Source organism: Aquarana catesbeiana, linkage group LG01, assembly GCF_042186555.1.
Source record: "Aquarana catesbeiana isolate 2022-GZ linkage group LG01, ASM4218655v1, whole genome shotgun sequence".
Lineage (NCBI taxonomy): Eukaryota > Metazoa > Chordata > Amphibia > Anura > Ranidae > Aquarana > Aquarana catesbeiana.
In genome coordinates this window covers 279,774,092-280,350,807 of record NC_133324.1, presented here as the reverse complement: position 1 = coordinate 280,350,807, position 576,716 = coordinate 279,774,092, and the positions used below count along the sequence as shown (strand labels likewise).

The 576,716-nt window shown below is 43.6% G+C and overlaps 3 protein-coding genes and 1 pseudogene across 3 annotated transcripts in view; all 4 read right to left on the bottom strand.

The window, feature by feature from the left end:
* The window catches only part of LOC141141530 (somatomedin-B and thrombospondin type-1 domain-containing protein-like), a 109,947-nt gene extending 67,905 nt beyond the window's left edge, over positions 1–42,042 (bottom strand). The window contains exon 1 of the mRNA XM_073629136.1: positions 41,610–42,042. Coding sequence (XP_073485237.1) covers positions 41,610–41,838 — 229 coding nt within the window. The 5' untranslated portion in view covers positions 41,839–42,042. The remainder of the gene's footprint in view (positions 1–41,609) is intronic.
* Positions 42,043–61,732: 19,690 nt separating this feature from the next.
* Positions 61,733–103,271, bottom strand: SLC25A1 (solute carrier family 25 member 1). The gene is made up of 9 exons (XM_073629128.1): positions 103,000–103,271; positions 83,278–83,385; positions 82,482–82,581; positions 79,138–79,276; positions 73,643–73,727; positions 71,505–71,609; positions 70,751–70,866; positions 67,480–67,553; positions 61,733–67,306 (listed from the first exon to the last, which is right to left on the bottom strand). The coding sequence occupies exons 1-9, from the start codon at positions 103,148–103,150 to the stop codon at positions 67,192–67,194; spliced, it is 993 nt and encodes a 330-aa protein (XP_073485229.1). The 5' UTR covers positions 103,151–103,271; the 3' UTR covers positions 61,733–67,191.
* Positions 103,272–188,783: 85,512 nt separating this feature from the next.
* On the bottom strand, positions 188,784–188,902 carry LOC141125156 (5S ribosomal RNA; annotated as a pseudogene).
* Positions 188,903–201,838: 12,936 nt separating this feature from the next.
* On the bottom strand, positions 201,839–492,057 carry CLTCL1 (clathrin heavy chain like 1). Its single transcript, XM_073629124.1, has 32 exons — positions 491,875–492,057; positions 416,318–416,525; positions 326,456–326,724; positions 324,171–324,332; positions 320,971–321,084; positions 315,944–316,117; positions 283,895–284,092; positions 283,608–283,808; positions 283,361–283,513; positions 283,150–283,272; positions 275,684–275,821; positions 274,946–275,110; positions 273,672–273,852; positions 263,738–263,901; positions 255,474–255,599; positions 253,610–253,752; positions 247,391–247,625; positions 244,229–244,351; positions 243,913–244,058; positions 243,594–243,777; positions 243,294–243,486; positions 235,265–235,422; positions 235,010–235,174; positions 234,817–234,924; positions 234,422–234,589; positions 233,984–234,133; positions 233,771–233,902; positions 233,383–233,493; positions 226,174–226,344; positions 225,187–225,408; positions 213,987–214,062; positions 201,839–205,582 (listed from the first exon to the last, which is right to left on the bottom strand). The coding sequence occupies exons 1-32, from the start codon at positions 491,914–491,916 to the stop codon at positions 205,446–205,448; spliced, it is 5,040 nt and encodes a 1,679-aa protein (XP_073485225.1). The 5' UTR covers positions 491,917–492,057; the 3' UTR covers positions 201,839–205,445.
* Between the last annotated feature and the right edge of the window lie 84,659 nt (positions 492,058–576,716).

Sequence of the window (576,716 nt, the reverse complement as noted above, 5' to 3'; positions counted from 1 at the left end):
GGGGGATCAGTGAATGTCCATTAACTGATCTCCCCTTTCTGTTGCTGGTCCTGAAGCAACGCGTAAAACTTTACTTCTGGGTACCAGTGTCACTGTCCCCAGCCAGGTGTAACGGAGTGTGATCTGCACTCCACTGGATTCATTGGTGAACAGGTAAGGCATCTTTTAGCCCAGAGAATATATAGCACATTACACAGCCCCCCACACCTCTGGACATCTGCACATTACACAGCCCACACCTCTGGACATCTGCACATTACACAGCTCCCCACCTCTGGACATCTGCACATTACACAGCCCACACCTCTGGACCCCTGCACATTACACAGCCCACACCTCTGGACCACTGCACATTACACAGCCCCCCCACACCTCTGAACATCTGCACATAACACAGCCCACACCTCTGGACCCCTGCACATTACACAGCCCTCCCACCTCTGGACACGTGCCCATTACACAGCCCCCCCAACACCTCTGAACACTTGCACATTACACAGCCCCCCCCTCCTCTGGACCCCTGCACATTACACAGCCCTCCCCCTCCTCTGCACCCCTGCACATTACACAGCCCCTATCCCCACAGCTCTGCCCCTTCTTACCTTATTCGGGCATACAGAGCAGGAGACACAGGAAAGCGGAGCAGGGAGCAGGAGGCAGAATCCTAGAGAGACACAGCAGCGCTGAATAGACAGTAGGAGCTACCAGAGTTAATTCTCCAAGTTAACCAGCAGGTGATTAGTTGCTAGGACCACCGAGTAACCAATCACCTGCTGGTTAACTTGGAAAGTTAACTCTGGCAGCTCCCGCTGTTAATTCAGAGCTGCTGTCTCTCTCCTGTTCTGCCTTCTATTCCACTTTGCTGTTAGTGAGTGGCTGGGGCAATCCGGCGGCCGGCCCAGGGTGTCACCCCTTTGATGGGTGTCACCAGCGCACAGTCTGCATCCCCCCAGTGAAGCCACTGCGTCAACTGTGTTTCATATGTTACATATCGCCACACATCAGAGTGAGATCAATAATTCTAGGCCCATTATTCATAGGTAACTCTAAACAAAAAACCTGTAGAGGCTTTTAAAGCATCGCCTATGGAAAATAAAAGGTAATGCAATTTTAAGATTCAACATGTTGGGTATCTATTTACTCGGTGCAAACTTATCTTTTATGTTCTACCAAAAAAATGTAGGTAATTAGTTGTGTTTGCGTACCCTAAAATGCCCTAAAATAAACAAGTGCATTTTTTTAAACTGATTTTTTTTGCGTTTCCCAAACCATTGCGCTATTATTGTGTGACATAAAAAAGTTGAATTGCCACAGTTCTATTCTCTGGGGCAGGGGTAGGCAACCTTTTGGAGGTTGAGATCTACATGGACAACATAGAGGAAAGCAAAGATCCCTGGGGGAGTACCACCGTTAAAAAAAAAAAAAGATCCCTGGGGGGGTGGGTACTAGGACTAGCACCCTTAAAAAAGAAAACTTAAAAAACCCACCAAGCTCCCAATAGAAAGACATAGACGCAGTGTCCTCTCACCCCCCCCACTGTAGTATCCTCTGCCCCACTTCCCAAAGAAGTGTCCTCTCCCCATTCCTCATAACAATGCCTCCCCCCTCACTGTAGTGTTCTCTGTCCCCCCTCCATCAGTGTCTCCTTTCTCCCTCTTACATCTTCCCCCCTGCTCCACATGCACACAAGCTGGTGATTGGTTGCTAGGACCTCCTAGCGATCAATCACTGAACAGCTCCTGCCCCACCCTCCATCCAGCACTATGCTGCCTCCCGCTCTCCGCTCTGCGGTGAACAAGATGTGAAGGGGGACTCTGATAGGGACACATGATATTAAGGGGCACGGGTTCTGTTTAATCATTCTGAATCCTTTAATCATGCTTTGAGCAGGGCTACATCTATAGTTAGTCCAAGTCTGTTGCACTGCACACTGGACCAGCAATGAGGCTTCCTATGTCACATCCTCAAGCCTGCTCACTGGACAATGGATCAGCATCAGCGGCGGTGTGTCCTTTAAGGGCGCACGGGCACCACCCTCTCTCTCCAGCCACCCCCCTCTGTGTATAATGAATAGATTCATGCATTGTATGAATCTATCCATGGCCGCCGCCGACACCCCCTATTCAGGTGTCCGACCCCTTTTTGGACGCCGGGCGCCTGAATTCCAGCGGCGGGGGTGTATTTTTGAAGCACCTGATTAGAGCCATAGGCTCTAATAGGCTTCAAAAAAAGTTGAACTGCGAGCGCAAAGCATTGCGCTCACAGTCTACCCAGGTGTGTTAGAAAAGCGAATAAATATTTGTTTTCCCAACACTGAACCGCCTCTCCGACAATCAGGTGTGCGGCTCTGTTACCCGTCACTGGATTGGCTAAAAAGGACAGGTGCTACAATTGGACGCCTATCAGGAGGAGGGGAGGAGCCGCTGTCTGACCTGCTGGTCCCACCGCTCGCCGCCGTCACCCGCATGCCTGACCTGCCACTGAGACAGGGTAAGTGCCAGTCAGGCGGTGGACAGGGGGGGTCACAGTGGCAACTTTTGATGGGCACAGTGGCACTGTTTGATGGGCACAATGACAGCATATGATGGGGCACAGTGGCATTATTTGATGGGCACAGTGGCAGCATTTGGTGGGGCACAGTGGCGCTATTTGATGTGGCACAGTGGCAGCATTTGATGGGGCACAGTGGCAGCATTTGATGGGGCACAGTGGCAGTATTTGATGGGGCACAGTGACAACGTTTGATGGGCACAGTGGCTGCGTTTGATGGGCACAGTGGCTGCGTTTGATGGGCACAGTGGCTGCGTTTGATGGGCACAGTTGCTGCGTTTGATGGGTACAGTGGCTGCGTTTGATGGGCACAGTGGCTGCGTTTGATGGGCACAGTGGCTGCGTTTGATGGGCACAGTGGCTGTGTTTGATGGGCACAGTTGCTGCGTTTGATGGGTACAGTGGCTGCTTTTGATGTCACAGTGGCTGCAATTGATGTTTTTTTTCAGGATTTTTCTGTTTGTTTGCGCTCCCCCAAAAATTTGGAGCACCAGCCGCCACTGATCAGCATTATCACTGTCCAATAAGTAGGTATCTGACTTAAGAAGCAAGTAAAGCTAGACCGAGAAGTAGCAGGATGATCATCTTGGCTGTGCACTATGGCAGAGCTGCATAAATCACAAGAGCCACTGAATGAAATACAAATCCTTTGGCAAGTAAAATGGGAAACATATAGTATATGTATTTCCAATAGGTATTTAGCCATTTTCCTGAAGTTCCACTTGAAACAACTGAACTGAGCAAGAAAACTCACGAAGATCATCTATCATCCCTTATAGTATATCAAATCAGATTGAAATTTTCTGTTTTAGTCCTGAGGATTATGCCCCAGTAGTGAATTTGGCTACACCAAACATACTCCACCTCAGTATAGAGTTTGTTCATTCCCCATGTCCTCAACCTCTCCAGAGACATAACTCACTGTGCAATACACAAAATCCCATTATAGTCAGGACCCACCATGTTTTCCTGAAAATAAGACTGGGTCTTATTTTAATTTCTGCTTCAAAAAACACGCTGGGGCTTATTTTCGGGGGATGTCTTATCTATGTCCCCTGTCATCATTATAACATCCTTAATCCCAAAAATATGTAATCTGTTTTGAAAAAATATTATATAATGTCCAGTGAATCTCCTTTTGTAACTTTATTGGCGAAAAAAACTTATTTACAGCGCTGCTGGACGCTCACGTGATCCGTCAGAGCTCTTCTTCCCCGCTTCGAGAACTACTGAGGGAATGGCCGAGATGCCTGCTGATGTCAGCCCTGCTCTGGGCACTGCCAAGGGAGGGGCCGTTGACGTCAGCCGGGAGGAGAGAACATTTCCAGAGGGTTACGTGAACGCCCAGCAGTGCTATAAATAAGGTATTTTCGATAATAAAGTTACAAAAGGAGTCACAGTAGACATTATATAACATTTTTACAAAACGGATTATATATTTATACATGGACTTTACTAGGGCATATTTTCAGGGTAGGGCTTACATTGCAGCCCTCCCCGAAAATCAGTCTAGGTCTTATTTTTGGGGTAGGGCTAATTTTTCATGGTAGTAACAGGGTGCAGGGGTTCCTCACAGACATTGCTCAGAAAGCAATGTCCATACCTAGAAACTTCAGCCGTCTGGGTCAAGTCACTGCAGCATTAGTGGAATAGCTGCTGAAAAGGTGATTCTACTCTCTAATCCCTCCAAAAGCAGCTTAGTATAGGCGAAAGAGTGCAGGGAGAGGGAAAAACAAACTTCTTTCTCCGTACAGGCACACACTGGGGGGTAAGGGCAAACTTTCCTTTTTCTTGTCTCTCCATGTCAAATGACAGGAACAAAAAAACGCTTTCATTCCTGGGTGGATGCTAGTATTGAGAAGGAAATGTAAGTGCATGGAGAGTGGGAGGGGTAACTCCGCTCCCCTCTTCTCCTTATAATCCCCCTCCCCCTTTCCCCCGGGAGCCTCTCAGTCCCCCTTCCTCAGAGTCCCCAAGACCCTTCAGTTCCGTGCATCTCAATGACATGGACACCATGGCAGTCTCTCTGTTACTGATACCCAATGGGTCCCCAGCTAACCAGCCAACCAACCACATAACACCCCCCCCGCCAGCCCCGCACTTACCCCACCCAGTTAGCGTCTTCGGCAGCTTCCCTCTCTGCGTCCCCTTCCGAGTCCCGGCGGTCACTTCTCCTCCCGGCCAATCAGGAGTTAGGACTCGCGGCCAATCAGATCTTAGGACTCCTGGTCAATAAGGTCTCAGGACCTGCTTCCTGATTGGCTGGGAGGAGAAACAGGAAGACAATAGCGAATATTAATTCGATAATGTCACACAACTGGGTGGGCTCCGGCGCAGTGCTCTGTGCCTTGAGTCCACCCTTTTTTTGAAGCCAATTAATAATCACGTGCTTCAAAAAAAAAAAAAACAACCCATTGGAATCCATGCGTCTGGCGCCCTACATGTAGATTAAAGGCTGGCGCATGGATTAAGGGGACAGCGCCCCTGCACCCTGCATGAGCGGCCGCTAATGCTGACACCACTGATGCAGGGCCTTTTCCTTTCAGTGACACCACCGATGCATGGCCATTATTCCTTCCAGTGACATCACCGAGTTCAGGACATTTTTTCCTTCCAACTATACCACAAATGAAGGGTTATTTTTTTTCCTTCTACTGACACGGGTCTTCCTTCTTTGCCCTATATTTTTATGAGGGACAATATGTTCACTCCTAACAAACTCTTCAAAGTGTAGCAATGCATCCATTTTAGTGTGGCGCAATGCAAGTGCCATTATTAGCCCACCCCTTGCCACATCCCCAATTTCAGGCCCACTTATTTCCAACCATTTCCGGAAGTGGCATGTCCTGACTTCTCTGTCAAGAGCAATGACACAACCATCCACCCATCCCCGCATGCTCGATGTTATCATGGACTCTGAACTCTCCTTTCGGCCCCACATCCAATCACTTTCCAAAGCTTGCCGCCTCAACCTCCACAACATCTCCAAAATACGTCCCTTCCTAATCAATGAAACGACAAAGCTCCTGATTCACTCCCTGGTTATCTCTCGCCTTGACTACTGCAACTCCCTCCTCATTGGCTTACCTTTAAATAGACTATCCCCTCTTCAGTCCATCATGAATGCTGCTGCCAGACTCATCCACCTTACCAACCGTTCAGTGTCTGCTACCCCTCTCTGCCCATCCCTCTATTGGCTGCCTCTCACCCAACAAATTAACTCTGCCATCTCCCTCCCACACCTCTGTATAGGAGAGCACAATCATCTTTGTATTTTTTTAAGCCAGGTTCACATATGTGAGGGTGCGGTTTCCAGCCTGGGGTCCGGCGCGTTTCTGTTCACCGGTTCAGGTGTGATTCAGGCCTGAATTTTTTCTTGAATTTGCACCTGAACTGGACCCAGAAATGCACAGGACCTTTTTGGAAACCACACCGCGGCCGCTTCAGGCATGTCTGAACCGGCCTAGAGCCAGTCACCCTCACATATAATGCGATTTGGATGTGGTGAAAACACACATATGTGAACCCAGCCTTAGTAATTGTCCTGGGAGATAATGGGAGAGTGATTACTGTGTGTTTGTCTGTAGTGCATAATTGTGTGCTTTTCTAAGCGTCTCCATACTCAGCACACCCCTGTCTCTTAGGACTCCCCCTACTGGCAGCAGTATGACTGGAAGTTAGTTAAATTGTATGTAAAGCAATTTTTTTTGTTTTGGATGCAGTATGGAAGTGTTAAAATCCCTTTCAGCTTTCTATTCTGTCAGTGTCCTGGCTAGGTAGATTCACATTCCCTATTTGTCCTGGTGACCATGAGAACCAAAACAGAAAGGGGAGATTTACTAAAATTGGTGCACATAGAATCTGGTGCAGCTGTGGATATTAACCAATCAGCTTCTAGGTTTTATTGTGAAAGTTTAATTGAACAAGCTAAAGCTAGAAGCTGTTTGGTTACTATGCACAGTTGCACTAGAATCTGTGTGCACCAGTTATAGTAAATCTACCCCAAAGTGTCCAGGATTTTTGAGTTGTCATTAGAACAAGATATGAGGGTAACTTTTACAATGGGAACACTTATTCCAGTCACAGCTGTCTAAGAAGGAAATTCCCCTCACTTTGTAAAGATTTCCTCTGACTTCCTGTTGCATCTCAGGGGCAGGATGTGAAGAGAAGTCTCCCCAACTGGACACAATAAAACTGAGCTGAAAGTGGGTTGAACCCTTTTCCACTCCATCCAAAACTAGAATAAAAAAAATTTGACTATACATGCACATAGAAAGTAAATAGGAGTGTCATTTATAGGTCACAATATTGTCTCAACTCCCCCCTGCAAGACCCCTTTCACACCAAGGTGCTTCAAAAAGGTCCTAAAACGCCTTAGCGTTATTACCATATTTTTTGGGCGCTAGCGGTAAAATTAACGCAACGCTGCAGGTTTTTTAACAGCGTTTTTCAAGCGTTATTGAAGCATGTGTTATTGATGCTATCTTTCTGCTTGCATGTTTATCCTTTGTGAGATCATGTAAAACAAGCAGTGTCTTGTAAAATAACAAGCAGTGTCTTGGTTTACTTCAAATCTTCATTTTTCTGGGATTTATTCTTTTTTTTGGCACTTTAATTTTGTTTTTTTGGCACTTTGATGGCCTGTTTAATCATTCTGACCTTCCCACAATTTCAGTCCTGTTGTTGTAGATGCTCTCTTTTCTGCTTGCACGTTCATGTGACTTTTCTACAGCTCAGGGCGGATTATAGGCGCTATTCAGTCGTTTTTACAGCATTTTCAATTCATTTCAATGGAGAGGGGAGTTTTTGAAGCGCTTTTTTCAACGCCCAAAAGCTGCTCCAAAGATGCTGCTTGCAGGACATTTCTCAATGCCCCGCCAGCGCAACGCCTCAGTGTGAAAGGGTCCATTAAGATGCATGGGGAGCGTTTTATGAGCGTTTTAATAGCGTTATTTTTAGCGCTAAAACACTGCAAAAACGCCTTGGTGTGAAAGGGGTCTAAGGAAAATTGATAAATTAGTTAATTGGTTGCATTCAAGCTTTTATTACAGAAATGGCTTGAACCTGTGCAAATATCAGAGAAAAGACAAACAACTGTGATGGAAGAACCTTTCACTGAGCTGCAAATGATTGACCTTTTAACGCCTTGATTCATAATAAGGGTGTGAAATGTTCAGACAGAGTTATAACATAGTCAACGTTCACTTACTAAAACTCTTTGGTTTGGTATATTATGGGATACATTTTTAACAGAGAGCAGATACCGCTATCGGATTTCTGTAACTCTGCTGCCTGCATTGTGTGGCCCATTTATAAAATGCAATGTAAGTACTTCACAGAGTTCCAATATTTAACATCCTTGGATTACACCATCAGTTAAATGGGTCAGTTTAATTCTGCTTTAATTCAGTAGAGAAAACTCCATGATTGGAGGAGATCCAGTCACATGACTTTGACAGATCATGTAACTGGGCTCCCTCTTTTCCTTTTTTATTTTTTTTCTTTAAACAGTCTTACTGCAGTCATACCACTGCTTTCTAAATCAAATCCAGTTAGCTGGTAACATTTTGCTAAATGGTACCTACCCCTGCCATTTGTACTATCAACCAACAGATGGCATTGTCTGATTCTATATTCATTATCCTAGTATACATGGAAGGATTTTACCTTTTACATATTTAAGATTTTGCTATCTGATGTGTAGCGTATATGATGTTATCTAACTATATGGAGACCAAGATAGGAAAATGATTCTTTAATTGAAATGTCTGAATGCCCGCTGGCGTTGCTATGACAGCAGAGCTGTGTATAAAAGCCTTACATCATTCACCTGACTCCATACCCTTGATGAAGGCACGTGATCAGTGACGTAACGTGTTGGGAGGAGCCAGGTGACGTCACTTCCGATCGCGGCCGAGACTGGAAGTACTACTATATGTGAAGCCGTTTGTCGTGATTTTAACCGCTTGCCGACTGCCCGCCGTTTGATGGCAGCAGAATGGCTCCCCAGCGCGAATCGCCGTAGCTGTACAGCAGACACTTTAAGAGGTATAGGGGGTGTGCACACACCACGGTACTGAGGAGCCGATGCGCGTGCCCGACGGCCGCCAGGCAGACGCGATCGTTGCTGACAGAGCCAGAACGAGGATCTGTGTGTGTAAACACAAATCCACATTCTGACAGGGGAGAGGAGACAGATTGTGTGTTCCTAATATATAGGAACACCGATCAGTCTCTTCCCCCAGAAAGTCCCATCTCCCCACAGTTAGAACAACCCCTTGATCGCCCCCTAGTGTTAACCCCTTCCCTGCCAGTGACATTTTTACAGTAATCAGTGGCTATTTATAGCTCTGATCACTGTATAAATGTCACTGGTCCCAAAAAAGTGTCAAAAGTGTCCGATCTGTCCACCACAATGTCGCGGTCCCAGTAAAAATCGCAGTCACACGACCAGGCAATTGTCAGTTAAAGCGACGCAGTGCTGCATCACAAAAAGTGGCCTGATCAGGAAGGGGGTAAATCCTTCTGGGACTGAAGTGGTTATAAACCCTTTAACGGATGTCGGCCGCCAGAGTGGTGAACGAGGACCACTGCGGGGGCTTCGATCTCAGGTAAGTAATTCATAATGAGCTAGTATGCTATGCATACTAGCTCATTATGCCTTTGTCTTGCAGGGTTTTTTTTAGGATTTTTTTTAGGGTTTACAACCACTTTAAACTGTAAGTTTACTGCTTTTTTAATAAACAAATATATTGTATTACTACACCATGGAGATTCCTTTATGTTGCATGTGAACAGTATATGGAGGGAAGTGAGGACCTGTCTTAAGATATTACTGGTATCCGCGGAAATCTTTTACCTGTCTGATTGGAGGTCTCAGGAGTAGGAATTAATTGCTTGGATCGTGGAGTCACATATTACATACAAGCCCAACTAGACCTTTAGGGGTCTTTATCTGAGGTGAGAGGCTGGGGCGCACTACGGATGGTGGAAGTTGCATATGATCTGGATTTATTGGATTCTACCTTCCTTCACACAAGCACTTTCATTCATGAACTTTTTTCTGATTGCTCACTTTATGTATGTATTGCATTGTCACTTTAAATACTGTGGCACCTTTATGGTGTGTGCTGGAAATAGCAGGTCTCCCTCACCTGTTCAGAGCATGTCAGGTACCAGTGCACACTGATAAACAGGCTCAGTCTAGGGGTGTTTTTTTAAAGTTTTATTGCAGTACTTAAACAGGAAAGAGGGGTGAGGGTGCAGGATACTCTAAAAATGAAAGTGGGTACAGGAGGAAAGATTCTCAAGCAAAAATCCTATAGCAGCAGCCATTAGACGTTACTGGGGGTAGAGGGGACAGCCAGTCAATCTGAGACTCTGTAAAAGCAGTTACAGTCCTTGTAGCAAACACTGGCATCTAAACCTCAAAGTACAGGTACACCTGAAGCTCTAGGCAAAGGTCCAACTCACAATGTCCAGACAACTCTCCAACCAGCTTCCCTTCAACACTCTTAAGTTAAAAGGGGTCCTTCTCTGGCCCAACTTCTTAGGGTAATGTCCTTCAGAAGATGTCTTTCAGGCCTCAGCCAAACATGTGCTGAGGCCTGACAGCAACAGATCTTCATTAGCACAGGCTGCTTCCCAGGGGCAAGGAGAAGAGAGACTCTGAACAAGCTTTCCCAAACATTTTTCTTCTCCCCAGGCATCTTCTGGGCACCCCTTCCCAGGAATTGGCTGAGGTCAGGTAAATATTCATAACTCAGTGACCGGACCGCCTACTCTATCTCTGGAAGCTTATTCCAGAAGTAGACAGGAGTAATCAACCACCAAGTTTAAGGATAGACCGGACCAGACCTGGAAAATAAATTGCTGCTCAGCTGAATACAGCATAGCCAAAAACGATATTTATACATCCTAGGACAGGGCGCTACACTAATATAATTCATTATAATATACAGTACTGTGTGAAAGTTTTCAGCAGGTGTGAAAAACATGTAAATTAATGCAGTGCCCTCCTAGGAAGGTGCTAGGATGAATGTATTCAAGTTTTTGGTTTCCCTGGAATATAATGTGGGTTATTCCTGCGCTACCGTGATAGAGAGATAAAAGTGTGAACAGCTGCACGCACCAAATGGGGTCAAACAAAGCCCATAGGTGAATGAAAGGAAGATGGGGGTGGGTGCCGCGCTATCCAGAAAAAATTGCTGCTAACGGTAACAGTATGAAGTAAATGCTGAAGTATAGGTAGGAAGCTGCTAACAGCCTAAATGATGTATAGTAAGATAGTGGTAAGGGCCACTATAAATCGAGCGGCGAGCTCGTTAGCCTCGATCAGTATGGAGTGCCAGTATAGAGTGGGCACTCCATACTGATCGAGGCTAACGAGCTTGCCGCTCGTAGGAGATAGATACTGTTTCTTTATGTTAAATGTGAGTACATCTTGATGATTTTAATAAAGCTTCATCCTGCTTAAACATACTACACTATCTGGTACCCCCTTGTCCTTTATTATCGGTTTCACCCGTACTGAGGCACAGAGACAGAGACAGGACCCGCACTGGTCCAGGGACCCCAAATAAAGACAACATCCACCTGCATTCACTTCATTTGGTTTGAGCACATTGGACTTCTGTATTGCCTTCTAAGAAGACATTACCACACTGTAATTTGTGTTCTTTCACTTATGCACACAGTTGCATGTTATTTGGACCTTCTTTGTTACCAGACCGTATTGGATGTATCTACTGTTGTGACACTTTTTGATTGCAATTTCATTGGATTATTTATGTCACATATCACTATGTACTTTTTATGCGTTTTTGCACGTCTACACAGGAAGCTTTTTATATGACTGTGTTTGCACATTGATCTGTTTTTTGTTGCACAATTTATCATATTGCTAGTTTTATGTTTACGCAGTGTTGGATTTGTCACACGTATCTATTCATTTAGATTTGCACATGAGTATATTTATTATATTTTTTACTGAACGTTTATAGACAGGATTTATTTATTGCAGTATTTTGCACATAGATTTTGCTTACACTTCCTATTTGGGTAACAGCACTTGCGTATTTAGTTGAGATTGAATTATAGTGGCCCTTACCACTATCTTACTATACATCATTTAGGCTGTTAGCAGCTTCCTACCTATACTTCAGCATTTACTTCATACTGTTACTGTTAGCAGCAATTTTTTCTGGATAGAGCAGCACCCACCCCCATCTTCCTTTTGGTTTCCCTGCTTAAAGAGATGGCTAAGTAAATTTATGTGCTGTCTGCTTAACAGAGAGTGTGATTGACTAGTGTAGCCTGCTCAATGTGCTCTGATGCTTTCTTATGCTGTCTTGGAGTTTCCCTGTGTCCTAGCAACTATGGAAAATGCCAGACAGTGGGCAGAAACCATACAGATGGGTAGCATGAATATTAATACAGCCCTGGCCAATTACAAGGGGAGGTGCTCCTAGGCATGCTGGGTGCCTGTATTTTTATTTGATGAGCACATGGGCTCTGGGTCTTCCTCCAGAGAGAGAGAGAGAGAGAGGTCCAGGTGGGGAGGGGGCCTGCTGCCCCCCCTCAGCACAGGCTGATATGTGGCTTCAGGTGGGCGACCTGAGGGCCTGAACGGTGAAGCTGTAACCCAGGGTTCTCCTGAGAGCATAAACAAAAAATTTAGTGCTACTACCCATACATCACCTAGAAAACAGAGCTCCCGGGTGCTCGATCCACAGTCGCTGGCTGAGTAGAGAAATGAGGAAAAGATAATTCGCACTCCGCTGTTGCTCTTAAAATATGTTGTATTTAGTGTCAAGCCACAATGACCAAACGTAAATGAGAACAGTTGACGCGTTTCAGCCTATAAGGCCTTAGTCGTAACTCTCCTGAGAGCTAACTGAGGCAGGATATCCATGGATCCTGTCTGGTATCATGGAGGATCTGTGTCCAGGGCCTTGTGAGTACAGACCCCCCCCACACACACACACACAAAGGAATCCCAGAGACTGGTGTTGCTAAATCGACCTCTGAGTACTAGAAGTCAGCTGCTGGGTGTAGGCTAAAGGGGACACCGGCTGGTGTCTTGTAGAAGCAGGGTCCACTAAATTCCTTTTACTACATAGGGACTTTATTCTGTACAGTCTGCTACACAGTTCTACTGAGAAAGCTGTTCTTGCGTGTGAATAGTTTAATTTGGAGTATCCTACTATATCGCTTTTCTTATCCAAGTTCTCCAAATAAAACAACAAAACAAATCCACTAGAATGGTCATTGGAGACAGCGAATAGAAGAGTGTGTGCACCTGGCTGTGTGGGAAATACCCTGGGACTGGCTGAGGATAACACAAGTGGGGAAAAATACAAGCGGCTCCTGCGGGGGTAGCACTATATTATTTATACACTCAGAAAAAGGTATTAATTATATCAATTAACAAAATGGAACATAAATGAGCAGAAGAGACATCCAAATCAAATCAATATTTGATGTGACCACCATTTGCCTTCAAAACAGCATCAATTCTTCTAGGTACACTTGCAAACCGTTTTTGAAGGCCTTTAGCAAGTAGGTTGTTCCAAAAATCTTGGAGAACTAACCACAGATCTTCTGTGAATGTAGGCTGCCTCAAATCTTTCTGTCTCTTCATGTAATTCCAGACAGACTTGATGTTGAGATCAGGGCTCGGTGGGGGCTAAACCATCTTTTCCAGGACTTCTTGTTCTTCACACCAAATACTGGTTTGATTTAAATTTTTCTTCTGTTCCCTCACTTTGCAAATTGGTAAAAATAAACAATGAAAATATAGATTTTTGAGAGCATTCTTATTTTACAGCATTTCTTCACACCTATATAACATACATATATTTAAAATATATATATATTGGGGGGAAAAAAAGTATTTGATCCCCTGCAGATTTTCCACTTACAAAGAAATGGAGGGTCTGTCATTTTTATCATAGGTGCATTATTTTAAATTATAAAGACAGAATATCAACCAAAAAAAATTCAGAAAAAAACACGTTATAAATTGAGTTGCAGTTCAGTGAAAATTTAAAAGTATTTGATCCCCAAGCAAAACATGACTTAGTACTTGGTGAAGAAACCCTTGTTGGCAAGCACAGAGGTAAGATGTTTCTTGTAGGTGGTTACCAGGTTTGCACACATCTCAGGAGAGATTTTGGTCCACTCTTCTTTACAGATCTTCTCTAAATCTTTAAGGTTTCTTGGCTGTCGCTTGGCAACTCGAAGTTTCAGCTACCGCCATAAATTTTCTATAGGATTAAGGTCTGGGGACTGGCTAGGCCACTCCATGACCTTTAATGTGCTTCAGCCACTCTGTTGCCTAGGCGGTATGTTTTGTGTCATTGTCATACTGGAAGACCAATCCAGGACCCATTTTCAGTGTTCTAGAGGGCCCCGTTCATTGGCCCCTCAATTTAGCAGAGTCAGCCTGTACCTTTAGCAGAGAAACAGCCCCAAAGCATAATGTTTCCACCTCCGTGCTTGACTGTAGGGATGGTGTTCTTAGGGTCATAGTCAGCATTTTTCTTCCTCCAAACACGGCGAGTTGAGTTAATGCCAAAGAGCTCAATTTTGGTTTCATCTGACCACAGCACTTTCTCTCAGTTCTTCTCAGAACAATTTAGATGTTCATTGGCAAACTTCAGACGGGCCTGTACATGTGCCTTTTTGAGGAGGGGAACCTTGCGGGTGCTGCAGGATTTCAATCCAAGGTGGCGTATTGTGTTACCAATGGTTTGTTTGGTGACTGTGGTCTCAACTGCCTTGAGATCATTTACAAGCTCCTCCCATGTAGTTCTGGGCTGATCCCTCAATTTTCTCATTATCATCCTTACCCCATGAGCCAAAATCTTGCATGGAGCTCCAGACCGAGGGCGATTGATGGTTATTTTGTATTTCTTCCATTTGCAAATAATCGCTCCAACAGTTGTCTCCCTCTCACCAAGCTTCTTGCTGATGGTCTTGTAGCCCATTACAGCCTTGTGCAGGTCTACAATCTTGTCCCTGATGTCCTTTGACAGCTGTTTGGTCTTGTCCATGATGGTGAGGTTTGAATGGAAGAAATAGATTCTGTGGACAGGTGTCTTTTATACACATAAAGAGTTGATGTTAGGAGCACCTTCTTAAACTATTCTGTGTACCACATGAGCACATCCTGTAGCCAGACTGTGGGAGTCAGAATTATTGTTGGTTGGATACTTATTTTACTCACAGAACTGCAACTCAATTCATAACATTTGTATCATGTGTTTTTTCAGGATTTTTGGTTGATATTCTGTCTCTATCATTTAAAATATACCTCTGATAACAATTATAAGAACCTTCATTTCTTTGTAAGTGGGCAAACTTAAACAATCTGCAGGGGATCAAATAATTTTTTTTTTGCACTGTACCAAACCACACAATATATTAGCATTATGGTGGTATATATATCTAAACTTCATAATTGAAAGAATGTCAACCTGTGGCAAAGTAAGTAAAAAAAATTGCAGAATATTCAGAAATGTTTTAGCTAGCATGTGAGGTTGAAGAAAGGAGTTATATATATATTTTAGACAGCATGATCTTTCTGTAATTTATCTAAGCTCGGGAGGTATGTGAAAGAAGGCATCCCCACTATGTCTAAATCTGGGAACGTTTTTTCTTTTTTTGCAATCAGTCAATAACATCAGCAGACCTGCACTTATTTTTTTTCTCATTTATGTACTTGTACTTTATGTACTCATGTATGTCATGCTTAAGGATGGTTGCCAGTTAACAACAGGTAAACCAAATTTAACACTATTAGGTTGTTGCTAAGAGGCAACTGTTATTTTTTTTGCACCTACTGAATTGATATTCATTAAACAAAAAAAAATCTAATGACTGTGCAGGATATTAGAGGCTGAGAAATGCCTACGTGAGTAGTGTGGTGTGTAATATGGTGAACATCTCAGTGGAGAACAGTGCCTAGGGCACGCAAGAGGCAATATTTGGCAGGATGGTATCACAGAAGTAACACAAACTGCAATCAGTATGGGTAAATGTGTAAGCTCTGGCAACCAATAAGAGTTCAACTTCTTTTTCATGTGAATAGACTAGGACCAATCCCAACATTTACTGCATTTTGCAAAAAGTTATTGCACTTCTGCTTTAGCAAATAAGCTCAGCACAAGGAGAAAAAAAAAGAGCAGCAAATGACATCTGGATCCCATGCACATATACTGTATATGTTTAACTAAATTATTAGCTACCACATGCAGAAGACCAAAGGCTGCTCAATTTTACCCCTTCCTTTAAGGTTTCGAACATTGTGCAGGCATACCTCCACATGCTACCAAGTTTGGTGTCCTGTCAATGTCCTGTTAATATAGCCCATATAAGGCAGCAAAATAACCTGAAAAGTCAGACAAATCCCAGATACATTTTCACTTTGAAATATGCAGCAATCTAGTGTACAGTAGCTATAAATATACCCCACAGTGGTCTGCAAAGCTTATGATTGAAAAAAAAAGAGAAACTTTGGGCAAAACCCCAAATTTGATCATAAATGTGCAATGTTATTGTAAATTAAAATCTCAATGGTTAAAAAAACAAGTTTCAATGTATAGCTTTCAAATACTGTGTGTGTATATATACAGTTGTGCTCATAAGTTTACATACCCTGGCAGAATTTATGATTTCTTGGCCATTTTTCAGAGACTATGAATGATAACACAAAAATACTTCTTTCACTCATGGTTAGTGTTTGGCTGAAGCCATTTATTATCAATCAACTGTTTTTACTCTTTATAAATCATAATGACAACAGAAATTACCCAAATGACCCTGATCAAAAGTTTACATACCCTGGAATGTTTGACTTTGGCACAGACACAGAAGGTGGCACACACAGGTTTAAATGGTAATTAAAGGTTAATTTCCCACATTTCTGGGTTTTTAAATCACAATTCGTGTCTGTGTATAAATAGTTAATGAGTTTGTTAGCTCTCACTTGGATGCACTCATCAGGCTAGACACTGAGCCATGAGGAGGTAGAAAAGAACAGTCAAAAGACCCGCGTAACAAGGTAATGAAACTTTACAAAGATGGAAAAGGATATAAAAAGATATCCAAAGCCTTGAATATGCCAGTCAGTACTGTTTAATCACGTAAAAAGAAGTGGAACATTAGGGGCTCTTTTGATACCAAGCCAAGGTCAGGTAGACCAAAAGAGCTGCATGGTTGAGCTGCCAGAAGGAAGCCTTTACTGCGACAATGTCACAAAAAAAACAATGAGGCATGTCAAGGTGTTGTTGGGCATAGTGTAACCAGCCTTTTTTGTGGAACTTGTGCAGAAAAGGCTTCTTTCTGGCAACTTGACCATGCAGCTGTTTTTTGTTCAAGTATCATCGTATTGTGCTCCTTAAAGCGGAGTCCCACCCAAAAATGGAACTTCTGCTTTTCGGAATCCCCCCCCCCTACAGTGTCACATTTGGCACCCAGAAGAAAGCAGGGACCAGTGGGATCGTGCAGCGTGACTCGCGCATGCGCAGTAGAAAACAGGCTGTGAAGCCGCAAGGCTTCACTTCCTGATCAGCTTACCGAAGGTGGCGGCGCCTCCACCCGATAGCCGAAGGACAGATCGGCTTCAGGTGAGGACATCGCAGGCACCCTGGACAGGTAAGTGTCCATATTTTCAAAGTCAGCAGCTGCAGTATTTGTAGCTGCTGACTTTTAAAAAAAAAATTTGGCGGAACTCCACTTTAAAAACAACCACACCACACCTCTCCTGAAGTTACCTGTGGCTTTTTCTTTGTATCCCAAACAGTTCCTGTGGCAGTTGTGGCTGAAATCTTTCTTGATTTACCTGACCTTGGCTTGGTATCAAGAGATCCCCACATTTTCCACTTCTTATAAAGTGATTGAACAGTACTGACTGGCATATTCAAGGCTTTGGATATCTTTTTATATCCTTTTCCATCTTTGTAAAGTTTCATTACCTTGTTACGCAGGTCTTTTGACTGTTATTTTCTACCTCCTCATGGATCAGTGTCTAGCCTGCTGAGTGTATCCAAGTGAGAGCTAACAAACTCATTGACTATTTATACACAGACAATAATTGTGATTTAAAGAGCCACAAATGTGGGAAATTAACCTTTAATTGCCATTTAACCTGTGTGTGCCGCTTTCTGTGTCTGTACCAAGGCCAAACATTCCAGGGTATGTAAACTTTTGATCAGGGTCATTTGGGTAGTTTCTGTTGTCATTATGATTTAAAAGAGTAAACACGGTTAACTGATAATAAATGGATTCAGCTAAACACTAACCACGAGTAAAAGAAATGTTTTTGTGTTATCATTCATATTCTCTGAAAAATGGGCAAGAAATCATAAATTCTGCCAGGGTACGTAAACTTATGAGCACAACTGTATGTGTGTGTATTTTTTATATATATATATATATATATATATATATATATATATATATATATATATATTACACACACAGGGGCTCCTCAAAAAATTTGAATATCATCAAAAAGTTAATTTATTTCAGTAACTCAATTCAAAAAGTGAAACTCATGGGGGCGTGGCTTGGGCATGACTGCGTGAGGAAGCACGGCTTCTCAGCTCCTCACAGTCCGCCGCTGATTCAGCATATACCGGGGGGGAATACCGCTGCTACCGGACATTGCCCGCAATGTCACAGTGCCGCAGGGCATACTCCCAGCCGCTGGGCACAGCAAAGTCTGCCAAGAGCTCCTGAAATAACTTCTTCGGCAACAGGGGGCAACCGCATGGAGGGATATCCAAGATGGCGCCCGGTCAGAGTGGGGGTGGAGACACAGCATCCACGGCCCTGCCAGCACATAAGCCTGCAGCCTCCCCTATCTCATCACCACAGCTGGTAAGCAACACAGCTCCCCCAGTGTCCCCGGGCTCCTCCGTTTCCCAAGATCAGGGCTCCGACATCTTTGAGCTGCAGGGAGATCAGGACCTGAGAAAGCACATATGGTCCCTCCCCACTAAAGAGGATCTGGAGAGATTTGCTAGCAGAGTGGAGAAGGCCCTGAAACAATACATTGAGCAGCTGCAGGCAGATACTGCCCATCTTAGCAATAGACTTGAAACCCTAGAGCAGAGATTTGAGGAATCACTGCCCACTATATCCCAGCTCAGAGACACGTGCTCTGCATTCCCTATCCGGAATGGTACGAGACAGGGGTGTCCACTTTTGCCCCTGTTATTTGCTTTGGTCTTAGAACCAATGCTTCGGAAAATAGGAGCTAACCCAGATATCAGAGGGATTCCGGTTGGCCACTCGGAACACAAGCTGACGGCGTATGCTGACGATGTTCTATTTCACATTGTGGATCCCGCGGTCTCGTTGCCAAACCTAATGGAGGGATTATCAGCATATAGCCAGGTGTGTAATTTTTGTATTAATTACACGAAGTCAGAGATTCTACCAATCACAGTTCCACCGATGCTAGCTTCAGCCCTGAAGGGGGCTTTTCCCTTTACTTGGGCATTCCCAACTATGCGATACTTGGGCATACACCTCACTGATAGCCTCGACACTCTCTACGCTTCCAATTACATCCCCTTGCTTAAGAAGATTTGCCAAGATTTACATTTTTGGGACCAAGAGACCTTTACATGGATAGGTCACACGAATATCATTAAAATGGTAATATTGCCCCGTGTGTTGTTCCTCCTGCAGATGGTACCTATCCCCCTACCTATCTGCTTTTTTAGGGAGCTTCGTAGTCTCTTTGCCGGGTTTGTGTGGAGAGACAAGAAGCCAAGAATAGCCATGGCGATACTGCAGAGGTCCAAGTGAAATGGGGGTCTGGGTTTACCCAACATTACTCAATTCAACAGGGCTCTAGCGCTACAAATGTAACCTCAATTGGAGGTTTCATACGTCTTCAAAGTTGTGGGTACAAATGGAAAAAGGTTATGGCAGGTCGGAATCTGTCATATGCCCGGTGGGTTCCAAAGGAGGATAGAAGCCTTTCCGCTTGGGTTTCTCCCCTGACTGCCCATGTATTGAGGGCTTGGGACAGAATTAATGGATCTCTAGCTTTAGCACCTCCAACTTCCCTGCTGGCCCCAGTCTGTGGCTTTCCCTGGTTCTCCCCTGGGGAACAGCTGTCCTCCTTTAGATCCTGGATGATCGATGGCACTAACAGCTTGGCACGTTTTGTACAAGGTCATTCTGTGATACCACTTACTGATTTTAGAGAATACTATGGTAGCTTCCCCTTTGATTTCTGGAGACGTCGACAGCTTGCTCATAAGTCGCAGATCAGATCTACTCTTATGGAGTTTGAATGCTTATGGGCTGATCAGGATCCTCTGTCTCACATGATCTCTGCCCTCTATAAATTGCTTGAGGTTGCTAAGCCTAATTCTAACCCATACTTCATCAAAGAATAGGAACGGGATCTCCAGTGTGAGTTCTCCAATGAACAACTAAATCATTATATTATTTGACACACTCTAGCTCAGTGGAATCTAAGACATAAGAGAACAATTACAAACTGCTACATGATGGTACCGGGTACTAGCGACTTTGGCTAGAATCTATCCCACGGTTTTGGAGCTTTGTTGGAGGGGGTGTGGACAAAAGGGCACAATCCTACACATTTGGTGGGACTGCCCACGGCTACAACCTTTTTGGTCATCGGTTAGTAAACAGGTTTCTGATGGTCTCTGTGCGGTCCTCCCTGATTCCCCGATACATTTCCTTTTTCATGTCCCCCTCATGCCTGTATCTCGTTATAAGAAAAGTGCTCTACCACACCTTCTCAATGCAGCTGGAATGAGATGGAATGGGTTGCGAAGGTGGGGGAGATCATGGCAGCAGAGGAGTGGCTGGCCATGTGTAAGGTCAATCAAAAAAGGTTTGACTCCACTTGGGCATCCTGGAGAGACCACATCTCGGGTACAACCTCAGCCTCTTGTAGCTTGGATATTGCCTTACTGACCTTGGCTGATCCTCAATTTGAACAATTGGTCTGAGCAAACCGTGCTTCCACCGATAGCAACCCCTTGGTTGTCGTCAATAATTCAGAGTTGAGTCTGGTGCGGACAGCAAGTTCTTATTGCGTGAGCTACAGTTAATATATATATTTCTGATAATCTTTATTATTTTACCAATATTTTTGGTCATCCTCATTATGCCCGCCTTTGAGAACTCATATCAGTCAAGATAGTGCTTGAATAAGCGGAGCTTTCCTACTCTCTCCTTGTAGGAAGAGTGCTTCTGTCCACAGGGACTGATTGTCCAGGACTTAGGGATTCCCTCATGGATCCTACAACACTGATAGGGCTCACGGACCTCGTTAATGTTTAACTGTTTGTAAATGATGACTCCCCTTTTTCTTTTGGGGTTCTATTATTATTATTTTTATTTCTGTTTTTTTTTTCTCTTTCTCTCTCTCTTGCATTTATATATGTTTAAAGATTATCTGAAATTATTTCTGAAAGAAAACCGACGGAGCCACCACATCTAATGATTGGAGTATATTTTATTTCACATATGGAACGATCCCTGCATACGATTCTGGTATTTTGAACTGCCGGTGTGACCCTTGTGATACGGTCATTAAGCTTTTAAGCCCTAACACGAAAGTGTGGGCATTAGGAGTCGGTGAGTGGATTTTCATAGGGAGTGGGATCACTGAACACTCGGGTGTGGTGGAAGTTGAGGAAGAAAACTAGAATTAAAAGACTGTTTTTTTACTTCAGCGATCTACCTTGATACAACTTATGTTTCAATTTTATTTTCACACTTGTCACTTGGTGGACACTGTTCAACATATATTTGGTCACTTGTATTATTTCTTGTAAGGAATCTTCTCTTATAATGAATAAGTTTGTTATTATTGTTTTTTAGTTTATTCACATTTTTCAGCGCCACTGTGTTTTTTGTTTACTCAGTCACATTTATTTATAAAAAAAAACCACCTTATATAGCATTTTGATTTTTAAAGTGGCAGCTTTTGAGTAGGGCATTTTTCAGTCTGTGGCGCAGTGGTGGTGGGTGAGTCAAAAGGGAGCTATCAGCACTCACATTTACCAACAATAAAACAGACTATGTATCTTTTAAAATGTGTTTCACAGTGCTAAACCTTTCATCCAAAATCTAAATTTTTTTATAATTCTCCTTTAGGGGGTCTGTGCTGTGCCTACATACTTTTGCTATTAGGTGTCCCTCATTTCCATCTCAAAAAGTTGGGGGGTATGCAGGTAGAGGGCAGCAGCAGATAATTTTAAATAATTTATATGGCCTAGGTTGAAGGCTCCAATTTGACAGGTGCCTATGACCTGCAGTTTAGCTCCTACAAGCAGGTTTTGTGTTCCCATACACTTGTATAAGAATGAAAAACCTGCCTAAAGTGACTGTAGACATTATAAGAGTAAGACCTTCAGGCATGATCCCATCAAGCTGAGGCCATGCAATAAACAGAACTCCATTGTTAATTTGTAACTGTCAACCAAGCTTCCAAGTAATCTGTACTGAGAACGGAGGGGCTAAATACCGGGAGTTGGTGGTGGATTCTAAGAGAAAACTATAATGGTTAAGACTAGTTTTCCAATCTGCCCAGTTGATGGTTCCCTCTACCAGCATATGGTGGACCAACCTGGGGGACACCTAAAGATTATCTTTCCACTGATCCCATCATGTACAATGTTTTATTGTTTTATATACTGGAAAAAATGTATCAAAATCATGCTTTTTTTTTAAGAGCAGGGGGCTGATGTAAGAAACCATGAAGTTCTAGTTACACATCTGTTGCATGTGATTGAGTATTCTTTGTAAAGTGAAGCTTTACCTCATTTACTAAGCTCCAAAGCAGCAGTACTTGCAAAGTGCACCGTCTATTTACCTTTAAAAAATCAACCCCCTAAGTCTAAAATAACTGTCTGTGTGCCTGTATTGGCCATGTTATTGTTAGTAAGAAAAGAAAGTGTTTCCAGCAGCTAATATCCTGTACATTTCTGAAATGAAAAATGCAATCTTCATTATATAGTACAGCATTAGCCTCAGATCAATTTCTGGTGTTAACTGTCATGGGTTAGCTGCTTTTTCACCATGCAATACACTCTCTGCTCTGTTGCACACACATCTGCTGCTTTGCACACTATCATCCAAATAAAACATATGTAAAGTATTAGATGAGGGAGTACCAAAAAAAGTCACGTTGCAAAACACTCTGACAATATCTTCTGTTATTCTAAAATACTCTAAGAATACCAATATTTTACAAATTAAGTACTATTATGTGGTTGGGCAGAAGTCAAAGCACTCGGGGAAACAGGGAAACCAGAACATACAAACTTCATACAGAGAGTGTCTCTGAGAGGAACTGAACACAACACAATACTGCTGCAAGTTTAAATTGCCAGCTAATAAGGAACCATATACAAGCATTAGGCACTGTTCACACTTGTGAATGGGGCTGTTCATGATTAGCTGTGAGAGACCTGGCGGGGGTTCCCTGTGATTAACTGCAGGTGGGAAGCCCCATTGAAAACAATAGGTATCACTCCCCCCATAACATGTGAATGAGAAAGGGTACACAAATGTGAACAGTAAAAAATGATACATCCTTCATCAATCACGTCTTCTAGTGATGCAAATCCATGTTAATAACGATGAACAACGCATGCCAACCTGCTAACAGAAAAATATTCTGTCTACAGCCACTCACATCGGTCACTCCCACTGAGTTACATTTCCCATGTTCTGCTGCTACATGTACAGAAAGGGGCAAGGTCTCCTGAGTTATGTAATTGACAAAATATGTCCATGACCATACAGTGGGGCAAAAAAGTATTTAGTCAGCCACCAATTGTTCAAGTTCTCCCACTTAAAAAGATGAGAGGCCTGTAATTGTCATCGTAGGTATACCTCAACTATGAGAGACAAAATGTGGAAACAAATCCAGACAATCACATTGTCTGATTTTTAAAAGAATTTATTTGCAAATTATGGTGGAAAATAAGTATTTGGTCAATATCAAAAGTTCATCTCAATACTTTGTTATATATCCTTTGTTGGCAATGACAGAGGTCAAACATTTTCTGTAAGTCTTCACAAGGTTGTCACAGACTGTTGCTGGTATGTTGGCCCATTCCTCCTCTAGAGCAGTGATGTTTTGGGGCTGTTGCTGGGCAACACAGACTTTCAACTCCCTCCAAAGGTTTTCTATGGGCTTGAGATCTGGAGACTGGCTAGGCCACTCCAGGACCTTGAAATACTTCTTACGAAGCCACTCCTTCGTTGCCTGGGCGGTGTGCTTGGGATCATTGTCATGCTGAAAGACCCAGCCACGTTTCATCTTCAATGCCCTTGCTGATGGGAGGAGGTTTGCACTCAAATTCTCACAATACACGGCCCCATTCATTCTTTCATGTACACGGATCAGTTGTCCTGTTCCCTTTGCAGAGAAACAGCCCCAAAGCATGATGTTGCCGCCCCCATGCTTCACAGTAGGTATGGTGTTCTTTGGTTGCAACTCAGCATTCTTTCTCTTCCAAACAGGACAAGTTGTGTTTCTACCAAACAGTTCTACTTTAATTTCATCTGACCATATGACATTCTCCCAATCCTCTTTTGGATCATCCAAATGCTCTAGCAAACCTCAGACGGGCACGGACACGTACTGGCTTAAGCAGGGAGACACGTCTGGCACTGCAGGATCTGAGTCCCTGGCGGCATAGTGTATTACTGATGGTAGCCTTTGTTATGTTGGTCCTAGCTCTCTGCAGGTCATTCACTAGGTCCCCCCGTGTGGTTCTGGGATTTTTGCTCACCGTTCTTGTGATCATTTTGACCCCACATGGTGAGATCTTGCGTGGAGCCCCAGATCGAGGGAGATTATCAGTGGTCTTGTATGTCTTCCACTTTCTAATTATTACTCCCACAGTTGATTTCTTCACACCAAGCTGCTTGCCTATTGCAGATTCAGTCTTCCCAGCCTGGTGCAGGTCTATAAATTTGTTTCTGGTGTCCTTCGACAGCTCTTTGGTCTTCACCATAGTGGAGTTTGGAGTGTGACTGTTTGAGGTTGTGGACAGGTGTCTTTTATACTGATAACAAGTTCAAACAGGTGCCATTAATACAGGTAATGAGTGGAGGACAGAGGAGCCTCTTAAAGCAGAAGATACAGGTCTCTGAGAGCCAGAAATCTTGCTTGTTTGTAGGTGACCAAATACTTATTTTCCACCATAATTTGCAAATAAATTCTTTCAAAAATCAGACAACGTGATTGTCTGGATTTGTTTCCACATTTTGTCTCTCATAGTTGAGGTATACCTATGATGACAATTACAGGCCTCTCTCATCTTTTTTTTTTTTTTTATAACTGACAATTTTTATTAATTTTTCAAGAAAAGAAAGCAATCTTCAGCACAGGGTACAGGAAATACAATTTGTGGTATTACGGGCATTCCTGGCATGTAATCAACTAACATTTGGTCGTAAACATTTACATTTCAATGTAAACATATATAGTGAACAACCAAAGGGAGTATGTAGGATCATCATACAACTCTGATATTACATCCATTACTACCCGTTACATAGATGCACAAACATATAAAAAAGGAGAAAATTATAATGAAGAGGTTGAGAATGTAAGAGAATAGATAGGAGGAGAGAAGAAGAGAGGACAACCACCCTTCCCCAGAGCCCAGGACCGCCCGAGGGGAAGCCAACCACAGGTAACCAAGAGATGTAAGGCATTAGGTCACAGGAGTCTCCAACAGGACCCAGGGTTCCCATATTCGGTTATGTTTATCAAGAGTATCATTTAAAGAGGCCGTCAAATATTCCATTCTTTTAACATCTCTGATCCTGGAGTGTAGCTCGGACAATGAGGGGGGATCCCTCTGTTTCCACCTTAGGGCCACCAGACACCGTGCTGCAGTGAGCACATGTGCGAAGTTTTTTTTTTACATTTTAGAGAAGGTGGCGGGTGGGAGGCCCAAAAAAAAGATCTTCGGATCGAGAAGCACTCCAGTACCAAAGATGGATTGGAGCAAGAATTGCACCATACATTAATAGGGGATGATTAGAGGGCAGGTCCAATAGACACGATATAGCGTCCCCCTACCTTTACAACATCGCCAACATCGGGGATCCGCCGAAAGGTATATGGAGTGGAGCAGGTCAGGGGTCTGATACCAATGAAATAGAATCTTATACTGATTCTCTTTATAGAGCGTACATATGGAGCTCTTAGAGGCCTGAGTCCATATGGAATGCCAAGTCGTCAAGGGTTAAATCTGTACACAGGGCCCGCTCCCACTTATCCATATAGGCATGTCGTGGTTCATCTGACGATAAATCCATGATCAGAAGCTGGTAGGTATGGGAAATCATGCCCTTAGGGGAGGATCCCTCTAAACATAACTTTTCGAAGTCGGTTAAGGGAGAGAATCGAAAATTCGGTATTAGAGATTGTGCGTAATGTCGTATTTGTAAGTAACGGAAAAATGTCAAAGGCGTCTTATAGTTCTAGGGAAGATCTTAGTGATCTGGTTTTAGGATCAATCAACTGACCATAGCGGAATAAGGCTTTATCCATCCAGAAATGAGACATCTGCGAGGTTAAGCTGTGGGGAATGTTGGGTGTAAATAAGAATGAGGTGACTGGAAAAGAGGTGGTGGTAAGCGGATATTCGATTTGGCACGTCGCCATAGTGTGCGCAGAAGGGCCATTGGTCCTAGCAGTTGTATGCTGCCAGGTGTTATATCCGAACTCCAAAGCATGGAATTCGGATGAACGGGGGCTAACCATAATTTTTCAATTTGTGTCCACGGATTATAGGCATGGAGAGTACACCAAGAGGCTACAGGTCGTAACCGGGCAGCTTGATAGTACTTAGCTATGTTAGGAAATGCCAGGCCGCCTTGATTACGAGGAGCATATTGAACCGATCTAGCGATCCAGTGTCTTTTATAGTTCCAGAAAAAGTTTATCAGGTCGCCCTGGAGTCTCTTTAGTTGTGAGGATAGAATGGGGATAGGGAGCGTCTCAAAAAGATATAAAAGTTTAGGTAATACCGTCATCTTTAGGGTCGCAAGGCGGCCGAAAAGGGATAGTTTCAAAGACTTCCATTTGGTCAGGGAGGCTCTAATAGAAGTAAACAGTTGGGGAAAGTTAGCTTTATATAAAGTGCCGTATGTGGGTGTGATATGGACCCCAAGGTATTTTAGAGAAGAGGACTGCCATGAGTAGTTAAACGTTTGCGATAGTGCTGATAGCGTTTGATGGGACAAATTGAGGGGAAGGACTTCCGTTTTTGAACTATTAATTTTATAACCTGAAAGGGCGCTATACCGATCTAGCTCTACTTGTAAATTTGGGAGAGAGATATGTAGTTGCGTGAGAGTGAGAAAGACATCGTCCGCGAATAAGGAAATCTTAAAGTCTCTAATACTGACTGGGATACCATGTATGTTTGGGTTCTTTCTGATATGGGCTGCTAAAGGTTCAATACATAGGGCATATAGAAGAGGGGAAAGTGGGCAGCCCTGACGAGTCCCGTTAGAGATCTGAAAAGTAGAGGAGGAGACGAATTGAGTACGAACCTGGGCCGAGGGGGATGAATATAGGTGGGAGATAGCTCGGAGGAATGGGCCCTCGATACCAGCCCGATGGAGAGTCGCAAACAGGAAAGGCCAACTTAACCTATCAAAGGCTTTTTCGGCATCTAGACTGAGCAGTATTGCCTCTAATTTGTTCCTGTTTGCAACCTCCACCAGATCGATGACCCTCCGGGTGTTATCCCCGGCCTGCCGAAGAGGAATAAATCCCACTTGATCTTTATGGACCAGAGACGGCATGAAGTTGTTTAGTCTATTTGCCAACAATTTCGTAAAAATTTTTAAATCTGTATTGAGAAGTGCTATCGATCTGTAATTGGATGAGAGGGTGTGATCTTTTCCTGGTTTTGGGATTAGTGTGAGGAAAGAATTTAGCATATCTCTAGGAATAGGTGTATCAGAGAGAAATAAATTAAAAAGGGTCATCATGTGGGGGAGTAGATGTGGTAGGAAAGTCTTGTAATAAAGGTATGGTAGTCCATCAGGTCCAGGGGCTTTGTTATTCGGTAACGATTTAATCGTATCCGTCACCTCTTCTTCTGTAATATAGGAATTAAGAGTCTCCAGGGCAGAAGAGTAGAGCCTAGGTGTATCGCAGTCTGCTAGATAAGTGTGGATGGCTTGGGATAGATCAGGGGAGGGGGGGTTGTGCGGAACACTCGGGTCATTGTACAGAGTCGAGTAGTAGTCATGGAAAAGTTGGGCTATTTTAGTAGGGTGATATTGGAGGACACCATTTGCATCTTTAAGGTGGATAGTGGCGGTGGTCGCCGCCCGTTCGCAAAGTTGTTTCGCCAAGAGCGTATGCGGCTTATTTGCTTTATCGTAATAAGTCTGTCTTAACCTAATCAGTGCCTTCTCTATCTTACCCAAGTCAATGTCTCTCAGCCCAGTTCTGACACTAACGAGTTCCCTAAGGGTAGCTAGGGATGGGGAGGAGAGCAATCGTGCTTTTAAATGTTTAAGTTTGTCTAAGAGGACGCGGTGAGTTGCATTGGCGTTCCGCTTTAGGGCAGTGGAGAGCGATATACATTGACCTCTGAAGACCGCCTTATGACCCTCCCACAAGGATGAAGTGGAGACCTCAGGGGAGTTGTTTTCTGCAAAATACAGCTTCAGGGTTTGTTCCAATTCTGCTCTAGAAGGGTCATGTTTGAGTAGAAAGTCATTCAGACGCCAATGACATTTATGAAAGGAACCCGGGGAAAGTGCCAGGGAGAGTGTAATCAGGGCATGATCCGACCATGAGATAGCCTGAATATCTGAGTTCACGCAGGCTCTCAGAGTTGGAGCATTGACAAAGAAGTAGTCCAATCGTGAGTGGGACTTGTGAGGATGAGAGTAGAAAGTAAATTGTTTAGCGGATGGATAAGCGGTGCGCCAGGTGTCGAACAAGGCATATTTTCTAATTAATTGGTGAAATAGGGTGGCTTTTCTATCGGTAGCTACTTGGATTTTCCCAGGACCCAGAGAATGTTTATCAAGACTTGGGGAGTAAGTCAGGTTAAAGTCCCCTCCAATAACCAGATACTGGTGAGGAGCCGCAAAAAGGCGATTAAAGACTTTGGACAGAAAGGAGATTTGATTTGTGTTCGCGGCACAGACGTTGCATAGAGTGATATTGGTGCCTTTCCATAAGCCTCGGAGGATGAGATAATGTCCTAGTGGATCTGAGTATAGAGATTGTAACTGGAAAGGGGAACTTTGCTTAAAAAGGATTGCTACCCCTGCTCGTTTATGTAGACCGGAGGTCTGGTATATTTGAGGGAAGTGTTTACGTGCAAATGCCATGGTGCACGTTTTAGCGAGATGTGTCTCCTGGATGAAAATAATGTCAGCCCTAGACCGCTTAAACTCCCGCAATGCTAGGCTTCTCTTAATATTGGAGTTAAGACCCTTCACGTTTAGTGAGAGTATGTCAATCATGGTGGGTGAGTAAGGGGGGGGGTAGTAGCTTACCTAGCGAATTTGGTGGAGCCCAGGTACATAGAAGGTCCATGGATCGAGTCCCCAGAGCGAGTTTGGTTCGGAGATCCGCGACCCCATGAGTGAGGACCAGGCCCCGGAGGCGGGGGGCGCCCAAGAGGTTGAGGAAGAGAGGAGAGAGAGAGGAAAAAAATCCAGTAGAAGAGAGGTAGAGAAGGAGGTACAAAAAAAAACATAAAGGTTAGTGCAAAATTAAAACTGATTAACCATTCACAGTATAACCCACCTACATGAGGTGGCAAGTAGGGGGGATCTCCGAAGGGCTCCTCCTGACATAGGAGGCAAAAAGGCCACCATCAGAAAAAATGAGATAGGGAGCCATTCGGAGATCCCCGGGGGGAGGAGAAGATAGACCCAAGATGGTAACAACCCTCTCCCAGGCCTGCCTGCAACTATATTCAAAGAAAACAAATTGAAATAACAAAAAGAACACTTAACCTGCATTTATCAACTGGTAACCATCACATCTGTAACCATAGTTATGACCTGATGAAGACTGGTGGATCTATTGGTTCGGGGAGGTTTAGCAATAAGGATATGGAGTCTAGAGGCTCCAGAACATTGAGGTAGAGATATTCCCTATCACAATGCTCCTCAGAAATATACCCTTAGGGAAGGGAGATCCTTCCAAACTTAATATGTCCCCTCCTTGGGATAGGAAGAGGGGAGGAGAAGGAGGGAGGAAGAGGGAGGGAGAGGTAAAGGGGGAAGGGGGTGAGAAGGGGGGGGGGGGGATAAGGGTAGAGAGGATGGGTGAGGGGAGGGGGGGTATCCCAGCAATCCGCAGGGGTTCTATCTGATATCCATAACCATAACTAAATGTAGAATGAGATCGCAGAAGTACTATCTCGTTAAGTAAGTCCAGACAATTGGTGAATAGGATTAACAGGGCTTATCTATGAGCTCTATTGAGAAAAAAAAGAAAAAAAAATGAGCGGAAAGAGCTAGTTAACAGACAGCAATGTGGAAGAGGAATTCAAAGAAGCATAAGTTCATCTCTGATGGGGCGGTGGGGGAGGGCCAGCAGAATTCAGCCTCGTGCGTTTTCGGCCCGTCACTTGAATCCAGGGGTCCGGGCGAGGCGGGGGGACCGGCAGGGGGTCCCAGCCAGGGGTGGGTGGGACCGGGATATCCAATTCTCTGCAGAAAGATTGGAGATCTTCTGGGTATCGGAGGGTTGTGGACCCCCCCGTCTTTCTTTGCTGTGAGGCTGAAGGGAAAGCCCCAATGGTAGCGAAAGTCATGCTCTCTTAACGAGGTGAGGAGTGGTTGCAAGGAACGTCTTTGTTGGAGGGTGATCCACGATAGGTCCGGGAAGAGTTGAATGGAGGCGCCATCAAAATCAATAGTGTGCATGTTATGTGCCTTTCTCATAATGTCCTCCTTAAGGATGTAATTGTGCACCCTACAGATCACATCTCGTGGTCGGGAACCCGGCCCACGGGGGCGCAGAGCACGGTGCGCTCGATCTAACTTAACTCGCTGATGTTCTGGGCGGCCTAGTATAAAAGGGTAAAAGCCCTGCACCGCGGCCAAGTAAGAAGTTGGCCGGGGGTAGCCTCTCTGGGGTGACTGTGAAGGAGGGGCAGTGTTAGGCTTTGTAATTACGGGTGATCCATGTGGGCGCCCCGCATGAGAATAAGCCCCTTGAGATCCTGATGACTGTGAGGCCTGGGGAGGTGCTGGAGCCTGGGATGCGTCTCTCTGGAGAGGGGAAAGAGAAGGGATTCTGTCCCTATGAGCCTGGGAGTGTTGTGGGAGGGAGTGAAGGTCCCATTCAGGAGGGTAGAAGTCCCAGGAGGAATATGGCTGGCCGGTGTACACAGAGGACGTGGGTTCTATGAGGCATGGAGGAAATGGCTGTGAAAGGCTGCCCAATACATGTCCTCCGGAGGGAGCGGGGGGGGGTGATCGAGAGGCTAGTAGGGGGGATCGGGGAGTGTGCAGCCGGGAGATCACCATCAGAGCCGTACCTGTTGCTCCTGTGTTCCGTGGAGGCTCGTGGTGAAGGAGAAGGGAGGGCTGTTGTACATGGCGCCGGCCCCATCTTGGCCTCGTGCTGTCCGGCCGGAGCTCCCTGTCCGAAATACTCGGTGATGAGCGGCGGGGGAACGGAGGAAGAGCATGTGGTATGTCCCCTGGGGTCCACTTCTTTATTTTTGCGTGGTTTGCCCATGATTGGTAGCGGTTTAGTGCAGAGTTCGGCTGTGTGCAGGCAGGCCGGGTCGGGAGCTTCAGGAAAGCACGTCTACTCGGGAAGCCATCCAAGCCATGCCCCTCTCTCTCATCTTTTTAAGTGGGAGAACTTGCACAATTGGTGGCTGACTAAATACTTTTTTGCCCCACTGTATTTGGGCAATGTGGCCATATCTGGTCAGTGAGGTCTGTGCTGTTCCCAACCCTTTGTTTACATGGCCACGGATTCTCAGACAGTAATTGAATGGGGCCAGGTGACGTCACTTGTTGCTAAGGACCCAGCAGGTATCAGCACTCGCTGCTTCCTTAACAACCATTGACATAAAAGAAACTGTCATATATAGTAACAGTAGAGATACCGTTACTATATATGATGTTCAGCTCTGCCAAACAAGCAAAAAGTTGGCATTCAGACGAACACTCGAACAGCCAATTTGGATCAAATTTTGAGCTCATCCTTAATAAGCATTAAAGTGTATATAAACCCAAAAAAGAAATGTATATACTGCAGCTCAACAGTACTTAGATGTGGTAGCTGTATTTATTTTCTTTTTTCAGGCTTTTTTTCCCTTTGTTTTTGCCTGGTGGTCCTACCAATAACATGCTTACTATACTTGGGTGACAATGCTCACTCACTGTATTGTATCTTTGGAGGAGCAGCATTGTCACCGTAGGCTGCTCTTCCTTATTTGGACTGCAGAACACCTGCACCCTTATATCCATAACTAACATAAGGTGAGGTGTTCTGTAGTTTACAATAGTTAACTAGGTAGGGCTGATGACATTGCTTGGTATTATGGTGCAGAAGAGATACTCTGTTGTCAGGAAGTTTTAAGTTCTCTGGATTTCTGGCAGGATCAACTGTTGTGTACTTACTGAACAGATATAAAAAACATTTTAGATGTCAATTTAATATACCAAAAGGGAGTGAATGAGAGAAATTCATTATAAAGGTTTCAATATAAGCCTCCACAATTATCTAAATCAAGAGATTATTTATAGTCATACAGGAAATCAAGTAGTGGAATGGACACTGTTCACATGCTTATATGTCAGTTGGAAATCAATCCTTAGTTCCCTGCAGACAACTCGCACCATTTCATTTGGAATGAGTGTATGATATTAATGAAGTGCGATGGAAATGTACAAAATACTTTGGGGGTATACGTGTAAGGTTTCACAATGTTATTCCACTTCTAACTTGCTGCAAAAACCATGTGTTGTTTGTGTAAAGGGTGGAATGCTAGGGACATGGATATGTAATTGGGGGGAAGGGAGGTTTGTCCCTCACTGTATTGCAACTAGGGTTGCCATCTTTTCTTCAAGCCAAACCCGAACATTTTGTGGCACAGGGCTTTTTTTTTTTTTTTTTTTTTGCAGTAAACACTAAAGGTTTATGAAAGACCTGGGACACATTTGGGTGCCCCAAGGAGAGTAGTAATGTGGCATGCAGAGCGCGCCATGGCAAACAGTAGGTGAGGCCAAATTGCTCTTGCTGACATCATCACCCCACCCTTCAGTGATGCCAAACCTGCCCACAGACAGCCGCTCGCAGCTCCTGGATGGCAACAGATTTGTGTATGATTATCTCGGTTACTTGGGGAGCCACAGCCGGTCTGAATAATGTGTCCGGGTTACCGGTGGACTGAAATCCGGACACATGATTCAAAACCCAGACTGTTCGGGTGAATCCTGGACAGGTGGCAACCCTAACTGCAACACACATACCCAGAAGACTAGGAACCACAACAGATATCTAACATGATCTACTCCATTAAGTATAAAATACTCCTGATTTCACTCAGTCAGCTGTTGCAGAGTTTCAAGTGCATGTAAACTTAAAATGTTTTAAAGTGTTTGTTAACCCCCCCACCCAAAAAAAATGCAGATCCTGGTCCCTTAAAGCAGATTAAACAGCACAGTGCTTCTGCTGTGCAATCTACCCTCTAAACTGTAAAAAAAAAACCTCTCTGATCCCTCCACTTCCTGTGTCCCCCTCTCTGCGCTGACAAAGAAAATCAGGGCTGCTGAGCCCTGACCACCAAGGGTCAGTGTACGCCCCTCCGTCATCCGCAGCCCTGCTCTGCTCTCCTCTCCTGCCTGTCAGGTCTGTGTCTCGGTCCCCCCCCCCCCCCCTTTTGCGCCACTATTAGTAAATTTAAAACTTTGAAATGGTCACTGCCAGCCCCTCTATTGGAGCCTAGAATAGCACACTGTATTATTCTTTTATAAAAACAAGGCTTGTAAATAGCTGTTTAGAGTGATCTTCAGGCCGGTCACATGACTCTTGTCCGGTTTCCAGGGCTACTGCAGGAAGGGCTGAGCGGCCATGTGACCGCCCCAGCTGACGTCAGAGGGAGATCTCGGCTCCTCCTGCAGAAGCCATCCATCGGAGCTGTACAGCAGCTGCGAGTGTTGTGACCGGCCTGGAGATAGCTCTTAACAGCTATTTACAAGCCTTGTTTTTATCGAAGACTTACACAGTGTGCTATGCCAGGCTCTAATAGAGGGGCTGGCATAGACTTACTTATATGGGTTAACAACCACTTTAAGTGTGTTTGGCATCAGGTCTCAATGTATACAGTTCCTTCTAAGCAAATGGCTTTTTTTTGTTAATCTGTTGCAAAAATACCAGGGGATCCTTGTCAGGGTAACACCACTAAGCCCTCATCCTTCAGTTTTCCATGGACTATAATTGAGAGCCTTGCAAATGAATGACTATTTGGAGTGTTAGGAGACACACATGTAAGTGGAGTAGTGGCGGTGCACAGTATGGTGAACATTGCATTAGGGCAGGGCTGTCTTAATGAGTGGGCACACATGGGCACTGCCCGGGGCCCCTGCACTTTAGCTGCTGGTCCTTAAGCCCACACTGCCCCAAAATTGGGGGCCCCATGATGGCACTGAGAGTGATGGATACACAGGGGAGGCAGGCTGGAAGCGGTGCGCCGTGCTGTGCAGAATGATACCTATTATTTCGTGCAGAACGATACCTATTGTTTCTCAGCCAGCAGGGAAGGGCAGGACCTGAGTGCCAGTGATGCTCTGACCCCTCCCCATGCAGCTTGAATGCTCGGGACTCGAAGGCTGCGGGGTAGGAGCTCGAGTGGGAACTGCTGAGTCAGCAGCACTGAGAGCCCACCTGCGGAAGTAGCATTGTGGATGGTGTCATGGTGAGCCCAGCTGTCTAGCACTGTTTGCACCGAATGGCTTGGAATGCCTGGAGGGATGCTCCCTCCTCTGCCCCTCCTTCTGACTGCTTGATTGCGATAGGCGAGTCCAGTGCTGAAGGTGGGCACATAGCCAAAAGTTTACATGCATTGTATCTCCACTGGAAAAGGGGTACTACATGGATGGAATAATGGTGCTGGGGGATATCAAGGGTGTATTGGGGAAAACAATGCTGAGGGGGGTCTGGGGTATATAGGGGGTAGAAATGCTTGGGGTAGCTTAGGTGGCTATAGTGCTAGAGGTATCAGGGATGTAGAGAGGCCACGGTGTAGGGAGTATCAGGGATGTATTGGGTTTACAATACAAGGGGTATCTTATGGTATATGGCAACAGTGCTGGGGGGATATCTGGGGTGTAGAAGGGTCAGAGTGCTGGGGGGATATCTGGGATGTAGAGGGGTCACAGTGCTGGAAGGATATCTAGGGTGTAGAGGGGTCAGAGTGCTGTGGGTTGATCTGGGGTGTAGAGGGGTCAGAGTGCGGTGTAGAGGGGCCATAGTGCTGGGGAGGCATCAATTTAGCAGACATATTATATGCACAGGACAGCTTTGTTACTTTATGTATGTAGTATTTTCCCACTGTTTCTTTGCTGTACAGAATGAATGTTCATGTAGTTAATGTGAAGCTCCACCCAAAAGGGGAAGCTCTGCTTGTCTGCCTCCTACCTACTTGATGTCTGTTTACCTGCGCTGTCTCCATTGTAGGGGCCCCAGAGCATTACTTTGCCCTGGGGCCCATGATGCTATTAAGACAGCGCTGCATTAGGGAGCAGTGCCATGGTACACAAGAGGCAATTTCTGGCATGATGGTAGCACTGTGCAGTGATTATGCATAAATGTGTAACCTCTGGCAATCAATAATATTTGAACTTTTTTCCGTGTGATTAGAGGAAAATGAAATCCAATCCCATATCCAATTTCTGCTTCAGTACAAAGGTCAGGAATACCAATATTCCACAATATGCCATAAATACCAATATTCTAAAATATTCTAGGAATGCTTTAGGAAATATCGATATTCTAAAATATTCCAGGAATACTAATGTTCTAAAACACTTTAGGAATACCAATACTGTACAATACTTTAAAAATAGCAATACTCTACAATACTCCATGAATACCAATATTCCAAAATACTCTAGGAATACCGATGTTCTACATGCTTTAGGAATACCAATTTACTAAAATACTCCAGAAATACCAATATTCTACAATACTCCAAGAATACCAATGTTCTAACACTAACCAATACTGTACAATACTTTAAAATAACAATATTGTATATTACTCCAGGAATAGCTAACCTTCTAAAATACTCCAGGGATACCAATATCCTACAATACTCACAGTTTACTGCACTTTGCACAAAGTTATTGCACTTCTGCTCTAGCAAATAATTAGAGAATAACCCAATAATACCCAAGATTTTCCCATACACCAATATTCTAAAATACTCCAGGAATACCAATATTCTAAAATACTCCAGGAATACCAATATTCTAAAATACTCCAGGGATACTAATATTCTACAATGCTCATAGTTTAGCACACTTTGCAAAAAAGGTATTGCACTTCTGCTCTATCAAATAAATATAGAAGACCCAATATTCTACAACACTCCACAAACACCAATATTCTAAAATACTCCAGGAATACCAATATTTTAAAACACCAATGTTTTACAGTGCTTTAGAAATACCAATATAGTATACTACTTTAGAAATACCAATATTCTACAATACTCATGGAATACCAGTGTTCTACAATGCTAGGAATAACGATTTTCTAAAATACTCCAGGAATACCAGTTTTCTATAATATTCCATGATACAGAATGGCCGAATTCTAACAACAGGAAGGTTTATATAAAGCACACAAATATGGTATTAGCTACTCTGTCTTTACTCCAAATATACTTTTTTTCTGACAGGAAATGGAAACCAACCCAGTCTGACCCTGTGTAGTTTTTATATAGGGGTAATCCCTCTTTTGTCTGTTGTCCCAAATACAAAAGGTCTCTGTAGTACTCACTGCTTACACCTAATATACTCCACGTACCTATCATTGTGCACACCCCTGCCCATTTCATTCTGTTTTAAGCTGAGTCTTCATGTACGATTTTTGACCTTTTCCTGTAACAATTTTGGGTCCTTGGAATTTTTGAACAATACTGTCATTATAGAGAAGTTATAGTGTTGCTTTTAATGAAACCTGCTCCATACCCAACTAATGTTAACACATGATCTGAAGAGATTATAAAACTGGCTCATAGTTATTGACGGTTGGCTACACTGTTCCCCTTTTACCCAGGAGCTTACACAGATAGCTCTAGATTTGACACGTGTTTCACGTGTCACAAATGACATCCTCTCTACTGCTGATCATTGCTGTTCATGCTGTCAGGGTAATGCTCAGCCTATCCACTGATCAAAGACCAGAGTCCCTTTTACTACAAGCCACGCGTATGTTATACTATACACAAAATGGAAACCCATAATCCCCTTTAGTGCACATGGATATAAATAAATACTTTTGTAAATTCTCTAAAACAAAAAGAGTACAACATGCATATAATTCATTCATCCCACCAGGGTTTACACATAAATGTCACAATTCTGATTAGATTGTGAAATATAAGTTTCACTTAGTAGTAGTACATATTTTCAATTACAATCATAAAGAGACCTTTAAAGGAATTTTGGAGGTAAATTTCCTATATGATATGTTTGCTGTTTCATAAACCCTTCACTGTATTACACACACTGATCATTGCACAGTTTACAGTGATCAGCTAACTTTTGTAGCCAGACTTTTTGGGGTATAATAATAGTGGGCCCATCAAACAATTGTCCAGTCAAATGGCAAATAACCAAAGACAGGTCAGGGCTGGCGGCTGTAACATTTGCTATGTTATAAATATGGTGCAGGTTACCAAGGCCTGGATTTCCCTTTGAGGGATTGTTCTTCCAAGATAACACAAGCCGCATGCTTTTCTAGTAAATGCTTGTAGCATGCACATTCAAACCCAAATTGAGTATGCAAGTGATCTTAGAAATACTACTGCTTACTCCATGTATTAGGAATTGTTCAGGATTAAAGTGGAAATTACAGCAAACTTTAATCCTCTACTTCAGTGGTCTCCAAACTGCAGCCCGGGGGCCAGATGTGGCCCTATGTTTGCTTTTATCCAGCCCTTGGGGTGTTATTTTATTCTTTGGCACCAATAAAGGGCACAATTACTCCTAATGACACCAATGATAGAACCCAATGATACCAATGATGGGGCAGAATTCCTTCCAATGATGGCTCACAATTCCTCCCAATGACACCAGTGACGGTGGATTTTGTACTCCTGATGGCCACGGTCCAGCCCCCTAAGACCCCATTCACACAGGGGCAACACGACTTGCAGGTCGCCTCAGCGAGGCGACCTGCAAACGAATGCCCGGGCGACTTGCAAAACGACTTCTGCATAGAAGTCTATGCAAGTCTATGCAAGTCGCCCCCGAAGTCGTACAGGAACCTTTTTCTAAGTCGGAGCGACTTGCGTCGCTCCCCTTAGAACGGCTCCATAGTACAGAACGGGAGGCGACTTGTCAGGCGACTAGGTCGCCTGACAAGTCGTCCCTGTGTGAATGGGGTCTTAAAGTCTGAAGGACAGTAAACTGGCCCTTTGTTTAGAAAGTTTGGAGACCCCTGATCTACTTGCTCATCAGTGGTTCAGCTCTGGGAAATCACAGCTGTGCAAGGGTCACCTCAAAGTTCTAATATCTCTTAAGGCCCTACTGTATCACCAAGTAGGACTCTTGTAATAGCATTTGCAAGATCCATTATAAAACTGTTACAGAACATACATTCTTATTAAAAAAAAAAAAAAGTGTAGTAACCTGGAGCAATCAAATACAATTCCCCTTACTGAACATATACCATTGTAAGAAGGATGATAATTGGATTGGATATCTTGTTAATTTACTAAATGAAAATGGACAAGGGATGTTGCACTTTGCAATGTATTTTTCCCAAGATCTTAGTAAATGAAGTGAAACTCTGCTGATTTCCATCATTCAGTCATGTGCAAGCAAACCATGCAATTCTATCTATTTTCTTGGCACCTGATTGGGTATTCTTCGCAAGGTGAAATTTCACAACATTCACTAAGCTCTGAGGCAAATTCAATTGCAACTTCCCTAGCAAAGCGAACAGCCTATTTACTTTTAGTAAATCAATCCCTATGAGTCTTGCTTAAAGCGGAGGTCCAGCTGAAAAAAAAATGTAAAAGTCAGCAGCTACAAACACTGTAGTTGCTGACTTTTAATAAGCGCACTTACCTGTCCAGGGTGCCCGCGATGTCGGCTGCCCAAGGCCGATCTGTCCATCGGATCGGGTCCTGGCGCCGCGATTTGAACTAAGTGAAACAGGCAGTGGAGCCTTGAGGCTTCACTGCCCGTTTCCTACTGCACATGCGCAAGTCGCACGGCGCTTTGTGAATGGCCGGCTGTGTTCTGGGAACTGTGTGTGCGCCCCATTCCCCAGAAGACAACGTGAGGAGGAGAAGAATGAAGATCACTGCGGAGTAGGAAGTGGCAGATTAGGACGATCTGCCTAGCAACAGCCATTTCTGCTAAGTAAAAAAAAATTTTTTTTTTCAATTTTTTTTTTTTTTTTAGGGTGGACCTCTGCTTTAATGCGCTTACCACTTTGCTTATTAATTCAGTCCAATATTGTTTACGCAAGTGAAGGAATATCATTTTATCTTTAGATGGCTCAATTATTTAAGTTTACATGTTTAAGGTTTAAAGAATGAGGAACTATTAATACAGTAAAAACCGAGAACTTCAGGATTCACCCCTAGCATTGAAATATAATAAAATACAATATAAATAACAAGCAAGGGAGTTTAAGCTCTCATATATTTCCACCGTGCAAAAAATATAATAATAATGGTTTTCACATAAAGGACTTTTGATTTCAGTAAACTATGTGCATGTCCTTTAATGCTCAGAAAGCTGAGAAACTCGTGCATGCACACCTTTTTTTAAAGAGTGGTACATGTAATAACCCACACTTCAAGTGTACCATGTGATAAAGTAAGGTTCTAATGCTTGTTTTGTATGCAGTGCACCATTGTGTTAGGGCAGTTATATGTGAAAGAAGTCTAAGCATTTCAGGTAAATGGTAGTGTACATAGAAATTTCATGTCATTGAAATCAAAAAGGCAAATGTTCTGATTATAGATCCACATTTCAGTCTAGGCCTCCCTAGGCCATAGTAAGTGTATTCTACTCATTATTACACAGTTCTATACAACCAATGTATTGTAATTAAGGGAATTCTACAATCATTTAGATATTAACTTACATATGAATATTTCAAAGAAATAGACAGTTTTCTACCTCCATGCCCCACAAATTCAGCTTTTTTTATGAGGTAGCCTAGCCACAAATCCATACATGCCCGTTTCACATTTTTTACTTTATCTCATTCGTTGTATGAAAAACATACTTTTCATTTTAACTGTTTGAAATTTACATTTTTAAAATTGTATTTTGTTTGAAAATTGTAAATTTAAGAAAAAATCTGTAGTAAAATGTAATGTAAAAAAAAAAGCTAAACTCTCAATTTGTCAACATATGCTGCCATCTTGCTACAATTCTTAGGATTAGGAAACATATATTCAAGTTAGGATTATTGGTATTTAACTCATACAGTCTGACCCCTGGGATATACTAATATATGCACAGGCAAACTGTGGCTGTACACTAACGTCACTGATGAACTTTTGCACTGCGTGAAATCTCCTATAATTTAGAAGTGTAAGGTCAGCAGTAGACATGGAGCTGGGAGACCTATTAAGAATTTAAAAAGCACCAGACCATGATGTTTATATTTCTACAGACTTAACCAGGCACAGAGAGATATACTGAGAGTTACAATGAAGGCATGAAACCTAGTGCTACTCCTAAATTTCCAGTAGCTGAGCAGTTAGAAGCCAACAGCGGCTAAATGCTAAATACATAAATAAATAAATATATCATATAAACTCAATTTAAATGTAGCTAGAGGTTCCTTTTTATTGCACATACAGGTAAAAAAGACCTTATACAAATATATGTGTCTGAACTGAAAGGGTGAATCCAGATGTGCAGATCACTGAGCTCATATCGGAATATTTTTGTCAACGGGTCCCACACATCTGGATCATTCCTAATCTGCACTAATATAATGATTCTGGCTATTTGGACAGACATATACAAATAAATTAAAACAGTAAGTCTTTTGGGAAATACTTTGGACATTCTCTTCCAAGGAGAGTCCATAGCTGCCAGCATGGCCTTCACAAATAACATGTGTAGAAGAAGTGCTAAAGTTAATGTGTTTATAAAGGGTTAATGTAACAAAAGAAAGGAATGCTTCAGTTACAGAGCCTAACATTCCCAGAACACTTAGAATTCCCTTCCACTTTACATATATACCTTTGTATTGCCTTATTTGTTCTGATCCATCCACAGCCTTAAAAAGTTAATCATCAACATTGAAAAATCTGTCTAAATAACTCTAAAAGGGGTAGGATTTGAAAAAGGGTATGTGCACTTACTGTAGTAGTGTTGTAAATATGATCACTAAATTTACAAATGAATAATCCTCACTGAAAAAGATGTCATTTTCAAATACAATACATTTTTTAAAATTAACAATAAAAACTCTCTTCTTTAATTGCACCCAATAGCATTAAGTGATGCTACCCATGCATGTAAAGATAAATATTCTATCAAGACCATAGCCTTTAAATGACCACTCTCTTTAGTTCAATGAAAGAAATGACTGATTTGGTCAAATTCGATTGTTTTCCACCAAAACCAACCACATTCTGATTATTCTTTTACCATATGGAAATTATTTAGAATGTGCACAGCCATCATAACTTTGATGAGGATGGTCTTAATACAAAGTATTGTACATGTTGGTCCATCATATATAAAAAGACACCTGCCACCGAACCAGGGGTCTCTGTTCTAGAAATGACCCCCCCCAGGGCGGTACTCACCGCTGCCCCCGCACTGCACGCCGTAGTCCTCGCAGCAGTCAGCGCTTCGATGACAGTAGGTGTCGCAGTAACACGTGGTCCCGTGGGGACTGACTCCGGTGCAGGTGTTATTCCTCCCTGGGCAACATCTGGGATGCCCACGCCTGGCGCATAAACAGCGACCTCCAGGGACCTGCAAAGCCCACACTGAGCAGAGGATCAGCCACAGCCCGGAACTCCGGAGCTGCATCCTGAGACATCCAGAGTCAGGATCCAGGGAAGAGAAGAGGCACAGATCCTTACACGCTAGGCAGATGTGTTGGGATGCCCTGCTGACTCCAGCCTAGGCTAGTGATGCTGCACAGACAGGGAGTTGGGGGTCTAGCAGGGTCATAAATCAGGTCATGTAAGGTCACAGTTGTGTGACAGGCAACCCCTACAGCTGTTCTAGGTACCAGCCAAACTACATGTCTCTGCTGGGAGCTTTTTGTATATAGCAGAGAGGAGGCTCTATGCAGCCCCTGTCTACAGCCCTGCTCAGTGATTGGTGCCCTCACAGACTCATCCCGCCCACTGAGTGAAAAGTCTGACTTATTAAAGATGCTTTATGTAGTGTAACTCTAAGTCTGTGTGCCTTGTATTTGTTGGATACACATAGGAAAGACCTGTTAATGATCTAGATACAACAACAAAAAAAATCCAACAATACATAATACAACATACATGGATTTTATTCCCATGAATCAAACGTATTCATAAACTGATGACTGACAATCACTGTTAGATGACAGAGTTGTTGCTGCTGTAAGGGAGCCAGCTTTACATACTCCATGCTCCAAGGATCATGTCTGTCAGACCTTGCCTGTTCCTGATATATTCAGAAAAAGTCCAGTAATATGAAACCGCATCATTCTCTTGTTTGAGACTTATTGTGAAGATGTACAAGCATGCACAGCTAAAAAAAGACATCAAAGCAGAAACCTTGACCTACTTGCACAAAGTGCTTAATTGTAACGATAATATACATCTAGCTGTCAACTGAGTAAATAGTCCAAGAGGAAACAATGGTCGGATAAAAGTTCGCCTTCCCTTTAATCAAGTTGCAGCTGATGCTATCAGCATAGCAGATCCCTCATTTAGAAGTATCAAAAGTTCAAATGAAATAAAATACAGATCAAATACAAAATACCATATTCAATTATAAACACCTAAAAGGTAACAAACTAATAACAAAACGCAAAACTTAAACTAAAGAGAAAGTTTATGGGACAAATAGTACAAAAAGAGATACCTTATGGAGACCCCCAGTGGCTGAATACCACTATTACACAGAATGCAGAATGCTCACAGTTATTAACCCTTGTGGCACCAAAATTAGTCACCTATAGAATGCAAGCACAGGGCTACAAGGTACCAGGGCAGGGGCAGATACAGAGTCTAATCTCGGGAGGGGCACTGCCAAAATTTTTGCGGGCAATTTGTCGGGGCAATGGCTGGTGTTGGCGCTTCAATCATCACGACACCATGGTTAATGTGTCAGGATGATTAAACGCATTATTTCTATTATTACATTATATTATATTACATTGTAATATAAAACTAAATAGTTCAACTCACCATAATGCAGAATCAGTGGGAACGTGTCACTTGCCACCGTCGCCTGCCACCAGATGCGTATTGTCACTTGCCAGTGGCCAGTGACAGTGTCCCTGTTGTCCCAGAGTGAGGGAGGAGAGTGAGAGATGATGTCATCTCTCTGCTGCCCATGCCTGCACAGTAATGGCAGTCTTTTTTAGATGCAGAAATGCGGCGATGCAGTGGCGTCTCCAGCTTTCATATTTAGGGGGGGGCACAAGGGAGGACAGGGACAAAAGTGGGGGGGCAACTATAAAATGCAATTGTATACACACACACATATAAATACACAGTGTCTTGAAAAAGTATTGGTGGTTGCAGCCAGGTGGAGGGGAGGACAGGGTGGGAGCAGCCAGGTGGAGGGGAGGACAGAGTGGGAGCAGCCAGGTGGAGGGGAGGACAGGGTGGATGCAGCCAGGTGGAGGGGAGGACAGAGTGAGAGCAGCCAGGTGGAAGGGAGGAGAGAGTGGGAGCAGACAGGTGGAGGGGAGGACAGGGTGGGAGCAGCCAGGTGGAGGGGAGGACAGAGTGGGAGCAGCCAGGTGGAGGGGAGGACAGAGTGAGAGCAGCCAGGTGGAGGGGAGGACAGGGTGGATGCAGCCAGGGGAAGGGGAGGACAGGGTGGATGCAGCCAGGTGGAGGGGAGGACAGGGTGGATGCAGCCAGGTGGAGGGGAGGACATAGTGGGAGCAGATAGGTGGAAGGGAGGACAGAGTGAGAGCAGCCAGGTGGAAGGGAGGACAGAGTGGTAGCGGACAGGGGGAGGGGAGGACAGGGTGGGAGCAGCAATTGGAGGGGAGGACAGGGTGGATGCAGCCAGGTGGAGGGGAGGACAGAGTGGGAGCAGACAGATGGAAGGGAGGGCAGAGTGAGAGCGGCCAGGTGGAGGGGAGGACAGGGTGGAAGCGGCCAGGTGGAGGGGAGGACAGGGTGGGCGTAGCCAGGTGGAGGGGAGGACAGGGTGGGAGCAGCCAGGTGGAGGGGAGGACAGGGTGGATGCAGCCAGGTGGAGGGGAGGACAGAGTGGGAGCAGCCAGGTGGAGGGGAGGACAGAGTGGGAGCAGCCAGGTGGAGGGGAGGACAGGGTGGGAGCAGCCAGGTGGAGGGGGGGACAGAGTGGGAGCAGCCAGGCGGAGGGGAGGACAGAGTGAGAGCAGCCAGGTGGATTGGAGGACATGGTGGATGCAGCCAGGTGGAGGGGAGGACAGGGTTGATACAGCCAGGTGGAGGGGAGGACAGGGTGGATGCAGCCAGGTGGAGGGGAGGACAGAGTGGGAGCAGATAGGTGGAAGGGAGGACAGAATGAGAGCAGCCAGGTGGAAGGGAGGACAGAGTGGGAGCAGACAGGCGGAGGGGAGGACAGGGTGGGAGCAGCAATTGGAGGGGAGGACAGAGTGGATGCAGCCAGGTGGAGGGGAGGACAGAGTGGGAGCAGATAGGTGGAAGGGAGGACAGAATGAGAGCAGCCAGGTGGAAGGGAGGACAGAGTGGGAGCAGACAGGCGGAGGGGAGGACAGGGTGGGAGCAGCAATTGGAGGGGAGGACAAGGTGGATGCAGCCAGGTGGAGGGGAGGACAGAGTGGGAGCAGACAGGTGGAAGGGAGGGCAGAGTGAGAGTGGCCAGGTGGAAGGGAGGACAGGGTGGGAGCAGCCAGGTGGAGGGGAGGACAGGGTGGGAGCAGCCAGGTGGAGGGGAGGACAGGGTGGGAGCCGCCAGGTGGAGGGGAAGACAGGGTGGATGCAGCCAGGTGGAGGGGAGGACAGAGTGGGAGCAGCCAGGTGGAGGGGAGGACAGAGTGGGAGCAGCCAGGTGGAGGGGAGGACAGAGTGGGAGCAGCCAGGTGGTAGGGAGGACAGAGTGAGAGCAGCCAGGTAGAATGGAGGACAGGGTGGGAGCTGCCAGGTGGAGGGGAGGACAGGGTAGGAGCAGCCAGGTGGAGGGGAGGACAGGGTGGATTCAGCCAGGTGGAGGGGAGGACAGAGTGACAGCAGCCAGATGGAAGGGAGGAGAGAGTGGGAGCAGACAGGTGGAGGGGAGGACAGGGTGGGAGCAACCAGGTGGAGGGGAGGACAGAGTGGGAGCAGCCAGGTGGAGGGGAGGACAGGGTGGATGCAGCCAGGTGGAGGGGAGGACAGGGTGGATGCAGCCAGGTGGAGGGGAGGACAGAGTGGGAGCAGATAGCTGGAAGGGAGGACAGAGTGAGAGTAGCCAGGTGGAAGGGAGGACAGAGTGAGAGTAGCCAGGTGGAAGGAAGGACAGGGTGGGAGCAGCCAGGTGGAGGGGAGGACAGGGTGGGCGCAGCCAGTAATAAAGTCCCGTACCAGCCAGGTGGAGGGGAGGACAGGGTGGATGCAGCCAGGGGAAGGGGAGGACAGGGTGGATGCAGCCAGGTGGAGGGGAGGACAGGGTGGATGCAGCCAGGTGGAGGGGAGGACATAGTGGGAGCAGATAGGTGGAAGGGAGGACAGAGTGAGAGCAGCCAGGTGGAAGGGAGGACAGAGTGGTAGCTGACAGGGGGAGGGGAGGACAGGGTGGGAGCAGCAATTGGAGGGGAGGACAGGGTGGATGCAGCCAGGTGGAGGGGAGGACAGAGTGGGAGCAGACAGATGGAAGGGAGGGACGAGTGAGAGCGGCCAGGTGGAGGGGAGGACAGGGTGGAAGCGGCCAGGTGGAGGGGAGGACAGGGTGGGCGTGGCCAGGTGGAGGGGAGGACAGGGTGGGAGCAGCCAGGTGGAGGGGAGGACAGGGTGGATGCAGCCAGGTGGAGGGGAGGACAGAGTGGGAGCAGCCAGGTGGAGGGGAGGACAGAGTGGGAGCAGCCAGGTGGAGGGGAGGACAGGGTGGGAGCAGCCAGGTGGAGGGGGGGACAGAGTGGGAGCAGCCAGGCGGAGGGGAGGACAGAGTGAGAGCAGCCAGGTGGATTGGAGGACATGGTGGATGCAGCCAGGTGGAGGGGAGGACAGGGTTGATACAGCCAGGTGGAGGGGAGGACAGAGTGGGAGCAGATAGGTGGAAGGGAGGACAGAATGAGAGCAGCCAGGTGGAAGGGAGGACAGAGTGGGAGCAGACAGGCGGAGGGGAGGACAGGGTGGGAGCAGCAATTGGAGGGGAGGACAAGGTGGATGCAGCCAGGTGGAGGGGAGGACAGAGTGGGAGCAGACAGGTGGAAGGGAGGGCAGAGTGAGAGTGGCCAGGTGGAAGGGAGGACAGGGTGGGAGCAGCCAGGTGGAGGGGAGGACAGGGTGGGAGCAGCCAGGTGGAGGGGAGGACAGGGTGGGAGCCGCCAGGTGGAGGGGAGGACAGGGTGGATGCAGCCAGGTGGAGGGGAGGACAGAGTGGGAGCAGCCAGGTGGAGGGGAGGACAGAGTGGGAGCAGCCAGGTGGAGGGGAGGACAGAGTGGGAGCAGCCAGGTGGTGGGGAGGACAGAGTGAGAGCAGCCAGGTAGAATGGAGGACAGGGTGGGAGCTGCCAGGTGGAGGGGAGGACAGGGTAGGAGCAGCCAGGTGGAGGGGAGGACAGGGTGGATTCAGCCAGGTGGAGGGGAGGACAGAGTGACAGCAGCCAGATGGAAGGGAGGAGAGAGTGGGAGCAGACAGGTGGAGGGGAGGACAGGGTGGGAGCAACCAGGTGGAGGGGAGGACAGAGTGGGAGCAGCCAGGTGGAGGGGAGGACAGGGTGGATGCAGCCAGGTGGAGGGGAGGACAGGGTGGATGCAGCCAGGTGGAGGGGAGGACAGAGTGGGAGCAGATAGCTGGAAGGGAGGACAGAGTGAGAGTAGCCAGGTGGAAGGGAGGACAGAGTGAGAGTAGCCAGGTGGAAGGGAGGACAGGGTGGGAGCAGCCAGGTGGAGGGGAGGACAGGGTGGGCGCAGCCAGTAATAAAGTCCCGTACCAGCCAGGTGGAGGGGAGGACAGGGTGGATGCAGCCAGGTGGAGGGGAGGACAGAGTGGGAGCAGATAGGTGGAAGGGAGGACAGAGTGAGAGTGGCCAGGTGGAAGGGAATAGTCCTGGGTCTGCTGGTATCTGGGACTACAACCCCTGGCAAAAATTATGGAATCACCAGTCCCTGAGGATGTTCCTTCAGTTGTTTATTGTTGTAGAAAAAAAGCAGATCACAGACATGGCTAAAGGCATTTCAAATAGCAACTTTCTGGCTTTAAGAAACACTAAAAGAAATCAAGAAAATAATTGTGGTGGCCAGTAAAAAATTATGGAGTCATGAAAACCAAACAAATAAAATAAAACTCCAACACATCACTAGTACTTTGTTGCACCACCTCTGGCTTTTATAACTGTTTGCAGTCTCTGAGGCATTTACTTAATGAGTGATAAACAGTACTCTTCATCAATCTGGCTCCAGCCTTCTCCGATTGCTGTTGCCAGGCCCGGATTTACTCCCTTTGCCGCCTCAAGGCCGGGTCTTTCAATGCCGCCCCCCCCCCACCACACACACACACACATACACACACACCACGTCCTTTATCGATGACTTCTACAATAGATCAATTAAAAACATATCTCCACACATGAGAACACTGAAAATAACTCGCTTTAATTGTACAGACTAAAAATACTTCAGGGTAAGCGCGCGAAGGGTAAGGTTTTTTCGCAGGCAATTTTTCAAGGCAATGGCTGGTGTTAGTGCTTCAATCATCCCCGGCACCATGGTTGTTATGGTGTCAGGATGATTGAAACACATTACTTCTATCATTACATTGTAATATAAACTGAAATAGTTCAACTCACCATAATGCAGAATCATTGGGAGCCCTGAGCGTGTCACTTGCCACCATCTCTTGTCACTTGCCACTATGCCTGCCACCAGACGGGGATGTCATTTGCCACTATGCCTGCCACCAGATGGGGATGTCACTTGCCACCATGCCTGCCACCAGATGGGGATGTCACTTGCCACGCTGCCTGCCACCAGATGGGGATGTCACTTGCCACGCTGCCTGCCACCAGATGGAGATGTCACTTGCCACGCTGCCTGCCACCAGATGGGGATGTCACTTGCCACGCTGCCTGCCACCAGATGGGGATGTCACTTGCCACCATGCCTGCCACCAGATGGGGATGTCACTTGCCACCAGATGGGGATGTCACTTGCCACCAGATGGGGATGTCCCTTGCCACCATGCCTGCCACCAGATGGGGATGTCACTTGACACCATGCCTGCCACCAGATGGGGATGTCACTTGCCACCAGATGGGGATGTCCCTTGCCACCAGATGGGGATGTCCCTTGCCACCAGATGGGGATGTCACTTGCCACCATGCCTGCCACCAGATGGGGATGTCACTTGCCACCAGATGGGGATGTCCCTTGCCACCAAATGGGGATGTCCCTTGCCAATGTTGCCATGCTGCCTGCCATCAGAAGGAGGAGGGCGGAACAGCGGTGCGGGCAATGAGAGATGTCATCTCTCTCCCCGCCGCCGCACCGCTGACACTACTAGCTACTCTCAATTTTTTTTTAAATGGCGCCGGGCGGAGCAATCACGCTACTGTGCATGCGCCGCCCGGCCGTGCGCTTACGAGCTTTCCCAAGCCCGGCCAGTTGCGTGGTCGGCTTGCGGCCATCTTTTCTATGGGCACTGGTGCCCATAATAGACTTTAATGGGCAGCACGAAAGGGGGGGCGGCCGCGAAGTCGCTGCAGGAGCTGCGCCGCCCCTACACCACTGCCGCCCCGAGGCCTGGCCTCGGTGGCCTTGTGGCTAATCCGGCCCTGGCTGTTGCCAAATTATCTTTGCACTTTGGAGCCTTGTCATGGACCATTTTCTTTAACTTACACCAATTTTTCAATTGGATTGAGATCCGGACTGTTTGCAGGCCATGACATTGACCTTATGTGTCTTTCTTCAAGGAATTTTTTCACAGTTTTTGCTCTATGGCAAGATGCATTATCATCTTGATAAATGATTTCATCATCCCCAAACATCCTTTCAATAGATGGGATAAGAAAAGTGTCCAAAATTTCAATGTAAACCTGTGCATTTATTGAAGATTTAATGACAGCCATCTCCCCAGTGCCTTTACCTGACATGCAGCCCCATATCATAATTGACTGTGGAAATTTGCATGTTTTCTTCAGACAGTTGTCTGCATAAATCTCATTGGAACGGCACCAAACAAAAGTTCCAGCATCATCACCTTGCCCAATGCAGATTGGAGATTCATCACTGAATATGACTTTCATCCAATCATCCACAGTCCACGATTGCCTTTCCTTAGCCCATTGTAACCTTGTTCTTTTGTGTTTAGGTGTTATAGATGGCTTTCGTTTAGCTTTTCTGTATGTAAATCCCATTTCCTTTAGGCGGTTTCTTAACAGTTCGGTCACAGATGTTGACTCCAGTTTCCTCCCATTTGTGCGTGATCACTCCTTTTTACATACTAACAAGCAGATTTAATCTGATGCAGGTGTTAGTGTTTGTAATGAAAATTTACAGGGCGATTCCATAATTTTTTCCTCAGAATTGAGTGATTCCATAATATATTCCCTGTGCTTGTTCTATAAATCTAACTGTTACTGGCCACCACAATTATTTTTCTTGATTTCTATTAGTGTTTCTTAAAGCCAGAAAGTTGCCATTTGAAATGCCTTTAGTTTTTGGCCATGTCTGTGATCTGCTTTTCTTCCTACAACAATAAACAACTGAAGTAACATCCTCAGGGACTGGTGATTCCATAATTTTTGTCAGGGGTTGTACATGTCCCATAATCCTCTATTGTTAGTTTCCCAGCTGCTCGGCTCAAGGAGGAGAAAGAGGGGTGAAAATCCCCCACAGCTGCGACTCTGCCAGTGGTGGCTGGTGAAGTTTTAGGATGGGGGGGCGCCACTGGACTCTGCCTGTGTCCCTTCGCAGAGCCTGTCAGCAAAGGCTGATGGGGGGTCAGCATCAGCACAGATGCTCACTATTCTCCCGGGGGGGGGGGGGCAATTGACCCGTTTGCCCCCCCCCCCCCCCCCCCGTACCAAGGCTGCTGTTAATAATCACAGGGCCCTGTACAGCCTACCTGACAGCCTTCCCTCATCCCTGAATATATCAAAACAGTATTTTTACTAAAAATACACTAAAATCATTATAAGCAGACACAACTTATACAATTCCTGCTAAATGTAAAAGATACAGTGGGGCAAAAAAGTATTTAGTCAGCCACCAATTGTGCAAGTTCTCCCACTTAAAAAGATGAGAGAGGCTTGTAATTGTCATCATAGGTATACCTCAACTATGAGAGACAAAATGTGGAAACAAATCCAGACAATCACATTGTCTGATTTTTGAAAGAATTTATTTGCAAATTATGGTGGAAAATAAGTATTTGGTCAGTATCAAAAGTTCATCTCAATACTTTGTTATATATCCTTTGTTGACAAAGACAGAGGATCTTTTTTTTTTTTTTTTTTTTTTTTTTAAATTCCTTTATTTTAATTTCAAGAATGCATGTTACAGTTTGAAGTACATATTGTCAAGTTCTATAACATTTAATGGATAATATAAAATAGAGGTAGGGAGAGGATTTTAACAGAAACTGTCGTCGACTAGAGATGTAACACATAAACAATCCTCTTGTTTACACAATCTGTATGGTGAAGGCGGAGCCTGTGTGCATGGGACGGTCTAATGTAATAATTATCTTGGTGTCCATTTGCAAGCATTTCCCTGAGACATGCCTTGTGTAAACTGGTGACTCGTGTAATTATCCTTTATCGACAGGTGAAAGGGTGAACCAAAATAACAAAGATAGAAACTCTCCACTGACCGGGGGTGGAGATATTCCTTGCCGATCAGTAGAGTCCGGCAAAGGGCAACTAACAGGAAGTAATGTAGACCATGATATTCAATATATCTGATCAGATCTTCCCTTAGCCGGAAGAGTATAGGGGATTGTGTGAGAACCGGGGAGGGTGGGGGGGGGGGGGAGGGAAGAGGTAAAAAAAAAAAAAAAAAAAAGAGACAGTAGGGAGGGAGGGGCAAGGAAAATAGAGAGGAGGGGTGGAGTAGGAGGGGAAGAAGGTGAGGAAGGGGGGTAGAAAGAGGTAAAGAGAAGAGGGTGGCGGTGCCACCCTCCAGCCAGGCGGGGCCCTCATAGCGGGGGGTGTCTACGCTAAGTCACCTCCCGGAGGTAAGCCTCGGAGTAGATGAAGTGTTGCCAGGGGCGCCAGGTCTCCCGAAAGGTTTCCTCCCTGTCATGCAGGGTGGCCGTAAGATCTTCCATGTCGCGCAGTTCGTTAACCCTGGCATACCACTGGATCTTCGTTGGTGGGATTTCCGATCTCCAAAATAGAGGGATGCAGGCCTTAGCCGCATTGAGTAGTTGTATAGTGAGTGAGGCTTTATATTTCTTAATTGGACTTCTAGATAGGTGCAGCAAACAGGCCCCGGGATCTCCCCCCAGTGCGACGCCCGTTAAACGCTCGATCGTGTCTGTCACCTCTTTCCAAAAAGGTTTAATCTTGGGACAGTCCCAGAAAATGTGCAACATTGTTCCTTCTCCTGCTCCACAACGCCAACATAGACTTGGTACCTGCGGGAGGAACCTGTGAAGAGTGGATGGTACTCTGTACCATCTGGTCACAATCTTGTAGCATGTTTCCTGGACCCTTGTGGCTAGAGATGATTTTTGGGCAAAATGTAAGATCTTTTCCCTTTGTGCTTCATTAAAATGCGCTCCTAATTCTGTCTCCCATTTAGTGAGGAAGGGGGGCACAGAGCCTTCAGCCGGGGCAATCAGAGAGAGGTAGATCGAGGACAGAGAGTGGCGTACGGGCTCTCTGCGGTGGCAGACACGTTCCAATTCCGTGAGTGGGCGTGGGGGACCTAAAGTCTGAGCGCTTCTGCGTTTTTTACGCAGTTGGAGACCGCTCAGGAAATCCAATGGCGTGTCCAGGTCCTCTATTCCCGCGGCCGTCCTGAGCCGGCCACCGGAATCTAGGAAGTCGTAGAGGTGTGGCCATCTGTCTCCCTCAGATAGGGCTCTATAGATTGGTCCCTGGCAGCCCGGTAAGAAATCAGGGTTGCCCAGTATCGGCACCATAGGGGAAGGAATAGGTGATATCAGGGTTTTACGAAAGGTTTCTCTGGCCACTCTTAATGTGTTCCCCAGAGTTGGGTGTTCGGCGATGATCTTCGGGATCGGAGTGGAAAGCCACGGCCAACTCCTAGCCGTACCATCGGAGTCCTCTATCTCCATAGTGACCCATTGTTTGGCCTCTGAGTGGCAGTACCAGTCTATTAGTCTGGTAAGATGTGTCGCCCTGTAGTAGGTTTTTACAAAGACAGAGGATCTGAGTCCCTGGCGGCGTAGTGTGTTACTGATGGTAGCCTTTGTTACGTTGGTCCCAGCTCTCTGCAGGTCATTCACTAGGTCCCCCCGTGTGGTTCTGGGATTTTTGCTCACCGTTCTTGTGATCATTTTGACCCCACGGTGTGAGATCTTGCGTGGAGCCCCAGATCGAGAGAGATTATCAATGGTCTTGTATATCTTCCATTTTCTAATTATTGCTCCCACAGTTGATTTCTTCACACCAAGCTGCTTGCCTATTGCAGATTCAGTCTTCCCAGCCTGGTGCAGGTCTACAATTTTGTTTCTGGTGTCCTTCGACAGCTCTTTGGTCTTCACCATAGTGGAGTTTGGAGTGTGACTGTTTGAGGTTGTGGACAGGTGTCTTTTTTACTGATAACAAGTTCAAACAGGTGCCATTAATACTGGTAATGAGTGGAGGACAGAGGAGCCTCTTGAAGAAGATACAGGTCTGTGAGAGCCAGAAATCTTGCTTGTTTGTAAATGACCAAATACTTATTTTCCACCATAATTTGCAAATAAATTCTTTCAAAAATCAGACAATGTGATTGTCTGGATTTGTTTTGACATTTTGTCTCTCATAGTTGAGGTATACCTATGATGACAATTACAGGCCTCACTCATCTTTTTAAGTGGGAGAACTTGCACAATTGGTGGCTGACTAAATACTTTTTTACCCCACTGTAAAACTGTATTGAGTTATTAAAAAGTTCTATGTGTAAATTAGGTCTTGGGAATCATTCACATAGGTGCTGTGGCCTTTTTTTTTTTAATGTGGCTATTGCTGTGTGCAGGCAGCCTATGTTGCACTAAGGGAATGCAGCAGGTGTATGAAGACAGCCTCAGGTCCTCATTTGACAGGTATGTGGATGCAGATGAATGGCCACTGAACATTGACAGTGTGCATTCGGGGCCACTCACCCACACCTACACACCTATTAAAATTAGGACCTGCGGCTGTGTTCATACAGCCACTGCATCCTCAGACTAATAGATGGCTTCTCCTGTGCACACACAGCTCATTCACACTGCATGGGCTAGAGAACTAGCGTGAATTAGCCCTTCATTTTTTTTGTATTATTTTGTACAATTTTTTAAAATTATTTATTACAATTTTTAAAATTAATTTTATAATGTTTTTGTTTTCATTTTAAAAACAATTTTTTACAATTTATAATTTAAATTTTTATTTTTTTTTTACAACGCTTTTGTGGGAGGGGTCGTGGGTGAAATATCAGGTGTCTAAACAGACCCTGACATCTCACCTTTAAAACAGAGAAAAGAATGGAGGACACAGATTCTTTAATTCTTTCTCTGTAGCCTCAGCTACACAGAAGATGAATGAACAATAGCAGACAGAGGCTCCTGTTCATTCATAAACTAAAGCATAGTAAACAACAGTTAACTTTGCTCAGTTATTAATGGACACATGAGTGATGAGTACTGATCACTCACTTTGTTCATTCAAATGAGGAAGGGGCCGGTAAATTACATATTTGCCGGCCTCTTCCTCCGTTCTCCATTCTGACACATGCCCTTTAACTGCGGCAGCTGGTTGGACAGGGAAGCCGGCACAGTGACAGGGGGAACACAGGGGTAATCAGAAGCAGGCAGAATAGGGAGGGGAACCAGTGTGGGGAAAGCAATTGCAGGAACGATGCGATGTGTCCGTCTCTCTCTGCAGCAGCTGAAAGCCAACAAGAGGAAGAGGAAATTACTTTTAGCCGCATAGGGCATCCTTCTGTAATTGCCCCTCCATCCCACCACACTGATTCCCCCTGCTGTTTGGGCCCCCCTGTGTGCCTGGGCCCCCTACAGGAGGATCGGACGTGGCCCCTATTGGCAGCCCTGCTAGGTACCATAACTATGTTAACTTTTGAAACCCCTCATAGAGAGAAATTATTCCTACTGATATCAAATGTCTCATTCTGAGTTTAAAACTGAACTCCAGATATGGATTTTATTGCAGTGTTACATTAGTCCTGCTTGGACCAATGTAAGTATGCTTGTCCAATACCCGTGGGAATGCCGTGAGTAACGGGTACTACGATTGCTGCTGTCTTCCAGTTCCTGTGCTGAGCAACTGCCCTGCTACATAGACCACAAGGGTTCACTCGCTTAACATGGGTGCCATTCACAGAACGCTTTGCATTCATTTATATGATCTTGGCCTGCATAACAAACAGGTCAAGGAAAAGCTCAAATGAAGTCAAAGTGGTTTAAAGCATCTTAAGACTAAAACTAATACAGAAGAGGCCTTAAAGGGGTTTTAAACACTCAGGGATTTTCACCCTAATGCATTCTATGCATTAAGGTGAAAAACCCCCTGTGATGCAGCTGCCCACCAGAGCCCCCCTTTTTCTTCACCTGAACCCGGTCTTTCCAGCGACGGGGACAAGCACACCAGCTCCAGACAGTGTCTTGGGTCCAGATTGGATAGATTGATGGCAGCGCAGCCATTGGTTCCTGCTGCTGTCAATCAAATCCAATGACCCGGGGCAGAGTTCTGCCGTCTGTGTCAATAGATGCAGCACCAGGACACGGAAGCACTCCTGCACGAGTGCTCCGAGGGAGAGCAGCCCTCCAACGGGGTACTTGGGAAGAGGAGGAGCCAGGAGCGCCGCTGAGGGACCCCAGAAGAGGAGGATCAGGGCCACTCTGTGCAAAACCAAACCTTTAGGTATCCTTTAACATCTACCTGCTAAAAGTTAATAAACATGTGAGCAGAAGACCAGCCGATGGTTCAGTCTGAACATTGGTTCTTTGGTGCTATGGCCTTATTTGGTCATTGATGTCACTACTATCCCTACCTCTTACTATCTATAGCTGATAACAGCTCAGGGAGCTATCTTTGGTGACCAGTGCCGTTGGAGTCAGCTGTGTGTGCCAAGTTTTTAATTTTAGCGAGCTGGCAGGTACTGTGATTGACAATTAATTTACGTCAAGGGTTTTTTTTTGGGGAATTTAAATTTTTTCAATAAAGGAGTTGTAAAATGTTTGGGTGTCTTTATTTCTAGGTAAATTTTTTGTGAAGGAGTGGGGATACTATGTACCCCTTGCTCATTCACACAGGGGTGGAGGCAGTATCTAGGGCACTGAACCCCACTTGAACTGAATCAGAGCAGTTCAATTTATCTCTAATCATCATAGGTACAAAAAAATGTTTTTTTGCAAAGCCAACAGAAACAGGTTGAGATTCCACTGAGTCACCGGAGAAATGCTTTTATCATTGAATGAGAGACAAGCGATCTTTGGAAAAGAATGTCTAGATCCAAAACGTGACCTTTGAGGGTACTCATCTGGTCCAGACCAGACTAGAGAAATGACAGAAATCAGATAAAATTGCTGACTTTGCTCCAGGAGAAATAAGCCTGAAAAGTGATACAGTATACTTTATAAATAAATACATTTCCTGGCACTTAAGTTTATACTTGCGGTTGAACCACGTTCTTACCGCCTCCTAAATTGCCCCGCTCAAGCTGCAAAGGCAGTCGACTGGCATGTACACATTCTGCAAAGCATTGTGGTGCAGCAAAAATGATCCTCCAATTCAAGTGAAAAGCTGCTTGGCTGTCAAAAACCAGGTGTGCGGGAGGGTAGAAGTATCACCTCTTGAATGCCTGCCAGCTGTACCTGCACAGTTCTGTGAAATGCAATCCACCACCGGTCACTTTCCACACACCAATGCAGGTGTATACAACATAAGAATGTAGTAGAGATGGTCCCGATGTTCAAGTCGAAAGTAAAATTGGGTGTTCGTTTTCGCTGAACCTACAAACAATAGGGGCGTTCATCGAGCTGTTCGCCCGCCACTGACCGCCCCATAATGCACTGCGCTCTCACAGTGCATTGGTTGCCGATTGGCCAAAGCATGCACCTAACCTGTACGCTTTGGCCAGTCACAGAAAAATGTACTGAGAGCCATGATTGGCCAAAGACAGGGTGCCTTTGGCCAAACATGGCACAGAGGGCTAAGTCCAGCCTTATGTAGCGTGTTAGTGGAGATTAGGCAGGGTAGTTAGTGGATGGTGTGTTCAGTCAGTTTATTGCAGCCAGTGTAGTGTAGTGTTGTGAATAACACAGCCTTCATGATGCTGTTTGTGCAATAAGGCTATCTAATAAACCTCTGAGGGCTTCACAGAACAGCTGTTCTTATACTAAGATTAAATCACACACAGGTGGACTCGATTTACTAATTAGGTGACTTCTGAAGGCAATTGGTTCAACTAGATTTTAGTTTGGGATACCAGAGTAAAGGGGGCTGAATACAAATGCACAACACACTTTTCAGATAAAATTTATTTGTAAAAAAAAAAAAAATTGAAAACCATTCATTATTTTCCTTCCACTTTACAATTAAGTGCCACTTTGTGTTGGTCTATCACAAAAAAATCCCAATAAAATAAATTTAAGTTTTTGCTTGTTACAAGTTTTTTGTTTTTTTAAAACAAACATGTTATACTTACCTCTTCTGTGCAGTTGGTTTTGAACAGAGTGGCCCCGATCCTCCTTTTCTGGGGTCCCTAAGCAGCACTCCTGGCTCCTCCTTTTCTCGAGTGCCCCGTTGGAGAGCAGCTTTCTTTTGGGGCACTCGTGCGGGGGAGCTACCGTGTTCTGCTGCTGCGTCTATTGACACAGACAGCAGGACTCTACCCCGCCCCGGCTCCCATGTCATTGGATTTAATTGACAGCAGCGGGAGCCAATGGGTGCGCTGCTATCAATCTATCCAATTAGGACCTGAGACACCGGTTGGAGCTGGTGAGCTCTTCCCCATCGCTGGAAAGACCGGGTTCAGGTAAGTAAAAGGGGGCTTGGGGGGGGGGGGGCAGCTGCATCACAGGAGGTTTTTCAACCCCTTTAAAAGTCAACAGCTCATTTTAGGGGTTAGGTTAAAGTGTTACTAAACCCACAACATTAAAATCAGTCTGTATATGCAGTAAAGCATGCTGGTTATACTCACTGTGGAACCTAAGGGGTTAATCCTTTGCATTGTGTAAAAAGGCTGTTTGATCCGGTCTTCTCTAACCCTCCCCTTTTTCCACAGTCGCCAAACCATCTCCTGATAGAACAGAGCCTTGGAGGCAAGCTGCACATGCTTAGTTTGTTGTGCATTTCTAGAGTCTTTTTTCTTCTCTTAAAAGAGTGCATGTGATCAGCACAGGGCCAATCAGCACTTTCCAGACAGAGGGTCAGGGGTCCTGCGCTGGCAGCATCTTTGGAGCAGTGAAGGAGTGGTGTGTATACCGCTCCTCCACCGCTCCTGCCCATTGAAATCAATGGGCAGTGCGGCTATACCGCCGGCAAAGCGCTGCTGCATTAGCGCTTTGCGGGTGGTTTTAACCCTTTCTCGGCTGGTTTTAACCCTTTCTCGGCCGCTAACGGGGGTAAAAGCGCCCCGCTAGTGGCTGAATAGCGCCGCAAAATTGACGGTAAAGCGCCGCTAAAAATAGCGGCGCTTGACCGCTGACGTACCCACCGCCCCAGTGTGAAAGGGGCCTTAATAGTTTTCACATCTCCGTTGTCTAGGACATACCAGCTGTTAGCGCAAGTGTTCCCACTAGCAGTACAGGAATTAGTGTTTGGAGCAGGCTTTACAATTTGCCTACAGGTATAGGAAGAACATAAATGCACATTTTAAAAATCAGTATATGGAGCGGTGTTCATGAACTACATAGGGTTTTATTCTTTAAAGTGGAACAAAACTGTGTTTTTGCACCACAAACTGAAATCAGGATTTCAGATTTTTAATATTAGATGCAAAATTGTGAGTAAGGGCAGATTATTCATGTAACTTTTACTTGCTGCTATCCATCCATGGAGGCAGGCGTGTGTACTTAGGTGGGAAGGCCACCCCTCCCCTCCTCCAGATAAATGAAAACAAAATGCCCATTAGGACTCAGAGATGTATGACGTCATTTTGGCCTAGGCCAGAAACCAGAAAGCAAGTAAAGAAATGGAAAAAAAAAAAAAGAAAAAAAAAGAAAAAAAAATTAAAACAAAAAATATAATATACCTTACCAATGCTAGCAGCATAAGGGTTAAAATAGTTAAAGATGACTGATAGAGTTTAGTTCCACTTAAAGTATTAGGCTATCCTTAAAGGTTAGGGGCACTTAGGACAGCTTTAGCATGCTGAAAAATACTACACGAGGTGCCAAGAGCTTATGTGCCCAGATCCACAACACAACTGCCTGATGGGCAAAGCCAGTTTCTCGACCTCCACTGTACTAATGGCATAGCTTAAAACCCAATAGTAGTCTGCTTGAAACCAAAGCATTTAAATTACCTAAAAACATGTCTTTCTAAATGTTTTTTTATTAATTTTTATTTTATTGAATTGCGCTCCATTGCCATGCCAAGATCCCTAATCCCACCTGCAGTTTGTACAGAGCTGCTGCACTCTAGGTAACAGTAGATGTCACTCCACAGCAGTCCAAGACGTCCCTTGCAGAGTCTCCGCTACACCCATGTTCTCTGCTCATCGGTCTGTCTCAGCAGTCTGTTTAGTGGGCTGTGCACACAATTTCTCTTCATTTAAATTAGTAATACCCAAAATGCATATATATTCTGGCCTAGGCATAAAACTAAAAATGCAGAGGATTAGTAATGGCACATCACTCAGGAAGTTGTTTTCCAGATATAAATCCAGTTTTTATTAGAACTCATTTTGGCAGATAACTATAACATGAAGGCCACCTCTTATTCAGACAAGGAGAGGTGTACAGGCACATAATATAAAGACAAGCCGAGCATCAGCTACAGTAGTTATAATGTAAACATAAAACATTTCAAGTATTGTCATTAACAGGTATATGTGGAATCCATGTTTATTAAGGTATTGGTTGCTGGAATCGACATCTTACACATGAGAAATATACAACACATTTTTGTAGTGTTTGTAGAAATACAGTAAATCTTGTAGTAAGATATTAGTATAGGTTTCTGAGCTGAGAATGATCAGAGTTACAATTCCTAATTAAAGGTGATCTTCACCCTTCTCACCTACTTTCCATCATTTTAAAAGGTAAGAGGGGGTTTCAAAAACCTAAAAAAACAAAAATACCTAAAGTGAGAACTTTCGCCAGCTTGTTGGGACTCTTTAGGTGGCCATAGATAGATCGAAATTCAGACGGTTCACCAGGGACTAGACGAATTTCGATCCATGTGTGGCCTCTGCAGTTGATCTTCGATCGACTTCTGTTTAACCAACCTGTCAGATAATAGCTGCTCAAACAACAGCTGTAGCGATGATCTGTGCATTCTGACCGTGGGGGAGTGTCCCTACTGTCAGAATACAATAGTGGAGCGTGGAAGATTCCCACATCCACCTCAAATGTGTGGACAGGGCACTTGCATCGTTTTTTTTCCATTCGGTCCGATGCCTGAAAAAAAAAAAAAAACAGAAACATGCATGGCCAGCCTAAGGGTCAAGGGACCATATTTTTATAATGGAGGATCACAAGGATTTCTGTTGACTTTTTCACTGATTGGCAATTATTGGGCAGAAAAGTCACAGCCTGAATAATCTTGTTCACTGTATGGACTTTTTCACTTATTAGAAGAGTGACGGCAGAAAAAAGACTGAGCAGTCCATTGAGTCTGCCCATATTTTCTTTTTTTTTTGCGTTAACTTTTCTGTCTGAGTATAGATCTATGTTTGAAGCCATTTACTGTTGACTGTCTCACTACCACTGCTGGTAGTTTATTTCAAACATCAACTACCCTTTCTGTAAAATAATACTTTCTAAAATTAGTTTTGAACATTCCTCCAGTTAGTTTGAGGTCATGTCCCCATGTTCTTGATTTTGGTATTGAAAATACTGCCCTTCTGAACCTCATTCACCTCCTTGATAAGGATAAGTTCACCTTTGATGTTCCATCCGCTTTTAGGATGGAACATGTAACATGTTCCCAATGCTGCAGCCACTGCCCGATCCCCGCATTCCCTGTGACAGCAGTACAGGGAGAAGTTCCCCATACTAGCTGTCACTTTTTGAAAACAGCGCGGCCGTGCCGTGCTCCGCCCACATGGCCACATCATTTAATCACACAGCTGCGTGTGTGTGTGAATGAACTACAAGCTCTGACATCCTTTGTGGCTGTCAGCTTGTAGTTCTCAATGAACTACCACGGCACTGTGGAGCACCATAGTAGTTCATTGATTCTTCATGTCAGATTGTATCTGCTTGCTGATATGGGATGTACGGGCACACAGATACACTGGCAGATCTGCTGGAGACCTGCATGGCACCAGTGATCTGCTGATTGCTGGTGCAATGCTTTACATGGTCAACAAAAAAAAATTATAATAATAATAAATGCACAAATTTTACCTGCAAAAAAATGTGCATTTATTATTTTTTTTCTAAAAAGTGAACTTAACCTTTAAAGGTTTCAATCATGTCTCTGTACTGTAATTGTGTTATCCCCCTTATACATTGTAAAGCGCTGCGTAAACTGTTGGCGCTATATAAATCTCATATAATAATAATAATGTCTCCCCTTTCCCTTCTTTTCTCCAGACTGTACATATTAAGTTCCTGAAGTCGCTCTTGATATGTTTTAACCCCCACACCTTTCACCATTTTTGTAGTAACTTTGTGTAAGTGAGGTCTCCAGAACTGGACACAATATTCTAAATGAGGTCTCACTAAAGATCTATATAGGGGAATCAGGACCTTCTTCCTTAATGCTTTGCACCATTGTAATTAGTATGGTAATTAATATGGTTTGAAAAATATTTTGGTTTATGTTTTAGGAAATTTTATTGCAGCAGAGTTACTATGGAGCTTCTGTTGACGGACGTGTCCTCTGCACCCGACTCCATAGTGAAGCTGTGGCTGACAGCTCTGCATGGGATCAGAGCTTCCGCTGCTGGAGATTAGTTCGGAACCCCTGCAGAAAAGGTACATTTACAGATTTAGATAGCCTAGTGTTAGAATGTTGGTGGCTATAGATGCAGGGATTTTAGTTTTTGCATGGACTTCCACTTTAAGTCATCTTCTAAACAGATCTTAAAGGAGTTTTCCAAATTGCTTCTGCTAAAACCATGTATCTCCTGCATTCAAGATAATGTGCCTTCCATTCATTTGTACTCATACGTGATCAAATTTATGCAAGTGACACTTACATTTGTGGCATTGTACGGGGTATAGCCACTATTATACTGGTTATGAAAAAAAACAACCAAAATGGTGGTTTTAGGCACACTGGCCATTGTTTAATGCATAAAACACATGAGCAGACTTGGTTGTGCAGCACGTTAATCAGTCAGTGCACATCTTGCAGTGCAGTGATACAGAGCACACAGAGAAACAGCCTCTATTTATGGATAACAAAAAATGTACAAAACCGTATGGATTTACATAACATACAACAATCTTTATACAAATTGTACAAATAGACCACATAAATACATATTATAACTGAAATACAATACATATCAATGTACCATATATGCTTACTCAGCTGTACTCTGTTGTGTACTCCATATACACTGTACATACACCTGAATTAGAGGTAAAGTCAATATGCACCATAAATTGTGAGACATCAAATGGCAAGGTTAGGAATGGTCAAGAAAACTGTAGAAAAATATTTTATTTTCTCTCTCATTTTTGGCAACTACAGTCCTGCACCAAACACAGTAAACTATTTTGCATTATATATATTCAAGAGTCAGACACCATATAACAGGTAACAAATAATCTTACATAGTACATAACTGGCCCTCATCAACACTTAAGAAAAGTGTACATGTTTTGCCCAAAGCAGATTCTGACATATCACTGTCTAGCGCAGAATTGAAAATCAGACCCGGATTATTACCAGAAATAATGGGCAGCACGGATGCTTTTCTTTCCATCATCTGTTTAAAAAGTAAATTTTTATTTAAACTATTCTTTTTGCTGCACTTCAGCTACATATCATCTTTGAAGTGATACCTTTGGAATGTTATTGTGAAGGGGTTAACAAAAACACAATGAAAAGGCACAGTCTGTCTCCTACTAGTGGCTGGTCATAGTAATTCAGTTACACAGATATTTTGGCTTTTAGACTTATATTTTGGCACAGAGGTACTATTCATGTTATAGAAAACACAGATAGCAGTTTGGCACAAAGTAAATAACACCAAAGTATGTGACTATACATAATGAGAAAAAAAGGGGGGTTGAATACACACAAGATGTATGAAAAACAGGCATTCACAATGAGATTCCTGAAGTACACGTGTATAATTGCACAGAAAAAAAAGAGAGGTTGTCTCTAGCATATAAACACGTTAACCTCACCACCTTAGTGCACACACACTTTGTTTTGCATAAAACATTCTAAAATAGTATTTTAAGGTGAAAAATCTATTCTACCAACTACTAAGACAAGAGATTGATAGTTGGTCATAAACCCCACATAACCTTTTTTGCTCTATATTTCATTTTAAAATAGACATTTTGCAGCAGGTATAAAGAAGCAACTGTAAAAGCCTGCAGATACAACCAAATTGCCAGGCAGGTATGAGAGGCATCCAGCCATTTCTCCCTGTACTAACTTTGCTCACCCCTTCCTGCTCCCTGCACACTTCTATTGGTCAGTAAGGCAGCCCATGATGGTGATGGGCCAGTAACAATGTGAAGGGTTTGGGACTAACCACAAGTGTTGAAATATTCCCTGTTATGCCACGTACACACGGCCGGACTTCCCGACAGAAAAAGTCCAATGGGAGCTTTTGGCCGGGCATTCTGACCATGTGTATGCCCCATCGGACTTTTTCTGTCGGCATTTCCGACGGACTCAGATATAGAACATGTTCTAAATCTTTCCGTCAGAAATGCCGACAGAGTTTAGCCCATTGGCAAGTCCAGCCGTGTGTACGCAGCATTAGGATAGTGCAAAATTTAGCTTTATCTGAAGGATTTTGAAGCTGCTGCAAGTTTCAGCAGATACTTCTAGGTAACTCCACTTTACAGTTGCAGCAGTTTCCCCTGTCTGACAAAGTCTCCTTAAAAGAAACCCATCATGACAGAAACAAGGAGTCTGCTATTACTAAGCGCTTCTTCAGAAAATACTAGTTGCCTGGTTGTCATATCGAATTTCCTCCTTCCGTATTCTCAATTACTTACCTTGGTACAAGCTTAAAGCTAAAGACCCTATCCTTTCTCTGAATTTCTTGATCCACATATTTGTTCTTGGTCAGTGACTAAGAATTAGCCCTGGTTCACATTGCAGCAAGTTGACATGTCAAATCGCATGCCAAATCGGCGGCTATTGCCGGCAATGGCACCGTCTGAATCGGCGAGACGCCGCACCGATTCCCAAAAGTAGTTTTTGTACTACTTTTGGCGACTTCGGGGTGATTTCAATAGACATCTGTGCAGAAACCCGTACAGATGTCGCACCCGAAATCGGGACTGAAACGCGGGGAATGAAATTGTGCGAGTTCAGTTTAACTCGCGCGATTTCATTCCCGCTGTCAGTGTGAACCTAGGCTTAGGCTTCATGCATGCAGCTGCAAATGTGCATTCAGTCATAGGTGCACCATACATCCTACTGCCAGCAGCTTGTTAAAATCAATGACAGGCTGAAATATGCACATTTACGCACATCCAAGCAGTACTTGCGTAGAGAGATGTTTGCGCTGTTCTGAGCACAGACTGGGTTTGGGGAAGCGCATACATTCCTGTGTACTGCTGGAATGTCTGTATATCGGCATACAGCCGCTGAGTGTTTTTCAGCCTGTCATTGATTTTAACAAACTGCTGGCACCAGGCTGTATGCTGCACCTGGGCCACCCAGGCAGAGAAGTATACCCAAATGTATGCCCTCCTGCAGCTGTGTGCATTAAGCTTTTGTACCTTAAAGTGATATTAAGGGTTATTTTTTTTTTTTTTTAAATAAAAAAAAAAAAAAAAGAGGTTATAGTTACCTACTTTGTGCAACAATATTGCTCAGGGATGTCCCTTACCTCCTCTTCTGGGAAGCCCGCCACCCCCCCCCCCAGCCGGCACCTTTTTTTGGTGTTAAATGTTAATGGATTATCTCCTGATTTCTTTTTATCACAGGAAAACTGGCCCAAATTACAAAAAAAAATGTTGTTTGTACCCATAGTAGGGCCCAGAAACAATAATAAGCAAATTGACTTTTTTTTTTTTTTACAGATGTTCCGAATTCTTGCTGCTCCAAATTTGATAAATTCAGTACAGGGGTGGGTGGACAGTTACTAATCAGTATCATAGCCAAACACAGGCTATCACAGCAATCATGTGATCAAGAGCTGATCCTCCTAGTACCAAGATTGTTAGTACAAGGTCGGGAGCTGTTGGTAACAGCTTGGTCTCACAGTGCACTATGCAGCATGCTCCCAGCATAAACATATGCAGCCCCACAGAAGAAGCCCCACCTGATTATGCTGATTAGCAGGAGGTTAAAGTATTAAAGCATCCCCATCCCAGTCAGTAAAAGGAGATGTATAGCCAAAGTTCGTTTGGCTGTACTTCTCCTATGGATCACAGGAGTGTAGTTCGTTCTGCACTCCTGTGGCATGTTTTCAGCCAACAGTGGGCTAAAGTCCGCTGTCAGCTGATGTCATTGATCTGGTCCAGGCTCTAAAAAGATCCCAACCATATATGGTCGGGATCAACCCAGCAGCCTGGTCTGGCACCTGGCTCAGCCTCTCAGCGATCCGCCAAGAGACTGAGCCAGACCCTCCTGCCCCCTCCACAGCCCAGCACTCTGACTTTCTGCTCAGAGTGGAGCGATCAATGGTGTTTAATCACTCAGTTCTCAGTGTAGTGCCGGCAGTGGACAGATGCTGTATTCCACCTAGGTGAGTATAATTTTTTTTTTTTTAATATATAAGAGTCCATACTTCTCTTTTAACTAACTTTTTCAGGTCAGCAATGGCAGCCCCTTTTTTCTCTCACAACAGTTTTCCTTTAAAATCAATAGGATAAAATATATGATTCTTACTCTGCCATACAATATTATTAATTGCAAAAAAATATATACTCTTCAGGCGAATCTTCTCATCACAGAATAGCATCAATTCACAATTGTTTTCTTATCTGAGAAAAATGTTCAGTTCATAAAAATGAACGTCACACTGGAGTGGAATCATTATTTTTCAATACAAAATGAACCATTGAAATAGTATTTTCTCTCCACCTTGAATGACCCCTTTTTTTTTCCTTTCTCCTTAATAGACATCTCATAGTAATTCATTACTATTGCCGACTGTACTTTTAGAAGCAAAATCCTGTGTAGCTATCTTTGTGAATAGGCTTTTAAAAAAGACAAAAGTAAAACCCATAATGTACACACTTTAGAAGATCAATGTGATAAAACCTTTCTGAATAAAAAAAAAAAAAGATGGAGAAATAATGGACTTGTTAAAATTTGCAAAAAAACATATAGTCATGAAAATAGTGCATATGTTCTTTTTTTTTTTTTTTTGAATTAAAGTCAATGTAGCTCACAAGTGTCATAGCTCTACATAAGTAAACTGTCCAACTAATTCACTATGACTGTGGCTTACTAAAGAGTATCTTCCCACAGAAAGATTTCTCTCTGTTTCTACTGTCTTTCTTTTTCACTCATGCTATTTGCAGAATTCCTCTATTTACATTCAGACTAATTTCCTCAATGGCTATTGCTGCAGTGCAGGCTCTTGAGAAAGTCCACAACAAAAAGCCAAATAGCGGAGTTCTGACAAACACATCCTGGAAACATATATATGCCCAATGTTTCAAGTGTCACCATACCTGAAAGCAAGAAAAATCTGCAACTGAGTGGAGAGACTATTTCATTTTCTTTTAATGTTTGATGATACCCAGAACACAGGTGAGCAGTAGAATGTGAGGTGAAAGGATTGTGGAGGCACATTTTACAGGGATGATTTAAAATATTAAAACCACTATTAAACAATGATAAAGAAGTAAAAAATCCTAAGCAGCAATATAAAAGTTTGTTAACCCCTTCAACCTTGTTTCAGCAGCATACAATCACATATGAACTCCTGTTTTTTTTTTTTTTTTTTTTAAGCTGTAAGTGAGATTTAAAAGAAGAAGTTCACCTTTTGGAACATGTAACAATGTGGACTCCCCCCCCCCCCAGGGACAGTAAGCGAGCAACTTCTCCGGCGTCTGCTGTCACTGTTTGAAAATAACGCAGCCAAGTGGGGCTCCGCCCGGCCACGTCATTCATTCACGGAGTTGTGTGAATGGGAAAGTCCAAGTACCGACAGCTGCTTGTAGTTCTAAATAAAGTACCATGGTGCCGTATCCTGCCCTGTCAAGTGAGTATTTGCCTACCAATACGAGGCACTAGCATACAGATACACTGACAATTCTGCAGGAGTCCTGCATGGCACCCTGTAATGCTTTCCAGGCTCCAAATAAAAAAAATAATAAATGCATATTTATTTACCTGCAAAAAAATGTGCATGTATTTTTTTTTTTTTTTTTAAAAAGGTGAACTTATCCTTTAACCAGAAAATAATGCTGTAGTTATGGAAATTGGATAGAGGATCTTTTTTTTAAGGAATGTGAGGCACTGTAGTATTTTAGTACTAGGGAATGGGGTAATTTTCAGGTTTTTGGCACCCATGGACTCTGTAATTGCAGGTCACTTGGTTCTTCCATCAGAACCTTAGACAACCCTCAGTCAGTCTTCCAAACCTTGTTCAGAACCTTCACCACTTCATCATAGATTATAAAGACAATAGCAACATCTAGACAGACACGTCCAAGACGAGGAACAGTCCCCTTGTAGAACCTAAAAGGACAGAGAGATGACAACTTTAGATGCTGGCAGGACACTTTGGAAATATTGCAATGCTAAAATGAGTCTATGCCATATGTAAAGCTAGAAGAAGATTCAGAGAATGGGTATGAAAGGATATGTCAACAGAATGCATTGAGAACATTTTAATGAAATTAGTAACTTACGCTTTGGGTCCCTCGTACTTGAGTATCTGATAGGCACAGTTCAATGTACTTTTGTATCTATGAGCTTCCAGTCCCTGCAAAACAAAATAATTATGTATTATCTTCAAGCAGATCTACCACCTCTGCCACATTTTTTTTTTTACAAACACCCTATATATGATGATCGGCATCTCACAAAGTTTTAAAGGTTGTTAATGTTAAAACAGATCTTCTGTCCAATCCTACACACAGAGCTGAACAGAAATGCCATGTTCAGCTCATTTGAATTTAACATACTAAAGAGGATCTATCGTGAAAATCAACATTTATAATCACATTTACAATGCCGGCGCCGCTGAGAGGAGGGGGAGACGAGCGGGGCTTCGCTCCCCCACATCGCTGGACCCTGGGACAGGTAAGTGTCCGATTATTAAGAGTCAGCAGCTGCAGTATTTGTAGCTGCTGACTTTTAATTTTTTTTTTTTTATAGCAGAACTCCGCTTTAAATATGTTCCCTGATGCCCTGTACACACGGTCGGATTTTCATACAGAAAAAGCACTATCGGATTGTGTTGTCGGAAAATTCCGATCGTGTGTGGGCTCCATCGGACTTTTTCCGTCGGAATTTCTGACACACAAAGTTTGAGAGCAGGATATAAAATTTGCCGACAACAAAATCCGATCGTTTAAATTCCGATCATGTGTACACAAATCTGATGCACAAAGTGCCACGCATGCTCAGAATAAATTAAGAGACGAAAGCTATTGGCTACTGCCCCGTTTATAGTCCCGACGTACGTGTTTGACGTCACCGCGTTCAGAACGATCATATTTTCCGACAACTTTGTGCAACCGTGTGTATGCAAGACAAGTTTGGCACAAAAGTTTGTGGTCGGAATGTCCGATCAATGTCCGATCGTGTGTACAGGGCATGAGAGTGCTTGCTAACCGTGGGGGCCGGGGGGTACTTTGATTGTGGGAAAGTAAAGATGAGCACATTCCCCTCTCACAGAACGGCGGTCTGCCTTGTTTAAATGGGCAGACCACCGCTGTGCTTTTCTCACGAACGATCGGTGGGTCCCGGTGTTCTGTCAAAAGAGCCAAATCGTCAAAATCTTCAACAAGTCACTTCTGATGACTGTCCAGCAGCTGTAATTGGAGATTTGGATGACTTACCTGTTTTCACAGAACACCATCAGTGTATACACTACGGTACACGATGAGTTGACTGTTTGACAGAACACCGGGTAAGGAGGCAGCCATGTTGTTGGTTATTAGCGGCTGGACTAACAATGTTTACTCATTATAGTGTGTACAGTAGTGTAGACGCTGCCAGTGTTTTGTGAAAACAGGGTTCTGTGCTGGGACCAATCCTATTTAATTTATTCATAAATGACCTGGAGGATGGGGTATATAGTTCAATCTCTGTATTTGCGGACGACACTAAGCTAAGCAGAGCAATAACTTCTCCGCAGGATGTGGAAACCTTGCAAAAAGATCTGAACAAATTAATGGGGTGGGCAACTACATGGCAAATGAGGTTCAATGTAAAAAAATGTAAAATAATGCATTTGGATGGCAAAAATATGAATGTAATCTATACACTGGGGGGAGAATCTCTGGGGGAATCTAGGATGGAAAAGGACCTGGGAGTCCTGGTCGATGATAGGCTCAGCAATGGCATGCAATGCCAAGCTACTGCTAACAAAGCAAACAGAATATTGGCATGCATTAAAAAGGGGATCAACTCCAGAGATAAAACGATAATTCTCCCGCTCTACAAGACTCTGGTCCGGCCGCACCTAGAGTATGCTGTCCAGTTCTGGGCACCAGTCCTCAGGAAGGATGTACTGGAAATTGAGCGAGTACAAAGAAGGGCAACAAAGCTATTGAAGGGTCTGGAGGACATTAGTTATGAAGAAAGGTTGTGAGCACTGAACTTATTCTCTCTGGAGAAGAGACGCTTGAGAGGGGATATGATTTCAATTTACAAATACTATGCTGGTGACCCACAATAAGGATAAAACTTTTTCGCGGAAGGGAGTTTAACAAGACACATGGCCACTCACTAAAATTAGAAGAAAAGAGGTTTCTTTACTGTAAGAGCGGCAAGGATGTGGAATTCCCTTCCACAGGCGGTGGTCTCAGCGGGGAGAATCGATAGTTTCAAAAAACTATTAGATAAGCACCTGAACGACCACAACATACAGGGATATACAATGTAATACTGACATAAAATCACACACATAGGTTGGTCTTGATTGACTAGTTTCTTTTTTCAACCTCACCTACTATGTAACTAGTCCAAATCTCTAATTACTGCTGCTGGAGAGTCACAGGAAGTGACGTGGTTGGAGATTTTGACAGAACACCGGCAGACATCATGTCCACTGGACCCGCTGATTGGCTCCTGCTGTGTCCAATCACAGCGGGAGTGGATTGGCGGCGGCGTGCTACCCAGACCTGGAAATGTCAGATCACATACCAGGTATGTGATCAGGCACAGAGCGGCCGCCCTGTTGCAGTAAATCCATGGTGGGCGGTCACTAAGCAGTTAAAGTAACAATAAAGCTTCTTTTCGTTTCCTTTAAAATAACAAACATGTCATGTTTACCTGCTCTGTGCAATAGTTTTGCACAGAGCAGCCCCGATCCTCTTCTTCTGGGGTCCCCTGCCGGCCCTCCTTCTCTTCAGTGAGTGCCTCCATAGGAAGCTGCTGTGTCCATTCACAAAGACAGGGCAGCCCGGCCCCCTCTCCCTCATCACAGAGTTTGATTGACAGCAGCAGGAGCCAATGGCTCAAGCTGTTATAAATCTGTCCAGTGAGGAGGGACAGAGCCAGGGAAAGCCGCAGCTCTCGTGCATATCGCTGGATCGAGATGAGGCTCAGGTTAAGTATAAGGGGGGCTGGGGGATACATGCAGCACATAAGATTTTTTTTTACCTTAATGATTAAGGTAAAAAAACCCTAAGGCTTTAGAACCACCTTAAATATTAACATTTAGAAGAACTGTATGATTAGTCTAATTTAGGAGACACAAATAACTGAACCTTTACAAACAATTGGCGTAACCTATAGAGACATCTGAAGTAGGAACTACTTCATACAGTCTGTTTAGACCTCAGGCAACCAATCACCATCTTCTATGCATTCTTACACTGTAAAGGGAGAACCAGATGAATTACTGTGGGTCAACACAAACTGCCTGAGACTATTTCTCCCACAGAATAAAATGAGGCTCAGTGTCTCCTGCAATACTAATATGTATGTCAACATTGCAGTTCATATTACCTGCATCCTGGTTTTCACTACATCTAAGGGAGTGTTACCAAAGACACTGGCAGCTCCTGCAATGGCTCCAAATGCTCCTGTTATTAGTGGATTCATTGGTTTGTTAGGATTGTCACCTGAAATGTTAAAGAACAAATGTTACTGCAGGTCTATGCAGTTTCACAAACATCCATAATAAAGTCAATTCTTTTCATGTGCAAAATGAATATGTCTAAGTCAAGTTTTCACGTGGCTCATTAAATGAAAAAGTGGTTGTTTTCAGAGATAATACTACCGATTAAGCACAGGCTGATCTTGTGGCCATTAGAACACGAGCAAGGAGGTTCTCAAACTGATTTTATGGAACACATAAAGCTTTAAGTATTAAGCATTTTCAGAATTGGCAAATAAGGGATCTTTTGGATAATATATATATATATATATATATATATATATATATATATATATATATATATATATATATATATATATCCAAGTCACAGGATTTTCAGTGATACCATACTGAGCAAATTCACTTTGCTGAATTTAAAATTTTATAAAGTTTTGACTGTGTGACTAGAAAGGTACATAATATACCTGTACTACAGACTATAAGATAAATTGCTTGTGGAAACAAAAAGCTGTTTTGAACATGAGGAAATAATGTAAATTAAACAGTCATCAAAAAAAGTAATGGAATAGGACATTATTACGTACACTAGGTCATTTCATTAATAATAAAAAACAATCAAACAAGCATAGCCAAATGATATACCTCTGTACCAGTTCCGCAGAGAGGTCATGACAAAGAAGCGAATGGCTTGGTTGGATCCCTGCTTAAGTACTGTAGCTGTGAGACCTTGATAAGTCCCTTTAATGCCTAGGAGAAAAAAACATGACAAGTGACAACACCCAGACTATTATGATGAAAGATGTAAAGAAAGCATATTCATTTCAATATACAAAGTAAATCATTAGAACACCACAAATCAAGGTGCATGATTGTTGAACATAGAGTATGGGATCCACTGATCATGGTTGCAATGCTTTTCAGTCTCTAATGCAAATAAATAAAATTAAATTAAAAAAAAATAAATAATAAAAAAAAATAAAAAAAAGAATGCACATTTTGCATTGTACAATATATAAGTGAATTTAATTTGGAATTTTAATTTTCCTTTAACCAGTTTCTACCCACGCTATAGCCGTAAGACGGCTACAGCGCGGACTTACTTTTCCAGGAGGGCGTACATGGACGTCCTCCCCTGATTGCACTGCCCACGCGCCCCCTGTGGCGCACTCTGTGATAGCTGATTACATATTGGGGTAAAGGGCCAATCACAGCACCTCTTTACCACGTGATCAGCTGTGTCCAGTGACAGCTGATCACGGATGCATCCCCAAACTGGTTAACGGCTTTTCTTTCCGCATGCTGACAGTTTTCGGTCATTTTTCGTTTTTTTAGCAAAAAGATTTGAAACCCAGCGGTAATTAAATACCACCAAATGAAAGCTCTATTTGTGTAAAAAAATTATAAAAATGTCATATGGGTGCAGTGTTGCATGACTGCGTAATTGTCATTCAAAGTGTGATCGCTAAAAGCTGAAAATTGGCCTGTGCAGGAAGGGGGTAAAAGTGCCCAGTAGGCAAGTGGTTAAAGACCATGTCAGTAATAAAAAGAATTTAAAAAATTAAAAAATAAAAGACACTGCAAGTACAGAAAAAAATTGTGTTGCACTCCTAGAAATCCACTCAGCTCTTATTTTTTAGATTACTTTAATAATTCCAAAGAGGAATTATTGCAACACATACCACACTTAACAACTATACTTAATTTAAAGCGGAGGTCCATCCACCGTTAAAAAAAATTAAAAACCAGCAGCTACACATACTGCAGCTGTTGGCTTTTAATAATAGGACACTTACCTGTCCTGGAGTCCAGCGATGTCGGCATCACAGCTGATGTTTCCATCAGCTGTCAGGTGCTGCTGCCACCATTGCGGTAGTGTACGGGCATGCGCTCCGCTCCTCTCTCCTACTGGCCCGGCGACAGGGGGTAAAGGAGAGAGCCGAGCTGTGACGTCAATATCCGCGGCTGTGGCTCCCGAAAGTGGGAACAGGATTCCTGTCAAAGACAGGTATCCTGTCCCCCCCTGAAAGTTCCAGTTGGAACTCCGCTTTAAAGCCCAACTCTGGAAAACTGTAAAATCATCCCTTGCAGTGGAGCTGCACCCGATACTCTGCTCCTCCAGCAGATGGCACTCCTCCACACTCAAGCATTGAATGCATAGTCATCCCTCTAAGGCCTTACATCCAGTGCAGGGCTATGGATCTTGCACTGGTCTAGATGACATCAGGACGTTAGACCGGTGGAACATAGGGGTGAAGACACTGTGGATACCGGTCTAGCAGCAGGGAGGTGCAGAGGACAGGGTAAGTAAATCTGTTTTTTTGTGTCCCCTAGACTTAAATGAGCAAATGACCCTTGCAGTGTGGGCACAGCCCCGCTGTAAGGGATACGTTTATAGTTTCCTGGAGTTGAGCTTTAAGCCCATTTTTGGGCTGACGGCATACATCATTCTTGTGGACTGAGTGGTGTCAGCTCTCCCAGCTGTCTTTTGCTAAACTACTCAACCACTCCAACTCTCATATCTTTGCAACATAAAGGCTTATCACTCTGTAGTCCATGATAACTAGTAGGGCTTTCTGAGATAACATAGGAAGTATGGAGAAAACACAACAGTAAATTTCTGACAATATCAACATTTTTTGCACTTATCAAACTGATATAACAAAATGCCTCCAATGGCATATTAATAGACTAAAAGTGAGCAAATAGGAGAAGTTCATTGTTGGGGTTGACATATAATTTAAATATAATACTGTTGGAAATACACAGAGGGAAATTTATACCTTGATCTCGAATAATTTCCCTGACTCCATGGAAAAACCCTTTGTACTTTGGATTTGGAGAGCACTGGTCATGAATAAACTTCACCTACAGGAAGAAAAAGTTTCGTTTTTTTTAATTGTAGATCTCTCATGCTTAGGTTAGTTAAACTGTTGTCCATCAAGTATTATTGTTGTGTTTTACCAAAGAGTCGGTGTTCTATCGAATAGTGCCTTCCGTCGAAAAGTTCCCGCGCATGCGGAGTACGGAAGGACACTCCAGCTGATTTCCCAATCAGCTGGCATGATGTCGCCATAGCGCATGCGCACACCTTAAGAGGCATTTTTTTTGACGGGAGATACCATTTGACAGGCAGAATTTAAAGTTATGCAAATAGCGGAGGGAGACCGTAGATATCAGATTGTGCCTCGCTGTTGCAAGGCAGGTTTACAGTGTGCTCAAGGTTTGAGTTTTGTCAATGTTACAGGGTGAGTTTGCTGTGTTGAACGGCAGGTTTAGCCTGTGTCTAACAGTGGGTTGCAACACAGAAAAACGCCGCCCTGAAACCCAGCCACAACCTGCCCTGCAACAGCGAGGCACAAACTGACATCTACAGTCTCCCTCCACTCTTTGCATAGATTTTAATTCTGCCCGTCAAATGGTATCTCCTGTCGAAAAATGCCTCCTACGATGTGCGCATGCCGTATGGTAACGTCACGCCAGCTGATCGGGAAATCAGCTGGAGTTGCCTTCCGTACTGCGCATGCGTGGGCACTTTTCGACGGAGGGCACTAATTGATAGAACACCGGCTAGCAGGGGATAGGAGTGAGGATTCTACCAGTGTCTTAATGGGGCAGGTAACAGGGACTAGTGATGTGGCTACGGGGCTAGAGGCATTGGCGTACGTCAAATCTAACAAAAGATTTCCCATGTTTAACCTTATGCAAAATATATGGAATAAGACCAGACAATTGCAAAATGTCACTGGCTTCACTAATTACAGCCCCATATGCTATAACAAATACTACCCTGAACTGCTACTATTGGATAGCGGGCCTAGGTGGAAAAAATATGGGATCACTTGGCCGAAACATATTTTACATATTAAACATATAACATTTTAAACATATATATCCTCTTTTACAGATATTCAACAAAAACTCAACATACCGCACTCTATGCGATTCTATTACTTGCAATTGCAGCATGCTGTTAAGGCACAAACAGATGGGGAGCTGTGGATACACTCCTCGACTCCTATCTTTAATTATATGGCCGAGGTCTCTCAACTCAAAGGTTTTATTTCATATTGCTACTTGATGCTGTCCTCCATATTCCTACTAGGCTTCCCTAGTGGGGTTATTAGCAAGTGGGAAAGAGATGTGGGTACATTCGTGGAAGAACAGTGGGAAGAGGTCCTGCAAGCTGTACAAACATACTCTCTCAATGTAACGCACCGCCTATCCCAGGTCTACATAGTCCTTTGGGTGCATTTTACACCTGCTCGGCTGTCTAGGATGGGATTGGGGGACGATTTTACATGCACCAGATGTTCTAGAGATCATGGTGATTTAATCCATCTACTGTGGAGATGTCCAAAACTCCATCTGTACTGGTCCGGGGTACTGAAACCATTAATGCGGTATTTCAGGTCACTGTTCCCACTGACCCAAAGCCTTGTATATTAGGTATTCTGGATGAGCTCTCAATCGAGGAACATGCTAAGCAGGCCATAAACAGGGCCCTTATTCAGGCCCATAAACTTTTACTCAGGTACTGGAAAGCAGTTAACCCTCCCACACTTAAAGAATGGATTTCGCAGCTTGGGGACACATTACGGTTGGAAAAGTACATCTACCAACATAGAGGGTGCACGCCTAAATTTAATAAATTATAGGACCTATGGTTAAACACTCCAGGACTCTGCCCAGTGGAACTGATTCTAGATAGATTGTTGTGCTAATAGCAACTGGGGTATGGTTTCTATAAGTCATGTTTTATCTGCATACACGATAAATGCCCTAAATGTGTGCAGCACTATCTATACAAGCCCCTATTTGGGGCAAGTGAATGTTTATTGAAATATGGGCTAGGGGCTGACTTGTCACACGCTGCAGACTGTCTGGAATTTTGTAATGCTGTTTATTGATATTTAACATTCAATAAAACTTATTCTTGATTTAAAAAAAAAAAAAAAAAAAAGTATTATTATAGTTACAGTAATTACAGGCACACCCCACTTTTAAGTACACAATGGAGTTTATTTACTAAAGCTATAAAGTGCCAAATCAGGCTCACTTCTGCATAGAAACCAATTAGCTTCCATGTTGGCGCCAACAGTTTGTGCAGCGCTTTACAAAATGAAGGCAGACATTACAGTTACAATACAATTCAATACAAGAGGGCCCTGTTCGTTAGAGCTTACAATATAAGAGATGTTGTTAAATGGGAGATTTGAGGTGTCTGAAAATATCCTCATCCATAAAACCATAATCCCTGGAATTCATAAAGACTGGCGCAGACAGATTTTGCGAAAGTGTCTCACTGTTCCATGTACCTGTCTAAAACTAGTACTTTGGCACCTGCTGTGCCACTTTTAGGAAGCATGCGAGACACTTTTGCAAAATCTGTCTCTGCATGCCAAAAGAAAGTTGGCCTAATGAGCTCCACTTTCGTAAGATATGAACTATCGGTATTTTAGTTCAAATTTTCTAGCAGGTGTTGAGCCACAATGTAGAAGTGGGGAAAATTGGAATTACCTGAATTTGGCGCATCAGTCACTGTCAGAACCAAACTGTTGCAGATGTTCTTTGAACTTGGTGAAACACATTAACACCAAAAATGTGTCGCAACAGCTTTAATGAATTCCCCACAATATGTCTTGTATTTATATTAAACATTCCCAGAATCCCTTTTTTTATGTATAAAACATTTTTAACAAACCAGATAACATTTCAAAAAGTTTAATTCTCAAAACCTTCATATAAACAATGTATTGAAATCATAGATACCTTGTTTAGCACAGACTGATCAATTATAACACATTTTCCATAACAGGTAATAAAAGCACTAAAGCCAACGAGAGCAATGTGCTGCTTATGATTGTTTACACAACTTGCTTTTAGACCAAATTCCAAACAAAAGGTTCAGTTCTGCAAAATGAACACTGGATGGCGCCAGAATACAACATGTGAGAAAGGTACACTCTACTCAAAATGTAAAAATTAAAGTGATTGTAACCTCTAACCTCCACTGTACAGCTAGTTTTGCACAAAGTGGCCCCGATCGTCCTCTTCTGGGCTCCTCCCCACATCAGATAACCCCCTAGGAGAAGCGCTCTCCCAAGGGGGTTACCTTGCGGACGTGCTCCCAAGTTCAGCATTTGGCGTCCATAGCCGCCGAATGTATGACTCGGCCTCGCCCCCCGCGTCATTGGATTTGATTGACAAGTTCCATGGCTCAGGTAAGTAAAACGGGGGGGGGGGGGGGGGGGGGCTGGGGGGCCGGTCACTGCCAGGTGTTTTTTTGCCTTAATGCATAGGATGCATAGGATGCATTAAGGTGAAAAAACACGAAACCTTTACAACCCCTTTTGTAAAATATAAATGCTAATTTTTTTTTTATTGGTAAAAAAAAAAAAAGTAGATTTTTTATTTTATTTTGCTTATGAGCCTGCAGAGCATTGGAGATTGGGGGTGCAATGTCAGGCTCTTGCAGATTCTCAGTACATCTGCCTATACCTCCAGTATGAGCAGTTACTGAAGAACAGGAAGAATTAATGAACTATGAGAGTGCTCATCAGCGCCCTCATAGTTCATTGAGAACTACAAGACATCAGCTGCTCTCTGTGAATGAATGGAACCGCCACATTGTTTTTAAATTGTGATAGAGGGGGCATAAGGAGGACCCCCTGCCCGCTGTCACAATGGGAAAAAAGGAAGGGTGGACATAGTCGGGCACTCTTGATGAGTGCCTGTCAGAAAGCCCCATAATTCTATTAACTCCCCGCTACACTGGAATATTGTGTCAGCAGTGCAGAAATGTATAAAATCGGACAAAGGGATCTTAGTTATCCCATAAATGTTATCCATCATGGCTACTTTTGATAATTTGTTGTAGTGAGAACATGCGTTATTAACCTGTGTGAAAATGCAACCCATCTTCATATGTGTCTCACAGTTAGAAAGTAAGTTGCACCAGGCAGAGTTATGTGACTAGAAGCTAAGCTCTGAATATGTGAACGGACCATCTAAGGTGGAATGGATTATATAGGGCTAAGTCAAGGGTATGATGGAAGCAGCCTTTCCCATGTCTTCCTGTGCACATAGGGTGCCCCACTAGAGGGAACATAGTCGGGACTATGGTCTGTGACCAGGACCACTGAAAATGCAGTGCAGCCTGCCCTCCTGTACTGGGCCCTGGACCCATCAGTTCAAAAGGGGGCCCTGAGCACCTGCGGAGTAGGAGGGATGGCTGTACTGCCTATTGCTGACACAGATCCACTTGTGGCTCCCTGCAGCGCTTCTGGTTTCTCCTCCTCTCCCTCCCTCCAGCTGTGCTGCAGAGGGGTCAGTTTAACTATCTGTACCGCCCACTGCTCAGACCACCCCCACCCCCTGCTGTCCTGGGCTCTACTGTGTGACCCCCCTTTCATATGTTGTCCAGGCTGACCTGTGTGTCTTTTTCCCTCGCAGCACTTCTGCCTTCTCTCCTCTCCCTCCTTCCTGAGGACACACAGGAAGGGGTGTCATTTCAAGATGGAGAGTGTGGGGGCCAGTAAATATGTCATATGCCCCTTCCTTTCCTAAACAAACACAGTGAGCAATTGGTATCAATCATTCTTGTGTTTATTCATCACTGAAGCATAACACACTATGTTCACTATGATTCAGTTTGTGAATGAACAGGAAACCTCTGCGCAGCTGAGGCTGCAGAGAAAGGTACTGAGGAATCTATGTTCTCATTCCCTTTCTCTGTCTAAGTGAGACAAGAGGTGTCCGTTTTGACTCATGTTTTGCATGCAGTTGCAGGGCGCTTGCAGAGCAGCGCAATTCACTTAAATAGGTCTTGTTCAACAGTGGTATAATTTCTGCCATGACTGCGAAACACAACATCAGAGTTGTGGCAAGTGTACACCCCTATCCACTGCCTCTGTTGCTAAAGGGGGAAGCAGTTGATAAGCAGTAAAATCACAGCTCAACAGAGCTTTATTTATGAACTCAATAGAGCTTTATCTTTTAGATGCAGCAGGAATTTTGTTGTGTTTGTGTCCACTAATAATGATTTTAGTGTATTTTTAGGGAAAAGATCACTCAATATTTTTTTTGAGGGGAGGGGCCTTATCAGGCTGTATGGGGCCCCCATGATTTCTAACAGCAGCACTGGCTGTGACAAGGGAGCAGAGAATGAAACTGCCAGAAATCTGACAATGTATAATTAGATTGTATTATGTGTCGCCTGCTAACAGCCATTTTGTTTAACCCATTAGTTCCTGTAACTATAGGAATGGAATCTCACCTTGATGGTTTCCATGGGACAAACCACTGCAACAGCTTCAGCCACACCAGCACCTAGGCCACATATCAAGCTGCGCGTACTGTTCAATTTCCCATCAGCATCCCGCATCTGATTACTGAGGAACTCAAACATCCCAAATCTGTGGAAGGAAGCAAGGCTTTAAGTAACAGACTTATGAATGCTACAACTAGAAAAGCTATAATAAAAATTTCTAGAGGAATAAAATTGGATTTTTGTACTTCCCATAACATCCATTTTTGTGGATAATTGAAGGACACAGGAATTGAGCGGCTATTGAGTTATGCTGGGGCCTACAGGAGGATTTGAGGACTGGCAAACAAAAATAAGTGCCAGCCGGGTATGCTGGCTGGGTCTGGAGTGGAACTGGGCGAATGGTACGGCCTTGGGAGAGGCTACCATCAGGCCCAGAACTTATAACATGGGGCAACTGCTTGACTGAAGAGTCTAGGAGCGAAGAGTGTGATGTTTCTCCTGAGGAAGGAAAACTCTGGCTTGAGCTGTGTCTAGGATAAGACAGGTATTGCAAGTCAGGAGTCAGTTCCAGTGCTGACTCCTGAAGTTACAGGGCCCAGTCAAACCTCTGTAAGGACTGAACAGTCCAGGCTACATTGTTGGTCAGAACCCGCTCCAACCGCGAAGTGAGGTAATCACTGATAAGATGGAGAGATCGGGACATGCAAGTGCACATTCTTGATGTTCATAGAGGCCAGAAAGTCTGACTTGGTGGATTCCATGAGGAGTTTCTGTGCCTAAATTAAGACATTTTAAAGATTGCAAACCAAGATGGGACAAAATGTCCTCTTTTGGTTTAGGAACTGTGAACAGGTTGGGGTATAACCCCTAAAAACTATCCTGGAACTATGACCTTCTGCTATAGAATACTCGTGAGGTTTGCATGGAGGTCTGCTATTCTGTGCGGTGACACAGGTAAGATGGCAAGTTTAAACTGGGGGGGGGGGGACACTTAGAGAAAAATTCTAGCTTGTACCCCCAGAGGAGGGAGGAGCTTCCCAGGTTGAGCCATAGGATTCTTCTGCTAAAGCAGATATACTCTATGTTTCTTGCCCCAGTGATGTCTTTAATAAGAGTGTCCATGGGACACCCTGGACATATCTCAAGGCTGCAGGCATTAGCCCCAAACACTCTAGAAGTAAGGAATCAACTTGCTTAGTAACAGCAGTCCTTCTGAAGGCTCTGTCTGTTAGACTATGAGCACAGCCAGGGCAAGTTACAGCAGGGCTTGCAATGAAAACAGACTTTTAGAAAGGAGCTCCAAATGCTTATACAGTGCCTTGAAAGAGTATTCATACCACTTGAAATATTTCTACATTTCTTTTCAGATATTTGTAAAAAAAATTAAAACCATTTATAATTTTTCTTCCACTTCACAATTATGTGCCACTTTGTGTTGGTCTATCACATAAAATCCCAATAAAATACATTTCCGTTTTTGGTTGTATCATGACAAAATGTGGAAAATTTCAAGAGGTATGAATACTTTTTCAAGGCACTGTATGCTTGTCGATGGGGTTCTTAAATACAGGAGTATCCTGCACTGGGATGGTCAAGGCTTTGTTAAGTCAGGAAACTGCTGGATCCATGGTGGGGGCAGCCCAATGTTTAACAAAGTCCTCCTCAAGCAGGTACAGTGCAGCTATCTGTTTAAGGGGAGTGAACAGCGTGAACAGTGGGTTAACCAGAAAGGTCTTAGTGGTCTTGGAGATCCTAAAGAAAACAAGAATAGGGACAGCACTAATAGAAGCTGCAGTCTGGTCCTCAAGATTAAAGTAGTGAGAACTGCATTAACAAGACCTGTGACGATCTCTTTAATTCCAGGAGTAATGTCAGAGTCCTGCTGCTCCACAGGTGTAGGGTTGTCAGTTATTGATCAGAGACTCAACATAGAGGTTGGGAGCTCAAAAACCGATAAGGCTGCAGGACGATAAAGATTCTGCAGGGGAAGGCATGGAAGCCTGTTTATGACTTCTGTGACTTCTGTGGTCTGATTTAGCAAATAAGGTTGTTATATAGTCAATGAATTCCTTCATGATTTTGGTGAAATCGTCCTGGAACTATGCCTGATGAAGCTCAGGAAGCCTCAGAGTGCACTGACTGAAAACTCACAAATAAGTTGCTGGATGCAGGTGAAATTCAGGCAGTTGGAGGTGACTGTAGTTGGGCAGCAATGACCAACTGGGGTTGGATTAAGCTGCAGTCAGGAGAAGCATCCACAACGCTGAATGGTGGGAGAGACAGTGCATGTGTGCGACACTTCACACTGCAGATGATAAAAACTCTCAGTCCCTCAGCATTAAACCACATTAAATGGGTATTTCAAATGGTGCCTATAGGTCCTAGTATTAAGGTAGCTCACAGAGCTCACCACACACGATCTGCTCACAAATTGAGTCTTCCGAGACAGGGTGAAATCTGGGGCTGTTCCACATCTCTAAACCCAGAAAGAGTTCCATGGATAACAAAGTATACCAAGGTCTGAAAAGCACTACAATGAGAAGCCCAATGCTTGTAGGTCACACTCCAAGCTAGCCCTGCAACTGTCCAGTCTATCCAGGCACAGCACCTACGGCTATTACTGAGGAACATCCATTCTGACAGCTGTGTGTAGAGACCAGTTCAGCAGCATGTTGTGGAGACTAGACTGAAGAAAAATAATCTTGACATAAAATAATTAGCCAGCTAAAAGATCAGAGACTTTTCTCAGCAGAGAGAAAATTCCTTGCTCTTTGACCCTACTAAAAAACCGAGGCATGCTGGGAGTAGGAGGGGTTGTACATGACATGTCTTTTTTTTGTCAGTGTCCAAATCCTTCTGTAGGCACCAGTATAACCCAACAGTCACAAAGAAATTCAGCCGTTGTGCCAGAATGAATGCTAAAAAAATTATGATGAAGACAGGGAAACAGAAAAATATAGTAGATTTAGGGCTGCCATATACAACTTGAATTTTCAGCTCATGTATTGGCTGAAATTCAACTGACTTTTTTCAAAGCACCCAGGTAGAAAATTGTCAGCTGAACAGCGCCTGCATAGCACTGTCCTGGTATTCAGACAGCCAGCACCCACGGCTGTCAGAATACTGGAACAGTTCTTGCATCCAACATCCGGCAGGGACGTTTCATTCATCTGCACTGTTTTGCGTGGATGGAGGAATCTGTTCAATTTCTTTTGTTGAGCTCTCAAGCTGAAGAAAAGATACATTTGTGTGTATGGCAAGTTTTAGACAGGAAACCCAAAATTGTATTAGTTCTTTAAAATAATCTCTGTTATTTGAAGATCGTAGACCAAATCCATTCTTTATTTTACCTGACTGCTGCCTTTGGAATGGAGCCATACAGCAGTGAGCTGAGTCCACGGTATAGCCCCTTTACACCATGACCCTGAACCGTCTGCTTCACACAATCCCCTGGAGAAGGAAAAAAAAAAAAACAATGTGAAAATACAAAACCAAATCACTTTCTCAAATATTCCAACAATAGTGGCCTACTTAGGGGGTGCTGTCTGTGCTGGGTACTGGTCGTCCAGCTTTTTTTGTTGTTTTGTTACAGTGCTGTCAAACAGGCAGAAGCCGTGCTTTAGTACTAGGATTATAAGCACTGCAGTGCCATTTCTGCCTGTTCAACAGAGGCTGTTCAGAACCAAAGCAAGGCTCTTCCTTTGCTCTGGTCACAAAAAGGGGGTCTGTACTGAGGGGTTAGCATGGGAAGGAGGTTTGTACTGAAGGGTTAGGCTGGGGGGGGGGGGGGCGGGGCTGTAGAGGGGGTTTAGGCTAGGTGGGAGGATTTAGGGCTGTGGGGGACAATCTGTACTTTTGGGAGATTGGGACTATTGGTTGATATATGTACTGTAGGGGATAAGGGCTTGGAGGAATTTGTACTGGGAGGAGGAAGTAATTTTGGTTGTGTGTATGGGGAAGGAGGAGGGGGTTGCAAAATGATAGGCCCCGAGTCCCAGATATGCTAGATATACATGTATATGATTACTATATATTTGCCTGATTACGGCTCAGATGATACTAATGTTTATACTGATATATTCATGATCTTTGTTTGGTAGATTCTGCACATAGAGAACCTCTCCTGATATGAGATATGTTACTCACCTATTCCTCGGTATCTTGGCGGGTTTGCCTTCTCATCTAACTGTAGCTGGGTCTTTACATACTCTGTGGGAAATGTGATGCAGATCTCTATACCACCCGCAATTCCTCCTAAAACATAAAAAAAACATGTTCAGGCTGCAACATGGCCCCAACAGATAACGAATGCATTAAGTATTTAAACAGTAAATAAATTAACCCTGGAGGTGCAATCATTGAGATGCAAATATTCAGACAGCTGCAGGTATTGGCTATCGGAATACAATAGCCATTAGGGAAGATAATTTTTAACTTCTCTCGTTCACCCCCCATATTGAACTAGGAAAATTTATGCCTGTATAGTTCGTCTTACTCACAATATCTTTAGTGATATACTAATAGAAGACCACAAAAACCACATGAGATTTCAAATTGACGGCAGTGCACCCATTCCCTAAATTGAAGATAATGGCAGGTTTAGGGACAGAAAAAGAAAGATATTGGGGTTTATTTACTAAAGGCAAATCCCCTTTGCACTGCAAGTGCACTTGGAAGTGCAGTCACTGTAGATCTGAGGGGAACATGCAAAGGAAAATAAAAAACTCAATTTTTTCTTGTACATAATTGGATGATAAAATCAGCAGAGCTTCCCCTCATTTTAGTTCTTCTCCTCAGATCTACAGAGACTGCACTTCCAAGTGCACTTTTAGTGCAAAGTGGATTTGCCTTTCGTAAATCAACCCCATAGTGTTTTTATTTCATAGTAATGTTTACAGAAGGCCATTAATGTTTTCAAACTTTTAAATCTGAAAATATTTTAACCTCTTGAATGCTTTGGACATGTCTAGTAATTAAAAACAAGTTGTTTCAGTTTTGCGCAGCAGGCTCGTTGTTTTACTGTAAAGTGGTAGCCACCTGATCACTTTTACATGTCTTGCAGGTGCCCCACCCCCCACACCCATTGCTTAATGGGCCCTCCTGCTCCTTCAGGGAGTCCAAAGAACACAAAAACAACGTCAGGACAACAAGTTAGCTGGAGGAGATCTACTCAGCTAAGTGAGCACTTCTAAGTTCAGGGTTGTCAATATCCCGGGTAAACAGCTGATCAAGCACAGTTCTGTGCTTGATCCACTGGAGCAGAGGGTAGCGGAGACTAAAGGGGTCTAAGAGACTAAAAAGCACGTCAGTGGTCCAATGCTATTATGTAGAGCATTTGTAAAACAGGCCATAGACTGTTTGGATCTCGGTCGGTTCAGTAGGAACTGGCTGCGATCCGAACAATGTATGGGCAGGCTGAATGTACCCCAAATTGATTGATCGATCAACTTGGGTACAACCAGCCTGTTGAATTTTACATGCGATTATTGGTAGCGGCTGTTATAGTCACTAGCAGTAATCACTGTTTCTCCCTCTGGGAATGCACAATGGCTCCGCGGGAGGGATTCGTCCATTAACACTGACTATGTTGATGGAGGAATCAAGCGATTTTCATCCCTGCAACCACTCCATCTATGGCCAGCTTTACTCAAGCGTTAACCCTCTGAAGAGCAGTCTTTGGTGCATCACTCATCAGTATTACATCACCTCCTCACTGTCTGTTTTAACCTCTAAAAACCTGCACTGCAATTGAAAGCTCTGCATGCAGCTGCAGGGAGGCCCCATTCAAGTGAATGGGTTATATTTAGTAGGAGCTACTGCCTGCCAAGCGTGTCGGGGGGGGGGGGGGGATTGTTTTGAGCCCTATCTCTGTCCAGCCAGCTCCATGAGTGTGTCGGCCATCTGAGACTCTCCCTCCTGGTTGGCTGTTACACAGCAGCGGCACCATTGGCTCCCGCTGCTGTCAATCAAAGTCAGTCAGCCAATCAGGAGAGAGAAGGGGCGAGCCAGGCCGCAGCTCCGTGTCTACATGGACTCAGCTCGGAAGCCCCCATAGCAAGTAGCTTGGTGTGGGGGCACTTGACAGGCCAGGAGCAGAGAAAAGAAGGATCTGGGCTGCTCTGCGCATAACCACCATAACATGTTTGCTATCTTTACTGGAAAAAAAAAAAAAAAAACGACACTTTACAATCAATTTAAGAGGGAGCTGTTGGGGGGGGGCAATAAAAACATGGCTCCACCCTTTTTTTTTTTACCTCACCCCAACCACAAGTGTGAATGAGGCCTAAGCATTACGATCAAAATCAGGAGCAACTTTAGTAAATTGCAACTGTTTTTCATTTAGCAAAGATTTGCATTGTTTTTTGTATGCATTTGCAATTCTGCATAGCTAACTGCAGTGTGTTTGTTCAGATGTGTGACAGATATCGTATTTCCAGCAATTTTGCATTTCACACATGCACAAAAAAAAGGGTGTGTGAGCATGTTTTGTACTAGCACAATGTTACCTTTAAAGCAGTGAAAGTGGGATTTATGAATGGATCTGCAAAGTTGTATCGCTGTTGTTATTTGTATTAATAAAATAGTACAGTAAATGGACTGAGTTGGTACTGTATTTAGACTGTTGGTATACAGTCTGTGTATAAATCTATGGGGCTGGCCTCCTCCCAAAGAATAAGCATGACTCAGCACAGGCCACAGTTCTGCTTTCTGATTGGTGAAAAATACACAACACCCGTCTTCTTATTCAGCAATCAGACAGCAGGCATCCAGCACAATCATTTGGTCTGCAGCAACAAGAGTACTTATCTGGAATCACAATACAAATTTACTCCAAACTGCTATCTGCCTATTCTGTCCTATTTACAAACACTAGAACACAAAGAAAAAAAAAATCGTTTTTTTTATTTAGCTATAGCTATAAATACTCTCCTTTCATTAAATGAGTAATTGTTTTAAACATTTTTTTAGACTTTTTTTTTTTTTTTTAATAAATAATAATATAAAGGGTAACAAAATTGCACATGTACTGGACCAGTCAAAAAGTTCGGTTAGCACATAGAAGAGTGGATGGATATTTTCGAAGTCCAGTGTAAAGTCCACTCCACGACATATTTAAAAAGATATACTATAGCAACTAGTGTAATGTGTTGCTTAATGGAGGTAGAATGGTAATTTGCTTTGGTGCCGATGCGACTAGATGTGATTGGTTTGTATGTTATCTTTGATGGATGCGTACAGTTTTACTTATCAGGCAAAAATATCCCCTTTTTTCCAAGCTAAGGCACAGAAAGAGGAGAAAATGGCTAAATGGAAAATGGAGACAAAAAATTGTGTTTTTGTTTTTGACTGACAGGACGATCAGCGTTCAGACCGGTGCGATTTGACAGTTCCGGCAATGGAACCCTTCATATCACCATGACTCATGTCGCAGCAATTATGAAAAAGGTCCCTGCACTATTTTTGCCAATTTTATGTGCAACATACATGGACATCTGTGCATAAAATCGCACTGACATCAGCAAGCCGCACATGAAATCGCACTGACTGGCAGCTTTGAAATCACGCACAATTTCAAAGCTGCATTCAGTGTGAACGGGTGCCAAGATACTATAGGATCGAGTTACAACACATGTTGGGGGAGATTTGGATGTACCACACCATATAAACTATTACTTCTGTTCAGCATTCTCAGAAGTAAATAACAAACAAAAGCAAGTTGGGGATCATATTGTTTCCAGCGGTTTCTAGAGACAGAGGTAGCGGATGAACTGGCTTACTTAACCTCTTCCCCTCTGGAGCAATTTTTTCATTTCCACAGACTCTAAAACCTGCATTTGGCTTTTAAAGCAATAATAAACCCAAACATGTAATATATCGCAGCTTACCAATCATTAGATGCGGTGGCTGCATTCGGTTTTTATTCCCCATTTGTTTTTACCTGGCGATCTCTAGCTCACACTTTATAAGCAGCTACAGCTTTGTTCTTTTTTGGAAAAATGATTTACATAAACAAATAAAAGCTGACCATTGTAAATACCCTGTCAGTGATAAATGGTTTGTCTCATCCCTTGCTACATCTGCAAGAGAGTTTGTACTTGTTGAAAAACACACTTACTGGCAGGATCACCAACTGAAAATAAGGGAAAGAAAGCCTAAAAAAAGAAAACTCATGCAGCCACCACATCTAAGAATGTGTAAGCTGAAAAAAAACAAATGTTTGCTTTTGGGTTTAATATCATTTTAATCCCCATTTTTTTCTGTACAAAAAGAGTGCACCTGCGAAATGATGAAAAATTACAGTTACCCAAAATTATTAACAGTTGATGTTTTACAGCTTGTCAGTTTAGAGTTAAGCATAGAGCGACCTTAAATTTTTTTCTCACTGAATGTGTTGGGAATTGTAACGAAACGTCCCCACACTCCGCTTGAGTGCTTTCGTCATATACCGCTTCCTCCCAGTCTGAATATAGATAGATATCAGATATTCCAACCGCTCACAAGCACAAAACAAGACGATACATGTTTAGTTGCTGAACATGGACTCTTTTATTAGAACCAAAATACAAGTCTTATATACATACAGTAAAAGAGGAGGTTCCTCCCTCCTGCTCATATTACTCTAACAATACAGCTGTAACCAGAATTAACATGAGCTAATTAACTAATCCCTTAAAGTGGATGTAAACCCAATGTCATCCTTTCTAAACTACTGCCATGGGATTTATCTATAAGGATATACATGCCTCCTGCATGTATCTTTACCTGTCAAATGTCTCCCCTCTGTCTGTTATTAGACCCGAAAAACTGCATATTCTGTGGGTGGGTCTATTGTCTGGAGCTCGGTGGGTGGAGTCGTGATGTCAGTAGACTCCCCGCCCACCTCTACACTCCCCTTGTCAATATGCATTTTCTGCTGTGTATTTCTAACACTGAACTTCTGCTATGATCTCTAACATCCAGTGAAAAGACAGGAAAGTAACCACATGACTTCAGCATGCCAAATCATGCTGAGGTGTGGAACAGCCAATCCTTGCAGAGCTGCTGAAGAAAGGAGTGGGGGAGGGAATTAAAAAAATACTGCCTGTGTCTTAGGCTGTCACTCACAGCAAAGGAGAGTATTTGACAAAGTTTTTCTCAGTTTGTCAAGATTTCTCTCACTGAACAATAAAAGAGGATTGCTCAGAGATGGATTAACTCTGTGTGGCAAGACTGGGCTCAAATGATAGGAAATCTTATACTCTACAGTATGATAAAAAAAAATTTCGGATTTACATCCACTTTAAAGCAGCTGATGTGACTCTGTGCCCTCCTGAGCATTGTTATGATTAATCAGGATTTCACTACAGGTCAGACATGTTGTCACAAGCTTCACACATTAGTATAAACACAGGACACCTTCTCACAATAGCAGGAGCTACTTACAATTAACAATACAAATAGTGATCTCCCCCCCTCCTCAGCCTAGTAGGCAACAAACTATAGTAGGAGTAGACTGTCCGGCTCCTACCCAGTTCTAGAGGCCAAATGTGATCAGCTCTCTCAACGAACATGTTGAGTTCAGAATCAAACAAACCAAAGAATAGTCTTTACATATATCCTGGGAGATATTGTGGATAAATATTACTGTCCCATTTTAAGCAATCCAAGATATATTTTCTCAGTCACCCTGTGCCAGGATGGCACAGGGTGACTTAGACATAAGAGGTGCACGGGGAGCTGAAACATGGGTTTCCCAACCTTTCCAAGGGATTCTTGGTTCCACGGGCCCTCCTGTCATAGGAATCAAGCGATTTTCTTTCCTTTCAACCATGATGGAATGAAAAGAAAATCAGTCATCTATGAGCTGCTTTAGGCTTGGTTCACACTACTTGGCTGCGTTGTTGTTCTATTCTATAGGGCCAGGTTGCACTGTAAATCACATCAAAATAGCACAGGAGCTGAGCTGCACTGATGAGAACGGGCACCATTAAATATACTGCGATTTCTCCTGCCATGTGATTCTGTGCGACTCAAGTCGCACTAGTGTAAGCCGGCATTAAAGCTATGCATACTCGGTTCAGTAAGGGTATAATCTTATAGGGAGATTTTTGCTAAACCTAAAAAGGTCCCTTTAGTATAATATGGCTTTAAAGTAGTTGTAAATGAAGAAGGTTTTTTTTACCTTTATGCATTCTTTGCATTAAGGTATAAAAAACTTTCTGTGTGCAGCTCCCCCCAGCCCCCCCAATACTTATCTAATCCCAATCCAGCACTGTGCTCCAGAGCAGTGGCTCTCTCCTTTCTCTCTTCTCATTGGACATGGACACAATGGCTCCTGCTGCTTTTAATCACAGCCAGAGAGTAGATAGCAGGGATGAGCCATGTTGTGTATGTCAATGGACACACACAGCATTGCTCAGGATTAAGCCTTCATGAGTGCCTTCATAGCAAGTGGCTTGCTTTAGGGGCACTTGGCAAAGGGGAGGAGCCAGGAGTACTAGCATTGGACCCGAGAAGAGGAGGATCGGGGCAAATCTATGCGAAAACCATTGCACAGAGCAGGTAAGTATGACATGTTTGTTATTAAAAGAAAAAAAAAAAACACACTTTTAAAAATGCTTTAAAAGTACTATTTTAAATCCAAGTAACATCTACATCTGAAAATGCCTGGCCTTCATATTGACCCTTTTGTTTCAATATTTGGAACCATTCACTTGAATCAAGTATTCAGATAAGGACTTCTGACTTTGACATATTGTTCCAGATCAGTGACTAAAATATAGCATAACAGCAAAGCAACTAGCATTTTCAGAAAGAAGTCAGCCATGGATGACCCCTTAGGTTTCATTTGAGACCCCCAGGACAGTCTTCAAAATGGACAGATTTGTTGGGATCAGACCCATACACCCCAGAAAGATTCACAAACTGATATGACCACGTATGTCTTAGAATATATTGGTGAAAAAACACGAAGACTAGGTTCACACATATGCAAATTGGATGTGGGTTTTCTTTGCATCCAATTCGCATGACAGGAGAGTGTGACCGGCTCTCTATGGAGCCGGCACACACAGCTCCGGGGTGGCTGTGGGCTGCATTTAAAAAGGTTCCTGTGCGTCTTTGGTTTCCGATTCAAGAGCGAATTCAGACAAAAATTCGGACCTGGATCGGTGCACAGGGATGCATCGGGTTCCATGCTGTGAACCGTGGCCGCAGCAAGTGTGAACCCAGCCTTAGGCCTCTCTCACATGAGGCTGTCCGTTTTTTGATGGCTTGCTCAGCGGGAATCGATCCGTTGATCCCCGCTGAGCTGGCGGATAACAGGGATGGACCTGTCAGAGCTCTGCTCTCCTCTATGGGGGATCGGATGAAAACGGACCGCTTGTCTGTTTTCATCTGATCAACGGATGGAAAATAGGGCTTCCATCCGTCTGCATTTAGCGGATCGGTTGTCAGCGGACATGTCACCGCTGACGCTTGTCACTCCATAGAGGTGAATGGAGCGTCCGTTCAGGCCCCCCTGAAAAACTGACAGGCGGACCTGAACGGTCTGTATGTGTGAAAGGGGCCTTAGGCAAATCTGATCACATCTTTCTCTGTAGTCATCTTTAGATGGTATTTTTTCCAAAGATAGTCTTTTTGTAAATCAGCAGGAAAATAATTAAAAGAGCCAAATATCCCTGAGGATAAAATCAAGGCAGCAAAATATTTCACCGAGGGCAAAATGATTCTTTGTGATGAATAGACCTCACAGTCCCTATTACTATAGTAAACCACTTTCACATATTAGAGCACATTTCTTCTTCTTAAGTGCTTTTAGTCCTGAGGAGCAGTTGTAGATTCCAAATATCATATTTAATACAGACAATTTTGGTAAATGCAAGAATGGAGATATAAAACAGGAAAGGACCTCAGGCTTCTTTTCAAGAAAGGCAAGATGAAGGTGGGGGTAGAGAGGAAGTACTGTACAGAGATCATGCTGAAAACATGTGCAGACAAAAGGTGCTGGTTATAGGCAGTAAATGCCTTGGAAGACTCTATAAAGCACATGTACTCAATTACAGACCAAGAATTTGTGCTCATTTGTCATTGGAGGAATTCTGCTAAACAAGATATGCAACCAAACTTCAATTAAAAAACACATTCATTAAAGGTGAATGGATGCCAGGAGCCAGGATTCCAAAATGGACAAAATTAAGCAAATAGGATGATCCACAATCAGGGTGGATAAAAATTGATGATTTTTTTTTTATTTCTATCAAATTTATTTAAATAAAAGGCTTTTGGAGTAAAAATCTATCTAAAGATAGTTTTCTATTTAGAGCGGAGTTCCACCCAAAAACGGAACTTTCGCTTTAAGTGTCGGTGATCCCCTGACAAGCCACATTTGGCATGTCATTTTGTTTTGGGGGGAGCAGTGGGTACCCTGTTTTTACAGGCACCCAGCTCCCCACTTCCTGCCCTGGCTTCGCAGTGCTGGAAGGAAGATCACCTCTCCTCCCTCCCTCCCTGCAATCTTCTGGGACACGTCACAGGTCCCAGAAGATTGCCTGGCCATTCACAGCATGCAGCGCGGCTTGCGCCCGGCTGTGAAGCCACAGCCGGCCGCCCACAGTTAGAATGCCAGCGCCTCGGAGAGTTGGGGGAGAGGAGCGGGGCTTCGTTCACCCACATCGCTGGACTGTGGGACAGGTGAGTGTCCGATTATTAAAAGTCTGCAGCTAAACTTTTTGTAGCTGCTGACTTTTAAATGGGTGGAACTCTGCTTTAAGATACATTAATAATTTAGTTTATTCAGCATGACATGTAGCTTAGTTATGTAGCATGAGGCTGTATATTCTGCAATATTTACATTTTTGGTAAACTCATGAATCCAAGCTCTGCAAGCTGAGATAACATGCACTGCATTGATGCATTCACACAATTTCACAGTAACCATGAGATAAAACAAAGTTCAGAAATATTCCTTTATCCCATTGTTTTACAAATCTATGTACACTACAAACTGTATGATTGTTTGAAGAGAAATGCATCTGTACCAGGCTCTAAGTGTGAGGAGGAAGGGCAAGCAGTAATAATGAAAGTAAAACCTTCTAAGCCGCTTATAAACCTTGTGATCTTTCTGCACGCAGCTTGAAGTACTTTACTCCCTCCTTGAGGAGCAAAATGACAGAAGGCCGCCAAAGTGACAAAGTTTGGAAATATTTACTAAGGCCCCTTTCACACTTGTGCTACTCCAAAGTCACGCGATTTTGCTGCGATTTCGTGGGCGCGATTTGACAAGACAGTCATACCACTGTGGATCCGACTTTGCCCCACGACTTGAAGTACGACTTCAATGAGCAGGGACACGACTTTGATTACCAAATAATTCGGGGGAACTCAACGCCAATTTAGGCTTTTTGCTAGTATTTTTAATCATGATTGAAATCGACTTGATTTAAATCATATCCACCCTGTCCACAATCAACCGATGGGACCCAAGGTGGAAATATAACTGCGCCTAAACCCAATATCTCTATGGGATGGATGGATACCAAAAGCATAAGGTTCCAAGATGGATAGACCATGCAGTCAAAATGGTCCAGAAGTGCACTCAATAAGGGAAAACAGAGGAGGAACTCATAGTGTAGTATTAAAAGTTCAAGTTTTTAATAAAAGTTAAAACTACTTATAACAAGCAGGAGTAAACTTGCATAAAACACAGTCAAACACATGAAGCACCCTGGCCGGCGCAATTGCGTCAGATTGACGTGTGCATAGCAGCATGCTGTGAAATGCATTGGAACAGGTTGTGCTGCTTTAAATGTAGCATGTTTCATTTTCACCCAGTGACCACCAACAAAATGTGTTGGTGTGTACTGACCCTGATAAAAAAACAATGGATTTTGACTTTTTTTTACATTGGGCTTTTGTAGAGCAATGCAGCCCAATGAATGTGGTGTGAATGGGACCTAATAATGCCTGGATACTGAGCAGGTAGATTGCTTCCTGGGTGCATCCTAAATTCCATACCATACATTTAAGGATCCCAATTAGTGGTGACATTTCTATGCTATGCTGCAAGAAATCTCCCTGTGCAGTTATGACAAAAATAGGTACCACAGCGAAATCATTTGTTACAGCACATGAACTGCAGAGCATGTAATTATGGGGGGAGGGCAGGCCTGTGTTCTTGGATATGGTTTAACCATTGGTAAGCTTAAAGTGATACTGAACACACATTGTTTAATTTACAATGTCCCTTCTATTTCTGTATATGGATGATGGCACTGTATTTATTTTAATAAAAAAAAAAATCGAAGTATCTTTTTTCCAAATCGATATACAGCTGTCACATGACCCAGATCTTTCCCAGCCTGTCTGCAAGAAAACATAAGCAAGAGGAGCTTCTTGTACTCTGCTACTGGTCATATGTTCAAAATTAAATTGTCATACAAATAAATATTTGAAATCAAATCTTTATTATTTTTTTGGCAATAACATGATGTGGGCGGATTTCTGCCAGTCACAGGCTGTGTCACACCCCTTCAGTCTGTGTCTTAGAAACTGAGTTAGGTGAAGCCTCCATTAATCCATGTACTATCCCACCCCCATTGTGTTTAGCTGGTTAGTGGGCATAGAGGAGGCGTGAGGGAGTGGCCTGTCATTTACCACATGTATACGCTCACATGTGTGACTATATAGTCACATGGGCTGCTCAGATGTGATAGGGGGGAAATGCTCAGCATAGAAACTCACTGAAAACTGAGCATGTGCAGAGCTGCCAACAATGCTCTGCAAAATCCCTAGCTTAATTGGGGACTTGGACAGAAGTGGGAGATAGAGAGCAGCAGGATCAACCAGTTTTTTTGCAGAATACAGAAAACAAATCTCATAGTAACTGAGTGAGTATGAACATATTATACAGCAGGGGTAGGCAACCTTCAAGAGGTGGAGATCTACCTGAACAACATGGGAGAAGTCGAAGATCATTGGGCACAGTGTCGCCTACTCACACCTAATTTAAACATCTAATTGCCACGCTACCGTGTTGCAATCGCATGCATTGCACGGCAATCACGGGTTTAAATCAGGTGTTGAGGAGGCAACATCTCCCCTCCTTACCACCTGTCAAACACACTCTGATCGCTTTTCAGAGTAGCAGAAATTGTCAATGAGCCCTTAGTTGCATTTGGCAGTGGCACCCTTAGTAAAATTGGGGGGGGTGAAAACCCTGCCCCCCCCCCAATCCCTAACCCACTTTAGCTGCTGAGGCAGCAGCCAAAGGCGTACACATGCCGCAGCAGGAATTAAGCCCGCTGTTGCTTTTGGTGGGTGCTACCGCCTGCCAATCATGATCCATTTAAGTAAATGGGGCCACTCTGCAAGTGCCCCACAACTGCTGCATGCTTCTGCGAGGTCCAAGGGGTTAAAGCAGGTGGTGAGAAAGCAACACAATGCTGCCTACTTTAACCCGTTATTTGCAATACTGCACAAGGTTGCAGGGCACTTGCAGGGTGGCCTCATTCACTTGAATGGGTCATGCTTGGCAGATGCTACACCCATCAACTATGACAGGTGTATCCTGCTGCGGCTGTGACATGTGTACACCTCTGGCCACTGCACTGATTGGGGCGGTGGTAATAAAAACACATCTTAACTATGGGGTTTTACAATCACCAAAACTGCAAATGTAAGTGAACCGTGGGTGCAGTGCAGTGCATCTGCAACTTTTATTGGTTACCTGCACTTTGCCATAGATTATATTATATCCTGCAGGTGTGATGCACTTTCTGAAAGCACACCAAAACTGCAGCATTCAGAAAGTGCACCAAACCCACAGAATATAATAGAAGTCTATGACTAAGTGCAGCAAACCCGTAGGGAAAGCTGCAGGTACACTGCATTGCACCCATGGTGTGGATAAACCGCAGCACATCAGTGGGAAAGCAGCCCTATACTATTATGTCCAGTGTATTGCTTCACATTGACCTGAAGATCTCTTCTTTCCTGCTGTTGGGACCACTCTGGAGACCACTAGTAGGGATAAGAGATGGAGTGCAGTTGGTGTCACTCCACATGGGACAGGAGCCTGCACTACAGAGGAGGCATCGGCTTATGTGGCTCTTGTTCCCTACAACAGCTCCAACTTTACAAGTAGGAGCACTCTGTATTGCACTCTGTTTGATGCTCTGGGATGGTGGGTCAGCAAGCCTAGACCGCGGTCTATCAGTCACCTGGCCACGATCTACTGGTTGCTGACCCCCGTAACAGCATTTATTGTTTTTTATGATGTAAGTTTAGTGACACTTCAAGGGCAAACAAAACAGTGTTTAGTAGGCAAGTGAATCACATAGTACTGAGAAGCCTGAAACCAAAGTCACAGGATGATGTTTTGGTCTCCAGGGATAACACTGTCTGTATCCAGAAAGTGTCTAGCACAGAATGTGATAAACAGTCATGAGAATTTACAGGCAATGTACCCGTCACTGAATACCCCCAGAATGCAGAGGTGGGAACAAAACAGGAATTCCAGCACTGCATAAAGCTTGCAACACAGCTTTGGACAGGATTCTTTACAACAAATAAGCATTGTTTTATGCTAAATGCAAAAAAAAAAAAAAGCACAAAGTATCGATTTTATTCCCATTCTCTGTATATTACAGTTCACAGTATTAAACTATAATGCAATTGGCAAAACAGCAGGAATGTTCAACAATTATTTGTAAATGGTTTTTTTATTTTGTGTCTTGTTATATTTTTAAAAGGAGTATGCAATTTGTATCTGCCCATAGCGCAGTGTTAAGTCTCAGCATCTTTATCAGAATCAAAGTTTGTATAGCAAACTATAATATAGCTAAAAGGCTAATTTATTGTGAAACTATAGGTGGCTATAAACACAAATATGACCATCTAGATCAGATACCACCACACTTCTATGGATGGCTTCAGAAAGCTCTGGCTAACACACCTCTGGGAAGAAAGTGATTGGACAGGTTAGAAATCCAAAAAAGACAGCAGATCGGTCTGTGATGGGAGAGTCACTCCTTCCTCCTGTATAAACAGTATATTTAGTAATGCTTGTGTGTCCCAAGTATGCTGCTTACACTGGTGAAAACAATATTTTTTTTATGGATTATCCCTACATGTCCCTGAATTATAACCATGACCACTAAAACTAACCCTACTGCCATTCCCTTCAAGATTTATTGTTTTCTGTCATTTTGCCCATTCTGGGTTACTTTACACATCAGCAAATCTAAGAAGGGAGGCTGCAGTCAGTAAAAAGTACATATAGACATAGTCTGTGCACAATTCAGGTGAAGTTGATGGGATTGGGAGTCCCTCCCTTACTTACTGGCACCAGGCAATCTTTGCAGACACAAACCAACTCTAAGCCCCCTTTCACATCCCCACGATTTGACAGGTCAAATCAGAGCCTATTGCTGGCAATAGGAGCGTCCCAATCGGTGCAACGCCTACTTTGCGTGATTTCCAAAAGCTGTTCCTGCACTACTTTTGGTGACTTCGGGGGTGATTTCAATGGACATCTGTGCATGAACCTGCACAGATGTCATTCAAGTCAACCCCCGAAGTTGGACTGAAATGCGGATTTGAAATCGCACGAGTTCAGATGAACGATTTCAAAGCCGTGTTCGTTCTGAACGAGGGCTTATAATTATTAAGGCAGTTCCTTCTGAGAGAGAACAGGTACTTCTGTTCATCAAAAGACATGTCAAACTAGGGAGAAGGCTGGGAAGGTGGTTAAAGTGGAACTACATTCAGTTTGTTAAAAATATAAAATCAGCAGTTACAAATGCTATAGTTGCTGACCTTAAAAAAAAAAAAAAAAGAAAAAAGAAAAAGATACCTACCAGTCCATAAAGTCCAGTGTGGTCTTCCTTGTAGCAGATTTTTTGCCTGGGTTTCATCTCTGCGGCACCGCTAACTTGGATTTAGAAGCTGGTTGAAACTTCCTAATGTCTCACAGCCTTCTCCCCAGTGTGTGTGTGTGTGCAAAGTCACCAAAAAGGCAGTACAACCAGTCATCCTGTATGGGGCTCAGGTCCCATCAGTTCAACAGGGGGCACTGTACAGGGGAAACACTTGTGCTATCTTATCGGAGGCCCTGGGTATATTTCTGTACCGGGAACTTCCTACCTGAAAATATTCAATTCTGGAAATTGAACTCCTTGTGGCTCCCCCTACGGTGCAGCTGGCTTTTCCTCTACCTAACACAGACGTTCAGTTGCTGCAGCCAGAGGGGGATCTTTTTGTGCTCCCCCCTCCCACTAATCCTGTCACCCCCCACTTTCTTTGAACCCTGTGTGAATCCCCCCTTCCAAAACACAGCTCTGCTGGCTTCTCCTCCTCTCTCTTGCACTGGCTGCAGCTGCTTTGGGACACAGGAGTATCGCTGTCAGAATAGAAAGCAGGTAGGCTTTGTATCGTCTTCTTATCGCCTGCTTTAACCCCTTCATCCGCACACTTGAATAAGTTGTTTTTAACAGAGGAAATTATTACTACCATGGCTGCATAGAAAAGCAATGTGGCCACGGCATGTATTCACCCTCAGTCGCTGCTAAAGTGGGTAGCAGTTTGGGTACAGCACAGCTCAACTGCAGGGTTTAACTGCCTTATGGGCTCATTCACACAGGTACTCTGGCTGTGTGTGTGAGAGGTTTGTACATGCAGTTGGAATCACCTGTTACTCAATGGGGACACAGCGACTGTACGAACACAGCTGCAGGTCCTAATGCAAGACATGCCCATACATTCATTATTTTTTTCCTTCAGGCTGGGTTCACACCTCCGACGGATGTGGCTTGCAGCAGGGGTCCGGTGCGTCCCTGTTCTCCATTTCAGGGCCAAATTTTTGCCTGAATTCAGCCCTGAAACGGAGCCAAAGACGCACAGCGTTCCTGTGCAAGCCGCAACAGAGATATGTGAGCCGGCTCCATAGAGAGCCGGTCACAATCTCCTGTCTTGCAAATTGGATGTGGGGAAACCCGCATTCCAATTCGAATAGGTGTGAACCTGGCCTCAATGAGCACTGTGCTATTTTGTTCTGATAGTGGGGAGCCTACCTGGCTATCAGAAAACAATGATCAGTGCTGCCAGCTATAGCCAGTGGCATTGATTGATCAGGAAAAACCCAACAGGTTGGTTGGTTAGTTATCATATCCCCATTCAAAGATAAAGAATGGGTAAGTCTGGTGTTCTGCGTGGTAACCACAAAAAAGCTGAAATAAATATGTGAAATTACCTCTGCCCTAAATTACCATGTAGCCTCACTTGTACTAAACTACTTGTACTTGTTTTTCAACCTTCCCTAGCACAGGAACAAAGGTGAAAGTACAACTCTCATTCAAAGTGGACTGAGAGTGGCTGATCAGCATATCAGCAACAGAATATTGTGAAATGTTCCATGTAAAGTAAAGGTTTAGGCCTTCGAAACACACATACACTCTTATTTCAAGGCATACAAATGTGTTATTTACACAGTGTAAATCAATCTTTAGAGCACAAGGGCTGCTTGCACATTTCAGGGTCAGGCAACACTAGTCTACTATTTATTTTTTATTCAGCCAACTATGAATTAAAAACTTAAAGCCCTGCAATTGGTTTCACCCTGTTCATCTGCATGATACATGTTATTGTAGTAACTTCAAAATAAACATTATTTAAATAAGAAGATGTACCCTAAAGGTCTGTACACACGGGCCGAATATCAGGCGGCATTGCCCGGATCAATAGAAACTGGCCGACATTCTGCCCGTATGTATGGCTGCCGGCTTCTGTCGAAGGGACATGACTGAAAAAGGTCTGTCTATCGGCATCCGATCAATGTCGCAGCACTAAGCGTGGACCGGTGTGTTCTGGTGGGGGTGGGGGGGTCAGAACACAACAGCACAGTGGGGAGATCGCTGTACTAATATTGGATAGTTAATACAGTGGCTCTCCTCGAGCTCTTCAGTTTTTTTCATTCAGCCCACTGGGTTGAACAAAAAAAGAAACTAAGTGCGTACTAGACTTTGGGCCTGATTCACACTAGTGCTATTTCACAGTTTTGCATGACAAGGGAAATCACATTGTGTTCTGCTTATTATTGTTTAATGAAAATTAAAAACATTGTTGCAAAGTGCCAAAATACAAATAGGTCCATATTAGGTTGCTACACCTCCTGTGTTATGTATGACACACATAAACATTTAAAAAAATGTTTTGTTTTTTTTTTTATGTACAGCTGATTATAGGGCAAATACTCCACAAACAGAAGGGCCAAGGGCTCCTAACAGATTCCAACATAGTTAAATGTAACAAGTGGCATACTACCATACTACTGAATAAAAACAGATGTGGATGAGGGTGCTTTCAGCAGCGGAATCGTTTTCTAATTCCATTTCTATAGGTAACATCCTTAGGGGCACATTCCATGTGTTCACTTACATGTGCCTCAGTAACAGGGGGGGAATGGTAACTACCCATGCCTAATTGGTGTGTACATTGAAGGAAGACACATATGCCCACATCCTGTTTTCATCCTTTAGTCAACTGTCACATAGGTAGTAATCTTTACTTCCCTCTAAAAAAGCAATCTTAGGTGGTTCACTTTTCAGCGGGTGGTAGAGCAGTGACTTTCAGGGGTTCAGGAGGATATCCTGAAAAACTCAGGCCTGGTTCACACCTATGTGTTTTTGGAACGGGTCAGGGACATTTTTAAATGCAAAAACTGTGCTTTTTGGTTCAATAGACTTTAATGGAGAAGTTGCAGAAAAGCATGTAGTGCGTTTTTGCCACAATTTGCTTTTTTTTTAATCTGCCCAACAACTATTTGGAGAATGCAAAACGCATCAAAAAATTTGTGAAAAACGTGTGCAAAAATGGATCAAAATTAAACTGCATAGGTGTGAACCAGGCCTGAATGCATGTTTTATCCTAATAAACGCATGTTTTTTGTTATTGCCATGTTTCATCCCTAGGGGAATTTTGTATTGAAATCCAGTGCCACAACCATGCCAAGCATTTGGCTCATAGTTGTGGCAGGATCCAATTGTCCTCAATGGCTCAGTTAAATTTCTGTTCCATAGTTGGCCCATGTGAAAGGGACCCAAGTGTCCACTGAAGTCACTATGGGTATAGGGAGATGTACAATACATAGGATATTATTATTTAAGGTACTTTCATAGCGCCGTCAATTTACGCAGTGCTTTACATATACATTGTACATTCACATCAGTCCCTACCCTCAAGGAGCTTACAACCTAATGTCCCTAACTCATATTCATATAATAGGGGCAATTTAGACAGAAGTCAATTAACCTACCAGCATGTCTTTGGAGTGTGGGAGGAAACCGGAGTACATGGAGGAAACCCACACAAGCAAAGGGAGAACATGCAAACTCCAGGCAGGTAGTGTCATGGATGGGATTCGAACCAGCGACCATTTTTACTGCTAGGCAAGAGTGCTACCCCCTACACCACTGTGCCACCCTCATATATTTTCCTGTTGTACTTGTGTGCAGGACAAATATCTAAGTACACACAAAAAGCTTGTTTGCATGTTCTCTCTGTGCTTGCATGTATTTCCTCAGGTTACTCCAAAGACATGCTGGTAGGTTAATTGGCTCCTGTCTAAACTGGCCCTAGTATGTGTATGCATCAGTGCAAGATAAGGACCTTAGATTGTAAGCTCCTTGAGGGAAGGGACTGATAGGAATGGGCAGTATGTAAAAGCAATGCAGAAATTGTTGCTGCTATATAAACGCCTGTAATAAATAAATACTTCTGTACTACCCCCTCTCACTGCCATGGTAGGCTTTAGGTTAGTGGTTGACCCATGTGAAAGGGTGTCCACTAAAGCCTCTCTATGGGTATAGGGAAATGTATTTTCCTGTGGGGTTTGTTGAATGCAAGACACTCCATTCAGGGCAGGGACTGATGTGAATGTACAGTATGTAAAGCACTGCATAAACTGTCGGTGCTCTATAAATACATTTAAGAAACAAATACTTGCATTAATTGTGGATATTTTTAATATGCTGGTAATCATCTTAAACAGATGCAGTAATTCATTAAATGAATCTTTTGCATTGCTTGGGATGTGCTGTTATCCATATTACACACCGAGAAGCGAGAAATCATATTTTCTTCAGAAAATACCGAAAGCCAAAATGTAAGCTGTGGTTATCTCTGCATCAGAATTGTATATGCCCCATTTTAATGTTTGTTATGGTGTGCTGATTCGGTCAGCAGTGTGCAGCATTCATTCACCAAAATCCTCCATGTCCTTGACCGAGGAACACAGTTATTTCCATCAGGACAGCTAGCTAACACATGCCATGAGAATGGGCAGTTACTTGGTTTCTAATAAAAGGTACATGCCAACACAAACTGCTCTTGGTCTGGATGAAGGCTGGATTTGCCTATCCACACAAGCAATGTGGATGCAGGAATCACTGTAACAGTGGTCACATGATTGCTGATCCTTCCTGCCCCGCCCCGCGTGTTCAGGACTGTTGAAAGGGCAGCCATGGCTGGCAGGATGGGGTTAAAACTGTAAATTATATACTATTATATACTTTTTTGAATTACTATTATTACATATGGATACGTATTTACATGAAGTTGGTGAATTGTACATGCTTATCTGAATCATTCTTATAGACCCCACTCACACTTGTGCAACTTGTCACTTGATGTCCAAAGTTGCATGACAAGTCACACCCCATGTTTTCCAATGATGACCATTCATATACGGGCAACTTAAAGTCATAGCGACTTCAAACTATGGTCATGCACTACTTTGGTCTGACTTTCATGCAACTAGGGGGACCATAGACTTCAATGTTAACCTTCAAAGGTTGCATGAACGTTGTACCTGAATGTTCTACATGCAACAGTGGGTCCGACTTTGCAGATTGACAACAATTCACATCCAAGTTGCACTCATCCAAAACTGGCTCTAAGTTGCACTCCAAAGTCATGTAACTTTGGAGTCCTACAAGTGTGAATGGAGCTTAATGCCTGGTACATACGGTGAGATTATCGGACAAATGATTGTCCGTTTTCTTTTTACATGCTAATCTCATATCGAAAATGAAGAGTTTATTAAAGTTATGAAAATTCTTGTACGACAGAATAAAAATGTGGAAGTGATGTCATGTGTTGTAGTGTATTTGTATTGAATTTGCAAATGACAACTGTACTGATTAAATGAAAATCGTAAGATCTGGAATCATATGAGCAAAATTTCTGTGCTGGTCCCATTGGATAATATTGGATGAATTGTGACGAGCTCTCGAAAGCTGCGTACTAACGATCAGATTATTGTACAATTGATTTGAATGCGGTATTTTATAATGCGATTTTCTGATTGTGTGTATTAAAACATTAAACACTGGCCATTCCCTGCAAACAATAGCACAATGCAGGAAACTCAAATAAAACTCACTGTTACAATTGATTAAAAGTATTACTGTTTGACCAGGACAAACAATTCATTAGTGCAATGGGTAAAGAAATCCATGTGTGACCAGGGCAAACACAAGTGAGCCCCAAGATGATCTGTGCCAGTGTCATGTGTGTTACATGTGTGTTAGATGACACATGATGAGTGTAGTGAGAGGTGTGATGATGACAGCAGGCACTCCTATGAGATCCTGGCAGGGGAGGACAGATCGGAGCTCATTCATTGCCTTCAATGGCAGTCCTCATACATTCCTGTATGGAGCTCCAGGCAGGGCTCAGCCGATCACACAGGTTTATATGAACGATGTACAGATCGGGGACATCTCTGTCCCCTCCACTCATCACAAGTGCCACCTCCGCACTCCACTTGTCTGACACCAGCCAGGGACTGCAGTCACACACGGAGGACCCGGCACCACCACACACAGCGCTTACCTGCTAGAATGGCTTTGCCTGGGTGGGTGAGCTTGGCACCTCCGGCGGGTGCAGCGGCTGCCAGGCTGCGGTGTCCTGAGAGAACGGAGAAGGGGGCACCGGGAAGAGCGCAGAAGAGGGGGGACAGTGGGGTACGGCCATTGGAGGACATGGCTGGGTGAGGAGAGTGCCGGGCTCCGGGATGAAGGCTCAGGAACGGGGCTCCTCTGGTTCCGGCAGCCACCGTGTCCGGGATCCGGGGAAGGGGTGGGGCTGCAGAGGCTGCCTCCCGTCCTCTACCACGCCCAGTCCTGCGTAACCGGACTGACTGCACCGCCCTGAGGGGAGGACAGGGGACAACTACATCCCCACCTACTGTACAGAGCACTACAGTGTACTAAGTGCCACCCCGAGGGGAGGACAGGGGACAACTACATCCCCACCTACTGTACAGAGCACTACAGTGTACCAAGTGCCACCCTGAGGAGAGGACAGGGGACAACTACATCCCCCACCAACTGTACAGAACACTACAGTGTACCAAGTGCCACCCTGAGGAGAGGACAGGGGACAACTACATCCCCACCTACTATACAGAACACTACAGTGTACCAAGTGCCACCCTGAGGGGAGGACAGGGGACAACTACATCCCCACCTACTGTACAGAACACTACAGTGTACCAAGTGCCACCCTGAGGAGAGGACAGGGGACAACTACATCCCAACCTACTGTACAGAACACTACAGTGTACCAAGTGCCACCCTGAGGAGAGGACAGGGGACAACTACATCCCCACCTACTGTACAGAACACTACAGTGTACCAAGTGCCACCCTGAGGAGAGGACAGGGGACAACTACATCCCCACCTACTGTACAGAACACTATAGTGTACCAAGTGCCACCCTGAGGAGAGGACAGGGGACAACTACATCCCCACCTACTGTACAGAACACTATAGTGTACCAAGTGCCACCCTGAGGAGAGGACAGGGGACAACTACATCCCCCACCAACTGTACAGAACACTACAGTGTACCAAGTGCCACCCTGAGGAGAGGACAGGGGACAACTACATCCCCACCTACTGTACAGAACACTACAGTGTACCAAGTGCCACCCTGAGGAGAGGACAGGGGACAACTACATCCCCACCTACTGTACAGAACACTACAGTGTACCAAGTGCCACCCTGAGGAGAGGACGGGACAACTACATCCCCCACCAACTGTACAGAACACTACAGTGTACCAAGTGCCACCCTGAGGGGAGGACAGGGGACAACTACATCCCCACCTACTGTACAGAACACTATAGTGTACCAAGTGCCACCCTGAGGAGAGGACAGGGGACAACTACATCCCCACCTACTGTACAGAACACTACAGTGTACCAAGTGCCACCCCGAGGGGAGGACAGGGGACAACTACATCCCCACCTACTGTACAGAGCACTACAGTGTACCAAGTGCCACCCTGAGGAGAGGACAGGGGACAACTACATCCCAACCTACTGTACAGAACACTACAGTGTACCAAGTGCCACCCTGAGGAGAGGACAGGGGACAACTACATCCCCACCTACTGTACAGAACACTACAGTGTACCAAGTGCCACCCTGAGGAGAGGACAGGGGACAACTACATCCCAACCTACTGTACAGAACACTACAGTGTACCAAGTGCCACCCTGAGGAGAGGACAGGGGACAACTACATCCCAACCTACTGTACAGAACACTACAGTGTACCAAGTGCCACCCTGAGGAGAGGACAGGGGACAACTACATCCCCACCTACTGTACAGAACACTACAGTGTACCAAGTGCCACCCTGAGGAGAGGACAGGGGACAACTACATCCCCACCTACTGTACAGAACACTATAGTGTACCAAGTGCCACCCTGAGGAGAGGACAGGGGACAACTACATCCCCACCTACTGTACAGAACACTATAGTGTACCAAGTGCCACCCTGAGGAGAGGACAGGGGACAACTACATCCCCCACCAACTGTACAGAACACTACAGTGTACCAAGTGCCACCCTGAGGAGAGGACAGGGGACAACTACATCCCCACCTACTGTACAGAACACTACAGTGTACCAAGTGCCACCCTGAGGAGAGGACAGGGGACAACTACATCCCCACCTACTGTACAGAACACTACAGTGTACCAAGTGCCACCCTGAGGAGAGGACGGGACAACTACATCCCCCACCAACTGTACAGAACACTACAGTGTACCAAGTGCCACCCTGAGGGGAGGACAGGGGACAACTACATCCCCACCTACTGTACAGAACACTATAGTGTACCAAGTGCCACCCTGAGGAGAGGACAGGGGACAACTACATCCCCACCTACTATACAGAACACTACAGTGTACCAAGTGCCACCCTGAGGGGAGGACAGGGGACAACTACATCCCCACCTACTGTACAGAACACTACAGTGTACCAAGTGCCACCCTGAGGAGAGGACAGGGGACAACTACATCCCAACCTACTGTACAGAACACTACAGTGTACCAAGTGCCACCCTGAGGAGAGGACAGGGGACAACTACATCCCCACCTACTGTACAGAACACTACAGTGTACCAAGTGCCACCCTGAGGAGAGGACAGGGGACAACTACATCCCCACCTACTGTACAGAACACTATAGTGTACCAAGTGCCACCCTGAGGAGAGGACAGGGGACAACTACATCCCCACCTACTGTACAGAACACTATAGTGTACCAAGTGCCACCCTGAGGAGAGGACAGGGGACAACTACATCCCCCACCAACTGTACAGAACACTACAGTGTACCAAGTGCCACCCTGAGGAGAGGACAGGGGACAACTACATCCCCACCTACTGTACAGAACACTACAGTGTACCAAGTGCCACCCTGAGGAGAGGACAGGGGACAACTACATCCCCACCTACTGTACAGAACACTACAGTGTACCAAGTGCCACCCTGAGGAGAGGACGGGACAACTACATCCCCCACCAACTGTACAGAACACTACAGTGTACCAAGTGCCACCCTGAGGGGAGGACAGGGGACAACTACATCCCCACCTACTGTACAGAACACTATAGTGTACCAAGTGCCACCCTGAGGAGAGGACAGGGGACAACTACATCCCCACCTACTGTACAGAACACTACAGTGTACCAAGTGCCACCCCGAGGGGAGGACAGGGGACAACTACATCCCCACCTACTGTACAGAGCACTACAGTGTACCAAGTGCCACCCTGAGGAGAGGACAGGGGACAACTACATCCCAACCTACTGTACAGAACACTACAGTGTACCAAGTGCCACCCTGAGGAGAGGACAGGGGACAACTACATCCCCACCTACTGTACAGAACACTACAGTGTACCAAGTGCCACCCTGAGGAGAGGACAGGGGACAACTACATCCCAACCTACTGTACAGAACACTACAGTGTACCAAGTGCCACCCTGAGGAGAGGACAGGGGACAACTACATCCCAACCTACTGTACAGAACACTACAGTGTACCAAGTGCCACCCTGAGGAGAGGACAGGGGACAACTACATCCCCACCTACTGTACAGAACACTACAGTGTACCAAGTGCCACCCTGAGGAGAGGACAGGGGACAACTACATCCCCACCTACTGTACAGAACACTATAGTGTACCAAGTGCCACCCTGAGGAGAGGACAGGGGACAACTACATCCCCACCTACTGTACAGAACACTATAGTGTACCAAGTGCCACCCTGAGGAGAGGACAGGGGACAACTACATCCCCCACCAACTGTACAGAACACTACAGTGTACCAAGTGCCACCCTGAGGAGAGGACAGGGGACAACTACATCCCCACCTACTGTACAGAACACTACAGTGTACCAAGTGCCACCCTGAGGAGAGGACAGGGGACAACTACATCCCCACCTACTGTACAGAACACTACAGTGTACCAAGTGCCACCCTGAGGAGAGGACGGGACAACTACATCCCCCACCAACTGTACAGAACACTACAGTGTACCAAGTGCCACCCTGAGGGGAGGACAGGGGACAACTACATCCCCACCTACTGTACAGAACACTATAGTGTACCAAGTGCCACCCTGAGGAGAGGACAGGGGACAACTACATCCCCACCTACTGTACAGAACACTACAGTGTACCAAGTGCCACCCCGAGGGGAGGACAGGGGACAACTACATCCCCACCTACTGTACAGAGCACTACAGTGTACCAAGTGCCACCCTGAGGAGAGGACAGGGGACAACTACATCCCAACCTACTGTACAGAACACTACAGTGTACCAAGTGCCACCCTGAGGAGAGGACAGGGGACAACTACATCCCCACCTACTGTACAGAACACTACAGTGTACCAAGTGCCACCCTGAGGAGAGGACAGGGGACAACTACATCCCAACCTACTGTACAGAACACTACAGTGTACCAAGTGCCACCCTGAGGAGAGGACAGGGGACAACTACATCCCAACCTACTGTACAGAACACTACAGTGTACCAAGTGCCACCCTAAGGAGAGGACAGGGGACAACTACATCCCCACCTACTGTACAGAACACTACAGTGTACCAAGTGCCACCCTGAGGAGAGGACAGGGGACAACTACATCCCCACCTACTGTACAGAACACTATAGTGTACCAAGTGCCACCCTGAGGAGAGGACAGGGGACAACTACATCCCCACCTACTGTACAGAACACTATAGTGTACCAAGTGCCACCCTGAGGAGAGGACAGGGGACAACTACATCCCCCACCAACTGTACAGAACACTACAGTGTACCAAGTGCCACCCTGAGGAGAGGACAGGGGACAACTACATCCCCACCTACTGTACAGAACACTACAGTGTACCAAGTGCCACCCTGAGGAGAGGACAGGGGACAACTACATCCCCACCTACTGTACAGAACACTACAGTGTACCAAGTGCCACCCTGAGGAGAGGACAGGGGACAACTACATCCCCACCTACTGTACAGAACACTATAGTGTACCAAGTGCCACCCTGAGGAGAGGACAGGGGACAACTACATCCCCACCTACTGTACAGAACACTACAGTGTACCAAGTGCCACCCTGAGGAGAGGACAGGGGACAACTACATCCCCACCTACTGTACAGAACACTATAGTGTACCAAGTGCCACCCTGAGGAGAGGACAGGGGACAACTACATCCCCCACCAACTGTACAGAACACTACAGTGTACCAAGTGCCACCCTGAGGAGAGGACAGGGGACAACTACATCCCCACCTACTGTACAGAACACTATAGTGTACCAAGTGCCACCCTGAGGAGAGGACAGGGGACAACTACATCCCCCACCAACTGTACAGAACACTACAGTGTACCAAGTGCCACCCTGAGGAGAGGACAGGGGACAACTACATCCCCACCTACTGTACAGAACACTATAGTGTACCAAGTGCCACCCTGAGGAGAGGACAGGGGACAACTACATCCCCACCTACTGTACAGAACACTACAGTGTACCAAGTGCCACCCTGAGGAGAGGACAGGGGACAACTACATCCCCACCTACTGTACAGAACACTATAGTGTACCAAGTGCCACCCTGAGGAGAGGACGGGACAACTACATCCCCCACCAACTGTACAGAACACTACAGTGTACCAAGTGCCACCCTGAGGAGAGGACAGGGGACAACTACATCCCCACCTACTGTACAGAACACTATAGAGTACCAAGTGCCACCCTGAGGAGAGGACAGGGGACAACTACATCCCCACCTACTGTACAGAACACTACAGTGTACCAAGTGCCACCCTGAGGGGAGGACAGGGGACAACTACATCCCCACCTACTGTACAGAACACTACAGTGTACCAAGTGCCACCCTGAGGAGGACAGGGCACAACTACATCCCCCACCTATTCTACAAAACACTACACAGTTTATCAAGTGCCACCCTGAGGGGAGGACAGGGGACAACTACATCCCCCACCTATTCTACAAAACACTACACAGTTTATCAAGTGCCACCCTGAGGGGAGGACAGGGGACAACTACATCCCCACCTACTGTACAGAGCACTACAGTGTACCAAGTGCCACCCTGAGGGGAGGACAGGAGACAACTACATCCCCACCTACTGTACAGAGCACTAGAGTATACCAAGTGCCAGCCTGAGGAGAGGACAGGAGACAACTACATCCCCACCTACTGTACAGAGCACTACAGTGTACCAAGTGCCACCCCGAGGGGAGGACAGGGGACAACTACATCCCCACCTACTGTACAGAGCACTACAGTGTACCAAGTGCACCCTGAGGAGGGGACAACTACACCCCCACCTACTGTACAGAGCACTACAGTGTACCAAGTGCCACCCCGAGGGGAGGACAGGGGACAACTACATCCCCACCTACTGTACAGAGCACTACAGTGTACCAAGTGCCACCCCGAGGGGAGGACAGGGGACAACTACATCCCCACCTACTGTACAGAGCACTACAGTGTACCAAGTGCACCCTGAGGAGGGGACAACTACACCCCCACCTACTGTACAGAGCACTACAGTGTACCAAGTGCCACCCTGAGGGGAGGACAGGAGACAACTACATCCCCACTTACTGTACAGAACACTACAGTGTACCAAGTGCCACCCCGAGGGGAGGACAGAAAACAACTACATCCCCACCTACTGTACAGAACACTACAGTGTACCAAGTGCCACCCTGAGGAGAGGACAGGGGACAACTACATCCCCACCTACTGTACAGAACACTACAGTGTACCAAGTGCCAGCCTGAGGGGAGGACAGGGGACAACTATATCCCCCACCTACTGTACAGAACACTACAGTGTACCAAGTGCCACCCTGAGGGGAGGACAGGGGACAACTACATCCCCACCTACTGCACAGAGCACTACAGTGTATCAAGTGCCACCCTGAGGGAAGGACAGGGGACAACTACATCCCCACCTACTGTACAGAGCACTACAGTATACCAAGTGCCATCCCGAGGGGAGGACAGGGGACAACTACATCCCCACCTACTGTACAGAGCACTACAGTGTACCAAGTGCCAGCCTGAGGGGAGGACAGGGGACAACTACATCCCCCACCTACTATACAGAACACTACAGTGTACCAAGTGCTACCCTGAGGGGAGGACAGGGGACATCTACATCCCCACCTACTCTACAAAACACTACACAGTTTATCAAGTGCCACCCTGAGGGGAGGACAGGGGACAACTACATCCCCACCTACTGTACAGAGCACTACAGTGTACCAAGTGCCACCCGAGGGGAGGACAGGGGACAACTACATCCCAACCTACTGTACAGAACATTGTAACAAGTGCCACCCTAAGGGGAGGACAGGGGACAACTACACCCCCACCTACTGTACAGAGCACTACTGTGTAACAAGTGCACCCTTAGACCCCTTTCACACTGAGGCGCTTTGCAGGGGCTAAAGCGTTAAAAATAGGGCCTGCAAAGCTCCCTGAAACAGTGCCGAGGGCTTTCACACTGGAGCCGTGCGCTGGCAGGGCGCCAGAAAACGTCCTGCCAGCAGCTTCTTTGGAGCGCATTAGGAGCGTTGAACTCACCGCTCCTAAAGCGCTCCTTCCCATGGAAATCAATGGGCAGTGCCGGCAAAGCGCCGCTGTAGCAGCGCTTTGCGGGCAGTTTTAACCCTTTTTCTGCCGCTAGCGGGGGTTAAAAGTGCCCTGCTAGCGGGCGAATAGCGCCACAAAAGTGACGGGTAAGTGCTGCTAAAAATAGCAGCGTTTTACCGCCGACACCATTGTTTAACTGCCAGAGTCCGTGGTTGGTATCTTCAGGAAGCACTGCAAGTCTCAGCAATCCCCCCTTATGTGGAAGGCTCTAGGACACAAGTTTGTAGCAGCTTTGGTGGAATCAGGAGTAGAAGCTCTCTCTCACATCTTGCTGGCTGGCTCAAACTTGCCTTCCTCTGAAGCAGGCTGTGTTGTGGGTCTACAGGGCTCAGCAGCCCCTCAGCAGTTCCCCATACAGGTTCCATACTGCAGGTAATCTCTAGTGGTGACAGCTAAACGAGAAGGTAGTTGGAGCAGAGCCGAGCAGGGCAGGCGATTGCAGGTAGGAACGAGATACGTTTTCAGCTGTTGGCCTTTCTTCTTCCCATGTGGCTAGACACTCTGAGCAGAGCCTTGCTCCTGAATTTATATGCCCAGGGAGGGGTGGCAGAGCCCAGTAGAAGAGCACCAAAGCAGAGACCCAGGAAATAAGTTAAGTCTTTCACTCTGAGCTTGGGCAGCATTACATCTCCACACAGTTTACAGTAATGTTCAAGCTTTCCAAGTGCATTTCTGAAGTTTTTCATTTGCTCTTTATGTATAGGACCACAGCATCATGTATATTCATTTATATTGTACAGAGTGAGATTCTCAATTGACGTTACTTTAAATCTTCTCTCTTTTACAAAGAAAATTTAGGAACCAGATTCCACTCACAAAGAAAATTTTGAATAAATTGTACAAAATAGGATTTTTATAACAGCTTACCTGTAAAATCCTTTTCTTGAAGTACATCACGGGACACAGAACCACAGTAATTACTGTATGGGTTATATGGCACCTTCAGGTGATGGACACTGGCACAGCCTAGACAGGAAGTTCAGTTCCCCATATAACTCCTCCCCTTACTGTGAGTACTCAGTTTTGTAGCAAAGCAATATACGTGTAACCAGAAAGAGGGGAGGGACCTCTGTGTCCCGTGATGTACTCCAAGAAAAGGATTTTACAGGTAAGCTGTTATAAAAATCCTATTTTCTTTATCGTACATCACAGGACACAGAGCCAAAGTAATTACATCCACCTGATAGAATCTGATGAATATATGGACTGAAGACCAAGTTGCAGATTTGAGCCATGGAGGCTTGGTGATGCACTACCCACGAAGCACTAACAACCCTGGTGGAGTGTGCTTTGATTTGAAAAGGTGGAACCTTCCTCTTCAAGCCATAAGCTTGAATAATTACTTGCCAAATCCATTTGGCAATAGTGGATTTCAACGCTGCCTGTTCTTTCCTAGGACCTTCAGGCAACACAAACAAAACATCTGTTTTCCGAATCTGAGCAGTCGCCTTCAAATAGATTTTGACTGCTCACACTACATCCAAAGAATGTAGTGACTTTAGTGACTTTTCTTCCTTAGAACAGGGTTCTGGAAAAAATGAAGGTAAAACAATATCCTGGTTTAGGTGAAAACCTGAAACCACCTTTGGCAGAAAGCTAGGATGAGGATGCAATACTACTCTATCCTTGTGAATGATTAAATATGACTCTTTACAAGAAAGAGCCGCCAACTCCGATACCCTTCCTGCAGAAGAAATGGCTACCACAAAAACTAGCTTCCTTGTCAAAAGGACCAAAGGAATATGTCGTATCAGCTCAAAAGGCTGTTTCTGTAATGCTAACAGAACTAAATTCAAGTCCCAAGGGTTTAGGGGTGCTCTAACCGGTGAATTAAGCCGCGTTACCCCCTGTATAAAGCTTCGGACCAAAGAATGAGAAGCAAGCGGATGTCGAAACAATAATGATAAGGCTGAGACCTGGCCCTTGATAGTACTCAAGGCCAGTTTCCTCTCCAGCCCCATTTGCAGAAAGGCAAGAATTCTACCCATGACATACTTTCTAGGATGCCAACCCTTGGATTCACACCAGGAAACATATGGCTTCCAGACTCTATAAAAATGACTCTGGAAGCTGGGTTCCTTGCATTAATCAAAGTAGATATTCACTGAGCCTGAAAGCCCACAATTCTTCAGAATGTGGGTTTCAATAGCCAAACCATTAAATTTAGCTTTTGTAAAGTAGGATGCAACACTGGTCCCTGCAGTAGCAGGTCTGGACGTGGTGGCAGGGGCCATGGGGCCCCTACCACCATCTTTACTATTTCTGCATACCAAGATCTTTTTGGCCACGCTGAGGCCACAAGAACTACCGACTTCCTTTCCCGCTTGATCCTGCAAAGAAGTCAAGCTAGCAGCAGAATAGAAGGGAATGCATAAATTAGTGAGATCTGATCCCACGGGGTCACCAATGTTTGAACCTGAACCTGAAAGGTTCTGTCGTTACCACCTTCCAGGTAACCGGTAAGAAGGATTTCCCCTTCTGCAGATTCTCGAATATCCTCCACCAACTGAGGCTCTGGTGCACTTTTGGTGACAAACGTATCGGGAAATCTAGTGCTTGGACCTTCTTGTTCCGGGCTAATAGAATACTGTTTTGCAGCACCCTCGAATGAAACTGAGCATAGGGAACTGCTTCAAATGAAGCCACCATCTTCCTCAACAACCTACAAAGGCGAATAGAAGGACCCTTCTTTTGCCCTGACCACCTGAACCAGCTCCTTTATGGCGCTGATCTTTGCCTGGGGTAAAAACACCCTCTTCTGGGCTGTAACTATACCCAGACCCAAGTACTCTAATCTTCCTACTGGTTTTAAAGAAGATTTCTCTAGGTTGAGAACCCAACCTAGGTATTCCAGGTAGTTGACTTTGGTGACCATGCTTCGGTCCAAGCGGGCTACCGACCGGTCTATTGAGAGCAGGTCGTCTAGGTATGCTATTATTGTTATACCTTGAGTCCTTAATCTGGCCAGAGGAAGGGCCAGAAGTTTTGTAAACACTCGAGGTGCAGTAGCTAGACCGAAAGGCAAGGCTACAAACTGAAAATGAAGTTTTTCTTCTTCGAAACGCAGATACTTCTGGTGAACGGGAAAAATAGGTACATGCAGGTATGCATCCTTGATGTCGATTGATGCCAGAAGTTCTCCTTGTAGAATGGAGACTACTGATCGGATTGATTCCATGCGAAAAGAGCAAATTTTCAGGAACCGGTTTAGACCTTTGAGATCTAGAATGGGTCTGACATCCCCATTTGGTTTTGGCACCGTGCAAAAGGTTTGAATAAAACCCCAACCCCTGCTCTTCCATGGGGACCACCATGATCACTTTTTGCAACAAAAGTCGGTCTAACGCTAGAAAGAGAGACTTCTTTTTCTCTGGATCTTTGGGGACATTTGACCTGAGGAAACGAGGGGACAGGAATTCTCAGAACTCTAGTTTTTAACCTAGAGCTATTATGGAGACCACCCATCTATCTTGAAATTCTTCCTGCCAGACCCTTGAGAACTGCAGAAGTCTTCCCCCCACTCGAGCGAGTGTGGGCGCCCCTTTATAAAGAGGCTTTAGCGTTCTGTCTTGTGGGTTCTTCCCCCAGGATTTCTTTTGTCCCTGGGGTTGACCCTGAGGTTTACCTCTTGAACCTGACGATGGAGGCCGTCGCGATTGCCTGGAGGCTGATGCCCCTGGAGAAAGAGCCTGTTTAAATGAGGGACGTTTACTCTTTTTTCTTAACTGGCAAAAGGGTACTTTTCCCACTTGATATTTTTTGGATATATTTGTCCAAATCCTCCCCAAACAGCTTTTCACCGCAGAAAGGAAAACCAGTCAGGAGCTTTTTGCATGGCGCTTCGGCTGACCAACTTTTCAACCATAAGATTCTACGCATATGTACCAACCCAAGCGTAAGACGAGAGGTTTGAAGAATAGAATCTCTAATTGCGTCAATTGCAAAACACAAAGCCGCTGGCAGCTCGGCTAACTCCTGGGCCTGCTGTTCAGGCAAAACCTTGAGCACCTGTTTCAAATGGTCTTTCAAGGATTGACATACCCCAATTGCCGCCACTGAACCTGCCAAAGAGAAAATGTTTAACAGGAATTCCAATTTTTTATCAGTTGGATCCCAAGGCATTTGCGCATTGTCACCCAGACAAGTCAAACTTTTTTTTTTTTTTTTTTTTGCAAATATAAATTTTATTCGTTTTTCCTTTTTGAGAAAGAAGGGCATAGCCCAAAAGTTACCACAATGGTACAAAACATTTATGAAGGGGGTCGCAGCCTCCCGATAGTACATTACAACATTATGTAAAACAGTTTGGAAGACTCATTAAGTTCTACGAGCTGGCTATTGTAACAAAAACATGCCTATTATTATATTTCACTGTCATAGAACTTCATTCTCGTAGACGCAAGTATAAATTATCAGATAGGATTTCTTTCTGAATACCAATGCTGGTACGTGAAAACCAATTTGCTTCAATCAGGAGGCGACAACCAAAAAATAGAACAAGGAAAAAAGAGAAGCTAGAAATATAGAAAATAGAAGAAGACAAATGGGGGGGAGGGAAGTTGGGGGGGGAGGGGGAGAGGTGGGGAAGGAAAAAATTTGGGGGGGGGGGGGGGGTCAGCGGAGGTTTTTAGATACACTAGTCACTGTACGTCAGATGGACTGTAAGCTGTCAGTGATTTGGATTCTCAAAAAGAGCTTTTCCTTCCTCTGAATATTTAAACATATTCCAGAGTGTCCAAGTTTTCTGATAAACTGCTTGTCTGTTTTGGGCCGTCAGTATGAGGTCTTCCATTTTGTTTATATCTTCCACTTTCCGCAGCCACATCGAAGTGGTAGGAGAGGATTGTTGCTTCCAGAGCATGGGGATGCAGGATTTAGCTGCGTTTGTTAGATGGCGCAGAATTGACCTTTTATAAGTTTTGGGCGATATAGAGGATATGTGGAGTAGAAAAAATGCCGGGTCATTAGGTATCTGAAAGACTGTAAATCTCTGGGAGATGGAACGGACCATAGACCAGAAATTCTTTAACTTAGTACAGGACCAGAACATGTACAGAAGCGTTCCCTCCTCTTCCTGACAGCGCCAGCAGTATTTTGACGTACTGGGAAACATATTATTCAATCGGCTAGGTGTTAAGTACCACCTAGTCAAAATCTTATAGTTCGTCTCTTGCATTTTAGTACATACTGAGGATTTGAGGGAGAGCATGATCATGTTTTGTTTCTGTATTGGCGTAAATGAACGTTGAAGGTCAGTCTCCCATTTTGCAACGCCTGGTAAATCAGGTGGTTGTGAGGGAGTGTTTAATAAAGTGTACATCCTAGATAGGACTTGTGGAAAAGGTTCTATGTCTGAGCATACTTCTTCGAATGTAGTCAAGGGTCTAGTGTACGATGTAGGATTCGGGATTGTCTGAAGAAAATGGTGTATTTGTACTGCATTCCAGAATTCAAGTTTAAATGGGCCCATTAGGTCAATTAATTCTGGGATGGTTGGCCATTTGTCTTGTTGTACAAATTGCGAAGCTCTAACGCAATTGGAGTCCCTTAGTGTTTGAAACTGACCCGGTGCTATCCCAGGGGGAAATTTAGGGTTTCCCAGTATCAGAGTTAAGGGGGATTCTTTGGTCGTCAGTGAGGCCTGTAGGGTTGCTTGTGAGCATTGTTTAATAGTGTTACCTATTAAGGGATGAGTTTTCAATTCTAGCGTTAGGGAGTCCCAGCACCACACCGCCGTCTGCAGGGGTATATTCGATTGTTGTTGTTCTATTTGTGCCCATAATTTATTCTCCTTATGTCGGTGCCAATCAACTACTCTGCCTAGATGGACTGCTTGGTAGTATTTTTGGATGTCTGGGAGCGCCACTCCTCCATAAAGTTTTGGTCTACTTAGTTGCGAACACGGGATACTCGTTTTTTTATGTGCCCAAACAAAGCTCATAAAAAGAGTTTGCACTTGTTTAAAATACGTGGTGGGAATTTTAATTGGTAGGGCTTGGAAAAGGTACAGAAATTTTGGTAGTATACTCATCTTGAGTAGATTGCACCGTCCAAACCAAGAGTGCAATCCAGTATTCCAGTCATCTATCAATGATTTAGTCTTAGTAAGTAAGGGAGGCAAGTTGCTAACATATAACAGGGCCGGATCGGGTGGTATTTTCGTCCACAGATAAATCAAAGCAGAACTAGTCCATCTGAATCTGAAGCTTGTAAATTTGTAAGACGGCTAGGTGGCACAGAGACTCCCATTGCTTCTGATTTTGAGAAATTCATTTTTAAATTAGACATCCTCCCATATCTTTCAAATTCTCTAAGGAGGTTGGGTAATGACACTACCGGGTTAGTTAGGGAAAAAAGTAAATCGTCTGCATAGGCTGATATCTTATGGTGTACTGGACCAAGTGATACCCCATGTATGTCAGGATTTAATCTTATTTGGGATAGAAATGGCTCTAGAGAAAGGGCAAAGAGTAGAGGGGACAGGGGGCAGCCTTGTCTCGTTCCATTTGTGATCGGGAAGGGTTCCGATAGAACCCCATTTGCCTTCACCCGTGCAGTGGGATTTGAATATATACCGGCTATTCGGCTGAGCATCACCCCCCCTAGGCCTATATGTCTGAGTACCGCAAACATAAAGTGCCAACTTATGCGGTCAAACGCCTTTTCGGCATCTGTATTAAGTAGGACACAGGGGATTTTCCTGGATCTGGTAATGTGTATTAAATTTCAAGTCAAACTTTTATTCACAGAGGATATGGCAGCGTCAATTGCTGGTATACTCCACATCTTAGTAAATTTTTCCTCCATAGGATAAAGTGTTGAAAACTTTTTAGGAGGGAAAAAATGCTTATCTGGGTGATCCCACTCAGAATACATAAGCTTTTCTAGTAATTAATGGACAGGCACGCAAAGCTTGAGAAGGCTTTAGTGAACCCAAACAGGAAGTGGGCTCTTCAACCAACTCAGTTAAGGGTAGCTTAAATGTGGAATGGACCATTTCAGTAAGAGAATGCACCAGCAACTTCTCAGCATGTGAAGCTGAAGAAGGTCCTTTCCCACTTGATCCCTCTGAAGGGGAATCATCAGCCTCTTCACGGTCCCCTGAGGGGAATTCATCTTCCCCCTCCCACTGTTCCTCTGTTTGAGGATCCCTGGTGGTAGAAGGGGAATGCATTTTCTTCCACTTTGTGAAGATGCGATTAAAGCCGCTAATCTTTCCTCTAATCCACTCATAGCTGAGGAGAAAACCTACTCAGTTATATAGGCAGGGGCTGAAGTGTCGGAAGCAATTGCAGCCCCTGATGACCCCGATAGCTCACTCTGACCAGTCTCCCTAGATCTTTCAGGGGGAGATGGTGTTGCAGAGGGAGGGTCCTTAGGACCTGAGGGCGACCCCTTTGTGCCCTTGGTTTTTGTGGTATTTGTACCACCCCCTCTGGTCATAGTGCTGAGCACAAACGCAGAGGTACTACCAGAAAAATGCACCCACTGCTGAGCAATAGTCCAGCAACTGCTGCTGCTATTAAGCTCAGCCTGATGCTTAAGCAAATGTGCCCTGGGAATGCCTGTCACCAGCACTCACATGCCACCCATCCACTCTGTGTCCCTCCTTCAGTTGTATGCACCTGAAAAAAGGTGCACTTTATAGCCACACAGCCTATGTTTTGGACGCTGAAGCACGCCAATGCCGCTAAGCCCCACTCCGACCACCCACCACTCTTCCCCCCCTCATCTTTTTTAAAATAGACCATTGCATGGAGGAGGGCTGGAGGAGAGGAGGAAAGCTACCTATGGTAACCTTTGGACAGGCGGCGGGAGCGTCGCGGCACACCGCCGACTGAGGCATGCTCTCTCTGCCTCCTGGAGTGAAGCTAAAAAGCCAAAAGGATAAGTTCACCTATTGTAACATGTTACACCCATATATTCAGGATGTAACATGTTACAAATCCACTGGCCCCCTCACCTCCCCGATGTCACAGGCGGAAGGGATCTTCTCACCCTGGCTCTCTGGCAAAATCTGCAGAGATCATGGCTGGGTGGGTGGAGCCCTGTACGGTCGCATCACTCATTCACAGAGTTCTGTGAATTGAAAACTATAAGGTTAGGCAGCCTATGCGGCCTCCAGGCTTGCAGTTCTCAACCACCACATCGCTGTTGAGCGCTGTGGCAGTTCATTGATGCCTCCTGTTAATGTGTAACTGTTTGGCCATACGATGTACAGCCAAACAGCTTCACACACAGAGCCTGTAAGAGCCCTGTATAGGAGATTGTGGGTGCAATGCTTTCCAGGCTCGCAAAATAAATAAATAAATGCACATTTTTTTTTACCTGCAAAAAGATGAAAAGTTGTGCATATATTTTTTTTTTACAAAGCGAACTTATCCCTTAAAAAAGGACCCTACCCTTCCATCTCACCTCATCAAAAGCATAATAGGAAATGCTAAGAAGTAACTGGTTAATATTCCAAATATACCCCCCCTAAATGAAGAGACTAAAACAAGCCATGGTTATGGTTCAGGTTGTCATAAGAGCTCACGTAAATGACTCTAAAGTAGTATTCATCCCAAAAGTAAAATTATATTGCAGTGTACCAGTCTCATTCAGTTTTTCAGCCTGTTCCCTGCATCTACTTACTTTCAACTTGTAGAATCCCCTTCCAATTGTTCACACTTGTGCATTCAGTGGCCCTAGGCTTTTTTTTGGTGTGTATTTAGGCTTTTTTGCCCTCATAAGCGGGCATGCAAACACGTGACACATGCGTTCCCGCACATTTGAGCCTGAAATTGCCTCTCCTCCTCTACACAACCCAGGAAACAACCCCCTGAAGCTTGATACATATGCAAAAACAAGCACATTTTTTTTGGACGGGGTGTTGACAAACCTTGCCACTGTCTGCTAAAAAAGACTCAACCACTCCCACTCTCAGATCTCTACAACAGAAAGGCTAAACATTATGTAGTCCAAGATAAAGACTAGGATTGGTGAATAGACTCAGATATCACACAAATTGTGCAGAGGATACATGATAACTCTGAATTCCTGACAATATCAACAGTTTTTTTGCACTTATCAAATAAATATTGTAAGCGCTTCCAATGGTATTGCTACCAGAACAAAAGGGAGCAAATATGATACATTTATTGTTGCGTTTTACATACACTTGAAATACTGGTTCAAAAATATCTTATACAGCAACTTGCCACATGACAAATATTATTTTCAAGTTTATTCACTACCTTCAATCTAGTAGTTTAGAAAATAACTGCTAGACTGGAAGTACTGGGTTAGTGTCCTAGTAACTTTACAGTCTGTGGATACTGGCCACATTGGGGGGGGGGGGATTAAAAATGAAGGAAAGAAAATTGAGAAAGATTTGCCAGCAGCAACTAGGTTACAGATTTTTTTTTTTTCCCAGAGAAGTAGTGATGTACTGTAGCATGCCCGTTACATTGACCAGAAAGGGGATGTGGGCAAGCTTGGACTTGTACTGAAAAGTACTTTTTAATTGTAGTTTGTCAAGTCACCAACACACACCACATTCTGCAGCCATTTTCAGAGCATTTTAAAAGCTTTATTCTGCTTTCTTAAAACCCTAAATAAACCGATCACGGAGGTAAATATAGGGTCTGCTAATATAGCATATATTGTGTGTGCTCACCCACACTCTGTCTTCTGTTTTAACGTTGGAGTAGTGTAGTGTAGGGTGCAAGGATGGAGAAACAGAACAGTAGATTATGTGGAATGGGGCTTATTTACTAAAAGAAATGACGACTGTTCACTTCGGAAATTGTATTTACAATTTAGCTTAGTAAATGGGGTAAAGCTGGGTTCAAAACTACAAATACAATATAGGGGATAGATTTATAGCATTTTTATTATTAATTTTTTTTTTTTATTAGTAATGGCGGTGATCTGCGATTTTTATCATGACTGCGACATTATGGCGGACACATCGGACACTTGACACCATTTTGGGACCACTGTTATTTATACAGCGATCAGTGCTATAAAAATGCACTGATTACTGTGTAAATGACAATGGCAGGGAAGGGGTTAAACACTAGGGGGCGATCAAGGGGTTAAGTGTGTCCTAGGGAGGTGTTCTAACTGTGGGGGGATGGGCTTCCAGTGACATAACAGCGATCACTGCTGCCGATGACAGGGAGCAGTAAATCCCTGTCATGTCACTAGGCAGAATGGGGAAATGCCTTGTTTACATCTCCCCGTTCTTCCGCTCTATGACACGATCGCGGGCCCCCCGGTGGACATCGAGTCGAATCCATTTAGAAAAAGTAGATTTTAATGCTGCCTGTCCTCTTTTAGGCCCGTCTGGCAACACAAATAAAACCTTTGTTTTACGAATCTGACCGGTCACTTTCAAATAGACCTTGACCGCTCTCGCCACATCAAGAGAATGTGGTGACTTTTCTTCCACAGAACGAGGTTCTGGAAAAAATGAAGGCAGAACAACATCCTGGTTTAAATGAAGACCTGACACTACCTTCGGTGGGAAATTAGGATGAGGCCGCAATACAACCTTATCCTTATGAATAATCAAACATGGCTCTTTACAAGAAACAGAAGCCAACTCTGATACTCTTCTTGCAGAAGATATGGCAACCAAGAAAATTATTTTCCTCGTCAAGAGGACCAAGGGAATATCTCAAATTGGCTCAAAAGGCTGTTTTTGTAAAGCCGACAGGACTAAAATTTAAGTCCCAAGGGGTCAGGGGTGACCTAACTGGGGGATTAATCTGCGTTACCCCCTGAATAAAGTTACAAACCAGAGAGTGTGAAGCAAGTGGTCATTGAAAAAATACCGATAAGGCTGACACCTGGCCCTAGTACTCAAGGCCAGCTTCATATCCCATCTGTAGGAATTCAAGGATCATACCTATGACATATTTCCTGGGGTGCCAACCCCTGGGTTCACACCAGGAGACATATGCCTTCCAGACTCTATAGTATATGACTCTGGAGGCCGGCTTCCTAGCATTAACCAAAGTAGACACTACTGAAGCTGACAGCCCACAGTCCTTTAGAATGTGGGTCTCAATAGCCAAACCGTTAAATTTAGCATTTGTAAGGTAGGATGGAATACCGGACCTTGCGAAAGAAGGTCTGGCCACAGTGGTAGGGTCCACTACCGCCATCTTTATGATCTCGGCAAACCAAGACCTCCTGGCCACCAGAATCACCTCCTTCTCTTCTTGCTTGATCCTGCGAAGAAGACACAGAAGCAGCAGAACAGGAGGGAACGCATAGATCAGTGAAAACTGATCCCACGGAAAGACCAAGGCATCTGTTCCATATGCCATCAGATCCCTGTCCAGAACTCCCCATTTGACATATTGACAGAAAGATGTCGGGATTAAAGGACCATTCTCCCGGGAACAATTGTTGGCGACTTAAGTAGTCCGCCTGCCAATTCTCTATCCCTGGAATGAAAATTGCTGATAGGCAAGGAATGTTGTTTTCTGCTCAAGAAAGAATATGATTCACCTCTTTCTGGGCCGCACAACTTCTCGTACCCCTTGATGATTGATATAGGCCACCACTGTGGCATTGTCGGATTGGATTCTGACAGAACAATTCCGTAGTCTGAACGTCCAGGCCTCCAGGGCCAGGCGTACTGCCCGAATCTCTAGAATATTGATGGGCAAGGTCATCTCTGATTTGGACCATTTCCCTTGGACAGAAGCTTCTTCCAGGACTGCTTCCCAGCCCAGAAGGCTGGCACCTGTTACCACCTTCCAGGTAACTGGTAGAAAGGATTTCCCTTTTTGAAGATTCTTGGATATCAACCGCCAATTGAGGCTCTGACGCACATTGGGGGATAAACGCATTGGGAAGTCCAGAGCTTGCTTCTTGTTCCAAGTTGACAGGATACTGTTTTGCAGCAGTCCTGAATGAAACATAAGGAACGGCCTTGAAAGAAGCCACCATCTTCCCTAACAATTTCATGCAAAGTCATGCCTTTCCTGGAGCAAAAACACCCTCTTCTGAGATGTATCTATGATCAGCCCCAAGTACTGCAATCTCCTTGATAGTTTTAAGGAGGATTTCTCTAGGTTGAGAATCCAACCTAGGTATTCCAGGTAGCTGACTGCGGTGACCAAAGTTTGGTTTAAGCGGGCTACCGATTGATCTTTCAAGATTAGATTGTCTAAGTACGCAGTATTGTTATACCTTATTTGAAACAAAGGAAATTCCCCTAGTGGACTTTAAAGGCACATTCAAGAAAACGTTTAGAAAAATATATGAAGTAAATAACAATTTATTTATTACAAAAAATCATCGAGTGAATATCACACAATCACGTAATTAAAAACAAGGAATGCAGTTCCATAGATACAAAACTAGTGAAACCAATACATTAGTACCCGACGCGTTTCGGAGTTACTTATGCCTCCTTCTTCAGGGGTGATTGTAGGATTTGCAACAGAATTATCTATATGGGAAATGGTATATATAACATAAACATAGTAAGTACACAATAGAAATCATGAACAGAAAACCTATGATTGCATAGATCTGTATATATATATTTTTCTGTTTATACTTACAATGGTATCTATAGGTATTGGTTTATGCATTCCAGAAAGGGTTTAAAAGAACATAAATGTACTGACACATACTGCCCGTCAGACGCATTCCCTGGTCATAGTGTGTAGAGCTTTAGTAGAGTATAGCAAAAATATTCATATAGCCACTGTCGAGGTGGAAATAGATAGGTATGAACATATGAGGTAATTTATTCTTCCTTCCAATGGAGAGAGAAGCCCATTAGTCGAGGGCGTATAACAGTTTAGGTCTGAGATCAAACCCCTCCCCCCCCCCCCCCGCTGTTTTCCCCCCCTTCCCGCTGTTTTCCCCCCCTTCCCTTGCCCCTCCTTTCCTCTTGTCTCTGTCTCCTTTCTTTTCCTTCCCCCCCTCCCTTCCCTTCTTCCCTTCTTTCTTTATCAATCAGGGTAGTGATATACTTTCTATTTCTATGTTGACTCTCCAGTGATCTGGGCCTTACCTGATCCACACCCACTATCAGCTACTGTCCTCCATACTATAGGCGGACCAGGTAGGATACACTTTTTTGGACCTTCTATGTACTACTCTGGCTGTTCATATGCATGCACATTCATATATATATTTTCATGACTTACAGGATACACATTCGGCCCCAGTGTGATCTCAGATCTAAACTGTTATACGCCCTCGACTAATGGGCTTCTCTTTCCATTGGAAGGAAGAATAAATTACCTCATATGTTCATACCTATCTATTTCCACCTCGACAGTGGCTATATGAATATTTTTGCTATACTCTACTAAAGCTCTACACACTATGACCAGGGAATGCGTCTGACGGGCAGTATGTGTCAGTACATTTATGTTCTTTTAAACCCTTTCTGGAATGCATAAACCAATACCTATAGATACCATTGTAAGTATAAACAGAAAAATATATATATACAGATCTATGCAATCATAGGTTTTCTGTTCATGATTTCTATTGTGTACTTACTATGTTTATGTTATATATACCATTTCCCATATAGATAATTCTGTTGCAAATCCTACAATCACCCCTGAAGAAGGAGGCATAAGTAACTCCGAAACGCGTCGGGTACTAATGTATTGGTTTCACTAGTTTTGTATCTATGGAACTGCATTCCTTGTTTTTAATTACGTGATTGTGTGATATTCACTCGATGATTTTTTGTAATAAATAAATTGTTATTTACTTCATATATTTTTCTAAACGTTTTCTTGAATGTGCCTTTAAAGTCCACTAGGGGAATTTCCTTTGTTTCAAATTTGAATTTAGGATGTGGCACAATTAGCAGATAACTGGTCGATCAAAACTTTTTGCTATTGTTATACCTTAAGCCCTTAGCTTGACTAAAGGAGGCGCCAGGACCTCTGGAAACACTCAAGGTGCAGTAGCTAGACCGAAAGGCAGAGCTACAAACTGGAAATGAAGATTTCCCACCTTGAAGCGTAGAAATTTATGGTGAGCGGGAAAAATCGGCACATGGAGATAAGCATCCTTGATGTCGATTGACGCCAGAAGTTCTCCCCCTTGTAGGATGGAGACTACTGATCGGATATTCAAAAACCGGTTTAGATCTTTGAGATCTAAAATGGGTCTGACATCCCCGTTTGGTTTTGGAACCGTGAACCGGTTTGAGTAAAACCCCAAACCTTGCTCTTCCAGTGGGACCACCGATATTACTCTGAGATAAGAGATGATCCAAAGCTAGAAAGAGAGACTTTTTTCACTGGATCTCTGGGAACGTTTGATCTGAGAAAACGAGACAGGAACTCTCGTAACTCTGGTTTGTAACCTAGAGAAATTGAGGAAGCCACCCATCTGCCTTGACATTGTTTCTGCCAGGACCTTTGAAAACTGTAGAAGCCTTCCCCCCACTCGAGCGAGCGGGGGGCGCCCCTTCATAAGGAGACTTTAGTATTCTATTTTGTGGGTTTCTTCCCCCAGGTCCTTTTTTTTTTTTGGCCCTGGGACTGACCCTGAGGTTACCTCTTGAACCTGACGGTGGAGGCCATCATGACTGCCTGGAGGCTGATGCCCCTGGCACTGGGGAAGAATCACATTTAACCATTTGAGCCCCGGACCATTATGCTGCCTAAGGACCAGAGGTCTTTTTCCAATTTGGTACTGCGTCGCTTTAACTGCTAATTGCGCGGTTATGCAATGCTGTACCCAAACGAAATTTGCGTCCTTTTCTTCCCACAAATAGAGCTTTCTTTTGATGGTATTTGATCACCTCTGCAGTTTTTATTTTTTGCGCTATAAACGGAAAAAGACCGAAAATTTTGAAAAAAAATGATATTTTCTACTTTTTGTTATAAAAAAAATCCAATAAACTCAATTTTAGTCATACATTTAGGCCAAAATGTATTTGGCCACATTTCTTTGGTAAAAAAAATGTCAATAAGCGTATATTTATTGGTTTGCGCAAAAGTTATAGCGTCTACAAACTAGGGTACATTTTCTGGAATTTACACAGCTTTTAGTTTATGACTGCCTATGTAATTTCTTGAGGTGCTAAAATGGCAGGGCAGTACAAAACCCCCCCAAATGACCCCATTTTGGAAAGTAGACATCCCAAGGAAATTGCTGATAGGCATGTTGAACCCATTGAATATTTTTTTGTTTTGTCCCAAGTGATTGAATAATGACAAAAAAAAAAAAAAAATATTTACAAAAAGTTGTCACTAAATGATATATTGCTCACACAGGCCATGGGCCTATGTGGAATTGCACCCCAAAATATATTCAGCTACTTCTCCTGAGTACGGGGATACCACTTGTGTGGGACTTTTTGGGAGCCTAGCCGCGTATGGGACCCCGAAAACCAATCACCGCCTTCAGGATTTCTAAGGGTGTAACTTTTTGATTTCACTCTTCACTGCCTATCACAGTTTCGGAGGCCATGGAATGCCCAGGTGGCACAACCCCCCCCCCAAATGACCCCATTTTGGAAAGTAGACACCCCAAGCTATTTGCTGAGAGGCATATTGAGTCCATGGAATATTTTATATTTTGACACAAGTTGCGGGAAAGTGACACTTTTTTTTTTTTTTTTTGCACAAAGTTGTCACTAAATGATATATTGCTCACACAGGCCATGGGCCTATGTGGAATTGCACCCCAAAATACATTTAGCTGCTTCTCCTGAGTATGGGGATACCACATGTGTGGGACTTTTTGGGAGCCTAGCCGCGTACGGGGCCCCGAAAACCAATCACCGCCTTCAGCGTTTTTAAGGGTGTGAATTTTTGATTTGACTCTTCACTGCCTATCACCGTTTCGGAGGCCATGGAATGCCTAGGTGGCACAAAACCCCCCCAAATGACCCCATTTTGGAAAGTAGACACCCCAAGCTATTTGCTGAGAGGCATGGTGAGTATTTTGCAGCTCTCATTTGTTTTTGAAAATGAAGAAAGACAAGAAAAAACTTTTTTTTTTTTTCTTTTTTCAAATTTCAAAACTTTGTGACAAAAAGTGAGGTCTGCAAAATACTCACTATACCTCTCAGCAAATAGCTTGGGGTGTCTACTTTCCAAAATGGGGTCATTTGGGGGGGGTTTTGTGCCACCTGGGCATTCCATGGCCTCCGAAACTGTGATAGGCAGTGAAGAGTGAAATCAAAAATTCACGCCCTTAGAAAGCCTGAAGGCGGTGCTTGGTTTTCGGGGTCCCGTACGCGGCTAGGCTCCCAAAAAGTCTCACACATGTGGTATCCCCGTACTCAGGAGAAGCAGCAGAATGTATTTTGGGGTGTAATTTCACATATTCCCATGGCATGTTTGAGCAATATATCATTTAGTGACAACTTTGTGCAAAAAAAAAAAAAAAAAAAAAAAAAAAATATTTGTCTCTTTCCCGCAACTTGTGTCGCAATATAAAAAATTCCATGGACTCGACATGCCTCTCAGCAAATAGCTTGGGGTGTCTACTTTCCAAAATGGGGTCATTTGGGGGGGTTTTGAACTGTCCTGGCATTTTATGCACAACATTTAGAAGCTTATGTCACACATTACCCACTCTTCTAACCACTTGAAGACAAAGCCCTTTCTGACACTTATTTTTTACATGAAAAAGTTTTTTTTTTTTGCAAGAAAATTACTTTGAACCCCCAAACATTATATATTTTTTTAAAGCAAATGCCCTACAGATTAAAATGGTGGGTGTTTCATTTTTTTTTTTTCACACAGTATTTGCGCAGCGATTTTTCAAACGCATTTTTTGGGGAAAAAACACACTTTTTTAAATTTTAATGCACTAAAACACACTATATTGCCCAAATGTTTGATGAAATAAAAAAGATGATCTTAGGCCGAGTACATGGATACCAAACATGACATGCTTTACAATTGCGCACAAACGTGCAGTGGCAACAAAATAAATACATTTTTAAAAGCCTTTAAAAGCCTTTACAGGTTACCACTTTAGATTTGCAGAGGAGGTCTACTGCAAAAATTACTGCCCTCGATCTGACCTTCACGGCGATACCTCACATGCATGGTGCAATTGCTGTTTACGTTTGACGACAGACCGCCGCTTGCGTTCGCCTTAGCGCAAGAGCAGAGGGTGACAGGGGTGCTTTTTTTTTTTTTTTTTTTTCTTTATTATTTTTTTGCTTTTTTATCTTATTTTTAAACTGTTCCTTTCATTTTTTTTTTTTTAAATCATTTTTATTGTTATCTTGGGGAATGTAAATATCCCCTATGATAGCAATAGGTAGTGACAGGTATACTCTTTTTTGAAAAAATTGGGGTCTATTAGACCCTAGATCTCTCCTCTGCCCTCAAAGCATCTGACCACACCAAGATCGGTGTGATAAAATTCTTCCCCAATTTCCCAATGGCGCTATTTACATCCGGCGAAATCTAAGTCATAAAATGCTCGTAGCTTCCGGTTTCTTAGGCCATAGAGATGTTTGGAGCCACTCTTGTCTCTGATCAGCTCTATGGTCAGCTGGCTGAATCACCGGCTGCATTCTCAGGTTCCCTGTTGAGACAGGAGAGCCAGAGAAAAACACGGAAGACGGTGGGGGGGGGGGGCATTCCCTCCCACGGCTTGTAAAGGCAGTCTAGAGGCTAATTAGCCGCTAGGATTGCTTTTACATGAAAGCCGACCGCTGGCTGAAAAGAATGATACCAAGATGATACCTAAACCTGCAGGCATCATTCTGGTATAACCACTCAAAGTTGTGAATGGCGTACCTGAAGACAAAAAAATGGTTAACAATAAAGCACAGTAAACAGTAAAGTATAAATAATTACATACCTGAAAAACAAACATGATAAAACATAATAACAATAACAATAAAACACTGCAGAATAGAATACAGTAAAAAAAGAGCAGAACAATAGAGAGAGAGAATAGAGAGAGAGAACAATAAAACGACAACTATTTTTTTTAATTTTATATATATTTTTTTTTTTTTACACTTTTTTTTGTAACTAACTTTTATAACGGTAACCGGTTCCAGGCTCGGGTCTCTCAAAATGCGATGGCATCTTGGGAGACCCTGTGAAAGTGTGCCTAGTCTGTGGAATGCTGTACCCTACGCTAATACTCAACTAGTGCATGGTAGCGTTCAAAACATTCACCAATGCAAAGACCAGGATTGTCAGGACAGGAGGGACAATAATAGCGGGTGTCACGCCTATATCCGCGCTTGCTGCAGACACGACATCTTTTTGGGGGGTTCGTTGGGTAGGGGTACTCGGGAGCACATAAAAATGCCTCTCATGCAGCCGACTGCATTTGGTTGGGGATGTGAATGGGGGAAGTACGGGCGCTGCAGAAGCGGTGTGTTCCCAATTAGGATTGGCGAATGCAGCAGGAAGGGCACTATGGGCATGACGGGCCTGTGTTTGTCTTTTTGGTGGCAGCGGGACACTACTTGTGCTTGCCACCTCACCAGCTTGAACTGCACTTATGGGACTCGCCACGTCACCAAGTGTTACTGCAGCGCTGGTTTGACTACGACCGGGGTATACTAGGCCGCTGGTGCTTGCCAGTTCAATAAAAAGCTTCCAAAAAAACTGTTAGCGATCGCAGGGATCAGGCATGACTCTGCAAACGCTGCAGTTATCCGTTTAGTGTTTTGTAAGTGACAGTGATCGATCGATACTTCACTTGGGTGGGCTGGGCTGGGCCGGGCAGAGGGGCAAAACGCAGGTGCTAGCAGGTATTTGGGCTAATCCCGCTAACACTGCGTTTTTGGGAACCCTAAACTGCTGGGGACGCTAGTATAGATCTGATCGGATCAGATGTTGATCCGTACAGATACTATACCACTAAGGGAGGCGTATGCTGCGTGCGTGGGTGTTAGTGGTACTGGCGCTAACCTGACGCTGCCTGGGGACGGTGCTTGCTAGTTCACCAAAATGCTACCAAAAAAACTGTTAGCGATAGCAGGGATCAGGCCTGACTCTGCAAACGCTGCAGTTATGCGTTTAGTGCCTTGTAAGTGACAGTGATCGATCGATACTGCACTTGGGTGGGCTGGGCTGGGCCGAGCGGAGGGGCACAACGCAGGTGCTAGCAGGTATCTGGGCTGATCCCGCTAACACTGCGTTTTTGGGAACCCTAAACTGCTGGGGACGCTAGTATAGATCTGATCGGACCAGATATTGATCCGATCAGATACTATACCACTAAGGGAGGTGTATGGTACGTGCGTGGGTGTCAGTGGTACTGGCGCTAACCTGACGCTGCCTGGGGCTGGTGCTTGCCAGCTCACCAAAATGTTACCAAAAAAAATGTTAGCGATCGCAGGGATCAGGCCTGACTCTGCGAACGCTGCAGTTATGCGTTTAGTGTTTTGTAAGTGACAGTGATCAATCGATACTGCACTTGGGTGGGCCGGGCGGAGGGACAAAACGCAGGTGCTAGCAGGTATCTGGGCTGATCCCGCTAACACTGCGTTTTTGGGAACCCTAAACTGCTGGGGACGCTAGTATAGATCTGATCGGATCAGATATTGATCCGTACAGATACTATACCACTAAGGGAGGCGTATGCTGCGTGCGTGGGTGTTAGCGGTACTGGCGCTAATCTGACGCTGCCTGGGGCGACGCATATCACCGCTGGGCGACCGGGGGGCTAAACCTTTATTCGGTAATAAACGGCGGGTGCCCTGACACTATAAAAAATAAACAAACTAACCAGCGTCACCCGTAACAGTTATACGGTGATCAGTGGTGAAAGGGTTAACTAGGGGGCAATCAAGGGGTTAAAACATTTATTAGATAGTATATGGGGGTCCCTGTCGCTATAAAACGCTGACGGCGAACCTAAATATTTACCTCACTAACTAGCGTCACCAGCGACACTAATACAGCGATCAGAAAAATGATCGCTTAGTGACACTGGTGACAGGGGGTGATCAAGGGGTTAAAACTTTATTAGGGGAGGTTAGGGGGGTACCCTAGACCTAAAGGGGGGTAATACTAACTGTCCCAACACTGTAACTGTCACAAACTGACACCAATGCAGTAATCAGAAAAAAAAACAAAAAAAACAAAAAACTGCTGGTGTCAGTTTGTGACAGGGAGGGGGGGGGTGATTGGGGGGGGATCGGGGGGCGATCGGGGGGGGGATCGGGGTGTTTAGTGTGCCTGGCATGTTCTACTGTCTTGTGTAGTGTTGGTGCACTCACATACCTGTCTTCTCTCCTCGGCGCTGCAACGGAATACCGAGCCGAGGAGAGATGACATCATTTCCTTTGCTGCTGTTTAGCATACAGCAGCAAAGGAAGTAATCTGATTGGCCGGCGGCGATCGCGAGGGGGGGGCCACGAACGGATGGCCTCCCCCTCACCTCCGATCGCCGGGGGACAAAACGGGACCGCCTCGGGCACCGGGGGGGGGGGTCCGATCGGACCCCCCACCCGCGGGAGGCAAATCACGTACATGTACGTGATTTTGCCTGCCCGTGCCGCCTTGCCGACGTAAATCGGCGTGAGGCGGTCCTTAAGTGGTTAAAAGAAAAACGCTTAAACTTCTTAACCGGTAAAAGGGAACTTTTCCCATTAGAAATTCTTTGGATATACTTATCCAGATCGTCTCCAAATAACCATTCAACATGAAATGGGAAACTGGCCAAGAGCTTCTTGCATGGTGCTTCGGCGGACCAATTTTTCAACCATAGGATTCTACGCACATGTACCAGCCCTAGCGTGAGCCGTGAGGCCTGGAGAATAGAATCTTTCATAGTGTCTACAGTAAAACACAACGCTTCTGATATTCCGGCCAAATCCTGGCCTGCTTATCAGGAATAACTTTAAGTACCTCTATAAACTGGTCCTTTAAGGACTGAGATACATTGATCGCTGCCAGCACAGGTTGGACAACTGAACCTGCGAGTGAAATATAGTTTTTAAAAAGGAACTTCAACTTCTTATCGGTTGGATCCTTTAGCATATGAGCATTGTCTACTAGACAGCGGCACTCTGAAATCAGGTAGTAATGGGCATATTTTTTTTACAAAGAACAGACACTGCAGCATAGGATGCTTTTTAACAGAGGGGATTGTGTATGTTTTCTACAGTCATTTCAGCAGCAGCAGAAGGGGGGGGGGGGGGGGCCGCACTGGTAAGAGCTGACAGGCCAGGAGGGGAGGGGGAGAAAGGACAGAGGAGAGTTGCATATGACAGAGGCACGTAAACTGACAACAGTGTTAGGGCTCAGCAGCCATGATAAACCATGTTCACTTTACAGGGGGGAGGGCATAGCCAGGCAGGATCAGCCAAGTATTTCAGGTGATAAAATGGGCCAAATTACACAGCACAAGCTCTGTGCTCTATAACATGCTTTAAAGTAACAGGATCCTTTTTTTTTTTTTTTTAGGGTTACAAACACAAGAACTCAAATAAAAAACACATATATAACAGCTTGGAGCACCTTGCAGCTGAAGCTTGCATCATGCGATGCCTTAAGATCCACCAGGTAGAACTTCAAAAATGTGAGAACAGAGGACCAGGTAGCAGTCTTGTAAAGCAGATTCTTGATGCTGAAAAGCTCAAGAGGCATCAACAGCCCAGGGCTGATAGGAAAAGGAGGAACTCTGTCCATGGGGGCGTATGCTCTAGAAATTAGTTGCCTGATCAACCTAGGAATCTTGGAATTGGAAGTAAGACAATGATGTAATCAGCCTTGTGAATAGAGGCATTGGCTTTCTGGTCAACCCCAACAGCCTTGATGTTTTGAGGTAGGACAAAGGGAAGGAAGACCAATGTCTTAATTGAGGTGGAAAGAAGAAATCACCTTAGGTTGGAAGGTTTCAGTATCAAAACTACCTTGTCCTTATGCAAAACAGGAAAGGGCTCTTTACATGAAAGTGCCACCAATTCAGAAGGACACCTTACAGATGTAATGGCTACCAGATAAGCAACTTTACAAGTCTACCAACAGAATACCTCTATTTGGTTCACAGGGAGGTCTCTGGCGAGCACCACGTTAAGATCCAAAGGTGATACAGGAAGTGCAATTGGGGGACTTACGTGAGCTACTCCCTGAAGGAAAGTCTTGATGAGAGATTACAAGGCAGGAAATTTCTGGAATAAAATGGACAAAGCAGAAACTTGTCCATTGAGGGTATTCAGGGGCAGATGCTAATCAACACAGACTGAAGAAAGGTCAAAATATAAGTGATAGTTTTCCCTGGGATTCAACTTCCTGCCTTCACTCCATGCAAAAAATAAGACTTTCATGTGCAATGGTATGTTTTCGTTTCAACAGCGAGAAGCAAGGTGGAATAAGGGGCCTTAGGTCAGTAGGTCTGGTGTGTTTATAGGAGACCAAGGCTTGTCCACCAGAAGTCTGAGTATATCTATGAAAACTAGTATATAGTGCAGCTCAACTGGTGACAAATTAACACATACTAAAGTGAATGTGTATAAATATAAATCAATATAATTAAATCTTCAAAAGCAAAAAATAGCTACACACAGGATGAAATAACAGTGAAATCCAGTCTAAACGAAACAAGTGATATCTCAGAAATGTATGTGCTAATAATTAGATAAATCAAAGAAACAAAAAAAAGGAAAAGAAAAAATACTGCGATTCTCAAACAAGTGATAGTTCAGGGGTTAATAATCAAAGAATGCTGTGATCCTCCACCTCCGTTATCAATAATATGCTTCAGCAGGGATAGCGATGACCGCAGAATGGTAACTGGGGGTTTGGCTCCTATTCCCAGATGCGTGTCGTCCTGGGTGTGGACTTCATCACTGAAAGGTGGTGTAGGAGCGGAGCGAAAGCATTTACCAGTTACCATCCTGCGGTCATCGCTATCCCTGCTGAAGCATATTGGGAAAATGTTATCTGTCTGACACGCCAGCACAGTTCAGTGCCTTATGTGAGTGTGCTACCTTTTTTATTTGATATTAAAATGGTTACAGAGAGCACTAGATCTCCTTTGTTTATTTCCATATACTCCTGGATGAGACTATGCAGCACCGAAAGGAGGCGTAGGAGCAGAGCAAAAGCATTTACCTGAATTCATCCCCACTTGGGAACTGCTTACTTGGACCCACTGGTAAAACAGGGGTCTAAGTATAAGGTGAGCAGTCATCCATTTATTAGTGGAGGATATTTATAAACACAGTTGCATTATTGATCACGGAGGTGGAGGATCACAGCATTCTTTGATTATTAACCCATTGAACTATCACTTTTTTGAGGATCACAGCATTTTTTCTTTTCTTTTTTTGTTTCTAGCAGAAGTAAACATATTCTGAAGATTTATTCCAAAAATGTCATACGCACATAATAAACCATAGATAACTGTCAAGCCAATAAAATGGGTTATATTAGATACTTGTGGCACTGCATTTGTGCAAATTGTCTAGGTAGGCAATCCGGAGGTTGGTAAATCCACGACTTAACTGTCTGCTTTTACCCCCCTATAACCCCATACATTTTGGTTTTCTGTAAACAGTTGTGTGACGTTTGTTACTAATAGACTAAAAAAATACTTGCAATGCAGGAGCCATTAACAATTATGCAGTGCCATGGAATAGGTAGTACTTCTTTTGTCATTCAATAGTACAATAAAAAAAAGTGCCCTTGAGACAGAGCTCCTGTGCAGAAATAAGATAACATTTTTAAAAAGAGTCTGAACTACTTGCTGTAGTTAACATTTGCTGAAAGAGTAGTTCTGGAGGTTTTGTATGAAATGTTTCTATACAAAAAGCTGATCATTGACCTAAATGGCACAAGCAGTCACAGATAGAAAATGCTGATAACTAACTGGCTTTTACTAAGTTCTCCTTGGAGAGAAAAAGGACATAGCACCTTTTACTATGAGACTTTGTAGGTTATAAGTTATAATGACTGACTTGTATCCTATAGTAGTAGTGGCTTGTTGCGCACTGTTCTCATATAGTTAGGCCCCTTTCACACTGAGGCGGTTTGCAGGCGGTATTGCGCTAAAAATACCGCCTGCAAACCGCCCCTAAACAGCCTCCGCTGTTTGTTCAGTGTGAAAGCCTGAGGGCTTTCACACTGAAGCGGTGCGCTGGCAGGACGGTGAAAAAAGTCCTGCAAACCACTTCTTTGGAGTGGTGAAGGAGCGGTGTATTCACCGCTCTTAAACCACTCCTGCCCATTGAAATCAATGGGACAGCGCGGCTATACCGCAGCAATAGCCGCGCTGTACGAGGGATTTTAACCCTTTTTCGGGCGCCAGCAGGGGTTAAAACCGCACCGCTAGCGGCCGAATACCGCTGCAAGAACGACGGTACAGCAGCGCTAAAAATAGCGCTGTTGTACCGCCGACGCCCCCACCGCCCCAGTGTGAAAGGGGCCTTATGGATTTTTTTTCTTGTTACATCAACTCATAGGAACTGTATACAAATAAATAAGGAAATACATTCTGCAGCAGCTTACTATACTTTTAGATTGTTGTCCATGAAACAGGTGTGTCAAAGGCATGTATTGTCCTAATCAGGCCGGGTTCACACTGGTGCGACACGACACTCGTTCTACTTTGGATCCGACTTTGCCCTGTGACTTGAAGTCAGAGATGCGTCAGACTTCAATGAACGGGGATCCGACTTTACCAAGCATTGTCTGGTATGAATCTTGAGGGGGAACTCTACGCCAAATTTTAAATAAAAAACCAACATGGGTTCCCCCTCTAAGAGCATACCAGGCCCTTGGTTCTGGTATGGATTTTAAGGGGGAACCCCCTATGCCTAAAAAACGGCAAGGGGGACCCCCCAAAGTCCATACCAGACCGGGGGTCTCTTGACTTGGGGGGTCTCTTCTGACTTCTCCGCTCTCTCCGGCCTCTTCTGCCGGGCTCCTCCGCTATCTTCTGGTCTTTTGCCTGCTCTTTTGCTAGCGGTAGCCCAGTCTTCCCGGTCGTCTTCTTCCCTCTTCTCTTCTTCCGATGTTGACACGACACTCTCTCCTGCTGTAAATGCCGTGTGCGCTGTGTGCAACGACTTATATAGGCATGGGGCGTGGTCATCGGTTGAGGTCACCTGGTGACCCCGCCCCTTATGACGTCACCGCCTGGGGCATGATGGGGCGGTGACATCATAAGGGGCGGGGTCACCGGGTGACATCACCCGGTGACGACGCCCCATGCTTATATTGCACACCACGCACGCGGCATTACAGCAAGAGAGCGTCGTGTCAACATCGGAAGAAGAGAGAAGACTACAACGGAGAAGACTGGGCCACCACTAGCAAAAGAGCGGGCAAAAGAGCAGAAGATAGTGGAGGAGCCCGGTAGAAGATACCGGAGAGCGGAAGACGAGGCTGGAGAGAGCGGAGAAGTGGGGAGAGACCCCCGGAGCTGCCTAATAAATTGCTTCAAAAACCTGTCTAGTGTGGTTTTTTTATTGACTTTTTTCCCCCAGGTGAATGGGTAGGGGTACGATGTACCCCATACTCATTCACATAGGGTGGGGGGCCGGGATGTGTGCGATGTGTTCTGAAACACAGGAGGTATGCATTCCTGAATCTTGCCACAAAATGGACAGGTCCCTAAATGCCAGCACACCGTTCAGCCCCATCCAGCTGCAACCTAACATTTTGAAAGGCCGCTTGCAACATGGCTGGACCTAGCACCTGTCCCTCATGGGTACACTAAAGCACTGGAGGGATGCACTGCAGCTTAAAGGCTCCATTGCAAATGCCCTAAATCTTTTTAAAGGTGCAGTCAAATTGGTGCAGTTTCACATCAGGTTGACTTGCCCCAACGGTTTTATTTTGGTTCAAAACGTTTGGCTTACTTTACATAATATTCCATGTAACTATTTCTGAAAAGCCCTAAAATAGTTGTTCACAACATTAAAAAAAAATTTCCCCAAAAGTAGAGTATGCCCTTACTATTCCTCAGCCCCTCAAATCTGATTTTTACATAACTAATCCTAGTTACATAGCTGGGATTAGTTATAACCCCCCCCTCCCGGATCCCTGTAGTCATTCAATTTGGCACTCCCCTACCACCAAAGGACAAAGAACAGCAAGAGATCCAACGATATTGCCTCAATGGACTAAGAAAAAATAGAAAAGGGTATGTATGCAAGGAAAAAAAAAAAAAAAAAGAGAGACTAAAATAGTGGTAGTTCAAATTTTTTGTCACACAATATTAGTGCAATGCAAAATTTTGGGAAAATATACACTAAAGTTAATTTAAGGGCACACAAACGCAATAAGTTACCCAATTTGTTAGTAAAGCCTACAAACATGAGGTTGCGCCGAGCAAATAGATACCCAACACGTTAAAACCTTAACATCGTGCCCGTGAAATGGCAACAATCTTCATTACCCTATATTTTCCATGGGAAATCAAAAAGGTGTTTGGAGCTGAGTGTATAGAACTGCCAACATCCAAAAAACAATGTATGTATGATACACAGAAGTGCAACAGGATATAACCCCCTTGGACTTATTAGGCATGAATTGAGTGAAAACGTCGATAAGTTAAAAGGCAACAACGCCACTTTTATGAATACAAGTTTAAAATGAGAGAAGAGCAAGGGCACATGTGTAATGCCGCGTACACACGGCCGGACTTGTGAATGGGCTAAACTTCGTCGGCATTTCCGACGGAAAGATTTAGAACATGTTCTACTGTACGTCTGAGTACGTCGGAAATGCCGACAGAAAAAGTCTGATTGGGCATACACACGGTCGGAATGTCTGACCAAAAGCTCCCATCGGGCTTTTTCTGTCGGAAAGTCTGGCCCTGTGTACGATCCATTCATTACAACTTATTGAGGAAATCCATGTGAGTGAACACACCTATCTTGTTGCTATAGATGTCGGGACCTTTTATTAGCACTATCCCCCATGACAGGGGCCTCGCATGCCATGTTCTCTCACAAACTGGATAGCAGGAATACCAGTATAATGAATGTATTCTAATTGCCCTCAACTTTATCCTCAGACATAATGAATTTTCATTTAACAATTCCCACTTCCTCCAGGAACAGGGCATAGCCATGGGGACATGCCATGGCTTACGCCAACTTTTACCTGGGGGAGTGGGAATGTACATGAAGCTTTTTCTAAATATGCGGACCATGTACTAGCATGGTACCGATATAGAGATGAAAGTTTTGTATTACGGAATGGATTGGATCTTTTTCTTAATGAATTCATCACCAGATCAACACATGTCACAAAGTACCACTGAAATTACGTTTTTGGATGTTCTCATCCAAAAACAGGCTGATGGTCGCCTCTCCAGTGAACTGTTCCAAAAACCTACAGCGGGCAATTTGCTACTTCACCCCTCTAGCTTTCACCCCAAACTCCTACTGGCCTCCATTCCCTATAGCCAGTATTTAAGGGCTTGGTGGAATTGCCCTGATGATGCCCATTTCCAAAAAGAAGCCAACATTTTAAGGATACGACTCCTTGAGAGAGGCTACTCCAAAGCCTCTCTCAAGAGAGTCATCAAATGAGCATTTAGTCAATCACGCCAGGACCTTGAAGAATGATGACACACTTAGGATTATCACCACATACTCAAAGCACCACAAGAAGGTGAAACACATTCTTGCCAAATATTGGCATTAACTTACCATGGACCAAACCCTTGGTCCCTTTGTTTTGGAGACACCTTCTGTTACATACAGGAGAGTTCTGTATGTGAGTGACAGAGTGGTGTCTAGTGAGTTCAAGATTTCTAAAGGAGATCCCTGTAAAACATTTGGGACCTTCCCATGTGGCTTGTGTACCTACTTTAGATATAAGGACAGACGAACACTTATAAAACTCCCTAATGGACTTACATTTCATCCAAGACATTACATAAATTGCAAAACTCCCGGCGTGGTATATCTACTCTCATGTGAGTGTGTATGCTACTACGTCGAGAAGACAAAATTTAAATTTTGGAAACGTGTTTATCGCCACCTCACAAGCATACGTAAACGTGAGTTGGGGTGGATTTTTGACCTTAAGGCCACCTCACCACCAGGCGTCAGAGGCATTCAACTTTAAGCCCTTCCTCCCGTGATTTGCATCAGGAGGTTATGAACACTACCTATAACGTTATGTGTTCCTAGTTGGACTTATCAATACATCTTGGTGATCCACATTCCTATCTGCATTTTTATTTATCCAATTTATTGCATTATATATATTGCATACTTATGTACCATCTTCCTACATCCTTTTTTTTTCCTCACCTCACCTTTTTATCTTTGTTCCCCTCTTTCCTTCATCCCCTTTAGGTTTCCCTTCACCCAATTGTTTTTTCCTTCCCCTTCTTTATCCATGTGCTGAATATTTTGGATTTGCATTTATTTTTCTTCTTTCCTTTCTTTGTATATGTATAATTCATGTTCAATATTGTACAAATTGGGCTGTCGTGTGCCGCAACATACTGGCTAGCCTTGGTTGGAGGCCTCCCAAGGATTTGGATGCGTTCTCTATGCAATCTGTGTATAATAAATATTAGCATGTCCCCCCCATGGAGCTTTACTAACATTTTTGGGCAATCATGAGTATGTCTGCTATGCTATATACCGGTTACAATTATAAGACCCTCAGCCACTGATGACTATCTCTGGCTGCCTGTTTTTATGTCAGTGGATTTAATATTATCATCGCCTACCCTGCATAGCTAAGACTTCTCATGCTTATACAGGGCATTTTTGCCCTGTATAATTTTTTGCTATTGTATCCCTATATTCCTATTACTATATTACATTAATTTCAGATACTTTTATCCACATATCTTGCTCGCGCTGTCCACAAACAGGTGGTCCTTGTGGTCTACCCTGTTGCCTGTTTGCCTTTCCCTGGGGGTAGTGTACTTGTCAGCTCGATCTACTGTGGATCCTTCCACCAACCCATGTCATTTTGTGTTTGTTCATGTATTATGCTTTTGATTATTGTAAGTATCTACAACAGTCTTGCATGCTGGTTAATACTCAACATACTGATGTACATTTGTGTAAAATATGTCTTCATACAGCTATTTGTACTATACCTATTGATATAAACTATATTTGCATTCTAGAAAGGATCTATTACTCAAAAGAAGAAGAAGGAACATAATTCCAAAACATGTTGGGATACACCTTAGCAACTCATGCGAACTGACCACAGCTCCTCTCTGGCAGTACCCAGGGTGCATTCTATTATTTCTGAATGCTTGTTTTTTTATATGGATTAAGTTCTATGCATTTTTGTCATGATTTATATGTACAGTAGCAATGTTTATTGCTATTACCCACATCTAGCTCTTGCTCTTATCTCATTTTAAACTTGTATTAATAAAAGTGACGTTGTTGCCTTTTAACTTATCTATGTTTTCACTCAATTCCTGCCTTAAAAAGTCCAAGGGGGTTATATCCTGTATGTACCATGTAATGCAATCAACATTTTCATGTAAAAGGGGGGGATTTTATGTGCAAAGCCCCATATGTGATGCATTTTTTAGTAACAAGAAAAGTGGGACCAGGACCCCAAACTAACAATTTACAAATCACTTCCTGGTCAGAAATGAGATCAGCGAACGAACGTACTCTTCCTTTACCTAGTGGCTCCCGCCATGCTGGTCCAAGGTCCGTCAATGGGAAACATGGCAGGGGTGTGCAGTGGTGGGGGGAACCCGCAGTTACTAGAGTATGTTGAAGTGATTCGGATTGCTTCCATCTGACAGTTGGTTTGTCAGATTTACACACACTCCAGGCAGCTGCAATCTGCCAGAGGTTTGTCTAAAACATTGGTGACAGTAAAAGGGTTAAAGTAAAGTATAGTTAAAGCTTTGGCCAGAGTGGAGAGGAATTAGAACATCTGTAAAGTTTTTATTGCTGTCTGTGCCGTTAGGTTCACCCTCTCTATTTGAACTGTTTGGGTTTTCAAAATTTTGGGTTAACCCCAGAACAGTAATAGAGGTGAAATCATCCACATTGGAGGGATTTCCACTTACTTCCTATTTTGGCTATGGGAAAGTTAAAAAGAGGTTGTAAAACTCCCCCCACAAAAAAAACCTGCAAGACAAAGGCATAATGAGCTAGTATGCATCGCATACTAGCTCATTATGAAATACTTACTATAGAACGATGCCCTGAATTGACGCCGGCACACCACTGACAGGGCCAACATCTTTCCCGGAGTTACTTCTGGGTTCCGCCACTGTGATTGGCATGATGCAGTCACGTCCCCCGGTTACGGCACGGGCCCTGAAGAAACGGCATGAGCAGGCCGTTCCTTCAGTGCACATGTGCCGATGACATCAGCGGCAGCGTATAGAGTAAATATCTCCTAAACGGTGCAAGTTTAGAAGATATTTACAGTACCTACAGGTAAGCCTTATTATAGGCTTACCTGTAGGTACAATTAAAGAGGAAGACTTTACTTCCTCCCTTAAAGTAAATGGGACACAGAAGGCACAAAAAAAAAAAAAAAAAAAAAAAAAAAAAGACAGGAGTTATAACCCTCCCTTACGCTATCTCCCCCCCCCCAAAAAAAAAAAAAAAAAAAAAAAAAAAAAACTTTTGCTGTTAGTCCTACAGTACTTTAATCACTTCCCGACCAGCCGCCGCAGTTTTAGTTTTTCAGTCTCCAGGCCCAGGCCAATGACTGAAATCCTCCCCTGCCTGCGTAAGGCAGGGGAAGTGATGTCATCTCCCCTCTTGGAACACTTTTCTGTTCCAGAGAGAGGAGAGAGGACATCCAAACGTGAGTTGCACCAACACTACACTGACACAGTACACATAGGCATACATTTCACCCCCCAATTGCCCCCCCAGTTAACCCCTTCACTCCCTGTCACTGTGTCACCCAGTGCAGTTTTTATATTTTTCTTTGATCACTGTACTGGTGTCATTTGTGATACTAATCAGCATTAGGGTACTTAGTAGTAGCCCCAAATAGGTCTAGGGACCCCCCTTAAACCCCCCTAAAGGTTTAACTCCTTGATCACCCCCATCACCAATGATCACCGTATTAGTGTTATGGGTGACGCTGGTTAGCTAGTTATTTTTTTATAGTGTCAGGGCACCCGCCATATATTACCCAATAAAGGTTTAACCCCCTGATCACCCGGCGGGTGACATCAGTTAGGTTTTAGCGTCAGTCAGGGTCTGTGTCGGCCCAGGCAGCATCAGATTAGTGCCAGTAGCACTAACACTCACGCACGCACCATACACTTCCCTTAGTAGTATAGTGTCTGAACGGATTGATATCTTTGATCTGATCAGAACTATATATTAGCGTCCCCAATAGTTTATGGTTCCCAAAAATGCAGAGTTAGCGGGATTAGCCCAGATACCTGCTAGCACCTGTGTTTAGCCCCTCTGCCCAGCCCACCCAAGTGCAGTATCAATCGATCACTGTCACTTAAAAAACACATAACTGCAGCATTAACAGAGTCAGGCCTGATCCCTGCAGATCCTTTGAGTCTCACTAGTGTACCATTAAATTTAGAGGCCAAAATGTCCAATCGAAGGTACACTCGCGAAAGGGCCTACACATTTCTGAGCATGACAGATGAGAGTGAAGAGGAACTCACCCATCTATCAGATTCAGGCTCAGAATACTAATCTGTAGACAGCAGCGGCACCCTGACAGATGGCTCTGACGACAGAGTAGTGGTCCCTGCCAAGGTCAGGCGTACCCGACCCCGTTCTGCTGCTGTTGAGGTGCAAGAACCGCAGGGCTCTCGCATGGAGCAGAGAGCCAGTACTAGTGCCGCTCATCCTTCTGGTGAACTGGCAAGCACCAGGGGCCTAGTACATCCTGGTCGTACATCCATTACTGCAGTAACACCTAGTGACGTGGTAAGTCCCATAAGTGCAGTTAAAGCTGGTGATGTGGCTAGCACAACTAGTGTCCCACAGCCACCAAGAAGACAAAGACAGGCCCGTTGAGCCCATACTGCCCTTCCTGCTGCATTTGCCAATCTGAATTGGGAGCCCACCACTTCTGCAGCACCCGTACTTCCCCCATTCACTGGCCAAGCCGGAATTCAGGTGGAAACAGTTAATTTTACATCACCTGATTTTTATTCGCTGTTTTTCACAGAGGATCTCTATAGATCTATTGTGGACCAAAGCAATTTGTATACTGGTCAATTCATCGCAGCTAAATCCCAGTTGACCCTTGCTAGTGATTGGAGACCTATTACGCTATCGAAATTTAAGACCTTACTGGGCCTATCCCTCCACATTGGCATAACTGAAAAAAGTGAGTCGCGGTCATATCGGTCGTCTGACCCAATTCACCATATGCCCGTGTTCTCTGCCTCCATGACCAGGACACAATACGAGGAGATCTTGTGGTTCATGCATTTCAATGACAATGAACTCTGTCGTCTTCGGGGTGACCCTGAATACGATCAGCTCTACAAAATTCAGCCCCTCGTAAACCACTTCAACCAGTAGTTTGCAGCCTTTACTCCCGATCAAGTTGTCTACATTGATGAGTCCCTGATTAAGTTTTCTGGCCCCTTGTCATTCAAACAGTATCTTTCCAGCAAGCGTGACAGATATGGGGTCAAGACGTATAAGCTCTGTGACAGGGCAACAGGCTATACATATAAAACAAAAACAAAAACAGGCTATACATATAGGTTTCATGGTTTACGTAGAGCCGGAGAATGGCCCAGACTACATAGGGAGAGCTGGTAAGATTCGGAAAGGGGTACCACTTGTATGTGGACAATTATTACACGAGCGTGCCACTTTTTAGTCACTTGTTTGATCATGGAATTGGCGCATGTGGGACTGTGCGATCTAATCGCCGGGGCTTACCCCAGCAGCTTGTAGATTCCAGTCTTAGGCTGGGGGAGAGAGCCTGCTTGAAGTGTAATAATTTGCTTGCTGTGAAGTGGAGGGATAATAAGAGTGTTTTCCAGTGGCAGCTGGTGCTCAAAATTTTTTGGGGGGGCGCAAACAAACTGAAAGATCCTGAACCCCCCCATCAATTGCAGCCTCACTGTGCTCACCGACCTCACCCACTCGCGGCTCTGGCAGCACCCCAACCCCCCCATGCCCTGCCTCCTGATTGGCAGGGAGGAAGGTTAGTGTTAAAATAGCGAAAATTAATTCGCTATTGTCACACAATTGGGTGGGATCAGGGCGCACTCTCTGCACCCCAAGCCCACCCCATTTTAAAGCCTATTAGAGCCTCTGGCTCTAATCAGGTTCTTCAAAAAGTACCACCCCCTCCTGCCCCGCCATAGTAATCCATGCGTCCGTCGTCCTGAAAGGGGCCGGGTGCATGGATGGGAGGGTGGCGCACGTGTGCCCACAGTACATAGGCCGCCACTGGCGTTTTCGTTCTGTCCTCCCTTCACGCAGACACAACGGTCCAAATTCAAACGGTGACTGGTGTTGTGGGGAAAGCCCTCTGTGTCCACAATTATAACCTTAATATGGGAGAGGTGGACCTCAATGATCAGTTGTTGGTGCTGTACCCAATTGCCCGTAAGGCCAGACGCTGGTATAAAAAAAGTGTCTGTATATTTATTCCAATTGGCTCTGCTGAATACTTGTGCTATACAAAGCTTCAGGACGAACTGGATCCTACCAGGAAGAGATCACAGCCCTTCTGTTTTCAGATAGTGCTGTGGCCCAATTTCAAAATCCAAATGCAGTGAGCCCGCTGCATGAGAGGCATTTTCCGTATGTCCTTCCTGGTACCCCTACCCAACGAAATCCCCAAAGACGTTGTGTCTGTAGGAAAGCACGGATTTAGCCATGACACCCGCTTTTATTGTTCCTCCTGTCCTGACCAACCTGGTCTTTGCATTAGTGAATGTTTTGAACGCTACCACACATTAGTGGAGTATTCATGTAGGGTACAGCAATGCACAGTCCTAGGGCACACTTACACAGGGCCCTTGAAAGATGAGATGGCCATCACATTTTGAGAGACCCAAATCTGGAATGTTTACAGTTTATATAAAAGTGCAAAAAACAAAACAAAACAAAAAAAAAAAACAAAACACAAAAACAATAAAAAAGCCAAAAATAGTTGTGATTTTATTTTTCTTCTCTCTCTATTGTTCTCTCTCTTATGTTCGCTCTCTATTGTCCGCTCTATTGTTCACTCTCTATTGTTGCTGTATTTTACAACTGTAATGTTTTATTTTTACTATGTTTTATTGTATTTGCTTTGCAGGTATGGTATGTTATACTGTAATGTTACTTTGTTTTATTGTTAACCGTCATTTGCTTAGCAGATACGCCATTCAGCTGCAGCACGGGTTTATTTATTCTGACAGCAATAGCGTTTGCTCCCACGATACGTAAAGCCGTGACTCTGACGCTGTAGGAGGTGAATTCACCACCAGTGTAAAAAAAAAAAAAAAAAGCATATATGCCGAAGCATGGGGGCAGGGGTGGAGGAGCGATTTGCTCCTAACATTAGGGGCGGATTGCCCCCATGCTTCGGCATATATTTTTTAGGCACAGATTGCGTTAAAAAATGTTTTATTTTTACTATGTTTTATTGTATTTGCTTTGCAGGTATGGTATGTCTTACTGAAATGTTACTTTGTTTTATTGTTAACCATCATTTGTTTAGTAAGTACGCCATTCAGCTGCACCACTTATTTATTTACTTTGGCAGCAACATCATTTGCTCTCACGATAAGTAAATCAGTGACTCCAGCGCTGTAGGTGATTTCACCACCACAGTTAAAACTGGTGCATGTATGCCCATCATTAGAAGTGGGTGGATGAAGGGCGGTATTCTAATGGTGGGCATACCCACTGATCAATCTCTTTTTTTTGTTCAGCCCACAGGCTGCATGAAAAAAAGAACATTACAATATATGCCCAACAAGGACCAGCAACGTACTGGTATGTTGTTGGACTTTGAGTGGTTATACCAGAATGATGCCTGCAGGTTTAGGTATCATCTTGGTATCATTCTTTTCAGCCAGCAGTCGGCTTTCATGTAAAAGCAATCCGAGCGGTTAATTAGCCTCTAGATTGCTTTTACAAGCAGTAGGAACATCCCCCCCTCCCACCATCTTCCATGGTTTTCTCGGGCTCTTGTGTCCCAACAGGGAACCTTAGAATGCAGCTGGTGGTTCCGCCAGCTGACCATAGAGCTGATCGGAGACCAGAAAGGCTCCAGTCATCTCTATGGCCTAAGAAACTGGAATCGCCGGATATAAACAGCGCCATTGGGAAATTTTTATCACACCGATCTTGGTGTGGTCAGATGCTTTGAGGGCGATATAGGAGAGATCTAGGGTCTAATAGACCCTAGATCTAGATTATCATGGGGATATTTACATTCCCTGAGATAATTAAAAAAAAAAATATGAAAGGAAAATAAAAAAAGCAAAATTAAAAAAAGCACCCCTGTCCCCACGTGCAAAGGCGAATGCAAGTGTCGGTCTGGTGTCATATGTAAACAGAAATTGCACCATGCATGTGAGGTATCACCGCGAAGGTCAGATCGAGGGCAGTCATTTTAGCAGTAGACCTCCTCTGTAAAATCTAAAGTGGTAACCTGTAAAGGCGTTTAAAAATGTATGTAGTTTGTCGCCACTGCACGTTTGTGCGCAATTTTAAAGCACGTCGTGTTTGATATCCATGTACTCGGCATAAGATCATCTTTTTTATTTCATCAAGCATTTGGGCAATATAGTGTGTTTTAGTGCATTCAAATTTTATAAAGTGTTTTTTTTTCCAAAAAAATTGCATTTGAAAAATCGCTGCGCAAATAATGTGTGAAAAACAAATTGCGGGGCGTGGCCTGGACATGACTGGATAGAGACGTGTGATTGCTGAGCTCCCGGCCATCTCTCTCTTACCCTGGCTATTCCAGCTTGATCCGCACACTATGCAATCTACCAGAAGGAAATCGGTAAAGAAGAGCAACAAGCCGACCAGATCAACCCCTCAACCGCCCACATCGAGCGATCTCAGGCGGAGATTTCAGCTCTCCCTTCTCGGCTCCCCGGAGCTCAAGATGGCGGCGACGCCTCGTGGTGAGCACTCAGTGAGACAGGCAGCGAGCGGCTCCCCATCGCCGCACAGAGACATGCTTCTGCCAGATACCTATGCGGGCTTTCCCTCAGACCTCCACTCTGGCTTGGAAGGGAGACTGCAGCCCCCCCCCTCACAGACGACCGGAGTCGATGCAGAGCTCCGTGCCATACTGCAGGCGCTGCCCACCAAGGCGGACATTGCGGCCCTTATAGCGACGGTGGAAGCCACACACCGTAAGGAAATGAAGGCAGTAAAGGCAGACATCAACGCGCTAACCAACAGAATGGAAGCGGGTGAAAGCTCCCTTATGGCACTGGAACGTCGAATGTCAGAAATGGAAGAGCAGCAGGACTCCCATACAGAGGCTTTACAAGACCAATGTCTGTGATTAGAGGAAATGGAGGACCGGAGTCGCAGGAATAACCTGCGACTCAGAGGACTTCCAGAAGCCACGGGTCCTGAAGATCTAGCAGACACGGCTGTTGCAATCTTCCGCAGTCTACCAGAACGCATTGAATTAGACAGGATACATCGGGCACTGGGCCCTAAATCAACCGACCCTCAGAGACCAAGGGACGTTGTGTGCAGAGTACACCATTTTGTACACAAGGAAATGATCCTGCGGAAAGCCTGGGAATAAGAGGACCCGGAATTAGATGGCGCCACTGTGAAAATTCTCCCAGATCTTTCACGTGCAACCCTGCAGAGACGTGTGATCCTGAAGCCGCTCTTAGATCTGGCAAAAAGGAGGGGAGCCACATACCGTTGGGGATACCCCCTTTCCGCAACATTCAGGAAAAACCAGCGAAGCTTCACCCTCTGAAAGCCAGATGCCCTGCCGGCACTATTTACTTTCCTTGACGCAGAACCCATTGAGATCCCCAATTGGCTTGGTCCTCTTACACGCACAACGGGTCACCCGTCTTCATCGAGAGTCAACAATAGTCTACCGCCGAGACAGCAGCGTAACCGCCACAGACCCAGAGCATCATCTCAAGAGGACATACCTGAGTCGTGAAACAACTATAACTACAGACAGAAGTTTTGATTTTCATATTTACACTCCAATGTCTGGGTGAGATTTAAACCGTTATTCTTTTTACTGTTCATGTCTGATCTATGGCCAACTACTGTTTTGAGCAGGATGTCTTTTTGTGGCGCCGGTTTCTAGGTTTACCGGGAATCGGGCCTACACATGACTTACCCTTCATAACTCGGACCCCTTTTCAACCCTACTGGATGTTGTGTACATGAGCGCCTCATACACAAACTTACCAGAACTGAGCTGTTTATCTATGTCACTAGCCGCTGTGCATTAACCACATATTTAGTTGAGCCAGGTATTTCTACAGGAACTGCTACTGGAAATGCTGTTTCTAGATATGAACTATCTGCGATGATAGACTCAGCTATGGATATCTTTTTTTCTCTTAAATAATCTTTATTAACAATTCTTAATTTACATACATCATATTATATTAAAACACCTACATGTTCGCGTGGACATACTCCACTAGTAAAGGGACCTACTTCATATGGTACACTAAGGCGATCGGAAGCTTTTTTTTTTTTTTTTCCCCCCCAACCCTCCCACCCTTCCCTTACCCACCCCCTGCCTTGGGCCACATCCTTTCTTTTATTCCTGGCACCCTAGGCTTTTTAACCACGGGTTCCACATCTTTTCAAACTTCTTAAGGTTCCCTCTTCTAATATATAGGGCTCTCTCCTTCCATATTACCTCATTTATTGTTTTAGCCCATTCGTCCACTGCAGGGGGATATCTAATTTGACGAAACCGGTCCTACATTACCTTGGGAGATTTGGTAGCTGAACTGAAATACCCACTCAGATGACCAGACTATAGAAGTGATGGCCATATTGAATAATTCCCCCTATGCAACCAGAGATGTTGGAGGCCTTAATAAGAGGGTTTGAAATTTAGTCAGAAACTGCAAAGCCTGTCTTTGGTGGCTTCAGGGATGACTGTACCAGCTCTAACTTAGTAGAGACATGAGGCGGTTACCCAGCAGTACTGACATTGCGCATGTAAGGTAAACTACCTTCTTATGGCAGGTTTGATGCGAAGGTTGGGGTACAAGTTTGGTTTGTTTGACATCTAATATTAAGCTCCCCTCAGATCAGATGGCACGAAGTCATGAACCATTGAGGTTAGGGGGAGGTGGCTTGCTTGGCGGGAGATTACTCTCCTGGCGGGGGGTCCCCTCTTCTGATTTCAACACTGATAGATGAGGAATGTAATATTGACAGTTTGGTTATAAAGGTTTTTCTTCTTTTTTTTTTTTTTGGGTTGACCTGCTTGCAGGTTTGATAAAGTTGCATAGTAATTTTCTGATGGATGTATACTTTAGATAAGCTGGGGTGGGGAGGCGGGTGGGAGACTCTCTCTCTCTGTGCCGTATCCTACCCCTCTCCCGAATAGGCCAGTATATACCCCTGGGAGATCGATAGGTGTTCCCCGGGGATCATATGCTCTCAAACATTCCCCGAAATTGTAGGGGAATTATTACAGGCAGGACATTAGGTTGTGCCTGTACATTACTCTTAATCTTAAACTATCCTTTCTATCTCTACTCTAAGCTTTCTGTTTAACCTCTTTACCTTTCTCTATCCCCTTTTGTCATTTACCCTTATTCCCCCCCCCCCTCCCCCGCCCCCCCATAGTCCTACTTTACTATGGCGGCTAACAATATCAAGGTGATGTCCCTAAATGCGAAAGGACTCAATATACCTGAGAAAAGACGCATGCTATTAGACGACTTAAAGCGACATAACACAGACATAGCCTTCATCCAAGAGACACACTTCAAAACTAATAAGTTACCATACTTACAAAACAGGCACTTCCCAATAACCTACCATTCTATGAATCCGGAATCTAAATCTAAAGGGGTGTCCATTCTAATCTCTGGGAAAATTCCCTGGCAACATCAAAGCTCTGAAATAGACTCTAATGGGAGATATATTTTCCTCAAAGGCCTGATTGGCACAATCAAAGTGACATTAGCAACCATATATGCCCCTAATGAACTATGTTCCTGAGAGAGACCCTAGAGAAACTACATGACTTTACAGAGGGAGAATTGATCCTGGGAGGAGACTTCAATGCCCCACTAATTCCCTCGGTAGATACTTCAACGGGAAAATCATCAGTCCCCCCATCCCAACTTAAACGAATAGCTAAAAACCTACATAAATCTCAGCTAATAGACGTTTGGCGCTTACAACACTCGGGAGAAAAAGATTTTACATTCTATTCTCATATACATCAGGTCTACACCAGAATTGATTACTTCCTAATCCCCCATACACAACTGCACGCGGTAGAACAGATATCAATTGGTAACAGGACATGGTCTGACCATGCACCGATATTCCTGTGCTAGCGCCTGTCAGACAATCTCTCCCCCAGACAGAGATTCTGGCGGCTCAATGAAAGTCTGCTACAGAATCCTGAAGTCTTGACAGATGTGACAAAAGCCCTGAAACTATACTTTCAAGAAAATGACCAACCAGAATGTGACCCGGGAATACTGTGGGAGGCACATAAAACAGTTATTAGGGGGATTCTTATTTCTCACGGTGCCCGTATAAAGAAAGAGAGAAATAAGCAGCTATCACAACTCTTACAGGAATTGGCCACCTCTGAAGCCAGATACAAACATGCCCCTTCACAGTTATCTGAGATAGGACTATCCACTCTCAGAAGACAGATTACGGACATTTTACAATACAGAGCAAAAGCAGCCTTACAGCTCTGTCGCAAACAGACATATGAATATGGAGATAAGTGTGGAAGATTACTGGCCAGATTGGTTAGGAATCATAAATCAAGGACCTATATTCCACATATCTCTACACCACAAGGTAAAAAAGTGACACTACCTAAGCAAATAACTGAGGTATTTAAGCAATTTTATTCTAACTTATACAATTTGCCACAAACAAATCCCCCTAGTGCTGACCTAGAGAACTACATACGTTCATCCCAAATGCCCTCCCTCCCCCAAGAAATTAGAGAAGAACTAGAATCACCTATAACATTAATAGAAGTCCAGAAAGCCATAGGGTCAATGAAACCAGGTAAAGCCCCAGGCCCGGACGGGTATACATTACAGTATTATAAAAATCTCCTCCCAATTTTGGGACCTCACATGGTCACACTGTTTAACAAGTTGGGGACGGGGAAAACTTTTGCTAGAGAAACCCTAAGTGCTCACATCTCAGTAATTCTTAAAGAAGGGAAGGACCCAACGGCATGCGGTAGCTACCGACCCATTTCACTGTTAAATCTCGATCTCAAACTGTTTACCAAAATTCTGGCTATTCGGCTGGCGCAGCACCTCACGCAACTCATCCACCTAGACCAGGTTGGTTTCATACCATCTAGGGAGGCCAGAGATAGCACCACTAAAGTGCTAAATCTTTTAAATTTTACTAGATCCGGGAAAATTCCTTGTGTTTTCCTCAATACAGACGCCGAAAAGGCGTTTGACCAAGTCAGTTGGCCATTTATGGTCACCGTACTCAGACACATAGGCCTAGGGGGGGTGATGCTCAGTCGAATAGCCAGTATATACTCCAATCCCACAGCACGGGTGAAGGCGAACGGGGTACTGTCTGATCCCTTCCCTATAACAAATGGAACAAGACAGGGATGTCCCCTCTATTGTTCGCCCTCTCTCTTGAACCCTTTCTATCCACGATTCGACTAAATCCTGACATCCAAGGCAAACCTATTGGACCCATGCAACACAAAATATCGGCTTATGCAGATGACCTGCTTTTCTCTATAACAAACCCAACGATTTCTCTACCCAACCTTCTTAAAGAATTTGAGAGATATGGGAAATTGTCTAATTTAAAAATAAATTTCTCCAAGTCAGAAGCGATGGGACTCTCGTTATCTCCTAATAACCTCCGTAACCTGCAAGCCAGTTTCCGCTTCAGGTGGACTGATTCTACCTTAACATATTTAGGCACGAAAATACCACCAGACCCAGCCCTACTATTTGACAGTAACTTCCCACCCCTTTTGAGTAAGACTAGAACCCTACTAAGCGAGTGGGATACGGGACTAGATTCCTGGTTTGGGCGGTGTAATCTAATCAAAATGAGCATATTGCCCAAATTTTTATATTTATTTCAAGCCTTACCAATCAACATCCCTACCTCATACTTTAAACAAGTACAATCTCTCTTCACCCGGTTTGTATGGGCAAACAAAAAACCCCGTATCCCCAGATCACAGTTATGTACACCAAAACACTATGGAGGGGTTGCACTTCCGGACATCAGGAAGTATTACCAGGCAGTCCATGTAGGTAGAGTAGTAGACTGGCACCGACACAAAGCAGCTAAATTATGGGCACAAATAGAGCAACATCAAACAAAAATACCTCTGCAGACTGCACTGTGGTGTTGTGCCTCCCTCCCTATAGAATTGAAATCACACCCTTTTATAGGAAACACTATAAAACAATGCCTACACGCCACACTACAGACATCACTAACGACCAGAGAATCCCCCTTGACTCAGATCTTAGGACACCCCAAGTTTCTACCTGGAATTTCATCTGAACAATTTCAGGCACTAAAGAACTCCGGCTGTGTCAAAGCCTCACAATTTATCCAAAACAATAGATGGCCTTCTATTTCAGAATTATTGGACCCGACTGGCCCATTCAAACTCACATTTTGGAGTGCAGCACAAATTCATCATTTCCTCCAGACAATCCAAAACCCTCAATTATACAATAGACCCTTGACTACATTTGAGGAGATATGCTCAGATACTGAACCACTTCCACAGGTCTTATCCAAAATGTACACTCTACTAAATACACCTCCACAACAACCCGACCTGTCATGTATTATGAAATGGGAAACAGACCTTCAGCGCTCTTTCACTCCAGCCCAGAAGCAAAAGCATGATAGCTCTCTCTCTTAAATCATCAATATGCACTAAATTACAAGAGATGAACTATAAGATTCTGACGAGGTGGTACTTAACACCCAGTCGTCTACATACTATGTTTCCTGATACATCCAAATATTGCTGGCGATGCCAGGTGGAGGAGGGAATGATGCTACACGTGTTTTGGTCCTGTCCTGGATTGACAAATTTCTGGACTGCTGTTCGTTCCGTTTCTCAAAAATTTACAGATTTTCAAATTCCAAACGACCCGGCGTTTTTCTTGCTTCAGGTGTCGTCCATGCCGCTCAAAAAATATAAAAAATCCATACTGCGTCACCTAATGAATGCAGCCAAGTCCTGCATCCCCATGCTATGGAAACAAACCTCTCCACCTACCGTATCGATGTGGCTACGGAGAGTGGAAGACGTAAACAAATTAGAAGACATAATACTGACAGCTCAAGATAGACAAGCAGTCTATAAGAAAACTTGGACGCTCTGGAATATGTTTAAATATTCAGACGAAGGTAAAACCCTTATGGGGAACCCCACTTAATGATAACTTTTAACTTTTTTGTTAAAAGAAAACCGGCCTACTCAAAGCTTCCGCCGACCCCTAACCATTCCCTCTCCCTCCCTTCCCTTTACCTCTCACCCCCCCTACCCATCCCCTTCCTCTCTTCTTTCTTATACTTGCTCTTTCTTCTCTTTGACTCACTTTCTGGTAGCTTCCTCCTGACTGAAGCAGTCGCAACAGTTTATAAATATTAAACGTTTAAATGAGATACCAACTAATATCTATGGTGAATGTACTAGGAATTTGCTGTACTGAGATCTTGTAACACTAAGAAAATGTACTCGTCAGGGCTAATAACATATACCAGAACTAGGTTGACAAGAGCTTTACTTTTATAAACATACTATGTTTTATTATGATGCTCTGTAGGGAGGTTGTGACCTCGCTTTCCTAAATTTATACCATTGTGGTATTTTGTTCGGGGATCTGCCCCCTTTCTCTGAAAATTAATAAAATTTATATTTGAAAAATATAAACAAATTGCAACACCCACCATTTTAATCTGTAGGGCCTTTGCTTAAAATATATATATATAATGTTTTGGGGTTCAAAGTAATTTCTACCAAAAAACAAAAAAAAATTTTTTTTCATGTAAACAAGAAAGGGCTTTGTCTTCAAGTGGTTAGAAGAGTAGGTGATGTGTAACATAAGCTTCTAATGTTGTGCATAAAATGCCAGGACAGTTCAACACCCCCCCCCCCATTACCCTTTTTTGGAAAATAGACACCCCAAGCGATTTGTTGATAGGCATGTTGAGTCCATGGAATATTTTAGATTTTGCCACAAGTTTTGGGAAAATGACAAACTTTATTTATTTATTTATTTATTTGCACAAAGTTGTCACTAAATGATATATTGCTCAAACATGCCATGGGCATTTGTGGAATTACACCTCAAAATACATTCTGCTTGCATCACCTGAGTACGAGGATACCACGTGTGAGACTTTTTGGGAGCCTAGGCACGCACAGGACCCCGAAAACCAAGCACCGCCTTCAGGAGTAAAATTGTGATTTTACTCCTCACTACCTATCACAGTTACGGAGGCCCTGTAATATGCTTACCCTCCCCCCACCAAATTACCCCATTTTGGAAAGTAGACACCCCAAGGTATTTGGCAAGAGGCACGGTGAGTATTTTGCAGCTCTCATTTGTTTTTTGAAAATTAAGAAAGAAAAGATAAATGTATTTTTTTTTCTTTTTCCAATTTTCAAAACTTTGTGACAAAAAGCGAGATCTGCAAAAGACTCAACATATAACAAATACCAAATAAAGTTTACCAGTACCTGACATCAATTGTGCATTCAGTTTTTGGATCTCGAGATCTTTAAGATGGGTTCTGGTTTGGGGACCTGGACCCAGTTTAAAGAAATGGATCGGAATGGTTATATTTCCACCCGTAGTTGCCATCACCCCAATTGGGTGAGAGCAATTCCAAAGGGCCAATTCCTGAGAATCAGAAAGAATTGTGCGGGCGAGGAAGATTTTATGGCCCAAACCAGTATGCTCTTTGATAGAGTCATAGAAAAAGGGTACAACAAAAGATAATTGGAGATTTTGAGAGAACAAGTTAGGCAAATTGTTCGCCTTCCACTTTCGAGACCAAAGGCCAGGGACTCAGCAGGGGACCAATTCAACCTGGCTTTTATTTCAGGTTTTAATCTCCAATATAAAGAGGTGGAAAGGATAATTAAAACCTACTGGCCAATATTACAAAAAGACCAAAACCTTAGAAAGATTCTTCCCAACAAACCTAAGTTTATTTATAGAAGAGCCCCAGGGTTACGCAATATGTTGGCCAAAAATGTCATCCGACCCCCCCAAGAAACCCCCCACACTTTTGGATCGCACTGGGTTCTATAAATGTAAGCATGCAGAATTAATAGGGGCAAAACTAGGAAAGACACTAGCTTTCTATCAGTGGTCACAGGTGGGGAATATGACATTAGGCAGTTCATCACCTGCAACACTAAATATGTCACATACCTGCTCATGTGTCCATGCAATTTCCTATATGTTGACAGGACCACTAGAACCATGGCCAAAAGAGTGGGAGAACATATAGATAACATAAAAAATGGGTTCAAACACCACAGTATCTAACCACTTCAGGTTGATGCACAATAAGGACCCCTCCTTACTCAGGTTTTGGGGTATTGATAGGAGAGCAGCATTGGAGAGGAACTGACATAACCAAAAAAGTGTCGCAGATGGAAACGCAGTGGACATATAGACTTCAATCTCTCCAGCCTTTGGGATTAAATATTGATATCGGTTTAAAATGTTTAACTGATTATTGATTGCTATAACATACCTGTTTTTAGAGAGATTGGGTTTATAGATTAGAGCCTTTGTTCCTCAGGGTTTCTACCTTAATACCTATTTTTTTAGTATAATGTACTTTCAGAAGTTCTTTATTATTTTTTATTGTGTATTATATTATTTTAAAAATATCGATCTATGAGTAAGGCATGATTATATTGGCAATTTCGGACATATGAATATTCACCACTAGATGGTACTGTCCTAATTATTTCCGTCATATAGGAAATAATAGGCAAAAGCGCATACGCGGCAGCTCCCAAGATGGCCGCGAGCATCTAGAGCTCCACTCCACCACGGCCTCATAGCAGCCACCGGAGCTCCCAGAGCGCCCGCCCGTACTACACACCGGGACATCCGAGCGGGGGAAACCCCTGAGAATCCACCGATGTCAGCAGCGCAGGCCAGAAGAAGACTTAATCGCCAGATGACGGCCGCGCCCAGCCCGCTCAGCTACGCCAAAATGGCATGCGCTCCACGAGGGGGGCACACAGAGGAGGAAGTGGAAGACTCCATTGCAGACCAGGACTCCTTCCCTCTGCCATCCCCAGGTACCAGTCAGCCTCCCCCACACCCAGCTATCTTCCTGCTGGGAAGACTGAACTCAGAGCTCCCCTCCACCCCCATGATAGACCCACACACAGGCCTGCTCCTAGCTGCCTGTGAAACGATGAAGCTGCTCCTTCCCCCACTGACTTCCCCTCCATGATGGAGGCTTTTTCACACATGCTTTCAAAGAGCCTAGGCTCTAAATGCAGCCCAAATCACCTCATCCATTCACGCTGATTTGCAGCACATAGGAATGAGGATTGATGCGATCGAGAAAAAAAGCCTATCAATCGGTAGCAAGAATTAACCAAAACTCTGCCAGATTCCAGGTTGTGCAAGATCAATTAGAAACTGCGTTTGCAAAGATCGATGACCTCGAGAACAGATCGAGACGCTATAACTTTAGGATCAGGGGGCTAACGGAATCTGAAAAGGAGGTTCAATCAGCAGTCAAATCACTCATTAAAAATCTTATCCCAGATATTGCAGAACACCGCCTGGAATTGGCAAGGGCGCACAGGGCCCTGAAACCCCCCCGCACTGACAGCCTCCCCCGTGACATCATTGTAAAGCCCCATTTTTACTCAGTAAAGGAGGAAGTGATGAGGAGGTCCAGAAGCTCAGACTCCCTCACCTTACACGGACACAAAATCCAGATATTCACAGATCTATCCCCTTACACAGTGAAGAAAAAACGATCGCTTAAACCCCTACTCCAGATCCTTATCAATAAGGAAATCGCATACAGATGGTCATTCTCACTCCGCCTGAACTTCTCCTTTAGGAACAAAGGATACAGTTTCTCCTCTTTTGCAGAGGGAGAGCGCTTACTGCTACACCTTGGTCTGATTGTTCAAGAAATCCCCCCCATCCACATCAACAAGGGGCCCCCCCTCTTCCACTAAGAGGCCCCCCCAGCAAGCCCGCTGCAACCCATTTGGCTGAAACAACACTCTATGAGATCAAAAGAAAACTTACCGACATGAGGAGCAAGCAAACCCCATATAGACCAGGGCTCTGGTCTGTGACTTTATCCCCTCACATGATTGGGGTACGACCTCGGGACTACATTTAGGAGGTTCTCCTCCGAGACGGTCTACTCCTACCCATTGACCCAGTAGGAAGCCCTTCCTTTTTCCCCTACAGATCTTGATCAAACAGGGCAACAGGGAACTCCAGCTCTGGGCATTTTTTTTGAGGGATAAGGAGTTTACCCCTTGAGCACTGGAATGGGAACCTTTTAATTTCTGACTGCCTCTTCTAGAAGGCATTCCACACTAACATAGTGTTTTGAGACATATGGAGTCTCTCCCCCCCCCCCTTTTTTTTTTCTCCTCCGTCCCTATGGAGGGAGTAGACTTTACCCACCGTAAGGTGGAAACAGTTTTGTTACGGTTAATATTTTCTGTATAACATGTCTTTATCTCCTCCTCCTCCAACTTAGCTTTCAAGATTGCTACTGCAGTGGTACAAGAGCTCTTACCAACTATACTTGAGGGGGTTATCCCGAGATAGGCTAAAGGGTTTAATCATTCCCCCGAACCGGGTCTGGGTGCCCTTCTGGCTCCCCTGCCCCTCGGGCTGGGGGGCCTGGATGGCAACCGGGCCGGAGATGGGGTTCCCGGTGTTCTTGTTTGTTTATTTTTAAGCTCCTAATAAAGGGCGCTCTGTTCAGTTTACATTGAGAATGTTTAGTAATAGACATGGTTGTATTGGTAATTTCGGCCATATGGATATTCACCACTAGATGGTGCTGTCCTAATTATTCCTTCTAAGCCGCAATACACCCAATCTGATCTTACTCAGCTCTAAATTACATCCATGCACCAAAATAGTTCATTTATCACTGTTTAGGTGATTGTTGACTACAAATATTTTTATGTATTAGTCCATTTATTGATTCCTTTGCAAGGTTGGCAATTTTATTGTGCAGTGTGGGCAGCATGTGTGGGTTGGCACTCCCTGTATTATGTTTTTGTCTTCTCCTACATTTTGGAGGAGCCTCACAAATAGTAGCCTTTCCATTCACATAAAAGCAAGCAGGAAGTGGCGTGACATCACTTCCTGAAGAGCCATTCACAGCAAAACATATGTAGGAGTGGAGGATCCTTCATTTCCGGGTCCATATTTGATACCCCACACCAGGCTTTGCACCTTCAGACCGAGACTTGAAACACACGCTACCCCCAGGGATCAGCTGGCTCACACACGCTGTTTACACCTAGTGCCAGGCCAGGCACTATTACACGTGAGTGTAACCGCTATCATTGCGGCTGTTTTTACTATATTAAAAATGACTACACTATGAGACTTTCCTCCGTGTCTCCTGGGGAGTCATTTTTACATTCTAGCTCCTTCCTGAGTGGCCATTGGAGTCGATTTATGCCATTTTTGGAACCAATCTGGTGTTCCCAAAGCATTTGACCATCCTGTAAAAAGTGGTCAAACAGCTCTGGTGAGTGGCCATCCTCATATCTCAGAGTTTTCCATTTTGGTGTTGGGATTTATTCATTTATGGACTTTATGCTTGCTTATTTTTTCATTAAATGTGCACATTTAACCACTTACCGACCGGCCACTGTATATATATATCATTACTTTAAAGATGGATATCTCGGTAACGGCAGCAGCTGCTGCTGCAACCGAGGTATCCATCTTTAGGGCCGGCGGTTCTGTACACGATAATGGTGGTCTCTGCGGCGGGTTTGCCGCGAGATCACCGTTATCGGCGGCGGGAGAGGTGCCACCCCCCCTCCCTCTCCCGCGCCCTCCGCCGCTTACCGGAGCCGTCGGTAGCGGCGGAGACGATCGGGTCCTTTCCCTTCCTCAGTATGGAGACGAGTGAGGCTAAGATGGCGCCCACCCGTCTCCATACCATAGGACGGCCGGAGAGACGTCATTACGTCACCTCCGCCCACTTCTCTTAAAGGCACATTTTTTTTTTAAACAACTTTTTTTTTTGCATTAAAGTCTACATATGAGATCTGAGGACTTTTTGACCCCAGATCTCATATTTAAGAGGACCTGTCATGCTTTTTTCTATTACAAGGGATGTTTACATTCCTTGTAATAGGAATAAAAGTGATCCAAATTTTTTTTTTTTAAACAGTGAAAAAATAATAAAATAAAGTAAAATAAATAATTAAAATTTTTTTTTTTTTTAACGCCCTGTCCCGACAAGCTCGCGCGCAGAAGCGAACGCATACGTGAGTAGCGCCCGCATATGAATACGGTGGTCAAACCACACATGTGAGGTGTCGCCGCGACCGGTAGAGCGAGAGCAATAATTCTAGCCCTAGACCTCCTCTGTAACGCAAAACATGCAACCTATAGAATTTTTTTAAACGTCGCCTATGGAGATTTTTAAGGGTAAAAGTTTGACGCCATTCCACGAGCGGGCGCAATTTTGAAGCGTGACATGTTGGGTATCAATTTACTTGGCGTAACATTATATTTCACAATATAAAAAAAATTGGGCTAACTTTACTGTTGTCTTATTTTTTTATTCAAAAAAGTGATTTTTTTCCAAAAAAAGCGCGCTTATAAAACCGCTGCGCAAATACAGTGCAAAAAAAAGTATTGCAATGACCGCCATTTTATTCTCTAGGGTGTTAGAAAAAAAAAAAACAATATATAATGTTTGGAGGTTCTAAGTAATTTTCTAGCAAAAAAACAACATGTAAACACCTAAAATCCAAAACGTGGCTGGTCCTTAAGTGGTTAAGTATGATGCAGTGTTTTCTTTGTGCTGATTTGTTATGAACATGTATAGCGCCTCAATCTTTATTTTACAATTTCATACAGTTTAGTGATCTGTTCACTCTAAAGGGGGCAGCTGTTTGTTTATATGTTCTCATCCCTACAAGGCGCCATTTTTTGGTACACAGTTTTGCATACAATACTCAACATGCCTGTAACGAAACGTCCCTACACTCCGCTTGGGTGCATTCGTCATATACCGCTTCCTCACAGTCTGAATATAGATATCAGATATTCCAACCGCTCACAAGCACAAAACAAGATGATACTTGTTTAGTTGCTGAACATGGACTGTTTTATTAGAACCAAAATACAAGTCTTATATACAGTAAAAGAGGGGGTTCCTCCCTCCTGCTCATATTACTCTAACCATACAACTGTAACCAGAAACAGAATTAACATGAGCTAATTAACGAATCCCTTAAAGCAACCAATGTGACTCCATGCCCTCCTGAACATTGTTATGATTAATCAGGATTTCACTACAGGTCAGACTTGTTGTCACCGAGCTTCACACAGTAGATTATACATCACAAACAAACACAGAACTCCTTCATATAATAGCAGGGTTAATTAGCACAAACAACAATGAGTGAAAGACTCTTAGGAGCTGTGGCAAGCCAGACTAGACTCATTTACATTTTAGAAGACAACAGACAGGTGGCTGGAGTTGATGACATTAGCATTTAACAGTATGTGTCCCAACAGTATGAATCAGTCACTATTTCTAATATGACATATACAGGGTTCCCAGAGTCTGTGTGTCTTGGGGGACATGGACCTGAATCTAAAGTAACAGCACCTCAAGGGTCCCCAGGCATACAGCTCACAAACAGCACCATTCCCCCCAAATGCCAGGGCCCATAATCAGTAGGCAAGAGGCTAGCATTCAGTTCCCTCCCAAAGCCTCTGTCCCAGGTGAGTGTCACATTTCTCCCCCCGTCAAAAGTTGATTAACAAGGTCCCAGACCCCCACCTGGTCTTGACATGCGTTAGACGGGCAGAATGAACTCATATAATCTGTCCGCATGATCTCCTTTCTTGGCTGCAAGGAATAGTTGACATCAGTAATTGTGGGGTAGAGCTAATTTACTCTCTGTCCAGCTGCCAGCGCTTCAGCTAGGTGGTTTTTAACATTCCAGGGCTCGGTCTGCTGCTGGGCAGAGGGACCGATCACCCCAGCTTCGTGAAGCTGTAGAGACACTGTAGGTGCTAGGCTAAGGCCAGCGGTGCTCTGCCCTGTTGCCAGTGATTCAGCTGGGAGTAGCAGCTTCACTACATCAGCTTGTCGCCGGAAAGAGGGGCCGACTGCCCCGGCTCCCTGGATCTCCACAGTTGTTGCCAGTGCTGGGCAGAGGTTGGTAGCACTCTGCCCTGTTGCTAGCACTTCTGCTGGGGACTCCACATCATCCGCTTCGGCTAACTGTTGGGGCAGGAGGCTGGATTCCTCCACTCCCAAGCTGTGTAGCTGCCATTGGGGAGGTGAGCTGGGTGCTTCCTTTTTTGTTCCCTCATCTGGCTGCTGGGACGACATGTCTATAGTACTGTCTCCCAGGTGCACGGATCTTTGCTGGGGAGGGACCACTTCCTCCACCCTGGTCAACTGTTGGGGAGGGACGATGAACACCTCCTCTCCCTTCTCCCCCTGTATCTGCTGCTGGGAAGTGACTGCCACCTTCTCACCCTGAGCCTCCGGAACTGCCACAGGTGTGGGGCAGAGGTCTTGGACCCTCTGCCCGGTGACCAGCGCTTCAGCTGGGGAAGTTCCTTGCAACTCCACAGATACTGCTGTTGGTGCTGGGCAGAGCACAGTGACGTTTGGCCCTAAAACCAGCTCTTCTGCTGGAGGCTCATCAGGTTGTTCTTCCTCAGCAGAAAAGTCTATCAAATCCCCTGTCTCTGCAACTGGTGTATGGGGATAGAGGTTCACCATCTCCTGTCCGTGGAACCCAGAAGATGCTATCAGTGCTGGCCAGAGGTTAGCAGAGTTCTGCCCTGTTGTCGGCACTTAAGCTTTGGGGATGGCAATCTCCAGATCTTCCACTGCCGATTCCTTGGCATGCTGCTGGACAGGCACATTCTTTCATCCAAGATCATCCCATGCAGAAACAGGATCATGAAGGTCAGTCAGCACTTGCTGCATCCGCCATAAGACCTCTGCATATATAGCTGTGGGGGCAGGTTGGCAAAGCACACTGTTACTTTGCCACATTGCCGACTCTTCAGCCAGGATTTCAGAGTTGTCAACTAGGGCTGGACTGGGACAAAAATTTGGCCCTGGACTTCATCGTGACCGGCCTGCTTCAATTTTGAGCGTCCCCAACAGCGTCCCTCTTACATCAGTGTGTCCCCAACAGCATCTCCCTTACATCACTGTGTCCCCATCAGCAGCCCCCTTCACATCAGAGTGTCCCCATCAGAAGCCCCCTTCACATCAGAGTGTCCCCATCAGAAGCCCCCTTCACATCAGTGTGTCCCCATCAGCAGCCCCCTTCACATCAGTGTATCCACATCAGAGAGTCCCCATCAGCAGCCCCTTCACATCAGAGTGCCCACGAGCAGCCCTCTTCACAGAGTGTCCCCATCAGAAGCCCCCTCCACATCAGATAGTCCCCATCAGCAGCCCCTTCACATCAGAGTGTCCCCATCAGAAGCTCCATTCACATAAGAGGGTCCTCCCTCTCCTCCCCCTCCCACATGTACTCACAGTTTTGAAGGCAGCTTCTCGTTCCTCTCTCCAGTCAAGTGATTACAAGTGATAAGGGGAGAGAGGAAGGAAAGTCTGCCGGCTGTCTATCTCCCCCTGCAGGCTGGAGGGAGCAGAAAGCCTATTGCTCTCTCCAGCAAGCGATGGCAGCTGCTTCTCCTGACAGGAGTGAAATCGCGATCACTCACTGTCAGAGAGGAGCGGCTCCAGGACTGCACCTGACTGGCCCACTGAGCCATCGGCCCACCGGGAAACTCCCAGTAGTCCCGATGGCCAATACATGCCTGTTGTCAACTGGTATTTCCTGATAGTCCTAGGCAAAGGGAGCCCAGCCCTAGCGCTGAGCAGAGCCTAGCAGCCATCTGTAGGCGATCTCCAGCTCCCATTCCTGAACAGCCAGAAACTATCTTCCAGTGCCCAGTGCACTTCCGAGTAGCCCTTCTCTGAAATCCATGATTTCGTCCAACCACCTCTCCAAATCACTCCCAAAGTTAGGGTCCCCCGTCAGCTTCACATACAACAGTCCCAGGCCACCGTAGCCAAAGCCTTCCGTTAGGCTGTCATCCGCTATCCAAGGGCATGCTTGGGATACATGCCACCGGAGGGCTCTGTAGCTCTCATCCCGCCGCATCTCTGCCCAGACCAGCCTGCTTAATTCAGCTGTCTGCTCCTTGTGTGGTTTTTCTCCCAAAAACAGCACCCGCAATCCATACCTTTCCTGGATGGAGGGGAGAACTTTTCCCTGGTGTCGCTGCTCACGGGCTAGCATTTCCTTCCAGAGTTCGCAGCAGATAGAATAAAACCATCCCAGCATGACCTACTCTGACAGTGGTCCTCTGTGCTGTATCTGCATCTCTCGCAACCTCCTTCTGAATTCCTCTTCCATGGCGGCTGGTATCTGTACCTCTCCTCTCCTGCTATCCGGACCTTGGATCCAGGTGGAAGTTTGGATGTCCCAGACTGCAGGAAGCGTCCCACTGCTTGCCACCAATGTAACAAAACGTCCCTACACTCCGCTTGGGTGCATTCGTCATATACCGCTTCCTCACAGTCTGAATATAGATATCAGATATTCCAACCGCTCACAAGCGCAAAACAATACTTGTTTAGTTGCTGAACATGGACTCCTATTAGAACCAAAATACAAGTCTTATATACAGTAAAAAAGGAATTTCCTCCCTCCTGCTTATATTACTCTAACAATACAACTGTAACCAGAAACAGAATTAACATGAGCTAATTAACTAATCCCTTAAAGCAGCCGATGTGACTCCATGCCCTCCTGAACATTGTTATGATTAATCAGGATTTCACTACAGGTCAGACTTGTTGTCACCGAGCTTCACACAGTAGATTATACATTATCATAAACATCAACACAGAACTCCTTCATACAATAGCAGGGTTAATTAGCACAAATAACGTGTGAAAGACTCTTAGAAGCTGTGGCAAGCCAGACTAGACTCATTTACATTATAGAAGACAACAGACAGGTGGCTGGAGCTGATGACATTAGCATCTAACAGTATGTGTCCCAACAGTATGAATCAGTCACTATTTCTAATATAGCATATACAGGGTTCCCAGAGTCTGTGTGTCTTGGGGGACATGGACCTGAATCTAAAGTAACACCACCTCAAGGGTCCCCAGGCATACAGCTCACAAAGCACCGTTCCCCCCAAATGCCAGGCCCATAATCAGTAGGCAAGAGGCTAGCATTCAGTTCCCTCCAAAAGCCTCTGTCCCGGGTGAGTCTTTCACATTTCTCCCCCCGTCAAAAGTTGATTAACAAGGTCCCAGACCCCCACCTGGTCTGGACATGTGTTAGACAGGCAGAATGAACTCATATAGTCTGTCCGCATGATCTCCTTTCTTGGCTGCAAGGAATAGTTGACATCAGTAGTTGTGGGGGCAGAGGTCATTTACTCTCTGTCCGGCTGCCAGCGCTTCAGCTAGGTGATTTTTAACATTTCGGCGCTCGGTCTGCTGCTGGGCAGAGGGGCCGATCACCCCAGCTTCCTGGGGTGATTGTATAAGTGCGAAACACGTCAGCTGTTGAGCTGTATCACTCCAGTGGTGTCTCATGTACCTTATGATCCTATTTTACTAATAAAGAAGAATTTAATCTGCTTATCCCGGTGGGCGGCTGTCCAGATCTTTATTCTACTACATTTGAAGTTACACGCAGAAACCTACGTCATCTCAACCCTTCTCTTCTCTACTCTGCTATCAACAACCTCTACGACAAAATCTCACCCCTATCCTGCACCAACCTAGCCACTTCTGTGTACAACGCTTCACTTCTAGCCTCACTGAACTCACTTGCCCCCCTCACTACACACAGAATCAAGCCCAGACCCCTTCAACCTTGGCAAACAGATGATACTAGAAGTCTGAAAAAACATAGTGGTGCTCTGGAGCGCCTGTGGCATAAGACTAAGTCCCAGAGAGATTTCAACCAATATAAATCTGCCCTCCAAAAATACAATTCCAGCCTCCTCTCTGCCAAGCAGACCTATTTTACCACTCTCATTAGCAACTTATCATCCTGTCCCCGTCAACTCTTCTCCACCTTCAACTCTCTACTTCGTCCTCCACCGCCTCCACCCGCCAACTCACTCACTGCACATGAGATCGCCAATCACTTCAAACAGAAGATTGATACTATTCACGCTGAGATCTCTACTGTGCCGACACCCTCCACGCTTTACACTTCATACCCACAGGCACAATCATTATTTCCCTCTTTCAACCCCACCACTACAGACGAAGTTGCTAAACTACTTGCTAATGTCCACCTTACCACCTGCCCTCTGGATCCTGTTCCCTCACAAATGCTACGTTCACCCTCTGGCCCTATACTACACTCTCTAACCCACATCTTCAATCTCTCCCTCTCTTCTGGCATCTTCCCTAACTCTCTAAAACATGCACTTGTCAGACCCATACTTAAAAAGCCCTCACTGGACCCATCCAATCTTAACAATCTACACCCCATCTCCTTATCCAAACTCCTCGAACGTCTGGTCTACAACCGACTGAGCGTCCACCTCACTGATAATGGCCTTCTTGATCCCCTTCAGTCTGGATTTCGTCCTCAACACTCCACAGAAACTGCTCTCCTAAAACTAACAAACAATCTACTAATGGCCAAAACCAATCGACACTATTCTGTACTCCTACTCCTGGACCTCTCTGCTGCCTTTGATACGGTTGACCACCCCCTCCTCCTCAAAAAACTACACGCCTTTGGTCTCCGTGACTGTACACTTCGCTGGTTCTATTCCTACTTATTCAACCGCACCTTTAGCGTTTCTTATAACTCTACTTCCTCCTCTCCTCTTCCTTTCTCTGTTGGGGTCCCTCAGGGTTCTGTTCTTGGACCTCTACTATTTTCAATCTACACTGCCTCCCTGGGTCAACTGATAGCCTCCCATGGCTTCCAATACCACCTCTACGCCGACGACACCCAAATCTATTTCTCTACCCCTCAGCTCACTCCCTCTGTCTCCTCACGTATCAGTAATTTACTCTCAGATATATCAGTCTGGATGTCACACCACTTCCTTAAACTCAATCTAGCCAAAACAGAACTTATAATTTTTCCTCCCCCATATGCCTCTTCCCCTGATCTCTCTGTCAAAATCGATGGCACAACTATAAGCCCATCCCCACATGCCAAGGTTCTAGGTGTAGTCCTAGACTCTGAACTCTCCTTCAAGCAACACATCCAATCACTGTCCAAATCCTGCCACCTCAACCTCCGCAACATCTCCAAAATACTCCCCTTTCTAACCAATGACACAACAAAGCTCTTAATTCACTCGCTGGTCATCTGTCGCCTCGACTACTGCAACTCCCTTCTCATTGGCTTACCACTACATAGTCTCTCACCTCTTCAATCCATTATGAATGCCGTTGCCAGACTCATCCACCTTACCAATCGCTCTGTGTCTGCCACTCCTCTCTGTCAATCCCTCCACTGGCTTCCGCTCGGCCAAAGAATTAAATTCAAAATTCTAACAACTACGTACAAAGCCATCCACAATTTTGCCCCCAGCTACATCACTAGCTTAGTCTCTAAATACCAACCTACTCGCTCTCTGCGTTCCTCTCAAGACCTCCTGCTCTCTAGTTCCCTTGTCACCTCCTCCCATGCTCGCCTCCAGGCCTTTTCCAAAGCCTCTCCAATCCTATGGAATGCCCTACCCCAATCTGTCCGCTTATCTCCTACTTTATTAGCTTTCAGAAGATCCCTGAAAACCCTTCTCTTCAGAGAAGCCTATCCTACCCACACCTAATAACTGTATTTTCATTTTTTTCCATCAGCTCATCCCCCACAGTTATTACGTTTTGTTTCCACTTGACCCTCCCTTCTAGATTGTAAGCTCTAACGAGCAGGGCCCTCTGATCCCTCCTGTATTGATAGTGTACTGTCTGCCCCATGTTGTAAAGCGCTGCGCAAACTGTTGGCGCTATATAAATCCTGTATAGTAATAATAATTTGTACCAGCAATTGCCAGCACCTGGGGCTCTCTTCCTTCTTCCTGGAGGATGAGGAATTTCAGCTTGGTCTGTGTACAGCTCACAAAGAGCAGCGTTCCCCCAAATGCCAGGGCCCATAATCAGTAGGCAAGAGGCTAGCAAATGCCAGGGCCCATAATCGGTAGGCAAGAGGCTAGCATTCAGTCCCCTCCAAAAGCCTCTGTCCCGGGTGAGTCTGTCACAATGCCTCTTAGCAAATATCTTGGGGTGTCTACTTTCCAAAATGGGGTCATGGGGGGGGGGGGGTTGTGCTATCTGGGCATTCCATGGCCTCCAAAACTGTGATAGCCAGTGAGGAGTGCAATAAAAAAATTACGCCCTTAGAAAGCCTGAAGGTGGTTGTTAGACTGCCAAAAAGTCCCACACATGTGGTATCCCCATACTCAGAAGAAGCACTGGAATGTATTTTGAGGTGTAATTCCACATATAACTATGCCACGTTTGAACAATCATTTAGTGACAACATTGTGTAAAAAATAAATATTTTAATTTTCCCAAAACTTGTGGCAAAATATAAAATATTCCATGGACTCAACACGCCTCTCAGCAAATAGCTTGAAGTGTCTTCTTTCCAACATGGGGTCATTTGGGGGGGTTTTGTGCTATCTTGACATTTCATGGCCTCCGAAACGGTGATAGGTAGTGAAGAAGTAAAATCACCATTTTACGCCCTTAGAAAGCTTGAAGGCGGTGCTTGGTTTTCGGGGTCCTGTACACGGCTTGGCTCCCAAAAAGTCTCACACGTGTGGTATCCCTATATTCAGGAGAAGCAGCAGACTGTATTTTGGGGTGTAATTCCACATATAACCATGGCATGTGTGAGCAATATATAATTTAGTGACAACTTTGAAAAATGGCAAAAAAAAAAAAAATTACACAATCACTTGTGACAAAAAATAAAATATTCAATGGGCTCAACATGCCTCTCAGCAATTTCCTTGGGGTGTCTACTTTCCAAAATGGGGTCATTTGGGGGGGGGGTTGTACTGCCCTGCCATTTTAGCACCTCAATAAATGATAGGCAGTCAAACTAAAAGCTGCCCTAGTTTGTAGGGGCAAGCAGCTTTCCAAACAGAAAAAGCCTGTGCACATTTCATTGCTTGGTGCCAACTGTCCCATCATACATTTTTACTCCTGACTCTGATTGCAATTTGCAGCAATTAATAGCTTGTATAAATACAATCAACAACTTCCTCTGAGTCATTAATTGCAGACAATTAAGGTAATTAATGCAAACAGAAAATGATTTGTGAAAAACAGTGCATAGACAGTTGACATTAAAGTCAAGTACTTCTCTCTCCTATTTTTGGGAGTATGTTCGGACATTTTGGGAAGGGAGAAGGGCGGAGAGAGTGCGATTTTTCCTTTTTAGCCCTCTCGATTAGACAGCCCCCAGGTTTGTGTTTTGTGTTATGTTTTTATGTGTATGTATTTGTTTATGTTTTGTTATGTCATACACGTTTATGTTCGTTTACGTTAGTCTTGTTTGTAGGTTTAAGTGCACCTCTCGGAGTATACTACTCTCTCGCCTCTGTTTCCCCCCGCTGTTCGCGCCTATCCCATGAGGGTTTGGGTGATGGGGATGGCGGACTGGGGGGGGGGGGTTAGTAAGTGACATGGATTGGAAAGAAAACCTTTGCATTTGTTATATTTAGCTTGTTTATTTCCGCTAGTTTGAGATTAACCTGACATGGATCCTTTATATGAAGTCTTAATTTAATGGAATGTAAGGGGTCTTGGTAGCCCCTCTAAGCGGCAATCAGTGTTTACTTCCTTAGGGAGATTTACACCTTCAATAATATGTCTTCAGGAAACCCATTTAAATCCTGAGACATTAGACAACTTAAAACAAAATCAGTTTAATACTCAGTATCATTCTACATATACATCATATTTTAGAGGAGTGTCTATACTTATATCCAATGGAATGAATTTTATATGTAGACAAATTATGAAGGATAGCAAAGGTTGATTTATATTTTTGTATTGTTTATTGTCTGGCCATTCATATGTGATTGGAAATATATATATCCCACCCCCATATTCAACAGAGCAGAGGTACTTAAAGAATATATTCAGTTCATATCTGATAAAATGGATAGTGCATGCCTATTGGTTGATGATTTTAATAATTATATGTACTCCGCATTAAATAAATATAATACATTGGATACGCAAAGTTCACCGGGGCCTACAGCCTTTCCGAGATATATAATGGAATTAGGATTGATAGATCTCTGGAGACAGCGTAATCCAACAAATAGGCGATTTCTTCCTTTTCAAGTAGCTATAAAAACCCTTTCTAGAATAGATTTAGCTATGCTACCATATCTTCGTGATATTAAATATGAGGCTAGGGGTATCTCAGATCATTCCCCTATATTAGATTTCTCTTTTAGGACTAATCTAGGATGTATTCTATGGAAGGTGAACCCATATTGGTTGTCACTTATGACTGAATTAATTACTTACCAGAATATAAATAGGTCTCCTTATTGCGCAAATTTGCGCAAATTTCAAAGATGAAGAAACAGTCTAGGCAATGGGAAAAAAACTAATAGCTGATAATATGATGAAGGCCGAATGTCTATTTATAACTAATCCAAATGAAAATACAAAAAAAGAATGGCTTCATAGCCAACTACATTATGTAGCAGTGCCTAAGAAGACAAAAAATAAGATTTTTTTCTACAACAACCATATATTGAGGAGGGCGAGGGGACAGGACATCTATTGGCAACTATAGTAAAAGCTCAGCGGCCGGCATAATATAACACTAATATACAATCATCTTTAAAGAGGGTTGATACTACCCCAGAGATATTGGGAGCATTTAGGGAATATTTAGGGAATATTATCAGGCATTATATAATAGCAGCAGTTAATATACCTAATAATAAAGCACCAGGACCAGATAGTCTTCCAGGGGAAATATCTAAAAAATACGGGATGTGTTATTACCTGAATTGCTTGATATTTTTAATTATGCCATGGAGGTGGGTATATTACCCCCCTATGAATGAAGCAGTAATCATACCGCCCAATATCTCAATATCTATATTATACTAAATTCAGATATTAAGCTGCTGGCGAAGGTATTGGTGACTAGATTATCAAGATACATCTCCAAATGAATCCATTGTGATCAATCAGGCTTTATTCCTAATAGTAATAATATAATAATTTATTCCTTTATTCCTACAGCAAATAATATCAGACGATTATTCTTAAATTTACAAATCCCAACAGATAACATGAGAAATAGAGCTATAATGTCATTTGATGCGGCTAAAGCATTTGACAGTATAGAGTGGGTGTATTTGTGGGATTGTTTAAAACGATATGGGTTTGGTCCCAGATTTATTAGATGGATACAACTTTTATATGACTCCCCAAGTGCAAAGGTACAGGTGAATGGATGTGTATCGGCTCCTTTTTCGATGACCAGGGGGACGAGGCAGGGATGTCCTTTATCCCCGCTTCTTTTTGCTCTGGCCATCGTACCATCAGCTGAAGCTATTCGCTCGTCTACAAATATTGTGGGATTTCGTAGATTTACAGGTGAAGATAAGATAGCACTCTATGCGGATGGTGCTTTAGTGTTTTTAGGGGATATGTATGTCAGCAGTTATGTCCTTGATAGACTTGTATGGATCCTTCTCGGGATTTAATATTAACTGGGATAAATCTGTAGTACTGCTTGTGGACTCTGTGCATAGGGGGCACCCAGGCCAGATTCATCAGATAGCCCTGGTTACACTGTTTAAATATTTGGGAGTGGTAATTACACTGAATGTTTTAGAATATACAGATAGGAATATACTCCCTCTTATTGTTAAATTTAGACAATTGGGTAAAACATGGGATAAACTTCCATTATCTATGGTAGGGAGGGCAAATCTGGTGAAGATGATGTGGATGCCCCAGCTGTTATATGTAATACATAATTGCCCCATATGGCTGACATTACGACTATTTAGAACCATCGATTCAGTTTTTAGGAATTTTGTGTGGCGGGGAGGAAAACCTAGAATTAGATCTGAAATACTACAACAACCTATTGATGAGGGGGGAATTGCGATACCTCACATAAGATTATATTTTATTGCATCACAATTACAACACTGGTATAGTTGGGAGGCAGCGAACATGGAGGACCCTACACAAAATATAATAGCATCTCAATTCAAAAAATACCCTTTAGTCCAACTAATAGTAGCTCACCATTTCCATAATAAAAAAAGGTTCCCTTACCTTCCACTTGATTCATAGAATATGGGAAGCAGTATGAAATATTACTCAACACAAGGGATATACGAACCAGATGCCCATATGGGATAATTATTGCCTTTATGAATTAAACTTTTCGGAATTTTCAAACTGGAAAAGCGGGTATAATATTTCTGTACCAATTATATGAAGGGGATGTTTTACTCCCTTATTAAAAGATCGATATCAGTTAACGAATAACATTTTTTACCAATACCTTCAAATACGTCATGCATTACAAATCCAAAGCTCAAAAATTCAATTACAGTATGAACTAGGGTTGTCCCGATACCACTTTTTTAGGACCGAGTACAAGTACCGATACTTTCTTTCAAGTACTCGCCGATACCGATTACAGATACTTTTTTTTTAAATGTCACGTGACAGTGTTTTTTGGGTTTTTTTTTTTTTTTTAACAGTGCTTGCTTTTTTTTTTGGGGGGGGGGGGGGGGGGGGGGAGTGAACGGGGTATGTGTGTGTGTTTTTTTTTTTTTTTTTATTTACAACTTTTATTTTTTACAATAATATTTTTTTTATTCTTTGATTTTTTTTTGTGTTTTTTTTTAATCAGCCCTTTTGGGGGGCTTTGGTGAGATATCAGGGGTCTTAACAGACTTCTGATATATCCCCCTTGAGACAGAGAAAGAGACCGAGGATAGAGATTCCCCAGTCCCTTTCTCTGCAGCCTCAGCTGCACTGAGAATGAATGGAGAGAAGACAGCGGCTCCTCTCCATTTATAAACTGACACATCGTAATCACAGGAGATTACAATGTTTCAGTTATTGTGAATGGACAGAGTCAGCTGACTCTATCCATACACAAAGGAAGGAGGAGGGGGACTGAGGAACGGAGGGGGAGAACGGAGGGAGACAGATAAGGAGAGAGGAACGGAGGGGACAGATAAGGAGAGCAGAACGGAGGGGGACAGATAAAGAGAGCAGAACGGAGGGGGACAGATAAGGAGAGCAGAACGGAGGGGGACAGATAAGGAGAGCAGAACGGAGGGGGACAGATAAGGAGAGCAGAACGGAGGGGGACAGATAAGGAGAGCAGAACGGAGGGGGACAGATAAGGAGAGCAGAACGGAGGGGGACAGATAAGGAGAGCAGAACGGAGGGGGACAGATAAGGAGAGCAGAACGGAGGGGACAGATAAGGAGAGCAGAACGGAGGGGGACAGCGGAGAGGCACAGAGGAAAGGAGGGGGCACGGAGGAGGATGCAGTGACAGTCAGCGGTGAGCGATCACCGCTGTGTCACTAAAGCTGGTGAAAGCCGCTGGGGGAGAATCTTGTAACTCCCCCACGCGCCGATCACAGCTGTCTTCCGGGTATCGGGGGAAGCATCGGGAGCATTTGCCTGAGTACAAGTACTCGGGCAAATGCTCGGTATCGGTGCCGATACCGATACTAGTATCGGTATCGGGACAACCCTAGTATGAACATTCAAAAATATTAACAATGGCAACATTGGTTGCCCATAAGAAATGAGGATTAATAGGAGATTTTTATTCTAATTTACAAATAATGGAGACCACTGAAAAACATAAAAATAGTTTTGCCCGGTGGCAAGGAGACATTGAGGATTTAGATGAGGAGGATTGGTCACATGCTTTGGAAATACTTCCTAGGACATCTCCCTCATCCTCCCAAAGGTTATCCCAGCTATTTATTATACATATGGCTCATTTACACGCCACAAAAACGTTATACTTGGGGAAAATATGTAACACCGCTATGCCCGATATGCTCTTTATTTAATGGTTCTCTTATCCACATGATTTGACGATGTCCAAAGCTTCATCGTTAATGGAACAAAGTATTTACAACCCTGAATTTATTGTGCTCCACTGAGATAATAGGGACGCCTAAACTTGCACTACTGGGTATAATACCTGATGGAGCACTCACTATCAGCAGATATGCATACTATGTGGATAAGATCCCTATATTTAGCACGTAAAGTTATTCTACAAAAATGGATACCCGCCGATCCCCCAACCCATAAACAATGAGTTGAGAACCTTAATGACACACTTAAGAGAAAAATTAACAGATAAGCAGAGGTATACCCCAAAGGTTTGGTAAAATATGGTCATGTTGGATAGAATCTAGTAACGTATTAAAATGATCATGTGCCTAGTGGAGGGGAGTGAAGGTAAAGGAGATAGATGCGAGTAAAGAGCTGGGGTAGAAGGGTGAGGAGTAGAAGAATGATGGGATGATGGGAAAAGACAAATTGAACCCACTTGGAGGAAGTCGCCATAGACTGATGATTGATATTGGAGGAGTCTAAGATGTTGTGCAGAATGTATCTATGTTTTTATTATGTTTCCCTTATTATATGTAATGTTATTATAGTCAGAGGTGCAAGGTTTGTTTGTTTTGTGTGCTTTCTAACTTTATGATACCTTATGGATTAATTTGATATATTATTTGTTTACATGTATCACAATAAGAATTCATTATGGAATAATTCGATATATTATTTGTTTATACAGTCAGGTCCATAAATATCGGGACATCCACACAATTCTAATCTTTTTGGCTCTTTACACCACCTCAATGGATTTCAAATGAAACAAACAAGATGTGCTTTAACTGCAGACTTTCAGCTTTAATTTGAGGGTATTTACATCCAAATCAGGTAAACGGTGTAGGAATTACAACAGTTTGTATATGTGCCTCCCACTTTTTAAGGGACCAAAAGTAATGGGACAATTGGCTGCTCAGCTGTTCCATGGCCAGGTGTGTGTTATTCCCTCATTATCCCATTTACAAGGAGCAGATAAAAGGTCCAGAGTTCATTTCAAGTGTGCTATTTGCATTTGGAATCTGTTGCTGTCAACTCCCAATATGAGATCCAAAGAGCTGTCACTATCATTAGGCTGAAAAAACAAAATAAACGCATCTGAGAGATAGCAAAAACATTAGGTGTGGCCAAATCAACTGTTTGGAACATCCTTAAAAAGAAAGAACGCACCGGTGAGCTCAGCAACATCAAAAGACCTGGAAGACCATGGAAAACAACTGTGGTGGATGACCGAAGAATTCTTTCCCTGGTGAAGAAAACACCCTTCACAACAGTTGGCCAGATCAAGAACACTCTCCAGGAGGTAGATGTATGTGTGTCAAAGTCAACAATCAAGAGAAGACTTCACCAGAGTGAATACAGAGGGTTCACCACAAGATGTAAACGTGAGCCTCAAAAACAGGAAGGCCAGATTAAAGTTTGACAAACAACATCTAAAAAAGCCTTCACAGTTTTGGAACAACATCCTATGGACAGATGAGACCAAGAGCAACTTGTACCAGAGTGATGGGAAGAGAAGAGTATGGAGAAGGAAAGGAACTGCTTATGATCCAAAGCATACCACCTCATCAGTGAAGCATGGTGGTGGTAGTGTCAAGGCGTGGGCATGTATGGCTGCCAATGGAACTGGTTCTCTTGTATTTATTGATGATGTGACTGCTGACAAAAGCAGCAGGATGAATTCTGAAGTGTTTCGGGCAATATCTGCTCATATTCAGCAAAATGCTTCAGAACTCATTGGATGGCGCTTCACAGTGCAGATGGACAATGACCCGAAGCATACTGGTTGAACTGGATGGACTGGTGTCTTTATTCAACCTTACTAACTATGTAACTATACTGCGAAAGCAACCAAAGAGTTTTTTAAGGGAAAGAAGTGGAATATTATGCAATGGCCAAATCAGTCACCTGACCTGAATCCGATTGAGCATGCATTTCACTTGCTGAAGACAAAACTAAAGGGAAAATGCCCCAAGAACAAGCAGGAACTGAAGACAGTTGCATTAGAGGCCTAGCAGAGCATCACCAGGGATGAAACCCAGCGTCTGGTGATGTCTATGTGTTCCAGACTTCAGGCTGTAATTGACTGCAAAGGATTTGCAACCAAGTATTAAAAAGTGAAAGTTTGATGGATGATTGTTAATCTGTCCCATTACTTTTGGTCCCTTAAAAAGTGGGAGGCACATATACAAACTGTTGTAATTCCTACACTGTTCACCTGATTTGGATGTAAATACCCTCAAATTAAAGCTGAAAGTCTGCAGTTAAAGCACATCTTGTTCGTTTCATTTTAAATCCATTGTGGTGGTCTATAGAGCCGAAAAGATTTGAATTGTGTCGATGTCCCAATATTTATGGACCTGACTGTATGTATTACAACAAAAATATCTTATGGATTTATTTGATTATATGTATTACAACAAAAATAAATAAATAAAACAATTATTTGATTAAAAAAAAAAAAAAGTCAAGTACTATGTATCCTAAAAAAAGCCTCAAGCAGAACTAAAGGCATCCATTTTCAATAGAGTAAGGAAGGGTTCTAACCATAGACAAAACAGGAAGTGGGAGAAAATTCCTGGTTGTCACTATTTGAAAGATTTCCTGTCTATTCCAGTTTTGTTAACAACCCAAAATCTAGGATTTTCTTTCACTTTTGGTGATAATGGTAAATCTTCCTAGCCGGGGCAGACAGCAATGAAAACTGACAGGTTTTCCAATCCCTCTCTACTCTAATCAAAACTAAAAAAAAAAATACCTTTATTTATATTTTAAGTATTATTAACTTTCTTGATCACTTGGAGTTTACTTTAAAGGGGCTGTAAGCCTCAGACATGAAAAATAGAAAGCATTTCCTTCTATAGTGTTATTGTGCACTTGCCTCAGTCCAAAGCACTGTAATTTTTTCGGCTTTCTAGTTCCCCTGTCATCTTCATGACTCCAGGTTTTTCAGACTCCAAGAGATGGAGAAGTATGGTGGTGAGCACCGAGTCAGCCCCAGCTGTGCAGGTTTTCCCTGTGTGATTTAGGAAGCTGTAGAGAACAGATGGCTGCAGATACAACCTATGTAGGGAAATTCTTAATAAGCAGCTAATGACCCTTAAAACAAACCTTCGCTGATCTCTGTAGCTGCAGGGTTGGTGGAGCAGTTCATACTTAACCTAAGTTCACACCTATGCATTTTTTGTGTGCGTTTTGCAATTTGCAGACATGCACTACAGTTTATTTAACATGGTTTCCTATTGTACACGTTCACATCTATGCGTTTTGCGGCCGGTGCTTTTTGGAAAGGGTCGGGGACTTTTTTCTGCGTTTTCCATGTAATAGGCTTCAATGGAATCGCACCAGAAATGCAAGTGTTGTGTTTGTGATGCGATTTGATGCGTTTATTTTTCTGTTTAAAATACAGTATATAGCTGGTTGCTAAGGAGGGGGAGGGGAAGCCGGCTGCTGCGTCCTTAACAACCAATGAGTCATCAGCTGAACGTAAAAAACAAAAAAAAACAAAACAAAAAAACTGCATGGGGCCCCCAAAATCCATACCAGACCCTTATCCGAGCATGTAGCCCGGCAGGTCAGGAAACGGAGGGACGCACAAGTGCCCCCCCTCCTGAACTATACCAGGCAACATGCCCTCAACATGGGGTATGGGTGATTTGTGGGGGCCTCTTCCCGGCAAACCTGGTCAGTGGTTGTTGGGGTCTGCGGGTGGGGGGCTTATTGGCATCTGCAAAGCCCCCAGATCCCAGGCACCCCCCCTCCAATATGAATGGATATCGGCTTTGATAAGTCCTTCATTTAAAAAAATAGCTCCGAGCTGTCTTCTTCTCCCACTGCCGTCTTCTTCTCCCACTGCCGTCTTCTTCCTCGCCGCCAGTTACCCGCTAAAAAAAAGCAGGAGAAAACAGCTCGGGGAGAAGACAGCCCGTTTTTTTTTTTTTTTTTTTTTTAATAAAAGAGTTCGACAAAAAAACAGCTTTTGTTTTTTTTTACATTTCACTGCTTTTTGGGGTGAATGGATAGGGGTACAGTCTACCGGATACCCATTTACATAAGGGTAGGGGGGCGGGATCTGGAGTCCCAGAGGGGGCTTCCAGAGTCTGATAAGCCCCCCCGTAGACCCAACCACTGGCCAGGGTTGTTGGGAAGAGGCCCTTGTCCCCATCAACATGTGGGGATGCGGTCCCCATGTTGAGGGAATGCGGCCTGGTATGGTGCAGGAGCAAGCACCCCCCCTTTCCTGATCTGCTGCGCTGCATGCTCAGATAAGGGTCTGGTATGGATTTTGCGGGGGAACCCATGCCATTAAAAAAAAAAAAAAAAAAAAAAAAAAAAAAAAAACCTTGGTGTAGGGGGGTCCCCTCTGAATCCATACTTGACCCCACGCCGTTTTTTTTTCCACAATTTTTTTTTGCCGCCTATTTTTTACATTCAGCTGTCAGCAGGGAACCCGATGACTCATTGGTTGTTAAGGATGCGGAGGCAGTTTCCCGAGCCCCCTCCCAGCTATATACAGTGTGCTTAAAGAGCATCAAGCGCAGCCACATAGATGTAAACCTAGATTAAAGGAGGAATCCAGCCTGAGCTTTTTAGGCTGGGGTTCTCCTAAGGGTCACAAGAGTGCAATTAGTTTTGCACTCCTGTGACCAGTTTTCAGTGGAGAGTGGTCTGAAGTTCACTCTCCACTAACGTCACTGCAATCAGTCAAGGCAGTGCATCATCCCGACTTCCCAAGTCTGGATCCACCAGCTGTCTGGACTGATGGCAGTCTCAGCGAGCCACTGAGACGGCCACTCCCCACCCCTCTACAGCTCAGCGCTCAAATGAGAGTGGAGGTGCAGAGAGGAGAGACACTGACAGTCAGCATCTCTCTGCTCAGGAAGCCGTGAGAACTGAACCATCGGCGTTTCGATTCACCGTGCAGAGGCGGCGGGGGACAGATGCAGCAATGGTCTGATGCTGCATCCACCTGAGGCTCGATTCACACAGGGGCAACACGACTTTAACGCGACTTTGCACGGCGACTTCAACGCGACTTCGGCGCGACTTTAGCAAATTACAACGCGACTTCAAGTCGCCTCCAGGACAGGCGACTTCGGCTGTGGCCAATCACAGGACAATCAGCTCTCTGGGAGGGAGGGGTTTTCCCTGCAAAGTCGCTTGACCTGAGAGAGATCCGACTTGGAGGCGACTTCCATTGATTTCTATGGTACAGGTCGCCTACCAAGTCGGATCCAAGTAGTACAGGGAGTACGCTCTGAAGTCGGAGCGACTTCAGTAGTGTCTATTCAGACGCTCCCATTCACTTAAATGTGAATCTCTTTCTGGGGCGACTTGGGGGCGTACAAGTCGGATCCCAAGTCGTCCCAGTGTGAACCGACCCTAAGTAAGTATTAATCTGCAAAAAAACAACAACCCATGCTTCTCTTTTAAAGTTCACAGCAGTGAAGTCTTTCAACCTATTTCTCAGCAGCTCAGCTCACTCTGCCCCCTCTCAGAGCAATTGAGATAAAATGCTGTAAGACAGCTGAGTTACTGCTGGGAACTCACTACCTCACGACTGACCAATGTAATTAAAAATAGCTGGTTAGGGGACTTCCTGCTCTAATAGGATGCTTTAATTTGCTGTGCATGTGTACACTATCTGTGATCACACTCTCAAGTGACAGCACAGTTCACACTGAACCTTCACAATTACAGCAATTGCAAGTGTAAACACTTGTTGCAATCAGTAGCCAGTTCTCCCCTTCCTCTCATGCACACACACAGAGCCATGTTTCAATGTTGCTAATCACAACACCACTCTCTACAACTGATCACAGCTAGTGGCAGATTCCAGTCAGCACCGGTTTACAGTGTTTGCAGACCACAGTCAGCTCCAGGGTTTGATGACCACAGCCAATGCCTAGTGTTGCCAGCCAGCATCTGTGTTGCTAAATACAGCTAGCGTCAGTGTTTCCAGAGATGCTGATCCCAGCTAGCCCAGTGTTTCCAGCTGTTGCCAATCACAGCCAGTAAGGTACTTTTGTGGGCATCTCTGATGTCCTGGCACTTCAAGATCACTTGAAAATCTGAAAGGGCTCCTTGGATCTTTGCTTGCTTTCTTCATTTTCTAAAAAAAAACTGAAGCAACAAATAAGATCTTCTAAAGACTCATAATGCTCCTTACCAAAACATTTTTGGGTATCTATTTTCCAAGAGGTAGTTTTGAAGGTGATTGCACTGTCTTGGCATTTTAGTGCTTCAAGCAATGTGACAAGTCAGAGCATGTTCATAAATGTCAAAAACGTATACTATAGTTAATAGTAACTCTATAACTTATATACACTTTTTTTTGTTTTTTTTTACCAAAGAAATGAAGCAGAATACATTCTGGTCCAAATGTATTGGATTTCTCTCTCTTTCCTTTTACAATACAAAATAAAAAAAACCCAGTGGTGATTAAATACCACCAAAATAAAGCTGTATTCACCTAAAAAATGATATAAAATTAATTTAGTTACACCACTGAATGACTAATTGTCCAACTATCACAGCATTGAAAGCTGGCCTGGAATGGAGGGGCGTATAAAACATGGTATTGAAGTGGTTAAAGGATTGGTAGAGGCATTTACCTCCCTTTTCTGCTATAGAGCATGCCCCAACATTTTATCATTAAATTCTACCTTGTTCCTGTAGTGCAAAAAACAGCTTTTCATTACCGTTTGACAGAATTAACAGGCTTGAAAACAATTATAGCAGAGACAGCTGCAGGAAGGTAATTATCTATGGATGTAGGCAGTCATCCCTAAGGAGCCTATTACCTGTACACAATATTTGGACTCTTGAGAATAAAGGCAGAAGCATTGTTTTGTTGGAAAAGAAAATGTATGCACATGGAAAAGGACAGATAGGGGTGGGGATAGGTGTTGTTCTGTAGTCCAGCAGAGGAGAACTCGGGCTGGGCTGAGAGAACTGCTTGGGATTTAAAGCATAACTCCACTTTTGTTGAGGAAAAAAAACATTCCCCTCTGGGTGATCTATGTACATTGCAAGGATTATAACAATCTTTGTTGCAGATTCCTACCTTTTGTTATTCTGAAGTAATCCATGTGTGTTTGTCTGTGCCTCTGTACTGAGTGGGTCTAATGGGAGTGGTTTCATAATTAACTATCAGGTGTGCAGCTGCAGGGCACTAATGAGGAAATCTGCTGGGCCTGCATCCCATTAGATGTGCTCCTATTGAAAGTATCTCTCCAAAAATGAAATGTGTTGCAGGGGATGCCTAAAATGACTTGTATCTTAGGCAGACTTCTGGGAAAATTGGTGAGCCAATCACACAAGCAGGAAATTATGTTTCTGGGGAGTAGTCTGTACACATTCTGTGTACAGAACAACTCCATGTAGTCATATTGCAATGCATTCTCAGAAAATTACAGTGGCTGCAGATTGAAAGGAAAGGTAATTTTTATTAACCTAATAATATTACAATAAGATTAGTGTTGCAATTATACGTGCAATTTTTTTTCTTTATTTGCTATAACAATTTTTAATACAGAAATGTTGGCTTACTGAAAAGTATGTCCTTGTACAGTATAGTATGCACTTAATACTTGGTCGGGGCTCCTTTTGTATGAATTACTGCATCGATGCGGCGTGGCATGGAGGCGATCAGCCTGTGGCACTGCTGAGGTGTTACGGAAGCCCAGGTTGCTTTGATAGCGGCCTTCAGCTCGTCTGCATTGTTGGGTCTGGTGTCTCATCTATCTCTTGACAATATCCCACAGATTCTCCATGGGGTTTAGATCAGGCGAGTTTGCTGGCCAATCAAGCACAGTGATAACATGATCATTAAACCAGGTATTGTTACTTTTGGTAGCGTGGGCAAGTGCAGTCCTGCTGGAAAATGAAATTTGCATCTCCATAAAACTGGTAAGCAGAGTAAATCATGAAGTGCTGTAGAATTTCCTGGTAGAGGGCTGCGCTGACTTTGGACTTGATAAAACACAGTGGACCAACACCAGCAGATGACATGGCTCCCCAAATCATCACTGACTGCGGAAACTTCACACTGTTCCTCATGCAGCTTGGATTCTGTGCCTCTCTGCTTTTCCTCCAGACTCTGGGACCTTGATTTCCAAATGAAATGCAAAATTTTCCTCTCCCCCCCCTCAAGGCTCTTATAAGGTGACTGATTTGGAGATTTAATAGTATACTTTCGCCAATATGTATTATTTTCACTGTACTTATTGACTTGACATGGTATAGATGATCATTGTACATTATCTGTCTTGAACTAATGTAACTTGTTTTTTATTTCTGTTTGTTCAGAACAAATAAATAAACTTTATGTTAAAAAAAAAAAAAGAAATGCAAAATTTTCCACAGTCTGTGATGATTTGGAGAGCCATGTCATCTGCTGGTGTTTGCCGGGCACCTGCGATTGCTCGTGACAGAGCAGGAACATGGATCTGTGTGTGTAAACACACAGATCCAAGGGCGTAACTACCACCATAGCGACCCATGCGGGCGCTATGGGGCCCGCAGCCGAGTGGGGCCCAGTGAGGATAAGAGTACTGCCGGCACAGTCTCCCAGCCAGGGGAAGAGAGAGGGAGGAAAGGAAGAGGCGAGCTGTCCGTATCAGCAGAGAGCTGAATTGCCCGATGTAAGAGCTTTCATTAGAACTTCCAGTGTTCCCGGGGCTCACGTCACATAGCTCCACCTTTTGGCCCAGTGCCTTTGCTAGACAGAACGCCATGCAATGCGGGACATGTGACGTCATCAAAGGCGTCGGGCCAAGAGGTGGGGCTATGTGACGATGAGCCCCGGGAAGACAGGAAATTCAAATGAAAGCTATTACAGCGGGCAATCCCGCTCTCTGCTGATCCGGGTGGCTTGCCTCCCTCTGCATAGGTGGGGCTGTATGGGGCACAGGCAGACCAGGCTGTATTGGGCACAGGTCACGCTGCATTGGGCACAGGTCACGCTGTATGTGGCACAGGTCACGCTGCACTGACACTAGGGCAGCTGTGGGGGGGGGCTGTTTGCAGGGGGGCCCCATACAACATTTTGCTATGGGGCCCTGCTATTTCTAGTGATGCCCCTGCACAGATCTATGTCCTGTCAGGGGAGAGGAGACCGATCATGTGTTCCTAGTATATAGGAACTCTGATCGGTCTCCTCCCCTAGTCAGTTCCATCCCCCCACAGTTAGAATCACTCTCTAGGTAGCACATTTAACCCCTTGATCACCCCTAGTGTTAACTCCTTCCCTGCCAGTGACATTTATACAGTAATTAGTGCATTTTTATAGCACTGATCGCTGTATAAATGTCAATGGTCCCAAAATAGTGTCAAAAGCGTCCGATCTGTCCGCTGCAATGTCACAGTCACAATAAAAATCGCAGATAGTCGCCATTACTAGTAAAAAAAAAAAATAAACAAAAAATGCCATAAAGCAATAACCTATTTTGTAGGCGCTATAACTTTTGCGCAAACCAATCAATATACGTTTATTGCGATTTTCTTTTTACCAAAAATATGTAGAAGAATACATATCGGCCTAAACTGAGGAAAAAATGTTTTTTTTTTTTTTTAAACTTGGGATATTTATTATAGCAAAAAGTAAAAAATAGTGTTTTTTTTCAAAATCATTGCTTTTTTTGTTTATAGCGCAAAAAATAAAAACGGCAGAGGTGATCAAATACCACCAAAATAAAGCTCTATTTGTGGGGGAAAAAAAATAATAAAAATGTCATTTGGCTTGCGAGATGGTGGCGAAGTACCTCTAGACGAAAATGGGGCTTACATTAGTGTTATACCTAAACCAAATAAAGACTCCACTGATATTCTTAATTACCGCCCTATATCATTGATTGTGATCACAAAATTCTTACGAAGCTTTTAGCATTGCGACTGGGTGCTTTTCTACCACAGTACATTCATAAAGACCAATCTGGATTTATAAACCAACGCTAAACGTTAGACCAGATTCGCAGATCTAGAACATTGATTTCCACAGTTCATTCTAAATGGGATGCTCCTTGGTCTAGGGAATTGTTACTACTTTCATTGGACCTTCATAAGGCCTTTGCTAGCTTGAACTGGGACTACTTATTTATCACTCTAGAGGCCTTTGGCTCTACCTTTATTTGTGACAAACACTAAATAGCAATCCGTCGGCCCAGGTCTCCATTCGGGGTTATAGATCTCCTTTATTTACTATTCGACGTGGAACAAGACAGGGCTGCCCACTTTCCCCATTACTTTTTGCATTAGCAATTAAACCTTTAGCTGTCGCAATTCGATCCCACCCTAAAATACATGGAGTATGTTGTGGACAACAAGAACATAAATGTTCTCTGTTTGCTGACGATGTCCTCATGTATGTTACTAATCCTGAATTCACTCTACCTACTCTGCTGTCTCTGTTTCACCAATTTTCCCAGCTCTCAGGGCTCGCTTTAAATACTCAGAAAACAATGGTTCTTAATATTTCCTTGCCCCCCTCGACAGAACGGAAATTACGAACTACCTAAAATTTCCAATGGGCATCAAGCTCCATTCCATATCTAGGCATCCAACTAACATCTTCGATTGACACTGTATCGGGCTAACTATCCCCCACTCTTTTGCCAACTCCGGGAAGATCTTCAAAGATAGGCAGACTATCCCTTATCTTGGCTCGGTAGAATCAATTCTATTAAGATGACATTTCTACCCAGGATACTTTATTATTTTAGAACTTTACCTATTGCAGTCCCGAGGGGAAATCTACAACTACTACAATCGGATGTTCTCCGCTTTATTTGGGGTAATAAAAAAACCTTGCATGAACAAATTGACGTTACATGCCTCAAAATCGTGTGGCGGGTTTGGCCTCCCTAATTTACAAGCTTACTATCAAGCAGCTCAAAAAACACAATGGCTAAGGGGTCTCTATTGAAGCTCTTTCATGCCACCCTTTTGCTATCGGCTCCCTAATGTGGTTGCCGAACCGCCTTCGCCCCATTTTGTGCCCCACCCTGTCTCACTCCCTAGCGGTTTGGGACAGGGTGCGACATCATAGATCACTATCATCCCCACATACCCCGCTAGCCCCTTTGTTCTGTAATCCAGAATTCTCCCCCCGGCCTGACTCCACTGTTATTTCAATGGTGGCTCAATAAGGGACAGGTGACTACCTTGATAGAAATCAACCTTACTCTTTGCAACACTTCAAAAGACACAATGCAGATGCCCTCTAGTGAATTGTTGAGGTATAATCAGCTCATTTCCTTTACACGTTCTAAACTTAATTTATTAGATGGCCCTCTTACACTTACAAATTTTGAATTATCTTGTCAAACGAAGGACCTCCTACGGGGACGAATATCTACAGTATATGCCACTCTTACTGACCCGAATACTAAACTCCCCTACATGACTCAATGGGAGCGGGATTTGAAGATCACTTTTGAATTATCTGACTGGCAAGATATAGCTTTATCTAAAGTATCCATTAACACAACACTAATTGAAGCGATCTATAAAACCCTCCTTCGCTGGTATTTAGTACCAACCAGGGTAGCTAAGATGCATCCATCTGCATCTCCCATGTGCTTTAGACGGTGTGTCCAGGTAGGTATGATGTACCACATTTGGTGGCAGTGTCCAATTATCACTAGATTTTGGATTCATATATTCAAGATGGTGTACTCAGTGACAGGGGTTAATATCCGTAGATCCCCACAAACTGCACTTTCAAAAACTTCCTGAAGGAGTCCCTAAAAAACCGTTGAAGCTAATCACATACATAATCTTGGCTGCCACAATAACCATTGCTATATACTGGAAGCAGTCGATGGTTCCTATTGACTCTGTGAAGAATAAGCTTAACTGGATCATGGTTAATGATAGCCTCACCTGTATTCTCCGCAACGATACCAAGAAATTCGATGTGATATGGGATTCCTGGATAAGATATATATCTCCCTCGTGATTCACTTCCGGCTGACCCTCCCCCCTCTTTTTTTTTCCTTTCTTCATTTTCCTCTTTCTTCTTCTCCTTTTCCTTATTCCTCTCTTTAATATCTACTGTTTATCAGATATTCTTAGAGATACAAGATGACTGGATATTACATATAATTCTATGTTGTTGATACTTACGGAAAAGGGCACAAGGGAACCCCCCTTTCCTTTTTCTCCCCCCCCTACCTTTATCGTCCCTATCCCCCTTATTTGGTTCCTACACTATACTTTTTCCCTGTGCTATCACCATTCCTAGTAATACAGGTCTAAATGGCTCATTGGGACTCTATGTAACTAGTCCCTAAAGAACTTGATACATATTTCATGACCTTCTATGTTAATACATATTGTTAACCTCACCAATATTTCCACCAAATATATTTTATTTTTCAGCTTAAAGTTTTGAGGTGTTATATCTTGACATATCCTGATGGAAGGACATCCAGATGCTTATGCTTAATTTCACATCTCTAGGGTTTACTGTTTATTGAATATACTTTCTATGACATTGTCTTGTTATTTGAATAATAAAATAAAAACATATTGAAAGTTTGAAATTTCATTTTACAGAGCCATAGTAGTTACTATGTGGGATGTCCCATAGCAATTCCAACTGAAGGGAGGGACACACAACAAAAAGTAGGGCAATAAGAGACTAGAGGACTAATACTGCAGCCTGCAGTACCCTGCGCCCAAACGTGATATCCTCATGACCTTTTACATCCATTTGATAGAATCTGGTAAATGTATAGACTGAAGACCAAGTTGCGGCCTTACAGATTTGAGCCATGGAGGCTTGGTGATGCACTGCCCAGGAAGCACTAACAGCCCTAGAGGAGTGCATTTTGATTTGAGAGGGTGGAATCCACCTCTTTAACCATGAGCTTAAATGATTACTTGTTGAATCTATTTAGAATAGTAGATTTCAATGCTGTGAATCAATGAATGTCTTATAGAACAGTCCACATAAAACAATGAAAAACCCCAATCTCCTAATTGTGATGATATCTTCTGACAGATAATGAATATTCCTTCACCAGACAGGCAAACGACACCCAATGTGACTGGATAAGTGATCTGCTTACCAGATCTATTTGACCTCTTTTCTGGGAAAGATAGTCAAATAGTGCTTTTGCAGGATTGTGCCTGCTCACATCAGTTGAAATGGAGATGGTAGGAACCCTCATTTAAAAGTGCCTATCCCGGCACTGGGGCTGCTGGCTTCTCAGAGATTGGTGTGTGGAGATCACTCTGCGTCCACCTCCGTGGATGGCGTGTGTTCCAGCGGTCTGCACCAGACGTGGCGTAGGCAAGACGAAAAGACGTGACCAGGTACCGCCTCGACGTATATGTTTGGTAATTGACTGTTCTACAAGAAATTCATTGATTCACAGTTTATTTTATATGGACTTCACTGATCTATGTCCAGGTGGACAATTTGTGAATACAATTTTATATATTTTTGTCACTAAGATTGAATTTCTAGGATGTTTCACTGTTTGGTTTAGATGACATACTAGTTGATGATCACAGCACCCCCTACCCTCACATATTTCACACATTAATAGGAGTATTTACTTCTCTCAGGGGAGCAGCAGTTTTTTTTGATAATTTTCCATTTCTATCTTATTTAAGGTTGGTACAGAGTTTTTCATATACATTTACAACACTAGATTTTGATGCTGCCTGTCCTCCTTTAGGACTTTCAGGCAACACGAATAAAAACATCCATTTTCTGAATCTGAGCAATCGTCTAAGCAGACATTGACTGCTCTCACCACATCAAAAAAATGTAGTAATTTTTCTTCCAAAGAACAGGGTTCTGGAAAAAGGACGGTAGAACAATAGCCTGGTTTAGATAAAAACCTGATACTACCTTTGGTAAAAAGTTAGGATGAGGACGCAATACTACCTCATCCTTTTGAACAACAAAAATATGGCTCTTTACAAGAAAGAGCAGCCAATACTGACACCCTTCTTGCAGCAGATATGGTTACCATTACCAGAAAAAAAAATAGTTTCCTTGTCAAAAAAGGACCAAGGGAATATGTCGTATCTGCCCAAAAAAAGGCTATTTTTGTAATGCCGACAAAACTAAAAATTCAAGTCCCAAGGGTTCAGGGGTTACTTAACCGGAGATTAAGCCAAGTTACCCCCTGAATAAAGTTATGGACCAAAGAATGTGAAGCAAGTGGTCGTTGAAATAATACCAATAAGGTTGAGACCTGTCCTTAGAAGCACTGAAGGCCAGCTTTATTTCTCTCCCCATCTGCAGAAAAAAATCAAGGACTCTACCTAGACTTATTTCCTGGGGTGCAGCTCCTGGTTTCACACCAGGAGACATGTTTCCCAGACTCCATAATATATAACCATGGAGGCTGGCTCTGCATAAACCAATGTAGAAAACTACCGAACCTGACAGGCCACGCTTTTTCAGAGTGTGGGCCTCAATAGCCAAACCGTTAAATTTATCGTTTGTAAAGTAGGATGGAACTTTGGACCTTGTGAGAGAAGATCTGGCCGTGAAGGTAGGGTCCATAGGTTCCCTACTGCCATCTCTACATACCAAGACTTCCTGGAGCCCGCTGAGGGTCACAAGAATCAATGACTTCCCTTCCTGTTTGATCCTGTGAAGAAGTTGTGGATGTAGGCAGAATAGGAGGGAATGCACAAATCAGTGAGAACCGATTCCATGGGAATAGCAAGGCATCCATTCCGCATGCTAGCGGATCCTTTGTTCTTGACACAAAGTTGTCAATCTTTTATGTTGATCGTGGATGCAAACAGATCTATGTCTGGGATCCTCAATCCTTGACAGGAAGATATCAGGGTGAAGAAACCATTCTCCCAGGAAAAACTGCTGGCGACTCAAGTAGTCCGCCTGCCAATTTTCTATTCCTAGAATGAAAACTGCCGATAGGATAAGATTCACCTTTCTCTAGGCCAAACAACTTCTTGTGCCCCCTTGGTGATTAAAGCAGAGTTCCATACAAAAATGGAACTTCTGCTTTTTGGAACCCTCCCCCCCTCCGGTGTCACATTTGGCACCTTTCAGGGGGGAGGGGGGTGCAGATACCTGTCTAAGACAGGTATTTGCACCCACTTGCGGCATAGACTCCCATGGGAGTCTACGCCTCTTCCCGTCCCCACCGCGCTGTCTCCTGGGAAACACACAGCTCCCACTTGGGACGCACAGCGCGACTCGCAATGCTTCACTTCCTGATTCCCTCACCTAGGATGGCGGTGGCAGCTGCCAAGAACCGAGCGGGTTCTCGGCGTCGCCTGCCGACATCGCTGGACCCTGGGACAGGTAAGTGGCCATGTATTAAAAGTCAGCAGCTGCAGTATTTGTAGCTGCTGGCTTTTAATATTTTTTTTTTTGGCGGTGTGGGTGGACCCCCGCTTTAATATAGGCCATTGCTGTGGCATAAACAGATTGACTCCTAGCAGGACAATACCTTAAACTGAATGTTCAGGCCCTCAGAACCAAGTGTTCTGCCTGAATTTTTAAAATGTTAAATTGGCAAAGACATTTCTGATCTAGGCCACTTCTCCTGGACAGCTGCTCCTTTCAGGACTATCCCCCAACCTAAACAAAAAAAAGTTGCCATATGTTGATACTATTTCCCAGGTAACTGAAAGAAGGATTTTTCCCCCTTTGCAGATTTTTGGATGTTAACCATAAACTGAGGCTCCAGCACACTCAGCCTACAGCACCTGGTATTTCCAGGAGGTCTTTCATCCGGGTACTAACCAGGCCCGACCCTGCTTAGCCTCCAAGATCGGACGAAATCGAGCGCTATCAGGGTGATGTGGCCGTAGGCTTTGGAGTCAGACACATTGGGAATATAGAGCTTGAATTCTGTTTCAACCCGATAGGATACTGCTTTGCAGCAATCTAGAATGAGACTGCGCATAAAGAACGGCCCCGAATGAAGCCACCATCTTTCCCAACAACCTCACACAAAGTTGGAGAAAAACATCTTGCTTCGACTACCTAGATCAGTCCTTTATGGCACTGATCTTAGCCTGGGGTACGAATACCCTTTTCTGGGTGTACCTATGATCAGACCCAAGTATTTTCTTCATGTTTTAAAGAAGATTCCTCCTAGGTTGAGAATCCGACCTAGATATTCCAGGTCGAACGTGGTGACCATACTTTTGGTCTAAGCGGGCTACCAACTGGTCTAACAAGAACAGATCGACTAGGTAAACCGTAATCGTTATACCTTGGGCCCTCAATCTGGCTAGAAAAGGAGCCAGAACCTTGTACTCTGGGTGTAGCAGCTAGATCGGAAAGCAGAGCTGCACACTGAAAAAGAAGATTTTCCACTTTGAAAGAAAATATTACTAGTGAGCGAGGAAATAGGCATATGGAGATATGCATCTTCATGCAAAAAAGGGAGATTATATTCAGCAATTGAATTTTAGATTTTTGAGATCTAGAATGTCCATTTGGATTTAACTAAATCCCCATCTCTGCTCTTACATGGGGCCACCATGAACACTTTTTGTCAAAAGATGATCCAACGCTAGAGAGAAAGATTTTTTTTCTCTGGATCCTTAGGAACGTTTGATCTGAGAAATGAGGAGACGGAAACTCTTGGAACTCCAGTTTGTACATTGGAGCTATTGAGGAAGTCCCCATTTCGTCTTGACATTCCTTCTGCCAGATCCGAGAACTGTAGAAGAATTCTCCCTATTGAGCAAGTGGGGGCACCTCCTCATAAGGAGGCTACAGTATCTTGTAGGCTTCCTCCCTCAAGACCTCTTTTGTCCCTGGGGTTAACTCTGAGGATTACCCTTTGAAGCTGACGGCTGAAGCCATCGTGACTGCCTGGAGGCTGATGTCCCTGGCACAGAAGAAGGAACTTTGAAATAAAAAACAGAATTAGTCCTTCACTTTTAAGGCAAAAGGGGGTATCTTTTGCTAGAAATTCTTTGGATATATCCAAAATATCCCCAGATAGCTGTCTAACCGCAAAAGGGAAGACAAGCCAGGAGCTTCTTGCACGACACTTGGCGAAGGTGCAATCTGTCATAGCAACTATTGCAAACATAAGGCTGCCTCTTGGACCTGCTGAGCAGGATAACACCTGTTAAAACTGGTTTATCAACGATTAACCAATTACTGTCAGCGCAGGCTGAGACACTCAACCTGCCAGAGAAAAAAGTTAATTTTTTTTTTTTTTAAAAGGAATTCCAACCTTTTTGAATCCCTAAGTATTTGAGTAATGTCTGTCGGACAAGTCAAACTTACTCACAAAGGATATAGTAGCGTTAATTGCTGGTATACCACGCTTAGTGAGTTTTCTCTACCATAGGATAAAGTGTGAAAACTTTTTAGAAAGGAAAATAATGCTTATCTGGGTGATCCTCCAGATACAAAAAAATTTCCCTACAAAGAATGGACAGGAAAAAGCATGCACAGCTTGAGGAGGCTTTAGTGAACCCAAACACTCAGTTAAGGGTACATAAATGTGGAGCGGATTATTCAGCAAGAAATTGTACCATCGATCTTACAGATTGTAAAAGCTGAATCTCCCGCAATTGACACCTCAGAAGAGGAGTCATCAGCCTCACCACGGTCCCCTGAGGGAATCGTCTTCTCCTGCCCCTAGTCCCTCAGTCTGAGGGTCTTAGGAAAATGGAAGAAAACCTGTCGCATCTTAACCACACTGGAATGCGATTAAAGTTGCTAAACTTCTTTTAAAACCCTACCATGGCTGAGGAAAAAGAGTAAAATGAACAGGGGCTGCAGTGTTGGAAACAGTTGCAAACATTTCATGGCCCCGATGCTCACTCTGACCAGCCACCCCCTCTCAGGGGAAGATGCCATTTGAAGAGTAGGATTTCCAGAGCCTGAGGGAGACCCTTTTAGCTCCTTTTTTGGGGGTTCTTCAACCCCCCCTTCTGAATATAGCCCGATGCACAAAGCAGAGGTACTACCAGAAGAAATCGCATCCATTGCTTGCGCAATAGTCAGCCACTGCCGCTGCTATTAACGTTCAGCCTGATGCAATAGATGCTACTGGTCACACGTTCAAAAAAAGTCTTTGGAATACAGGAGTAAAAATAAGTAAATATAAATAAAATTGTTGTAAATTGGCATACATATATTTGAAATTAAATTTTAATTATTTTGAAATAACATGGTGTGGGTGGATTTCTGCCAGTTTAAGGCTGTGTCGTGCCCCTCCAGTCTATGTCTTCGAATAACAGGGAGGTGAAGCCTTCAAACTACATGCAATATCCTGCCGCCATTGTGTTTAGCTGGTTAGTGGGCATGGAGGAGGAGGGAGGTAGTGGGCTTTCATTTACTACTGTGTATATACCACGTGTGACTCTATAGTCACATGGGTTGCTCAAATGTTATAGGGAGCAAATGCTGAGCATAAAAACGCACTGAAAACTAAGCATGTGCAGAATTGCCACCAGAGCTGCAAAATCCATAGCTGAATTGGGGACATGAACTTCTAGGTTGCGATAGGGAGCACCAGGATCAACCATTTATTTTTGTAGAATACAGAAAACTAATCTCATAGTGAATGGGTGAGTCTGAACAACATGTAATACACCATTTATTCATAGTTTATGATGTGGGTTTAGTGACACTTTAATTATGGTGCTTGAACTCCGGAGAGCAGAACTAAAGAGTATGCAAATACTTTAATGTCTACAGTCTGGGAATGGGAGGACTTTAACAATTAGAAAGTGGAAGAGAAGGCTGTTCAGAAAAGTTCAGAGTAGATTGTATTGGGCTTTTTAACCTGAATACAGGTCTCTACTGCTCTTCAGTACTCAAATCTCTGCAAAATTCACAGATTTAGGTATTCCATGAATCTTTATGGGTGTCTGGTTCTAGGAATGTGCCCTTAATGTTGACTACTTTAGGCCAGGTTTAAACTGCAAAAACAGTTTACTTACCACCAACAGATGTACTTGCTTCACATTCTTGGTAGGTTGCATTACCCTGGTTAATTTTGCCAGATAAAGTGTGCTGAAAGTGGTTGAAATTGTCCACATATTGGCTTGTGTATAAGCAGCATTACACTTCCCCTCTCAAAGACCTAGAATGCAATTGTTCTTACCTCCCCTTCTTTTTCACTCTCCTTTCCTGTTCTCTTTTCAGCTTTTTTCAAAGTCCTAAAGTATTCCCTTCTCTCTTAGGAATCTCTAAAACAGTGTTTACAACACCTATCAAGTCACAGGAACAATCCATGTTCTCAGGTAACATTACATATTCATATGTGAAATAAACAGTGTTTCAACAATGTAATATAGCTAACTTTGTGAATGCCTAAAAAAACACAAAATGTAGGCGAGGGCTCGAGGACTGGTTTTGGAAAGTGTATGCTGCAATATCGGCCTCTTACAATCATTATGTTACTTTTTTCATTTCATTTTCTTTATAATTTGTCATGTCTGCTGTAACAAGTTGTGTTTGAGTAGGTTTCTTCTGCCTTATGTTAAATGTATTACCTGGGATTTAAATAAAACTCCACAGTTTTGCAAAGTCAACCATTTGCTTTGCAGATGCTTACCTGATTGTTCTGTCGAAAATGATACGGATCTATCCAGTACTCCCAAAAAAAAAAAAAAAAAAAAAAAAAAATATGGGAGCTAAGCAACTGGCTTTGCCGTTATTATAATCATCCCATCAGGCTCAGTGCTGTAGTAAAAAATGATTGAACCCTGGCATCACTTTACAAAATGCAATGAAAATGAAAACTACTAAAATAGGATTTTTTCGTCATACTTACCTGTAAAATCCTTTTCTTTGAGGACATCATGGGACATCATGCTTTTTCTAGCATTCACTAGGGTAGACACCACCACAGATGCCACAGTCCTTCAACACCCTGACTTCAATAGCCATGCCGTCAATTTTAGAGACTGTAAAAATTGGGGTGGAATATAGGACATTGAGACAGTAGATCGTACACAGTAGATCGGAGCGACGTGGAAGCGTCCATGGCCCGTCTATTGTCATCTCACAATCTCCGGGAACCAGGGCCTTCTAGGACAGGCTGGTGTCACCAGAATGACTGGAACCCCCTCTCCCCGAATCCTGCGCAACAAATGTGGAAGGAGAGGGAGTGGAGGGAAAGCATAAACCAGGGCGTACTGGCTCCACAGAACTACCAGAGCATCTGCTCCGATTGCTAGAGGATCCCTTGTTCGGGAAACAAACTGCTGTAGCTTGTTGAACCTGGATGCCAATGGGTCAACCTCTGGCCATTCCCAACGCTGGCAAATTTCCTGGAACACCCCTGGGTGTAGGGACCATTCCCCCGGGCACATCTGCTGGCGGCTGAGATAATCTGCCTTCCAGTTCTCTACTCCCGGGATATGGATTGCTGGTAGAAAGTGGCCTCTGCCCAGACTAGTATGTGGTTCACCTCCTTCAGAGCTGAACGACTCCTGGTACCAACTTGGTTTATATAGGCCACTGCAGTGGCACTGTCAGACTGAACCCTGATATCGCAGTCCAGAAGCTGAGGGGCAGGCTATTTCCCCTGAGCTGTGAGCCCCATTAGGGTCGCTCCCCAGCATGAGAGACAGGCATTTGTAGTCAGTACTCTCCAAGTTACCGGAAGGATTTTCCCTTTCGCAGGTTATGATCCTGCAACCACCAGTTTAGGCTTAGGCGTGCCTGAGGAGACAGGAACATTGGATAATCCAGGGCTTGTCCTCCTTGTATAGGCCTGGAATGGAACTGGGCATAGAGCACTGTCTCGGAGGAGGACACCAACCTTCCTAGAAGGCTTATACAGAGCCGAATGGAGGGTTGTCTGGTGCCCCCTATCTGACGCACTTGATCCTTCAGGGCACAGATCCCTACGGGTGGCAAAAATATCCTTGCTTGGACTGTATCTAGGATCAGACCTGAATACTTTAGACTTTGAGCTGGTCTCAAGGCTGATTTTCTGTATTTATGAGCCAGCCTAAGTTTTCCAAATACCGCACTGTGCAGGTTATGCTTTCTTCTAGAGCCTGTAGTGAGTGATCTCTGAGCAGGAGGTCGTCCAGATACCCGAGCACCAAGACCCAGCACTGGTGCTAGGGCCTTTGTGAACACGCGGGAGCTGTGGCAAGCCCAAAGGGTAGAGCCACAAACAGAAATTACATTGTTCTACAGCAAATCGCAGGAACCTCTGATGAGGCTGAAAGATAGGTACGTGTAAATATGCGTCCTTTATATGGATAGAGGCTAGAAAGTCTCCCATCTGGAGCGAGGCTACAACTGAGCGGACAGACTCCATCCGAAAGGACTGGATTAGTAGATACTGGTTCAGGGATCTTAGATGCAAAATGGGCCTTGTGTCTGGTTTTTGAACCGTAAACAGGTTTGAATAAAACCCTGCGCCCCTTTCGGATAGAGGAACCTTTAAAATCACTCCTTGATGCACTAAATGATGTAGTGCCTGAAACAGTAAGTTTCTTTTTGCAGGATCTGAGGGAACGCTGGATCTTAGAACCTCTGATGGGGAACCCCCCGTAACTCCAGCTTGTAACTGCGGGATATAGTCGAGGTGACCCACTTGTCCTGAACCACTGTTCTCCAAATGTCCGCAAAGTGCAGCGGCCTTCCCCCCATCCAACAGAGTGGGGGCGTCCCCTCAAAAGGAGGGCTTGGTATCATGTTTAGAAGAGCTTTGGACCCGGGGATTTTTCTGGCGCTGGACTTGCGGCTTGCCCCTGGCTCTAGTGTCTTGTTGGCGTTGGAACCGCCTTGGCGCTGAGACACCTGAGGAAGCAGTCCTTGAGGTTTTAAGTGGGGGGTGCCTGGTGCTTCTCTTTACAGGAGGTAGAGAGCTCTTCCCTCTGGAAATCTTTTGGATATATTTGTCCAAATCATCACCAAATGTTCCCCATGAAAGGGGACTTCTTCCTTGTAAGAAGTTATTGGGGACGCCAATAACTTCTTACAAGGAAGCTTGGCTGACCAGTTCTTAAGCCACAAAAGTCTTCGCATATGTACAGACAAGAGAGACTAGAAACTGCTGTACTGAATCCTTTAAAGGCATCAACAGCAAAAAACACAGCGCTCGAGGAATATCTGTCTTATTTTCAGCAAGATCATCTTCCTGGTTAGGCCTGTCAGGCTGTCTGACCTGATCCTTTACAGACTGGCAGATACCAATTGCTGCAACAGCTGGCTAAATAGCTGAACTAGCCAAAGAGAAGGAAGCCTTTAATAATGACTCCAGTTTCTTGTCAACAGGGTCTTTCAAACCCTGTGCATTATCCAGCGGACAAGTTAAGTTCTTGTTCAAGGAAGAGACTGCTGCATCTAGGGCTGGCATGCTCCACTTCTTAACTTATCATCCATGGGATATAAAAGGGAAAACCTCTTAGGAGGAATAAAAATCCTGTCAGGATGTTCCCAATCAACATACACTGCCTGTTCCAACCGTGGGTGTAAGGGGAAAGCCTGTGTGGCCTGAAGAGGCCTCAGGGACCCCAAAGCGAACCAGGGGGGCTCGGTAACCTCTGCAAGAGGCAACATAAACGCAGAACGAAACATCTCGGTACAAGTCTGGATCAAAAGCCTCTGCGACTGAGAGGCAGACACCAACTGGATATATATTCTTGTCCAGATAGTCCAGAAGCAGACTCATCCGCCAGGCTCTCCCCAGAATCCTGAGCTTTTAGCTCTTTCCCATCCTCAACCCATTCCTGCTCCAAACTAGGAGGCTCAGGGGAGGGGGATCTGTCACGCTTCTTGCCACCCTGTGGGATGGAGGCAATTATGCCAGCAATCCTGTGCTCTATCCCAGCTAGGGATAGGGACAGTTCATCCTTGATGATAAAGGGTGAAGCAGCAGCGTTGCTGTAGGCACCATACTAGATAGGTGCAGCGGCTCAGATTGCCCGGGACCCTCTGGTCTTTCAGCGGCTACAACACTAGGGATACGACTATATTCATCAGGAGCTACTGATGGCATAGGTGTGCCCTTCCCTGTAGTGTTAGCTCCTCCTTTTTGAAGACATTTACAAGCCACAAAAAGAGTACCTGAGTGTAGTATTAACACACCTCAGAAGGGAGACCCTTTAATAGGGCTCACCAAGCCCCTATGCAACAATCCTGCTAAGCACCTTAGCCTGCCAAGGAACACCTGGTGACTCACGTGACCCGGGTAAGGAGAAATGAACTGCTGCAAATGCCTGGTTCAGAGCCTGCTCTGTGTCCCACACCTGCCTTCTGGAAGCACCGCATGCTCGGCATACACAGCTTAAAGCTGGCTGTGCGCCGTAATGTCCTGTGCATGCGTACGCGGTCCCGGCGAACGGGCGCGGCTGTATTTGCAAAAGATGCTAATCTTTGCGCGTCCAGATTAGGCTAAGATGCATGCGCAGCTTCGAGTGTGCATAATACCTATGTCGAAGCTGCGTGCGCCATGGCCACCAAACTGCTGAGCACAGCAGCGCTTTTGCAAATGCACGTGCGCCATGCCGAACCAAGAGGCGAAATGGCGCACCGTCGTGCCCCATCATGCAGAAAAAACAGCCGGACAAGAAAAAAAAAAGGTACACTTTGCAAACACCCACAGCTAGCCCAAAACTCCCCTTATAAGGTCACCGCACACAGGTGTCCAGCCTCTAACTAGCTTCACTGATTGTTACAATCACACCCCACAATAAGTAAATAAAGGTTTCACTTACTCGTCCAGGCCCAGGGCAGCTTAGCAACTAAGAGCCCAATCTTCGCCCATCACGGCGGGTTCCTATCACTTGAGGACCTTTAAGGACTGGGTACCCTTTTCATGTTTAGGGTCCACTTCCTTGGACCTGTACAGCACCCTGCAGGAATGACTTAGCGCTGTGGTGTCCAGGATTCCACTTTGCAGGGTCCAGCACCCGGAGGTCGCATTTTATTATTATTATTATTATACAGGATTTATATAGCGCCAACAGTTTACGTAGCGCTTTACAACTTGAGGGTAGACAGTACAAATACAATACACTTTAATACAGTAGGAATCAGAGGGCCCTGCTCCTTAGAGCTAACAATCTAAGAGGGAAGGTCAAGGGATACAAGAGGTAATAACTGTGGGTGATGTGCTGACTGAGAAGATAAATGTACAGTTGTTAGGTGGGGGCCAGATAGGCTTCTCTGAAGAGATGAGTTTTCAGGGATCGTCTGAAAGTGGATAAAGTCAGAGAAAATCGGACGGATTGGGGTAGAGCATTCCAGAGGCTCTGGAGAAGTCCTGAAGGCGAGCATGGGATGAGGTGACAAGGGAGTTTGAGAGCAGGAGGTCTTGGGAGGAGCGAAGAGAACGATTAGGTTGGTATTTTGTGACTAGGTTAGAGATGTAGCTGGGGGCCAGGTTGTGGATGGCTTTGTAAGTTATAGTTAGTGGTGGCAGCCAATGGAGGTATTGGCAGAGGGGTGTAGCAGACGCTGAGTGGTTTGTGTGGTGGATGAGCCTGGCAGCAGCGTTCATGATGGACTGAAGTGGGGATAGCCTATTTAGAGGTAAACCAATGAGGAGGGAGTTGCAGTAGTCGAGGCGGGAGATGACCAGGGAGTGGATTAGAAGCTTTGTGGTGACATTGGTTAGGAAGGGGCGTATCTTGGAGATGTTGCGGAGATTGAGATGGCAAGTTTTGGATAGTGATAGAATGTGGGGTTGAAAGGTTAGTTCAGAGTCCAGGATTACACCTAGGACCTTGGCATGGGGAGATGGGTTGATAGTTGAGCCGTTGATATTGACAGAGAAATCAGGGGAAGTGGCAACTGAGGGAGGAAATATCATAAGCTCGGTTTTGGATAGGTTGAGTTTGAGGAAGTGATGTGACATCCAGGCTGATATGTCTGCTAGTAAGTTGGTAATGCGTGAGGAGACAGATGGAGAGAGCTGGGGGGTGGAGAGATAGATTTGGGTGTCATCAGCGTAGAGATGATATTTAAAGCCATGGGAGGCAATCAACTGACCCAAGGAGGTGGTGTAGATTGAGAAAAGGAGAGGTCCAAGAACAGAACCTTGGGGGATCCCAACGGAGAAAGGAAGAGGAGAGGAGGAAGTAGAGTTGTAAGTGACACTGAAGGAGCGGTGGGATAGGTAGGATGAGAACCAGCGAAGAGTACAGACACGGAGGCCAAAGGAGTGGAGTTTTTTGAGGAGGAGGGGGTGGTCCACTGTGTCAAAGGCAGCAGAGAGATCCAGGAGAAGTAGTACAGAATAGTGTCCACTGGTTTTAGCCATTAGTAGGTCATTTGAGAGTTTAAGGAGAGCAGTGTGTTGAGGGCGAAAACCGGACTGAAGGGGATCAAGAAGTTTATTATATGGTCAGATGGTCGCTTAATCGGTTGTAGACCAGTCTTTCAAGAAGTTTGGAGGAGAAGGAGAGTAAGGAGATGGGACGTAAGTTGTTAAGATTGGTGGGGTCCAGTGAGGGCTTTTTAAGTATGGGGGTGACTAGCGCATGTTTTAGAGAGTTTAGGAAGATGGCACAAGAGAGGGAGAGGTTGAAAATGTGAGTTAGAGAGTGTAGCATTGAGTCAGAGGGTGAGCGTAGCATTTGCTAGGGAGCAGGATCTAGGGGGCAGGTGGTTAGATGAGTGTTAGATAAAAGTATAGCAACCTCAGTAATAGTAGCAGGGTTGAATGAGGGAAGTAATGATTGTATCTGTGGACATGGGGTGTTGCACGGGGGAGGTTTTTGCGCAATGGCAATCTCCTCATGAATTGTATCAATCTTATTTTTGAAGTGATTGGCAATCTCCTGGGCAGTGAGTGAGTTGGTGGGTGGAGGCAGTGGAGGACAGAGTAGAGTGTTGAAGGTAGAGAAGAGTTGACGTGGACTGGATGAGAAGGTGTTAATGAGTGTGATAAAGTAGGTCTGTTTGGCAGTGTGAAGGCAGGAATAGTATTTTAGGAGGGCAGATTTATATTGTATGAAGTCTTCCTGGATCAGCACCCGGAGGTCGCATTACAGGCAAAACCTTGCAGGATCTTGAGCCTTCCTTTGCGAGGCTCGGGTACCATTTATCTAAGCATATAGAGCCTGTGTCAAATGGATCCGATCGGTCAATCCCTTGATTCATTTAAGAACCGTTTGTAGGACCAGAGAACTGGAGCTCAGAGATCTCAAACAAACGTGCCCATCCACCTTGCAGACACTGGTAAAAAACATGTACTTCCTGTATGGGAGGGGGGTTATATAAGGGATCACGTCCTAAGACTGTCTACCAGTGTCCATTCACCTAGAGATGGCGTAGGTGTGTCCCATGATGTATGAAAAAGAAAGTTAGGTTGCTTGTAATTTAATTCAAGCTCCATTGAGACTTCTGGGAAAAACACTGTGCCAAACACACAAGCAATGGGTCTAAAAGCCCTTACATATACCCAGTGAAGGGATTATCCTCAGGTGATACGCAGGAATGAAGCAAATTCTTCTACATACAGTCAGGTCCATAAATATTGGGACATCAACACAATTCTAATCTTTTTGGCTCTATACACCACCACAATGGATTTGCAATGAATCGAACAAGATGTGCTTTAACTGCAGACTTACAGCTTTAATTTGAGGGTATTTACATCCAAATCAGGTGAACGGTGTAGGAATTACAACAGTTTGTATATGTGCCTCCCACTTTTTAAGGGACCAAAAGTAATGGGACAGATTAACAATCATCCATCAAACTTTCACTTTTTAATACATGGTTGTAAATCCTTTGCAGTCAATTACAGCCTGAAGTATGGAACGCATAGACATCACCAGACGCTGGGTTTCATCCCAGTTGATGCTCTGCCAGGCCTCTACTGCAACTGTCTTCAGTTCCTGCTTGTTCTTGGGGCATTTACCCTTCAGTTTTGTCTTCAGCCAGTGGAATGCATGCTCAATCGGATTCAGGTCAGGTGATTGACTTGGCCATTGCATAACATTCCACTTCTTTCCCTTAAAAAAATTCTTTGGTTGCTTTCGCAGTATGCTTCGGGTCATTGTCCATCTGCTCTGTGAAGTGCCGTCCAATGAGTTCTGAAGCATTTGGCTGAATATGAGCAGATAATATTGCCCAAAACACTTCAGAATTCATCCTGCTGCTTTTGTCAGCAGTCACATCATCAATAAATACAAGAGAACCAGTTCCATTGGCAGCCATACATGCCCACGCCATGACACTACCACCACCATGCTTCACTGATGAGGTGGTATGCTTTGGATCATGAGCAGTTCCTTTCCTTCTCCATACTCTTCTTTTCCCATCACTCTGGTACAAGTTGATCTTGGTCTCATCTGTCCATAGGATGTTGTTCCAGAACTGTGAAGGCTTTTTTAGATGTTGTTTGGCAAACTCTAATCTGGCTTTCCTGTTTTTAAGGCTCACCAATGGTTTACGTCTTGTGGTGAACCCTCTGTATTCACTCTGGTGAAGTCTTCTCTTGATTGTTGACTTTGACACATATACACCTACCTTCTGGAGAGTGTTCTCGATCTGGCGAACTGTTGTGAAGGGTGTTTTCTTCACCAGGGAAAGAATTCTTCAGTCACCCACCACAGTTGTTTTCCATGGTCTTCCGGGTCTTTTAGTGTTGCTGAGCTCACCGGTGTGTTCTTTCTTTTTAAGGATGTTCCAAACAGTTGATTTGGCCACACCTAATGTTTTTGCTATCTCTGATGGGTTTGCTTTGTTTTTTCAGCCTAATGATGGCTTGCTTCACTGATATTGACAGCTCTTTGGATCTCATATTGAGAGTTGACAGCAACAGATTCCAAATGCAACTAGCACACTTGAAATGAACTCTGGACCTTTTATCTGCTCCTTGTAAATGGGATAATGAGGGAATAACACACACCTGGCCATGGAACAGCTGAGCAGCCAATTGTCCCATTACTTTTGGTCCCTTAAAAAGTGGGAGGCACATATACAAAGTGCTGCAATTCCTACACCGTTCTCCCGATTTGGATGTAAATACCCTCAAATTAAAGCTGAAAGTCTACAGTTTAAGAAAATTTTGTTCGTTTCATTTCAAATCCATTGTGGTGGTGTACAGAGCCAAAAAGATTAGAATTGTGTCGATGTCCCAATATTTATGGACCTGACTGTAAGTTGTATCTGTCTATTTGCAGTCTACTCTACATCTGTTCAAATTGCTGAATTTATAGGCTTGTTGGAGAGATCTTAAAAAAGGGGGCGGAGAGCCGAAGTTACACTCTGCAGAGCTCAGTGAGGAGAGCTCTGAGAGTTGATTGGAGGGAAGAGACACGCACACCCCTTCACACAGGAACAGAGCTTAGGCTGTCAATCAGCTGGAGCTCCCTCCCATCACCATTTTTCTCTTGGTGTCAGGAAAACTTGTCAGAAGTGATTCATGCGGATAGAGGAATGAAGCAACAGACAGAAATGAAACTTGGTGCTTTTGAGACAAGTACACACTAAAGATGGATATGCTTTGTTCATATTTCATGTCTGAGGTTTACAACCACTTTAAGTACAGTTGCATAGGTTCAAGTTGCCTCTATACGGTAGCAATGATTTTAGGGTCACAAACAACGAATGAAGGCCTGGTCTGTGATGTGGATGAAAGAAAAGAAAATTAAACACCAAGACTAATTTATTATTATCAAGTCTGGATAAACCCTTACTATAGTACAAATATGGAATAAGATCTGCAGTTTAGGACGAGTGAGCAGAGCTCTGTGACAAACAGCACTCTATCAGCAGGCAACTAATTAGGCCTTGTTTCTTTCCTTAAGCATTAATCATCAATCTTACTTTTTGAAGGAAGCACATGCAGAGATAGTGATTATGATTTATTCATCAGGAAGTCAGAGAATACTAAACACTTGCCACTGTTATTTTAAATAGCCTATTTGCCAGCAGTTTCTGTAGATGCTCCAGTTTTGATTATTACATTGGCAGGCACAGTACATAAATCTTCAGCTATGGTATTTGGTTCAGAGAATACACAGGGGTGGGGCTTTTCAGACAACACACTTGGAAATTAATGTCAGGTTTAGTATATTCAGGATGTGTGCAATATTTATAGCTATAAATCATACAGAGCAGTCCACTGTCATGGCATAGAAAGTTATCAGGGTATGGTCTAATAAACATGGTGTGCGCACACACACAAAAAAAAAAGAAGGAGGAACAAAACACACGTGGAAACTGCAATATCAAAACATCGCTAACAGAGACATGAACAATGCAGAGAACAGTGTGTCACAGTGACTATATGCCCCTCTATTAATACCAGGAAAAACACATAAGAACAGTGTCTCATCCTTGGGGATGTTCAAATACTATAACCTGGACAGGACAAAACCTGCCGGGGTAAAGAGCTAGCCCACTCAAAACTGATATTTCACCTTTTAATAGATGCTGTAGATTTTCACCACCTGACTGATCTCTCGGAACTGGAGTTGCCAGGTCTGCCCATTATCAGATGAGCCTACTATCCCTGTTGGATTTATTATTTTATATTTTGGAAAAAGATGTGCTGTAACATACAAAGACAGACGGGAACTTCCAAAACTCCTGGCTGCACATTTTGGAATATCCTGAACAAAACTCACTTAATTGTAGATATATATATATATATATATATATATATATATTTTTTTTTTTTTTTTCCCAAAGTTTAAGTTCACCTTTAACAAAAATAACAAATGCCCATTTTTTTGCAGGTATAAAAATGTGCGTTTACTATTTTTTTTTTGTAGGAGCCTGGAAAGCTTAGTACCAGTGATCAGCAGATTGCTGATGCCATGCATGACTCCTGCAGACTGAGTGTGAGTTGCCTTCCCATAAATCGTACGGGCAGAAAGTTTCACAGTGACAAGAAGAATCAATGAACTACCAGAGCGCTCAACATCGCCATGGTAGTTCAGTGAGAACTACAGGCCGACATCCAGAAAGGATGTTGGTACTGGTAGTTCATGCATTCACTGAACATGTAATGTTCCCACAGGTGAACTTATCCTATAAACTGCTTTTCGGTGGGCTGTCCCTTTACCACAGAAACATCAGCATAAAATTGTTCTGGTCCAGCACACTGCATGAATATAACCAAGAGGATAAAACATTTTTCCTTTCGAAACATCACCTTAAAAAAACATTGCTTCAAAAACAGCTTCATGTTTATCTCAATGAGGCTCTTGGTTCAGGCAGAGAGTTTATCAAACTTTCGGCAAAACTGAGACCTAGCAAGGCCAATACCAAAGGCTATTTGGACCTTACCTAATTTCTCAATAGAACACAGAAATAAGTACTTTCAAAACAGTCCAGTTGAGCTACTCATATAGCCCAAAGGTCTCATCGCACAACAATGTCGGTCACACGGTTATCAGAGATACAGCTTAGCTCCTAGTGCCCAGCACTGCAGTGCACATCAGTAGACATAAAAAGACACTACTTTGTCTGCTAAAGCTGGTTGAGTGTGCATGACAACTTCTGTTCAGCATTGTGACTGTTTAAGCCGTGCCTCTGAAATTATTTCCTACCTGCAAGGGGCTCTTACAAGTAATGTTTTACATATCTCCAGTTAAAAGTACATGTACATTAGCAGCACTTTAAAAGACTGACACAATTTTATCTGTGACTCTGTGAAGAAAGCTGGACGTCATTTTTTGCTACACAGCACCATCCAAAAAAAAAAAAAAGGCAGCATGCATACATAAAAAAACTCTGCATAAAACATACTGTGCTATATTGCCAAGTGCAAGGTGGTTAATGTACACAACATGGCAAGTCTTGGAGGTACATTCAGTTGCAGTAGATAAAACAGATATATTAAAAACTGCAAGATAAAACACAAAGATAAACATGCTGTATTTTCATGGCGATTTTTTTTTTTTTTTTAAACTAAAAATTATCAAATATCACCCACATACATCTTGCACTGTTTTTCAAAAGTATATACCAGTCCAGAAGCAGAACAGAGCAGACAAAAACACACACTATGGCTCAACCATCAAGTCATAACAATCTGAAACTTGCAGTACATCTTGATGACTCCATCATCTGATCTGTGCTGACAGTATTTGATCAAACTAGTATTTTACAAGAAGTCAGCATTAAAAATGAATTCCAGGAAATGTTATTTCCACATGCAGTGGAGCTGTTCCCACACTGCATGGGTTAACTGCTGGTTTTTGCCTAGGGGTAAGGAGAACGGAGATATAATTACCTAATCCGATGATCCTCCAAGCGCATGACAGGTACCTGCCGCTCCTGTCCCCCTGCGGTCTTGCTTGTGTGGTGGACTGTTCCTGACGTCATCATGCCCATAGACCGGCTCCAGACAGCAGGGAGCGCTCTTTTCTGGAGGATCGAAAGATCGGGCAAGTATAGTCTTTCTGTGTGCCCCTGGACAAAATTAGCAGTTAACCCATGCAGTGCGGGCTAAAAACATCCCCTCCCCCAGAGTTCTGCTTTACTTGGCTGGCTGAAGCAGATTGCTTATTCTCCATATGCGCTGTACATAAATTCTATAGCCACTATAGAGGACTTTAAATACACACTCAATAAAAGAATAAACGGAAGCTACACATTTTGCAAGAAATGTGGTGCAAAGAGTATACCGCCCCCTGGTGCTTCAACTTAAAAAATACTGAAAAAGCAAAAAACACAAGATGATGAATCCACACACTTATAATATTGCTGCAGAGTAGGTAGTACAGAAAGAATGTTAATCACCTCTAAGAAAACAGTCTAGTCAAAGAAACACATGCTGGTTAAGACTTCAATATGTTTGTATGTTTACTGTATTTAATATTACGAGTATTGTAACAGGCAACACAAGCAATGCCAGTCTAAGAAAATGGCTAACTGTACAAGCTTTAAACATATTGGAGTAAGTTCACTAAACAGTGTTTCATTCTATGTTAAAAACCAATCCGGCTGCGTACCAGTGCCGAGTTCAACCCCCCAATAACACGGCACAGAGGTGGCAAATAGGGTGCTGTATGCCATCTTGTGTGTTAGTGAAGAAAATATATCTCAGATGTGACACCTGCTGCTATTTCAGCAGACAGAAGAAAATATATGGCATGCCTGTCAATGGCAACCACTTAAGGTGGACTAATGAGGCAGGAAGTGTTTGCACATGGATATTCAGCTGCCATGTTTTGTGTACAGCAGTATACAGTACAGAATGATTGCTTGGTTAGCATGTATAATAGTCATGAAAGGAATATGGATCTAGGCCATTCTCATCCAAAGAAAAAACTTTTTTTTTTTACTAAATCGTGGTAGTGAATGGCTGAAAAGCTGTATTTCCAAGTCAGTAAGAGCAAATGTAATAAATAAAAGGTGTCCAAGATGAACTACAGTCAGCTCCTGGAAGAACAGGCTACAGCAGCCCTCCAGGTGTATGGAGTGAAAGGGTCAGGAGACTGCAGAGGTTACATGTTGAAACCATAGCCAGGAGAGACCGAAGGGGGTGGCTGAGTGAACGTTGGTGGAGCTGTATATCCATAAGGGAAGGCTGGTTGAGGTGGCACTACACCAGCAGGACCCGCTGTGAGCATCAGTTGCTGGCCTAAAAAGACAAAGTAGGAGAAATGTTAGTATGATAAGAGAACAAACAATTGATCTATGACCTGTATCAAGTATTGTACTTTATTTTATTTTTTTTAGCACATTGGCTCTCTAAAAAAAAATAATAGATAATAATGTGCATTTAAGAAGTGCTAATGTTAGCACCCTTGACATGTGCCTTTAGAGATAGAGTACCATGTTTACCTAGGGCAGTGATAGCGAACCTTGGCACCCCAGATGTTTTGGAACTACATTTCCAATGATGCTCAACTACACTGCAGAATGCATGAGCATCATCAGAAATGTGGGGTGCCAAGGTTCGCCATCACTTATCTAGACTAACGATTGCCATTATCCTGAAGAGTCCAAATGCACATTCAGGGGACAGGTTACGGTTATAAAAATACTTGGTTGTATATCCCATACTGATGTAATTTTTGTGATGAATGTCTACAATATGATTTTTTGGGTTGTACTGATTACTAGTGCTGATCTACTGCTTTGTGTGTTGTTTCTGTGGTTACAGTTGTAACTGTTGGGTATACTATTGTATACTATATACTTTGTTAAAAGCAAATAGAATAATAATAATAATAATAAAAAAAGAAGTGCTAAAGACTGTATAAAAAGGTGTGTGCATCTTCACCAGAACAATTCCAGATCACACCAAGGGCTATCACGTTGTACAAAAGCTTATAATATGAGGAAAAGAGTTCATTGTAAATTCCTCATCCTGTAGAAGAGTACTGGACTTGTATTTATAGGACTATACGTAATTTGCAGCTACATTCAGGTGACTGGACACTTGTAAAGAACTTGCTAGGGCCATACCTATGCCTATCCACTCCATGGGACACTGAGGGGAGGGGCCTGTGTCCTGTACTGCAGGGGTCGTCAACCACTGGGCCATGGCCTTTCTGCAGCCGGCATGAGACACCTGGGCGGGTGGGCAGCACGAAAGAGCTGGGCAGGCGGCATGAGACAGCCGAGCGGTCGGCATATGAGAGCTGGGTGGATGGAAGAAGCGAACGGGCGGGCAAGCAGAAATGACATCTCTCTCAGTCCCTGCATCACAGCTCTTCCGCCCTCACAGCTGGTGTTCTGTCAGCCTCAATGTTGGAGGTGCGGTGGGGAGCAGAGAGATGACATCTCTCACCGCCCGCCCCACCACTCTCCTGCCTTCATTCGAAACACACCACTGCACAGAGGCCTGCCTCTGTGCTAAATGGACCAGTGCTGCCACCAATGCATTGGTGGCAGGCAACGTGGCAAGTGACATTCTGCATCTGGTGACAGGCAACGTGGCAAGTGACAATCCACATCTTGTGGCAGGCAGCATGGCAGGTGACGTGGCAAGTGACATTCTGCATCTGGTGACAGGCAACGTGGCAGGTGACGTTCCACATCTGGTGGCAGGCAGCATGGCAAGGGACAATCCACATATGGTGGCAGGCAGCGTGGCAAGTGACATTCGGCATCTGGTGCAGGTGACAGTGGCAAGTGACACGCTCAGGGCTCCCACTGATTCTGCATTATGGTGAGTAGAATTAGTAGTATAGAAATAATGCACTTCAATCATCCTGACACCAAATCAAGCAGGGTACCATGATGATTGAATAGCTAAAACCAACCATTGCCCGTGAATACCCCCGCGTGACCCCCCCCCGGTCCTTGGCACAATTTCCTTCCAGGCAGCCTGTCCCCGGTGCCAAAAAGGTTTGGGACCGCTGCTGTAATGTACTTCAAGAATTCACAGCCAGGTCAAAATGTACATTATGGTAATCGTACAGTACTTCATAGGATTCAATGTCTCCAAACAACAAAATTGAGTGGCGGGCAACATAGTAAACAGAACTACCAACAGGGCCAAAAAACACAAAGGTTAAAGAACCCAAAAACACTCAGATAACTACTTAAAGCACCTTGCAGCTGAAGCTGGCATCAGCCAAGGCCTAAACATCCACCTGATTTGGATTTTGGAAATGTGAATACAGAGGATCAGGTGGTGGCCTTGCCTATCTGGGATACAGATGCTGAAAGTCCAAGACGCCAACAACCCTGGTGGAAAGAAGGAACTCTTTCCTTGAGGGCATAGGCCCTTGAAATAGGTTGTCTGATCTATCTGGCATTGGTGGAGCAAAAAGCCCTCTAAAAGTAGAGCAAAGAAGGACTGTTTTGTGAACAGAGGCTGTGGCTGCTAGGAAGATCATAACAGCCATGACCACATCCAGACAGTGTGCAGAAATTTCTTTGTCATGTTTTAGAGAAAGGGAATGAGAGAATGTCCTCACTGGAGGTGGTAGGAGGAGACCACCTTATGTGAAAAAAGAGGGCTTACATCTTAAGACTACCTTGTGTATGTGCAAAACAAGAAATGGCTCTTCGCAAGAAAGAGCTGTTAACTCAGCTAACAGACATAAAGTGCCTTGCAAAAGTATTCACCCTCCTTGGCTTTTTACCCATTTTGTTACATTACAGCCTTTAGTTCAATTTTTTTCATCTGAATTATATGTGATGGATCAGAACACAATAGTCTAAGTTGGTGAAGTAAAAAATATATATATAAAACTATTTTTCAGAAATAAAAAACTGATAATTGCCATGTGTGTATGTATTCACCCCCTTTGTTATGAAGCCCATAAAAAGCTCTGGTGCAACCAATTACCTTCAGAAGTCACATAATAAGTGAAATGATGTCCACCTGTGTGCAATCTAAGTGTCACATGAGCTGTCATTAAATATACACACCTTTTTGAAAGGCCCCAGAGGCTGCAACATCTAAGCAAGAGGCACCACTAACCAAACACTGCCATGAAGAACAAGGAAATCTCCAAACAAGTAAGGGACAATGTTGTTGAGAAGTACAAGTCAGGGTTAGGTTATAAAAAAAAAAAATCCAAATCTTTGATCCCTAGGAGCACCATCAAATCTATCATAACCAAATGGAAAGAACATCGCACAACAGCAAACCTGCCAAGAGACGACCGCACATCAAAACTCACGGACCGGGCAAGGAGAGCATCAGAGAGGCAGCACAGAGACCTAAGGTAACCCTGGAGGAGTTCTACAGCAGAGACTGGAGTATCTGTACATAGGACTACAATAAGCCGTATGCTCCATAGTGTTGGGCTTTATGGCAGAGTGGCCAGAAGAAAGCCATTACTTTCAGCAAAAACCAAATGGCACTTTTTGAGTTTGCGAAAAGGCATGTGGGAAACTCCCAAAATGTATGGAGGAAAGTGATCTGGTCTGATGAGACTAAAATTGAACTTTTTGGCCATCAAAGAAAATGCTATGTCTGGCGCAAACCCAACACATCACATCACCCAAAGAACACCATCCCCACAGTAAAACATAGTGGTGGCAGCATCATGCTGTGGGGATGTTTTTCAGCAGTTGGGACTGGGAAACTGGTCAGACTTGAGGGAAAGATGGTTGGTGCTAAATACAGGGATAATTATGAGCAAAACCTGTACCGTTCTGTGTGTGATTTGAGGCTAGGACAGAGGTTCACCTTCCAGCAGGACAATGACCCCAAACACATTGCTAAAGCAACACTTGAGTGATTTAAGGGGAAACATGTAAAATGTGTTGGAATGGCTTAGTCAAAGCACAGACCTCAATCCAATAGAAAATCTGTGGTTAGACTTAAAGATTGTTGTTCACAAGCGCAAACCATCTAACTTGAAGGAGCTGGAGCAGTTTTGCAAGGAGGAATGGGCAAAAATCCCAGTGGTAAGATGCGACCTGGAGCTGTGATAGCCGCAAAAGGTGGCTCTACAAAGTATTGACTTTAGCGGGGTGAATAGTTATGCACATTGACTTTTTCTGTTATTTTGTCCTATTTGTTGTTTGCTTCACAATAAAAAAAACAAAAAACCAAAAAAACACATCTTCAAAAGTTGTGGGCATGTTCTGTAAATTAAATGATGCAAATACTCAAGCAATTCATGTTAATTCCAGGTTGTGAGGCAACAAAACAAAAAATGCCAAGGGGGGTGAATACTTTTGCAAGGCACTGTAAATCAGAAAGGTAACCTTACAAGTGAGATCTTCCAATGGAATGTCTCTAATGTATAGACAGCACAAAGTTGAGATGCAAAGATAACACAGGGTGTTGAAAATAGGGGATATACACTACTGTGCAAAAGTTTTAGGCAAGTGTGAAAAAAATGCTGTAAATGAAAAGTAACATGGACAGAAGAGAAATCAAAATTAAATATTTGGTGTGACCACCCTTGTCTTGTGCCATCAAGACAGCATTAATTCTTCTGGGTACACTTGCACACAGTTATTGAAGGGACTTGCAGGCTGGTTGGTGAGTTGAGCTGGGAATTTTCTTTGGTTTTTGTTTGACATGCGTCACCCTTCCATGTGCTCCTTGCTGCAAATGTCAGGTGGGGGCAGTGGCCATTTGTTTGTACTTTTGGAATACTGGTGAGGGGATGCATTGGACACCTTTGCTGCCATTGTGCTATATGCTGGGTGTCCAGTGTGCCCCTGTGCTTTTAAGGAGAGGTGGGCTCCCTCCAGGCTTACCTGTCCTCTATCCATTATTATGCATGTGCTTCCACTGTGGAGGCTCTCAAAAACGTACAGTGTTAGGACTGCAGATAATACTAAGGTGACACGAAGTGGCTCTGCAGCTTACACATGCATTTGCAAATTTAGGCAAACTAAAGCCATTTTTAACACAAACTGTTAGGATAATTTGGTTGTTTGCAGGCTGGTTGGTGAGTTGAGCTGGGAATTTTCTTTGGTTTTGATTGAAGGGACTTGGCAGGTAAGCTGTTCCAAACAACTTGGAGATCTAACCATCTAACATCTGTGGATGTAGGCTGCCTCAAATTCTTCTGTCTTTTCATGTAATCCCATACAGACTCAATGTTGAGATCTGGGCTCTGTGGCAGCCACACCATCATTTCCAGGACTCCTTGTTCTTCTTTATGCTGAAGACAATGCCTGTATGCATGGGGTCATCCTGCTGTAGGATAAATTTGGGGCCAATCACACACCTCCCTGATGGTATGGCACAATGGATAAGTATCTGTATTTCTCAACATTGAGGACACCATTGATCCTGATTAAATCTCCAACTCCATTTGCAGAAATGCAGCTTCAAACTTGCAAGGAACCTCCACCATGCTTCATTGCTGCCCACGGACAATAATTATTGTACCGCTCTCCAGCCCTTTGGTGAACTGCCTTCTGCTACAGCTAAATATTTCAAATCCAAATCCAGTGCACCTACTTTCATCTTTCTGCACCCCAGTTCCTATACTTTCTTGCAGAGTCACATTGCCTTGTTTCCACATCAGAGGTATGGCTTTTTGGCCATAATTCTTCCATGAAGACCACTTCTGGCCAGACTTCTCTGGGCAGTAGATGGGTGTACCTGGGTCCTACTGGTTTCTGCCAGTTCTGTGCTGATGGCACTGCTTGGACCTCTTTCTATGTGTCTTTTATCTGTAGCATTAAGTTTCCTTGGCCGACCACTGCGTCTATGGTTCTCAATGTTGCCTGTTTCTTTGTGCTTCTTCAAAAGAGCTTGAACAGCACATCTTGAAACCCCAGTCTGCTTTGAAATCTTTGCCTGGGATTAATGTTGCTGATGCAGTATAACTACCTTGTGTCTTGTTGCTGGACTCAGTCCTGCCATGGTGTATGACCTGCGACATGAAACTGACCTCACCTTAGTAGCAGAGTTTGGCTGTTCCTCACCTAGTTTTAAACCTCCAACACAGCTGTTTCTGTTTCAGTTAAGGACTGTGTTTCAACCTACGTACGTAAATTGATGATTAATAATACCTGCTTGGTATAACTGATTAATCATATCCCTGACTCTAATCCTACAAAATCCCTGATTTTGTGCAAGTGTATGAATTGAAGCCAGAGGGTAGTCACACCAAATATTGATTTGATTTACATTTTCCTTCTGTTCACTCACTTTGCATTTTGTAAACGCATAAAAACAAAACAATTAAGATATATTTGTACAAGGATTCTTACTATACAGAATTTCTTCACACCTGCCTAAAATGTTTGCACAGTACTGTACATGAGTAATCTTGTTTAGATATTTTCAGGCAAGAGGCTTCTGGAAGAGAACAGATACACAGAAACATAAGGGTACTCAGTACCAGATAGACCAGATTGAAGAAAGGCCAAAATACAAGTGTCTGTATTCCCTGGATTCAACCTCCTCTCCCCACACCATATGAGATGGTAAATATTGTGGGAATTGGATTGTCTTGCTCCGAGTAAGGTAGGAATAAGTGTCATATATACCCCCCCCCAATCTTTTAGGACTCAAGTTTCAACATCCATTCTTTAAAGCCGGAGACAGAGAAGCAGGATGGAACAGAGGGCCTTGAGTGGTTTGCAAGAGACCAAGGCTCGTTCTTCAGAAGTCTAAATATATGTGTATCACATCCTTCTGAGCTAATTTGGTACAATGAGAATCATGCACCAGTCAAGAAAGGATCTTCATCAGAAGGAAGCCATACATCAAAGGAAAGAACATTCCTAGTCCATGGAAATCTGTTCAATTTGTTGTTTAACCTGCAGGTCAGGATGTCCACATCTGGTATCACCCACCTTTGAGAAAGATTTTGGAAGATCTTCAAGTGCAGAGACCACTCCCCCAGGTCTATGTGTGGGCGGCTTAGAAATTATTCTTGCCAGTTGTCCACTCCGGGTATGTAGATGTCCAATAAAGCTGAATGTGAATTTTTGCCCAGGACAGTATCCGACTTGTCACTCTTGAAGCAGCTCAACTTCTCCTGCCTCCCTCCCTGATGGTATATAGGCCATTGTTGTGGCATTGTGCAACTGTACCCTGACTGGTTGACCTTGCAGAAGGGGGAAGATCTAGTGTTGTAGAGACAATCTAATACCTCCCACATCCAAAAATGTGAAAAAGGAGCCTTTATTTAGTTGGGGACCAACTTATCTGGATAGTTTTGAAGTTGAGAACTTCCCTCCCCCAGCCTGTGAGACTAGCATCAATTTTCACCGCCTTCCGGGGTTTGTAAATGAAAATTTCCAATTCCAGGGCAGAATTGGAGATCCACCATGCCTGGAGGAGCTTTGGCTGGATAGGAGCATTGGACGATTGAGGGACTGTATTTGCTTGCTCCACATTAGAGCTGCACGAATCTGGCCAAAATGAGAATCACGATAATTAATAATACTTCACGTGAAGTAGCGTGATTTAAAGTAGCATCAATGTGAACCAGAGCTAATGGAGATAAAACATTTTTTGAAACAAAGTAAAAGATAATAAATATAGAAAATAAATCAGGATAGCTAATCCTAGATAATAAAGTAGGGAAAAAAGGCTTCAATGTTTTCTGAAAACATGTGCTTTAAAAGAAACCTCCCATGACAAAACGGGGAAGCTACAATTGTCAACCTCACCTTTTAAAAATGCTGCCTTGCCGTTATACTGATCCTCTTATTTCCTCATTAGCATATATGCTCCAGGGTAGTAACTCATATTACTGAAAAGCGGCAGCCAGGCAACTAGTATTTTCAACAATAGCCCCTAAGTTTTCCAACAGGTTTAAAGTTTGAGCATGTACAAATGATAGAGAACTACAATGGTTTGTAAACATGTGCAAATCTATTTAGACCAATAGGCTCAATAATGATGGTATTACTAGACTACAAAAAAAAAAAAAAAAAAAAAAAAAAAAAAAGAGAGCACTAGCCATAAGGTTCAGCACATTAAATCCCAGTCAATATGGTCAAGCATTCCAAAATATCATGTATAAAAAAGTATCCAGTGAGGTTTCAAGCAAATAAACGATAACACTCAAACTCTGAGGCTCCGTTCACATCTTGGTGTTCTGAATCGCAGGTGGTATGGCCACGATTCCGCCTGTGATTTGAAATAGCGGCAAATCGTAGGACACCCATGCTTTCCTGGTCTCTTCCAACGGCAACCCAATTGCGGCGCGATTTTGCCGCGATTCGTCGGGTGGCAATCGCGGTAAAATAAAGCAAACAGAATCACAGGACGCTCGTGCATTCCCTGTCGCTTCCAAAGAAGTACAAGAGCTTCTTTTGGGCGTCGGCGATTGTTTTTGCGTGATTTTACCGCAATTGTAGCCCAAGGGAATCATAGCAAAATCGTGCCGCGATTGGGGAGACATTGGAAGTGACAGGGCATGCACGGGCGTCACACGATTTGCCAGTATTTAGAATCATGGGCGGAATCGCCGCGATTCCACCCCTTGATTCGAAATAGTGGCAAATTGCGATTCAGAATGCCAAGGTATGAACAGAGCCATTTGCCGCTATTTCGAATCACGGGTGGAATCGCGGCGATTCAGAACGCCAAGATGTGAACGGAGCATTAAAACTTTAGAGAATTCGAAACCTGGTGAAAACTGGGTACTCACCAAATACTATAGGGGTTGGTTCTGTCACCTGTTCCTCCTCCTTTCTTAAACTCTCCGCAGCATGCAACTTGTCAACCTGGGAGAGGAGGACAAATCAAATGTTTTACATATTTCAAGGCAGTGAATTCTGGGAAGTATTTAAGTCTAAAAACATATTTCTTTCTTGTTCATTGATGGATACAGGAAGTTTTTCACCGTACTCTGCATTTATTGGAACCGTTAGGTTCCATTACCATGCGCCACTTTATTCCATTAGTTTCCACAGAAAGATAAATTGCTGTGTAATTAAGAGAGTGTGAATAAGTGGAGTGTCACATGTGCATACTTCTACAATTTGCTCCCGTCTTTTCAGTTTGAGGTAGACTCTTCTCGCAATCGCTATTTGCAAGAAACATGGCTACCACTTCAGTTTGTCCTTGCTGCCTCCTACAGTGATCTGGTTACCACTAGATATTTGAACCTTTCCTGCTTTTGGCAGCCAAATTTGTGAGTATGCAACTTTTTTTTTTTGGTACTATAATCTTAAAAGGTCGCTGTTAAAGTAGTGAAACATGTCAGATACTATAGCCAAAGAGAGCTGTCCCACTGCATGATTCTGTCCAGCTCAGGAACCACTAACAGTTCCAGAGCTGCCTGCACAAATCTAATAGACAGCCTGGACCACTGTCCCTTATTTGAGTTCCCACACTTTTCAGAGTCACTTAGCTCTGTCAGCTGTGGATCCCTCATCAGCCTTATCCTGGGAAAAATTCCCTGAGTTATGCAAGAATTTATGGGCCAACTTGAAATGTTATTACAAACTCTGAACACAAAGAATGTAAGCATATGTCAATGCCCTCTGCTCCCAAATCACTTTCTGATATACCAAAAGCCATAGCAGTCTATGGTGATGTTGTGTGCATTGCCTTAAAAAAGGAGAAGCAGCTTGCAGCTTCCTCCAACACTGTTAATAGTCTGGGTTCCCAAAGAGGCCCTAAAACCACCAAAACCTTTTGGGAACATGCTCCAGCCCAAGGTGTTCTGTTCATTTCCAGGAAAAATCCAGAGAAATTTTCACACTTGCAAAACATTGAGCAATATTTGCTTGAGGACGCCTTTACTAATATACAAGGCCATACTCACTGTAGATCCGGTGGTGTCCTGGCTTAACAAAACGCTGATCATTCCTGTTGAGCATGCTACGGTGTTTAAGGATCCCATTGACAAATATTTGGAAGCACTTTCCTTGGTTTCACTAGCAGGCCCTGCACTGCAACCTGCCATAGCTGAGGTTAGTGTGTCAGTCTATTCTAAACTCTAGAATATAACTTCTATTCACAATGATTCTCTCTTTGGAGCAGTTAGGGCTTATGCGAACAGGCTTGGACAGCCTAAAAAAAGATGCTACGGGAAGTAAGAAACCTCATTTACCCCAGCAAAAGCCTAGACCACCCCTCCCTTGTCCGTCTGAAGACACCTGGCCAGAAAGAATTGTAGATGCTTGCATAAGAGGAGTGGTTCCATGAAGGCTACAAGCTAGAATTCTTCTCTGTGCCCCTCTATGCTTCATGTAGTCCAACCTGCCTGTGTTGCAGCACAAACTAGCAGACCACCATGCAGCTCTGACAGATGGCTTGCAGCAATGAGTTGTTACTCTTGTCCCTACAGAGAGGTTCTAGGGGTTGTACTCCAACATTTTCACAGTTCTCAAACTAATAGGGGGCATCTGCCCCATTTTGGGTCTGAAGGACTTAAATGCCTTTATTGGGATCCTAACATTTTGCGCAGAATCAACCCAAACCAGTCTGTCAAAGATTCGATTCAGAGAGACTTTTTTGGCCTCTGCGGACGTCAAAAATGCTTCCTAAATGCCCCCCCGCTTGCCAGCCCATCAACATTACCAACCTTTTGCTGTGGGCCCACCGAGGGAACAGTTGGCCCAGGTTCTGGCCAAAAATGTGATGCAGACAGTCCAAATGTCAAAAAAGATCTAGTGTCCTGAATGTCAGCATTGCAATACGCCTTCTTCAGCTGAAACATCTGGAAGCCAGTGTTTAATAAACGACTTCCTGGTTGACAAAGGCCAGGACCTTGTTGCACAGGAAGTGATATCACACATCTGACATCACTTTCTGTACCTCCACCTGCGCCAGCCCAAAAATGCAGTGTACTGATGGTACACTATAAGCAATCCACTACTTTTATTATATCTGTATTTTGAAATAAGGAGAACTCCTTTACTGGATATTGAGCACCCAATTCCCTCCTTTTCCCCCTATATTACTCATATTGATGTGCAAACATTGTCTCCATTTACTGGGTGAGCTCACATCACCTGCCAAGTGTGTTACCAATAACAGTCTGACACAGCTGAAGCCAGGATTTTTCTTTCTAAAAAGGAAAACTTCAAACTCTACTCGCAGACTCTACAGTCCAAGAGCTGTCCAAAACTAAATCCGCGCTAGCATTCAGAGCTAAAATGGCAAATCCATTGCTTGGATTGAGACAAGTCAGTTCAATCTCTAGACAAATGAACTTGCCTGATACTGAAAAACGTGTTATTCCTGGTCTGATAGCTCAGGAATCCAACTCTGGCGTTGGAGAAATCCTTATTTGCAATATCTTTAAAGATCACAACAGGTGCAAGCCTGCACCACTGGGGAGGAGGTTGTCCCCATCGATGGTTGTCCCTGCAAAGCTAAACACACCAGTTGAAGGTTTATTCTACCTGGATTTATTTGGAAAACAACACAGCAGTGGCATACATTAATCATCAGAGAATAACCAGAAATCTTGACACAGCAGGAGCAGTAAAAAGGATTCTAGTTTGAGCAGAACTTCATATGTCAGCAATTCATATTTCAAGCATGAACAACTGGCAATCAGGACTTCCTCAACCAGCAATGGCTGGACTCGTGGAAAGGGTCCCTACACCAGGAAGTATTTCGAGACCTGTGTCACAAGTGGGTGATGCTGGATGTGAATTTCTTAACCCCCAGGCTCAACAAACTGGACACTTTTGGTATTCCAGTCCCATAGCTCGGAACTGTACCAAGCAGAAGTCCTGAGGGGACTCTTGCCAGACAGACACTGTGTGGGCTTTTCCTTCCAGATCAAAAAGATCTAACTCAAGGACCAGTTTAATCCCTTGCTTCAAGATCCCAGGTTTTAGCAGCATGCTTGTTGAAGGCCAGGTCTTGAGAGACAGGGGTCTATCTGAAGCAGTAATTCCCAGTATATTAAAAGCTCAGGAATCTACCTTCTACGATATCTATCACTCATCGTTGGCATACTCCATTGGCCATGTTACAATCAAGCTTGGCTCAGCACATGGCCTTGACTACTATCAAGCGGGAGGAGGAACGTCTGGGTTTGGGCTCTCACACAGGTGGTGGATCCTTGGTAGCATACAGTTGCAAAGCCTTCCTTCCATGGCTTGTATATGATACGCTCTCAGTTCTATTACCTTGCTATATACGGAAGGACACTTCAGGATAATCTTGTACCCTTGAAGAAGAAATTAGCTTATGCTTATTTCGAAATGCGTTGGGTTTTCATATCGGTCTCCACCATTGGATGGATGACAGAAATTTATGATTATCTGTTTCAATCAATTGTCCATACTGTTTGCTGCAACCGCATCCTTGTTGGTTTTAACTTTTGTATACCTATCTTTTATATGTACAAAATTGTATAACAAAGCTTTTTTTATTTTCATACTTGGTTATGCCCTTTAAAGTCCCAATTAGAGGTTCTTTTGTGGTGTAATGAGTACCATCAAGGGTCATACCTCAACATCTACAATCTTGTTCCAAAGATCGCATGGCTCATTCAAGTCCTTTGTGTAGGCTGTCTATTACATAGTTCCCTTTGTTCAAACACCTGTGAATCGGGGAGATTTGAACTTGGTTTTTTAGGCACTTCAAAAATCATTTTTTTCAACCTATTGGGGATATTCCCCTTTTCATTCATCCACAAGGTCGTGTTTCTTCACCTCTGCGCTGACAGCCTTCTCCTATAAAAAATCTTTTCTGGTCTTGCACAAGGGCAAGGGTAAGCCTCCTTCCTTCTAAAAGAAATTTTAGCCTCTAGCAGGACATTGTTCTTCCACCCCTTTGCACTCCTGATGGTCCCCAAAAAGGGGAACCAGCTTCTCATCCACCATTTTCAGTTAAAGCCAACTCTGATCTGTGAGTGCCGCCTCCTGTTTTTATTTTATTTTTTTGCATCCAGCAACCATTTCCCAGATTTGCAAGGCTGCCACTTGGCTTTCTGTTAACACTCTTTCCAAGTCTGACCGGATAGATGTTTAGGTCTCTTCTGGTGCCAGCTTTGGACATAAGGCCCTTTAGACAGCCGTTTGAGCTGCAGACAACCTCCAGTTTCCTTGTTTTTGTTATGTGGGCCTGCTCGTGCCGTTTCTGTTGACTGCCTGTCCGCTGGACTGCTTTAGAACGGTCTTAGAATTTTTTGTTCCTTAACGAATGATAAAGAAAATAGGAATTTTGACATTACTGTAAATTCATTATCAAGACACAGAACTTGTATTCATAGACCATGGGTTATATAGTTACATTTAAGTGACTGGACACGGACAAAAAACCTTTGCAAACCCTACTGCATGCTCATATAAATCCACCCACTGAAAGAGACTCCAGTTTTTATGCAAGCAATAAGAAGTGACCACAGAAGACAGGGATGATCTGTGACCTGTACTGTACTCCTGGAATAAGGCATTTGTAGGTAAGTAAAAATTCCTATTATCATGACTGTTCAGAACAGGCCACATAACTTGTAATGCTAGGCCATGGAGCCTCCCCAAGCATTAAACTGAGAGGTGGACAACAACATAGCAAACAGAACTGCCAACAAGTCCACAAAAACAAGGGTTAAGGAATCTGAACACATTTGTCTGACAGCTTGAAGCACCTTGCGGCTGAAGCTCACATCAGTCAAGGCCTTTACATCCCCTTGGTAGAACCTGGAGAACGTGTGAACAGAGGACCAGGTGGCGTCCTTGCACATCTGGGATATAAATGCTTGATGGTGGAAAGCACAAGACACCCCAACATACCTGGTAGAATGGGTTTCCATAGGGAAATGAGGCATCCATTCCTTAAAGGGTAACTCCACTTTTGTGGGGAAAAAATACAGCAAATATAAAAAATATATAGTATTTACAACACAAGCAATATTGTAATTTAATGTTATTAAAAAATAACTTTCCTTTACAAACCGCAGCACTGCCCTTTTCTGTAAAATTCAATGCAATATGGCAACTTGAAAGCGTTCTATACACAGCTGGTATAAAACAATCCCAGCAATGCTGCTTGGGTGAAGAACTCTGCACTAAATCCTAGTACACACAGGTCGAATGTTGGCCAGCATTGGCCAGGTCAATGGAAACAGCCGACATTCGGTCCGTGTGTATGGTGGCCGGTCCGCCAGAAGCTGGCCTTGACAGATAAAGGTCTGCTGACCGGAGTGTTCTGGCAGGGGGGCCTTCCCCCTGTCGGAGCACAATAGCACAGCAGGGGAGATTGATGTACTAACATCAGATTGTTAGTACAGCAGCTCTGACCTGAGCTGTGTATGAGGCTTAAGATTCAAGTCAGGCCTTGGGCATCCTCTGCAACAGAAATTTTGTATTTGGATGAGATGCTACCAAAGAGCTAATCACTTCTAAAGAGATGCAGACACTACAGCTTTTCTCATCAGAACCCTGAAAATCAGCTGATTAAAATGAATTAGTAACGCCTATTCAGAATCACTAATCAAAGACACAAAATGGAACAAACCATTTTCTTCAGAGCAGAAACAGGTAGGAATCTGCAATTAAGTTTGTTAAAATCCTTGCAATGTACACTGATCACCAACAAGGGATTGTTTTTTTTAACAAAAGTAGATTTACTCTTTAACTACCTCCCGCCCAAGGTACGTCATATGACGTCCTTGACTTTGTGGGGTTATATCTGAATGATGCCTGCAGCTACAGGCATCATTCAAATATCGTCTTTTTCAGCCGGAGATATCCTACACCATAGGAACAATCATAGTGGCTGTTCCGTCGCTTGATCGTTCTTACAGGTGGCGAGAGGGGACACCCCCCTCCTGCCTCCCTACGGTGCTTCTACTGACTCGGAGTCAGAGACAGGATCCGCCGGCCCCGAATGGTGATCATAGAGATTTCCGGCGCCGCCTCGGCTGGGAAGCAGAGATCGTTTTATTTATTTATTTTTTTATTTCAGGCTTCCAAGCCTAGAGGTGAGATGTGGGGTCCTATTGACCCCATATCTCACTGCAAAGAGGACCATGCCATATTCCTATTACAAGTGATGTTTACATTCCTTGCAATGGGAATAAAAGTGATCAAAACTTTTTTTTTAAAGTGTCAACTAAAAAAAGAAAAGTAAAATTAACAATAAAAAAATGTAAAGAGCCCCTGTCCCTGTGTGCTCGCACGCAGAAGCGAACGCATACGTAAGTCCCGCCCACATATGAAAAGAGTGTTCAAACCACACGTGAAGTATCGTTAGAATACGCGAGAGCAATAATTCTAGCCCTAGACATCTAACGCAAAACATGTAACCAAAAACCGTGTAACCATAAAAAATATTAAAGCATTGCCTATGATGATTTTTAAGTACCGAAGTTTGGCGCCATTCCATGAGCGTCTGCAATTTTGAAGTGTGACATTTTAGATATCTATTTACTCGGCGTAACTTCATCTTTCACATTATGCCAAAAATTGGGCTAACTTTAATTTTTTTTTTTTTTAGCATGAAACCGTTTTTGTTCGAAAAAAATTGCTGCGCAAATACCGTGCGAGATAAAAAGTTGCGACCACCAACATTGTATTCTTTAGGGTCTTTGCTAAAAACAAACATATATATATATATATATATATATATATATATATATATATATAATGTTTGGGGGTTCTATGTAATTTTCTAGCAAAAAAATGATGCATTTTACATGTAGGAGAGAAATGTCAGAATTGGCCTGGATGGGAAGTAGTTAAGGACATAGGCCCTCAAAATAAGTTGTCTGCTCCGCCTGGTAATGGTGGAGCGGAAGGCTGGATGTAGTCTACAAGGGCCTGCAGGCGAGACAAAACGGTACTCAGTTTTGCAAACAGAAGCTGAGGCTGCCAGGTAGCCCATGACAGCTCTGAAAACATCCAAGTAGTGTAGGGAACATTTCGTGGTGGTTCTTCTCAAGACCACCTTCTCCCTGTGCAAAACAAAAAAGTTTTTTTACTAGAAAGAGCTTCAACCTAAGAAGGTGCCTAACAGACATAAAGGTCACCAGGAAGGCAACCTTGCACGTGAGGTCTTCCAGGGGGATATCCGCATGTGGAGTCTTCCAGGGAGTTTTCTGAAGTACAGAGATCACAAGAAGAAAAGTCTTGATTATGAATTTTTAAGCGAGAGGTTTCTGGAAGAAAATGGATGAAGCAGAAACATTTCTCTTAAGGGTACACAGGGCTAGACGCTGGTCCAGGCCAGACTGCAGAAAACTCAAAATAACGAACAACAGAGTATTCCCTGTGACTCCGCTTCCTGTCCTCACTGAGTCAGAAATACCCCTATTCCCCAGGACCTGGGTTTTAACAGCTATTCCATCAAAGAGACCGAGAAGTAGGGAGAATTAGGGTGTCCTGCACCAGCAAGTCTGGTCTGTTTGGAAGGGGCCAAGTCTCATCTGCTAGGAGTCTGTATGTATCACAGCCTTCTGCATCAATTCAGTGCAATGAGGAACACTAGAACCATTTCTTTCTCCATCATGTGTAGCAGGCTAGAGAGAATTAAAAAAAAAAAAAAAAATAAAATAAATTGGTGGAAAGGCATATATCCGCTGAATGAAGTCCAAGGTTTCACAAGGGCATTTACTGTGAAAGCCAGAGGATCCCTGGCTATAGGTACAAATATGTTCAGTTTGTTGTTGAACCTGGAGGCCAAGATGTCCACCGGTGTCCTCCATCTTTGACAGAGATTCTGGAAGATCTTGGGGTGCAGAGACCACTCCCCCTAGAGTAGACATGGGTGGATTAGAAAGTTCTCTTGCCAGTTGTGCACGCCAGGGATGTGGATAGCAGAGAAGGCTGGAATGTGATTTTCCGGCAGAGTATCAAGTTTTTTTCACTTAGGGTCACTCGACTTCTGAAGATTTATGTAGGCCACTGCTGTGGCATTATCAAACTGTACACTGATTGGGTGACCTTGCAGAAAGGAGGTCCAGTGTTGGTACAGTTAATTTGATGGCTCTAAGTTTTAGACTGTTGGAGACTTTTGACTACTCTGAGGACCAGGTCACCTAAACCAGTAAGGAGTGGCAATCTCCTCACCAAGTCTGTAGTCTGGTTGGAGATCTATCAGGCTAAGCAGAGATTTGTCTGGCTGAATAGATGCAAAAGACGATGTAGAGAAGGAGTCTCCAAACTACGACCTGGGGGCCAGATGTGGCCGATTGCCTGCCTTTATCCGGCCCTTGAGGCATTATTCATCCCACTGATATGAGACACTATTTTGCCCTCTGACACCAAAAATGGGGTACTATTTCTCCCACCGACACCAATAATAGGGCATTATTCCTCCCCCAATACCAAAGATGGGGCACGGTTTACTCCCACTGATGCCAGCAAACTTTTCCATTCCCGATGGCCACAGTGCGGCCCCCCTAAAGTCTGAAGAACAGTAAACCGGCCCTATGTTTAGAAAGTTTGGAGACACTGGATATAGAGCATGGAGATATGTTTGATCCATGATGTGGGGCTGTAGGAGTTGGAGTGACCTGGAGTGAAACTGAGCAAAAGGAATTCAAACCTACCAATAGGTCCAGAGCCCTAATGCAAAATCAAAGGGATGCCTCTTGGCTCTCAGGGTCTGCTAGTGGGACCTTTAGGAGGCAATTTTTCCGGAGGAAGGAAATTTTCTTGGCTTGGGCTGTGTCGAAGATCAGGCCCAGGTACTCCAAACTTTATAAAGCTGATTAGACAGTCAAATGTTTGAAGGAACTGAGTCGTCCTTTGGATATTGGTTGACAAGGTTGTGGCTGAGGAGTCATTTTGTAGAAGTTCGCCCAGGTAGAAGGTGATCCACAAAAGAGTAACAAGTGGGGCAATCACATTTGTGAAAACTCAGGGTGCAAAGAAGAGCTGGAACAGTAGTGCTACAAATTGGAATTGTTGGTCTCCCACATCAAAATGCGGAGAGTTCTGATGTGAAGGGAAGATGGTAATGTATAGATAGGCATCTTGTGTGTCTACTGATGCACAATTTCACCTTAATTGAAATAAAGCAATGACAGATCTTGCAGCTTTGGAACGAGGGCTGGGAGCACCCCTCCATTGCGAGGAGGGCTTCTGGGAAAGCCTGTGGATTTGGTTCTTAGCTTGGAGGTTGAAATCTGTGTAGCGTGAAGAGATCTCTTTTGCTGAGTAGAGGTAGCAGCAGTAGGAGACTAAGGCAGGCCATACACGATAATAATGTCGGCCGGTTCAACTGAACCGGCCGAGATTCGAACAGTGTATGGGCAGGCTGAATGTACCAAGTTGATCGATCGATCAATTTGGTTACAATCGGCATGCCGGGTTTTACCGATTAATGCTAGCGGTTGCTATGGCCATTAGCAATAATCATGATCTTCCCACACCAGGAGAAGACCATGGCTTGGCAGAAGGGATTCCCGCATCAACACTGTCTCTGTTGATGGGGGAATTAAGCAAATTTCTTTCCTGCAATCCGTGGTGTATGGCCAGCCCAAAGCAGCTCAGATTATGCAATTTTCTTTCCTTACAGTACAGGTGGGAGGGAAAAAGCTTGATTCCACCATCAACACATTTAGTGTTGATTGGGGGGGGGGATCCCTCCCGCAGAGCTATTGTGTTCTCCGTGCAGAGAGCCTTCCCTGCCGGCAGAATACAGTGATTAGGGTTGCCAGCTTATAGCCCGTGGCACTAATCATTCAGGAAATACCTGACAGGCTGGTTGTACAAAAGTCAATCGATGGATCGACTTGTGTACATCCAGGGTGCCCATACATGGATTGAAATTCATCCAGTACCTGCTGAACTTTGATCCATGTATGGCTGACTTTAGGTTTTTTTCTTGTGGGGTTAAAGCACATTTCCAGCAGTGACTTCATTTCTGCATTTATCAAGGGATTCCCCAAACAGGTGTCTCTTATAAGCAGGTCCTGCAGATCAGGCTTTTAACCACAAAATCCTGCGCATATGCACAGAGATAAGAGACAATTTGGCAAAGTGCATTTTCTAAAAAACATCAACACAAAACCATAAGCCTCGGGGCATCAGATGCAACTGTTCTAAGAAAACTGGGTCATCAAAGATAGGTTTGTGTTCTCTGTACATATAGTGGCAAGAAAAATCATGTGAACCTCTTGGAATTTACTACTTTTCTGTGATATTCTTCCATAAAATGTAATCTGATCCTCATCTAAGTCACACAAACACCCGGTTGGAACTCATCCATTCCAGGGAGAGACTGGACTTGCAGGTCAGATGCACAGGGTGGTCCAAGGGCCAAATCGGCTGCCAGACTGTTGCATTGCAACTGTAAGGAGTGAAAATGGGATAACAGACAAACAATTCTAATTTATCATGTCTTTATTGAACACACCCATTAAAGCAGAACTTTACCTATAACAGTTTTAGAACAATTAATGTTCTTTAACAAAAGAACATACATTGCACATTAATAGTTATGCTACCGACATTATCTTGTGCTGTAAACTGCCACCAGCATTGCTCCCGTTTCTTCTTTCTGGAGGCCGCCATTTTGTTGAAACCTAGAGCAGTCAGTTCCTTATTGGAATCTCTCCCTTTCTCCTTGGTGCTTTTAAACCTTTAAAACATGTGCTTACCCTTCCGTCATTCCTAACCTGTCTGACACCCTGACAGAGAGACAGAAAGTGATGGGAAATCTTCCAAATGGTGACATACCAATAAGCTTGTAACCCTTTTCCACACACACACAGGAAAGAAGCTTCAATATTTTCCCAGAAAAGTTTGACTTTTGTTTAAAAACAAAATAATGCAAGTGTTGAGGATATATCTACAACCAAGCTCAAGGCAATCAGTGCACCATACCTCACTCTATAAATAAGATCAGAAGATGTCCCACTAAATTTCATGTACAGTTTCTAAAGCTATTATTTTATTGGTTAGACTGCATATCATTGTATAGATTATACACACCTTGGACAAGTACTCTCGCATGACCTGAATAAAGTAAGGCATGGCAAAGTCCATAATGTTGTGCCTCCAGGCCAGCTCTAATACAATGTCTGGATGCAGAAGATCATAGCAAGTGAAGAGAGTGGCTGCAAAGCATTCACATTTTCCCTCCTCCAGAAACCATTGTAGCAGCTTCTCTGCTAGCTCAATGTCTTTTGACTCTGCAGCATACAACATGGCATCCTGTGAAGAGACATACATGTAGAAGTTGACAAGTGAAAACCCAGCTCAGGTAGGGCCCTTTTCTAGGCCCATAGAGATGATACTCAGGCATACAGAGGATGTGCAAGTAAATTCTACATATTGTGGGCCCAATGGCTAGATACCCCAGGGCTCTCTCCAGTGGAATTGGTCCTGAACCGCTTACTGCTTTGAGGTATTAGTACTTAGTTATTAACGTTAGTGTTAAGCCCAACACTGTATACCTGAGATGATATTAGCCATTGCTGTAATGACCATGACTTGTTTAGATTGGGAGCTGTGGCGTGTTGGGGTACATGGAACTTTAAGACTATTCCACTGTATTTGTGTTATAATTACTCTGGAACGTGTACTGTTTTTGTGTTATTTTGTTATGCATTGTTTCAATAAAACTTGATTCGATTAAAAAAATAAATACAAAAAAACCCAGTTCAGGAAGTCAAAACCCTGAACCAATAAAAGCATACTCATTACTTTAAATCTATGCAGGCAGTTGTATACCAAAGAAAACACGGTGGGGGGGGAGGGTTCTGTAAATAAAAATCAATTTTCACCGATTTATTGCTATAATCTAGAACTACAATATATACAGTAGTAACAATCTACATGTATAGTATAATACCGGCAAGCAACAAAGATACCACTTTATAGCTATGTTAAGGACTATGGCTAAAAATCTATTTCAGTACTTACATGGACGAGTGTTTTTAATCTGTTCAATATGATCTAAAATCCTTATTATCTTACCTTGTACAAGCGGTCCTTTTTGCATAGCTCCACACTCTGCTTCCAGCGGTTATTACCCTTGTATAGATAGGCTGCGATTCGACGAAACTCAATTAGCTCGTGTTTTTCCAGACGCTGTGCCAAGCTGATGTTATCAAAGTTATCATAAGCATCAATAGATGCTCTTAATCCCTATGGACAGACAAGTGTTTAGCTTTAGCTTTCAAAAGGAGCATATCTTCAGTCTTTAGTATTTAGTGCATTCTGATTTTTTACACAACTGATTTCTGAAACCAAAGAATGGCTCAAGGGTGGTATCAGAAAATATCCAATTCCAATGCAGAACGCTGTAACTTTGTATTAATGTACCAATGTGCTGACACAAATGTCAAAGCCACAAAGAAAAGGATTATAATAATTAGGATGTTAGTTTTTCCAAGAGGATTATTTTTTGCTTTACAATTTGACAGAGGAAATGTCCAGCATGCTGTACAGATTGCATCCCTCAACAATATACATATGATGGCAGTGTGGCTGCACTTTTAAGCACTTCAATTTTTTCACATCTTATCTCTTTAAAGCTGAACTCTAGTCAATCAGCTAAAATATAATATATGGGGAGATCTGTTTTACCTGCCCAAGTATTTGAATTCCTTTTCATCTATTCCTGAGATTTACACAACCCTGCCACACTGTACAGACAAGTGGATGAAACCACTTTCAATGTTAGCGATATAAACTATTGAAAGAATACAGTGGTGTCCTCTCTGTAACCCTAGCTTGCTGACTGGATATTGAAGGAGCAGCAATGAATTCATAAAGTCTTCTGCTCATTTTGCTTTCTGCTACCATCAGCATGTTCCTTGTCAGCACATTTGTTACACACCTGACTTGCTCCCGGTGCTGCCCCTCTCTCCCCTATCTGTAGGCTGTTTTATAGGAGGTTGCAAGAGGTTGACACCAATAAAAAAAAAAAAAAAAGTGTTTATTGTTCACCTGGCTCCAATAAAAAAGCTACAATTAAATGATTAATAAATCCCTTACTGCATTCATTTTTGTCATTCACATCTGCTTGAAGTTCTGTTTAAACAATAGAATTTCACATGTACGAAGTCCTAAAATCCTTAAGGCATTTAAGATCTTCATCACAAGTAGTAATCAGACTTGGTCTACCAGCTTGTTTTGCTGGGTACATTAACATAAAGATCTTGTTTTCCATAGTTATGATAATGGGATACAATGTCAAAATTAACTCTTGCCTTATGTTAGTGTTCCTTGGCACACATATGTTAGTATACTTGATCCCCTTTAAAGGACAAGCAGCTGAAACTTTGCAGGTCTGCTTGCCCTCAATACTGGGTATCAATGACAACTGGGGGCCCTACCCGCTGACTGGGGAACCAGAGTGTTCCCAGATTATGCGATCATTATGCCAGCTCTGACATAGCCAACAATATGCAATCTGAAAGCTCCATTGAACACCTGCAGAAGAACACTGTCACATTTAGTCAAATACAGTTCCACTATAAAAAAAACAAACAAAAAAAAAAAAAACACACACATTAAAAAAAAAAAATAGAATTTTTTTTTTCCATTTTTGCCCATATGTCAGTCTATAATGAAAACAGAGCACTGTTATTTTTAACCACTTGCCGACCGCCTCACGATGATATACATCGGCAGAATGGCACGGGCAGGCAGAATCACGTACCCGTACCCGGGTGCCCGAGGTGGTCGGCTTTTGTCCAGCGGCGATCGGAGGTGAGGGGGAGGCCATCCATTCGTGGCACCCCCCTCGCGATCGCCGCCGGCCAATGAAATCATTTCTATGCTGCTGTATGGTAAACAGCAGCAAAGGAAATGATGTCTTCTCTTCTCGGCTCAGCATTTTCCGTTCCGGCGCCGAGGAGAGAAGACTGTAATGTGAGTGCACAACACACACACACACACACAGTAGAACATGCCAGGCACACAAAACACCCCCAATCTCCCCCCTCCCCCCCGTCACACTGACACCAAGCAGTTTTTTTTTTCTGATTACTGCATGTGTCAGTTTGTGACAGTTAGTATGGTAAGGCAGTGTTAGCCCCCTTTAGGTCTAGGATACCCCCCTAATAAAGTTTTAACCCCTTGATCACCCCCTGTCGCCAGGCGATCATTTTTCTGATCGCTGTATTAGTGTCGCTGGTGACGCTAGTTAGGGAGGTAAATATTTAGGTTCACCGTCAGCGTTTTATAGCGACAGGGACCCCATATACTATCTAATAAATGTTTTAACCCCCTGATTGCCCCCTAGTTAACCCTTTCACCAGTGATCACCGTATAACTGTTACGGGTGACGCTGGTTAGTTCGTTTATTTTTTATAGTGTCAGGGCACCCGCTGTTTATTATCGAATAAAGGTTTAGCCCCCTGATGGCCCGGCGGTGATATGCGTCGCCCCAGGCAGCGTCAGGTTAGCGCCAGTACCGCTAACACCCACGCACGCAGCATACGCCTCCCTTAGTGGTATAGTATCTGAACGGATCAATATCTGATCCGATCAGATCTATACTAGCGTCCCCAGCAGTTTAGGGTTCCCAAAAACGCAGTGTTAGCGGGATCAGCGCAGATACCTGCTAGCACCTGCATTTTGCCCCTCCGCCCGACCCAGCCCAGCCCACCCAAGTGCGGTATCGATCGATCACTGACACTTACAAAACACTAAACCCATAACTGCAGCGTTCGCAGAGTCAGGCCTGATCCCTGCGATCGCTAACAGTTTTTTTGGTAGCGTTTTGGTGAACTAGCAAGCACCAGCGGCCTAGTACACCCCGGTCGTAGTCAAACCAGCACTGCAGTAACACTTGGTGACGTGGCGAGTCCCATAAGTGCAGTTCAAGCTGGTGAGGTGGCAAGCACAAGTAGTGTCCCGCTGCCACCAAGAAGAAGACAAACCCTTCCTGCTGCATTCGCCAATCCTAATTGGGAACCACCACTTCTGCAGCGCCCGTAATTCCCCCATTCACATCCCCAACCAAATGCAGTCGGCTGCATGAGAGGCATTTTCTTTATGTCCTCCCGAGTACCCCTACCCAACGAACCCCCCCAAAAAAGATGTGTCTGCAGCAAGCGCGGATATAGGCGTGACACCCGCTATTATTGTCCCACCTGTCCTGACAATCCTGGTCTTTGCATTGGTGAATGTTTTGAACGCTACCATTCACTGGTTGAGTATTAGCGTAGGGTACAGCATTGCACAGACTAGGCGCACTTTCACAGGGTCTCCCAAGATGCCATCGCATTTTGAGAGACCCGAACCTGGAACCGGTTACAGTTATAAAAGTTAGTTACAAAAAAAAGTAAAAAAAAAAAAATATATATATAAAGTTTAAAAAAATAGTTGTCGTTTTATTGTTCTCTTTCTCTCTATTCTCTCTCTATTGTTCTGCTCTTTTTTTACTGTATTCTATTCTGCAATGTTTTATTGTTATTATGTTTTATCATGTTTGCTTTTAAGGTATTTTTTTATACTTTACCGTTTACTGTGTTTTATTGTTAACCATTTTTTTGTCTTCAGGTACGCCATTCACGACTTTGAGTGGTTATACCAGAATGATGCCTGCAGGTTTAGGTATCATCTTGGTATCATTCTTTTTACCCAGCGGTCGGCTTTCATGTAAAAGCAATCCTAGCGGCTAATTAGCCTCTAGACTGCTTTTACAAGCAGTGGGAGGAAATGCCCCCCCCCCCACCGTCTTCCGTGTTTTTCTCTGGCTCTCCTGTCTCAACAGGGAACCTGAGAATGCAGCCGGTGATTCAGCCTGCTGACCATAGAGCTGATCAGAGACCAGAGTGGCTCCAAACATCTCTATGGCCTAAGAAACTGGAAGCTACAAGCATTTCATGACTTAGATTTCGCTGGATGTAAACAGCGCCATTGGGAAATTGGGAAAGCATTTTATCACACCGATCTTGGTGTTGTCAGATGCTTTTGAGGGCAGAGGAGAGATCTAGGGTCTAATAGACCCCAATTTTTTCAAAAAAGAGTACCTGTCACTACCTATTGCTATCATAGGGGATATTTACATTCCCTGAGACAACAATAAAAATGATTAAAAAAAAAAAAAATGAAAGGAACAGTTTAAAAATAAGATAAAAAAGCAAAAAAATAATAAAGAAAAAAAAAAAGCACCCCTGTCGCCCCCTGCTCTCGCGCTAAGGCGAACGCAAGCGTCGGTCTGGCGTCAAATGTAAACAGCAATTGCACCATGCATGTGAGGTATCACCGTGAAGGTCAGATCGAGGGCAGTAACTTTAGCAGTAGACCTCCTCTGTAAATCTCAAGTGGTAACCTGTAAAGGCTTTTAAAAATGTATTTATTTTGTTGCCACTGCACGTTTGTGCGCAATTGTAAAGTATGTCATGTTTGGTATCCATGTACTCGGCCTAAGATCATCTTTTTTATTTCATCAAACATTTGGGCAATATAGTGTGTTTTAGTGCATTAAAATTTAAAAAAATGCGTTTGAAAATTTGCTGTGCAAATACTGTGTGAAAAAAAAAACAAAAAACTAAACACCCACCATTTTAATCTGTAGGGCATTTGCTTTAAAAAAATATATAATGTTTGGGGGTTCAAAGTAATTTTCTTGCAAAAAAATTTTTTTTCATGTAAACAAAAAGTGTCAGAAAGGGCTTTGTCTTCAAGTGGTTAGAAGAGTGGGTGATGTGTGACATAAGCTTCTAAATGTTGTGCATAAAATGCCAGGACAGTTCAACCCCCCCCAAATGACCCCATTTTGGAAAGTAGACACCCCAAGCTATTTGCTGAGAGGCATGTCGAGTCCATGGAATATTTTATATTGTGACACAAGTTGCGGGAAAGAGACAATTTTTTTTTTTTTTATTTGCACAAAGTTGTCACTAAATGATATATTGCTCAAACATGCCATGGGAATATGTGAAATTACACCCCAAAATACATTCTGTTGCTTCTCCTGAGTACGCGGATACCACATGTGAGACTTTTTGGGAGCCTAGCCGCGTATGGGACCCCGAAAACAAAGCACTGTCTTCAGGCTTTCTAAGGGCGTAAATTTTTGATTTCACTGTTCACTGCCTATCACAGTTTCAGAGGCCATGGAATGCCCAGGTGACACAAACCCCCCCAAATGACCCCATTTTGGAAAGTAGACACCCCAAGCTATTTGCTGAGAGGTATAGTGAGTTTTGCAGACCTCACTTTTTGTCACAAAGTTTTGAAAATTGAAAGAAAAAAAAAAAATGTTTTTTCTTGTCTTTCTTCATTTTCAAAAACAAATGAGAGCTGCAAAATACTCACCATGCCTCTCAGCAACTAGCTTGGGGTGTCTACTTTCCAAAATGGGGTCATTTGGGGGGGGGGGGGTTTGTGCCACCTGGGCATTCCATGGCCTCCGAAACTGTGATAGGCAGTGAAGAGTGAAATCAAAAATTTACACCCTTAGAAATCCTGAAGGCGGCGATTGGTTTTCGGGGCCCCGTACGCGGCTAGGCTCCCAAAAAGTCCCATACATGTGGTATCCCCATACTCAGGAGAAGCAGCTAAACGTATTTTGGGGTGCAATTCCACATATGCCCTTGGCCTGTGTGAGCAATATATCATTTAGTGACAACTTTGTGCAAAAAAAAAAAAATTTGTCACTTTTCCTTGTGTCAAAATATAAAATATTCCATGGACTCAACATGTCTCTCAGCAAATAGCTTGGGGTGTCTACTTTCCAAAATAGGGTCATTTGGGGGGGTTTTGTGCCATCTAGGCATTTTATGGCCTTCAAAACTGTGATAGGTAGTGAGGAGTGAAATCAAAAATTTACGCCCTTAGAAATCCTGAAGGCGGTGATTGGTTTGCGGGGCCCCGTACTTTTTTACCAGGCTCCCAAAAAGTCCCACACATGTGGTATCCCCGTACTCAAGAGAAGCAGCTGAATGTATTTTGGGGTGCAATTCCACATATGCCCATGGCCTGTGTGAGCAATATATCATTTAGTGACAACTTTTTGTAATTTTTTTTTTTGTCATTATTCAATCACTTGGGACAAAAAAAAAATAATATTCAATGGGCTCAACGTGCCTCTCAGCAATTTCCTTGGGGTGTCTACTTTCCAAAATGGGGTCATTTGGGGGGGGGGGGGGGTTGTACTACCCTGCCATTTTAGCACCTCAAGAAATGACATAGGCAGTCATAAACTAAAAGCCGTGTAAATTCCAGAAAATGTACCCTAGTTTGTAGATGCTATAACTTTTGCGCAAACCAATAAATATACGCTTATTGACATTTTTTTTTACCAAAGACATGTGGCCGAATACATTTTGGCCTAAATGTATGACCAAAATTGAGTTTATTGGATTTTTTTATAACAAAAAGTAGAAAATATCATTTTTTTTCAAAATTTTCTGTCTTTTTCCGTTTATAGCGCAAAAAATAAAAATCGCAGTGGTGATCAAATACCATCAAAAGAAAGCTCTATTTGTGGGAAGAAAAGGACACAAATTTTGTTTGGGTACAGCATTGCATGACCGCGCAATTAGCAGTTAAAATGACGCAGTGCCAAATTGTAAAAAGTGCTCTGGTCAGGCAGGGGGTAAATCCTTCCGGGGCTGAAGTGGTTAAGTTACCCGAGCAATGTTTTTTTTTTTAAGTTTCCTAACACAAGTTGATTCTGCTAAATTTTGTCTAGGTATTTGGGCATCAATGACCATTGGTCACAAAAAGGTTAAAGTAGAAATTCACCTTAAAAAAAATAAAATAAAATAATGCCCATCTTTTTGCAGGTAAAAAAAAAAAAAAAAGTGCATTTATTTATTTGGAGGAGCCTGTAAAGCATTGCATCCGTGATCTGCAAATGCAATGCAGGGCTCTTAAAGACTGTCTGTGTAAGCTGTCTCCTTGTACATCGTACGAGTGGTACTTGTAGTTCTCCCATATACAGAACTCGAAGAATGAATGATGTGGCCCGGGCGGGAGGAGCCCCGCACGGCTGCATTCATTTTTTAACAGCAAGATCGGGGAGAAGATCCCAGGCTCGGGGAGACGCTGCAGCAGTGGTAACATGTAACATGTTCCCAAAGGGGAATTTATCCTTTAATTTTGCAAATATGCCTTTGTAGAAAGTATGCCAAGAAAGTGATTTGCAATAATGGGCAGATAACATGGTATGGTATAGCAGCATCAAGTTCTGTATTTAATCACTCCGGTTTACTTTGTTACCTGATAATCCTCCTCTTCTGTCAGCAGATTGTTGAGGGCTTCATTCACAGATTTATTGTTGTGATTCTGAACGGAGCGCAAATACGGCTTAACAAGAGGTAACTGGTTCATCTAAGGGCAAGGTCAGAGGTCAGTAAAACATTGCAATATGGAAACAAAAATTTACTGTGTCCTAAAAGGTTTTTAAGAACATAGGAGAATGTACAATGTTTGCTGTATGTGTATAGGCAGAAGATTGGATAAAGCTCTACAGGACTGCAAAGCTACAGTTCTAAGGATTCTCTTTTCATACAGATACCTTGAGGAAACAAGCATAAGATCTGCAGAGTTGTACATAATAAATGCAAGGTGTGAATTAAAAAAAAAAAAAAAACACACCATATATTACCTTAGAAAAATAGTTGACTGTTCGTGTGTGGTCCAAACGTGGGGATAAGACCAACAGAAGGTCATTAATGAGCAAAGGCTTGTACTCCAGATAGAACTGCACGGCTTTGTAATACAGCTCTACATTGGCAACCTGTAACCATAAAGAACATCATTATATGTTGTTTTTTTCACTCATGCACAAACTAGGAAAACATATTAGATAAACAAATACCTTGGTTACAATATCCTTAAACTGTACTTCTTTCCAGGCAGTGATGGGATGACTCATCATTGTGAGAATTGCATTATCATATTCTTCATATTTATCATACAAGAAAACTAGTTCGCCCCATAAGTGGGCCTGTTCTGCAGCACGCAAAACCTGAAAGAGTGCAAGTATAAAAAACACGTATTAAAAAAATATATAGCTGTCCAGAAAGGCTGCACATAAGAATATTTTTGTACAGCAGATGACCATTATTTGTGGATCTTGATAAAGTTGGTTTTATTAAGCAGTATAAAAACCAATGTGTCAATATACTTATTTTGACACATTGGTTTTTATACTGCTTAATAAAACCAACTTTATCAAGATCCATAAATAATGGTCATCTGCTGGACAAATCTGATAAATATATGCATCAATAATTCTCAAAAACTCATCTCTTACCTTGGGGATGTTGACTCGAGACCAGAACAACTCCAAATGCTCCCGCATTTTCTGAGGCTTGAACTTGGAGTACAGAATGGCCAGCTCTGTGAACATACCCATGTGTGCACGCTCCAAACCCAGGGCTGCCTCTAGAAGTGCAATTAGCTCCTCAAAATAACCACGGTCCTTTAGAGACAACAGGAAAGCAATCACCAGAAAAAAAATCAAATAAAATTACCAATAACTTATTACAGGGCTAGGACTAGATTTATTTCATTACATAACCATCTAGAATGAAAACAGGGCTTAGGAAAGATCTTTTTGAACTAGACGGGGAACCTCCTTGCATTATCAATAATAGGCAAATTGCATCATAAAATGATGTTTCAAACAATTACTGGTTCCGCACTCACTTGATAATAACTGATCAGCTCCTCTAGTTCATCAGCATGGATCACAATGTGCAGTCCACACATCTGTGCTAAACGGAATTCTGTACCATCCACACATGCAAAACAGACCTTAAAAAAGGAGTAAAAATAACAGTGATAATACAATTCATGAATGCTTCCACATTATGTGCTCCTGACATTGGGATTCTCTTACCTCCTTCCAGGTGCGGGTACTGTTAGCCTTCCGTGCACTGTCCACAGCAGCTTGGTACTCACCAAGGTGTACCAGCGTGGATGCCAAACGGGCAAAATTTGACACATTGTTGTAAAGTAGTTTAGCAGCATCATACATGCCTTCTTCATAACAACGATCTCCCACCTAAAATTCATAAAAGGCAGGAAAGTAAAAACACACAAAAAAAATCTTACAAAACAAAAATGCTGTATAGATAAATATTGAGAACAGGACCTGTTGAATATGGGCGTTATTGGGACTGCTGACAAATTCCTCCAGCTCTGAGAGGCGATTTGTTTTTGCCAAAGCAAATATCAGCTCAGTCTCTACATACGATTCCCTGGCTTTCTTTCTTGCCATCTGTAAGAATTTTACCAAGTCCTCCCAGTTACCTGTGAAATGTACAAATTTAGATTCCTGCTTTCATAAATTTCACATGTTGCCACAACCCATTTTATTAAAGGCAAAGAAAACAAGAAAATCAATAGGAAAGACTGATCTTGCAGGTAACAAGCCACTGTATGACATTGGCATACATAATGATCTGAATAATATCCTGTATGGAAAACAAAAACGTGAAAACTATAATGGGCATACTAGGTCTCAGAACAACCCGTAAGGAACACATTAACTGTTCAAAATTTGTTAAAAAAAATTGTTTGAAAAAGTTTATACTACACTATTCACCCATACATTTGCTATTTTACCCAAATTATGGGTGCATTGTACCTATTCAGAGAGAATTTCCTGCCGTATGGTCTCACTTTCCATTGGCTACTGCAATTACTTGGTTACTATGTGTAGCAAAATCAGATTTTTGTACTTACAATAAAATTATTTTTATGGAGTCCATTGAGGGACACAGCTTGAATAAAGATGAACTTCAGTCCCCCTCTAGCTTTGTCTAACCCCTCCACCCCCTCGGTATGCAGATGTGCTCAAGGTCTCTGGCCAGCCTTACAGGTCCTGGCAGAGCCCTGCAGCACATGTGCGTATGCGCACAGTGTGATTCCGCACATGTACCAACATGGAAAGGCTTTGCTTTTCCATACTGCTTCAACTTCACAAATGTACTGGGCAACCTGCAACATGTGCACGGGCCGGGTCTCTGCGAGGATCCAAAGTCCTGATTCCGGGAGCGGGTTTGTTGGTGAGAACATGAGGCACAAAACCCTATGGAACCTAAAGTAGAAGTAAAAAGGCAAAGTTTTTTTTTTACATTCTGGATAAAGCAAGGGTTTAAAGGTTTTGTAAAATTTGTTTTGCTATCTTGGGGACATTTCCATTCACTTCCTGTCCCATATCCAAAACAGGAAGTGAGAGAAAATCCCTCTAAAGTGAGGCAGTCTCAAGTGTTACCTGGGTGCACCAGAACATTGGAAGATATCTCCACTATCCCTGTTCTGGGGAAAACCCAAATTTTATTTTATTTTTCCCACTTTCAGTGATACCAGTACACAGGACTAATAGAAAGAATAAATCCACCTAATGGTGGTACAGACAGAAAAAAACGACAGGTGTTTTAATCCCTCTCCACTCTATCCAAAGCTAAAACAAAAAAAAACTTTTGCCTTTGGGGTACACTTTAAGAAAAAAAAAAATATTATTGAAATGTGAGAGATTGGGGGGAGCAAAATATATTTCTTTATCGTATATCACATGACAGAGCCACGGTATTTACTGTATGGGTTATATAAGCACCTTTAGGTGATGGGACACTGGCACACCCTAGACAGGAAGTTTAGATCCCTATATTACCCCTCCCCTTACTGGGAGTACCTCAGTTTTTTTGACAATGTCTTAGATGTTGGTCACGAGTAAAGATGTGCTGTGCTGAACTCAGCTGGAGAAATCTTTGCTGGGGCAAGCCATGCAACTGGATCCATTCAAAGTGTCTTTTCCAGGCCAAATTGAATGGTACCCGGGCCTTGTTTCGGAAGAAACGAGGTTCTGCTTGTAACGCTTCTCTTTTTAAAGAGCTGGTACTCGGGATCCAGTGTTTGGTTTTTTCAGCCATATTTCCTGGCGGGGTGCTTTCCAGGCCCAGGAGTGTGGATCTCCCGATAAAAAGGGCCCCAGTTCCTGAAGGTTTTTTAACAGAGCCCACCGTGAGTGTTGAAGTTTGTGTCTGTGTGGTTTACCACAGAACCCTGCAGCCGGGTAAGGTAAGGGAAGTTCTCCTCCTTGTAGGATGGAGATTACTAATCTGATTGATTCCATGCAAAAAGATCAAATTGTCAGGAACCGGTTTAGATCTTTGAGATCTAGAATGGGTCTGACATCTCCATTTGGTTTTGGCACCCTGAAAAGGTTTGAATAAAACCCCAATCCCTGCTGTTCCATGGGAACCACCATGATCACTTTTTGCAACAAAAGTCGGTCTAACGCTTGAAGGAGAGACTTCTTTTTCTCTGGGTCTTTGGGAACATTTGATCTGAGGAAGCAAGGAGACGGGAATTCTCAGAACTCTAGTTTGTAACCTAGAGTTATTATGGAGACCACCCATCTGTCATAAAAATCCTCCTGCCAAACCCTTAAGAACTAAAGCAGTCTCCCCCCCTCCCCACCTCGAACGAGCAGGGGCGCCCCTTCATAAAGAGGCTTTAGCGCTCTGTCTTGTAGGTTTCCTCCCCCAGGACTCTTTGTCCCTGGGGTTGACTGAGTTTTACCTCTTGAACCTGATGGTGGAGGCCATCGCGACTGCACTGGCACTGGAGAAAGAGCCCGTTTAAATGAGGGATGTTTACTCCTTTTGCATGTACCCATTTTCCCCGCTCATCAGAAAGATCTGCGTTTCGAAGTGGAAAAGCTTCATTTTCAGTTTGTAGCTCTACCTTTCGGTGTAGCTTTCGGTGTAGCTACTGCACCTCGGGTGTTTACAAAAGGTCCTGGCCCCTCCTCTGGCCAGATTAACGGCCCAGGGTATAACGATTATAGCTTACCTAGACGACCTGCTCTTGAAAGACTGATCGGTAGCCCGCTTAGACCAAAGCTTGGTCACCACAGTCAACTACTTGGAATACCTAGGTTGGGTCCTCAACCTAGAGAAGTCTTCTTTAAAGCCAGAAAGAAGACTAGAGAACTTGGGTCTGGTTATAGATACAACCCAGAAGAGGGTGTTTTTACCCCAGGTAAAGATCAGCGCTATAAAGGAGCTGGTTCAGGTGGTCAGGGCGAAGGGTCCTTCTATTCACCTTTGTATGAGGTTGTTGGGAAAGATGGTAGCTTCATTCGAAGCGGTTCCCTATGATCAGCTTAATTTGAGACTGCTGCAAACCAGTATCCTGTCTGCCTGGAACAAGAAAGTCCAGGCGCTAGATTTTCCGATACGTTTGTCGCCAATAGTGCGTCAGAGCCTCAGTTGGTGGTTGATACCCGAGAATCTGCGGAAAGGGAAATCCTTCTTACCAGTTACCTGGAAGGTGGCAACAACAGATGCCAGCCTTTCAGGTTGGGGAGCAGTCCTGGAAGAGATGAATGTTCAAGGGAAATAGTCCAGAACTGAAAGGACCTTACCTGTCAACATTCTAGAGATTCGGGCAGCGTACCTAGCCCTAAAGGCCTGGACATGCAGGATGCGGGGTTGTCCTGTCAGGATCCAATCCAACAATGCCACACCAGTGGCTTACATCACCAAGGGGGCACCAGAAGTCATGCAGCCCAGGGAGTGGTGAACCAGATCCTAACCTGGGCAGAAAAGCATGTGCTGTGCATATTGGCAATCTTCATTCCAGGGGTAGAGAACTGGCAGGCGGACTACTTAAGTCGCCAGCAGTTGTTCCCGGGGGAATGGTCCCTTCACCCCATCTTCCTGGCTATATGCCAAAGATGGGGGATCCCGGACATAGATCTGCTTGCGTCCAGGTTCAACAACAAGGTCGATAACTTTGTGTCAAGAACAAGGGATCCACTCGCATGCGGAACAGATGCGTTGGTGACCCCGTGGGATCAGTTCTCACTGATTTATGCATTCCCTATTATTCTGCTGCTTCCATGACTTCTTCGCAGGATCAAGCAGGAAAAGAAGTCGGTGGTTCTTGTGGCCCCAGCGTGGCCCAGAAGATCTTGGTATGCAGAAATAGTAAAGATGGCAGTAGGGGGCCCCATGGACCCTACCACCATGTCCAGACCTGCTATTGCAGGGACCAGTGTTCCATCCTACCTTACAAATGCTAAATTTAACAGTTTGGCTATTGAATATTATTATAGAGTCTGGAAGGCATATGTTTCCTGGTGTGAATCCAGGGGTTGGCCTCCCAGAAAGTGTGTCATAGGTAGAATCCTTGCCTTTCTGCAAATGGGGTTAGAGTTGAAGCTGGCCTTGAGTACTATCAAGGGCCAGGTCTCGGCCTTATTGGTATTGTTTCAACGTCCGCTTGCTTCACATTCTTTGGTCTGAAGCTTTATACAGGGGGTAAAGCGGCTTAATCCACCGGTTAGAGCACCCCTGAACCCTTGGGACTTGAATTTAGTTCTGTCGGCATTACAGAAACAGCCTTTTGAGCTGATACGGCATATTCTCTTGGTCCTTTTGACAAGGTAGCTAGTTTTTCTGGTAGCCATTACTTCTGCAAGAAGGGTATTAGAATTGGTGGTTCTTTCTTGTAAAAAGCCATATTTAATCATTCACAAGGATAGAGTAGTATTGCGTCCTCATTCTAGCTTTCTACCGAAGGTGGTTTCAGGTTTTCATCTAAAGCAGGATATTGTTCTGCCTTCATTTTTTCCGGAACCCTGTTCTACGGAAGAAAAGTCACTACATTCTCTGGATGTAGTGAGAGCGGTCAAAATCTATTTGGAGGCGACTGCTCAGATTCGGAAAACAGATGTTTTGTTTGTGTTGCCTGAAGCTCCTAGAAAAGGACAGGCAGCGTCGAAATCTACTATTGCTAAGTGAATCTGGCAAGTAATTATTCAAGCTTAAGGTTTGAAGAGGAAAGTTCCAACTTTTCAAATCAAAGCGCACTCCAGCAGGGCTGTTAGTGCTTCATGGGCAGTGCATCACCAGGCCTACATGGCTCAAATCTGCAAGGCCGCAACTTGGTCTTCAGTCCATACACTCACCAGATTCTATCAGGTGGATGTAAGAAGGCATATGGATATCGCCTTTGGGCGCAGTGTGCTGCAGGCAGCAGTAAAGGTCCTCAAGTCTAATTGCACCCTACTTATGTTTGTGTCTCCCTCCCCTCAGTTAACATTGCTTTGGGACATCACATACAGTAAATACTGTGGCTCTGTGTCCCGTGATGTACGATAAAGAGAATAGGATTGTTATAACAGCTTACCTGTAAAATCCTTTTCTTGGAGTACATCACGGGACACAGAGGTCCCTCCCCTCTTCTAATACACGTATATTGTTTTGCTACAAAACTGAGGTACTCCCAGTAAGGGGGGGTTATATAGGGAGCTAAACTTCCTTTCTAGGGTGTGCCAGTGTTCATCACCTAAAGGTGCCTATATAACCCATACAGTAAATACTGTGGCTCTGTGTCCCGTGGTGTACTCCAAGAAAGGGATTTTACAGGTAAACTGTTATAAAAATCCTATTATTTAAGGTGAAGGTCTGCTTTAAGCAACATAGCGTTGTTATGCTGCCTACAGAAAAAATTAACTATAGGCACGTAAAACAACTGAAGGCCCGCCCCTTTAAGGGTATATCTTCACCCCGCCTCACACCTTCCCAGTTGTAGCAAGCAGTCTAGAGATGAAAAATAGAAAATGAACCTCGACAGATCCTAGGGACTGTGAGGTAATAGGTCTTGCCAATGACAGTGGATAACAACTTTTTGCCTACATTAACTTCACCCAACCCCTTCTTTTTCTTCTCTTTGTTATGCTCTTTTTTGCAAACCCCATTCACAACTCACACCCCTCTTTCCTTTTTCCTCTTCCCTACTTTCCAATACATGAGTTCCCCTCTCAACCCCCCTCCAGATACACAGACAGGCTTAACAATGACCAAATAATAATATAGTGTTGCTTCCCCCCAATCCCCACTGTCCTATGACCCAAATGTCTGAGAGTGCACTTAGGAGAAGCAGTAGAGCCACCATAATACCTTTACTAGAGCATGTGAACCATTCTTCTTATGTGCCACTCCTGTACCCGTAATGGAATTACAAAATTGTAATTGTGTAACTGAAAATGTTCAAAATATATGCAGAAGCATACAGTTTACACAGCGCTTTCAGCTGCTGCAACTGTTAGTGAAGAAAATAGTTATTTTGGACCAGCTTGGTTCAAACAAACTAAAGTTAAATGAAACCTGGAGATCTGCTTTAATATTAGGTTTAAAACTCACAATGGGAGTGAGGGACAAACAGGAGAAGTAATGTGTAACTTACTAAATGAAAGTGGAAAAAAAATTAAACGGGACCCCTACGAGGACCTTCTTTATAAGCTGATATTTGATCTAAACTGCTCTGCCCAGAGCGCCAGTTGGCCTTGCATTTTTTTACTGCAACTAAATTAACTATTGAGAGGGCTTAGGAAAACTCCTGTACTTAGTTTTGAAGCGGTTAAGAATCGTATGAATTATATCATGGTCAATGAAAAGGTGACCTCATTAGCCACAGATACGCATGATAAATTTCTCAAGGTCTGGCAACTCTGGATCACATATACCCAACCTCTCAGATTCAATAATCGGCTACTCTCGATTTAATGACTCTCTGGTGCTCACCCCATAGGACTCCTCCTTTTTTTCATTTTTATTTCTTCCTCTTCTCCCCCCCCCAGTTTCCTTTTTATCTATTCAATTTTTTGGTTTCCATTTCCCTTACCATCTATTCACATCCTTAAAGCCCACCAGGCTGTAGGGCTGTGTTTGGGTGTGGATGGTTACAGTGATCGTATCCCCTAATAATGGAGGGAGCACTTCTCTATATGGATGTTCAACCTCAATAGGTTTCTAGGTTTTTGGATTTTAATTATGTGCCCCGAATCGTTTTGATTTAACTCATTGCACTATACAACCAGGAAGCTTGAGCTCTCTCAGTCAGAGATTTTGAACATTCATTATGATGCTAAATGGAACTCAGAGGCTCTGCGATTCTCTTGTTTTACCCTTTTGTTGAGATTTTTCTCTGCTTTTGTTATATATAATGTAACCATTCCATTATTTACCTAACTTACCTGTTCGAATTACTCTGCAAATAAAATATTTTGTAAAAGAAAGTATAAATGAGTTTTCAGCTAGAAGACACTGATAAAGAACAGACAAGGTAAATGCCTGAGTCTTGATGATGGCAATGGCTAAACACAGTTCTACCCCCCCCCCCCCCCCCCCACTGATCAAAGGAAAAAAATGCAGTCCACAAAAGTGCACCTGGAGAATAACCCAAAGTCTTAAAATTAAATTTGTAAAATATGCATTCTTTAGGTCGATGAATGCTAAGTAGTCTCCATGATTAGGGTGTCGTTTACACTTGTGCTGTTCTCTGAAGAGCAATCTGCATTCAAAAGAGCATTTGACAGGTGGTGAGGCGGCCATAAGGCCACCTGTTTAACCTCCCAAATGGCAGACTACTGCACTGCAGCCATGTGCATAGCAGACAGTTGCAACGTGGTCCCATTCAGGTAAATGAGTTGTGTTTGGCGAGAGGTAGTGCGTAACTCTACAGCACATATAACGCAACAAATAGAATCCAGGTGTTGAGATACAAGATAGGAGGAAGGCCTCCTCTGAATTTTGGAACTGAAAACAGGTTTACCCCTGAAACCTTTAGTGAAAGAAAGGAAAACAATAACTTCCTGGTCCAACAATCCTGGAACAGCTGAAAAAAGATCAGCAAGACATTCTTGAAATACACGAAGAAGCAAAATAATTAATATAGTGCTTGAGGAGCAGGATCCTCCCTGCGAATTTATCGGCAGCTTTTGAGTTCTAGGATTGCCATGGATATGTGAAAGCACCAGAAGCTGAGGAGAGAAAAAGACAGTCAGGGAACTGTAATCTGGCTTTTAATAGTGAAACGATAACTTTGATATAGGACATGAAGGCCAATTCTCCTGGCTCTGAATCGTTAGTACAAGACCCAGAGCTGTCAGTGACAGCTCAGTCTCCATGACCACTTCCGTGAGGCCACTGTTAGCAGTGGGTTAACGTACAAGTACAAATTTATATTGCTTTTTTGCTAGGTATTTTGTTTTATACAATTCCTAACGGGATAGCAATGCTGATTTTATTGGTCTGTGAACATCTTTTATGAATAATTATCCTCCAACTGCAAAATTCTTTCTTGTCTGTATTAAAAATACTCACCATTCTTACTTGCTGCCTGCACCACCTCCATATAAGCAGAGGGGTCATCAGCTTTAATGTAGGAGTCAATAGCTTCCTTGACCAAGTCTTTCTGCAGTTGCGCTCTACCCAGCTGACTCCATACTGCTGGCTCATTGCATCTTTCTGCAAATTCATATGCACGGTCCAGATTTCCGATGTGCTCAATCAATACCTGCAAGATGTGTTGTAGGGGAGAAACAACCAATAAACAAAAACATTTTGATGTCAAGGTATTGCTTTTACAATATTTATAACACTTGACCCATGAATTTCCTTCACCTGTATGGCAGATGTGTTAACATCAAACTTCCTAAAGATAGCAAAGGCCTCCTCAAATAGCTGGTTGCTGATGGCAATGTTAGCAATGTCTGGTGCATCATAGTTGTCTAAGCGGTTGATATACTCCATTACACGTGTTCGGTCAGCCTTGATGGCGGTTAGTATCAATAGATTCTGCAGGTTCCTGAAAGCAAACAGTCACTCAACAGACATGATTTATGCATGGTACATTATTACAAACAGCCAAATTTTAGCCCTTCCATGCCACCCACCATTGTTTCTATCCTTTTCCTAGAATTCTATTACCTCCCCATCTGACCTGTGCTCACTGAACACGGAGTTGTCCAAAACTATCTTCTCAAGAAGCTCAATGAGTTCATTAGGGAGATCAGCAGTCATAAATGCTTTCACAGTCACCGACACTTCTTCAGGATCCTGTGTCTCTGACAGAGCAGTCTGCACCACCTTTGTGGGGGAAAAAATACAGCCAAAGTACTGAAGATGTGCAAAACAATATACCAAACACAGATACACATGCAATTATCTTAACGTAACCTGATTTTCCATGCATAGGACAAACTGTTAACAGTAGTGGTTAACAGTAAATTTGTTAAAATTATTGTTAGTTAATATACCTGGTCAATCAGCTGTCGCCTGAATGGATTATTTTCTTCAAGAACACTGGCCCACAGGTCAGCATCTTTCCTTCGCACAAGGTAACGAGCTTCACTCTTAAACAAAGAGTTTTCATTGCACACCTAAAAATGAGAGAATCTTTTACTTCTCAGTTCACAGGGAAAAAAAAAAAAAAAAAGAAAAGCAACTTTCCCAAAACTGATGATAAAATTCTTTGAAGATACCATTAGGGTGGATAAGTTTTTTCTCCCAGGGAATTGGGTTAAGAAACATTTGCTTTCTTTAAATATCTGTAGCACTCTCCACTGGTCTGATGTTACAGAGTATTTAGCAGACCTTTGCCTGACTGTGGCACAGCCAGAAGGGTAAAAGGTAAATGTAACTAGAGGTCGACCGATATGGGTTTTTCTCTGGCCGATGCCGATATTTAGAAATCGCGGCGGCCAATGGCCGATATATGATGCTGATTTTTTTGGCCCGATATGTTAAGCTGATTTTTTTTTTTTCCTTCATCTCATAAAATCTAACAGTTAGACCCCTTTCACAATGGGGCGTTTTTCAGGCACTTTTGGGCTAAAAAATAGTGCCTGTAAAGTGCCTGCAAAACGGTTCCCCGGAGGCGATGCGCTGGCAGGATGTTAAAAAAGTCCTGCAAGCAGCATCTTTGGAGCGGTGTATACTGCTCCTCCACCACTCCTGCCCATTGAAATGAATGCACACCGCTGCCGTTTTAGCGTCAACGCCTGCCTGCTCCAGTGTAAAAGCAGCCTTAAGTAATAAGTGATACAGAAAATTTCTTACATTTAAACAGGTAATCACAACTTTTGGACGAAAAAAAAAAAAAATGGGCTAACTTTGCTGCTTAGTTTTTTTTTTAAATTCATTAGTGTATTTAAAAAAAAAAAAAAAAAACTGCGTTTGAAAGACCGCTGTGCAAATACCGCGTGACATAAAATATTGCAGCAACCGCTATTTTATTCCCTAGGGTCTCTGCTAAAAAAATATATATAATTTTTGGGGGTTTTAAGTGAATTTCTAGCAGAAAATACAGGATTTTTGCTTGTAAGCAACAAATGTCAGAAAAGATTTAGTCTTTAAATGGTTAAACTGAGAACTCCTCCATGGGAGTTCAGTTCATTGAAGTAGAAACATTGTATCTTTTTAGTTTCTTTTATCAGACTTGGCAGGCTGCCCAGAGAGGAGAGAAGTTGCTCCACAGAAGACTTCAGGCAACTTGCATTGACTTCTATTACAGAAGTCATTTGCAAGTCGCGCTGAAGTTATAATTGGCCTTTTTTATCAGCACAATCGATTAATTAAAAAACGCCAAATAACAGCCGATATATCGGTGGACCTCTAAATGTAACCACTGAATATTACAGATATGTTTGTCTCAATTCACTTACTCTTGACAAACTCTACCTCTGCTGGAAATCTGTTTCAAGCATCCACTACACTTTCTGAAAAATACTACTTTCCGAAAGTTGGTTTTGAGCTTTCTTTCTCCTGCTAGCTTGGGATTAATTTCCCTGTGTTCTTGTTTTTCACTTCGTATTGAAAATAATGTCTTTGTGAATCTTATTTACACCCTTAAAGTTTTTAAAGGTTCCAGTCAAATTCCTCCTTTCCTCAAGACTGTACTTATTAGGTTTCTAGAGTCTCTCTTGATACATTTTATATCTAAGACCTTAAAGTAAGGTCTCCAGAACTGGATACAGTATTTTAAAGTCTGTCTTAATCTGGCCATACATTAGTACATTTTCAAACAAACATTCGTATGAATATTCACACAAAAGTTCCCACTACATTCTATGACTTGACAAAATGTCATTTAAAAGTACAAATAGAGAAAAATCTCAGCCACCGCACATCACGCAAGCCCTGCGTGTACTAAGGGAAAGCAGAAAGGTAACCTTACCTCCATGAATAAGCCCCGTGGGTGGGGCGAAACATGTCGAGGGACATGGCCTGGATGGCGTTAGGCTGAGGCTGCCATCACTCACCACACGCTTGGCTTGAATGGTAGGCTGTGGCTGAGATTTTTCTCTATTTGTTCTGTGGATTACATGGAGTCAGGGCGGACTTCTGCACCCTCAGTGGTACCGAATGAAGGACATAGATGCAGGCGAAGACCCTAAAGTTGGTTTAGGTTGTTCAAAAGTACTTCAAAAGTTTGTTTGCTTTTAATATTTGATTTGGGAACAAATGGATTTTCCTGGACGAAAACACATACACTGTTCAAAATTTGTTTGAGAAAAACTTTACATCCTGCCCTAACCCTTGCAATTTTGTTGTCGTTATGGTCAAAAACAAATGTCAATTTGAATCCACTAACAATTAGAAAATCAAACAAATGTTCTTCAAATTTCTACTAGAGTATAGCCAGCTTAACTAAAGATCAACATATGGGAATCAGGACCCCTCTCCTCCTTGCTCGTGACTCGTCTAGTAGTCCACCTAAGAATTCTATTAATTTTACCCGCTGTTGGCTTATTTTGCAGGAACGCCCCTTCATGCAGCGCTTACAAAAAAAAAAAAACAGTTCCCACCACACTTTCAGTGAAAGTAATGTCCCAACAAAATGTGTCAAATGAATTTAAAAATCCTCCACTCCACTGTGCCTTGCTTGAGCGCCCCAAGTGAGATTACTCACTGACACATTCTCCACCACCAAGATCACCAAGGACTCTCACCAGATTGTTGGACCTCAGAATCTAGGTCATGCCACACTTGTGTATGAAATTATCCTCATACAGAATTAGTAAAGCCACTAGCCACAATGCTGCTCATATTACAGTACTGCAAGACACATCAGTGCTTTTTGGCTTTTACTTTGTGTATTTAAGAAACCTCCTGGATTACCCTGCACCATTCGGTGTCTTCCTCTTTTTAACATGTACACTGTAGAGGAAGTTCACTAGTGTATTGTAGGCAGCATTGTGGCTGATGGTTTCACTAGTCCATAATGGATATAATTTCATACACATGCGTGGCTTCACCTCCTAGATTCTGAGGTCCAGCTATATGGTAAGAGTCTTTGGTGTGCTTGGTGGTGGAGACTGTCACTAAGGAGTCTCACTTCTGATGCAGAAGCAAAGCAAAATGGAGTAGAGAGTTTTGCAATTCATTTGACATATATTTAAATGACTAGCAGAACTAACCTTAATAAGCTCCAAGTCACACTGACCCCTCTCATAAGCTACACAAGCCAGGTGTGGGTCCCTTTTTTCACAGTATTTGCCCACTACACAGCTGTCATAGAAAGGGTTCTCCCGCAGGAAGCGTTCAGGATTGTTGTTGCTGTCAATGTAGATCTTGGCCAGAGCATTGTGTGTCGCTGGCTCCTCACAGCCCTCATGGATTCTGGATTCCAGCCATGGTAATAGTAGTTTTAGCCTGATTTGGAGAAGACAACAAGAGTTTAAAGAATAGCATCCAATGTAGCAGGTAACAAATTTGAATACAAGAGTAGCAATTATACACACCGCTAACCCCCCCCCCCCCCCCACACACACATCTAAAGTTTTATGTATAATTTACATACAAAAAAGGAGCACGTTAGATAGAAATGAAAATATGATTTTTGACTTACCAGTAATTAGGCCAATGTGACAAACGAGAAAAACTTGCGGCCTGAACATTCACCTGGTAGCACTTAAAAAAAAAAAAGATACCCAGGTGGTAGCCTTGCAAATCTGAGAAAGTGATACTGAAAAGCCCATGCAATACTAACAGATCTGGCAGAGTAGGCTTTAACAGGTAAGGGAGGAACCCTAACTCTCGGGTTGTAGGCTCCATTCATAACTTGTCTGATCCACCTCGCATTGGTGGAACAACAAACAGGCAGGCCCCAAGAAGGAATACAGTTGCCTAAACGAGACAGTGGAGAGAAAGAGCATTGCAATGTTGAGGAGCAGAACAAAGAGCGAATAATGATGTCTTGGTCCAGTTGGAAGGAACAGACCACTTTAGGGAGGAAGGAGGACTTCGGGTTCAAGACAACTTTGTCCTTGTGAAACACTAGGAAGAGCTTCATACAAAATAAGACCACTAACTCAGAGACCCTCCACACTATGGTGATAGGAACGAGAAAGTCTACCATGGGAGTGTGGTCAGACAATTGACTATCCCTAACAGGTTCAAAAGAAGGTCCTGAAGGTTCGAGAAAATCAGATTAAGGTCCCATGGAGATGAAGGGGAACATACAGAGGGAGAAATGTGTGCGACACCTTGTACAAAGGCCTCAAACGAGGGAGTGAGAAACCAAGGGTCTCTGAATCAAAATGGCTGAGATCTTCCATTTTATGGCACTCCAAATCAGATGTGGATCCAGACAGGACAAGAGGAAGGACAAAACACATCCCACATAGTTTTTATTTTTCTTGACTCGCACAAAGCAATTTAGGCCTGCCAGGTGTAATGGTAGAGTTTGCGAGAAGTCAGTATCCTAGCCTTCAGGAGGGAAGGGATGACAAAGTCCAGGTTCAAAGGTTGCTGAAGCCATTGTCTCTTGGGACAATGGCTTCAACAACCAAGCAATTAGAACCAGCAACCAATGAAAATCACCAGAATGCCCTCCATCTCAATCCTGTAAAACAGAAGAGGGAGAATCTGGAGGGGCGGAAAGGCATAGATCAGGTTGAACTGATCCCATGGCATCCCCAGAGCATACACTGCAAATGCCTGTGGGTCCCTGGACCTGGCGACAAACCTGCACAACTTGTTTGCCAGAAAATCAATGCCTGGGATCCCCCACCAGCGGCAAAGAGCTCTCTGATGGAGAGCACATTCCCCTGGGTCCAGATGCTTTCAACTAAGAAAGTCCACCCGCCAGTTTTTTATGCCTGGCATGTGGACGGTGGACACAAACAGAATGTGAAGTTTTGCCAAAGAGAGGATTAAATCTGCATCCCTTTGAACGGCACTACTTCTGTGCCCCCTTGAGGGTTTTAGGTCACGTTGTGTCATTCTTCAACTAGATTATCCTGCAGTGCCCTTGCAATTGAGGGGACCAACCAAACTGCTCTAACCTTTAGAATGATGGGAAGGCTAACTTTCTGTGATTACCAAGTTTCCTGCACCAAAAGGGCATCCTGTACTGTGCCCTAGCCCAACGGGCTGGCATCCATTGTGAGAATTTTCCACATCTTTGTAGGTAAGGGCTTCTCTGACTTGCAAGTCAGACGCATGGGACAGTCCAAGCACCAAGTCTGTTGTCCTATTCTACCAGAATTTTGAGTTGCAACAGTATGGAATGAATCTGGACATATGGCACAACCTTGAAGGAAGCAACCATTAGGTCCAAGACCCTCATGCAGGCGCAAAGTGAGGATTTCCCTTTGACCCTGAAGGCAAGGGCATGAGAGCAGGGGTATAGACCTTTGTACCAAGGCAAGGAAAACCTATACAGGGACCTGTCTAGTGCCAACCCAAGGTACTTCAATCGGTGGTCCAGTGACGATCCAATGAAAGTCCTGCAGAGTCTTCAGTGTGTGTTGGCTGTCGGCTGACAGAGATAGAACACTAATCCTGTATTAGAAGATCGTCCAGTTATGATGTCCACAACATAAATTCCCTGAGCATGAAGCAGAGATAAGATCAGGTCAAGTACCTCGTTGAAAATCTGAGGGACCATGGAGAGGCCAAAAGGACAAGGTGACAAATTGGTAATGCTGATCATCCACCTCCAGATGCAAACACAGCATCGAAGAGGAAAGATGGGAAAGTGCAAGTAAGCACCTCTAAAAAAAAAAACATAAGTTGCGCTTAACATGAAAAATCACACAATAAGTGACATGTAATGCAATGAGATTTGATAAACAGTGAACATTCACAAAAGTACATATGCACAAAATGAGTAAAGGAAATACTTAATTGTGACAAAAGAAGCAAAAAAAAAAAAAAAAAAAAAAAAAAAAATTAAATAAAAAATATATATCCATTGAGGTAGTAAATTCCAATATTGTCCACCTTCACCAAAAAAAGAAGAGGGGGGGGGAGAGAAATTCTCAGTATGAGGAGAAGATCCCACTCTGTGTGTGAGAACCCTTACCCGAACCGGTGGACCCCCTAAATAGCGAGGTCGTAAACGCAGGCAGATTATGCCCCCTGCGGGGACTAGTAGATCTCCAGCATCTCCGAATTTCTCCTGTTATGACCGACAGCCACTCAGTGGGTCCACCGGTTTGGTTAAGGGTTCCCACACACAGAGTGGGATTTTCTCCTCATACTGAGAATTTCTCTCCTTCTCCCCCCTCTTCTTTTTTTGGTGAAGGTGTACAATATTGGAATTTACTACCTCAATGGACATATTTTTTATTTAATTTTTTTTGCTTCTTTTGTCACAATTCATTTTTTTTCCTTTACTCATTTTTTGCATATGTACTTTTGTGAATGTTCACCGTTTATCAAATCTCATTGCATCACTTATTGTGTGATTTTTCATGTTAAGCGCAACTTATGTTTTTATTATTTTGTTTGCACCGTAGAGATATTTGATGGTTTTTGTTGCAGCTACTTTTTCTTATTTGTGTACACTCTAGCGCGGTATTAACCCGTTCTTTCAAGCACCTCTAATGTATATTGTAGCCAGAAAATCTCTTGGATAGAGGGAGGCAACGACTGACCTGGCAGTTTCCATGTGAAATTACTGAGCCTGCATGAACAACTTGGGAGTCTTTAAAGCCAGCACGGGCTAAATTCCTCCATCTGGCATGGGAACAATATAAATGTTAAAGCAAAAGCCTTGAAAGCATTCTTCTGGAGATAAATACATCCCGAAACTAGAGCTCCAAAACAGCAGCAGGAGATATGGTGGGTTTATCTAATAGAGAAAAGGGCGAGTCTGAAAGGATGAGATGAGGAGGAGGGAGAGTATGAAACTCCAGTTTTATCCCCTGGAAATGTCACTGTGGCATCCAGGCAGCTAACATTTTCTGAGACCAGAAGGTCAAGATGGCAGGCAGATGTTCCCCCACTCTTCCTGCCTTAAGATTTGAAACTAAAGACTGATAGGAGCGAAAGTTTCTGAACTCATGAACAGAAATCCTACTGGTGGAGGCACAAGGTTAGTACGCTTACCCACTGTAATCTCCTTGATGTACGTATCCAAGGAAGTACCAAACAGGCTTTTGCCTTCAAAGGGTAACCACTCAACATGATTCTTGCATGGGAGCTCAGCTGACCAGCATTTAGACCAAAAGGGTCTTGCATATATGGATGGAGAGAAGACGCTCCTAAATATTTGAAAGTATGTCCACCAAGCTGTAAGGCTATAGGCAAAAAGTCTAACCAACTGGACTGAGGCAGGTTAGGATTGAACGTTTGGGCCATGTGTTTAGTCCAGACAGCAATGATCTGGCAACTGCAGCAGGTTGCATGAAGGAGCCCACCAAGTAAAAAAAAAATGCTTTGAAGGGGGTATCCAAGAAATAGTAGGATCTACCACAGAACTGCCACTTTGAAACATTTTCTCAATAGGATTTGGCTGAGTAAAGAGTAAAAATCCTTAAAAATCCTGAAGCAACGCAATTCTTAAGCTTGGCATCCTTAAGCAATTTTATCGTCAAAGGTGTTACTAAACCCAGAACAATAAATTCAGTCTGTATATGCAGTAAAGCATGCTTGTTATACTCACTGTGGAACCTAAGGAGTTAATCCTGTACATTGTGTAAAAAGGCTGTTAGATCCTATCTTTTCTGATCCTCCCCCTTCTTCCACAGTCGCCAATTCATCTCCTGATAGTACAGAGCTTTGGGGGCACTCGGCACATGCTCAGTTTGGTGTGTATTGCTAGAGAGGATTTTTTTGGGAGGGTGCATGTGATCAGCACAGGGCCACTCAGCACTGTCCAGACAGAGGGTCAGGAGTCTTGCAGCCTCATAGGACAGCCAGAGGAGAATGAAAACTCATCTTACAAGCTGTAACCAGTGCTCGGCCAGGCATTGATAGAAGTCACAAGACTGCTATATACTGATGATGAGAAATGGTATTTAGCATTTTAGATTTACTAAAATAATTGAATTTCCATGTTCTGTTTACTGTGGGAGACCAGATATAGTGAATGCAGGGTCCTGGGTTTACTAACACTTTAAGCTTTGATGAAAACTCTACCGCTGGAGTGTCCTCCTTATCCCATTCCTTTGAAAGAGGAATCATCCTCAACTACCACCTCCTCCTCAGTTAACGTGTCTGGTTTAAAATACAGCCAAAGACCATTCACTAGGGGGGCCTGAAGGGGCACAGTTGTAACCCCTGTTCTCAATGGCCTCTAAAAGGCCTGAGATTCTGCTCATGAAATCTGACATTGAGGCAAACAATAACCATCTAGATAGGAAAAGATGAGGAAATTTGTGTGGCAGACGGGTCAGAGGGAGGCAGGGAGTCATATTGGAGACAACTATCAGAATAAAGGGTAGTAGGGCCCCATGTTAATAAACTATGATTCCTGTTTGAGCTAAGAGCTGAGCCTGAGCTAGCGAGGCCAATGATCCTTTTCCTTTAGGCTTGTTAATCTGTAGCCCCAATAAGTGTAGTCACAATCACCACTGTCATGGAGTGGGAGGGGGAAATCTTGATCTAGACTTGATGTGCACTGTAGACTGCTGTGAACACAGGGGTCAAAATGAGACCGCTGTGCCAATGGAGGAGAGCTGAGAGCTCCTCGGGTCAGAAGAGCTGGAGATACAGTAACCCACATGAAAATGACACAGCATGGTCGCAGTGAGCGCCAGGGCTGCGCAGAAGCAGTGTATGCCAGGGCAACATAGCGGAATGTTCATGCAGATGCATTAGCACTGGGAAAGTGCATGCCACAGTAGAAAATGCCACCAGATTCAACAAAAAAAAATATTGCAGCTGCCAGCTCCAAGCCACAACCTCTGGATGATAAATAGGTTCTTGCCACTCTGGGCAGGAATATTTAAAGGGCTCTAACCTTGTACCCATGCTGCAGCTTGTATGCTGGTAGGATTAGTAGGGCCACACCCCCATCTTGGCTTCACCTCTATGACGGACATGCTACCCCCAAGGGGTTTTTGGGATAGAGTTGAATTCTACCAACTATACAGGCCAACCCCTTTTCTTCAGTCAGGCGGGATGCAGGTACTGTTCAAGGGCACAGCCAAGGAGTCAACTGATCTGGAAGCTGCAGGAGTCACAGTGGCTTCTAGTGCAGCCAGGGAACTTCACAAAGAAAACCTCCATAGGAAAACTCCATAGGAAAAAGGTAAGCATGTCACAGTAGAGAGTAAAGAGGTCCATCAACCAAATACACTAGCAAAAATCTGAGGCTCGCTTGAAATGAGAGGGGTTATATATGGGCTGTACTATATGACTAAAAAAACAGAATTTTCAAACTCAAACACTTTTTTCCTACTGACCGGTTTCTTTTTTCCACTTCTGCCACAAGCTCATCTGTTGAAAACTGGCCATGAACAACCATGATGAGGTTCTTAATTACATCTTCTGAACAGTCCACATCAAGCAATCCTCCCACTACTGCTGGAATACGGCTGGGGTTCACCTAGGTGTGAAGACAATGTGAAGGTATTAAAAGGGTGCTGCAGTCTAGCAGTACTACATTTATGTAGGATAAATAAGAACTCAAACATCAACAAGTACATTTCTTGTCACTTTCTTGTCAGGTTAATACTTGTTTGCGAAAACAGAAGTAAACCCACTGATTTTAAGTTAGAGTTAACTAAAAATCTAAACTGACAGGTAGAATTTTTATGACAGAAGAGACCCTTACTTCCTGCTGGTCAGAGTTTGCATACACTGAGCTGTGCATTCGCAGCTCAGCATACATTTACAGCATGATTGTTTGCCATGATGATGTGACTCCCGTATGCATGTGCAGGAGTAATGTCAATGCAGTCTGCTCAATCCAGAGGTCAAAGAGTCAAAGAGTAAGAACCCAGAAGGAAGACTGGGAGAGGATGAAAGTATCCATGACCTACAAGAGTGCTGACTGCACAGCGCTGGAGGGGATCACTTGCCAGGTAAGTCTGCCATAATGTGCTATGCACTGTGTACTAGTACATTATGGAAAGCTCCTGGGGCACATTTTTTGAATTTTTCCAACTTTTTTTTGGGGGGGGGAGTTTAACCACTTCAAAACCGGCCACTGTATATAAACGTCCTCACTTTGGGGGGGGATATCTGAATGATGCCTGTAGCTACAGACATCATTCAGATATCATTCTTTTCAGCCGGCGATTCTGTGCACGATAAGAATGATCATAGCGGCAGTTCCGCCGCTTGATCGTTCTTATAGGCGACGGGAGGGCACGTCCCCCTCCCGCCGATATCTGGTGCTTCTCCAGGCCCCCGATGGGAATAATCGCTGGTGCCGGATGAGGACGATAGAGATTTCTGGCGACCAGATGGTCACCAGTCATCTCTATGACCATCGGAGGCCCGGGCGCGACGTTATGATGTCACGCCCGGGTACTCACGAAATAAACGAAGCCGCGATCACGGCTGTCAGCATGAGATCGGTAATTTTTTTTTCACGATCTCATGCTTTCCAGCCTGGAGGAGAGATGTGGGGTCTTATTGACCCCACATCTCTCCATAAAGGAGGACCTGTCACATAGATTCCTATTGAAAGGGATGTTTACATTCCTTGTAATAGGAATAAAAGTGATCAGAAAAAAAGTGAAAAAATAAAAAAAATTAGGTAAAATAAAAAGTTTATAAAAACGCCCCTGTCCCCGGTAGCTCGCGCTCAGAAGCGAACGCACACGTAAGTAGTGATGGGCTTTAGAGTTTATGTTGATCTTTATAGAATTCGGTTTCACATCAGTTTGAGGTGCCTTCAAGATAATTTAGAATTCACTAATGTGCATAGGGCCTGTTGACCTCCTTTTCACCTGCATTTGATATGTTTGAAGCAAGTTTTGTATTCCCATAGATGGAGATGCAAACCCTGTGTGATACGAATGAAAATCTAGCAATAGAGGCACTCAGAGCTGAAAGACACCTGCATGTTGTACATAGCACCAAGACCTGTCACAATATCTCATGTGAATAGTCTAAGAAGAGGGACAGATTGACCCAGTTGCTATCTCCATTGAATTAAAAAAAGTCTCTATGTGTGACAAGGAATGCTGTTACAGTCATAAGCTAATCGTATCACTTGATATTGAGACCACAAATGTCCCAATCCTCCAAGTATCAAATCATGTATTAAAACTAGGCCATTTATGACTATCCTAAGTGGCTATACCTTAAGTGATTTACCTTTTGCACATAGATTTCAATGTACTTCTGGAGGTTATTGCGATACAGGTACAACACTAAATCATGGACAAAGTCAAATCGGTCACAAACAATAATTAATGGAAGTTGGTCTGTAAGTTTGGCCTCCTAAAAACATAAAAGGAAAAAACAAAAGCATTACCAAGATGTACTTAACACAGCGACAGTTATTTTTTACATAAAAAAAAAAAAACCTAAAGCCCTCATGCACACAGGCTGTTAAAAAAACGTTATGAAAACGCCAGTATCTTTGCAGTGATTTTTTTTAACTTTTTTCACCGTTTTTCAGCGTTTTTGCAATAGCGTTTTTTAGCGTTTTTGAGCGTTTTTTTTTTCAAATTTTTTTTTTCAATTGATCAAAAATTTTTTTTTTCAATGGATCAAAAACGCTAAAAACCCAGGACCAGTGGGTTCTGAGAGACGTTTTTCAGCTGTAAAAACGCTCTAACGCTGAAAAACGCTCAAAAACGTCATTCACCAACGTTTTTTAGCGTTTTTGAGCGTTTTTTTTTTCAAATTTTTTTTTCAATGGATCAAAAACGCTAAAAAACTTTGATGAATGACGTTTTTGAGCGTTTTTCAGCGTTAGAGCGTTTTTCAGCTGAAAAAGTCTCTCATAACCCACTGGTCCTGGGTTTTTTTTACAGCTTAAAAACGCCTATGCCACTTGCAGCTCAAAAACGCCTAGGTGGGCATGAAGCCATAGACTAACATAGACAGGCCTTTTTAAGCTGCAAAAAAAGCTCAAAAAAGCAGCTGTAAAAACGTCCGTGTGCATGAGGACTTATTGAAATACAAGCATAGCAAGGTATACAAAAAAAGAATGAAGCATAACAATCTGACTTGTAGTTTAGAAAGACTCATCATTGGCTCATCAGCATATACAGAGGTCCAAGCAGTAGTGAATATCACAATTAAGAGTTAGTGCACATAACATGTGGCTATAATATGACAGTATTACATCTCATGAGGCAAAAAAGGAGCGCAAAAAAAAAAAAAAAAAAACACAGTACTTGAATAACCAGGTATCAATAATATAGAGAATCAGCCTTTGTTAAAAGTGTTGGTTAGGTAAGAAAAACTCTGTGCTATGTCATAAATGCCAGCTGAGTGAGGTTACTTTTCTTCACGTGGTGTGGGAGTGCCTCAAAGTACGACCCCTATGATCTCAGGTGACGAGGTTCATTGTTCACAAGTTTGGTCTTCCCAACGTATTATTATGTCTACTGGGAGTTATTGACGATAAGGACATGGATACGGCTACAAAGCGGTTTCTCAGACTTCTTTTGTTTTATGTCTGCAAGCTTTTTGCACAGAGGGGGATACATTCCGAAAACCTAACTTTGGCAATGTGGTTGAAATGAGTAAATACGGATATTCCGGTATACCGTATGACATATGAGGTACGGGGAGCTCCTAAAATGTTTTAGGAAGGTGTGGTTCCATTGGGTTGACTCTACTGACACATTAGAGGGGGGAGTGGATATTTAAAAAGGCTATGGGAAGGGATGTGGAGGGATACTATTCTCTTGGGTTCTGGATCATGGGAGCAGTTTCACACACTTCGGGACTGTGGTGGCTGCTGCTTTTGTTTGTTTAATTTTATTCTTGTGTAAATCTGCCGTTTGGTTTGAACAGTCTATCTTGGGGGGGTGAGAATAACCCAAGAGAAAAAAAAAAGGAGGCAATTACCAGACTCTGAGGTCTATTACAAAAGTGTGTGGCCTCGGACATGTGTAATATGATAACTTTTTTCTGGTTTGGCGAATGCTACTGCTCTTGTACCTGTATGGATACCTTTATGAACGGGTTTTGGCACTGTCTGTAAACTCAGTTTGCTGGTAATAAAAACTTTAAAAAAATAATAATAGTGTTGGTTAGGGAGGTAGGTATGATAAAAGTCACCCACATGTAACCAGATGTTGCAACCAGAGATCCCAATTTTTATTGTATTTAGATGGTCAACCCCTGTGTTATAAATAAGCTTTTCATACAGAAGGGTAGAGCTTGCATCCATCCTTGTGCTTTTAGTTTTAGTGCAGAAAAAAAAAAAAAGTCTCAACAAGAAATGCTGTGATACATTTTTTCTGCATCAGGGTTTGGCTATAACCCCATTACCCCCCACAGGCATTACTTAGGGTGTAGAGTTAATGGGAAGCCCATTGTATAATGAAGGAACTCCACCACGTGTACCCAGAATCCTTGAATAATAGGGCAGGTATACAGTAAATTAAATAATGTGGCTGGAGCGAGTGAGCACATTGGGCATAACAGGTTGTGGTTGGGGGATAAGTGGGGACAAGCGGATAGGGGTCAGACATGCCCTATTTAGTATATATATTGTGTGAGACGATTTGACAGTTTGGGAGATACCAGTTTACAATTATCAAGGACCCCACCCCAATCATCATCCAAGTTACCTATATAGGAGTTTTGACCGGATATGCAGGTTTTGCTGCAGAAGGGGTGAACAACATGTTCTATATAGCATGGAGATAAATTTATGAGGCCCAGTGCCATGTATTGCCTTTAATAATGGAATAGACACCAGTGGTGGGTGGGAAGTGGAAACTATGTATGTATGTATGTATAGCATGACCTAATTGTAGGCAGCAAAAAAGCATATACTGTAATTAGGAAGTACAAATTCATCACTTCAATAAATTAAAAGGTTTAAGACCCCCAACAGTGAGCAATTGGTGCAAGTAGTAAACGCCCCTAAAGGCCCAAAGTTATACATTCGGAATCTTAAGAAGTTCAGGTAGATGTTTATTATGCCATAAGGGGGAGAAACCATGGATCATAGGGAGATGCAGTTTGATAAAGGCCAAATCTCAGATACATCTGTGATGGTATAGAAGACCTGTGTATGCATCAGCCACAGTGGAGCATTACAGACCACACAATACTGTGCATAAAGGATGTGGCGTGATATGCACAAGCGAGGTGCATATTAAAGTGGGTGTAAACCCTTACCTATACCCAATGAAGTGACTGACCTAAGGTGATAAAGAGACAAAACAAATCCTCCTACATAAGTTGTACCCATCTTCTCTACATCCATTCAAAGTGCAGAATTTACATAGGATCACTCAGCTCTGAGAATCAGGGGGTGGGGAGCTAAACTTACACTCCGCAGAGCTCAGTGAGGGGAGCGCTGAGCCCTGATTGAAGGGAAGGGACACGCCCACCCCCATTCACACAGTACACAGGAACAGAGCTGAAGCTGTCAATCACAGACTGTGTGTTGGAGGTTCCTCCATGTCACCTTATTTCTCTTGGTGTCAGCAAAACATGTCAAAATTGATTCATGCTGATAAAAGAAGAACAGGGCAGCACAGAGAAATGACACTTTGTGCTCTGGATTGAGACAAGTACACACTATAGAGGGACATGCTTTGCTCATATTTCATGTCTGAGCTTTACAACCACTGTAAGGTTTGGCAATGTTGTTGGTCAGATTTGCCTATGTGACAGAGGTGGGATAGCAGCAAGATATCACAAATTAAAGTCAGGGAGGGCCGCACCCCCCAGGCTGACTGGATTCTTTAAGGTGCGCCAACGGACCTCGTGTCTACCATTTCCACAGACAAATTAATTAATGATCGAATCCATGAGCTTAAAGTGCTTTATTGGTAGGTACTCAGGGGAATGCCACAGGAGATATGGGATCTTGGGCAAAAGAGCAAATTTTCTTAGGTTAATTCTACCCATGACAGCCAGCGGAGGTTTGTCCAATACCTTGGTTTTAGCATTGACCCTGGCATATAGCGGTTCGATATTTAGGGAGACATGAAGGTAATCTGGTAATGCATATGCCCAAATGTGTTAACAAGCTAAAGTATTTGTAAACTTAAAAAAAAAAAGAAAAAAAATTTGGTTACTTGCTCTTTAACCACTTGCCGACCGGGCCATAGCCGAAAGACGGCTGCAGCGCGGTCGGCTAGTTCTGGGTGGACGTCCATGGACGTCCTCCCAGAATACTGCTCTCGCGCGCCCCCGTGGGGGCATTATACCCCGCAATACTCTGCATTATACCCGGCACTACTCTGCAATATACCCGGCACTACTCTGCAATATACCCGGCACTACTCTGCAATATACCCGGCACTACTCTGCAATATACCCGGCACTACTCTGCAATATACCCGGCACTACTCTGCAATATACCCGGCACTACTCTGCAATATACCCGGCACTACTCTGCAATATACCCGGCACTACTCTGCAATATACCCGGCACTACTCTGCAATATACCCGGCACTACTCTGCAATATACCCGGCACTACTCTGCAATATACCCGGCACTACTCTGCAATATACCCGGCACTACTCTGCAATATGCCCAGCAATATACCCTGCACTACTCCGCAATAATCTGCAATACTCCGCAATTTTTAACCAGTTCCCGCCCACAGTCATATGACGTCCTTGACTTTGAGCGGGGATATCTGAATGATGCCTGCAGCTACAGGCATCATTCAGATATCAGCTTTCTCAGCCGGCGATTTCCTACACCATAAGAATGATCATAGCGGCTGTTCCACTGCTTGATCGTTCTTATGGGAGGTGAGAGGGGACGCCCCCCCCCCCCCCCCCTTCCCGCCACCCTCCGGTGCTTCTACCGACTCACCGCTACGATCGAAGCCAAGATCGTTTTTTTTTTTTTTTTTTTTATTTCAGGCTTCCCAGCCTAGAGGTGAGATGTGGGGTCTTATTGACCCCATATCTCACTGTAAAGAGGACCTGTCATGCCATATTCCTATTACAAGGATGTTTACATTCCTTGTAATAGAAATAAAGTGATCAAACATTTTTTTGGGGGGGGGGGGGGGAAGTGTCAAACTAAAATAAAGTAAAATAAACAATAAAAAAAAAAAAAAAAAAAATTTCAAGCGCCCATGTCCGTGTGCTCGCATGCAGAAGCGAACACATACGTAAGTCCCGCCCACATATGAAAACGGTGTTCAAACCACACATGTGAGGTATCACTGCGAACGTTGGAGCGAGAGCAATAATTTTGGCCCTAGACCTCCTCTGTAACTTAAAACATGTAACCAGTAAAGAATTTTAAAGCGTCACCTATGGAGATTTTTAAGTAGCGACGTTTGGCACCATTCCACGAGAGTGTGCAATTTTGAAGGGTGACATGTTAGGTATCTATTTACTCGGCGTAACTTCATCTTTCACATTATGCAAAAACATTGGGCTAACTTTACTGTTTTGTTTTAAAGCACAAAACTGTTTTTTTTCCCAAAAAAACGCGTTCGAAAAATTGCTGCGCAAATACCGTGCGACATAAAAAGTTGCAACAACCGCCATTGTATTCTCTAGGGTCTTTGCTAAAAATAATGTTTTGGGGTTCTATGTAATTTTCTAGCAAATAAATTATTATTTTTACATGTAGGAGAGAAATATAAGAATTGGCCTGGGTGCTCCAGAACGCCTGGAGGTGCTCCGTGCATGTTGGGCCTCTGTATGTGGCCACGCTGTGTAAAAGTCTCACACGTGGTATCGCCATACTCGGGAGTAATAGCAGAATGTGTTTTGGGGTGTAATTTGTTGTATGCATATGCTGTGTGTGAGAAATAACCTTCTAATATGACAATTTTGTGAAAAAAAAAAATCTTGATTTTGCAAAGAATTGTGGGAAAAGATGACAATTTCAAAAAAACTCACCATGCATCTTCCTAAATACCTTGGAATGTCTTCTTTCCAAATAGGGGTCATTTGGGGGGTATTTGTACTTTTCTGGCATGTTAGGGTCTCAAGAAATTAGATAGGCCGTCAGTACTTTAGGTGTGATCAATTTTCAGATATTGGCACCATAGCATTTGGACTCTCTAACATTTACAAAGACCAAATAAAATACACCAAGTTGTACTTATTTTTACCAAAGATATGTAGCATTATAAATTTTGGCCAAAATGTACAAAGAAAAATTACTAATTTGCTAAATTTTATAACAGAAACAAAGAAAAATTCATTTTTTTACCAAATTTTCAGTTTTTTTTCTTTTATAGCGCAAAAAATAAAAAACCCAACGGTGATTAAATACCACCAAAAGAAAGCTCTATTTGTGTGAAAAAAGTACAAAAATTTCATATGGGTAAAGTGTTGTATGACTGAGTAATTGTCATTCAAAGTGTGAGAGCACCGAAAGCTGAAAATTGGTCTGGTTAGGAAGGGGGTTTAAGTGCCCAGTGGTCAAGTGGTTAAACACTTGCCTACAGGGCACTTACACCCCCTTCCTTCTCAGGCTATTTTTCAGCTTTCAGCGCTGTCACAATTTGAATAATTGCACGGTCATGCTACACCGTACGCAGATTAAATTTTCATCATTTTCTTCACACAAATAGAGCTTTCTTTTGGTGGTATTTAATCACTGCTGGTTTATTTTTTACTAAAAAAGAAAAAAAAAAGTGAAAAAATGTTTTTACTTAGTTTCTGTCAGTAAATTTTGTAATTAAGTAATTCTTCTCCTTCACTGATGTGCGCTGATGAGCACTGATAGGATGAACTATGAAATAGTGGGCATTGGTGAGGTGGCACTTATGGGTACTGATGAGGCAGCACTGATGGAGAGGCACTAATATGCCACACTTATGGGCACTGATATGTGGCACTGATGAGCACTAATAGGGGGCACAGATAGGCGAAACTGAGGGGCATTGATAGGTGGCACTTATGGGCATTGATGGACAGCAGTGATAGGCAGCAGTGATAGGCAGGAATAATATCCAGCACGGTCTGGCATCACTAATGGGCACTGATTGGTGGCACTTGTGGGCACTGATGATCAGTGCCTTGATTACATGTGTTGATGTAATCTACACTCCCACTCCTCCTTAGAGTAAACTGACCATGCTAAACATGGCATCTGATTCCTTCTCGCATGGTCAGTTTACGTTTTGTGCAATGGCACAGCCTGCTTGTGTTTTCCATGGTCAGTACAGAGCTGCACCACCTGTCCCCCTGCCCATCCATCCAGGCTTGAGTTGCAGTGCATTCCCCTTCAGGCTCCTCTATTCTTCAGTGTCTGCCAGGACAGTTTATGGAGGGAGTTACCCCACACAAAAGGTATGGAGAACAGCTTCCAGGGATTTAAACATTCCTGACCTGACAGCTACAGCAGGAGGGGCTGAGAATTCCCGCTAACGTCAGTTGGGAGGAGAGTGACGGGCGGTCACGTGAGCGCCGAGTGGTGTTCTGAAATAAGGTACAAAACTGCATTTTTTAAATAAAGCACACACACTGGGGCACATAGCGTTATCGAACATTGGGGATTGCCTGAAAATTACAAAGGTACTGATACGAGCTGACAGGCAGGGAGGAGGGGAGAGAGGACAGAGGAGAGACAGTGGATGACAGAGGCACGTAAACGACCAAGGTTTCAGAGCTCAGCAGCCATGATAACCATGGACAGTTTACAGAGGGGAGGGCAGCACCAGGCAGGATCAACCAGGTATTTTAGTTGATACAAAGGGCCAAATTACACAGTACAAGCATTGTGCTGTTATTCATGCTTTAAAGAAACAGAATCATATTTTTTCTTTAAGGCTAACAAGCGCTTTAGGTTTAAAACTGCTTAACGCTGGCCAAGGGAAGAGATACTTGTTCTACTGTGCCAATGGGAAGCACTTGGGACTTGTCCCAAACAATTTTTAGACTGGAGTATTCCCCAAATTAAAAGGGGCATATCATCAGCATACATTCCAATGGTCTTGAAAATCAGGCCCACTTGTAGATCCCAAATGAAGGAATTAGATCTAACGGATATTGCCAGTGTTTCAGCAGCCAGAGCATATAGAAATGGGAATAATGGACATCCCTGGCATATCCTCATGAAAAGGAGAAATGGTTCAGAGATCCAGCCATTTGCAGATACCCTGGCTATTAGGACCAGATGACAGTTCCCATTTTATGCATCATGTGGCGCATATACAAGCATAGACTCTATAAAAGAATCCTGACAGGATCCTGTTGTAAAGCTGTTCTGAGACAAGTAATGGGGATGCTAGGTTATCAATCCACCTCTACACACTGCTGACAGTGACACAAACTTATACTTTTATGTATCAGTCGGGCCTGGTAACTGCAGCAATACATTGTATGGCATGTTTGGTAACAGAGATATAGCTAACTGCAAATGCATCTCTACCCAACTCTTTTCGGGCAAGTAAAGTTTACAGGATGTAAGAATGATACTTTTTGCAGAAGGAAATGAACTCAGAGGAGTATGTACCTTCAAAAAGTTTTTGACACGTTCAGGGTTGTAACAATTGCTTTCTCTACATATCCGCTCAACCTCCTTGATTTGTCCAGTCTTACAGGCTGCCTGGATGTACTTGAAGTGCACATCAGGATCTTGGCTGAAATTGACAATAGATCCCAGAAAGTAGAAAAGCCCTAAAAGAAAAGGGACATTTGTAAGTATCTCCACAATCACCACTTATGGACAGTAAAATACCCACATATTCTTTGCACTATACAAACTAATGGCAATTGTCACTCAGGAATCAAATTGCATTTTATTCTATAAAGAAATTAACAATGTGTTTAAGGACACCTTTTTAATATGAATTAAACTAACTCTGCTCTAAAGCAAAAGGATGAACACACATCAATCGAAGGTTTACCCCCACAAGGAGGTAAACAAAATAGGTCTTCAAATATAGAGCAACGCAAATTCAAAACAATAGTTTCACTTCTGATTATTTCCTAATGCTGTAGGAAAATTATGGTGAAAAACCCCCCAAAGAGAATTACTTTTTCAGGCTTTTAGGCTGAAGAATAATGTTTGATATAAGAAACAACCAAAGAGGTTTCCAACAGTCCTTAGACATTTTTTTCCATTTTCCTATTATTTTGAAACTAACACACATCTTCTTTCTTCATATAATTACATAGTTAGGTTAAAAAAGACACAAGTCCATCTAGTTCAACCAATAAAAAACAAAACAAAAACATACAATTCCATATAAACAATCCTATACCCACAGTTGATCCAGAGGAAGGCCGAAATACCCCAGCACAACATGATCCAATTTGCTCCAGCAGGGGAAGAAAATCCTTCTTGATCCCCCACCAGAGGCAATCGGATATTCCCTGGATCAACTTTACTTATGAATGTTCGTATCCAATTATATTTTGTACATTTAGGAAAGAATCCAGGCCTTTTTAAAAGCAATCTACTGAGCTTGCCAGAACCACCTCTGGAAGGAGTCTACATCCACATTTTAACAGTTCTGTGAGGAAACCTTTTCCTAGTTGGAGATGAAAGCTTTTACTATAGACATAAAAAGTGCCCCCGTGTCTTCTGTGATAAAGTGAATAACTCAATAACAAGTTTACTAAATGGACCACTTAAGTATTTGTACATGTTGATCATATCCCTCCTTAATCGTCTCTTCTCAAGAGAAAAAATTCAGTTCCTCTAAGCTTTCCTCAAAGCTGAGCTCCTCCATGCCTCTTATCAGTTTGGTTGCCCTTCTCTGCACTTTCTCCAGTTCCCCTATATCCTTTTTGAGAACCGGTGCCCAAAACTGAACTGTATATTCCAGATGAGGTCTTACTAATGATTTGTACAGGGGCAAAATGATATCTCGCTCTCTGGAGTCCATACCTCTCATTAGAAGAAAGGACTTTGCTTGCTTTGGAAACCACAGCTTGGCATTGCATGCTATTATTAAGCTTATGATCTACCCACAGATCCTTCTCCACTATGGATTCCCCTAGGTGTACTCGCCCTAGCATGTATGATGCATGCATATTCTTAGCCCCCCCAAGTACATAACTTTACATTTATCAACATTAAACCCCATTTGGCACACAGCTGCCCAATTAAACAGTGCATTAAGGTCAGCTTGTAAGTTGGAGACATCCTGTAAGGACATTATTCCACTGCATAGCTTGGTGTCATCTGCAAAGACAGAAATGGTACCTTAATCCCAGACCCCATCTCATTTATAAAAAGGTATTAAAAAGTAAGGGTCCCAACACTGAACCTTGGGGTACACCACTGATAACCTTAGACCATTCAGAGTAGGAATCATTAACCACTACTCTCTGAATTCTGTCTTTTAGCCAGTTTGCTATCCATTTACAAACGGTTCTTTCCAAGCCTGCAGACTTTACCCTACACATTAGTCGTGTATGGGGAACTGTGTCAAACGCTTTTGTAAAATCCAAGTATACTAAGTCCACAGCCACCCCTCTCTGTCCAAGGTTTTACGTACCTCTTCAAAAGAAGAAATCAGGTTTGACGTCTGTCTTTCGTGAATCCATGCTGTCTGTTGCTTAAAATATTTTTTTCAAGCAAGAACTCATCTATGTGGTCTTTTATTAAGTTCTCCAGTATCTTCCATACTATAGAAGTTAAACTAACAGGTCTATAGTTACTTGGTAAAGACTTTGATCCCTTTTTAAATATAGGCACCACATTGGCCCTACGCCAATCCAGTGGTACTATTTCCAGTCATTAACTAGTCATGTGTCCGCTTTCTTTCTCCACTGTATCTATATAGGCAGCAGAGCTGTGTCTTCAGTATCTGCTCCCGATGATGTCAATTATAACAAAATGCCTTGGACCGAGCCAACGCAGATGTGGTCACCACACTTGCATGCAATCCCTGGAATATATGGATTTTTTTACTACTGTGTTTTGTATACACAGCACTGTTTCGATGATATTCATGTGAGTAGAATGCCTTTTACTTTTAATAAATGTGTTTTATGGATTCACACTCTGTGGGCATTGTTGTCTTGAGTGTATGAGGAATCTTATACCAACACCATGGCCATATACAGTATCTCACAAAAGTGAGTACACCCCTCACATTTTTGTAAATATTTTATTATATCTTTTCATGTGACAACACTGAAGAAATTACACTTTGCTACAATGTAAAGTTTGCTGTCCCCTCAAAATAACCCAACACACAGCCATTAATGTCTAAACTGCAGGGAACAAAAGTGAGTACACCCCTAAGTGAAAATGTCCAAATTGGGGCCAAAGTGTCAATATTTGCGTGGCCATTATTTTTGAGCACTGCCTTAACCCTTCTTGGGCATGGAGTTTACCAGAGCTTCACAAGTTGCCACTGGAGTCCTCTTCTACTCCTCCATGACGACATCACTGAGCTGGTGGATGTTAGAGACCTTGCGCTCCTCCACCTTCCGTTTGAGGATGCCCCACAGATGCTCAAGAGGGTTAAGGTCTGGAGACATACCTGGCCAGTCCATCACCTTTACCCTCAGCTTCTTTAGCAAGGCAGTGGTTGTCTTGGAGGCGTGTTTGGGGTCAGTATGTTGGTATAATGCGCTGCGGCCCAGTCTCTGAAGGGAGGGGTTCATGCTCTGCTTCAGTATGTCACAGTACATGTTGGCATTCATGGTTCCCACAATGAACTATAGCTCCCCAGTACCGGCAGAACTCATGCAGCCCCAGACCATGACACTCCCACCACCATGTTTGACTGTAGGCAAGACACACTTGTCTTTGTACTCCTCACCTGGTTGCCGCCACACACGCTTGATACCATCTGAACCAAATACGTTTATCTTGGTCTCATCAGACCAAAGCACATGGGTCCAGCAATCCATGTCCTTATGTCGCGTACACACGAGTGGACTTTTCGACGGACTTGGTCCGACAATCTTTCTGATGGACTTTGTAGCGTACGTCCGCCGGACTTTCAAACGAACAGACTTGGACACACATGATCACACCAAAGTCCGATGGACCGAACTAAAATAAGGAAGTTGATAGCCAGTACCCAATAGCTGCCCTAGCGTCGGTTTTAGTCCGGCGGACTAGCATACAGACGAGCTGATTTTTCGACCGGACTCGAGTCCGCCGGTAAGATTTGAAACACGTTTTATTTCTAGGTCCGTCGGACTTTTGGGGAAAAGAAAAGTCTGCTGGAGCCCACGCACGATTGAATTGTCCGATGGAGTCCGGTCTGCCGGACCAAGTCTGCCGGAAAGTCCGCTCGTGTGTGCGTGGCATTAGTCTGCATGTCTTCAGCAAACTGTTTGCGGGCTTTCTTGTACATCATATTTAGAAGAGGCTTAATTCTGGGACGACAGCCATGCAGACCAATTTGATGCAGTGTGCGGCGTATGGTCTGAACACTGACAGACGGACCCCCCCACCCCTTCAACCTCTGCAGCAATGCTGGCAGCATTCATACGTCTATTTTCCAAAGACAACCTCTGGATATGACGCTGAGCACGTGCACTCAACTTCTTTGGTCGAATATGGCGAGGCCTGTTCTGAGTGGAACCTGTCCTGTTATACCGCTGTATGGTCTTGGCCACCGTGTTGCAGCTCAGTTTCAGGGTCTTGGCAATCTTCTTATAGCCTAGGCCATCTTTATGTAGAAGAATAATTCTTTTTTTCAGATCCTCAGAGAATTCTTTGCCATGAGGTGTCATGTTGAACTTCCAGTGATCGGTAAGAGAGTGAGCAATAATACCAAAATTTAACACACCTGCTCCCAATTCACACCTGAGACTTTGTAACACTAACGAGTCACATGAAACGGGGGAGGGAAAATGGATAATTGGGCCCAATTTGGACATTCTAACTTAGGGGTGTGCTCACTTTTGTTGCCAGCGGTTTAGACATTAAATGTCTGTGTGTTGAATTATTCTGAGGGGACAGCAAATTTACACTGTTATACAAGCCATCATTTCTTCAGTGTTGTCACATGAAAAGATATAATAAAATATTTACAAAAACATGAGGGGTGTACTCACTTTTGTAAGATACTGTATATCCATTATAATCCTGAGGAATCGGAGGTATCATTTGGATCAGATGCAACCATCTCGGTCTCAGCACCGAACACTAGGATATTTTTTGCAGGCCTATCTAACTCCGTAATAGAGTCCATAGATTCTGGTAAGAGTCCATATAACTACTGGTGATGATCCACGTGGTGAATATAGAAGCTTTCTGACACCCATCTTTACACAGTGGTGGATGTCACTTTTGATTGAGACTGTTTTCATCTATGCATATTTTAAAATTGACTTATAATTCATATATTTTTTTCACACAAGTTTTTCACTCTCTTAATTTAGTCTGCATAATGATTAGTACAGCAGAATTTTCTTTATTTTGTTGAGTGCACAGTGTGACTGACTGTCTCTGCCAACAGATTTCTTTGTATATGCCAGCACGTTCTCCATTTTTTAGGACTAGTGTCTATAATATGGCTATTAAATAGTTTTACACAAGTTATGTCCTTGACAGCCTCTCAATCAGAAAGGAATTTAAAAACATGCAAGCAATGCAAAGCAACAAGGGTAATTATAGTCAGAGTGAACATAATACCCCTGTGAGATGATGGTAAGAGTTAAAGGCGGTAGTCCACAGTAAGGACAAAACAAAAAGAACAATGAAATTCGACACGAAAACCTGAATCAACCAGACTGAAAGGAAACATACACTGAGAGAAATAACAAAGGATACAACCGCTCACCTCAACTTCTAAAAATGTGGGTTGCATTGCGGTCATGCAGTGTTACTACACTACAGGCTTTACACCGTGGCCCAAAACTGTCCGCAAAGTCCCATGGAATTCTCCCTGTTTAAAACAGCAGAGAAAGCACTATCCCTCCCAATCCCAAGTCTTATCATCTAGATTCCAGCAGAATGGGTATAAAAAGGCTACTCTTGATATAGAGAGTGGGAAATATGGACAGAAATACACTTGTTTCCAATGTTAATAAAGATAATCAAACACCTAATAATTTTAGGTTGGTCCTGGACTATAATGTACAATATAGAAAGTTGTAGAAAATAGTCCCAAAAACTTGGTCCATACTTAAACAGGATAGGGTCTTGGGCCCAGTGTTACCATCACGACCTCAATTCATGTATAACAAAGCTCCCTGCCTGCAGGGCCATTTGGCCCCAGGGGTGACTGATCCTCCCATGCATTCAGAAAACAGGTGGTCCCCTTTTTGAATGGCTCTTATGCCAGCGGGCGTAGCACGGCTTGCAGGCACTCGAAGGTCAACAACAAAAAAAGTAAAGTTTTTTTTTTGCCTTGGCGACTAATAAACAATACACAATTTTATCATGTGTTTGACGCAAGGTGTTGTTTACATGTTAGAATGCGACTGCGGTCTACAATATATTGGGAGGACCTCCAGACCCTCCATGTAAGAGTAGGGGAACATGCAAACATTAAAAAAGGACTCATAACCCACAATGTTTCTCATAATCGTGACCCTAGAGACTTTAAGTTTTGAGGTACTGAAAGAGTTAAAAAACACTGGAGGAGGGGAACTTTATTAGACAGTTGAGCTGCAGGGAATTATTCTGGATTTGAGACCAAGGTCTCAGTCCCTGCAGGCTTAAATGTTGCTTTTGATCTAAATTGTTTCCTTGATGACCGTTCATATATTACGTTGACTTCTTTATTATATATTTTATTGCTGTTAAGGATACGTTGTTGGGACACATTTTTTTTAGCATATTTTTAAAATCTATATGGTTTTTTTTTTTTATATACGAGTCATAATATAATTTAGGCAGTGTTCTAGACTTATATCTCTGAGGCAGAGATACGGGATACGGAGATCACCTTATTCATATCCTGAACCGATCCTTTGCCAGAGATTTTACAATACACAATCTTTGCATAAGACTGTATCATGTGATTGTGTGGCGCTGAACGCTGTAGATACTTCCTGGTTGTGCTGGGATTGTAGATGGTTGCCATGGAGATATATCACATGAGGAGGCGTTCTGCTCCCATGGTGATTGAGCATAAGAGGCAGGTGTTGAACGTGACTCCATACCCATTGACGAAGTCCCGTCCCTGGGATGTAACGCGTATGGTAAGGAGTTATGTGACGTCACCCGTGGCCATCTTTGGTTTTATCTGTACAGACCCAGATCTGTACCTGGCACTTGGTTTAAGTGCCGTGTCTGTAAGTGCTTTTCTTTTTATTCTAATAAAGTTAGCTATAGCAGACAGCACCATATACTCTATATTAATTTACATGTACAGTGTGGTTCGGAGATCTTTTTTCAGCGGCAATACCCAGGAGGGTATGGGTTTATGTATGCATCCATCCCTGCCTTATGACTGATTCCACTATATCGGACCTTTCACCAACAGGAGAACACACCAGGTGATATTGCACCGATTAATACCCTGTATGGGACTGCGCTACTGACCTACCTGTTAATTCAGGGGTCCACACGTTGAGGTGAGCTGCTAGCAATATCTGTGGCGGAGGTTTTTCCCGGATTCACCCACGAGAGACTATCTAGGTGCACATCTTGACACTTTTTGGGAGCCTGTGTGTCCTGCTTTCCACGAACACACACACATACATATATATATATATACATATATATAAAATTTATTTATAAATAAATTTATTAAAAAAAAATTTTTTTAGGTTTCCAGCGCTTCACTATTATATATATTAAGAGAAAGTGCTATGACTGGAGGTGAGAGACTCTCAGGTTTTTTTTTTACCCACCTCTACCATTTTTATAGCACTCTGCCTTCTTCAGATTCCAGAAGCCAACAGAGTGTAATACACGTTTATAAAGTACACTGTGCCTTATAAATGTGTTTTTTTTTCTTTCAATATGCACTTTCACCCCCTTCCTTCTCAGGCCACACTTTGAATGACAATTGCGCAGTCATGAAAACCTGTACCCAAATGAAACTTTTCCCACAAATAGAGCTTTCTTTAGTGGTATAAAATCACCTTTTTTTTTTTTTTTTTTTTAAGAAAAAAAAAAAAAAAAAAAAAAAAAAAAATTTTTATTTCTTTCGGTTATAAAATTTTGTAAAAAAGTAATTTTTCTCCTTCACTGATGGGTACACGGTGATTAGCTGTGATTAGACACAGCTGATCACATGCCAAAGAGCCTACGTCTAGGTCTACGTCTAGGCTCTTTTCCGAGATCGGAGATGCGGTGTGTCAGAGCGACACACTGCACTACTGATTGCCATGCTGCACGCCATCGGGGGCGTGCGGGAGCAGCTTATCCTGCTGGACATCATATGATGCCCAGTCAGGATAATGAAACCACCGTGCAATCGTCATTTTGCTATAGGCCAGGCGGCATGTAATTAAAGCGCTGTTTAACCCCTTCCCGACCAGCCGCCACAGTTATACTGTGACAGGTCGGCTTCCCTGGGCGAGCCGTCGTAACTGTATGTCGGCTCTTTAAGATGCCGCCGGGCACCCGCGATCGCTTGTGACAGAGAGAGAACCGGGGATGTGTGTGTGTAAACACACAATTCCCGGTTCTCTAAGGGGAGAGCAGACAGAGCATGTGCTCTGAACAATGATCTGTCTCCTCCTCTAGTCATTCCCCTCACAGTTAGAACACATATAGGGAACACAGTTAACCCCCTGATCTTCTTCTTGCGTTAACCCCTTCCCTGCCAGTGACATTTATACAGTAATCAGTGGCTATTTTTAGCTCTAATCGCTGTATAAATGTCATTGGTCCCAAAAAAAAAGTGTCAAAAAAGTGTCCGATCTGTCCGCCATACTAGTAAAAAAAATAAAATAAATAAATATAATAAAAATGCCATTAATCTTTCCCCTATTTTGTAGACGCTATAACTTTTGCGCAAACCAATCAATATATGCTTATTGCTATTTTTTTGTTACCAAAAATATGTAGAATACATATCGGCCTAAAAACGAAGAAATTAGTTTTTTCTTTTAAAATTGGGGATATTTATTATAGCAAAAAGTAAAATTTTTTTTTTTTTTTCAAAATTGTCTCTCTTTTTTTTGTTTATAGCGCAAAAAATAAAAAAAATAAAAATCACAGAGATGATCAAATACCACCAAAAGAAAGCACTATTTGTGGGAAAAAAAAACAGTCAATTTTGTTTTTGTTTAACGTCGCACGACCGCGCAATCGTCAGTTAAAACGACGCGGTGCCATATCGCAAAGAATGGCTTGGTCATTAAGGGGCCAAATCTTCCGGGGCTGAAGTGGTTAACTACTTACTGCTCGGGGCAATTTTTTTAAATTTTTCATATGTTAAAAAGCATTTTTATTCCTAGAAAATGACTTAAAACCCCAAAACATATTTTTTTCTGAAAGTGGAGGCCATGGAAAATCAAATAGTGGCTGTTGCAAATTTTCATCTACAAAGCCACTTATCAAATGCAAATTTGCGGGAAAAAAAAAAAAACAAAATAAAATTTTAGTGCACACAAACACAATTTTTGGTAAAATATAAAAAGATGATGTTGAATTGAGTAAATAGATGCCAAATATGTCAAGACTAAAAATTGTGTTTTCCCCCTGAAAGGGCGACAAACTATGGATATTATATATATCTATATATAGATATATCTATATATAAATATATATCTATATAAATATATAGATATATATCTATATATATCTATATATTTTTTTTTAAGCCTTCAATGGTTACCAGTGTGGATTTGATTGTGAATGATGGCCCTAGAACTATTGCTCTCACTCAAACATCTGCAGTGACATCTCACATGTGCTGCAATTGCAGTTTACATGTGCGCGTGGTACCTACATGTATGTTTGCATTTGCGTGTCTTTTTAAAAAATTTTTTCTCTTTTTTATTAAAAATTTAGAATTTTTTCTGTTAAGTTTATAGCCATCACAAGGGGGCTAACAAATCTATGTGATAGCTTAGGGCAGGTGACAGGTATTCTTTATGGAGACATCAGGGGTCTATTAGCCGCCTCAAATGTCTCCTTTGACCTCCAAAGCAGCTACTGAAGCATAGATCGTACTTGATTAGCTTCTTTGCTGGCTGTAGCAGCCAGGGAATGACAGCTCTGAAACCGGAAGTGAGGTAACTTAACTAGCATTTTACCTTGACCGGTTTGGGTTTATCTATTTGTCTTTATTTTTAGTCAGTATAATCTTCTTTAGATCTACCAACAACTATATGGTGCAAGGGCCTACCACCTAACTGGATACTGATTGGATAGTTTAGGTAGGTCCTCACAATAAATTGTTTTGGTAAAACTAAAGTTTATTGTACAGAGATTTTATGGTCAGATTGTAATGTGTATGGTGAGTTTTAGGTTTGTACGCTATTTTAGACATTGTACAGAGTCATAACCTGGTGGGGGCTTTATGGTTCTAATATAACAATAACTGTAGAAGATCATATGCACATACCTTCATAACTCTTGAATGATTCAAAGAGTTCAACCAAAGTCTGGGTGCCCAGCTGTTCATGGTACTTTGATGCCACCTGGACACAGAGCTGAAGGTTCTGCCGGATGTTGGCTGACAGCATAGCCCGCAAACACTCTACGGAGTCCTCCACTGACAACGAGCCAAAGAAGTTCACTAACCACTAATTTTCAAAAAGGAAAAATACATTTCCGGTAAAGACATAAGTAATATACTAATGTAAAATCTACACTTTTATTGTCCTGCCTAGCATCCTTCTCAGGGACAACACAAATTATTAGTTCCCTGAGAATCATTAGTTGAGCTATCTGCTATTTCTCAGAGACATAAAATTATTCAGCAGGATTTCAAAACACTCCTCAGTTTTAAACTATGCCAATACATCAGTACTAGAAGAAGCATTTCACAGTTTTATTTGTTTTCAGTCTAATTATATTGAAGATTTTAAACAAGAGATATTATCCAAATACCACAAACCATCAGTACAATAATATTATAGGAAATGTACATAACAAAGACATGTTACACAGACATATACAGACACCCTACAAAAAAAACCTTACCCAATAAATGGCCTGAACTAATTAGAATACCATTGGGGAGCGTCTACCAACATATATTATAAGGAAAAAATAAAATAATACATTGGGTTACTTATATTGTTGGACCCCTAGCAAGACTAACCCGATCATATTGTGGTCTATGGTTTACTATAGTTCTCCATCTTCAACTCTCATAAGGGTGAAGGGCACATTACACATACCAAGACCAAACAAAAACTGGGGAAAAAAAAAAAAACCTAATGCAGCCGGGATTAGGCTCATGAACAGACATTGCCTCGCTCATCCCACCTCTAGACTGGGTTCAAGTCTTACGGCCGACCTGTATATATCCCATTTCAGAGGATTCCCTGAGCAACTTTCAGGGGCGCCAGATCTGGTAACATTGTTCATATGTGTCCAAATCACCTGACAGGAGTGTCTCCATCATCTCAATATGGTCAATTTCTATAACCCACTCGATCAAAGATGGAGCCTGCATTTCACAGTTTTAGTGAAAAACATGCAACCTCTCGTGTTAATGTTATCTCAGGGAACAAGGACGATTAGCAAAACCCAATTCAGATGATCAACCCCCTGCTCTCTTCACATCCATTCCAAGATCGGTTTGTCAGGGTGATTCTGCTGTGACAACATGTCTTTAGACATAAGATCATATCCCTGTTGAATCCTCATACCCATCTTAGAATAGCTCACCTCTGGGTTAAGAAGATGTGTGTGTACCACAGCACGTTTGACATCATATGGGTCAGTGTAATGCTCCAAAGCTCTCTGCAGCAGTCCAGCCTTCTCACACAGCTGGGCAATATGTGCCCTATCATAATGAGTGAACATTTGATTCCCAAGGATAGCATCTGCAACCTGAGAGTGATTATGAGACATACATTTAAAAAAGTCAACCAGCATGGTCATCTATTATCTTACAGAATTACCCTGTAAAAAAAACTTTGGAAAGACATTTTAAATTAACTGAAAACTGAAACCATATGAGTATTAGGCTTAAAGTAGAACTATAGGCAGAACATTTTTCTTCATTTTGGATAGAGTAAAGGAAGGGTTAAATCCCCTGTTGATTTATTTTTTGTCATCTGTGTTCCATTAGGGAGATTTCCCTTCACTTCTTATCCCATAACCAAAACAGGAAGTGAGAAGAAATTCCTGCAAATTAGGGGAATGCCTTGGGGACCCCCAGACCACCAGAACCATGTTACCATTGGAAGATTTCCCCTCTATTACTTTTCTAAGGACATCCCAAAATTTGGGATTTTCTATTACTTTCACTGCTAATAGTAAACAGGACAAAGAAAGCGGTTGAATTTACCTAATGGGGACACAGATGGTAATAAAAAATGACAAGTGTTCTAATCCCTCTCCACTCTAGTTTTGCTTTTAGCTATACCTTAATGCATGACAAACAAATAAAAACATAAGAACCTGTGGAGCATGGATCAAGTTCATCTCCAAAAGGCGAGTCTGTAGGTGACCTTCAGCTGGCCTATTGTTCTTCAGTGCATCTAGCAGAAATGAAGTACACTGCTGAATGAGACTGTTCTCCATAAACACATCAACAATCTGGGAACAAGGAAAAAAAAACAAATCACACATGAATCTGCCCTTGGGGGCTTTTTGCCAAAAGGCAACACACCAAGCCATATCTATGCAAAATATTTAGCACATGTAATAACTCCCAGATATCACCTTTCATTTGCAAAATGAAAGATGGTGGTTGTTTGGTTGCTAAGGGTTCCTGGATATCTCTTGTTAACAACTTCGCCTCTCTGGACATCCTATGCACGTCCAGAGTGAAGGGTTTTAAAAAAAAAAGCTCATGGCTGAGGCAACAGCCATGAGATTGTATTTGCTCTCCTTAGCAAGACACCAGCTGTAATGTAAAAATGTGTCCGAGCCCCCCACGGTCCCCGGGCTCTTCTGCGAATGTCAATTCCTTCATTAATAACAGTATTTTAGGATTTATTTTTTTTCCATTGTTTTTATTTATAGCATATGAATAAACTATTATGGATATGAATTCCAACTGTATACGTGTCCGTATGTGTCCAAATGCAGTCCGTATATGGAGGCACTAGATGGTGATTTACGGTACACACCCTCATATTAAGTTTGGGTGGCTGGATTATTTAATTTGTTTTTATTTTTTTGGTTTACTATTAAATTTTTATTGGAGGGCCGTGGCTTTTTTGTAAGCGCTGTGTGGAGTTATTGGACTCCTTTGCCTTATTGGCAGCCTCCCTCAGCTCACATGTTGGGACTGCATTTGTTTTCGGTTGTCACTTCCGCTAGGACTAAAGAGCCAGATTAAAAAAAAAAGGAAAAAGGAGCTAGTGACATCCAAGATCAGTCTCCTATACTAGAGGCTGCCTATTACAGGGAAACGCGTCAGCCGGAGCTTGATTTTTGATGACATCACGCACGGGCATGCCAATGAGACCTGCAGCCACGCAGACTGCACTGTTTTAACAGCCTTTTGAACCAGCATTTTGAACACTGGAGCACTAGTTTGTTTACATTTGAGCACTGAGCACTTTGAAGCACTGGATGATATGTGGATTTGGACTTTTTCACATGCTTATGAATAAATGATTAAATGAGTTTTGATGATATTTTAGTCATTCATTGTTTGATAAAATGTAACTTTATCATATGTTTTGCTGATAATTAAAATTTAAAGAGACCGCACACTTTTTTTGACATATAAAGCTGAAGCAAACATCTTTTTATTCTACAAGGCCTCTGCTTTCAGAAAATGCATAATGTTTTGGGGTTTTGAATAATTTTATAGCCAAAATTGCAGATATTAATATGAGTGCAAAAAATTAAAAAATTGCTCTAGAGGGTAGACAAGAAACATTGTATACATAACATAGGGGTGCGACGGATATGCCTGGGCACACCGTAATCACCATGTGTGCATTAGTGTAGCCGAACCAGATGCCACGGATATGTGTGCTGTAAAGAGTGGCTGTTCTTGGTAGTGACAGAGTGGGTTGTGTCCCCTCCTGCAGCTGTGTTGTTGGAGAGCAGACTGAGCTCCGGTGCCTACTCTCTCTCTTCCACTGCACAGAGTACACAGAGGGCGGCATGTGTGTCTGCACCCTCCTCTAATCTTTCTCCCGGCGGCAGCAGTGTTACACAGGGGAGAGAACAGAGTGCAGCACTCCTCCTCCCTTCTGGATGATGCATCGCAAAGGATTAGGGGAAAGGGTGCAGGAGTGTAATGAAAATGAATGGAGCTGCAGTCTGTAATGGCCACAAGTCCGTGCTTAGGAGGGAGGGGAGACAGAACTTTTTCTGGGAATTCTACCAGATACTGGGGCAGTTTAAGGTCCTGTTCACATTATCATGTAATGTTCCCGCTATTAGATTTTGACAATGTGATTCTCACATGATTCACTTGAATGGGCTGCCTCATCCATGTTTGTCGCCCCAAAAGAAGCTCCTGCTCCTTTTCGTGTGACAAGCTTCTAGTAAATTTTTTCAGGTGCGGTCACTACAACACCCTGTTCCCCTTATTCTGGCTTCTACCTCTCCTGTACACTCTCCTTCTTGCTACCACTGCCCTGCTTAGAAAGGTACCACTCCTTACTGCTGCTGAAGCTGTGCTGAATCCTGGACTGCTCAGCACTGTGAGGTCAGTTCACTGAGTGAGCAGTAGCTCCATGATCAGGAACAGCCATCTCTGTGCAGGTTAGGGAGAGGCTGAACAAAAGCCTGGTGGGGAAAGAGGGCTGCAAACGATAAGAAAAATGAAAGGCCCAGAGAACAGAGGGGATCAGTACAAGTCTGCAGGAGAGGAAATGACTGACAATAGATCCCTCACGGTGATCTCATGCCATGCAATGGTTGAAAATCTTTAACATTAGGCCATAAAAGACATCTCTCGAAAGCCTACCAGAAAAACTCCCACTGAGACTGATCAGCCTATCCTGCCCAAGTTCAAGGTGACTCTGACCTTTAGGTGCCCACTCCCAGAATCGAGCAGGTTTGTCTTCTAAACCCACGCATGCACAGTGCGCTCTATCCCAGCCTCTGTCAACAGGCTTTATGCCACATAATAAGAGTATCCCTATGTAACACTAGGTGACAGATAAGAACAAGGCAACTTTCTGAGTGAGTTCTGAAGAACCATTTAAAAAAAATTTGAGGTGCCACAGAGTTACTGAGGAGTGTACTGAAAGAGCAACACCTGCACATAAGCTTTAATCCATGAGTGAGATGCAAGTGGTCTCTGTAAAATAATGGTTAGGGCACAAATGTGACCTTAGATGGTACCTTAAGGCTAAATGCTGATCCAGACCTGACTGTGGGAAAGACCAAATTCATCCCAAAGTATTTCCTGGGGTGGAATTTCCTAGCCTCACACCAGGCAAAGTAGACCTAACGGTAGACTTTGCAAGATGGTTATTTCCAAACGTGGGGATAATTGAGCTTGAGAGACTACTGTCCCTTTAACAGCAGCCAAGCTGTTAAATCCATCAACTAAGAAGCAGAATGGTGGACTGACCTGACTAATCTGGTAGGGCCCATAAAGAGAACATCAGAAGTTTACTAAGTTCCAAGTACCACGTCCTCCTGGGCGAGTTCCTGTGTGATGTGGATCACCAGAACACTATTCCTATATCCTGCAAAGTAGGGTTACACCGACACCACTTTAAGATGGAGTACAAATACTGACACTTTTTTTCCAAGTACTCGCCAATACTTTTTTTAAAAGATATTTTCTTTAGAATTATGAAGAACTGTAACTGAAGAGATTATAAAAGAATAGGTGGCACTGATTGATGGGCACTGAAATGCAGCACTGATTGCATTGGCAATTGTTGGCATGAAAAATGAATGATGAGAGACAAAAACAGTTCAAACTTGGAGGATTTTGCACTCAAGTATACAAGTGCTGCAACGCCCATCTCGGTACACCCTGCACTCAACCGCAGAAAGCCTACAGTCAGAAGACAGAAGCGGACACCTTGTTATACCCAGCCCATATAGTTAGTCAACTATATGGGCTGGGTTTAACAAGATGTCTGCTGCCGCCTTGTGACTGCAGGCTTACTGCGGCTGAGTGCAGGGTGTACCAAGATGGACGTTGCGGTGTTCAATCTCTGACGGAGACACGAGCCTTCACTTCCGTTAATGAATGTGATGGCTCGGTTGCTGATTCTGATGGCACATGCGGCTGTGACCCACACCCCTGCCAGCTTACCTTCAGCTGTTGTCAGGACTCGCTCTCCGCTGCTGCCAGGACTCGCTCTCAGCTCTCTCTGCACACTGACTTCCAGGAGCGAGCGCAGCCGTCTCTTCAGGCAAACGTATCGGATTAGGCATCGGGAGCATTTGAGTACAAGTACTTGGGCAATTACTCTGTATCAGCACCGATACTAGTATTGGTGCAACCCTACTGCAAAGCAATCAAGGAAGGAGAATTCGCAGGGGAAAAGCTTAACTGATCCCACAGAGCCACCAGGGCATCGACTGCAAATGACCATGGATCCCTGGTCCTGACAAATCTGTCCAGCTGGTGGCTGAACCTGGATTGTCAGAAGATCCACATCTGGTGTCCCCTATCTGTGACAAAGGTCTTGAAACACCTCTGTGTGAAAAGACCAATCCCCTTGAACCAGAAGCTGATGACTGGGAAAATCTGCCTGCCAATTTTCCACACCTGAAATATGCACTGCAGCCAAGGCCAGAATGTAAATTTCCATCTAAGTTAGAAGGAGAGGTGTGACTTCATGTGCCCTCCTTGATAATTGATATAAGCCACAGCACGGCATTGTCAGACTAAACCCTGGTAGGGTGTCCTTACAGACAAGAGGTACAGCGCTGGAGGGACAACTGAATCACTCTGGGTTCCAGGATGTTGGGCTTCTGACAACAACCAGGTAACATGTACCGAGATAGTTTCCAGGACGCCACCCCAGACTGAAAAGCTGGTAATCATATGAGGACCTTCCAGGTTATTGGGAGAAAGGACCCAGATTCCTGATCCTGTATGGAAATCCACTATGATAGAGCAAGCCCGATTCTGGGGTTGTCAGTTTAATGGTTTGATACAGAGACTACATTTGTTTGTCCCATGCAGCCAAAATGTACTGTTGCAACGGTATGGAGTGGAGGTTACCATCATGCCCAAGACCCTCATGCAAAATCAAATGGTTGGGTGACCCCTAGACCATAAGGGAGCTGAGGGCCCTAATTTTGCTGGAGGGAGGAAAACCTTGGACTGGACCATGTTCAGAATCAGGCACAAGCAGTGGGTCAGTTCCAGCACTGACCACTGGAGATTTATTATTCATTTGCACCTCTGCAGAGTCTGTTTGATAGATAATGGCTGACAAGGCCTAGATCGACTGTTCCTTCAGGAGGGGAATATCCTGAGTGTGTAGCAGAGCTAAAATGGGAGGCAATACCCTAGGCAATACATCAGGTGCTGTGGACAGGCCAAACGGAATTGCAACAAACTGGAAATGATGTGTGCTCACAGCACAATCGAGTATTGCTGATGTAAAAGAAAAATAGTGAGCAAGTAGGCATTCTTAATATTGAGAGAAGGGTGTGCCCCCCCCCCCCCCCCCCCAGTTTTTGGACCTAAAATCCACAATGTGGCAAATGCCTCCATTTGCTTTGTGGACAGTGAAAAGGCTAGAGTAGTATCCCTGAAATATTTTACTGCTGAGCAAAGTTTTTGAGGGGCACAAGGAAGGCATTTTTAAGGAATCAAGACTGGTAACCTTTGGCCAGTGTAATGCAAGCTGCTCCAGGGCAAGACAGAGGCATACTGCAGCAGTAAGGATAGAGAGAGCATGGGAGAGATCTCAGCAATCAGGCGAGTAGCCCTCTTCCTCTTCAGAAAGCATAGGAGACACAAGAAAATAATCAGGAGCAGGAGCATATAAAGTGGCTGAGAATAATTCTTCTTCCGCTCCTCCACCCCCCCCCACCTCTCCTTCCCGAGCGGTTAGCACTGTGTGAGCCCCCCCAAGGTCCACCGATACTCTCCCCCTGCACCTATGATCCACTGAAAGAAAGACCACCCCAAAGGGTTACTCACTACCTTTGCTGTAGAACAGAAAGAGGAAATGCTTTCTGTGATCATTAACTATAAGCATAGGGAGCTCAGAAACAATCAGGGTTTGCGATGCCCTGTAACCAGGAAGGGGCAGGAAGTGGAGAAATTTTCTGTGTCAGGGCTGGGAGACAAGACACTAAAATGGCACGTGTCTGCACAGCAAATTTCAATGCATTCAAGGCTGTGTGAGTGCAGAAAGGGATCTCAGACCCATGCAGGAGCGACCGCACAGAACAAATGGTGCCAATATTAAAAGGAAAGCAGCCAAATCCCACAAAAGGCTGTCCACAAACGATCCAGCCCGGCGCCATATTGTTAACATCAGGAGACAAAGCCATAACTTTTGACAGTGTCTTGTGGTCCCTGTAGTTAGCAGGATATGGGGACAAGTTCCTTCTACCTATTCAACCTCCCTGTGGGCATAGAAACAAGGTGGTCTTCAGTTACAGGGTCACCCCATGTGGCAGTGTCATGGCCTGGACTTGTACAGCTCCCTGCAGCTTCTTCCTGGAGGAGTCTGGGTACGGTCCCCGAAGGTGCAGTTGAGAAGTCAACAGATCTGCAAAGCTATGAGATGGAAGCCACAGTGGCTATGAGCAGCTGCAGGCTTAATAGAACAATCATCATGTAAAAGGATAAATATAATAAAAAAAGTTTGCTTTTCTAAGAGCAGAGAGATAGGATGCATGTACACCTAAAGAAAAGGAGGGTTGCGGAAAATGGGAGAAACTATGCTGGGACTGTCCTCACAGTTTTTGTTTCCCAGTGTCCAATCACCTGCAGGTAGCTGCATAACCCATCTGTCTAACACTAAAATTATGTATCCTAGAATGCATGATTAAGAAACAGATAAAGACAATGTGCTGCTTTTCTAGCTAGCAGATTTTAACTTTGGATCAAATGACTGGTTTATCCTTCCCAAAAGCGTTTTTTTTTTTAATACTCTGATAAACTAATGATATCAAATACAGAATAATAATCTCTGCAGTAAAAAACAGTTGCAAGTCCTTTACTGATGTGATTATACACAGAACACTGACTCATAATAACATTGTGTAGGCTCATGACCTGTAATTGGATTATACAAGACTCTACAGAAAAGACATAATTACAGTTTAATTATTGATAGGTGGGTGTATAATTGAACAATTAAATGTAAAAATAGGGAAAAAAATTCACAAGAGCGACAGCTGCATATGATCATTCCAGGCTTTCTTCAAGATCCAAGCTATCGACAAAGTATGTCCTTCAAAGTAATGTTACATTGTTCTGGGTACAAATCAAAGGATAAGTTCACCTTAAAAAAATAAATTAATAAAAGGCACAGTCTTTTGCAAGTAAGCCTGTAAAGCATTGCACACACAATCAGCAGATCACGGGTGTAATGTCAGGATCCTGCAGACTGTTAGTGTAGCTGTCTGACTGTGCCTCTGATATGGGCAGGCAGTTACTTCAATCAACTACATGGATGCTCACCAGTAGTCTTGTAGTTCATTGAAAACTACAAGCCGCCAGCAGCAAAGGCAGTCAGTACTTGTAGTGTATTCATTCACAGAACTTTGTGAATAAATGATTCGGCCGTGTGGGTGGAGCCCCACATGGCCACGCTCCTTTCAAATTGCGACAGCGGGTGTGGGGTGTAGATCCCCATCTCGATGTCACAGGGAAGGGGGAATCGGGTTGAGAGCTGCAGGAGCAGGAATACGTTACATGTTCCACCCTAAAAAGGGGAACATGTTCCCGAAGGTAAACTTATCCTTTAAACGTTGCCATAGGTCTGCATTTGTCACAGAAGTCTCTGGACAACTTTTACCTGGTTAATGTTAGCAAGAGGTTCCTCATCTTGTACAAGCATCTGGGCAAATTGTAGACCCTGATCAGGGCTGATCCTCATGACACTACGAAGCAAGAAGATCCAATCTGGAGTGTATCCCACCTGGAGAAACAGAAATAGGAACAAGGCTTTCAGTTGTGATGAAAAAAAAAATCCAGCTGTATTTTAAAAGCTATTGGGGAAGACTTACTTTTTTGGCATAAAGAACTATTTTCTGGAATTGGCCAGTCTCTGCAAAGCATTGAATCACTTTGTTTGGCACACTAGCACGCAGGTAAACACTAAGTGCAAGAGTTGGATCCACCGCCTTTACCAAGTCTCCAAGCTCCTCAGAACACTCAAGCTGAATAAAATGGAAAGGGAATTGATTTATACAAGTCAGTATGGTTCACAATATTATTGATTGAACTGCTGATAATATAGGGTATGGCTCTTACCTTATCTTCTTTTAACCATTTCTCCAAAAGTTGCTTGCGTCCTTGTTGCAGTACCGGCCTGCAAAGCTCTAGTGATTCTAGCTTGTTTAACTGACCCTGATCTAGCAAAATCCCAAAGTACTGAAGCAGAGGTGATGCTTGTCCAGGCTGAGCTGGTACAGTCTGAAACTTCCTGATGGTGTCCGCTGTGCGAAGAATTCCCTGGAGAGACCGAACAATTCCACATATTATGAAGGATACAGTTTGTCATTTTATAGTGTCTGGTGATTAATTTTTAGCTGGGATACCTTTGGAGCAGATGCAGCTACTTTGGCAGCTTCAGAGTAATTCCCCTGAGCAAACAAGGTGTTAAACTTTCGAGCAAATAGCTCTTCAGCTCCAGTTAAGTTGCTTCGAATAGCCATTCGTAGCCCCAAATCGGCATTCTGCAAAACGTTTGTAGCATAATTCACTATGTTGTCTTCTTCTACACAAACTGAAAGCACCTGCAAAAGAAAAAAAAAAATTATCAGACTGTGTAAAATGCAAATTTTCTATATTTAAGGCCTCATGTACACTGCTGCTGATAAACAGACGTTTAGGAGCAGTTGGACTTTTTTTTAGAAGCCCCTGAAGTCTCCTCTGTGTTCTCTTATCTGTTCATGTACATGGAGTATATGAAGAATAAATAAAAGGACGGCACTAATTCAACGTCTCATAAATCAATAACGAAAAAGAAGAAAAGTCCACAAAACCTTGTAGAAAGTGTTCAATATTGTGAAATAAGTGAAAATGAAAAGTCTGTGCTTCACCAACACTCGTGTGAGAGAAAAAACTCAAACAGCAATTTGCTAAATCAACAATTGCATAGATATCATATATGTGGACAGGTAAACAACATCAGAGAGGGATGGTCAGTGGCTTGTCTAATATCAGCTGCTATATATCTTGCAATTCTTATGCAGACAGACACTCAAAAGGAAGCAGAATAGAATGACATAGAGCAATATAGCCTGTACAAATATGCTAATAATATAGCCTGAAGTTTGCACTTACATTCGTTGGTGCTATAGGCTAGCACTGGCATGTACAGCTCACTAGTATGCCCAGGTACACACGGTCAGACATTGATCGGACATTCCGACAACAAAATCCATGGATTTTTTCCAACGGATGTTGGCTCAAACTCGTCTTGCATACACACGGTCACACAAAGTTGTCGGAAAATCCGATCGTTCTGAACGCGGTGACGTAAAACACGTACGTCGGGACTATAAACGGGGCAGTAGCCAGTAGCTTTCATCTCTTAATTTATTCTGAGCATGCGTGGCACTTTGTGCGTTGGATTTGTGTACACACGATCAGAATTTCCGACAACGGATTTTGTTGTCGGAAAATTTTATAGCAAGCTCTCAAACTTTGTGTGTCTGAAATTCCTATGGAAAATATGTGATGGAGCCTACACACGGTCAGAATTTCAGACAACAAGATCCTATCACACATTTTCCATCGGAAAGTCCTATTGTGTGTACAGGGCAGTAGGGTAAAACACGCTGTTTCCCCCCCCGACTCTCAGCGTGCGTTCCACCCACTCGAGAGATAGGAACCAGGTAAACTGGAAGTGACGTCAGTGCCAAAGAGCACACAGCCTCAATGCATTTCGTGGGTTCACGTCTTCAGGAAGCTCTCTCTCTCACACGAGGGTTGGTGAAGCACAGACTTATCATTTTCACTTATTTCACAATATTGAATACTTTCTACAAGGTTTTGTGGACCTTTTTTTGTTATTGTTTTATGAGATGTTGAATTAGCGCCGTCCTTACATTTATATATTTTCCATATGCTAATGGGTGGCTTGTTCACTTAAAAAAGGGGCAGCTTTTTCATTATAGCACTAACTGAGGTTGGTGCCATCATTTATTAACCACTTTCCGACCGCCACACGCCGATATACATAGGCAGAATGGCACGGGTGCGCAAATGGGCGGCTAGCGCACGCCCCTTGTGCTTGTGCCGGTCGGATTTGTTACAGATCAGAAATCATTGGTCTGGACCTGCTGATCGGTTCTGGCGAATGAAAATGCTTCCCCAGCCTGTAAGTGTTAACACAGGCAGGGAAAGTGATGTAGTCTCCCCTCGTGGAATGCTTGTCTGTTCCAGAGAGAGGACGTCTAAACGTGACTTGCACAACACTATACTAACACCGGTACACTTGTCACCCCCCCCCCCATTGCCCCCCCCCCCCCCCAGTTAACCCCTTCAACTCCCTGTCACTGTGTCACCAATTGCAGTTGTCAGATTTTTTTCACTGATCACTGCATTGTGTAATTTGTGACTGTAATAAGTGTTAGGGCAGTTAGAAGTAGGCCCAGGTAGGTCTAGGCTACCCCACTAATAAAGGTTTAACGTCTTGATCACCCCATGTCACCAGTGTCACTAATAGATCTTTTTTCTGATCGCCGTATTAGTGTCACGGGTTGGCCAGTTAGTTGATTAGATTCACCGTCATGTTTTTATAGCTTCAGGTACCCCCATATACTACCTAATAAAGGTTTTAAACCCTTGATTGCACCCTAGTTACCCTTTCATCCCATCACCAGTGATCACCGTATTAGTGTTACGGGTGACGCTGGTTAGTTTGTTTTTATAGCGTCGGGTAGAGCTGCACGATTAATCATTATCGCAATTTTTTCCCCCTTGCGGTCTTAAGTATTTTCCCGATTCTTTCAATGGAGAGAATTCTCTCTGCTCTGTTGACGCTGTCAGCCTTCAACAGAAAAAAAACGGGCAGTCTGCCAAGTACCACAACATTCTTTAGCAGTGAAACTAAGTATAAACATTGTAACGATTTGTCCTTTAGATCAAACGAATACACTTCGGTGTCTAAATGAGGGAAGTTTAACCACTTAAACACTAAACCTTTTTCTTACATTTGTTGGTTTCAAGTTAAAATAATTTTTTTTTTTGCTAGAACCCCCAAACATATATATATATTTATTAGCAGAGACCCTAGAGGAAAAAAATGGTGGCTGTTGCAATATTTTATGTCACACTGTATTTGCGCAGCAGTCTTTCAAATACAGGTTTTTTTTGGAAAAAAATACACTTTAATGAATTAAAAAAAAAAAAAAATAACCAGTAAAGTTAACACCAATCTTTTTTTGTATAATGTGAAAGATTTTACACCGAGGGAATTGTGATCTTTATTCCAAGCAAAAAAAAAAAAAAAATGTGATTCTCATTTTGGCCAGAATCGTGCAGCTCTAGCGTCAGGGCACCTGCCGTATATTACCCAATAAAGGTTTAACCCCCTAATCTCCCTGCAGGTGACATCAGTTAGGTATTAGCGTCAGTTAGGGTCTGCGTCGCCCCAGGCAGCGTCAGATTAGTGCCAGTAGCGCTAACACCCACGCATGCACCATACACCTCCCTTAGTAGTATAGTGTCTGAATGGCTCAATATATGATCAGATCTATATTATCATCCCTAGTAGTTTAGGATTCCCAAAAACGCAGCGTTAGTGGGATCAGCCCAGATACCTGCTAGCACCTGCGTTTAACCCCTCCACCCAGCCCAGCCCACCCAAGTGCAGTAACAATCGATCACTGTCACTTACAAAAACACAAGACAAAAATAGCGGCAGCGCTTGCAGAGTCAGGCCTGATCCCTGCGAAGGCTAAAAGTTTTTTTGGTAGCGTTTGAAGCAATCGCTGACAGTCAGGTGCTCTTTTTTCCAGTGAGTCTCACTAGTTGTACCAGTACATTTAGAGGCCAAAATGTCCAATCGAAGGTACACTAGTGAAGAGGCCTACACGTTTCTGAGCTTGACAGATGAGAGTGAAGAGGAAATCAGCTGTCAGATTCAGGTTCAATATTCGAACCTGTAGACCGCAGCGGCACCCCGACGGAGAGCTCTGATGACGGAGTAGTGGTCCCTGCCAGGGTCAGGCGTAACCGACCCTGTTCTTCTGCTGTTGTTGAGATGCAAGAACCGCAGGGCTCTCGTATGGAGCAAAGAGCCAGTACTGGTGCCGCTCATCCTTCTGGTGAACTGGCAAGCACCAACGGCCTAGTACACCCTGGTCGTAGTCAAACCAGCACTGCAGTATCACGTGGTGACGTGGCGAGTTGCATAAGTGTGGTTCAAGCTGGTGAGGTGGCTAGCACAAGTAGTGTGTTTGCTACAGAGAGCTAGATCCACCGGCATCCTTTCCCGGGAAGTGGGATTGCCTGAGGAGATCCATCTCCTATACAGAGCACCATCCATCTGTGCATTTCTTGCTTGATTCGGCCCACTGGGGGCCGCTACTGCAGGTGAGAGGCTGGGGGAAACAATTTGTCCCGCATCAGAACAAGAGTGGAAGAACCTGTCAAAAGTCACAAGTCACCTTTAATTGCACCTTATAATAAACTTTCCTTTGTGGCGATTACAAGTCACAGTGCATGAAACAGCGTTTTTGGGGACTTTATTGCACAATTATCACTTTAGATGTATAATATTGTCTATATGGGGATGCTGGGTTTTTAGTCGCATCTTCAGTCGCACAAATGCATTTATGCTATTTTGCACATTTTGTTACTTTGATTGTTGTTCACTAATTGCAACAGGAGTTACGTTTTGCAAGGAGCACTGTAATATATGTTAATGAGCACGAGGAATCTTACTGCAATAATTTGATGCACTAATTTTTGATAGTATAACTTTGTGGATTTATGGTTAATTTATGAATTATTGTATCCATAAGTGTATCTTTAGTTGCATGCATGCACTTTATGGTAATTCTGCACATTGTGTCACCGTTTATATGTTGGTTTTAACAATTGCAACAGGAGTTGTATTTTGCACGGAGCACTTTAATATATTTTGCATGTGTTTGAGTATAAGGAACTACAATATCTGGATGCACTGGTCATCATAGGATATTGCCATTATATATGCACATTGCACTTGGAAAAGGATGTCATATTTATTTATTTATTGTTGAAGCACTGTGTGGTTTTTACATATTTGGAATTGGTACATAAGGATAGATTAGCGCCACATATTATACCATATTTTAATACTTGCTTGGCAGAGGTGTGTGAGTACACTGATCTATGTTGGCTGCTTCTCATCTGGTACTATATTTTATTTTATGAGGGTGTGGTTTTGCGCACTAGTTCCTATATTTCATTCATTTACGCCGAGTAAATAGATACCTAACATGTCACGCTTCAAAATTGCACACGCTCGTGGAATGGCGCCAATGTTCGGTACTTAAAAATCCCCATAGGCGACGCTTGAAATTTTTTTACTGGTTACATGCTTTGAGTTACAGAGGAGGTCTAGGGACAAAATGATTGCTCTCGCTCCAACGTTCGCGGTGATACCTCACATGTATGGTTTGAACACCGTTTTCATATGTGGGCGGGACTTACATATGCGTTCGCTTCTGCGTGCGAGCACATGGGGACAGCGGCGCTTTAAAAATTTTTTATTTTTTTTTATTGTTAATTATAATTTTCTTTTTTTTTATTTTGGGGGTGTGTGGACATCCCCTCTTGCCTCCCGTAAGAACGATCAAGCGGCGGAACGGCCGCTATGATCGTTCCTATGCTGTAGAGATTCGCCGGCTGAAACCGGCAATATCTAAATGATGTCTGTAACTACAGGCATCATTCAGAAATACCCACTCAAAGCCCAGGACGTCATATGACGGTGGGCGGGCGGGAAGTGGTTAATTTTTCTGGCCGCTTGTCTTTCAAACAGTATCTTCCCACCAAGCATGCCAGATATGGGGTCAAGATGTACAAGCTCCGTGACGGGGCCATATAGTTTTATGGTTTACGAGGGAAAAGATAGTCAGGAGGGGGTCGGAGAACTGCCCAGACTACATAGGGTAAGATTGTGTGGGACTTGGTGTCACCCTTATTCGGAAAGGGGTACCACTTGTACGTGGACAATTATTACACGAGTGTGCCACTTTTAGTCACTTGTTTGATCATGGAATTGGCGCATGTGGCACTGTGCGATCTAATCACCGGGGGCTTACCCCAGCGGCTTGTAGATTCCAGTCTTAGGCTGGGGGAGAGAACCTGCTTGAGAAGTAATAATTTGCTCGCAGTGAAGGGAAGGGATAATAATAATTTTTTTTGTTCTGTCCTCCCTTCACGCAGACACGACGGTCCAAATTCAAATGGCGACTGGTGTTGTGGAGAAACCTCTCTGTGTCCACAAATATATAACCTTAATATAGGAGGGGTGGACCTCAACGACCAGTTGTTGGCACTGTATATAATTGACCGTAAGGCCAGACGCTGGTATAAAAAAAGTGTTTGTACACTTATTCCAATTGGCTCTGCTGAACGCTTATGTGCTATACAAAGCGTCAGGACGAACTGGATCCTTCCTTAAATTCCAGGAAGAGATCGTCACAGCCCTTCTGTTTCCAGACGGTGCTGTGCTTCAACTTCCCAAAACAAATGCAGTAAACCGGCTGTATGAGAGGCATTCTCCGTATGTCCTTCCTGGTACCCCTATCCAACAATCACCCCAAAGAAAATGTGTCTGTAGGAAATGCGGATATAGGCGTGACACCCACTATATTCACAGGGTCTCCAAAGATGCCATTGCATTTTGAGAGACCCGAACCTGGAACTGAACCGTTACAGTTACAAATAAAAGTTTAAAAAATAAAAAATATAAAATGAATGCCAAAAATAGTTGTTTTATTGTTCTCTCTATTGTCCTGCTCTTATTTTACTGTATTCTATGCTTAACTGCAAAGTTTTATTGTTACTATGTTTTATCATGTTTGCTTTTCAGTAATGTAATTCTTTTATACTTTACTGTTTACTGTGTTTTAGTGTTAACCATTTTTTTGCTTTTCAGGTACGCCATTAAGCTGCAGCGCCAATTTATTTATCTTGACAGCAACAGCTAGATATTGCCCTTCAAATTTGAAGTGGCTAGAGTGGAGTTTCAATGAATGTCAATGGACGGCGTGAGTTGCAAACAAATGGCCATATTGTGAAAACTATCAGGACTATGGCTTAGCCGTGGACATGTGTAGTGGAAGCAGGGATAGCTGAACGTTGTGATATAAGATTTGTGTAGGTGGGCTTGAAAATGAGGGAGTGGTGGCAGTTTAGAAATCATGTCCTGATTTTTCAGATTTTGTCACCTCCCACTCTAGTTTTGAACATTTCGCCATTCATTCCTATGGGACCAATTTCGCCACAAAAACGACGATATTTCGTGAACCATTCGGCGAAACGTTCCACAAAGTAATAGCACACCAATTGGGAACAATCCGCACGTTTCGGTATATTACTGTCTATGTAGTGTAAAATCTGTGGGAGGAGTTAGGGTGGTAAATTTGGCTATAATAAGAATATATACGTGAGATAACAGTAAGAGGTCTTGCTTTTTTTTTTAACACTAAAAAAAAGAAAAAAGAAAAAAAAAAGAGAATATATGCCGAAGCATGGGGGCAGGGGTGGAGGGGCGATTGCCTCCATGTGTCGGCATATATTTTTTTACTCTTTTTTTTTTGGCACAGATTGTTGTTTTATTGAGTTAATGTTTTATTGTTACCATTTTGCTTTTCAGGTACACCATTCAGCTGCAGCACTGATTTATTTATCTTGTCAGCAACAGCGTTAGCTCTCACGATATGTAAATCAGCGACTCCAGCCCTGTAGGAAGTGATTTCATCACCACAGTTAAAAAAAAACAAAACAAAAAAAAAAACGGCATATGTATGCCCATCATTAGAAGTGGGTGGATGCAGGGCAGTATTCTAATGTTGGGCATACTCACCGATCAATATCTTTTTTCGTTCAGCCCACAAGCTGCATGAAAAAAAAAAAAAAAAAAAGAACATTACAATATATGCCCGACAAGGACCAGCAACGTACTGGTATGTTGCTAGAGTTTGAGTGGTTATACCAGAATGATGCCTGCAGGTTTAGGCATCATCTTGGTATCGTTTTTTTCAGCCAGCGGTCGGCTTTCATGTAAAAGTAATCCTAGTGGCTAATTAGTCGCTAGACTGCTTTTACATGCAGTGGGGGGGGGGGGGACCGTACCCCCCTCCACACCCCCTCCCATCGTCTTCCTTGGTTTTCTCGGGGTTCTCCTGTCCCACCGGGGAACCTGATAATGCAGCCGGCGGTTCCGCCAGCTGACCATAGAATTGATCAAAGATCAGAACGGCTCCAACCATCTCTATGGCCTAAGAAACCAGAAGCTACAAGCATTTAATGACTTCGGTTTCGCCAATGGGAAATTGGGAAAGCATCCTATCACACCGATCTTGGTGTGGTCAGATGCTTTGAGAGCAGAGAAGAGATCTAGAGTCTAATATTCCAATTTTTTTTTTTTTTTATAAAAAATAGCATCTGTCACTACCTATTGCTATCATAGGGGATAGTTACATTCTCTGTGATAACAAAAATGATATTAAAAAAAAAAAAAAAAAACGAAAGTGTGAAAAAAATTGGGGCAAGAGTTTCTCGGATCATTTAGTAACAACCCTCCTAAGTTGCAGAAAAAGGGAAACGCAAGCTATCTACCTGACAGTGTGGAAACGTTTCAATAGCTGGTGCACAGAAAGTTCCTTTGATGTACGCAGCTCCGTAGCGGTATTAGAATTTCTGCAATCAGGGGCGGACAAAGGGTTAGCCCTTAGCACCCTGAAAGGTCAAGTATCCGCTTTGAGCGTTTTTCTGGAAAAACAGCTAGCAACAGAGCCGTGGATAGCCAGTTTTTTTTAAAGCCTTAAGCTGACAGAGATCAGTCAGAGTCTCCCCCTTCCCAGTGTAGGACCTTTCTTTAGTTTTACAGGCCTTCATGGTGGAACCATTTGAGCCATTAGAGGCCTGTACGTTAAAATTGATCACCCTCAAAACGGTGTATTTGGTGGCAATCACTATGGCAAGGAGAGTGAGTGAACTTGAAGCCCTCTCTATTAGGGCACCTTTTTTCAGGTGTTTCCGGACCGTATGATTTTTAGAACCGATCTGGCTTTTTTTGTCAAAGGTGGCCTCTAATTTTCATAGAGGCCAAGAAATTATTTTGCCTACCTACTGTTCAAATCATGTGAGGGAACAGGAACATATTTTTCATAAATTGGACGTTAAAAAGTGCGTCCTTCAGTACTTGGCAGTACTAAACAGTTTAGGGCTCTTTCACACGGACGTGTCCATGTAGGGAGCCCGCTCTGCTCAGCGGGGGATCGCTCCGTCGATACCCGCTGAGCAGGCAGATGACAGGTCCGTCGCTGCACACTGTGACGGACCTGTCAGAGCTCTCCCCTATGGGAGATCGGATGCAGACGGACCGTAGAGTTCGTCGTCACCTGATCCGATCACAGATGGAAACGTAGGTTTTTCCTCCGTTACACTTTTTCGGATCAGAGCGGGTCGGATGCCAGCGGACATGTCACCGCTGACATCCGACGATCCAAAGAGGTCTATGGAGCGTCCGTTCAGGTCCGCCTAAAAAACTGGATCGTTCTTGTGAAAGAGGCCTTAGGAAGTCTGAATCTTTTTTTGTGTTATTTTCAGGGGCTAAGAAAGGATTCAAAGCCTCTAGGCGTACAATAGTCAGATGGTTAAGGTTAGCCATTATTCAGGCTTACGTAGTCAGGGGGTTTTAGCACCCAGAAGGCATTAAGGCACATTCCACCAGGGCAATGGTGACTTCTCAAGCAGAGTGGGCTGGTGCTTCTCCATAGCAGATCTGTAGGGCTGCAACGTTTGACACGTTCGTGAAGCACTACAGATTGGACCTGCTGTCAGCAAAAGACCAGGCTTTTGGGCGTAAAGTACTACAGGCAGTAGTCCCACCCTAAGGTAAGGCGCTCGCTTATCCACTCTATGGTGCTGTCCTGAAAGACGGAATGGGGAAAAATGGAGTTACTTACCGGAAACATCCTTTTCCAGGAGTCTTTCAGGACAGCACTGGTACACACCCAAATTATTGGATACTCCTGAAGAACTGATTGCATGAGACCGTCAGGTAAGATAAAAGCTAGTATGACGTGTTCTTGTGTCTCCCCAGCTGGCCGGGGGTACTCTTGAAGAACTGAGGGGCCGGAGGGACGGTGGGGCTTAAATCTTGAAATCTAAGACGGTGTTTCCTGAGATGGGAGGAGCCAAGGTCTCTCTATGGTGCTGTCCTGAAAGACTCCTGGAAAAGGATGTTACTGGTAAGTAACTCCGTTTTTTTTTTGGGTACAGCACTGCATGACCGTGCATTTACCAGTTAAAGCAGCACAGTGCCAAATTGTAAAAAGTGCTCTGGTGAGGAAGGGGGTAAATCCTTCCAGGACTGAAGTGGTTAAAACACACATCACAGTAGTTTATAGTTGTTTAGAGGCAGTTAAGTTTAGTGGCATTTTTTTTTAAGCAAAAAAATTGCATTAAGGACGGAAGTTTATTGGCATTTGTATAAGTAACTCTTGTTTAGCCGCATTTCGTTTTTAGGCGTTTTCAATGGAGATACATTTCTAGCCATTTACATTGTAAAAAAATGCTTCCAAATGCAAGTGCGGCTAAACGCGCATAAACGTGGCACAACAGATGTTTTTAACCGTCGGTTACTAGCCGTCAAGTTCCAGCATTCAGGAGAGGTTTTTAGACGCCCCGTGTACATGAAGCCTAATGGTTTTATTACCTAACACATTGTATCACCACAAACAGATTTGTTAAATTTGTCATGTTTTTATTGATCCTTCAAGCTTCAGAAAATTAGAAATAAAAAAGTGTTTTTTCTTTAAAGTGGAATTCTTCCAGGCTATTGCCAACTATGCTTAAATTTGCTTCCACTTGCCTTCTAAATCCTATTCTAACTACCCTATAAGAGGAACATGCCTATACTTACCTATTCTGGAGGCGCTTAAAGGGGTTGTAAAGGTATACATTTTTTCACCTTAATGCATTCTATGCATTAAGGTGAAAAAACTTTTGACAATACCGCCGCCCCCAGCACCCCCCCCCCCCCCGTTTTACTTACCTGACACCTCGAAACTCAGCCGCTCGCTCCCGATCTCCATTTAGCCACTCAGCCTGGGCGCTGATTGGCTATAGTGGATGGATTGAAAGCAGCGCAGCCATTGGCTCGCGCTGCTGTCAATCACATCCAATGACGCGGCGCACCGGGGGGCGGGGCCGAGTGATACAGCGAGCGGCTATAGCCGCCGGCTGTATCACGGGAGCGCGCACGCAATAACTAACCACCATGCGAGGGAGCTCGCATTAAGGTGGTTAGTGCTTGCGGGGAGGAGCTGAAACAGCCGCCGAGGGACCCCAGAAGAGCAGGTTCGGGGTCACTCTGTGCAGAACGAGCTGCACAGTGAAGGTAAGTATAACATGTTTGTTATTTAAAAAAAAATAAAAAATTACCTTTACAACCCCTTTAAGTTTGGTCACATGATCTCCCCAGCAGCCAGCTTCAAGGGAAAGGAGAGATCGCCAACGGCTGCAATGCCTGTGTAATGTTGTCACCAATAAGCTTACTATAAGGCATCTATTGTTGGTTGTCCCTCCTCTCCCTGAAGCTGCCACTGGGAACCGATCACATGACCAGACCTGAGCGCCCTCAGAAAAAGTAAGCATCTTCCTTCTACAGGGTAGTTAGACTAGAAGTTTTGTTTTTAGTCAATCTCAATCTGCATCATGTGTTCTGTAGCATCTAAAACGGCTATTTAGGGACAGGATCACCCCATGTGATCACGGTGTCACAGCCCTGGACTTGTATAGCACCCTGCAGCTTCTTCCTGAAGGAGTCTGTATACAGTCCCCAAGGCACAGTTGAGAAGTCAACAGATTTACAAAGCTGCTAGATGGAAGTCACAGTGGCTATGAGCAGCTACAGGCTTGATAGAAGAATCATCATGTTAAAGGTAGTTAAAAACAAAAAAATAAAAAAAGTAGTTTGCTTCTTTCTGGTTGGCAACGTTAGTCCTCCACTGTATTTATAGAGGGAGCCATGGTTGTTACCTTAGGCTGCACAGTAGATAGAATGGATTCATTTTTCTGTGCAGTGCAGCTTACAGGAAGTGAGAAGGACACTACATTTCTGGCAAGATCAAGGGTTATTTTCTGTGATAGCTGGAAAGGTTCTATCGAACAACTTCTGTTTAACCACCCTGTTGGTATATATTTCACTCGATCAGCGCCACAAGCAATAGGCTGCAGCACTGATCTGAGTATAGAGAGCAATGAGCAGGAACTGGCGAAAGCGCTGACCCCGGACTAAGCCAAAGCCAAGCTGTAAACGCTCCACCTTCTGTCCCCGAGCGGCAGCAGCCACAGCCCAGCAGGCTCATTGTCCTCTCACTCACCTTCCCACCACCTGGAACATCAGTGGGAGACAGTCCCATCCTGCAAATTTGCACTTCCTCATAACCCCCATCCACTTCAGATTTGCCACGCTCCAAATGCAGGCTGAAGGCACAGAGTGGTAAGACTGTTGCCCTATTTTCAGATTCCCCTGACTATGGTCAGGGCCTTTTCATTTTTTGACCAGACTGCCCAAGTCCCCTTTGGGCAACAGCAGTTTCTCAGTTTTCCTTTTTATGTCCCACGTTCACAGCCACTGGGAGCCCCTGTTCCACCCTTGGCATGGGCTTGTGGCCTAGTAACCATGGCCCTCTATGCTATCACCTGAGCCCTGGTGCCATGAACCCAAGAGACTACACTTGCCCAAACTCATGACTCTCCCTGGGCTCAGCTCCCAGCAGGACTGAGGCCTCTATCAGAAATATCTAGATCCTATATTCACCCAACTGTATTTTAAATGTATATATGGTATATCTTGGTTTTCCTTGATAACATTTGCCTTCACCTGCTCATCACGGAGCACCCTGTGCACTCTACGGACCTTGTCCTGGCATTCTCATCTTCACACCCATCACTGCTATGCTTCCACCCCCACCGGGGGTTTACCTTGTACCTTTTACTAACCGCTATAATCTACGCCCATACTAATGATGCACTAATGACGCAACTAGTCCCTCCTTGCCTTACTAACTGCCCCCCCCCCCCCATCCTCCTCTGTCCCCTGCTCCCGCATATACGACTTGACCTACCCCGACACCCCCTTCTTTCCTTCACAACTCCACAACCCCCCCCCCACACCACACACACACACACACTCGCCTTTTGGCCATGCCACCTCCATCTTTCTCATCGGGAACCTTTCTTATCCCATCTACAGCAGCCCAGAGGCTAGAGCCCATCCCTCCAAAATGTCCTCAACATGTGGCACATCTACTATGCCTTGGATACTTCATTTACCAGTCCACCAACCCCTTTCATTATCCTCCCCACAATCCTAGTTGGTGACTATCATTACACTAAACTTATCCTTAGCCAGACAGTATCAATTGAACATTACTCCTATACAAGATCCTGCCCAGGAAGAGCAAATGGGCCCCCTCCTATGAAAACACGGTTTGGTCGACGCCTAGCCGGAATTACATGCGCAAGTCAAAGACTTCACCTTCTTTTCCCACCCCAATAACAGTTTTAGTAAGGATTGATCACATTTTTATGCACATGCAACATCTACCGCTAGTGCAGAATATTTCCATCCCTTCCACAGCACAGTCAGACCATGACCTTTGTAAACTTCATATGCCCATCTTTCCAATGGCACCTGAACGAATTCCTATTAACCTCTCAGGAATCCTTTCTTCAAACCCAAACTCATTGTTATTCTTAGCTCAGAACGTAGGCTTCGTCTAGACTCCGGGAAGCCCACCATCAGAGGCCACCTTATCCAGAAGGTTTAGAGGAAACTTAGGATCCAGGAGCACTCTGCCCTCCTTGCTCCGGCAGAAGAGAAATGGAAGGTACATCCACTACCTTCCCTCAGGAATGAACGTGACACCTTGGCCGGAAAACTAAATTTCCTCCTGATGGAGAGAGAAGCGAAAAGTCCTGTGCTGGTCCAAACACAAATTCTATACGTGTGCGAACAAACGGGGACCTTTAGCAGCTAAAAAATTATACTGTACAGAAAAGCAGTTGCAACTGATCCAACTGTGGACTAAGAATGGGGCCCCACCCAACTAAAATAATCTTGCTTTTTGCCGACTTTCTAGAAGATCTTTACGACAAACTAGCTCCTCTCTCACCCATGAAAGCGGACTTTTTTTTCCCCCAATGTTTTCACCTCTCATCTCTTTCTGCGGACCCTCAATCCACACATTACAGAGACTGAGGTCACCCGGACAACCAAAATCTTTGAAACCCTCCTAATCTCCCGGCCCCGATTGGTTCTCAGGCCTCCACTATAAAAAATATACTCCTCTATCCGGGTACCCCACCCGACACAGGTGTTTAACGTTCTCAACAGGGCTCAGACTCTTACCCAACATCATTAAAAGCCCACATTTCCATTATTCCCAAAGCCCTGAGACAACCATGGAGCCACAGCAATTTTACCCTATTTCACTCCTAAATGAGGACATGAAACTGCTGGGGAAAGTACTATCTGAATAAATACCTCTGTTCCCTCATCCACAGGGACAAGATGGGCTTCATCCCTAGATGCCAAAAAAAGAGATAATGTGCGTAAACGTTGACCACCTCATTAATTTCCTGCAATACAGAACAATCCCGGGCTTTCTCCTCTCCCTCGACATATTTAAGGCATTCGATACCTTTTCTTGGGATTACAGGATCTCAGCTCTCTATTCGTGCCCCACTGCATCTGTTAAATACACCAGGTACCGCTCCTGAACTTTTTATATAGCCCATGGAACTGGGCAGGGCTGTCACCTATCGCCCATTCACTTCATCTTAGCTATAGACCATCTAGCTAGCGCAATCAGGAATAACACAGACATCATGGGACTAGATTACAAGATCAACTTGTTCGCGGATGACACCAGTAGGTTGATGTCATCACACTACCAAACCAACAAATTCTCACACAGTTTGCCACCCACTCAAGCCTCCGAATCCACCCAATTAAATCCACAGCACAGAACAAAATTTCCTTACCCCAAGCGAAGGTTTCTCAAATCCAAACCAACTTCCCCTTCCATTGCTCTTCCTACACCTTAGAATACCTTGGCATGCACTTGATCCCATCTACCATTTTTTTTTACAGCCAACAATTATGCCTTACTGTGCACCCTCACCTCCCTAATGGAGTCAAGTCACTATTTTCACACACTACTGGTGCAAGTTCTTTCTTATTATCTTCGACCAACTCCAAAACAGGATTCTCTCCTTTGCTTGGGCCTACAAACAACCAAGGGATGCCCGCATAGGATGCAGGGAGGTCTAGGAGTCCCGAACTGCGACACTACCCCGATCTTGTCATTGCCATGGTTACCCCAAAAGGCACGCCCCCACCTTCTTTAAGCCCTTTGATGCAACATACCTTCAAAATTTGATACTCAGCATATTACTCCAGCAAGTTAAAGCGGAACTTCAGAAACTTTAACTTGGGATAGTAAAACTATTTTTTTCTGCCAGTAAATACCTTTTACAGTCCACTTCCTGTTTCTTGTCTGGAAAAAAGCCTAGGCTTATGACATCATGCACAGCTCTCTCACTCAGTTTGCCAGGAAGAGAGGGGGGATGAGTCATAAGAGGGCCAATGAGAGCTTCAGAGCTGGAGGTGTGTAAATCCAGAATGCAACAACAAATGTAAGGGTGCAATCAGGGCGGCTAAGACAGAACACGAAAGGCACATAGCGGAGGAGAGTAAAAAATCCCAAGAAATTCTTATAGTACATAAATAGTAAGAAATGGAGGTCAGATCATATTGGTCCCATAAAGAATGATGAAGGAAATCTGGTTACTAAGGATGGAGAGATGGCGAAGGTATTGAATTTATTCTTCTCCTCGGTCTTCACGAGGGAATCGGGGGGGGCTTCAGTAACCAAAACTGCAATGTTTATCCATGACACGTCACAGGAAGCACCCTCATGGTTAACAGAGGACAGAATTAGAAATAGACTTGAAAAACATAACATTAATACGTCACCAGGACCAGATGGATTGCACCCGAGGGTCCTTAAGGAACTCAGTCAAGTAATTGCCAGACCATTGTTCCTAATTCTTACAAACAGTCTATTGACTGGAATGGTACCAGCTGATTGGAGAATAGCCAATGTAGCACCAATATTTTAAAAAGGGCTAAGATACAACCCAGAGTATTACAGACCAGTTAGCCTAACATCAATCGTATGCAAGCTTTGAAGAGGGGATGATAAGGGACTATATACAAGATTTTAGTAATGACAACGGTATCATTAGCAGTAATGAGCATGGATTCATGAGGAATCATTCTTACCAAACCAATTTATTACCTTCTATGTGGAATTGAGCTGCCATCTAGATATAAAGGAAGGCCCATAGACAGGGTGTATCTGGATTTTGCAAAAGCATTTGATACAGTTACCCATAAACTTTTACTGTACAAAGGACCATTGGCATGAACCATTGGATTGAAAACTGGCTACAGGGGCGAGTTCAGAAGGTAGTGATAAATGGGGAGTACTGGGAATGATCTGGGGTGGAAATTGGGGTCCCCCAGGGTTCGAGCCTGGGACTAATCCTATTTAATTTATTCATAAATGACCTGGAGGATGGGATAAACAGCCCAATCTCTATTTGCGGATGATACTAAGCTAAGCAGGGCAATAACTTCTCCGCAGGATGTGGAAACCTTGAAAGAAGATCTGAACAAAATTAATGGGGTGGGCAACTACATGGCAAATGAGGTTTAATGTAGAAAAATGCAAAATAATGCATTTGGGTGGAAAAAATATGAATGCAATCTACTCACTGGGGGGAGAACCCTCTGGGGGAATCTAGGATGGAAAAGGACCTGGTGATCCTAGTAGATGACAGGCTCAGCAATGGCATGCAATGCCAAGCTGCTACAAGCAAAGAAAACAGAATATTGGCATGCATTAAAAGAGGATTAACTCCAGAGATAAAATGATAATTCTCCCACTTTACAAAACTCTGGTCCAGCCGCACCTGGAGTATGGTGTCCAGTTCTGGGCACAGTCCTCAGGAAGGATGTGCTGGAACTGGAGAGTCTAGAGGGCAACAAAACTAATAAAGGGACTGGAGGACATTGAGGTCAGTGAAAAGGAATTTAATAAGACATGCATTTTTTCACTAAAATTAGAAGAAAAGTGGTTTAACCGCTAAGCCACCGCCCACCGTCATATGACGGCTGGACGAGGCTTCTGTTGTTCTGGGAGGACGTCATATGACGTCCTCGCCCTCCCGAGCCACTAGGGGGTGCGCGCGCGCGCCGCCGGCGGCGCGCGCGCGTGCCCGCTGCGTCATTCGGGACCCGGTGCGCATGCCCGGCGGCCGCGATGTCCGCCGGGCACCCGCGATTGCCGGGTAACAGAGCAGGAGCGTGGATCTGTGCATGTAAACACAGATCCACGTCCTGTCAATGAGGAGAGGAGACCGATGGCGTGTCCCTTGTACATAGGGACAGCGATCGGTCACCTCCCCCAGTCAGTCCCCTCCCCCCACAGTTAGAATCACCTCCTTAGGTCATGCATTAACCCCTCGAGCGCCCCCTAGTGTTAACCCCTTCCCTGCCAGTCACATTTACACAGTAATCAATGCAATTTTATAGCATTGATCGCTGTATAAATGTGAATGGTCCCAAAAATGTGTCAAAAGTGTCCGATGTGTCCGCCGCAATATCGTAGTCACAATAAAAATTGCAGATTGCCGCCATTACTAGTAAAAAATAAATAAATAATAAAAATGCTATAAATCTATCCCCTATTTTGTAGACGCTATAACTTTTGCGCAAACCAATCAATATACGCTTATCGCAATTTTTTTTTACCAAAAATATGTAGAAGAATACGTATCGGCCTAAACTGAGGAAAAAATTTGTTAAAAAAAAAAAAAAAAAATTGGATATTTATTATAGCAAAAAGTAAAAAATATTGTGTTTTTTCAAAATTGTCCCTCTTCTTTTGTTTATAGCGCAATAAATAAAAACCGCAGAGGTGATCAAATACTACCAAAAGAAAGCTCTATTTGTGGGGAAAAAATGATAAAAATTTAATTAAGGTGCAGTGTAACATGACCGCGCAATTGTCATTCAAAGTGCGACAGCGCTGAAAACTGAAAAATGGCTTGGGCAGGAAGGGGGTGTAAGTGCCCTGTATTGAGGTGGTTAACCTTAAACTGCATAGAGGTTTCTTTACTGTAAGAGTGGTAAGGATGTGGAATTCTCTTCCACAGGCAGTGGTTTCAGCGGGGAGCATCGATAATTTAAAAAAACTATTAGATAAGCACCTGGACAACCACAACATACAGGGATATACAATGTAATACTGACATAAAGTCACACACATAGGTTGTTTTCAACCTCGCCTACTACGTAACTATGTAACAGTATATATAAAATAATATGCAAAGTGGTTAGAGGGAAGCTTCAGAATGGCAAAGATGTTTTTATGACAAAATTATGTGAGCAGACTGCAGTGCCTCTTTAATGTCCCCCTTTCCTGTCCCATCCTCTATAATCCACTTTTTCTTCTGGGACATGACCAGGCAGAAGCATTTAAATGGTGAACTCAACATGGCTTTACCCACATGTTTTTTTTACCTCGTGCTCCTTGCTGGCCTGGTCTGCCCTGCCAGAACATCACAAAGCCCCTAAAGCCGAATATTAAACAGTGATAAAAATTATTATTTGATCCCCTGCAGATTTTGTAAGTTTGCCCACTTACAAAGAAATTAAGGGTCTATAATTGTTATCATAGGTGTATTTTAAATGATAGAGACAAAATACCAACCAGTTTCGGTACTCATGCAAATGCACCGATACCTGAAACCAATAACTTCAGGCTCGGTTCTTTGAGCTGTCAGTGGGTCTCCCCTGTTGAGCTGTCTCAAAAAAAAAAAAAAAAAAGAAAAAAAGCAGCCAGCAATGTTTATTAACAACATTGCTCAGCCGCTGAAAAACGCTAAAATAAAAATAAACATGGTTTCTTTTTAAATCTGTTTCTTCATCTGCAGATCAAACAGGATGAATAAATGTTCCTCTGTTTAACCCCTTATAAACCCTTAATTTACTCCAATCAGCCATAATTAACTCCCTATTCTCCTCCATTTAATTATTTTCCTGCTTTTTTTTTTGTTCATGTCTATTTTATAAACCAGGGGTGTCCAAACTTTTTTCAAAGAGGGCCAGATTTGATGAAGTGAACATACTTGAGGGCTGACCATTTTGCCTGACATTCTTTAAACCATTAAAATTCGGTCTAAGTCTGTTCGTCAGAGCACTAATACACTGCCCAACAAGAATTCTCTTGCCTTTGCGCTGTGTGTATTGAATAGATGAGCTTGGACGTGTTATTTGGATATACTGTATTTATCAGCTTATAACACCCACCTTAACTTTAAAAAGGAAGTTTCAGGAAAAAAATCCTTAATTTTAAATAAAGAACTGTGAAGCAAAATAAGGGTCAATGTCCATCAATGCAGCCTCACAAGTGCCACAAACGCAGCACCCACTCCATTGCCACAAACGCAGCACCCACTCCATTGCCACAAACGCAGCACCCACTCCATTGCCACAAACGCAGCACCCACTCCATTGCCACAAACGCAGCACCCACTCCATTGCCATTAATGCAGATTCACCATTGCCGTCAGTGCAGCCCGATTCATGTCCATCTGCAGCCTTGGAGGGGGCAGGATGAGCGCCAACAGACATACAGGAGAAACTCCTGTTTTTATCAGCAGCCTCTTTAATTGAAAGTCCCGCCTCCTATGATGGACAAAACAGTTGTCCAATGGCGGCGCGGGACTTCCTTTTACACAGGATGCCGTGTAAACAGGAAATACTCCTTCCTGTATGCACGGCACTCATCCCGTCCCCTCCAAGGCAGCCAGCATATCTATCTTTTGTGGCCCCCAGCGCTCGGGGATTTGTTGGGGGCCACAAAAGATATTATATGTCAAAATTACCAGGCGGGCCGGCTGAAACCAGAACGCGGGCCACGATTGGCCACGGGCTGGACTTTGGACATGCCTGTTATAAACGATAAACAGTTAAAACTTTTTTTTTTTTTTGCTTTGTTAATGAATATTTTTACACATATATTAACCACTTGCCGACTGCCTCACGCAGATATACTGCGGCAGAATGGCACGGGCAAAATCACGTATGGGTACATGACTTGCATCGTTTAACCCCTTGATCACCCCCTGTCAGCCAGTGTCACTAAGCGATCGTTTTTCTGATCGCTGTATTAGTGTCGCAGGTGACGCTAGTTAGGCAGGTAAGTATTTAGGTTCGCAGTCAGGTTTTTATAGCGTCAGGTACCCCCATATGCTACCCATTAAAGGTTTTAACCCCCTGACTGCCCCCTAGTTAACCCTTTCACCAGTGATCACCGTATAACTGTTACGGGTGACGCTGGTTAGTTTGTTTTTTATAGTGTCAGGGCACCCGCTGTGTATTACCCAATAAAGGTTTAACTCCCCGATCACACCGGTGGGTGATATAAGTTAGGTTTTAGGGTCAGATAGGGTCTGCGTCTCCCCAGGCAGCGTCAGGTTAGTGCCAGTACCGCAAACACCCACGCACGCAGCATACACCTCCCTTAGTGGTATAGTATCTGAACGGATTAATATCTGTTCAGATCTGTACTAGCGTCCCCAGCAGTTTAGGGTTCCCAAAAATGCAGTGTTAGCGTTATCAGCCCAGATACCTGCTAGCACCTGCGTTTTGCCCCTCCGCCCGGCCCAGCCCAGCCTACCCAAGTGCAGTATCGATCGATCACTGTCACTTACAAAACACTAAAAACACATAACTGCAGCGTTCACAGAGTCAGGCCTGATCCCTGCGATCGCTAAGTTTTTTTGGTAGCGTTTTTATACAGGCGCTAACAGTCAGGAGCTTTTTTACCTGTGAGTCTCACTACTGTACCACTAAATTTAGAGCCCAAAATGGCAAATCGAAGGTACAATAGTGAAGAGGCCTACACGTTTCTGAGCATGACAGATAGTGAAGAGGAAGTCACTCATCTGTCAGATTCAGGCTCAGAATACGAACCTGTAGACAACAGTGGCTCCATGACAGATAGCTCTGACGACGGAGTTGTGGTCCCTGCCAAGGTCAGGCGTACCAGACCCCGATCTCCTTCTGCTGTTGTTGAGGTGCAAGAACCGCAGGTCCCTCGTATGGAGCAGAGCAGTACTAGCGCCACTATTCTTTCTGGTGAACTGGCAAGCACCAGCGGCCTAGTACACCCTGGTCGTAGTCAAACCAGCACTGCAGTATCACGTGGTGATGTGGCGAGTCCCATAAGTGCAGTTCAAGCTGGTGAGGTGGCAAGCACAAGTAGTGTCCCGCTGCCACCAAGTAGAATACAAACACAGGCCCGTCGTGCCCATAGTGTCCTTCCTGCTGCATTCGCCAATCCTAATTGGGAACCCACCACTTCTGCAGCACCTGTACTTCCCCCATTCACTGGCCAAACCGGCATTCAGGTGGAAAATCAAGTCGATTTTACTTCACTCTATAGATCTATTGTGGACCAAAGCAATTTGTACGCTGGTCAACACATCGCCACTATTCCCCAGTCCTCCCTTGCCAGAGACTGGAGACCAATTACGGTTTTAGAATTTAAGCTCTTTCTGGGCCTATCCCTCAACATGGGCATAACTAAAAAGAGTGAGTTGCGGTCATATTGGTCCACTGACCCAATTCACCATATGCCCTTGTTCTCCGCCTGCATGATCAGGGCACGATAAGAGCAGATCTTGCGGTTCATGCACTTCAACAACAAACTCTGTCGTCCTTGTGGAGACCCTGGATACGATCGGCTCTACAAAATTCGGCCCCTCGTAAACCACTTCAACCAACGTTTTGCAGACTTGTTTACTCCCCATCAAGTTGTCTGCGTTGATGAGTCCCTGATTAAGTTTTCTGGCCACTTGTCATTCAAACAATACCTTCCCAGCAAGCGTGCCAGATACGGGGTCAAGATGTATAAGCTCTGTGACAGGGCCACAGGCTATACATGTAGTTTTATGGTTTACAAGGGCAAAGATAGTCACGTAGAGCCGACAAACTTCCCCGACTACATAGGAAGCTCTGGTAAGATTGTGTGGGACTTGGTGTCACACTATTTGGAAAGGGGTACCACTTGTACGTGGACAATTATTACACGAGCGTGCCACTTTTTAGTCACTTGTTTGATCATCAGATTGGAGCAGGTGGCACCGTGCGATCTAATCGCCGGTGCTTTCCCCAGCGGCTTGTAGATTCCCGTCTTAGGCTGGGGGAGAGAGCCTGCTTGAAGTGTAATAACTTGCTCACTATGAAGTGGAGGGATAATAAGAATGTTTTCGTTCTTACCTCCCTTCATGCAGACATGACGGTCAAAATTACTAAGGCAAATGGTGTTGTGGAGAAACCCCTCTGTGTCCACGAATATAACCAAAATATGGGAGGTGTGGACCTCAACGACCAGTTGTAGGCGCCGTACTCAGTTGCCCGTAAGGCCAAACACTGGTACAAGAAAGTGTCTGTTTATTTATTTTAATTGGCTTTGCTGAAGGTTCATGTGCTATACAGAGCTTCAGGACGGACTGGATCCTTCCTTTAATTCCAGGAGGAGATCGTCAGAGCCCTTCTGTTTCCAGATGGTGCTCCACCTCACCTTCCCACACCAAATGCAGTAAGCCGGCTGCATGAAAGGCATTTTCCTCATGTCCTCCCGAGTACCCCTACCCAACAAACCCAAAGAAGATATCATGTCTGCAGCAAGCGTGGATATAGGCGTGACACCCACTATTATTGTCCCTCCTGTCCTGACAGTCCTGGTCTTTACATTGGTGAATGTCATGACCGCGCAATTGGCAGTTAAAGTGACGCAGTGCCAAATTGTAAAACATGCTCTGGTCAGGAAGGGGGTAAAATCTTCCGGGGCTGAAGTGGTTAACATATATTTACACATTTCACATTGAAAAAGCGCAAAATTAAAAAACTATTTATTTCATTTGTAAATGACTTTTCAATGCTTTGTACCATTGCTGACAGCTGAAGTGAAAACTAAACAGTTGCTGTAGGTATCAGTAATTGGTATCAGCGAGTATTTAAAAAAAAAAAAAAAAAAAAAAAAAAGTATCGGTACTCGTAAAAAAAATATATGTTAAACGGTGCATCCCAAATTTCAAGTAAATTAAAGGATAACTAAGACCCCTTTCACATTGGAGCGTTTTTCAGGCGCTTTCTGGCTAAAAATAGCACCTGTAAAGCGCCTCCCCTGCAGTCCCAGTGTGAAAGCCAGAGTGCTTTCACACTGGGGCGCTGCGCTGGCAGGATGTTAAAAAAAGTCCTGCAAGCAGCATCTTTGGGGCGGTGGAGGAGCTGTATATACACCGCTCCTCCACAGCTCCTGCCCATTGAAATTAATGGGAACCGCTACCAAAGCGCCTGCAAAGAGATTTGGCAGCGGTGCTACACGGGAGCATTTAACCCTTTATTTGGCCGCTAGTGGGGGTTAAATGCGCCCCGCTAGCAGGCGAATAGCGAGGCTAAAACGACGGTAAAGCGCCGATAAAACTAGCAGCGTTTTACTGTCAACGCCCGCCCACGTGTGAAAGCAACTTAAAAGTTCCTTTATTAAAAAACAAAAACACAAACATGTCATACCTCCTCTGTGCAGTTGGTTTTGCACAGAGAGGCCCCGATCCTCCTCTTCTGGGGTCCCTCAGCGGCACTCCTGGCTCCTCCTCTTCTCGAGTGCCCCATCAGAGAAGCGATCTCCCTCGGGGCACCCGTGCGGGGGCACTCACGTGTCCTACGTTCATTGACACAGGCAGCAGGACTCGGCTCCCACGTCATTGGATTTGATTGACAGCAGCGGGAGCCAATGGCTGCGCTGCTATCAATCTATCCAATAAGGACCTGGGACACCGGCTGGAGCAGGTGTGCTCGTCCCCGGCGCAGGAACGATTAGGTTCAGTTAAGCAAAAGGGGGGCTCTGGAGGGCTGGTGCACTACAGGAGGTTTTTCATCTCAGTGCATAGAAAGCATTGAGGTGACCTGAGGACTCCCATAGAATGAATTGAGGTGAAAAACCGCGAGGGTTTACAACCCCTTTAAGTATTTGATCCCCCTACCAACCAACAATAATTCTGATTCTCACAGACTGGCTACAGTATGTGCTCATGGGGTACACAGATTAGTCCTGTCAATTTAAGAAGTTAGTGTATAAAAGACACCTGTCCACAGAATCTTTCTTCCATTCAAACCTCACCATCATGGGCAAGACCAAAGAGCTATCAAAGGATGTCAGGGAAAAGATTTGTAGCCCATTCCAGCCTTGTGCAGGTCTACAGACGACTGTTGGAGCAATTATTCGCCAATGGAAGAAATACAAAATAACCATCAAATCACCCTTGGCCCAGAGCTTCATGCAGGATTTTGCCCCATGGGGTAAGGATGATCATGAGAAAATTGAGGGATCAGCCCAGAGCTACAATGGAGGAGCTTGTGAATGATCTCAAGGCAGTTGGGACCACAGTCACCAAACAAACCTGAAATCCTGCAGCACCCACAAGGTCCCCCTCCTCAAGAAGGCACACGTATAGACCCGTCTGAAGATTACCATAGAACATCTAAATCAGGGGTGTCAAACGCAATTTCATTGCGGGTCGCATCAGCAGTGCAGTTGCCCTCAAAGGGCCGGTTGTATCTGGGTCGCACAGAGTGCAGAGTTCAGGATTACGTCAGGATTATGATACGTACAGAGAGCATGGATTCAAGGGTGCGCTACATACAGAGTGCAGGGGTTCAGAGGTGCGCTACGTACAGAGTGCAGGGGTTCAGAGGTGCGCTACGTACAGAGTGCAGGGGTTCAGAGGTGCGCTACGTACAGAGTGCAGGGGTTCAGAGGTGCGCTACGTACAGAGTGCAGGGGTTCAGAGGTGCGCTACGTACAGAGTGCAGGGGTTCAGAGGTGCGCTACGTACAGAGTGCAGGGGTTCAGAGGTGCGCTACGTACAGAGTGCAGGGGTTCAGAGGTGCGCTACGTACAGAGTGCAGGGGTTCAGAGGTGCGCTACGTACAGAGTGCAGGGGTTCAGAGGTGCGCTACGTACAGAGTGCAGGGGTTCAGAGGTGCGCTACGTACAGAGTGCAGGGGTTCAGAGGTGCGCTACGTACAGAGTGCAGGGGTTCAGAGGTGCGCTACGTACAGAGTGCAGGGGTTCAGAGGTGCGCTACGTACAGAGTGCAGGGGTTCAGAGGTGCGCTACGTACAGAGTGCAGGGGTTCAGAGGTGCGCTGTAACATCTCATTTCAACCCCTCCTTCTGGGTTCTGATCTCTGCACCCAGAGATCATCCTTACCCCATGGGGCAAAATCCTGCATGAAGCTCTGGGCCAAGGGTGATTTGATGGTTATTTTGTATTTCTTCCATTGGCGAATAATTGCTCCAACAGTCGTCTGTAGACCTGCACAAGGCTGGCTTTGCCCCCATCCCCCCACCTCTAAACACATCTTCCTACACACCTCCACAGCCCTCCTCCCCTCCTTCCACAGCAAACCTCACATCTGTACTCTGATGACATTTGCAAGAATGCTTTCATGGCCACTAAGTCCTCAAAAGCCCGCACTCAAGATGCAGCCGCTGGATGTAGATTAGAACACAGCCGCCGGAGCCATCAGGTACCTCTCCCACTGACAGGCTTTGCCGGAGCAACTGCGCATGCGCTTAGCTACACGCACACACAAAGCGCCACTGGGGAGACCGAAAAGGAGAGCATGTTTACTTCTGTTGCCAAGAAGACCTGTTCCATGAGAGCGGAAAGCAGCTGGCGATTACAGGAGGTGGTGTCCGGCGGCCGCTGTGCGGGCCACACAACATGGACTGGCGGGCCGGATTTGGCCTGCGGGCCTTGTGTTTGCCACCTGTTATCTAAATGATTCAGAGAAGGATTGGGAGAAAGTGCTGTGGTCAGATGAGACCAAAATTGAGCTCTTTGGTATTAACTTGACTTGCGGTGTTTGAAGGAAGAAAAATGCTGACTATGACCCCAAGAACACCATTCCTACACTCAAGCAAGGAGGTCGAAACATTATGCTTTGGGGCGGTTTCTCTGCTAAAGGTACAGTCGACTTTTTTGCATTGAGGGGCCAATGGACAGGGCCATGTATTGTAAAATCTTTGAGTACCATCTTCCCTCAGTCAGAACACTGAAGATGGGTCCTGTATGGGTCTTCCAGCATGACAATGACCGAAAACATATTGCCAAGGCAACAAAGGAGTGGCTAAAGAAGAAGCACATTAAGGTCATGGAGTGGCCTAGCCAGTCTCCAGACCTAAATCCTATAGAAAATGTATGGAGGGAGCTGAAACTTCAAGTTGCCAAGCAGCAGCCAAGAAACCTTAAGGATTTAGAGAAGATCTGTAAAGAAGAATAGAACAAATTCCCTCCCGAGATGCGTGCAAACCTGGTAACCAACTACAAGACACATCTTACCTCTGTGCTTGCCAACAAGGGTTTCTCCACCAAGTACTAAGTTATGTTTGTCTAGTGGGTCCAAATACTTATTTTACTCACTGAACTGCAACTCAATTTAGAACATTTGTATCATGTGTTTTTTCTGGATTTTTGGTTGATATTCTGTCTCTATCCTTTAAAATACACTTATGATAAAAATTAGAGCCTTAATTTTACTGTACGTGGGCAAACACACAAAATCTGCAGGGGATCAATTATTTTTGCCACTGCAGTTACTTACAATTCTGCCACTGGATCCTACCTGTGCCTCAACTACCTACATTCCCGTACACCAAGACAGTGTTTAAACATATCTGTTTACACACCCCTGGAATCTTCATTCTTTATGCCATGCCGAACAACTGAGGGCACCCTGGAGTCTTTCATATGTGATGAGTTGGACACGTGACCCGAGGACTCCCATCGACTTGGAAGATTGGAACAAAGTCTGGTCAAGGACAGTCAAACGCTCTATCAACACAAACATTGAAATCGGCCTACAAAGCTCTCTTTAGATGGTACTGGGTTCAAGTTTGGATAGCCTCAATGAACTTGAACTACTCTGACAGGGGTTTCTGGAGTTGTGGCTAATGAGGCAATGTATTACACACATGTGGTCCTGCCCAAAATTGCTGCCCTTTTGGTCTAGAGTCTTTGGGTTTCTCTACGCCTAAATTCATATCATTATCCCCAAGAAAGCCAAATATGTCCTGTGTCACTGTCCAATCCCAGGCCTTCATGCTTCTCCATGATGACTTACCCACATTTATTTTCCTGGCAGCCAAACAGCCAAAGCTTGGAAGAAGCCTTCATACAGGAAGTCAAAGGCTGTATGAGCCTCATGTTGATTTGTTAAAAAAAATATACATGTCTAAGATGCGGCCTAGGCACTCCAGACAAAGGGAAGGCTAGAGGGCATACTTTTGGAAGTGGATTACTCTGCCAAAGGCCTGAAGATTATAGATAGTCCTTTAGACATTTGCAGACAATTGTGAGGAAGAGGTGTCCATCAGCAGAAGGTTGTGCCCGGTAACCTGAATGCCCTAAGCTCTAAAGAAGGCGTGCAAGCACTTTTGTAAATACTCTAGGTGCAGAGGATAGGCCAAATAGCAGTGCAAAAATTAGAAGGGTCTTTCTCCTACTGCGAAAAGACAAAGTGCTAATGAGGTGGGAAAATAAGAATACGGAGGTAGGTACTTTGAATGCCTACTGATGGCTCTAGAGTTGGATTTTAGTACAGTGAACAGGTTTGAAAAGAATCCTTTGAAGCTGTACTACAGACGGAACAGCGTCCCTTCATTGCAAAGATGGCTTGGTGGCAGACTTGTGGGTTTTGTGTTCCAGGTCTTGCACATTAAGTAAGGAGTTGAAGACTGAGGAGAGCTGTGTGGCGCTCTGCATTTTGAGAAGATAAAAGCCCCTGGAGCGGCAGCTTTGACTGACCAGGCTTTCAGTCTCTGTGCATATGGACAGAAATGAAGGCCATTTTAGAAGTTTGTGTCATGACTTGATCTAGAGCATCAATAGTAGTATGGCAGAAGGCAGTGTTTGTAAATGTTCCGCCAGCGTTTGGTCCTGAAAGACAGGATCCTGTTGAGTATTTATTGGCTTAATCTAATCAGCTTTGGTTTCACAAACAGATATTGCAGCAATAGCAAGTTGTAGGCCTGGACCTGCAAAATGAAAAACAGCCTTTAAAACCATCTCAAATTTTCTGTCTGCAGAATCCTCAAATAAAGAAACATCTTCTTTAGGCAGAGTAATAAATTTAAGTCTAAAAAGGCACGGTCGGTTACAGGAACAATCCATTTTTTCTGGAATTCTTTTTTCACTGGATATAGCTCGGCATTGATTCTCAGAGTGGTGAAAACCTTTTCAGTGGAAACCTTCACATCATAAATCACCCATTCCACTTGTTTATGAACAGGAGGTGTCTATTTAGGCTCCTTTCCCATAGGGAGAACTCTGTTCCAATCAGCAGGGGAGCTGCTGACAGACCACCTGCTGATCAGAGTAGAGCAGGTGGATGACAGGTCCATGTCCAATCAGTTTATCCAGAGTGGACACGGACAGAGCCCTCTCTCCTCTATGGGAGGCCAGGTGTAAACACACTATGCTATTCGTTTACATCTGTCTACCTCTGTTCTGATCCGCCTACACCAAGGAGGACAGATCCCCTTCCATTTGTTTTTAGTGGACTAGATCAGAGGTAGGCGGGTTTAAACAAACACAAGTCTGTTTACACCCGCCAGTCTATACGTGTTAATGGACCGTCCAATCAGGTCTGCCTGAAAAACTGACAGGCAGACTGGAATGGTTGTGTGAAAGTTGGTTTAGACTTTGCAGGTCTCTTATTAGCCAGAGAGGCCTGGCAAGACTGAATAGAATCAAATGAGAGAATCAAATGTCATAATCTGGAGGCTTTTGTGTACAGCAGAAGTAAGCATATCTACATTGGCAAGTATAATGCATAAAGCCATAGTATCAGGTGTACGGGAAGCGGGGAAAGGGGGAGAGGTTAGAAATCTTTCAAGGCCTCCTCTAATACCGCCTCTGGATCTTATTCAAACCTTTCAAAGTCTACCTCATCTAAATGTAGTAGCTTCACTTCCATCGCAAAGGAAGCAATGGTTCGAGTGATTTGTAGCCCATTTGCAGAGCGTATGTTTGCCTGAGCTTTTGATGCTTTACCCTTCTGCCTGGTTTCTGCCACTGCTACCTGTGTAGGTACTTCCCTTTTGGGATACTCACAGGGTAGGATGAAGAAATGGTGTAAACGTAATGTAAGAATAAACAGCAACCCAAATGTTGACTGTCCCTTAGCGAAGTCCTTGTGGCAAACAGACAGGAGGAGGTGCCGGAGTACCTTATAAGGGCTCTAAGCAGAAGTGGTGGTAAAAGTGTGGGAGTCTAATAATTCACCTGCAACTAAGCTAACTAAGCTCTAAAAATGGTGAAAATATTACAGCCAAGTTTGGAAGTTTAAACACTCAATTAGTAAAGGACATCCAAAGCAATTCCTGGTGTGCTGACAGTTTCAGGCCTCTTGCACATGATACTCCTGTTTGAGCAACTACTTTTTCAAACTTTTTTTTTGTATGTATTTGCGTGCATTTTTGGGTAAATTTGCGTGCAAGCGAAAACTTATTCTCACGTTTTTTGTTCTGCACAATATGTAAATAGGAATTTGCACCCACTGTTCACCCTGATTAAATCTAAAACACAAATATGGGCATGCCTCCCACTGGGGGTACTAGGTCGCATTAACCTCATCAAAATGATACTCCTTCCTAACATTCTTTATCTATTAAGGCACACCCCTATCTACCCCTGAAATATTTGAAAACCATCGATGCAATTCTCAAACCCTTTGTTTGGGGGAAAAATAGGCACAAATTAGCATGGCGACTACTCAAAAACCCCACTGATCTGGCCAGTACGGCCCTACCGGACTTCAGTCTATACTACTTAGCATCCCAACATTCCAAATTGTTCCATATAGATAAGACTGACAGGAAGTGATTCACTTTACTTCTATGCCCTACCTGGGCCCAACTGACAACAGACCCCATTTGCGCCATAGCAGCAGGCATTGAAAATATTACAAAAAAAAAGAACACTCCCTCCTAACCCACTATAGAAAGATATGGAGACTGGCCTCTATCAAACCAGACATACCCATACATAACGACTACTCTCCCATGTGGCATACTAGAGCACGCCAAGAACTCTCGATTGTGCCAGATTCGGAGACCTGGTGTAGAGGCGGAGTTTTCTACCTCTCACACTTACTCACTGCTGGCACATTAAAAACTTTTAACGCATTAAAACTAGAATTCACTCTCCCGAATTGCATGTTTTTCTGATTTCTACAAATCCGACATGCTATTCAATCCCAATTCCCAGAATTGATACCTGGTCCCGCCCATAATCCCATAATGGATGTAGTCAAAAGTGAAGACCACCAGAAATGAATATCAATATTTAATAACATGCTATATGCTCCCTCAACGAAAACAGCCTACAATATAAAAACACGATGGGAAGGAGACCTAGGGAACCGAGAGGACAAAGACTGGAATGAGGCACTGGACACATGCAAAGCTGTCTCGCCCAAACTGTCTGAGAGATTAACCCAAATATACATTTTATACCATACAGACCTCACACCGGTAAAAATGGCTAAATTTAATCAGGGGCAACCTTCCACATGTCTATTAAGTAATTGAGAAACAGGCACATTCTACTACCTCGTATGGTCCTGCCCATCATGCAGGGATTCTGGAAACAGGTGGTAGATTTCCTTCATGACAACATGGGGGGCCAACTGACTCTAGACCCCAAACCGTGCCTACTGGTTATTTTTCCAGAGGCCGACACTGACAACTATACACACATTTTTATGCACGAGACTATGGCTACTATGTAACTATGAGACACTATTTCCTGCCTGGAAAACAATCCCTAAACTTTGGATGAGGCAGGCTCCCCCCAGACTGTCTGACGTAAACATCACATTGCCCTACAAAAAATGAATCTACATTAATATAGGGCGCCCTGCAAAATATAACAAAGTTTGGAACTGCTGGCTTAATGTATCTGACACATGTGTATAGCACTGCAGAACATGTCTCCCTCTGTCATGTACTGCCCAGCTGAGCCCGAGTCATATATGCCACTCTCCTCAAGCAAATATAATCGATAGTATGCTGATGCTTCAAAAAACAAAAGCGCTACTACATGGCAACAGTCTCTGTAATTGATCAGGAACTATATGTGTTACCTATATATGTTATATGTGGAATGATTGTACTGAAGAAAAATGTCTGTGCATTGGAAAATTGTATACTATTGTGGGAAATAAAAACATTACATTTAAAAAAAAAAATAGGCATTTGCACACATATTGCACGTAATCGCGCGCATGAGGCGTAAATTAAATTACTAAGCAAAAATGCAGATTTTTCTCTTTTTTTTTTTTTTTTTTTTTTTAACTGAAGAGTGCACAGCTCTTGTTTACTGGCCTGTGTGCATAGGAACATTACAGAAGATGAAGATGTACTGAGCTTTTTCAAGCCGCAGTGCGCAAGAGGCCTTAACTGTAAAAATGATTGTTCAAGAGACACTGAGGCCTCTTGCACACTGCAGCTGGAAAAAGCTCAGTACTTTTTTTTTTTTTTTTTTTTTTTTACTGAGCTAAAATGCAGCCCATTAATTGTAATGTGCCTATGCACACAAGCGCTGTGGATTCTTCAGTAAAAAAAATAATATAGAAAAATCTGCATTTTTAGTCAGTAATTTACGCCTCATGCACGTACAGATGTGCACAAATGCCCATTTACATACTGCAGAACCAGAACCCAAGAATACGTTTGCTCGAAAATGCACAAAAATACGCACAGAAGCATACAGATAAAAAAGTCTGAAAAAGTAGATGCTCAAATAGGAATATCATATGCAAGAGGCCTAATAAGTGTACTGTAAGTAGTGGACATTGGGTTTGATTCACTGAAGGCAATTAAGCTGCTCACAAGGGAGGTTGCACATTGCAAAGAAATTAGCCCCAGAGATTAGTGAAAGTGAAGTTTAACTCTGAAAGGGATATCTAATCATGTGCAAAGCCTCATATGCTGAGCTCTGGGGCATATTCTCTTGCAAAGTGCAACTTCCCTAAGAAAGTGAGCAACCTTTCTGCCTTTACCAAATTAACCCCATTGTAGGAGTTGTAAAGGCAGAAGCTTTTTTTTTTATCTTTATGCATTCTATTGATGATAGAAGTTGGAAGAAAACACAGGTGAAATTACAACCATGCACAATATGTTAAGATTTTCTTACCTGCCCTTTTTTATTCACGCCAATAATTCCAGAGGTAGGTTCATGAGGCGCAGTCACAAAGATTGTATCCGCGCTGATTCTGTTCATATAAATGCAGGCCCCAGACTCCAGGTCATACATGTGGATATAGCCATATTTTGTAATTAAGTAGATCACTCCATGTTTGGTACCAATCTGAGCATTTAAAATAAAAGCATTTTAAAATGTATCTTAAATATACATGTATGGATAATATGCCATAAAATAAAGAAAGAGTACCCCTTGCTTGATATGACTTGAGAACCGGGAACAATAAAACAATAGTAACAGAATGGACTATTACAGGAACCTATGGCGATAAAATTTCTCTCTCTATTAATATATATATACATACATATATATATATATATATATATATATATATATATATATATATATATATATATATATATATATATATATACATACACATACATACACACACACATATACACACACACACACACACACACACTCACTCTCTCACAAAAGTGAGTACACCCCTCACATTTTTGTAAATATTTTATTATTCCTTTTCATGTGACAACACTTTGCTACAATGTAAAGTAGTGAGTGTACAGCTTGTATAACAGTGTACATTTGCTGTCCCCTCAAAATAACTCAACACACAGCCATTAATGTCTAAACCGCTGGCAACAAAAGTGAGTACACCCCTAAGTGAAAATGTCCAAATTGGGCTTAAAGTGTCAATATTTTGTGTGGTCACCATTATTTTCCAGCACTGCCTTAACCCTCTTGGGCATGGAATTCACCAGAGCTTCACAGGTTGCCACTGGAGTCCTCTTCCACTCCTCCATGATGACATCACGGAGCTGGTGGATGTTAGAGACCTTGCGCTCCTCCACCTTCCGTTTGAGGATGCCCCACAGATCCTCCATAGGGTTTAGATCTGGAGACATGCTCGGTCAGTCAAACAACTTTACCCTCAGCTTCTTTAGCAAGGCAGTGATCGTCTTGGAGGTGTATTTGGGGTCATTATCATGTTAGAATACTGCCCTGCGGCCTAGCCTCCAAGGGGAGGGGATCATGCTCTGCTTCAGTATGTCACAGTACATGTTGGCATTCATGGTTCCCTCAATGAACTGTAGCTTCCCAGTGCCAGCAGCACTCATGCAGCCCCAGATCATGACACTCCCACCACCATGCTTAACTGTAGGCAAGACACACTTGTCTTTGTACTACTCACCTGGTTGCCGCCACACACGCTGCACACCATCTGAACCAAATAAGTTTATCTTGGTCTCAGCAGACCACAGGATATGGTTTCAGTAATCCATGTCCTTAGATAAATGTAAGCAAGATCCTTTGCGCTATCAAAGTGAATATATGCTAATCTGATAAGTTGCAGCAAGATCTAAAGTGTATAAATGCACTTAAATGGTATAAAGTAAATAATGATAAGCGCAGCTTGATGATATATATAAAATTATTAACAATAAGCGATAAATTATGTGCAAAATCGCTGATTGCGATTATGCAAATTGCTAATGATGCTGTGCAAAATAACTGAAGCAACAGTAGCCCTATGTTCAATGTAGATGAATACTAAAGTGCCTATGTTGTAACTGTGCAAAACCGCATAATGATGCAGTGTAAAAATCGCTAAAAATCAACAAACAGTGCTGAACAAACCAATCAGAGTATGTGCACGTACTGTTGTGCAAATGCAATAGTGTTTCTGGGTATTAATATACTAAATGTAAACTCATAGTATATATTAAAGTTCCAATAGCCCTATGTTCAGTGTACATAAACACAGAATGGCTATGTTGCAACTGAGCAAAAACGCATGATGCTATGTAAAATCGCTAAGTATATGCTAATCAGATAAGTTGCAGCTAGATCCAAAGTGTGTAAATGCACTTAAATGGTATAAAGTAAATGATATATATGGAATATTTAACACCATTTATCGCTTATTGTTAAATATTCCATATATATCATTAAACTGCACTGAATATCATTTACTTTATACCATTTAAGTGCATTTACACACTTTGGATCTAGCTGCAACTTATCTGATTAGCATATACTTAGCGATTTTACATAGCAGCATCATGCGTTTTTGCACAGTTGCAATATAGTCATTCTGTGTTTATGTACTCTGAACATAGGGCTATTGGCAAATTAATATATACTATGGGTTTACATTTAATATATTAATACCCAGAAACACTATTGCATTTGCACAACACTACGTGCACATACTCAGATTGGTTTGTTCAGCACTGTTTATTTTTTTAGCGATTTTTACACAGAATCATTATGCGGTTTTGCACAGTTACAACATAGGCACTTTAGTATTCATCTACATTGAACATAGGGCTACTGTTGCTTCAGTTATTTTGCACAGCATCATTAGCAATTTGCATAATTGCAATTAGCGATTTTGCACATCATTTATCACTTATTGTTAATATTTTATATATATCATCAAGCTGCGCGGATCATTATTTACTTTAATCCACGTCCTTAGTCTGCTTGTCTTCAGCAAACTGCGGGTTTTCTTGTGCATCATCTTTAGCCGATGCTTCCTTCTGGGACAACAGCCATGCAGATTTGATGCAGTGTGCGGCGTATGGTCTGAGCACTCACAGGCTGACCCCCCACCCCTTCAACCTCTGCAGAAATGCTGGCAGCACTCATATGTCTATTTCCTAAAAACAACCTCTGGATATGACGCTAAGCACGTGCACTTAAAGCGGAGTTCCGCCTATTTTTTTTTTTTTTTTTTTTAAAGTCAGCATCTACAAATACTGCAGCTGCTGACTTTTAAAATAAGGACACTTACTTGTCCAGGGTGCCTGCAACGTCAGCACCCGAAGCCAACCCGTCCCTCGGCTCTCGGGTGGAGGCGCAACCATCTTGTTAAGGGAATCAGGAAGTTGCGGCTTCACTTCCTGGTTCACTACTGTACATGCGCAATTTGCGCTGCGTGATCCCACTGGTCCCTGCAGTCTTCTGGGACCTATGTGTCTCCCAGAAGACAGTGGGGGAAGGGGATGGAGAAGGCGCCGGAAGTGGCGTAGATACCCACGGGCCATCTATGCCCAGAAGTGGGAGCAAAATACCTGTATTAGACAGGTATCTGCTCCCCCCTCCCCCCTGAAAGGTGCCAAATGTGACACCGAAGGGGGTGGGGGGGGGGAGAGATTCCAAAAAGCGAACGTTCCATTTTTGGGTGAAACTCCGCTTTAACTTCTATGGTCGACCATGGCGAGGCCTGCTATGACTGGAACCTGTCCTGTTAATCCGCTGTATGGTCTTGGCCACTGTGCTGCAGCTCAGTTTCAGGGTCTTGCCAATGTTCTTCTAGCCCAGGCAATCTTTATGTAGAGCAACAATTCTTTTTTTCAGACCCTCAGAGTTCTTTGCCATGAGGTGCCATGTTGAACTTTCAGTGACCAGTATTAGACAGTGATAACACCAAATTTAACACACCTGCTCCCATTCAAACCTGAGACCTTGTAACACTAACGAGTCACGTGACACCGGTGGGGGAAAATGGCTAATTTGAACATTTTTACTTAGGGGCGTACTCACTTTTGTTGCCAGCTGTTTAGACATTCATGGCTGTGTGTTTAGTTAATTTTGAGGGGACAACAAATTTAAACTGTTATACAAGCTGTACACACACTACTTTACGGTGTAGCAAAGTGTCATCACATGAAAAGATACAATAAAATATTTACAAAAATGTGAGAGGTGCAATTACTTTTGTGAGACACTGTATCTAGAGATTTTATATATATATATATATATATATATATATATATATATATATATATATATATATATATATATATATATATATATATATATATATATAAATAAAATCGCTCTCTCTCTATTAGTTAGCATGTCAAATTTAAGCAGCTCCCCCCCCCCCCCTTTTTGTTCAAATGGAAGCTTAAATCTACTCCCATCCCCATTCTAAGCCTACTCCATCTACCCTGTAAAAGAAAAAATATGCCAATACTTACCTTTTCTAAAACTAGCTCCTGTCCAGTCACATGATCGGGTCCCAACACTGGCTTCAGTGTAGAAGAGGAACAGCCGTCAACGGATGCCCCATAGTAAGCCCATCGGTAACGTCATTGCACAGGCTCTGCAGCAGTTGTTGGCAATCTCTCCTCTACACTGAAGCTGGAGCTGGAGAAATTGTGTGATCGCAGCAAATTCAGAATAGGCAACTAAACATCTTTCCTTTTACAGGGTAGATGGAATAGGCTTAGAATGGGGGTGGGAGTACAGTTAAGTTTAGTTTTTGACTTGCCTTCCACTTTAATGTATAATACTCACTTTGTGTTTTTTATCAGTGCATAAACTAAGTGCAGGAAAATCCCGTCTACTAGCAATCAATCTGCATGAAAGAGTGCTCTGCAAATGGCATCAATAATAAACCAATCCACAAAGGATGCGTCAAAAAAGCCAAATGCGGGTTCTGTGAGCCTTGCGTCTATACCAAACCCTTTCCTCTGTGCCATCAGTCAGAAACTGATCTCATTTGTACCCCATTGTCAGATAGCAGTGGGAGGAGAAGGGCTAGCTATTTGACAATGACAATTAGGAGCCACAGCATGAGTTTTAACAGGGTGCTTTGTGAGCATTCTTCTTTAAGGGTTTTAAAAAGATTTGGAAGGAGCACCTCTCTATATTGTTTATAGATTTTGATCAGTAGACTGGCTACTAGAGAAGTACCTGGCGCCTTCCTGCTGGGAAAACTAAAGAAAGACCCATCTAATTCGTCAAAGGTGAAGGGCCCCTGGCAATAATCACGTCCTAAAAATCTGACATGCTAGTTGCACCCAAGTTGATCAATGGATTGACTTTGGTACAATTAGCGTGCCCATACATGGTTCGAATCTCGACCGGTCCCTGCTGAACCGGACAAGAGTCAAACCGTCTATAGCCAGTTTAGGAATTCCCTATTTATATTGGTTATGGGAGCTAGGACTGTAATCCTAACAGGTTTTAAAACGTCTTACCTGCATAGCCACAGGAAAGTCTGTCTGAGCTTCTGGAGGAAAGAAGACATCTACAGCTTTTTTGGTGAATGGCTGATTTCCATTAGCAGGCTGTCCAACTTCTATGATGTGTAGCTGGAATTATATGAAACAGAAGTTTGGCTACAGGTGAAAAATTAAGTTTGCAAATATTACATTTTCTTTTTTGCCTGTTCTTGTTGTCTCCTGAGTAATTAGGTACTGCGAAAAGCCTGTCAGCTCAAATGTCCAGGCCCATAATGCTATTTGCAGACATATTTAAACACACAAAAGAATAAAAGAAAGCATACCTAACATCTGTCCAGATGTTCACAGCTCTCCAAATGCCTAAAGATAGGTAAGGGGCTTAAGAGATACGATGGAGATGCTGTGCTCTACAAAGCAATGGAAATGCAACCTGATTCTACAATGTCATCTTTCAGGTTTTTCTTCACTCACATTATCTATGACTTTGTCACAATTTGGACCCATTTACACTAATGTGTTTTGGAAACGTGCATTACATAGCATGCATTGCTGTGTTGCCATGTATTTAGAATAGGCCTCACAAAGCAGGCTTAAAGCAAAAAGCAAAAATTTGTCATGTTACAAGTAACATATAGAGATGTCAAAAGAATAAGTTCATTTCTATATAAAAAAAAAAAATTTAAATATTAAATGCACATCTTTTTGCAGGTTAAAAAAAAAAATATGCGCCTTTAATATTTTTATTTACGAGCCTGAAAAGCATTTCACCTGCGATCAGTAGATCGCAGGGTTCTAGCAGATAGTCTGTGTAAGCTGTCTGCTTGTACCTTGTATGAGCAGGGAGTTGCACACCGAAAGACTCAATGAACTACCGGGGGAGGTGTGTGTGTGTGTGTGTGTGTGTGTGTGTGTGTGTGTGTGTATGTGTGTGTGTGTGTGTGTGTGTGTGGGTGTGGGTGTGGGTGTGTGTGTGGGTGTGTGGGTGGGTGGGTGTGTGGGTGGGTGTGTGGGTGGGTGTGTGGGTGTGTGGGTGTGTGGGTGGGTGTGTGTGTGGGTGGGTGTGTGGGTGGGTGGGTGTGTGTGTGGGTGGGTGGGTGTGTGTGTGGGTGGGTGGGTGTGTGTGTGGGTGGGTGGGTGTGTGTGTGGGTGGGTGGGTGTGTGTGTGGGTGGGTGGGTGGGTGTGTGGGTGGGTGGGTGGGTGTGTGGGTGGGTGGGTAGGTGGGTGGGTGGGTAGGTGGGTGGGTGGGTAGGTGGGTGGGTGGGTAGGTGGGTGGGTGGGTAGGTGGGTGGGTGGGTGGGTGGGTGGGTGGGTGGTTGGGTGGTTGGGTGGGTGGGTGGTTGGGTGGGTGGGTGGTTGGGTGGGTGGGTGGGTGGTTGGGTGGGTGGTTGGGTGGGTGGGTGGTTGGGTGGGTGGGTGGTTGGGTGGGTGGGTGGGTGGTTGGGTGGGTGGGTGGTTGGGTGGGTGGGTGGGTGGTTGGGTGGGTGGGTGGGTGGTTGGGTGGGTGGGTGGGTGGGTGGGTGGTTGGGTGGGTGGGTGGTTGGGTGGGTGGTTGGGTGGGTGGGTGGTTGGGTGGGTGGGTGGGTGGTTGGGTGGGTGGGTGGTTGGGTGGGTGGGTGGTTTGGGGCAAGGTTGGTGCATCTGGAACATGTTACACTCAGAATATGATGTTACGAAAAGTGAACTTCTCCTTTAATTGTGTATAAGAAGTATGCTTAAAAAGAACTTGTTTTTGTGCTGGCAAAACTGTGTATTGTATATTTGCGCATCTTGAAGATATTACAGCGTTGGACTGGAAAGGCCCAGATACCCCAAGGAGTGGGTCAATTCCAGTGCTAACCGAACCTCTGCAGGGTGCGCACTGTTCAACATACATTGACTGACAAGGTCTGGACCGACCTTTCTTTCAGCAGGAGATAACCAAATATGCCACAATGGGGAAACCTTAAGAGTGTAGCAGAGATAGGGCAGGTGACAAACACCTTGATGAAGACCTGAAGTGCTGTGAACAGGAAAGGAAGAGCTGCAATGGTAATGTTGTGTGCCCACCACAAAACACAGGTAGTGTTAATGTGAAGTTAGTGATGTGCAAGTGTACAACCTTGATGTCCACAGAGGCCAGAAGGCCCATTGGGGGGGGGGGGGAGGGGGGCAATAGACGGGAATTTTTGGATCTGAACATACAAAGAATCATCCTAATCAAGAATGGGATGAATGCCTCCTTTTTGCCTTGGGGACAGTGAACAGGTTGGAGCAGAATCCCTAAAACCTCTCCTTTTATGGGATCAAAGCAAAGATCCCCGGTGGGAGGATGAAGCTGTGAGAGGGCTAAGCTTCGAGTTAGTTTCCCCTAGACCCAGATATCTGAAATGTCCTTATCTCAGAAGGCTGCAAAGGCTGAAATGTATCCCCCTACTCAAGAGACAGTACTCCTCATTGAACGTTCATTTGATCCACTCTTCAAATGAACGTTCATATCAAGATGACATAAGAACCCACCGCGAGAAAGAAGGGAGTAGAGCCGGATATTGGGAAGAGCTTCGGAAGGGTTGTGAGCAGTCTTAGGATTTGAGCGGCTAGCTCGCCACAGAAAACGTTGTGTTTTAATGTGACTACTTGCAGTCTGAGTAATTTTTTAGTATCATTAATAAAATTACCCAGAAGTTATCACACCATTGGAGTTCTCCTGTGCCCTTTTCATGTATCCAGCTGACAGATTTGTGAAGGGATACCAGAGGAAGTGGTGGATAACAGCCTAAGTACCTGACATGAGCCTGGTTTGCCTAATTAGTTCCTAGATAGGCTAATGGGTCTGGTAAGTGGTTGCGGTGGAGGGAGCGTGTTTTGATGTAACTTATTCAAGCACCTGGCAATAAATACCTGGTGCTTAGGAAAGCACAAAGTGCAAAAAACAGTTCCCAGAGCAACATTACAGGCCAGCCCAGCATCTTCTTCCTTGCATTGTCCAGGTACAGTCAAGAAAAAAGATTGGCTTCTCTCAAAGCAAAGATAGAAATACATCTGTTCACCTAAGGACACTGGTAAAAATACTGAAACTTGCTGGAAGTGGGAGGGGTTATGCATAGGCTGTTCTTACAGCTTTGTTTGGCAGTGTTTAATCACCTTGAAAGTAGCTGCATACCCATGGTCCAATAATAACAGCCATTATGTCCTGAAATAGTATGCTTTATCAACTTCAATATTTCAGAACACTTACTTTGCCCCCTGCTTGTCCACGCACAGCAAAACAGAACAGAGTTGAAGGTTTTGAATTTCTTTCAATCTTGAATTCCGCAAAAGCTGCAGCATGGCCCTCAATCGGCTGAGACACTTTCCTGTCCACAGAATACAGCTGCATGGCACCAACTACTCTGTTTTGCTAAAAAAAAAAAAAAAAAAAAAAAAAAAAATTACAAATGAAAATACAACATGCAATGTATAAACACGTTCGATCGCGTAGGCAAATGCAAGCTCTGCTATCTGCATGATAATGCTTCACAATGAGTGTTCTTTGCTGTTCATCTCTCGAAGTTAAAGTCTTAGGCAGAAGTGACCCACTACAACAATACACTATAGGACGGTAATCTCAACAGCTACTATTAACGGAGAAGTTACATGGGGATCTTGCGAGCCACAAGTGGACCAATGCCTCTGTAGTGTGTGTCAGCTATAGATAAGCAGCAAACACTTAACCACGTTTCACTCCGTGTGCTTAAAGAATATATATAACCAATTGTGTCTGCGCAGACACAATTGGTTATATATATACTATTAACGGAGGTTGCACTGAAATACTGATCTAACTCTAGTGCCAGGTCAACAAACAGGTACATTTATAATGGAGATATGAGACCAAATAAAACAAATGTAAATGTAACAGACTATATATGCTCAAAAATACTTTTAAGTTTCCTTTTATATATTTTAATCTGTTTAAGGTAGTTTTAAACAGCAATACAAACATATACGTTTCTATAGGAAAAATACATTTACATCAAATCGTTAGTGGGTGAAATATATACCTGGGAAATCCGCCATCAAATACAAACATAACAACATATGCAACCAAGAGGAACGTCATGACCAGCTCAGATAATGTAAGTGATAGAGAGTGGGTATGGGTAAAACCATGGTGAATAACTGATAATAACCCCTATCAACATATACCTCTCCCCTGCTTAGACTGGGGAGAATGAAGTCGCATAACAGGTTAAATGTAATATTCATGCAACCCATATTTAACATCCTTATGAACAGCTGATATCATAGAAATGTATCCAGTATACAATAAACACAGCAACAGAAAAAAAAAAAAGGACGAGGAATAGATTAAAAAAAAGAAAAAAAATGTTTACTGCAGATAGGGTGGCAACCCCCAGTCTTCAGTCCTCTGGTAAAAGATATTGTATTCAGGGTTGCCACGGCTTATCAAATTTCATCTGGTTGTTTATTGGGAGAGCATGTTAATTTGTCATTAATCATGATCCAATTGAGTTTTTGTGCAACATAATCAAACTTTATTATCGTCTGGTTCCAACACCACGCTATAGCTATCCTAGCAGCTAGTATCATATAAAACAAAATTTCCTTTTGAAATAATACATTTCAGTAGTATCACTAAATACACATGAAAAGCATGAAAAGAGGATGACAACTCACCCTTACCACCACATTGTGACTTTCATTAGCAGTCACAAAGGTTGCAAAATACATTAAAGAATTCAAGGAATGGATATTTTATACAAAGTTACATTGGTCAAGATTCGACCAATGTAACTATGCATATACCATACCTGACAAATGCCCCGGGAAGCTGGAAATCACTGAAGTAGACCACGCTACTCCAGTGATCTCCACTTACTTCCAGGTTCCTATACCGAGCATCTGCCTTGCTGCATTTTGAACACAGGAGGTCGGCCGTACCACACAGGCGCCAAGCACCGAATGCCTTGCATTTTCTAAAATGAAGGTGGCAAGTGTGACATCTCTGCCTCATGCAAATAGAAAGTGCTTTGCATTCTTTCAGAAAATGCAAGGCATTCTCTGAATGGAGCTTGTGCCAGGCAGGAGACCCAGAAGCAACTGGGGATCATTGGAGTAGCAGTGTCTAATTTAGCAATTTATAGCTTTCAGGGGCATCGGCCAGGTATTTGTATATGCATAGTTACATTGATTGAAGATGGACCAATGTACTATGCATTAAATATTAATAAATGGAGTTCATCTTTAGGAATGTTTTTTTATCATACATACACAGATAAGTCAAAATTAGGGCACTTGCATTTATTCCAGATTCTCTCTAAAGTGTGTAGCAATCAAAATGTTTCAATACACATTAGAAAATACCAGTTATCTTTGCTGTGCACTTATTCCTTACCATAGGCTCCCTACAACTCAGAGGAACAGCAGCACTTCTAAAGAAGCAGGAAATTTGACACACTAACAAGATGTGAACTCCTAACATGCATATCCAGTAATAAAAGATGTAATTTATGTAAATACCTGAGCAGAGATACCAATAAGCAGAAGCCACTTCTGTTGGTCATCTGTTCTATAATTGATGATCTGGCAACCAGCAAGGCTTGCATGGCGATCAAACATTTTCTGAGGCTGGGAATCTCCTTCCATGCTCCAGTGGTATACGGCCGTCTCAGTCACCAAAGCTACAGTATTGACAGATATCCATTTCCAAAAAATGACCTCCTCTGACATTGTATGAGCCTTCACCTTACTTTTCATCTCAATGTTAAAGATCTGAAGGGTTTTTCCAGCTGAAAAATAAGATATAACACTGCATCAGATAAAGACATATAACTGAATTTGGAAGGGTTTGGAAGCAGTCCCAGAAAACAAATACATTAAATAAGGATGATTAGCATTGATAATATAAACAAACAGTTTTCTTTAGGCCCCTTTCACATGTGCGGACCGTATGTCCGCATTTCATCCATCCGTTTTTGGATGAAATACGGACATGGATGCATCCCTATGGGATAGCGTGGGTCAGCGGATGAACATCCGCTGACACCCGATATCAGTCGTCCCCGCTATTGTCCGATTCTGCAGAAGGAGGAAAATCCTATTTTTCTATCAGTCTGCAGAGTGGATTGGATGAACACAGACAGACGGTCCATGTTCATCCGATCCCCCATAGGGGAGAGCGGAGATCTGACAGGGCGGTCCCTGCACAGTGTGCAGGGACTGCCCTATCATCCGCCGGCTCAGCAGGGATCAACAGATCGATCCCTGCTGAGCAAGCGGATGTTCACGGGTTGGATCAACACGGATCTGCACGTGTGAAAGGGGCCTAAAGCGGAGCTCCAGATTTTTTTTTTGTTTATTAAAAGTCAGCAGATACAAAAAGTTTAGCTGCTGACTTTTAATAAACAAACACTCACCTGTTCCACGGTCCAGCGATGTGGCTGCACAGAGCCTCACTCCTCTCCACGGCACCTCCATTGAAACTGTGGGCTCCCGACCGTGACAGCTTGCGGCTTCGCGGCTGGTCGCGCATGCGCGAGTCACGCTGCGCTCTCCAAGTGGACAGGCAATCTTCTGGGACCTGTGACATGTCCCAGAAGATTGCAGAGAGGGAGGGCCTGCCTAGGGGGGAGAGGAGTCGTCACCTAGGTGGCCCGTAGGTGGAAACAGGAAGTGGGACAGGAAGTCCCACTCAAAATTAAGCACCCAGTCCCTCCCCAAAAAAATTACATGCCAAATGTGGCATGTAAGGGGGCGAGGAGTGCTTAAAACGGAAGTTCCACTTTTGGGTGGAACCCCGCTTTAAGCTGGCTAAAGACATTAGCAGACACTGATATATATACACAGAATTAATCTGAACACAGATCAACCTGCGAGCACGCACACATAGTCACAAATACACAATACTCTAAGCATGCATACTCATACCTTGAGATTGGCCCATGCCAGTGAGTCATTAATGCTGTTTGCTCTGTGTTTGTACAAGATTAATATGTAAATTGCGGGCTGTATTGTTATGTAAATCACGGGCGGTATTCTGTAGATCATGTGCTTCAGGCGGTATTGTTATGTAAATCATGTGCTTCAGGCGGTATTGTTATGTAAATCATGGACGGCAGGCGGTATTGTTATGTAAATCATGGACAGCAGGCGGTATTGTTAAGTAAATCCCGGACTGCGGGCGGTATTGATATGTAAATAGTGAGGCGCCAGCCGAGTTGCACACAGTGTTGTGTAGCACAACATAGAAGCTAACTCTTGTTCCTTCGCTGCAGCTTTCACAAAACACCCATTTTCTCCTAACATCCGCCCCTACAGTGAAAGTCTCACTTGCCGGACACACACACACTTGTCATTTGCTGGTGGAGGGAGTGTGAGGAAGGATCCACAGACTCTCATTGGCCAAGGGTATCAACAGTGAATTAAACTAGCAAAGCGGCGCCCCACGAGTGATGGGAGAGGGTGCGGTGTCCAGTCTACTTCTCATGCAATCAGCAGATCTATCTGTTCTATGAGCAAGAGCATTGTACAGTACATGATGGTGAGCCACAAATGCCGATTGCTGTTACTTTCTACACCGCAAAAGAAAAAATGCGCTTTGTGCAAACATCTTCTAGCTGAAAAGGTGACAGCAGCTAAAAATGAATGATCACTATAGTAAAGATATGGAGAAAAAAAAAATCATGACATCTGAAGATTTTCCAGCAAATTTTAAGCATGTTAGCAAGCTTTGTACATATTTTTTTTTTTTACCTTTAGGAAGAAGGACGCAGACTCACCATAAGTACAGAGAGAAAACAATTATTCTGTATATGCTTAGTTCACACCATGCATGAGCTCTTTTTTTTTTTTTTTTTAACATGTTTGCATTTTTATTGAAGCACAACGCACATCACAACAGCACATAAAGTGCAATGAATTGTCTTTCATTAACTTTGACTAGATTTAAAAAAAAAAAAAGGAAAAAATTAAAATAATGCAAAGCATTTTACCAATTGCACACAGAGGGCACACATCAAATGGACCATAACACACGCCCACTGGTGTGAACGGACCCGAGTGCTAGCAGCTGTGTCAAAGACAAACGTTTCCTCCTCCCCAATGAATTGATCTTTATAGCAAGTGTAAGGCAGGCCAGACATTACTCTTTTTTTTTTTTTCCATTCAACCAGCGTGTTGAATGAATGAAAAAAAAAAAAAGAAGAGCAAATTCCCCTATCCACACAATCACTGCTGCTGTGCTTTTATAGAGCCTTCCCTGCCATCAGAATACAATGATCAGTGCTGCTGGCTATAGCTGGCAGCATTGGTCATTTGGGAAAAACCTGACAGGCTGGTTGCACACAAGACAATTGATAGATCAACTCGTGTACAACAAGCTAGCCTGCACATGAATCATAGTTCGCCCAGTCCCTGCTGAATTGGCCAAATTTCAATCCATGTACGGCCAGCTTTAATAAACCGCCCCCCCCACCATAGCTATATATACACACCATAGCTAACCAAAGCAGAGGGGAGCCACAGGGCAATGAGCTGAGGAGGCCCTGTCGTTCTGTATGGGGTCCCATGACTACTGCTGGCTGCCTGTGTTCCGTCAGATTTGGCAACCCGTCAGAATCGGTAACGGAAGTGACATTCCGTCGCCGCCATCTTGCTACACCCCACACTCCTCCACAATACAGATACACAGAGAAGGGGGCAAGCGGACATCTTGTTACACCTACCGGAGTTTTGCACTTCAGTTATTTTTAACAGGAAACGGAGCATATATGGTGAAATACAGTATTTGGAAATCCATCGGACTGTTTACATGTTGCATTATAAAAGCAGCGCTGTTCTGTCACATTAGCAAACCTGTGAGATCAGCAGGTTTGCCGCTGCTTTTAAAATTCAACAACAGTCCGTCAGATTCCCAAATACTGTATTTCATCTTATAAGCTCCATTTCCTGTTAAAAATAATTAAAAACTGTGAAATTCAAAACTTCGGTGGGTGTAACAAGATGTCCACTTGCCCCCCTTCTCAGTGTATTTTTACTGTGGAGGAGTGCGGGGTGTAGCAAGATGGCAGCGACGAAACGTCGCTTCTGTTACCAATCCTGATGGGTCGTCGAATCTGACAGAACACCTGCTGCAATATCATTCCCTGCACTGTGCTGCTAAAATTGTAGAAGGACTATGTGCCCAAAGACATTTTGGTGAATGCGTCTACTGATCACAGGCTCACTGACCAAGGCGTGCTGACAGCAGTTGTGACATCAGTTTAGACAGCACAGCGTCACTGGCTCTCCAGAAATAAAACCACCAAACACACAAACTGAACCCTTTCCCGCACTTTAGCCACAGTGCAGGTAGTGATATCGCAGCAGGTGGGACAACAGCAAGCTCTACCACTGGTCCAGGCTGACCATAAGCACTAATTACTGCAGGAGAGGGTAGTGGATTTGCTGGCATTCTCTGTTAAAAGCGGGATCAGCAGTCCTGGATCTGGAGGAGGAGCTCCTTGAGTCAAGAGTCTGCTGAACAAAATATACCTCTGAAGGTAGCTAGTGGTAACATTGACAAGATCCCATAATCACAACACCTCCCTCCAACCCCATTTTGATTACAGTCCACCCCTTTCTTAGTCACAACTCCTGCCCCCATAACACCCCCATACCAACTCACCTTCTCTACACAGTTACAGCATCTGCCACCCACCACTCACTGATCCCTGTGCCTCTTTACCATCTACTTTACAAATCACAACACCTCTGAATGCAAACCTCTCCTCCTTATGCTACCCATACCCCAGTTTACCCATCTTTTACCTCTTGCAGAACTTACCTCCTATCCATCTCCCCTCACCCTGTTTCATTACACTGTCTCTGTGCCACACATCACTCACCCTCCAGGTCACAGCACCTACCTTTTATCTTATATACCCCACCTTAATCCCCACCCCAAGACCCACTTGCCAACCCTTCCCCTATGGTGTGTGTGTGTGTGGGGGTGCAGCTTGGTATTTTTGCCTTGGGCACTGGATGGCCTTGTCCCAGCACTGGTGGCAGGCGGCATCAATAGGTAAATCGCTGGGCATATTCATAGGTATATCACCACCACTGAATGCTGCCAACTTTGGGGATGTAAACATGCCCTGCCGAGATCTGTTACTTCTCTGCCGCGAGGCCTAATGGATTTATACCCTGGGCACGGTACACCCTGGGGGACTCAACACTAACCTGTCATTCACATGTTTCATTAATGAAAGATGATTGTTTCACATGTATGTTTTCTTTTCCACCCAGGATGACGTAAAACGCGCAATTTTGATCATCCAAGTATCACTCTAGCAATTACTCATCGGATGTTTATATATACCTTGTATTTATATACCTGGTACTTCTCTCCCCCTTGGGGACGTTTTACTACTTTTTTATCTCTCCTCGCATCTGGTATTTATCAGTGGTAATCAGTAATCCAGCGGGCACTCTAACTATTTTTGTATTTTTGTACTTATGACAATGAGTCCTTTACTAAATTCCCAATTAAGTTCATTGGATATTATCTAGCCCTCGGGCTCCTGCTGGTAATCACATTTGATATCCCCAGATTCCTCTTTTCTTTTTCCTCTCCGCCTTCTCCCCCCCTTCCCTCCCCCCCCCCCTTATTTTCTTCCCCTTTTCTTCACCCCCTCCCCTTTTTTTCCTTCCCCTCCTCCCCCCTTTTTTTGCTTTTTTCCTTTTTTTTCTCTTTTTACTTTTTTCCCCCCTTGTTTTTCCTTTCCCCTTTTTTTCCCCGTTTATTCCCTTTTTCTTTCTTTTTTTCCTTTTTCTACCTGTTTTTCCTTTTTTCTTCCTTTTTCTTCCTCGTTTTCCTTTTTTTTCCCCCCTTTTTTCTTTTATTCCCTTTTTTTCCTTTGTTTCTCTTCCCTTTTTTCCCCCCTTTTTTTTCCTCTTTTTCTCCTTCTCTTTCCTTCTTTTCCCTTCTTTTCCCTCTTTCCTTTTTTCTTTTATTTCAACTATTTTTCCCTGCCCTATACACTGCAACTTGTTTCACATTCCCTTGCCCCCTGTGCTTTGTTTATTTCAGTTTGTTTTGTTTTTTCTTCCCCCCTTTTCTCCCCCCTTCTTCCCCCCTTCCTTCACCCTGTCATGCTTGCCATGACATGGGTTTTTATCTATTTCAGACACTTTATTCCGTTCTATTTTCCACTTCTTTCCTTTTTGCTATATCTCTTTGCTCTTGTCACAGCATCTCTTTCCCTTGATTCTTCACCTTCACACCATTTCCTGCAGCACCATCTCATGCTCTTCCCCGCTATATCGCTTTTCTTTCCCCTTTCTCCTCTCCCCGTATGCTCCCTCCTCCCCTTGGTTACCTGACGCGGCGTCGGCCGCACGTCACGGGTTACTGTGACAACGGCGGCCGCGCTGCCAGGCGCCCTTCACATTCAGGGGTTGCCAACGAGCCGGGCGCATGCGCTACCCACGTAGCGCTATGCTATTGGCTCCCTGGACCTCCAGCTGACTGACAGTCGCTGGGTCCTAGGCAACAGTATGCCCCGAGCGGGCGGAATCGGCGATGCTTGCTGATCTAACACAATTAATGACAGGTATTGACGCCACTTTGTATTACAGCAATTTATGCTTGCCATTGTGGTTAGGATTATTAATTATGTATATAAACTATGATTTTAAATGATTCTGGCGGGATTCTGACGTCAGATTGACGTCAGTGGGAGGGGGAGGGGACTATTCTCTCACTTTGCACTTGTTGTTCTCTTTATTGGTGACCACAGTAAAATACACTATATATATATATATATATATATATATATATATATATATATATATAGTGTATTTTACTGTGCACCCCATCACTTGCCTGACGAAGGGGTCCTGCACGGCCCCGAAACGTTGCACCTCCCCTGTGATGTGACCGTTTTCGATTAAAAAACCTTTTTTGGACAATCTTGCTTGCTGACCCATGGTGTGCTGGCGAAGATGTACTTCTGTTTGATGCTTCCAGAACCCAACTGGTAATCGTTACAGCACCCGTTAATGTTCTATTGCCATTTGTCCGGGAACGCGTGCGACTGGAATATCGAATTGAACATGCCCTGCCTGCCAGTGTCACTGAGCCTGCCATCAGCCTGTACTGCAAAGCTGAGCAGATGGGGGAAGGGGGGATATATAGTTTGGAGCGTTAGCTCTCTATTTTCATTATACATAAAATAATAAGTATTGGCAGTTTTTCATTTTTAAAATAATGGATTGTGCTGAGGTTTGTATATGTCCCTGAGACTCTAGCTTGCAGGACAGCAATTTCAGAATATTTTAGGGGTACAAGAATGCTTTTGTTTTGTTTAACTATGCCCCTTTAAGCCCCTCCCACTCTTAACCCATTGTGGACCCACCCACAGTTTGCCATGGCACGCTACAAGAGCCACATTACTACTCTACGTAGAGGTTGTAAATCTCCCTTTACACATTGTACCTATAGGTAAGCCTAGAATAAGGCTTAACTATAGGTACTGTAAATATCTTCTAAACGTGTGCTGTTTAGTAGACATTTACAGTATACTGCGCCGATGATGTTATCAGTGCATGCACTCTAAAGAAACGGGCACCCCTATAGTTTCTTCAGTAGCGAGTGCCGTGACTGGTGGCTCCAGCCAGTCACAGAGCTGGAGTCCACGGCCCCCGGAAGGAAGAGGAGCGAAGATGGATGCGGCCTTCAGCGGGGACTGCGCGGACTTCGTTTGCAGGTGTCACATAATGTGTTAGTATGCGATGCATACTAGCACATTATGTCTTTACTTTGCAGGGGAGGGAGAAGAAAATAATTTTGATCAAGAGATTACTTCCTCTTTAAACTACCCAGAGGCACCCTCTCTCCCACCTGTCTTTTACCCTCCTCTCTCTCCCACCCGCCCTTACCCCATCTCTAATTTAATATTTTATTTATTTTAATAATAATGTTTTTAATTTTATTTATTCCTAACAAAGGCCCACCTAAATCCTCAGCACCATACCCATGATGCTCTTAATCTGGCCCTGAGCTTATCTCACGGAAAGTAACAGCAGTGTCAAATTATTCAGCATGATCAGTCCCTACTTTCATCCCTTCCCGAGACTGGGGAACTTGTGAAGAGATGCATTCTGCTGGTGCCTTTGGACAAGAGATTAACAGGTTCCACCAAATGCAGCTTTAATACAGACATCATAACACCAGTGTTAATTTCCTTAAACTGAAAACTACTGAGAAAAAAATGCATCCATAAACGGTTGTGCAAACTGTCCCACCAGATATTATAGCTCAAGCATTTTGCCCTGTAAAACCATATCCTTATTCACTGCCCATCTACAGGTTTTAAAAAAGGATAGGTGAAAACAGCAATGCCTACAATCACTAAAATCCTATATGATCTAACAAATGTATTTAAGTGTTCTTGCATAGCAAGACCACTTACTGTTATCTCACATATATATTATTCTTATTATTATAGCCAAATTTACCACCCTAACTCCTCCCACAGTTTTTACATTACATAGACAAGTAATATACCGAAACGTGCGGATTGTTCCCGAATGGTGTGCTATTACTTTGTGGAACGTTTCGCCGAATGGTTCACGAAATATCGTCGTTTTTGCGGCGAAATTGGTCCCATAGGAATGAATGGGGAAACTAGAGTGGGAGATGACAAAAGCTGGAAAATCAGAACATGATTTCTAAACTGCCACCACTCCCTCATTTTCAAGCCCACCTACACAAATCTTATATCAAAACGTTCAGCTATCCCTGCTGCCACTAAACATGTCCACGGCTAAGCCATAGTCCTGATAGTTTTCACAATATGACCATTTGTTTGCAACTCACGCCGTCCATTGACATTCATTGAAACTACACTCTAGCCCCCTCCAAATTTGAAGGGCAATTTCTAAACTGCGACTGTGCCTTCATTTTTAATATTTCAGAGACATACTATGTATCAAAATCTAGGTCTGGGTCTTGTGATTCTCACAATATAAAGATCTTCGCTGTAGGATGTATAGTTTTTAAAATACGGCCATTTGTTTAGAGGTCATTTCAGGAAATTTTAGCCATTAATCAGTGTACTGTTAGTGTTTGTTTTGTTGCCATGGTTACCAAAGCTTCTGTTATACACAGGGGGGAAGGTGGCTGGAGCATCTCAGCTCTGATTACAGAGCCCGGGGGAGGGGATAGACACACCATTTACTGATTTATAATAGAGGAATATGATGGGACAGTTTTGATGGGGTAATTCTGATGGGGCAGTTTTGATGAAGCAGTATTTGGGAAGCATAAACAGGTCATGAGCGTTGCTAGGAAACAGTGGTTGTAAACACAAGATGCTGAGACACTCCAAATACATGTGACTTCATCTGCTAGACTTGATAATGCTTGTAGACTCCTCCCACAGTTTTTACACTACAGAGACAAGTAATATACCGAAACGTGCCGATTGTTCCCGATTGGTGTGTTATTACTTTGTGGAATGTTTTGCCGAATGGTCCACGAAATGACGTTTTTGCGGCGAAATTGGTCCCATAGGAATGAATGGCGAAATGTTCAAAACTAGAGTGGGAAGTGACAAAAGCTGACAACCCCATGATCAGCCAAAACATTATGACCACCCCATGATTAGCCAAAACATTATGACCGCCCCATGTAAAAAAAAAAAATATTTTTGAAAAAAAAAAAAATTTTTGAAAAAAGTAAAAAAATAATTTTTGAAAAAAAAAAATCATTTTTGAAAAAAAAAAAAAATATTTTTGAAAAAAAAAAATATTTTTGAAAAAAAAATTTCTTTAAAAAAAAAAATTATTTTTGAAAAAAAAAATATTTGAAAAAAAAAATATTTTTGAAAAAAAAATATTATTTTTGAAATAAAAAAATTCATTTTTGAAAAAAAAAATTACCTTTGAAAAAAAAAATTACTTTTGAAAAAAAAATCATTTTTGAAGAAAAAAATTACTTTTGAAAAAAATGTTCAGCTCTTTCAGCGAATGATGGAACTTTTTTACTATTATTTATACTTTTTAAAATATTAAGCTTTTTAACACTTTTCACAGTTACTCAAGCCACTCCACCCCACCCAGTTACTCCGCCCACTCCAGTTGTAGAGGCAAGAACACTTTCACAATTTCCCCAGAAATTGTACCTTTTCTAGTTCTTATTATTATAGCCAAATTTACCACCCTAACTCCTCCCACAGTTTTTACACTACATAGACAAGTAATATACTGAAACGTGCGGATTGTTCCCGAATGGTGTGCTATTACTTTGTGGAACGTTTCGCCGAATGGTTCACGAAATATCGTCGTTTTTGCGGCGAAATTGGTCCCATAGGAATGAATGGGGAAACTAGAGTGGGAGATGAAAAAAGCTGGAAAATCAGAACATGATTTCTAAACTGCCGCCACTCCCTCATTTTCAAGCCCACCTACACAAATCTTATATCAAAACGTTCAGCTATCTCTGCTGCCACTAAACATGTCCACGGCTCAGCCATAGTCCTGATAGTTTTCACAATATGACCATTTGTTTGCAACTCACGCCGTCCATTGACATTCATTGAAACTACACTCTAGCCCCCTCCAAATTTGAAGGGCAATTTCTAAACTGTGACTGTGCCTTCATTTTTAATATTTCAGAGACATACTATACATCAAAATCTAGGTCTGGGTCTTGTGATTCTCACAATATAAAGATCTTCGCTGTAGGATGTATAGTTTTTAAAATACGGCCATTTGTTTAGAGGTCATTTCAGGAAATTTTAGCCATTAATCAGAGTGTACTGTTAGTGTTTGTTTTGTTGCCATGGTTACCAAAGCTTCTGTTATACACAGGGGGGAAGGTGGCTGGAGCATCTCAGCTGATTACAGAGCCCGGGGGAGGGGACAGACACACCATGTACTGATTTATAATAGAGAAATATGATGGGGCAGTTTTGATGGGGTAATTCTGATGGGGCAGTTTTGATGAAGTAGTATTTGGGAAGCATAAACAGGGCATGAGCGTTGCTAGGAAACAGTGGTTGTTAACACAAGATGCTGAGACACCCCAAATGCATGTGACTTCATCTGCTAGACTTGATAATGCTTGTAGACTCCTCCCACAGTTTTCACACTACAGAGACAAATAATATACCGAAACGAGCGGATTGTTCCCGATTGGTGTGTTATTACTTTGTGGAATGTTTTGCCGAATGGTCCACGAAATATCGTAGTTTTTTGCGGCAATATTGGTCCCATAGGAATGAATTGCGAAATGTTCAATGTCATTTAATTGGTGTCCTATTACCTTGTGGAACTTTGTGAAAAGCTGAAAAATACCAGTGTGAATCCGGCCTCAATGTCATTTAATTGGTGTGCTATTACTTTGTGGAACGTTTCGCCGAATGGTTCACGAAATATCGTCATTTTTGCGGTGAAATTGGTCCCATAGGAATGAATGGTGAAATGTTCAAAACTAGAGCGGGAGGTGACAAAAGCTGACAACCCCATGATCAGCTGAAACATTATGACCGCCCCATGAAAAAAAAAAAAAATATTTTTGAAAAAAAAAAATTACTTTTGAAAAAAATGTTCAACTCTTTCAGCTAATGATGGAACTTTTTTACTACTATTTATACTTTTTAAAATATTAAGCTTAACACTTTTTCACAGTTACTCAAGCCACTCCACCCCACCCAGTTACTCCGCCCACTCCAGTTGTAGAGGCAAGAACACTTTCACAATTTCCCCAGAAATTGTAGCTTTTCTAGTTTAAAAAGCTATTTTTAATTAAAATGGCAGTTTTCATTATAACAATTTGTGGCACAGCCCCAAATCCAAAAACTTTAGAAACGTGGTTTAAAATCTACACAAAAACAGAATGCATTTATTTGCAAATCTAATATTTTGCTCACAAGAGAAAACATGAAATGATTAAAATTGAATTTAACCACTTGCCGAACGCCTCACGCAGATATACTGCGGCAGAATGGCACGGGTAGGCAAAATCACGTACCTGGTAGGTGATCTGCCTCCCGCGGACCCCCACCAGTGCCAGAGGCGGTCGGCTTCTGTCCAGGAGCGATCAGAGGTGAGGGCGAGGCCATCCATTCGTGGCCCCCCCTCGCGATCGCTCCCAGGCAATTAAATCCTTCCTCTGCTGCTGTATAGTAAACAGCGGCAGAGGAAGTGATGTCATTTCTCCTAGGCTCGGTATTTTCCGTTCCGGCACCGAGGAGAGAAGACATCGATGTGAGTGCACAACACACACACACACAGTAGAACACGCCAGGCATACATTTCACCCCCCATCATCCCCCAATCACCCCCCCCCCCCCGTCACAGTGACACCAAAGCAGTTTTTTTTTTTTTTTTGATTACTGCATTGGTGTCAGTTTGTGACAATTAGTGTGGTAGGGCAGTTAGTGTTAGCCCCCTTTAGGTCTAGGTTACCCCCCCCCCATCGCCAGTGTCACTAAGCTAAGTCACTAGGTTCGCCGTCAGCGTTTTATAGCTTCAGGGACCCCCATATACTACCTAATAAAGGTTTTAACCCCTTGATTGCCCCCTAGTTAACCCCTTCACCAGTGATCACTGTATAACTTTTACGGGTGACGCTGGTTAGTTAATTTTTTATAGTGTCAGGGCACCCGCCATTTATTACCTAATAAAGGTTTAGCCCCTTGATCACCCGATGGTGATATAACTTTTAGGGTCAGATGAGGTCTGCGTCGCCCCAGGCAGCATCAGGTTAGTGGTACCAGTACCACTAACACCCACGCACGCAGCATACGCCTCCCTTAGTGGTATAGTATCTGAACGGATCAATATCTGATCCGATCAGATCTATACTAGTGTCCCCAGCAGTTTTGCGTTCCCTAAAACGCAGTGTTAGCTGGATCAGCCCAGATACCTGCTAGCACCTGCGTTTTGCCCCTCCGCCCGGCCTAGCCCACCCAAGTGCAGTATCGATCGATCACTATCACTTACAAAACACTAAACCCATAACTGCAGCGTTCGCAGAGTCAGGCCTGATCCCTGCGATCGCTAACAGTTTTTTTGGTAGTGTTTTGGTGAACTGGCAAGCAACAGCGGCCTAGTACACCCCGGTCGTAGTCAAACCAGGACTGCAGTAACACTTGGTGATGTGGCAAGTCCCATAAGTGCAGTTCAAGCTGGTGAGGTGGCAAGCACAAGTAGTGTCCCGCTGCCACCAAGTAGAAGACAAACACAGGCCTGTCGTGCCCATAGTGCCCTTCCTGCTGCATTCGCCAATCTTAATTGGGAACCCACCACTTCTGCAGCACCTGTACTTCCCCCATTCACATCCCCAATCAAATGCAGTCGGCTGCATTAGAGGCATTTTCTTTATGTCCTCCCGAGTACCCCTACCCACTAAACCCCCCCCCCCCAAAAAAGTTGTCGTGTCTGCAGCAAGCGCGGATATAGGCGTGACACCCGCTATTATTGTCCCTCCTGTCCTGACAATCCTGGTCTTTGCATTGGTGAATGTTTTGAACGCTACCATACACTAGTTGAGTATTAGCGTACAGCATTGCACAGACTAGGCACACTTTAACAGGGTCTCCCAAGATGCCATCGCATTTTGAGAGACCCGAACCTGGAACCGGTTACAGTTACAAAAAAAAAAGTGTAAAAAAAAAAAAAAAAACACAAAAAAAAAAAATAGTTGTTGTTTTGTTGTTCTCTCTCTCTATTGTATTATTGTTATTATGTTTTATCATGTTTGCTTTACAGGTATGCAATATTTTATACTTTACTGTTTACTGTGTTTTGTTGTTGACCATTTTAAAAATAAGATAAAAAAGCAAAAAAATAATAAGGGAAAAAAAAAAAAAAAAAGCACCCGTCCCCCCCTGCTCTCGCGCAAAGGCGAACGCAAGCGTCGGTCTGGCGTCAAATGTAAACAGCAATTGCACCATGCATGTGAGGTATCACCGCGAAGGTCAGATTGAGGGCAGTAATTTTAGCAGTAGACCTCCTCTGTAAATCTAAAGTGGTAACCTGTAAATGCTTTTAAAGGCTTTTAAAAATGTATTTAGTTTGTCGCCCCTGCACGTTTGTGCGTAATTTTAAAGCATGTCATGTTTGGTATCCATGTACTCGGCCTAAGATCATCTTTTTTATTTCATCAAACGTTTGGGCAATATAGTGTGTTTTTGCACGAGTAAGTGTAGCGCTAGAGGTTTCGCAAGCTTATGATATTACGTATACCTAACAAGAATATGAAAAAGAAAAGAATAAGTCTCTATTCATTCACAATATGCAAAAATGCAGTCTCTGGTGATCTTCAGATGTCACTTCAAATGCAAAAAATTATTGCTAATCCAATGGTTGCATGCAACTTCCTAATCACCACGTGGATAACTCATGCAGAGAATTGAGTGTGATGGATCTGGGGTACCCCAGATGAAGTCTTGTAAGACGAAACGCGTCTGGAGACTCCACAGCCTGCCATAATTTTACTCGAAGCGCTTTTTTTACAACAGAAATGTAAGTTGTTTACTTGTTTTAAATAAATTCGTTTTATAAATGGTATTATGCTATGTGGCCTCCTTTTATTTCATATGGGCTATTCCCCTGAGACGGTCCATTGGACGGGTTGCCATCTATTATAAAGTGGGTTCCCTCACGGTTCTGGATAAATTTGGAGTTCTGCTGCCATCCAGTTGAGAGGTCCTTTCCTTTTTATCGCCTGTTGGTGATACAAGCTTGATTGACTCATCGAACATATGTTCCTATGAGTCCAATCCCTCCGGTAAGCCTTCATTTTTTCCGTGTGGAGGGTCCATCACACTCAATTCTCTGCATGAGATATCCACGTGGTGATTAGGAAGTTGCATGCAACCATTGGATTAGCAATAATTTTCTGCATTTGAAGTGACATCTGAAGATCACCAGAGACTATTTTTGCATATTGTGAATGGATAGAGACTTATTCTTTTCTTTTTCATATTCTTGTTATGTATACATAATATCATAAGCTTGTGAAACCTCTAGCGCTACACTTACTCGTGCACCTACAATTTTTAGACAAAATCCTTATTTGTTGTGTGAGCTGCTGACTTATTAGGTAAGCGCAGGGTTAAACTCTTTTCTTCCCTGTTTAAATATAGTGTTTTTTAGTGCATTAAAATTTTAAAAAGTGTTTTTTCCCCAAAAAATGCGTTTAAACACCCACCATTTTAATCTGCAGGGCATTTGCTTTAAAAAAAATATATAATGTTTGGGGGTTCAAAGCAATTTTCTTGCAAAAAAAAAATAATTTTTTCATGTAAACAAAAAGTGTCAGAAAGGGCTTTGTCTTCAAGTGGCTAGAAGAGTGGGTGATGTGTGACATAAGTTTCTAAATGTTGTGCATAAAATGCCAGGACAGTTCAAAACCCCCTCAAATGACCCCATTTTGGAAAGTAGACACCCCCAAGCTATTTGCTGAGAGGCATGTCGAGTCCATGGAATATTTTATATTGTGACACAAGTTGCGGGAAAAAGACAATTTTTTGTAAAAATTAAATGGCAGCAATAAGTTTAAAAAAGTTGAGACAGGGCCATGTTTACCACGCTGTAGCATCCCCTCTTCTTTTAACGCCCTGTAAATGTCTGGGAAAGGAGACCAGTTACTGGAGTTTTGGGAGAGGAATGTTGTCCCATTCCTGCCCGATACAGGATTCTAAATGCTCAATAGTCCTGGGTCTGTGCCGTATTTTTTAGTTTCAAGATGTGCCAAATATTTGCAATTGGTGAAAGCTATGGACTGCAGGCAGGCCAGTTAAGTACCCAGACTCTTCTACTACAAAGCTACAGCTGTTGTCATAGATACAATATCCGGGTTAGCATTGTTCTGCAGAAATATTGAAGGCCTTCCCTGAAAAAGGATGTTGTCTGTATGGGAGCAAATGCTGCACTAAAACTTCGATATATCTTTCAGCATTGATGGTGCCTTTTCCAGATGTGCAAGCTACCCATTCCATACACACTAATGTGCCCGCATACCATCAGCGATGCAGGCTTTTGAACTGAGCCGGAAGGTGCCTCTCTTTCGTCCGGAGGGCGCAGCACACATGGTTGCCAAAAGAATGTCAAATTTTGATTCGTCTGACCACAGAATAGGTTTCCACTTCGCAACAGAACAATTTTAACCACTGCAGCCCCGGAAGAATTTACCCCCTTCCTGAGCAGAGCGTTTTTGCGATTCGGCACTGCGACGCCTTAACTGACAATTGCGCGGTCGTGCGAAGTTGTATCCAAACAAAATTGATGTCCTTTCCCCCCCCCCCACAAATAGAGCTTTCTTTTGGTGGTATTTGATCGCTTCTGCGGTTTTTATTTTTTGCGCTATAAACAAAAAGAGCGACAATTTTGAAAAAAAAATAAAAAAATATTTTGGACTTTTTGCTATAATAGCTAGCCCCAATAAAAAAAAAAAAAAAAAAAAATTCTCAGTTTAGGCCGATATGTATTCTTCTACATATTTTTAGTAAAAAAAAAAAACCAAAAAAAAAAACTCAAGTGTATAGTGATTGGTTTGCGCAAAAGTTATAGTGTCTACAAAATAGCGGATAGATTTATAGCATTTTTATTATTTTTTTTTACTAGTAATGTTTAACTAGTAATATTTTTTTTTATCGTGACTGCGACATAATGGCAGATACAGACAATTTTGAAACATTTTTGGAACCATTGGCATTAATACAGCGATCAGTGCCATTAAAAATGCATTGATTACTGTAAAAATGTTACTGGCAGTGAACGGGTTAACACTAGGAGGGCGGTGAAGGGGTTAACTGTGTTGCCTGGGAGGTGATTCTAACTGAAGGGGGAGGGGACTAACTAGAGGAAGTGACAGATCGTGGTTTCTAGCTAATAGGAACACGCGATCTGTCACTTCTCTCAGAACAGAACAGGGAAGTGTGTGTTTACACACACTCATCCCTGTTCTGTGTCTCCTGCTCACAATCAGTCATGGCCAGCAGTCATTGCGACCGTATGCCACAAGCATCGGCACCCCCCCCCCGCTGTGCAGCACGCGCGCCTGGTATCTGGACCCCGCGAGCCAACGTATAGCTATGTGGTTTTGCGCAGGGGAGCCAACCTGCCACAGTATAACTGCGGCGGCTGGTCCGGAAGCGGTTAAATGAGCTTTGGCCCAGAGAAGATGGCAGCATTTCTGCATAATGTTCAGATAAGACTTCTTTGCATGATAGCGCTTTAACTTGCATTTTGGTTGGCTTGGTAAACTGGGTTCACAGACAATGATTTTTGGAAGTATTTCTGAGTCCATGCAGTGATGTCCATCACAGAATCATGCCTATTTTTTTAATGCAATGCCATCCAAGGGATCGAAGATCACAGGCATCAAATATTGCATTTCGACCTTGTCCCCTGCACACAGAGATTTCTCCAGATTCTCTGAATCTTTTGACATTATGTATTGTAGGTGATGATCTTCTTAAAAGTCTGCAATTTTATGTTGAGGAATTTTATTTAAAAATTGTCAAACAATTTCTGGGAGCAGCTTTTCACAGACTGGTGAACCTCTGCCTATCCTTACTTCTGAGACATTCTGACCCTTTAGGATGCTCATTTTATACCCAATCTAGTTACTGACCTGTTGACAATTACCATAATTAGTTGTAAAATGTTCTTCCAGCTCTTCCTGATTAGAATCGCTTACTTTGCCAGCTAAAGGGGTTGCTGCCATGAATTTCTGAGTTACCTTTTTTTCTTTAAATGGTATATTTTCTCAGTTTAAACATTTGAAATAATTTTCTGTTGTGAATAAAATATTGGTTTATGAGATTTGCAAATCATTGCTTTCTGTTTTTATGTAGATTTTACACAGCGTCCAAATTGTTTTGAAATTGGGGTTGTAACTGTGCCATGAAAGTCCTTATCCAATGACTTCCTACAACACCCTGCCTCATGCTCTCCAGCACTGTCATCCTATCACATGTATTCCAGAAACACTGACAGGGGACCTTACAAAGGTCAGATTGTATTTATTTATGTAAAACCTATATCTCAAGGTGTTTCTGTGCTCCTTAATCCAGAGTGTAGGCACTCTAATACAGGTGTGTTACTGTCCAGATCAACAGGTGAAAATGGGGGGGGGGATTATAGTGTATTGCCAGCTTTAGAGTTTAAAAGTTGGCCATTCACAGATCTGTTATTTTTCGAGCAGCCCTCTCAACCCTATCCAAAACTAAAAAAAAAAAAAAAAAAAAAGAGTTTAGCCTTCAGTTATACTTCATTGGTTCTAGATGGTGACTATAAAACATTCCACATTTCCAATTTTTTCGTTCAGTTTCACTTTAACGTTAGTAAAATTATACATAAACACTTAATGCTTGCTGCATAAGATCTTGATATATTGTTTAATGCATTTTGGCACTAGGCTACATCACGTGGAGGGTCTGAACGCTTAATATGCTAAACCCACCAGGACTTCTGTAGTTTAAGCAAACTTAAAAGGACTTTTTACTCAGAGCTTTCAATGGTATTTGGCTCAGCACCAGTTAACAGCATGCAAAGGAGAGATCTCTAGAAGTAGAATAGCAACATGTCCAACTTCACCAGCTGAATGACCCCATTCCATACATACAAGGAAATCTCCCAGCAAAACCTTATGGATAAATGATGATTACATAAAGCCAGATCTAAGCATATATTGGATTACACAAAGCATCCTGGAACTATCCACCCAAACCCAGAGGACTCATTTCCAAACTTACAGGCAGTGACCTCACGTGGAACATGTGAGGTCTAGTGGAAAGGATAAATTGTTTGCTTTTTAACACAAAACTATTTAACATATTAAAAGATCACTCTTATGATATAAGAGCACTGGAATCTTATAAAGTATATAAAAGTATGAATTTAAAACATTAAAATGAAAATTAAAGCACATTCTGTGTGCCCACAATAATAGATAGATAGATCTATATATAGATATATATTTTTATTATGAGCTAGTTAACTTAAAATCAACATTACCATTCATGGGGGGAGGTGGGGGTTTATTAAAAGATCCCATATCAGTAAATGCATTTATAGATGAAAACTGAACTCCAGGATAAGTACAGTACATGTTGTCTAAAGTACAATGGGAATGAGCATCCTTTCTTGAATCCTGGTGTGTTCTGCATATTTTTTTTCCAGATATATGCAGTTATTCATTGTAAAACATAATATTTCTGTAATAATGGCCAGTCACTGCTGCATTTGCCTTGTACAAGGTGACTGGTCTTTTATACTCCCTCCTTTAGTTCTCTACAGGCAACCTGTAAAGTGGGTGGGTCTGCTGGGACCCTTTCGAAATTCTGCTTCTGCACAAGTTATGTGTGGCACAGTGATGACCCAACTACTACTTTTAGTGCAGAGATGGCAGGGGACCGATGCAGCATCGGATCGATGCTGCATCCACCTTGGGGAATATAAATACTTTTTTTTTTTCAATAGCCCATTCTTCTCAGGAACACCTCACCTCAGAAAGACTTAGAAACACCTGAAAAAGAAGAAAGGGAAGAACAAGAGAATAATGCAAATATTAAAGCGGAGCTCCACCTAAATGTTTTTTTTTTTAAAAGTCAGCAGCTACAAATACTGCAGCTGCTGACTTTTAAAACATGGACACTTACCTGTCCAGGGCGCCCGCGATGTCGGCACCCGAGGCCGAACCGTCTCTTGGTCCTCGGGTGCTGCATCCTCCGTGCGGCTTCACTGCCCGGTTCCCTACTGCGCAATACGGCTGGTCCCTGCTGTCTCTGGGACCCGTGTGTTTCCCAGCAGACAGCGGGGGGGGGGATGTGGCATAAATAACCGCAGATTCTGCGGCTATCTACGCCGGAAGTGGGTACAGATATCTGCAAAGGTGCCAACTGTGACACCGGAGGGGGGGAGGAATCCGATGAGTGGAAGTTCCACTTTTGGGTGGAACGCCACTTTAACATACTATAAAACTTGAAAGTCACTACTGCTGTCTAGAAGAGAACACAGAAGAACTGAAAAACTGAAATATCACATGGTCCTAAGCATTCAGACCTTTTGCTCAGTATTTAGTAGAAGCACCCTTTTGATCTAATACAGCCATGAGTCTTTTTGGAAAAGATGCAACAAGTTTTTCACCCCTGGATTTGAGGATCCTCTGCCATTCCTCCTTGCAGATCCTCTCCAGTTCTGTCAGGTTGGATGGTAAACGTTGGTGGACAGCCATTTTTAGGTCTCTCCAGAGATGCTCAATTGGGTTTAAGTCAGGGCTCTGGCTGGGCCATTCAAGAGCAGTCACGGAGTTGTTGTGAAGCCACTCCTTCGTTATTTTAGCTGTGTGCTTAGGGTCATTGTCTTGTTGGAAGGTAAACCTTCGGCCCAGTCTGAGGTCCGGAGCACTCTGGAGAAGGTTTCGTCCAGGATATCCCTGTACTTGGCCGCATTCATCTTTCCCTCGATTGCAACCAGTCGTTCTGTCCCTGCAGCTGAAAAACACCCCCACAGCATGATGCTGCCACCACCATGCTTCACTGTTGGGACTGTATTGGACAGGTGATGAGCAGTGCCTGGTTTTCTCTACACATACCGCTTAGAATTAAGGGCAAAAAGTTCTATCTTGGTATCATCAAACCAAAGAATCTTATTTCTCCCCATCTTGGAGTCCTTCAGGTGTTTTTTTAGCAAACTCCATGTGGGCTTTCATGTGTCTTGCACTGAGGAGAGGCTTCCGTTGGGCCACTCTGCCATAAAGCCCCGACTGGTGGAGGGCTGCAATGATGGTTGACTTTCTACAACTTTCTCCCATCTCCCGACTGCATCTCTGGAGCTCGGTCATAGTGATCTTTGGGTTCTTCTTTACCTCTCACACCAAGGCTCTTCTATCCCGATAGCTCAGTTTTTGGTCGTCCCAAACGTCTTCCATTTAAGGATTATGGAGGCCACTGTGCTCTTAGGAACCTTAAGTGCAGCAGAAATTTTTTGTAACCTTGGCCAGATCTGTGCCTTGCCACAATTCTGTCTCTGAGCTCTTCAGGCAGTTCCTTTGACCTGATGATTCTCATTTGCTTTGACATGCACTGTGAGCTGTAAGGTCTTATATAGAGAGGTGTGTGGCTTTCCTAATCAAGTCCAATCAGTATAGTCAAGCACAGCTGGACTCAAATGAAGGTGTAGAACCATCTCAAGGATGATCAGAAGAAATGGACAGCACCTGAGTTAAATATATGAGTGTCACAGCAAAGGGGCTGAATACTTAGGACCATGTGATATTTCAGTATTTCTTTTTTAATAAATCTGCAAAAATGTCAACAATTCTGTGTTTTTCTGTTAATATGGGGTGCTGTGTGTACATTAATGAGGAAAGAAAATTAACTTAAATGATTTTAGCAAATGGCTGCAATATAACAAAGAGTGAAAAATTTAAGGGGGTCTGAAAACTTTCCGTCCCCACTGTTCTTTGTTTTTTGGATCTATAACTTTGAGGTAGTCTACTGCAGCTATGGTTTCAATGGAAGTATCAGAAAAAAACATGGGCCTCTATTCTGGTGACATTCGTTAGGAATACAGAAATTAAAAAGTGCAGTATCTGAAGAGGTTTTAGTGCTTTTAAGGACTCTTTCCGTTATTTCCACTTTTGTTGTTTTCCTCTTGGTAATGGGGTATGCCAATCTGTGTTTTCAGACTTAAGTCATCTTAAAATCTCTTTTTTTTTTTTTTACAATCAGGAGTGCTTTATTGAAAGTATAAAATGCAGTACAGAAAAAGAAGGTAAATAAAACGGGACATGTGTAGGCAGGTACATGGAAAAACGGATCATATAATCGACTATAGGTAGACTCTTACTCACATAAGATTTAACATACTGTATCCAATGCAGCTATATAAACACATTTGGTAGTGGATTGTTGATCATGCATGGTATGCCTATCAGGCTTGTCGTTACATCAATAGTCAAGGAGTCATGAGAGGCGTCTACTATACCAGAGAAGGAAGCGTGTAATAGTTTAGTTACATCCTTATAGCAACATGACCACAGGGTCATCCATCCCCTCCCACCCATGACCCAGTGACCCGACACCCAACTGAGGGAACCAAGGGCAGTATCATCCACCAATCCATGGCAACCAGACCTTGTCGAACTTCCAGGGGCATCCCCGACTAATATACGTCAGCCTGTAGAGGGGCAAAGCAGTATTTACTCTCTTTTCCCAGGAGGAAAGGGACGGAGGGTTAGCCGAGGTCCAGCCAGCGAGGATCTCCTTTTTAGCATAATAAAAGAGGAGTGAGATTAGAATTTTACTATGATGTGTCCTGTGTTCATCTTCGTGTATTCCCAAGAGGGCTATCTCAGGTGTTTTTGGAACAGATAGGTCCATTCTAGCATTCAAATGATCATACACTCCCAACCAGAACTTTGACAATGCAGGACAGTCCCAAAACATGTGTATAAACGTGCCTATCTGAGTTCGACATCTAGGGCAATGTGGATCCCTATCAGGGTATATTTTGGATAGTCTTGCCGGCGTAAAGTAAACCCTGTGTAAAAATTTAGTTTGTGTCAGTTTATCTCCGGCTGATATTACCAGTTTGGGGCTTTGTTCCAGACAGGTTTCCCAGTCCTCCCTTTCCAAAGTGGGAATATCTGATTTCCAGGTATTCCATAGCCTGTCCATCTTGGGTATCTCCCTAGGGAGCAGCGTTGCATATATAGCTGACAGGGGCTTTGTTAGATCGCTGCTAGATAGCAGATCTTCCAACGGGTCTAATTGTAGGAGAGGAGGGGTAGGAAATTGTGCCCTAGTCGCGTGGCGTAACTGTGCGTATCGGAAAAACATCCATCCCGGGAATCCATACGTCCTTGACATAAGGGCAAAAGACATCAGTTCCCCATTGGGCATTATGTCTCTGAGGGTTTTGATTCCGAATTCCGCCCAGAGCTGAGGATCAGGTATCGTGCGGTAATGGGGCAACTGAGGGTTTCCCCAGAGAGACTGGACGGGCGCCCATCGCCCCACAAGGAAGAACCTCCTTCTAGCCATCCTCCACACTTGAAGTGTTGCCCTGGACGGAGCAGGAAGCTCCTCGTATGCCTTTACCCCCCTATAAACCAGATTTTGCAGATCTTGTATAGATCCTAAATGTGCCGCCTCTACACATACCGCAGCGTTGGAACGTTTACCCTCAAACCACCAGTACGCTGTCACCAGCATCGCCGCCCAATAATACAGTTTGAAATTAGGAAGGGCAAGCCCCCCCGACTGGGTCGGTAGTTGTAGGGTGGATTTAGCTAATCTTGGAATGGCACCATTCCAAATAAAGGGGATAATTTGTTTGTCTATTTCCTGAAAAAAGGACGCTGGTAGCCAGATCGGGCTATTTCTAAAAAGATAGGTAAACTTGGGTAGAAGCATCATCTTTAGGATATTTATACGTCCTAGTAAATTAAGTGGCAGTTCAGACCATGCGCGACATCTTTCTTTAAGGAGACGGAGCAGAGGGATCATATTTAGATTATAGTATTGGGCAGTGTCCCTGGATACCCGGACCCCAAGGTACTTGAACTCTGAGACCCACTGTAGGGGCGTACCACCCGCCGCAACCGGGATCCCGCCATCCAGGGGGAACAGGACTGACTTAGACCAATTTATTCGAATCCCTGATGCAGCACCAAATCTGTCGAAAATGTCCAGGGCAGCCAGCAAAGATGGTCCCGCATCGTTCAAATAGAGCAATGCGTCGTCCGCATATAGGGATGTTTTCTCTTCCAGTCTACCAATCTGCAGCCCCCTGACCTCCGAAGATTCTCTCACTAATATCGCTAAGGGCTCCAGGGCGAGAGCGAATAAACTAGGTGACAGCGGGCACCCCTGGCGAGTGCCTCTGTGGAGCGGGAAGGGGTCAGAGACTCTATTGTTGGTGCGCACCCTAGCTCTCGGTGCTCGGTAAAGCAACTGGATCCAACGGAGAAAGCTAGGGCCAAAACCAAATCGCCCGAGCACTTCCCAAAGATATTCCCACTCCACAGAGTCAAACGCCTTTTCAGCATCCAAGGAGGCGATCACCCTACTCCCACAGTTTTCATGAGTAATGGACAAATTTAGGAAGAGGCGTCTAATATTAATATCTGTCCCCTTACCCGGCATAAAGCCGGTCTGATCAACATGAACCAATGTCGATATAACAGATGACAGGCGGGTGGCAAGGATCTTGGCCAAGACTTTCATATCCACATTAAGTAGTGAAATGGGCCTGTATGATGCGCATTCTTCGGGGTCCTTACCCTGTTTATGGATCAATACAATGACCGCCTCCTCCATGGACTCCGGCAGAGCGCCTCCACCGACCAGCCCAGCAAAGAGGGATGTGAGTTTGGGTGCAAGGAGCTCCATATTTTGAGAGTAGAACTCCGTAGGGAGTCCATCCGCCCCAGGTGTCTTTCCTATCTGCAGACCCCCGATAGCAGTCTGGACCTCCTCTAAGGAGATATCTTTATCCAACATTGCCCTATGTTCGTCAGACAGCGTAGGAAATGGGACACTGTTTAAGTATTCCTGCAGCGACAAAGGGTTGTCACTAGCTCTAGAAGCGTATAGATCCCTGAAGTAACAGGAAAATCTATCATTAATGTCCTCCGGTGAGGTCAGCAATTCCCCATTATCACTCCGTACCCCTGCTATATGCGTAGTACCCAATTGTCCACGTGCCAGCCAGGCTAACAATCTTCCATTTTTATTGCCGTATTCAAATATCCTCTGTGTGGAGTGTAGCATAGATTTCTTAGTTTGTTCTACATTAAATAAGGAGAGTTCCCTCAAAGCCCCCTGCCATGTGTAGTAGTTTGGTTCAGTAGGGGATCTTACATAGGCTGCCTCACTCTCCCCCGCCACCTCCTCCAACCGCACCAGGGACCGAGCAGCCTCCCTCTGCATTGAAGATATACGGGATATATATTCCCCCCTAACCCAGGCCTTGAAAGTATCCCAGAGGGTCTGTGGGTCTGTGACTCCCTATTTCTCAACCAAAAATTGCAAATAGCTTCCGCCATTACCTCCTGAATCTTTTCATCTAGCGCCCAGAATCTGGATAGACGCCATAGCCTTGGGCCTGATGAACCACTCAGGGAGATGACAAGATTGAGGGGAGCATGATCTGATATACCCCGTGGCAGGTGTTTGACCTCTCTTGCCCAGCAGAGTGCAACTCCAGACACATATGCCAGATCTATTCAGGATAGAGCTCTGTGTGAGGCTGAATGGCAAGTAAATTCTCGATCCCTGGGATGAAAATGTCGCCATGCATCCGTCAGAGCGAAAGTAGTCGCCCAGCTCTGCAGCTCCGACGAGGTGCGGGCCCCAGGGTGGAGTCTATCCGCCTCCTGAGAGGGTACTAAGTTGAAATCTCCAAAAATAAAAACTTCTTGAGTATGATATCCCATGACATTCTGCATAATATCATATAGAAGTTGGACCCTCGCAGGAGGGGGGAGATACAAACCCACCAATACCATCCGTTTGGCGTGAACGGACATATGTATTATCACGTATCTACCTTCAGTATCAGTTTTAACATCAAGGATCTGAGATGGGAGGGATCTGCGGATCAACACGCTCACTCCCCTGGCGTAACCGGAATAAGTAGAGTGGTAATGCGTCCCCACCCAGGCCTTTTTTAACCCAAGAATTTTGGAGCCCACCAGATGCGTCTCTTGCAGTATACATATGTGAGGTACGTACTTTTATATATATTTAAAGACAAGAGATCTCTTTATGGCTGAGTTTAATCCCCTGACATTCCACGAAATAATAGAGATGTCAGTCATCTAACCAATCCCAAAAGTATAGCGTGTCGGATCCATAAGTCCCACCCATCCCCTGGTTTGCTTAAACATCAATAGTTCTGCTCTGTCTAGCGACTTGAAATCATGAACTCCGTACAGTAATAAATCCAACTGCATTTCAACAATCATCTGGTATAGTGATGTAGGGCATAAGAACCCACTTGTGTCAAAAGCAACTCCTTTTCCTAATAAACTAGCACATCTGATTCCCCTGTGTCTGCAACGGCAGAAAACTCCCCTCCCTCCCCCACACCCCCTTGAAACTGGTGATGTGTAGATTCCCATAAATCCCAACTTATTACAACCGTAAAAGGGGCGTGAACTTAGCTACGATGAAGTTGTCTAGCCAGACAACAGAGATGCTGGAAGTCAATTTGATATATAGAATTCAATTCTCCTGGACTATTGCAGGGGCACATGGCTTAGTTACAGTAGGAAGGTACTGGGCTCCCTCACTCCTACCCAGTTACCAGCAAAAGATATCTGCTGGGTTTATAAAAAACATTTCTCCTGAGCTGTTGCAGGGGCACATTTCTTAGTTACAAACCAGAGGTTCTAGTCTTATTCACCATTAACCCAAACGCTAGCAAAAATAATATAGGGTATAAAAATCATTTCTCCTGTACAGCTGCAGGGGCTCCTTTCTTAGTTAAACAACTGAGACTATGCTCATACATTTTTAACCCATACAGTATCAAAAATAGAAGAGGTTATAGTAATCATTTCTCCTGAGCTATTGCAGGGGCACATTTCTTAGTTACAAGCTGAGGCTCTGGACTCCCTCACTTTTAACCCAGACATTAGTAAAAATAATAACATAAGTTGAACGAATCACTTCTCCTGGAGTGTTGCAGGGGCACATATCATGGTTACAGTACTGAGACACTAGGCTCATTCACTCACAACTCAATACCCAGCCTAGAGAAGTCAATTAAAGCAATCATTTCTCCTGGAATATCACAGGGGTACATATCTTAGGTAAAGCTCTGTTCTTGTAGCCTTGACTCGGAGACTGGCATTAAAGGACCGTCGTTCAATGGGGATCCTTATCAAGTGTAGCTAGCAGAACAGCAGCAGGTGTGGGTTAATGAAATGTAGAGGATCTTCTGCAATTTGGAAGAGCCAGCAGGTTGATCCTCTGCTGTCCCAGGTGTACAGCAAAAGTTTTGAACCACCAGAGCGTTCAGTAGATTGTAGTTGTATAGCAACAAGAGCTTGCACCAGAGTCTCTATTATGTTGCTGCAAGAAAGAGGTGGTAGCTTTAGCAGATAAAAAACCCCCATATAGACAGACAGGCAGTTTCCATGCTGATCCAGAGAGAGATGCAAAAAATCTACGGATTTAACGAAGTTGTGGCAGGGTCTCAAGCCAGGTGGCAGCCTCACGGGGAGATGTAAAGAACTTCACTGACTCCCCATCTTGCACCCGCAATCTGGCCGGGAAAAGTATACTGTACTTAATGTTCCGCGCCCGCAATGACGCTTTAACTTGGTCGAATGACCTGCGTAGTTTCTGTGTCTCCACAGAATAATCCGGGAAAAAGAGTAGGTCAGCATTTTGAAATTTTACTTCGCCAGCCCTGCGCGCTTCCCTCAAAACAGCATCCCGGTCCCTGAAGTTAAGCATTCGGAAGATTAAGGTGCGGGGGTGAGAGCCAGGTGGACCGGGAACAGGAGGAATCCGATGCGCGCGTTCCACAGTGTAGAAGGGGGAGAACTGCGCTGCAGGGAGCAAGGTTTTCAGCAGCTCCTCCACAAAGATCGTAGGGTTCTTTCCCTCAGCCCCCTCTGGCAGGCCTACGATCCGAAGATTGTTTCTTCGGTTCCGGTTCTCGGAGTCATCCACCTTATATTCCAAGGCGCGGACTTTAGTCTGCAATGTGCGGATAGATGCAGCATGGTCTGCAACCGCATCCTCCGCCAGGCCCACTCGCTCCTCCACTTCAGTCACCCTCGATCGGAGCTTGTCCTGGTCCTGCCGAATCAGGCTAACATCGAGCTGCACAGACTCGATCTTGCTGGTCAGGGCAGCCTGACAGGAGGCGATCGCAGCCATTACCTCCGGAAAACCAATCTGTGGCGTCTCGGCCTGGTCCGCGGCCTCAGTCTGCAACGCCATATTGGATAGCCGCCGGTAAGAATCAGCCACGCGGTGGTTCACAATCGGGGCTGTATCGTCCAGGTTCTGCGGGAAACGTATCTTTTTGGCCCGCTGCCGTGTTCTGTATGGCATTCAGGCTATTTGTGATAAATCTCTTCCCAGAACAAGAGCCAGGAAACAGGATCTTAGGGAGTCTTTCAGCAGAGCTCTGGAACACACGTCCTCCTAAGTTGCCATCTTGGCCACGCCCTTAGAAATCTCTTAACCTGAATGGTAAAAGGTGCCATGAAACCCAGAGGATTGTAAATGCTGTTCACAGAAGACAAAACTCCTTTCATGAATGGGGGATGGGACAAGTTGATACTTGAGACATGAATGTGTCTTGTTTGACATCACAAAGAAATCTGAGACCACCTTGCGTAAAGGAAAGAACTGTTCCTAACTCAAATCCCTTTACACTAACAATATGGTCATCAGAAGGAAAGGTCATCATCATTACCTTGTCACTGTTAGAGACAATTTTGTGAAGCCTGAGGTTGGCAATGGCAAGCATATCCAGAGTCCGAGAGAAGATCAATTGCCGCTTCTTCTGCTGTAGTCCATTGTCTACATAGAAATTATTTTCCACAAATTCATGTGCATCGGATCCAAAATTCTTTTTCACTTTCTTCAGCTGTTCTTCTCAGCCTATAAATTGATAGAGCAGGAAAAGGGCTGGTATCAAAAATAAATACTTTCATTTGGTAGACTATGACTTTGTCGCTGAAATCGTTTTTGCGATAGCTTGGGACCTGAGGAAGTATCTGTAGGCTTCTTGAACCGTGAAACAGTGGAAAATTTGCTGTCAGCCATAACAGCAACTGTTTCTTGTCGGAAGCGGTCGTTGTCCTGATTAGGCCAGGTAAAAAAGGATATCGTGGTGAGCGAAGACCACCCTGATCCGATCTGGCTTGCAAGGCTGGTACACACCGAAGCATGGGAGGTACCAACATTCCTCTGCTTCTCTAAGAAGTGGTGCAGGCTCCGCATAATTTCTCGCAAACACCTTCTGCATTAAGTCAACAATTTGTGGCTGCCAGCTAATTGTCTATAAATGTTATATCAAACACTGTGGTGCTGACATCACCCCAGAAATGAAGTGCCTTGTTATCCATTGCCTCTTGTCAAGAACTGTTCCATGCCTTTACTTTCTTTCTTGGATATGGTACTGATTTGGGTACTGTCCAAAACAGGTAATGTGTCTATTTGGAAGCACGTGCGTATTGAAAGAAGAAACTGTGGAAGACCTCCTGACATAACTCAGACAGATGTTGCCTACGATGACTCGGCCTAGCTCCAGGTGTAGGGCATATGTAGGTTACGTGGCCCATTGATTTTTTTTTTTTTTTGCGAGCCTTGTGTACCCTTCGAACGTCCCTGCCGAGGAGGAGGAGTATCAGCATTTCTGTCAAGAGCTGGTATGTGATCAGCTATGTCTCTCCAGTGAGAGTTATGAAAAGCACGTGCAGGAGTAGAGATATCCTCTCTGCTGTTGGAATCTGGCTACACTCAATGAGAGTTGGCAATGGTATTTCTACACTGTCATTCAAAGGTACTACTACAAGACCAATGGCTTTCCTGCCTTAAACTTCTGTAACTCCAGCACAGGTGCCCATGGTATAAGGTAAGGCATCAACGCCATTATGTTTAACAGGTCAAACAGCTTTGATCTAGCAAGAGATCTGTTACTATGATCATTAAGAATACTATACAGTCTTACAGGTTTTTCAGGTTGACCCTTGGGGTATCCGCTAAGCAAATTTTGGAACAGAATTTGTGGAGTCCTTCTCCACAGACATCTGTACATGTAGTAAGAAAGAAAAAGATGCGCAAAGAAACCGCTACAAATAACAATAAATATTGCTGTGAACAAATTCTCTAAAACATGATAATATGAAAAATTGAGTGGTGTATCAACAAACAGTCCATGTGATATAAAAAATAAATGAATAAAACCAAAAGTGAATTTATCAAAAACAGAATATCCCAAAATGATCCTTCAAAATTTAGGAGATGCAAAAGTTCTTCACTTAATCTTGAAAAGCAGGACACATATTCATTCGAATCATCTGGAATACGGAGCATAAAACGCAAATGTAAACTGCTTACCAGATCTGCTGGATCTCAAATGATAGAGATCAGAAGAGCTTGTGCATTAGAGCCCTTTCACACTGGGGCGGGCGGCGGCGGTAAAGCGCCGCTATTATAAGCAGCGCTTTACTGTCGGTATGCGGCTGCTAGCGGGGCGGTTTTACCCCCCGCTAGCGGACGAGAAATGGTTAAAAACCACCGCAAAGCGCCTCTGCAGAGGCGCTTTGCCGGCGGTATAGTCGCGCCGTCCCATTGATTTCCCTCACCGCTCCGAAGATGCTGCTAGCAGGACTTTTTTTTACCGTCCTGCCAGCACATCGCTCCAGTGTGAAAGCCCTCAGGGCTTTCACACTGGAATGAAAGCAGCGGCACTTTCGGGTCGGTTTTCAGGCGCTATTATTAGCGCAATAGCGCCTGCAAACCGCCCCAGTGTGAAAGGACCCTTAGCCTGCCGGCAGGTGAACTCACGGTGACTGGAAGCAGAGAGGAATCCACCTGTTTATCCAGGAATCAGCAAGGACAAAACTTCATTCTCTGGGAGAGTAAAGTTTTGTCCTTGCCAATTCCTGGATAAACAGGTGGATTCCTCTCTGCTTTCAACCACTGAGTTCACCTGCCGGCAGGCTAATGCACAAGCGCTTCTGATCTCTATCATTTGAGATCCAACGGATCTGGTAAGCAGTTTGTATTTGCATTGTATGCTCCGTATTCCCGATAATTCGAATGAATATGTGTCCTGCTTTTTGAGATTAAGTGAAGAACTTTTGCATCTCCTAAATTTTGAAGGATCATTTTGGGATATTCTGTTTTTTGATAAATTCACTTTTGGTTTTATTCATTTATTTTTTATATCACATGGACTATTTGTTTTTTGATAAACCACTCAATTTTTCATATTATCATGTTTTAGAGAATTAGTTCACAGCAATATTTATTGTTATTTATAGCGGTTTCTTTGTGCATCTTTTTCTTTAATATTGGCTTTAGGTTTTGGCATATGACCTAGAGGTGCAGCATTTAATCACGCTTTATTTAGTTATATCACTTGTGCACATATATTTTTTGTATATAATGATTGGTTAGCGCAAATATCCCCTTCTTTTTTATCTGTACATGTAGACAAAACTGGAGTTTGAGGTGCTGTTTGGTCTTTGCTTTCCACGCCATGCTTTGCTTCAGGAGGATTACCTGTGGACAGAGTAGGACTGCCTTGAAATGGATGAACACTTGCAAGTGATCATCACTGTCACCTTCTATTCACTTAATATTAGTCTCACGGTCTTTCGCATGGTGTTCTGTGAGAGCACAGCATTTGAAGCAAACCCTAAATTTCTCTAAAAGTTCTTTGCCTTCTTGCAAGGGTTTCTTTCTGAAGCTAATACACTTCCTAAGCAGATGTGATTTGTTAAATTAGGTGATATTAGCAATTTGGCTTCTCAATTGTATTGTTTTCTTCAGTCTTTTTATGACCTGTAGCAGATGTAGGCAGAACATCAGTCCTTTTCACAGACACCGGAGCTCTGCGGTCTCTATGTGAAATATGTGAGCTTGCAGGCCTTAGAGAACATTGACAAAGATTTGCACTTCCCAAAAAACAACTTTTTTTCTGCGGCTTCTGCTTCTATCAGTGCTTTCTTGCATGCAGTTTCTGCAGCTTCAGCTTCCATCTCTGCTTTCTTTTGGGGAAAGGCTGCCTGAATTTTAGAACCTAGAGCGTTGGCACAGGCCTTAAATTGTTTCCCGGAGAATGGAAGATCTTGATTATAGGAACTTGGCGGATCTTGAAGAGTCTCATAGATGCAGAGTGATGAGATTTACATTCATGAAGTTGTTCCAGTGGTATAGAATTATTTTTGTAGCTGGAGCTATAAATAATTTTTGACTGTTTTGCCTACCCAATCTAAGCACTAAAAGTGTGATCTTTATAAATGATCTAGTTGTGGCAAGATAGCTGTAACTTACAGTCTTAATAGAATTAGCAGACAGTGACTCGATCCAAATGACATCTTGCAGATTGTAGAAAGCTTTAATTGAAAACTTGTGCAGATCTTCACAGGTGAACATCAGACAGGTCAAAAAGATCATAGTATGTCTAGCTCCACAAATTATATGTGCACAGAACAGAAACTAAAGACACACTTAAAAGAATGTGGGACTAGCCATACAGAGGCTCTCCTAGCTATGGGAGCGAGGAAGGGACAAATTATTTAAAAGGCAAACAAAAAATGCATGTGCAACTGATAAAGATGCTTACCAAGACCAAGCTAAACATTCAACAAATTACCGGATGGCAAGTTGGCTCTTAACAGGAAATACCTCCCCAAGATGTAAAGTGGCATTAAAATCCAAAACCAAAAAGAAATAAATTGCATCTTACCAATCCTTAGATGTGGTGGCTGCATAAGTTATCTTTTTTAGGCTTTTTTTTACTTTATTTTCACCTGGTGACTTGGCCAGTAACACACTTCTTGTCTTAGTGCTGATTTACACTGGTGTGACTTGAATCACACAGAATTGCATGACAATGGAAAACACAATTTGGAAAAGGTTCCGGTGCTACTTTGGTGCAATTTGATTGTGATTTGGCTTCAAAGAATATGCTAACCACATCCAAAGTTGCATCAAAGTCACACCACATAATCCCACTGAAAATCACATCAAAAGGGCAACGCAGTAGTGTAAACCGAGCCTTAAGATGGCTTTTCTATGGAGGAGCAGCAGAGGCACCCTCAGACCGCAGCAATGTTTGGAGAGGGTAATGTATATAAAAGGGCCCTAAAGGAGGGAAAATAACAGGATAAGCAGGTAAAAAAAAAAAAAAGATTTTTGAAGCACTCAACTGATTTCAGCAGTATATTCATGACACATTTAACGTCCTCAGTGGTCACAGAGAGGAGAATGAGGATACATCTACTGGCTTAGTTGGATAAGTCCAGCAGATGGGCTTTGACCCCTGAGACAAGATTTATTATGGAGTGTCTCTGCTAACAAAACAGGCATAAACATTTGACACAGGCAATCCAACCACGCAGACGACACTTCCACATCACTTACTGTCTATGGCCAGCTTAAAATGATCTGCAGTTCTGATAAGCTTTTGGAAATCCATAATAAATTATCAACAGTTTTTGACAAAGTGTCATTGTGCCAGGAAGGTAGGAGAAATCTCCCCAAAACTAATCAGATTCTAAACCCTTCTGCACTATCAATAAATATTAACTTGGGCTTTTGGATTTGCAAGCTCGCTAAACCTCGTTTTAGGTGAAAAATATATAACCCCAATTAAACGCAAAGAGGAAACAAGAGTTAAGGAAGAAAGATTTGCATTCATATACATGCACAGAAAGCTTAAATACAAAAGGATTAAAAACATGCCCTAAAAAGGTAGGAACATGTTTCAGGATTCATAAAATAAGAAAAAAAAACATGGATGGTAAATATGAATGAAAACAAACACAGCATTTAAAAATGCTTTTCTTTTGGTATTTAGTGGACATGTCATTTCATTGCGAAGAACAAAAACTTGCTTACATTTATGACAAGACATGGTTGTAAGACAACCTTGTTTACTGTTCTTGCCTTATTTTTCCATTGTTTGCCTACAGAATTTTATCAAAATAGTAATATATGTCAGCTAACATGCATATTCTGGACATATACGAGGCAATAGCCTGGAATTTCATATTCCCAGTTAATGGGTAACTGGCACATTACCACTTATGCTTGGCTTTAAAACAGCCTTCATGCTCAGGGTGCTCAGAAGACAAGACTTTAAAAGCATTTCCCACTTAGAAATAATATACTCTGGGGTTTATTTACTAAAACTGAAGAGTGAAAAATCTGGTGCAGCTCTGGAAAGAAACGAATAAGCTTCCAGGTTTTATTGTCAAAGCCTAAAGCGGAGTTCCACCCAAAAGTGGAACTTGCGCTTATTTGCTACCTCCCCCCTCCGATGCCACATTTGGCACCTTTCAGGGGGGAGGGGGGAACTGGTACCTGTTTATGACCGGTCCCTGTCCCCACGGAAGTTCGACGACGACCTCCTTCCTCCGCCAGACCAATTAGAAAGCGCAGTGCGCTTTGCGCATGCGCAGTAGGGGACCGTCTGTGAGGCCGAAAGGCTTTACTGCTGTTTCCCTTAGTGAAGACTGCGGCAGCAGCACCCGACATCCTAAGATCGGTTGGTGTGCCGACATCGTGGGCTCCCTGGACAGGTAAGCGTCCATATATTAAAAGTCAGCAGCTACAGTATTTGTAGCTGCTGACTTAATTTTTTTCCCCAGGCTGGAACACATCTTTAATTAAACAAGCTGACATTAGAAGCGGACTGGCTATCATGCACAGCTGCACCAGTTTTAGTAAATCTCCCCTAGTGTCAATCCAACCAACAGGCTCAGAACAGCGAAAATACTAAAACTCCTTTCATTGAAACAAGTGTGCTCTTCTTAACCTTCAGCCAATTGGAAGAGGTGAGAGCTGTCAGTAAATGCAGACCTGGTCCTGACAAGCATCAAACAATGTTATGAACATAATGTTTTGGGGGCTAAAAACACATACACGGCTTTACCTTTTCAATCACCTTCTGCTGTAAATCGAAAGAGGAGCAATATTCATGATAGGAATTCCAACAAAAGGCACAATTGTATAAGAACAAGCATGCATTGCAAATGCAGAAATTGTAGTTCTTATACTGATTCGCTAACAGTTGGGAACTTCCACTCCTTACCAGTGTGCTTATGTACACAGGCGGGTAGAAGATGTCTTTGAAACACATCTTTAAAGCCCCACAGTTAACATCAATGGAATACGATAGAGCAGAGTACACTAGTTTTGGATTTAAGGTGGCAGTAAACACTTTTTTCTATTTTTACCTACAGGTAAGCTTATAATAAAGCTTACCTGTAAGAAAAATGAATGTGTTTAGGAGATATTCCTAGTGAGCAGCAGCCGGTGACATCACCGGTGCATGTGCTCTGAAGAAACAGCATACACATACTGTTCCTTCAGAGCTGTGTGCCATGGCCAAGACTCCCAAGTGCATGCCTGCGAACCCAGGAAGGAAGACCGGGTGAAGATGGAAGCCTCTGAAGTGGTGAAAGTTTGTTTCAAGGTAAGTCTTTCAGAATGTGCTAGTATGCAATGCATACTAGCACATTACGCCTTTACCTTGCAGGGAGAGGTATTTTTCCCCCTTAAAGTTCACTACCAATTTAACTGCAGATGGTAAAGTATCTGCACACAACGTGCACACATGGCCTAAAGACATTTCGGGGTTTGATTTAACAGTGAAGTTGCACTCATTTTCCCCAGAGCTTAGAAAAATGTAGTAAAGCTTTACTTTGCAAAAAAAAACAACAGTTTCCCCTGTTTTTCCCGGAGAAAAATGGAAATTTTCGGAAAGATTTAAATACAAAATTCAGTGTGGAGTAGTTTCACAAATTGAAAGTCATTTTGTTACATTGGGAAGGTGAAATGCAGTGTATATAAAAGTATTATGCTTGAAATAAAAGTTCAGCTTATTCAGTAAATAAACTAAACTTGCTTAGAGTGAGAACTCTGGAGGGAAAAGCTAGTTGCACTTTCACTCATCATTTCAATCCATAAACTATTTTTAATGTCTTTAGGGCACCTCTGGCATGCCAGGATGTGTTTTGTCATCCTTGTAGCATTTGGAAAAGAATATATTTCTTCTCACAATATTTACACATTTACAAACAATTTTTTCTTTTCTATAGGGAAGCATTATGCTGTGATGGCGGAGAACAATAGGAATCATTTAAAAGGTCATAAAGATAAACTAAATTTGTCAGACAAACTTACCTGTCAATTAAGGCCTGAGAGGACAGAAACTATCATTACTGTAGGAGGTACAAGATTGAGCCCACAAGCAAACTAAACTGGAGCCTTTCCCCTGCAGTGCCCCCTAGAGGAAGATGTACGTAATTCTCATTGGAGAACTGCATTTAAAAAGTACAGTGTTACTTGAATCATCTACCAAGATTTGCTTATCTTCAGGTGAGAGAACTTGTAATAATATAAGACTTTATACATAAAGTCTCAAAAATATTTAATTAAGGTCTTTGTGTTGTATAGTGTGAATACCATGTCATAAATATCTTATTTATCATTGTAAAAGAACATATTCCACAGTTTTTTGTTTTTTTCCTAGAAAAAAATAAAAAACAAAAAATGGCTTTGGAAAAAAAAAAAAAAAAAAAAAAAAAAAAAAAAACTGTAAAAAACCTTGATTTTTTTTCCCCAGCCCTTCCCATGTCTAAGTTCACCTTTCAAAAATAAACGCACTTAAAGTTATGCTCATAAAAGTTTCCATACCCTGGCAGAATTTATGATTTCTTGGCCATTTTTCAGAGACTATGAATAACACAAAAACATTTTTCACTCATGGTTAGTGTTTGGCTAAAGCCATTTATTATCAATAAACTGTGTTTACGCTTTAAATCAGAAACTACCCAAATGACCCTGATCAAAAGTTTACATACCCCAGTTCTTAATACCGTTAACATCAATGACAGTTTGAAGTCTTTTGTGGTATTTGTGGATGAGGCTATTTATCGTCTCAGATGGTAAAGCTGCTCATTCCTCTTGGCAAAAAGCCTGCAGTTCCTGTAAATTCTTGGGCTGTCTTGCATGAATGGCATGTTTGAGATGATATTGAGGTCAGGAGACTGAGATGGCCACTCGAGAACCTTTACTTTATTCTGATGTAGCCAATGACAGGTTGACTTGGCATTGTGTTTTGGATCATTGTCATGTTGGAATGTCCAACTACATCCCATGCACAGCTTCCTGGCTGATGAATGCAAATGTTCCTCCAGTACATTTTGATAATCTACTGCATTCATCTTGCCATCAATTTTGACCAAATTTCCTGTGCCTTTGTAGGTCACACATCCCCAAAACATCAGCGATCCACCTCAGTGTTTCACAGTAGGAATGGTGTACCTTTCATCAAAGGCCTTGTCTCCTCTCCAAATGTAGCATTTATGGTTGTGGCCAAAAAGCTCAATTTTGGTCTCATCACTCCAAATGACTGTGTTAGAAGGTTTGAGGCTCGTCTCTCTGCTGTTCGGCATACTGTAAGTGGTATACTTTGTGGCATTTGCATAGTAATGGCTTTCTTCTGGCGACTCAACCATGCAGCCCATCTTTCTTCAAGTGCCTCCTTACTGTGCACCTTGAAACAGCCACACCACACGTTTCCATAGAGACCTGTATTTCACTTGAAGTTATTTCTGGGTTTTTCTTTGCATCCCCAACAATTTTCCTGGCAGTTGTGGCTGAAATTTTAGTTGGTCTACCTGACCGTGGTTTGGTTTCAACAGAACCCCACATTTTACACTTTTTGATTAGAGTTTGAACACTGCTGATTGACAGTTTGAATTCCTTGGATATCTTTTTATATCCCTTTCCTGTTTTCTACAGTTCAACTACCTTTTCCCGCAGATCCTTTGACAATTCTTTTGCTTTCCCCATGACTCAGAATCCAGAAACCTCAGTGCAGCACTGGATGAAAGATGCAAGGGTCTGTCAGGAGTCCAGAAACTCATTGACCTTTTATACACACACACTAATTACAAGCAAACAAATCACAGGTGAGGATGGTTACCCTTAACAGCCAACTAAACCCCTTTGTGTCAACTTGTGTGCATGTTATCAGGCCAAAATCACCAGGGTATGTAAACTTTTGATCAGGGTCATTTGGGTAGTTTCTGTTGCCTTTATGATTTAAAAAAAGAGTAAGCACAGTTGATTGACAATAAATGGCTTCAGCTAAACACTAACCATGAGTGAAAGAAATGTTTTATGTTGTTATTCATATTCTCTGAAAAATGGGCAAGAAATCAAATTCTGCTAGGGTATTTAAACTTATAAGCACAACTGTATATTTTCAGGTAAAAAGATAAAATTTTTTTCTTCTGAAGCCTACAGAGCGCTGCACCCACGATCAGCAGATCATAGGTGCAATATTAGGCTTCTGCACAGTCTTCCTCTAGCTATGTGCCCGTATCCCCATTCTAGATTGTAATCTCTAACGAGCAGGGCCCTCTGATTCCTTCCGTATTGAATTCTATTGTAATTGTACTGCCTGCCCTACTGTTGTCAAGTGTTGCGCAAACTGCCGGCGCTATATAAATCCTGTATAAACATAATATAATACAAGCTTTCAGTTACAAAACTAGAGGAAGACTAAATGAACTACAAGTGTAATGAGCAGTGCGCTTGCAGCCTACTCCAACTACAAATACATCTGCCGCAGTGGCAGACAGTACTTGCCATTTTTTCATTTACAGAAACACGTTTTTTTTTTAAAAATGGACAGCGGGCGGGGGGATCCCCTGCCCGCTGTCACAGAGAGGGAAATGCAGAGGAGCAGGTTACATGCAACAGCCTAAATATGGGTATAACACGTAGTATGCTCTTAAAGGTAAACTTATCCATTAATGGATTTGTCTGCGTAGCCCCATCTATTCTTGTTTGATATGGAAAGATTTCCCCAATATTGCAGATGGCTTGAATACTTAACTGCCTGGGTTCATCACTGTGAACAGAAAAATCTGCTGCAAACAGGCCAACCTAATGTCAAGGAGAGGATTTCCCAGACAGTCTGATCTTTAGATGCATGAGCAGCTTTTTTTTAAGAAAGGCAGACCACGGAGTTCCAAAATTTTTTCTGATTTCCAGTAACACCATCAAGCAAAATATGGTAAACATGCGAATGCAGATGGGTAAAATATATTTTTACAAGAAACTGAACAACAAAACATTTGGAACAGGCTTCACTGGTGTTTGGTGTATGAAACAGAATTACAGAACAGAAGAGTGGAGTCGATATCCATGCAACCAATCAAAATTCATGCTTTGTTTTTATAGTAGAGTTCAGAAAATGAAAATGTGTTCTTATAAGCCAATGCTAATTCCTTCATATGATGCAGATATTCTAAATTAGACACAATATGTGAAAGAAAAATGTGATAAAATATGAATGGTAGATACAAAACATGCTCAAACAGAAACAGGAATATACAAGCAGAAATACGCCTATTTACTAGGTTTGAACGTTACTCCCTTAAAGGCATAAATATGTGGGAAATATATTAATACAGCAATAGAAAAAAAAAAAAACAGATTACGCAAAATAAGAAAATTATTAGGACATAGTAGCCATACTAGGACATACAAGTAGGTGGTTGTAAATGTGATTTGGGAAGAGTCAGAAGAAATGTATTTAACACTTGGCTGTGTGTGTAGGAAGATTCCAGGAAGTCTGTTGGCAGTCTGGAATAACTCAACAGAAAGCATTATACATATTTTGTTATGGCTGAACTTGCAATATTTAAATTGGTTCTAAAGACTTAAGTTTTTTTTTTATATCTTAGTGTATGCATTAAGGTAAAAAAAAAGCTCCCAGTATTAGCTCCCTTCAGCTCGACTGCCCCCCCCCCCCCAATACTTACCTGGCTCCTCTTTCGATCCAGTGCTGTACCCAAGAGCAGCATCGCTGTTCTCTCTCCCTCCCACGTCATTGGCTGCTGCTGCCAATTAAATCATGTGAGGGGGATGGGCCAAGCTGTGCAGTGTGTGTTTGTGGACACACAGAGCCCAGTTCAGGAGCGAACCCGCTTGTCTGCTCCCATAGCAAGTACTTGCTATGGGGAAGACACAGAAGTGGAGCTGTCAAGATCGCCAGGGGGCACCCCAGAATAGGAGGTTAGGGGCTGCTCTGTGCCACTGCACAGAGCAGGCGAGTATAACAGGTTTGTCATTTTAATAATAAACAGGATTTGATTGACAGCAGTGGGAGCCAACGGCCCCACTGCTTGTGGATTGGATCAGGCTCAGGTAAGAAAATGGGGGGGGGGGGCTGCAGCATAGGTTTTTCACCTTTATGCATAGAATGCATTAAGGTGAAAATCATTAAGGCTTTAGAACCACTTTAAGCTGGCCCTAGAAAATTCTGCAGGGATCGGTTGAATTTTGATCAGTGTGTGGCCCTCCCTGCTTAACAGAAGTCAAATCATTTGAACAACAATTGTTGATCAGAGGCTGCAGCTCCTGATCAGTTATTTCAGACAGCTCCAGGTCCCACTGTCAGATTACAATGTCACGGCTCAGTGGGGTAATTTCTCCATCCACCTCCCTTGTATAAACGGGGGAATCAGTTAGTTTTTTTTGTTCAGTCTGTTGCCTGAACAAAACAAGGGCAGCAATTCCTGCTAGCCAAAGAATAGTACTGGGCCATTGCTTTTCTTTTTAATTCATTTAAAGTAGAACTAAAAGGCAAAAAGGGAGGGTTAAAACACCAGGGTCACCTGAGCTATGGTTCCTCTTGGAAGACTGCCCTCTATTCCTGGTGTCAACAAGATTTGGGATTTTCTTTTAACTTTCACTTTTGGTGATAAACAGGACAACTAGAGGGAGAAGCTCCCCAAAAGGAACACAAAACAGCAATCAAAACCTTACAGGAGTTCTAATTTTTCTCCACTCTATACAAAACCAAAAAAAAGTTGCCTTTAGTAATACTTTAACCGCTTGCCAATCGGCTCACGCCGATATACATCGGCAGAAGGGCATGTACAGGCAGATAAATGTACCTGTAGGTTGCCCTTTAAGAAGCGGTTCACGGGCACGCGCCCGCCGCAACCTTCGTGAGTGTGATCGCGGGTTCCGCGGACCCGATGTCCACGGGGATACCCGTGATCGCCTCACGGAGAGGAAGAACGGGGAAATGCTTGTGCAAACAAGGATTTCCCCCGTTCTGCCTAGTGACAGAACATTGATCACAGCTCCCTGTAATCGGGAGCAGTGATCAGTGTCATGTCACACATAGCCATGCCCCCCCCCACAGTTAGAATCACTCCCTAGGACACACTTAACCCCTTCACTGCCCCCTAGTGGTTAACCCCTTCACTGCCAGTCATGTTTACACAGTAATCAATGCATTTTTAATTGCACTGATTGCTGTATAAATGTGAATGGTCCCAAAATCATGCCAAAAGTGTTCGATCAGTCTGCCATGTCGCAGTCACAATAAAAATAGCTGATCCCCGCCATTACTAGTAATAAAAAATTATTAATAAAAAAGCCATAAAACGCTCCCCTATTTTGTAGACACTAAAACTTTTGCGCAAACCAAACACTTATTGCGTTTTTTTTTTTAACCAAAAATATGTATTATACGCATCGACCTAAACTGAGGGGAAAAAAAAAAAAAAAAAAGTTTTTTTTTTTTAGGGCTGTTACTGATTTAAAAAAAAAAATTGATTAATTGAACACGAAAATGTAAATCGATTAAACGACTAAACACATACAGATCCAACTACTTTTAGCTGATTTAGCACAGTTGTTGTGGCAACGGCCGAAGCCGGACATAGCGGGGCATGGCTAGGACGTCACACGTCATAAACTCAGCCTCACCGTGCCCATAATCTCAGCCTTACCATGCCCATAAACGCAGCCTCACCGTGCCCATAATCGCAGCCTCACCGCACCCATAATCGCAGCCTCACCGCACCCATAATCGCAGCCTCACTGTAGTCAGTGCCTGGATTACACAGTCTGCGGGCATCTCCCGCTGTGTGTCTCGGAGCTGAGTGTGAAAACTTTGGCCGCGCTGTGAGACACATAGTGTACGACATATAGTGGAGGCGGAGGGAGCGGAGCGCTGCAGCCACAGCTTGGCCCAAAGCAGCCCCAGGGCAGGCAGCCTACCGATCAAAAAAAAATTAACGATTAATCAAGACATTAATCGTTAATTTCCGCAGCCCTAGTTTTTTTTTTATATATATATTTTTGGGGGATATTTATTATAGCAAAAAGTAAAAAAGTTTTTTTTAAATTGCCGCTATTTTTTTTGTTTATAGCGCAAAAAATAAGAACCGCAGAGGTGATCAAATAACACTAAAAGAAAGCTCTATTTGTGGGGAAAAAAAGACGTCAATTTTGTTTGGGAGCCACGTCGCACAACCGCGCAATTGTCAGTTAAAGCGATGCAGTGCCGAATCACAAAAAGTGCTCTGGTCTTGGGCAGCTAAATGGTCCGGGGCTTAAGTGGTTAAGAGGCCACAGTGTCATTGGCGTTCATGTTGCATAATGACAGCTTTTTTTTTAAAACATGTACACTCCCTACTTACTGTAGCTGCAGTTTCACCCACCATCCACTATGTTCCTGTGTCCAGTGTGTTCCTGCAGCTCTGAAAGGACTCAATAACTTTGTGTGCTGTGATTTCACCTGAAAAATCACTAAATAAAGACACAGGCAGCTGACTCACATGGCAGTGTCAGGTGCCGAGTTTTTGTATCATACCGTCGTCTTTCTCTTGCAAGCGTGAAGGAACCATTAAATGCAGGCTGTGCTGTAAAGCAAAGTACATGTATTTTTAGGTCGGCCATAGACTAAGCATTTTTTTTTCCTACAACGATGGGTTGCAGGAAAGAAAGCCGCTCAATTCCCCTATCAACACAGTCAGTCATACTGAGGCAGAGGGGGGTTGGCGGTTGGGAGGGGACCCCCGGAGGAAGCCATCTCATTCGAGAGAACACAGTGATTAATGCTAGCGGCTATAACAGGTCCTGCTGAACCAGCAAAGAATCAAACCATCTATGGCTGGCATAAAGAGACACTTGTGGCTAGGCTGCTTGTATCCTAATGACAGTGTTAATAAATATACTGTTACAGTGTTTGCCTATGCAAAACTCAATAGTTCAATTTTTGTAGATATTGGTGAGCTAAATCACCCAAATGGCTTCTTTCACCTTGCAGACACTCGGGTGGTGAGTAAGCTAACAAACATGTTAACATAAGTATATCTGGAACTGTACTGCTTTTATTATAATTCAATAAAAGTGAGGAAGAAAAGTAAAGTACAACAAATAATATTGTCATTGACAAACTAAAAATATAAGCTGACTGCTAATAACAATGCTAACCTCCAGTTTTACAGAATATCTTTCAACAAAATACTTTTAGACAGGGACAAATCAAGACAGGGCAATGTAAAAACTCACCGTCTGTTTTGTGTGGAGAAAGCAGGAAGAAAAAACAGAAAGCATATGTAAAAAAAAAACAGAAAATACAGAAAAGAAGAGCACAAATGTATATTCTAAGAAACAGAAAGATACAAAGGAACAGATTAGAGCATAAATTAAGCAAAACGGGATCAAGAGTTAAGGCTTTTAATATGTAGTAGGAAAGAAAAAAAAATAAAATAAAATATGCACTAATCCAACATTCAAACTATTATTACAGAAGATACTAGCATAACCAATTTGATTTTCAAACGTTTTTACAAAGGTCACCAACTCCACAAACATCTTAAAGTGGCATTAAACGTAACAGTTTTTAACGGTTTCCCAAAACAGTTTCATTTAGGGCATGTGTTTAACCACTTCAATACAGGGCATTTTCACCCCCTTCCTGCCCAGACAAATTTTCAGCGCTGTAACTTTTTGAATGACAATTGCGTACCCATATGAAATTTTGATCATTCCCCATCCCCCCCCACAAATAGAGCTTTCTTTTGGTGGTATTTGATCACCTCTGCAGTCTTTATTTTTTGCGCTATAAACAAACAAAAAAAAAAAAAAAGTGACAATTTTGAAAAAAAAAAAAAAAAACACACCATTTCTTCCTCAGTTTAGGCCAATATGTATTCTTCTACATATTTTTGGTAAAAAAAAAAATAAAAAAAAACCGCAATAATATAGCGGACCATACAGCGATCAATGCTATAAATATGCACTGATTACTGTATAAATGTCACTGGCAGGAGGGAAGGGGTTAACACTAGGGGGCGATCAAGGGGTTAAATTGTGTTACCTAGGGAGTGATTCTAACTGTGGGGGGAGGGGACTGACTGGGAGAGGCGATTGGTGTCCCTATATACAAGGAACACACGATCGGTCTCTACCCTGACAGGATATAGGTCTGTGTGTTTACACACATATCCACATCCCTGCTCTGTGACAAGCAATCACAGGTGCCCGGCGGACATCATGGGTGCGTTGCCCCCTAGATGGCCGGGAAGCCGAGGACGTCATATGACGGTTGCCCAGGATGAGAGAGTCCCTGGCGGCCGTCATATTACTATACGCAAGATGAGAAATGGTTAAAGGATAAGACCACCTTTGGGAACATGTTACGTGTTCCTAATTCTGCAGCCGCTGCTGGATCCCCGCACTCCCTGTGACAGAACGAACTTCTCCCCGTACTAGCTGTCACTTTTTGAAATCAACCCGGCTATGCAGGGCTCCACCCACACGGCTGTGTCATTCATTAACACAGCTCGGGGTGTGAATGAACTACAAGCCCCAACACACTTTGCAGCTATCGACTTGTAGGGCTCAATTAACTACCAATTCACTGTGGAGCTCCGTGGTAATTCATTGATTCTTCCTGTCAGATTGCATCTGCTTGCCTGTACGGAATGTACAGGCACACAAGTACTTTGACAAATCTGGAAGAGACCTGCATGGCACCAGCGATCTGCTGAACGCTGGTGCAATAGTTTACAGTTTAAAAAAAATAATAATGCAAATTTTTTTACCTGCAAAAAGATTTATTTTTTCTAAAAAGTGAACTTATCCTTTAGGTTAGCTCTCAACCGAACTGTGAAGCCATGTGCAGCACCATGACAACTGAAGATCAAACAGAGGCCAAGATAGCAGCTTCCTTGGCTGTAAGGCCCCATTCACATTTTGCATAGCAGTAACGTGCATTCCTGCTCGTGATTTTTCAGCACATGGCTGAATCAAATAAGAGGCTGCAACACCGCTCCAGGTGGTACAATAGCTTTATGGAAGATCTGGTGCTGGTCCAGTCTGTGAACTGAAAGACTGTCAAAGTATGTGCAAAAGAGGTGAGTACACTCCAATCTTCAGAAGTATGAATTCTTTAATCGTAAAAATCCACAGAGGTTATGATTAGAGGTCGGCCGATATTTGGCCTTTAAGAAATCGTCATTGGCCGCTTTTTTGTGCAAAATTCAGCCGATAACCTCCCTTCCCCACACTCCATTGACAGATTTCACACACTGAGCGGCTCTGTGCTCAGTGTGTGAAACTGATTTGCAACTGAATGCAGAGAGAGAAGCTGTCAGAATTCAGCATGATGTCGGGGGGTGGGCGGGACCCAGATATCAAACACCAGCCAATGGGATGGGATCTGGGCAGGCTGCTACGTGTATGTGGCCCTGCCCTATTTTTAAAAGCAGCCCAATCATTGGCTGGTGTTTGATAGCTGCAAGGCCCCGCCACCCCCGACATCACGCTGAATTCTGACAGCTGGTCTCTGCATTCAGTTACATATAGTGTAACTGAAACTGTGAAACCTGCCAGTTCCAACCAGTGCCACCTGCCAGTGCCAATCAGTGCCACCTGCCAACCAGTGCCACCTGCCAAAAAAGAAAAATCGACTTAAAATAATCGGCCGCAAAAATCTGCATCATATCGGCCACCCCAATTTCTAAATATCGGCATCTGCCAGAGAAAAACCCATATCGATCGACCTCTAGTTATGATTAAGTGATTTGGTTCATGAAACATGTTAATCTTGCTGCTATAGTCCTGTTGTACCGTGGTCTATTGATGTAATGCGTGGATTTTTATGATTTAAGCATTCATACTTCTGAAGATTGGAGTGCGCTCACCTCTTTTGCACATACTTTGACATGGCTGAATCAGCCTGCCAACCTGTCACTACTCAAGTCTGAACAGCAAACAAATAGGACAGTAAACTTAGCAGTGGTGAAGCCTAGTTCACACAAGCTAAAAAGCAGAACTATAGGCAAAACTTTTTTTTCCCCCATTTTGGTTAGAGTAAAGGAGGGTTATTGACCCCTATCAGATTTTTTTTTTCACCATCTATGTCCCATTGCAGATATTTCCCTTCACTTCTTGTCTCATAGCCAAACAGGAAGTGAGTGGAAATCCCTGCAAATTAAGGGAATTCCTTGGGGACCCCCAGGTCACCTGAACTAGTGTCCCCATTGGAAGATATCCCCTCTATTACTTTTCTGGGATTTTCTTTTACTTTCACTTTTAATAATGGTAAACAGAACAAATATAGAGGGTGAATCACTTAATGGAAGCACAGACAGCAATACAAACGGACAGGGGGTCTAATCCCTCCCCACTCTATCCAATACTAAAAATAAAGTTTTGCCTTTAGTTATATTTTAAGCTTCTGTAAGAACAGGGTGAATAGCAAGCTTTTACCAAGCAGAGCTTTCAGTAAGCTTTGTTAAAGGTTTCTAAAGCTCAAATTTAGTATTAAAAAAAGAAAAAGGGGGGGGGGATTTTGACTGGCCTGTAAATGCCATATCTTGAAGTACAGTACAGGACACGGGCAGTGTATTTATACACCATAGGCTATAGTGTAGCGTCAGGTGACTGCTGGACAGTGGCAAAGCTTGGGCGGACACAACCCATGGGTAACCTCACCTATAACCTTACCCCACTATACAAAACCTCAATTTTGAAGATAGAAGAGAAATGAGAAACCTGGAAGGTTCGGATTTTAAAGGCAATTTAATAAAAATAAATATATTATAAAAATTATAAACTTTATTTATACAATACAAGAAAAAAAAAGGGCTTGCAGGAGGAAAAACATGGAGCTTTAAAAACATGTGTATACATATGTGCAAAATATAGAAAAACAAACAAAACACTATGAAAGTGCATTGTTCCACCATATCAGATGGGTGAGCCCCTGTTCATCAACACGTTTCGCTGGATCGCTTCATCAGGACCACGTAGGGGTAGTTTGAATAAAATAACAGGTCTAACTGTATTGAAAGAAAAATATAAATCATGTTTACCATATATGGTGTCATCAAAGTATAACCTATTAAACTCTTAGGCAGTATAATCAGCTGGATTTATTCACCTTGTCTGAGCCCAAAACACACACACATAGAAAAGGATCTCCCTGGACGGGCACCGGGGCAAAGAGACAAGCCAAATGGTCCAACTCCCACGTATATTAATGTGAACAAAATGCTATAGTAATAGAAACAAGTGACCACGATTACTATATAAAAGGGGATATGTAACCAGAGTATAATAGAATACAAAAGGAGGGAAAATAAAAACTTACTTAGCATCTCAAACTTTCTATATAAAAGATCATATATAGACTATCCGAGCCATATAGCAATTCAAGCTTCAATTGGACCAATAGTCATTTAAGCAGGCCATATAAGGCAACGTCAATAAAGAAAAGGCAGCCTGTCATCTAATAAGAAGCTGGCACAGAGAGGATTACATTGCCTAAGTCTAATCAGACAAAACACGGTCTTTAAAAAGATGGAGATGACAGAGTGTTCGCACACTGTAACCCAAATAGGGTATCCAAATGCCCAGAAAAACACCAAAGCCTAGATCAAAAAAAAAAAAAAAAAAAAAACGAACATTGCTCACCGATCTATGCAACCGCACCGCCATCTAGGTATGTACTGCTAATTAGGAGAGACCAAAAGGGCGTCCTAAGTACCCCCACCTCATTTCTCTGTGCTGATAATCAATGTCAGAAACACCCCCCCCCCGACAGGGAGAGCTGCCGATCGTCTCTCCCTGTCAGCGCGAACCGAGGAATGCCGTTTACCAGCACTTCCTGGTTCACGCTAGGGCTGGGAGATTTTCTTAAAAAAAAATCTGATTTTCCTACAAAAAACTCGATTCACGATTTGAATCGAGTTTTTTTTTTTTTTGTGGACACCGCGCCGGTCCCGAGGAGCTGCGGGCAGGAGTTTTTAGGTGAGGCCGCGGCTTTGGCCTAGTCCGCAGCGTCCAGTCTCGGACTAGGCCGAAGCCTCGCCTAAAAACTCTTGCCCGCAGCTCCTCGGGACCGGCGCGGTGGAGAAAAAAAAAATCAATTTGCTTACATTTTGAACTGATTTGACCTCTCAACTCGGTTCAAGATTTAGATCGATTTTTTCCCCAGCCCTAGTTCACACAATGATCAGTTGTGTTTGGTCACAGCTGATCATGTGGGAAGAAGCCTCTGACAGAGGCTTCTTATCACGATCAGAGATGCGGGGTTTCAGACTGACACACCGCGATCGCCGCACTGCTCACCCCGGCATGTTATCCTGCTGGATGTCATATGACACCCAGTCAGGATAACAGAACCACTTTCCGGCCGTCATTGCATACGTATTGATCTGGGATAGAAACTGTTTGTATTTCTACTGATTATTAATCACCTAAATTTTACAACCCCCCAGATATTAATTTCTCCATAAAGAACCCCGATGAAGGAAATGATTTCTCCGAAACGTGTCTGGTTCAAGGAGATATGTCCACCTTTTATTGATTGGCTTTTATTCTGTATCCACGTTTAGATGCATTTGTGAATTTTTCATATATATTTTCCTAATTTTTAATATGTTTTTTGTCAAACAAAATGTATTTATATTTATTTCTTTTTGTATTGTGGTAGTGCCTCCAAAGTCCCAAATCCAGGGGTATTTCGCTTTCTTTTTCATTAAGATTACCTTTAGTTATCACAGATATGCTGTATTATTATTACTATACACGATTTATATAGCGTCAACAGTTTACGCGGCGCTTTACAATGTAGAGGGGGACAGCACAATTACAGTACAGTTCAATAAAGAAGGGACAGGAGGGCCCTGCTCATAGAGCTTATACACTTTATATACAGTATGTCACTTATAAGATGAAACCAGGAGGTTCAGGGGGAGAGAAAGAAGGAAAGGGAAGAGGTTAACATAGGAAGCTATGGCTAAAAAGGAAATCTGAAAAATGGGTCAACTGCCGAAGCCGTGGTCATGTATCAATTTAAAGGCCTAAAAAGCGTCAGTTTAATTCCCTTGCATAAGTCAAGGGAACCCTGTTGCCATGCATTTTTTCATTGTGTCAGTCTAGCCTCTTTTTTTCTCATGAAGCATAGTCTGTATACCTCTGACCTAACTCCAGCTTTGGGAAATCGTATGGATTTCCACACCTTAGCAATCGTTTGCTTTGCTGTAAATTGGGCCTTAAAAAGTCCTGGTGACTTAACACAGAAGAGTGCTATTTTTGGTGTCTGTGGGATCCTTTAAGAGTACTTAAAGAGAAACTGCAGTCTGCTAACATAATTTGTTATAAAAACATCTTTACCATTCTGAAGCTTCCCTCCAACCACTTTGCATATTATTTTACATATACTGTGATTCTGTACTTGCCAAATATGCTGCATAAATCTCCCTCCACCGAGTCTGGCTGCAGCCATTTTAACTGTGGGCAGCTAATGCTGCTGCCTGTTCACTTCCTGGATTTACGCAGACACACACCTCCAGCCCTGCAGCTCTCATCGGCCCTCTTAGGACTCTTCCCCTTCCCCTCCTGGCAAACTCTCACAAGAGAAAGCTGTACATGAGGTCATAAGCCTAGGCTTTTTACCAGACAAGAAACAGGAAATGGGCTGTATAAGATATTTACTTGCAGAAAAAAAAATGTTTTTACTAGTTAGTTTGTTAAAGTTAAAACAACAAGGGCAGAAGATTTAAGAGATGGAAAGTTGAAAAAATGACTGAAGATCCGCTTTAAGGACAATTTCTGATCAAGACCAGATTGTTGGAAGGAAAGAATTAGAGTTAGAGTTCGAGAGTAATCTCTGAGACTGAAGTGTCTGTTTTTCACACCAGGCAAAAAAGGATTTCAAGGTGTAAGGATATATATTCCTGGAAGAGGCTTTTATTGCTTCGAGCAAGGTAGGAATCACGGACTCAAAAATCCCTCTATCCTTTAATACCTGGGTTTCCACAGCCATGCCATTAAAGCCAAAGATGATGGGATAGGATGGAATAGAGTCAGTGATAATTTTGACACCAAAATATCGACCTGGTTTTAGTCGTGTCGTAGTCTGTTGACTAAAATGATATTTTAGTCATCTGGTTTGTTTTAGTCATATTTTAGTTTACCTTACAGCCTTACCTTTCAATTCTTATTGACAAAATTAACACTAAATAGAGGGAGTTGAGAAAGCAGATCTGGCCGTTTGGGAAGAGGCAGGGGTCATCTGCTAGAAGTCCAAGTAAATCTGTGTACCAAGATCTTGTGGGCCAGTTTGGTGCAATTAGAATAAATGTTTTTCCCTCTTGAGCAGACTAGGCAAGATTCACACTGGAGGGAAGGCATAAATTACCTGAACTGAGACCCAGGGGTTATCACAGCATCTTAGGCTAAAGCTAGAGGATCCCTGGTTCTGGCAACAGACATAGTTTGTTGTTGAATCTGGAGGCCAAGATGTTCACATCTGGAATCCCCTATTTTTGGCATATCAGACTGAAGACATCTGGATCAAGGGTCCATTCCCCCTTGATCCAGGCAATGATGGCTGAGATAATCTGCTTTCCAGTTGTCCACTACTGGGATGTGGACCACAAAGATTGCTGGACCGCAAGTTTCTGTCCAAGATGATCTGGACTGCTTCCTTCAAAAGCAGCCAGATTCTGACTGGGTGCTGCAGGGCCAACCTGACTGCCCTGAGCTGAGCTGCAAGATGTTAACGGGAAGCCTGGCTTCTCTCAATCACTATGTTTCTTGGACTATTAAGAGATTAAAATACTCCTCTCCAACCTGAGAGACTTTGCCCCCCTGCCCCCACCCACCCCAATAGGGTTGGGGTAGTGAGCCGCCAAGATAGGCAATTCCTTGCTTGGCTGCACAGGAGCATTGGGCAAATTGAGACAAGGAGCCTGCATTTTCCAGGTAGACAAGATGTTCTGTTGGAGAGTTCATGAATGGAATTGGGTGAATGGTACCGCTTCAAATGAGGCTACAATTTGGAGCGAAACTCTCAAGGATAATCTCAATGTGGGATGCCTCTTAGATCTTACTTCTAGAGCATGTGTTCTTATAACCATCTTTTCTGGGAGAAAGACCTTTGCTTGAGATGTGTCCAGGACCAGACCCAAGTGTTAAAGGCGAAAGGAAGGCTGGAGAGCAGATTGTTTTTTAAATCGATCACAAAGCCAAAGGCCTGCAGCATCTGAATTGTTCTGTCAACATTTTCTGGTAGCTGGAGGGGAGAGGAATTTTTCAGAAGAAAGTTGTCTAGAGTACCTGCGACTTGGATTCCCTGAGTTCTGAGAACAGCAAGAAAAGCAGAGGATAGGCCAAAGGGCAACAAACTAGAAATGGTTGTCTGTCAATGCGAAGCGTAGAAAGCACTGAGGTGAGTAAATGAGAACATGGAGGTAGCCATCTTGGATGTTCACAGATGTCATGTATTTCACTTGTCTCGGAGAGGCAATTAGTGACCTTGCGGATTCCATGCAAAATTTCTGAGTTTGAAGGAATTTGTTAAAGGATTTTAATTCCTGAATAGGATGAATAACCCATCTGGTTTTGTTACCATGAGAAGGTCTAATAAGAATCCATTGAACCTGTCTTGCGGAGGTACTGGCAGAATGGCTTCCTGGGACAAGACGTGGTTCTGAACATTTTGCAAATCTAACGGTCCATGGGAAGTTTTTGGGTGGTCTGAAAGAAGAAAGGTGCTAGAGTTTTGACCTCTATTTTGTACCCCTTTGAAAACACTGCTTAATCCCATAGGCCTGGGACCCCTGTGACCCAGAGAGAAGCAAACTACAACAGACCCTCCCTCACTGTTAGGATAGAAAGCACCCCTTTATTGTGAAGAAGTCTTTGGGCAAGGCTTGGTAGCCGTGCACCAAAAGGAGAGGTTGAACTTAGGTTTTGAAGCTGATGCCTAATAACAGTCAGGTGTGCTGTGTTTAGAGGAGCTAGGAGCTCCTGAGGGGGGAGGTTTTGAGACCTACTGCTGTGAAAGTAAAACCCTCCCACCTGTGACCCCTTTACTTGGTCCAGTGTTTCAACAGACATCGTCCTTTGAGAGGCATACGTGTGAGGTGCCTTTTGCAGGTAGGTTCAGCTGTCCAAGCTTTTAGCCATAAGATTCTGTGCATGTGAATGGAGATTAGAGCCATCATGGAAACGTGTCTTAATACATGATTAATCCAGAGAAAAGGGGATATAGGGATTATGACGGTGCCAGGAAGAACACAATATGTTCCAATATTAAAATAGGTAATTTTTATTAATACACAAAAGTTGTAAACAATAAACAATAGAATCACAAAGACATGGTGTGCATAAATGCTAAAAACATATCTGTAGCGAGCTTCACGTCACTTGGCCTCATGGATGTAACGGCCAATGCAGTAGGTAGGTATTTTAAGTACCCGACATGTTTCGCCAGTATTGGCTTCTTCAGGGATAGGTTATTAATACCTAGAGCGCTACAGTCATTCTATGAGAGAAATATGACAATCAGTGAATGTAGTGGGACAAATGATACATCGAATACAGGAAAAATATCAAAAATCCAAATATATACATGTTTGCGAGCTGTCAGTGTAGACTAACCCCCACCACCAATCAAAGAGCACCAAGGGGACCTTCTCACATATACAACATCGGGTAGCCAGAAACCCCCCACCCCAAAACAACCACCCAACCAGACATTCTACAGATGGAAATGAGGTACCTGCAAGTCACCAAGGGGGTGCCACACACTTCCAGGGCTAAGCCTCCAGCAAAGATCACAGTAGGTAGCTGCAGGGGGCAATAGGAAGGACCTGGCCAGATGTATATCTAGAGAGGTATAATTGTTTGCAATGAGTTCATTATCATAATTTTTCTTTCTAAGGGGGTCATATGGCTCTCATTAGTTAATAGATAAAGAGATTGTATGGGACTAACATAGTCTCCAATTAATTTACTTACAAAGAAACACTCATTTTAAAGAGTTCCTCTCTACGCCAAGGATCTATCGGTGTCCTGTTACTCATTTTAAAGAGTGTTTCTTTGTAAGTAAATTAATTGGAGACTATGTTAGTCCCATACAATCTCTTTATCTATTAACTAATGAGAGCCATATGACCCCCTTAGAAAGAAAAATTATGATAATGAACTCATTGCAAACAATTATACCTCTCTAGATATACATCTGGCCAGGTCCTTCCTATTGCCCCCTGCAGCTACCTACTGTGATCTTTGCTGGAGGCTTAGCCCTGGAAGTGTGTGGCACCCCCTTGGTGACTTGCAGGTACCTCATTTCCATCTGTAGAATGTCTGGTTGGGTGGTTGTTTTGGGGTGGGGGGTTTCCGGCTACCCGATGTTGTATATGTGAGAAGGTCCCCTTGGTGCTCTTTGATTGGTGGTGGGGGTTAGTCTACACTGACAGCTCGCAAACATGTATATATTTGGATTTTTGATATTTTTCCTGTATTCGATGTATCATTTGTCCCACTACATTCACTGATTGTCATATTTCTCTCATAGAATTACTGTAGCGCTCTAGGTATTAATAACCTATCCCTGAAGAAGCCAATACTGGCGAAACATGTCGGGTACTTAAAATACCTACCTACTGCATTGGCCGTTACATCCATGAGGCCAAGTGACGTGAAGCTCGCTACAGATATGTTTTTAGCATTTATGCACACCATGTCTTTGTGATTCTATTGTTTATTGTTTACAACTTTTGTGTATTAATAAAAATTACCTATTTTAATATTGGAACATATTGTGTTCTTCCTGGCACCGTCATAATCCCTATATCCCCTTTTCTCTGGTTTTATCATTAAATCTTGGGATGAGGTGCTGTATTATATTGAGGATCGCCCAGCTACATAGTAATCTTTGTGTCTTAATACATGTTCTAGGGCATCTACACAGAAAAACAAAGCAGGAGGCAATTGCTGTAATCACTCCGTAACAGCACTATTCTGAGATACAGGCTCATGTTGGTTGTTCATTGCCCTAGTCCAGTTAGCTGCAGTCTGAAAAACTGAAACCAGCAAGAGCTGGTTGCAGGGCTCGGCCTGCAAAATTAAAGTGAGTATCTCAAACTTTCTATCTGCAGAATCTTTGAAAGAAGGAACATCCTCAATAGGAATAATGAGAGGTTTGTTTAGGTCAGAGATGGCACGATCAACAGCGGGGGTCAGCAACCTGTAGATCACGATCTACCAGTAGATCGTGGACAGGTGACTGGAAGATCACAGTCTGGGCTTTCTGACCCACCATCCCAGAGCATCAGAGTGCAATGCACAGGGACTACTTGTAAAGTTGGAGCTGTAGTAGGGAGCAAAAGCCGCATAAGCTGATGCCTCCTCTGTAGTACTGGCTCCTGTCCTATGCGGGGTGATACCAACTGCACTCCACCTCTTACACTGGCTAGCGGTCTCCAGAGTGATGCCAGCAGCAGTAAAGAAGAGAACTTCAGGTCAGTGTGAAGCAATACACTGGACATATTAGACTGCTTTTACACTGATGCGCTGTGGTTTACCCACGTTGCGGGTGCAGGGTACCTGCAGCTTTGCTTTTTCGTTTGCTGTGTTTAGCCATAGACTATTATCTTGTGCGCGACTGCGACATGGTAGTACGGCAATTAGAGTTTTGAATCAGGTGTGAGGAGGCGACGCTGTGCTCAGCGATCTTGGACTTCTTCCATGATGTGCAGGTAGATCTCCACCTCTAAGGTTGCCTACCCTTGAACTACAGGAATATCCCTCTTCCTAATGAACTCATTTTCCACTGGATATAGTTCAGTAAAGATTTTGGGGGGGGAGCCAAAATTCCTTTAGGAGTGAACCAGTCCTCAGACTGCACAACTATCTGTTCATGAACAGGGAATGTTTTGCAGGATTTTGCAGGTCTCATTGTACCCAAAGGGGCACGACGATACGTAGGAGAGTCAGGTTGCACAACAAGGCTTTTGTGGACAGAGGCAATGAGTTTTTCAATGTTAGCAAGCATGTTGCATGGCTGTGTGAAGCTCCCCCTTAAAGTGGTTGTAAACCCACATAGGAAAAAAAAAAAAAAAAAGACCTGCAAGACAAAAGGCACAATGAGCTACTAGCATACTAGCTCATTATGTAAAACTCACGTGAGATTGAAGCCCCCCGCTGCGGTGCCCGTAAACAGCACTGGCCGGCGACATAGCTCACGGAATTAATTCCGTGTATCGGCACATTCACTGAAGCAAACGGCACGTACGTGCCATTGCTTCAATGCGCATGTGCCGATGACGTCGGCACATGCAGATACAGGGGATGTCTCCTAAACCATGCAGGTTTAGGAGATATCCAGGGTAGGTACAGGTAAGCCTCATTACAGGCATACCTGTAGCAAAAAGTGGATTGTAAGGGTATACAACTACTTTACATATAGTGACAATCCAAGGAAGAAAAATCTTCTGCAGCTTCCCCCAATGCTGCCTCAATATCCTCTTGATTTCCTTCTGTCATCATCCTCTAGAACTGCCATATTGGGATCAGACTCTGGCTGAGAAACTAGAGTAGGTGAAGAGGCCTGGTGCTTTTGGGCCAAGGATGAAGATTGCTGTATTAAGGGTGTAATCTGTCCGAGGAAATGTAAAAGATGCAGAAAAATCTGCTTTTGTCTAATAGGCAGCTTGTTGCGTGCCTGAAATAAAGCTAGAAACGGATACTGAGACCGGTGTTCGAGCCAGTTCTTGCTCCGATGCAAAGGATGCATCTTCACTCAGAGGTTGAGTGTTCTGCATGTCAATGTTCACCTGCAATTTTGCATCAACTCCCTTTCCCTAATCTCCACCATAGCTACAAATGAGGGCGTTCCCTGTGGGATACTCATGGAATAGATTGTGGAGTAAAGCTTGTCTGTAAGGAGTGTGTAGTAACCCAGGTATAGTCTGTCCTGTAAAGAATCCTCATGGCAAAAGTGCGGGAGGATGCCCCCATAAAGGCAATAGGCCCAAAGTAACATTAAAGTGTGCGGCCAGTGGTATGATGCAACACCTAGTCATCCACCTGAGACTGAGCTCCGAGTGGTTACATTTTGGCACCAAGTTACACAACGCCGGTTTTACAGTAATGGTCAGAGATACAGGGTGACCCTGTCTTATCTGTCCATTACACTGGACTGAAAATAAATCCATGCTTCATCTGTCATGATGGGCGTACCTCAGAAGAAGTCTTCAGGAACTGGGTTCTGCAGCAATGGAGAATGCAGGCCCTGGACCTGTATATCACCCGTGGGTAACACCACATTGCACCACAGGTCAAGGTGAGCGCCTATGCAGGATCCAGTGCTCAAATCAACATTACAGGCCCTACAGTGTGTGGTTCGGGCACAGCTTCCAAGGTTTTACCAAGGTTGCTAGAAGAAAAAGAATAAAACTGCGCATAGGTGAGATGTATAAACAAAATATAAAGCTGCAATCCCTATGTGTAACACAAACATAAATAAAACAAGTGAAAAAAATGAAACTGCGCTAATAAAACAAACTTATATAGATGACAGTTGACCATCATAGGGTGCAAAAAAACTCGTAAGAATATATGAAGCATATATGTAGTTGCTCATAGAGAATATGTCACGGGAGAATAGGTCTTTCCTCCAGAACCTTACTGGGTATTACAAATGTGGTAAATGCCAGGTCTGTTCTCTTAATGTCTATAGATCAAGGCGCATTACCACATTTACATCCACTAGTACCTTGCGAATATATGATATCGAACCCTTCATCACTTGCTGTTCCGAGGGGGTGGTCTATCTCCTACAATGCCCCTGCAGGCTTCAGTATGTAGGAAGGACCAAAAGGGCTCAACGGGTCCGCCTAAACGAGCTTATAGGGAATATAAGGAGCGATTATGATAAACACCCTGTCTCTAGACATTACAATCAGGTACATGGAAGGGATCCCTCCAATACCCTATATGTAGGTATCGACAAATATAGACCACATTGGCAGGGTAGTTCCCTAGTCAGGGAGATTTCCAAACAAGAGATGTCCTGAATATACAGATTTAAAAGCTATGTGCCATTCGGCATGAATGTTGACACAGATGTGAATGCATTCATTAACAATGCATGATAGAGCCTTTCAGGTTATTTTTTAGTATCCATGTGGACGGGAGAGGGTTTGACTTGGTTTAGGCTTTCCCCTCTTTCATATAGGGCTTGCCAACAGAATTTTTTTATTTGTAAAAATTTTTTACATTTATTTTATATTCTATTTCATTTTTTTAATCAAATTGAAATGATTGTGAACATATTGGGTACATGTTTCCATTATATATGGCAATATATTGCTATAGCCTACTGCTCTGATTTTTTTGTCCGCCCGGACCACCAGGGCAGTTCATGCCATTATTTCTGGTATTTCCATTCAGACCCTTGGGGTCTCTTTGACATCAGAGACATGAGGGGATATGAGAGAACAAAGGGGTGTAGGGGCGGGGGAACCCCGAACGTTTCTATTGTGCTCAGTCCCTTAGAATTTCCAAATTTTGGAAAGTCAATCATTTGGACTCCCATCCCCTTTATAACATTCAATAGAATTCTTGTTTCCAACTTATTCCGGATAGATTTTTCATTTTCATTTTTTATATTTGATTTAATATTCAAATTAATTTTTGTACACATATAATAATTTTAGTTCACATTCACTCTGACCCTATTCACAGAGCCAGAACACTTATAACTAGGCGTCTATTGATTATGGGTATTACACCCTCCAGTAGGTCCAAATTTAGATATAAATTATTTTGTATTATAGTCACGGACATTTCATGTGGGGGGCACAATTTGACACAGTCCAGGCCTAGGTCGTGCATGTAACTACCAATTAGGCCACTTAATGGGGGCCTTTTTGTGATCAATCTGGTCCCCATGACCCCAATTATGAACATCTTTGGTGGGTGTTATGGATTGTGGTGAATGTGGGGGGCTCCAACATTCCCCAATTCTGACAATCTCTACCGAATCCAATGTACCCGTAATTGGGTTTAGTCTCAATAGGGAGCCTGCTAGTCTGGATATATAAGTTAATTTTTCAAAGAATTTTCAATTATATATACACATTTTCTTCCCCTTAGATTATATTTTTAGTTTTTATTTCTTATTTTTTATTTCCACCTTTACATTTTTCATTTTTCTATTCATTTTTTAATTTTTTTTATTCATTTCTCTATATTTAATTTTGATAATTTTTCACAAATTCATTTTTACTTTAATTTTTCCCTCAGGGGTTTAGGCTCTATAGACATGTCATAGGAAATCATATTTGGGATTTATTCATTTGTTCACCAATACTCTGTGACATTTTGATAATAGGTTTCAACAGTACGATCTAGTACATGTTCCATAGATTCATCATGTGTCCCTTAGTCTTTATCAATAACCCCTGCTTTTGCGAAATGACATCTACAAAGACTTGGGTAAAACCACATGTCTAGAGGCTGATGGTGCGCTTGCACATGTAAATGGTCTGCTGTTTGCGTTCCAAGTCTGCCACGGAAGTCCGGGGTTAGGACGAAAACTCAGAGCGAGGCTTGGTCTAATCTCTTTCTGTATTATACAAGGAGGTGATGCGACACGTTGGCCGTGCCCCTGGAAGACGTAATCTTGTTACGAAACGCCGCGTAGGGCGGAACTGAGCGACGTGTTCGCGTCATCCCCTATCGCTGTGGCTACCAGCAGGACGGGCTGTCTGTGGGTATCCGGCCGGTGCCCCAGACTTCTCTTCACATCGTTCGCCATTGTGATTTTACATGTGAGTGTTTATAGATTTTTACTTAATAAAACCAAATGATTTTACACTATTTGGAGCTCTCTTTCCATTTATGGTTAACCGTGCTGAGGGTCGAGGCCCCCAACTTTCCAACACAGCGGAACTATCTGGTTTTTGATGGTGGTCCGGAGTGATTATTCTTTAACAGCTTACCCAGACCCTCTGTAGTGTAGGGGGTCATGGGTCTCTGGTAAGCGGCCAGCTTTTACATTTGGTGACGGTGGATCTGACACTACAATCTTAATTATCAACAATTTCTAATATTTATCAACACTTGGGTGATTATCACATCAACCATATGGACTTTCAATGTTTTGCAAACTTGCACTGATGCACATGATAATGCACTTTTATGTACTTGTTGAATGCATATTCTCTATGAGCAACTACATATATGCTTCATATATTCTTACGAGTTTTTTTGCACCTTATGATGGTCATCTATTATCTATATAAGTTTGTTTTATTAGCGCAGTTTCATTTTTTTCACTCATTTATCAAGGTTACGTTGATTAAGATACATTGCTTCTATGCCGGCATTAGAAGACATTGAGGGCCTGACTAAAGAATCAGAAGATAAAACGATAAAGAAAAATAATGCAGCAGTTAAGCTAAGGGCAATTTTCACCATGAAAGATGATCCAACACTTTCAGACAGGAGCACAAAACTGAGGACTCAAAACAGGGTAGGGTTATATGAGAGGCATCCAGGGGGGGCGTGTCCTCAAACTTTGCCAGTGTCCATTCTAGACGGAAGATACATGTCTATAACCCATAGCGTATGAATACTCTGCCTGTCTTGTACTATACAATTAAGATAACTAGTCAGCCCCTATAGCTGCAGACACATCATCACTTACTGGATACTGTAAAAAATCTTCTGTGCAGTGATGACAGGTCCTCCTGCTGCTGACCTTCAGGTTCTGAGGGAATTAATAGCTCAGCATCTTCTATGAGTTAGAGCTGCACGATTCTGGCTAAAATGAGAATCACGATTTTTTTGCTTAGAGGATAGATCACGATTCTCTCACAATTCTCGCGGCGTAACATCATCTTTCACATTAAAACAAAAAAATTGTGCTAACTTTACTGTTTCGTTTTTATTTTTTATTTATTGAAGTGTATTTTTTCCCAAAAAATTGCATTTGAAAGACCGCTGGGCAAATACAGTGTGACATAAAATATTGCAGCAATTGCCATTTTATTCCCTAGGATCTCTGCTAAAAAAAATATATATTTTTTTATAAAATATCTAATGTTTGGGGGTTCCAAGTAATTTTTTTTAGCAAAAAATATTGATTTTAACTTAAGAAAGAAGTGTCAGAAAAAGATTTAGACTTTAAGTGGTTAAACTTCCTACATTTACAGGTTAAAAATTAAAGGCTGCGCTGCAATAAATAACATAAAACAAATGAAATAGTAAATGCATATTGGCAAATATCTATTACTGTGCGTGAGTTATAACAGTGATGACATGACCCACGTAATAATAACCAAAAATTTAATAAACAACATAAAGTCCAATCTGCAAAGTGCACAAAAGTGTATAGTTCATATAGAGGCAGGATTAGTGCCAGGAAGAGAGTGGTGAACTTCCGAATGGTGTATAGCATATGATTAAAACACCCAGGGTTCAGTGATGATAGAAAAAAACTCCTCCACCTATGTAGAAAGATGTCCCCTTACCGACTCCAAAGATCTCTTTTCGGGAGATCAAGCAGGCATATGGCTGTATAACCCCAGCCTCGGGTATGGACCCGGAAGGTGACACTCATAAACCTCTAGGATGGGAGTCCTCTGTGTGGCGAATGGTCACTCGATTGTCATGAAAAATAAGTGACAAAGGCTCCCATAGCGTAACAAGTTTAAACACTTTATTTTAAAATTAAATAAAAGAATCACACTCACATGATAGTAGAAATAATAATCGCATATACAATTGCCGGCCGGCTGCACACTGCTGCCCGTGACTTCCGGGATCAGCGAGGATCGTGGTGACGTCAGCACGTTGCTCCTCCCTACGCCGTTTCGTCAGAGGTGACGTCTTCCAGGGGCTCAAACAGAGGCCAAGATAGGATCAAACAGAGGCCAAGATAGCAGCTTCCTTGGCTGTAAGGCCCCATTCACATTTTGCATAGCAGTAACGTGCATTCCTGCTCGTGATTTTTCAGCACATGGCTGAATCAAATAAGAGGCTGCAACACCGCTCCAGGTGGTACAATAGGTGCCCCTGGAAGACGTCACCTCTGACGAAACGGCGTAGGGAGGAGCGACGTGCTGACGTCACCACGATCCTCGCTGATCCCGGAAGTCACGGGCAGCAGTGTGCAGCCGGCCGGCAATTGTATATGCGATCCTGGGACAGGTATTAAAAGTCAGCAGCTACAGTTTTTGTAGCAGTTGACATTTACTTTTTCCACAGGTGACTGAAGAACCACTTTAAGTGACAGTCAGTGCTCCCATTAAGAGCCGTGTACCTTTCAAACAGGAGCAGAAGGCGCTTTAAAGGTTTCAAGAAAGTTTTGCAAAGCTTGCTGAAAGCTTTGAAAGGATAGCTAAAAGCTTCATAAAATCTTGCTGTTCACACTGCTCTTTTACAAGCCTGTGTGAACAAGGCCCTAACAAGTAGCTTTTTTCAGCCAGTCACTTTCACCGCTTTATAAAATATATGACATTCCACACTAGAACAGGTTTTAAATTCCCAAGCAATGTTCCACTGAAATCCCATTGGTGCCAACTGTGTGGCGGGTCAAAAGCTGAGGAACTCCAGTTTTAGGATAAGACTGTAAATATAAACACTAAAAATAACCATTTCTTGCAATAATTTTTTTAAATGTGGTAAAGTCCACAAAATGGCTCCCTCAAAATCAATAAGGGATAAGTCCAGTTGCTATTTTAACGTGGAATAAAAAACATTTTTACACAAAGCAATATTATACATTGAAAACCATAACGGTGACTAAAAAAAAAAAAAGTTAGAACATTTTTTTTTTTTTACTATATATCACAAAGAACTTACACCAATGACATTCACCAAGCGACAAAATGCAAGTATATAAGCAGAGAAGACACACAGTACATTTGCAAATAGCTAGTGTTTCTTCTTAGAGTCCCAGGCTTTTTCCTGTATTTCTCTAACTTTCCACATGAATGGAATTGAGTAAAACATCTGACCTGGTGGCCCTGATGAAATAATGCTCTTTTCAGTTCATTGCAAAATCTCCACCACTACCCACCATCGCCCCTCAGGAGCATTAACCCTACCAGCAACAAGGAACTACTGCAAAAAAAAAAAAAAAAAAAAGACGGTTTAGCTTTCTATAAACGCCACTGAAAAGATACAAGACAGCCTCTTACTCAGCTTCATGAATGGAACATTTCAGGACTTCAGATTCCAATGGTCCAGCTGTCCCTGAGAGTTGCCACTTTAATTCTGCATCATTTTGTTCAACCTTATTTATGAACACTGTATAATTATATGTATCCAGTAATATCAACCATATTTCCAGACATTTTAATGATTTGGGTATTTTGCAGTAGTGTTAGAACATGTCTCTGGCTTTTTTTGATACCTGTATACCCAATTGGTGAATAACTATATTTCTGTTTTTTCATAGGGACAGGAAATAAGAGTTCTTACCAGCACAAACTAGGTAAGCAAGAAAAACAAAGGATCCAAACCTGTCCTTTAGATATAAAGTAGATATTTGCCAGCACACCAAGGATCGGCACAAAGCGGCGTCCAAACGGGTAGTTTATTGCATGATCACAACACAAGAAAGGTGCAACATTTCGGAGTCACGCAGGACCCCTTCGTCAGACATCCCTGACGAAGGGACCCTGCGTGACTCTGAAACATTGCACCTTTCATTGACATGAAAAGGAAAAGAAAAAGAAAAAAAAAAAAAAAAAAAAAAAAAGAGGGAGGAAAAAAAGTGAAACATATTTTCCAAAAACAAACATTTGTTTTTTAGGACTACACATTGCTTTATTTACAGCAAAGATCACCATTTGTCACACTGCGCTATCCAGGGCTTTTTTCTTCTCAGAGAAAAGGTGCAGGAACTCTCCCTTCCCGGCCAACTTCTTGCCCCCAACCACGCCCAAACCAGCTCCCAACCATGCCTTCCCCTTAGGGTAGAGAAGCGGCACCAAATAATGGTAATAAGTAGAAATTCCCCTCTCCCAGTTTTCCCATCTGCACAAATCTCCCCCTTCCCCAGTTCCCCTCTGCATAAATTTCCCCCATTCCCAGCTCTCCTCTCTGCACAAAACCCCCCCCCCCACTCGCCTCTCTGCTGAAATGCACCCCCCCCCCGCTCTTCTCTCTGCTAAAATTTTCTCCCAGCTCTCTTCATTGCACAGATCACCCCTTCCCAGTTCTCCTCTGTACAAATTCCCCAAAACCTCACTTTCACTGTTCTCTCTGTCCATGTTCACTCTACCAAAAGCTCTTCCCCCTCTCCCTTTCACAGCTCCCTTAGCTCTTCTGGAAAGCAGCCACTGCTGTATGGTATGTGCGGGCTCTTTTCTTTCAAACTCGTCACAGTAAAGTGGCGATCGGAGAGCTCTGCCCATCAGAACTGTCAAAGTAGGCTTGCCTGTTGGATGGCCACAAGCAGCTGCAGTGCTGTGACCCGACACGATCAAGGGCAGGACTCACATGGGCTAGCACAGAGAAGCCGGTAGAGGAAGTTTTTAATGCGTTTTTTAATGTTGTGCAGAAAACTTCCTCTACCAGTTATTGTGTTACATGACATGTCGGAGCAGAGAGGGCTGCCATAGGTGCCGGAATGGCGTTCCGGCAAAAAAAAAAAAAAAAAAAAGCACTGGCGATATCACTTAAAATGGTAATTTAATGATTTAATGTGTATAATTATATTTTGCCTTTGCTGGTTTCTCCTTCCCATTAACAACACTGTGTAGTGATATAAAAATAAGTGTAGAAGTAGTATAGTGGTATTGTGAGTATGATAATGAATTAGTAAGTACTCTTCCGCAGCAACCCAATTCTTCCAGAGAGATGCACTTTATTGACTTCCAACACAGAACAAAGTCCAAAGTCCACAGATGACAAAAAAAAATCCGACAGAGTAGATATAATTCAGAGACCCATGTTCCTAGGTCTGTGTGTTCCCAACCATACACAGACAAGACTCCCTCACTATAGACTGAACACCATGTTATATTCACTAGATATTGAATGCCTGAGCAATTTGATTGACCGTCTCCATTCAGGTCTTTTATATACTTTAGTCTTTCAGATAGACAACTCCCAGCCGTGAACAGCTGCAGTCATAAACCACCCCAATTTGCACTCCCGCATATCAACATCAACAAGTCCCCTTAGATATGTGTAATTAGATTAGATTAACAGATACTACCTGAACACCCTTTGACATGTTCAAATAGACTTGCATAAGATTAACACATCAAAGGGTCTTCAGCTGTCCCCTTGCTATGTTAAAATTCAGTTGACTAATCAACCAGTCAATTGAATTCTGGCCTGGTCAATATTGACTGTATGTGTACATACATATAATATAATGTCCCACATAAATCGGTGAACATATTACAACATATACAACACACTGTAATACATTAAAATAAAACTTTTCTATTTTTTTTAGGCATTAACTTTTTTTTTTTCACATTTCACTATTTTAAACAGCAGTATGTCCACAAAGGCTGTGCCACTGCTTTATAAAAGGGGATCTAAATACATTCACCTAGGGTTACTTTAAAAGTTGAACTCTATGAAAACCTCTACTTACACCGTTTAAAAACCATATTACCCAACAAAGGTTTGTAATAATGAACAGGCCTATAATGCTATATTCTACAGTCAAGGCAGATGTCAAACTCATGTCCTGGTTTAAAAGGAGAAATATGGTTAAAACATATTTTGGCTGTTCTTCTCCAATGGATCACAGGAGTGCAGTTTGTTCAGCACTCCTGTGATTAGTTTTCAGCCGACAGCAGGGTGAAGCCCGCTGTCGGCTGATGTCACAGAGACAGTCCAGGCTTGGGAAAGATCGTGAACATATGGGCCGTATCTGCCCAGAAGACTAGACTGGCACCTGGCTCAGCCTTTCAGTGATCCACTGAGAACCTGAGCTAGACTGACAGTCCTGGCTTTCTGCTCAAAATGGAAGGGAGAACTTACCGATCAGCTATTTCATCGTACAGTTCTCACTACAGAGCCATCGGGGGACAGATGCAGCATTGGAGGGATGTATAAATGTTAATTTGTTTCAAATACTGAACTTCTATTTTAGGCAATACATATTGACAATAAAGATATATAAATCACCTCTGTCCAATGAGTTAGAAAGCAGTAGAACTGAACCAGCAAGTTGCAGAGTGATCTTTCACGCTTGTACAATGTGGCAGGTTTGTAAATCATAAGAAAAGTTGAAAAAAAAAAAAAGGACAATCCTTTGGCAGGTTAAGGAATAAATAGCATATCAAATTTATACTAAAGCTGGCCACACACTGTTGAGCCGATTGAACAAAAAAAAAAAAAAAAAAAAAACACACATGCACACACACTTCAATATCTCCAGCCATGCTACACAGCACAAATGGATGAATCTTCCACTGCTGCTATTGTGTTTTGACAGCCAGCCCCACCAATTGTCAAAACATCCAAACAGTAGCTCAATCTGATTGGAAGCCACAGCTTTACAGCTGACAATTTTCCGCCCGGCTTCTTTTTTTCCCAAACCAGGAATGTCAGGTGGAAGGCAGCCAACAGAGTCACCCACCGAGCAAATTTCGGCCAGTTCCGAACCAGCTGAAAGTCGTACAGTTTATAGCCATCCTAATGGCCCGCCCGTACACAGGATCCGAAAATCGGACGAAAAATACTGCTTTCGACACGATCGTATGATAATCGGATCGTTAGTACAGAGCTTTCGAGAGCCGTTTACGACAATTCATCTGATATTATTTGATCGGACAAGCGCGAAAAATTTCCTTGTATGATCTGGGATCGTACGATTTTCATTCAGTCAGTACAGTTGTCGTCCGAAAATACAATACAAATAAATTACAACACATGACATCACTTCCGATTTTTTTTTTTCGGTCATACAAGAATTTTCGTGACTTTAGTAACCTATTCAATTTCTACTTGCGACTATTAAGCGAAAAAAGTTGGATCTGTCGTCCGATTTTCGGATCGTGTGTACGGGCCATAAGGCTAGCCATACACCTAAAACTTTCCCTCGTTCATCCCTGTGGGCTGTATGAGAGAAATCAATAAAGGAGTCTCCCCTTACAGTGCCTTGCAAAAGTATTGACCCCCTTGGCATTTTTGCGTTTTGTTGCCTCACAACCTGGAATTAACATGGATTGTTTGAGGATTTGCATCATTTAAATACAGAACATGAAATATGAGTGGTGTATCCGCGCAACAGAACAGAAAATTAAAAAAGTGGAGAAAATGGAAAAAAATGGAAACAATGGAAGAAATCGAATAAAGGACTGCTGCCTCCACAGATGTGATTTCCACCTAGGTGGAAAAAACAGAAGGTAAGTCAAGGGTTTGTGTTTGGGTGTGGCGCGGTCCTAATTTATAGAAATACTTGGTAAATTGTGTGTAGCCAAATCCCATATGTAAAGTCGCATAAACCAAAATTGCAAATGAAAAATTCAACGAAAATAAAACCAAACATAAAACAGCAAAGTGACCCCCTTTGGAGTGTGTAGGTGTAACGTTGTCCTAGTGGAGAAAAAAGTGGAGAAAATGAAAAAAAATGGAAACAATGGATGAAATCGCATAAAGGACTGCTGCCTCCACAAATGTGATTTCCACCAAGGTGGAAAAAACAGAAGGTAAGTGAAGGGTTAGTGTGTGGGTGTGGCACAGTCCTAATTCATAGAAATACTTGGTAAATCGCGTGTAGCCAAATCCCATATGTAAAGTCGCATATAAAGTATAAACCAAAATTGCAAATAAAAAATTCAACGAAAATAAAACCAAACATAAAACAGCAAAGTGACCCCCTTTGGAGTGTGTAGGTGTAACGTTGTCCTAGTTTAAAAAATACTTTGTAAATCGTGTGTAGCCAGATCCCACATGTAAAATCGCATGTAAATTATAAACAAAATCTAAACAAAATCGCATATAGCAAATATAACGGCTAGGTTGGCCCCCTTTGAATTGGGGGAGGGGGAAGGGGAAGGGGAACAGGGGATGAAATCAAAAAATGACTTTAGCCAAAGCTATTCCATCCGCATAAAAACCCCATATAGTGATTGACAAACATAACATTGCTGAATAATTACATAGGTTAAATTGTGACTAGTGCTCAGTGCAGTTTAAGTGAAAAACTTGACATCTTTGTAAAACAAGGCAGGTATTTGTATTAATCTTGGTGACCAGGTGCTCGTGTCTTGTGATCATGCGGACACTCACCAGCTTCTTTAACCCCTGCGGGGGTAATGCGCAGTCACAGTGTATGCCACTGTGCGGCAATCCACAGGCTGTTTCTGGGTCACGGTGACGTTTTAGGCAGCTTCTTTAACCCCTGCGGGGGTAATGCGCAGTCACAGTGTATGCCACTGTGCGGCAATCCACAGGCTGTTTCTGGGTCACGGTGACGTTTTAGGCATAAGAGAAGAAAGAGGAGATTCCATAGCGTAAAACCATAAAACACTCTTTATTGAACGCAGATGACAGAATGGTACTCACATTTAAGCAGTTTATATTAGGCAACCAAATATCATCAAAACAGGAGAGCATCAGATTTAAGTTGGTGATCCTCTGGGAGATGATGCAAAAGCGTCAGAATAGGCCACGCCCTACGCGTTTCGTCATAGGGACATCAACTGGAACCTGCCTTGTTTTACAAAGATGTCAAGTTTTTCACTTAAACTGCACTGAGCACTAGTCACGATTTAACCTATGTAATTATTCAGCAATGTTATGTTTGTCAATCACTATATGGGGTTTTTATGCGGATGGAATAGCTTTGGCTAAAGTCATTTTTTTATTTCATCCCCTGTTCCCCCTTCCCCCTTCAAAGGGGGCCAACCTAGCCGTTATATTTGCTATATGCGATTTTGTTTATATTTTGTTTATAATTTACATGCGATTTTACATGTGGGATCTGGCTACACACAATTTACAAAGTATTTTTTAAACTAGGACAACGTTACACCTACACACTTCAAAGGGGGTCACTTTGCTGTTTTATGTTTGGTTTTATTTTCGTTGAATTTTTTATTTGCAATTTTGGTTTATACTTTATATGCGACTTTACATATGGGATTTGGCTACACACGGTTTACCAAGTATTTCTATGAATTAGGACTGTGCCACACCCACACACTAACCCTTCACTTACCTTCTGTTTTTTCCACCTTGGTGGAAATCACATTTGTGGAGGCAGCAGTCCTTTATGCGATTTCTTCCATTGTTTCCATTTTTTTTCATTTTCTCCACTAGGACAACGTTACACCTACACACTCCAAAGGGGGTCACTTTGCTGTTTTATGTTTGGTTTTATTTTCGTTGAATTTTTTATTTGCAATTTTGGTTTATGCGACTTTACATATGGGATTTGGCTACACACAATTTACCAAGTATTTCTATAAATTAGGACAGCGCCACACCCAAACACAAACCCTTCAATTTACAGAACATGCCCACAACTTTGAAGATGTTTTTTTTTTTTTATTATTATTGTGAAGCAAAACATAAAATGGGACAAAATAACAGAAAAAGTCAATGTGCATAACTATTCACCCCCCCAAAGTAGAACCACCTTTTGCGGCTATCACAGCTCCGTCGCTTTGGATAAGTCTCTATGAGCTTGCCACATCATACCACTGGGATTTTTTCCCATTCCTCCTTGCAAAACTGCTCCAGCTCCTTCAAGTTGAAAGGTTTGCACTTGTGAACAGCAATTTTAAGTATGACCACAGATTTTCTATTGGATTGAGGTCTGGGCTTTGACTAGGCCATTCCAACACGTTTACATGTTTCCCCGTAGCCTCCCTGGCGGTATTCTCGAGTCTGGCACGGGGTGAGATTTCAGTATCAAAAGCGGTAACCCCGAGCAGCACTCGGGATCGCATCGCAGGGTCCATGTAGAGGTAACTTACCTTGTTCCCTGTATTCTGCGATGTCTCCCCGCTGTGATCTGCGAGCTGCTGTGTCTCGATCAATTCACAGTGCCGAGCTCCGTTCCCTGCGAGCTTTGCGACGCACGGGGACGGAGTTCGGCTCCAAATTCAAAACGTAAAAAACACAGTATACTTTAATCTTACAGATTACAGTACTGTATCAAATATTTACACATCCCCTTTGTCCCTAGTGGTCTGTCCAGTGTCCTGCATGCAGTTTTATATTATAAATACTATTCTTTCTGCCAGGAAACTGGAGATTGTCCATAGCAACCAAAAAATGTCCATTGACATCAAAAGTGGTTTTAGACCAGCTTCCTGTGTTTTTTTTAAAGGCTTAAATGCATCTGAATCAATGCGAGTAAGTTTCCACTTTTATGGAACAATAAATGTAATTTAAAACAAAATCACACTATTGAGATGTCTCTTTACTATGCGTAGGAGATGCGGAGGGAGATCTAAAGAAAAAAGATACATCTAATACCGCAAGCACGGAAAGATATAGCTGACACAGCAGATAAAGATCTGATGATTGCTGCACAGTGGCAGATACTGTGAAAGCCAGATACCCCTGTGTGGGGTGAGTGGTTCGGGTGAGTGCAATACCTATAGGGGATCTATAAGGAACACTGAGCACAGATTTGAAGAGCACCGGTAACTTTTTTCATTTTTATATATTGTACCTTTTTTTAATTTTGAAATGAATTATGGACTATTTATGATCACAGCATGTATATATTATAATATATACAGTGGGGACGGAAAGTATAAAGACCCCCCTTAAATTTTTCACTCTTTGTGATATTGCAGCCATTTGCTAAAGTCATTTAAGTTAATTTTTTTTCCTCATTAATGTATACACAGCACCCCATATTGACAGAAAAACACAAAATTGTTGACATTTTTGCAGATTTATTAAAAAAGAAAAACTGAAATATCACATGGTCCTAAGTATTCAGACCCTTTGCTGTGACACTCATAAATTTGACGCAGGTGCTGTCCATCCCTTCTAATCATCCTTGAGATGGTTCTACACCTTCATTTGAGTCCAGCTGTGTTTGATTATACTGATTTGACTTGATTAGGAAAGCCACGCATCTGTCTATAGAAGACCTTACAGCTCACAGTGCATGTCAGAGCAAATGAGAATCATGAGGTCAAAGGAACTGCCTGAAGAGCTCAGAGACAGAATTGTGGCAAGGCACAGATCTGGCCAAGGTTACACAAAAATTTGGCCGTCCGGCCAAACTGAGCTATCGGGGGAGAAGAGCCTTGGTGAGTGAGGTAAAGAAGAACCCAAAGATCACTGTGGCTGAGCTCCGGAGATGCAGTCGGGAGATGGGAGAAAGTTGTAGTAAGTCAACCATCACTGCAGCCCTCCACCAGTCGGGGCTTTATGGCAGAGTGGCCCGACGGAAGCCTCTCCTCGGTGCAAGACACATGAAAGCCTGCATGGAGTTTGCTAAAAAAAAAAAAAAAAAAAAAAAAAAAAAAAACACCTGAAGGACTCCAAGATGGTGAGAAATAAGGTTCTCTGGTCTGATGAGACCAAGATAGAACTTTTTGGCCTTAATTCTAAGCGGTATGTGTGGAGAAAACCAGGCACTGCCACCTGTCCAATACAGTCCCAACAGTGAAGCATGGTGGTGGCAGCATCATGCTGTGGGGGTGTTTTTCAGCTGAAGGGACGGGATGACTGGTTGCAATCGAGGGAAAGATGAATGCGGCCAAGTACAGGGATATCCTGGTCGAAAACCTTCTTCAGAGTGCTCAGGACCTCAGACTGGGCTGAAGGTTTACCTTCCAACAAGACAATGACCCTAAGCACACAGCTAAAATAACGAAGGAGTGGCTTTACAACAACTCCATGACTGTTCTTGAATGGCCCAGCCAGAGCCCTGACTTAAACCCAATTGAGCATCTCTGGAGAGACCTAAAAATGGCTGTCCACCAACGTTTACCATCCAACCTGACAGAACTGGAGAGGATCTGCAAGGAAGAATGGCAGAGGATCCCCAAATCCAGGTGTGAAAAACTTGTTGCATCTCCCAAAAAGACTCATGGCTGTATTAGATCAAAAGGGTACTTCTACTAAATACTGAGCAAAGGGTCTGAATACTTAGGACCATGTAATATTTCAGTATTTCTTTTTTAATAAATCTGCAAAAATGTCAACAATTCTGTGTTTTTCTGTCAATATGGGGTGCTGTGTGTACATTAATGAGGAAAAAAAATTAACTTAAATGATTTTAGCAAATGGCTGCAATAATCACAAAGAGTGAAAAATTTAAGGGGGTCTGAATACTTTCCGTCCCCACTGTATATATTTTTTTTTTTTTGCATGAAAATAATGTTTTGAGAGAGATATCTCTCTCTAATATATATATATTTATTATATTATATTATATTATATTATATTATAATATAATAGAGATATCTCTATCTATCTGAGAATCACTAAGGCACGGTTTCGAAGAGCACCTGTCACATTACTAGTTTTTGGATTACAAAACCAGAATTTGAACTGTGTATGGTCAGCATTATTAGTTTCAAACTAACAACTGTCCTTTCCATTTACAAAAATCTTAGGTGGCGCAAACTGCCAAATTGTCATGATACGGTCTGCTGTAGCTGATAGCATACTGTGCAGATCACAAAGTTCCAAGGAACCCTTCCAGGCCTATCCAACAAGGCATAGAATATGCAAAATTCAATATGCCTATAGACAAATATACTAATGAATATTTCACTCATCTCACTTCAATTTACTGAATTTAGCTGTAGAAGTCCTTTTTGGTTAGACTGCTGTCCATAACACCATTGCTCTTTGCACCACCTTATCTTTAAAGAACCTAACCCTTTTCAAATGTTCTGCATCATAAATTAACACATTTTCTGCCTTCCTTGCAGTAAATGGCAAATATTTTCAGGGCTTTCCACAGAACAGTTGGCTTGAGTCCTAGCTGAGCTAAGCTCCCACCTAAATAAATCTGTTCCACATCAATTTTCTTTCTGACCTTCCTCATCTTCCCCAGAAGAGGCACCTCCCTGCTGCAAAAAAAGCTACTGCTCAGCTTCAGATTCTACTACTCTGCTGACTGACACAACTTCATTTATTCAGAACAGGACCCGAAGAGAGGAAAATGTATGCAGAAAAGATTTCCAAAAATGTATACTTCAGGTCAGATTTGATGCCAGTGTCTAGCCAACTACTACTTTAATGGAAAGACGTGCATAAATAGGCATTTTTGGCAAATTAAGTGTTTTAGCTGCATCAGGCCAATTGCTGAATAATATTTACTGTACAAGCAAAAAGGGTCTCCTTTAATAAAGTGCTGATTGCTGTGATCTGAAGACGACAGGGAACACCAGCTACAATAACATCAATATTATTTTTGTACTTCAGGCAAGGAATTTCTTTTGAAGCTTCCCCACCACTGACAAAGCCTGTTGATAACAGAATAGAATGGTGGTGGATCTCAGCAACAGAACAACAAATGTATTGTTTATCCTGTTACAAGCCTTGACTTTAGAACACCTAAATTTATTTTTATTTACATTTTAATCTGTGTTACAAAAAACTAGAGAAAAGTGGCTCAGATATACTGAAGTTACCCTTTTGCCAGCTAACCACTTCCCGTCCGGTGGTTCAGTTATCCTGACTGGGCGTCATATGACGTCCAGCAGGATAACAGCCGCCACGAATCGCAGCGATCGGTGGAGCGGTGTGTCAGTCTGACACACCGCTCCACCGATCTTGGTAAGGAGCCTCCGGCGGAGGCTCTTTACCACGTGATCAGCCGTATCCAATCACGGCTGATCACGAGGTCAATAGGAAAAGCTGCTAATCGGCTTTTCCTCACTCGCGACTGACAGACGCAAGGAGAGCCGATCAGCGGCTCTCCTGACGGGGGGGGGGGCTGCGCTGATTGTTTATCAGCGCAGCCCCCCCTCGGATGCCCACACTAGACACCAGGGAAGCCGCCAGGACCACCAGGGAAGGGAGCAGCATGTGGATGGCCAGGTATGTACCCCATGGCCATCCACATGTGCAAATTATGCCCAATCTGTGCCAATCAGTACCCACAAAAAAGGCACTGACTGGCACCATTATATATCAGTGATACCCAGCAATGCTATCCACCAGTGCCACCAGTGTCATCAGTGTCCAACGGTGTCACCTGTCAGTGCCCATCCATGCCCATCAGTGCCCACCTATTAGTGCCCGCCTATGAGTGCCCATCAGTGCCGCCTATGAGTGCCCATCAGTGCCGCCTATGAGTGCCCATCAGTGCCGCCTATGAGTGCCCATCAGTGCCGCCTATGAGTGCCCATCAGTGCCGCCTATGAGTGCCACCTATCAGTGCCGCCTTATCAGTGCCCGTCATTGAAGAAGAAAACATACTTATTTACAAAAAATTTTAACAGAAACAAAAGAAAATCTTGTTTTTTTTTCGAAAATTTTCGGTCTTTATTTGTTGCGCAAAAAATAAAAACCGCAGAGGTGATCGAATACCACCAAAATAAAGCTCTATTGGTGGGAACAAAATGATAAAAAATGTGTTTGGGTACAGTGTTGCATGACCGCGCAATTGTCATTCAAATTGCGACAGCGCTGAAAGCTGAAAATTAGCCTGGGCAGGAAGGTGTCTAAGTGCCTGGTATTGAAGTGGTTAAAGTGGTTGTAAGCCCTTCCATAAACCCAGTGAAGTGACTGGTCTGAGGTGATAGCCAGAGATTAAACAAATGCTCCTACATAAGTTGTACCTGTTTATCTGTGGTTGTCTCTTCTTCACAAGTCCACAATTTATAAAGCTCACCTGAGCTGCCAGAAAAAGGGGGTGGAAAGAGCCGAAGTTACACTCTGCAGCACTTAGTGAGGAAAGCTATGAGCGCTGATTGGAGAGAAGAGACACCCCCCCTCCACACAGCACAAAAGAACAGAGCTGAGGCTGTCAATCAGCTGGAGGTCACCCTGTCACCTTTTTTCTCTTGGTGTCAACAAAACGTGTCAGGAGAGTAACGCAGCAGCAGACAGAAGTGACACTTAGTGCTCCTAGCTGAGACAAGTACTCGCTATAGAGGGTTATGCTTTGTTCATATTTCATGTCTGAAGTTTGCAACCACTTTAAACATAAAATTAACAACGGTTTCAGAAAACACTTTCCCTAGGCTCCGTTCACAATTATGTGTTTTCAGTGCATTAAATATCCTGCTTGCTGCATCTTTGGTGTATTGTCAACTAAATGCCAGCATACATGCTAAAATGCAAATTACTGATTTGAAAACTATATTTCCAGAAATCATAGGACCTGTAGAATGAAACCATTCTAATTTAAATCTATTAGTGTTGTACAATATTTGCACAACTTTATGAAATATTCATTTTTAGTAAAAATAAAAATACACATTGTTAATGCACACAAACCCAATATAATCTCTGCATTTTCCATTAAAAATAATATAGAAGACTGTGTCAAGTTAATAAATATCAATTATGTCAAAGCTTTTAAAACCTTTACAGTCCATCAATTTAGATTTAACTCTAGTGTGGGGTGTTTGTTCTGTGCGGTTAGTTCACAATATTAAAGTGCATTAAAACTCACTAGTTTAAGGCAGCCCATTAATTTTGAATGGACTCCACACCATACTTAAAATGCACCTATTAAAAACCAGGTCTGTTGTGGTGCATTGGCATGCCATCACTTTCTCCTACACTATTATAGCCCTAAAATGTGTTCTGTTTATAATGCAAGTGCATATGTTTGGGGGGTTAAAATGTGTTTTTCTTATTCAGTTTATTATATTGTAATTGGCAAAAACATTTAATTTCTATTTTTACTTCTGGCCTCCATAGAACTGATTAGATGGCTTTACTTATTTTGTTACATTACAGCCTTTAGTTCAATGTTTTTTTAATCTGAATTATATGTGATGGATCAGAACACAATAGTCTAAGTTGTTGAAGTAAAATTAGAAAAATATATACATAAAACTATTTTTCAGAAATGAAAAACTGATAATTGGCATGTGCGCATGTATTCACCCCTTTGTTATGAAGCCCATAAAAGCTCTGCTGCAACCAATTACCTTCAGAAGTCACATAATTAGTGAAATGATGTCCACCTGTGTGCAATCTAAGTGTCATCTGTCATTACATATACACACCTTTTTGAAAGGCCCCAGAGGCTGCAACATCTAAGCAAGAGGCACCACTAACCAAACACTGCCATGAGGACCAAGGAACTCTCCAAACAAGTAAGGGACAATGTTGTTGAGAAGTACAAGTCAGGGTTAGGTTATAAGAAAATATCCAAATCTTTGATGATCCCTAGAAGCACCATCAAATCTATCATAACCAAATGGAAAGAACATGGCACAACAAAAAACCTGCCAAGAGACGGCCGCACACCAAAACTCACAGACCGGGCAAGGAGGGCATTAATCAGAGAGGCAGAACAGAGACCTAAGGTAACCCTGGAGGAGCTGCAGAGTTCCACAGCAGAGACTGGAGTATCTGTACATAGGATGTCAATAAGCCGTACGTTCCATAGAGTTGGGCTTTATGGCAGAGTGGCCAGAAGAAAGCCATTACTTTCAGCAAAAAACAAAATGGCACGTTTTGAGTTTCCGAAAAGGTATGTGGCAGACTCCCAAAATGTATGGAGGAAGGTGCTCTGGTCTGATGAGACTAAAATTGAACTTTTTGGCCATCAAAGAAAACGCTATGTCTGGCACAAACCCAACACATCACATCACCAAAAGAATAATGTTTTTCAGCATTCGGGACTGGGAAACTGGGCAGAGTTGAGGGAAAGATGGATGGTGCTAAATACAGGGATATTCTTGAGCAAAACCTGTATCACTCTGTGTGTGAGTGAGGTTCACCTTCCAGCAGGACAACAACCCCAAACACACTGCTAAAGCAACACTTGAGCGGTTTAAAGGAGAAACATGTAAATGTGTTTGAATGGCCTAGTCAAAGCCCAAACCTCAATCCAATAGAAAATCTGTGGTCAGACTTAAAGATTGCTGTTCACAAGCGCAAACCAACCAACTTGAAGGAGCTGGAGCAGTTTTGCAAGGAGGAATGGGCACAAATCCCAGTGGTAAGCAGTGGCAAACTCAGAGACTTATCCAAAGCGACTTGGAGCTGTGATAGCTGCAAAAGGTGGCTCTACAAAAGTATTGACCTTAGGGGGGTGAATAGTTATGCACATTGACTTCTTTGGTTATTTTGTCCTATTTGTTGTTTGCTTCACATTAAAAAAAAAAAACATCTTCAAAGTTGTGGGCATGTTCTGTATATAAAATGATGCAAATCCTCAAACAATCCATGTTAATTCCAGGTTGTAAGGCAACAAAACACGAAAAATGCCAAGTGGGGGGTGACTACTTTTGCAAGGCACTGTATATACATATTTATTCAACTAGATAGTTAATATAGGTGTTAGAAGGGGTTGGGAGCAGTTTTAAGAGTAGTTAGCCAGGAAGTTAAAATAGAATTTTGGGATCAACCTATCTAATTTGCATACTTTTTCTAGGTTATTTTTTAATTTTACCTTTTTATTTTTACACTGTTCTTTTGAGATCTGGGGTAAAAAAGACCTCAGATCTCATATTTACACTAAAATGCAATAAAAAAAAAAAATAAAAATAAAATCAATTTGTCATTAAAAAATAAATAAATAAAAATGGCCCTTTAAGAGCTATGGGCAGAAGTGACGTTTTGACATCGCTTCCGCCCTGCAATGGTATGGAGATGGGTGGGGGGCCCATCTTCCCCTCACTCGTCTTAATGCCAGGGAAGGAGCAACATCTGATCGCCTCCGCCAATGGCTCCGGTAAGCGGCGGAGGGCACCGTAGCGCGGCAGGCCCTCTCCCGCCGCCAATATAAGCAAACCCGCCACAGAGACCACTTTTAATCTGAAAGCGGACCGCCAGCCGAAGAGGAGGATACCGGGGTTATGGCAGCTATCTGCTGCCATAACAACGATATTCCTCTTCAAAGTTAGGACGTATATCGGCGTGCGGCGGTCATAAGTGGTTAAATAAATCAGTCATATACAAGATGTAAAATGACCACTACATTTTCTACAAGATAATTAAAGAGGAACTGCAGTCTGCTCCCATAATTTGTCATAAAAACATCTTTGCCATTCTGAAGCTTCCCTCCAACCACTTTGCATACTATTTTATATATAGTGCAAATCTCTACTTTACAGGCAAGCTGTAGGAAAAATCCTATTTTCTTTATCGTACATCACGGGACACATAGCAGCTATAGTAATTACTATCTGAGACATGCCAAAGCAATGCCCCTGAGGGGAGGGAGACACACACAAAGCAGACCCCTATCAGACGTGAGGATCTATATTGCCGCCTGCAGCACACTGTGCCCTAATGCAGCATCCTGCTGCTGCCTTACATCAATTTGATGACATTTTGTAAACGTATGCGCTGATGACCAAGTTGCGGCCTTGTAAATCTGAGCCATAGAGGCTTGATGACGCACTGCCCATGAGGCACTCTCTCCCCTGGTAGAGTGCGACTCTTCTTTTCAACCCATAAGCCTGAATTATAACTTGGCAAGATCCACTGCAAAATAGTCGATTTTGATGCTGCCTGCCCTTTCCTGGGCCCTTCTGGCGGCACAAAGTCGGTCTTCCGCATCGTAGCTGTCATTTTCAGATAGACTCTGACAGCTCTCACCACACTGATAGAATGCAACAATCTCTTCCGCAGAGCGAGGTTCTGGGAAAAAAGGAAGGCAGAGTGACATCTTGGTTCAGGTGAAAACTGGACACCACCTTAAGCAGAAAAGCTGGATGAGAACGCAACAAAACCTTGTCATGATAAATAATCAAATATGGCTCTCTACAAGAAAAGGCTACCAACTATGGACACTCTCCTTGCCGAGGTCACTGCAAACAAAAAAATAAATAAATAAATTTCCTTGTCAAAAGGATCAGAGGAATATGCCAAATGGGCTCAAAAGGCTATCTCTGCAAAGCAGCCAAGACTAGATTTTAATCCCAGGGACACAAGGGCGGCCTAACTGGTGGAGTTATATGAACTACTCCTTGTATAAAGGCCCGGACCAAGGAATGCGAAGCAATTGGTCTTTGAAAAAAAATACCGATAAGGCTGAGATCTGACCCTTGATTGTACTCAAAGCTAGCTTCATTTCTACCCCCAACTGCAGGAAAGCAAGGATTCTTCCTAGGACATACTTTCGGGGATGCCATTTTTGGCCTCTCACCAGGAAATAAAAAGGACTTAGGAGAAAGAAATAGGACTTCCAAATTCTATAATAAATAGCCCTAGAAGCTGGTTTCCTCATATTTATCAGGGTAGTTACCACTGAGCCAGAAAGCCCTCGATCCTTTAAAATCAGGGCCTCAATAGGCAAACTGTAAGGCAGGATGGAATACTGGACCTTGCGAGAGCAAGTCTGGACGGAGTGGAAGGGACCATGGTTTCCCCACTGCCAATCTTACAATTTCTGCGTACCAGGACTTTCTGGGGCACGCTGGGGCTACCAATATTACTGGCTTCCCTTCCTCTCTATGATCCTGCGTAAAAGTCGAGGTAGAAGTTGAATTGGAGGGAATGCATAAATCAGCGAAAACTGATCCCAAGGAATCACTAACGCATCTGCTCTGAATGCGAGCAGATCCCTTGTCCTTGACACAAATTTGTCCAGTTTCTTGTTGAACCTGGATGCCAACAGATCTATGTCCGGGGTGCCCCACTTTTGGCAAATTGCTGAAAAAAAATCTCGTGATGTAGGGACCACTCCCCCCGGGACAACTGCTGGCGGCTTAAGACGTCTGCTTGCCAATTCTCAACTCCTGGAATGAAGACTGCCGATAGAAAAGGTACATTTTTCTCTGCCCATGTCAGGATATGGTCCACCTCTTTCTTTCTGGGCCGCCTGACTCCTGGTACCCCTTGGTGGTTGATGCAAGCCACAGCTGTGGCATTGTCGGATTGGATCCAGACAGGACAACCCTGCAACTTTGCCGTCCAAGACACTAGAGCCAGCCGAGCTGCTCAAATCTCTAGGATGTTGATGGGCAAGGCTTTCTCGATTCCTGACCACTTCCCTTAAGTGGATTCCTCCAGAACCGCTCCCCAACTCAAGAGGCTGGCATACATTATTACCAACTTTCAAGCCACTGGCAGGAAGGATTTGCCCTTCTGCAGATTTCTGGTTACCAACCACCTATTGAGACTCTGCCGCACCCTTGGGGACAGATACATCTGATAATCTAAAGCTTGGATCTTCTTGTTCCAAGTGGACAGAATACTGTTCTGCAATGATCTTGAGTGGAATTGTGCCTAGGAAATTGCTTCAAATGAAGCCACCGTCTTCCCTAACAACCTCATACAGAGGAGAATTGAAGGGCCCCTCTTTCCCTTCACAACCCGTACAAGATCCCTTATGGCACTGACTTTCGTCTGAGGCAAAAATACTCTTGGATTGTGTCTATAATCAGACCCAAGTATTCCAGACTTTGCATCAGCCGTAAGGCTGACTTCTCTAGGTTGAGAACCCAATCCAGGTGTTCCAAATACTGAACTGCGTTGGCCAAATTCTGGTCTAGGCCTGCAGCCGACTGATCCATAAGTAATAGATCGTCTAGGTATGCCATTTTTGCTATACCCTAAACTCTTAGTCTTGCCAATACCGGAGCCAGAATTTTTGTGCACACCTGGGGGGCTGTGGCTAACCTGAAGGGCAAGGCTACAAACTGAAAATGACGCCCCTCTACGTCGAACAGCAGAAACTTCTGGTGAGAGAGGCAAATTGGCTCATGCAGATAAGCATCCTTGATGACTATTGATGCTAGAAATGCTCCTCCCCTCAGAGCGAACACAGCTGACCGGATTGACTTCATATAAAAAGAGCGAATGTTTAGAAATTGATTCAGATTTTTGAGATCCAGAATGGGCCTCACATCTCCATTTGGTTTTGGCACCGTGAAAAGATTTACATAGAAACACATGAACCGCTCTTATGTCGGTACTTCTACAATTACACCTTGTGACCTCAAAACAGTCTAGTGCCTGGAATAAAGATTTTCCCTAGGCTTCTGAAAACTGCAGAAGCCTTCCCCTTATACTTATCCAAATAGTCTCTGAACAAACGCTCCCCATGAAAGGAAAAACCTACCAATAGCTTTTTGCAAGGCAATTCTGCTGACCAGTTTTTTAAACAAAGAATTCTGCGCATATGCACAGACAAGAGAGCAAAGGATGACCCTGTTAAATAGAATCCTTAAGAGCAGGGATCTCAAACTGGTGGCCCTCCAGCTGTTGCAAAACTACAAGTCCCATCATGCCTCTGCCTGAGGGAGTCGTGCTTGTAACTGTCAGCCTTGCAATGCCTCATGGGACTTGTAGTTTCGCAACAGCTTGAGGGCCGCCAGTTTGAGACTCCTGCTTAAGAGCATCAACTGCGAAGCATAAGGCCCTCGGCAGGTCCGCCAACTCGTGAGCAGCTTCCCCTTGAGCAGGAACACTCTTAATGATTCTTTTAACCACTTGAGCCCCGGACCATTATGCTGCCTAAGGACCAGAGGTCTTTTTCCAATTTGGCACTGCGTCGCTTTAACTGCTAATTGCGCGGTCATGCAATGCTGTACCCAAACGAAATTTGCGTCCTTTTCTTCCCACAAATAGAGCTTTCTTTTGATGGTATTTGATCACCTCTGCGGTTTTTATTTTTTGCGCTATAAACGGAAAAAGACCGAAAATTTTGAAAAAAAATGATATTTTCTACTTTTTGTTATAAAAAAAATCCAATAAACTAAATTTTAGTCATACATTTAGGCCAAAATGTATTCGGCCACATGTCTTTGGTAAAAAAAATGTCAATAAGCGTATATTTATTGGTTTGCGCAAAAGTTATAGCGTCTACAAACTAGGGCACATTTTCTGGAATTTACACAACTTTTAGTTTATGACTGCCTATGTCATTTCTTGAGGTGCTAAAATGGCAGGGCAGTACAAAACCCCCCCAAATGACCCCATTTTGGAAAGTAGACACCCCAAGGAAATTGCTGAGAGGCATGTTGAACCCATTGAATATTTATTTTTTTTGTCCCAAGTGATTGAAAAATGACAAAAAAAAAAAAAAAAATTTACAAAAAGTGGTCACTAAATGATATATTGCTCACACAGGCCATGGGCCTATGTGGAATTGCACCCCAAAATACATTTAGCTGCTTCTCCTGAGTATGGGGATACCACATGTGTGGGACTTTTTGGGAGCCTAGCCGCGTACGGGGCCCCGAAAACCAATCACCGCCTTCAGGATTTCTAAGGGTGTAAATTTTTGCTTTCACTCTTCACTGCCTATCACAGTTTCGGAGGCCATGGAATGCCAAGATGGCACAAAACCCCCCAAAATGACCCCATTTTGGAAAGTAGACACCCCAAGCTATTTGCTGAGAGGCATATTGAGTCCATGGAATATTTCATATTTTGACACAAGTTGCGGGAAAGTGACACTTTTTTTTTTTTTTTTTCATAAAGTTGTCACTAAATGATATATTGCTCACACAGGCCATGGGCATATGTGGAATTGCACCCCAAAATACATTTAGCTGCTTCTCCTGAGTATGGGGATACCACATGTGTGGGACTTTTTGGGAGCCTAGCCGCGTACTGGACCCCGAAAACCAATCACTGCCTTCAGGATTTCTAAGGGTGAAAATTTTTGATTTCACTCTTTACTGCCTATCACAGTTTCGGAGGCCATGGAATGCCCAGGTGGCACAAAACCCCCCCAAATGACCCAATTTTGGAAAGTAGACACCCCAAGCTATTTGCTGAAAGGCATGGTGAGTATTTTGCAGCTCTCATTTGTTTTTGAAAATGAAGAAAGACAAGAAAAAACATTTTTTTTTTTCTTTTTTCAATTTTCAAAACTTTGTGACAAAAAGTGAGGTCTGCAAAATACTCACTATACCTCTCAGCAAATAGCTTGGGGTGTCTACTTTCCAAAATGGGGTCATTTGGGGGGGTTTTGTGCCACCTGGGCATTCCATGGCCTCCGAAACTGTGATAGGCAGTGAAGAGTGAAATCAAAAATTCACGCCCTTAGAAAGCCTGAAGGCGGTGCTTGGTTTTCGGGGTCCCGTACGCGGCTAGGCTCCCAAAAAGTCTCACGCATGTGGTATCCCCGTACTCAGGAGAAGCAGCAGAATGTATTTTGGGGTGTAATTTCACATATTTCCATGGCATGTTTGAGCAATATATCATTTAGTGACAACTTTGTGCAAAAAAAAAAAAAAAAATTTGTCTCTTTCCCGCAACTTGTGTCGCAATATAAAATATTCCATGGACTCGACATGCCTCTCAGCAAATAGCTTGGGGTGTCTACTTTCCAAAATGGGGTCATTTGGGGGGGTTTTGAACTGTCCTGGCATTTTATGCACAACATTTAGAAGCTTATGTCACACATCACCCACTCTTCTAACCACTTGAAGACAAAGCCCTTTCTGACACTTATTGTTTACATGAAAAAGTTTTTTTTTTTTGCAAAAAAATTACTTTGAACCCCCAAACATTATATATTTTTTTAAAGCAAATGCCCTACAGATTAAAATGGTGGGTGTTTCATTTTTTTTTTTTCACACAGTAATTGCGCAGCGATTTTTCAAACGCATTTTTTGGGGAAAAAACACACTTTTTTTAATTTTAATGCACTAAAACACGCTATATTGCCCAAATGTTTGATGAAATAAAAAAGATGATCTTAGGCCGAGTACATGGATACCAAACATGACATGCTTTAAAATTGCGCACAAACGTGCAGTGGCAACAAAATAAATACATGTTTAAAAGCCTTCAAAAGCCTTTACAGGTTACCACTTTAGATTTACAGAGGAGGTCTACTGGAAAAATTACTGCACTCGATCTGGCCTTCGCGGTGATACCTCACATGCATGGTGCAATTGCTGTTTACGTTTGACGACAGACCGCCGCTTGCGTTCGCCTTAGCGCGAGAGCAGGGGGCGACAGGGGTGTTTTTTTTTTTTTTTTTTTTTTTTTTTTTTTTTCTTTATTATTTTTTTGCTTTTTTAATCTTACTTTTAAACTGTTCCTTTCATATTTTTTTTTTTAATCATTTTTATTGTTATCTCGGGGAATGTAAATATCCCCTATGATAGCAATAGGTAGTGACAGGTACTCTTTTTTGAAAAAATTGTGGTCTATTAGACCCTAGATCTCTCCTCTGCCCTCAAAGCATCTGACCACACCAAGATCGGTGTGATAAAATGCTTCCCCAATTTCCCAATGGCGCTATTTACATACGGCGAAATCTAAGTCATGAAATACTCGTAGCTTCCGGTTTCTTAGGCCATAGAGATGTTTGGAGCCACTCTGGTCTCTGATCAGCTCTATGGTCAGCTGGCTGAATCACCGGCTGCATTCTCAGGTTCCCTGTTGAGACAGGAGAGCCAGAGAAAAACACGGAAGACGGTGGGGGGGGGCATTCCCTCCCACGGCTTGTAAAAGCAGTCTAGAGGCTAATTAGCCGCTAGGATTGCTTTTACATGAAAGCCGACCGCTGGCTGAAAAGAATGATACCAAGATGATACCTAAACCTGCAGGCATCATTCTGGTATAACCACTCAAAGTCGTGAATGGCGTACCTGAAGACAAAAAAATGGTTAACAATGGTTAACAATAAAGCACAGTAAACAGTAAAGTATAAATAATTACATACCTGAAAAACAAACATGATAAAACATAATAACAATAACAATAAAACATTGCAGAATAGAATACAGTAAAAAAGAGCAGAACAATAGAGAGAGAATAGAGAGAGAGAGAACAATAAAACAACAACTATTTTTTTTTATTTCATATTTTTTTTTTTTTTTTACACTTTTTTTGTAACTAACTTTTATAACGGTAACCGGTTCCAGGTTCGGGTCTCTCAAAATGCGATGGCATTTTGGGAGACCCTGTGAAAGTGTGCCTAGTCTGTGCAATGCTGTACCCTACGCTAATACTCAACTAGTGAATGGTAGCGTTCAAAACATTCACCAATGCAAAGACCAGGATTGTCAGGACAGGAGGGACAATAATAGTGGGCGTCACGCCTATATCCGCGCTTGCTGCAGACACGACATCTTTTTTGGGGGGTTCGTTGGGTAGGGGTACTCGGGAGGACATAAAAATGCCTCTCATGCAGCCGACTGCATTTGGTTGGGGATGTGAATGGGGGAAGTACGGGCGCTGCAGAAGCGGTGGGTTCCCAATTAGGATTGGCGAATGCAGCAGGAAGGGCACTATGGGCACGACGGGCCTGTGTTTGTCTTTTTGGTGGCAGCGCGACACTACTTGTGCTTGCCACCTCACCAGCTTCAACTGCACTTATGGGACTCGCCACGTCACCACGTGTTACTGCAGTGCTGGTTTGACTACGACCGGGGTGTACTAGGCCGCTGGCGCTTGCCAGTTCACCAAAATACTACCAAAAAAACGGTTAGCGATCGCAGGGATCAGGCCTGACTCTGCGAACGCTGCAGTTATGCGTTTAGTGTTTTGTAAGTGACAGTGATCGATCGATACTGCACTTGGGTGGGCTGGGCCGGGCCGGGCGGAGGGGCAAAACGCAGGTGCTAGCAGGTATCTGGGCTGATCCCGCTAACACTGCGTTTTTGGGAACCCTAAACTGCTGGGGACGCTAGTATAGATCTGATCGGATCAGATATTGATGCGATCAGATACTATACCACTAAGGGAGGTGTACGGTGCGTGCGTGGGTGTTAGCGGTACTGGCGCTAATCTGACGCTGCCTGGGGCTGGTGCTTGCCAGTTCACCAAAATACTACCAAAAAAACGGTTAGCGATCGCAGGGATCAGGCCTGACTCTGCGAACGCTGCAGTTATGCGTTTAGTGTTTTGTAAGTGTCAGTGATCGATCGATACTGCACTTGGGTGGGCTGGGCCGGGCGGAGGCGCAAAACGCAGGTGCTAGCAGGTATCTGGGCTGATTCCGCTAACACTGCGTTTTTGGGAACCCTAAACTGCTGGGGACGCTAGTATAGATCTGATCGGATCAGATATTGATCCGTTCAGATACTATACCACTAAGGGAGGCGTATGCTGCGTGCGTGGGTGTTAGCGGTACTGGCGCTAACCTGACGCCTGGGGCTGGTGCTTGCCAGTTCACCAAAATGCTACCAAAAAAACTGTTAGCGATCGCAGGGATCAGGCCTGACTCTGCAGTTATGCGTTTAGTGTTTTGTAAGTGACAGTGATCGATCGATACTGCACTTGGGTGGGCTGGGCGGAGGCACAAAACGCAGGTGCTAGCAGGTATCTGGGCTGATCCCGCTAACACTGCGTTTTTGGGAACCCTAAACTGCTGGGGACGCTAGTATAGATCTGATCGGATCAGATATTGATGCGTTCAGATACTATACCACTAAGGGAGGTGTACGGTGCGTGCGTGGGTGTTAGCGGTACTGGCGCTAATCTGACGCTGCCTGGGGCGACGCATATCACCGCCGGGCGATCGGGGGGCTAAACCTTTATTCGGTAATAAACGGCGGGTGCCCTGACACTATAAAAAATAAACAAACTAACCAGCGTCAACCGTAACGGTTATACGGTGATCAGTGGTGAAAGGGTTAACTAGGGGGCAATCAAGGGGTTAAAACATTTATCAGATAGTATAGGGGGGTCCCTGACGCTATAAAACGCTGACGGCGAACCTAAATATTTACCTCACTAACTAGCGTCACCAGCGACACTAATACAGCGATCAGAAAAATGATCGCTTAGTGACACTGGTGACAGGGGGTGATCAAGGGGTTAAAACTTTATTAGGGGGGGGTAGGGGGGTACCCTAGACCTACAGGGGGGTAATACTAACTGTCACAACACTGTAACTGTCACAAACTGACACTATGCAGTAATCAGAAAAAAAAAAAAAAAAAACTGCTGGTGTCAGTTTGTGACAGGGGGGGGGGTGATTGGGGGGGGATCGGGGGGCGATTGGGGGGGGGATCGGGGTGTTTTGTGTGCCTGGCATGTTCTACTGTGTGTGTGTGTGTTGTGCACTCACATTGATGTCTTCTCTCCTCGGGCCGGAACGGAAATTACCGAGCCGAGGAGAGATGACATCATTTCCTTTGCTGCTGTTTAGCATACAGCAGCAAAGGAAGATTCTCATTGGCCGGCGGCGATCGCGAGGGGGGGGGCCACGAACGGATGGTCTCCCCCTCATCACCGATCGCCGCTGGACAAAAGACGACCGCCTCGGGCACCGGGGGGGGGGTCCGATCGGACCCCCCACCCGCGGAAGGCAAATCACGTACCCTGTACGTGATTTTGCCTGTCCGTGCCACTTTGCCGACGTACATCGGCGTGAGGCGGTCGTCAAGTGGTTAAACTGGTCCTTCAAGGACTGGGAAATTTCTATAGCTATTACCGCAGGTTGTGCTGCTGAGCCAGCTATGGAAAAGGAAGCTCTAAGTAAAGATTCAAGATTTTTAAAAACCGGGCATTGTCTACTGGACAGGTTAAGCTTTTATTCACAGAGGAAATAGCAAATCAACTGCTGGCATATTCCATCTTTTTGTGAATTTGTCCTCCATCAGATACAAAAGTAAAAATCTTTTAGGAGGGATAAAAACTAGATGGATGATCCCAGTCTGCATATACTAACTGCTCCAGCAGCGGGTGCAAAGGGAAAGCATGGGAACTCTGCGGAGGCCGCAAAGAACCTAAAGAGGAAAAGGAGGCTTCAGAAACCTCTACTGGGGGCAATTTCAATTCAGAACAGACCAAATCCGTAAGGGGTTAAACGAACAATCTTTGGGATTGAGAAGCTGAAAAAGGCTCCTCAGAGATTAAAGTGGATGTAAACCCGAAATTTTGTCAAATACTCACCCTTGCTGTGAGTGACAGCCTAAGACACGGGCATGATTTTTTAATTCCCACCCCCACTCCTTTCTTCAGCAGCTCCGCAAGGATTGGCTGTTCCACACCTCAGCATGATTTGGCATGCTGAAGTCATGTGGTTACTTTCCTGTCTTTTCACTGGATGTTAGAGATCATAGCAGAAGTTCAGTTAGAAATACACAGGAGAAAAAGCATATTGACAAGGGGAGTGTAGAGGGGGGCGGGGAGTCTACTGACATCACGACTCCACCCACCGAGCTCCATACAACAGACCCACCCACAGAATCTGCAGTTTTTCGGCTCTCATAACAGACAGAGGGGAGACATTTGACAGGTAAAGATACATGCAGGAGGCATGTATATCCTTATACATAACCCCTATGGCAATAGTTGAGAAAGGATGACATTGGGTTTACATCCACTTTAAGTCTTCATATGGGGAGTCATCTGCTTAACCTACTTCCCGGTCATCCAGAAGTACTTCTAGATCCTCTGCCCATTCCTGTTCCAGTACTGGAAGATCGGGACGCGATCATGCCGGCTCTTTTGCGTTCCAAACCAGCCAATGCGGATGGCAAATCGTCCTTAGTGACGTATGTCGAGGCTGAAGCATTGGAAGTAGCCACGGCTCAGATTGGCCAGTCACCTCTGGCCTCTCAGGGCAGGACAGCACTGTGGAAGCATGACTAGGATCCTCAGATCCTGACAGCGGCGCCCTTGCGCCCCTTCCTGCTGTGTCCCCCCCACCCTTCTTTCGGGAAGACATTGCTTCAAGCAAAAAAATTTGAGGTACTCAAACTGAGGTACTCACAATGTGTGTACCCAAACCACTGCTGAGCTGTAGTCCAGCTATATCACTGGTATCACAGGTCAGCCTAATAACCAGTAGCCGTGTCTTTAAATGCCTGTATCTATACCCCCACAGTGCTTACGTGCCCTTAGCAGCAGCCTGCTGTGTCCATCCAGCAGCCACTGGACTTTCAGCCGAAAGAAAATTTTATAGCCACCGAGCTGCGCCTGTGCCATGTTTCACCAGGAGGAAATGCTGGCGGTCCGGGGTGAGAGGGTGACACGGCAGTAGCGTGTCAGCCGAGACGGACACCGCAAAGCTGCCCGCCTCCCCAGACAAACGGGGAGCTGCAGGGGAGCCTAAGAAAAAAGCATTTCTTAATGCCGGAGAACACTCAGGTATCCTACTACCCACTAGTGGCGAAATACAGGCAGACATGCAGCTACAAAAAAAAAAACACCTTTAAAGTGAACGCATATGTGTACCTTTTTGGTCTCTTTTCTTTTTTTTTTTAAACTTACCATTCCCACCGCAGGATACTGCTGGAATATCTCAGCCAGATTCAATCTTCACCCATCACGGCGGGTCAGGTTTCTTGTGGACCTTCAAGGACCGGGTCCCCCTTGAACTTTGGTGTCCACACCCTTGGACCTGTAAACCCCCCATTCGGGACAGCCTTTGGCTTTTTGTCTGTCCAAGGGTCCGGATCCCAGGGTCAAGCACCCAATAAGGGGCATTACAGGCAAAAACGTTGATTCTTCCTCGAGGCTCGGGTACCATTCATCTTGGCCTTCTTTGCCACATCGAATGGATCTGAATGCATAGCCCCTTCTGGACAGGACCTTCCACTGGGACCAATAATAGCATAGAGCACTAATCCACTGTGACCATCACCTTGAAGACACTGGCGAAAAAAACTGGAGGTACTTCCTGTGTGGGAAGGGTTATATAGAGGGGAACTTCCTGTCTTTTGGGTGTGCCAGTGTCCACTCACCTATAGGTGGCGTATAACCCAGATAGTAATTACTATAGCTGCTCTATGTCCCGTGATGTATGATAAAGAAAAAATGTTTTACTATCCAAAGTTATAAACAAGGACAGAAGACTTAAAGCCGTAGTAAACCACTGAAGGGAAAAAAAAAACCCTGCAAGACATTGGCATAATGTGCTAGTATGCGAATAATGCATAACAAAGACCCAGTCAGCACTGAGGGGGCTGACATGGTGCCTCGCCGTTTCTGCTGGGGTCACTGGCTCCAGCGCTGTGAGTGGCTGGAGCAGCAATGACGTCACTCCCGCGCATGAGCACAGGTGTCCTCCGTTCCGGCATGGCCTGGCACGATACGCCAGACCTTCACTGCACATGCGCTGCTGACGCCAGTGGCTGCATGCAGGGTGAATATCTCTTAAACCGTGTAGGTTTAGGAAATATTCATTTTACCTACAGGTAAGCCTTATTATAGGCTTACCTGTAGATAAAAATGTCCAAGCGGAGTATACAACCACTTTAATGGAAAGTTGAAAAAATGACTGAAGGTCTGCTTTAAGGATCCAAGCACGGTACTTATGAATAAATATTTTAAGAAGCAGGCTTTTAAGGTTCACACCTACTCCCTGCATTTGTTATTATATTTATCCTTCTGTTGAGCATGATTTGCAGATTTCTGCTGGCTGGCAATAACACTACCCTATTATGGGTCCTCTCATATGAAACACTGCAAAACCTTGACTGCTTAAGCAGGAAACCACACTATCCAATAGCACTGCCATACGATATCATTAGAAAACACTATCATCCGTCACAACCTTCTAGAACTATAAATCACTTACTGTAACTTCTGCCACTCCACTTCCCCACAGTAACGCTAAACACATTTTAACACGTGCTCATGCTGTCAACTTTTCATAGTGATCACCATACTGAAGGTTTTTCCTCATTCTGTTATACTCAACTAAACACAGAAGAGGATAAAACATCCCAGCCCAATTTAATAAACGAACAAAGGAGACATTTGCACTTTCTCAACCAGAATTTTGCCTGCCATGTTGGCAAGTGGTACCTGGTGGTAATTATTCATCAATAACTCCATTTTAATCCCAGCAATAACCTATGAAGACAGAAGGCCTCAGTTTCACGACTTGTTCACGTGGGGCGTACTAAAGTGTATGCTCATGGAAAGCCATATTTAAATTGCACAGGGATGAGTAGGTTTTTCATGCACTGGGATGCAGGCTCTCCACAGACACAGATGCTGCTCCTAATGCAACATCCGTGTGTGCGCATGCCCGGGTGCACTTGGGGCTGCGCACTCACATGAATGTCACAATGGAAGCAGCGTTTGTGTCCATACAGCTGCTGTATCCCAATTGACATCAATGGCACTACCTGCACAGGGATGCATGGAAAACCTGTGCATCCTCATGTAGGTAAACAGCACACAGCACAGCCGTCCACAGACATATGCTTTAGCAGGTTCTATTGTGAATGAGGCATAACTGCTATCGGTAACGTTCTCAGGTTGTGTACTCTGTGCGAAGGGAATTTAAACCTAAGTTCCCCATTTGAAAGCTGGCAGCACACACAGGTGAAGCACAAAATGATACAGTGGCTCTTCACGTGGTTCCAGAAAAAATCCCTGCAGGTACCTGCTTCTGCTATGGAGACCAGACCCTGCTAGGAAACTGCGTTGGGACAAAGAACTGCATATTCATAAAGATGACCTTTTTTACGATTGCAGCTTTTGGTTAGCAAAACAGGCTATGTTGAAAGAATTGCCAAGTAATTTACCTCCTTATCCATGTAATCCTTCTATTTTACACAACAGATAGGAATCTCACCTTTTAGAGCAATGACTTTAGAAGCAGGATTCATAATGGCACTTTCAGCAGAGATTGGACGTCTTAGTGGTGTGTTGGGGTCTGCCAGATCAATGATAACCACCTGGGCTTGCTCCCCTACCTTCTCACGGATACAGATAAACTTATCAGATTCCATAGTTAGAGTGCTAAAGCCAATGTTGGCAGGATTGATTCCCAGATTCTGGAGCTGTAATAAAAGCAGAAAATAACAATAAGCTTTGCATGTTGACCTGAAAATGGCAGTACACTGAAGACAACCATAAAAACATTAGATGACAGCCTGATACATAGGTATGACCAACCCAATAGCAAACATTTCTTTCCTTTTGTTTTAAGCAAGCACTTAAATTTACATGCACCATATATATAGCCCAACTTCAGCAAAAACGTTTTGTTTTAGATTACAGAAGGATTAGCATCTGCTGTGTCCTCGCTGGGAACATTTTCTCTCACTTCCCATCCTGATCATACACACAGTATCACTGGGACAGGATATAAAAATGCATCAACCCAACAGACACAGAGCAATAAAAATATGGCAAGGTGGAGGCCCCTCTTACCCACTTAACAAGAAAAGGCAATTTTTATTGGTGCTCATGTCCTGAGAGATTTCCTACTGTCCCAGTGACAATGCGAACAAGAACTAAGGTGAAACCTCAAGAAAGGGGACATATGCAGCAATAGAATCCCGAATGATGCTCCAAACTTTGCTTGCTCCAAAAGAAAATTAAAGCTTAGCTGAAGATGGAATTTTTTCAAAGCACAGTTTCCCAGCCTGTAAATGGATGGCTCTCTAAAACAAGATCACACAAGAATGCATACATGTGGTCTTAACCTGAAAGCGAATACTTATCTATGACTTGCTACCTCACCACAGACATCACAGATGAGTATATTCAATTATGCAGTGTTTTACCACAAAAGCATCTTAAGATTTGGCCTAAATCTCCACACAAGACAGCTTTATATGCTCAGGGAATGCAGCGCACAAAGTGAGCACTGGGACAGTTTCCAACATGAATCACGCTATGCATAAACTACTAACCTGAGGCTACTTTTACCAGGACGAATAACTAGAAAAGGCAAGTGAAGCGAAAGAGAGGTTGTTTCCCTAGACAGAAAGCTGCAACTGAAACCCCAAGGGATAGTCCTTTGTATCTGCCACATTCTGAGTCAGAGATGGCGTTGTAGTGCATGCTAATTCAACAGTTCAAGAGACTTGCTTATGAATTTGTATCACATTATCTCAGTCTTCAGCCTCTTGGTATAAAGAAACAGAAAAGAAGGTGAACTCTTTCCACCCAAATCACTCCTACGCAGCAGCCTTGATTTCCAACCAATCTGGAGGTTTCCAGGATGCTGGCACTGAAGTAAACCATTGCACATTCCAAGAAAAAGCATGGTATATAGTTGGAGCAATCAGAAAACAGAATAACAATGTCATGCTAAGTAAACTAAGGATAAATCTTTATAGCGTAAGACACAAAAAAGGTATAATCAATACAATTACATTTTACAGCTACTTTTGCACAAAACCAAAAACGGGCTTAAAGTGACACTCAACTAAGAGAGGGATCTGGGTGTTCTCGATAAGCACAAACTTTTGCAGGGGTACACATGAGAAGCTTTTTTTTGTTGAACCCAGCAGGTTTGATCGGATGCCGGTCTTCCAGCATGCCGGGGACTCTCATGTGGGCTCAATCCCAAGCCACACTACGTGTGTCTATTAACACGCTGTGCAGCTTGGCCCCGTCCCCTGCTCTCAGAAATTGATTAAAAGCAGCAAGAGCCAATGGTTCCCACTGCTGCCGCGCCTCCCGTCAGAGAGGGGAGAGAGGAGCAGTGCTGTTGCAGATGTGCACAGCACTGGATTGAGATCAGTAGTGGTGCATCGAAATTTTGACCGCTAAAAACTGTTTTCAGCCAGAAGAAAAAGAAATGCAGATAATGGAGCACCGAAAAGGGGACGAGGTCCGCCCCGGGTGCAGCCCATTTCTGGGGTGTCATCCTGGCGCCCCCCCAGTCGTCCTCCTCTCTTGTCACAGAGCTGAATTGTCCGGGTGGCAGTAGTAACAATGTTCCTTCTCCGCAGCCTCCTGCGATAGACAGCACCCTGATCCAATGACCGGACATTGAATCAGTGTGACGTGATTGTGATAGACTCACCCGGGACAGAGACTTTAGGAGGGGGATTGAATGCTAGCCTCTTGCCTACAGACTATGGGCCCTGGCATTTGAGAGAGCCACAAGCATTTAGGAAGATATTCTGTTATGTAATGTAAAATTACATTATTAAAGTGGTGATCCACCGAAAAAAAAAAAAAAAAAAAAAAAAAAAAAAAAAAAAAAAAAGCATGAATGTTCCTAAAAAATAATAAAAAAAAAAAAAAAAAAAAAAAAAAAAAAATTTGGAAAATTTTTTTTTTTTACTCGCCTCTAAATGGCTGTTGCTAGGGGGTCCCTCGTAGTCTGCCTCCTTCAGTGCCTGGGCTGGTGACATCACTTCCCCTCAGCACAGGAAGAGCTCAGCTCTGCCCCCTCCCTCTTGGCAATCATCTGGGACACATTACAGGTCCCAGATGACTGAGCGGCCAATTGCGGCGCCGCTCGCGCATGCGCAGTGGGTGCCCGGCCATGAAGCCACAGCCGCCGCCCACAGTTGCAATGCCGGCGCCGCCGAACAGAGGGGGAGACGAGCGGAGCTTCTATCCTCCGCATCGCTGGACCGTGGGACAGGTAAGTGTCCAATTATTAAAAGTCAGCAGCTGCAGTATTTGTAGCTGCTGACTTTTAATTGTGTTTTTAAAATGGGAACTCCTCTTCAAGGAGGCCATGATGGTCTCTGCCAGTATGGGAGTCATAGCAGATGTATGTGAAAGGAATGCTGATTAATGAGATCTGGAAAGCCCTGGGTCTCCTGTTGTCTACTGGTCTGGAGGGTCTTTCACCCATTGTTTGTGTTAATCAACTCTGCTATTATGTGAAGGAGTTCTGTGTTGATATTTATGATAATGTGTATTGTAGTTAGGGAGCCAAGAGACAACAAGGCTAGGACCTGAAAGGTCATATCTCTGAGTCACCTAGTCTGGAAAAGATTAGTTAATTAGCTCATGTTAATTTAGGTTTCTGGTTACAGGTGTATTGTTAGAGTAATTTGAAGAGGAGGTTCCCTCCTCCTGCTCATATGTATAAAGGCCTGTATTCTGTGTTCTAATAAATAGTTTTCATGTTCAGTAGGCAAAACGAGTACTGTCTAGTTATTGGTTGTCAACGATTTGGAATATCCGATATCTATATTCAGACCGGAGGAAGTGGTATACGAAGAAAGCACTCAAGCGGAGTGTGGGACGTTTCATTACAGTGATCACAGGAGGCAGAACATTTTTACATTGTTAAATTCAAATCCAGCTCCGTGATACATGGAGATCGCCGCTCTCATGCGGGCACAGGTAAGGCTGCATCCGACTGGCACTGGCGAGGTTGCATTGATCTCTTGTATCATGTCTGCAGTCTCTGATCATTTCCTGTATCATGTCTGCTAGAGGTGCACTAAACAGAAATTTTGTTAATACTATTAGCAGTGTGTTTAAGGTTAAAAGCGGAGTTCCAGGCTTTTTTTTTTTTTTATTAAAAAAGTCAGCAGCTACAAAAAGTTTAGATGCTGACTTTTAATAAACAGACACTTACCTGTTCCACGGTCCAGCGATGCGGCCCCGCTCCTCTCCCTCTACTTGGCGCATCCATTGGAACTCTTGGTACCCGGCCATGACAGCTTGCGGCTTCAAGGCCGGGTGCACACTGCACATGCGAGAGTCGCACTGCGCTTTCCCAGTGGACAGGCAATCTTCTGAGACCTGTCACGTGTCCCAGAGGATTGCTGAGAGGGAGGGACCACCTAGGGGAGAGGAGGAGTCACCTAGGAAGCCCATGGACAGAAGGAGGAAGTGGGACAGGAAGTCCCTCTCTAAAGTAGACACCCACTCCCCCCCAAAAAAATTACATGTCAAATGTGGCATGTAAGGGGGGAGGAGAGCTTAAAGCAGAAGTTCCACTTTTGAGTGGAACTCCGCTTTAAGTAAGGTTACAGACATGTACAAGAGATGGTCAGAGACTGAGGACTGCATTTTTCTTGATCTTTCTTGCACTAAAAGTGCCAATAACGGCCAACAATAAATTCATATTAATGTAAAATGATGATATTAATCAAAAAGTCGAATACAATACAATTATATATAAAAATATAAATATTTTTTAAAAAGTCATTTTCGGCAAAGTGCATCCTGCATTTTTGGTTTCGGCACTAAAATTTCCATTCAGTGCACCCATAGTTTCAGGTAGTATTTAGGGGGGCTGAGGGAGCTGACATGTAGAGGTTTCCTTTTACCTTGACCACTTCCCGACCAGCTGCCACAGTTATACTGCGGCAGGTTGGCTCCCCTGGGCAAGCCTTCGTATGAACAATGATCGGTCTCCTCACCCAGGCAGTCCCATCCCCCCACAGTTAGAATCACTCCCTAGGACACACAGTTAACCCCTTGATCGTCCCCTGTTAACCCCTTCCCTGCTAGTGTCATTTATACAGTAATCAGTGCATTTTTATAGCACTGATTGCTATATAAATGTCAATGGTCCAAAAAAAAAAAAAAAAGTTTTAAAAGTGTCCGATCTGTCCCCCACAATGTCACAGTCCTGATAAAAATCGCAGATCATCGCCATTACTAGTAAAAAAATTAATAATAAAAATGCCATATATATATATATATATATATATATATATATATATATATATATATATATATATATATATATATATATATATATATATATATATATATATATAGCCCCTATTTTGTAGACGCTAAAACTTTTGCGAAACCAATCAATACACGCTTATTGCAATTTTTTACCAAAAATTGGTAGAAGTATACATATTGGCCTAAACTGAGGGAGAAATTTGTTTCTTTTTTTAATTTTGGGGATATTTATTATTATAGCAAAAAGTAAAAATTATTTTTTTGTTTCAAAATAGTCGCTCTTTTTTTGTTTATAGTGCAAAAAAAATTTAAATAAATAAATTAAAAAAAAAAAAAAAAAAAAAATCGCAGAGGTGATCAATTACCACCAAAAGAAAGCACGATTTGTGGGGGGAAAAAGGAGGACATCAATTTTGTTTTTAAACAAAGTCACACGCCCACGCAATTGTCAGTTAAAACGGCACAGTGCCAAATCGCAAAAAATGGCCTGGTCATTAAGGGGGCAAATCTTCCGGGGCTGAAGTGGTTCAGCTGCATAAGAGCTGGGGGGACGAGAAGCAGCAACAGCAACACACTGATCTTCTCAGTCAATGGGGGGCTTGGCAGGACAAGTCTGATCATTGGAGAAGAGCAGGCCGAGTTCCCAGGATAGCTAGAGAACTGACCACTGTGTGCTCTCCTGCCTAGTGTGGTCAGTTTTTATTAGGAAAGCAGAGGGACTGGCAGGATCACCAGGGATTTCACAAAAAAGAAGCAATACAAAAAGAACAGGATATTTTCTCATACAAGTGCAACGTACAGCAGGCACATAGCAGGAATATGAAGTGTTGGGGTAATAAATGCTTTAATGGAGAGAAGGCATTAAAAGGGTAAAAACCTTTTACCTTTACCACCACTTTAATACTAGCATGCAATGCCAAGCTGCAATTTGTAAAGCTAGCAAAATAGTTCTTTGTATAGACTCCAGAGAGACATATTTCTGGCCCTATAAAAATCATTAGCAAGATCCCATCTAGAATATGCAGTTCAGTTTTGGGCACCAGTTCACAAAAGGGAAAAAAAGAACCGGGGAAAGTGCAGAGAAGGGCAACCAAACTAATAAGAGGCATGGAGGAGCTCAGCTATAAGGAAAGATTAGAGAAACAATTTATTCTCTTAAAGTAAAACGTGCAAAACAAAAATGCACTGCATACTAGCACATTATGAAAAACTTACCTTAGAAACTTCCATCTGCACCTGGTGTTCCTTCTGGATTTGTGGGCTCTAGCTGTTTGAATGGCCGGGCCGTGACGACATCACTCATGTGCACAGGTGACATAATCGGCAATTGCCGATGCGACTATCTCCGAAACTGTGCACGTTTAAGAAATATTAATTGTATCTACATTTAAAGTGGTTGTAAACACTCCCTAGTGACTTAACTATAGGAAGGCATAGAATAAGGCTTACCTATAGGTAGTGGAAATAGCTCCTAAACGTGCGCCGTTTAGGAGATATTTCACTTGTAGTGCACCGATGATGTAATCCTGACCTGACCAAATCTCCATTTGCAGAAATGCAGCCCCAAGTTTGTAGGGACCCTCCACCATGCCTCAGTGTTGTCTGCAGACACTCATTGCCTGCTGACATTTTTCTGCACCCCAGTTCCTATGTTTTCCTGCATAGCTTTTTGGTTGCAATTCTTCAATAAAGACCACATTTGGCCAGACTTCTTCAGTCAGTAGATGGGTGTATCGGGGTCCCACTGGCTTCCACCAGTTCTGTGCTGATGGAACTGCTGGACATCTTCAGGTTTTTTAAGGGAAGCAAGCATGAAGTGTCTTTCATCTGCTGCACAAAAGTTTCCTTGGCCGACCGAACAGCACATCTTGAAACCCCAGTCTGCTTTGAAATCTTTGCCTGGGTAAAACCTTGCTGATGCAGTATGCGTCTTGTTGCTGTACTCAGTCTTGCCATGGCGTATGACCTGTGACATGAGACGGTCTTCCACAACCTCACCTTAGTAGCACAGTTGGGCTTTTCCTCATCCAGTTTAAGCCTCCCTAACAGCTGTTTTTGTTACAGTTAATGACTGTGTGTCAACCTACATATGAAATTGATTATTGATTGATTACACCTGCTTGGTATAACTGGTTAAAGTGGTTGTTACCTTACAAAAGGTTTTTCACTAGCAGCCCCTCTCCTTTATCCAGTGATAACTCATAGTATAAGACCCCTTTCACACTGAGCTGCCCCGGGCGTCAGCGGTAAAGCGGCGCTATTTTTAGCGCCACTTTAGCGGCACTATTCTGTCGCTAGCGGGGTGGTTAAATCCGCCCGCAAAATGACGCTGCAGCGGCGCTTTGCCGGAGGTATAGCAGCGCTGCCCCATTGTTTTCAATGGGCAGGGGCACTTTAGGAGCGGTGAGTTCACCGCTCCCAATGCACTCCAAAGAAGCTGTTGGCAGGACTTTTTCTGACGCCCTGCCAGCGCACCGCTCCAGTGTGAAAGCCCTCGGGGAAAAAGTTATGTTGCTACCTACCTTATCTAAAGTTTCGTAAGCTGCAATATATTACATTTTTGGTTTTGGATTGAATACAGTTTTCCTGAAACTGTTTCTTTTGTATATCATAGAGATAGAGGGGAGGAGTCAAACAGGAACACCACATCCCAATAAACAAATTGAAAAAAGAGGGGACTTGAGGTCACAAAACAAAAAAACAAAAAAACAAAAAAAAAAACAAAAAAAAAAAAAAACACCACAACCATACCAGTAATGTAAAAACTGGGAGTATCTGTAGATATATATTTGAAACACAAGATTGTGCACAATGCATGATGCCCTACAGCAGTGATGGCGAACCTTGGCACCCCAGATGTTTTAGAACTACATTTCCCGTGATGCTCCACTACACTGCAGAATGCATGAGCATCATGGGAAATGTAGTTCCAAAACATCTGGGGTGCCAAGGTTTGCCATCACTGCCCTACAGCCTTGGCTCCCTAGCGAGGTATGCAGAGAGGGGCAAAAAAGGTCTCGGTAGGTAAAGTAGATGAAACTCTCTGTGTGAAGAGAAAGAATCAAATACAGTGATGTCAACAAAATAAAATCAGAGGATGAGTGTTACAAAAGAATGCTTATAGTAAGCTACCCTGGGGCAGTAAAAAATTGAAAATACCTCATGAGGTGAGTAGAATCAAAGTTTCAAAGTCGCATCCAAAGGATGGTTAAAAGCAAATAGCCTCTTAATGAAGGGTTCCTGGAAAACCACGGGAAGTAAGCGCAGCTTTGCAAGATGTAAAGATGAACCCAAGTGGATCCTGCGGGTCAAACAGCATGAAAAGGCGCTGTACTTCCCATAGCTGGGAACCTATAAGTTTAAAAAAAAAAAAAAAAAAAAAATCGACTTACTTGGAGGAGACACGAATTGGCAGAAGGAGAAACCGGTGTGGTCCAAAGGGACCGCAGCGTAACCTACCTGACGTCGGAAGGGAATGACAGAGGGTGGCAGGGACAACCCCGCTATATACCCCTCTTCTTCGGTCCGTGGCGTGATGACGAGTCAGACGCCGTCACGCTGGAGAGGACCGCGTAAGCGCCCGCATCCAGCCTGCAGAATGGCGGCGACGTCAATGATGCAGGAACATTAATTGAGTGGCGGCCATTTTGGAAAATCCGGTGCCCAAACCAGAGCACAGAAAAAGCCCTCAGAGATAAACAAAGGGGGGCGGATGCCTCCTGATCTTCGAGGGGGGAAAAAAAAAAAAGGGGGACTGAAAAATGATAAGGCTGAGGTGCAAGAGCCACAGGTGGTCCTCATGGAAAGGACACAAGGCTGTCGGAATATTGATTAAAGACCAAGCAGCCGAGTGTCCCGGGTGTCCGTGCATACCAAAAGGTGTGGAGGAAGGGCTGGAGAGGCAAAAGGCACAAATAATGAGAAATTACTAATATAATAGTTGTAAAGGAGTATATATGAAGTAAATATAATATAATCAGTTTTTAAAAATAAACGAATCACAGCATGTTTAAGTGTAAATTTAAATGTAGGGTAAATGGTTGGCAAAAAAAAAGAAAAAGAAGGGAGGCAGGTTACGCTGCGGTCCCTTTGGTGGACCACACCGGTTTCTCCTTCTGCCCATTCGTGTCTCCTCCAAGTAAGTCGCTCTAGCCATGGATCTGCCACTAGCTTTGCTCCATTGCAATGCCATCATTTCCTCACTGTTGATCGATTTTTTTTTTTTTTTTAAACTTATAGGTTCCCAGCTATGGGAAGTAAAGCGCCTTTTCATGCTGTTTGACTTGGGGTCATCTTTACATCTTGCAAAGCTGCGCTTACTTCCCGTTGTTTTCCAGGAACCCTTCATTAAGAGGCTATTTGCTTTTAACCATCCTTTGGATGTGACTTTGAAACTTTATTGATTCTACTCACCTCATGAGGTATTTTCAATTTTTTACTGCCCCAGGGTAGCTTACTATAAGCATTCTTTTGTAACACTAATCCTCTGATTTCATTTTGTTGACATCACTGTATTTGATTCTCTCTCTTCACACAGAGACTTTCATCTACTTTACCTACCAAGACCTTTTTTGTCCCCTCTCTGCATACCTCGCTAGGGAGCCAAGGCTGTAGGGCATCATGCATTGTGCACAATCTTGGAGTATCTGTAGATATATATTTGAAACTTCAGTTTTTACATTACTGGTAAGGTTGAATGGTTGTGTTTTTTTTTTTTTGACTAAAAATTATTATTATCATCATTAACCTCAAACGTATTATTATTCTTTTTTGCAACCTGCTTGACACATTATGCTGTGATATCTATACCCTGCAATTTTTTACACCCAAAATGTATTGAATTGATGCCATTTAAATGAATGGCTGTTATGCATAGCTTTAGACATGAATATATATTGCTTATTTATAATCCCATAGTTGATCAGATGCCACATTATCACTCCTGAAGAAGCTTTAGAAAGCGAAATATGTCGAGAAAGTGGTATTAAGCTCTGTGTCACATTTTTATTAGAATTGTTCTGTAAACATCTATCAGTGTGTTGTCTCATGTCTGTCTTTTTTAAAGATTTATCAATAAAATATATTTTTTTTTCCTTTGCAAATTTTCATTTTGTCTAGTGAGCACCGTAAAAGTCCCTTGGCCTCTTTGTGGCCTCAAGTCCCTCTTTTTTCAATTTGTTTCTTTTGCATAGTTAGCCTTGGATGGAATGGAGCCGCTGTTTCAGGGTGCTTTGCAGGCGCTATTTTTAACGCTTTACGCCTGTAAAGCGCCTCAGTGTGAAAGGGGTCAAATGCCGCGTACACACGGTCGGACTTTTCGGCTACAAAAGTCCGACAGCCCGTCCGACAGACTTTCGACGGACATTTGGCGGACTTGCGGCAGACTAACGAACGGACTTGCCTACATACGATCACACAAAAGTCCAACAGATTCGTACGTGATGACGTACACCGGACTAAAATAAGGAAGTTGATAGCCAGTAGCCAATAGCTGCCCTAGCGTGGGTTTTTGTCCGTCGGACTAGCATACAGACGAGCGGATTTCTGGGTCCGACGTAGTTACGACGTAAAGAATTGAAGCATGTTTCAAATCTAAAGTCCGTCAGATTTGCGGCTGGAAAAGTCTGCTGAAAGTCCGGGGAAGCCCACACTCGCGATCGGATTGTCAGCCGGCTTTAGTCCGTCGGACTTTTGTAGACGAAAAGTCCGACCGTGTGTACGCGGCATAAGTGTTTGTTTAAATCTATGCTTCTAAATACCTTTTTTCAGGTATCTTTAGGCCAGTCACATGACTCCCGATCCCTCTGCTACTACGATTCATGGCGACAGCGGGAAAGGCCGAGATCTCTTTCTGACATCACCCGGGAGGTCACGTGATCACCGTGTTTGCCGCTCGCACTGCTCACTGTAGCCCTGGATCGTAGTAGGAGAGCGGCCGGGAGCCACGCCATCGGCCTTGAAGATACCTGAAAAAAAAAAAAAAAAAAAGTAATTAGAGGCTAAAGGCTAACTATGCAAAAGAAACAGTTTCAGGAAAACTGTATTCGATCCAAAACCAAAAATGTAATATATTGTAGCTTACGAAACTTTAGATAAGGTAGGTAGCAACATAAACCCCCCCCATCCATTTCCCCCTGTTTTCACCTGGTCAGTAACACACCTCTGTATTAGAGTGCTCAAAATCTGGATAAATGAGCACAGATTTGGAAAGAAGCATTGTTAGTCTGTGAGAGGGGAGTATTATATGTACTAGGAGATTTAAATACACTAACAATTTGAAGCCAAACTCCAGCTAACACCTTATAAGCAGTTACAGCAAAGTTTTTATCTTTTGGGATAAAGGTTCTAGATAAATAAGTAAAAGCTGATCATTTTAAGCACCCTTTGTCAGTGTTCAATCTTTTTTTTACTCATCTCTGAAACTGTTACATTCTGCTGGAGAGCTTCTCTTGAAAAACAACAGCTTTACTGGCTGGATCACCTGGTAAAAATAGAAGAAAAAGCCTAAAAAGTAAAAATAATGTGATCACCACACCCAAGATATGGTAAGCTGCAATACAATAAATGTTTGCTTTTGGGTTTAAATACCACAGTAATGGATGTGCATGGATTATTTTTGATGAAGGTATATTGTTTAGCATTACTTTAGGGGGTTCTTTTATGAACAGGGCTATTTATTCAGCCAGTATCCACACATAAGTCATTCTTGTCTACTAAAACCCCTTACAAACTGACTCGCATCAATAGTTATTTCAAAGCTATGACAGATGACACAAATGAATAGGCCAAAAGTTTCCAACATTTAATATTTAGTTCAATTCCATGCCCAAATGCAGTGGAAGTTTTCTGCACATTGATGCTGAAATGTTGGCATAGCATGTAAATCAACTTTGGTTGGAAAACTAAAACTCCTCTAAACATCACTTACAGTCAAACTATTCACCCAACGGAATTATGGAGTAAAATCATGTTCCTACATGTAAGGTTTAATGTACATGGGACGTTTTACAACCTCCCCTGAAGGATTTAACTTGACATCCGTTTTGCCGCGTTTACATGCGTTTTTTTTTTTTTTTGCAAATAGTCAAAAATGAAAAAAACGCCTGTCAACGAAACGTGGCTAAATGCGAGTTACTAAGTTTTTCAAGCTGTTACAGGCATTTGGCGTTTCAAATGTCTCTGAACATTTGTTCTGAATGCATTTTTTTCCTGTCCAAAAAATGCTTCTGAACTAAACTGCCTAGAATCAACTATAAACGACCCTGTGTACATGTACTGATAAGATAGCGGAGGAGAGTTCAGGGGCAGCGGAAAAAAATGCCCAACTGCTCCTAAACATCCGTTTACCAGCAGCAGTGTACATGTGGCCTTAAAATCTACCTCATTGACAAGTATCGTAGAATACACTAGCATTTTCTGAAAGTTTCAATTCTGAATAACATTGCACAATACATGCAGAAAATGTAATCTAAATGTTATCTACAACACTGGTTCTCAACCTCAGTTCTCAAGTACCCCTAACAGGCCATGTTTAGGGAATTTCTCTTATATAAAATAGCTGTCCAAAATACCAAGCCATTGACTCTGATTTAAAGCATCTGTGCAAGATAAAAGCAAAACCTGCAAACATGGCCTGTTAGGGGTACTTGAGGACTGAGGCCGAGAACCACTGATCTACAACACCCAACTTATTAGTTGGGATCTTGAGATTCATTTTTTTTTCCTTCTGAAAACCTGATCCAGCTCTGCAGCAACAGACCACTTTTAGTATTATTAAAAGCAAGAGAAGAATCCCAGGAGTGAATCAATTCAGCTCCTGGGCTAAATGCGTTACCACGATTATCAGTGTGACAGCAATGAAAAAATGTCAACATCCTAGGACAGAAAATGTGTTACTGCCTGTATTACCAAGAGTAAAATGACAGAAAAATAAAAATAAATTGAAAAAAAAAAATGTATGCAGACACCACATCTAAGGACCAGCATCTTGTCAGTTCTTACAAGTGGTGTCTGCATTAGTTTGCATTTGTACACAAGACCTTCTAAAAAGAGACAAAGCTGCCCCTTTATAAAGAGATGTGTGGACGTACCAAGGCCATACCTTGGCTTTAAAAAAAAAAAAAATCAAATATACCAGCACATTTATAAAGCATATCAGTGTGCCCTGAAAATGTGCCCTCCACTTTGCTCCCTTCGGCACCCTAAAGCATGGAAGCCCCATTCATTTTGGTACACAACACCTTTTAAAAAGAGAAAGTGGCCCATTTATAAAAAGAAGGGTAGCCATACCAAGGTCATACCCTTGTTTTAAAAAAACAAAAACAAATGGGGGGGGTACATCTCCTGCTGCATGTATAAAGCAAACCACAAGCAATTTAATTTAGCGCTGCTAGGATATTAAGCCTGCAGAAAAAAATATTATAAAATATATACACTCATACATACATATACACACACACACACACACACACACACAAGCTGTAGCTGCAGGAAGGGCTGTAGCTGTGGACAGGGAGGTAGGGCCAGCCCTCATGTACTGGGACCATCAGTTCACCAGCTAGCCCAGGGGCAGAAAGGGGATACTTTAAATAGCTTTGGGCATGCACAGTAATCCCAGGAGTCATGACTGCCAGCAATTAAATACGTTTCTTTGGGCTCCGCCAGCTCAGTAACACAGGCCGGAAACAAGAAGGGGACAATTTACCCCTTTTTGGGAGCAGCTTAACTAAAGTTCTGGGCCTCTTCTATATCACTGAGGTTGATTGCTTACTTAGGAACCACTGACAGCAGGATGGTGACATGTATGGAAGCATCATAAATTCTGTTTCCATAGCTCAGCCCTCAAATTTTCCACTCGCATTTTGCGAGTGAAAATGATTGAGGGCGAGCGTGGGCTGCCTCAGAGCGGGGGGGGTGGGGGGGGGTGGGGGGGGGGGGGTGGGGGGGGTCAGCACTGTGTTAAATGGGAGCCCTTCTCCCATTTATTTTTGGGCGGTGTGCTTGCAAGGATGCCCCTTGCAGCAACATGGTCGCCATTTACCCTTTCTTCAGCCTCTAGCGGGGGGTTAAAAGCGCCCCACTAGAGGCCGAAAAGTGCTGCTAGTCTCTGCTGGTACATGTCTATATCGTTGTTACCGTGATGTTTTACTTGGAATAAACCATATTTTCCTTCTACACTTTGGAGCGCGGTCAACAAGTTGTTCTTTTTGAGTAACCCTTAAAGTGAAAGTCTACCCTAACACTTAAATTCTCACCCTGCAATCATTAATGTGAGCTAAGTTCAGCCTTATGTCTCAAAATGAAAAAATCCCAGTTTTTCTACCTTTATTTTGCAGCATCCAGTGTCGTCACATGACTTCAATTCTACTTCCTTCTGAGACTAAAATCAGTCAGTGGTTGTGGTTCCTGCCATAGATGATGTTTGGCTGTCATAAAAACAAGGGGCCAAACGAGCAATAGTTTGGTTGTCAATCTGAAGACATAACCTGATTTTGGACCGAACCATTAGCTCATCTCTACCCAAGGGGGAAGTAAAGCAGGCAGTATGGGGCCCCAAGATTGCTAATGGTGGCCCTGGCTGCAGCCATCATCCCGGTATTAGCACTGAGGCTGGGTTCACACTGGTGCGACACGACAGCCGTCCTACTTTGGATCCGACTTTGCCCTGCGACATGAAGCCGGCATGTGTCCGACTTTCAATGAACGGGGATCCGACTTGGATCCCCGCCAATGCCCGGCACTGTGTTTGGTATGAATCTTTAGGGGGAACTCCGCGCCAAATTTTAAATAAAAAACCGGCATGGGTTCCCCCTCCAAGGGCATACCAGGCCCTTGGGTCTGGTATGGACTTTGAGGGGAACCCCCTACGCCGATAAAAACGGCGTGGGGGTCCCCCCCAATCCATACCAGACCCTTATCCGAGCACGCAGCCCGGCCGGACAGGAATGGGGGTGGGGACGAGCGAGCGCCCCCCCCCTCCTGAACCGTACCAGGCCGCATGCCCTCAACATGGGGGGTTGGTGCTTTGGGGGAGGGGGCGCGCTGCGGCCCCCCACCCCAAAGCACCTTGTCCCCATGTTGATGAGGACAAGGGCCTCTTCCCGACAACCCTGGCCGTTGGTTGTCGGGGTCTGCGGGCGGAGGGCTTATCGGAATCCAGGAGCCCCCTTTAATAAGGGGGCCCCCAGATCCCGGCCCCCCACCCTATGTGAATGAGTATGGGGTACATGGTACCCCTACCCATTCACCTAGGGAAGTGTCAATAAAAAAAAAAACCACAGTACACAGGTTTCAAAATTAATTTATTGGGCAGCTCCGGTATCTTCTTCCGACTTATCCCGGTGTTCCGCCTCTTCTCCCGGGCCCCGCCGCTATCTTCTTCCAGCTCTATTGCCAGCGAGGGGCCCGGTCTGCTGCCGCTGTCTTGTCGCCGCTGTCTCGCCGCTTCTTCTCTTCATCTCTTCTTCCGATGTTGACACGACGCTCTCCCCGGCTGGAATGCTCTCTGTGCGCTCTGCTCTGACTTATATAGGCGGTGACCCCGCCCCCTTATGCCGTCACAGTCCCTGGGCATGCTGGGACTGTGACGTTTTAGGGGGCGTGGTCATCACCCGATGACCACGCCCCCTTATGCCGTCACAGTCCCAGCATGCCCAGAGACTGTGACGGCATAAGGGGGCGGGGTCACCGCCTATATAAGTCAGAGCAGAGCGCACAGAGAGCATTCCAGCCGGGGAGAGCGTCGTGTCAACATCGGAAGAAGAGATGAAGAGAAGAAGCGGCGAGACAGCGGCGACAAGACAGCGGCAGCAGACCGGGCCCCTCGCTGGCAATAGAGCTGGAAGAAGATAGCGGCGGGGCCCGGGAGAAGAGGCGGAACACCTGGTACGGTTCAGGAGGGGGGGGGGGCGCTCGCTCGTCCCCACCCCCATTCCTGTCCGGCAGGGCTGCGTGCTTGGATAAGGGTCTGGTATGGATTGGGGGGGACCCCCACGCCGTTTTTATCGGCGTAGGGGGTTCCCCTCAAGGTCCATACCAGACCCAAGGGCCTGGTATGCTCTTGGAGGGGGAACCCATGCCGGTTTTTTATTTAAAATTTGGCGCGGAGTTCCCCCTCAAGAACATCTGAGCACAAGTCGCGTGCCGAAGTCGGATCATGCAAGACGGCAATCCGACTTTGATCCGACTTCAATGATAGTCAATAGGCTGAAGTAGGATCAAAGTCGGACCAAAGTAGTACAGGGAGCATTTCTAAAGTCGGAACGACTTGTGTCGGACCAGTTAGGACGGCTCCCATAGGGAAACATTAAATTTCACACGTCATGCGACATGAGCTCTCAATGTCGGAGCGTTTGTCGGACCAGTGTGAACCCAGCCTGAAAGTCCAGGACATCATATGACGTCCTATAAGAGGGAAGTGATATGGGATTGTTGTTATGAGCGCTGTCACTGCTAATTAACAAGCCTGTAGCATGTTAATAAGCACCTGGCCACACCTAGTCCCTGCTACCGCTTTCAACATTCAGAGCACTGCCTCTGTTGCTGAAACCCTACCACTGTGAGCTGCAATGTGTGGGAGAGGGATTATTTGGGACACAAATGGGAGGATGTGGCTCAGTGATGGGAAGCAAGCCCTGGATCACACCAGTGCAGCTTTGAAATCTCGCTACTTCAGCACTGATTCAAAGACGTATGTCAGTGCGATTTGCACCATCATTGCGACTTTAACAGCAGTCTATGCAAGTCGCAATTAAATTAGAAAAAGGGGGGGGGGGGCGTGTCCTGGCAATGGAAGAGTGAGGACGTGCATAGCTGCAGCTCCGTCCCGCCGCCGCACCCGATCATAGCCATCTCGGGAAATACTACAGCCAGCCGACTCCTGACATGTCCCAGAGGCACCGGACATCCTCATATCCACAGCGGAGTGACCGATCCAGGCAGGGGCAACTGGATTTGTTCCTGTCCGGGACCCGGGTACAGAGCGGCGAGGCTGCAAAGATGGCGCCGACCGGGAAGGCCCTGAATTTCAGCAAGGCGCAGACTGCTGCTGCTCAACCACCACCTCCGGACCCCCTAGAGGACATGGATATCAGACGCCATATTTGGTCTCTCCCCACTAAGGATGACCTAGAAAGGTTTGCTGACAGGGTAGAGAAGGCCCTCAAGGAGGACATAGCACAACTGAAGGCAGACACCTCTCACCTGGGGGGGCAAAATAGAAACTTTGGAACAAAGATTTGATGACACTCTCCCTGTTATTACCATGCTGCAAGATAAATGCACCACACAAGATCATCAGATTGAGGCCTTGCTCTGTCAATTAGATGATATGGAAAATCGCAGCCGCAGGGCTAACATCAGGATCAGAGGCCTGCCTGAGGCGACCGGAGCCAAAGATATTGTACCAACCCTGGAGGGTATCTTCAGAGAAATATTGGGGCTCCCAAACACAGTTGCTATCGAGATAGACCGGGCGCCTAGGGCCCTTAGGCCCCCATCCCAAGACATGAATAACCCCAGAGATGTCATATGTAAGCTACACAAATACACATTAAAGGATCGCATAATGCAGAAAATGCGAGGCAAGCCCTATTTTGACTTTGATGGTGCCCAGCTTGCATTCTACCAAGACATTTCCAGACGCACTCTTATGCAGCGTAGGGCACTTCGTCCACTGCTAGAAGCCATACAAGATGCAGGCCTGTCATACCGTTGGGGCTTCCTGTTCTTCCTCCAGGTAACCAAGGAAGGCAAAACTGTTACCTTACGCAACAAAGACGACTTGCCGTACTTTCTGTCCTCACTGGGATTGGATCCTGTGGACTTTCCAGACTGGCACGGTGCCTCGGACTTTCCGGCACTCAAACTTCCACTTTCCCAACCATGGATTCCGGCCCCCCGCAGGAACCGCAGAAGAGACCGGCGACGTCAAACACCTGACTCCTCACCAGGCCCAGCAACTCGGAGAGACTGATGGCCTGCCTTGGCCTGTCCTACCATGTAGGCCCTGTTTTTTCACTCTCCCCTGAAATACCTTCTTGCAGCCCAAAATCGATACTACTTGAGTAGCTGAGATGCTTTTGACCCAGTCCCGCCCTATCACTTTTAAATCTCTAACTCCGGTTAGATACAACTACCTGGCTGGACATAACCGATACATGCTGGGAGCATGTTCACTATTTGCCCTGGACATTACTTAAGCTCACTTAACTGGAGACATTATCCAACTTAATTCATCTGAATTTCCTCCCTATACTGCACATTATTAGGTGCGGTATACGGACGTGGTGATGCCCTCTCGCCTTTCCCCTTGTTGGCTCACGATCCCCCACATAGGCCAACCTTTGTAGTTTTTTTTTCTCTCCTTAGGTTCTATCCCCCTTTTTGGGACCCAGGGTAAGTGGTCTGATCCCCCCCCCCTATAGGGGACAGGATTAAGAGCATAACCCTCAGATGTTATACAAGTCCAAGTGGCTTTGGATATGTTGTTCGTTATGTGTTTATCTCTGGTTTCTCATATCCGTCGCATCGATTTTCGCACCAGGCACACCGCCTACCGGACTGGTATGACCATTCTCAGACCTACATATGGCTACTCTACAGGTAAGCTCATATAATGTCCGGGGTCTTTGCTCCCCGTTCAAACGCAACAAACTATGGGGGGAGTTAAAAAGATTGAAGACTCAGGTGATCTTTCTACAAGAGACCCACTTCACACCCCAGTCACTCCCCAAATTACCAACTCACCTATTTAATCAGTGGTTCCTTAGCAACTCCCCAGTGTCCAAGTCCAGAGGTACAGCCATTGCCATACACAAATCATGCCCCTTTCAGCCCACTGACTATAAAACCGATCCTTTGGGTAGATACGTATTTTTGAAAGGCAAAATTGCAGATCTCACCTACACGTTTGCGACGATCTACGCCCCCAACCAGCTCACTTTTATTGACACGACCCTGGAACAATTGGCCGAATTTAACCACTTGCTTACCGGGCACTTAAACCCCCCTCCTATCCAGACCAATTTTCAGCTTTGGGCGCTGACGCACTTTGAATGACAATTGCGCGGTCATACAACACTGTACCCAAATGAAATTTTTATCATTTTTTCACCACAAATAGAGCTTTCTTTTGGTGGTATTTGATCACCTCTGCGGTTTTTACTTTTTATTAAAAAAATGTAAAAAACTGAATTTTTTTTAAAAAAAAAGTTTATTTTTTTATATTTTGTTTTAAAAAATTTTAAACGGGTAATTTTTTTCCTTCATTGATGTACGCTGATGAGGCGGCAGTGATGGGCACTGATAGGCGGCAGTGATGGGCACTGATGGGTGGCAGTGATGGGCACTGATGGGTGGCAGTGATGGGCAGCACTGGCAGGTGGCACTGATTGGCACTACAGGTGGGCATTGATAGGTGGTACTTGTGGGCACTGATAGGTGGTACTTGTGGGCACTGTTAGGTGGCACTGTGGGCACTGTTAGGTGGCACTGTGGGCACTGTTAGGTGGCACTGTGGGCACTATTAGGTGGCACTGTGGGCACTATTAGGTGGCACTTTTATTGGGCACTGATGAGGCAGATGTGCCTCTTCCACTTGGGGACCGATGTCCCTCACATCCGATCCGGTGATCGGCTTTTTTTTCTACTCGCGCTGTCAGCGTGAGTAAAAAAAAAAACCGATTACCGATCTTTTGTTTACATCATGTGATCAGCTGTCATTGGCTGACAGCTGATCACATGGTAAGGGGCCGGGACCAGCCCCTTACATAGATCGGTGATCAGCCGAGTCTCAGTGACTCGGTGATCACAACGCGCCCGGCGCGCGCCCTGCAGGGCGCGCGCAGGGAGCGTGCACAGGGGAGGACGTCATATGACGTCCTCCCGGGAATGTAGGTCCGCGCTGTAGCCGTCATTCGGCTATAGCGCGGATGCCAAGCGGTTAAAGATGGCCTCCTGATCGTAGGGGGGGACTTTAACATTAGCCCAGACCCTCTGATTGATACATCCCACGCGAGACCCCCACACTCATATACTTTTCTCAAGCACTTCCGTAAGACACTCCAATCTCACCGACTGATAGATAGCTGGAGAACGTTGCACCCAACAGATAGAGACTTTAGCTACTACTCCAAGATTCACGATGTATATACACGAATAGATCATATTTACGTAGACCCAAACGCCCTAGAACTTTTGCAAACGGCGTCCATTGGCAATATCACCATCTCTGACCACGCACCAATCACAATTGGCATTATACTACCCTCTGGTTCTCAGAGGGCCTGGACATGGAGACTAAACGAAAATTTACTAGACGACGAGGTAGTAGTGAAAGAGATCTCTAACACATTAACCCACTACTACTTTAGAGAAAATCTCGCAGACGACACTGGAGAGGGAGTGGTTTGGGAAGCCCATAAGGCAGTGGTCAGAGGGGAACTGATTTCTAAAGGGGCTAAACTTAAGGAAATGCTTCGAGCAGACTTCCAGAGAGTACATTCCGCTCTCCAGAAGGCTGAACTCCAACATAAGGCTTCAGGGGGTGCTGAGGCATTGAGGAAACTTACTGAGCTGAGGGAGTTGTTCCTACGTCTCTTAGATCGCCAATCCCGTAAACAATTTAGATACATGTCCCACAAATTTTATGAACAAGGGAACAAGTGTGGTCGCATGCTCGCTAGAGCACTCAGAAAAAAACAAGCGCAGACATACATACCGAAGTTACACTCAACCACAGGGGACTTGCTAGTGCAGTCTACTAAGATTGCCGCAGGCTTCAGAGATTACTATGCTAATTTGTATAATATAAACCCTGAGCTTCCAATTGACTCCCGTGACACTAAAAGGAAAGCAATACAGGACTACCTAGCATCGGCAGGCGTCCCGTCCCTTACAGAGGAACAATGCTCCGATTTGGAATCGCCGATCACCCCGATTGAGCTGGGAGCGACAGTGGAGTCCTTGCCCAATGGGAAAAGCCCTGGCCCAGATGGTTTCACTAAGGCCTACTACAAAACCTTCTTCCCACAGCTAGTGGCTCCCATGTGCAAGTACTTCAACTCCATAGCGGGAGGCAGGGCCATCCCATCGGAGGCCCTGTTGGCTCATATTACTGTGATCCCGAAAGAGGGCAAGGACCCCACTGTCCCCCAAAGTTACCGCCCCATCTCCCTTCTCAATTTGGACATTAAAATTCTGGCAAAGATCCTAGCCAACAGACTTAAACACCTTCTGCCTGGAATCATCCACCCCGACCAAACAGGTTTCATCGTAGGTAGAGAGGCGCGGGATAACTCCCTCAGGGCAATTCAGCTAATACACCGGGCCTGTACCTGCTCAGACCCCCAACCCTATATCATACTATCGACAGATGCGGAAAAGGCGTTTGATCGTGTTGACTGGTCATATCTAGAGGCGGTAATCAGGTCCCTAGGGCTTGGGCCGAGGATGACATCCTCGATCGTGGCTTTATATTCTACACCTTGTGCACAGGTGAAGGTAAACGGAACGCTTTCACCTAGCTTCCCAATCAGGAATGGCACGAGACAGGGGTGCCCCCTCTCGCCCCTGCTGTTCGCCCTGGTGCTGGAGCCGTTGCTTCACACTGTGCGAAATAGCAGAGACATTAAAGGCTTGCAGGTAGGTAACACTGAACGTAAGCTCTCGGCTTATGCCGATGATGTCTTATTCCACCTCTCGGACCTCCTGATTTCACTGCCGAACCTGATGAAGGAACTTAAGCATTTCAGATCTATCTCCAACTTTAAGATAAATTACTCAAAATCAGAAATCCTGCCCATTCATTTACCTTCTCACATATCCACATCTCTGCGAGCTGCATTCCCCTTTACCTGGACAGACTCATCCCTGCGTTACTTAGGGATACAACTGACAAATAGATTCGATACCCTGTATGCGACTAACTTCCCCCCGCTGCTCATGGCGATTAAGAAAGACCTATCACACTGGACACGAACTGCCTTTACGTGGTTGGGACGGGTGAATATAATAAAAATGAACATACTACCCCGTATACTTTTTTTTCTGCAGATGCTACCGATACCCCTACCTAGACTTTTTTTCGACAAGGTGACCAGCATGTTATCTGAGTTCATATGGCATGCACGGAAAGCTAGATTGGCCCTAAGGATACTTAGACGCCCAAAATCTGAAAGCGGTTTAGGGCTTCCCGACATAAGACAGTATTACAGAGCAATTGTCCTCCAGAGGATACTCAACTGGCGTTTCCACACCCACTCAAAGCTATGGGTTTCTCTTGAAAAATGCCTGGCAGGCAGGAATTTATCCTTTGTCCCATGGTTGCCGAAGGAACACAGAGGGCTGTCTGAAACTACTTCCCCGTTGACAGCACAGGTGCTCTCAGTATGGGATCGGATTAATCCACTCCTTAAAATTGCACCTCCTGTGTCCCCACTTGCTCCTTTGGGTGGATTCCTATGGTTCCCTCCGGGTGAGCAAATGGCCTTTTTTGAGCCCTTGGTGGCGGATGGAGACGCCAGTTGTGGCAAATTTATGAAAGAGGGTAAACTCTTGAGCTTCGAAGCCTTACAGGCTAAAAATCGAGGCTCACCAATGAATTTTTGGAGGTACAGACAATTACATCATTTTTTTGAGAGACACGGTCACACAATTAGAGATCCTCTATCCCTGACCCCGTTCGAGCAACTTTTTGTGCAGGAAGAACCCGTCACCCATATGGTGTCAGAACTATACAAGCTACTAGGCTCGGCCGCCCACTTGCCCAAACCTATTTACATTAGAAAATGGGAACGAGACTTGGGGACCGAATTCACTGACGTACAACTGTCCCGTCTATACTACCTTACACATTCGTCCTCCATAGACTCCAAAGTACAAGAAACAAACTTTAAGATAATGTCCCGCTGGTACCGTGTACCAGAAGATCTAGCCCGCATTTATTCAACCAGGTCGGATCTCTGCTGGCGAGGCTGCGGATATAAAGGCACGCTCACCCACATATGGTGGAACTGTCCTAAAATAGTACCCTTCTGGACTGATATAAAAGACCAGATAAAAGTAATAACAGGAATAGAGGTTCCTCTCTCTCCGATGCACTTCCTCTTACATATTCCCCCGATCTCACTTAACCAATATAAAAAAATATATACTGCCTCACCTTTTGAATGTGGCAAGGTGGCTGCTCCCAATTTATTGGAAGCAATCCAAAGTCCCCACAAGAGAGGACTGGATCAAAGGGGCGAGTGCAGTCCGAGAGGCCGAGGAATGGTTAGCGACACGTAGAGGGTCCCAAGAACGGTTTCTCGGCATTTGGGCACCTTGGTCTGAATACACCACAGACTCTAGAGACATACCCTCCAGTCTAGATACTGCTCTATTGGAATTACCAGACCCAACCCTCCATGCTCATAGGCAGTCTAGACCCTAGACGAAGGGGGTTCACCTCTCTAAACATATAGCTTCCCTTGTCTTGCCAGGGGCGGTGTGCTTGGAGGCGAAAGGGCTACAACCACTATCTGGAAAACAGGTACGTCTGGATTGCTCCCCTCCCCAGTTCCCCCCTCTACCTCCTTTCCTTTCTCTTCTCTCCTCTGTCCCCTAATGTTTCAACGTTTATTATATGGCAATTGTAATTACCTTATATGCTATACTTCAAATGACTTACAGTTTAATTGATAAGCTGGTGCGAGATTGACGGTCGTATATACTTCAAGATACAGCAACCATGGGATAAGTCTCCAATTTTCAGGGAGTTACTTATAGGCTCGCTTGGATGGGTGGGGTGGCTCTTGGGTACCCCAGAATGTGTGGGGGAGGAGTGAGGTTAGTAGGAGGCTTTACGGTCCCCCCTCTCTCCGACCTAACCTTTAATGTGTTACTATAGGTGACCCTCTCTGGGTCGTCCCAGAGAGGGGAACTGCTCCTTGGGGGGGGGGGGGATTAAACATGTCGTATCCCCCACCCATCCAATAAATGCACCCATACAATTGCTACCTGATTGCTGTTGGTAATCAACTAGCTGAAGGGAGTTTGTCTCAGTCAATCCCACTTAAAAACCGCTAGACGTGTTCTATTTTCTACGGTGTCTCTTTCTGTTTTTGTTTTTCTTATTATTTTTGTTTTTCTTATTATCTTTGTTCAATGATCAAACTGAACATGCCAGACTCTGGTGGGTCATTGATTTCACCATATTGTAACCTGTTGGACATGTCTTGTTCTCTGTTTTTTTCCCTTTGATAACTAAAATAAAGATTATTAAAAAAAAAAAAAATTAGAAAAAAAAGTAGTGTAGGGAACTTTTTTAAAGTTGCTGCGACATGAGCGGCGGTAGTTTGAACAGTTAAATTGACAGCAATGGGATGCGCCTTGTCATGTGATTGGAAACTGTCAAACCACAATCAGTGTGAACAAGGACAAAAATAAATTTTGTATTTACTCCATAAGGCTTTTTCATAACGTACCAATACACCTTTAGGAACATGTTGTTAATGTAAGACCCGTATTTAGGGCCTAACACATTCCCAAGTACCAGCTTCCTACCCCCAAAGTAAGCCCCCTCTTCCCCTTGTGACAGTGTGTGTGGGGGTTCCTCTCCCACACAGCCACTGTCATATTTAAAACTGGCACAGCTGTGCGGTGCTCCATCCATGCAGCCACATTATTTATTCACAGAGATCTGGGATGTATTTATTACATGTACTTATACAGCGCCAATTTACGCAACGCTTTACATATACCGTATTTATCGGCCTATAACACGCACTTTTTTCCCCTGAAAATCAGGGGAAAATCGTGGGTGCGTGTTATAGGCCGATCCCCGCCGATTTCTGTGTCATCGGAGCGATCGCGGCAATTGCCGCGGTCGCCGCCGACATACACAGCCGTGGGTAGATTCAAAAATGGCGCCGAGACTGCAGGGAGCCGAGATACACATACCCGAGTGTTCTCGGCTTTTTTCGGCGCCGCTCACAGTCACGCCTAGTCCCGCCCTATGATGGACATAACACAGGTCCAGGGGCAGGACTGGGCGTGACGGCGGCGCCGGAAAAAGACGAGAACACTCAAGTATGTGTATCTCGGCTCCCTGCAGTCTCGGCGCCATTTTTTGAATCTACACCGAGTGCACAAAGCTGCACTGACATGGCTGGACTGGGGCAGACCTGCACTAACGAAGCTGCACTGGGGCAAGGCTGCACTGAGGCAAGGCTGCACTGGGGCAAAGCTTCACTGACAAGGCTGCACTGGGGCAAAGCTGCACTGACAAGGCTGCACTGACAAAGCTGCACTGACACTGAAAAGGCTGCAGATGGACAGATAAGGCTGCATTGATGGGCATTTTAATGTAAGTTTTTTTTTCCTTAAACTTCCCTCCTAAAAATGTTTTTTCCTTAAAATTCTCTCCTAAACTTGGGGTGCGTGTTATACGCCGGCGCGTGTTATACGCCGATAAATACGGTATATTGTAAATTCACATCACTCCCTGCCCTCAAGGAGCTTACAATCTAAGGTCCCGAACTCAGATTTATACTGTACATACATATACTAGGGCCAATTTAGACAGGAGCCAATTAGCCTTACAACAGGTCTATGGAGTGTGGGATGAAACCTATGCTGGCACAGGGAGGATATGCAAACTCCAAGTTGCATATGGTTAGGATTTGAACCAACGACCACAGTGCTGCTAGGTGGAAGTGCTAAAGACTTAGGCTGCTTTCACACTGAGGCACTTTACAGGCGCTAAAGCGATAAAAATACCGCCTGCATAGCGCCTGTAAAAAGCCTCTCCTCACTCCAGTGTGAAAGCCCGAGTGCTTTCACACTGGAGTGGTACACTGGCAGGACACCAAGCCTCATCACCGCTCCTACAGCACCCCTGCCTATTGAAATCAATGGGCAGCGCCTCCAAAGTGCCAACAAAGCACCGGCACTAAATGCAGGCACATTTAACCCTTTTTTTGGGCATTAGCGGGGGTTAAAAGCACCCCGCTAGCGGCCGAAAAGGGCCTAAAAATGAAGTTAAAGTGCCGCTAAAAATAGCAACGCTTTACCGCTGACGCCCCCAATGCCCCATTGTGAAAGTAGCCTTAGCCACGGTGTTGCATGTCTTGTGTTGTACTGCGGCAGACAGAGCGCGGTAATCAGTGCACTTGTAATCCATTGGCACTTCTTCGAGCTCAGTAACTGAAAGCCCCTACAGAGGTAAGAGCGAGTTAGAGAAAGTATCTGCAGGAGCTTGGCATTGCACCCATGATCCACTGATAGCAGGTGCAATGCTTTTTAGGCTTCTGTGGAAAAATATAATAAACAAACATTTTCATCTGCAAAAATATGTGCATTTATTAATTTTTTTCTTAAAAAAGGTAAATTTAGCCTTTAGTAATTTACCATAAAAGTGGAACCGTTTATTTGCTCCCCCCCCCCCCCCCTCGGGTGCCACATTTGGCACCTTTCAGGGGGGAAGGGGGGATGAACAGGTACCTGTTTTTGACAGGTCCCTGTCCCCACTTCTGGGAGCCGATGCCCCTCCTCCGCCAGGCCAATTATAAAGAACAGTGTGCTTCGCGCATGCGCAGTAGGGAGCCGGCCATGAAGCCAGAAAGCTTCACTGCCTGTTTCCTATAGTGGAGATGGCGGCGGCAGCACCCAACAGCTGATCTCAAAATCGGCTGGGGTGCCAACAACGCGTGCGCCCTGGACAGGTAAGTGTGCATATATTAAAAATCAGCAGCTAATGTATTTGTAGCTGTTGACTTTTAATTTTTGTTCCCCAGGCTGAAGGAACACCTCTTTAAAAAGGGAACCCTAAAATGCAAAGGATAATCGACTGTGAAATAATCCCCTTTTGTTCATTAACAGCAGCCAATGATTTGCAAAGTGCCCATAGCTCGAGAAGGTTCAGAATCTATAACGTTTTTTTTTACCGAAGCAGTACATAGCAATCTGCTGCATCAGGGACATTTATTCACAGCTGGGATTACTCTGAAGCCTTTTGCAGAGTAAACATCTGTTTCCTAAAGCACCAGGAAAAAATGTGACACATTAAGAATGCACAACGTGCCAGTGCAAGGAGACTTCAAGAGCCGAAGCTAAGGGGAAAAAAAAAAAAAAAATATCAGACATAAAACACAAAGGGGACCACTTGGCATTCTAATGCAGCTTTTACTGAAGTGCTAATCAAAAATTTTTGTTACAACCCAGCTGACCCCTCTCATTTCCTCAGAACTCGGTTTAAGAATTACACACTCATGTATTCAAACAAAGCAACTGTTTAAGCTTTAGGTGAACAAAGTATAACAGGTTACTGTATATATAAAAAAAAAAAATAATTGCATTAAAGCTAAACTCCAGGGATTTTTTTTTTTTTTTTGGGGGGGGAGATAATGCACAAAACAAATAACTTAAAGAGGAGTTCCACCCGAGGTCCAGTAAAAAAAAAATTAAAAGTCAGCAGCTACAAATACTGCAGCTGCTGACTTTTAATTGGACACTTACCTGTCCCAGGGTCCAACAATGCAGGGGATCGAAGCCCCGCTCGTCTCCTCCTCCGTCCAGCGGCGTCGGCATTGCAACTGTGGACGCTGGGCTGTGGCTTCACAGCCTGGCACCCACTGCGCATGCACGAGCGGCGCCGCGCGCCGTGTTTGGCCACTCAGTCACCTGGGACCTATAATGGGTCCCAGATGATTGACAGGAGGGAGGGAGCAGAGCTGAGCCCTTCCTGTGCTGAGGGGAAGTGATGTCACCCAGGCATTGGAAGAGGCAGACTACGAGGGACCACCTAGCAACAGGCATTTAGAAGTAAAAAAAAAAAAAAAAAATCCAAATTTTTTTTGTATTTTTTTTTTTAATTTTTCATGTAGTTTTTTTTTTTGGGTGGAACCCCACTTTAAGGCTAATGAAAAACATCCTATGGCCCCTTTCACACTTATACGACTTCAAAGTCGCGCGATTTTACCGCGATTTCGCGGCCGCGATTTGGGAGCAGTACTACTTTGTACGACTTTGCCACATTATTGGCATTAACAAATGAAAACATACAGTAGTTGGTATGAATCATAAGGGGGAACTCCACGCCAAGTTTTAAATAAAAAAACTGGCGTGGGTTCCCCCCCAGGGGCATACCAGGCCCTTAGGTCTGGTATGGATTGTAAGGGGAACCCCCTACGCCGAAAAATCGGCGTGGGGGTCCCCCCAAAATCCATACCAGACCCTTATCCGAGCACACAGCCCGGCCGGTCAGGAATGGGGGTGGGGACAAGCGAGCGCCCCCTCCTGGACCGTACCAGCTCGCATGCCCTCAACATGGGGGGGCGCCCTGCGGGCCCCCCACCCCAAAGCACCTTGTCCCCTTGTTGATGAGGACAAGGGCCTCTTCCCGACAACCCTGGCCGTTGGTTGTCGGGGTCTGCGGGCGGGGGTCTTATCGGAATCCGGGAGCCCCCTTTAATAAGGGGTCCCCAGATCCCGGCCCCCACCCTATGTGAATGAGTATGGGGTACATCGTACCCCTACCCATTCACCTAGGGAAAAAAGTGTCAATAAAAAACACACTACACAGGTTTTTAAAGTAATTTATTAGGCAGCTCCGGGGTCTTCTTACGACTTCGGGGGTCTCTCCGGCGTCTTCTCCCGGTGTCCACATCTTCTGCCGGCTCCACCGCTATCTTCTGCTGCTCTTTTGCCAGCGGTGGCCCGGACTTCTGGATCGTCTTCTTCCCTCTTCTCTTCCAGAGATGTTGACACGACGCTCTCTCCAGCTGCAATGGTCTCTGAGCTCTCCGCAATGGACTTATATAGGCGGTGACCCCGCCCCCTTATGCCGTCACAGTCCCTGGGCATGCTGGGACTGTGACGTTTTAGGGGGAGTGGTCACCGGGTGGCGACCACGCCCCCTTATGACGGCACAGTCCCAGCATGCCCCGGGACATTGACCTCATAAGGGGGCGGGGACATTGACCTCATAAGGGGACGAGGTCACCGCCTATATAAGTCCATTGCGGAGAGCTCAGAGACCACTGCAGCTGGAGAGAGCATCGTGTCAACATTGGAAGAAAAGAAGAAGGCAGAAGTCCGGGCCACCGCTAGCAATTGAGCTGCAGAAGATAGCGGAGGAGCCGGCAGAAGATCAGGACACCGGGAGAAGACGCCGGAGAGACCCCCGAAGTCGGAAGAGGACCCCCGATGTCGGAAGAAGACCCCCGATGTCGGAAGAAGACCCCCGATGTCGGAAGAAGACCCCCGATGTCGGAAGAAGACCCCCGATGTCGGAAGAAGACCCCCCGAGCTGCCTAATAAATTACTTTAAAAACCTGTGTAGTGTGTTTTTTATTGACACTTTTTTCCCTAGGTGAATGGGTAGGGGTACGATGTACCCCATATTCATTCACATAGGGTGGGGGGCCGGGATCTGGGGGTCCCCTTGTTAAAGGGGCTCCCAGATTCCGATAAGCCCCCCGCCCGTAGACCCCGACAACCAACGGCCAGGGTTGTCGGGAAGAGGCCCTTGCCCTCATCAACATGGGGACAAGGTGCTTTGGGGTGGGGGGCCCCGCAGGGTGCCCCCCATGCCCCAAAGCACCCACCCTCCATGTTGAGGGCATGCGGCCTGGTACGGTCCAGGAGGGGGGGGGGGGGCGCTCGCTCGTCCCCACCCCCATTCCTCACCGGCCGGGCTGCGTGCTCGGATAAAGGTCTGGTATCGATTTTGGGGGGGGACCCCATGCCGATTTTTCGGCGTAGGGGGTTCCCCTTAGATCCATACCAGACCTAAGGGCCTGGTATGCCCCTAGGGGGGGAACCCACACCGTTTTTTTCATTTAAAACTTGGCGCAGCGTTCCCCCTCAGGATTCATACCAGACAGCTGTCAGCACTGCCTGTCGCTCATCGTGAAAGGAAAAAAAAGTTTTCCTTTCCCAATCAGCGAGCCAGGCTTGTGCTTACAAAGTCGTACTGAAATCGTGTCCATATTATTCAGGCACGATTTGCATGCTACTTGAGGGTTTAACATTGAGGTCTATGGATTACAACTCGCATAGAAGTTGGACCAAAGTAGTGCAGGGACTACTTTCAAGTCGGCACGACTTAAAGTTGTGCCAATATGAATGGTAGTCATTGAAAATCATGGAGAATGACTTGTCATACGATTTTGCAGTACAAACTCGTGGGACAAGTCGTATAAGTGTGAAAGGGGCCTATGTGTGGTTGATTGCAATTTACCGCATAAATCCTAGCTTTTTTTATTGCAGGATACAAAAAACATATCGATCTTCTTTCGGAGCTATGGGTAGTTGTGGATCTCCTACAGTGAAGGGATCCTTAACTCCTCTTCTCTCATCCATTCACAAAACACCTTGCATTTTTTTCACAGAATTCCAGCACGTTCCATGAACAAACAAGGGGAGATCCTGTTTATCCTCCCCTTCTCCCTCTTATCCCTTGTGAAAAAGAAGGCGTTTTGTGAATAGCCAGGAAAGAGATGGTGAACAACAGGACCCTTTGCTGTCAACTGAGGCGGCTCTCATTCCTGCAGTGATGGAAGATCTAAATGTGTAGCATTCAGCATTAACCACTTGACCACTGGGCACTTAAACCCCCTTCCTAACCAGACCAATTTTCAGCTTTCGGTGCTCTCACAATTTGAATGACAATTACTCAGTCATACAACACTTTACCCATATGAAATTTTTATCCTTTTTTTCACACAAATAGAGCTTTCTTTTGGTGGTATTTAATCACCGTTGGGTTTTTTATTTTTTGCGCTATAAAAGAAAAAAGACTGAAAATTTGGTAAAAAAATGAATTTTTCTTTGTTTCTGTTATAAAATTTAGCAAATTAGTAATTTTTCTTCGTAAATTTTGGCCAAAATTTATACCGCTACATATCTTTGGTAAAAATAAGTACAACTTGGTGTATATTATTTGGTCTTTGTGAATGTTAGAGAGTCCAAAAGCTACGGTGCCAATATCTGAAAATTGATCACACCTGAATTACTGACGGCCTATCTCATTTCTTGAGACCCTAACATGCCAGAAAAGTACAAATACCCCTCAAATGACCCCTTTTTGGAAAGAAGACATTCCAAGGTATTTAGAAAGATGCATGGTGAGGTTTTTTGAAATTGTCATCTTTTCCCACAATTCTTTGCAAAATCAAGATTTTTTTTTTCTTTTCACAAAATTGTCATATTAGAAGGTTATTTCTCACACACAGCATATGCATACCACAAATTACACCCCAAAACACATTCTGCTATTACTCCCGAGTATGGCGATACCACATATGTGAGACTTTTACACAGCGTGGCCACATACAGAGGCCCAACATGCAGGGGAGCACCTCCAGGCGTTCTGGAGCGCCCAGGCCAATTCTGACATTTCTCTCCTACATGTAAAAATCATAATTTATTTGCTAGAAAATTACATAGAACCCCAAAACAATATATATATTTTTTTTAGCAAAGACCCTAGAGAATACAATGGCGGTTGTTGCAACTTTTTATCTCGCACGGTATTTGTGCAGCAATTTTTCTAACGCGTTTTTTTGGGGAAAGAAACAGTTTTGTGCTTTAAAAAAAAACAAAACAGTAAAGTTAGCCCAATGTTTTTGCATAATGTGAAAGATGAAGTTACGCCGAGTAAATAGATACCCAACATGTCACCCTTCAAAATTGCACACTCTCGTGGAATGGTGCCAAACGTCGCTACTTAAAAATCTCCATAGGTGACACTTTAAAATTTTTTCCTGGTTACATGTTTTGAGTTACAGAGGAGGTCTAGGGCCAAAATTATTGCTCTCGCTCTACCGATCGCAGCGATACCTCACATGTGTGGTTTGAACACCGTTTTCATATGTGGGCGGGACTTACGTATGTGTTCGCTTCTGCATGCGAGCACACGGACATGGGCGCTTTAAATTTTTTTTTTTTTTTTTTTATTGTTTATTTTACTTTATTTATTTTAGTTTGACACTTTTTCCCCCCCCAAAAATTTTTTGATCACTTTTATTTCTATTACAAGGAATGTAAACATCCTTGTAATAGGAATATGGCATGACAGGTCCTCTTTACAGTGAGATATGGGGTCAATAAGACCCCACATCTCACCTCTAGGCTGGGAAGCCTGAAATAATAATAAAAAAAAAACGATCTTGGCTTCGATCGTAGCGGTGAGTCGGTAGAAGCACCGGAGGGTGGCGGGAAGGGGGGGGCGTCCCCTCTCACCTCCCATAAGAATGATCAAGCAGTGGAACAGCAGCTATGATCATTCCTATGGTGTAGGAAATTGCTGGCTGAAAAAGCTGATATCTGAATGATGCCTGTAGCTGCACCCATCATTCAGATATACCCGCTCAAAGTCAGGGACGTCATATGACTGTGGGCGGGAACTGGTTAAAAATTGCGGAGTATTGCGGGCTATTGCAGAGTATTGCGGGGTATATTGCAGAGTATTGCGGGGTATATTGCAGAGTATTGCGGGGTATATTGCAGAGTAGTGCCCGCGTATATTGCAGAGTAGTGCCGGGTATAATGCAGAGTAGTGCCGGGTATTATGCAGAGTATTGCAGGGTTTTATGCAGAGTATTGCAGGGTATAGTGCAGAGTATTGCAGGGTGTTATGCAGAGTATTGCAGGGTGTTATGCAGAGTATTGCAGGGTATAGTGCAGAGTATTGCAGGGTGTTATGCAGAGTATTGCAGGGTATAGTGCAGAGTATTGCAGGGTGTTATGCAGAGTATTGCAGGGTATAGTGCAGAGTATTGCAGGGTGTTATGCAGAGTATTGCAGGGTATAGTGCAGAGTATTGCAGGGTGTTATGCAGAGTATTGCAGGGTATAGTGCAGAGTATTGCAGGGTATTATGCAGAGTATTGCGGGGTGTTATGCAGAGTATTGCGGGGTGTTATGCAGAGTATTGCAGGGTGTTATGCAGAGTATTGCAGGGTATTATGCAGAGTATTGCGGGGTGTTATGCAGAGTATTGCAGGGTATTATGCAGAGTATTGCGGGGTATTATGCAGAGTATTGCAGGGTATTATGCAGAGTATTGCGGGGTATTATGCAGAGTATTGCAGGGTATTATGCAGAGTATTGCGGGGTATTATGCAGAGTATTGCGGGGTGTTATGCAGAGTATTGCGGGGTATTATGCAGAGTATTGCGGGGTATTATGCAGAGTATTGCGGGGTATTATGCAGAGTATTGCGGGGTATTATGCAGAGTATTATGCAGAGTATTGCAGGGTGTTATGCAGAGTATTGCAGGGTATTATGCAGAGTATTGCGGGGTATTATGCAGAGTATTGCAGGGTATTATGCAGAGTATTGCGGGGTGTTATGCAGAGTATTGCAGGGTGTTATGCAGAGTATTGCAGGGTGTTATGCAGAGTATTGCAGGGTGTTATGCAGAGTATTGCAGGGTGTTATGCAGAGTATTGCGGGGTATTATGCAGAGTATTGCAGGGTATTATGCAGAGTATTGCGGGGTATTATGCAGAGTATTGCAGGGTGTTATGCAGAGTATTGCGGGGTATTATGCAGAGTATTGCAGGGTATTATGCAGAGTATTGCGGGGTATTATGCAGAGTATTGCAGGGTGTTATGCAGAGTATTGCGGGGTGTTATGCAGAGTATTGCAGGGTGTTATGCAGAGTATTGTAGGGTATTATGCAGGGATGGCTGAGCATTGAGGGATGGATGGATGTGACAGCAATTGTCACTGAGCACCGCTGTGGGCACTACACATACAGCCCACAGCGGTGCTGCCATCCGATCCCTCCCCCTCTCCCCTCGCACTGTACCGATCGGTACAGAGAAGGGAGGAAGGAACCGGCGTCATGAGATGACGCCGGTCTGTTGACATGTGATCGCTCCGTCATTTGACGGAGCGATCACATGGTAAACGGCCGCGATCAGCGGCCGTTTACCGTGATCCGTGATGCGCCGGGTCCTCCGGACCCGGCGGTCACGGAAGTTCTCGGGTGCGCGCCCCAGGGGGCGCGCGAGAGCAGTATTCTGGGAGGACGTCCATGGACGTCCACCCAGAACTAGCCGACCGCGCTGTTGCCGTCTTTCGGCTATGGCCCGGTCGGCAAGTGGTTAAAGAAGCTAGGCTTTGTATAGTAAACAGCAGCCATCCAGCCAGGGAAAAGGCCAAAATTTCTGGAGATCAACTATAAAGCCGTAGTAAACTCCCATTTGGCATAATTAGATTGGATCCCAATGGATTATAATAAAGCTTACCGGTACAAGGAATATCGCCTAAATGTGCACTACAGCCGGTGACGTTACCGAAGCATGCGCTCTGAAGGAACGGCATACTCATGCCGATTCTTCACAGCTATGTGCCGTGGCCGAGACGTCTGACCATCCTAAATGCACCTTGAAGAGTCTGAGGCCACATGGAAAAAGGTGTTCTGGTCACATGAGACTAAAATTTAATTATTTGGCCTCAAAACCAAACAATATGTCTGGCGGAAATCCAAAACAGCTCACCATCTAAATAACATCATTCCTACAGTAAAGCGTGGAGGTGATAATATCCTGTTATGGGGGTGTTTCTCTGCAGCAGGTACTGGAGCACTTGTCAGGATAGAAGAAAAATAGATGGGGCAAAATACCATCAAACTCTTGAGCAAAATCTGCTGCCCTGTGCCAGAAAGTTGTCAATGGGAAGAAGGTTTACCTTTCAACATGACAATGACCCAAAGCACACAGTAAAAATGACCACACAGTGGTTGAAGAAAAAAAAAAAAGGTGAATGTCCTTGGCATGGCTTAATCAGAGTCCAGACTTAAAGTGATTGTAAAGTCTTGTTTTACAAAAAACAAAAAAACAAACATGTTATACTTACCTCCTCTGTGCAGTTGGTTTTGCAGAGCTGCCAGGATCCTCCTCTTCTCGGGTCCCTCTGTGCTGCTCCTGGCCCCTCTCTATCGAGTGCCCCCTCAGCCAGCAGCTTTCTATGGGTGCACCCAAGCTGAGTCAGAGCTCTGTGTATCCATTCAGACACGGAGCCCCGACCTGGACCCGCCCCCCTTCCCCCCTGATTGGCTGACTTACTTTGATTGACAGCTATGAGAGCCTATGGCACTACTGCTGTGTCTCAGTCAATCAGGTGGAGTGTCCCAGACAGCTTAGACTTTCGTGGAGAGTGCTGGAGAGAGATGGGGCTCAGGTAAGTTATTAAGGGGTGGTTGCTACACACAGAATGTCTTTTTAGAGAATGATTTAAAGCGGGGTTCCACCCAAATTTTGAACAATATCTGTATGTATTCTCTTCCTTGCCTAGATGCTGACATGCCATTTAAAAAAATTTAAATCGCCGTAATTACCTTTTATTTTTCTATTCTTCTTTGCACTTCCTGGTTCTCCTCCCGTGGGAGTAGGCGTGTTTCTAGCCTCTCTCAGACTCCTGGGAGCTAGTCTCAGGCTTCCCAGGATGCCACTGAGCATGTGCGGGAACGAGCGGTGAATGCTGGGAGCACAGCATTCACTGCATCCAGGAAATAAATGCTTGTGGGCTTCAAATGCCCACAATGAAGATGGAAACCGCCTGCAGTGAATAATATAAGTTATTCTTTCCGACAAAATCTGACACAGGGGGAGATATTACACACAATATGTGAGTATGTAATGCTGAGAAGAAAAGTTTGTGAATGAACTCAAAAAAAAAAAAAAAAAAAAAAAAAAAACGATAGATAGGTGGACCCCCGCTTTAAGAAAAAAAAAAACTTCTGCCTTTACCACGCCTTTAAACCCCACTGAAAATCTGTGTAATGACTTGAAGACTGCATTCCACAAACTGTCACCAACAAATTTAACAACTTGAGCAGTTCTGCAAAGAAGAGTGGGCGAATATTGCAAAGGCTAGATGTGCAAAGTTAGTAGAGACATATCCCAGCAGACTAAAGGCTGTAATTAAAGCAAAAGGTGGTTCAACAATAGATCTTTTGCTACTCAGATGCGGTTGACGGTTGCCACCATCCCCAATATGTCAAATCGAAAATTGTTTTATACCTCTTATGGGATTTTAATCGGCAACCAAATTTATAGATAAAAAAGAATCATGTAACATATTTTTTTTAGTAATACCATTAGATAAAAGTGGCCAATAACAATGGTCTCATCTTAAAACAGTACTACAATACACATTCTCAAAAAAGAGCAAGGAGATCAACAAAAACAAGAAAACAGTGGTACAACCAGTTGTACTCTGCAGACTGGGATGACATCACCACAGTCTGCTTTAACTGAAGGAGTCCAACACATTTTGAACATGCATTACATATTTTTCTTCATTAGGGAAGTACCACTTCTATAAAATAATGATAAAATTGTCAGAAAATGTTCACACACTATTTTTTAACAAACTTTTTGCATGTACGGTATCTCACAAAAGTGAGAACACCCCTCACATTTTTGTAAATATTTTATGATATCTTCTCATGTGACGACACTTTGCTAAGTAAAGTATGAGTGTACAGCTTGTGTAACAGTGTCAATTTGCTGTCCCCTCAAAATAATTCAACACACAGCCATTAATGTCTAAACCGCTGGCAACAAAAGTGAGTACACCCCTAAGTGAAAATGTCCAAATTGGGCCCAAAGTGTCAATATTTTGTGTGGCCACCAATATTTTCCAGCACTGCCTTAACCCTCTTGGGCATGGAGTTCACCAGAGCTTCACAGGTTGCCACTGGAGTCCTCTTCCACTTCTCCATGACGAGATCACGGAGCTGGTGGATGTTAGAGACCTTGTGCTCCTCCACCTTCCATTTGAGGATGCCCCACAGATGCTCAATTGGGTTTAGGTCTGGAGACACGCTTGGCCAGTCCATCATCTTTACCCTCAGCTTCTTTAGCAAGGCAGTGGTCATCTTGGAGGTGTGTTTGAGGCCGTTATCTTGGAATACTGCCCAGTCTCCTGATGGGAGGGGGAAATCACACCCAGTCGCCGAAGGGAGGGATCATGCACTTCTTCAGTATGTCACAGTACATATTGGCATTCATGGTTCCCTCAATGAACTGTAGCTCTCCAGTGCCGGCAGCACTCACGCACCCCAGACCATGACACTCCCACCACCATGCTTGGCTGTAGGCAAGACGCACTTGTCTTTGTACTACTCACCTGGTTGCCACCACACACGCTTGACACCATCTGAACCAAATAAGTTTATCTTGGTCTCATCAGACCACAGGACATGGTTCCAGTAATCCATGTCCTTAGTCTGCTTGCCTTCAGCAAACTGCGGGCTTTCTTGTGCATCATCTTTAGAAGAGGCTTCCTTCTGGGACGACCAATTTGACGCAGAGAGAGCGGCGTATGGTCTGAGCACTGACAGGCTGACCCCCCCCCACCCCATCCCTTCAATCTCTGCAGCAATGCTGGCAGCACTCATACGTCTATTTCCCAAATATAACCTCTGGGTATGACGCTGATCACATGCACTCAATTTCTTTGGTCGACCATGATGAGGCCTGTTCTGAAACCTGTCCTATTAAACCGCTGTATGGTCTTGGCCACAGTGCTGCAGCTCAGTTTCTGGGGCATGGCAACAGTCTTATAGTCTATAGGCCATCTTTATGTAGAGCATCAATTTTTTTTTTCCAGATCCTCAGAGAGTACTTTGCCATGAGGTGCCATGTTGAATTTCCAGTAACCAGTATGAGAGAAAGAGCGATAACACTAAATTTAACACACCTGCTCCCAATTCACACCTGAGACCTTGTAACATTAATGAATCACATGACACCGGGGAGGGAAAATGGCTAATTGGGCCCAATTTGGACATTTTCACTTAGGGGTGTACTCATTTTTGTTGCCTGCAGTTTAGACATTAATGGTCACTACTTTACATTGTAGCTTAGTGTCATTTCTACAGTGTTGTCACATGAAGATAGAACAAAATATTTACAAAAATGTGAGAGGTTTACTCACTTTTATGAGATACTGTATAACCTTGTACAACTTACATCATGAACAAATACAGGTTCACCTGTGATCTCCTGAAGAATCCACTTAAGGGCTAATATACGGCAGAAGGAAAGGGGAGTATATGCACAGCCAAGCCAAACTGTCCAATCTATAAATGGGGTGAATAAAACCAACCATTTAGGTTTCCTAAGGTTATTAAACCAAGGAGGGAAAAGAATGGCACCAATTCAGATCTACTGGTGACGGACTAAACCAGACCCAAACCACCTCCCATATGCCACATCTACACCAAGAACTCACCTCAAATCCAAAACAACCCCAAATCTCCCCAATACCACATACATCCCCTACCATGCCATTCAATGCCTTACCATCACACCACTAGCCCAAACCTCCAATGTGGTCCCATTCACCCCCACATATAATACCCTGCCTATTCCTACCTCTAACCAACCATATGTACCCGCATTATCCATCCACTGTTAGGGGGTGATGGGCAGGGAAAAAAAGTGGGAAGGGTGGAGGGAGTGGTTAAAAACAAAATACTGACAGGGGAGGGGGGGTGATCCCTTTTCCAACTCAGTGATTCTCTTTTTGATTTTTTTTTCTGACATGTTGGTCTTATAGCTTTCATGTGGATGTTTTAAGTTGCACTAGTAAATACAGGTGGATAAAACAAAAACTGTGTCTGTCTTCATTTCAGGCTGCAAAGCAACAAAATATGATTATTATAAAAGGGGGGGATTGATTATTTTTGATACCCACTGTAAACAGTACAGGAGGTCACAGCTCTAGTCCCTGCATACAATGGTGGCTCCATAGGATGCTGAAAGAGAAAGGAGTCACCATGAAATAGGAAACCTGGGGCAGCAGTCATGGCTCCAGCTTAAACTGGAACAAGGATTAAGAGATAAATAAACTGTATACTCAGAAAGTAATTAAATCAGCTGCTGAAAGTGCTTAAAAAAACTGAGGGTTTGCGATCGCTTTAAGCTTCTGGCACTGAAACCCCAATAAGAGGTTAAGCTTAGTCATTTGAGACTAGTGTGACTATCACATGAGACCACAAACTCAGGTATGCAAATACAAAACTATTATGTACAGCTGCCTGGTTATGCTGCAGATGCCTTGGCTTCACTAATCTCTGAATTAACATGCAACAAGTTTAAAAAGAAGAAATTCTGACACCTTTCGGACACTCATGTGGTGTATGTTTGTTCAAGGTTTGTGCCTCAGAAATACTGAAGCCAGACACAGTTATGCAACCAGCAGTTTGGTATGGGGGCCATAAATGGCAGCTCCAATATTTCTCTCAGGAAAAGTGTAATTTAAGCAACATACTCAATCTCAAGCCTCAAACAGCATGCTGACCCAAGTGACTTAAAGTGGAACTAAAGTCAGAGATACTTACCTTAGCTCCAACAGCCCGACATCTGTGAAGTATACAAAAAAACGTCACTGCCCCCACCTATAACTGGTCTTCACAGCAAGGAGCACTGGAAGGGCAAACACATGTAAAATACAACCAAAGAATTTCCAATTGGAAATTTTTTGGTTTTATTTTACGACATCTGTGAAGTCCCTTGCTTGCATCTTCTCCTTGGTGCCAGTCTTTGACCATCTTGATTGGCTGAAAGAGGATGATCTACAGTAACTCCCATGCATGTGCAGGGGTTGAGTCATCCTGATACACAAGCCCAGTGCCGAAATGTATAACAGACTGTGCAAGCAGATAGGTTTATTTTACTGCAGAAGAGACTTTGCATCTCTTCTGCACCAAACAACCTGTTTGCCTGAAATTAAAGAAAAAAAATAAATACTTTGGTTCAGCTTTAATATACAGTGCCTTGAAAAAGTATTCATATCCCTTGAAATTTTCCATATTTTGTCATATTACAACCAAAAACTTATGCGATAGACCAACACAAAGTGGCACATAATTGTGAAGTAGGAAGGAAAATGATAAATGGTTCTCAAATTTTTTTACAAATAAATATCTGAAAAAGTGTGGCGTGCATTTGTATTCAAAGCCCCCTTTACTCTGATACCGTTAACTAAAATCTAGTGCAACAATTTGCCTTCAGAAGTCACTTAATTGGTATATTGAGTCCACCTGTGTGTAATTTAGTCTCAGACTAAATATAGCTGTTCTGTGAAGCCCTTAGAGGTTTGTTAGAGAACCTTAGTGAACGAACAGCATCATGAAGACCAAGGGACACACAAGACAAGTCAGGGATAAAAGTTGGAGAAGTTTAAAGCAGGGTTAGGTTATAAAAAAATTTCCCACGCTTTGAACATTTCACGGAGTACTGTTCAATCCATCATCTGAAAATGAAAAGTGTATGGTACAACCTACCAAGACAGGGCCGTCCACCTAAACTGACAGGCGGGGCAAGGAGATCATTAATCAGAGAAGCAGCCAAGAAGCCCATGGTAACTCTGGAGGAGCTGCAGAGATCCACAGCTCAGGTGGGAGAATCTGTCCACAGGACAACTATTAGTCATGCACTCCACAAATCTGGCCTTTATGGAAGAGTGATAAGAAGAAAGCCATTGTTGAAAGAAAGCCATAAGAATTCCCGCTTGCAGTTTGCGAGAAGCTATGTGGAGGACACAGCAAACATGTGGAAGAAGGTGCTCTGGTCAGATGAGACTAAAATTGAACTTTTTGGCCTAAAAGCCAAACACTATGTGTGGTAGAGAACTAACACTGTACATCACCCTGAGCACACCATCCCCACCGTGTAACATGGTGGTGGCATCATGTTGTGGGGATGCTTTTCTTTAGCAGGGACAGGGAAGCTGGTCAGAGTTGATGGGAAGATGGATGGAGCCAAATACAGGGCAATCTTAGAAGAAAACCTGTTAGAGTCTGCAAAATTCTTGACTGGTGTGGAGGTTCACCTTCCAGCAGGACAACGACCCTAAACACACAGTCAGAGCTACAATAGAATTGTTTAGATCAGGGGTGTCCAAACATTTTTCAAAGAGGGCCAGATTTGATGAAGTGAACATGCATGAGGGCCGACCATTTTGCCTGACATTTTTTTTGAACCATTAAAATTCTATGTGTTCGTCCGAGCACTAATACACTGCCCAACAATAATTCTCTTGCCTTTGTGGCTGCGTGTGGTGAAGAGATGATCTCGGGCGTGCTATTTGGATATAGCGTATTTCTCGGCATATAACACGCACCTTCATTTTAAGAGGGACGTTTCAGGGAAATATCTTAAATTTTAAATAAAGAACTGTGAAGCAAATTAAGGGTTAGTGCCCATAAATGCAGCACCCCCGTTGCCATAAATGCAGACTCACCATTGCCATCAGTGCAGCCTGATTCATGCCCATCTGCAGCCTTGGAAAAGACAGCACGCCAACATTTTGAAAATCATTGATCATTTTCCTTCTACTTCACAATTATGTGCCAATTTGTGTTGGTATGAATACTTTTTCAAGGCACTATACACAAATACTTGAGTTTTGTAAAACCACCAACACCTTAAGCTGCAGCACATTCATTAACCACTTGCCTACTGGGCAATTTTACCCCCTTCCTGCCCAGGCCAATTTTCAGCTTTCAGTGCTGTCGTACTTTGAATGACAATTGCGCCGTAGTGCAACATAGTAACCAAACAAAATTTTATAATTTTTTGAGACATAGCTTTCTTTTTGTGGTATTTAATTACCACTCGTTTTTTTATTGTTTGCTAATATAAAACCAAAAATGTTGAAAAAAAAAACAAAAAAAAACCCCACAATGATCACAGATGCCTGCGGATGCATGTCGCAGGGGGGCGAACGAGAAGAGCTATCACGATAGGAGGTCAATTGACGCCCTCCCATAAAGAGGATAAGGGCCTGCTTAAATAACTGCATTTTGCGTTGAAACATGTGTTTTTTGTGCATTAAAATGTATTGTTCAACCACATGACCTCCTTGTCCCACAAGTAGGCTGTCCTAATCCTCCTGTATTGTAACTGTACTGGCTCTCTTTATATTGTAAAGTAATGTGCAAACTGTTGGCACTCCATAAGTCCTGTAAAGTAATAAAATGCATACATTTTTACATGCTTTTTTCTTTCTTTTAAAGTTTTTGTGCTCATCAAAGCTCATTCACACTCCCAATGCATGTTATGTGCATTGGCATGCCACAGTGTCATTGATTTTGAATGGTAACCTAATGCAGCACAAAAACAAACTGCAAAGTAGTACACAACAATGCATGGTGTCTTGGAAAAAAAAAATGCAGCCTGCACCATGTTTTCATGCATTCAGGTGCACTGCAGGCCATTTTTTTTCTTTTTTTTTTAAATGGTGCTTGTACAAACGTGAACAATGCCACTGGTGCATACTTAATTATAGGTTTTGTGTGAAGCATCATATACATTTAACTTCAGCAGAAATAAGTGATAGCCTTAAAGTGGAAGTTCACCCTAATACTAAAATCTCAAAAAACTACTGCCATCAACAATCTAAGACTAACCTATCTAGCCGTTAAAAGAAGAAATTGCTATACATGCCTTTTATGAAGAAGCTCCGGTCCGTACTCCAGCGGCAGAAGCTCTGCAGAAGAGACAGAAGTGACATCACCCATTGACTTACTATGGGGCTTCTGTTGTCGGCTGCCTTCTCTGCACCCGCCTCCACAGAGAAGCCGGCAGGACCAGACCGGTGTGGCATCAGAAAAGGTAAGAATAGCAATTTCCTCTTTACAGGGCTAGATACACTAGCTTAGTCTTAGAGATTGTTGAAGCCAGTAGATTTTAGTATTAGCGTGAACTTCTACTTTAACAAAAAAAACTACTGTATACTGTGTGTAACATATGGACTACTGTTGATCAATTCTACGTGCCTGCACTTTTTACCTGCAGCAGTTTTTTTCTGCTGATAGATTCTCTAACCTAAAACTGTTTAACACGCACATTTGCTTGCTACACATTTCAAATGGTTTTCATAAAAAACGCACATTACATCAAGAGCAAAGGTAATGTGTCTAAAGCACATGTTACATGTTAGACAGGGCTTTTATGTTTTGGGTTATGTGCACAAAATGTCCTTACTTCTTTGCTTGTTACAAACTTACAATGTTGAGGAGACCAAGACACCTTTGACACTTGTACAACCTGAAAGTCACACGACTTTGACATGACTTGAAGCAATGCCTGTGTAATCTTGAGGTCTGGACCTAAAGTCGCATCAAAGTCGGACCAAAGTAGTGCAGGGACTACTTTGAAGTCGCTAAGAATTGAAGTTGCACAGATATGAATGGTATTCATTGGAAATCATGGGATAGAACTTGCCATGTAACTTTGCAGCCCCAAGATGCGGGACAAGTGGCACAAGTGTGAAAGGGGCCTTATGTGGAGTGCACACTCTGAGCTTGGGAGGAACTTGCTGTACTAACTATGCAATGTTAGTACAGCCATCTTCCCACTGAGTTATAGTGTTCTGACAGGGGAAGTGCCCCCCTCCTGCCAGATCACACCAGTCAGCACTCACAGTCATTGGCTGATTGGATGCCGATCGGCAGCCGTTTTTCCAGCATGCTCATGCAGTGGGGAGGGGTGATGTGAAGGGGACATAGGAAACTGCTTTGGGGGTGAGGGGGGGGGGGTCACTGCTTTCAGGGGGCAGAGGACACAGGACACTACAATGGGGGGAGGGGGTGATGTGAAACTGCTTTGGGGGTGAGGGGATCAGAGGACACTGCTTTAGGGTGCAGACGACACTACACTGGAGGGAGTGATGTGAAGGAGGGCAGAGCAAATGGTTTTGGGAGGGGGGGGGGGGGAATCCTTCCCCGCCTTCCGAATACAATGATCAGTGTTACTAGTGGCACTGATCATTCGGGAAAAATCTGACAAGCTGATCGATAGATCAACCAGCCTGCCCATACCTTGATTGATTTTGATTCAAATTTTGATCTATGTATGGCTAGCTTTAGGTGTCTCTTATAAGTACTGCACCACAATTGATGTGCCCTTGTGTTGTTTCTCCCTCTCACAGTTAAGCTCTGCTTTACATGGACTGTAGCAACAGGCGGATGTCAACTCAGTCAGATACTTACACTGCTTGAATTTAATAAAATACATTTAGGCATCTATAGTTTATCACCCAAGATTTACACAATTTTCTAATTTAATCTTATGTGAAAACATTGATAATGTTGTGTTTATAAACGATGCATTAAAATAGTTGTAATCAAATTGTAGTCAAATTGCTGCTGTCAATCAAATCCTGTAAGGAGGGAGCAGGGGACGGGGCTGAGCGAGGCTGTGTGTGCCCAGCCTGTGTGCGAGCCCACAGGAATGCCCCCCCCATAGGTGGTATGCTATGGTGGCACACAAAACAAGAGGAGCCAAGAGTGCAGGCGGTGGACACTAGAAGGGAATGTTCGAGGCTGCTCTGTGCAATACCACTGCAAAGCACAGGCAAGTATAACATGTTTATTATTTTCTAAAAATACATTTTTAGCCTTTATAACCACGTTTGTGAATACTGGACTGCATTTGTTTGGCTTTTATATAGGCCTGGAGTTTTGCGTTAATTAACAACTTCAATACTGGGTACTTTCACCCCCTTCCTGCTAATTTTCAGCGCTGCCCTACTTTGAATGACACTTGTGCGGTGGTCATGGAACACTGTACCCACACAAAATTTTTATTTTTTTTTTTTTTTTTTTTAAAGACAGAGCTTTCTTTTGGTGGCATTTAATCACTGCTGGGTTTTATTTTTTGTTTTGAAAAAAAATAAATAAAAGTTCTTCGTAGCCTCCCTGGCGGTTTTCCCGAGTGTGGCTCGGGGTTAAAATTCAGTACCATTAGCGGTAACCCCAAGCCACACTCGGGATCGCATTGCAGGATCCTGGGGCGGCGTTACTTACCTTGTCCCCGGGATCCTGTGATGTCACCCGCAGTGTCCGAGGGCTCCGTCCTCCTCCGAAGCCTCTCCATGCCAGGCTCCGTTCCCTGCGAGCGGCGCGACGCACGGGGGTGGAGCCTGGCAGCAAATTCAAAAAAATGTAAAAAGCATAACACATACAGTACTGTAATCTTACAGGTTACAGTACTGTATAAAAAGATTTCACATCCCTTTTGTCCCCAGCGCTTTGTCCCATGCCCTGCATGCAATTTTACATGATATACACTGTTCTTTCTGCCTGGAAACTGGAGATTGTCCATAGCAACCAAAAAGTGTCCCTTTACGTCAAAAGTGGCTTTAGACCAGCTAGAAAACAGCGATAGTAAATTATAACACTTGTAGAATTGAGCGATAGTGAATTGTGGGGAAATTTATTTTATTACTATTTTTTTTTTTTTTTTAATTATTTATTTTTATTTATTATATTATAATTTATGTTTTTGTGTTTCAAACTTTATCATACCCGGGATATCTACTAGACTCTGGTTTGGACAGATTTAAGTGTGTTATTGTTAAGATTTACAGACCTACAATATAAAACGCCAAATTTCCATGCAAAATAATGGTACCGCTTTCAGCACCTAAAATCCGAAATAATCATACCGCCAGGGAGGTTAAAAAAGGAGAAGTCCAGCCAAAGCTCGTTTGGCTGTACTTCTATGGATCACAGAAGTGCAATTCGTTTTGCACTCCTGTGACCCATTTTTAGCAGAGAGCGGGCTGGATCCACCAGGTGCCTGGACTGACACCAGTCTCAGAGAGCCACTGAGAGCCCAAGATGGCCGCGCCGCTCCCTCCACAGCTCGGTGCTGCAGTGAGCGAGGAGGGGGAAGAGCAGAGAGCTGTGACTGACAAAATCCAGTTGGGAAAACTGGATTCTGGAATAAGGAGAAGGGTCATACAGAGTGGTCTGTCTTCATACATAATTTTTCTTATATGATGCTACAATCTTTTGGGAATAGCTATTGTGCAAAAAAATAGGTTTTCCGCATTGTACATTAGTTACATTGCCGTTTAGGGCTGACATCACACAAATAATCCTACTGCTGCTGACAATTCACCAGTTTCAGGATCGCCAACTTACCACTTTTCTGCTTCTACGGATTCTCTCCCTCGCTATCCAGGAGATCAGTTTTGCGCCCTCCCAGGCTAGCAAGGGAGATTCAGCAGCGTTTCAGACCAGCAAGCTACCCATTCCAAAGAAGCAAATGGAAGCCTCGCTCAGGTGATTCTGCTGTATTTTCTTGACGTTCACACGTTTGACTGTAATGCTGGAGACTTTTAACCCCTCCCCACTTTAACCCTACCACCAGGCTAGCAGTACTGTTTTATTAACTACCAAAAGCACTAGGCTTCAGGTCCATGGGAGCGCTCACCCTTCCTGAAACACACGTTAGAATTCACCATTCGATGGAATGCTGAATGTGACGTTTTTCTATGAAAGCCACTTTCCTTCAACATATCGGTTATGCTCAGTCCTGGTGCGTTTGTGTATTTACAATACATTCCACAAAACATGTACTGTAAACCTGTCTGAACACACTTTCTCCCTTCATTTAAGTTCGGGATTAAAAAAAAATATATAGATTTGAAAAAAAAGTAAATTTTTAAATACACACATTAGTCAGTGCGGTGTCATAAATTTTCCACTGCCACACTAAACCACTAATGCAATGCATCTGCATTGCACCACAAGGACAGTAATGTACTACCATACGTTGCAGTGTTCTGTCTCGGAAAAAAAAATGAATGGACAGCCTTAACACACTGCAAACATCTGAATGAATCCTAAGCACTGTATACCAACAACCTGCACTTCTTGCTACCGGTAGATGATGCAGTGTTGCTACTTTTTACACTTTCTCACATCTCTTAAAGGGGTTGTAAAGGTTAAAGGTTTTTCACCTTAATGCATTCTATGCATTAAAGGTGAAAAAACATCCGGTAATACCGGCCCCCCCAGCTCCCCCGTTTTACCTACCTGACCCCTCGAAAGTCCCCTGCTCGCCCCCGACATCCTCTTTGCCGCTCAGCCTGGCTGTTGATTGGTTACAGTGGATGGATTGAAAGCAGCGCAGCGCTCACGCTGCTGTCAATCACATCCAATGACGCAGCCCGCGGGGGGGCGGAGCCGAGTGATACAGTGAGCGACTATGGCCGCCGGCTGTATCACGGGAGCGCGCCCGCAAGCACTCAACACCATGCGAGGGAGCTCGCATGAAGGTGTTGAGTCCTTGCAGGGGGGGAGCCGAGACAGCCGCCGAGAGTCCCCAGAAGACCAGGTTCGGGGCCACTCTGTGCAAAACGAGCTGCACAGTGGAGGTAAGTATAATACGTTTGTTATTTAAAAAAAAAAAAAATTATCTTTGGTTGATTCTTTAATGGTCTGCACAACAGGCGACACGCATTGTTCCAGATAAGGCAATATGTCATACTGGTTAAGACTTTAAAGTGGTGTTCCGGCCAAAATTATACTTTTTAAATAAAAATACCCCTATAATACACAAGCTTAATGTATTCTAGTAAAGTTAGTCTGTAAACTAAGGTCTGTTTTGTTGGTTTATAGCAGTAGTTTGTTATTTTATAAACTTACAGCAGGCTGTGGCCATCTTAAGTGTGGGCATCTGAAGCCAGACTGTATTTCTTCCTGGATCTCATCCTTGCAGATCTAGCACATGCTCAGTGCAGCACAAGCAGTGTAATAGGTTTCAGGTCAGGTTTCCATAGCAACAGCAGTGTCAGAGGAAGTTGCCGCCCCTTCCAAGAAGGCATTGCAAACAGGAAATTATGCGATGGGCCAGGGAGGAGGAAGTGAAAAATGAATACAGCAGATATACAGTAGGTGCTGAGAAAAAAAATAAAAAAATATTCAATTTGTTTACAGTGCACAGTTTAGTGAGGGATGCTGAAGAGTTGTAAAATTGGGTGGAACTCCACTTTAAGTTTCCAATTTTACCGCTATGCTTTATTCTACCTGGACAGCAAGTCTGCATTATGATAAGGGCTGCAACTAACGATTATAATTATAAATTGATTCGTTAGCTGATTATCGCTTCGATTGACTAATTTGATAAAAACTTCAAAAAAGGTTGGTGTACAGTGGGGATGGAAAGTATTCAGACCCCCTTAAATTTTCACTCTTTGTTATATTTCAGCCATTTGCTAAAATCATTTAAAGTTCCTTTTTTTTCCTCTTTAATGTACACACAGCACCCCATATTGACAGAAAAACACAGAATTGTTGACATTTTTGCAGATTTATTAAAAAATAAAAACTGAAATATCACATGGTCCTAAGTATTCAGACCCTTTGCTGTGACATTCATATATATAACTCAGGTGCTGTCCATTTCTTCTGATCATCCTTGAGATGGTTCTACACCTTCGAGTCCAGCTGTGTTTGATTATACTGATTGGACTTGCTTAGGAAAGCCACACACCTGTCTATATAAGACCTTACAGCTCACAGTGCATGTCAGAGCAAATGAGAATCATGAGGTCAAAGGAACTGCCTGAAGAGTTCAGAGACAGAATTGTGGCAAGGCACAGATCTGGCCAAGGTTACAAAAAATTTCTGCTGCACTTAAGGTTCCTAAGAGCACAGCGGCCTCCATAATCCTTAAATGGAAGATGTTTGGGATGACCAGAACCCTTCCTAGAGCTGGCCGTCTGGCCAAACTGAGCTATCGGGGGAGAAGAGCCTTGGTGAGAGAGGTAAAGAAGAACCCAAAGATCACTGTGGCTGAACTCCAGAGTTGCAGTCGGGAGATGGGAGAAAATTGTAGAAAGTCAACCATCACTGCAGCCCTCCACCAGTCGGGGCTTTATGGCAGAGTGGCGGACGGAAGCCTCTCCTCAGCGCAAGACACATGAAAGCCCGCATGGAGTTTGCTAAAAAAAAAAACACCTGAAGGACTCCAAGATGGTGAGAAATAAGATTCTCTGGTCTGATGAGACCAAGATAAAACTTTTTGGCCTTAATTCTAAGTGGTATGTGTGGAGAAAACCAGGCACTACTCATCACCTGTCCAATACAGTCCCAACAGTGAAGCATGGTGGTGGCAGCATCATGCTGTGGGGGTGTTTTTCAGCTGCAGGGACAGGACGACTGGTTGCAATCGAGGGAAAGATGAATGCGGCCAAGTACAGGGATATCCTGGACGAAAACCTTCTCCAGAGTGTTCAGGACCTCAGACTGGGCCGAAGGTTTACCTTCCAACAAGACAATTACCCTAAGCACACAGCTAAAATAACGAAGGAGTGGCTTCACAACAACTCCGTGACTGTTCTTGAATGGCCCAGCCAGAGCCCTGACTTAAACCCAATTGAGCATCTCTGGAGAGACCTAAAAATGACTGTCCACCAACGTTTACCATCCAACCTGACAGAACTGGAGAGGATCTGCAAGGAGGAATGGCAGAGGATCCCCAAATCCAGGTGTGAAAAACTTGTTGCATCTTTCCCAAAAACACTCATGGCTGTATTAGATCAAAAGGGGGCTTCTACTAAATACTGAGCAAAGGGTCTGAATACTTAGGACCATGTGATATTTCGGTTTTTCTTTTTTAATAAATCTGCAAAAATGTCAACAATTCTGTGTTTTTCTGCCAATATGGGGTGCTGTGTGTACATTAATGGGGAAAAAAATGAACTTAAATGATTTTAGCAAATGGCAGCAATATATCAAAGAGTGAAAAATTTAAGGGGGTCTGAATACTTTCCGTCCCCACTGTAAAATGTAGTTATTATGTAAAGTTAAAAAAAAAAAAAAAAAAAAAAAGGAAGGATTTTTGAATATTTCTAAGCAGTGGTAAACAAAGATCCAGTCATATGGTTAGGGAACAAAATATATAATCCACTCTGAGAATAACAGACAGAAGAGATGTACAGTATACACTATTAAAGGTTGAATCTGGTACGCATCATCAGACTGAGATCAAAATTTTTATATAAAAGAAAGAAAGACATTTTTTAACCACTTCCTTCCCGGCATCATTTGGGGGGTCTCTGAGGAGCCGATGCTCGTGCCTGGCAGCCGCGATGTCCACCGGGCATCAGTGGAGAGGAGACAGATCGTGTGTTCCTAGTATAAACGAACATCGATCGGTCTCCTCCCCCAGTCAGTCCCACCCCGGTAGAACACACAGTGAGGGAGTACATTTAACCCCTTGATCGCCCCCTAGTGTTAACCCTTTCCCTGCCAGTGACATTTATACAGTAATCAGCAAATATTATTATTATTATTATTATTATGTAATTAGCAAGAAAAAAAAAGCCATAAATCAATAACCTATTTTGTAGGCGCTATAACTTTTGCGTAAACCAATCAATATACGCTTATTGTGATTTTTTTTACCAAAAATATAGAAGAATACATATCGGCCTAAACTGAGGGAAAAATTTATTTAATTTTTTTAATTTGGGATATTTATTATAGCAAAAAATTATGTTTTTTTTTTTTCAAAATAGTCGCTCTTATTTGTTTATAGCGCAAAAAATAAAAACCGCAGAGGTGATCAAATACCACCAAAAGAAAGCTCTATTTGTGGGAAAAAAAGACTTTCAATTTTGTTTGGGTACAGCGTCACACGACCGCGCAATTGTCACTTAAAAACGACGCAGTGCTGTATCTCAAAAAATGGCCCAGTCAGGAAGGAGGTAAATTCTTTCCGGTGCTGAAGTGGTTAAAAGACCTAATATGCTGTTTTGCAGATTTTCAGACAGGACTTTAATAATAATTGTGCATTAGACCCCTTTCACACTGCCGGTGCCTGGGTGTCAGCGGTAAAGCGGCGCTATTTTTAGCGCCGCTCTACCATCGTTTTAGCGACGCTATTCGGCCGCTAGCGGGGCAGTTTTAACCCCCCGCTAGCGGCCGAAAAGGGGTTAAATCCGCCCGCAAAACGCCGCCGGAGCAGCGTTTTGCCGGCGGTATCACAGCACTGCCCCATTGATTTCAATGGGGAGCAGCAGTGGAGTAGCGGTGAGTTTACCGCTCCAAGGAAGCTGCTGGCAGGACTTTTTCTGACGCCCTGCCAGCGCACCGCTCTAGTGTGAAAGACCTCGGGCTCACACACTGGAGTGCACGGAGCAGCTGTTTTAGGGCGGTTTGCAGGCGCTATTTTTAACGCTATAGTGCCTGCAAAACGCTCTAGTGTGAAAGGGGTCTTACAGACTCACTTGCCATAGGCAGGTAGCTTGATACAAGCTACCTGTGCCTCCTGCGACTTATGCTGGTCATACACAAACAAATTTTTCCTTTGAAAATTTTTGTTTGAAAAAAAAAAAAATTGTTTGATTTTCGAATGTTTGATTAGAAAAGCGAATGTTCGATGGGGTCAAATTCACTTTAATTTTTAAACACAGCGACGGGAAAATTAAAAGGAGCAGAATAGAAATCTTTTGTCGATCCAATGAATTTTCGGACAGGGTATGTAGTTTTCATTCTGAAACTACATCTGTTTTAAAACTGAATGTTTAAAGCAGGTGGAATTTTCGAACGATACTCGTCAATTCATTAAATGTACAAAGAATTTTTGCACAAATATTTGTGCGAATATTATTGTCAAAAAAATGATAATTGTATGGCCAGCATAAGACAAAGAGAAACAGCAGCTTGCTTGTTTTATGTAAAACAAAACAAATAAATAAATTGGCCTTTATAGTACAAAAAACAGCAGATAATCACTACTATAATGGGTTAATTTATACTGTGAAAACAGTCAAAGTAATACACAATATATAGCTCTATCTATCTCTATATACCGTATATACGCCGAGTTTTTTCAGCACATTTTTTTGTGCTGAAAATGCCCCCCTCGACTTATACTCGAGTCAAGCACTTTTCTGCAGCAGAGAATGACATTTTCCGAACAGATTTTGGGGCCCCGTATCTCGGGGCCACTTGGTGCTAGGAACCCTAGCAAACCCACTGGAACTAGCACTAGACCATATCCAAAGCTGGGGTTCCTAGCACAAAAAAGTAGCCCCGAGATATGGGGCCCCAAATTCGGTTCGGAAAATGTCATTCTCTGATGCAGAAAAGTGCTTGACATTTTCCAAACCGAATTTGGGGCCCTGTATCTCGGGGCCACTTGGTGCTAGGAACCTCAGCTTTGGATATTTTGTAGTGCTAGTTACACTAGGTTTGCATACCAAATTTGGGGTTCCCAGCACCAAGTGGCCTCGAGATACGAGGCCCCAAAGTCGGTCAACTGTGTCCACCTTCAGCAATGTCATTTCGGGACCCTTTGGGTCCAGAGACCCCAAATTTTGGCTGCAGCTAGAGGGCATCTAGGAACCCTTAACTACCAAGTTTGAAGTTCTAGGGACCTATGGCTGCAAATGGGCACAGTGAGGCATGCAAATGGGCATTGTTGACCCTCTTTTCCACTTACAGTAGCTGCGCATTTCTCACCCTAGGCTTATACTCGAGATAGATAGATAGATAGATATCAAGAAGTAACTGGGTGTCACACGAAGCTATATGAAGGGTGGAGGGGGAATATAAAAACTTTTATAATAAAGTAGTACTAAAGGCTTTTTTCATGGAAATAATCATTTAAATATAATGCACAATACTGGTAAACCTTTACTTTAAAATGTAATTGTAATGCCTTGAGAATCACTCACTTCCTTCTCCTGCCCAGGACTACATGTCCCATGAGACATTGCTCCTCACACATTCACAAGTTCTCAGGCACTTCCTGACTGATACTGGATGGTATACTGAGCTGTATGTGTGCTTCACTGGTGTATACCGACATGTATGGAAAGTGTACTGTATGTGTGCTGCACAGTATTTCCTGGTATGTAAACAAATAATGCATTCTCCAGTGAGCTGATCCAGGAAACAGTAAAACCAAAAAGTGGCAGAGCAATTATATTGACTTTCAGAAGTGTGTCAAAGGAATGGCTGGCCAGAATTACAAATTCTTTAATGGGCATAAAACAGTGACAATTTATGTATTTCTTCCCAACATATCCACCCATTTCTGGGTCTTGTTGATTGATCAGCCCCTAACAATTTGTTGCTTTGCTGGGCCTACTGCTTTAATATGCTTGCACAACCATAGTTTTAAAAATTAAATCATAAACCCCCAGCGTTTTCCTTCTGGAAGACATCACCAGAACAGGGAACTGCAAGCCAAACTTCTATAAAATGTGGGTGACATAGCTTGACTCAACTTAATCGCCTTCAGAAACTGCACCCAATATTCTTTTTTTGTGGTGTCTATGTGTTATTCTAGGGCAGATCTTTTTTGTCCAATACCAAGAGCTTGCTGGGACTTACACAGAGCTTGTGCGACTGAAGAAGTATATTCAAAAACCCAGTGATGAAGCACTAAAGCTTATTTATGCTCCTTTAAGAATTGAGACCCTGGACTCCCCTGGACTGGCACCCCCACAACTAATTATGCATAGATTACTACAGGTTTAAAGAACACGGATTAACAGGTGTGATAGTGGGTGTATTTGTATGTTGCCTTAATGAAAATGTTCCTACTCGAGCAGACCAGGAACAGGATTTTTGGTTAGATGGCCAGTTGGTCATCTGGTTGATGTGTTGGGTTGGAGAATTTCAATTCTCTCGCACAACATGGTTTTTCTCTACATTAATGAAAAAATTTTATTTGATGCCACTGTTGTAATCATTTCAATTTGCATGATGCATAAATCGGACAAAATGACTTTTTTGATTCTGACATTATAATTTATACCATGTCATTTTTAATGCTTGGTTGCACGATATGTATTTTGTCTCTGGTGGCTCGATAAACATATTTTTTTTTTTTTTTTAAATCAAAAGGAATTGAGACCCTCTAAGGCAAGTTCACATTTGCCCATTCTCTTGAAAGCAATCCACATTGGATTGCTTTTCAGAGCGCAGCCAACCAGCCTCTGTCAGGTGTTCATGAGGCGATTCTGGCACCTCCTGAAGAACAGTTTTATTTTGTATTTATTTTTTTTGTCTTGCGTTTGCAGCCCAACTCCATTCACCCGAATAGTCAAGCTTGACAGGCAACGTCGCTTGTCAATACAACATGCTGCAGCAGCATGTGAACAACCCCCTCCACCTGTATTGCAGGCTTTAGGTGGCCAGTCAGGGGGCAGCAAAACTGTAATTCCATCAACTGTTTTTTACTGCCCCCAACCCCCCATGTGAAAGTGGCCTTACTCCCAAATTATTTTTACCTGTGATCCAAATTTTTCTTCCTGGAAGATCACCTTTACTGAAACTCCCATGCAATTAAAATTCTTTGAACACGTCTCTTTGGAGGTACTCATAAGGCCCTGTCACAAAGATTTTTTTCACTAACTGCATTTAGTCATTTTTCTAATGTGTTGGTACTCCCGAGGTGTGTATTGTGTACCAAGAATGTAGGTTTGTAACTGTAATTAGTGGTTTAGTGGTTTGCCTGGAGTCCCACTTGGATTATAAATCTGATAAACAAAACAGAAAGTGAATGCACATTAGGACAAAAACTCCAATATTGCAAAGGCAAACCTTATAAGCTTCTGTAGGGGAGTACAGGCAGTTTACAGAGGTCCTTCTCTCAGATTTTCTTATAGTAGTTGATTTTTGTTTGCATTTTGCTTTAAAAGAGAAGGGCATTTTTTTTTTCAACCCCCCCCCCCCGCTCACTGGAGCACTAGGCTGTGGAGGGGGAGGGAGCTGTTGGCTCAGGCTCTCGGCTGTCTGCTGAAAACAGGTCACAGGAGTGCAGAACAGACTGCACTCCTGTGATCCAAAGGAGAAGTATAGCCAAACGAGCTTTGGCTGTACTTCTCCTTTAAGTAACTCTGCTGATGGGTAAATCTTGTTTGAAATTGAGATATACTATGTTGTATGCTGATGGGTGAATCTTGTTTGCTTATAAATGTGGCAGATGTCATTAGTATCTCTTCATTATGTTGTGTGCCGATAGACCAATCCTTCCTGCCCAAGGCTGTCCTATGACGTCCTGGACTTTGAGTGGAGACATCTGAATGATGCCTGTGGCGAGCTGGAGAAGGAATCCACCGGCGGCGGAAGATTACCATAGAGAACACCGAGGACCAGATGGTCCCCGGCAGTCTCTATGACCTTCGGAGGCCCGGGTGTGGTGTTATGACATCATGTCTGGCCGAGCAGATGTAAACACTGCCGTGTACTAGGCTGGAAAGGCCAAGATCGTTTTTGGATTTTTTTTATGTCACAGTCTCTTTTCTGCCCATACACCCCATATCTCTCCATAAAGAGGACGGTCATGCCTTATTACTATTGCAAGGCATGTTTCCATTCCTTGTAATAGGAGTAAAAAAGTGATTAAAAAAAAAAAAAAAAAAAAATTAAAGCGCCCCCATCTCTGTGTGCTCGCACACAGAAGCGAACACATACGTACGTCGTGCCCACATATGTAAACGGCGTTCAAACCACATGTGAGGTATTGCCACAAACGTTAGCCCAAGAACTCCTCTAAGGCTCTGTTTCCACTAGTGCGACTTTTCATGCGACTTGGGACTGAAAAGTCGCATGACAAATTGTTTCCCATGATTTCCAATGAGTACCGTTCATATCTGTGCGACTTCAAGTCGCAGCGACTTCAAAGTAGTCCCTGCACTACTTTGGTCCCACTTTGATGCGACTTGAGGTCTATAGATACAGGCATTGCTTCAAATCGCGGTAAAAAGTCGCGGTAAAATCGCGGTAAAAAACCGCGGCAAAATCGCGCGACTTTGGGGACGCACTAGTGGAAACCTAGCCTTACTCTTAACTGGTAACCTGTATAAAAAAAAAAAAAAAAAAAAATGTAAAAGGTGTCACCTATGGAGATTTTTAAGTACTGAAGTTTGGCGCTATTCCACGAGTGTGCGCAATTTTAAAGCGTGACATGTTAAGTATCATTTACTCTGCGAAACATCTTTCAGATTATACAAAAAAATTGGACTAACTTTAGTGTTTTTTTAACTCATGACATAAAAAGTTGCAACGACCGCCATTTTATTCCATGGGGGTCTCTGCTAAAAAAACATAGATAAATGTTTGGGAGTTCCGAGTAATTTTTTTAGCAAAAAAAATTATGGATTTTTACATGTAGGAGAGGAGTGCTAGAATAAGCCTGGTATGGAAGTGGTTAAAAAGGGGAGCCAAGCATGGCAGAGGGGCAGAGGAAGCCCATACATCATCCTTACCTTTGCAGCACAATATAATGTTAAATAAACATATCCAATTTAAAGAGAGGAAAGGAGAGGAGGCAGGGCAAGAGGAGATTAGCCTTAGGGTGAAGGTTTGCTTTAAAAGTAAAGGTCAGACAGACAATAATTCAGCAAACAGTCGCTGTGGAAATGCCAATCACTTCATAAAGGCACACCTAAAAAGTATGCCTTATTTAATTGTATTTTTATTGAAATTTGTGTGACATGGGCAAAGATGGATTACAGCAGGTTACAAGGATAGTTTATTAGTCAGGCATATTCTACATAGGGAAACGTTTTCCACATCACACAGATGATTATCCAAAAATTAATCAAACTTGTTTTAGAAAAGATAACTATATGTTGTACTATACATTATTGTTGAAGTTACTAACCAATGTCTATATATGTTGCAATGACACTTAAAAGTGGTTGTAAACCCTTAGGCTGGGTTCACACAGAGCGGATCTGTTGGAAAGACTCTGCCAGCTCAGGGTCGGAACGCTCCGCTGATCCCTGCTGAACAGCGGATGACAGGTCCGTCTCTGCTCACTGTGCAGGGATGGATCTATTAGAGCCCTGCTGTTCTCTATGGGGAGATCGGATGAAAAAAAAAAAAAGGGGCAGCCTGTCTATTTTCACCTAATCCCATCCGCTAGACGGATGGCAAACATATCGCCATCTGTCTGTTTTGAGCGGATCTTGTCAGATCGGATGGCAGGCGGGTGTCAACCGACATCTCCGCTGACATCCGCCTGCCCATACAAGTCGATGGGTGGCCCACTCGGATCCGCCTGAAAAACAGACAGGTGGATGGATCAGAGTGGGGCGATCGTGTGACGGGGCCCTACATACACCCAGTGAAGTGATTGGCCTCAGATGATAGAGATAAAACAAATCCTCCTACCCAAGTTGTACCTGCTTATCTGCAGACTTCCTCTCTCTCTTTAATAGGGCTGCAACTAATGATTATTTTCATAATCGATTAGTTGGCCGATTAATCAAATAACCTTAAAAAAAAAAAAAAAAAAAAAAAAAAGGCAATTTATTCTTAAATATCTATAGGCAGTGGTTAATATAAAAATATAAATAACCAACTATATGGTTGGGGAGTAAAATCTCTAATCCACTCTGAGAATAACAGACAGAAGAGATATATACTGTATATACTATTAGAGGTTGAATCTGGTAAATATCATCAGACTCGGAGATCAAAGTTTTCATTTAACCACTTGCCGACCGCCTCACGCATATATACGTGAGCAGAGCGGCACGGGCAGGCAAAATCACGTACCTGGTACGTGATTGCCTTCCCGCGGGCGGGGGGTCCGATCGGACCCCCCCCCCGGTGCCATCGGCGGTCGGCGTTTGGCTGGGAGAGTTGAGAGACGAGGGGGAGGCCATCCGATCGTGGCCCCCCCTCGCGATCGCTCCCAGCCAATGAGAAACATCCCCTGCCTCTGTATAGTACACAGAGGCAGAGGATGTGATGTCATCTCTCCTCGGCTGGCCAGTTTCCGTTCCAGCACCGAGGAGAGAAGACATGTAAGTGCACCAACACACACACACACACAGTAGAACATGCCAGGCACACTAAACACCCCCGATCCCCCCCCGATCGCCCCCCGATCCCCCCCCAATCACCCCCCCCCGTCACAAACTGACACCAAGCAGGTTTTTTTGTTTTGTTTTGTTTTTTTCCTGATTACTGCATAGTGTCAGTTTGTGACAGTTAGCAGTGGTAGGGCAGTTAGTATTACCCCCCTGTAGGTCTAGGGTACCCCCCTAACCCCCCCTAATAAAGTTTTAACCCCTTGATCACCCCCTGTCACCAGTGTCGCTAAGCGATCATTTTTCTGATCGCTGTATTAGTGTCGCTGGTGACGCTAGTTAGGAACGTAAATATTTAGGTTCGCTGTCAGCGTTTTATAGGGACAGGGACCCCCATATACTACCTACTAAATGTTTTAACCCCTTGATTGCCCCCTAGTTAACCCTTTCACCACTGATCACCGTATAACTGTTACGGGTGACGCTGGTTAGTTCGTTTATTTTTTTTAGTGTCAGGGCACCCGCCGTTTATTACCGAATAAAGGTTTAGCCCCCTGATCGCCCGGCGGTGATATGCGTCGCCTCAGGCAGCGTCAGATTAGCGCCAGTACCGCGAACACCCACGCACGCACCGTACACGCACCGTACACCTCCCTTAGTGGTATAGTATCTGAACACATCAATATCTGATCCGATCAGATCTATACTAGCGTCCCCAGCAGTTTAGGGTTCCCAAAAACGCAGTGTTAGCGGGATCAGCCCAGATACCTGCTAGCACCTGCGTTTTGCCCCTCCGCCCAGCCCACCCAAGTGCAGTATCGATCGATCACTGTCACTTACAAAACACTAAACGCATAACTGCAGCGTTCGCAGAGTCAGGCCTGATCCCTGCGATCGCTAACAGTTTTTTTGGTAGCATTTTGGTGAACTGGCAAGCACCAGCCCCAGGCAGCGTCAGATTAGCGCCAGTACCGCTAACACCCACGCACGCACCGTACACCTCCCTTAGTGGTATAGTATCTGATCGGATCAATATCTGATCCGATCAGATCTATACTAGTGTCCCCAGCAGTTTAGGGTTCCCAAAATGGCAGTGTTAGTGGGATCAGCCCAGATACCTGCTAGCACCTGCGTTTTGCCCCTCCGCCCGGCCCAGCCCAGCCCACCCAAGTGCAGTATCGATCGATCACTGTCACTTTTTTTTTTAGCGTTTTGGTGAACTGGCAAGCGCCAGCGGCCTAGTACACCCCGGTCGTAGTCAAACCAGCACTGCAGTAACACTTGGTGACGTGGCGAGTCCCATAAGTGCAGTTCAAGCTGGTGAGGTGGCAAGCACAAGTAGTGTCCCGCTGCCACCAAAAAGACAAACACAGGCCCGTCGTGCCCATAATGCCCTTCCTGCTGCATTCGCCAATCCTAATTGGGAACCCACCACTTCTGCAGCGCCCGTACTTCCCCCATTCACATCCCCAACCAAATGCAGTCGGCTGCATGAGAGGCATTTATATGTCCTCCCGAGTACCCCTACCCAACGAACCCCCCCAAAAAAGATGTGTCTGCAGCAAGCGCGTATATAGACGTGACACCCGCTATTATTGTCCCTCCTGTCCTGATAATCCTGGTCTTTGCATTGGTGAATGTTTTGAACGCTACCATTCACTAGTTGAGTATTAGCGTAGGGTACAGCATTGCACAGACTAGGCACACTTTCACAGGGTCTCCCAAGATGCCATCGCATTTTGAGAGACCCGAACCTGGAACCGGTTACAGTTATAAAAGTTACAGTTACAAAAAAAAAGTGTAAAAAAAAAAAAAAAAAAACACAAACAAAAATAAAAAAAAATAGTTGTCGTTTTATTGTTCTCTCTCTCTCTATTCTCTCTCTATTGTGCTGCTCTTTTTTACTGTATTCTATTCTGCAATGTTTTATTGTTGTTATGTTTTATCATGTTTGCTTTTCAGGTATGCAATTTTTTATACTTTACCGTTTACTGTGCTTTATTGTTAACCATTTTTTTGTCTTCAGGTTCGCCATTCACAACTTTGAGTGGTTATACCAGAATGATGCCTGCAGGTTTAGGTATCATCTTGGTATCATTCTTTTCAGCCAGCGGTCGGCTTTCATGTAAAAGCAATCCTAGCGGCTAATTAGCCTCTAGACTGCTTTTACAAGCAGTGGGAGGGAATGCCCCCCCCCCCCCCCCCCACCGTCTTCCGTGTTTTTCTCTGGCTCTCCTGTCTCAACAGGGAACCTGAGAATGCAGCCGGTGATTCAGCCAGCTGACCATAGAGCTGATCAGAGACCAGAGTGGCTCCAAACATCTCTATGGCCTAAGAAACCGGAAGCTACGAGCATTTTAGGACTTAGATTTCGCCGGATGTAAACAGCGCCATTGGGAAATTGGGAAAGCATTTTATCACACCGATCTTGGTGTGGTCAGATGCTTTGAGGGCAGAGGAGAAATCTAGGGTCTAATAGACCCCAATTTTTTCAAAAAAGAGTACCTGTCACTACCTATTGCTATCATAGGGGATATTTACATTCCCTGAGATAACAATAAAAATGATTTAAAAAAAAATATGAAAGGAACAGTTTAAAAATAAGATAAAAAAGCAAAAAAATAATAAAGAAAAAAAAAAAAAAAAAAAAAAAAAAGCACCCCTGTCCCCCCTGCTCTCGCGCTAAGGCGAACGCAAGCGTCGGTCTGGCGTCAAATGTAAACAGCAATTGCACCATGCATGTGAGGTATCACCGCGAAGGTCAGATCGAGGGCAGTAATTTTAGCAGTAGACCTCCTCTGTAAAGGCTTTTAAAGGCTTTTAAAAATGTATTAATTTTGTTGCCACTGCACGTTTGTGCGCACTTGTAAAGCATGTCATGTTTGGTATCCATGTACTCGGCCTAAGATCATCTTTTTTATTTCATCAAACATTTGGGCAATATAGTGTGTTTTAGTGCATTAAAATTTAAAAAAGTGTGTTTTTTCCACAAAAAATGCGTTTGAAAAATCGCTGCGCAATTACTGTGTGAAAAAAAAAAATGAAACACCCACCATTTTAATCTGTAGGGCATTTGCTTTAAAATAATATATAATGTTTGGGGGTTCAAAGTAATTTTCTTGCAAAAAAAAATAATTTTTTCATGTAATCAAAAAGTGTCAGAAAGGGCTTTGTCTTCAAGTGGTTAGAAGAGTGGGTGATGTGTGACGTAAGCTTCTAAATGTTGTGCATAAAATGCCAGGACAGTTCAAACCCCCCCAAATGACCCCATTTTGGAAAGTAGACACCCCAAGCTATTTGCTGAGAGGCATGTCGAGTCCATGGAATATTTTATATTGTGACACAAGTTGCGGGAAAGAGACAAATTTTTTTTTTTTTTTTTTTTTTTTTTGCACAAAGTTGTCACTAAATGTTATATTGCTCAAACATGCCATGGGGATTTGTGAAATTACACCCCAAAATAAATTCTGTTGCTTCTCCTGAGTACGGGGATACCACATGTGTGGGACTTTTTGGGAGCCTAGCCGCGTACGGGACCCCGAAAACCAAGAACCGCCTTCAGGCTTTCTAAGGCCGTAAATTTTTGATTTCACTCTTCACTGCCTATCACAGTTTCGGAGGCCATGGAAAGCCCAGGTGGCACAAAACCCCCCCAAATGACCCAATTTTGGAAAGTAGACACCCCAAGCTATTTGCTGAGAGGTATAGTGAGTATTTTGCAGACCTCACTTTTTGTCACAAGGTTTTGAAAATTGAAAAAAGAAAAAAAAAAAAAATTTTTTTCTGGTCTTTCTTCATTTTCAAAAACAAATGAGAGCTGCAAAATACTCACCATGCCTCTCAGCAAATAGCTTGGGGTGTCTACTTTCCAAAATGGGGTCATTTGGGGGGGGGGGTTGTGCCATCTTGGCATTTTATGGCCTTCAAAACTGTGATAGGTAGTGAGGAGTGAAATCAAAAATGTATGCCCTTAGAAATCCTGAAGGTGGTGCTGGGTTTTCGGGGCCCCGTACGCGGCTAGGCTCCCAAAAAGTGCCACACATGTGGTATCCCCATACTCAGGAGAAGCAGCTGAATGTATTTTGGGGTGCAATTCCACATAGCCCATGGCCTATGTGAGCAATATATCATTTAGTGACAACTTTTTGTAAATTTTTTTTTTTTTTTTTGTCATTATTCAATCACTTGGGACAAAAAAAATAAATATTCAATGGGCTCAACATGCCTCTCAGCAATTTCCTTGGGGTGTCTACTTTCCAAAATGGGGTCATTTGGGGGGGGTTTGTACTGCCCTGCCATTTTAGCACCTCAAGAAATGACATAGGCAGTCATAAACTAAAAGCTGTGTAAATTCCAGAAAATGTACCCTAGTTTGTAGACGCTATAACTTTTGCGCAAACCAATAAATATATGCTTATTGACATTTTTTTTACCAAAGACATGTGGCCGAATACATTTTGGCCTAAATGTATGACTAAAATTTAGTTTATTGGATTTTTTTTATAACAAAAAGTAGAAAATATCATTTTTTTTCAAAATTTTCAGTCTTTTTCCGTTTATAGCGCAAAAAATAAAAACGGCAGAGGTGATCAAATACCATCAAAAGAAAGCTCTATTTGTGGGAAGAAAAGGACGCAAATTTCGTTTGGGTAGAGCATTGCATGACCGCGCAATTAGCAGTTAAAGCGACGCAGTGCCGAATTGTAAAGAGTGCTCTGGTCAGGAAGGGGGTAAATCCTTCCGGGGCTGAAGTGGTTAAAGATAAAAAAAATGAAACAGTTTTGCCGATTTTCAGACAGAACTGTAATATATTATGTATGAAAGACTCCCTTGCCATAGGCAGGTGGTTTGATAAAAGCTACCTGCACCTGCTGTCACTTATGCTGGCCGTACAAAAACAATCTCTTACTTCAAAATTTAAGAATGATTAGAAAATCGTTAGTGGGCTCAAAACGATGTTCGTTTTCGACCATAGTGACAGGAAAATTCGAAGGAGCAGAATAGAAAACTTCTTGGTCAAGGGAATTTTCAGAGTGTGTATGTGGTTTTTATTCAGAAATTACATTCATTTGAAAACAATGTTAAAAGCAAGTGAAATTTTCAAAACGACATTCTTTCATTCAGCGAATGTACAAATATTTTTTGTATGAATATTCTTGTCCGAAAATCGCTATATGTGTATGGTCAGCATAAGGCTCGGTGCACACCTATGCTTTTGATCCGAAAAAAGCACCGTTTTGCGTTGAAAAAAGTAATTGACCCTTACCAAATGCGCAGCATGTTGAATGAACTATAGTGCGTTTCTGCAAAACGCACCAAAAACGCATAGGTGTGAACCAGGCCTAAGACATTTAGTAGCGTGCTTTTTTGTATCCCCTGTCATAATGGGGTAAAAAAAAAAAAAAAAAAATTAGCCCATTATAGTACAAAAAGAGCAGATAATCGCTACTATAAAAAGGGGGTTCATTTATACTGTGAAACACTGAAAGTAATTATATATATGTATATATTACTTATATCATAATGATAAATACACCCAGAAGTAGGACATATGGACATTTCACCTAGAAGTCAGACATGAAGCTATATGAATGGTAGAAGGGGGGTGTAAATCTTTAAAATTAAAGTATTACCAAAAAAAGCTGAGACCTATTTCATGGATATTATCATTTTAAATATAATGCACAATACTGGTAAAAGATTACTTTAAATAGAACTGTAATCCCTTCTATTACCTCCAGTCCATCAGCCTCCATTTTCTCTGGGTTCAGATGCTGATCTTCCCTGCACACAGTGATTTATTTTTTTTAACAACAAACATGTTATACTTACCTGCTCTGTGCAATGATTTTGCACAGAGCAGCCTTGATTCTCCTGTTCTGGGGTCCCCCACTGACGCTTCTGGCTCCTCCTGCCTTCAGAGTGCCCCAATAGCAAGCTGCAAAGTATAGTATAGAGCGCCCCTATAGCAAGGAAAAGAAAAAAAAAAAAAAAAAAACCTTCTGCCTTTAGAACCACTCACTTCCTGCCCAGGACTACATGTCCCATGAGGCACTGCTCCTCACACATTCACAAGTTCTCAGGCATTTACTGACATGTATGGATGATGTACTGAGCTGTATGTGTGCTGCCATGTATTTCCTGATATGTAAACAAATTAGAGGTGCACCGAAATTTTGGCTGCTGAAAATTATCAGCTGAAAACTGTGTTCTTTCATTCAGCCGAATGAAAAAACAGCCGATACCGAAAGGGGGCTTCGTCATCCCCAGGTGCCGCCCATAGGGGGAGTGTCATCCTGGCACGCCCAGTCCTCCACTCCCTCCTCCTCCCCTAGCCACGATCTCCGTGTGTCACGGAGCTGATTTGATTGGCCGTAGTAATAGTGTCCCGCCTCCTAAGATAGACAGCACACTGATCCAATGGTGGGACATTGAAGCAGTGTGACGTGATTACAGGAGGTGGGACATTGTTACTGCGGCCCGGGCAATTCAAATCCAGCTCTGTGACACATGGAGATTGCCGCTGATGCGGGCACAGGCAGGCTGCAAGTGATGAGCTCTGGTAAAGCTGCTGGGCACTGGAAAGCTCCATATGATGGGCACTGGTGGGGCTGCTGGGCACTGGCAAGCTGCATATGACGGGCACTGGTGGGACTGCTGGGCACAGGCAGGCTGCATATGACGGGAGGGAGGGAGCTTAGAGACAGATAAGCAGACAGCTTGTCTATTCACAGCACAGCTCTGCAAGTTTCTGCCTATGTGGAGTGGGGGTGTGTGCCTTTCCTCCAATCAGCTCACACACAGTGTATGCCCAGACTCCCCGCCCACTACTGAAACAGGAAGAAAAATTTCTAACATGGATGTGCACTTTCCAAAGAATGCAGAAAGCTGAAGACAGCAGATACACGTGTAAAATGTATGTAGGGAGATTTGTTTCATTTCTGAAGTTCACTTCACTGGGTTTATGGGAGGGTTTACATCCACTTTAAAGTGGAACTCCATTTTAAAAAAAAAAACCTTTGTGTAACAGCCCCCCTCAGCCCCATCTCGATCCAGCAATGTTGCACGAGTCTCGGCTGTCCGGGACTCTCCCTCCTCATTGGCTGAGACAGCAGAAAGGCGCAATTGGCTCCTGCCAAAGTCAGTGAGCCAATGAGGAGAGAGAGGGCGGGGCTGAGCCGCGGTGCCGTGCCTGAACGGACAAAAAGCAGCGGCTCGGCTCGCGTGCCCCATAGCAAGCTGCTTGCTGTGAGGGCACTCGGCAAGAGGGAGGGGCCAGGATCGCCAGCGAGGGACCCAAGAAGAGAAGAATCTGGGTTGCTCTATGCAAAACCACTGCACGGAGCAGGTAAGTATAACATGTTTGTTATTTTTAAACAAAAAAAAAAAAAGAAGACTGTAATACCACTTTAAAAGTGGTTCTAAAGCCTCAAAGTTTTTCACCTTAAAGCGGTGTTCCGCCGAAAAAAAAAAATATATTAAAAGCCAGCAGCTACACATACTGCAGCTGGTGGCTTTTAACAATAGGATACTTACCTGTCCTGGAGTCCAGCGATCAGCTGTCAGGTGCTGCCATCCCATTGCGGGTAAGGGTACCCGGCAGTGTAGCCTTACGGCTTCAGGCTGGGAACACTACTGCACATGCGCGAGTCCCCGATCCTCTCTCCTACTGGCAGGACAGGAAGAGGAGGGAGCCCCGCGGTGATGTCACAGGCCATGGCCTGGACTCCCAGAGGTGGGAACAGGACACTTGTCAAATACCTGTCCCCCCTCCCCCTCGAAAGATGCCAATTGTGGCAGCGGAGGGGGAGAGGAGACAAATGAGCAGAAGTTCCACTTTTGGGTGGAACTCCACTTTAAAGTGTTTCTAAAGTCGAATATTTTTTTTTTATTAAAATAACAAACATGTTATACTTACCTGCTCTGTGCAGTGGTATTGCACAGAGTGGACCTATCCTCCTCTTCTGGAGTCCCCGGCAGCAATCTTGGCTCCTCCTCTTCTTAGGACTACCATAGCCAGCCGCTGGCTATTGGGAAGACAGTAGTCTGTGCGCTCCCGACCTGTGTATTTATGGAGCCGCACTCCATAGACTTACACAGCGGGACTTAGACCCACCCCTGACTTCATCTGATTGACAACAGCAAGAGCCAATGGCTCCTGCTGCTGCTTAAATGCAGTGTAAAGAGGAAAAGGGGAGAATAGATGCAGCCGTGCACAGCGCTGATCTCTTCTCCCCTCTCTTCCACGTCACACAGGAAAAGGGGGGCACAGGGATAATGAAATTGTTATTTACCTTAATGCAAACAATGCATTAAGGTAAAAAAAACTTTTTAGGCTCAGTAACACTTTAATGCATTTTATGTCAAAAGATCAAACAGGAAGACAATGCATCGCTGCTGCGAACATTTCCACAGGATCCAGCTACCTGCACAATGTGAAACATACTTTAATAACGGTAAGCTAGCTCTCTAAAGCAACAGAGATTTTTTTTTTTTTTTTTAATCTTTCAGCTTTAATTTTTTATTAAAGAAGATATTTTTCTTAAACTTTTAATTCCATAAACAATGGTAATAAAGCTGTTATTACTTTGCAAGCTTCTAGGTTGGTCCAACCAAATGGATGCTACATTGTTCCAAAAAATAAATAAATAATCTTGTACATGTTAAAGAATGCTAAACATTAGGAGATTCATATGACCATCCACCTTAGCATGTCACACATGGGACTGGTGGAGCCTGATCCTTACTTGTGATCTTAATCAAAGCTGTGCATGCAGTTACAAGCTCATTCTGGTATTCTGGATTAAAGCAAGAGATAGCATATTATCAACACTACTATTTAAGAAACTGGGTAAAAAAGGATAGAATGCGTGATCTGGAAGGTGCAATCCAACCACTACCGCTGTAGCAAACCTTCTGATCACTTCTTAAAAGGGAGTTGTAAAGGCAGAAGTTTTTTTTATCTTAATGCATTCTATGCATTACTAAAAAACCTTCTGCATGTAGCAGCGCCCCCCCCCCAAAATTGCTTACCTGAGCCCCTTCTCTCTCCAACGAATGTCTAAGCCATCCGGGACACTCCTCCTGATTGGCTGAGACACAGCAGGGGTGCCATTGGCTCCGACGGCTGTCAAAGGCAGTCAGCTAATCGGGGGGAGAGAGGGCAGGGCCGGATCGGGGCTCCGTGTCTGAATGGATACACGGAGCTGTGACTTGGCTCCAGTGCCCCCATAGGAAGCTGCTGATCATGGAGGCACTCGATAGCAGGGAGGGGCCAGAAGTAGCAAAGAGGGACCCAAAAAGAGGAGGATTGGGACTGCTCTGTGCAAAACAAACTGCACAAAGGAGGTATGTATAACATGTTTGTAAAGTATTGTTTAAAAACAAAACAAAAACAAATCACTTTAAATGTCAAGGTCAGCTCTGTCATTCTTACTAATTAATGTCAGCATAAGGGTAGGAGGTTGTGGTGTAAATGCTTTATTAGAATGGTCTCTTCCTGTGTAGTGCAACAGCATTCGGAAAAAGGATTTTCATTTGCCCAACCAATGGTCTGCGCAGGAGAGGACAACTGTCTGGCATCTGCCCCCCCCCCCCCCCCCCCCCCCCCCAGACCTGAGAATGCCACCTGACTTGGCCCATGACTGTCCAGGGTACTAGCATGCAAAAAAAAAAAAAGACATTTCATCTAATGTTTTTCCTCTTTACTGTAGAATAAGAGTAGCAATCCTGTTTACGTCTGTACATGGGTAAAATATGTAGGTTTATGGGAGAGAAGAATGTGGGGAATTCCAAGCACGTAGGAAAAACATACATTAAAAACATATAGGGTCTTATAAAATATCAGTGGTGCAGAGTGAGAAATTCTGACAGGAAAAATTGGATTTTTGTACCATACACCCCCCCCCCCCCCCCGAGTCTATTTAAGGACACAGCAAAATAGTGTGGGGGGGGGGGGGGTATTCAGGCAGTAGCTGCAGCATTTGGAGCATTTTACATGTTCCACCCTAAAAACTAACCAGAATGCCAATTGGATTCTTGGCAGCAACTAGGGGAGGGGCTATATATCATGAAAGATGAAGTATGGACTTGTAAAAAAGTAAAAAAAAAAAAAAAAACAACACACCACACACAACCATACATACTCACTTCAAAACTGCAGCAGTGATGTGATAGCTTTCCCACGTCAGCTCTAAGACTGAGAACTAAGCGATCACATCACTGCGGATCCCTCAGTTCTTGGTCTTCTCAGGTGACTAATCAGTCACCGCTCTCTGCTCTGGCCCTCTAGCACTCACTTGAGTGCCAGGCAGGAAAGGGGTGGGCGCAGCTGCATTCAGGCTCTTAGGGCTCATGCACACTGCATCTCAAAGGAGCTGCCCCTACAGGATTTTGCACTTTTTTCAGCTCTCATTTCTTCTGCTTGGAAACTCCCCTCCATGTTAGCCAATGTGTCCATGCAAACTATGGCTTTTTCAGACATATGCTCTTAAAGGCAGAAAAAACCCCCACCAAACTCATGTTTTTGAGAGGAGCTTTCAAGTGCCAAAAAACATGCAAAAAAGCATGAAAAAGCTCAAAGCTGCTTCAAAACACAAACAAAATAGGAAAAATGAGCCGAGGGGACGGTTTGTGAAAAAAAGCTCAAAGAAGCTCAATAAACATGTAAAAGAGCAAAAAAAAGCAAAAGCTTCTTCAAGCAGAAATGAAAGCTCAAACGCCTGTAAAAGCTGATTTTTTTTTTTTTTTTGAGCTGCAGTGTGCATGAGCCCTTAGCCACGCAGAGAGCTGGAGTCAATTCTCAAACAGGCAGCTAGGTGGACCCCTACAATATGGTCAGGGTCCTTTCAGCAGCTTTGGCCATACTTCTCTTTGCAGTTCTTCTTCAGGCCAGGTTCACTTTTGTGAATTGGATGCGGGTATTCGCATGACAGGTGACTGACACATCTCCGGGGCGGCCGCAGAGCGCACAGCAGAAGGGTCCCGTGCGTCTTTGGCTCAGTTTCAGGTCCAGACCTGAAACGATGAACAGGGACGCACCAGCCCCCCTGCTGTGCCCCGTGGCCGCACATAGTGAGAACCCAGCCGCAATGATGATCAGAAGAAAAATTTAATTTGAAACTGTTGCTAAAAAAGTTGTAAATTGTGACAAATGACCTATTGGGGCTGATTTACTAAAACTGGAGTGTGCAAAATCTGCATAGAAACCAGCTTTCAGGTTTTTTGTCAAAACTTAAGGCCTGGTTCACACTGGTGCAACATACACTCCGACTATGGGAGCACGTCGCATGACATGTGTAAATCAATGGTTCCCTATGAGCTCATGCACACTGCAGCTCAAAGAAGCTGCTCCTACAGGTTTTTGACTGCTCATTTTTTCTGCCTTGAAATTTCCCTTAATGTTAGCCAATGTATTTATGCACACTATGGGGGTTATTTACTAAAGGAAAATACACTTTGCACTACAAGTGCACTTGGAATTAAAGTCGCTGTAGATCCGAGGGGGACATGCAAGGAAAATAAAAAAACAGCATTTTAGCTTGCACATGATTGGATGATAAAATTAGCAGAGCCTCTACTCATTTCAGATCTACCCCTTAGATTTAGAGCGAATGCACTTCCAAGTGCACTTGCAGTGCAAAGTGGATTTGCCTTTTGTAAATAACCCCCTATGGCTTTTTCAGGAGTTTACAGGCATATGCTCGAACATGCAGAAATAAAAAAAAAACTCCCACCAAATTCACGTTTTTGTGAAGAGCCTTTAAGAAGAAAAAGTACCCAAAAACATGCAAAAAAAAAAAAAAAAAAAAAAAAAAAAAAAAACAAACAACACGAAAGGGCATGAAAAAGCTCAAAGAAGCTCGAAAACACACAAGAAAAAAAAAAGAAAAAATTATATTGGAATAAATGCTCTGAGGGGAGGGTTTGTGAAAAAAAAATGCTTATCCTCAAAAAAGGAGCTCAATAAAAATGTGCAAAAGAGCCCAAAAAAAAAAAAAGTACAAGCTTCTTCAAGCTGAAATAAAAGCAGCTTTTTTTTTTTTTTGAGCTACAGTGTGCATGAGCCCTATGAGAGCCGTCTTACTCGTCCGACTTATGTCGGTCCAACTTTGAAAAAGGTTCCTCTACTATTTTGGTCTGACCTGGGAATGATTTCAGCCCGTTGATTTGAATGTAAGTTGCATCATCATCTTAACTGATCTGACTTGTGCTCTGAGGATCTTGCTTAGCACACCAATATGCTTAAAGCGGAGTTTCACTAAAAAAAAAAAAAAAAAAAAAAAAAAAAAAAAATTTAGATGTCAGCAGCTGCAAATACTGCAGCTGCTGACTTTTAAAATAAGGACACATACCTGTCCCGGGGTCCAGCGATGTCGGCACCCAAGACTGAGCCGTCCCTCGATCCTCGGGTGCTGCCGCCGCCATTCTCACTGAGGGAATCGGGAAGTGAAGCGTTGCGGCTTCACTGCCCGGTTCCCTACTGCGCATGCGCGAGTCGCGCTGCGCGTCTACACTGGTCCCCGTTGTGTTGTGGGAACTGTGTATTTCCCACAACACAACGGGGGTGGGCGGGGAGTCTGCGGCTAGCTGCGGCTAGCTATACCCGGAAGTGGGTGCAGATACCTGTATTACACAGGTATCTGCACCCCCCTCCCCCCTGAAAGGTTCCAATTGTGACACCGGAGGGGGGGAGGAATCCGATGAGCGGAAGTTCCACTTTAGGGTGGAACTCCACTTTAATATCCCAAAATATACACAATCTTTTCTGTTATATGGTGCACAAATTGCAAATCTTGAGACATGTTGCAAATTGGGATTTTCCCATTTCTGATGCATATGTTGCAATCCCCTGGAAGATGCATTGCAATTTATTGTTTATTTGGCATACTAGTATGAATGACACAACCTGCACTATATTAATACTGCACAGCCAATAGTTTATCAAGCTGAGAATTGTTTTTCCAGGTCTTAAATATAAGCATTTCTGCAATTACACTGACCAACACGCCTAAATTAGTATGTGGCAATGTAGCTGCTTAGGGCCCTTCCACACTGAGGAGTTTTTCCAAGAACTTTTTTTTTTTTTTTTAACACAAAAGTGCCCGAACAGCTCAAGAAAAATGCTTCCCTTTAAAATCAATGAATGTTTTCACACTAGGGTGATGAGCTTTTGTTGCGGTGAAAAAAAATCCTGCTTGCAGAATCTTTGGAGCATGTTTGGGGAGCGAACATAAAGCACCAAAAATGCTCCTCTCCATTGAAATTATTGGACCTCAAAAGCATCCCCTCTAAGCCTTTTTAGGTGCAGTTTTTGAGTAACATGTCCTTTAAAAAAAAACACACAAAAGCGCTCCATTAACGCATAGGAAGTTTTGAAGTGAACCAGTGTGAAAGTGCCCTTAGGGATTGTAGATCAGACAGCTGCCTATTGGTTGGTGACAAGGGAATCCATACCTTTGATACCTTTTGCAGGTTCACCTGATCAGCTGTCCTTTACACATTTTCAATGGGGAGCAGAATATACACAGTATATGACTGGCTAATAATATTTGTAAGTAACAACACTAGACTGCTGATCCATGCATACTAGCTCATTATGCCTTTGTCTTGCAGGTTTTTTTTTTTTTTTTAATATATGGGTTTACAACCACTTTAAGCTCAGCATTTAGAGACAGAAAAAATAAACGATTTTTGAGAGCATTTTTCTTGCAAAAAAAAAAAAAAAAAAACGCTAGTCCAAAAAAAAAAAAAAATAAACGCTCAAAATATGTTTGTTTCTACCAAGAGCATTAGCTTTTTTTTAAGCTAGTGTGCATGGTGTCTAAATGTGAAGGCAAAAATATATAAAAAAAAAAAAAGGACATTTTTATTCTATTTAGCAATAAAAGCAACAAAGGATGTGGTGCTGCTATCAGACATCCCAACTGTCACTGCAGGTGTAATTGCTCTGAAATCCATCACTCCTCCATTAACACAGTAGATGTCCAATACAAAACTCTGCCATAAACTGCTGTTGTATCTTCATGACCTTGGCTGGATAAGAAGCAAACACCTAAACACTTGTGCAGCACTGAGCCTGGCTCAAGATGACTACCAAAAGTACCTACACTAAGAGCATCACAAGGCTTGAAAAACTGTATAAATAAGAGTAAAACATAACTCTATACTGTATGTACAACAACAGTGTTAGATATCTATGTGCGCCCACCAGTTACAAAAGGGGAGGACGGAAGATCTGCCATCCTGACACTCCCCGACCCTCAATTATAGGGAAGGTGGGGGAGAGAGCTCAGTCAGCATTTCCTGATCTATTCATTTTAACACATTCTATTAATTTTTGGTTTAACCTCTACATTGCTGAATGACCAGGAATAATGGAACAGAGGAAGGCTGAACCTTCTTGTCTTGTACTGTATTCTAATTGTTCTGTCTCTCTTCATATTGTAACGCACTGCACAAACTGCTAGCACTGTATGAATCAGGAATAAAAATAAATAATGTATGGCTTCCTGAGGAAACAGAATATACATGGCTATGGAAATTTTAAGAGTAAAAATCACACACATAGGTTGAACTGGATGGATCCGTGTCTTTATTCAACTTTAAAAACTACGTAAGGATATGAGGTTAATTGACTTCTGTCTAAACTGGCCCTAGTATGTACACAAGTAGGAACATTAGATTGTAAGCTCCTTGACGGCAGAGACTGATGTGAATTTGCAAAATGTAAATGCATGAATTGGCAGCGCTATATAAGACACGTGAAATAAATATTGTTAAATAAGTAATGGTAAAGGGTTCTGCCAGATCAATAGGCTAACCATATTTAACCCAAATGCAAGCGTTACATTGCAGCTTACCAATTCCTAGATGTGGTGGCTGTATAAGTTTTTTTTTTTTTGTTCATTTGTTTTTTCACCTGGTGATCCAGCCAGTATGTCTGTTGATTTTCAAGAGAGCATGCTGCCCTGCAGATGTAGCAGTTAATGGGTGGAGACAAACCATTTACTACTGAAGAGGGGTGATTACAATGATCAGCATTTATGTACAACATGTATCCCAAAAGAAAAAAAAAAAATGTTGCTGTATTTATAAAGTGTTAGCTAGAGTTTGGCTTCAATCTTCTAGCACAGTGCCACCCACCGACACCGATGGGGCACTATTCCTCCCACCGACACCAACGATTGGGCACTATTCCTCCCACCGACACCAACGATTGGGCACTATTCCTCCCACCGACACCGATGGGGCACTATTCCTCCCACCGACACCAACGATTGGGCACTATTCCTCCCACCGACACCAATGATGGGGTACCGATTCCAGGGCATTTTTTACTCCCAATGGCCACAGTCCAGCCCTTCTAAAGCCTGAAAGACAGTAAACTGGCCCTTTGCTTAGAAAGCTTGGCGACCCCTGAGTTAGCACATCTAACACCCCCCTGCCCTAGACTGGCAATGCTGCTGTCCAAAGGTGCCCCCTGTGCTCCTCCAACCAGGGTGGAGTCATTCTAATACAAGTGTGTCAATTGGCCAGATCATGCTACATTGGCAAGACAGCACGTTCTTTTGGAAATTAACAGACTTACTGGCTGGATCACCAGGTGAATATAAAAGAAAGCACACCTAAAACAGAAAACGAATGCAGCCACCACATTTAATGACTAATAAGCTGCAATACATTACATTTTTAGGTTAATACTGCTTTAAATCTGAACTCCAGAATAAAGAGGCTTGACAAACCCAAGGCACCAGGTCGCCGTTTCAACCAGGCACCCAGGCTGCCACTGGAATTCTGCACACACCCCACGGCCCTCCTGCTATGTATCGCTGGCTTTACTTGCCCATCTGTGGGTCTTGGACTGGTGTTCTGTCGTTATGTGCCCACGCATGCACAGAACAGAAGGGAACTCCAGCTAATTTGTCGAACAGCTGGAGTGACGTCACCATAGCGCATGCGCACATCGTAGGAGGGTTTTTTCGACGGGATACCATTTCACAGGCACAATTGAAAGCTTTGCAAACAGCAGAGGGGCACAGTACTTGTCATAGTGTGCCTCGCTGTTGCGCCGCGGGTTTACAGCGAGGCACAATCTGACATCTACAGTGTCCCTCTGCTCTTTGCATAGCTTTTAATTGTGCCCTTGAAATGGTATCTCCTGTGGTAAAAACCCTCCAACCATGTGCTCATGCGCTATGGTGATAACACTCCAGCTGATCGGAAAATCGGCTGGAGTGCCCTACCGTTCTGCGCATGCACAGGCAATTTTCGATGGAGGGCACAAATCGATAGAACACCAGCATAAAGGTGCCACTGGGTAAAGGAGCGGGGCCGGGGGGGGGGGGGGGGGGGGTGAACATGACGTCATTTCCAGGTCCCCAATGACAGTTTCCCTGGCCATCAAGGCCAGACAAGAATGTAATGCAGTGCGATGTGCATTACATTACATTACATGTGGTGGAGCACAGGGGAGACATGCAGGGTCTTTTAGACCCTGCATGTCTCGTTAAAGAGAACCTGTCACCAAAAAATAAAACAGACTTTTTGTCCTCCTATGGCAGTGGTTCTCAACCCTGTCCTTAAGTACCCCCAACAGGCCATGTTCAAGCATGGGAATTCCTCCTAGATAAAATAGCTGTCCAAAATACCGAGCCATTGACTCGAATTTAAAGCATTGGTGCAAGATAAAGTAAAACCTGCAAACATGGCGTGTTGGGTGTACTTGAGGAAATGGTTGAGAAACACTGCCCTATGTGAAGGGAAAAAAAAATAAAATCATTTTAATTGTAAAAAATTAAAGATACACCCAACCACATAAAATCCACCCCCCCCCAAAAAAAAAAAAAAAATTGAGGCCCCCCCCGCCCCTAAATATACATACGTATAGGGTTCCTATGTCTGAAAGCGTTGATTGCAATACACGTTACATACCGCCACGCACGGCCGGAAATAAGAGCAATAATTCTAGCCCCAGACATCCTACATAATGCTAAACTGATGACTTATAAGGGCCTTTTAAAGCGTTACCTATGGAAAATATAGAATACTGACAAGATTAAGGTTTGACATGTTGGGTGTCTATTTCTTCAGTGCGCCTTTGCGGTCATTTCATGTGACATAAAAAAATTGGAACTACCACCTTTTTATTCTCTTGAGTGTCGCCTTTCAGAAAATATGTAATATTTGGGGGTTTTAGGTCATCTTCAGGCCTAAAATGTATTTATTTTTTTTTTTAAACATCTGCAAAAAAAAAAAGGCTCTTGCTGAGAAAGGGTTAAACCTTCAGGGACATGTTAATTCTTTAAGATTTGTTAGTTTTTAGCTGGCTCCTAGATACAAAGCAAATTTGTCAAGCCCGGCGCTAAATGCCTGTATAATAATAATAATAATAATAATAATAATAATAAACAGTCACCAACTTATCTCACTAACTATCACAGCTGCAAATAGTTTCTACCAATGTGTACATATAATAGGACGCACCAGCTTCCTGCGCTGATGAGTAGCACTGAAGGCGGGGAGGTCACTCCATAGCAGGAGGCATTTTATGTCATCTCTAATGGTGATGACACATCCCAAATGTGAGTGTGCCCGCTGGTCTGGTACCCAGGCATGGCAGGAAGGGCCACCCCCTCCTCCTTTCTTCTCACTGCTGGAAATCAATAACTCAGAGGAAAAGAGGGGGGGGGGGAGTAAAGCTGCACATCTGCATTACCCGCATTTCCCACACATCCCATCCAGGCCCAGCAGATGGAAGTACAGAGGAGAAGCCTGGGACCTTGTATTGTAGAACAGGCACAATCTAGGGATCATGGAGCAGTGACTTGGGAGAATGGTGGGAGCAGTCAGGATGGGCCTCCCTCTGTGACATGCCAGCTCTGACAGGCATACTACCCAGCTAGTTGGAGATGTCACAGGATTGGGGGGGGGGGGGGCACTGCAGCCTCCTATTACCTCCCCTAAAATAATACACCTTTAACCCTTCATTCCCCACACTCCTCCTCCCTTCCCAAGGACAATTGCTGAATCACTTCTCATTGCAGACAATGGTGCCCCCCCCACAGTGCAGGCCTCCCTGCAGGGAACATCACCCCCTCCCCAATGAAAATCCGCTATTCCTCCTCAGTGTAGCCCTGTCCTCCTCCTCAACATCACAAACCTTTCCCTAGGCAGCTCCCATACAAAGCAGGCCGGCTCACCTGGAAATGCTCCTGGAAACGAATAGGCAGGATCTGTGCCATGGTTGCCGCTCCTGCCTCAGGCGCCAAGCACAAGCTCGTAAACTGTGTCCTATGGAGACTCCGCCGGCGGTGCCCGGGACACACGGTGTGACTGAGCTACAACCCGCGCAAGCGCACTGGCAAGCCGGCTGCGCAGGCTCAAAAGATGGGCGCACATTCAGGGGTGTGGATGCATGTTGCTATGGGAACCGTGATTGAATGCTCAGGGGGGGATTCTCGGTGTGCTTCAGGGTGATGTCTCCCCCTGGCGGGAAGATGGGGTAGCTTACAACAAACGGCGACCATGTCATGTGACTGTGAGGGGTCACTGATGTCCTTCAACATTATGACCCACTCCATGAGGCACCAACGTCTCTGCTTCACTAGAACAGTGCAAGGTCTGCTTGCCATTTCTGCTACGAAATGCCTGCAGCAGTGTTGCCAACCTCCCCTAGCATTTTTTACTGACAAAACATGGAACATTTACTGACAGCGCTTTTTTTTTTTACTGACAACCTGAAAAATGACAGAACTATTATTAAAAAGAAGGCAAGCGATATTTAACTACATTTCCAACCACACTGTAGCCATCATTCCACTTACTTTGCCAGGAGGCCATCATATGACGTCCCCCCGTGATCGCGCTGCCGCGTGCCCCCTGCGGCGCACTTTATGGTAGCTGAGTCCTTTGGACTTAGCTGATCACACATCGGGGTAAAGGGCCAATTACAGCGGTCCTTTACCACGTGATCAGCTGTGTCCAATGACAGTTGATCGCACTGTAAACACACAGACATTCATCAGCTTTCGTTTTCTCATGCTGACAACGTGAGGAGGGGAGAAGAGAGCCGATAACCAGCTTGTGTTAAGGCTCATGCACACTGCATCTCAAAGAAGCAGCTTCTTCAGGCTTTAGGGCTAGTTTACACTTGCTTTAAAACATGGCTTCGGACACGCTTTGTTAGGGCTCATTTACACTCGTTTTTAGCTTCAACGAGGATTTGGAGAAGCTTTGTTAAAGCTCTCTGTCACTAAATAAAATGGTTAGCTTACAGTCCTGTTTAAACCTTGCTTTTGCTTTGTTTTGCTTCAGCTTCGCTTCGGCTTCGCTTCAAAAATTATACCACATGTAGCTTTAGTGGTGCTTCAAAGCCTCCATAGAAGTCTATGGCAAAGCTTGCTTGCTTGAAGCCCCACTAAAGCACCACTGAAGCCTCATCGAATCCCTGCGAAGCCTCAACGAAGCCCCAACAAATGTTCATCGAAGCCCCACCGAAGCCTCATCGAAGCACCAAGCAAAAGCAAGGTGTAAACAGGACTGTAAGCTAACCTTTTTATGACTGGTGTTCAGAGAGCTTTAACAAAGCCTGTCCGAAGCTTTGTTTTGAAGCAAGTGTAAACTAGCCGTTAATGTGTGTTGAAGCCAAAGCAAGTATAAATGAGCCCTTACAGGCAGAAAAAAATGGGCAATAATGTGTGAAAAAGCTCAAATAAGCACACACACAAAAGGAGGGGAGGGTTTGTGAAAAAAAAATACTTATGCTCAAATAAGCTCAATAAAAACCTGCAAAAGCGTACAAAAAAAACCCCACAAGCTTCTTCAAGCTTTTAGGCAGAGAAATAAAGTCTCACATACCTGTAAAATAATCTTTTTTTGAGCTGCAGTGTGCATGAGCCCTTAAAGGGACATCTACAATGATAATCAGGGCACTGATTATCAGTGTCTTGATTATCAGTGCAGTCCCCACAGTGCCCATCAGTGCCCACCAGTGCTGCCAATCAGTGCCCATCAGTGCCTCCTCATCAGTGTCACCTATCAGTGCTGCCTATCAGTGCCTATCAGTGGGGATGAACTGATACCATTTTTTTAACACCGAGTACAAGTAACAATACTTTTTTTTAAAGTTCTCGCCGATACCCATTGCCGATACCTATTTCCTAGGAAGACTGGGTAGAGGGGTGGTAATAATAATAATACTTAAAAAAATGAAAAAATAAAAGTATAAATAAATTCATTGTTATTTATTGAATTAATAAATGCAAAAAACCATACCTAACAATCAGTCCTTGAAGTGCAAAGTCCTTAAAGTGGAACTAATTTTTTCATCTTTCCAACTATTAAATCTTCTGCCCTTGTTGTTTTAAATTTGGATAGTAAAACATTTTTTTCTGACAGTAAATACCTTATACAGCCCACTGTTTCTTGTCTGGTAAAAAGCCTAGGCTTATGACATCATGTACAGCTCTCTCGCTCTCGTGAGAGTTTGAGAGTTTGCCAGGAAGGGAGGGATGATGAATCATAAGAGGGCCAATGAGAGCTGCAGAGCTGGAGGTGTGCCTCTGTGTGTCTGTGTAAATCCAGGAAGTGAACAGGCAGCAGCTTCAGCTGCCGACAGTTAAAATGGTTGCAGCCAGACTCAGTGGAGGGAGATTTCTGCAGCATATTTGACAAGTACAAAATCACAGTATATATATATATATATATATATATATATATATATAAAATAATATGCAAAGTGGTTGGAGGGAAGCTTCAGAATGGCAAAGATGTTTTTATTACAAATTATGTGAGCAGACTGCAGTTCCTCTTTAAAGTACAGACATCTTGAATTGAGATAATATACAGTCTGTGCATAAAATCCCCAAATACTGCTGTATATACCATGCCAAGCCTGTGTGTATCATACAAACATGGGAAACACTCGGCAAAGGAGAAAGCTAAACAAAGTTCCAGCTGATAAAAGTAGTTCACCTTATTGTCAAGTGGAATTAAGATTGTCCACTCACATGCTGCTATGTGTGGATAGGATCCCGGATGCATGACTCAACAACAAACGTCTGGCCAGGAAGAAAGGGAGCAGATGTAACAGCTGGGTAAAAACTGGAGGAGCAGCTAGATAAGGAGAGCTGCCTGCAGCCGCTGCTGACAACCAGGAAGCTGCCAGACCATGGAGAACACTGCAGCTGGCAGGAAACATAGGAGGAGGTGGGGAAGGCACCGGGCATAACTGGCGAAAGAGAAAAGAGGAGGTGGGAAAGGCACCCATGAAAGCTGGCAGGAGGGAAAGGAGGAGGCAAAGGGTAGAAGTGACAGCAGGTGGGAGGGGAGAAGGAGGTGGGGACAGCTGAATTGTCATCGGTTGTTAAGGGCGCGGCGGCGCGGCTCCTTAACAACTGATAATTTCCGGCAGTCTTTTGTTACATTCCCCCGCATTCACCTGCTGACAGCTGAAAAAAGTGAACCTGAAGGTATCGGTTTCCAGTATTAGAGCATTTGCACAAGTACCGATACTCGTGCAAATGCTTAGTATTGGTACCGATATCGGTGCAACCCTACCCATCAGTGCCACCTATCAGTGCCAGCTATCAGTGCCCTTCAGTGCCGCATATCAGGCCTATAATGCTGCATAGGGCTCTGGACAGTGGTCTGAGAGGCCTGTAATGCTGCATAGTGCTCTGGACAGTGGTCTGAGGGATGGCCTGTAATGCACAGTGCCCTGGATGCCACTGCCAGTGGTCAGAGGAGGCCTGTAATGCTGCACAGTGCTGGATGGTGGTCTGAGGGATGAGCTATGGAATGTTCTGTTTTTGTCTTTCATGTGATAGCCCTTCCATGTGCTCCTTGCTGTGAAGGCCAGTTATAGGTAGGGGCAGGGGCCATTTGTTTGTTACTGATTTATTTTGGTCTGGGGACACACTGTACACCTTGGAAAAAAGCAGAAGAGAAGCGCCTCCGGGTCAGAACCAGTTTAAAAGCTTTATTGTACACAACGAATTTATCCACTTACATGAAAGAAAGGCGAGTTGAGCACAGATCCCTCAGTTAGTGTTGTCACTGCGTATGTGCCTGTAAGTAAGCTCAAAACCAGGGGAGAGTGGAAAGGCAGTCCCGTCCAGCAGAATGTGTGTATGCGGCGTCCCTGGGTTGAGGCTGAGGCTTGGCTCCTGTGAGTGATGGAGCGCAGGTCTACAGCTTAGCGACGTCAATAGTATTGCAACGACATTTCAGCGCATGCGCACTGTATACCACAGACGCGCGCCTTCCTCAAGCATGCTTGAGAAAGGCGCGCGCCTGTGGTATACAGTGCGCATGCGCCGAAACGTCATTGCAATACCAGTGACGTCGCTACGCTGTAGACCTGCACTCCATCACTCACACGAGCCAAGCCTCAGTCTCAACCCAGGGACGCCGCATACACACATCCTGCTGGACGGGACTGCCTTTCCACTCTCCCCTGGTTTTAAGCTTACTTACAGGCACACACGCAGTGACAACACTAACTGAGGGATCTGTGCTCAACTCGTCTTTCTTTCATGTAAGTGGATAAATTCTTTTTGTACAATAAAGCTTTTAAACTGGTTCTGACCCGGAGGCGCTTCTCTTCTGCTTTTTTCCTACATGTTTGGAGCCTGCTTCATGCTTCCCTGGACAGCTGCCCTGGAACACAGACTGTTTTTAGCCCATACAGAAGGTCTTTTTTTTTTTTTAATTGGCAAAATCTTTTATTGAACAAAAAAGAAAAGATTGTATACAACAGGTCATTATGACAGTCATCAAGCAAAATAAATAAAATTACCTATTATATATAGACAACGACATCCCTTATAGATATATATTCATTCAAGACAATGTCATCGGTATCATATAAAGTCAATTATAGCAATATAGTATTCAAATTGAGGTGAGTTGGCTTCACCAGCAGTCAGTATACCTATTTTACGGATAAACCGCAAAAGGGGGAGACAGAGAGCAAATACTTTGGATCAACCATATTAAATTGAATAAGCAGAGGGGGGGGGGGGGGGGTCTATACTACACAGCATGCCTAAGTTTTGGGTCATATACATGTTTAGGGCGTTTTTAGCCACCTGTCCCAAATCTTGTCGTATTTAGATGGACACCCTCTGTGAGAATATATTAGTTTCTTGTATGGCAGATTATTATTGATTTCTATTAGCCATTGTAAAAATTTTGGTGGAGTAGGTCTCATCCAATTCCTGGCTATGACTTTAGGGGCGGAAAAAAAGTGTTTCGTGCAAAAATATTTTAGTGAATTTATCAAGGTCTGGAAAAATTCCAAGGAGACAAAACTTTGGCTGAAGTGTGATGGGGGAGCCCATTTTATCATGTAGGAACTGTACCACCTGTGCCCAATAGGCTTGAATTTTAGGGCATTGCCACAAAAGATGGAAATAAGTACCAGATGCTTGGCCACACATTTGGCAGATAATAGATTGATTGCTCTTATATTTGGAGACTCTGAGGGGTGTGAGATATGCTCTGTGTGTTATAAAAATTTGTGTTAAACGATCCAAAAGTTTAGGAGATACTAGTTTACACGTATCTAGAGCGTCGCTCCACTCAGCATCCTCTACAGAGCCTACCTCTCCCTCCCACCTGGATTTCAATGCATAAGTTGATATAGTTGCCTGTGGGAGTGTTAACATGGTGTAAAATTGGGAAATCAGTTTCTTAGGGTCAGGGATTTTATGGCCGCCAATAGAGGATTATCGTTCAAGACTATGTCAGCTGAGGGGAACTGTGCATTAAAGGCATGCCGTAATTGTATATATCTATAAAACATTTGATTTGACAGTATGAATTCAGTTTTTAAAAGACTTCAATTTTCCATTATAAGTGAGTTGAGACAGATAAACTATTCCCCTTGAACTCCACACTCTATTGTCCTGAATAAGATTGAATTCTGGTAAGGACGGATTGTGCCAAAGGTGAGTGCAGCTATGGGGCGACATAATATGTAGTCTGTCAGAGGCCATCCCCCACACCTTTCTATACTGGTATAAGAGAGATCGGCAATCATTCTTTTGGCTCTCATTTCCTCCCCCACCCGTTATCGCTACCAAGGGGTCTAGGGTCGGCCAAATCCACTTTGGACAAAGGGAGTGAAGAAATCTATCCTTATCTACTTTATCAATATGAAAGATTTGTGAAAGTTGGGCCGCAAGGTAATAAGCATTAAAGTCAGGTAATGCCATTCCAGCAAGATCCGTTGGGTGTTTTAATTAATGCCAAGGGAGTTTGTGCCTGTTATTACTCCATACAAATGGTTTAAGGTGAGCCTCAAGTATTTTGAAATGCTTAAGCACCAGGTACACTGGTGAGTGCCAGAGCATGTAAAGGATTTTTGGTAACAGAACCATTTTTATAAGATTAATACGGCCCATCACTCCCAATGGGAGACGGGCCCATGCCTGTGTCTTCTGCCAAAGCATTTCTTGCAATGGTGTAATATTGAGTAAGGTGTAGTCTGTCGGGTTTCGGGTAGTTCGTATTTCTAAGTATTTTATGGTGTCTACTCTCTGTAGGGGAAGTAGTGCCCTATCTCTGGATTGTGGAAAACTATCTAAAGGGAGTATCTGGGATTTGTCCCAGTTTATCCGGAGTCCGGAGAATGTGCCAAAGCGCTCTATAAGGGCCAGAGCCAGGGGTAGGGAGTCCTCCGAGTCGTCTAAATACAGCAGGGTATCATCAGCATATGTGCTTATTTTTTCCATAATCTCCCCCCTCTGCAGGCCCACTATTCCCGGGTGTTCTCGAATGGCTATTGCAAGTGGTTTTGCCGCCAATGCGTATAGCAACGGCGACAGAGAACACCCCTGCCTCATACCCCTGGAAAGAGGAAATTGTTCCAAAGGCCAGAACCCTTGCCACTGGATCCTGGTATAGGAGCTGGATCCATTTTATGAATCTAGGGCCAAGCCCGAATTTATCCAGACAGGTCCATAAATACCTCCAGTCGACTGAGTCGAATGCCTTGGCAGTGTCCAAGGCAACGACTATTCTGGACCCCGAATTGTCATGTGCCGTTTGTAAGTTAATAAACGTCTTCGAAGGTTAAAAGACGTGTTTCTCCCTGGCATAAAACCAGCCTGATTCCCATGAACCAGTGACAGGATAACTGTATTTAGATGGATAGCAAGAATCTTAACGTCTACCTGAAGTAGGGAAATTGGACGATAAGATTCCTGGAGGTGTGGATCTTTACCGGGTTTGGGAATTAATACTATGGTAGCTTCCCTCATGGATGCTGGGAGGTCTGAGCTTTCAAATATGGAGTTATATAGTGCAAGTCCTAGGGATCAGCTGGTCTGAGTATGTGGAATAAAATTCCACTGGTAGGCTATCCGAGCCTGGGGCCTTAGATCTAGGGAATTCAGCAATCGCTCTGGACATTTCGTCCTCCGTCAGAGGAGCCTCCAGTTCTCTAGTTTGTTCCTCTGTCAATTTAGGGATTGATATGTCAGCAAAAAAGGACTCTATCAAGACGGTGTCATTCGGAGCCATGGTGGTATACAGGGCAGCAAAGAAATCTCTGAATAGAGACGTCACCTCAGCTGGCTCTGTTACCAGTGTATCCCCATGTGATCTGAGTGAAATCACTACCGGAGGTCTCTCTTCACAATGCACCATATATGCAAGCAATTTACCGGCCCTTTCACCATATACAAACAATTTTTGTCTATGAAAAAAGAGTTTGCGTTTGGATTTTTTAAAATGTAGTTGATCTAACGCCCTAGAGTATATTTTAAGGTTATCAGCTTTACTTGTGGTGAGATCTTCCATAAAGACCTTCTCTGCCGAAAGTAGGTGTTTAGTGGCTATGTCAATGGTTATCTCAGAGGCACATTTCAGTTTATTAATGCGCATGGTAAGTAACATACGTGCATGCTTTTTAAATGTTTCCCAAACCATTTGTGCTGATGCGGACTTCCCATTAATCTCAAAAAATTGTTCCCACTCGTTAGCAAGATCATCATCCTCTGGAAACAAGATTAACCAGGAGGGGTTCAATCTCCATGAGTTTGGGGGTCGGGCATGTGGCAGGGAGAGCGTGGCCCAGTACGGGCAGTGATCAGAGAGCGACCTAGGGGAAAATCCCGCGTCCAGCAATCTTGGGAGTAGTGATTTGGATAGGAAAATAAGGTCTATACGAGACATAGAGTGATGTGAGGTGGAGAAACATGAGTAGGCCCGTGCTGTGGGGTGTTTATGCCTCCACGTATCTACCAGGTTAAAGTCATTAAGGAGCCTTGCAAATCTTGTTGGGCGGTGTGGTGAGGTGGGAGAAAAGGAACCAACCAGTCTATCCAGTGTTGGGTCTAACACATTATTAAAATCGCCCAGCCATATCGCTGGTATATTAGGATGCATAGCCATGAAACTGAACCCCTCAGTCAAGATAGAGAATTGAAACGGTGGTGGTACATAGAATGCTAATAATAGTGTCGGGTCCCCATGTATTTTAGCTCTCAGAAAGACATATCTACCCGCTGGGTCTATCTCCGAACCCTGGAGCTCAAAATGCGTAGTCTTAGCAATTAAGATCGATACTCCTCTAGAGTGAGTGGTATGGATGGAATGGTATGCCCATCCCATCCATGGGCGTTTAAGTACCCTTTGCAATGAACCGTCTGCATGGGTTTCCACAAGTACCGCCACATCTGCTCTTTGTTTTTTAAGTTGAGCAAAAACAGCTGACTTTTAATTGTATCTCTAACCCCATGTACATTCCATATTAATAATTTCAATGTGGCCATGGGGCTAGGTGTTTATAATATGAGGCTCCAGAGTTCAGATCACCCCTAAGATCAAGCGATGTGCATACAGTCTCCAATAGAAGATTGTAAGGAACATTGTCATTATATTGCTATGATACCAAAAAGAACAAATTTGTACGCAGTAAAAGACCTTGCCTTGTAACATTATTAACCATAAATCCCCCCTCCCCGCCCTGCACTGTCTACAGAAGGTCTTTTTATTCATTTTTTATCCTATTGGGGCATTGATTTACCCATCATTGTTTTTCCTTAGAGGACATTTGCATTGTATTATTGCATTAACAGTAACAGCGCTACTTACCTATATGTTTTTACACTGTACACCTTTGCTGCCATTGTGCTCTTGCTGGGTGTCCAGTGTGCTCCTGTTCCTTTCAGGGGGATTGGGCTGCCTCCAGGCCCACCTGCCCCTCATCTATCCATTTAATGCATGTGCTTCCATTGTGGAGACGCTTATAAATTCAGTAGTGTTAGGGCTGCAAGCATACACAGGGTGCCGTGAAGAGGCCTTGCAGCTTATGCATGCGTTTGCAAATGCGTGCTAACTAAACCCCTGTTTTTAACGCAGACTGTTGGACAGGTTAATTTGGTCAGTTGGCAGACTGGTTGGTGAGTTGAGCTATGGAATGATCAGTTTTTGTCTTTCATGTGATAGCCCTTCCATGTGCTCCTTGCTGTGAAGGTCAGTTATAGGTGGGGGCAGGGGCCATTTGTTTGGTCTGAAGGATGGCCTGTAATGCACAGTGCCCTGGAAGCCACTGCCAGTGGTCAGAGGAGGCCTGTGTAATGCACACATAGTGCTGGATGGTGGTCTGAGGGGAGGCCTCAGACCTGCTGTATATGTAATGTGCTACACACTCACAGTCTGCTCTGCTCTCTCGGACATGGGCACCTGGCTGGTGGTCATCTCGTGAGTCGGGACTCGGGAGTGGGACAGTCTCGTCGGGACTCGGGAGTGGGACAGTATTTTTTCAAGGCACTGTAATCTTGCTGGTGTGAAGTGTACCCATAAAAGTAGATATAGTTGCATAAGTCTTTGTGTTACATTGAGGGAGCATTGGGTACAGCCTGTAAGGCCTCCTCCCATTGATCTTCTATAAAAGGACCAAGATCTCTTTTCAATTTCTTGCCCACCTTCAGGGGAAAGGAGGTCAAAAACTCTGTCAGTAACATTGCATAGCTTCTGGATATAAAACCTTTTGTAGACACCGTTTCAGCCAACATGTTAAATATTGGTGTAGGGGATTGCCGCCACTCCTTCTCAAAGCCTTGTGCCAGCACCGCATGTTTAATTTGAATGTAATAGTAATCAGGGGTGTTCCGTCCAATAAGGGTGCACGGGCGCCGCCCCATCATGCCAACCCCCTATATGACTAATGGATAGATTCATGCATTGCATGAATCTATCCATGGCTGTCGCTGCCACCCCCTGTTCAGGCGTCTGGCCCCTTTTCGGGTGCCGAGCGCCTGAATTACAGCGGCGGGGGTGTTTTTTTGAAGCACCTGATTAGAGCCATAGGCTCTAATAGGCTTCAAAAAAGGTGGACTCCGAGCACAGAGCATTGCCCTCAGAGTCCACCCATTTGTTAGAAAAGCAAATAAATATTTGCTTTTCTAACACTGAAGCGCCTCTCCGCTAATCAGGAAACGCGGGTCTAATACCCGTCACCTGATTGGCTGAAGGCACAGGCGCCCCTATAGGATGCCTAGCAGAATGGAAGAAGAGAGAATGGGGAAGCATGGAGGACACAGGAGCCATCCCACAGCTCGCCACCTGACCCACCACCAAGATGGGGTAAGTGCCGGTCAGACAGCGGACGGGCAGGGGTCACAGTGGCTGCATTTGGTGGCACAAGTGGCTGCATTTGATGGGGCAGAAGTGGCTGCATTTGATTGGGCACAAGTGGCTGCATATAATGGGCACAGTGGCTGCATTTGATGGGCACAGTGGCTGCATTTGATGGGCACAGTGGCTGCATTTGATGGGGCACAGTGGCTGCATTTGATGGGGCACAGTGGCTGCATTTGATGGTCACAGTGGCTGCATTTGATGAGCACAGTGGCTGCAATTAATGGGCACAGTGGCTGCAATTGATGGGCACAGTGGCTGCAATTGATGGGCACAATGGCTGCAATTGATGGGTTTTGTTTTTTCAGTATTTTTCAGTTTGTTTGCGCCCCCCCCAAAAAATTTTGAGCACCAGCTGCCACTGATAGTAATGCATAGATTTAGGTAGACAAAATTTCACGCTTAATTCCTCAAATGAACATAAGGATCCATTCCTTAAAACATGATGAAGATGAGTAACACCCCACTTACGCCACCTAGTGGCCTGTAGTTTAGCTAGCTCCAGATAATGGTTATTATGCCATATGGGGCTAAAACGAGTGAAACCCTTAACTTGCTGGAGTTGCTTAGCCTTATTCCAAATTTTTTGGATAAAGGTGTATGTAGGCAACAGACGATTAGATTTGGCAAAAGTCTCAGCCTCTAAGCCAGTAGGCAAGTCATGCACCTTTGATATGTACAGCAGAATGCCTAAAGAAGAATCTAGGCTAGATTGATTAAGTTCCCTAATAGTGTGAACCAGGCCCCTACAGAGGTGTTGCAATTGTGCCGCTATATAGTACAGCCAGGGGTTTGGCATATCCAACCCTCCAGCATCCTTAGGTCTTTGAAGGTGTTCTAGTCTTATGCCACATACACACGAGCAGACTTTTCGACCGGACTGGTCTGGCGGTCTATCCAACGGACTTTCGGCGGACTTCCGACGGACTTTCCAAACAAAGGACTTGCCTACACATGATCACACCAAAGTCTGACGGATTTGTACATGATGACGTACGACCGGACTAAAATAAGGAAGTTGATAGCCAGTAGCGAATAGCTGCCCTAGCGTCGGTTTTCGTCCGTCAGACTAGCATACAGACGAGCAGACATGTTCCAAATCTAAAGTCTATCAGATTTTCGTCCGAAAAAGTCCGCTGCAGGTCCGATGAAGCCCAAACATGGTCGAACTGTCCGCCAGACTCTGTCCGTCAGACCAGTCCGGTCGAAAAGTTCGCTCGTGTGTACGCGGCATTACTCTAGGTGTTTTATTATGCCATAGCAAGCGTCTAAAGTTAGAGTTCACCTCATAGAAGATGATCTGTATGCCTAAGTATTTAAAAGTAGATGTAACAGGCACTAAGCAGGTAGGGGTAATGACTCCCAAGGGGATATCGTCTAAGGGCAACAATCAGGGGCGTTGCTAGGTCTACAAAAGATTTGGGGCTAGAGCCTATAGCAGTGTAGTAAAGAAAGTCATACGCTTGGGCGGGCATACACATGTATATACAGTAATATAAATGTGTGTGTATATATCCCCAGAGAGCCTCCCACTTACATCAGGGTCCCCAGAGAGTCCCCCACTTACATCAGGGTCCCCAGAGTCCCCCACTTACATCAGGGTCCCCAGAGTCCCCCACTTACATCAGGGTCCCCAGAGAGTCCCCCACTTACATCAGGGTCCCCAGAGAGCCTCCCCACGCGGACCACTGCGGAGACTGGGGGCTATGGGCCCCAGATTCGGGGCTATAGCCCCAAAAGCCACCCCCTAGTGACGCCACTGGCAACAATGCAGATTTGTCTCAATTTATGAGCAGACCTGAAAAGTCCCCAAATTTAGTGATGGTACTCATTGCCGCCTCTAGTGAGCGCCCGGTATCTCCCAATAACAACATAGTATCGTCTGCATAAGGCATGACTTTCTCCTGCAGTTTTCCAAATTGGAAGCCTAAAAAACACCATTATTAGTACAGGTTAGGCATGTCACATAAGGAATGCAACATTCTGGAACCTGGAAAAGGTCCCCTCATTAGATAAGTGTCATGTCACTTGGTCTGATGAAGAGGCCCTTGGCAGGTTCGAAAACATTGCATTCCTTATTATGTAACATGCCTAACTTACACTAATAAAGGTGGATGTGGACCGAAAGTGTTGCAGTCATTGACCTGAAGTGCCATGACACTCTTCTGGGTACACTTCACAGTGGAGAACATGATAAACCTGGAATGTTGCCATCTTCTTTCCCATCTGTGTGGTCTCAGAAGCCAGATGGATAGGTGGGGGCAGGCTGCTGTCATAAAAGACCAGTGGATGTACTTGATGTCTTCTGGCTCTGTCCCAAACTCTCAGTATATGGGTGACTCAGATATAACTGTGTATACATGTAGTCCTGGGCTACATTTAAGCTGGACTGCAGGTAAACAGCTAAATACATATTTGAAATGCAAATACTAGAGAGCTGTATTTCCGATGCATTTACATTTCTGTTTTTCAGTTTTGAAATGTTGTATTCCTGGCCTCTCTATCTTACTCTGTATCCTTCTAAAGAAGCTTTATTGCAAAATGCATAGAGGAAAAGACTGTTTCTCTCTTTCATCATATGATTAGGTGAATGGTACATTGGAAAGGTGGATGACATGCCTACTGGGTTATAATAGAGATTTAGAGGTTCAGTAGTATAGAAAGGCTTGTCACATGTTATATTCTAGAAATGATACGCATACTGTAATAAGCACATCCTTCTATATGTAATAAGGATTTTTATGTAAGTTTTTGCATTATCTTGAAGTGCTAACAAATTATCATTATTATTATAATACAGGATTTATATAGGAAGAAAAAGCCCCTATCAGCGAATGTATGGGACTTTCTGGGTGCTATTCATATACTCATCAACAACAGTTGAAATTAAAAAAATATTTTATTTTTACACATTCACATGAAAGAAATAAGGTATACAGTGATACGTTTCTTCCATACAAAAATACCACACTTTTGTTCTACATGTTTCGCCTTACAGCTTCCTCAGGAACATGCGTGGATATTAGGGATGCACCGAAATTTCGGCCACTGAAACATAGCGGCCAAAAATGGCCCTGTCGGCAAAAAGCCGAAAGAGAATTCTTGCCGATACTGGCACCGAAAATCGCGCATGCGCAGTAGAGGCGGCAGAACCAGCGGGTGACGTCACTCATTGTGTGGGCAGTGTGCACGTCCCTCACGGTTAAGACACCACAACGCTGCACTCATAATCACGTTCCTTGCTGAGACACTGGCACCTTCCTCGCAGATGCTCCTCGTGCTTGTAAGACGCTGCTGGGACCTGAGAGACGCTGCTGGGAAGCGAGAGACAGTAACGGGAAGGCGAGAGACAGCTTCATACAGGGCTGCACATAGCATACTCAAGTACAAGAGTGGGCACTGTCACTCCTGGATGGCTACCATTACTATTCACCGGTGAGCATTGCTGCTTTTGCCTTCTTAAACTGACAGAAACAAACTAGTAATTTTATTTCTTGATTATTTTAGTATAGTACTAATACTGAGTGACTATTTAAAATGACTGTGTGTCTGCACTGCAGTACATCTGATCTGACTTGTAGCAAAAAAAATTATATAATTGAAATGACTGAGTGATTAAATACGATTTGAAATGGATTGCAAATTGCAAGCTATTTTTTTTAGCTATTCTGTAGTATACAGTATAAAATTCATGCGCTTGCTGTTATTGAATGTGTCACTTTGACAGCGTAGTAAAAGTTATACAGTACTGACATGACAGCAATAGATCATGCAATTTATGCAATAAATATATATTATATTTCATACATAATATATTAATAATTATATTTATTGAGTACTGTCATGTTTAAAAAATTCATGCGCTTGCTGTCATGTCAGTGTCATATTACTTATACTACTACGGTGAGACAAAGTGACAAATTTTATTCAATGACAACAAGGCGCATGAAGTATACTATAGAATAGCTCAAAAAAATAAAATAGCATGCAATTGCAATTTGCAATCCATTCCATTTCAAATCAAATTTATTCAAATCAATTATATTTTTTTTGGATGCCACGAGCAGCACCATAAAAAAAAATAAAAAGGATTGGTTAGTTTTTATTTTATTTTTTAAAGCTGCCTCCTGGGGTTTAGCTTTTAAATTGATTTCGTTTTACCCCCTCTCAGATTTCACTCCCACTATAAATCATTCTATGATATTATTCTATGTTACCAGCAAAGGTGGACCATGTCTGCATTGTGGAAATATTTTAAAGTTTTGATAAAGACCCCAAATTTGCAATCTGTACTCTTTGCTCAACAGAAATTTCAAGAGAGGGTACAGTGCCAAAGAATTTTTCAACAACAGGTTTGATACACCACCTGAAAACACGTCATCCAGTTCAGCATTCTGATTACAAGAAAACAGCGCCACTTTCAAAAAGTGCCTCAGGCTTAACATCATCTGTGGCCACGCTGTTTGAAAAGGTTAAAAAATATGTAAGTGACAGTCCCAAAGCTCATGCCATTACAGCTAAAATTATGTAATTTATTGCATTAGATAACCAGCCATTCTCTGTTGTGGAGGACATTGGATTCCGTAGGCTCATACAACATATTGAGCCGCGTTACTCACTACCAAGCAGACGCTACTTTGCAGATACCAGTCTACATGGATTGTTTAGCAGTGTTAGAAAACACATTCAGGAGCTCATGACTACCGACATCATAGCAATCAGTTTTACTACTGACATTTGGAGTTCAGATGTCAGTCCAACGAGCATGCTCAGCCTGACAGCGCAGTGGATAGATGACAAATTTCAATTGCAAAACATCCTACTTAACGCACGTGAGTTTGTTGGATCACATACTGCAGCAGCAATATCTGATGCTTTAAAAACCATGCTTGACACTTGGCACATTGAGAAGTCTAAAGTACATTTGATTGTCCGAGAAAATGCGTGGAACATGGCGGAAATAAGCTCAGCTAATGCTTCCATTGCTGAAGTTATCCCCTTGACTGCTACACTGAAGCCTCTGTTTGGAAAAGAGGTAGAAACAGACCATGGCGTAAAAACGGCTAAAACCACTCTACTGGAGGCCATAACCAACGGGTTTCAAGACACCAAGTCCAACCCTCTGTACTGCATTGCAATAGTTCTAGATCCTCGATTTAAAGAGCATTACTTTAATGTGGAGAAAAAGCAGCATGCACGGGAAATGCTACTGGCACAAATGAAGGTGCTGGAAGCATCTAGTGAAGGAGTTTCAAGGTGTCGCACAGAGAAAAGTGAGAAACGGTTGCATACAAGTGAAGAGGAACACACTCCCTCCATATCTGATATGTTTGAAGAAATTTTACACGCATGCACCCCAATCCATAGCGGTGCCACAACAAGTGCAGCTACCCAACAGCTGAACATTTATTTAGCTGAACACCCTATTGCCAGAAGCGACAATCCACTTGAGTACTGGCGCATCAACAAAAAACGTTTTCCCTTGCTTGCACAGATTGCACACAGATATTTATCTGCCCCAAGCACCAGTACGGAGAGTGAGAGACTATTCAGTCTAGCATCTCATATTTTTGATGAGAAGAGAAACTGTCTCTCCTGTGAGAAAGCTGAACAGCTTTTGTTCTTAAAGCGAAATCTGCTACTTTTACTGAAATAGATTTAAAAATCCGTAGCATAGACCAATTCATTTTCCATGTTGAACATAATTAATTGGTATTGGACTGTGTTATTGGACAATTGGAACATACAACATAGTATGACTGACTACCTAGTATGTTCCAATTGTCTAGTTGTGCCATTTGTTGGTTGTTCATTGTAGCTCTTCTACAGTTTTTTGCACTTCAATTTAAGAGAGAACTCCAGCTTTTGAACTACTGTACCATAGTTTGTTGCTGTTGGGCTAAAGTTAAACTATGTCTCTCCCTAAGCTGTCAGCCCGCTGCAAGTGCAAATGCAAAACTGTATGTTCTGTATCTGTGGCTGTCTACATACTACAGTACTATACCGCACTGTGTTCCGGGTATGGGCGGTGATTTCCATAAACACAGACTAGTCTACATTGCTTGCTGTGATTGGCTGAGCACCGCTGCTGTAGACTAGTCTGTGTTCCACTTTCAGGATGTCTCCGCCCATACCCGGGGCTGGAACACAGTGCGGTCTACTGTATGGCTAGTATGTATCTAACCCGCAGCTACATATATACACTTTTATATCGCACACTGTCAGGAAATGTTCCATCCCCTGGTAATATCTGTCATTTGGCATGCAGTACTGAGGTCCACCAGCAGGTGTCTCCTGGCAGTTTGGAACTGTGAGGAGAGCTTTTTCCTGCTGATGTTATGTCATCTTTGGGCCGCAGTACTGGCGTCCACCAGCGGATGGATCCTGGCAGTGTGGAGCAGACAGTACCTCCTACAAACAGGTGTCACTTGAGGCCAATCACAGGCCTATAAATACCCGGCAAGCAATCACATGCTTGCCTTGGTATCTTTCTTCCTTGCGCCCTGATCTGGAACCTGTATCTGGAACCTGTATCTGGAACCTGTATCTGGAACCTGTATCTGGAACCTGTATCTGGAACCTGAACCTGCTCCTGAGCCGTTATCCGATCCCATCCTGATCCTGTCCCTCCTGTGTTCCTTTTCCCTTGTAGCCATATCCCATCCATTATCTCCCTCTCCTAACCTGCCCTTGTTCAGTTGCTGATCCCCCAGTGTATGACCCTGGCCTGGCTAACGTGTTTGATTTCGGTACTTCCCTTTGGCTGTATATATTATCTGTTGTCTGTGGGTTTCTGTTGGTTGGTTGAGCACTATTTGTATTTGGGGTGTTGTTTATTTATATCACTTATCTTTAATAAACATTATTCTATTTCACTTTACATGCGGTTGGGTTTCCTCTTTGCAGTCCACACAATCTGGTCACACCTGTTCATGACAGTATACCAAGGTCATCTCTGACCAGAAGTGGCTGCACAGGGGAACCATCTCTGTTCCATTTCACGTGCTGGGATGAATTCAGATATTATTGTTTATTATGCTCTGCTGGCAGCAGAGAGTTCTGAATATCTCCGCCAGACATTGGAAGGGTGGTCCAGTGATCAGCTGCTGGAGATTATCCGTTTAGCTCACTCTGTGGTCGATCAGGGCAGTATACAGTTTGAGGATGTTCAGCCTTTGATTGTATCCCAAAGGGCCATGATGACTTTTCTCCCCCCTTCAGCATTAACCAGGTTGCGTCCTTAGTATGGCTGTTGGAGGATCACTCTGCATCCTTTTTTGAGCATTATTCGGTTTGTCCCAAACAGTTGCTGAAAGATTGTATAGATGAAGTACAGTCCCTGGTCTGACAGAGGATATGTGAGCCCACTTTTGTGCTACCTGTACTTCAGGCATGGTCAGACCTGTTACGCCCAGCCTCTGTCAGCTCTCCACAACCCAGACCTGCTACTAAACACCTGCCTGCTCAGATGTCCTTTCTCCCATCACCCCTGGCAACCTCAGCTACAGTCCAATATACCCTGCTCCCCACCAAGTATCAATACCCTGTTTCTACTTCCTGTACTTATCCTGCCTTTAACCCACCTGCCTCTTCTCTAATACCTGCAACTTCCCCACAAGAACTTCCTCTGGCCGCTGTTCCCCCTTCTTTGCCATATCCCAGCCCTTCGTTTCAATATGCCTCACCTCCTGTCTACAGTCATACAGCCACCTACAGATCCCCAGCAGTTAAGCCAAAGAAGAAACGGAAGTTCTTCCTCACTCACACGATCCTGCCAGTAACCCAACTTGCTTCCACACCAACCAACCTGTTCCAGCCTGCGTTCATGCCAGTTGAAATTGATGACCCACCTAAACCTGGCAACCTGGTGCTTGCCATCCAGTCTGATGTGCCTGCCTCCCAGTCTGATGTCCTGATGTCTACCTTCCAGCCGGATGTCTCGGTGCCTGCCTTCCAGCTTGATGTCCCTGCCTTCCAGTCTGATGTCCCTGCCTTCCAGTCTGATGTGCCCGCCTTCCAGTCTGATGTGCCCGCTTCTCAATCTGATGTCTTGATGTCTGCCTTCCAGCCGGATGTCTCAGAGCCTGCCTCCCAGCTTGATGTCTTTGCCTCCCAGTCTGATGTGCCCGCTGTCCAGTCTTTCCTGATGCCTGCCTTCCAGCCCGAAGTCTCGGTGCCTGCTTTCCAGTCTGATGTGCCTGCTATCCAGTCTGATGTGCCTGCCTCCCAGTCTGATGTCCTGATGCCTACCTTCCAGCCTGATGTCTCAGTGAACGCCTTCCAGCCGGATGTCTCAATGCCTGCCTTTCAGCCGGATGTCTCGGTGCCTACCTTCCAGCTTGATGTCTCTGCCTTCCAGTCTGATGTACCTGCCATCCAGTCTAATATGCCTGCCTCCCAGTCTGATGTCTTCATGCCTGCCTCCCAGTCTGATGTCTTCATGCCTGCCTTCCAGCCTGATGTCTCGAAGCTTGCCTTCCAGCCTGATGTCTCGAAGCTTGCCTTCCAGCCTGATGTCTCGATGCCAGCCTTCCAGCCTGATGTGCCAGCTTCCCATCCTGATGTGCCAGCTTCCCATCCTGATGTGCCAGCTTCCCAGTCTGATGTGCCAGCTTCCCAGTCTGTTGTCTCGAAGCTTGCCTTCCAGCCTGGTGTCTCGATGCCTGCCTCCCAGCCTGATGTACCAGCCTCCCAGCCTGATGTACCAGCCTCCCAGCCTGATGTGCCAGCTTCCCAGTCTGATGTGCCTGCTTTCCAGCCTATTGTCTCAGTGCCTGCCTTCCAGCCTGATGTCGCAGTGCCAGCTTCCCAGCCTGATGTGCCAGCTTCCCAGCCTGATGTACCAGCTTCCCAGCCTGATGTGCCTGCTGCCCAGCTCGAAGTGCCCATGCCTGCTGCCCAGCTCGAAGTGCCTGCTGCCCAGCCTGAAGTGCCCGTGCCTGCTGCCCAACCTGAAGTGCCTGCTGCCCAGCCTGAAGTGCCCGTGCCTGCTGCCCAGCCTGAAGTGTCTGCCGCCCAGCTCAAAGTGCCCGTGCCTGCTGCCCAGCCTGAAGTGCTCGTGCCTGCTGCCCAGCCTGATGTTCCGGCTGCCCAGCTTGAAGTGCCTGTGCCCGCTGCCCAGCTTGGTGTGTTCCTGACTGCTGCCCAGCTTGGTGTGTTCCTGTCTGCTGCCCAGCTTGGTGTGTTCCTGTCTGCTGCCCAACTTGGTGTGTCCCTGTCTGCTGCCCAGCTTGGTGTGTCCCTGTCTGCTGCCCAGCTTGGTGTGTCCCTGTCTGCTGCCCAGCTTGGTGTGTCCCTGTCTGCTGCCCAGCTTGGTGTGTCCCTGTCTGCTGCCCAGCTTGGTGTGTTCCTGTCTTCTGCCCAGCTTGGTGTGTTCCTGTCTTCTGCCCAGCTTGGTGTGTTCCTGTCTGCTGCCCAGCTTGGTGTGTTCCTGTCTGCTGCCCAGCTTGGTGTGTTCCTGTCTGCTGCCCAGCTTGGTGTGTTCCTGTCTGCTGCCCAGCTTGGTGTGTTCCTGTCTGCTGCCCAGCTTGGTGTGTTCCTGTCTGCTGCCCAGCTTGATGTGTTCCTGTCTGCTGCCCAGCTTGGTGTGTTCCTGTCTGCTGCCCAGCTTGGTGTGTTCCTGTCCGCTGCCCAGCTCAATGATCCGGATGTGCCAGCTATCTGCCCGGATGTGCCTGACGACCAGCCCGAAATACTTTCTTCCACCATTCTGCTTGATGCCATAGACTATGGACAATTACAACCAGTTGGAGAGGCCGGAGGCAGCTCCTTTGAGGGGGGGTACTGTCAGGAAATGTTCCATCCGCTGGTAATATCTGTCATTTGGCATGCAGTACTGAGGTCCACCAGCAGGTGTCTCCTGGCAGTTTGGAACTGTCAGGAGAGCTTTTTCCTGCTGATGTTATGTCATCTTTGGGCCGCAGTACTGGCATCCACCAGCGGATGGATCCTGGCAGTGTGGAGCAGACAGTACCTCCTACAAACAGGTGTCATTGAGGCCAATCACAGGCCTATAAAGACCCGGCAAGCAATCACATGCTTACCTTGGTATCTTTCTTCCTTGCACCCTGATCTGGAACCTGTATCTGGAACCTGAACCTGCTCCTGAGCCTGTATCCAATCCCACCCTGATCCTGTCCCTCCTGTGTTCCTTTTCCCTTGTAGCCATATCCCATCCATTATCTCCCTCTCCTAACCTGCCCTTGTTCAGTTGCTTATCTCCCTGTGTATGACCCTGGCCTGGCTAACGTGTTTGATTTCGGTACTTCCCTTTGGCTGTATATATTATCTGTTGTCTGTGGGTTTCTGTTGGTTGTTCGAGCACTATTTGTATTTGGGGTGTTGTTTATTTATATCACTTATCTTTAATAAACATTATTCTATTTCACTTTACATGCGGTTGGGTTTCCTCTTTGCAGTCCACACAATTTGGTCACACCTGTTCATGACAGTATACCAAGGCCATCTCTGACCAGAAGTGGCTGCACAGGGGAACCATCTCGGTTCCATTTCACGTGCTGGGATGAATTCAGATATTGTTTATTATGCTCTGCTGGCAGCAGAGAGTTCTGAATATCTCCGCCAGACATTGGAAGGGTGGTCCAGTGATCAGCTGCTGGAGATTATCCGTTTAGCTCACTCTGTGGTCGATCAGGGCAGTATACAGTTTGAGGATGTTCAGCCTTTGATTGTATCCCAAAGGGCCATGATGACTTTTCTCCCCCCTTCAGCATTAACCAGGTTGCGTCCTTTTTTTTAAAGGGTAATTTTTTATTGTTTTATAAACAGTAACAATAATTGTTAAGCAGGTTCACAAGGCACATCAAATATTGCATTATTCAAGGTTCAGTACAGTGGACAGGTATACAGATTGACCTTATATATTAATACACACAGTACATCTTGCATTATATTACATTGTCGCTATCAAGAGGTAGGTATGGGGAGTTGCAATATCTTTAAACCAGTGTTGTGTTCACTAATTAAGCAGGGGGTATGGTACTCTCTGAACTCACCCATGAGTTCCAGATTTTTGTGAATTTTTTGGGGTATCCCCTTGCCTCGTATGTCAGCTTATATAATGGTATAGCTTGGTTGACAATAGTTAGCCAGAGTTTCACGGTCGGAGTCGTACTAGATTTCCAATGCATGGTTATTGTTTTTTTGGCGTAAAACATCACTATACGTATGAATGATTGAACATGTTTGGATAACTCTTCATCATCGATATATCCTAGCAGACATCTAAGAGGATTACAGATATTTGGTATATTGGCTACAGTGCTGATAAGGGCCGTAACCTCTGACCAAAATTGCCGTATCGGCGTGCATTCCCATAGTAAATGGAAGAACGTGCCCTCAGCCATCCCGCATCGAGGACATAGAGAGTCGGGTGCTCTCTTTAGTTTAAATAGTAGTCGTGGTGTGAAATATGCTCTGTACAATAATTTGGTCTGGATCACTTTATCTCTAGAAGAGATGACAGAGGGGACCTGTACGGGTAAAATTTCCCCCCAAATCTCCTCCGTCAGCTCGGGTATGTCCAATTTCCATTTATGTTGAATAGCAGTGAGCCTAGAAGTAGTAGAGTGTAGCAGAGTCTTATAATAAAACGATATAAGTTTGTCGTGAGAGGGGTCAGTCAGTAGGAGTTCAAGTTGAGAAGGCTGCATCTCTGTATTGCGAAGCCCAAATTGTGCCGCTGCAGTATGTCTTATCTGTAAATACTGAAAGTATGCCGTGTGTGGAAGCCCATAATCCCTCTGAAATTCTGTAAAAGATCGGAATGTATTGTCTAAAAACAGGTGTGCTATAGTTTTAACCCCTTTTTTTGCCCAATATCCCCCGTCAGTTCTCTGATTAAATTCAGGTAAGTTTGGATTTCCCCATAATGGAGCATTAGGAGACAAGACAGCTCTAGAGCTAGGGGGTAACAGTTTAGATATTTTAAAGATCTGTATTGTCATGGCTAGAACCTTTACTCCCTCTCTCCCCCTTAGTGACATGCGATGTATTAGGTTTTGGAGGGATTCGTATGAGGTGAGGATGGCTGCCTCCAGAGCAGTAGCTGCATTGTTGGCCTCTGGGAAGAACCACCAATGGGCATGTGCTAGTTGTGAAGCAATATAATACGTTTGAAGACACGGTAGCGCCAGTCCCCCCTCTAGGGTGGGCAATTGCAAGGTATGTTTGGCAATCCTCACTACACCACCCCTCCATATAAATTGGGTGATTATAGAATCTATTTCCTTAAATTTGGCTTTTGTTACATAAATTGGTGAGTTGCCCAGAACGTAAAGGAATCTCGGGAGGTATATCATTTTAAAGATATTTATTCTTCCTAGGAGTGTAAGCGGGAGGTTATTCCAGGTTTTCAATGTATTTTTCAGTCTACTAATGAGAGGGTCTAAATTAATCTTGGCATAGGAAGAGATAGGTTGTTCAATTAATACCCCCAGGTATCTAAAGCTGTGAACTATTTGTAGTGGGCAATCTTGAGGTAGTTCTACTTGAGTCTCTCGGTCAATCTGGAACAATAAAGATTTATCCCAGTTGACCTGAAAGCCTGAGAAATGGCCAAACCGTCGGATGATCTCCAGCAGGGTTGGGAGTAACGACTGGGGGTCCTCCAAATATATCAACATGTCGTCCGCATACAAGGACACCTTTTCTTCCAGGCCCCCAGTCGTCAGTCCCCTAATTTCCCCACTGGTTCTCACCAATGCTGCCAGGGGTTCTATTGCTATTGCAAACAGGAGTGGTGACAATGGACACCCTTGTCTTGTACCTCTCTTTATCTGGAAGGCCCTTGATACAGATGCGTTCACTCTCAGTCTAGCAGTAGGATTGAAATAAAGGAGGCGTACCCACTGTATAAAAGTAGAGCCAAACCCAAATTTGGCTAAAACTTCAAACAGATATGGCCATTCGACTGAATCGAAGGCCTTGTGAGCATCTAAAGCCAGGACAGCACGGGTACCAGTTTTGTCATGGATTGCCTGCAGATTAGTATATAGCTTACGTAAATTAATAGAGGTTGACCTTCCAGGTATGAACCCTGTTTGATCCGCCCCCACAATAGTCGTAATCACTGCATTTAATCGTTTAGCAAGTATTTTAGCTAAAATCTTCACATCAGTGTTAATAAGTGAGATTGGTCGGTATGACTCGCATAAGAGGTGATCCTTATGAGGCTTGGGGATTAACACTATCAATGCTTCTGACATGGAGGGCGGCAACCGACCTGTTTTAATGGCAAAGTTATACATCTTTAATAAATGAGGTATTAGCAGGTCCCTAAAGTGCATGTACCACTCAATAGGAAATCCATCAAGGCCTGGAGTTTTGTGTCTAGCAAAAGATTTAATTGCGTCTCCTATTTCGTCAACCGTCAACGGGGCGTCAAGTGTGATTGTCTGAAGTTCTGTTAGTTTGGGGAGTGAAATTTCGGAGAGGTAGTCGTCTAGTTCCACTATCGTATAGTGAGCTCTGGTTGTATATAGGTTGGAATAGAACTCAACAAACGCTTCTACAATATCACTGCTCTGTTCCACTATTATGCCCGCCGAGTTTTTGATTCTGGGAATATTGCATGGTTGACATTCTGGTCTGGCTAGGTATGCTAATAACCTACTATTTTTATCTCCAAATTCAAATATCCGCTGGCTTTGATATAGGAGTTTTTTTTGTGTACGTTCCACCAGTACCAAGTCCAGCTCTCTCGCCCTATGTCGCCAAGTGGCGTGTGTCGCAGAGGTAGGGTTGTCAGAATACGCAATCTCCGCGTCCCTGAGCCCATCCTCTGCGTCCATTAGTCTGGACTGTGATGCCTTGCGGGCTTGCCCAATCGCAGCTGTAAAGGAGCCACGAGTGGTGGCCTTAAAGGCATCCCAGACCGTCAGGGTGTCTGCACTATGTTTGTTATTTATCCAGTAAATTTTCATATCAGCAGAACTCTGGTCCACCACGGCCTGATCCTCTAACCAGAGCGGGCTCAGCCTCCACACTCTGTACGAGGAGGGCGTGTCAAGGGCCAGATCCACCATCAGAGGTGAGTGGTCCGATAGTGCTCTGGGCAGATACTTAATTCTTGTTATTAAATGAAGAATGTTAGAAGAGACCAAACAGAGATCAATTCGTGATAGAGTATTATGGGAGTCAGATTGACATGAATACTCTTTTACCCCCGCATGTCTCCACCTCCAGGCCTCCACCAGGTCAAATTGAGTGAGATATGATCCTAAGGGCGTTGGGGGCATTATAGAACATCGGAATCTGTCTATAGAGTTGTCTAGCACCGTATTATAATCCCCTGCTATGATTAGTGGGCCTTCAGCGATTTCGAGTATTGTTCCCATCACTCTTTCAAAGAATTTCCTCGTAAAGGGTGGTGGGATGTAAATATTTACCACCGTATATGGTTTACCTAGAAGTTCCATTACCAAGATGACAAAGCAGCCATTTGGGTCAAGTTTAATGTGTTTAATGGAGATTGGTGCTGATTTGGCAATGAGAATAGACGTCCCCCTGGCAAAGGAAGAATAGGTGGAGTGTAGGGCATAAGCTATTTTAGCTCTTTTAAGGGCCATAACTCTGGAGCCCTGGAGATGGGTCTCCTGGAGGAGGATCACATGCGGCTTGTGGCGTGCTAAATAATCAAACATCACTGAACGCTTTACCTTGGAATTAAGCCCCCTAACATTCCATGATATCAGACGTAAATTATTCATTTCTGGGTGTAATGCAAAAGGTTGCACGACCGCCTCCCGAGGCACCCCAGGGTCAGCCATCCTGTGGGTCCCCGGGCTCCTCGAGAAGCGGCGGCGCAATTCCGGATGTTTGTCTGAAAAATTTGTATGTCATCTAGTACATATACCTGAGCACCTTGATGGTTGGTCTGATCCATGAACCTGCAAATATGTATCATAAAATAGTAATAAACATGTAACCAAGGCATAAACGATGCCAACACCCAAAAGGTTTTCCCACCTTCCCAACCCACCCTAACCCTCCCGGCTCCCATACCCCAACTCATGAGAGCTTTATACCCTAAATTGAACCTGCGTAGCAGGGGGTGTTTAGAACAGTCCCGTAGTCAACAGCCTGGGGTAGCACTAAACAGATGGAGATTATAAACACAAGCTACCACCCGTGTATCAAAGTATTCCTCAGCCCGGCCTTAGCAAATTATTCAGCTGGATGATGATAGAAAAGTTCCAGTTCCAGCCCGCCTAGTTGTAACCAGTTTGGTCAGCCAGTGGAAGGATATGAACAGTTCCATCATGGGACGTACAGCATTGGTCTTCTCTGCCTTCCTACAGTTCAGTAGGAGCTAATATGGAAATGTCAATGTCCTGGAGCTTATTTGCAATCTTCATTGTGGATATTAAAGATCAATAGTTCAAGAATATCAGTGAACAAAGAGCTTTGCTTATATTGGAACAATAAGGGGATATATTGGTCATCGGGGGGGTGATCTCCGTGGTAGGTTCCTTTGATCTAAAGGTCCCAGTGTGTCTGCCCAGTGAGCCGCTTCTTTCGGATCAGAGAAGAAATGGGCTTTACCCTGATAAATGACCCGAAGGCGTGCAGGATATAGCATGCTGTATGGTAGTTGCAGATCACGCAAACGCCTCTTGACTGCCAGGAAAGTGGCACGTTGTTTCTGTGTGGCCACCGAGAAGTCAGGGAAGATAGTAATACCGTTACCATTGAAGAGTATGTTCCCTTTTTCCCTGGCTGCTCTAATGATGGCTTCTCTGTCCCTGAAATGTAGCATCTTAATAAGCATAGCACGTGGGGGAGCCCCAGGGGGTAAGGGGCGTAGTGGGACCCTGTGTGCTCTCTCGATGGCAAACATGGTGGAAAAAACATTGGCGCCAAATATTGACATCAGCCATTGTTCCGTAAATTTTTCTGGGGCCTTGCCCTCTGCCCCTTCCGGGAAGCCTAGAAAGCGGAGATTATTACGTCTTAGACGGTCTTCCATATCTGTAAGCTTATCAGCCATATAATCTTGGGCCTGGCGCAGCTCCCTTACAGATCCCTGCAAAGGGCGCGTGTCATCCTCTAAATCTCCTATGCGCTGTTCCGCATTTTGCACTCTATGTCTTAGGTTTTGTACATCATGCTTCAGGAATGATAAATCAGTTTTAATTGAATCCATCTGTGTGGTGAGGGAAGCATGGCTGTGCTGTATGGCCTCCATAATTTGGGAGAGAGAGGGCTCTGCAGGGCCTGCAGCCACATCAGCATTAGGATCAGATACTAAGTCTATGTCATCCGGGGAGGAGGATAGAAGGGGGTTTTCAGGGCTGCTGCCAGGGATATATTGTGACTCACCCTTCCCTCGATGCTGCTGGATTGTCAGGGAGGTGGATGGCTGACCTTGCTTCTGAGCGTGGCGCCGGCCGGCGCCATTTTGCTGCGGCGGGCATGGCTGCGATGGCGGACCGAATCCTGAGGTTTCCTCCATGGCCGGACCGTATTTCACCATGGCCCGAGGTGCTCTGGAGTCCTGGGAGGTTAGTAAGTGTGAGGATGGTTGTGGATGGCGGCCGGGCTAGCAGGATGGTTGAAGGATCTGAGTGAGGCGGACGGAGCTCAGGCTTTGCACGTCCTCACATCCCGGTCGTTGGCCACGCCCCCCCCCCCAGGTTGCGTCCTTAGTATGGCTGTTGGAGGATCATTCTGCATCCTTTTTTGAGCATTATTCGGTTTGTCCCAAACAGTTGCTAAAAGATTGTATAGATGAAGTACAGTCCCTGGTCTGACAGAGGATATGTGAGCCCACTTTTGTGCTACCTGTACTTCAGGCATGGTCAGACCTGTTACGCCCAGCCTCTGTCAGCTCTCCACAACCCAGACCTGCTACTAAACACCTGCCTGCTCAGATGTCCTTTCTCCCATCACCCCTGGCAACCTCAGCTACAGTCCAATATACCCTGCTCCCCACCAAGTATCAATACCCTGTTTCTACTTCCTGTACTTATCCTGCCTTTAACCCACCTGCCTTTTCTCTAATACCTGCAACTTCCCCACAAGAACTTCCTCTGGCCGCTGTTCCCCCTTCTTTGCCATATCCCAGCCCTTCGTTTCAATATGCCTCACCTCCTGTCTACAGTCATACAGCCACCTACAGATCCCCAGCAGTTAAGCCAAAGAAGAAACGGAAGTTCTTTCTCACTCACACGATCCTGCCAGTAACCCAACTTGCTTCCACACCAACCAACCTGTTCCAGCCTGCGTTCATGCCAGTTGAAATTGATGACCCACCTAAACCTGGCAACCTGGTGCTTGCCATCCAGTCTGATGTGCCTGCCTCCCAGTCTGATGTCCTGATGTCTACCTTCCAGCCGGATGTCTCGGTGCCTTCCTTCCAGCTTGATGTCCCTGCCTTCCAGTCTGATGTGCCCGCCTTCCAGTCTGATGTGCCCGCTTCTCAATCTGATGTCTTGATGTCTGCCTTCCAGCCGGATGTCTCAGAGCCTGCCTCCCAGCTTGATGTCTTTGCCTCCCAGTCTGATGTGCCCGCTGTCCAGTCTTTCCTGATGCCTGCCTTCCAGCCCGAAGTCTCGGTGCCTGCTTTCCAGTCTGATGTGCCTGCTATCCAGTCTGATGTGCCTGCCTCCCAGTCTGATGTCCTGATGCCTACCTTCCAGCCTGATGTCTCAGTGAACGCCTTCCAGCCGGATGTCTCAATGCCTGCCTTTCAGCCGGATGTCTCGGTGCCTACCTTCCAGCTTGATGTCTCTGCCTTCCAGTCTGATGTACCTGTCATCCAGTCTAATATGCCTGCCTCCCAGTCTGATGTCTTCATGCCTGCCTTCCAGCCTGATGTCTCGATGCCAGCCTTCCAGCCTGATGTGCCAGCTTCCCATCCTGATGTGCCAGCTTCCCAGTCTGATGTGCCAGCTTCCCAGTCTGTTGTCTCGAAGCTTGCCTTCCAGCCTGGTGTCTCGATGCCTGCCTCCCAGCCTGATGTGCCAGCCTCCCAGCCTGATGTGCCAGCCTCCCAGCCTGATGTACCAGCCTCCCAGCCTGATGTGCCAGCTTCCCAGTCTGATGTGCCCGCTTTCCAGCCTATTGTCTCAGTGCCTGCCTTCCAGCCTGATGTCGCAGTGCCAGCTTCCCAGCCTGATGTACCAGCTTCCCAGCCTGATGTGCCTGCTGCCCAGCTCGAAGTGCCCATGCCTGCTGCCCAGCTCGAAGTGCCTGCTGCCCAGCCTGAAGTGCCCGTGCCTGCTGCCCAGCCTGAAGTGTCTGCCGCCCAGCTCAAAGTGCTCGTGCCTGCTGCCCAGCCTGATGTTCCGGCTGCCCAGCTTGAAGTGCCGTGCCCGCTGCCCAGCTTGGTGTGTTCCTGACTGCTGCCCAGCTTGGTGTGTTCCTGACTGCTGCCCAGCTTGGTGTGTTCCTGTCTGCTGCCCAGCTCGGTGTGTCCCTGTCTGCTGCCCAGCTCGGTGTGTCCCTGTCTGCTGCCCAGCTCGGTGTGTCCCTGTCTGCTGCCCAGCTTGGTGTGTCCCTGTCTGCTGCCCAGCTTGGTGTGTCCCTGTCTGCTGCCCAGCTTGGTGTGTTCCTGTCTGCTGCCCAGCTTGGTGTGTTCCTGTCTGCTGCCCAGCTTGGTGTGTTCCTGTCTGCTGCCCAGCTTGGTGTGTTCCTGTCTGCTGCCCAGCTTGGTGTGTTCCTGTCTGCTGCCCAGCTCAATGATCCGGATGTGCCAGCTATCTGCCCGGATGTGCCTGACGACCAGCCCGAAATACTTTCTTCCACCATTCTGCTTGATGCCATAGACTATGGACAATTACAACCAGTTGGAGAGTCCGGAGGCAGCTCCTTTGAGGGGGGGTACTGTCAGGAAATGTTCCATCCGCTGGTAATATCTGTCATTTGGCATGCAGTACTGAGGTCCACCAGCAGGTGTCTCCTGGCAGTTTGGAACTGTCAGGAGAGCTTTTTCCTGCTGATGTTATGTCATCTTTGGGCCGCAGTACTGGCATCCACCAGCGGATGGATCCTGGCAGTGTGGAGCAGACAGTACCTCCTACAAACAGGTGTCACTTGAGGCCAATCACAGGCCTATAAAGACCCGGCAAGCAATCACATGCTTACCTTGGTATCTTTCTTCCTTGCACCCTGATCTGGAACCTGTATCTGGAACCTGAACCTGCTCCTGAGCCTGTATCCAATCCCACCCTGATCCTGTCCCTCCTGTGTTCCTTTTCCCTTGTAGCCATATCCCATCCATTATCTCCCTCTCCTAACCTGCCCTTGTTCAGTTGCTTATCCCCCTGTGTATGACCCTGGCCTGGCTAACGTGCTTGATTTCGGTACTTCCCTTTGGCTGTATATATTATCTGTTGTCTGTGGGTTTCTGTTGGTTGGTTGAGCACTATTTGTATTTGGGGTGTTGTTTATTTATATCACTTATCTTTAATAAACATTATTCTATTTCACTTTACATGCGGTTGGGTTTCCTCTTTGCAGTCCACACAATCTGGTCACACCTGTTCATGACACACATCCAGCCGCTGACACCTTTGGGAGAGAACTTGGGGAAAAAAACTACTAGTTCTCATTTAAGTTGAAAGAAAATAATAAAATAAAAATTTTATATTTAGCATAGCAGATAGCACTGTACTATGTTATATATTTACAGAAACTGTGAAACAGAATAAGGTCCTTCTGCCATATTTCTGTTATGGTTAGTTGAGAGAGTTGTTCTTTAAAGTACTTACTTAAACATAGTTTGTTGAAGTTCTGTTGTTGGGCCAAACTATGTCATTGTCTCTCGGCTCTCTCCCTAAGCTGTCAGCCCGCTGCATCTGCAAAACTGTATGTTCTGTATCTGTGGCTGTCTACTCTACATACAGTACTATATACACTATACCGCACCGTGTTCTGGGTATGGATGGAGACTTCCATAAACACAGACTAGTCTACATTGCTTGCTGTGATTGGCTGAGCGCCGCTGCTGTAGACTAGTCTGTGTTCCAGGATGTCTCCACCCATACCGGGCCGGAACACAGTGCTATCTACTGTATGACTATGTATGTAACCCGCAGCTACATACATACACTTATCGCACAACCAGCCGCTGAAACCTTAGGGAGAGAGAATTGAATTACTAGTTCTGATGTAAGTTGGAAATTAATAAAATATAAAAAAGTCTGGCTTTGGCATTTTTATATTATTATTACATTAATATTAAATAATTATTATTATATTAATATATATTATTATTATTTTTAATTTTTTTTATGCCTGTTTTATTTGGTATGGTGGTGCAATGTGCACTGACTGCAGTCTTATTTTATTTTTATCTTCTGTGTCTTCTGTCCAATTTTATGTGCGTTACTTTTTAAAAAGTTAATTTTTGAAATTCCACTATTGTAGTTTTCTTTTCTTCATAAAATTAATGATTACGTTGAATATAAATAAAGTAACGAATACGAATGTAACACAATTTTGTATATCCAATAATTTTTTGGGGTAATAGATATAAAAAAAAAAGCCTGTTTCGGTGCTGTTTCGGTATCGGTTTCGGTTTTCGGGATCAAGGAAGATTTCTTTTCGGTATCGGTTTCGGCCCCAAAAAACCCATTTGGTGCATCCCTAGTGGATATTCTTATCTAATGAGTAAATATACACAGATTATAAATACATGTTTTAATACTCTTAGAACAAAACATTTTCAAAAGATTTTTTCAAGTCTTACTAAACAACATATGGCTGTACTTGGATAATTGCGGAAACCTTTGAATGTATAAAGCTGAGTTCACTTGTGGAATGGTCAGAGTGTATTCAGAATGAAGTGACGTCAGAGCAACTCATCGGGCACAATATAAATACCCCCAGCATTCACCTCCAAACCAGGTGGGGTCTCCAAAGTGGGGGATATTGATCTTACTACTGTATTGTCTTTTCCTAAAGTCTAATTACTGGACATGTGCAATTAGTTTCGTAGCAAATCGAAATTCGGCCGACTTTTGCATCTTTCGGACATTCGGATGCAAAAAAACGAATTTCAAATAATACGGAAGAAATTATAGCGAATGAATTCGACATGATTCGGTAGTTTGTTAAAGATCGTCAACTCAAAGTAAATCTTACAGTCCAATCAGCTGATTAATTTTGTGCTGGAGGTTGGATTACTGGCAAAGTGCATTCCTGAGAACTGAGTGAGAAGGGTGTTGTATTGTATTTGAGCAGAGGAGAAGAGATATTGTCATTGTGTGTGTTAATAGATTCAATAAACAAACGACTTTCCAAACTACGAATCATTATCACAAATATATATACATACATAAATATCGAATTTCAACTAATACGAAAGAAATGATAGCGGATATAACATATTATTTCGACATGATTCGAGATTCAGTATAACGAATATCGACACTCTACAGAAATAACGAATTAACTGAAAACTAATTAACGTAACCTAACGAATATAATAGAATGAAATTATGTATTTTACGAATGAACGAAACTAAACTAAACTAAATTTTCCGTTGTGCACAAGTCTACTAATTACCTGTAAATAATGAATAAATTGATATAATATTTAAATTATCAAAATATATTACTGTATGTTAGAGGCTTTTACTATGAGGTGTGCTTACATGGGAGATTTGATTTGAATCGTAAATCTAGGAGCCACAATCCTGGATGATAACCACTGCAGGTATTTGAACTATATTTTGGGAGTCGGCACTTACGTTTGCCGGTCTGATCAAAAAATAATAAGAAGAAAAATTAGATATAATGCTGTGGATTTGCTGCATAATATTTACTACTGCTACATGTCATATTTATATATATATATATATATATATATATATATATATATATATATATATATAGTTACCTCCTTAATAAACAGATGTTGTTAGATTCTGAATGTGTCGAAGCTTAAAGATCATATTGAAGCTGTGCTTAATCATAAGTTCTGCCAACAAACAAACATTAGGAGAATACAAACGTTATTCCCCTTGAATGTTGTTCCAGAGTTACAGAAGTATAATGACAAAGATTGCGTATGTTCCAAAGAAGAGAAAGCATTTGGTTACCTGTCTGCAGTTTGGAGGATGATATGGCTCCTAGAGGACCCCACAGGACTGTATGCTGCCACATGGGTCTATGTATATGCCCCACTTGTGCGTCAGGATGTCAGGGCTGGGCTCAGCCCTTCCTTCTCTGAGCTGGCCGCTCAGCTGTCGGCTAATTGCCAGCTCCCATCTCTCTCCACAGTTACCCAGCTGTTGTTGATTGTGCTTGTCAGTCCTGCCTACTTAAAGCCATCCAGCTCACTTGATCTCTGCCTTCACCTTTGTCAACATCGCAGAGATTTTCTCCTGCCTTCCTGTCGAAGACTTGCTCGGCTGATGTTCCTTCTGGTTTCTGATCCTGCTTGCTGTACTACTACGTTTATCTCTGGCTCTCTGACATTTGCTTGGCTGACTACCCGATCTGGTTACTGAACTCTGGCTTGTTTTGACTACGCTTACTCTGTTTACCTTATTATTATTATTATTATTATTAAACAAGTGTGATTTAACTTTACTTCAGTCTCGGTCTGATTCATGGTTCCTGATAGTAGGCGAAGGCCATGAATTCAGAAGATATAGTCAATCCACTTGTTGGTAATATTTTTTCTAGATTGGGTGAGCAAGATCAACGCATTGATCAGTTTGCCATAGCGTTACAAACGCTCCTGAGTCGCACAGCTCACCTGGAAACTCCCACTGTGGCTGCTCCAGTACAACCTGAGTTACAGGCCATCCCTGATGCTGTGCCAGTCTCTGTGCAGGCACCCGCCTCGAGTATTACCTCTATAAGAGGTATGTCTGGTTCTGCTCCGCTTCCCCAGCGATTTGGGGGCGACCCAGTTCAATGCAGAGGGTTTCTCAACCAGGTTGAGATTTACTTTGAGATGCTGCCCCAGGCATTTCCCACGGACAGAAGCAAAGTAGGTTTCGTGATATCTTTGCTTTCTGAGAGAGCCTTGGCCTGGGAAAACCCTCTATGGGAGACACAAAAACCTGTTGTCTCGAGTTACCCTGACTTTGTGGCCTCCTTTAAAAGGGTATTTGACGTTCCCGCACGCTCCGCTTTTGCTGCCAAGTGCCACGTGTCTAGCAAATGAGAGTACTAGAACTGTTGCCGACTACGCCATTGAATTCCGTACTCTGGCAGCAGAGGTTGCTTGGAACAATGAGGCCCTCGTGGCTGCTTTTTCTCATGGTCTCTGGGATTCCATCAAGGATGAGATAGCAACCAGAGATATACCCATTGAGCTGTAGAGGTCGATCACGTATGCCATCCTCATTGACTCCAGACTCAGAGAAAGACTCTCTTTTAAGGAGTGCTTGCGGAAGCCTCCTGTCTGTTTGCCTCCGAACTTTGCAGTCCCACCTGTGCCTCTCTCACCTCCCATGCCTCCTGATACCGAGTCGGTCAGTGAAGAGGAACCCATGCACTTGGGCTTCACGTGTCTCTCTGTGGATGAGAGAGCCTTTAGGAGGAGGGAGAGATTGTGCCTTTATTGTGGCCAGGCAGGTCACTTTTTGAAATCTTGACCTACACATCCAGAACCTTGAAGTCCTGACACAGACAGACCTTAGGTGGTGTTGTTTCCTCCCCAGTTATCCAGAAGGATAAGCCCCTAGTTTCGGTCACCCTTTCTTAGCCTGAGTCGTCCATCGAGATACAGGCTCTAATTGACTCTGGGGCTGCAGGCCTGTTCATTGATGCTGCCTTTGTATCGCAGCACTCGATTCCCCTGCAGCTGCATGACACTCCACTTGCCATTGAGGCTCTTGACGGGAGACCTCTACAGCCTGCCCATGTGACTCACGAGACGGTTCTGTTGTCCATGGCCGTAGGGGCTCTTCACCATGAGATAATCCAATTCCAAGTGATTTCCTCACCTAGGTTTCCGCTGGTTATTGGTTATCCTTGGTTACAGAGGCACAACCCCTCTTTTGATTGGCTCCGTGCTGAGATTCTCTCTTGGTCACCACAATGCAGTGAGACATGCTTCCAAGCTTCTTAGCCAAGGTCCCGTGCACCTCTTCACTCTCCTTCCTGCCGGACGAATACCGCGATTTTAGCGATGTCTTTGACAAAGGTCAAGCCAGTAGTTTGCCTCCACACCGGCCTTATGATTGCGCAATTGACCTTCAACCTGGTGCCATACCACCTCGTGGCCGGGTTTACCCTTTGTCGGTCTTGGAGGATAAGGCCATGGAGGAGTATGTTGCAGATGCACTTTCTCGTGGTTTCATCCGCAAATCCTCGTCTCCTGTTGGTGCTGGTTTCTTCTTTGTGAAGCAGAGGAGCGGTGAACTGAGACCTTGTATTGATTATAGGGGTCTCAATCATTTCACAATTAAGAATTCCTACCCGATTCAGTTGATTACAGAGTTATTTGACTGCCTCAAGGGAGCAATGGTTTTCACAAAGCTTGATTTGAGAGGGGCATACAATCGCGTGCGGATTAAGGAGGGTGAAGAGTGGAAAACTGCGTTTAATACCAGAACAGGCCATTATGAGTACCTCGTAATGCCTTTTGGCCTTTGTAATGCCCCGGCAGTTTTCCAGGAATTTATTAAAGATGTCCTCTGAGATTTGTTGCAGTTATGTGTGGTGGTTTATCTCGATGATATCCTCATATTTTCCAAGTCCCTGGAGAGCCACCATACAGATGTCTGTCGTGTGCTTCAGAAACTAAGAGAAAACAATCTCTATTGTAAACTGGTGAAGTGCGAGTTCCATTGTGAACAGGTTAAATTCCTGGGCTATGTCATTTCCACTGCTGGTTTTTCGATGGAGAAAAAATAACTCAAGAAACACCGCGCTTGCTCTAACAAAGCAGCTCACACACAAAAAAAGGAGATTTTTGTAAACCGTATGTATATAAACAGTGTAGCGCTAATGTTAAATCACAAACAAGTCACAAAAAGCATAGTGACCAATTTGAACCACCACAAACTAAGGGGGTGGTACCAAGAAGAACCTAGATAGATATCTATTCACCTGAAGGAAATATGTAAACCAATAAAGGGTCAAATTCTGATGGTAGTGTCTATATACCCCATAGTTAAATGAAAGGAGCAATAAGTAAAAAAAGGAAAAAATATATATATATAACCATTTAGTTCCCAACACCATATATTCTAAATGGTTCTTCAAATGTCCATAAATGTCTCTTTTTGTAGAAACTGGAAATAATGAGAATCCAAGATAGATGATGATGTCTCTACGTCACATAGATTGAAAACAAGTGGTGTATAATGATGGAGGCTTACCAGAACCGTTGGACTCACAGAGACGTATATCCCTTGAGTCAGAAATACTTGTATTGCCACCGGGCAATAAGTGAAGTGTCCCGCTGGACCGATATGAAATCCGGATGCTGTATCCAAGGCTCCCAGCAGATTTCTTTCTTGTATGGCCCAATTCAGTAGTGGCTCATGAAAAGTAAAAAAGGGGCCACATAGTGTGATACCGTTTAAAAGAAATAAAATTTATTGTGGTAGAAAACTTACATATTCCATGGTAAAAAAGCGCTTAAAATAGATTAAATGGCAGGCAGTGGAGTCTCCCGACGCGTTTCATCTCATTAGACTTCCTCTGGGGTACCTTGCCACTGCTGCCATACTTACTTATATGCCCACTAAGACCCCCTTTGATGAGAATCCGGCGTGTGCCGCTTGTTTGCTTTGCACTTCCGGGTGTCGCCAAAATGGCGGCCCCGCGTGCGTTCCAAGCCTCTTTCCAGTGGCTTCTATGCGTTCCAACCATCCCTTATGTGAAAAATAAAAAACATAAATGGCCAATTGTTATCCTGTTGTTGAATTTTATAAGTGATAAATATCGTCAGTGCTATGTAGAAGGAAAAAGAATTACCAGCACGATCTACAAAAGAACCGAATCTCTCCCAGGAAATGCTCAGATCCGGACATCCTGTGCCTGGCCCTGGCTTCCGCCTATATGGAGCGCAAGCCAGACGGCCGCTCACCGTATGCGAACCACGCCTCCCTATAGCAAAGGACATGGCGCGATGTCGTCACCGGTGATCCGCTCTCTAACGCATGCGCACCACGTCCTGAGACAGTGGAAAGCGCAATGTCGTCATAAGCGGTCCGCCTTGTCAGTACGCCTCCCTTTAGAGGTGGCGTTCTACTCCTATAATGTGTAATACGTATTTATAGTGATGAATGGTGATAGAATAAACTAAAAGTGTTCATATATAATCAAAAAACGTTTTATTATAAGACTATTCTTGCAAAAACGTGAAAGAGTAACAAAAAAGGGGGTGCAAGAAAATAAAATCATAAAATGACTAATGATGTGTCCACATTATTTATGACACATGTATATATCACACTAAAATGTGTAAATTACACTTGAGTCTAGACACTAGTATGTATATGAGTAAATTATTATCTACATAGTGAATGTGATTAATGTATGAAATATAAGTGAAGGAAAAAGGAAAAAAGGTAGGATTTTCAAACGGTGAAGTAGAATTGCCCATAAGCCATCTCCTAGACTCTTAATTCTTAAATATAGTGTGGAGATGCATAGAAATAGAGGTAAATATGCAATATAGTTAAAAAACTGGGATTTATAACAGGTAGGCTGATAATAAATATAAAGCCATCTCCCAGACTCGTTAATCTTAGATATGTAAATAAAAAATCTAATAAGTAATAAAAAAGATAAAGGCCCAAGACGGATTCTCAGTATGGGGTGCATATTAACAAATTAATTACACCGAAAAATATTCACAAAAAATCTAGAAAATATATAAAATACATATTCAAAGATGCCTAAACCTAAATGTGATACATATTCCGACGTACAATGTACAATCATTTAGGCAAATACAACTACTCCCACCACCTAACAAACCTTGAGGATCACATGAAACAGAATATATTTTGGAGCTTCATTATTAACATTCTTATTTCTAAAACCAGATATATTCATATCAATTCTACGATTCATTAATAAAGGCGTTAATATCTAAATCTACATTCATACCCTTAGGGTAAAGAGACTGTAGCTCGTGGATAATAGTGATCCCAAGACATTATAAAGAGGCGCATAATAGTGACCCCATTGGTTCATTATTTATGATAATCGATAAATATACCCCCCCATGGAGGGGTGGGGCTTTAACTAGAGGTGTCTCTCGCTTAGAAATGTTCTGGATCCACGAGCTACAGTCTCTTTACCCTAAGGGTATGAATGTAATATATTCTGTTTCATGTGATCCTCAAGGTTTGTTAGGTGGTGGGAGTAGTTGTATTTGCCTAAATGATTGTACATTGTACGTCGGAATATGTATCACATTTAGGTTTAGGCATCTTTGAATATGTATTTTATATATTTTCTAGATTTTTTGTGAATATTTTTCGGTGTAATTAATTTGTTAATATGCACCCCATACTGAGAATCCGTCTTGGGCCTTTATCTTTTTTATTACTTATTAGATTTTTTATTTACATATCTAAGATTAACGAGTCTGGGAGATGGCTTTATATTTATTATCAGCCTACCTGTTATAAATCCCAGTTTTTTAACTATATTGCATATTTACCTCTATTTCTATGCATCTCCACACTATATTTAAGAATTAAGAGTCTAGGAGATGGCTTATGGGCAATTCTACTTCACCGTTTGAAAATCCTACCTTTTTTCCTTTTTCCTTCACTTATATTTCATACATTAATCACATTCACTATGTAGATAATAATTTACTCATATACATACTAGTGTCTAGACTCAAGTGTAATTTACACATTTTAGTGTGATATATACATGTGTCATAAATAATGTGGACACATCATTAGTCATTTTATGATTTTATTTTCTTGCACCCCCTTTTTTGTTACTCTTTCACGTTTTTGCAAGAATAGTCTTATAATAAAACGTTTTTTGATTATATATGAACACTTTTAGTTTATTCTATCACCATTCATCACTATAAATACGTATTACACATTATAGGAGTAGAACGCCACCTCTAAAGGGAGGCGTACTGACAAGGCGGACCGCTTATGACGACATTGCGCTTTCCACTGTCTCAGGACGTGGTGCGCATGCGTTAGAGAGCGGATCACCGGTGACGACATCGCGCCATGTCCTTTGCTATAGGGAGGCGTGGTTCGCATACGGTGAGCGGCCGTCTGGCTTGCGCTCCATATAGGCGGAAGCCAGGGCCAGGCACAGGATGTCCGGATCTGAGCATTTCCTGGGAGAGATTCGGTTCTTTTGTAGATCGTGCTGGTAATTCTTTTTCCTTCTACATAGCACTGACGATATTTATCACTTATAAAATTCAACAACAGGATAACAATTGGCCATTTATGTTTTTTATTTTTCACATAAGGGATGGTTGGAACGCATAGAAGCCACTGGAAAGAGGCTTGGAACGCACGCGGGGCCGCCATTTTGGCGACACCCGGAAGTGCAAAGCAAACAAGCGGCACACGCCGGATTCTCATCAAAGGGGGTCTTAGTGGGCATATAAGTAAGTATGGCAGCAGTGGCAAGGTACCCCAGAGGAAGTCTAATGAGATGAAACGCGTCGGGAGACTCCACTGCCTGCCATTTAATCTATTTTAAGCGCTTTTTTACCATGGAATATGTAAGTTTTCTACCACAATAAATTTTATTTCTTTTAAACGGTATCACACTATGTGGCCCCTTTTTTACTTTTCATGAGCCACTACTGAATTGGGCCATACAAGAAAGAAATCTGCTGGGAGCCTTGGATACAGCATCCGGATTTCATATCGGTCCAGCGGGACACTTCACTTATTGCCCGGTGGCAATACAAGTATTTCTGACTCAAGGGATATACGTCTCTGTGAGTCCAACGGTTCTGGTAAGCCTCCATCATTATACACCACTTGTTTTCAATCTATGTGACGTAGAGACATCATCATCTATCTTGGATTCTCATTATTTCCAGTTTCTACAAAAAGAGACATTTATGGACATTTGAAGAACCATTTAGAATATATGGTGTTGGGAACTAAATGGTTATATATATATATTTTTTCCTTTTTTTACTTATTGCTCCTTTCATTTAACTATGGGGTATATAGACACTACCATCAGAATTTGACCCTTTATTGGTTTACATATTTCCTTCAGGTGAATAGATATCTATCTAGGTTCTTCTTGGTACCACCCCCTTAGTTTGTGGTGGTTCAAATTGGTTTTTCGATGGACCCAGAGAAACTTTCGGCAGTCCTACAGTGGCCCCGACCTGTGGGTTTACGTCCTCTGCAGCGTTTCCTGGGCTTTGCCAACTATTATCGGAAGTTTATTCGTAACTTCTCGTCTCTGGTAAAGCCCCTGACTGATATGACCAGAAAGGATAGTAATCCACAGAGTTGGCCTCTGCAGTAAATTAAGGCCTTTGAGAATCTCAAGGCTGCCTTTGTTTCTGCTCCTTTGCTGGCACATCCTGATCCTATGTTGCCTTTTATCCTAGAAGTTGATGCTTCTGAGACTGGAGTTGGCGCCCTTCTGTCTCAACGTCCTAACTCTGAGAGCGCTATGCATCCATGTGGCTACTTTTCCAAGAAGTTGTCACCTGCAGAGTGCAATTACGAACGTGATTGGTGACAGAGAGCTGTTGGCGATCATTTTAGCCCTGAAAGAATGGAGACATCTCCTTGAAGGTACCACTGTGCCGGTTCTCATTCTTACTGACCATAAGAATCTCAGATTCTTGTCTGAGGCTAAGCGCCTCTCTCCCATAAGGGCGCGATGGGCTCTTTTCATGTCGAGTTTTAATTACATTGTCTCATTCTTACCCGGTACTAAGAATGTAAGGGCTGACGCCTTGTCATGACAGTTTTCCAGTCTATGGGCTGATGTAACTGCCTTCATAGCTGCCTGTTCCCTGTGTGCTCAGAGTAAGACTCCACGACACCTTCCAGTGGGCCTCCTACAACCCATACCCAGTGGAGAGATGCCCTGGACCCACCTGTCTATGGATTTCATTGTGGAGTTACCCAACTCCCAAGGCAACACTGTTATCCTTATGGTAGTTGACCGGTTCTCAAAGATGTGTCATTGTATTCCACTTAAGAAGTTGCCCACTTCTAAGGAACTGGCTACCATTTTTGCTCAGGAGATCTTTTGCTTACATGGGCTACCCAAGGTGATTGTCTCGGACAGGGGTAGTCAGTTTGTCTCTCGGTTCTGGCGAGCCTTTTGTGCACAGTTGGGAATTCAGCTTGCTTTCTCCTCTGCGTATCACCCGCAGTCTAATGGGGCCGCAGAACGAGCCAATCAGTCCTTGGAGCAATTCTTACGTTGCTATATTTCTGACCATCATAACAACTGGTCAGACCTGTTACCGTGGGCAGAGTTTGCTCACAACAGTGCCTTCAGTTCTGCTTCCCGATTGTCTCAGTTTATGGCAAATTATGTTTTCCAACCTTCCATGTTGCCTGACTCGTTTGTTCTGCAGAGTATTCCTGCATTAGAGGAGCATCTCCGTGGTCTTTGTTCCACTTGGGCATAGGTTCAGGAGGCTTTGCAACATGTTAACGATAGGTACAGACTCCATGCTGACCGCAGACGCCTGCCTGCACCTTCCTACCAGGTTGGGGACAGATTCTGGCTGTCGTCTCGCAACCTCCGACTTCGTGTTCCTTGTTTGAAGTTCACATCTTGGTTTACTGGGCCTTTCCGTATCCTTCGCAGGATTAACCCAGTGGCTTACGCCTTGGACCTTCCTCCTAGTATGCGCATCTCAAATGTGTTTCATGTCTCCTTATTGAAACCTTTGGTCTGCAATCGCTTTACCACCTCGGTACCACGTCCTCACCCTATACAGGTTGAGAATCATGAGGAGTATGAGGTACAATCCATTGTTGACTCCTGTAGGTTCCGTGGGCGCATACAGTACCTGGTGCATTGGAAGGGGTACGGTCCGGAGGAACGCTCTTGGGTCTCATCCTCGAATATACATGCCCCTGTCCTCCTCCGTGATTTCCATAGATGTTTTCCCCTCAAGCCCGGTGGTCCTCTGAGGGGGAGGGGTCGTTAAGGAGGGGGTACTGTCAGGGCTGGGCTCAGCCCTTCCTTCTCTGGGCTGGCCGCTCAGCTGTCGGCTAATTGCCAGCTCCCATCTCTCTCCACAGTTACCCAGCTGTTGTTGATTCTGCTCGTCGGTCCTGCCTACTTAAAGCCATCCAGCTCACTTGATCTCTGCCTTCGCCTTTGTCAACATCACAGAGATTTTCTCCTGCGTTCCTGTTGAAGACTTGCTTGGCTGACGTTTCTTCTGGCTCCTGATCCTGCTTGCTGTACTACTACGTTTATCTCTGGCTCTCTGACATTTGCTTGGCTGACTACCCGATCCAGTTACTGAACTCTAGCTTGTTTTGATTAGGCTTACTCTGTTTACATTATTATTATTATTATTATTATTATTATTAAACAAGTGTGATTTAACTTTACTTCAGTCTCGGTCTGATTCATGGTTCCTGATACAGGAGCGGCATGGACAAAAGAGGGGGCTACATAACAGTAAAAAAAGCAGTGTTGCATCCCACCTTTATTTAGTGGTTTTTCGGCATTCGGGCGATCCAACAGGCGCAGGACATTCATGGGAAACAGAGGCTAAACAAGAGTCGGCAAGAGAGAAGGTGCAAATAAGACCGGCAAATGCGACTTTCAAATCACTATTTGTAGGCTCTGAACTGAATTGTTATAAAAATGGCTTATAACTTATGCCCCCTCATTCAAACCTGGATACCGTGTGGCCTGCAAGAGATAAATCCATTTGGCTTCCAATTGAAGAAGTTGTTTGTCAACATCTACACCTTTGTCATGTGGGGGAATGTGTTCCAGAGCATAAAATCCAATCATCTTAAGGTTGTGATTATGGTATAAACCCATGTCTCTGCTAACGGGAGTTTCCATTTCATGTTTTGATATTGCTGACAAATGGTCTCTAATCCTGCAGAAAAAATTAAGTTAAGTTTTCCCTACACAAAATGCTCTACAGCAACATTTCATGAGGTAAACAACTCCAATCAAATGACATGTAACTCTCCATTTCGGGGCCCAAACAGCACCGTTTGGAAGATCTATATTTTCACCCCGTAGGATGTAACGACAGTAGTTACAACCGCCGCAGGTGTATGTGCCTGATCTGTCTTTCTGATTAGACCCGCTGACTGGCACCATAGTGCCATAGTGACTTGGCACCATAGTGTCCTTAATAGATTGTGATCTTTTGAAGGTAATCTCGGAGAAGGTTTTGACATATTTATTGATTTTGTCATCTGCTGTAAGAAGGTACCAGAATTTTTTATAGATCTTTCAAATCTTTTCATGTTGTCTGTTATATCTGGTCACAATCCTGGTTGCATTTCCTTTATTATCCTTCCTAGGTTTATAAATCAATTTATTCCTATCCAATAATTTTACTTTATTGTATGCCCTTTTTAGACATGTTTTGATATAACCCCTTACCAGTAAACGTTCATATAACTGGTATGCCTTTTTCTTAAAGTCTTCCTCTTGGGTACAGTTACAATTTAATCTAAGATACTGGCTATATGGAATGCTATTGACCAGTGGTTTGGGGTGTGAGCTAGTGGCGTGTAACAATGTAGTACCAGTGGTTGGTTTTCTGTATAAAGTTGAACATAAGTTGCCAATTTCATTCACAAAGATCTCTACGTCCAGGAAAGTGATCTTTTCCTGGCTATAGTTATATGTGAATTTTAGATTGTAACTATTTTGCAGATTTTCCAAAATTGTATTAACTCTTCTTTTGATCCTGCCTAAACCATCAGAACATTGTCTATATAGCGATGCCAGGTCATTACATTGTTCAGGTCGACATTTTTTTTTCTTGTGAAAATAAATCGCGCTCCCACCCCTCCAGATACAGGTTGGCATACGAGGGGGCGCATCCCGCCCCCATGGCCACCCCCTGTATGTGGAGGTAGTGGAAAAGTTTGAAAACAAAGACATTATTTGAGAGGATAAATTCCAACATTTCAATAATGAAGTTGTTATATTTGCGAGAGTCATTGTCTCTCTCCTCGAGAAAACTATGTACTACTTGTGTTCCTAGCATGTGTGGAATAGAGTTGTACAATGCTTCAATGTCTATCGCAACTAGTCATGCTTCTTTCGGTATCTATAGTCCATCTATTATTTTCAGTAATTCAATGGTATCTTTCACATGTGAGGACAGACTCCTCACATGTGGATATAGATATTCATCTATGATCCTGCTAGTATTTTCAGTTAAGGAACCACAACTTGAGATGATTGAATGTCCTGGTGGTGGTAGTGTCCCCTTGTGCACCTTTGGCAGTGCATAGAAGGTGGGTGTGTGCGGGTTTGCAACATTCAAAAATGCAAAGGTATTTTCATCTATAATCCCTGCCGTGTAGGCTCGATTAAGAATGTTCATATATTGCTTAATGCTAGCTGACACAAATGCTGCTGATACAGGCTTGTACCATTCATTGTTATATATTATGTCATAACACATTTTTTCATATTCCTCCCTGTTCATAATGACAGTATTCCCCCCTTTTTCAGAGTGTTTGACCACTATACTGTCATTATTACGCAGAGAGTTGAGCGTTCGTTTTAGATTTGAGGGCAAATTGGGGAGGGGACCCGATTTCCAGTTGGTGGCTTCAATTTTTTTTTTTTTTATCTGCAGGACCAAAACCCAAATGTTGGGGTTGCCCTGCAGGACAGGGAAGGATCTCGATTTAGGTTTGTATGTTTTTGGTGGTAGAAAAATGGGTTTACAAAATCTAGAATGAACCGACTTGCCCAGATTAATTCCATGCACCATGTAAGTCCAACCTTCTTCCTCTGGGTTGCTTTCATCCCAGAGTTCCATTAGATCTTGAAGTGCTTTTAACTCTTCTATGGTCACATCTTTTTTCTTTTTTTTTTGCTACATCAGTGATTTCTTTGAGAGACTTAATTCAGCTCAGCCGCTCATGTACGTCCCTTCTCATTTTCACATCATCGTAGCTTGTCATCTTAAAAAATAGTAAGAAAAGGTGCCATACAAAATTTTCCACCAACCTAAATATCAGTAAAAATATTTCTCTGTTGTGATAACCCTCTATTTCAATACCGATAATTAATTTCTCCCTCATACTTCTGTGTTTTGTTTTAACTCTTGAAGTGCAACTATTTTTCCTTTTTTTGTTATATCTCTAAGTTGCACCTTATCATTTTTTATCCATTTCCCACCTATACTCATTTTTCCTGGTGCAAAATACTCATTTTCTTTTAATGCTATTAAAGGTGAATTGTATATCTTATTAAAGTGCTTATACGCTGCGACCCAAATCCTTAATACCACCCCTGTCAAAATATGTGTATTTTCAGCTAACGTTCTGTAGTGGGGGGGTTCCAGATTATGGATCCCAAGTGTGCCTTACTGTAAAATTTTTCTATGTTTACCCATCTTTTTTCTTTGTTGTCCCTTACCCATTCAATCACTCTTGATAGAATTATTTCAAATAAGGTAGATATGTGGCGCTAATCTATCCTTGTGTACCAATTCCAAATACGGAAAAACCACAAATACTGCAACACTATATAAATAAATAAAATCTTCCTATTACAAGTGCAATGTGCATAATAGTAATGCCCTATGACCAATTCAAAATATGGGAAAACCGCAGAATGCTACCACAATAATTAAATATAACTTCTTTCTCCAAGTGCAATGTGCATACATGATAGCAATACCATATGATAACCTGTGCATCAAAATATTAACTTATGAATGCTCATGCTCAAAAAATGCAAAATGTATTAAAGTGCTTCGTGCAAAGTGCAAAGTGCAACTCCTGTTGCGATTATTGATGCAAAAATTGAAAAGTGACACAATGTGCAAAATTACCCTAAAGTGCATACGTGCGACTGAAGATACAACCCAAAATTTATATATATTGCATCAAAAAATATTCTAGTATGATTCCTCATGCTATAAACATACAAAGTATAATATAGATATAATATTGATAGAATTATTGCTTTGTAATATTTTTGAATATCAGGAACAACCAGTCCTCCTCTTTTTTTCTCCTGTTTTAATATCTGTAAGGAAACTCTCTTTTATTTTTCCATATAATGTTTGTTATTATTGATTTTAGCTTTCTAACATAAAACTCCGGTAACCTTACTGGTAACATTTGGAGTTTATATGTAATTTTTGGGAGAAGAACCATTTTTATGGCGTTAATATAGGATAATGGTCTATTCAGGAGCTTTTTGCCCTCGTTTTTTATTTCGTCTAATAGGGGTATAAAATTTATTTTATAAATCTTCTCTAGGGAGTTTGCTAATCTTATTCCCAGGTACTTTATCTCTTTCTTCCATACAAACTGAAATTCCCTTTTCAATTTCTCCTCTTCAAGCTTACTTAGGTTTATATTTAAGATTTCGGATTTTCCCAAGTTAATTTTAAAGTTTGCTATTTCACCATATTGTTTGAGAGTTTTAATTAGATTTGGCATTGTGATCCTGGGGTTACTTATATAGAAGAGCACGTCATCCGCAAATGCGGCCACTTTGTGTTCCTCCCCTCCAACTTTGAATCCGTTGATATCTGGATTGTTTCGAATTGTTGCTAGAAGTGGTTCAAGAGACAGAACGAAGAGCAAGGGAGACAGGGGGCAGCCCTGCCTTGTCCCGTTCTTCATTTCGAAGGGGGCTGAAAGGGATCCATTGATTTTAATAGCTGCCCTAGGGTGTCTATACAGCGTTTAATCCATCGGGTCATCCTTGGACCCATTCCCATTATGTCCAGTGTTTGAAACATGAGCCCCCAGTCCACTCTGTCGAAAGCCTTTTTGGCATCAATCGACAGAAGTAGACCTGGGGGGCCCCCCTCCTTTATCTTCTGGAGCATAAGTAAGGTTCTCACCCCATTGTCTCTCCCTTCCCTTCTTGCAGTGAAGCCCACTTGGTCCGGGTGTACCAATATGTCCATTAACCCTTTCATCCTTCTGGCTAGTACTTTAGCGTATAATTTGGTGTCTGCATTTAATAATGATATTGGTCTATAACTGAAGCACAAGATCTCATTCTTTCCCTCCTTTGGAATAACAGTAATTGTGGCAAATAGCGCCTCTCTACTCAACTCAAAGTCTGTTCCCAGCCCATTCATATACTGACAGAGCTTAGGCGTTAGTATATCCTTGTACTTTTTGTAGTAATATGATGTGAATCCATCAGGACCTGGGCTTTTCCCCTGTGCTGTGTCTGCTAGAGCTTCATTTATCTCCTCCTCCGTTATTGGTTTCTCAAGGGACTCTCTAGAATTTTTAGAAATCGTTGGTAACCTGGCATTCTCTAAAAATTCACTTATCTTCCTGCTTTTCTCCCTTGTCTGACCTCCATTCTGTTCCACCGAGTACAGGGCTTTATAGTAGTTTTTAAATGCTTCACCTATTTCTTTTGTCTCGTATACCATCTCTCCTCGCTTAGTTTGAAATTTTCCTATGAAATTTAGGGATTTTTTTCTTCGGAGCTTTGTAGCAAGGTGTTTGCCAGATTTATTCCCCCACTGGTATCTTTCTTTGGCTATTTTAAATAATTTTTTTTTGTTTCTTCTTCCATAAGCTCTTTTAATTCAGCTCGCTTATTTACCAGCTTTTGGTATATCGCTTGATGAAGGCCTCTGTTTTTTGTGTTCTTGTTCTATGTTAAATATTTCTTTCATGAGGTTTCCCATTTTTTCTCTCCTCTCTTTTTTTTTTTCCTTGCTCCCTCTTGGATTAAAATCCCCCTTATATAGGCCTTATGGGCCTCCCACACCACAGATCCCGAGATCTCTTCTGTTTCGTTTGTTAGGAAATAGTATTCTAGTTCTCTCTCTACTCTCTTTGAAGTTTCTTCATCCTGCAAAAGGTCTTCATTTAGCCTCCACATGGAGGGCTGTCTCGGGTTTTTAGATACTCTTTATTTCTATGTTTGACTCTATTATCCTATCCAGGAGTCCGTGATCCACTAATTTGTAGTCAATCCTGGAGTACGTCCGGTGCACAGGGGAGTAAAACGTATAGTCCCGGGCTTTGGCATTCGTAATCCTCCAGATATCCACCAATTGGCTGTTATATATTTTCTGTTTTATCTTTTTTAGTTGGGCGTTATCCGTCCCCTGTGCACCGGACGTACTATCTACCTCTGGTTCCAAGCATACATTCAAGTCTCCCATCACAACCAGACCCCCACTCTTAAAATCCATTAGTTTCTCCAGAATGCCTGTCAGGAATTTTATCGGGTTTTTATTAGGGGCATATATATTCGCCAGGGTGCATTCTATTTCCCCAAGTATACCTTTCAGAAAGAGAAATCTCCCCTCTGGATCTTGCAACCTTCCCTCAAGTTTAAACTGTACATCCTTCGCAAACCCTATTGCCACTCCCCTTGCTCTCTTCGAAATTGTATCCCCATAATACCAATTCGGGAACTCCTTCGACCATAATTTAATATTTGACTCATGTGACAGATGAGTCTCATGCATAAACACCACTTCTGCACCGTACCCCTTTAATTCTTTTAAAATCTTGTGTCTTTTGGAAGGTGAATTTAATCCCCTAACGTTATATGTCAAAAATTGAAGTGTTGTCATTTTTCTCCTATTTATTTCTGCCTTCTCTGCTCCTCTAGCCTGTAACAGGTTATTCCTCTTACTTTTATATAGTTTGCACACTATAACCCCTCTCCCCCTCCCTCCGTCCACCTCACCCAAAGTGACCCCTCCCCCCCCACCTCCCCCCCGACCCATCTCTGGCCCCCTGATGGTTGAGGTCTTTGGATACCATAGACCTCCCCAAATCTTTTCCTTCTAAGGTGGGGCTCCAAGTGTGCCCCGAGACCCATCTTACTAGATAGCATCTAGTAAGTGGGTTTCACCGGTTGTCTTATCTAGTACCTTTCTCTCTCCTTCGATCCTTGTCCTTTCCTCCCCCCCAAATCCCTCCCCCCCACCCATCCCCCACCTCCCTTAAATTCTTCCCCTTAAGATTCCTCAACCCATCAAGGCAATTTGGGCACCTGCAAGTCCAATTTTTTTACAAAAGTCAATTCTTCCGGAAACCGCAGCCTCGCTGATCTCCCTTCTCTATAGCCTACCAGGCATGCTGGGAAACCCCAATGGTATTTTATATTCTAGATCCTCATCTTTTCCAACAAGGGTTTCAGCAGCTTCCTTCTAGCTAGTGTATCTGGTGCTAAATCTGTGTATATCTGTATCTTGTTTCCTTCATAAACCACGGGCTGTTTTCCTCTAATTTTTGCCATGATTTCCGCCTTATCCTCATAAAATCTAAATCTTATGATTATGTCTCTCGGCCTCCTGGGGTATAAAAGTCTTCCGACCCGGTGTACCCTCTCTATTTTCGGGAAATCTTCAGTTCCTCTTTCCCCCTCCATACTCAGCAGCTTCGTTATAATATCCCTCAGGTCTTCTCCCTTATTTTCTGGTAAAAAACGGATTCTTATATTTTGCCTTCTGCTTCTATTCTTCTGATCTTCCAATCTATAGAGAATTCTCCTCTGATTCTGTTGTGTTATTTTTATTTGTTCTTTTAACCTACTTAATTCCTGCTCTTGTTGTTCCAACTTATTTTCTGTCGTCTCCACTCTTTCCAACAGGTCCCCCAGGTCTTCTCTCAGTAGGTTTATTTCTGCTTTTATTGAGGTTTTTAGTCTCTGAAACATGTCCGTAATTTCACCTTTTGTAGGGATTTGAATAATAACTCTCCTTTCCTCTAATCTACTCATTTCTAGCTCCCTTACAACTTCCATATCTTCTCTGGAGTGATCTAATCTTTCTCCTATCTTCTTTTTCTCTGTTTTGGTCAGATTTTGTCCCTCCTGGTCTATGTTTCCGGGGCTTGCTCCTTGCGCCATGTACTGTTTAATAGAGCTACTTGGGGCTTTATCTTTTGGGGATTTTGGGGTTTTATAAACTCCCCCTTTAGTTGTTTTAGCTGCTCCTTTACTCATACTGCCCCTTTTCCTGCCCAGGTTTATTTTCTTCAATCTTCTCTCCTTCTTTAGTTATGGGGGGTGGAGATTTTACCCAATTCCCCAGCAAGCGCCCCCTATGGCTATACCAGGGGGAAGAGATGACTATAACCACGTCCTTCCTGGATGAGTTTGTTTATACGTGTATCCTGTGTATACCCGAGATGGAAACTGTTTTTCTGCTCAAAGACCTTGCGGCAGTTAGGACTTAATGCTTTTTGGGCTTTGTTTTGATTTGTCTTTGCTTAATATCTCCAGTTTTACCACAGGGTAGATACCCCTTTTTATGCCCCCCGCTGGAATACTCTGCGTGTATATCACCCACAGTAGGCCTGAAAATATTGCGTGTTGGAGTCGCTTCATAAATGGTACAGGACACTTCCTGTCCCCACCTACATACTATCCCAGGACGTCACTTTATAATGTCTTCAGTTTACTTGATCAGCAGGGCCCATTCTCCTCTTATGTTTATCCCTTATTTTCAGCTCCTGAAATCTGTGTGTATTCAGTTATCGCATTGCCCGGCTCTGCACTCATCCCCGCCGTGTCCCCTGGTGTGGGTAAATTCAAAACATTTGTGTAGTCCCTTCTCCCTCCAACTTCTTTGTTTCCTTAATGGTAAGTTATCTCCTAGGCTTTTTAATACATGCCTTGAATGTAAACCATAGGGGTGAGGGAATGAAAAAAGAAAAGAGCTTGAACTACTTAAAATTCAGAGTGACGCCAACCAACTCCGTATTATCACTGGGCGTTCTCTGCTACGATCTTCTCCATCAGTAAATTCATGCATACATTTTCCAAGCATTGGCCACATATACATCAATCCATCCCCTATGTGGGGTACCTCTTTATTCTGCCCTTTAATATAAACTTTCCAACAGTCCGTGCTCTTCCCTCTCTCTCCACACGGCTTCGTCCGGGTCCTCCTCTCACTGGTACAGCTGATCCTCTCCTCCACTGACCCAGGAAAAAACAAGCATTTGAACAGTACTTTACTGAGACTGACTGCCAGAACAAAACCCTGCTATCTCAAGCAGACGGTCACCGAGTCATTAACATCAAATAATGCCGAAGTTTTCACTTTAGAACGGCGGGGGGGCGGGGATACGAAAGGGAAGGAGGAGGGGCGGGGGGGAGGATGCCTGCAGCTCACACTCCCAGCCCGCAGCCCGTCTTAATCACCCCTCTCTCCGATCTCACCACATCCTCTGCGTGTGTTTCGATCCTCCGGGCTAGGTATCCTCCAGTCGGCTAGGGTGTCATGCATAGCCGTCGTATGGCTCCTTCTCCTCCTCCCTCTCTGTGGCCGCCACGGCGGGCTCGGAGATAGCATCAGCCTCGGACTCCGGCGAGCACACTCAGGCCCCTCCCTTCGTGACTGACGCTACGTCATCACGTGTCTCAATGGGAAATTCTGCCTTCTCCTTCTTTTCCACCCCTATGGTCACATCTTTTAAGACTGAATTATCATATTCTGGGAGTTTATTGGTGTTCTGTTCTTTATCATATAAAACTTTATTTTTATTGTGAACAAGTGCAGATCTTTTGCTAATTCAAATGTATCTGCCTCACCATCAGGACAGAAGGTGAGGCCTAGGCGTAATACTGTCTGTTGGTCCTCAGAGGATAAGATGACAAATTTACAATATCATAGTTGTCCCGGCCTCCACTAATGTGTGGATCGGGACCTTCTACTTTGGCGCTTGACTTGAAGTACGTATGACCGTAATGACCTCTGGTGCTCTCCTGGAGTCTTGTACAGCTCCTGTGTTGAATATAGGTGCAGTACGTATGTCCAATGTATTGCTTTGTCCTAAATTACTGGAATTGGCCACTTGTTGTATTAGTGGGCCTGCTGGTGTAGAGACTGAGCTTACACCTGCGACCAGTGACAACAATGACACTGTGGTGTTGTTCATTGCATACCCCGCGTTCGTTGTCAGCGTATTATGCTGTTATGACCGCTGATAGTGCGATCTTTTGTCTTTTAATGGAAAATGGGACCTTGATAGTCCTTGTATACTGCTATCACCTTCATTTCTCTTTTTTTGGATATGGCTATCGTTTCCTCCTGACGGAGACCTATGGGAACATAGGATGCTGAAGAAGCAGAAGAATAATCAGATTCTACTCTGTCAAAATTAATTAATGGGAAGTCGCGATTTTGGTATTCAGAATGAAGTGACGTTAGAGCAACTCATCTGGCACAAAATATATCACAATCACGATCTATTAAGGACACTATGGTGTCAAGTCACTACACAGTCAGCGGGTCTGTCGTTACATCCTGCAGGGTGAAAATATAGATCTTCCAAGCGGTGCTGTTTGGGCACAGAAACGGAGAGTTACATGTCAATCGATTGGAGTTGTTTACCTCATGAAATGTTGCTGTAGCGCATTTTATGTAGGGAAAACTAAATGTAATTTTTTTCTGCAGGATTAGAGACCATGTGTCAGCAATATCAAAACATAAAATGGAAACTCCCATTAGGAGACACATGGGTTTATACCATAATCACGACCTAAAGATGATTGGATTTTATGCTCTGGAACACATTCCCCCACATGACAGAGGTGGAGATGTTGACAAACAAATTCTTCAATTGGAAGCCAAATGGATTTATCTCTTGCAGTCCACAAGTTATCCAGGTTTGAATGAGGGCATAAGTTATAAGCCATTTTTATAACAATTCAAATAGTTGTTATTGTTATTTCCACCTTCTCTCTTGCCGACTCTTGTTTAGCCCCTGTTTTCCATGGATGTCCTGCGCCTGTTGGATCGCCAGAATGCAGAACTAAAAACCACTAAATAGAGGTGGGATGCAGCACTGCTTTTTTACTGTTATGTATCCCCCTCTTTTGTCCTATTAAATTATAGGTATAATGTGAAAATTAAGGAAACTCTGTGTATAATTAATTATCTTTGTATATATAATATGTAGCTTTTAATATGGGTGTATTAATTAATTGATTGTATGCAGTATCTGTAGATTGATGAAACCTCGAAGCATGCGATTACAATCGCATGCAGCAACACATTTATCGTTATCCACAGTTTATTTTTATTTTTTTTTTCTTTTCTTCCTTTTTTGCAGAGCCATCTTCGGGCACAGCTCCTGTGCATTTTGCCTCCTTGCCAGCAGTGGTCTCCTCAATGGACGCCCAGGGGTATACACCTAGCCTGTGCTGAACCCCTGTGAAGACAGGAGTGTTATGTGTGTCTGAATTAGCGGTGATGTCTATGCCGGGGGTGGGCGTGGTTTTGACCGCACCCCTTGCTTCCATGGTATCGGCAACCAACACACTTTGTTGCCATAGCGACCGGGAGGCACGCACATCCCGGGGATGACCACGTCTGTTCCCCGACGTTGCGTGTGTCCATCAGTTTCTGGTCAGCCTGTGGAGGAGGTATCCGTCCCTCCACATGAGACGCCACTCACACACACCCGGTGCAGCGTCAGAAGCGGTGTGACGTCAAACATCGCGCTGCTCCTGACGCACAAGTGGGGCATATAAATAGACCCATGCAGCAGCATTAGGGTGCCCACCTGTCCCGGATTGCCCGAGACATTACTGCAATTGGCAGGTCTGTCCCGGGTCCCTTCATTCCGGGAAAATACAGTGTCCCGGAATGGAATTGACAGAGCGAGCAAACCCCGCCATAGTGCTGGTGCTCGCTCTGCCTCCAGCTCCACCTGAGACTCTGGTCACTGGTTGCTATAGCCGCCTGGCAGCTAGCAACCAGTGACCTCACAGCCACGACTCTGCCCAGCATGCAAAGCGGAGGAGAAGTTAACTTTCTCCTCCTCCGCGCCTAACGCTCTCCACCATGCCGGACGAGGCTGTCAGCGGGGCAGCCCCAAAGACACTAATCCACCGGCACTGTTACCATCTCCGCAGCTCTACCCCTGGATGTCTCCCTGCCTCGTACAGCAGAGCAGACTGAAGCCGCCTCCCCCTCCTCTGCTTTTTACAAGTGCATGGAGAGGGAAGAGGGACACCGCTGTGCATTCCTGCCACTAATCTGAGGTCTATTCTAAGCTTATATTATGTTTATGTAGATGGACAGAGGAGGGACATGGATAGTGATCAGGAAAAGGGTAAAAAGTGCCCCCCAGCATGTTTCTGACACCCAACTCTCAACTATCACTGTGGGGGGTTCTCTATTTAGTGGGGGGTTTGTACTGTGGGGGAGTCTGTACTTAGTGGGGGGTTCTGTACTTAGGGGGGTCTATAATGAGGAAGGGGGGTCAGTACTGAAGGGGGTCTATAATGAGGGAGGGGGGTCTATACTTAGTCAGGGGGTCTATACTGAAGGAGAAGGGGTCTGTATTTAGAGAGGGGAAGTCTGTACTGAGGGAGGGGAATCTATACTTGATGGAGGGGGGTCTTTACTGAGGGGGTATATACTTAGTGGAGAGGGGGGTCCGTACTGAGGGTGGGGGTCTATAGTTAGTGGGGGGTGTCCGTACTGAGGGAGGGGACCTATAGTTAGTGGGGGGGTCCATACTGAGGGAGGGGGCCTATAGTTAGTGGGGGGGTCCATACTGAGGGAGGGGGCCTAGAGTTAGTGGGGGGGTCCATACTGAGGGAGGGAGCCTATAGTTAGTGGGGGGTCCGTACTGAAGGAGGGGGTCTATAGTTAGTGGAGGGTCCGTACTGAGGGAGGGGGCCTATAGTTAGTGGGGGGTCCATACTGAGGGAGGGGGCTTATACTTAGTGGAGAGGGGGCCGGACTGAGGGAGGGGGTCTATAGTTAGTAGAGGGGGTCTATGATGAGGAAAGGGGGTCTGTATAAGTGATGATATAAGCAGGATCCCGCCAACCCCGAAACTACATTCAACCCCCCCCCGGTCCTTGGCAAAATAGTCCCTGAATGGCAGTTTGGAAATGTGGTCACCCTAGGCAGCATACAGTCCGCGGAGTCCTCTAGGAGCCATATCATCCTCCAAACTACAGACAGGTAACCAAATGATTTCTCTTCTTTGGAACATACACAATCTTTGTTGTTATACTTCTGTAACTCTGGAACAACATTCATGGGGAATAACGTTCGTATTCTCCTAATGTTTGTTTGTTGGCGTAACTTACGATTAAGCACGGCTTCAATATGATCTTTAAGCTTCGGCACATTCAGAATCTAACAACATCTGTTTATTAAGGAGGTAACTATATATATAAATATAACATGTAGCAGTAGTAAATATTATGCAGCAAATCCACAGTATGAGTGGATGTCACATTAAATCTAATTTTCCTTATTATTATTTTTTGATCAGACCAGCAAACGTAAGTGCCGACTCCCAAAATATGGTTCAAATACCTGCAGTGGTTATCATCCAGGATTGTGGCTCCTAGATTTACGATTCAAATCAAATCTCCCATGTAAGCACAACTTTTCCTTTTTACCTCATAGTAAAAGCCTCTAACATACAGTAATATATTTTGATGATTGAAATATTATATCAATTTATTCATTGTTTACAGGTAATTAGACTTTAGGAAAAGATAATACAGTAGTAAGATCAATATCCCCCACTTTGGAGACCCCACCTGGTTTGGAGGTGAATGCTGGGGGTATGTATTTTGTGCCTGATGAGTTGCTCTGACGTCACTTCATTCTGAATACACTCTGACCATTCCACAATTATCCAGGTACAGCCAAATGTTGTTTAGTAAAGCCCCATACACACTGTCAGATTTTCTGCTGATTTTTGTCTTCAGATTTACCAAAACCATGTAGTACAAGGGCCTGCCTGATTGCATACAAATTGAAACTCCTAAGGTTTGACCTTATATTATATGGTTTTGGTAACTCTGAAGACAAAAATCAGCAGAAAATCTGATAGTGTGTATGGGGCTTTAGATTTGAAAAAATCTTTTGAAAATGTTTTGTTCTAAGATTATTAAAACATGTATTTATAATATGTGTATATTTATTTATTAGATAAGAATATCCACGCATGTTCCTGAGGAAGCCGTAAGGCGAAACATGTAGAACAAAAGTGTGGTATTTTTGTATGGAAGAAATGTATCACTGTATACCTTCTTTCTTTCATGTGAATGTGTAAAAAGAAAATTTTTTTAAATTACAACTGTTGTTGATGAGTATATGAATAGTACCCAGAAAGTTCCATACATTCCCCGATAGGGGCTTTTTCTTCCTCTTCATCACAAAGGGACGTTGGTGTTGACTAATCAATTTTGGGAATGGATCACTTTAAACGCTCTTTTCCTAAAGGATTTATATAGCGCCAACAGTTTGTGCAGCGCTTTACAACATGAGAGCAGACAAATAAAAAAAATGTAATACTGTGTTAAGTGTATTGTTTGGCACCTCAAAAGTTCCTAGATTTATTTTCATCACCATGTGATGAGTTAGTTTGTCTGCTATTATACCTCTTGTACATTTTTTATTAATGTTTCACAGTTGTTTGCTCAGAGGCACACTTCTTTGTTCACTTGTGCAGATTACGCAGAGAATGTGCACAAACTTGGAAAGTCTCTGTGAATAAGAATTTAATTTTTAACATTTGGATTCAGCCAGGGTTGCTTACTGGATACTTCTTACTACACAACTGTTTAATTTTTTCAGTATGTGTTTGACCTGTGGGGTAAAAAATTATAATCTGTATAATAAATATACTTATCTGGATATTTAGTCTCCAGCGTAAGTAAGGCTTCACAAGTTAATTTTGGCAGTAGGAACAGGTTTGCATGTTAGTCTTGGTCCCCGATTTCATCACTAGTGTTGGTCTTGGAACCAGGTCATGGGCTTGAGGGTTTATCTTAAAAGTAGGAAAGGTCTGGATTCAATATTAGTCTTGGAAATTATTATAAATCTGAATGCTTGTTTAATTTACCTGCCAGATTTCAGTACTGGTGTACAATAATTCTCAGACTAATTTGCAGTCTAGGGACATCTACTCTCCAAGTTTGTAAATATCATTGTTTCCTGTCAGTTCAGCGTGCAAAGGTGGATAAATTGTTAACTGGATCCAAAAAAAAAAAGAAGTTCCAGCTGTTCTCTTTTCTTTTCTTTCTATTCTTTTCTTTCTTTTCTGTACACATCTAGAGCTTACATTTGCAGATGCTTAAAGTGATACTAAACACACTGTTTAATTTACATGGTCCCTTCTATTTCTGTATATGGATGATGGCATTGTATTTATTTTAATTAAAAAAAAAATCTAAGTACTGTACCTTTTTCCTAATCGATAAACAGCTTTCACATGATCCAGCTCTCTCCCAGCCTGTCTGGTGGGAAACATAAGCAGAAGGAGCTTCTAAGGTAGTCCTCTGCTGCTGGTCACATGTTAAAAAAAATTGCCTTTGGAATACAGACTTTAAAGAAGGGGACACACCCCGAAAGCTTGTCCTGAAAAATTGTATGTTAGTGCAAATAAAAAAAGTATCACGGACAGTACTCAATTTTCTCTGAATACAGAGTAAAAATAAATAATTAATATCAATACACTCTTTCAAATTATCACGTATCACACCCCTTCTGCCCGTGTCTTAAGCCTAGTAAACACTACTAGTTTTTCTTTCGTTCAACCTGGCGGGTTGAAAGAAACAAAATTGACAGGTCAGGAGGAGCTGCTCTCCTAACAATCTGATGTTAGTACAGCAATCTCCCCTGCTATGCTATTGTGTTCTGACACAAGCACACACCAGTCGGCCAAAACACACTGGTCAGTGCTCTCAGCTATTGGCTGAAAGTGCTGATCGGATAACGATCGGCAGTCCTTTTTTGGTCTTGCACCTTCGACAGAAGCCAGCTGAATGTCCCGTTTCTGTTGGACCAGCTGCCGTATACACGGGCCGAATGTCGGATGGTTTTTATCAAACCATAGAGCTGCACGACTCTGGCTAAAATGAGAATCACAATTTTTTTGCTTAGAATAAAGATCACGATTCTTGCGGCCTAACATCATCTTTCACATTATACAAAAAAATTGGGCTAACTTTACTGTTTCGTTTTTTTCAATTAAAGTGTATTTTTTTCAAAAAAAATTGCGTTTGAAAGACAGCTGCGCAAATACAGTGTGACATAAAATATTGCAACAATCTTCATTTTATTCCCTAGGGTCTCTGCTAAAAAATATATATTTAATGTTTGGAGGTTCCAACTAATTTTCTAGGCAAAAAATACTGAATTTAACTTTGTAAGAAACAAGTGTCAGAAAAAGATTTAGTCTTAAAGTGGTTAAACTTCCCTCATTTACAGATTGAAGTTCACCCCTTTGATCTAAGAACGAAAAGTTACAATGTTTATAGTTATCTACCAGCACAATGTTGTGAAAAACTTGTCAGGCTGCTCTTTTTTTTCTTTTGACAGCTAAGTGAGCAGAGAAATGTCTACACTTGTTACATGAATGGATCGGGAAATTCTGCATAGAGATTGTGAAGGGGGTTGAATCGAAATAACGAATTCTTAACGATTAATCGTGCAGCTCTATTAAACCGGCTGATGCTGCTCGATATTTGGCCTGTGTGTACTAGGCTTTAGAATAAGAGGGAGGTGAAGCTTCTATCAATTTACATGTAATCTCCTGCCACCATTGTGTTTAGCTGGTTATTGGGCATGAAGGAGGAGGGAAGGAGTGGGCTGTCATTTACCACTGTGTATACACCCACATGTGTGATTCTATAGTCACATGGGCTGCTCAGATGTGATAGGGAAGAAATGCTCAGCATAGAAACTCACTGAAACTGAGCATGTGCAGAGTTGCCACCACAGCTGAATTGGGGACATGGACAGAAGGTGGAGATAGAGAGTGGCAGGATCAACCAGTTTTTTTGCAGAATACGGAAAAAAAATGTCATAGTGACTGAGTGAGTATGAGCAGCATGTAATACAGCATTTATTTATTGATTTGTATGATGTGGGTTTAGTGACACTTTAATAAGATATGTGTAATAGAATACAACATATTGTGGACAGAGAGAATTAAAATGAGAAATATGTGGCATAGCTGCTAATGACTCTCTTTCTGTTTTGATGTAAAAAATGGTGACGATCAGCGATTTTTATTGTGACTGCGACATTATGGCGGACACGTCGGACAATTTTGACACATTTTTGGGACCATTGGCATTAATACAGTGATCAGTGCGATTAAAAATGTATTGATTACTGTAAAAATGTCACTGGCAGTGAAGGGGTTAACACTAGGGGGCAGTGTAGGGGTTAATGTGTGTCCTAGTTTGTGTTCTAACTGCTGGGGGATGGGGAGTGTGCAGGGAAACTAACAGATCGCTGTTCATACTCTGTATGAACAGACGATCTGTCCGTTCTCCCCTCAGAGAACCGGAAACTGTGTGTTTACACACACAGTTCCGGGTTCTCCTTTTTCCACCAAACAATCGCGGGAGCCCAGCGGTGATACTTACCTCAGAAAGATGCCCTGAATCGGTGTCAGCACTCCGAGGACACAGCCGACATCTTCCAACGGAGTTAGTTCCAGATTCGTGGGTCAGGCGCTCTGATTGGCTGGAGTGGCGATAACGTCACTCCCGCGCATGCATGCGGGAGCCACCAGTCATGGCATGGCTACTGAAGAAACGGCACCAGCTGCCCATTTCTTCAGTGCGCAAGCGCCGATGATGTCAGCAGCAACCTATATACTCATACCTCCCAACTTTTGAACTTCCCAATGAAGGACACTTGAGGCAAGGGGACAACCTGCGGTGCGCGGCACGGCAAAATGTGGGTGTGTAATGTACAGAGTGCGAGGTCGGGAGTGTCTAATGCACAGAACGCAGGGATCAGGAGGGTGTAATGCACAGAATGCAGGAGTCAGGAGGGTGTAATGCACAGAATGTAGGGGTCAGGAAGGTGTAATGCACAGAATGCAGGGGTCAGGAGCGTGTAATGCACAGAATGTAGGGGTCAGGAGGATGTAATGCACAGAATGTAGGGGTCAGGAGGGTGTAATGCACAGAATGTAGGAGTCAAGAGGGTGTAATGCACAGAATTCAGGCGTCGGGGGGGGGTGTAATGTACAGAATGCAGGAGTCAGGAGGGTATAATGCACAAAATGCAGGGGTCAGGAGGGTGTAATGCACAGAATGTAGGGGTCAGGAGGGTGTACTGGGTGCGCTATGTACTGAGTGCAGGGTTGCAGGGTGCGTTATGTACTAAGTGCAGGGTTGCAGGGTGCGCTATGTACTAAGTACAGGGTTGCAGGGTGTGCTACGTACAGAGTGCAGGGTTGCGGGGTGCACTACGTACAGAGTGCAGGGTTGAGGGGCGCGATATGTACAGAGTGCAGTGTTGCGCTATGTACTGAGTGCAGGGTTGCCGGGTGCTCTATGTACTGAGTGCAGGGTTGCGGGGTGCGCTATGTACTGAGTGCAGGGTTGCAGGGTGTGCTATGCACTGAGTGCAGCATTGCAGGGTATGCTACATACAGAGTGCAAGGTTGCTCTACGTACTGAGTGCAGGGTTGTGAGGGGAGGGGGGTAGAGTGAGGGGGAAGGGGGGAGAAGGAAGGGCGAGAGAAGGGAAGGGGAGAAGCCCTCCTGTGGGAAGGGGTGTGTGTGTGTGTGTTTGTGTCACAGTAACTTCCATGCAGTGCCCATTCTTATAGCTGGATGGTCACAGGGGGTCACGGAGCTGCTCCATACAGCGGATCTCTTTACTGCTGTTTCTGTCTGCCTGAACATCCTCATTCTTGGGTCAGACTGTCTATTGGTCATGGCAAGGAGATCTTCAGAGCTCTTCTCCCTGCAATCGGTTCTGGCCATCCTAACGACTCTTCATCCCAGCCGCCTCCTGGAGCCCTCAGCCACAGACAACACAATTTATCCACTCCCAGCCAAAGACTCCCAAAGGCTGGGAGGCGGTTGGAGACAGAGTTGGCAATGAAAGAGATGACACTGACGGCTCAGCTTGGAGATGTGCACCCGCTCACAGCCACGGATGGCTGGCTGAGTGGCGGAGGAAAACGGAGCCGCCCGCTGACAATGAGCAGAGCCGGTAAAAATGTTGAATGACAGGTCGAAGATGGAAAGCAGAAGATGCCGCCGGGTCAGTGCCTACTCGTTCAGCCCCGCTGCAATTTAAACTAGAGTGGTAGTACTCACTGGTGTGCAGTGGTCTGTACGGAGGTTGTTTCTTCCTGCGGGGGAGGGGGACGGTGCAGAAGTGCAGCGCACAGAAATGCCCTGCTGACAGGAATCCTCACACAGAGTGGGCCCCAGTGTCGGAACATGTTTCGGCACTGTTTTCCGGGACTCTAACCCACATCCGCGAGACCCCGGGACACACTTGAAATTGCGGGAAGGTCCCGCAGAATCCGGGACGGTTGGGAGGTATGGATATACTGAACATATTAAGTTTAGGAGATATTCACAGTACCTACAAGTAAGCCTTGTTATGGGCTTACCCGTAGGGAAAAGTGCTGTAACAGGTGTGGAGATACGACCCCGTGTCACAGGTGCATATGAGCAGTGTATGCCTGAATTTTGGTAGGCTTGCTAATTGCACACCTGTGCGCTGGCTTCATAACCATCCCAGGAATAGTGGTCAGTGCTCATCCTTAGAGAGAGCTCTGCCCGGCAGACAGGAGTTCTGGCCTAGGAGTCAGGAGGGAGCCAGTGCAGTACGAAGCTGCAAGCACAGAGGTACTGAGTGTCAGGTCTGGGGAAGACAGACCAAGGCCTAAGATGGAAGGCCTGAGCAGGAGTGCTGTGTTTTAGCCAGGAAGGCTGAATGCTGGTTGTTCTGAAGCAGGACTGTAATGCTGAATAGCGAATACCCCTGCAAGGGAATCTGATGTTTATTTTTGAACTTTGTTTCTTTTGAATAAAAATGGGCTGCTATGCCCTTGAAAATGCAGTCGGGACTGACACAATTTCTTCAACTCGGATGCACCACTAGAGCTTAAAACCCCCAGATCGTCACACAGGTTTACAGCTGATTTATAGTTTGTTTGGTCATTTGGTTTTCCTCAAAGCTTACTGTTGCTGTTGTTTCTCTTTGCCGCCAGTAGGTGCCAATGGTAGCTCTCACAATAAACTGAGATGCCACAGTGATGCTGAGCCATGAATATTTATGTTCCCTCTGACCAATATATATGTTCCCTCTGACCAACCAGGAGGAGGGTTATTGCCACTGATGCATACTGGGGGAAAGCATTAATATTTTAGGTGGACCTTGTGAGTGCTCTCTTCCCCTGGGCTTCCGTTTGGGGAGGTGCTGATTAATTGTCTGACCTGTTAGCCCCATAGCCTGTGTGAGGCCTAGCATGTGCTCTGTGCTGAGAGCTGGAGTTAGTCCAAAAGTGGTCTGCTTGGTCAAGAAGGAAGCTGAATCAGGAATGGGAACCAGGATAAAGACCTTGCTGGAGCGAGGAGCCTGGAAAAGGCTTGTTTTGTGTCAAGGACCTGGTAACTCTTTTGGAAGGATGCACAGAGGTCTAAGAGGATGCACAGAGGCATGGGAACAAGTACAGGGACATCTTCTAGCCAGCTGGAGATGCGATCTGCAGTCTTGCTGGTGATTGCTTAAAGGTCATTTACACTGAACAAGCTGGGTGCAGATCTGGAGTCTGTAAGTGTTGCTTAGGTATTTGCAGCACTTATCCCTCTCTCCAGTGTCTTTGTGGGTTGAATAATAAAATATCTTAACATTTAAAGTCACCGGTGCTCAATGTTTCTCAAGCCCTCATTTTTAGCCATGGATTTAGCCCTGCAGTAATCAACAGCCCATTCTTCAACTGGGGGTCCCTCACACACCACCGGGGGTCAGGGGGTGCTACACTTGGTATCCCTATAAGGTTTTTATTGTTGTCTGCATTTCTCTTTGTGAAGATATACCCTATATATGACATAATTAATAATTTTAGTCAAGTGTGTATCCTTGGGAAACAATAGTGGTTGTCTAGGGAAATCTTTTTTGGACAGCTTTGTGCTCAAGTTTGGGCTGATTATATGATTATATTATTTGCAAAGTGCTCATAGATAAACAGTGTTTTCAGATCATTCTATAATTGGGGCCACAGTATGCACAGGATGAAGAGGTCATTATGCTATCTGGGCAGGACCAGACACACGAGAGGAGCCGAATACACAGGACATCCGGCTCTGTGTATCTCGGCGGCGCAATAATATCAAAAACGATCATGCTGCAATGCTGCATGTTGCTGCAATTTTGGGCAAGGCTGCAGATGGACACTGGGGAAGGCTGCAGATGGACACTGGGCGAGGCTGCAGATGGACACTGGGGAAGGATGCAGATGGACACTGGGCGAGGCTGCAGATGGACACTGGGCGAGGCTGCAGATGGACACTGGGCAAGGCTGCAGATGGACACTTAAAATGTAAGTTTTTTTCCTTAAACTTTCCTCCTAAAAGTTTATTTCCTTAAACTTCCCCCCTAAAAGTTTTTTTCCTTAAACTTCCCTCCTAAACTTGGGGTACGTGTTATACGCAGATAAATATATAAATATATAAAAAAAAAATATATATATATATATATATATATATATATACACACACATATACACAGTATATATTGTATATGGGATTGAGATCGTTACGGCCCCAAGACCTCTAATCATTCGCTTGTATTGTCGCAATAGTAATCCTGCTCGAAGCATTTACTTTGAAAAAATTAGAGCCCAGTTTCTTCCTTTCTTGCATCCTCTCCCGGGGCAACTATTCTATTGGTGCGGGGATTCTATCAGTGCAGTGGACTCCCTGTGACATCACTTATTGGGTATAACACCTATGGTGAATAATATAAGCATTGGATCAGAGAATCAGATTTCAGGTTGAGTCGCTGAGGATACCCCATTCAATATACACAAATTGCTAATCAGCCAATCACATGGCAGCAACTAAAATGCGTTTAGTAATCCAGATGTGGTGAAGATGACTTGCTAAAGTTCAAACCGAGCATCAGAATGGCAAAGGAAGGGGATTGAAGTGATTTTGAACATAGCATGGTTGTTGGTGCCAGTTGGGCTGGTCTGAGTATTAAAAAAACGGATGATCCACTGGGATTTTCACGCACAACCATCTGTAGGGTTTACAGAGAATGGTCAGAAAAAGAATAAAAAAGAGTAAAAAATATCCAGTGAGCGGCAGCTGTGTGGACGAAAATGCCTTGTTGATGTAAGAGAAGAATGGGCACACTGGTTTGAGATGAAAGAAAGGCAACAGTAACTCAAATAACCACTCGTTACAACCAAGGTATGCAGAATATTATCTCTGAATGCACAACACATCAAACCTTGAAGCAGACTGTCATGGTTATGCAGTAATCTTTCTCTGTCTGCTTACCTCTCCTCATGTGTTCAGACTAAGAGGCCAGCCACTCTCACCTGGCTGTGTTTATAACCTCTCCTCTAAGCATGGCTCCACCCCAGGCCCTATCAGGGAACCCTATATTAATCTGTGCACTGCAAGCCAGCGGTGCTGATCAACCATTGTGTATTCATTGTGTGTTTGGCTTCCTGTTTTCTGCTTGCCGTGTGCTCTTCGTTTGTCTCTGTTACCGACCTTGATGTGTTCTCGACTATTCCTGTCTGCTCGTGACCCTGACCTTTTGGCATGTCCCCGACTATCCCTGCTTGCCTGTGACCCTGAACCTTTGGTGTATACTCTGTTGTTTCTGTCTGCTAGTCGCCCTGACCTCTGCCTTATCCCTTTACTATCCTTGTTGTTATAGCCTGCTGCTTCCTTCTCCTGTAGTCTACCGTGAGCGTAATCTGTGAGACCCCTAGGAGCCACGACCTGAAGCCAGACTACAGCGCAGTCCAGCCTCACCACTAGAGGCTCTGGTGAACACCTGCTGGCTCTTAGACTCCGCACCCTGGGGAATCTATGCTCTAGCTCCCACTGGGATCTGTGTTAGTGATCCAGTAGACCTGCTTCCTGAACCTCCCTGGGTACTATCCGCAGCAGTCAGTCCTAGGGTCCACTATCTTAGTGGTGCACTTCCGACTCCTACGGAGTGCATCTGTCACCTGTTGTCAGGTGACCTGACACAGACGGACTACAGCAGCAGAAGACCACACTGGGTGCAACTCCTATCAGCTAAGCACAGGAAACTAAGGCTACAATTCGCACAGGCTCACCAAAATTGAACAATAGAAGATTGGAAATACGTTGCCTGGTCTGATGAGTCGATTTCAGCTGCAACATTCAGATGGTTGAGTCAGAATTTGGCGGAAACAACATAAAAGTATGGATCCATTCTGCATTGTATCACAGGTTCAGGCTGGTGGTGTAATGGTGTGGGGGATATTTTCTTGGCACACTTTGGGTCCCTTAGTACTAACTGAGCATCGTTTAAATGCCACGGAATACCTGAGTATTGTTGCTGACCATGTCTATCCCTTTATGCCTACAGTGTACCCATCTTCTGATGGCTACTTCCAGCAGGATAATGCACCATGTCACAAAGCTCAAATCATCTCACCACTGGTTTCTTGGACATAACAATGAGGTCACTGTACTCCAATGGCCTCCACAGTCACCAGATCTCAATCAATAGAGCAGTGGTTCTCAGCCTCAGTCCTCAAGTATCCCCAACAGGCCATGTTTTGGGAATTGCTCTTAGATAAAATAGCTGTCCAAAATACCAATCCATTGACTCTGATTTAAAGCACCTGTGCAAGATAAAGGAAAAGCTGCAAACATGGCCTGTTGGGATTACTTGAGGACTGAGGTTGAGAACCACTGCAATAGAGCACTTTTGGGGTGTGATGGAATGGGAGATTCGCATCATGGATGTGCAGCCGACAAATCAGCAGCAGCTGCTTGATGCAATCATGTCAATATGGGCCAAAATCTCTGAGGAATGTTTCCAACACTTTGTTCAATCTATGCCATGAAGAATTAAGGGAGTTCTGAAGGCAAAAGAGGGTCCGACCCAGTACTAGCAAGGTGTACCTAATAAAGTGGCTGGTGAGTGTAAATCACACGAGCAATGTTTAGGTCTTTAACCACATGACCAGCTGCCAAAGATTTGGGAGCAGCAGTTTCTTGAGCCATAGGAAAGTGTTTCCTGCCTTTTGGTACCTTTTATGCCTACAAAGAAGTGACAAGGGAGTCTCATCTGAGTAGCTCTTTTTTAACAGTGTACATTTCCCCATACGTTTTTGTGCAAAAGTTTTTTTAGAATTCTCTGTTTAGAATAGAAACAAATGTTGCTTTCAAATCAGCCCGTGAAACTGTTTATTTGACTTTGCCGGCAGGAGCATCCAACATTATATTTGTATAAGTGAATGGGTTAACAGCTTATCTGGCGTGAGTATCTGCAGCTGTAACTTCAATGAAGGCCCAGGAAGGAAATACAAGGAATGGATGAATGCTTTCAGGGTCTGCAACTGTTTCCTTTACTACAGTTCTTTCTGTCTGTGGAGGTTTGTGTCTGATTCCAGGGATTCCCCAGAGTATTTCATGGAATGTTTTCAATTTCCTTCTTATACTAGAAGCCTCAAGAGAAGCAGCAGTGCAAGTGTTTGAAATTCAGCGGGACAAAAGGCCACCGCCAAAATGGTCATTATCAGTAGCTATGTTTTGATTTTTGGAAAGACAGATGTTATTTGATGAGTATCAAGTTATAAAAGTAACATTATATATTCCATCATGTTGGAAGAACACCTTCAGTTGCAGATATTATAGGATATGGTAGGTAGTTATACTTAAATTCTGTAAAGCGTTAAGCATTATACCCAAAAACATAATATATTGCAGCTTTATCAATCAGTAGATGTGGTGGCTCCATTCGTTTTCTATTTTAGGCTTTTTACCCTGGTGGTCTGGCCAGTAACACACCTCCTGTATTAAAGTGCCTCCACTCTGGATGAAGGATCACAGGGGCACCTTTTGGACAACAGCATTGTTAATCTAGGGGGAGGGTTATATGTACTAGAACAGGGGTGTCAAACTCAATTTCATCAAGGGCTGCATCCACATTATGGTTGCCCTCAAAGTAGGGTTGCCACATCATCACTTTTAAACCCGAACATATATTAATTACATAGGTTCTGTGGCTGATTAAGGTGGTAATTAAACTCACTTGGTGCCTTATCTACATTAAATTAGCCTCAGAACCTGTGTAATTCATATGTGTTTGGGTTTAAAGGGATGAGGTGGCGACCCTACCTCAAAGGCCTCATAAACACGATCGGATTGTTGGCCAACAGTGTCAGACTTTTGTCAAAAGGGTGTGTGCCTGGATTTTGTCTTGCATACTAACGGCACACAATTGTCGACCAACAAACACGAACGTAGTTACGTACTACGTGGAATTTCAACCCTTGCGCGCCACCCTTTGGGCACCTTCTGCTAATGTCGTGTTTGGTGAGCATTGATTCCGAGCATGCATGTTTGTACTTTAGACTTTTGTGTGACGGACTTGTGTACACATGATACGAAAATCTGACAACAGACCGTTGTCCGCCGAAAATTTACTATCCTGCCATCCAACATATGTGTGCCGAAAGTTGGACAACAATTGTCTGAAGGAGCGTTTTAGGCCAACAGTCTGTCATCACACAGTCCCCTCCCAACAATCGGATCGTGTGTACGATGCTTAAGACTAGATGTCCAGAACACCCCACCAACCCCACCCCCCTTTAAGGCTCGTACACACTATAGGAAATTAGGCAAACATTTTTGTTCAAAAAAGAATAGAAAGCACAATAGAAAAAAAAAAATCAAAGTGTGGTCTGGTACTTCTTTTGTATCCTCCTGCATTTGTCGTTGTCTATGAATGGCTTACTATAAGTATTGTAGGAAGAGCAATGTCAATTTCCCGTATAAAATGTATATGGATCTTAGCAGTTCGTTTCCTCAATTACCATAGCACAAAACATCAATGTTAGTTCAAAACTGTTCTGCACTTACTGTAGCTATGCCTAGAGCAGACCTTGGCTAATTTCCTGCGACTGTTACTTGTCTAAGTAAATGTACATGGAAACTATTACAAGCATATAATGATAACACAAATTAGGCTTACAATATCTGCATTAATTATTCCAATTATTCCAATTGTTTATGATGAGTGAATGTCAACAGGAAAATCGGTAAATGTAGTATTCATGTATTTTTGATACTTTCAGTTAAGCAGTATGGTAGTGGTTCTTTTACCAGATGTAGTTGCATTAATTAAATAATTAAATGTCTCCTTCTTAATTAATTAGCCAGACCTTCCATCTTCACAATGCGTCATTTCACTGTAATATATTGATTAGCTATGGCTATTTTTGTGTATTTGAAGCGTCATTCTGGCAATGGAGTCTAGGTAATCATTACAACCAGCATATTGCACAAATGCCAGAACATCAACAGATTGGATGGTAAGACAGACAGTTGCCAAACCAACTAGATCAAAGTGAATATTTTAAAGATATTGTACTAAATCTAATTATGATGTCATCACATAGCATTTATGAATAAGAAAATGTTACCTTACAAGCACTTTTTATTTTAGCATTGCAATTGTAATTGCTGCCTGATATTTTACTCATAATTTTAGCCTGGCAATAATACATTTGCTATTTGGCAGAATGAGCAGTATAACTCTTTTCATGACCTGAATTATATTGCACATTACCGCAGTCCACATTAACACACTGTTGTACATTTAGGTGCATTGCATTAAGAGTCAAGCCGGCCATACATGAATTAAAATTCAGCCAGTTCAGCAGGGACCCACCGAGTATCGATCCATGTATGGGCACTGTGGTTGTACAGAATTTGATCTGCCGATCGACTTCTGTACAACCGTACTGTCAGGTTTCCCCCGCTCAATCAGCGATGCAGGGTATAGTTTGCAGTGTTAATTAGCGTGTTCTGACGGGGAAGAAGCTTCCCCACTGTCAAAATTGGACCTGTGCAGAACGAAAACATTTGTTTAGTTTCGTTTCAGTTTATTTATACAAATTTTGTTTAGTTAAATTCATTTATTTTCGGAATTTGTGTTGTTTATTTGAATTCTAATCGATTCAAATTTTTTGAACTTCATTAGAATCGCATTCAAGTTTGAATTGAATTCCATTTGAATCGCATTCCATTTGAAATCAAATTTATCCTATTTTGAAATTCAGATTTTTGAAGATGATTATATTCTTTCTATTACATGCTATTCTATTTTTTTCCTATTTATTTATTTTCTATTCTATTAAAATGTAACTGTTATAACTGTTAAAACTGGTATATTGTTATATTCTTTCTAGTCTATATTCTTTTCTAGTGTTCTATTCTATTAATTATATTCTATTATTTTATTCTCTGTTCTATTCTATTTTTTCTATTCAAATTCAAATTTATTCTATTCGCATTTTGGAAGATGGTTATATTCTTTCTATTCTATTGTTTTTTATATATTCTATTCTAATCTATTCTTTTCTATTCCATTCAATTTTATTTTATTCGAATTTTGGGAAATGCTTATATATTTTTTTTTCTATTTTTTTTTCTACTGTATTCAAATTTAATCTATTTGAAATTTGAATTCCAGAAGATGGTTATATTCTATTTTATTTTATTCTATTTTTTATTCTATTCCTTTATTTTATATTCTATTTTATTCTTTTATTCTATGTTCTCTTTTTGTTCTGTTTTACTCTATTCTTTTATTTTCAATTCTATCCTTTTTTTTCTGTTCTATTCTTTTATTTTCTATTCTGTTCTGTTTTACTCTTATATAATATTCTATTATTTTATTTTATATTCTATTGCTTTATTTTATATTCTATTTTATTCTCTTTGTAAATTTGAATTTGATTCAGATTCTAATTCGATTTGAAAACTATTCTATTGTCGTCCAAAATTTTGATTCTGTTTTTTCGGATTTGTTACTATTGTAATTCGGATACATCGAAATTTGTCCGAATTTCAATTTGGAACAAAATGAACTGCACAAGTCTAGTCAGAAAACAATCCCTCACATCAAAATCAATTGTTTTAGTTCAACTCGCTGGTTGAACAAAAAAGAAAAAAAAACAAACTTGTGTATGGGCTGCCTTACTTGCTCCCCAACAAACAACACTTGCATCAACCCTTTCGCCGCCAGGGCCATTTTTGCAAATGTTTTGCACGTGTTCAAAAAGCATGTTAAATCTGAAGATTAGTAAAACTCACCGAACATTATATATTTTCTCAATACAGGGACCCTGGAGAATAAAATGGTGGTAGTTCCAAATTTTTAGGTGACAACATTTTAGTGCTACAGTTTATCAAGCGGAAATTTTCAGGAACAAATACATTAACGTTAAAGTAGAACTAAAGGCAAAACTATTTTTTTCTCATTTTGGATGGATGAAGGGAATCCTGTAAGGTTGACTTTTGCAATCTGTGTGTCATGGTTATGCAATAGAGTTTTCTCTGTTAGCTTACCTGTCTCCAAGTGTTCATTTCTAAAGACCAGCTGCCTCTCACCTGACTGGCTTTATAACCTCTTCTCTAAGCATGGCCCCACCCCAGGCCCTATCAGGGAACCCTATATTAATCTGTGCACTGCAAGCCAGCAGTGCTGATCAACCATTGTGTGTTAGCCTCCGCGTGTACTTGCTGTGTTTCCTACCTCTGATTGCTGTTACCGACTCTGGTCTGTTCTCGACTCTCCCTGTCTGCTTGTTACCCTGACCTTTGGCGTGTTATGTTTATCCTTGTCTGCTAGTCGCCCTGACCTTTGGCTTACCCCTTACTTCCCTGTTGTTCCAGCCTGCTGCCTCCTTCCTCTTCTCCTGTAGTCTACGGTGAGCGTGAGCTGTGAGACCCTGGGGGGGCCGCGACCTGGAGCCAGACTGCAGCGCAGTCCATCCTCACCATTAGAGGCTCTGGTGAACACCCGCTGGCTCTTAGACTCCGCGCGCTGGGGAATCTTTGCTCTAGCTCCCACTGGAATCCATGTTAGTTATACTGTAGACCTGCTTCCTGAACCTTCCAGGGTTCAATCCGCAGCAGTCAGTCCTAGGGTCCACTACCTTAGCGGTGCACTTCTGACTCCTACAGAGTGCATCTGTCACCTGGTTCCAGGTGACCTGACACTGTGTCTCATTGGGGAGATTTCCCTTCACTTTCTGTCTCATAGTAGAGGGGGTTAAACTTCCTAACAGGGGCACAGACAGCAGTAAAAAAACGACAGGTGTTCTAAACCCTTTCCACTCCCAAAACTAATAAAGTAAATGTTTTGTCATAATAATTTAATTTTAAGACACATAAAACACAGTATATTATTTTTTTAGATGAGGTTGCTCTGAGTAAATAGATGTAAAAAACAGTCAAGCCTTAAAATTGCGTAAGCCCATGAAACAACCACAAACTTCACTAATTTTCTATAGGCAATGCTTTAAAAAGCCCTACAGGTGATCAGCTTAGAGCTAACTCTGAAACTCTGAATAATGGCTTTAGAATTACAGTGTCATAATTGACATTTTCATGCATAGGCAACCCTGGCATGCGTGCTTACGTTTATATGTGTGTAAACTTATTTTTGAGGGGTTTAAGTGCTTGGGTTTAACTTTACATTTTTACTTAATTTTTATTAGCTTTTACTTAACTTCATTTTTATCACATAATGGACCAAAAGTCTCCTATGTGAGAGCATTTTGCTATGACAGGTTCTCTAATGAGACAACAGGGGGTTGATTCCACTGAAGCCAATGGCTGAAGAAAGTGATAGCCGAACCAGGAAATGACGTAATGCATGCCGCTTCCATGTTCACTCTAGCTAGCGGAGATCAGCTGGTTTGCTAGTCTCCCTCCCCTGTACCCAGCTGACAATTGGCTTGACAGATTTACACGCATTCTCAGCTGCTTTATAAAGTGTGTACAAAACCCTCCGCTGCTGCTGATGTATGACATCTGTCAGTGGCAACAAAATGGTTAAATGGCAATGCACAGATACATATGCTCTTTGTGTTGCTGTTACTGTACTTGCAGAATCCTTGTCAGGACTTCCAGAACGCCTACTCTCAGAATCCCTGCCAGGACTTCCAGTGGTACCCACAGAATCTGGGGCACTGCAAGGGTAGATTTTGTCTAATTCTTGGAATTGGGCTTTAAAGTTGAACTAAACCCTCAGCTCTGCGCTCTTTCATGCAAGAGAGGTCCCTCAGATGCTTTCACTCACTAGTGGGCTAGAGGCAGCCTCAATGAATAAGCTCACTAGGGGGCAAAACTCATTTGAAGGACCTCTCCTGTGGGTGGAAAGCAGAGCTGAAGCCACCTTACATTCCCTGGTTTTGTTTTGGTCACAGCGAGTTGGCATCTTGCGTGTGATTGGTTGTCATTTTTCACTAGGGTTTCTGGCACATCTCTACCATCAGGAGTTCTGGTGAAGACCAGCTGTCACTGAGGCTGGCCATACATTATACAATTTTTTTCTACAACTTTTTGTATGGTGTATGGCCAGCTTTATGGCCCATACACACGACCAGAAATTCTGCCAGCAAGTCGGATATGAGCTTTTGGTGTGTATGCTCTATTGGACTTTTGCTGGCAGAATTCCAGCCAGCAAAAAATTGAGAGCAGGTTCTCTATTTTTCGGTCGGAAAAAGTTCCTATTCGAAAATGCGTTCGTCTGTATGCAATTCGGACACGCAAAAAATCACGCATGCTCGGAAATAATTTGACGCATGCTCGGAAGCATTGAACTTCATTTTCTCGGCTCGTCGTAGTCTTGTACATCACCGCGTTCTTGACAGTCGAAAGTTCAGAGAACTTTTGTGTGACCGTGTGTATGCAAAGCAAGCTTGAGCAGAATTCCGTCGGAAAAACCATCTAAGTTTTTTTTGACGGAATTTCTGATCGTGTGTATGGGGCATTAGACTCCATGCTTCAGGCACAGATGACACTGACAACATCTACAAAATTGCAATGATCCAGATGTTGTGCAGCACTGAAAAACAGGAAGGAGACTTTGCCAATATAATTACAATAATTGCTGCCCCCATGTAACACATGTAACCACATGGTTTGTATAGCACTCCTCCCCCCCCTCCCCCCGAGGCAAGTAAGGGACAACCAGTGACAGAGTGGGCTGAAAATTCCTCAAGGGCTAAGTCCATCTCTAGAAATGGCGGATTAAGAAACAGTGGGCTCTGGTCACTTAATGTCTTTTTAACCTCTTCCCGCCGCCTCCTCCCGACCCTTTAAAAGCTTCTAAATGCTGGGAGATGGAGGGGGGCATTTGGTTCATGTGACCGTTGTGATTGGCTGTCACAGCAGTCACATGATCAGAAAGCTCCAGATTGTAAGTATGCACTGATAGCTGTCTGGTCCCTGCCGATGACTGTGCTGGAAGCGTGCAGGGCACACACTCTCAGCAGAACAGAGTGTTTACATGGGGGCGCATATATGTGATTTCTCTGCCTTAAAGCCCACCCGCCAAATCTTCTTGGACTGTTTACCACTCAGCAGACTAACTTAGATGCTCACTCCTGCTTAGGGCATGGTGGCTATATTGGTCTGCAAGTTGTTGACCGCAAATGCCAGTTAGTTTCTCTTCCACTAGATGGCTCTGCTCCCATTATAGCATGGTAAAGGGGAAAGGTATAAGCAGCTGTTAGCTCATTTTTTAGAGAAGTCCCTCCTCTAGTGATGTGAGCTGTGTATTGGGTGCCTAATTTAAAGACCAGCCGTAAGGGGGGCCCGGGAATTGGGGCATGGGAACCAAATACTCCAGAGGCAGTTAGATGTAGTCAGCTACTGCCAAAGGCCCTTAGCAGAGCTGAAGCCCCGTGTGAGGTAGCTCACAAAAACCAACTGTCTGTCAACTGTGAGCGGAATGCAAAAGGCCTTTTAGGCCAGATTTAAAGTGGTTGTTGAGCCGCTTTATTTTATTCATCCAATCCCATTTGTTAAATAACAATAATTGTCCCAGTGTCTGAGCTATATAAAAAAGATGTTGATTTCTACTTTATTTTAGAGCGTCTCCTGGCGCTCATGTGACTCCTCATCACTCTCCTCTCCCAGGCTGACAGCTACAGTGGAAGGGGCCAAGAATCCCCCGTTGACGTCAGATGGGAGGAGGGGGAGGAGAGGAAGAGAGAGCCGAGGAGTCACGCGAGTGCCGGGAGAAGCTTTGATTTAAGGTAGAAATCGGCATAGTTTTTATATAGCACAGACACTGGGACACATATTATTTAACAGAGGGGATGGCATGAATATAATATAGTTTTATAGCAGCGGGAGGGACGGGCAGTGTCTCCAGCTGACAGGCAGGGAGGGGGGAAAGGAGGACAGAGGAGAGAGTGGATGACGGAGCCACGTAAACTGACCATGGTGTCAGGGCTCAGCAGCCATGATAAACCATGATCAGTTTACAGAGGGGAGGGCAAAACTGGGCAGTATCAGCCAGGTATTTCAGGTAATACAAGGGGCCAAATGACACAGCACAGTTACTGTGCTATTATGCATGCTTTAAAGGTAACAACACTTTAGCCTCGTACACATGGATAAGAACATCAGATGAATGGTCGTCTGATTTTTTTTTTTTTTGCATGCTAGTCTCATATCCAAATAAAAATGCGTAGTCTTCCTCTTCCGATTTTTTTTTTTTTTTTTCTCGGAGGAAAAGTGTACTAATTAAATGAAAATCGGAGGTTGTGTTCATGTACAATAAAAATGTTCTAGCCTGCACCTTCAGTTTTTGTCATCCGCGCAGTCGGAATCGTCTGTCGAAAGTATTATACTAATGATCAGATAGTTGGCTGATTGTTCGTCGTACGGACATTTTCCTACGGTTCTCTTATCGTGTGTATGGGTCTTTAGTGTTATCTAACGTGAGTACAAGTACACCTGGGGGCGAGAAAGTAAAATCTGGGAGCATGCTCGGCTGGGTAGAGCTACAGATTGGGACAGAGAGAGAGAGAGACTGGTATACTACAGAAAAGCATCTCAGTTTGACAGAAGTGTAAGGCTGTGATTCTAGTATACAGTGACATTAGTCCCAAACCTCACTACACACAGAATCAGGCCCCAACCACTACAACCCTGGCAGACAGACAATACCAGAAGCCTCAAAAAACGTAGCCATGTTCTTGAGCGTAAGACTTAGGCCCCTTTCACACTGGGGCAGTGGGGACGTCGGGGGTACAACAGCGCTATTTTTAGCGCTGCTGTACCGTCGTTCTTGCAGCGGTATTCGGCCGCTAGCGGTGCGGTTTTAACCCCCGCTAGCGGCCGAAAAAGGGTTAAAATCCCTCATAAAATCCCTCATACAGGATTTCAATGGGCAGGAGCGGTGAAGGAGCGGTGAATACACCGCTCCTTCACCGCTCCAAAAAAGCGGTTTGCAGGACTTTTTTCACCGCCCTGCCTGCGCACCGCTTCAGTGTGAAAGCCCTCGGGCTTTCACACTGAACAAACAGCGGAGGCTGTTTAGGGGCGGTTTTCAGGCGGTATTGCTAGCGCAATACCGCCTGAAAACCGCTCCAGTGTGAAAGGGGCCTAACTCACAGCAAGATTTCAGCCCTGCAAAAAATACCATTCCTGCCTCCACACTGCCAAACAGACCTACTTTATCACTCTGAACACTCTCTCACGCAGTCCACGTCAACTCTTTTCTACCTTTACCGCTCTACTTCGTCCTCCATTACCTCCACCCACTAACTTACTCACTGACCAGGAGATTCCTAATCACTTCACAAGTAAAACTGAGACAATTCGTCTCGAGATACCCACTCTACAGATATCTCCCTCCCTTTACACTTCTTGTCATCCTGCACAATCAATACTTCCCTCTTTTAACCAAGCTACTATAGAGGAAGTCACCAAACTTTTTTCCAACGCCCACCTAACCTCCTGCCCCCTGGACCCTTCTCAAATACTACGGTCACAATCTGACTCTATCCTACACTCTTTAACTCATATCTTTAATCTCTCCCTCTCTACTAGCATCTTCCCAAACCCTCTAAAACATGCGCTAGTCACTCCCATACCAAAAAGGCCAAAAATCCAACAACCTAAGACCCATCTCAATACTTCGTTTTGCCTCCAAACTTCTTGAACGTTTAGTCTACAACCGACTGAGTGACCATCTCATTGGAAATAACCTTCTTGATTCCCTTCAATCTGAATTTCGCCCACAGCACTGCACAGAAACTGCCCTCCTAAAACTCAAAAATTACTTACTAATAGCCAAAACCATTGGTCGTTATTACGTACTCTTACTCTTGGATCTTTCCGCTGCCTTTGATATAGTTGACCACCCCTTCTCCTCAAAAAACTAAATTTGCCTGGTCTCCATGGCTGTGCTCCCCGTTGGTTCGAATCTTACCTATCTCACCGCACCTTCAGTGTCACTTACAACTCCACTTCCTCCTCTCCAACTCCTCTTACCGTTTGGGTCCCCCAAGGTTTTGTCCTTGGACCACCACTGTTCTCAATCTACACGTCCTCCCTGGGTCAACTGATAAACTCCCATGGCTTCCGCTACCAGTTATATGCCGATAACACCCAAATCTATCTCTCTGCCCCTCAGCTCACCCCACCAGTTTCCTCATGCATCACTGGTTTACTAACAGACATATCAGCCTGGATGTCACACCACTTCCTCAAACTGAATCTATCTAAAACCGAGCTCTTACTATTTCCTCCCCCACATGCCCCTGCACAATATGGCGAGGGCTTCTATCTACCAGCAGTGGGTCACTGTCCCATCCCAGAAGAAGTAAGGCGAGTGCTCTAGTGAGTTGGTGCCCAACACACAGCCTATCATGGTTCTCTTTACACGTGTGCCTCTGTGAAGCCCCTGGGGTCTTGGACTCAGGGTGTACACAGAGTCTCAACTTCCCTCCAATTTAGGATTAAACCCTTTACCATTCAAATGTCAGAGCCTCAGTGGGCAGTGGAGTTTCTGACATTTAACAGCTGAATGGCAGGGATATAACTTAAGGCCAATACAAAAAAAAAAAAAAACTATATAAACCTGTATATATCCTTAGAGTACATCCCTACAAAATCATGTACATTAACTTTTGTCTTATCTCTTTAAAGGCCATGCAAACACAGAAAATACCTGTTGATCTGCCAGAAATGCACTTACAGTAGCTCCTTATGCACCTCCTCCTTTGCACTGACAGCATATGTCTATTTGTACTGAAATTGAACGAAATAGCATTGGCCCTGCCCAGTTGTCTACTGAATTTTTAGGGTTTACATATACCTTAACCTCAACTTGGAGTGAATGTAAATTCTTGATTTAATGTCAAAAGGGTCCCATAGGGACACAGAAATAGGCCCGAACACTTAGTTAGGGTTCACATGTGTGCAGTTTACAGCAGTATGTGGTATCTGTGTATTTAATGTTTTGCCTGGAATCCAGGTTTGAATCAACATAAATGTACATGGCGTACCTTTTAATGTATGTCCTCTCTTATTTACTTAAAGACTAATCAACAGCCACCAGCCAAATATTTTTTTTTCATATACGTTTCTTATGTCTAGCAAAGTTATTAATTGTGTTATTACCTGTGAATTCCAAGGGTTTGTATTTGCAAAACCTTGCTGTTTTCCATATTGACAGCCTGTACAGGGTGACAGCAACAGTTCTGGCCCTTGTATGAAGCTGCTACTGTGAGACAGAACAATGCATGCCCCCTTTTTTTTCAGAACATGCAGTGGGTGTTGTTGAGAGGACAGATTTGAGTGCCTTTAACACAGTGCAGGAGATCTTGGGATGGGGTGATGGATCCCCATTTTTCCTCTACTAGTACAGTGGTACCTCATAGACGATCAAAGTCTACCTGTCAAGTTTTACCACAGATCTCAAGGACAGCAGCCCTCTACATAAAACGTACTTACCTATTCACTTTTACAAATGACAGGTTATTTCTTTACAGGGCTGTATTCTTTACAGGTTTATCTTCTAGCAGTTTAGAGGCTCAGGTTTCTCTTTTAGCTCTAACCATTAAAATTTCTCAACGCATCTTTATTATCTGCTTCTGGCATTACTGCACCCCCGGTGCTTGAGGGTGGCATATCATTGAATCTCACACTGCTGCTTAAGCCCAGTACACACTGCAAGGTTTTTTTTTCAATACAGCGGGTTGAATGAAAAAAAAAAAAACGGACAGATAAATGTGCAAACACAAGCAATGTTGGTACTATCTCCCCCACTGTGCTATTGTATTCTGACAGGGGAACACCCCCCCCCCACCAGAATTTGCTGAGCAGCACTTACAGCCGTTTATGTATGTCCTAAAATTGCAGCGCTAAATAAAATTACCATGTGCAAAACACCATATATGACAATGGGAAACCTTTGACGTGAACAAAAAATCCAATCAAAATATTATTCAATTCAAAAATGTCCTATGCAAAAGTGCAAAATATAATATATTCATAAAGTGCAAAGTTGATAAAATTGATCACTAAAGTGCTCCTGTGCAAACAGTTCATGCATGCCAGTGTCTCACAGTGGATAGATCGATCCTGATGGAGCAGTGCTCAGACATTCACCGTTGTGACACCTTCACCATAAATCAGATGGGGGCTTAACAGATTACCAGCGATCTTCCTTACTCAGGAAGATCATTCAGTGCTTATTGGGATCTCTGATCCTCATATGGAAATCTGTAAATGCTCACTGTGTTCCCCTTATGGTGACAAGATGAACCAGCTCACCGTCTTGGATGGGATGGATGGATGAATCCTCAGAATTAAAATGGGTAAAAAACAGGGAGACTCCTCATGGTGTAGTATGGTCTCAACCATTTAATTTTAAAATCAGTGCACTTACATATAAACAAAGATGCTGCTGGCTGTAAATCTCTCCACTATAGCCAGTGCTGTCCTTCAAACAGACATTAATTCAAAAAGCATCTGTGCTTGAGGGTGTGTGCATCATTCCCACAATCGTTTCGTTTTATGTAATGTCACCAGGGCCTCCTGATGGATTTCTGTTATTTACTATATACCCAAGATCCACAAAGATAAAGTAAATCCTCCAGGGAGACCCATAATTATAATTAGTGAGTCCCTATATTCCAGGTTTGGTTAAGACATCGACTTACATTTGCAGCCTCTAGTGAAGGACACAAAAGCTTATCTTAAGGACACGAAACATGTATTACAGTTATTAAAAGACTGTAATGGAAGACAGGATATGGTGATGGCCACAGCCAATGTGGCATCATTATATACTATCATTGACCACCAGGGGGGCAGGAAAGCAGTCAACTAGGCATTAAAACAGTATACCAAATCTACATCGCAGACACCGGAAATTTATTTTAAAATGTATACATTTTTGTTTGCAGCATAATTATTTTTGGCATAGTAGTGTTTATTATTTACAGGTTAGAGGCGTTGCAATGGGTGCAAAAATTGCACCTAGCGTCGCAAATTTGTATATGGCACAGTGAGAGGAGGAGGGGATATTGTCACACCCTGACCCAAGAATTGTGCTATATAAATGCTTCAGTGATTATTTAATTCTCATGTGGAGGGGCAACAGAGATGAAATGGAATCTTTGATTCTATCTATGAACAATAATGATTGCAATGTTGTTTTAATATGGGATGTAAACAGAGATCACATTCATTTTTTGGATTGAGAGATTTTTAATACTCCCCAAGGCATGGTAACAAACATTTTTTTAAAGAGACAGTTCGTAATTAATATATTCCCACTAATAGCTGCCACTTCAAACCCTGGTGAAACTAATATTCCTGTACATGAAAGGATGACTTTGAAACACAAACAGACCAACTAACTAAAATGTTCAGGGACAAAGGGTATCGGGGGGCATTTTTGGAACAAGAACGAAGTAAGATCAGAGATCTAGACAGGTCGAGTTTATTAGAAGATAGGACTAGCAGTAGAGCTAATGATATGGATACGAGTACCTGTTTGGTTTTGGACTACAATGTATAAAGATTCTTAGTAAATATTGGGGCGTTCTGAAACAAGATGTCCATTTAAAAGGGCATTTACCAGACAGACCCAAAATAGTATAAAGAAGAGCACCCAACTTAAAGCGGAGTTCCACACAAAAATGAAACTTCCGCTTTTCGGAACCCTCCCCCCCTCCGGTGTCACATTTGGCACCTTTCAGGGGGGAGGGGGGTGCAGATACCTGTCAAAGACAGGTATTTGCACCTACTTCCGGCATAGACTCCCATGGGAGTCTATGCTTCTTCCTGTCCCAACCGCGCTGTCTGCTGGGAACACACAGCTCCCAGCAGAGAGCGGGGACCACTAGGGACGCGCAGCGCGACTCGCGCATGCGCAGTAGGGAACCGGGAAGTGAAGCCGCAACGCTTCACTTCCTGATTCCCTCACCTAGGATGGCGGCGGCAGCTGCCGAGAACCGAGCGGGTTCTCGGCGTCCCCTGCCGACATCGCTGGACCCTGGGACAGGTAAGTGGCAATGTATTAAAAGTCAGCAGCTGCAGTATTTGTAGCTGCTGGCTTTTAATATTTTTTTTTTTGGCGGTGTGGGTGAACCCCCGCTTTAAGGGACAAGTTAGTCCATAATGTCGAGCCACCGCAACTTAAACCAATTACAGTGCCTTGCAAAAGTATTCACTCCCTTGGCATTTTTCGTGTTTTGTTGCCTCACAACCTGGAATTAACATGGATTGTTTGAGAATTTGCATCATTTAATTTACAGAACATGCCCACATCTTTGAAGATTTTTTTTTTTTTTTTTTATTGTGAAGCAAACAACGAATAGTATACAAATAACAGAAAAAGTCAATGTGTATAACTATTCACCCCCCCAAAGTCAATACATTGTAGAGCCACCTTTTGCTGCTATCACAGCTCCAAGTCGCTTTGGATAAGTCTCTATGAGCTTGCCACATCTTACCACTGGGATTTTTGCCCATTCCTCCTTGCAAAACTGCTCCAGCTCCTTCAAGTTGGATGGTTTGCACTTGTGAACAGCAATCTTTAAGTCTGACCACAGATTTTCTATTGGATTGAGGTCTGGGCTTTGACTAGGCCATTCCAAAAAACACATTTACATGTTTCGCCTTAAACCACTCAAGTGCTGCTTTAGCAGTGTGTTTGGGATCATTGTCCTGTTGGAAGGTGAACCTCCATCCTACCCTCAAATCACCGAGTGGTACAGGGTTTGCTCAAGAATATCCCTGTATTTGGCACCATCCATCTTTCCCTCAACTCTGACCAGTTTCCCAGTCCCGATTGCTGAAAAACGTCCCACAGCATGATGCTGCCACCACCATGTTTCACTGTGGGGATGGTGTTCTTTGGGTGATGTGATGTGTTGGGTTTGCGCCAGACATAGCATTTTTCTTTGATGGCCACAAAGTTCAAATTTTAGTCTCATCAGACCAGAGCACCTGCCTCCATACATTTTGGGAGTCTCCCACGTGCCTTTTCGCAAACTCAAAACGTGCCATTTTGTTTTTTGTTGAAAATAATGGATTTCTTCTGGCCATTCTGTCATAAAGCCCAACTCTACAGAGCGTACGGCTTATTGTCGTCCTATGTACAGATACTCCAGTCTCTGCTGTGGAACTCTGTAGCTCCTCCAGGATTACCTTAGGTCTCAGTGCTGCCTCTCTGATTAATGCCCTCCTTGCACGGTCCATGAGTTTTGGTGTTCGGCCATCTCAAGTTTGCTGTTGTGCCATGTTCTTGCCATTTGGTTATGATAGATTTGATGGTGCTCCTAGGGATCATCAAAGATTTGGATATTTTTTTAGAACCTAACCCTGACTTGTACTTCTCAACAACATTTTCCTTACTTGTTTGAAGAGTTCCTTGGTCTTCATGGCAATGTTTGGTTAGTGGTGCCTTTTGCTTAGGTGTTGCAGCCTCTGGGGCCTTTCAAAAAGGTGTGTATATGTAATGACAGATCATGCTACACTTAGATTACACACAGGTGTACATCATTTCACTAATTATGTGACGTCTGAAGGTAATTGGTTCACCAGAGCTTTTTATGGGCTTCATAACAAAGGGGGTGAATACATACACATATGCGAATACATACAAACATGTCACGGTTTATGATTGCATGGCAACAAACTACGGTACCTTAAAATCTTCATAGGCGACGCTTTAAATTTTTTTTTACGGTTACCAGGTTAGAGTTACAGAGAAGGTCTGGTGCTAGAATTATTGCCCTCGCTCTGACGATCCAGGCGATACCTCACATGTGTGATTTGAACACTGTTTACATATGCGGGTGCGACTTCCATATGCGTTTTTCTTTGCTGCAGGAGCTTGCAGGGATGGGGCGCATTACAATTTTTTTTCCTATTTATTTAATTTTATATTATTAAATTGTGTTAAAAAAAAAAAAGATCACTTTTATTGCTATCACAAGGAATGTAAACATCCCTTGTGACAGTAATAGGTGGTGACAGGTACTCTTTATGGAGGGATCGGGGGTATAAAAGACCTCCAATCCCTCCTTTGCACTTCAAAGTATTCAGATCGCCAAAAACGGCGCTTCTGAATACTGTATTTTTAAAAAATCCGGCACCATTGGCAGCCGAGTAAACCAGAAGTGACGTCACTTCCATGTTTAAATTCAGGAGACTGGAACAAAGCCGTTTTATGGCTTAGTTCCAGTCTATGGCTAGAAGCCGGAAGTGCCGGATCGCGGATCGGGTCTCCCGGTGGGACGGGAGGCCTGGTCAGAGCGGCGGAAGGGGGGATGTCCCCTCCCGCTCCTCCGGGATAACAATCGAGCGGCTTTTAGCCGCATTGGTTGTTATCCCTGGAAAGCCGATTGCCCGCTCTAAAAAACGGTACCGGGATGATGCCTGCAGCTGATGAATCAGTGATGTCCAGATCAGGGACTAATCCCTTAGGCTAGTCACCTAGGCCCAGAACAAAGAGTGGTGACAGGGCCTGAGAGGAGCTAGAGAAGAGACTGGAAAATCCATAATCGCCTAAGCCCAAGTCTGCTCCTCTCGAGGAGCAGCAAAGTTCCTTTTCACTCAAATGTGCCCAGTAGGTGTTATATTGCAGAAATTAATGCAAATTTGGGCAGGAGGCTCAGGATCAGTGGGGCCTGTGCAGCACTTGTCTTTGTGATATGATCGGTCTGCAACAAAAACCTTGGGACAACAACGTTAGATTCCTGGTGTTCTGGCAAGTTGTTCTTTGTGCAGTTAGAAGGTCAATAGAATTTCTTTCCACTCTTCCAGCTCCTCTAATTACCACTTTGGTTCTTTTAGAGATATCAAGCCTTTAAGCAAATGTTACCAAAATTTGTCCAACAGGAAGCATTGGTCCATTGTGCTTAGTCGGAAAGCAGATTTAGGCAAGATATGGAACGAAGGATCAAGATCAAAAAAAGTCATTTGGAGTCTTTGAGAAAAATTACACAAACCATTAGATAAAGTGGGGAATTCATTTGGGCAACACAGCCTAGGAGGCCTCAGTTATGCCCCAAACAGATGGCAATAGGTAATCTCTTATCATCATGACAAGAAGTATCTCCCATTCAGGTTTGCCAACAGTAAAACCTGTCTCACCTCACTGCTCTGTGTTCTGGCTTCCCAGAACTTCCTGTCAGAAACGGAAAATACAAAGCCTTGGATGTCAAGGGTGAGCCCCTAGACCAGCAAGTGGTTCAATGAATCTCAACTTTGGCAGTAAACTCAATAGTCAGGAAGGGCAGTTATTCCTGCAAGAGGAGCTTTCCAGAAGTGTAAGCAGTGGATCTACTAACATCCAGCTGTGTCGGCAGGTTAGCCTATATAGCCACCAGACTCAGTGATCTCCAAGCTCCTCATCAGGATCACAGTACATAGTTAGGCAGGTTTAAAAGACATAAGTCCATCTAGTTCAACCAGGATCCGTAGTCATAAAGCTGGGATAAGGGCAATAATGATCCGGTGGCCTTACAGGCCATGGTGTCCTCAAAGTACAGTCTTTGGCCCAAGAACCTCCTATTCTATTCTTCCTGAGATCTCAGACCTTACACAGCCTTGTGGAAACCAGGGGAACCTACGGCAAACTCCAGGTTTACTAGAACATGGGAAATCTCACAGAATTTAAGGATAGAATCCTCTGCTCCTGGCTGCAAAGATTAAGACGGCTGCAAGTAATATAAGATAAGGGATTGAACAGTAGTCAAGTCTTGGTCAGGTCCTCAATTCCTGAGATCCAGTGACCGCAGCACAACCAATTCCAAAAGGCAGGTACAGATCGTTCTTTCCCCTTAGAACTTGCAGTGCAACTGGTGTTGGGAAAGTTGTCCTGCTCCTCCATTCTTCTGAACAAGACTACTTCAATAGGTTCAGTGACACTAAAGCAGTATTTCTTAAGGATTTCACGTCTAGGAGACTTATTTCAGAGATCCAAGCTTCAAGTGGTAAACTACCTCATTGCTACCATAATCAAACAAAATAGCTCTGGTTTCTTCCTCTCCAGCACCAGACGAGGGTCTGCATCCTTGCTTCTGGGTCAAGACATCACCCTTCCGGCATGTCCAAACTGAAATGTCTGCGTCACCACAAGCTGGAGTAATGGACTCTATGTGGAAGAAATACATGGAAGTGGCCCTTCTCTAGAAGGTCAGACAGTGGCCTCTTTAGGCCTGGCAGTATCAGAAGACTGTCCACTAGGACAATGGCATTATCTCAGGTCAGAGTAGCCTAAACGGCTTATAGGACGAAGATAAATTTATTAATCTAGTGCAGAGCTCACTTTATCAGATAGGTGGCATGCTCATGGGCAAATTTCATAGGTCCAGAATTTTACAGGATACCAACCAGGTTCATATACTACAAACCATTTTTTTTGCCTATTGCAAAGTCAATTAAGCAACATTGGAAGCAGGGGAGTTGATTCGTGTGTGCTGTCATGCTTTGCATAAGGAAAGGAAAATTACCATCAGGTAAGTATAAAATTTTCCGTTATATGGGTGTTGCAATTCTTCTCACCCTATCTTTCGAAGTGATTGGGATTTCTACCTTTCATTAATTTCACTTATATTTCTCTCCCTTTCCCCGTGTGCATTCTCTTTTTTTTTATCTGTCAGGTTCATCCTGTATATTCTATATTCCTATCCTTGAACCTAGTGTCTGTTTATCTTTGGCTGTTTACATGTTTGTGTATATAAATATACTGTTCGTCTGTCTATGAAGTTAAGGATTATGGGTGGTCCACTAAGCCCTCAGCTGTTTGCGGTTTGATTTCTTTGAACATTGTTTATCCAACTTTGGGGTTGATTTACCAAAACTGTGCAAAATGTGGTGCAGTTGTGCATGGTAGCCAACCAGCTTCTAACCTCAGCTTGTTCCATGGAGCTTTAACAAAACAAACTGGAAGTCGATTGGTAAAAATGGAAAAATTTCCTCTCCAGGTCCAGGAGCGCCTCAAGGCCCCTTGCAGGCCCGGTGGACTGGAGATTCACCTGGG

Excerpts from the sequence above, each read along its gene's own strand:
- SLC25A1 (XM_073629128.1), bottom strand. The coding sequence starts at position 103,150 with ATGTCCTCCAATGGCCGTACCCCACTGTCCCCCCTCTTCTGCGCTCTT. Across the intron at positions 82,582-83,277 it reads GCCAAGATACCGAGGAATAG|GGGATTGTGTGAAGCAGACG; the intron begins GTGAGTAACATA and ends TTCCTTCTCCAG. Across the intron at positions 67,554-70,750 it reads TAGTGAAAACCAGGATGCAG|GGACTGGAAGCTCATAGATA; the intron begins GTAATATGAACT and ends TTTGTTTTGCAG.
- CLTCL1 (XM_073629124.1), bottom strand. The coding sequence starts at position 491,916 with ATGGCACAGATCCTGCCTATTCGTTTCCAGGAGCATTTCCAG. Across the intron at positions 416,526-491,874 it reads GTTTCCAGGAGCATTTCCAG|CTCCAGAATCTGGGAATCAA; the intron begins GTGAGCCGGCCT and ends CTTTTATTACAG. Across the intron at positions 324,333-326,455 it reads TTATTGGTATCTCTGCTCAG|CAAAACAGAGTAGTTGGTGC; the intron begins GTATTTACATAA and ends TTTTTTTTTTAG.